Raw genomic sequence first — 576,716 nt, 5'->3', positions numbered from 1 at the left:
CAATCGCAAGTGAAAAAACATGTGATTGTAAAAACAATGGTTACATCTTCTGACATTGGACTCGGACTTCTCTTGAACTGAATTTTTATCAAGTTAACTTTTCTACATTGGCTAGAGGGATAGGGGAGGGTTTGAGATCTCATAAACATGATTAACCCCGCCTCAATTTTGCGAATATCCAAAGTCAGGATCCACTAGCCTTTGTTAGTCTTGATTTTTTAATATTAGTTTCTTGTGTATAATTCGGAGTTTAGTATGAACTCAATTATCACTGAACTAGTATAGTTCATAATGTTTTAAGGGGCCAGCTGAAGGAAAATTCTGGGTGCGGGAGTTTCATTGGTGGCCTTCGGTTGTTGTCTGATATATGGTCAGGTTGTTGTCGCTTTGACACATTCCCCATTTCCTTTCTTAATTTTATTAATATGAATATTTTTCGAATATATCTGAAATATAGTAAAAAATATTACATAAACTAGGTATTTTCTACTTTTCATATACTTATGCATGTATCAGGAGGTAAAGCTGGCAGCCACATGTTTTGTCCTGTGCAGTCATATGTCTTAGTTGTGTTGCCATCAAAGAACACGTATCCACTATTACATGTAACTGTGCAGCTGATGTTGCCAGAAGTACAGGTCACAGGGAAAGCATTTGGTACACTTACTGGGAAAGACTCTTTAAAACATGCATCAGCTGGAACAAAAAGGTGCAAACATCAGAAATAAAATTGTTGTTTAGAAGAGTAAAATTTGGAAAATATCATATAATGTCAAAGTAAATTCAATTGAGGTCAACACATGCATAAACTTCAAATTTGAGTCAATAAATTCACAATGCTTTAACAGATACCAGCGGTTGGTAGTGGTAATATGTGAAGTAATGATCATAAAAATTGACACAAAAAAGGATATACAAAATTCTTCATATCACAACTTTATGAAATGATACATATTAAGATGGTATGGGTGTCTTCCTCCATCTTGGATTGTAAAAAACAGAGAACCAAAGGTTCACATTTTCTATCAAGTCAGCAAAATTTGATGCTGATATTTAATGTAAATTTCATTTAAAAGAACCAATTTATAAGAATATAACTTATGAATATTAATATTTTTGCGTCTGTTAATTAATTTTGGTTGTTTTTAAAAAAATTCAAACTGGCATTTTAAGGGGAGGTAAATACAAAGTATTTAACAATTTTATCATTTTGTTTTGTTTCTAATCCCAAAATGTTTTGTTCCCTGTATAATCCATACAAAATTTGTCATTTTGTCACGTCCTGTAGCTTGAGAAAATGCGCGGTGACCTATCATTTTTATTATATTTTTCAACTTATATCAATAGATTCTACGTTTTGGCAAAGTATGAACAAATTCTATCATTTTTATTTTAGACTCCCATACCACCTTAAGAACGTTGAACAGATTGAATTAACACATCTTTGTAACAAATGTTGTTATGTGTATCAATGTGCAATAAAACCAAGAAGGGTAAGTGTTCTGATGTCACTAACCGCCATTTACACTTTTCTGTTCAAGGCCAATATTTGTAGTCATATATTTTTATTTCTAACTTTTCAATAATAATCCGAAATACATACAGATCAAACATTTTCTTGTGTCTGACAATACTTCAACACATTTGATCTTATGTATAGTGTCATGCTACGGATTTATAATTTTATAACGCAAAACATCAACACTGATAATCTTAAAGGGGAAAAGGCCGTTCTCATAAATTCTTAACTAAAAATTATTTAGAAATTCTAAATGCTCTTTTTTTTTAAATATCCAATCAATTTGAAACATAAACGAATTATCAAACTTAACCACGAATTATCAAACTTAACCACAAATAAGCTTGCTGTGATTTCCACTGGTTAATATAGTAATGTCTGGGTATTTTCTGTATGTATTCGAAACTAATACTGTAAAACCATGACAGCACACATGTGCACTTATTTTTGACATTGTTACTTATTATGTCTGTTTGACTTGTTCACACATAGTTGACAATATAATGGGTTTTTTTCGACTGTCATATAAACTAGATGTTAAGCTAGCGATTAAACCAGGTTTAAAAAGACAGCACGAATCTGCCGATCTCTGAAGAATGTTCAAAACGGGAATTCCCTTATCAGATTATGACCTTGAAATTAAAGATTTTTTTATTTCATTCTTTATCAAATTATGTTTATGTTGTCACTAATGGGTTGAACTATTGTTTCTTTTTCAAATTTTGTTAAAAAAAAGGGGAGTTTATTTTTAAACCACAAATAATGCATATTTTTTTTATTCGTTTCAAATCAATCCTTAAGATATGAAAACAATACCCTGTAAATTTTGAACCTTTTGGATTAGTTTTAAGGTTGTTACCGGTTTTTTAAATTTCACATTGCATATACAGTCTATGGTTAATCAATTGAAAATGTATACATTTGAACGATTTCTTGTGTCGCCGAACTTTGCTTTACAAATAATCTGGTGGTTTTTTTTTCAAATTGATGGCAAACATTGTCTGAACCTTTAAATAAGAGGTTGCCATCATTAGTTTAAACTTCTGTTTTTTGAAATTGTCGTTTTATGTAAATTTTGTCAAAAAATAAGAATTTGCCAAAAGACGTCATGAAAGCAAAACAAAAATGTTTAAACGGATTTATATTTCCATGGTCGTTAAGTATTACTAGCTTCAATATTGGTCCTATAAACGGAAAACTTCATCTTTAATTTGAAAAAGTCGTGTTTCGTTTCTTTTGTTGACTAGTATATGATAACACAACACGTCTGTCCTTAAAGATCTTCATAATTTCAGGCATCTGAATGTTGTCTTGTTTTTACAAAATAAGATATATTCGAACTTATTTTTATTAAAATTAAAAATGGAAATGGAGAATTTGTCAAAGGGAATACAACCCGACATAGAACATATATATAGTGCATATAATAAGTATTTTCCCGAAATTTCTAACAAAAAGCTTCAAGGCACATCACGATTTTCTAGCATAGGAATTATCGAATTTTTGGTTGTAAAATTGTGAAGTAAAACAGATAAAATCATATTATATATCAATTTATAAAAAAAAATGGACAAATCATGAGAATGTAACCTTTTCTGCTTCAAACATGTGGAATAACCAACAATAATTACGACCAAACTCTGGTATTAAAGAGATAATCGTAACTGCAATTACGATTATCCCAATATGGCGACGGCAGATATAGGTAAAATCTTTACAGTCATTTTTCTCAAATGTAGCATGTCTTTGTCGCTAGTTACTCAGCTGCAAGGTTTTTCTATACCATTACAACATATTTGAATCGTAACGGTACACTGGATTGTCTAAGCGCTTTGAAAATTGCCGTTGAAGAATTCGGGATGATAATCGTAACTCGGAAAAAAAGATAATCGTAATTATGGTATTGAAAAATGAGAAGATAATCGTAACTGGATAGTGTCTTATTGATATTGACACTAAAAACGTATATCTGATAGCACATGATGAAATTATGGTGATGAATTAATCACGTTTCAACATCTTATGACATATCTTTTTGTGCATATATAATTATTAATGGTTCTAATGAAAACAGCTACATACTATTATATAAATAAAATTGGAAGGGTGAACAATTTTCAAGAAATTTGGATATGGGAAAACACGAACTATGTTAAAATACAGAAAACTCCCAAGAACTAGAAATGTCACAAAATATTGGAATGAGCGAAGAGGCAATTTTAAAGGAAGTTATAATATATGGCAATACTTGCCAGGGGAAACGCATGTGTCACCCTACATCAGATTTGTGATTAATAAAATTGAGAATGGAAATGGGGAATGTATCAAAGAGACAACAACCCGACCAAAGAAAAAAAACAACAGCAGAAGGTCACCAACAGGTCTTCAATGTCGCGAGAAATTCCCGCACCCGGAGGCGTTCTTCAGCTGGCCCTGAGACTGTTGAAGATCATTGATTTATCCTGAATAAAAACATAGTAAATATAGTAAATATTGTTTAAATCATTTAATGCCGGTAGCTATATGTGCTATTTCTTCCCCCGGGAAGCGACTGCTGGTTCAATTCTAGCTCCATACCCTTTATGCCATAATGAAGCAGGAAAGAAGTTTAGTATTCGCCAGAGACAGTTTGACGAGAAATCAAGAACAACAGATTTGCACTTTTTAATATGGGATATTGCTAATCCCCCTACATTTTCTTCCAAAAAAAACCACCTTAAACGCGCACATACCATTGAAACTTTGAAATTAATTAGAATATCTACTTACCACAATACCTGACCCGACAGCTGCTTCATTGTCAATATCTTGAACAGGTACATGTATATATTAAAAGATTATGCATATTGTTGTCTGTTATAAGGGCATTTTTCAATAAAAGTGTGAATTTCAGACATAAAAAATGAAAAATTAAATTGTCGATTTTTTTATTTCTAGAGTTATTTTGAATACCTCTGTTGTAAACCTGTTTGTTAATAAAAAAGTGCAATTTTAAATACTCTTTGTAAAGATATCATTTTCATAATGTATGAACTGTTTCGAAGGGGACATTTGTTCACTACGAAACTGCTTTTAAACGCACATAATATTGCATTTTAATGTCTCCTATAGACATTTAGTTTGTTTTACTTTATAAACTAGAAAGATATTTTTTTCAGAATGTGAGAACCATTTTTTATCGATAAATATTAGACAGTACTTCACACATGTACGTACAACTTATGTTACGTAGTGGGCATTTTGAGGAGCATCGTAGTTGACAATCTCTATATTGCAAAAGTAACAAGAATGATTATATTCATCAAAACAAGTACTTATACTAAGCTGTACACTGATTTTGTTTTATAATTTTAAAACAAGATACCAAAGGAGATTTAGACCGTTTCGAAGTGGACATTACGAAAATACGGTATCACTCTGGTCCATTTGATGTGCTCTTTTTTTTCAACAATTAAACTGCCGTTATTAAAACATCATTTCTTTTGTTATACCCTTATGCTTATATATCTTGTAAACATTGAGCATGAATGTTGAATAGGGCGTCTAGGGAAATGCCATTTTTTGTTATTTTGAATCATTCGTGAATCAATAGCTTATTAGTCCCTCTAAAAATAGAATATTTCTTTGCTTAAAAAAGGCTAAATCTAATTCAATTACTGTACTGACTGCATAAAAAAATGCTTCTAAAGATCAAACATATTTTTTTTTAAACTGTCTGGGACAAGAAATCACGATTTTGTAGAAAAACGCCAATAAATCGAGAGATAAATAAGAAAATTTGTCTTAGATATTAACCTGTAAGTTTCTTCATTTATTTTTATTTTCCGTTAATGTCATCAATTAACTGTACATTTGCATTTTAATACACACAATACCATTGAAATGCTGAAAGTTACATTTGATATTTTTTAGTTACTATTATCCGATAAAGAAATTACGATTATCAAACAAGAAAAATTCCATAGAGCTACGATTATCATCCCGATTTTTTCAACGGCAATTTTCAAAGCGCTTAGACAATTCCTGAGCACCGTTATGATTCAAATATGTTTTTATGGTATAGAAGTACCTTGCAGCTGAGTAACTAGCGACAAAAACATGCTACATTTGAGAAAAATGACTGTAAAGATTTTACCTATATCTGCCGTCGCCATATTGGGATTACCGTAATTGAAGTTACGATTATCTCTTTAATACCAGTGATTATGTATATTTAAAGGTAGAAGCCCTGTGTGTTTGTTGTACTGATTTATATCATATATTAATTTATGTATTGCGGTTTTTATCCAACGCAATCATAGGTTTGAACGTAGTTTTCAATTTAGACTCGTTTATAATTTTTGTTTGGGCATGTATCATATTTTCCCTACGGTTTATATGATCCGTTCATCCTATATTGTCTCTTTAAATTCAAGAGTCAATCTTAAATTGAGAGTAAATTATATGGCCTTCCAAATACCGTTTCGATCCCTAACATCACTGAAGAGACATATATTGTCGAAATCTAGATCTGGTGTACTAAAGAAATATTGACACCGAATGTTTGTGGCACAACATTGTAGCCACAAGTTAACAATTTTTTTTTGCTGTGACGTATTAAATTTATATTCAGATCCATTTTGTTACATCTTGTGATCAATTTTATTTGACAATCGTCAATGGCAGTCAGCAGGGTTAAAGAACATCAGTTGTTCGACCTGTTAGTCAAATGCGTTTTGTTTAAATATACTTTTTCACTTTTTTGGTCTTTTGGAAAATGTTGTTTGTGCTGTTTTTAGACCCTTCTACAACGAAATTTGTTTGACATGCACACGTATAAAAATTGCGGTTTTTATCCAACGCAATCATAGGTTTGAACGTAGTTTTCAATTTAGACTCGTTTATATTTTTTGTTTGGACATGTATCTTATTTTCCCTTCGGTTTATATGATCCGTTCATCCTATATTGTCTCTTTAAATTCAAGAGTCAATCTTAAATTGAGAGTAAATTATATGGCCTTCCAAATACCGTTTCGATCCCTAACATCACTGAAGAGACATATATTGTCGAAATCTAGATCTGGTGTACTAAAGAAATATTGACACCGAATGTTTGTGGTTCAACATCGTAGCCACAAGTTAACAATTTTTTTTTCTGTGACGTATTAAATTTATATTTAGATCCATTTTGTTACATCTTGTGATCAATTTTATTTGACAACCGTCAATGGCAGTCAGCAGGGTTAAAGAACATCAGATTCAGTTGTTCGACCTGTTAGTCAAATGCGTTTTGTTTAAATATACTTTTTCACTTTTTTGGTCTTTTGGAAAATGTTGTTTGTGCTGTTTTTAGACCTTTCTACAACGAAATTTGTTTGACATGCACACGTATAAAAATTGCGGTTTTTATCCAACGCAATCATAGGTTTGAACGTAGTTTTCAATTTAGACTCGTTTATATTTTTTGTTTGGGCATGTATCATATTTTCCCTCCGGTTTATATGATCCGTTCATCCTATATTGTCTCTTTAAATTCAAGAGTCAATCTTAAATTGAGAGTAAATTATATGGCCTTCCAAATACCGTTTCGATCCCTAACATCACTGAAGAGACATATATTGTCGAAATCTAGATCTGGTGTACTAAAGAAATATTGACACCGAATGTTTGTGGCACAACATCGTAGCCACAAGTTAACAATTTTTTTTTCTGTGACGTATTAAATTTATATTCAGATCCATTTTGTTACATCTTGTGATCAATTTTATTTGACAATCGTCAATGGCAGTCAGCAGGGTTAAAGAACATCAGTTGTTCGACCTGTTAGTCAAATGTGTTTTGTTTAAATATACTTTTTCACTTTTTTGGTCTTTTGGAAAATGTTGTTTGTGCTGTTTTTAGACCCTTCTACAACGAAATTTGTTTGACATGCACACGTATAAAAATTGCGGTTTTTATCCAACGCAATCATAGGTTTGAACGTAGTTTTCAATTTAGACTCGTATATATTAATTTATATATATATATATATATATATATATAAACGAGTCTAAATTGAAAACTACGTTCAAACCTATGACTGCGTTGGATAAAAACCGCAATTTTTATACGTGTGCATGTCAAACAAATTTCGTTGTAGAAGGGTCTAAAAACAGCACAAACAACATTTTCCAAAAGACCAAAAGAGTGAAAAAGTATATTTAAACAAAACGCATTTGACTAACAGGTCGAACAACTGATGTTCTTTAACCCTGCTGACTGCCATTGGCGATTGCCAAATAAATATATATATATATATATATATATAACAAGTCAAAAAGGGTACAACATCACCATAAAATAACTAGAAACTAAAGTCTTGTCCAAGGGTTTGAATTTTTGCCCTACTCCCAATAACATAGATGATATGAAATTGGGAGATGACCTTGATAACTTTGCTAGAACCCTCAGAATCAAAGAATATTTTGGTAACAAGGATAAAGAGGTGGATAATGAGGAGGACACAGACACGTCTGACTCGGAGGAAGAAATCATAATTCCGCATTTTAAAAAGAAGAGTTCATGGATTCCAAAACCTAGTAAATCTGCTACACTGGAAGATGTTATCGACAAAATCAAATCGGATGTTGTTCATCTAGCTAGCAACAAGTACTCGTCATTTTACAACACCTCTCCTGACGAGAAAAAAGCCATACAATCGCTGAGAAACCGAGATGATATTGTGATAAAACCAGCAGACAAGGGTAGTGCCGTTGTGATAATGGACAAAGCTAACTACATCGCGGAAGCAGTGCGTCAGCTCTCTGATGAGAGATTTTATAAGAAGCTAGACTATGACCCTACTTCCGAGTTTAGCTCCAAAATTATCACTGCGTTACAAACCATGTACAATGACGGTCACATAAATGAGGATACAATTGGTTATTTAAAGCCAGAGAATGCCAAGCCTGGTCGATTGTATCTTCTTCCCAAAATACACAAGGTTAACAACCCTGGTAGACCCATTGTATCCGCAAACGGCCATCCGACTGAGAAAATCTCGGAATTCGTCGATTTTCATTTAAGATCTCATGTAGAAAATCTTCCTTCCCACATTCAAGACACTACAGATTATCTTCGTAAAATGGAATCCATGAACCCTCTTCCTCCGGAAACCCTCCTTGTCACTTTAGATGTCACCTCATTGTATACCAACATACCTCATGATGACGGCATACAATCTTGTAGGGAAATATGGGACTCGCGCAACATTTTAGAACCACCTACAGAATGTTTAGTCCAGCTGCTTACTCTGGTCCTGAAATACAACAATTTCACCTTTAACGGTGAGCATTACCTTCAAATTAACGGGACAGCGATGGGGACGAAAATGGCACCGTCTTACGCCAATATTTTCATGGGCAAATTAGAAAAACAAATTATTGCAACATCTTTATCCAAACCTTTGTCTTGGTTCCGTTTCATTGATGATGTTGACATGAAATGGATTGAATCTCAACAAAAACTGGATGATTTCATCAGACATGCAAACAACGCCCACCATTCAATTAAATTTACGTATGAAATTTCCGACTCTAAGATATCTTTCTTAGACACAACCACATCTATAAAGGACGGTGTCATATCAACAGACCTTTACTGTAAACCCACAGATAAACATCAATACCTTTCTCCCCAAAGCTGTCACCCAAAACACTGTACAAAAAGTATCCCGTACAGTCAAGCTCTCAGAGTCAAGCGGATTTGCTCCTCTGAGGAGGCTGTCACGAAACGGTTACAGGAACTTCGCGGATTTTTGACAAAACGAGGTTATAAGAAATTGGACATAGATAAGGGGTTTGCGCGCGCTAACAATAACAGCCGCAATGACCTCTTACAGTACAAACGGAAGAGGCGCAGCAAAATAGTCCCGTTTGTTCTTACATACAATCCAGCCTTTAATAACCTTTCACGTTTGATCCGTGCCAATTGGCAAACTATTGCCAAACACCCTAAATTATCCAAGATCTTTCCCAATCCTCCTGTCTTAGCTTTTCGGAGACCAGCAAGTCTGAAAGATTTATTTGTTAGAGCTGACGTTTCCTCAAATAAAAGCTGTTCAACTGCAGGATGGTGCAAGTCATGTGGTAACAGACGTTGCCTGACTTGTCAACAAATACTGAATACTCAAACATTCACTTGCCACTCGACTGGGTCTGTGTACACTATATATTGCAATGTAACTTGCAAAACCCAGAATGTTGTATACCTCCTTCAGTGTCGATGTGGCATGCAGTATGTTGGCGAGACAGAGCAGCCATTTAACAAACGCATGAATGGTCATCGAAGTGACTACACTTGCAAGCCCGACCTACCCGTAAGTCGTCATTTGAGATCACCTGGACACACACAAGCTGATCTCAAAAACCTTACCATCACGATCATAGACCACAACGAGTGTTGGTCGAAGGTCGACAGAGTCGCTCGGGAAAGATTTTGGATAAGAAAGTTACGGACAGTCTCCCCAGAGGGCATAAATGAAAAAACATAGAACGAGTCCCTCATTTTCCTGTGACCACCTGTTTCAAACAACACCGGATTTAGTACTGGCTTTACAGTTCGAAATTATTTTTAAAATTACCGTTTAAATTACAGGTTCTCATTGATTCGGGATGATGTATAAGTACGTTGCCACGTTCAATTATTTAAGCTCAATATACAAAACTTATTTTTTCAATCACTATTAGACTGCTATTCGTTTGGAAGGCTTTAATATGTAGTTTCCGTTGTAATTGCCCTACCGTTGTCTAATTTATACCATCCTGGATCGGTAAGGACATTTTTGATTATTTTGATTTTTTTGTTTGAGGACTGCCCTCAATGCAGTTATTACATCTCAACTGTCACATCCTTTGGAAATCTAAAGTTGTGCCATTTCACATCGTAAATAACTATTTTTATTTTTGGCATATTTCTGTAGTCTTTGCGGTGTGTTTGGAAATTTTAAAATTGTTCCAGCGTTCGCTTAAATTGTATAAATCAAGATTTTGATAGTCTCAATTTGAATTGACACGATTCATTTGACATCGTGCTATTATTGAAGAAGGATATCTGTTATCCGAAATATTTAATATTTGTATATTTTATAGTTATTTTATGGTGATGTTGTACCCTTTTTGACTTGTTATATATTATATTTTGTAGTGTACAGAATCATATTACATGATCCATCGCCCTGTAAGATTGATCGTTGACTATTTATTCAGTCATTTTATATATATATATATATATATAATAGACATTTAAATCGTTACTGATTGTTAGACTAGAGGTTTCGTCGAAATGTTGATGTCAGTAACACGTATCAGAATTCATGGAAGGGTTCGAATCCCAGTGAAGGCATATACAAATCACAAAAATTAAAGGTAATTAATATTTATCCCACAAGGACGCGTTGTGTCAGTGTAAGATCAACCCGTTGGCCGGAAGCTCTTTTAGAATAGACGAAAAACCATTAACAATTCGTAAAATCTAGTTTAGACTGCCACACAACCTTTACAATATACTTTATTTATTACTAAATGATGTATACCCTGTATGACCCCAAACACGATGAGTAGATATCAAATAATGACAACTCTCCCAACTTGCTAATCGGCCTAAACTAAATCGCCACTTTATAAAAAAAATCGCCCCACTCTTATTTCCCCACTCGCCCCACTTTTGAAAAAGTGTTAAATCAAATTGAACAATCAGTTTGAAAACTTACTTCTTGACGAAAAAGGTTTAAACCCCACTGAATAAAGGTCTGACAACTCGCCCCACATATAAAAAGATCTTGCTTCCTTTAAGTATGTAAAATTAATATTAGTTCGTATCCAGTCGTCCTAGTGTAGTGGTATGTGTCGTGGCTTGATTAAGAAAAAAAAATGTGTCGTGGCTTGATATGTTAAAGGTCTTCAGTTCGAATCCTGGCATATACACTCGATTTTTTCTACGTGAGTTTTGTATAGGTAGTCTTTTCCGTATAATTAATTATAAGTTTATATTGGATTTGACATTCTCGCCAAAATGTTACAGAACAAAGGAAAGCATGCATAACAAAGAAACTCAAACTGGAATGTTAGAACAAAGGAGCTGGGATGTAAGTTTTTAAAACAATTTCATTAGTGAACAGAAATCAGTAAATTAGTTAATTCAAACTTAATGAAAATATACATACAAAGGAAACAAAAGTATCTAATATGGTGAGCCCATTTCAGCGACAGATTTTATAGGAAGCATTTATTCTAGAAAAAAAGAATCCACGGTAAATGATTAGGCTGACGTTATAATAATGGATTAACTACACTACGTATAAACCCTTTTATCAATTTCTAACATTGCGTATAACATTAAATATTGGAAAACATATATAAAACATATTCTATATTAAAACTGACAGTAAAATATCTAAAAACGATAACGCTCAGAACGGATAAACAATAGACAAACGGGGTTATAGTGCTGCTAGAGTGATTTACCTTTCAAAAAGTCGGACAGTATAAAGTTAAAAAGGACTTAACATCAATTTGATTTTGTTTAACGGAGGCGTGGCTAATTAGTTTGACACAGCTTAACCACATCTTATACTAACTTGAATTACCGCAAGGGAATCTATTTGACTAGTTTTACACCTATTTTATAATAACCTTGATAAATATCACTACTAGCCTTGTCTGCTCGACTATATTCTCTACTACTTGATTGTCTATTATTGTCATTTGTATCCAAATGAATTCTTTAGAAAACTATTTAGTTACGCTTCGAATACCAGATAATTAGTTGGTTTGGTCGTATTAACTCGTCATTGTTCGATTTATAAAGAAACGATCATTCGAATAAAATAAAGAAGATGTGGCATGATTGCTATTGAGATAACTCTCAACAAGAGACTAACATGAGACAGAAATTAACATCTTTAGGTCACTGTACGGCATTCGAGAATGAGCAAGGTCTATACGGCATAGTCAGATATAATCAACACCCAACACAAAAGAATTACATGAACAAATTTTATAGAATCAATTATAAAGACATGTATATGATATACTAAGCAAGTGTTTTTTAAAAATAAACAAATCCACATCCACGAAATGTAGATAAAGACTTTGAAGCGGTTACTTGTACCAAACCATCACATATAGCCATCTCAGTCGATTCGCGTGCGTAAGTCGTATGTTTACGCAAAAAGTGTTTCATTACTTTAAAACATACTTCAAACGTATTCAAGTCTGGGTGATATGGAGGTTGATGTAATAATTGATTCTTCAAAGTTGTATATAAAATAAGGAGTAATAGTATTACTGCCAATGAAAAATTTAAGGAGACAACCAGTTACCCTTTTTTGGGGTAGGTTTTTTGTCGGTTGGAAATTCATTTACAACCCGGCAAGACTTTCTATTTTCACAATCCTTCCGCTCTGAATATAAAATGGTCGTCCTCGAACACACCTAGTCGAAATAAAGCAGATTACTGCAACTTTAGATAATCGTACGACCTTCAACTTAACTAGTTATCACGATATCGTGTATTCAGTTATAACATGCCCCGACAATAAAAAAAAATGTGAAACAGTTCACCAACGAAAAGATCAACACAAAACACACATGCCTTTACAGTTACACGTTATCCATTAGCAACTAGATCAGACAACAAAGAGTAATGAAGTAATTGAAGAACTTTAAACACCAAACAAACTAATTATCTTGTATTCGAAGCGTTACTAAATAGTGTTCTAAAGAATAAATTGGGATACAAAGGACAATAATATACAATCAAGTAGTAAAGACGATAGTCGGGAAGACTATTAACAGGGCTAGTAGGGACATTAGTCAAGGTTATTGTTAATTTGGTGAAAAATTATTTGATATGGATTGAAATGCATTAAAACTATTTTTTAATTTTTGTCAATCTTTATCCAATATTTTTTTTTTTTTTTAATACCGTTAATAACTTTTTAGACGTTTGAGCTAAATTCGGGTAACTAATGCCTTTATTATTTCATTAATCTAACAAAGTGAAACAATCGAAAGAAAGAAAAACGACAATGTTGAGAAACAATTGTTTTCTGATTCTGGTTTTTTTTTCTTGCAAGATATTTACATTTCTTGTAAAATCATAAAACTTACAGAATGTTCATATTTTGTGATTCTCATGTCAAATACGAATATATATATATATATGAAGAGGGGATACAATATAGCAAGCAATAAACACGAAATTAAAATTTAAATCTGTACATAGACATTTCAGCGATATTTATTTATCAATTTGTTTATTCTATATGAGGAATGTCCATTTTACCGCCACAAATGACAATATTGGCATTGAATGACATTAATGGAAAAAGTTTAATAATAAAGTCACACGGCTTGTCGTTCAAAACAAGTCCAGTATATAATTTAAAACATTGTCCATTGTGTGTCATCGTGTCTCAAAATAGAAGTTCCTTCATACGCGTAGAGATGTTCCTAGTGAACGAAACGTTCTTTAATAACTGTTCCACTGTAACAACAATAACAGTATTTGCTCGTAACCGAATTAAGGCTTTAGAATATTTTTTCCAACAGAAACAGATATTATTGCGTTGTTTCCAGGGGAACTTCTGTTAGGCAGAACAAAAATACATTGAAAATGGATGTCTACAAAAATTTCTGACACTCTAACGTATCCTTTAAAGTTTTTGACAGTTGTTTTTATTTTCGTATGTAACGTCTAAATTGGTGTCTTTAATATAAACATAAAAGATAGTGGGCGGCTTGTATCGATCGTATAGCTGAACATCAGACATTTTGTACGAAACCCAATTTAAAAAAAAAAAACTTATTTTTGGAAGAATGATATATTCCTGATCCACATTTTGATATCAATGAAACCGTATTTGCTTTGTATTGTTTTTATCATTATCACAAAATAATTGTTGATTTGATCAAAATGATTTTTAAGAATTATTTTTTAAAGTTATAGAATCACCAAACAATAAAATCTGCTACATTTTTCAGCTGGCTTCATGATGCCCAAAACACTTTACCTTTAGTTTCTACATAAAATGAACATTGGTTTTCAACTCCCATCTTATCTCTTGCAGTGACAACTACTCTCGTCTGCTCTACAATAGCTGTATGATCCAAGGTAATTAATTCTGCAGGACTAAAGTTAAATTTCAACTCAGAATCCGGAGGTATAACTGACACAACATCACTTACATTGAAGACTGCTCCGTTTGCTGAGTTTATGTATATTGTTTTGTTAAGTGGACATATCAACTGATGTACTACGTTATCTGAAGTGAAAAAAAAAACATTTTGTATATAGTTATCAAAGGTACCAGGATTATAATTTAGAAAACTTTCTATAATCATTTTTGTTTAAAGTGCCCTTTTGGTAATTTTGCAAATATACCAATTGCTATTTGTGAAAACAAAATGCCATAATGGTCAACCGAATGTAAGGGAGTACCTATATTTGACGGGATTTACTTTAACATATTGGGCTGTTGATTCAAAAATATACATCATATCTGAATTGTTCTAAAATAATATATTTTTTTTATAATTTTGCTTAATATAATATGTGTGTTTAATCACCAATTTGTTTTCAATCAATGTTAAGGTCAGCATGAATGGTATAGGTTAAAAACCAAAAATGACTAATATTTAATATTTAATATTATAACAAACATACAACAAAATTACCACAAACTCAAGACAAAGGTTCCTTTCTCTGTGATTTGGTTACCTTTTATCAGGCAAATTTCTATGTTTAGTTGCTTTAACTTTTTTACAAAAGTAAAGTCTTTTGTTACAAATCTATAACATATTTAGTTTGCGTTTTGTTGAATGCAAACATAGACTTGAAGTTTCTTTACGTTATCGATTCCTTTTTTCTGGTTTTACTCATTGAACAAATAAATCAACTAGAAAATAAAAGTTAAAAACGAAGACAACTTAAGCTTGTCAGTTATATTTACCATGATGTTTTTTTTTTCTTTTGGATTCTCCTTATGACCATCTTAACAGGATGCCAAAGACATAAAATACTTTTTATCTTACTGAAAGTTTCTCAACAAATGTTCTGAAGATCACTGTATGTGTATTTTGTTATACAGACAGCATGTCACCTAATGATCTGAAGAGCAATATTTTTGAATTTTATAATACTTGGGGGATATTATAAGGTTCTGAAAAGCAGTATAAATGCATCCGTTTATAATAAAACCCAACATTAAAGTTGAGGAGCAATATAGATAAATTCTTTTAAATTGGCAGGGTGCCTTCAAAGGTTCCAAAGAGAAATTCAATCCATCATAATGTATAAAGAATTGAACACTAAAGATTCTAAAAATTACAGCAGTATGAACACATTTTTTTATATACGGAGGGGATGTCATCAAAGGTATAACTACATCCTTTTATACTTAGAACTTAAGGTGGTACCCAACACCTTTACAAAAAAAAAATTGGCTCGTTTAATTTAATAAAATAATGACACAGTATTTACTTTGACCCTTTAACAAAAATATCAATATGTCAAAAAATTTGAACCAACAGTTTTATCAGGAAAATTACACTTATTATATAGCAGTTTGACAAAAACTTATGATGGTTATTGAGAAGCATAATATTCTTTAAACAACACAACGTAATTAAAACGTTTAGCTGATTTCATGTCCCTGTAGTTTTAGATACCACCTTAAAACTAAATGTAAAAAACGATAAACACATATAATATGGATACAATTATATCAACCATCACAAGTTTCAGTTCCATTCAAATCGAAGACACAACAAGGTTACAGTTTAGATTCTTCTTAATTTTTAAACATATGTCAAAGATTCAACTCATGCTATTACTAGAATAGAATATGACCATGACTACTATGTACACAGATTTACATAATTTAGATCGGTGTGAATCAAAAGAAACAGATAAATTGAAATTAGTTGTCAAAGTTTTCTCATGATTTTTCAAAACGATTTTCTGTCATGTTTATTTTTTTTGGGTTTATTGCTTTGTCCTAAACAAGGGTTTTTGTTTTCTCGTTTTAATTTGTTTCACATTATTCATGTCAAGGTCTTTTCCAGCTGACAAGACAGTATGGGCACTATTGAAGATTATACCGTGACATATATTTACTAACTTACATATCATTTAAAACGCTGATGCCAAATTCTCAAAGGCGTTCAAACAACATTTATTTTATTGCTCATGCCTATTTACCCGGTACGTTACAGGTATGACTAATCATAGTTACTGAATATGGTCTCTCTAGACATTTGTGTACACTTTGCAGCTACTTTTGTTATGACCTTACTTAAATTTTTCCACACAAATACATACAAATTAATATAAGTCTCTTTCCTGAAGTTCTTTCATTTAATTCTCCTCTGTAACAAGCAGTTTATGATTTACCTAAAGGATATGTAAAACTATCATATTGATTTTTGAAATTTCTTCGAAAATTGAATCACAACTAAGACAAAAAATACTTACACTGCTTGTTAGAACATTGTTTCTTTGAATAAACTGCTCCTACTTTATCGTCTAGCAGTGTTGACTGATAATATATAAAACAAGTTGTTCCTTCAACATGAATACTTTCACAGGTTTGATTTTCAAGACAATACTGCTCACAGGCTTCAATGGAGTTTTGGCTTAGGGCTTCAGTCCATCGAGAATCCATTCCAACTTTGTTTAGCTGACGAATCATTCTACAAGAAGTATCTAATAAAACAAAGAAAAACACTAAATGAATCTCAAATGTGATTTTTTTTACACAATAGAAAAAATATTGCTTGTTTCTTACTAGCTACATGTAAAGCCCCGGTCACAACAGATCGTACGATTTTTTGTCGTGGAAGATCTAAAAAGTAGTTGACGTGGCACTGTCTTGCAAAACGTAAAAAAATACGTCGAGTGGTCACATCAGCTGGTTCCACGATGGATTCATGACAGAAAACAAAATGTAATTGTACTGTCATGGGGTTGTCGCAAGACGGTCGTGAGTTGTTTTGGGCTCTTTTTTTTTAGATTTCCATGTCATGGGATGCGCATGTTACTGTCGTGTCACTGTCGTACGACTTTAGCACAACAGTCGTGGGCAACTCATGTGTTATTACTCTGAACTTATGGTATATATAGAAAGGTAAACATATTACGTGCCATTTGTCCTTTGCTTTCAAAAATGTTCAGTGTCATTATAAGTTCGGTCAAAGTAAAGGACGTTTTTCGTATTACTTTTATTATAATTGATCAGCGAATTTAAATCAAGATGTCGCTGGTTTCCATACTGTTCACCGGCTCGGGTCAACGCTAACAGGAACATACTTTGCTCTTGTTGGAGACCGTCAAAGCGCCTATTCAGCAGGGCCAAACGTATTCGTTTCGGTGAAATACCCATCCTCTTTAAATGGCAGACGGTATGTTTTTCCGAACTTTCATTCCTGACGAATTGTTTTCTCCTAAATAAAACAAAAATATGTTGCACGACAAATGCACAATTGTATGACAGACAATCAATGTTGTGCTAGCATCGTACTATATTTGGTATTCGTAAGACAATCGTGAGACTGTATCACAGGTACCTTGCGACAGTCGTGAAATTGTCGGACGTCAGTCGTGTGACAGTTGTACGATTGTTTTGTTAAAAACGATTTATGATGGTGTCCAAAACAGTGCGTTTAACGCACGACAGACGCACGACTGTGGTCAGACAATCTCCCGACAGCCACGTGCACTAGACAGTGACAAAACTAGACAGTGACACGATAAAAAATTGTAGTAAAATTAGCGCATGTTCGATATTTGTTCCTCGACACACGACGGCGCCACGGTGCTCCAAATAGCGTGTGACTGTCGTACGACGATCACAGATGACGCCTGATCTGACCAAATTTCATTTCGTGGCGCTATATAGATGTGTCGTGGGTTTGTTGTGACCAGGGCTTTAGTTACAAAGTAAACAGCTATATTTCGTGTATATATATACAAGCTTTGATAATTGTTTAGTATGATTATAAATTTTCACTCCAATTCTTGTACTATGAACAACACAAATTTTTCTTTTGTGAAAAAAAATCTGTTCTCCATTTTTGTATATAAAAAAATCATCTACCTTGTACATTATTCTTTTTGGCGATATTTTGTCAGGTTATGCTTTTTTTAAATTGATTTTGTATTTTTATTGTTTCATAGTTAAATGTGTCTTAAAATATTGTTTCGGCTAAGGGTTCAGACTGATACACGTGTAAACCCGTTGCATGTGTCTTCATCTGTGCTTATTCAGGAACATGATGCTTAGTGGTTGTCGTTTGTTGATGCTGGTCCTAAGATATTTTCGATTTTGATTTTTATATGGATTAGACGGTTGGTTTGCCGTTTGAATGGTTTTACACTAGTCCTTTTCATAGGCCCTTTATAGCTTGCTGTTCTGTGTGAGCCAAGGAACCGTGTTGATTACGTCCTTTGAACTATGATGGTTTACTTATATAAATTATAAACTGGATAGGGAGTTGTCTGATTGGTTCTTATACCACATCTTTGAATATCTCAATAGTATATAATTCACACGAAACTGAAAGGATGAGGGTGCAGATTTTTAATATTTTTATATGTTTTCCCCTCGATAACAAATTGTTGACCAAAAAACAACTTGGACCATTGAACCATGAACATGATGTCAGGGTCAAATGAACCATGCCAAACAGACATGTACAGCTTACAATCCTTCCATGTAACAAATATTCCTGACCTATTACTTATAATTTTAGGAAAAACAGAACAAGACACAAAAACTTACCACCTAGCAAAGAACCCTGAAAAATGATGTCGAGGTCAAATGAAACATGCCAGACTGCCATGTTTATCTTAAAATATGTCTATTCACCTTCCAAGATATAAACATACAAAATTTAGCTATCCTATTACTAATAAAAAGAGAACAAATCAACTTTTGTTTTAAGTAGTCAATGAACCATGAAAATGAGGTCAAGGACAATGAACATGTGACAGCAGAAAACTTCGTTACATAAGGCATATATTCGCAAAGTATGAAGCATCCAGGTCTTCGACCTTCTAAAATATAAAACTTTGAAGAAGTTAGATAACGATGCTGCTGCCGGAATACTTATCCAAAAAGTCGCAGACTTGACAAAAACAGACGAGTCTGAATCTCTGGCAAAAATTAAAAAAGCAAGTGAAACTGAGAGCTTCTGCTCACTGATGATACCCCCGCAGCAAGTGGATAATATTAATAGTGTAAAAGTATGCAAGTGTTCGGTAAACAGGAAGTTGTCGAGTCACGAATCTGAAAACGCATCACACGGTATAGCTGACTTATATAAATCCTGAAACCAAATTTCAGAAATCCTTGTATTGTAGTTCCTGAGAAAAATGTGACGAAAATTTTCAACTTAGCTATCATGTGTAAAATCATACAAGTGTTCGGTTAACAGGAAGTTGTCAAGTGATCAATCTGAAAAAGCATCAGACGGTATAGCTGACTAATATAAATCCTGAAACCAAATTTCAGAAATCCTTGTATTGTAGTTCCTGAGAAAAATGTGACGAAAATTTTCAACTTGGCTATCATTTTTAAAATCATACAAGTGTTCGGTAAACAGGAAGTTTTCAAGTGATCAATCTGAAAACGCATCACACGGTATAGCTGACTTAGATAAATCCTGAAACCAAATTTCAGAAATCCTTGTATTGTAGTTCCTGAGAAAAATGTGACGAAAATTTTCAACTTGGCTATCATGTGTAAAATCATGTAAAAAACAAGTGAAACTGAGAGCTTCTGCTCACTGGTGATACCCCCGCAGCAAGTGGATAATATTAATAGTGTAAAAGTATGCAACTGTTCGGTAAACAGGAAGTTGTCGAGTGATGAATCTGAAAACGCATCACACGGTAAAGCTGACTTATATAAATCCTGAAACCAAATTTCAGAGATCCTTGTATTGTAGTTCCTGAGAAAAATGTGACGAAAATGTTCAACTTGGCTATCATATACTTTTTTATATAAGTCCTGAGAAAAATGTGACGAAAAATATTCCTTGGACGGACGGACGGACGGACTGACGGAAGGACAGACGGAGGTAAAACAATATACCCCCCTTTTTTTAAAGCGGGGGTATAACAAATGGAGCCAACATCTTAAGGGAGTAAGTAGAACAATTAAAGGAGGTGTTATTAAACACAGTGTTCAGTGTTGGGAAAAGGGTAGGACTTTTTTTTAGACTGAATCTATTCTTAAAATCAGAAAAGAATAAGGTTGATGTACATGTAGTTATACATCATGTGTGCAATTTCTGTTTTTATAAATTGAGTTTTCAGTTTATTTGCCAAACATTTTGGACCTTTCATTGCAATTTCAGGTAAGTTTAAACCCCTGATGATTATCACATATAACGATTGTCATGCAGGTCCAACTTGAAATGTAATTTGGCTAACAATGAACAAAATGAACAGAGAACAAGACCAGAAGGATATGTGTAAATAAAAGTTCATTTTTTATTATAAACAAATGAGGTTGACTTATGATTTACAGTAACTGGCAGACATAGGCATGACAATAACCGTGTCTTTGGTTTACTTTTACAATTATTACTTGGATAGAGAGTTGTCTAATTGACACACTCATACTCATCTTCTTATATCTATGGCAATAATTATTATTTAATAATACATTTTCATCTTACAATATTTCAATTCAAAAAATAGAGTTCATATATAACTTAAAATAATCAAGAACATGGCTAACCTATGGAAACAACTGTCATCCAGTACTACTTAAATTATCATCTGAAAAGCAAACTTTTGAAAACAAAAGGACAGACGTGTTCTTGTGCATCACAATATATCACCCCTTTGGGTCAGGGATATAAAAAAATAATGTTGTTTTACACATTTTAATAACCCAGATAACATTCTATAAAGGTAAGTAACATACCCAAACACGCTACATATGGTGAAAGTCTTCCATCACTCTCACACTTCAAAACCTGTGTTTGTGTCTCTGTCCCATTAATACCAAATCCGGAGTCACAAGTAAAAGTTGTTTCAGCATCAAATTTCAGTGTATCAGTAGAGCTCAGATTTCCCCTTTGTATTTTTGGCATTGGACAATTTATTTCTGAAAACATAATGTTAAGTTATTTCATAAAATAAAAACAAGTTAAGGTATTTAGTTTGGCGATATTAAATTATTAAAATCAGTTCCTACTAAAATCTTTTCCAACTACTAGTCTGAAGACCAATATTTATACATTTTCCTTGAGTGTGTTAATTTTTAAATACTTTTTTGTAGTCCTAAATCATTTTTGCAAGTCTGTAGCATTGAACTTATGGTTAATAATGCAGACTGCAAAATGAAATTTTGGTAGGTATAACATAGTATATCTTCAGCAGATATTTCATTATTCAAAAAAGAGAAATTAAGGAGTCCTGACTGTGTCAAAGTAACCATTTGCCTGAACAAAACAGAGGTTAATTTCCTCTTTTTATTCTTATCTAGAACCCTTCACATTTTGTTCAAGGTCTGTCATTATTCTATAATTATATTTTTTTTCATGTGAAGACATATAATCACATTATCAAATTCTATCAAGTGATGATTTGTTGTAAGATATTTTGTTTATGCTTTAACGAAGATTGACAATCACCTCAGTCTATAAATGAGGACTTACTTTCACAAGTAGGAGGATCATGTGACCACTTTCCACCAGTCTGACAATATGTTGTTACATTTCCATACGTCTCATAGCCAGGATTACACACATACTGGACAACAGAAGCAAAGTCTCTCCCATCTCCAACCAGTGTTTCTTTGCCACCATTTTCAGGAGTTATGAGATCAGGACACGTAGCAGCTTTAAAATTAAAAGAAGAATGAGGTTGGAGACACAAAGGCCTTACTCAAGCTTTGCATTTTTTCAAGTTAAAAAACACAAGAACTGATGTGAAGTCAGGCTTCTCGTCAGTATATGTAACAAAAGCAACCATACATCAACTTCATGTATGGCTAGTCCGAAAACTTTTTTTGGTAAATTTTGTACAGTGATTGTCTTTATGTACATGCTGAGATTAGACTTATAGAGAGCTATAATGCTATTTCCTTTTAAAACAAAAATTTCCATTATTAATGTCGAAATTTTTATATGGATAATTTTATACCCTTCTAACTTGTATTCTATCTTTATCGTTTTTGCCTAGATATATAGTTTTAAGTTCATTTTAAAAATTATCTTTTTCTGTCAAAATCGTAAATCAATTTAAGGGGGCTCGCGGGTATAAATCGATTTTATTTTGTAATATTGGATTTCGCTTTTTTTTTCTATAAATAAACTTTATCCTATACCTAATATAAAAATAAAATAAAATATGGGGTCAACGTTCATTTAAGCTCACAATCTGCCTACTAAAGAAGCATGCATTTTTGATAAGGTAATTTTTTGCTGTTGAACAAATAGGAGAAAAAATGTAATATTGAAATAAACTAAATTATAGGGATCGCTTGAAATTTACAATAGTTTAGTTAAAGTACAGCTTAATTGAAAAAAAAATATATAAATCATTGATGAGTTAAAGATATTTCAATTTAAATGCATTAAACAATGGCATTTTTTCACCAAAGGGAGATGATTCCGAGCTTTTTCGATGATATTAACATTTTAAAATTCATCTGGGGCCAAAACGGATCGATTTTTTGGTTGACTTTTGCACAATATCATAAAGTAAAAACTAATAATGTTATAGTGTAGTGAAAAATAAATTTAAATATTTGCCAAATTTTTCGTAACTTCCAAGTTTGAAAAGATTTGTGATTAAGTTAGTGGAATCCAAAATGAATGCATCGTTAAACCTTCATTTAAAGTTCCTTCTGGGACTATGTTTCGAACTTTTAAGATCATTTTGTTAATGTTTGTTAAGAAAAAGTATAGGGAGAAAAGTGTGCATTTTTATGAAACTCATGACAGTTTGTGTCATCTATTTTCAAAAAACCAAATATGACAGTTGTTACCCATTCGTTTGATGTGTTTGGACTTTTGATTTTGCCTTTTGATTTTTGATTTTCCTTTTTGAATTTTCCTCGGAGTTCGGTATTTTTGTGTTTTTACTTCTTTCTATTTTCATTGAAATATGACATAAATTAATTAAAATTTGTTTGATTCTTGATTCTTGTTTCTTTTTATTCTACTAACAAAGTTAATCATAACGATGGATATATAATTTGAAAAATTACCTGAACATCTTAATCATTGTTGTTGCTGAATTGCAATGACTGATATTTATACATCGAACGTAATACTATGACAGTGCAAATAAACAAACTAACGAGTATTAGATAAAATGTATTTACCTGTACATCTCGGTGCTTCTTCCCAGTTTCCGTCTGGCAGACATCTAATTACCTGTTGTCCGTTTATAGTAAATCCATCATTACATTGATATGTTAACGTATTGCCAACCTTCACACCAGTTGACACAACAATATATCCGTTATTTCCTGCTGGAGGTATTGGACAATAGGTATCTGCAATACATTGAATATGCTGCAATCAATAAAAGAAGTGGTGTCTATGTTCACTCCGTGATTTGAAATCAGCATGAAAATTGTATAAAAAGGAACAGTATATGACGTCCTCCTTCGTGTTCTCATTTAAGGGAAAAGATAATATAGACATATAATTTGATCTAAATGTATTGTTATTCTCTAGTTTACAGGATGAATATCATATTATTTTTTTTTTATCTTGCAATGGGGTGTTTTGTCATACATTAAAACAGCCCAGCGGATAATGCTAGCCTGTATTCAAAACCTATACAGGTATCGTTCTAAAGCTCTGCCCACTCCCGAATTATTTTGTGTATTGCTGTTTACAAGTGATGTATGAGTTCATAACATCAAAATGTGTATTGCAATTGCATTTCAATGACATTTTTCTCCATCGTTGATTACTACAGTCTCTGATCCGCAACCAACTTTTTGCTAACGGACAAACATAAACAGCAGGATTACATCCATTTTCGTCGGCGCCGTTCTTCGAGTTCAAAACTTGAATGTGTAAATTACAAAATCAGCCCTGAAACAATGTCAATATTCAGTGAATGTACGGTCAGTTCTAAGCGTACGAAATATGAAACTCATTTGTCTTAAATCGAACAATGTTTACGTACTTATATCAATTGTTGAAATTATGAGGTATATTATTGGTAGCTTTGGAAAAAAAAAAAAAAAAAAAAAAAAAGGGGCGAAAGACAACAGAGAAACATTCAAACTCATTGATCAAAAATAAACAGAAAACGCCATGGCTAAAAAAGAAATACAGAAACCGAAAAATAATGGTACACAAGACACAACATAGAAACTAAACACTGAGCAACACGAACACCACCAAAAACCTGGAGTGAACTCAGGTGCTTTGATCGATTGTTGACCAAACGATATTCGTTTCGGCATACAGATCATCAACTGATTATGTGATGTTTGTTTTAAATAACTGCTTTGGTCTCAAAGGATTTTAGATCGAAAATAAATCCAAATTATGTGAGTTTTTCTGTTTCTGTCTTTCAAACCAAAAACAATGTAAAAGAATAATTGCAGGATAAAAACACAAAATAATCTATATCTATATTTATTACAATTTAGTTTGTGTGAACAGTTGTCCTGTCAGTTATGTTCTCCTGTTGTCAAGTTAGCGGAATTTTTATATTGCCGTATATGCGAATGCTTTGGCCATCCATAAAACTATTTGTTCTGATAATATCCTGTACCAAGTTAGAAATATGGTAATTGTTAACTATATGCAATTTATATCTATATTGGCGTCAGCTCTTGTTGTAGTTCAGTGAATCTGTTGTTCCGTTGTGTTTCATCTTATATTTGATGTGTTTCCTTCTGTTTTAGGTTTAACACCATCAGTGATTTTACTCTCATTACTCTTTAATAAATTTACACTCTTCAAACAAAGCTGCAAATTTTATCTTTGTTTCAAATAAAGAAATACTTCAGTTAAGTTGTATCCTGTCCAGTATTATAAAAAAAAACATTCAATATAACATTTAATTACATAATTATAAGAAAATAACCATCACTGGATGTGGATGTTTATCATAATACTGAATGAACCGGTATACCTTACTTTTTAGTAAAATGTTTGACCTACAAGAAGTGAAACTATATGTTGTTCAAATAAAAATAGGTAGAATCATTATTTCAACATGTTCGACATAATTTAATATGAAACATTTGTTTTCAAATAATTGTTTTTTCTTTAATTAAGCATCAAGATAACTTTCATTTTCAGAACTCAAGGAACGACAATGTGATATTCGGAATTGGCCGTTGATGATTTTTTAAATTTACAGTTCGGAATTCATCAGACAGCATTGACCTTTTATAGTTTTTTTTACTATCATTATAAATGCCTTTTTGTCATATAACTCCTCACATACGGCTGTTATCTGCTCTATGGCCATGTTGTTGTCGCTTTGACACATTCCCCATTTCCCTTCTCAATAAAATCAAGTATTTACATGTCCTTGTCTTTTAAACGTTTTGCTTTTAGCGTTTCTGATTAATGTAAATTCTGTTAAGAGCTTCGGACCCCAACAATTTCAAAAAAAATCTTTGATAACTATCAGATCATGTATCTTAATTTTTATTTATTATTTACCAATGCAGTATGGTATCCTTGGTGTATCCCATTCTCCTCCTTTCTGACAGCTGATAGAAACCTTGTTAGAACGACCTTCATTGACAAACGAGTAACCTTCATCACAACTAAAATCAACAATACTCCCAAAAGTTGTTTTATACTTTGATTTTGATATAAAATTGGTTTCTGGTGATACAGCGAACTTCTGGCAGTCTTAAAAGCAAAAAAGCAAAAAGATAACAATCACACGAAAAAATACATAAGTTCTCTATGGATTCTCTCCCATAGTTATTAACACTTTAAACGAATGTAAATTACACGACGGGTGCCACATGTGGAGCAGGATCTGCCGGAGCGCCTGCGATCACCCCAGTTTTTTTAGGGATTTGTGGTACTTAGTCTTCAGTTTTCTATGTTGTGTGTAGTTTACTTTATTTTTGTCTGTAAGTCTTTTTTGTTTCAGTCCACAGCGTTGTCCGTTTGTTTTTAATCAATGAATTTAATTGTCTCTTTGGAATTTTTCGCCGCTCTTTTACCATGTACAAAACCTGTACAAAACAGAAAGATTTTTATATAAAAATAGTGATTGATATTCATACGTTTTTTTAAATTTGATCATATTGGTAAAATTAAGCCGCTGAAAAAAAAGAAAGTATGATTAACTATTTTGAACATTTATTAAAACGTTATAAAATAGACGGCATAAAATATCATTTTTCAGATGTTAATTAATTTTTTTGGGGAGGGAGGCTGTACGATTTGACGAATAAACCTATGAAGGATTTTAGTGCTTTCTTCTTTTAGCTGTAGTAAATGTACATGCACGGAGAACGACGACTCTGTCAACTAAGTCAATACGCAGAAGAGTAAAAATGCAAGATATTGCCGTATCAACTTATGTATTTTAACATCATACATTTGAGAAGAGGGTATGGTTCTCCAATAAAAGTAGGGGTTGACGTTTTCAACTTTGAGAAGGTTTTTGATAAGTTCTGCAAAATGAGATCTGCCAGTAGGGGTGCATATTATTACCCAATTAAAAACCGACTGCATGTTATCAATGAGGTCAAAATCGTCAGTGGTTTTTTTGTGGTAATTGTGTTTTTTTTTAATAAAACAGAAAGTTTATATTTACGATTCCGATTTTTGTAGGAAAAGATCTTTTCAAAAGATTAATCAAGAAAAAGATACAAATATCACACTATGATCACAAGTCTGAGCAGCCTATTACGGTGTGAACGGGTAAAACAGTAACTTGTATAATAAAGCTAATAGTGTCAAATGTTTAATAAGATCTCACGTTTGGTCATTTATCTAGGTAATTTCATAAACATACACAAATGTATGAGGTATGTATGAATGTTAATATTTGCAATATATCTTCTTCACCTAATTATTGTAGAAAGCAGTCAGTTTTAAGTAGTGTTGTCAAATCGTCAAATTGAATATGTCATATTTTTTTTATACCTGAAACCGATTATTCTTTCCTTTTCTCTTGTTGTCTCCGAAAATAATGTGGTGTGTTTCAATTTGAAATGATAAATCATAAAAAGAGAAGATGTGGTATGATTGCTAATAAGACAATTCTTCAAACAAGAGACTAAAATGACACAGAAATGAACAACTATAGGTCATCGTACGTCATGTTGCTTTACTGTGTTTGTTTTTTTCTTTAAGCGTGTAACTCGTACTGACACGTATACATTGAATACATTCACATTGGTTTGCATTTCACATTTTTTTAATTTAAAGTAAGACTTACCCTTGCACTGCGGAGGTTGCACATTTAGATGTAGGTTTACACAATTATATTAGATCAAAAACGAAACAATGAAGTAATTAGTAAAATTTAATCTCATTACTGATTTAAAGTTACTGTTAAAAAAACATGTATACTAATTATGTTTCTTTAAGATCCTGCCCCGAACTCTAATCAATTTTATTTTTTTAGGATTAACAATAGCAATCAATATACTGGACAATTGATCTGTCAAATTAATTACCACGACAACATTTTTTATGATTTCAATAAAGATTTATATCAAATTTATCAAAATTGAAAAAAGTGCGGTTAACCGGTTAGCGTTTTTGGTATTCGGTATTCGGTCGTTCGTCCGATTAACCGGTTAACCGTTGACAACACTAATTTTAAGTGTATTGGTAATATAAAGGCAGAGAGCATGCATTTGTACTGATGTAACGTTTCAAATGCTACGTTTGTCAAGATAAAAAAAAAGAATGAATCACTTTAAAACATTTAATTATGGCAAAGTACCTAAAGAAAATTCAGCTTCAAATCCTTTATCTGTCAGGACATAGTTTGTAGTAAATACCAGTTTGATGTATCCATTAGTTGATCTAACTTCAAAGTTATTTGTCAGATCAGTAGTCCCTGTAAATCCTTCACCAGTATGCAACATTTCATTTGTGTCATTATATATCTGAAAAATACATAATAATAATGTTGTTGCCGACCTGTTTCCTAGAAGTCAAATGGTTGTCCATGAGTTCACTGAATTCTTACTGAACATCAACAAACATGTTTCGTTTTGTTGTCATTCTGATGGACCCAGACGCGTATATAAGTGAATGCGTAGACCGAGCTATACATATTTTAAAAAAACAAATCGCTGTTATCGATTTTTTTAATTACTAAATTAAATCGGATTTATATATATATTGTGGTCAGATTATAGAACAAAACTAAACAGGTGCCACATAAAAATCCAAGTAATTTTAACTTGAGGCTCTAAAAAACCTGTGTCGCTCAATTTGGTCTATGTGCATATCATCAATGAATTTACAAATTTTACAAAATTGGTGAAATTTGTTAAAAATTGACTTTAAAGGGCAATAACTCCTTAAAGGGTAAATTGACCATTTTGATCATGTTGACTTAATTGTATGTCTTTCTTTGATGTACATATTGCTGTTTACACTTTATCGCCATCTAGTACAATATTCAAGATAATAACCGAAAGCTGCAAAATTTTCTTACAATTACCAATTCTGGGGCAGCAACCCATCAACGGGTTACCTGATTGGTCTGAAAATTTCAAGGCAGATAGACTTTGACCTAACAAACAAATTTTTCCTGGCAGATTTGCTTTAAATGCTTTGGTTTCTGAAATTAAAGCCAAAAACTGCACTTTACCCTATGTACTATTTATAGACATGTCGGCCATCTAAGTTCGCAAGCAGGGTCATCAGACACAAATTTTTTTTAATTAGATATCCTAATGATTAATGTGGACAACTTTGGTTAAATTTGTCTTAGTTGTTTCAGAGGAGAAGATTTTTGTACAAGATAACACAAATTTACGAAAAGTTGACAAAGTTTAAGTCAACTGACCAGTATGCGCATGTTTACTTATTTGTAGATCTTACTTTGCTGATCATAATTACTGTTTACAATGTATCTCTATCTATAATAATATTCAAGATAATAACCAAAAACGGCAAATTTTCCTTAAAATCACTAATTCTGGGGCAGCAAACCACAACGGGTTGTCCGATTCATCAAAAAATTTCAGGGCAGATAGATATTGATTTTATCCCCTGGATAGATTTGCTCTAAATACTTTGGTTTCAGAGATATAAGCCAAAATCTACATTTTACCCCTATGTTCTATTTTTAGCCATGGTGGCCATCTTGGTTGGTTGGCCGGGTCACCGGAAAAATTTTAAAACTTGAAACCCCAATGATGTTTGTGGCCAAGTTGACCCAGTATTTAAGAGAAGAAGAGTTTGTAAAAACTGGGCCAGTTGAGCTTAAAAGGTAAAATCTGCGTTTACACAAATGAAAATTGACACAAAAGGTATCATTAAATCAGTACTTAACCCTCTTGTGCTTACATACAATATCATTTATTTGAAATCTTTCAGGTTTGTATCCCCCAATCAAGTTTATCTATAGCAAAATTTGACAAAATTGGTTTTTCATTAGTGATCTTCAACAGCGCCATTGATTTAGCATACGAAATGTTCGTTTAAAGTGCTACGTAGGATTCCTTGTTTAGACAAATTAAACGTTTTTACGAATTTTAAATCAATGAAAACTGTTTTAGCTGCAAAAACCCTGTAAGACATTTAGGATTTTAGTTTTTGCTTCTGATTAATCAACTCATCATCACTTATTACCTTATTGCAGTAAAGACTTGAGGCAAAATCTCGTTAACATTTTATGGGAAATTGTGTTGATGTCTCATTAACAATACTCAACATTTTCATTTATTAGAATTCCACAATTAAATGCTTTCAAAACATAAATCTCAACCTTCATGTAATCTCCTTGTGCCTGGACATCAAACTTATTAAATCTCAGAGCAAGTGTCCTGGTTTCTGATGTTGGTCGTTGTATGGTCCACGTGCACTCAATATTTTCTGGGTAACTTCCTACAATATAGCCTGGAGACTGTATGGTTCCTTCTGTTGCCATTTCATCTATACTGCAACCTAAAATTTCCAAGAAATCTAACAGTTATATAAAACCATCCTCATGGTGATATCTTACATTTTGAATACATTGATTTGGGTTGGTTTTTTTTTCTAATTTCATAACATTTTATCAAGCTTTTTTATAAGTAACTGAAGATAATCGTTCAATAGTAACTCGAATAATTCAAGCCCTTTCCGTGTCCGATTTTCTCCCACACGAATGTAGCCTTCGTAGATCAGCGGAATATAACGACTGAATTATTCGGGTTAGTTCAATAGCAGTAAATAATTTAGATTTTGAAAATATATATTGAATTTTCTCTTTAAAATGTGCATGTGTGTTTTAAGTACAAATGAACCATTCAGTATGTAAAACATTTTTTTTTAAATGTGAACGTCAAAGGACTCAACATACAACACCATAAAATGAAAAATGGACATGGGAAAGCATATCCTAGGCCTGTACTTGAAATACAATTTATCTTACAAACCTTCCCAGTATTTGATGTATATTCCTTTAGGAAATGGAGCTTCTCTTCCAGTGATCAGCATCAATCTAATGGACTTGAATTTAGAGATGTAATGTTTTGGTTTGAAGGCACCGACACCATCTAAAATTGGGGTTAATGAGATATCATCCTGATCCCACAAGTACAGCTTTGAATCTGTTCCAATATCCAGATTCATAAACTGTAAAAGACAATATTCTGTTTATAAAGCAAGCATGATTTTACAATTAATCGAATCATATGCATAAAACGATCAGTTATTTTGTGGCATGTTGCTTGCAAATAAACGATTACATTGAAGACCCATTGATGGTATTCAGCTGTTGTCTGCACTTTGGTCAGGTTGTTGGTCTCTTTGACAAATTCCCCATTTCCATTCTCAATGTTAGACATAAAATATTTTTGACTCATTGTCTTAAAAATGTTCATAACAAGTAGTTCTTTCAACCAACGTACGGTTTGATACAAAAAACGTAGTTTTGGTCACTCTCCCGATTATTGTCACTCCAACCACGTAAATGGGTGGATTAACAATTGCCGTGACGTCACCTATTCATTAACCGAATATCGTTTCCATTTTTATAATCAACGTTTCATAAATAATTATGTACGCTGTAGGCACTATGTGAAGAACAAATCTGTGCCGCTCGAACAAATTGTAAAAAGTCAAATACTAATAACAAATTATTTGTTCTTGATTTCAACGTATATCTCACATGTGTCCTATTATAGATTACGTTTTATTAAGTATTCCATAATGTGCACAAGATTGTATTTTGTAGATACAGCTGTTTCAAAACCACGTCTCTTTTGGGGAGATATATGATATTCATAGAAATTTTGTTTTTTTTATATTCTGGTTAGCTTAATGATCAAATAATGCATGTTTTTCGTCCTAGTTGAGCCAAGGGTCCCATGAATATGCATATCTCAATGACGGAATGAGTATTTTCTTCATAAAATTACATTTCAAGTAAGAAAAATATATTTCTTTACAAACTTTCATATCCCCGTAACATGAACCAACAATACACATTTTACCTCTAACGTAATGATATGTTTTGTGCTGGCAGTAACTTTCCATTCAAAAACTTTCTCTTTCAGAAGGTATCCAGTGTCATAAAGCGGAGATTTCAAATGTTGGACTGAACTTTTTGCTGTCAACATTTGAACATCATTAAATACTTCAGCAACATCTGAAAATATGGATTCATTGTAAGTATTTTTAAATTTAAAAATGGTATTTTTATTTATTGTGTCGTCTTTTTTTTGACGTTGTTTTATACAATTTAGAGATTTAAGATGATTACAACATTATAGATAGGTCAAATGTTATATTCAAGTAAACTCCTAAAGATGTTTCATTCAAATGTTGGTCATAGGAAGGGGAATATATATCACGGATGAATGAACGAATGAATACAACAATTAACAAATACCATGATATAGTTGGTTTGTTTTGCTCACATCTTTGATATTTGTCTTTCCTATAAACATTTTTTTTATATATGTAAATTCAACAATGATATAAAACTCTTTTTACTTTTAAAAAGCTCCACAAATTGCAACTTTGTTTAGTTGAAGATGCCTTGCAAGTTTGTATGTCTCCAATTTTTTTTAAACCTCTTTTGAATTTGTGATTTATAATGGAAAAGGCTATGACTTTATTTCGAATGGCCTCCTGATTGCTGTGGTATGATACAGTAAAGCATGTGATGCATTATTCTTGCTGTGCTGAAGACACATTGGTGGCTCTTTGTAAGTGTTGTTGTTTCTTTGACATGTTCCAGCTTCAATTCTCAATTTTATTATAATAACATATTTTAACATATGTACTGATTTTTTTACTCACAAACCTGTTGTCCAGGAAATTTTGAATCCTCCAGATTGTATCACTGTGCTATCTGTCACCAGGCGGATATTGAATACATTGTCTGAGGAATAATACACTGGCTGATTATTTACTGTGCCTGTCAACTCGGCTAAGAAAATCTCTCCTTCTCTTCCACCAGTCCTTAATTCCATAATATCCGCGTTTTTCTCAATATTAAACGATTTTACCTGCAGAAGGTTTTATATTATTATAGTATTACTAGTAAGTCATCCTCTTTATATAAGCCAAATATGTTTACCAAGACATTGCATATAAATAGGCTGTTTTTTCTGTTATATATAAATCATCTTTAAGAAGTTGAATTTTGATAGTTGGTTAGACATAACACAAACAAATGAAAGCAGCATGTATACTTAACTCAAAAGAGCTAACTTCGTAAATGTCAGGTTTGTCTTTCATTTGCAAACCATGAACTGTATACTTCCCAGTGTGCTACTCATTAAAGAGGTGTTTCTCTTTATCAAAATAAGAAAATGTTCCATTTCACTTATCAATTTTGCTAGACTTTTATAATCTAGAAAAAGATTTTTTAAAAAGAAGAGACTTTCATTTTTTTTACATAAATAAGGTCGTTAGTTTTCTCGTTTTAATTGTTTTACATTGTCTTATCGGGGCCTTTTATAGCTGACTATACGGTATGTGCTTTGCTCATTGTTGAAGGCCGTACGGTTACCTATATTTGTTAATGTTTGTGTCATTTTGGTCGTTTGTGGATAGTTGTGTCATTGGCAATAATACCACATCTTCTTTTTTATATGTTGATTCTGAGTATTTATATATACTAATTGACCATCCACATATATAATATATATACACACATATATGTGGATGGTCAATAAAGTTAATCCAAAACTATGTACATCTGTCAGAAAATTAAAGTAATCTGAACACAAAACTTTGATTTACTTCCTTACTTGGACTTTTATGATTGATTCAATGTTTGTCACAATAGACCAGAAACAGGATCTAGAGTTCAGGTAGTAGCCATTGCTGACAATAACACCTGAAGGCTTTGTATCTGCTGATCCATATTCTGCATTAATCACATGATGACATCTACTGGCTGTAAATCCCAAGAACAAATAATGGTATCATGAATATGTAAAAACTAGCCAAAGAACGAAATACGCAGTTTTGCTGTAAATTGAAATTGAGAAAAAACAAATAGAACATTTAGCTATCATGGGTATATGACTTTCTTTAACTGTTTCTTTTTTAGATTTAAATTACAAGTTAACAGTTCCTATTATAATTTGTATTTAAATCCATATTCCATAGCATCAAGACAATTCAATGCATGTTACTTCACCAAAAAATGTTTACCCTCTCATAGGTTCTGATTATCGATGAACAATAAATACTATTAAGTTAAGCGCGAAAAAACACATCGTATAATGCATCAGTGACCACGACGAAGTTTTTCGTGGTCAAGTCAGTATCGCAATTAGTGTAAGCTATGAGTCATGTAAATTTAATGTATAAAATGATTGTTAGCTATTCATGTCTGACTTGTAATTTTTTCAAGATCATTAGGTTTGTGTTGAGTGGGGTGTGGTGTCTTTCTCCGATAATATTTATGATAAGCTGTATTGATCAATTTTATAATTGTAAGGGGTACATATCTGTCTAGTAGTTTTAGGTTGAACATGACGTCATTTTTAAGATCATTTAAGCATAAATTTACTAATGAAAATGGGAAAAGTCTGTCTGGCAGGTTTCATATGATCTTGAACTTTTATGATAATACATCGGACAGTGTTAATATTTGTTTTATTCTTTTGTTTCTCGTTTACCTTCCCAAAAGGTCAACACTATTCAATTTAGGGAATGATTGTAAGATGAACATATCTAATCGATCGGTTTCATCTGACCTTAATCTTATTGTAATGATACATTTGTCAATGGTACGTCATGACGGTTTCGTCAATTTATCACTATTATAAGCGATACATAAACTAAATTTCGTATATAGAATTATTGTATTTGGATATGTCAGGTTGGCAAGTTTTGCTTGACCATGGCCTCATTTTCATGGTTCATTGGACGATGTTTTTTTTGTTTTTTTTGTTTTTTATTTTTCGTCATTGGACGATGTTAAGTCTACTGTGGTTAGGTCCGGTTCTCAAACACTTGAAGAAAAAGTGAAACAATAGTTGGTGTATTAAATGATTGTAATAAATACATGTATATTTAAAACGTTTCATAGCACCTTGACTACGTTTTCTTGATACATCCGTTAATGTTAAGATTTTTATGGTTTTGTCAGTTTATCAGATACTATAAGCGATATGTCAACAATAATCTGAGTATATAATGACTGTTATGTGTATTTGTCTATCTGGTAATGTTAATTTGATTTTGACTTTATTGTTGGGGTTCATTGGTTATTGTTTAGTTTTTAATAGAACGCATGCGACTGTCATACAAGTGAGTGGTTTGAAAAGCTATAAAACCAAGTGTAATCCTCAATTCTCTACAAAAGGAAATGACTTTCCAACAGTTGATTCCCATTTATTAGATATGTTTGAACTTTTTATTTTGCCATTTTGAATTTTTTTTTTTTTAAGTTCGGTATTTTTGTTATTTTTATTTTTTGTTTGTGGTGTGATCTGATTCTCAAATACTCAAGTATATGTGATGATTTGACAATTCATATCTGCCATGAAGGTTTCATGTGACCTTGGTACATCCATGGTACGTGCGTTCATGTGTTCATGGTTTATTCCGTTTATCAGATACTGTTCTTGTCCATTCGTGTTTTATGTTTTGTTATTTGATTTTGCCATGTGATTGTGGACTTTCCAAATTGATTTTCCTCTGAGTTCAGTATTTTTGTGATTTAACTTTATACTACATTTATAAACGAAGACCAGAAAATCTTATGAATTCAAAGTCTTCAATCTTTAACATTGATACCGCGCCAAAAACTATACCGATCAGAGAAAATTTGATTACACACAGGTTATTACAATCTGTGAAAGAAACAATAAATACAAACCACAATCAGCTTCATCAGACATATCCTGGCAGTCCATGTGGCCATCACAGACAAATTTAGACTGGATTCCTTCTCCACCTAAGCATCGAAAATACCCTAAAAATTGAAATAATGTCATTGAAGAAAATAAGTGACTCCAAACATTATAGAACAGTGACTCGCACGAAAAAGTCTTTTGAAAATGAAATTTTAAATAAACATATTTGAAGCTAAAGGACTCCTCCAGGTGTGGAAATTTCCCGCAACATTGAAGACCTTTTGGTGACCTTCTTCAGTTGTCTGTTCTATGGTCGGTTTCTTGTCTCTTTAACACATTCCCCATTTCCATTCTCATTTTATATAGATGCATAATGCCATGCCATCATAATTAATTACAATATAGAAAAAAACAAAGTGTATGGGGTATATATCCATGAGACGAAATAAGTTTATGCACTGCATAAAAAAAAGCTTATTTCACATAGAAATCTTAAGAATATCAATCTTTGCTGCATATCGTTGAATACTTTGGGCATATCATGAACATATAAAAGCTCTTCCGAGTCGCCATTGTGATATGTATTCACATTGTCCTTAAGGTTTGTTCTGATATAAACAACCAACACGACAGTAACCACATGAGGAGCAGGATCTGCTAACCCCTTTGGCCTGAGATCACCTCCGGGTTTGTTAGAGTTTGTGTTTTGTGTTGCTAAGTCTTTAGTCTATATGGTGTGTTTTGTTTACTGGTGTTTGTCTTCTGGTCGTTTTTCATTTTTTTCCATGGAATTGTCATGGTTTTTTTGGGGGGTTGTTTTTTTGGGGGTGATAATTGCTATTTTGTAAATAACTATATATTCCACAACTAATTTGTGGAACACATCGGTCTAGATCTGCTCCATATTAAGATAAAAACATTTGCTGCTCGAGTATAACTTGCTGTGTCTATTTATGTTAACAGTAATTAAAAAAGTAACAGATTGTCCCCATTTTAAATTATTTTATTCATAGTTTATAGTTTATAAAGTAAAGACAGGCACATCATGATTCTTTTAAAAAGCAAAACAAGTAAGAATGAATAAACTCATCATAGATACCAGGATTGAAATTCTATATTTGCGCCAGACGCGTGTTTCGTCCACAAACAACTCATCAGTGAGCTCAAATTAAAATCTGTTAAAGGCCAAATAAAGTACAAAGCTTAAAAGTATTGAGTCCAAAAATTCCGAAACGTTTTGCCAAATACAGCTGAGGTAATCTATTCCTGGGATAGAAAGAGCTTAAGTATTTTTAAAAAATATACAAAGTTTTGTAAACAATTTATAACTATCACCATATTAATGACTTAATATTGCTGATGACTGGGCTGTTTGAACCCTTTGGGAATAAATACTCCCCCAGCAATGGCATCGACCCAGTGGTTGTAAATAAACTCATCATAGATACCAGGATCATTGAGGATTGAAATTTCATTACTAGTATTGCGCCTAATTATAGAAAAGTACAAACCTTTCAAAACTGCTTCAGATTTACAAACAAATGGTAATTTTCTCAAACAGTTATCAAAAGTTCCATATCCATCTTTTGTTATGTGAACACAGTCTCCGTACCCTGTGTCCGGCTGGTCATCTTCCCATACAAATTCCTCTAACAGTAAAGTGTTATTTACATTACTCCATAATGCCTCATTAGCGGTCAACCACCTTTCCCTCCGACTTAGACCTATATGTAGAGAATGTTACATTTTTAAAAAAAAATAAAGAATAAATACTACATAAGAAAGGACACATTTTAATCGTTTTCTTACTAGTTCATTCTGACATATATTCGTTGCTGTACCTCTGAGGGAATTTCCTTAAATTCATGACTTAAAAATTAAAATCTTATTACTCTTTTTACTGTAAAAAATCGGGATAACCACCAGTATACCTAGAGCAATGATATTGCCAGAAAATATTCATCAATAATATATTTTAACTATCAACTACGGTGCAACTATTAAAAATGAGACAGTGCATATAAATGTATAATGCTTACTAACTTTCAAACAGCATGATAATAATTTTCGGACATCTTAATATCAATTTTCTTCTTTTGTCAATCCCTTTAAAAAAACACTTCTCGGAGATACGTGATGTGCGTTGCATTTACAAACGACTCAGCAATATATTGGGTACCTCGAGTTACAAAAGGTTTTACCAACTACAGCTAACATAATCCTTTCCTGTAGTAAAATATTGTTAGTATTTCGAAGTTTTGTTAACAGTTAATGTATTAATATGAAAACACCAATGCAGTTCTTCATTAAATTGTTTTTGTATGATTGTATAATCTTCATTAATATAATAGTTTTATAAATTGAGAAATTATATTTTGTAAGTCTGGTTATTTGTCATAAATGTGCTTCTGTACACTTGTGTGAAAGATAACAACTTTGTTATCATCGATTTTTTATTGAAACAAAGGGTGTCGAGCTTTTACAATAAGCACAATATACTATCATCATTTTTTCTTCATTAATTGACTAACCTGACCAATAATATTCCCATGTTGACTTTACTAAATGATCAACTGCTTTTAATTCATCTACATCTAGCACCCAAAACAAATACTGGCCTTGCCTGTAAAGACAACAATGAATATAGTTTACCATGATAAATATTGTTGTGTAACATAGCATTCGTATATATAAATATTTTAAGAAATAGGGACACACTATCCTGGTTTTTGATTATGTGAAATGGTTATCGTAAGTGATAAAAGTGTTTGTGTGATTGCGTGGAAAATCATTTGATTCAATGTGAGCATTTTTTCGAGAACTGATGATGATTGCTATTGTTTCAATGCATACGTTGTTGTGATTTTTGTTTTATGCATGCATTATGAGTGTTTTTGTTCTTTGCATTGGCGTTTATGCGAATAAAAATTTGAAGATTTTGGTTTCAATACATTTATATGAAACATTGAAAGTTGTCATTGTGTGTCTGAATTGTGTTTAATATGTTGTTTTTGGGGGTTTGTTTTTTATTATTATTATGTTATTTTACTTATTCTTCATGAGCATATGAAAGATTTAACGCCCAAATGTACCATTCAAGTTTAACATATATTATATTTGTAATTGTAATTTCAAAATACATGTAATGTCCTTACTCATGTTACTGTTGGAGTCGTGTTATTGGACACAATTTTGTATGTTTTGTATTTAAATTCAAAGGAATTACTCAGAAATTAAAAAAAAAGTGAATTCCAAAAAATCAATATATTTGATTTAAATTTGACAGAACTATAAACTGTGAGACATGTCTTAGAACGTTATATAATATAATAGCATCATACAAAACGACACAGGAGACTAGTACTAGATAGAGTATAAATGTTCAAGGAATGCGGTCAGTTTAAACATATTTATTAATAGTGGATTGGGAAACAAGTTATTGCAACTTATATTAATTCCTTTCCTCTTTGCAGGTGAGTGTGTTGTCTTGTAACGGCATTATCCTGCTCTTTTGGAAATCTACAAGGATGTCTTTTACGTGCAAGAGATATAGCTATCTCTGAACATTGGCTAATTATTTATCGTCCCCTTCCTACACACTAGCATCGTTTCCTCAAGACCATTATCGCAAAAATGTCAAAGGAGAGCCGAAAATTCAGTCCCTGAAATTTTCTCCCAGGAGCGGAGATCAAACCAGGAACCTTTGTGTAGTAGTTTTCAAAGGTACCATGATTATATGTTAGAACTCAAGACGCGCGTTTCGACTACATAAGTCTTATCAGTGAAGCTTAGACTAAAAAAGTTAGAAATCCAAATAAGTACAAGGTTAAGGAGCATTGATGACCAATAATTCAAAAAAGTTGTGCCAAATACGGCTAAGGTTATTTTTACCTGGGATAAGAAAATCCTTAGTATTTCGAATAATTCATACTTTTGCTAACAGTAAATTTATGGAAATGACCATATAATTGATATTCATGTCAACACCGATGTGCTGATTACTGAATTTAGTCCGATGCACTAATCACTACACCACGGCTCTCTAAATATAGTTGATGTTTTGGATATCAGATATTTGCACGTTCTGTCAGCTTCGCTCAAGATCATTGATACGTCCACATTAGAAAAGCAACTTACCATTTGCACGTTCTATCGGCACCTCTCCAGATCATTGATACGTCCACATTAGAAAAGCAACTTACCATTTGCACGCTCTGTCGGCATCCCTCCAGATCATTGATACGTCCACATTAGAAAAGCAACTTACCATTTGCACGTTCTGTCGCCAACTCTCCAGATCATTGGTACGTCCACAATCGAGAAGCAACTTACCATTTAGACGTCCTGTCGGCATCTCTTCCGATCATTCACTAGTACGTCCACAATGGAGAAGTAACTTACCGTTTGCACATTCTGTCGGTATCTCTCAAGATCATTGGTACGTCCACAATAGAGAAGCAGCTTACCGTGTGCACGTTCTGTCGGCATCTCTCAAGATCATTGGTACGTTCACAATAGAGAAGTAACTTACCATTTGCACGTTCTGTCGGCATCTCTCAAGATCATTGGTACGTCCACAATAGAGAAGCAACTTACCGTTTGCACGTTCTCTCTGCATCTCTCCAGATCATTGGTACGTCCACAATAGAGAAGTAATTTACCGGTTGCACGTTCTGTCAGCTTCTCTCCAGATCATTTGTACGTCCACAATAGAGAAGTAACTTACCATTTGCACGTTCTGTCGGAATCTCTCAAGATCATTGGTACGTCCACAATAGAGAAGTAACTTACCATTTGCACGTTCTGTCGGCATCTCTCAAGATCATTGGTACGTCCACAATAGAGAAGCAACTTACCGTTTGCACGTTCTCTCTGCATCTCTCCAGATCATTTGTACGTCCACAATGGAGAAGCAACTTGCCTTTTGCACGTTCTGTCGGCATCTCTCAAGATCGTTGGTAGGTCCACAATAGAGAAGCAACTTACCGTTTGCACGTTCTGTCAGCTTCTCTCCAGATCATTTGTACGTCCACAATAGAGAAGTAACTTACCATTTGCACGTTCTGTCGGCATCTCTCAAGATCATTGGTACGTCCACAATAGAGAAGCATTTTACCGTTTGCACGTTCTCTCTGCATCTCTCCAGATCATTTGTACGTCCACAATGGAGAAGCAACTTGCCTTTTGCACGTTCTGTCGGCATCTCTCAAGATCATTGGTACGTCCACAATAGAGAAGCAACTTACCGTTTGCAAGTTCTGTCAGCTTCTCTCCAGATCATTTGTACGTCCACAATAGAGAAGTAACTTACCGTTTGCACGTTCTGTCGGCATCTCTCAAGATCATTGGTACGTCCACAATAGAGAAGTAACTTACCGTTTGCACGTTCTCTCTGCATCTCTCCAGATCATTGGTACGTCCGCAATAGAGAAGTAACTTACCGTTTGCACGTTCTGTCGGCATCTCTCAAGATCATTGGTACGTCCACAATAGAGAAGCAACTTACCGTTTGCACGTTCTGTCGGTATCTCTCAAGATCATTGGTACGTCCACAATAGAAAAGCAACTTACCGTTTGCACGTTCTGTCGGCATCTCTCAAGATCATTGGTACGTCCACAATAGAGAAGTAACTTACCGTTTGCACGTTCTGTCGGCATCTCTCAAGATCATTGGTACGTCCACAATAGAGAAGCAACTTACCGTTTGCACGTTCTGTCGGTATCTCTCAAGATCATTGGTACGTCCACAATAGAAAAGCAACTTACCGTTTGCACGTTCTGTCAGCTTCTCTCCAGATCATTTGTACGTCCACAAAGGAGAAGCAACTTGCCTTTTGCACGTTCTGTCGGCATCTCTCAAGATCATTGGTACGTCCACAATAGAAAAGCATTTTACCGTTTGCACATTCTGTCGGCATATCTCAAGATCATTGGTACGTCCCCAATAGAAAAGCATTTTACCGTTTGCACATTCTGTCGGCATATCTCAAGATCATTGGTACGTCCACAATAGAAAAGCATTTTACCGTTTGCACATTCTGTCGGCATCTCTCCAGATCATTGATTCGTCCACAATAGAAAAGCATTTTACCGTTTGCACATTCTGTCGGCATATCTCAAGATCATTGGTACGTCCACAATAGAAAAGCATTTTACCGTTTGCACATTCTGTCGGCATCTCTCCAGATCATTGATTCGTCCACAATAGTAAAGCATTTTACCGTTTGCACATTCTGTCGGCATATCTCAAGATCATTGGTACGTCAACAATAGAGAAGCAACTTACCGTTTGCACATTCTGTCGGCTTCTCTCCAGATCATTTGTACGTCAACAATAGAGAAGCAACTTACCGTTTGCACATTCTGTCAGCTTCTCTCCAGATCATTTGTACGTCCACAATAGAGAAGCAACTTACCGTTTGCATGTCCTATCGGCATCGCTCCAGATCATTGGTACTTCCACAATAGAAAAGCAATATCCTCCATTAAAATATTGACCTGGATAATAGAAAATAGAGAACAGTTATTTCACCCTTCATAAGAAATTGAGCAACGGATTATTGAATCTTGAAAAGTATGGTTTATCATGCAGGATAAACATACTCTTTTGTTAAACGTTCAAAATTTGTACTTAAAAGTACAGAACTCAGAGGAAAATTCAAAACGAAAATGCCCTAATCAAATGGCAAAATCAGAATTTCAATAAATCAAAACAAATGGATAATTAAAAATACACTATGAAATTTCGTTCTTGGCTGCGGTATGATCTGATCTGCCCTGATAATTTAAATTTCTAGTTATGAAATATAAAAATAGAATGTCAATGTATTTTAAGTTGACGTGACCTAGTAATTGCATATCCGTCTAATTATTGTTATTGTTTAAGTATGGTTGTACCTGCGGGGCAGCTAAATTCGATGTTTCCAAGACTACCGTCGTTCTCTTTCGAGCTAGCCTGCGGGGAAATCTGAAAACAAATAGATATATGAAAATAAGGATGTGTGTTATGAATGCCAATCAGACAACCAACTATCCGCCAATGGTCATATTAAGCGGATGTAGTCAATAATAGGCCACCATACGACCTTCGTCATATATAGAAAATTCCATACTAAATAGTCAGCCAGAAAAGGTCCCGACATGAAAACTGTGAAATATTTCAAACGTGACAACTAACGCCATAAGTTGTAGTAGATTAACTACATTTGGTGTTTTGAACGATTATAAGGTATGTTTGGCAGATGTCGTCTGACCTTGACCTCAATTATCATGGTCAATGTTAAGTTTTTAAGCCTGTTTCATAGAAACTATATGCAATACATTTACTATATTCATCCTAGATTTTTACAAAATTTATGATCTTGACTCTTATAGTATCAGGGCAACGGAAATCAGTATCGTAAAATAGGGCCTCAAGGTAGATTAGCGAAAGCTAATTGATTCAACCTCTTTAAATAAAGTCATTCCTTACTTGCTTACTTACCGTTACATCGTATAGTATTATTGTTAAAAAATAAATTAACATGATGTAAAACAATACAACATTTTGCAATGTACATGACTTAGTAGTACTGCTAAATCAAATTTACAACCAAATATAAATGATGATATTATATGAATAGATAAATTTTGTTTTCCAACCAATGATCAATTAAGTTAATTTTTATCTTACATAAGACGCTCATTTTTTGGTAATAGGAGACCATATGCAAATACTTATTGTTATCCTATATAACATCCTCATTTATATCAAACCAGGAAGAACGTTTGCACTTAAATCAAATATCGCACCAGATATCAGCTTGAATTGCGTCGTTTGTTAACTTATTGTTCTTTTTATTGAATTGGTACCCATTTAAAAGGGACCGATATGAATCTCAAATTAGCTTTAAATATGTTGGTCAGGAATAAAGATGCAGTTCCTTGTCCCATTACTCAGATGATAATTTAATGTGATAAAAATACTTCAAAGCTTATTTTTTTCGTTTGCTATCATATAGTAAGTAGAATTAAAATTTATAGTTTTGCCCAGTTTCTGCGTTATGCGGGGTTCACACATTGCCGATTATTGCTCCCGTTTGAGATCAGACAGCGATACGACACGAAAAGTGAAAAAGTCGGATTAGTATCCTCAATTATCTGGAATGTCCTATTATTGTCTGAACGCAGTCGTTTTAGTTCGTAACAGATTCCTACTGGTCGGGAAGGGTCCGAATAGTTCGGCAAAGCACCCCGACAGTCAGGTGCGTCCCGTAACATTCGGGGAAACTCAGCCGATTTTGTCTAGTCGGATTACAATCGTGCCTATGTCGTGACAGATTCTGCTGTATCGTATCAAATTCCTTACAATGTTCTGTGTATTCGGGACGGTGTCCTGTGGAACGGGAATGATCTGGAGAAGTCCCGACAATAACAGAATACAATACGACTGAGACCAGACAAAGCCGTTTGCAATGCGATAGAGCGGACCGTGATAGGATTACGTTCCGACAGTACCTGATCATCCCGATTATGCCGACAGTTTTCGAACGGACAACTTCCGTCAGCGTCGGTTCACTGTCTTGTCACTATCTGATCTCTGTCGGATTACATTCGGTAGAATCGGGACGCAGTCGTGACAGACTCGGTCGAATTTTACCTGGCGAAATATACAAATCGAATTTCCATCCACGATTCACAGGATCTTGATCAGACTTTTGACAAATTTTAATCGGGAATGGTCCTGTCAAGGACGGCAGTAAAAATCGTGAATGTGTGACCCCAGCTTTAACTGCATTTCGGCAATTAGATATAGTTGCCCACTTTGTGTAAGAATGCTGTTAGTATAACGTAAGCATATGTGTTTAATAGGAAAAAAACGAATGTACGCTTAAAGTAAATATACATTTCTTACCTGAAGACCAATAAATCCAAAAAATAATGAAATATTTAATTTCATTTCGGCATATTAAGATAAATCGTGCATTTAAACATGAATTCCGTACTACTTAACACATTTCATAATTGTGAAACTGTTTTTTTAAATGAGTAACAAAAACTGGTACGATCTGGAAAGAGAATGTCGTTTTCTGAAATAAGATACTGGGATCGTTGTGGTCTGATACTTCATCACTGGATCACTGAACCACAAAAAAGGAAAATTTGAATTAAGATCTTAAAAAGTTACATAAAAAAAGTTGCATTTTTCCTCAAACCTGCATGTAAATCATTTTAAAATATGCATAAAATTAAAGTTACACATTGTAGAGACTTTTCTCTACATACTTTGTTGTTTCATATTTGATTCTGTGTTATTTTTTTAAAGCAATGTTCTATAATAGTAATCATTATTCCGAACGGCAACTATATACAGAGAGTTAAATGTTTTTCCTGTTTGAATTGTTTCAAACTAGTGACGTTGGGGTCCACTCCTTTATAGTTTGAGTTTCACGTTGGTGTGATGGCCAAAACTATAATTATTTACTTTTTACATATTAAATAACTTACAAGGATGAGCTAATTTGCGTCCGAATATTATTCATGTGGTTTTCTTTTACTATTATAAATATGTTGGTATCAGGCAGTTCGCCGGCTTTGATGAAATACGTTTTTTCTTTCTAATTTTCAGTGACCTGTTTCTTCTAGAGACTCGGAGTCATCTGTATGATCAAGGAGGTTGTATACTAGTAACCTCCTTGGTATGATATACAATCTCGAGTTTGAAATAGATCATATATATATATACATTAATTTACTGTCAGAACTTCTTTCTGCAGATTACGAACAGTATGGAAAACAACATCAATATCCAGGTCCACAAAAATCAAAATATATAATAGTAATGTAAAATCAGTTTTGCTATATGGTGCAGAGTCATGGAGGGTTATAAAATCTGACTTCAACAAACTGTCACTTTCCACAATACATGTCTTCGGAAAATTTGCAAGATCTTCTGGCCAAAAACCATCAGTAATAAAGATCTACACACCCTAACCTTACAACGAGACATCAGAGTTGAAATTAAACTGAAAGGCGATGGAAATGGATAGGCCATGTTCTACGGAAAGACAAACATGACATCACAAGGATAGCTCTTCGTTGGACACCAGCAGAGGGGAAAAGAAAGAGAGGGAGACCTAAAGAGACATGGCGACGTACAATAGAAAGCGAACTAAGAGCCATGGGAATGACATGGGGAGAAGCCGAAAGAAAGGCACAAGCATATGCAACTATTACAGTCATAATCACGTTCGATAACTCTGCATGTGACTGGTTCAATTAGGATTTTTTTACTGGTTACCTGATGCATTATTTAAAAAAAATTTGAAAAATATTTTTAGTTCACCTCGGTTTATATCCATTCGATGTCTTCTGTTATGAATATAGAATAATATTGCAAAGAATTTCATTGATAATCGGACAACACTAACCGGCATAGGTATTGTCAAAACATGCATCTACATGGGTATTGTCAAAACTTACATCGTGATTAGGTGCCATGTTTGTTTTCTTTGATCACGTTGATGTTATGACTTAATTAATATCTCCTTAATCTTGCTATATCTAAGGCTATTCTTATAGTTACAATACCGTGTCATATTTAATTGCAATATAAACAGAGAAAATAAATTGAAATATGTGCATTAACAAAATAAGTGTCGAACATCCTCTACGTTTGAAAATTATTTGTTCGCCATTTTTCAAAATTTTATAAAAATAACAACAGCATGTTTAAGCTTGATAAAAAGGATACAATGTTCGATGACATGCTGCTTTAAGGTAAGACAATGAATGAAAACGCGAGCATCCAACAGTTATTTAATTTTCATAGTAAAAATCGTACAAATAATATTTTTACCATGTCGCCCCACGCTGTCAATCTGGTCGCCATCTTGAAAAATAATAGCAGATTTTCTGAAAATAGCTTATTTTCAAATCAATTTGGAAGGGACATAATAGAAAATTAAACTATTCTATATACGATATTTCAAATATTTATGAATATAATAATAAGCACAAAGACCCACAATTATTCCATCTGTTTTGTTTAAATCGCAATTTAAGGTTAAAGACGACAGAAAATCCAATATGTATCGTAGTTGTATGATTCAACAGTGTGAACTATCGAGGCAACAAGACAAATTTTCAAAAGCATTTGGAAGGGAGAAGATCAAAATTTAAACTATTCCAAAGGGAATATTTATATTTCTAAATATATGAGGAATTACTACAAAGACCCACACTTTTAGTATCATGAACTTAAAGTAATGTATTTCATCGATTCCAGAAAGCCCCTATGCATTTCTATACAATTTACTTGGGCTTGATACGGGTGATGTGTGACGTCACAAAAGTCACGTGATGACTGCTATAGTTGGATATGACAGGCAACAGTGGAGGGCGTTGGTAGTGGCCTCATGTCAAGTATGCACGAAGAGGATTAAGTAAGTAAGTAAGTAATTTACTGTAGATTCACTGTACACTATGAAACTGCATTTATAACATTAAAACTTGTATGTGTATGACTGTCACTTTTAAAACATGTTGAAATAGACGTCTCATTATCCGGATTTTTAACCGACTTATTCTAGTACTTACAATTAAAATTCAATAGATGGCGCTACAGTTACAACCGGATGCTGTCATTATTTTTATTCATCCTGTGAATGTTTCCAGTCGGAAAGTATACTAAAGTACTAACCGTAATCATTGGCAGCTGCAATGGCAACATATAAAAGAGCTATTAGCGACGAAGAATCAAGTAACAACTCAGACATTGAAATGTTTCCTAAATGTAAAACACCTCAATCTAAAAGGCCGAAATTGACAGATGGAAAATTGAACGATATTGGAGCTATTTTCTTGGAGAGGCCTATATCTTTGGATAACTTGATTCAAAAACTTAAAATTTTACAGAAGGGATCCAATGGATCTGGAAACTTTCCCACCATTATTGATTCAATCAAAATGTTAACCAGGGACCATCTTACTTTTTCATTCCCTTGTGTCAGTTGGAGTAAGAAATCAACACTACCATTAGCATTAATGTTACAAGAAGAGGAAATAGAGCAAGACTCATTAATTAATATATGTACAATAAATAAAACATTATCTGAATTCTATGAAAGAACGAGGTGCAGAGAGAATAACAATCGTCCAAATTTGATATTAACTGACAGATTGAGTAATAGGTAATCATTTTTTGTTGAACAAGGTCTGAAAACTGCTAAACTGTCTTCCTTTTAAGTTATAACATTATGAATTAAATGTTAATTGAATAAATATAAAAAGGAAAAGAAGATTTGGTATCATTGCCAATGAGGCAACTGTCCACAAGAGACCAAATGACTTATAAATTAACTACAGGGCACTGTTCTGCTTTAAACAATAAGCAAAGCCCATATAGGGCAAAGTCAGATACAAAACGCCCTGAAATGACAAAAGCACATGATATTAAATATGTATGACAATGCCTTATCCAAGTGTACAAAAGACAAATGAAAAATGGACAAAAAATACCAGAGGGACATTCAAACTCATCGATTGAAAACAAACCAACAACACCATGGCTAAAAAAGAAAAGTCTAATAATAGTACAAAAGACAACATAAAAAACTAAAAATGCTTAAACAAAGCAACATAAACCTCATCCCTACATCGATATATGGGGGTGATCTCAGGTGCTCTGGAATGGTATCCTGCTCCACTTGTGGCACCTGTCATGTTGCTCAAGATACCTATAATACAAACCCAGTAAATAGTCTAATTTGGTACATGTAGGTCATATTTGGGGAAAGGGATTGTAGTTGCAGCATACATTTTAATAAGGAACAAACAATGTATCCAATTATCCAATATCATCTTTGAAACAGATATACATGTAACATAACGATCAACCAACTCCAAAACAAATCTAATAAAACGTTACAAAAGATACATTGTATTTATATTACTCATGTCTGAATATATACAGCAATGTACATGTACAGTTTTAAACAACAGAAATACAATGTACATTTGTACAAATAAATCTAGAAGGCGTCATTTCATCTCAATGATAGACATGATAGACAGGGGCTGACTCTGCTGAGTTGCTTTTTTTCATATATATATAACATGTTTAATTTATTGTCAAATTCAAAATGATTGAAGTACATGTACATTTGTACCTTATTGGTGAAAAATACCAGATGTGAAATTGCAATATATTTTCTTGATTCTGACCTAAAGAAAATTCCAACATCATGAACATACTGCCATCATTTAAATTAAAGGAAACAACAAAATGCCTAAACATACATGTACATATATAATAAATCATTATTATATTTTTTACTTTTCATTTACAGAAACTTTAATTTTCATGTTTGCCATTGATAATGTACATGTATTTAGATATATATTATTTTGTAGACTGTTTGAACATTGGTATCACAGAATATTTTTGTTTGTTTCTGGTATGAAAGAAATCCTTGAAAAGTTGATTAATCCTATACCAGTACCACCAGGAAAATATTCTGATCAAGAAATATTACAAGAAAGTGTGTTCACTCAAATATTCCTCAAGTTTGCACAGATATGTTTTCTTAATCCAGAGTAGGTACTGTATATATACCTGTATATGAGAACAATGTTTTACCTTAATCTATTCCAAAATACATTGTTATGGAAAACAAAGTAGTCAATTCAAATCTTTTACATGTTATTGACCTTGTTGACTACAAAATATAATTCTTTGAATTTTATGATCTGACATAATAAATGTTTTTGGAAAAAGAATATCATTAACTACATTGTACATTGTAATATAATTTTTTGACTAGATTCTATAAAAAAAAGATATGTATTTTTGATAATAAAGGATCATAAAGGAAAGGTTGAAATAAAATTAAAAGATACATGTATAAAAAATAGTGAGCGAATTAGAAAAAAATTAAATACCTACATTTATGACATTATGTACATGACATATGGTATCTTTTTTTTTAACAATATTAGCTTTATATGTACGACTAATACAGGTTATAATTAAATATTGTGTTCGTATAGTTTGCAAAGTTTTATCAAAATCTCTATCAAGGATCAAAATTTTCAAATTAAACATATATATATTGTTTTGGCTTTCTCATTTGCAAATATACTAATTAAAACATTCTTGTCTTTTCAGAGTTGGGGAAACTAGCAAAAAATGTTTAAAAATAAGAAATAAAACTGTTGGTTATATATCTGATGTAAGATTTTATCAACATGAAACGAAAGCTGGATCACCTCATTTATTAATGTTGTTGGTAGAGGTTTGTAACAATATTATTTTAGATATAAGTATGAAGGAATGTTTGGTTCATGTCAATGAGGCAGCAAACCAATGCAGAGATCATTAAAACACCTTTCCAGAAAGGACCAATAAAAACAATAACATATTTATATACAAAAATAAAGCAATATGGTATCATGATTGCCAATGAGACAACTGTCTGCCAAAGTTCAAATGAAGTGGATGTAAGCAATGATAGGCAACCATAAGGCCTTCATCAACGAAAAAAACCCATACCTAATGGATAGCTATAAAAGGCCTGGACATGAAAACTATATATGAAACAATTCAAATGAGAAAAACCCATACCTAATGGATAGCTATAAAAGGCCTGGACATGAAAACTATATATGAAACAATTCAAATGAGAAAAATCCATACCTAATGGAAAGCTATAAAAGGCCTGGACATGAAAACTATATATGAAACAATTCAAATGAGAAAAACCCATACCTAATGGATAGCTATAAAAGACCTGGACATGAAAACTGAAACAATTTAACTGAGAAAACTATCCGCCTCATTTATTAATGTTGTTGGTAGCAATTTGTACAAAGTTTATTTATGCAAAAATATGAAGAGATGTTGGGGTAATGTCACTGATAAAGCAAATTACCAACCAAGAGATTATTAATGTAAGCAATGATAGGCCTTCATCATCAATGAAAAAAACCCATATCTAATGGACAGCTATAAAAGGCATAGACATGAAAACTATGAAACTGTATAGCCAGTCAAGGTCGTTAAAAACTTCCATTTGTCTATGAAACAATTTAACTAAGAAAACTATCAGCCTTATTTTTAATAAAAACAATTAACTAAAAACAAACATGACAAGTATTCTACCTAATAACCATTGAACAAAGCATTCTCCCTGATAACCACTGAACAAAGCATTCTCCCTGATAACCACTGAACAAAGCATTCTCCCTGATAACCACTGAACAAAGCATTCTTCCTGATAACCACTGAACAAAGCATTCTTACTGATAACCACTGAACAAAGCTTTCTCCCTGATAACCACTGAACAAATCATTCTTCCTGATAACCACTGAACAAAGCATTCTCCCTGATAACTACTGAACAAAGCATTCTTACTGATAACCACTGAACAATGCATTCTTACTGATAACCACTGAACAAAGCATTCTTACTGATAACCACTGAACAAAGCATTCTCCCTGATAACTACTGAACAAAGCATTCTCCCTGATAACTACTGAACAAAGCATTCTTCCTCATAACCACTGAACAAAGAATTCTCCCTGATAACCACTGAACAAAACATTCTTTCGATAACCACTGAACAAAGCATTCTTCCTGATAACCACTGAACAAAGCATTCTTCCTGATAACCACTGAACAAAGCATTCTTCATGATAACTACTGAACAAAGCATTCTTACTGATAACCACTGAACAATGCATTCTTACTGATAACCACTGAACAAAACATTCTTACTGATAACCACCGAACAAAGCATTCTCCCTGATAACTACTGAACAAAGCATTCTCCCTGATAACTACTGAACAAAGCATTCTTCCTCATAACCACTGAACAAAGAATTCTCCCTGATAACCATCGAACAAAACATTCTTCCTGATAACTACTGAACAAAGCATTCTTCCTGATAACCATTGAACAAAGCATTCTTCCTGATAACTACTGAACAAAGCATTCTCCCTGATAACAACTGAACAAAACATTCTCCCTGATAACCATTGAACAAAACATTCTTCCTGATTACTACTGAACAAAGCATTCTTACTGATAACCACTGAACAAAGCATTCTTACTGATAACCACTGAACAAAGCATTCTCCCTGATAACTACTGAACAAAGCATTCTCCCTGATAACTACTGAACAAAGCATTCTTACTGATAACCACTGAACAAAGCATTCTCCCTGATAACCACTGAACAAAGCATTCTTCCTGATAACCATTAAACAAAGTATTCTCCCTGATAACTACTGAACAAAGCATTCTCCCTGATAACCACTGAACAAAACATTATCCCTGATAACCATTGAACAAAACATTCTTCCTGATAACTACTGAACAAAGCATTCTTACTGATAACCACTGAACAAAGCATTCTTACTGATAACCACTGAACAAAGCATTCTTCCTGATAACCACTGAACAAAGCATTCTCCCTGATAACTACTGAACAAAGCATTCTCCCTGATAACCACTGAACAAAGCATTCTTACTGATAACCACTGAACAAAACATTCTCCCTGATAACCACTGAACAAAACATTCTCCCTGATAACCATTGAACAAAACATTCTTCCTGATAACTACTGAACAAAGCATTCTCCCTGATAACTACTGAACAAAGCATTCTCCCTGATAACCACTGAACAAAGCATTCTTACTGATAACCACTGAACAAAACATTCTCCCTGATAACCACTGAACAAAACATTCTCCCTGATAACCATTGAACAAAACATTCTCCCTGATAACCACTGAACAAAGCATTCTCCCTGATAACCACTGAACAAAGCATTCTTCCTGATAACCATTGAACAAAGCATTATCCCTGATAACCACTGAACAAAACATTCTTCCTGATAACCACTGAACAAAACATTCTCCCTGATAACCACTGAACAAAGCATTCTTCCTGATAACCACTGAACAAAGCATTCTCCCTGATAACTACTGAACAAAGCATTCTCCCTGATAACTACTGAACAAAGCATTCTTCCTCATAACCACTGAACAAAGAATTCTCCCTGATAACCATCGAACAAAACATTCTTCCTGATAACTACTGAACAAAGCATTCTTCCTGATAACCATTGAACAAAGCATTCTTCCTGATAACTACTGAACAAAGCATTCTCCCTGATAACCACTGAACAAATCATTCTTCCTGATAACCACTGAACAAAACATTCTCCCTGATAACCACTGAACAAAGCATTCTTCCTGATAACCACTGAACAAAGCATTCTTCCTCATAACCACTGAACAAAGCATTCTCCATGATAACCACTGAACAAAGCATTCTCCATGATAACCACTGAACAAAGCATTCTCCATGATAACCACTGAACAAAGCATTCTTCCTGATAACCACTGAACAAAGCATTCTCCCTGATAACCACTGAACAAAGCATTCTTACTGATAACCACTGAACAAAGCATTCTTACTGATAACCACTGAACAAAGCATTCTTCCTGATAACCATTGAACAAAACATTCTTCCTGATAACTACTGAACAAAGCATTCTTACTGATAACCACTGAACAAAGCATTCTTACTGATAACCACTGAACAAAGCATTCTTCCTGATAACCACTGAACAAAGCATTCTCCCTGATAACTACTGAACAAAGCATTCTCCCTGATAACCACTGAACAAAGCATTCTTACTGATAACCACTGAACAAAACATTCTCCCTGATAACCACTGAACAAAACATTCTCCCTGATAACCATTGAACAAAACATTCTTCCTGATAACTACTGAACAAAGCATTCTCCCTGATAACTACTGAACAAAGCATTCTCCCTGATAACCACTGAACAAAGCATTCTTACTGATAACCACTGAACAAAACATTCTCCCTGATAACCACTGAACAAAACATTCTCCCTGATAACCATTGAACAAAACATTCTCCCTGATAACCACTGAACAAAGCATTCTCCCTGATAACCACTGAACAAAGCATTCTTCCTGATAACCATTGAACAAAGCATTATCCCTGATAACCACTGAACAAAACATTCTTCCTGATAACCACTGAACAAAACATTCTCCCTGATAACTACTGAACAAAGCATTCTCCCTGATAACCACTGAACAAAGCATTCTTACTGATAACCACTGAACAAAACATTCTCCCTGATAACCACTGAACAAAACATTCTCCCTGATAACCATTGAACAAAACATTCTCCCTGATAACCACTGAACAAAGCATTCTCCCTGATAACCACTGAACAAAGCATTCTTCCTGATAACCATTGAACAAAGCATTATCCCTGATAACCACTGAACAAAACATTCTTCCTGATAACCACTGAACAAAACATTCTCCCTGATAACCACTGAACAAAGCATTCTTCCTGATAACCACTGAACAAAGCATTCTTCCTCATAACCACTGAACAAAGCATTCTTCCTCATGAAACATGAAAACTTAATTAAACGCCTATTTCTACATATACAATATGTATTCAATGGCGTTGTACATAAATGACATATAAAATACAAAAATACTAAACAAAAATACAATATGTATGTACAATACCAAAAATTGAAAATTTATACTGTGATACACAAGAAAAAAGTCAGAAAAGTTCAAAATAATTTTGGAAATACAATGTTTTCAACCGACATTTAAAAATATCCAAAGATTCAGAGTTTCTTACATTTGTACCTAGTTCATTCCACAATTTTGGCCCAATAGTACTAAAGCTTCTATCTGAAAAAGTTTTCTTTGTGTTATATGGGACTGCATAACAACCAATAGATGACTCTGACGACCTTAATGAACGTTTCGACACTTGAGGATTTAACAAATTGATCAAATATGACGGTGCATTACCTACATGACAGTTGTACATATATGTTAAGATTTTAAATGTAATTCTGGCTTTGATCGGAAGCCAGTGTAAGTCAAACAATGCCTGCTTGGCACTGTCATACTTAGAACGGTTTAACACAAGTTTGGCACACATATTCTGTATATGTTGCAATTTATATAAATCAGTTTGTGAAACTCCAAAAAGTATAACATTGCAATAATCTAAATGTGAAATAACCAAAGATAAGACCAAAGTTTCAGTTGCATCTTTCGATAGATAGGATCTTATGCACTTTATTTTGTAGTAGTTCATCATTGCTGTCTTACATTTTTTAGTAATATGGTCTTTGAAGTTTAGAGTCTCATCCAGAAAAGCTCCTAAGTACCGTATACATGTTTTTGATTTTATAACATCTCCACAAATGATTATTTCTTTTGTCTGACATTTAGAGAGTTGTTGTCGACTGCCAAAGAGAATAAACTCTGTTTTCGCATTGTTCATTTTTAGTTTGTTACTGTTCATCCAGGTGTTTATAAGAACAGCGCAGTCCTGTAAGTCACGAATTGCATCCATCTCATTCGTTAATGTTGGCACGAAACGTTTATTAGCAGTATGGTCGTCGGCAAATCCGTACACAGTAATAGATGGTGGAATAATGTCGAATAGGGTTCCGGCGTAGACTAAATAAAGCCAGGGACCTAAGCAACTTCCCTGTGGTACGCTACACTCAAGTTGTCGCTCTGATGATGTTGTAGAGCTGACATTTACACGACAGCTTCGAGGTCTCAAATAGGAATCGATCCATTTAAGTGCGGTTCCATTTACACCGTACTGATATTCGAGTACATTTATCAAAATACTATGATCTACAGTATCGAATGCTGCACTTAAATCAACGGCGATCATAGCGGTGACTTCTTGATGCTCCATCCCATCGAGTATGTCATTAACGAGTCGTAGAAGGGCCGATTCGCACGAATGGAATTGACGATACGCAGATTGGTTTGTAGGAAGGAGATCATGATCTTTCACGTGTTCATTCAGTCTATATAGCGCACATTTTTCAATTAATTTAGACAGGAAAGACAAGTTGCTTACTGGTCTATAATTTGAGTAAATTAGTTCAAGACCAGCCTTTTTCAGCAGAGGCCTAACTACCGCTTGCTTCCATCTTAATGGGAAGACGCCTTGACTAAGAGACAAGTTAACTAACTTTGTGATAACAGGCAACAATTCACCTAGGAACGATTTAAGTACTTTCGTAGGCAAAATGTCAAGTTCGCATGATTTACATTGCAATTTATTTATGATGGTCTTAACTTCGTCTTCTGATAGATTTTTAAAAGATGTAAATAACGGAACGTCTTTGAACAATGGTTTGTAATCGTCAAAGTCTTTCAGAGAATCACGAATTGTTTTTATTTTGTTCATGAAGAAGTCCGCAAATTTATCGGGAAGTTCATTTTCGTTTTCAACGGCTGGCATCGGATTTTCATAACCACTGAACAAAGCATTCTCCATGATAACCACTGAACAAAGCATTCTCCATGATAACCACTGAACAAAGCATTCTTCCTGATAACCACTGAACAAAGCATTCTCCCTGATAACCACTGAACAAAGCATTCTTACTGATAACCACTGAACAAAGCATTCTTACTGATAACCACTGAACAAAGCATTCTTCCTGATAACCACTGAACAAAGCATTCTCCCTAATAACCACTGAACAAAGCATTCTTACTGATAACCACTGAACAAAGCATTCTTCCTGATAACCACTGAACAAAGCATTCTCCCTGATAACCACTGAACAAAACATTCTTCCTGATAACCACTGAACAAAGCCTTCTTCCTGATAACCACTGAACAAAGCATTCTCCCTGATAACCACTGAACAAAGCCTTCTTCCTGATAACCATTGAACAAAGCATTCTTACTGATAACCACTGAACAAAGCATTATCCCTGATAACCACTGAACAAAACATTCTTCCTGATAACCACTGAACAAAACATTCTCCCTGATAACCACTGAACAAAGCATTCTTCCTGATAACCACTGAACAAAGCATTCTTCCTCATAACCACTGAACAAAGCATTCTTCCTCATAACCACTGAACAAAGCATTCTCCATGATAACCACTGAACAAAGCATTCTCCATGATAACCACTGAACAAAGCATTCTTCCTGATAACCACTGAACAAAGCATTCTCCCTGATAACCACTGAACAAAGCATTCTTCCTGATAACCACTGAACAAAGCATTCTTCCTCATAACCACTGAACAAAGCATTCTTCCTCATAACCACTGAACAAAGCATTCTCCATGATAACCACTGAACAAAGCATTCTCCATGATAACCACTGAACAAAGCATTCTTCCTGATAACCACTGAACAAAGCATTCTCCCTGATAACCACTGAACAAAGCATTCTTACTGATAACCACTGAACAAAGCATTCTTACTGATAACCACTGAACAAAGCATTCTTCCTGATAACCACTGAACAAAGCATTCTCCCTAATAACCACTGAACAAAGCATTCTTACTGATAACCACTGAACAAAGCATTCTTCCTGATAACCACTGAACAAAGCATTCTCCCTGATAACCACTGAACAAAACATTCTTCCTGATAACCACTGAACAAAGCCTTCTTCCTGATAACCATTGAACAAAGCATTCTTACTGATAACCACTGAACAAAGAATTCTCCCTGATAACCACTGAACAAAGCATTCTTCCTGATAACCACTGAACAACAGGCTCCTGACTTTGGATGGAACATATAGAATGTGGTGATGTTTTACTTGTTTGCTGTTGTCCAACCCCTCCCTTAACCTTGAATATATTGTAACAGCACAACTTAACAACAAACTCTGTTAAAAAGATCTTAACTCATTAAAATAGAGTCAAAGCAGAAAATTTCTAATGAAAAATACAGACTGGACCTTGCAGAGTATCTATATACTGTAAATTCAGAAATTATTGCGTTGCGATGTTGTCATTTAAGTAAAAAATACCATTTTAATTTTTGGGATGTTTAGAAAAATTCTGTTTGATTCATACAAAAAAAATTGGCCGACTGAATTTTCAGTTCTCCCTGAACACCATTTTTGACAGTAATATTGGTCGTGAAGAAACGATAATAGTCCGTTGATAGAGCCATATCTCTTGAATGAATAAGACACCCTAGTAGATTTCATAAAAAGAGCAGGCTTATGCTTCTACCAGGCAGCACTCACACCCGCAAAGTGGAAAAGGATTAACATAAGTTGCAATAACATATTTTTTCAATCCACTATAAATAAATATGTTTAAACTAATATCTTAACCTAACATTTAATTAATTCCTGAACTTTTTACCTGTTTTATTAAGGTTAAAAACAATGGTTTAAGTCAGACAGATGGTGACAAGGATTCAGCTACTCCATGTATAGAGGAACATTTGGACAAATGTATACTAGAACAGATAGGACTCCAACTCATGTCTGATATTTGGAACTCAACATTTGCTCCAAGTACTCTTGCAGTTGTTTGTTTTAGGACTGAGGTAACTTTAAATTTCTGTGTTTATAACATACATGTGTTTCTCTTTTTGGACTGGTAAACTTGTAATATACATATTGGGGGTTAGTATTATATATACTATTATAAAATATATGAGAGGAACATAACCTGTATCATGCCAACAACTGGTTTTAGAATATTATAAAAATGTCTTTTTTTCATGTTTCAAAGACCCTTTGAGTGAATCAATATTGAAACCAAAATATGCAATCCTTAATGACCTGACACCAGTATCATTACTATATCCTTTTGTAAAAAGAATGCTTAAAGGTTTGGTTAGCTTTGGAGGTGAATGCTGACATTTTTGTGCTTTTTTCAAGCTACTTATCAAGGTTAATCACCATTGATTTTTCTTTTCAATATTTATTTGCACATTGATATTTGAGTCAGCTATTTTTTTTGTTCCACACATTAATTTAATTTGAATGAAATAGTGTACAATTGCTTCTTTGGTTATAATTGCACAACTGGACATATAAGAACACTTGTTGGGATGTATGGATTTTTTTCTTCCAATATCAATGTATATATTAATTAGTGAAGTCCTTAACTATATCTTTTACAATATGTAAATTTTCAGGTAATTTTCATGTTACTGGAAGCAGATTTGGAACACTATGAAGCTTGGCTATTAAATAAAAGTGTGGATAACTTTAAATCATGCATACAGTACACCAGATCATATAATATTATGGTAGCAGAAGATAGGAACCAGATATTAGATCTACTATTTTGGTTGGGATGTATTCAAAAAGGAGACTTTGAACGTTACTTTTTCTTTTAATATTGTAATAAATCATGTCTATTTTATGTAAATTGTAAAAACATTTGTATTTATACTACACTCTTTCTATTTGAGCAGTCAAAATTCTTTGACTGTCTATTTCAATGTCATACAGTCACTGACCTGATATCACTTTTCCTCATGAATATATAAATAGAAGTTGTTGAAATAATATTTAATTATTCATACGACCTCTTTAACTTTTCTTGTTTCCAATGCATATAAGGATGCACAGAACAACTCAACCTTGTTTGTTTTGCAATTATTGAAAAAAAAAAATCATTTGTTAATATTTTTTGTTTGCAACCTATAAATCATTATGTTTTATGCTTATGGTTGATATTTTAGTCCATACTCAAACGATTTTGTTCACCAACGAGTGTTTGTATCAACAGGTAAATGTACATTTCATTGTGTTGTAATTTTCTCTTTGAGCATGATTTGAGGCCTTTGTAAAGGGAATTTCCCTCAATGTTTAAAGCAAAACAAACAATTGAAAATGTTTTTTTTTTTAGATTGCATATCAAAGAGATGTCTAGTCAATGCACTATTATTGTCTTTATATGTCATATAAGAATCTTTGTATGCTATATATTAAGGAGTTTATAGTTTGAAATGATAATATTAATAAAATATAAAAAAGTTATACTAATGGTAGGATACATAAAAAGTCTCTGTAGTCACCTTTATCTATTTAAGACACATAATTGGTTTAGGTCTGTATCAGTTTGTTGGTTATATAATTAGGTCTAATCATCATAATTTTATGTTTATGTTGTTCAGAGGCTGAAACAGTAAACCGATGACTGTTTAGTGTTACCGGTAGTTTGCAAATTTATCAATCAACAGTTTTAAGGTTGTTTTTTCTAAAATTGTCAATCTCTGTCACAGAAAGCTTGACATAGAGTTAATTATCTAGTGAAGACAGCAACAGTTATTAACAAACTTCATAAAAGTTTAATATTTCACGAGGTAGAAGACCCAGATCCTTCATATTTTTTTATATTTGCCTTATTTAAGAAGTTTCCCTCTATCACACTATGTCAATTGTCCTTGATCTTATTTCCATGGTTCATTGAATCCTTTGAAAAAAGAGTTAAGATTTTTAGTATTCTTGATTTATCTCTTATCATGAGTTATAGGATAGTAGTAGCTATATATATTTAGAATATATGTGTGCTCCTTGCAAGGTCTTTATGCCCTTCAGACTGTTTTCAATTGTCCTTATTTCATCGATAATAGAACAAGTTTAAGTTTTGGTGGTCAAGTCCATATCTCAGATACTGTAAGCAAAAGGTCTAAGTACTATAGTTGGTGTATGGAATGATAATAAGGTGACATCTGACATTGACCCCATTTTCATGGTTTAGTCAAATTTTTATGTTTTGGTCTGTTTTTATTTTATGGAATGCAAATATGTTTTTTTTATGTGTATAAAAATAAACCTTACGATCTGAATGCTCAATTTTTTCTTATATTTTTCTGTTTTTTTTTTTCTTCAATATAATAAGCTATAGGTTAATTACATTTTAGTGTATGGGTGATTGTAATAAATAAAGATGGTGTGCCAGAGTCCATGTGATATTTTTATGCCCCCGTCATATTAATATTACCATTATCTGTCTGTAGGTACCTCCATATTTAAACGTTTTTTGAAAGATTAGAACTTGTTCTAAATCTTTACTTAGGCACCACCCTCCCTAACAACAGGACAGGTTCGCCACTGTTACTAAATGTATTCACACTAAAATATAGTTCCCTATAGTTCTCATGTATGTGCACATAATACACAAATAAACTGAAAAAACTGGGTATATTATTGGACCAGTTCATTCACGAATGTATGTCATTAATGTGTATTGATGTGCAAGCTTTTTTAAAAAACATTTTGATTAGGTAAGTGGGTATTGATTCAACTAGTATGATTGACAACTGTCATTATCACTAAACAATCAGAGACAAGGTGGACTTTTGATTGCAATACCCCACCTCCTAAACTGCCAATCAAATTGACCACATTAACTATCTACATCAGTCTTACATAATTGTACAGACCACTCCAATATGCATCTAATTCTTAATACACAAGTATTTGACCTCATAATTGATTACACAAATGTGTGTATTATTTGTTTGATATTTATAAGGATGATAGATTTATTTATTGCCAATTACTTTTGATCTACATTACATAAAGTAATTCTGTAAATTATATCTGAAAGATAAATGATTAATGGATTAGCAAGATCTTATAAAAATGAAATATGAATATACATATGAATATAATAAAGGTATTCAAGTATGGCCTATAATTTACTTGATAAATTTCCAATAATCACCTGTAATTAATCAACAATTTCACTTTTTTATCAGGAATTGGCTGGAAACAGTTTTTAAATTTATTTTTATTTTTAAAATTAATTAAAAAACATTGTTTATTAGTTTATTTCCCATCAATCATTATGTCTATTTTAGTCATTTGAATTTTTATTAGAAGTAAATATATATTTTTGCAATCAAGAAAGAATCCACATTTCAATAACATTAGTTTTTTAATTAGTTTACATTGAAAAATAAAATTGAAAAATACATTAGAATTTGATCAAAAGGCACATTAAAACTTTTAATTTTCAATGCCATATAACCTCTGTTTCAAATTACAAAATGCCCCAAAACAAAATTTTTAGATTATTTTTGTTGGCACTTTAAAGCTTTTAGCTGTTGGTCTAAATTTATGTCTTACAAGGATATTTGTAACATTTACTAGAAGAATTTTTTTTTTTTTTTTTTTTTGAAACATTTTCAAACCGGCAACATAATTTCGATTAGATATAAACTGCAGTTTAAATAAAATTGTGAAAATTTAGAGACCCATATAATATTTAATTTGAGCACCTTTATCCTCATACTGGAAAAGCAAGTTTCCTTCTAAAGGCCTGCTGTAAATGCAATTTTCAGCAATAGTGTTTTATAAATGTTCATTTTTCCCTTCCATACCTTAATATGAAATAATTCAAACTACTGTTCTAATCTTTCCATGAGTGATATTCATCACTTTGATTGAGTAATGCTCCTTTACAAATGAAAATGAAAATAATGTTGAATATTTCGTTTGCGTTCTCTTACTTTAGTTTGCCTCAAACAAATGCTATGAAACTTGTGAACAATGCTTATTACCACAAAACACAGATCCAATATGGATGTTGAGGCTGTCGCTAATATTTTTCTAGAGTTATCTCTTTACAAACGGAAAATTGCTGAATTTTTCGTTTCCACTCTCTCACTTTAGTTTGCATCAACCAAATTTTGTCAATCTTACACACAAACAAAACTTAGATCAAGGACAAAATTGGGTAAGGTCACTTCTGTTCTTCAGTAAGGTCCCTAAATAGCTTTATGTGATATGTAAGTTGGTGCATCATGTATGCCCCATGGACACTTTCCCACTTAATTGATTGATTGTTGTTTGCTTTAAGTCTAATAGTAAATATTTCATTCATGTTATGGACGATAACAAATGAACAATAAATACTAGTGGCTAGAGGTATAGGGGGAGGGTTGAGATCTCATAAACATTTTTAACCCGCCGCATTTTTTCGCCTTTCTGAGTCAGGAGCCTCTGGTCTTTGTTAGTCTTGTATTATTTTAATTTTATTTTCTTGTGTACAATTTGGAAATTAGTATGGCGTTCATTATCACTGAACTAGTATATATTTGTCACGGGGGGGGGGGGGGTCTCTTCCTATATAAAGGTATATACATATGTGCCGCTGGAATGGGTCCCTTTTTTGATCCATTAAATATATCAATGGGGTGCAATTTTACCGAGGAAATATATCAATAGGTAATAATTGACCGATTGTGATATATCAATGGGTCATAAAATATATGAATGGGTTATGATTTTGCTGTGAAATATATGTATAGGTAGGGATTTCATAATTATTCAATATATGAATGGGGGGTGTTTTTAAAATCCCAGCTGCACACCTGTACCCAAAATCCCATGTTGAGACCCCCCGTGATATTTGTTTAGGGGCCAGCTGAAGGACACCTCCGGGTGCGGGAATTTCTCGTTACATTGAAGACCTGTTGGTGACCTTCCGCTGTTGTTTTTTTCTATGGTCTGGTTGTTGTCTCTTTGATACATTCCCCATTTCCATTCTCAATTTTAGGTAGGTCCTGTTGTAGAGATCATTCAGGTAAATTTTGATTGTCACTGGAAAACGAAAGCAGGATTAATAGGGAAGGAAAGTTTGCCCTGCAAAATTCCACATACAAACGCCTCAAAAGTTGTTCTAAACGTACTCTCACACGAGGCATTGGAAATTAGCAGATGGGAATAGTTTGCACAAATATCAATTTAGTAATTTTACTAAATAAATTTTGTTTCGTTGTTTAATTCGATAATTTGTTCTGATCATTGGACACGACCGTGTCTTCACGTTGCTGTGTGAAATTCAAATGAATGTTCAAAGGATTTCATCTAAGGAATTACTTGGGAATACTTTATTATGTTTAAGGTATTTGGTAGACATGCATCTTTTGCAGTAACTTACCGTTCGTTTTGGAGACGAAAGTTACAAGCAATAATTACATGTAGTACGCTAATCTACAAAAAAAGAAATGGTCGACGAATGATGTCTTCTTTTAGAATCTTTAGCGGAAGTTTTTCGATTGATTTTGCGGTTTGAATTTAACTTCCTGCCCACTATATATATCTTACGTATGTAATTATTTTTAAAGCTTTTGTACATTTAGAATTTTTATTCAAGCTACAAATAGAAAAAAAGTATCAATTATTGAACAAGGACCTGGAATAAATGAAAATAGAATAGAGTATCAACTAATGATCATACAAGAAAAAAAAAATCAACCGTATAAAAGAAAGATCTCTGTTACTGAAAATAATAATCTTAAAGTACTTACTATATATATAACTTGCTGGTAAAACCATCTTATACATAGAAGATTATGTACAACCACACAATGAATAATACAGACATACATTATTTTGTGCACGGTCCAAAACAAACTACATTAACCAAAAAAAAAATTTATATTAGAATTGAGAAACACAAACAATGAGGGTCTATAAGACATGGTGCAAATTCAATACAGATAGCATGCCTGTAGGATGGATTACATTTTTTCATCATCGAACAAAATATACCACAGGAATCCTGCAACGCTCTCCGTAGACAACTAAATTCGACAATTGGGAACTTCCAAACCATACTGTTGCAATGACAAAATTGATCATATAGGTATTCTATCTAGTCCCTCTTGTAGTTCAGCGAATGTGATGAATATTTTCAACACTACTCCTCGACGTAGAGACAGTCATTGTCATATCACCAACCGTCTTCATGATAATGATGATCATTGATGTCTATTAATGACTTACTGGCATCATCTTTACAAATACCTTTAGCTTTTCATCACATTCGCACGAAGTTTTATTTATAACCAATGTATATCCCACTAAACACATAACGTTCAAAGAACGTTGTGGATTGGTTCCTGTAAGGTTATTTTGGACCTTAACGTTACACGAACGTTGTGAGAACGTTAAAATGAAACGTTACAATTCAACGTTCTAGGAACGTTTTGTTTTAACGTTGTGTGGAAGTTTCAGTTTGGTTATGTTACAAATAATACGTTGTAGTAACGTTTAATATTAGTTAATTTTTAACGTTACTTTACTAACATTCTTAAAACGTTCGAATAATGTTCCTCATTTTTTTTTTTAAAGTAATCTTTCCAAAATTTTTTTAAAAAATAGCAAAAAATGCAAGTAAGATGTTTGCCGTCTTGCTTGTTAATCAAACCTTTATTTTGTTTCGGAAAGTGAATGCTGATAGTTTTTAAAACTAAAAAACCGACACTGTATTAAGAACAAAATAACTTTTTATTCCTTAAACATATAGATTGCTCGATTAAAAGTTAAAATTCATTATTCTCATTATTTATTATAACTTTTTTCATTCAACTTTAATTTGTGAAACATAATTAGCAATTATATACATAATGATATTTGATACAGCCATTATGTTAATCAAGCATATTCTGATAAGGTTGACCTATAGAATGATGTTGACCAGATGTTAGACAAATTTCAAAGATAGTTGCTATGGTAATTAAGGTTGTAGGAAATCTAAGTGTAATGGGATAGTCACTTTTGAGACTATTTCCTGTCGTGTATTTGTAAGAAAGCAGTGATAACAAAGAAAACAAAAGAGAAAATCGCATCATCTAAAGAGAAAGAAACATGTAAGTTGATTGTTACTTTAAAAATTCTGGTATACGTATATGATTATGAATGACAAATAATACATGTTTTTTAACCACAAATAAAACTTATTTCATTTCTGAAATCTTTGTTAAATGTGAAGATTGCATTTATAACCCTTATCAATGGAAAAGTGTATTTTCGAATTTTCCTTTTTACATACTGTTTCCGAATGTTGTTTAATTATTTTTAGGTCATACAAATTTAAAAGAATTGGACAAAATGCACAATAAATTACTTTAAGATAGTAGCATAATAGCAATCCTTAATGCCACATCGGATTCGAAATTTGCAAATATATATGCATAATTAAAATGTTAAATATTATAATATCGATAATGCTGTTGTATTTAGATTTGACTTTGTATTTTTTTCACTAGAATTATTCATTTAGATAGAACATTTTTTACATGGTTCTGTTTCCTGTATCCATATCTACCCTCAATTTTCCGGCTTAACTTAGCTAGCACAGTGAAGTCTTGCATTCTAAATTGATGTTGGAAGATGTGGTATGAGTGCCTTATCCCTTATGGCATCGCCTTGTATAGTCTAGTTTTAAACAAGAGTCTTTTAGGATTTATTATATTCATAAGAAGTATACATTGGGTACTCATTTGTTCATTTCTTTCTTACAGGGGCAGTGGAATAATTTTTATGAAGATTTGCTACACTGGATAAGAATTAAACAAAAGACGGATTCAGAAAAAGTGCCAAATGAAAGTGTAGCAGAAAACAAAAGGAACACTCTTGTGAATACAACCCATGTTAGATTACAAAACAAGGACATAACTGTATAAACCTAATGAAGTGAAATTACAGAACTAGGAAGTAAGTGTATGAACATGATGAAGTGAATTACAAAACTAGGAAATAATTGTATGAACCGAATGAAGTGAAATTACAGAACTAGGAAATAACTGTATGAACCTAATGAAGTGAAATTACAGAACTAGGAAATAATTGTATGAACCTGATGAAGTGAATTACAGAACTAGGAAGTAATTGTATGAACCTGATGTCAGAAGTGAATTACAGAACTAGGAAATAACTGTATGAACCTGATGAAGTGAATTACACTTATAGGAATGAAACATCATGAATATGCTTTATAATTTTCATTCTAGATCTGATGTTGCAACGTGTAGTTACATGAAATTAAACTTTTAAGAATTTGCTCCTTGTCTAGCTAAAATAAATTATGTATTGGTATTCATATCTTTGTATTCATTATTTAAGAAAAATAGGTAACATGGATGTGTTGATTTAATTCATTCAAATATGGGTACAATTCCTGGAGAGAAAGATTACTTGATTGTTGTTTGCTAATACGTCCAGTGGCAAAATGTTCATGCATGTTCAGGAAGATGGAGAGAAAAACAACGTTGAGCCAATGAATGTAGATACGTTGGGCCATTGTTGTGCCAACATACAAATGTTGTCTGGGACTAGGCTAAATTTGGGTTCCAGATTGGTAACAAATGATTATATTTAGGTTCAAGATTGGTTACACAAGGTTATACTAAGGTTCCAGATTGGTTACACAAGGTTCTATTAGGGTTCCAGATTGGTTATACAAGGTTCTATCAAGGTTCCAGTTTGGTTACACAAGGTTCTATTTAGGTTCCAGGTTGGTTTTCCATAACGTTATATCATAACGTTCTTACAACGTAACTGGTAGTCCACACTTTTACGTTCCTACAATGTTAAATCACAACGTTCTCACAACGAAACAGAAACGTTCCCGGAACATTTCCTGAACGTTTTTGTGTTTTGTGGGATGTCATTCTCTTGTCAATATATGTTTGGAAACCACTGTTACAAACCCTCATTCAAACCAATACAAACTTACAGCTATAATTTCGGTTATTGCAGCACCTGCATACACAGTTTATACCTCCAAACGATATTATATTCACGGGCTTGTATTTCTTATCATGATTTTTTGATAGAGGAATGCTGCTCACGAGGAAGTTATTACACCAAATGGTCCAAGTGGTGAGGTTGAAATCATCCCTTCGTAAATTTAACGGACGCCATCACGAGTCTGTTGACAGTTATGCAATATCCGTTTCACAGATGATATCGGATTTGTTCTGTATGTCGTAACTACAATACCGTTCTCTTTTCATGAATGTAAACTACCGAATTAAACTTTTACCGGTTTTGTTATAACATGAGCAACTCGACGATGACCACATTTGGAGCAGAATCTGCTTACCCTTCCGGAGCACCTGAGATCAAACAATTTTTGGTGGGGAACATGTTGCTTAGTCATTATTTATTTATGTTGTAGTGTTTGTTTTTTTGACGTTTTCTGTTTTTAGCCATGGCGTTGTCAGTTTATTTTTCGATCCATGAGTTTGACTGTCCTTTCTGGTATCTTTCGACCCTCTTTTATTCATATTTAATAAATTCGGTTTGCAACCATCTATTATAACTTGATTATGACTTTGCTTGCACTGAAAGTTCTAACCTATATGCTACACTGAAAGTCTTGAGATTTTATGTGCAAAAGTAGTAGGATTATCAGAAGTAACATTCATGCGAAAGTGTGGAATGTGGTTCTCCAGGGGCGGATCCAGCCATTTTCAAAAGGGGTTCCAACCCAGAACAAAGGGGTTTTTCTAACTATATGTCCCCATTCAAATACATTGATCTTCCAAAAAAGGGGGTTCCAACGACCCCCCCCCCCCCCCTTGATCCGCCAATGTTCTTGGTACCAGTAAAGACATTAAGACGTTGGATTGTTGTTGGAAGATATAGTTTTATATTCGTGTCGGTATTCTATGTAAGAATCTAATCAAATGTTGATTTATTTGCATTACTAGTATTGCAGCTTGCTCAACCCGACTCACTGATATCATTTAACAGATAATAAGTTGTTAACAACGATTTTAGCCGGACTGTTTGGCTGAGAAGATTTCATTTCAAATTTGCAGCTGCCAGTACAGATATGTGACGGACATTGTCTTCATTAACTTACATTATCTTGTAAATGGTAATCAACTTAAATAAAGTAATTAAGCTGCACACTTATAATGTGGCACCGTTATTCCTAATATGGTACTTTCACTATAATTTGTGTTAAGGTTCGTAAGTGTTGTGATTTTGTGTTTACATACTTTATTTATACTGTAATGATAAACGAGTTAAAACATGCATTTCAACCTTTTTTAAGCCTCTCATTAAAGGGGCACATAGAAATGGTTTCAAACTGTAAAACAACTCTTTAATGTAATTGACGAATCGCACAAAACGCCGTATGTATCTCTTTATGATAAATTAACAATTGTACTTTAAAATCACTATAAGTTTTATAAGTTAACAATTGCATCCTTGATAATTTAATATCAACTTAAATGTCATGTTTTCTTATTCATTCGTTATCTATTTTTGTAACATCGATGTGACAACTACATCCGTGTGTAGTTCTTATTTGGAAACGACACAAACGTATTCAGGTAATATAAATATTTAGGTTCTTTTACACAAAGGTGTGTCTATTTTGATGTGTCTGAGTATTATCATTAATCTTTAATTTGTTTCCGTGATAATTATATACCGCCACATCTTAAATGACATTTCCCCTTAAGGTTTATGACCCCTTCTGTAGCCATTTGTGTACGAACTTTTCAAACTTCAATTGTATCAAAAGTACATGTAATGAATAATAGAGATAAACCATTGTGTACATATATACCAAGGAGAAACCTGATGCAAAGTATTATTATTTATTGTTTCATTGCATTTAATAGAAAAAGAGGACTTTTTGGCAAATAAATCAAGATTTTTATAAAAAAAAAAATATCCATAGACTTTAATACAGAGATTTTAGTTATAAGATTTGAAGCAAAGATTACTCACTTGCTTTTCTATGATGTGCTTGTGTTTATTTTCTACAAATTCCAAAATACTTCGTGCTGAGTCACTTAAGTCGATTGCACCCTTAAAGTTGTCCTTGGTTTTGTCCATATTTTTATTTGTTTTAACCAATAACTTAATTTATAAACTTGTTTTAAGGAAATCAATGCTAGAACTGCATGCAATAATTCTATACCTATCCGTCATCTAAATGACCAATATGAGAGTACAAGGATAAAGGCTGTTGATTTTCTACATGTTTAGCATTGAATCAACATAAGGGTACATAATCCTTAATTAACATTAGTTTACCGAACGAACACCGCTGATTTTTTTTTATAAGTAATGGTTATATATCTGAAGCTGAATTTGTTGGTGGAGGAAAATTTTAGAAAGGATAGAGAGAATATAAGGTGAACATGGCTTGGTTATAATTGTCGAAATGTTGCTCGAACCTGTTGATAAAAGTCTCATTCGAATGATCGCAATTGATAAAAAGAGAATCAGCTAATGGTAACGTCAACAGAAACATGGCCGTCGTCATCTTTGAAAGTTAAAACACATAATCCAACTCTTCATAACGTTTATAATATTTTCAAAGTGATGATTTAAACTTCACTGATCCTGTTAGAGATTTTACAAAATCACCAACTATTTTTGGAATTTTACAAATTTAATGTAACATATATATATATACACTTTTTTGGTCTTTTGGAAATGTTGTTTGTGCTGTTTTTAGACCCTTCTACAACGAAATTTGTTGACATGCACACGTATAAAAATTGCGGCTTTTATCCAACGAAATCATAGGTTTGAACGTAGTTTCAATTTAGACTCGTTTATATTTTTTGTTTGGGCATGTATCATATTTTCCCTTCGGTTTATATGATCCGTTCATCCTATATTGACTCTTAAATTCAAGAGTCAATCTTAAATTGAGAGTAAATTATATGACCTTCCAAATACCGTTTCGATCCCTAACATCACTGAAGAGACATATTGTCGAAATCCAGATCTGGTGTCCTAAAGAAATATTGACATCGAACGTTTGTGGCACAACATCGTGGCCACAAGTTAACAATTTTTTTTCTGTGACGTATTGAATTTATATTAAGATCCATTTTGTTACATCTTGTGATCAATTTTATTTGGCAATCGCCAATGGCAGTCAGCAGGGTTTAAGAACATCAGTTTTTCGACCTGTTAGTCAAATGCGTTTTGTTTAAATATACTTTTTCACTAATTTGGTCTTTTGGAAAAAGTTTATTTGTGCTGTTTTTAGACCCTTCTACAACGAAATTTGATGACATGCACACGTATAAAAATTGCGGTTTTTATCCAACGCAATCATAGGTTTGAACGTAGTTTTCAATTTAGACTCGTTTATATATATATATATATATATATATATATACTCCATGTGCTAGATCTACTTGAACATGTCTGCCTAAAAATGAAAAGATTACAATCGAGCAGCTGAAATCAATTCTTTTGTCAAAAAGTTTTATTCTCAACCGACCTTACTTGTTAATTTCAAGATGTAATTCAAGATATGCTACAAACTTGACAGTAAATACGGTATCCCTTGATTAAAATTTGTTCTGGTAAGAATGTAATGTATACCAAGACTAGAAAATGACTCAATTAGATGATTTCTTTATTGTTTAAGGTAAGCTAAATTAATTTCTCCAAAACTCACACTTATCAACGAGTTGTAATGTTTATGTTACACATTCTAAAGTGATCGTTTTGCTGAAATATATTAGGAAGACGTCAGATAGGAGACTTCTATATCCCTTTAAACAGAGAATCGCTCAGCTGAAATACATTGTACGGTATAAATCCTTGCATGATATGCGTTAACTTTGTATATTTTATTTTTAGGTGAATTCCTTGGCATAACATGTCAACCATTTCCCTAAGTTTGTACATTTGCACGATACTGTTAGGTTCATCCACGTATGTAGAAGCATTTAGTGAGTATTTGCATTACACTTTTGTTTCCCTTCAAGTGTTGGCATTCTTAAAGTCATAAGAAACCTCAAATTAAAAAAAAATATGCATATGTTTTTTATAACTAAATGGATAGTTTTCATTATACAACTGATGTACATATACTTTTTTCGGAGGAAAATTCTTTAATTTGTCCACATTTAGAAGAAGTGTACTTATTTTCAATTGCTTGCTTCCAGGAAGCAATTCGCCGACATATTTTCTGTATGCATAGTGACCCGAGCGTAACCCTCCTCGTAAAAATCCGGTGACCACAATACGCATGAATCTGTCATTGAAATAAACAAATATCTGATTATACATGTTGAACACGTGCTCATTGCCCATGCTTTTTGTGATTTGTTTACTATAAGGTGACAATCGGTAAAACTCGGCTTCAAAACACGGCATTTAATGAGCAGCCATATTTGTTAAATCATAATAAACAGAGAGAAAAAAAAATAACGATTATATGATATATTTGCGAAATTAATGACAAAATGGTGCACAGAGGACTATGTTTATGATGTATTCATGCATTGGTTCAAGAATTGGGCAAACATTATTTTTCACCACTCACTCGTTTCATATGACTTTAAGGCAATACTATAACTATCAAGCCATAAAACCAAGAGGTATCAGTCATCATTTCAATTTAGAGGCTGTTTTAATTAAACGATACTTCATGCAATATCTGAATATGTTCCTAGCGTTATTTTTGCATGATATTCAGAAAATATAGGTATAATAATAAAAATGAGGAAATGCTATTTGTTTATCATGTAGCAACACTATCCATCAAGACCAAAATGACAAATAAGGAGGTAAACGATTACAGGTCCACGGTTAGCTTTTCACAATAGACAAAAATCGTGTCTTATGTACATCAATATAAGAATCGGATCTTTGATGAGTTGTTTCCAACCGCTGGGTCAATGTCACTGCTGATAGAGTTTTGCCCTACTAAGATATCACCAGTCCAGTAATCGCATAAATTCTTTGTTGACACGAATCGTCATTGACTGTTATTTTTATAAAGTAACTGTTAATAACTTTAATTGTTCGAAATAATTAGTTAGGACTTTTCATTTTACGATTGGAATCCTTCTTCTTCATAAAGAGTACAAGAAAAATAACAAGGAATTTATAGGATTTTCAACAATTGCTTTTTAAACTATATATAATAAAAATTATGAAAAGAAAAGTAGAGGTAAGCGAGGATTTTTTTGCATGGAACTATATAGATGAAACAAAAAAACTCCGTATGTCTGGGGGCAAAAAATCAAAAGATATCCACACTCTTCTGCGTTCTATTGAAAGGTCTTCTGTCTGAATTCCCTAGTGTTAACTAAAGGAATGTCAAAAAACGTTGAAACAGTTTCTCCAGGCTTTGATCGATTTGTACAATGCATTACGTTTGCACGCATTACCATTACATTTGCGCGCAAAAATCGTTATGTTTGCGCGCAGCTTTTCATTACAATTGCGCGCATGTAATTGACAGGTAAACTCAGGTAAGCTTAGGCAATAACTCTTATTTATCTATAAATTTATTCAATTATTTTCAAGTTAAAGTTCCCTTTCCGTTAGTCTAAGTCTCCTACTCACCTACGAGGAGGTAGAAATTGGATACAAGCAGGATAAGTCGGTTGCAAAATTATATTCTATCAATCCGATTTGCTATAAGAAAAAAAAAACTTCAAATGTTCGTTACTTGACAAAACTTGACAAACTAACTGAGATTGTTTACGAATTTTAAAGAAATCACTATTCGGGGTACTTAGATATAAGAAGATGTGGCATGAGTGCCAATGAGACAACTCTCCGTCAAATAACAATTTATAGTACTTGTTCACCCTGAAAAATTCGCTATGAAGTTACATGTTTGCCTTAATTAAGTTAGAACAGAATTTAGCATGCACAAATTATATTTTGTCTTAGAATACAATATAAACAATATATGATTAAAATATATTTTCAAATTTAATGAATTTTTATATCATTTATATTTCATTATGTAGCCTTTCTTTCCTGAGTTTGCCTGTAAGATAGATGCACGCAAATGTTGTCAAAAGCTGCGCGCAAACGTAAAACATTTTAACCCCAAAATGTGCGCAAACGTAGTGCGCCCTAAACAACATAAGTATTAACTATACCTAACGTCAAAATGTAAATGTATTTAATCCGATTACGTATTACACCTTGATTCGCGCTGATTGCCCTACAAGATAGCGACGTGGGTTATGAATTGTGGGTAAAATCATCGATAGAAAACCATCTATAGGAGTAAGATAATTGAAAAAGTCGTAGTGACCAAAGTCGCATGTTAATAATAACTGTACTAAGTCAGGAATATGACGGTTGATGTGTTTCAGCTTTTGATTTTGCCGTTTGATTAGGGAAATTCCGTTTCGATTTTCCACGGAGTTCAGTAGTTTTATGATTTTACTTTTTACAAATCCCCTACTTCTTAAACCTTCTCTATTGCATCTTGCATTATTAGAAAGTACGAAAATAATAATCCACCAATTTAAAAGAATTAAAGTTAGTAAACTCGGTGATACATTTATTCAGACACAGAACTTCGAGGAATTCGGGAGACCCGATGACCAGAAGGTACAAAAATGTTTTAAATAAAGCAAATCGGGGTTTTCATGAACCTAGAAAAATTAATTGATACTGTCACTGCGGCCACGATAAACAACCCCACGTATATATTAAAAGTCAAACACAACTCAATTAATCCTTTTCTAAAAAAAAAAATGTTTTTGTCATGATAGCAATAATGAACATAACACATGCAGTAGAGAATGATTTTCACTGAAATCGTACTTGAATTTGAATATTACAGTTTTTAGTTTAACTTATACACTTAAACCAACACCAATCAACTCATTCCCGATAAATCATAGTCACACAATGTTAACCTGTAATGACAATATGATGTTTGCTTTGGTTAACCTTGGCATCATAGATATAGGAAGATGTGGTGTGAGTGCCAATGAGACAACTCTCCATCCAAATAACAATTTAAAAATTAAACCATTATAGGTTAAAGTACGGCCTTCAACACGGAGCCTTTGCTCACACCGAACAACAAGCTATAAAGGGCCCCAAAATTACTAGTGTAAAACCATTCAAACGGGAAAACCAACGGTCTAATGCATGTTTCGTAAAAATATAAAAATTTTGACAAAGTCTGTAAAAATTGTCGTTTAGGGATATCTTAAGGCATTTATAAGGTACACACTCACCAGACTGATACTGTTAATTCAAGTAAAAAGTAAAAGGTTTTTTTCTAGAGGTTTTAAACAAAATACAGGGGGCCTAAATCTCTTGTCGAACACCACATGTTTCAAGTATCGATTTTTTTCAGATTCCTGCAAAGAAGTATACTTGTCAAACAATCGAAATAACAGTGGAGAATATATACTTTATCATGACGAAAACCCATTCAAAGTATTTTGCTTCTTTGAAGGAGATTGGGTGTATACATTTATATCAAAGTCGTCGTATAACACATCAATCGACATCTCAAAGTTATACAACACTAGAAACTTTACTAAAATTCGTATCAGGTGGAAAGACGGTACACAAAAAGACGTTTCTGTAGAAAATTTGACAGGATATCAAAATAAATCTGATCTCTACTTCGGATATAACAACCATAATTCATATCAAGGACCTCAAAGAACAAATGCCGATCACATGTCGCCATATCTGTTTCTTGGATTTTTACCAATTAGCCTGGCAAATGAAAAAAACACACAAGGATACCGTGCTGGGGACAGGGATTTTAGCTTTAGAAATTGTGACGCAAATCCAAATAGTTACATAACTTTCTATTTCAATCCGAATAGAAGCTACTCGAGGACTGTTGGCAGGTCAAACACCTTTATGACCGGTTGGATGGATTATTCGTCATCAATAAATAATAATTTATCCATGGGTAATGAATTTTATTTTGATTTTGAGATGCATATGGGAGGTTGTGGTGGACTTATGACAACATATGCTGTATCCAATATAACAGTAGCTTTAGGATTACCGTTTGGTAGGTATTTTTAGAGCATGTTTGAAGATGTAAAAATAAAACTATATATGATAACATAGTCGTCGTCATCTAAATACCACTCAATTAGAAAAGGATTCATGTCTATCTTTTATCGTATTAAGTTGCATACCAATTCGACAGTCACTGTCGCAATTCACTGATGACTCTTAAGTAGACGAAACGCGCGTCTGGCGTAAATATATAAAATTGTAGTTCTGGTATCTATGATGAGTTTATTTACAACCACTTGGTCAGTGCCACTGCTGTTGGAGTTTTATATCCCCGAGGGTATCACCAGCCCAGTCAGCACTTCTGAGTTGATTTGAGTTATCATTGATATGTTCATAATTATAAATTAACTTTTAACAAAACTTTGAATTTTTGAAATACTAAGGCTTTTCTTCCTCGTGAATAGATTACCCTAGCTGTATTTGGCAAAACCATTAGGAATTTGTCATGAGTTGTCTTCGTCATGAGTTATTTCTCTTAACTCCGTCACAACTGTAATTTATTTTATTTCGAGAAAATTGGAAAGAAAGTAATATTATATGTGTATACATATTCTTCCAGGGCCTTTAACAAATTTTGAAGCACATGAGAAAGATATTGGAGAAATGGGAAATACAGGTAAAATATCAATAGTGTTAAACTATTATAGTTCTTTTTCATGTTTTAAGTGGTTTTTAAAGAACAGCTATTAAAAAAAAAAGTTTCTTGCTTAAAACGAAAGTTGCTGCTGTACACCATGTTTATTTTTATTTTGTACCTTTCTTCAAAATATTCGGGTGCACATATGTAATATTTACAAGAAATGCATTTTAAGCGCCATTTTATGTAATGTACATGTTTTTATTTTTTAACGTTATGTTTATATTTAATGTTTTCAAATTTTAGGGATGATAATCGGACTTGTGATCGGTTTGGTACTGTTAATATGTGTTGGCTTCGTAGCAGTAATATTTTTAAAAAGGTATTAAGTTTCTGCTCTACATTTTATTTCATTATAACTAAAACACAATATATATTTAATGAAAATAACAAATGTTCAACGCAATTGTAAAATAAGAAATACAATGCAATTGTCTAAAGAAGAAGAAGTGTAATACCGAGATACGTTAGGCAGGCGTCCATGAATAACCTTTACTTGGTACTTTAGAAATAAAGACCAGTAAAGGGCAGGCAAATGTACTGACCTAGTAATTGTAAAATAGTACTGAATTTAATAGATAAATATAAGGAGATGTGATATGATAAATTTGTATAAACTTGTTGAAGTTTATGTAATTTTGTTCAAGATATACAAAATGTTCAACGTTACCAATACGTTGTGGTATTTGCTGACTCTAGATATCGGTCTACCGTCATGAGAACAATTATGTTATAAAGTTGACGATTAAATATATATGATATTCCTGCATAGTCTTCTTTATCTATACAAATATCTATGCGCAATCGAAATATGTGTAGATGACATATATATGTTTTACATATGTATATCTAAGACCTCTTATTGGTTGCATTTCTGTAAATATTAAGAATGCAATTTCTTTAAAAAAAAGTTAATATTCATCATTTTTTTTCAAAGGTCAAAATACAGGGCTGTGCGGCATATTTTCAATGTTTATATGCCCTGAACTTCTCAGAGTTTAAACTAAAACTAATTTTCTTAACTACCCCTACCTCGTTTGAAAGGTTACCACAGCTTTCAATGTAAACAATATGCACATGTTTATTTACTGGTAATATTCCCAAGTGAGGTCTCTGTGAGATGGAACACAGAGAGCATAACTGGGAACCAGTATGTAAAAAAAATGTTTTTTTTATGAATATTCAAGATCTCCCCAAAAGAGGCGTGTTTCGAGAAACAGCTGTATTTACAAAGTGCAACCTATAATGAATAATCGCAGCCGATCTGCAACATAACATATATATGAAAATATAAGACGAACTAATATTTATATTAACAGATTGAAAAGCTTTGACTGTATTTTTTGTTCAAAATTTTAAAATCATCAAACAGTCAAGTATAGTGTTTAAAATTATACATTCTATATTGAATTTTAGATATATTGGCATGAGCGAAGAGAGGGACACGTTCAAAAATGTTATTACTTCAGATAGTTATACAATTCCAACAAAGAACGTTCAAGGTCACGAGTATCGAACCCTAGAAATAAGAAAACATACGAAACCATACATGAATGTTTCGAGTATATCAGGCAGTCGTGCTGTATCTAACACTGAATATGACTACACTGCCGCAAATGAATATGTTGACCTTGACAACCAAATAGGCTTAACAAATAGGGAATCGAATTATAATCAGTATGAAGTTGTGGAACAAACACAGAATATGTAATAAACTTCTGATATATCACCCGACAACACTATGAAGAAAATTATTCTTAATTGAAACATGCAAAGCAATAATTGAAGGTTAAGAACTTGAGGAGGAAATAAAAAGAAATCGGGAAAAACAAGATTGACGAAATGGCAAAAGTTTAAGTGTAATGAAGTGACTAGTTATTGTACTTCAAACATACGAAATTAACTTGAGTACAAACCATTGAACATGTACTTATGTGCAAAGTACTTATGAATTGTTTAGTTTTATGTCTTTTATCTAGAAGATCAAATTAGCAATCCTACTTAACGCCACTTACATTATGTCTCTGATACTTAGAAAATACTATATTGAGCAATCAGACTGTCTTATTTCTGCAGTATAATATCCGAAATTTACAGTTTTAAGTTTTTCATGGAAGAAGCTTAATTTTATTTTAGAACACATAAGATAGAATACCTTTTTCAAACTCTTTGACTTCGAAAAAGTGGCATCGCCTTTTTAATGTAGTTTCTGTCTTTTTTCCGTATGGTCAAAGTGTCTTTGATTTTAAACATTTGATAGACCTAACATGTACAGTAAATAGTTATTAAAGGTACCAGGATTATAATTTAGAACGCCAGACGCGCGTTTCGTCTACATAAGACTCATCAGTGACGCTCAGATCAAAATAGTTATAAAGCCAAACAAGTACAAAGATGGAGAGATTTGAGTTCCCAAGATTGCAAAACGTTGTGCAAAATATGGCTTTGGTAATCTATTACTTTTGTTCGTTAAGTATTCATTGTGTTGATATCTTATTACTTCGTTTATATAATGAAATAGTATAAGTTAAGAATTATATATTGCACGTGGCCCATTTAGTTACTACGGTTAATATCTGTACGGTTGTCATCATGCGTTGCCTACAATATAATGTAAATAAATTATTCTTATATTTGATTTCATAATCCGGCTTAGGAATAGTTTGTTAGACTGTGTTATGTTGTTTAGATGTTTTTTAATGTTTTGATTTCTTTACTTGTGTTTATTTCTACTAATGTTTGCCCTCATGCAACAACAAAAATAAATGTCTCACTATCATTATGTATGGTAAACATCACAGCCTTTCAATTAAATCTCGGACAAAACTTCACGATAAAAGAGATAAAATCAATAAACCAAGTGTGGACTTTCCATTTTCGTCTATCTACCTTTCAGCGGTACCTGTACATAGAGTATTTATATCCCAGTTGATACTATTTCGGAGCTTGAATTTCATATCATGATTTCCTTGATAAAGTGTTTCTGCTACACAAAAAAAGAAAAAGAAAAAAAGAAGCTATCAAACCAAGATTTCCAAATGGGGATGTTTTAATCATCCCAACCAACTTTTATGGATGCCATCTCGAGTTAATGATATCTGTTTCGTAGAAGACGACAGATATGTTCCAACTATCGTTACCATATTCCCGTCCTTCTATCTTATCACCAGGTTGGTACATGATTTAATAAAAAAAAATGGTTATTCAAAGACTTGTATTTATTATTCTGCAACCCGAGTGTTTCCCTTACATTTGGTTGGCCTTAAATTCTTGTGTTCTGGACAGTTTTTGTTTGCATGTCTTTTCAATCAATTCGTTGTCTTCATTTTTCGATTTTAGTTTTTATCATATAAAAAAGAAGATGTGGTATGATTGCCAATGAGACAAATATCCACAAAAGACCAAAATGACACAAACATTAACAACTATGGGTCACCGTACGGCCTTCAACAATGAGCAAAGCTCATACCGCATAGTCAGCTATAAAAGGCCCCGATAAGGCAAAGTTAATCAATTCAAAAGAGAATCATGCATTTTTTATGCAAATTTATGTGATCTTCTGAGTGAAATAGAACTGGAATGGAAGAAGGAGTTTTTACTTAGATCATAAGTTTTGTCATTGTTCGTCTTTATTATATGAATAAATACAACAATTGTTGACTTCTGATATCAGTTTGTACAATGATTTATTTACCACCTTAAAGATATGTTCTTGGTGAATACCATATATCATATATCTTGTGTAAATTAATCATAATTTCAACCTCAAGTCATCAATAGTCAATACTAATTATTGTAATATTCTTTTGATAATGAAATCTTAACAGAAACACTGTATTGCTTTTGATATTTACATGTGCTATTGCATTGTTTTTGCGGAATGTTTTTTTTTTATTTATGTCTCAATCTTTTTTTTGTGTTTATCTTTATGAGCGTGTTGCTGTAAGTTCCCCTGATACTCTTCTTATATTAGACTTATCATCACATCATTTTATTCTTTTTGTCGACAGAAGTTTTGATTTGTCATTCTAAACTTATTAACAGTTTTTGGTGGGTTTCTTGTTATTCAGTCTTTAGTTTTCTATTTTAGTTTTTGTGTACTTTTATTTGTCTGTTTGCTTTTTCATTTTTAGACATGATGTTGTAAGTTTATTTTCGATTTATGAGTTTGACTGTTACTCTGGTATCTTTTGCCCCTCTTTTATCTGACATATGGCAATAATGAATAAAAATTAATGACAACATTTGCTCAGAGGAATTGATTTTTTTTTAAAAACACCTGTTACAGGAAAGACTTTTTCAAAGAATATAATTATAATTGATTGAAATTCAAGTAATTGTATATTCTAAATGTATTAGATTTAAAAAATTAAGAACATTTTGAAATATCATACTCGTCTTCTGTTTTCCTTCCAGTGAAATGATCGTACGTGTCTGGGTTTTCTGAATCCGACCTGTAACGACTTGTAGAATCATATACCGTATCGACAGTATGACTGTAAATGTTGTTTGTAGATTCTTTATGTCGATTGTCACGTGATGAATCATACACGCCTTCATCAGAAAGACCATGTGTATCATCCGTTAAATATGTTGCGTTATCAAAGCTTGTTTTGACTTGACTCGTATTCACTGGTTGGGCAAGTTCATATTGATCAGTTTTGGTTTTATTTTCAGATCTATTGTAACCCGTTATATTTGGATCTAAAACTAAGTAATTGTTACAAGCAGCATTGTTATATATCATATCAGAAATATGACCTTGTTCAGTAGATGGTTCAACAGTAGCATAATCATAATTTAAATTTGTCTGCTTTAAATCTTGTTTCCTACCAGAAACTTCACTGTTTGTAAGATTTTGGTATGGATAATCGATAGTTGTCTTTTTTAAATCCAGGTACGTATTGTTAAGATGGCCTGTCCCACTTGCCATTTCAACATTTTGAGATCTAGTATAACAATCCTTTGATTCTTTCAGTTTGCCCGATACAAAACACCTTAAATATTTGAAATAAAGCGAATTGTTTTACATTTTTATGATTGAACAAACTTTATGGATTGTTAAACTACAATTTTTTATTTTTTTTTATAATACATGTTAATACACATGATGGTAAATAGACAATATTTGATGTGAATAAATTATTCAATTTTACTTTTCCCAGTTATTATTTTTCTTTATACTGATGAAAGAACAAAGAATTTACCTGTATTATTTTACCTTATGAAATGAAGAAATGGTACAATTAAAAGTTTTAATCGTAGAGATGGAATCTATTGAATATTTAGATTTTTTAGTTTCTTCGTAAATTACAATACCTTCGAAAGAATATAACTGTAACAACCAGAACAAATATAACCAATACCAGACCCACAACAAGTCCAATAACCATTCCTGAAATAAAGTCCAAAAACATTTACCATATACATGTACTAGTATATAATTTTTATCTTTCCTTTTCAGATTGTCACATGATGTATTTTTAGCTATGTTCATAACATTGCATGCTAAAATTCAAAGTGTTATGGGAGAAAAAAAAATAACAGTTTGAGATAACAATCTGTCTTCACTTAAGCCTAGATCAATCTAAGTTTATACGTAAGGTGATATGTTATAGGATTTTTTTAAAGTTTTATTGGAGATTTGAAATATGTATCCAGAACAAGTTTTAATAAATGAAAAAAGGGTATCATGTTCATCAAATATACTGTACGATACGATCCGAGTAAATTAACCCTTTTCATGCGATTGTTCTAAAAGGTTGTCAATTCAAAACAGTAATAAGATCTATGAATATTGTTGTGAAGGTGTCAATATTGATTGTGTTGTAACGCAACCAAACTAAATACTTTTGTTATATACATACGTTTTTATACTTTGCATCTATCTGATCAGCTAAGCCCTTTTCAATCGATTTTTTCATATGTTGTATATCGGGATGTTGTCTCTTTGACATATTCCCATTTCCGTTCTCAATTTCTTATCGTTTCAAAAAACTATTTCTGCCCTCGCATTCTGTATGTGGTCCAAAACAGAGTCAAGAGTAATAGTAGAAATGACTGAACTTTTAACTTTTAGCCCATAGTGTATTGTGCTTCTCCGTATTTTATCTACTTATAATTATTTTCGCGAATATATAATTTGTAATGTCAAAGAAAAATAGATGTTTGTAAAAAGCCTTGTATAGTTTCACGCAGCCTAATATTTATGAAAGGGGATGTAACTTTCTAAAATGGTATACATGGATGCCAAAGTTATTATTTCAAGATTAAAAAAGTTATACACTCCAAGATTAAAGTTGTTAATTACATGATTAAAGTTAAAAGTAAAGATTAAAGTTTGTTCTTCTAAGATAAGCGTCGACAATTTCAAAAAGATGGTTCGAATACGATCATGTTTTAAAATGAGCCTTTGGTTTAAAAATTTATCGCGACTTGAAAGTATACAACACTACACATTACTAGTACCTATGTCATTACTGTCTTCATTTGTAAATGTTGAAGTTGTTGCATTGGTTACCACAATTGCGTCTGTGAAAAGAGAATATGTTTTACAGGATAACCTTTAGTTGTTTAATACTGAATGTTACTCCAGTTCCGTCATATTTTAGGACTTCATATATGACAATACCGTTATATCGCTTTTTAATTTGTCAGTCAGGCTTATCATCATTGTACATTGTACGTTTTCCTGTATGAAAGGGTCGTGAATGTTTGCTTCGTTTACACTATCGTCTTTTTATTTAAGATATGGCTCCATTTGAATTATCAATTATTCCTTATATGAGAAATATTTTGGGAGACCTAATTCTGCTTGTTTCCTATTAAATCGGATGTTCGCTTCTACTTTTTTTTTCAAGTGATTATAACTAATCCTGCTGTCATAGGTACATCGTATGATTTGACAAAGTTGTGTTATGCTAAATGCTTAGTTGCCGTTAATACATGACAATCAACGGTACAAGGACAACTAAAAAACAAATCAAGTGGACAGAACATTTTTTTATTATTGAAGACCAGTGGCGGATCCAGAAATGTTCATAAGAGGGGACCCGTTAACTGCCTTAGAGGGATCTTGGTATGCTCCTGATAAGATCCTACTAAGATTCCACTACGATAGTAACATGTTATGATTACAGCTTACGGTCTTGTCATGCTCCTGCTATTTGAATAACATTTTTTTGTTATAGAAATGGGCGTATAAATTATTCTTTAATTTATTTCTTAATTGTTTTCTATATGTAATATGAAAAGGAAAGAGAAAATTTCTTCCGTTCGCTGATGACCGAACAGTATTATTTTAAAGTTATCCCAACATTGGATTGCTTTCTAAATTGACAATGAGGGTCTATTAACTGTAAGTCCATAAAAATGATAAATTGTTAAAATTTATCAACGGAACGAATTGAAAACAACTGCCATTATCATGTAACACCTCCATATATATTAAGCACACTTAAAAGTATATGATACTATCGTCCAGGGCTTTCATTTCCAATCATGATTACCTTTCCAGAGCAAAGCTGCTAATGAGGATCATATTAACAAATGTTCCTAAAGGTAAATATCATTTATCGCTTTTGAAAGTTTTACGGATGACATCGTGGTTTTTCAGTGTCAAGTCAATTAACACAAAAATATTCCCAACTATGTTTCCACTTTGCTGTCTGTTTCAGCACAGAAGATTTATTATTGAAAATATACTAACAATAATCAACCCGATTGATATGACTATTAGAACAGCAACTATAACTACATAAGCATCCATGTTCACTTGCTTTATTCTCAGATTTGTTTTTGTTAAGTGCTTACTGAATTGCTGTTTTCGCTTTCGTCGTTTCATTCCGTTTATAGTTCGGCTATGCTTTTGGCATTTGGGTTTTTAGGGAGCTTTTTTTGTGTTACTGTCTCTTTTTAAACAAATACATTAATTAGTGTCAGGGTAAAACTGGTTATAAAGTATCATATCATAATGGGTTTTTTTATTAGTGAAAGAATAAAAAAACATTCAAAGCGCACTCACAATAACAATCATTCATTTGTATAAATAAGGAAATTTTAATAATATGATACATTTACCCGTAGTAGGCATTGTTCATTTTACAGTTAGTGATGTCTGTGTATAGTCTTTATCTACAAAATCAAATTAAGAATTGCCTCAAATTCTATCCATCCTCAAATTCGAATTTGTAGGTTTTTAACCAACAATGTTTCACTTGAAACAGTTCAAAGAGTTGCAGTATAATAAGAACACTCATTATTGTCTCGAAACATAAATCATATATATGTACTCAGCTCGAAACAATATAGTACTATTGACAGTACCTCGCATTCTTCCTTCTTCAAAGCCTTCTATGAATAAATCGTATCTTTTATGACATGTATAATATTTTTATTAAGTTTTTGCTTTACCGCTTGCATATTAAAATAAGCTATAAATTCTGATCTTTCAGAGTTTGTCAATGATATTCACATACATGCACGGTTGTCGCGATCTAATGTCTGTGGATACCAGTTTTCTTGTTTTATCTGTAATTGTGCCGATTGTGATACTCTAGTTGCATATTCATTTTTTATACATGCAAAAGCATTGTAAAAAGGATACATCTTTTTCACTGTCAAGATGGTCAAAGAGTTGAAACAGTCATTTGAAAATTCAAATAATTCAAGTATATGCATTTGCTCTAATTCTAATTTTCTTTCGTCGATTTAGCCCTTCAACTGATTTGGTTCGATTTTTCTTGTATAAGTTGAAACAGTCATTTGAAAATTCAAATAATTCAAGTATATTCATTTGCTCGAATTCTAGTTTTCTTTAGTCGATTTAGCCCTTCAACTGATTTGGTTCGATTTTTCTTGTTAAGAAAAACAGCACGTTTGGCATATTAAACTATAAACCGTCAGTTGATATACCAGGGATCAGTTTTTACAAATATATTTTAGTATATAGTTATCAAAGGTACCAGGATTATAATTTAGTACGGCAGACGCGCGTTGCGTCTACATAAGACTCATCAGTGAAGCTGATATCAAAATATTTATAGAGCCAAACAAGTTCAAAGTTGAAGAGCATTGAGAGTCCAAAATTTCCAAAAAATTGTGCCAAATACGGCTAAGGTAATCTATGCCTGGTATAAGAAAATCCTAAGTGTTTCGAAAAATTCAAAGTTTTGTAAATTGGAAATTTGTAAAATAACCACATTATTGATATTCATGTCAACACCGGAATGGTGACTACTGGGCTTTATTTGTTGGCATTTTTTTGTGTATAACTACAAATCTATATCATAACGCAAACATCTATTAAGGTGGGTTTGACGGAACAAGGCAGAGAAGATTATTTCATTTATACGTTTTTAGATATATATTTTTTAAATAATAGATGGACGCATTTTAAACTATTCATATTTGGAACCAATAAGTTATCATATTTGAGTTATATTTATACGTACAGGCAGATAATCCTAAGGCTGGATGCAATTGTTCACAGAATATGACGTCATGAATCCACCACAACCTCCCATGTGCATCTCAAAATCAAAAAGGAATTCCTTTCCCGTATGTTTACTACTGTTTTATGTAGAAGACCAATCAATCCAACCTGTCATGAAGTCATTTCTACCATCTTTTTTACCGTCTCTACTAGGATAAGTGTTATTTGGATTATAGTAGAAAGTTATATAACTGTTTGGATTGGCATCACAGTTTTTGAAGGTAAAGTCGTATTTTGCAGCACGGTATCCTTGTGTAGTTTTTTTTTTTTTTTGGTCATGCTAACTGGTAAAAATCCTAGAAATACATAAGGCGACATCATATCTGCATTGTTACTGTGCGGACCTTGGTAAAAAGTATGGCTGTTATATCCAAAGTATAAGGTAGAACTGTTTTGAAACTGTGACAAATTTTCTACGATAACTTCATTTTGAGTACCGTTACTAAGGGAATCCGCAATTTCGCAAAGTCCCTGGTTGAGTGTAGTTTTGAAATGTCAACTGATGTTTTATAAGATTCCTTTGAAATGTAGGTGTATATCAACTCTTCCTCAGAAGAGCAATATACTTTGATGGAATTGCGGTTTTGATAAATTATATATTCTCCGCTTGGAATACTACTGTCTTTTTGGTAGAATTCCATGCATGAACCTAAAATTAAATTTGTATTTTTTTTTAACATAAAAAACATTTAAATATATCCTTTAATTTGAAAATTAAATATGTTCAGTTGATTCTGTAAAAGAAAAAAATAGTTGAAAAATTATCAAAAGAAGACTTTTCACTCAGCACTGAATGATAAGTAAGATCATGGAAGTGTGCAGTATGTTAAAAAAAACTTCACTGTTTATTCTAACAGTGCATTGAAATTGTGACAAAAAGGGTACTTTATGAGGCAAAAATAACAACCAATCACAGTTTAATAAAAATATAAATGCATCATTACAATTGCCTGAATTTAACGTTCTTGCTGTTGCTTTTGATGTCACAAAATCAAATGAAATTGTTTGTTTTCCATTTTCTTTGTTTCCTTGTTTACGTATAAGTGTTTGTTAACCAAAATTGACTAAACATGCTGCTTTGAAAATGCCGAAAGAGAAGCTAGGATACTCATTGCTTTAAGTCTGTACCTAGTCTATGCCAAAAAATAGACAAAAAGTTGAGTTATGAATCAGATAAAGACTAATCACTAGAGCAATGTACTGTTGAGTGAAAAGACTCGTTCTGGTTCCTGGTTTGTTGTGAAAATAAAAAGTTGTTCCAACCACAATTGAAATATATGCTCACAAATTTCGTACCATACATTAAAATATCATCAGATACATGGGGTTTGTTTCAGCTGTTAGAAAAATGGCTGTGAACTAGCTGTAAGTGACTGCAATTACTCTCAGATCTGTACTTTGTGTCTTTTTGTGTGTATAAGTTCAAATTCTTTGTCACGTCGAGTGTGAAGTTTTCTGCTTTGAATCGAGCTAGTGAGTTAGACCCTTTTCAACTGATTCAAGTGTGTTCTTATATAGATATAGGAAGATGTGGCATGAGTTCAATGAGACAACTATCCATCCAAGTCACAATTTATAAAAGTAAACCATCATAGGTCAAAGTACGGTCTTCAACACTGAGCTTTGGCTCACACCGAACAGGAAGCTATAAAGGGCCCCGAAAAAATACTAAAGTAAAACCATTCAAACGGGAAAAACCAACTGTCTAATCAATATGACAATACGAGAAACGAGAAACACTCATGAACCACATCAACAAACGACAAATACTGAACATCAGATTCCTGAACAGGTGCAGCGGGATTAAACGTTTTAATGGTACCAAACCTCTTCCTTATCTGAAACAATTGTATAACATCACAACGTAGAAATCCACACTATAAAATATCAATTAGAATGGCGTAATTCAATCAAAAAACGTAGTTGTACTGACGCACCACTGTCAAAGGTAAGGGGAGGGTTTGGCGCTAGCAAAGATGTTCCGCCCCGCCGCATTCTTTACAGGCCTATCCCTAGACAGGATCATGTAGTATAGTGGTTATCTTTAGTTCATATCTGTTATATGTACTGTTCGTACTTTTTTATTGATTTGGCCGTTAGTTTTCTCAATTGAATTGTTTCACATTTTTCATGTCTAGGCCTTTTATAGCCGACTATAAGGTATGGGTCTTCTTATTCACGAAGGCCGTACGAGTGCGTATAATTGCTAACATCCACTTCATCTGAACTTAAATGGTTGATAGTTGTCTTATTGATAGTAATACCATCTCAAGGGAAGAATATTGTGGTCTTTTCAAATTCGACTATAGCTTAAACAAATATTTATTAACACTCATTTAAGATCGTGAAATACACTTAACTGCCAGGCCCCACATCCTTCCTTTTGTCTATGTTATTATGATATTCTCCTGGAAAGAGCTTTTTTTTAATAAAAGGGATCAACGAACCCATTACCTTACCTTTAAGATAGATCAATAAACATTGGCATAATTATGGGTGATTATTCAGACTAGTGCACACATTTTACAGTTCAAACAAAGCAATGCCGAGCGTGGCATCCCCTCGTATGCAACATATTTGGGACAAATATGGACACTATATTTGTATATGACACATGCAGAAAATGGTAAATTGAAAATGCATATTTGATACATAAACTATTTTTTTAGAAATCAACCTAAACATTCAGTAACTGGAAATACCTTTAATATTGTCTTTAAAACGCGTGATGCTTTCGACATATAATGTAAATGCACCGTAAACTTACACGACGTCTTTTAGACATCGTATGGCCATCGCGCTATCATCGTGATCCATTGTGTAACCTTCGTAATCCGTTATGTAGCCTTCGTGATCCATCGTGTAGGCTTCGGCTGAGATATGAAGCTTAAATACCCGTCTTCGGTTATCCTTCGTATGTCCATCTTTTTCTATCGTATATAATTTCGGCACCATCGTATAGACTTCGTTATTCATCGTTCTTGCTTCGGTCACTTTTTGGTATTTCAACGAGATCGGGACCAACTTCGTACGAACTTACAATTTTCGCATTCGGGTGTCCATCGTATATAAAAATCGGGACAGTGTGACGCGGGCATTACCGATTGTATCAAGGGTTGAAGTCAGTGGAAGAAGTAGATTTATCATTTCAAATATTGATGAAGTAAAAGAGGGACGAAAGATACATACCAGAGGGACAGTCAAATGTTATGGTTTGGTTTCTGCTTTTTTTTTTATAACGATAGTTGATGTATCACCGTCATGTATTGTCTGTTGTCTTTTTATATATAATAAATCACATTCTGTCTGGATTTTCGTGAAATAGTAAGTTTATTGTCCCCTCGGATACAACTATTGCCCTCAGCTACGCCCAAGGACAATAGTTGCAATTCGAGGACTTACTATTCCACTCATACCCTGTCAATAAGTATACAGTATTCTGGAATTAATCACAGTATCTATGGTTCCCAACAGAAATAATTGTTTAAGTCAGTACTTGCCTGGTAGTTGTTATTGAATTATATTTTTCAAAGGATTCTGCTCAAACTGGTGCTAGGTGTCATATTAAACTTGTAAGTTGTAAGTGAGTTTAGGTTTTGTTTTGCTCCGTGTTGACGGCCTCATCATTTTTCATAAGTGGCAAGGTTTCGGTGCAAAATATAGCTGTCATGCGTTAAATATCATTGTTGTGACTTGGAGATGAAAAAAGTTATGTTCCTGTGCTTTTATGTACGGAAGCGTATTAGCGCCACACATTTTTTTTTTTTTTTCCTATGTTTGCGTTATAACGCAAACCTTTGCTTCCGTATTTATGTGTTTTTGTCGTGCCGTTGTAATGATTTTGTGTAGATAACCCATTTCCTTTTTTTTTATTATTAAATCCTTACGCGTTCTTCGCTCCCCTGGATACCAAATAGAACAATATATCCGCCATATATAATAAATTTTTTAACATTGGTACTCCTTCTGTTTTAGTTGGGTTTTTTGTTTGCCTCTACCGTCAGCCATTAAAAATCAACCCAACCAAATGCTTGTCTATCCTAGGCTCGTGCTGCTGCGCACGACCTATCTGCAGAAAACTTAGCAATTGTAACATTTTGTTCCTATCGAATAAGTAATATATTTCAAATGTTTCACCAAAGTTCATACTTGGAAATATTGATATATGTGGACCACCCCTATGACGGACAATTGTTATGTAATGATTGTTAGTATTTTCAGCTAAATGGTCATTATATAATAAACTTTAGAAACTTACATGAAATATATGACAAGATGACAGATTACATCACAAGTAAGCGTGATGTATCTGAACTATGTCTTTTTGTCGAGCCTTTGACTTTTGTCGCAAAAGCGAGACATAACGATCCTATCTGAACTATGTCTTTTTGTCGAGCCTGTGACTTTCGTCGCAAAAGCGAGACATAACGATCCTACAGATCCTACATATCGACAGCGACGTCCACAAATATTCACTCTGTGGTTAGAGTTTTTCAAATTCTAATAACTTTCTTGAAATATCCTGGATTTCTTCTAAACTTGGACAGGCGCTTGTTTATAATCATTTGATATTATCCACATTAGAAGTAAGTTTTGTAAAAGAAAATCTTGTTTTCCGAATTTTACTTATAAATGGACTTAGTTTTTCTGCCAGTTAACAATACATTCACTCTGTGGTTATATATTTTTTTTTAAATTTAAATAACTTTTTTAAACTATCCTGGATTTGTACTATACTTGGACAGAAGCTTGTTTGTGATAAAAAGCTAGTATCTAGAAGGAGATTTTGAAAATTTATTTCCTGTCTTTCTGTATATTACTTATAAATGGACTAATTTTTCCTTATAGTTAACATTATATAATATACAGTCTGCAGTTCAAGTTTTTGAAACAATTAGATGCATAGACCATCCTGGATTTTCACCACACTTTCAAAACAGAGCTTCTTACTTTCAAAATACAGTATCTGGAGGGAATTTCAATATTTTTTTTCTCTACTTTTGTTGAGCCTGTGACTATAACAGCACAAGTAGGTTAGACACTGGGTTCTGCGGAACCCTTACGATATTTTTCAAAATAGCAATATTTATAATTACACTTTCATAAATGCATCAGATATTTGTCAATCTATCATCATATCTCTCCGTGAAATATCGGTATTATGATTAATACATTTATATACTAGTCACATGATGACATATTTGCAAGTGGATATGCTCTTTTAACATGCAAACTTTCCAAAAACCAAGGACGTGAAGATGACATGAAATTTCTTTTGGCATTTCCAAATTAGGGTTCAATGAAGATTGCTTCGCTCAAGAAAACTTGTTATTTTTCAATTTATAGACTGTATGAAAAATATCAATTCTATCATCGCTTTCATTATTATTTTAAGAAACAAGAATCATTGAGATTATTAACGGGTCAGCCGCATCTCTGCATGATACTGATTCCGTGATGCAACATCTTTACTGCCGAATAGCTGTTCATTATCATTTATTAAGGCCATGCAAAGTTTGTCGGGTTTTTTTCTAGTGTTATTAACATTTTAAATAAAAAGAAGACAATATTTTTTGGCAAAAACACATTTACATTAAATGGTTTCAGCAAACCGGCCGGTGTAAACAATGCTTACACACTTCAACTACAGCAGTATGAATGCACGCTTTTACTCAGCATTATCAAGCTGCAAACTACTTTATTTCAAGTCCATTATATTTGGAATTTCCCTTATCTATCTTTAGTAACTGTGGAACCCGTTTGTAGAACAAGTTGTAGAACTAGTTTGATAAGTATCTATATATAAGTCTTTGATTAGTACTAGTACTGCAAGAGCATTTCTTAGGCGGTCTTACGTGTGGTGTATAGTCATATATAAGTCCGATACTATTATGATAAGTATCGAGGTGCTCACAGTAACTTCTAAGTATAACACGTTCTGCATAGTATGTCCGACGCAGGTTCTGGCCAAGACCATAATGCTACTGGTGAAAATCATCATGATCTAGATTTCACTTCCGATGGGGTCATTTCACTTTTCACTTCAGCTTGAAACAACGCTGCTTAAGAGAAACAAAAAGAGTCGTTGATTAACCATTTAGTTAACCAATCAATCCATGTGTTCGTAGATAGTAGATGTTTTTGTGTCCTGTTAAATTGTTCCTTTTAAAATTGTTATACGATGATGAATGGTGTACCCATATTTTGACTATTTTATTAATTGTGACTGTTTATTTAACGCATCATGTAAATGTAGCGGAATTTGATGAGACTGTCACTAAAGTGAGAGGGTTATCGCTATAGAACCAGGTTTAATCCACCATTTTCTACATTTGAAAATGCCTGTACCAAGTCAGGAATATGACAGTTCTTGTCCATTCGTTTTTGATGCGTTTTGTTATTTGATTTTGCCATGTGATTATGGACTTTCCAAATTGATTTTCCTCTGAGTTCAGTATTTTTGTGATTTTACTTTTTAGAAGCTTGGTTAGGCAAAAGTACAAAGGCAAATGGTGTCGACTAAACAGAATTCACATTAAAGAGCGAAGGAATAAAGATTCAACATTCGTTTAATTCCGAACGCTTGGATAAACCAGATATATATGTCTTAGAATAAACTTTCCGCCATTGAAAACTGTTTCAAGTTGGGCAACGTTACAAAAGTTAGTAGTTTCATTTCCGAGGAGAAATAAATATTTCGTAAGCGAAATAAATTCCTGAAAATATCTGATAAACACGGTTGGGACACGATAAATGAATATTTGGATAGCCCGTTGGCAGAAAGTAGCGATTAACGTGCTGCTATTTCAAAGACTGCTCGAGAGAGAAAAAAAATATAAGCCGTACTATAAACCCGATACTGCAAAAAGTGGTTCCAGTCGAGGACAATTTAATTCCAGAACCCTTTTTCGTGTCCTTAGCCAAGTCAGTGGAACAGTCGGAGTTAAAGAAACATACAAGTGCTTCTACTCCAACCAACCCGGTCACTTTCAGTGCACCAAAGTCCCAGCAGGATCAACACACAGGAAAGGCACAGTATCAGCACAGAAACAGATGAAGGTGAGTATTTATTTGGATTGGTAACAATTATGAGAAAAAATGAAGCAAAAATCTTGTAAATGTTAAAGGAAATTTGAAAAAAAACGTTCATCATTTTGGAACAAATGTACTTCATGCTAATGGTTTCATTATGATTTTGGTTATAGCATTTCATTTGTTAATAATCTACCTTCTGTTTTTCTTTAAAATAATAGATCGGCCTTACAACATTCTGATTTCATTGAAAATTTTATTCAGTAACCTTTATTAAAACATTGATGTACATTTGTGGTTAATTCACTAACTGTGTCAGTTAATAGTTCTGGAAAAGAAAGGCTATTTTAGATTTAAGACAATTTAAATTAATAAATTTGTTGAAAACCAGAAAGTAAAATTTTAAGGAGAAAAAAGAGCTTTTACTTTTTTAATTCTAACAATTTTGGGTTTAAATTTGATATGAAGTCTGGTTATCATCATTTGGACATTCACCATAATCATAAAAAGTATTTGGAATTCTGTTGAAAATGTGGCGAGACTTAATATTTTAACTTTACAGTTTTTCCTTATGGACTTTCGTCAGCTGGTCATATATTTACAAGGACTAAACGTGTTTAGTTAACTGTTGGAGTTCCTATGGTAGTTTATTAAGACGACGGTATGGAAATTGCAGAACATTTTTAAACAGGTTTTTTATTGTCCATTCATGTTAGTGCTGTTTGCTCTAAATAAGAAAGGTTATGAGCTTTCGAAACTAGTCATCAAACCAGTCAGATCCTATGATTTTAGTTCAATAGGACAAGTTTACCTAATTGATTACCAGTAGGTATAAGTGGGTGTTGTCTTAACACGACCACTTTACCAAATTCAAATGGTGTCATTCATGTTTAGTTCAGTGTTTACCTTCGAAGATCAATATAGTTTCGCTGTATTTAGGTGGACTTGTTCAACATGGATCAAGTGTCACAATTTTAGATTCTTGCTTTCATGCAATTAAATGGTTTCATGATTTTCATTTCATACATAATCATTGTTCAGAAAAAATTCTGGGTCTTATTTATGAAGGTGGTTGGAGATTGTTAAGCAAAACCATAATTAAAAAAGGGCCTATTACGCCTGAAAAATTAATTATTTTGAAGTTTGGAGATTCTAATAAATCTTAAGAACTTGAGAGTAGTAGTTTTATTTCTGTTAGGTTTTTCTGGGTTTTTAATGTATAGCGAATCAGCCGATATCAAGATGAACGATATTGAATTCTATGACAGTCATATAACAATTTGTATCGAAAAAAGTAAAACTGATTTATACAGAAGGGACAATTCTGTTGTTATAGCTGCTACAGGTACATATTTATGTCCATCTCTTTGAATGAAAAGGTATATCGGATTAGCTAAGATGAATCTTGGTATATAATGATCATACAACCGTTGTTTTCCTTTGTTATATCGAAGTTACTGGGAGAAAATCAACCCTAAATTTTCACTTGCCTCTTATTTAGCCATGTAGATAGATTAGAAATCTGTTTAATTCGGACGAATTTATGAGGGAGAATTTAAAATATAAAATCAGTCACTGAATAGATAATAAACTGTTATCACAGAGATATGTCTCGCCTTTTTGTAATTTTAATCACAAACTAATACATGTAATGTAAGCAAACCAATCAAAGTCAATAGACCATGACTGAGGGGGCGGAGCCAAATAATCTCCATGGCAATGAGATGTGGCAATGGTAATACATCTGCATACCAATTATAATTGACATACCACTAGTGGTTCCCCATAAAACTGAGCTAATCACAAACTAATTCATTGTTGACGCCATCGCCGTCGCCGATGCCGGAAACAGCATACCTATGTCTCGCTTTTTGCCTCCGTCAAGGCGAGACAAAAATGAAAGAATATTTTACTGTACATAGAATAGAATAGAATATATTTTTATTTTCCAAATAAAAGTCACAGAAGGGCATATAGCATACAGAAAATATTAAAATAAACAATTACATATGCAATAAACAGACTAGATATTTAACATGTGTAAAAATAAAAAATATATACTACAAGAAATACACTCAACAAAATAATAGTAATATGATACTATGTTGACATTGACTCAAGTGCACCAGGAAGTGTATTGTTACTATAAAAAAAAGACAAGCGCGAGGCGTTAGTAGTTTGTTGGGAGAAATCTCTCTATATATAAAAAAAAAACACACAATTTAAATACCCACACATTTGACTATGAGGATAATGCAAATAACCATATATTTAATAAAGGTTATCTAATATGACAAATCTGCAGAAAGCACCAAGAATCGATGCTCTAAGGGTAGTCCCTACATGTATTTTTTGTAGATGAGTCAAACTCCTAAATTATTTAAAATATATTTTAAAAACATTTATTTTAAATAAAAAATTATGTTTTAGGATTAAAGATTCTGTGTCCAGCCAGCAAGGTTCATCAAGTGACGGTGCCAGAGAATTTTAAATTCTTCTTATAATCTGTGCAGGTTTTACATGGTATATAAATTCGTATTAAAGAGTTATATTGAAATTAGTTATTGCAGATTATGTTTTCCTTCAATTTAAAGTATATTTTATGTATTTATAAAATGCAAATAGTACATTGGGATCCTCATTATTTATTATCCAAATTAATTTGTTATTTATATGTCAATTGTGAAAGTTTGGACATGATTTTAATATTTTTTGCCCCAAGTCCTCTCTTTTTAATAAATTAGTGTCACATTTAAAGGTAGAAAATAACTGAATATGTATCAAGTGCACCGTTGTTTTCAAGTGTTATTTTTTTTATTTCATTTAGTTGTAATTTGTGTTTGACATTTGTTAAAAGAAAGTTTTCACCTAAATTAATCTTTATATTAAGGGTTAAATGCCATGTGCTCATACGGAAAGGAGGCTTAGGCACAGAAGAATAAAATTTCGATTCGTTTCACGGAGGAATTCGTTTTTATAGATTAGCCAATTTGAAATTTTGTACGAAAGTTCATGAATTTATCATATAATGACACAATTTTATTGGATTTAAAAACGAGGTACACTTGTTTGAAAATTTTAGTTTGCTACGCGATTTTGGCCTATCCCGATGACCTCAAAATGGCACATTGATATATTTCAGAAATGGTAAATAGATTAGGAAATTATGCCCCTGAGGTCATAAGTTATAGGACTACTTTAATTCATAAACACAGAAGATTTTCGAAGGAAGTATCGGTTATTAATTTGGAGGTAGAGGTACGGCAAGCGGACGGACAGGCAGATGGCTGCTTCACAATGTTCGTTCAATAACATGAAAACGCTTTTACAATTTGTTTTCAAATTCTAATATATTGTTTCTTGTAACTAAATGAAGGTCAAGATCAATTTTCACGATATTGAATTATCGCCCTTTTTAATATTATGTGATTAAGTTATTTCTCTTTAAACAGAAATGGTTTATTATATATATAAAGTTTGATTACACTAACATGACTAATTTTCACCTGTTTATAGATAACAGAGCAATTGGATTGACAGATTTATTACAATTTTTTCTGTTTTCTAAGTGTTGATGATTTTTAGCTATATATAGGACTGTATAAATAAAGTAAGAAATTTACTGTTCATTATAAAACATTATGAAGATAATTACAGATATTTTTATACACTTTTAAAAAGACATTGTGTTAATGAAATATCTTTTTTTCTTCTTTTCTTTGGTTAATTGTTTGAAGAATTTTGTGGTAGGTTTGTTTGTTATTCTGTAAAAACTGATTTTGGTCCAAATTGGTCCAAAAAATCAGAGTTGATAAAAGTTGATTTCAATATAAATTGAAAACATATCTATAGAGTTCTTTGAAATGCTGAATCTAAACTTGTATTTATCTTAATTATTTAAAATTAAATAATACTACACCGAGGGTCAAAGGGTCCTAACGTAAACTTTTCTTTCATTTAATAAATACCACTGATTGATGTTATTATATGAATTTTGAGTTATTTCCCTTACAAAGAAATGAGTTTAACAAAAAAAAATCTTGGGGTTCTTTGATATGCTTGTTCTAACAATGTACTTATATTTTGGATATTGGACCATAATTGGTAAAATTATGTCTAATTTCAAATTTATTAGGTCTTTTGACCACATTCATTTTGGTTCACAAACCTGATATGTTGTGTCAAATATCAATCGCAATCCAAATTCAGAGCTGTTTTAAGCTTAAATGTTGTCCATACTTGTTCAACTGTTCAAGGTTTGACCTGTGCAGGACTCTCCGGTTAGCTGTCACTCTGACAGCCTGTATACATGCACGCTATTTCAAAAATATTATGACTCACCATCTTAATTCCATAAACGAAAAATACTTTTAATCTTTTACGATACATCAATATGTTTGAAAATACTCAGAAAGCACTAACAAGCACACAAACAGTAAGAATATTGTTTAATTCTATATTTAACGGTTTCAGATTTGTAAAATACTAAACGTTTCTCGATAAAGGTATATTTTGTTTTTGAAGTAAATTGTATTTCTTTCTGAGTATTTTCAGGACTGATATGTCATCGTCTCGGTTGCATTATTTTCCTTGGTTTTCATATTTAACCTTTAGCATGCAGAGCCGTACAATATATTATAAGACTGCATATAATAAATAGATATTCAATAGCCGATTCCGCGTTTTACTTGGGCAAATTATTACGAGGACGCTGTTGACGCATACACATGTTTATCTGATTCTGGAGGGGAAGTAAGCGACTGATATTGACATAGCTCCTGTTCCATCGATAACGGTAACGCATGTTCTGTAGATTCATATGTATGTTCATCAAGTTCCTGTTGTTTTGTTAATGATTCATATTGATTGGTATGGATTGAGTCTGATTCATAAATGTGTTCAACTGTGTTTCGATTTGTTGATAATGTTTCGTACTTGTTGCAAAGGTTATCTTCCTTTTCAATCGACGTCTTAATGTTTTGCGCTTGACGTTGTGTTGTACGAGTCTCATTTGTCATTTCATTGTAGTTTATAACGTTATAGTCAGATGAATCGATCCTCTCTGTTGCAATTGTAATTTGGTGAATCTGACAATGCTTTAAATTTTTGGCTCTCTTTTTTCTGTGACAAACAGCTACGATGATCACTAAAGCGGTAACTATTATCATGATTATAAAAACCAATATAGATACGATGATCCATTTTATAGATGCTGCAAAATAAAGAATAAAATTTTAGCAAACAGCAAGATTGAACGTGTGTGTTTTTTAATTAGAGTCATATCTAAATCATGTAAAGGGTTATATTTTGTATACATTTCAGTTAAGAATTATTCTAAAATCAACGTTGTAACAATTCATTGAGCTTCAATTTCGATATGCCTTAATTAACACTTTTAAGTCTTGTTTTTTCAAATATCGGTTTGTATTATTATTTTTTTATTTCAAATTTTATCGCTTATGCAGCGTTCACATAGGTCCGATTATGGTTCCCGTTTGAGACCAGACAGCGGAAAGAAACGAAATGTGAAAAAGCCGGATTACTATCCTCAATGATCTAGAAAGTCGCCATTGCCTTAACGCTGTAGTATACGTTTTGTAACAGATTCCTATGGACCAGAGAGGTCGTTGAAGCACCACGACTGTTAGGTGCGTCCGCTAACATTCGTGAAACTCAGCCGATTTTGTCTAGTCGCAATACAATCGTGACGATGTCGTGACAGATTCTGCTGTATCAGATCAAAATCGTTAAAATGTTCTTTGTTTTTTTACTTTGTCCTGAAGAACGGGCATTATATTGAGAAATTTTTCATTGCTGTTTCTTGCCGATTGCATCCCGAATGCGAACAGTCTTTGCCGAATAAGTTCCGAAACAATTCCGTTATTAATACCAAATTCGGCAATAATACCAACTTCAGATTCCAGACAATAACAGAACACGATACGCTGAGTCTAGACAAAGACTATTGTAATGCAATAAAGCGGACTATAATAGGATTGCGTTCCGACAGTACCTGATCATTCCGAATATGGCGTTGGTTTTCTGTCAGATCACTGTCTGGTGGCTGCCACATCGCACTCGCTAGAATCGGGACGCTGTCGGGACAGATTCGGTTGTTTTTCCCCATGTGAAAGATACAAATCAGATTATACTCGGATTGGGAACGGAAATATCGGGACAAATGCGGATGTAAACGGCTAAATTTGGACGCTTCTTGAATAATATCTGATTGTTGTCGTACGGGGCGCCGAATGGGACTCTTGTGGTTTTGTACAAAATTCAATTCTGTCATAACAAAATCATTTTTGTCTTACAAAACTATGTGATACAGACTTGTTTTATAAGAACTTCGATTTCGTGATGACAAAATTCATTTTTGTAGACAAAATTAATTTTTGTCATGATAAAATTCATTTTTGTAGTCAATTTAGTCAAAAAGGTTGTCAAAAAGATATGCAAATATAAACTTATTTGCATACACAATTGACTTGTGTTACCTGATATGGAAATTAAAACACAAAAGTCAATTGTGTGAGACAAAATTCAATTTTGTAAAATAAAATTCAATTTTGTGAATTGACTTTTGTGAGACAAAATTGACTTATGTGAGACAAAATTGACTTATGTGAGACAAAATTGTCAATTTTGTGACGACAAAAATGCCTTTGTGAGACAAAATTGCTTTTGTGAGACAAAATTAACTTTTGTGAGACAAAATTGACTTTTGTGAGACAAGATTGACTTTTGTAAGACAATGAATTTTGTCATGACAAAAGTAACTTTTGTCCACTAAAAGATAATTTTGTATGCTACAAATTTTGTTAAACTGAACTCATTTTTGTTAAACAAAACTCACTTTTGTTCGTACAAAATTGAATTTCGAGTACAAAACCACAAGAGTCCCATTCGGCGCGCCGTATGTCGTGATTAAAAAAATCAAGAAGAACTATATAAGTGACTAAATTGGTATTCCTCTGTCACCCTTGAGGTAGTTACAGCATAGAAGCTATTTATCTTCGAATATTTAGTTACCATAATTAACCCGATTGGTACTTGTATGAGAACATGAACTTCTCGTAATCAATACATCATTATAGAATTAGGTCATAACACTTTATCTGGTATTTAAAGTTGAAGCTTTAAAGCTGGGGACACCGATTCACGATTTTTACTGCCGTCCTTGATAGGACCATTCCCGATTCTAATTTATCAAAAGTCTGATCAAGATACTGTGAATTGTGGCTTAAAATTAAGATTTTTATTTGAAGGTGTAAAAAGATTTTTTTAATCACGACAACAATCAGATATTATTCAGGAAGCGTCCAAATTTAGCCGTTTACATCCGCATATGTCCCGATTTTCCCGTTCTCAATCCGATTCTTATCTGATTTGTATCTTTCACATGGGGAAAAACAACCGAATCGGTCCCAACAGCGTCCCAATTCTAGCGAATGCGAAGTGGCAGCCACCAGAAAGTGATCTGACAGTAAACCAACGCCATATTCGGAATGATCAGGTACTGTCGGAACGCAATCCTATTACAGTCTGTTTTTGTAACTGGTTTTGAATATACCCAAACCAGAGTGTTATTGATTATTGAAAGAATACACCAACATTTAAAATGCACAAAAACATTCCTTGTTAAAATTATGAAAATTCAAATAAAATGATACATTTACCCGTACTGAGCGCTGTCGTTGTACTAGTTACAGTTGTTGGTGTCTGTGTATAGTCTTTATCTACAAAATCAAATTAAGAATTGCCTCTTATTCTATCCATTCCTTAGTTTTGTACTAATGAATCATCTCCGTGATATAGCCGTTTTTGTGCTGAGGCGGCGTTAAGCATCTACCAGTCAATATGTTTTGAGACAATTTATCGTCAACTTTATACTTAATACTTTATACATGTTATAGTTATACTACAATTGTTTTAATGGCGCAGTCTCATTTGATTACTCTAGACTCTATTAAGATGGACACTAATTATAAAACGCCTTGTTTTGGGACGCGGGTAATAGTTTTTTGTAATACTAGAACACACCCGTGATCTCACGGGTCCGTGACTGAATTAAAGTATATAACTATGCGCAAGCCTTATTTTAGTATTAGTATTGTCATCTGATAAAGTCATGTCGATTATAAGATACACGGCAGTTTTCTCTGCTTTCAAATCTTTCTGTTTGAACCCGTCGAACTTGAACTTATCAATTATTGGTAATATTTATTATTTGGAAAACAATAGGTCCTGGAATGGAGATAACAGCATTGTCTAGTTTAGTTATAAATAAAGTTAAATTCTTTGTTTCGCAGTTTTACGTCATGCCCACTAACAAATAGAAAACTGTACCTATACGCCCTATTTTTAGTCCAGATTTTTAGTATTCGTATTGTTATCTTAGAAAGTCTTACTGATTAAAATATTACAATAGGTAACCATTTTACAATTTAGTAGTGTCAAGCTTGTGATTATGACCCGTATATATAGCATATTAATCCTGAATACACCGTTTGGTGGTGCGCCTGTCAGATGCGGAACGTACAGATAAGGTTATAGGTAACAGGTGAATATACTATTGGTATCGGTATCGGACTCGACCCGGAACTTCTTAATTATTGGCAATTTTAATTACGTGGAAAAACAAAAGGGCCTGGAGTGGTGTAATTTTTAATCTACACCTTTGTACTATATTAGTTATATATAAAGTTGAATTCTGTGATTCGTCGTTTTTACGTGATGACGGCTGACAAATTGGACCTCGTAATTTTAGTATTATAGATTTTATTTATGACGTCAATAATATAACAGGTTCGCCGAATTCGAGTTCAAATTTGATTTTTTTAACCCAAAATATTTCACTTCGAACAGCTGTAAGAGTTATAAAGCATCATAAATAGAACGACTATTTAATGTCTGGAAATATAGATTATATATGTACGCAGCTCGATACAATATAGAATTTAAAAATGCCTTCTACTAATAAATCGTATGGCATATGACCATAATGTCATATATTTCAGTACGTTATCTTATGTATTGGCTTTACGGATTTAAAAGGAATTAAAAAAAGCCCAAACAATTCTAAACTTTGAGAGTTTTCAATGATAGTCACCTACATGCACGTTTATCGCGGTCTTATGTCTATAGATACCAGTTGTTTTTGTTTAATCTGTAACTTACCGATTGTGATACTTGGTTGCATATTTATTATTTATACAACTGGCATTGCAAAAAGAACACTTTTTTCACTGTCAAAGAGTTGTACTAGTCATTTGAAATAATTCAAATATTTTCATTTGCTTGAATTCATTTTACTTTAGTCGATTTAGGCTTCCAACTGATTTAATTCGATGTTTCTTGTTTAGAAAATCTGGCATATGTTTAGAATATTAAATTACAAACCGTTCGATGATATACAAATATAATTAAGGATTTTTGGCATTTGTTCTGTATAACTATAAATGAATATATCATAACGCAAACATCTATCAAGTTGTGTTGGATGGAACTAAGCAAAGGGAAGTATTTCATTGATAAATTTTTGTATATCACTTTTTTAATTAAAATAATGAAGCGGACATATTTCAAACTATGCAGATTTGGAAAAAATAAGATTTCGTAGTTCTATTTATACGTACAGACAGGTAATCCTAAGGCTGCGCTGATATTGTTCACAGAATATGACGTCATAAATCCACCACAACCTCCCATATTCATCTCAAAATCAAAATAAAATTCATTTCCCATATGTTTACTGCTGTTTAATGTAGAAGAGCGAGTAATCCAACCGTTCATAAAGTTACTACTACTACCAACTATACCAGGATATGTTTTATTTGGATTATAGTAGAAGGTTATATAACTGTTTGGACTGGCGTCACAGTTAGTGAAAATAAAGTCTTGTTTTGCAGCACGATATCCTTGTTCACTTTTTTCTTTGGCCAGGCTTATTGGTAAAAATCCAAGAAATAAATATGGCGCCATATTGGTATTTCTAAGGGTCGGACCTTGGTAATAAATATTGCTGTTATATCCGAAGTATAAGGTAGAACTGTTTTGAAGCTGTAACAAATTTTCTACGATAACTTCTTTTTGGGTACCGCTGCTAAAGAGAATTCTTAATTTAGCAAAGTCATTGGTTGAGTATAATTTTGAAATATCCACTGACGTGTTGTAAGAATCTTTTGAAATGTAGGTGTATATCCACTCTTCCTCAAAGGAGCAATATACTTTGATGGAATTGCCGTTTTGATAAATCATATATTCTCCGCTTGAAATACTACTGTCTGTTTGGTAGAATTCCATGCATGAACCTAAAATTAATTTTGTATTTTTTGTATTACAATCAAAATTATAAAATTAGATATGATCTCTAAATTCAATAATTGATAACGCGCGAACCAGAACTAGTTGAAAATTATCAAAGGAACCGTTTTAGTTCAGCAAGAACAAAACGTCAGATCATGTAAACTATCAGTATGAGTACATTGAAAATGTGTCAACAAGGGTACTTAGGTGGCAATAAAAATAACTACCAATCAAAGCAAAATAGAAATAGAAATACATTATGACAATTGCATAAATTAAGTTTGTGCTTCTTGCTGTTGCTTTTGATGTCACACAAGCAACTGTTAAGATGAAATTGTTTGTTTTCTTATTTCCGTGTTTCCGCATAATATGTGTTTATAAATATGTCCAGCTTAGAACAAACATGCCGCCTATAAAAAAAAAAGATACGAGTTGGCTAAGGTACGGGTTGGCAGATCCAAAGTGACATCGTAGACCTATTTCATTTTGATTTGTAAAACTTCTTAATGTGTAAAATGTTAATAGTGAAAGTTTAACAAGAGTGTACTTTTTGGTTGACTGATATACGATCTACAACCATATTCTTATCAGGTAAAAAAACATGATTTTAATATTTTAATCTATAAAATGAAATCAAACTGCACACGTCGCAACCTAATTTTTTTTAATTTATTTATTAATTTATATCTATATTTATACGGAGTTTTATGACAGTCGACAAACTTGAGAGATCATTCTGATAGATAATTGAATGTCATCTCTAGACTGAACAAAACACAAGAAATGCTGAAACATAATATCGAGTACATGCATTGTAAAATGTTATTTTGTTTACTTTTTGTAATTTGGGTATACGTTTTAGCATGTTGTAAATCAAATACGAATGTTAAATCAGTGAACATGAACTGACAAGTTAAGCCCTTTGAAGGCGCATTATATTAACTGTCATATTCATGTTCAGCGATTTATCCCAACTTAATAAATAATCAACACGTGCAATTGGATTTTTCAAGTTCTGTTTCATTTCATATCAACATAAAATATTATAATGAGGATTTTTACCTGTATAAGAAATGCAAATCTATTGTGGGTGACTGTGATAAGACAAAGGCTATGGGAGACAACCCACAAAGAAATCCGGACAGATGCAATAAGCCAACTCTGTAAATAGAGCTTGTTACAGAAACCAGAAACGCTGAAGAAACCCAAAACTGGTGTACTGCTGAGGAATCAAACATGACACATTTAGAGGGAAACCGGATGGAAGCCTAAAAGCCAATATATTCTTTAGTAGCGCCAAGACAGAATATGTACATAGGATGTTGGAATGTTACAACAATGGCAGACATATCAAAAACAGCACAAGAAGCAAAGGAAATGAACAATTATGGTATTTACATACAAGGTATCAGTGAGAGTACATGGAAAGGTACTGGTGAAACAAGCTTTCAAGTGAAGACACAGTGGTCTATGTCGGGGATGAAGAACATTTAGTCAAGGGAGTAGCTATAATGATGAATGAAAGAGTTAAGAAATAATTGATGGAATGGATCCGGACCCCAATCAACAAGAGAATGATCAAATAAAAATTATATTCAGAGTATAAGAAGTTGACAGTTATAAAAGCATATGCTCCAACAAATGATGATGGAGAGGAAGAGACAGGAGAATGTTTGCCAACAACTACAAGATAATGTTTAATCCTGCAATACGAATGGTGTGCATGTTTATAGTTATGGGTGACCTTAATGCAAAGGTAGGCAGAGACAACAGCCATATGCAAAAGGTGTTAGTAAAACATGGATCATTATGAATGAACATTATGAATTATCATTCAATTTCTGCCGATTCAACGGCTTCATTATGACATGTTCTATATTCCCCCACAAAGAAATTCACAAAGTTACATGGAAATCTCCTGATTGAAAAACAACAAGTCAGAGATATCATTGAATAGTACGTGTGGACATCAATATTAGTTACAAGAGTAACGAGAGAAGAAGATGTGTACAGTGACCACTTCTTAGTGAGGTCAAAGATCAGAATCAAACTGGCAAGAAATAAAGGACAAGAACAAAAGCAAGAGGGAGATATAACCTAACCAAGCTCAAAAGTATGGATGTTAGGTAAAGTGCAATCTTGAAGTGAGACACAGATTCCAAGTACTGGAAGAAGGCGACTTAGAAGATCCAGTGTTTGGCATGGGGCGAATTACATTGCAACTTAATTCATAACTAGTATATTACAATAACTTTGACAAAACCATGCATGATATTACAATAACAATTACATTCATTTATCAAAGTATTGCATTATATTACAACTACATTTGCAAGGTAATGCATTGAATTACACATTACATTTTTAAATTAAGTGAACAGAAAAATCAAACATTTTGAAAAACAACATGAAGTTACAAAAGGTTCTAGTATATTCAGCAACTGTCCCATGTATGATCTATTGATTTCAGTATGCATGTAAAATGTCTTTTCAATAGAGGTCGGTCATTAACAAACGTATCAACCGTATAGTATACGTTGACGTATCCGCATCTGCAGATATATCAAATACTATTATGCGATCCCGAGCTTATTAATAAGACTATACTTCATTTAAAAAAAACTAATTGGAATCTCTTCCAAACAACCAAGCATACACTTTCAATATTTGTGATAGTGGTGTTTTGTAAAACAAAAATAAGGGGTTCTATCAACTACTTTTACATGCCCTTAAAAAGGAGCCAATGTAGGGCAGGTACACGAATATCGTACACAATCCTTTAATAATCTAGTTAAAAAATATTTCAAGATCTTATATGAATAGACACACAAAAAAATCAAATATACTACTTATATACATGTAAGGAACTTTGAATATTGTTCATTTGCGATTTTATCATAAAAGGTAATAGAAAGTACTGAGTACCACTCTATTTGTCAATTAAAAATTTGGTTCTACGTGAGCACAAGTTCATACACAAACAAACGAGTTTACCGTATTCACTCCTATCATGTCTGTAAATTAACTGGCCACCCGCTGATTGATACGTTTGTGTAGATAAGATTGAAACAACAGCAGGGGTCCAGTTAAGTCTGTAAACTGTTCCAACTATCCGGAATATCTTTAAAAGAAGGGTTACATATTCCACAAAAACTCGATATTTCCTTATTGTTTTGTAAATTTCTGCATTAGAAATTAATCAGTCGCCCATTTGCATTATTGAAATTACAAAAAAATAAAGCTCGGGATCATATACTGTTTTTTTGGTATATCTGCAGATGCGGATACGTCAACGTATATGATACTGTTGATACGTCTTTAAATGACCGACCTCTAATAGAGCATTTGCATTATTCACGTATCAGGATACGTGCACGAATAGACATATACGTATCGAACAGATTTGCTGAAAATAATGATTTTACCCCGATCTCAATAAAAATTAAAGGTATTATGAAATATTTTCATCGGGACCAACTAGCCTTAATTTATCCTTTCCTCATATACGTGTTATACGATACGTCTACTAGAGCATTTGCATTAATCAAGTATTTGCTGGCGTATCCGTATCGGCGTATCGTATAACACGTATATGACGAAAGGATAAATTAAGCCAGGTTGGTCCCGATAAAGATATTTTTAGTGCAAAACATACAATAAGAATAGTTAATCGTATATAAAATCTCACATACCGATAATACTAATAAACCCAATATAAACTTAAATAAACAAATAGGTTCTTCGGGCAACAAGAGCTGCCCACAAACAAACAACCCTAAGTTTAGTATCACTATGATGTCTGTATAGAGTCCCAACAACTCTAAAAGGTGTTATCAGGGGATGTCGCGATGGATATATGCAGTTGCCTCAAAAAAATGTTTCTTGGGTTTCCCCTTTCGAATTATAAAATTCGCGACGTTGCATAATTAATGATCCAAACACATTTCTCCCCTGGCGGTTTGGATATGGGGGTTCATCCCAAACTAATAAGTTTCTAGATATTGTCATAGAACGTTCTGGTGGGGCGGTAATCATCGATAACAATTCATTCTATTCTTCATCAAAAGGCGATGAAAAGTTTAGGAGCATTTCAAGGACTTGCAAAACGAAGTCCATACTGGCATAAATTCTAGAAGAAAATTGAAGAAGGAACCAAAATATAACAAATACAATTCTACTTTGATCCTAAAAAAAATCAGGAAAATATAGATATGCATTATAAAGAAGTCTATAAAAAACAAAAATAGCTTTTATTTTCTTAATCTCTCTGATCAAAATATATTTAAACTCTCAAAGGTGATTTTGTAAAAAAAAATTGGGTCATTTTAATTAAACGTTTTGGATACGTTTTATGAATAGAGTACACCCCTTATTCTTAATTCAGATTTATGAGGCTCTGAATGTTTATTGTGTCTAATTGTTTGAGTTGATCAATTTATATCAAAGAAGTTATAATATCCGACTTTATATCAAAAACATTATTTCAATTGAGATATATACGTACTCCAGTTATTTGTTTCCTGACAGTTATTTGTTTCCTGACAGTTATTTGTTTCCTGACAGTTATTTGTTTCCTGAAGAAAGATCCTTGAGTTATGATAATTTTTGACTAAAGTTAGAAACTATCCTCGTGTGCCCATTTTACACGTATCCGCGTACGTATCACACACCGTTAGCACGAGTGCACCTTACAGATGTAGACAACTTGAAAACATGTCGAATAAAGCTATGAGTATGTATTTTATGTGTTTACTGTTCTTCATTTACGATATTTAGATGTATTATACTTGATAATTTCGGCTGTTGTCTGCTCTATGGTCGGGTGGTTGTCGCTTTGACATATTCATCATTTCCTTTCTCAATTTTAATAGTATATACCATAATTGATACTAAACAGTCCGGAATGCGGTTCGATAAAATTGCTCCCCTTGTTTATTTCGCTCTCCTGTCAATTCGTGTAATTTCGCTACCTCCAAAGGTAGACGCTACAACGATGGGTGTCTTCAAGAAAGGTACAATTATAGGAATCAGCTAGGAATTAGAGGATCACCATTGGTATAGGTGAGTTTTTTAATAGTTGCTGCATTGGGATAAGTGCATGTTTTGGATTAATTCATAATCAGAAATAGTTGGGAAGGGGAGAAACGTGTTGCTACGTGAACCCAGAAAGGCCGGGACGAATTTCAAAAAAAAATCTAGAGACGATCGTTCTGAGTGTGCCACCTACACATTCAAACGTGTGCACAAGCACAGTATTCCCTATCTATGTAATGTGTTTTCATAATTATGTGATATAGAGCAAAAAAAGGTAGCAGTTTTTTGTGTCGTGTCGTTAAGCAGTTCCAGGGGAGATAATGTTACTTTTCAAGGTGTGTTTGATAGGTTTGTTACATTGTAACATTATATAATACACAAGCATAAAGTGGATTAAAATAGCCTCTCACACTATTAACTGAATTTCAATTATTCAATTTACCGTAGTGCTATCATATAAGACTTCGGAGGTTCATATCACTAATATTCAACGTTTTTATATCGATTTTTTTTTACTATTGTTATTGAAAAAAAAAAAAAAAAAAAAAAATCCAATAAAATCGGTGAATTTAAATGACATGAACCTCAGAAGTCTTATATACTGTCCTTTAATATATAAGACCGGAGGTTCATATCATTTACATTCAACATTTTTTATCGAATTTTTGTTTACTCTCAATAATGAACGGTTCAACGGTTCAACATTGGTAGTTAAAAAAAAATCCGATAAAAATTAATGGTTCAACATTGATAGTAAAAAAAATCCAAAAAAAAATTTTGAATGTAAATGATATGAAGCTCCGAAGCCTTACATTATTGTACTATTGTTTATTAGTTCTTTATCCTAACAAAATGTTTTTTTGTGGTGTATATTACAAAAAAAAAGGGGGGGGGGGTCTTTTAAAAACACCAATATACCTACAATATCTGTTTACAGAATGAGAGAGATATTTCGTATTCTAAAAATAATTTTTCTCACGTGTTTGTTGGATATATGTTGTAAATACAGACAAATGTTTAGTACGTATACCCATCCCCTCTTTTTCAATTCACTAGTTCAAGAAACAGCTCTGAAGAATATGCAATAACCTAACATTGATAATTTAGCTAACAATAAATTCAGTACATTTTCTAACAAGCGAAGACCAATGAAAACATTTGATATGATGTGAAAACATGGCCAATTAAGTAGGATCTTGTGGTTTCGTAAACATAAATGATAATTCAATATTTTCGATTCATATTCAAGTATATTTAATAACATGTTTATATTTTGTGACGTATCTGATGTATAAATCCATTGCCAGATCCGGGAAAGAGCTCTTAGTTCCGATCCGTTTGTACGGGGAACATGTGGTTGCAACCCCCTCTTTAACTGCATGTTCGATTTTTTGTTTGCAGTGTCGAAAAGGGAGAAAGACGACAGTTTTATCAAGAAGTTATGTGAAAGTTCTGCTATACATCTGACAGTCAGGAATTATTCTGAAGTATACACATGTCGACCAGTGGCATGGAGAGGGTACCAGATGCTTATCTGAGATTTCAATTTGAACTAAAGAAAGCAATATATAAAGATATGTTGAAGAAATAATCTATATGAATAAAGTTAGGCCACAAAAAGGAACTTCTTTTTTTTATATACAGAATTTGTCAAACGTATCCATAACAGAAGAGATGTGAATGCATCCTTCATAGCCTTGTAATACTGATGGTAATAATTTATATAATTTCTGAGATGATATTGCAGTGCCATTGGTTTCCCCTTTCTCCTTCTTCAAAGAACTTCGTTCTTATGTTGTACTGTTATACCACTGTCCCAGGTTGGGATCCCGCTAACATGTTTAACCCCGCCACATTATTTATGTATGTGCCTGTCCCAAGTCAGGAGCCTGTAATTCAGTGGTTGTCGTTTGTTTGTGTGTTACATATTTGTTTTTCGTTCATTTTTTTTTACATAAATAAGGCCTTTAGTTTTCTCGTTTGAATTGTTTTACACATTGTCTTATCAGGGCCTTTTATAGCTGACTATGCGGTATGTGTTTTGCTCATTGTTGAAGACCGTACGGTGACCTATAATTGTTAATGTTTGTGTCATTTTGGTCTTTTGTAGATATTTTTCTTATTGGCAATCATACCAAATCTTCCTTTTTATATTGATCATCTGAACTCTTTTTTTAAAATTGGAGCCCTGTTCAAGAAGAGTTAAAAGAGCATATGCTTAATTTTCGTTATTTTTTAGAATCATCATTTTTTTTAAATGAAACGGTCTGTATATTCTACATAAAATATGCCAGTCAACCGTAAATGTTAACACCCCAAAAAGGTCTTTAGTATATTCATTTGTCAACTTACAGAATATGTCAAAGGTTTAAGCATCCCAACCTTTACCAAGTGACTTGAGTTTTTGATTATCAATAACAAGCAAACTCGATATTTTCCATAACATCATAATAGTTCCGTTTAATTATTAAAAAACAAAGGAGTAACTCTTGTACAAAACTGTAACAGATTATCAAAGACTGTCTAGTAAGTACAATTTTAACCTAAGCCCCTGCTCTTAAAGCACCGTCTTAGCAACGGCTTGGTTGATTGTAAGAGTTTGGTGCAGAGACTAAATACTTGAGACAGTAGCATGGAGGTAAGTATGTATAAGACAACTTTTTCAAGAATATATACGGATTCGAGGGGGGGGGGGGGTAGCTTTAATCTGAAAAAATTGTTTGATTAAACATAGGGAATCACTGAAGCATATCTCGAGCGAGCTCTCCGTAGCTCCGTCAGTGCCCCCCCCCCCCCCCCCCTGTAAATTTCTGGATAAGCCACTGAATATTGGTTTGAACAGTGCGATGGAAATCTTCAAATGTATATAAAAAAAATAATGAAAGTCTTTGTGCTGGTTATTGAAGGTAAACTATTCAGAAAAGAAAAAGATATAAATAGTAAATTCAAATCGTATGAATCGTATGAATAATATTGGCGAACAAACAAAGTATCACATTATGTCGTCTGACGATTTTAAGATGCTATAAGATAGACTAAAAATGTATCGAAAATATAGCACAAAAGAAATCATGAAATAACTCAGTGCAATCCCAATTTTAGATGCAAACACACGAAAAGAAAAACAAAATCATACCAATCGCTCCACATGACACAAAACAAAAACCAACTGCAATCAACAAATAAGTCGCAAAGAGTCACAAGAAATGAAAAAAATCCATTCGCGGGCAACTACCAACTTATTATATACTGTATGATCGAACACAAACATAGCCAAAATATGACACTTGAGAAATAAGACCCAAACTAAATAACAAGTAATTGCAAGATCAATAAATGATGCATAAAAAATAATTCCGAACAACAATGGGTTGCTACCCCAAAAACTCAACTTCGCAGTGATCAACCAATCCGAGTTAATGGATAACTAAGGTGTAACAAAATGTGTAACAAAACTTTTTAAATATTACAGAAATTATGACTGTCGGTGTAATTGTAATTGTTTAAGAAAAAAACATGTCAAGCATGCAAATATTATTTAAAAGAAACTAGTTTTAATCCCTTAAAAATCATGTGATGTTACATATATAGGACGGGTGTGTTCGATGCGTAAATTAATTAACAAAACCCCGTCATATAACATCCAACTTTGAAGTTGCGTCTAAATGTCAAATTTAGGTGTGCCACTTTGGGAATGGTCTTAAACGATTGACAATTCATTTCTCAATTTTTGTAATTTTTCCTAGATTTTTTCTATGTCCAGCAAAAAAAAGTAGCAGTTTATAAGGAGACCCCCTAAATGACGTAACAGCTCGACTTATGGTCGTTTTAAAAACGATCGTTTGCAAGTTGCATTGTGAACAAGTGTACAATATGAAAACTAATCAACGTGAATGCAAATATTTTTAATGACTTTACGGAAAGTAACTTTTGTGACATCTTGACAACTGTATACAATGTTCATTACACTTTTCTACCTTCTAAACACAAGAGGTCGCATTCTTTTGTTCTATTTAAACCGCATATCGGACTGTATAGTTAAACACTGAAGAGACATGTATTGTCGAAATGCGCATCTGGTGCAAGAAAATTGGTACCGTTAATTTTATTACTACCACTGGGTCGATGCCTCTGCTGGTGGACTATGAGTCCCCGAGGGTATCACCAGCCCAGTAGCCAGTACTGGCATGAAAATACGGATTTTTTGTGTTATTAAAATTTGCTTTTACAAAATATTAGAAATTATTATAAATTAAGGAATGTATCTCCCTCATGCAAAGCTCTGATTCCTTTCACGGATTTGGCTATACTTTTTTGACCTTTTGGATTATTGCTCTCCATCTTTTATGTAAGCTTTGGATTTCAACTATTTTGGCCACGAGCATCACTGAAGAGACATGTATTGTCGAAATGCGCATCTGGTGCAAGAAAATTGGTACCGTTAATTTTATTACAAGGGGGAACAAATCTTATTTACAGCTAGGTAGCTAAACAAGGTGTATAGATGTGAACAAATGTAATGTGAAACCAGTGTACACTACACTAAACTAATTGTAAACATGTTTACTCTACACGGCGTTTGGTGTGAACACGGCCTTAGTGTTTGACAACAATGTGCGTTTACTACTTAATCAGCTGTTAATCGTGACAAGGTATTTTTTTTTATCTTTACAGTAATGCTTTTAAAGTATCAGTCATGTATTTCGTGAAGGAAAATGTATGCAATCAAATGAAATAAGAAATAAAGAACTCAATCTGATATACAGTGTTGTATTATTCACTTATAGAGTTGTCGTTTTGGTCATTTCAGTAGTGATTTATGAAGATTATGAAAAATAAATAGAAAATCAAGATTCATTTGATTATATAAAATAGAAAATGTGGTATAATTGCCAATGAGACAACTATCCACAAAAGACCAAAATGACATGTTCATAGTTATTATCTAACAATATATTAAAGATATATAGTATGTGAAAAGAGTAATACCATGTAATGCACTGTAATGCGTGAAATTACACCACTATTTGCAAAAGTGATGCTTTAACTTAAAATTACATGTAATGCACAAATTGCTGCATTACACATTACATGCAATTACTTGGGAAAATGGTATGCATTACCATGCATTATCATAACAAATTTGCATTACCCCGTGCCTGCAGTGTTGAAATATGAAAGTGAAGTAGAGATGAGGCAGCTTAACATACAGGAAAAAAAGGTGTTAAAAAAGTGCTCTAGAGGATAAAATGGAGTGATACAATTTGATGACTGCCAGAGGATGTAGAAAAGGCAGCAAAACATGGCAGAAACAAAGAGCTATATAACATCACTAAAATCCTAACAAGTGAATGAAAGAGGCAACTCACAGGAGTAAAAAGTAAAGAAGGAGAACTGGAAAGTGAGAAAAGATATACTAAATAGATTTGTAGAACATTTGAAGTTTTTAATAGGCAAGGCTTTCTTCATTCAATTTCAGAAGAAGATGAAGATCTGGCTAAAAAAATAATAGACGAGATCGAATAAGAAGAATGGACAGTAGCTGCAGTTAAAAGAGCATGAAGTAGACACAAAAAGGGAAGTCAGCAGGAATGGACAGTGTAACACAAGAGCTAATAAAGGCAGACATCAAACAAACAGCAACGAAAATGTCAGAAATATTTAACAGCCTATGGGAGGAAGAAAAATTGCTATCAGACTGGAGAAAGAGATTGATTTGTAAGATCTTAAAGAAGGGCGATATGACAGATGGTAACAACTGGAGGGGACTAACCGAATAAAGGAATGAATAGACAAGGTATAGTATGCAAGAGGAATTGGGTGGGACTAAAAATACAACTGTATACATTATTAGTTAGAACTTTATTATTGTACGGATATGAAACATGGAAACTCACAAACCTTGAAGAAGAAAAAACTTAATACTGTACAACACCAATGCCTAAAACTAAATTGGCAAAGTAAAACAGCAAAACAAAACAGCAAACGAAATTGCAAACACCAGAAACATTAGTTATGTAGCACTACAATGGGCACAGGAATGGAAAGAACTAGAGGAAGGCTAAAAACTACATGGAGAAGAACAACAGAGCGGGAAAGGAACCATTAAGCATGAACAAGTTTGAAGGTGGCCAGAACAGCAACAAAAAGATAGAAAAGGTTTGGAATAGCAGCAATGGGGCCTCGATCATGCGACTTCTGGCGCGGAGAGAATTCAGGTTAAGGCAACTAAAGGAAGAACGCATTTGTTGATTGAATCAGTGAAACAAATGGTTTATCTTTATTTCATTTTCAATGTTGGCATTCTTTTCCCAATGAGGTCTAATTACTCACTTGTAAATGAATAGTTTATCGGCAATGTTTCTTTAGTTAGATAATTTTGACAAAATAGGATCAAGTCGGCTTCCAAAAGCAAATTCTCATTTCACTTTTTACTTTTTACATTAATGATTAAACAAACGAAAGTCGTATTTTTTTTTCTTATCTCGTAACTAATGTCCTATTCAACACAATGACGCAGTAAAATAAAACGACAATATCAGGAAATAATAATTATTTTTCATTTCATAACTTACAGGAAATTGAAAAAAATGGGAAAATGTCATAGCTTTGTAAAAAAAAAAAGGTATATATTTCAAATGCGTATTTTAGGTTGTTTTATTTTTTTCGTTGAATTCAAATATTTTCAAATTCAAACTTGCAGTTAAACATAATTCCCGTGTCATAAAAGAAAATGATGTGTACCTGTACGTTATTTATGTATGTTATAAATTAAATACTAATATGAAAAAATATGAAAATATACGGATATTTCTAACTGCTGATTCCTATATCACCAGTCCCATATCATGATAGGCGGGTTTTCTTTTATCTTAAAGTTTATAACTAACAACATTTTTAGTAGAACAAAAAATATAGCACTTTTACGGATGCAACTATGTCTCGTTTCTACAGTGTTTTGCTAATTTCAGCTCATTATTTTGGTATGGACAATTGCAAACACAAACTAGTGTATACGGATTGCTGGGTGGCTGCATGTTTAACGATGTGCATGTACAATGGAAAGAAGAGTGTGGATTGATATTTTGAGTTCGCTTTATAAAAACTAGAGGCTCTAAAGAGCATGTGTCGCTCACCTTGGTCTATGTGAATGTTAAACAAAGGACACAGATGGATTCATGACAAAATTGTGTTTTGGTGATGTTGATGTGTTTTTAGATCTTACTTTACTAAAACTTCTTGCTGCTTAAAATTATCTCTATCTATTACAGTAGTTTCAGTGGAAAATGTTAGTGAAAATCTACAAATTTTATGAAAATTATTTAAAAGATTTACTATGAAGGGCAATAACTCCTTAGGGGTCAATTTACCATTTTGGTCATGTTGACTTATTTTTAGGTCTTACTTTGCTGTACATTATTGCTGTTTACAGTTGATCTCTATCTATAACAATATTCAAGATAACAACAAAAAAAAGCAAAATTTCCTTAAAATTACCAATTCAGGGGCAGCAACCTAACAACCGGTTATCCGATTCAACTAAACATTACAGGGCAGATAGATCTTGACCTGATCAACAATTTTACTCCCTGTCAGATTTGCTCTTTATGCTTTAATTTTTTAGTTATAAGCCAAAAACTGCATTTTACCCCCATGTTCTATTTTAAGCCATGGCGGCCATATTGGTTTGTCGGCAAAGTTACTGGAAACATTTTTTAAACTAAATACCGCAATGATGATTATGGCCAAGTTGGGTTTAATTTAGGCCAACAGTTTCAGAGGAAAAGATTACTTAGATTTACGAAAAATGGTTAAAAATTGAATATAAGGGGTAATAACTCCTGAATAGGTCAAATGACCATTTTGGTCATGTTGACTTATTTGTAGATCTTAGGGACGACATCAAAAGATCGATGTAGGATAAAAAAAAATTAAAAAAAATAAATCAAATAGTTTGGGGGTGGGGGTTAAAATTCTGCAAGTTTTGTATAACTAAAATCGATTTTTACATATATCCCTTTTGGGAAATCATTTTTTCCTAAATTTAATTAAGAGGGGGTGTGTGGGGGTCAGTGAAAAAAACTATGTGAATCAAGTTTTTTATCCTACATTGAACGTTTGGTGTCGTCCCTTACTTTGCTGAACATTATTGCTGTTTACAGTTTATCTCTATCTATAATAATATTCCTTAAAATTACCAATTCAGGGGCAGCAACCTAACAACGGAATGTCCGATTCATCTAAACATTTCAGGGCAGATAGATCTTGACCTTATAAACAACTTTACCCCCATGTTAGATTTGCTATAAATGCTTTGGTTTTTGAGTTATAAGCCAAAAACCGATGTAAAAGTTAATGCCGGACGCAGGACGACGACGGACACCGGACGTCAAGTGATGAGAAAAGCTCAATTGGCCCTTTGGGCCAGATGAGCTAAAAATCAGCTGTTTACTACGGACATATTCCCCCTCAGTATTCTAGCACGAAGGCATTGGTGCACAGGCACTTGTTTCTATCCATAGGAAGGTAGACTATCCATAAAAATGGATAGTCGACCTTCCTATGGATAGAAACAAGTGTCTGTGCATTGGTGCCAAAACACAACAATGATAATAATCGTAAATAAATTTAAGTATAATTTACTCTTAAAAAAAATATATAGAGCTCAAACAGATAAGAAATAAAAAATGGAGAACTTTTTGGAAATCTGTTTATGAGTTCATTGAATAGCAGTCAACCGGGTGCACGTTCACGTCGTATACATGTGTACTACACGTCCATATATACGAATTTGATTGGTTTTGGAACATTCAAATACGAAATAAAAGATGACTTCTGGTCTCACTCTGTTTTGTATAATTTGTAACAGGTACTGCAGACTTTGAATAATTACCAGATGCATTGATATTCACCAAGGACTTTCTAAACTAGTAAAAAAAGTTCCTGTATTCATTTGCTAAAATGTTAGACAACAATAAAAGTACTCACTTGCATATTGTCCGGCAACTAACTTATTGATAAATGCACAACTAATAAAAATAAATGCACATCTTTTTAATTGAGGCATTTTCCTTTCTTAAATGTTGATTGTCAAACCAAGGAGGAAGTTTTAAAAAAATATAAAGTTTAAACGTAGACGTATTGAAAGTAATGATTAGCCATGCATAAAACAATAAACTTCCGTTTAATTTTTATGTGTCGATCACTTGTGGTTTTCCTTTAGATATTATATAGGACATAAAGAAGTACTCAATACGCTAGTTTTATTTCGTATTTTGTTACTTGAAACATTATAGTATACGGCACAACTTTCGGCTGACGTTTGGCGATTTTTTTTATTGTAGTACATGTATTTAAGTTGTGAATTGCAAATGTTTATGTTTTGCTGCTTTACAGTTATATTGCTCAAACACACAAGGAGGGAGGCCATTTACAATTATAGAAATCAAAATGCTGATTATTGTTATAAACAAATCTGTATTATCATCTGAATAATTACTTATTAATTAGTGATGTACTAAGACTTTTGATAAAACTTTATTAACATTTTTAGTTTATATCATGATCATGAATAAAAAACAAATGTTTAAAAGTAATTATCCTTACATAAAATCATGATCGTTAATTCTTTATATTAGTTTATACTCGGTTCACTGTTCACAGAAACAACTGGTATAAATCTGTGTTATCTGAAAAAAATAATCTAACACCACGGCATACCCGTAGCCAGCGGGTTTGGATGACCATACCCCCCCCCCCCTAAAACCAAATAAGCACTGTTGAAGTCAACGTTCTGTTCAAATTGTGACTGTTAAAGTCGAGTTCATAAGTCCAAATACCCCCCCCCCCTTTTCGAAATTCCTGGCTACGGGTCTGCACGGTTTTGTAACTTCAGTGGAGTGGTATGTTTCCTATGCTCAAACACCTGAACAATAATCAATGACTGATACAACACACCACTCGAAAAGGCTTTCAAATGTTTTTGAAATGCAACATCCTTAAAATTTGGATGATCTTTGTTATCATCCCAGCTTTACCGGTGGAAACACTAAATCTATTTCATCATTGAAAATATTACCAAGATATTGCAACGTAATTTGGTTTTCGTGTGTAAACGTATTTTTCTTTCATAATATGTCTCATGACGTTATACCCCGCTCAGTCGTTTACGTGACTGGTAGAAAGGGTTTGGCCTGGCTGTGCTTTCGCTCCAGGATTTCTGATAGCATACTGACAATACAACGGCACAGTAGATTCAATAAATGGCAGGTATACATTATTTATGTATGTGCCTGTCCCAAGTCAGGAGCCTGTAATTCAGTGGTTGTCGTTTGTTTATAAATGTGTAACATATTTGTTTTTCGTTCACACATAAGTAAACGGCCGTTAGTTTTCTCGTTTGAATTGTTTTACATTGTCTTATCGGAGCCTTTTATAGATGACTATGCGGTATGGGCTTTGCTCATTGTTGAGGGCCATACGGTTGTCTATAGTTGTTAATGTTTGTGTCATTTTGGTCTTTTGTGGATAGTTGTCTCTTTGGCATTGAAACCACATCTTCTTTTTTATATATAAGAAATCAAAAAATTACCAGTGATGACGATTTGCCAAGCAATGTATTTGCTCATAGAAAAAATACCAAAATTCATATAGCAGTTTCATGTTTAACAGACAAAGACAATATAAATACATTAATATCGCGGTATCTCCATGTGAAAGTATCAATTCAGAATGTCAATACATTTCCGAACTTCCCCTTTTTTGGACAAACGATGCGGTGAAAAATACCCAGTACAAGTTAACCAATTCAATGAAGCGTTTGGCCTTAGTGATATATAATTGAATAAAATAATATGATACTAGAATTTTGAGGTGTCCGTTTACTTAAAATATTGAGAGCTGTACACTAGTCGTCTTTATATAACAATTCAATTCAAATCTGTATTGCCATAAAACTACATATTTATAGTATGTGACGCAACATAACAAAATGAAAATAAAAAATAACAACAAGATCATTAGATATTTTAAGAGTACCCTGTCCTCAGTTCAATAGACTGTTTTAAAAAGGATCCTAGCTTATTTACCTGAATATTTGAAATTGGGTTGAGTATATATTTATTTTATCTATGTCATTTAAAGTTATAGAGTTGATATTTTCATTTATCAAAAAATCAAAATAAACTTTTCTATTACTATGATTTTTATTACAATATAAAAAGAAATGAATTTCATTTTAAATGTGTTTACATGCAGTTTTTGCATAATCTTTCTTCTCTTGGTATTTTAAGGTATCTTCCCTTTTCTATTAATAAATTATGGTCACTTAATCTAAATTTTGTTATCAGTTTTCTGTATTCAAGCTTTGAGCAAGTTAAATATTTTTCTTCGGTATTATTTATTTTGACATGTTTATCAGTGAAATAAAAGGGGTCCAGACTCCAATTGTTTTCCAGAGTTATTTGCTCTTTATTTTCGCCCTTAAATATGTTATATAGGAGTCTAAAAATGTAACTTCTGAATTATATAAAGCTATAGGTATAACTAATGAAGAGATAACTAAAATATTATCCAATCAATCAAGTTGTGACGTCAACCTCCCAAGACAAAATAAATATACCCACTGGAAGTATTATATTTACACTTCCATGGTTAGACTAGATCATGAACCTCATTATGTTATAACTAAGCCGGAGCAAAAATCGATCCAGTAAAAAAACATTGCATTTATCTATACCCGTTTAATTTTTAGTCCAACCAGAGCAATGTCTGAAAACGTTTTTCAATATCATTGACCAGTTCAAAACCCCAAACTTAAACATGCGATAATACAAAATTCTATTTCAGAGAAAGGCACGAACAATTCCGTAGATTGACGACCGTTACTCCAAAATACTCCTCGGATTAGCCATCTGTCTAAATATCGCTATCTAAATGAACTCGAGATCCATCTAATTATAAACCCGAAATGAAGTCAAACATCAAAATACAAAACAAAACGAAATTTAAAGTACAACTGACTTACCAGTACGAAAGTTTCCCGGCCAATCTAAAGAAATACTGCTGACTCACTGCTTGGCGAGGTTTAAGTCTGTACATTGAGTTCCAAGCACTAGAAAAATGATCCCCGGGAAAAAGTGACCGGACAACTATAGTTATATATAGCAAAGACTTGTATAGTGTCTCACTATACAAATCCTTGTACATAAAGTATCTAACGTTAAAAATGGAAATAGGGGAATTTACGTTGACCCATAAACGTTACAATATGTGTATTGACTTACATATTGTAAACTATTTGGTCCTATCTCTTGTGAAATCACTTTGTTCATCTTAATTAATATTTACAAGGATTTGTATATAATTCAGACTTCGTGATTTAACTTTGTACAATTTTAATCATTTCGTTGTAGTGCGTTGTGGAAATAAAATGTTGAAATGTGTAAGACTTACTTTATATGGTTCGGAATACTTAACTAAATATATTGGTACTAGTCATGCGTTTGTAATACATTTTATGATGGGAACAAAACAAAGCGTTCTTTACACATTGATCAAATAACAGAATGGCAGCAAAAGCAGGAATGCCCGTTGATATGGAGCTTAAAAAGGTTTTTATAGAACTCTTTGAGTTATTCTGGATTGCTGTCACATAGTTAAAGAATAGACGTTTTTACTTTTCAAAACTTTAACATTATAGGCAGAGCTGATTTCGGTTATTTTACATTCGGTGCACTGCCTTTTTAATTTTATAATTCATGAATTAAAAAAAGCATTGTCATGGAATAAAGGAATATCGCTTGTCGAGTCTCTGCTTGATACAATTTCATTGCACTTACAAGGGTTTCAGTTCACAAGAAGACTATACTCTACATTTGCCTATGAAGTTTAGAAAGATGAAACTTGATAACAGTTATTTCTAAGCCTAAGGTACCTGTCTGAAAACACTAAAACACGTTGGGACTGGTCACTGAAATAAGTTTTTAACCTATTAAGGGGGAAATTGCCCCACTCATAGGCTATGCTTCTTTGCATCAGTTTTTAATATGAGGCAGGCATAACCTGTGAATGGGGACGAAGTCTGTATGTATTATTTTTTTAATTCAATCACCTTGATAAAACAATCGAAATACCGTACGTAACGTTCCCGGTTTTGGCTCTGTTGCTAGGGAATTAGCTGTGACGTTCATTAAGTTATGACGTCATATTCGATGTAAACAAAAGAAACGCTTTCATCAGGTAACGTTTTTATCATATCAAACAATAATTAAAATTGAATTTGTATTGAGATCAAATCTTATATTTTACTAGACTGATAAATAAAAAAAAATCAAAGTCTCATGCAAACAAGACAGATATCTGCGCAAATGCGGGGAAAACCGGAACAGGAAGTAGATCTGAATAAAAAAAGTTAACGATTTTGAATTCATTAGAAGAATGAAAAATTCGGGAAATTTTCCGGATTTTTTTTTTTTTTTTATTGATTTTTTTTTACCGTAATTGGGGACTCCGTCCCCATATAATAAAATTTCATTGGATCTGACAGGAAAAAAGGGGGAAATTTATGTAAAGCAAAATATGTAGGCACTGGCTACGGTTACATGGAAATGTAACAATAATAAAAATATTATTGTTACATTGGAGACTAATTGCCGGAATGCAAAGTTTGGTAAGAAACTGATAAATTACGAATGTAACAATAATTATTTTGGCTACGGTTACATTGTGTTATTGTTACATGAAAAAACGGCAATATACGATGGGACTAGTAATATGTACTAAATAAAAGTTGAAAACATATATTTTATATTTACAATACATACAGTTATAACATACAATTTCTTTAATTATTTTTATTTACAATGACAGTTTCTACATATATCCAGTAAGTGGTTTTTGGAGCATTTTAAAGTCCGACACATTTTTTTTTATAAAACCTCTCAAAACAATATTTGTATATAGGTGTATAGATTTAAAAAAAGGGAAAAAAGTTACCTTTGGTTAAGACTCCATCTGATTTTGAAACGAAATTACGTCCTCCCTGGATACATGTATACAGAAGTTCACAGATAGCAAACTTTGCTTTTGATATATCATTTTTTTCAGAACTGCGTTTGTATATTTGTAAGAAAATTTGTGTCTTGTTCTTAAATCAGTTTCGTTTCAAACCAACCCAAAGTTTTAAATTTTTCACCCAAAACTTAATTGGTAATAGGAATCTTTTCGTCCTTTGTTCAAAGTATAGTGACAGTTATGAGAGTAGGTGTGCAGTTAAATACGGAGAAAAGGACACTTTTCTCAGCCGGACTCCGACGTTCCCAACAACAAACCATTGAACAATAATTTTCGCCTTTGACACTACTTATCTGAAGTAAAATTGAGAATGGAAATGGGGATTGTGTCAACTTAAAAGCAACAACAACCCGACTAGAAAGCAGACAACAGCCGAAGGCCACAATGGGTCTTCAATGTAGGGAGAAACTCCCGCACCCGGAGGCATCTTTCAGCAAGCCCCTTAACAAATATGTATACATTGTACTAGTGTTCCAGCTAGGCCGTTTTCAGAGGGCACTGCGCCCGCCCTTTCCCGAGTGGCGCTCTGTGCCCTTTTTACAGTTTCCAGGGCGCCCTGCCTTTTTTAAAGATGGATTGCATATTAATTTGTTCGTATTGATATGATGCACTAATTACTAAATTTTACCTGGGTAAAAGTTTATAACTTTGTTTACGACCCCAAGCTAATCAACGGTTACAACTGGTGTCATAATCTATTGTTATAGGTAATCAGTTAATCGGATGGGTCATTAATGATCATCAACATTAATTCATTCAAATAGAATCGGTCAGTCGGCAATTATCTTTGAAGAAATGTGCATACAACAACTTGGGCACAATTTGCGATGTTTACCGTAGTTTCATGGAGGAAACGTAATGACAGAAAGTTGAAAACCATAATAAACTCGTTGAAGACATTGTTTTAATTGTTTTCCGTGAAATAATCAGAAAATTCAGATGTATTTGTAATTGACTGCCTTCATTTTTTATACGAAAATAACAAAATCGGCCGCCATATTGTGATCATATTTACATCATATTCACGTACTGTTTATAATCCTCCAAAGAAGGAGCACACCTGAATAAAGAAAGGGCCAGATAACTCAATCTGATTTTTTCCTAGCATTGAGGAACCCATTTACATATATTTTAAAATATGTCTACATACTTCTTGCTTAAGAATATAAATCTTTAGGTATTTATTTTGAGTTATGGGAAAAGTTAAAGAGGGTCTTAGTAGCAGTGTTGGTAGGTTGCCTTGGTCATCTTTTTCTGTATTCTTTATTTTTGATACAATTTAAGCACAGCAGGGGTAGAAAGGTGAAACTGGTAAAATGTGACAGACCATAGAAACAGTATGAAACAGGTCACCTTTCAAAACATACTGCATATAAAATTCAACTGTGCCAAGCAATGATAAAAAAAAACTTGTGTGACAAGCTGCTTGACAAGTTTTTCAGCCTTAAAAGTAGAAAGATAGAGTTCTATATGGGCCACTGATGTTGTTCTTGTATAACCTGTGATTCAAAGAATAAACACAATGTTTGATTAACATCTTTTATTAAAATATGCCCTTTTCATATTATCATATCACGCGTTAAATGCCCTTTTTCAGGATTGGCACCCTGCCCTTTTGAAATCATAGCTGGAACACTGCATTGTACTAGTTCAGTGATAATGGACGCTACGCTAAACTCCAAATTAAAACATAAGAAACTAAAATTAAAAATCATACAAGACTAACAAAGGCTAGAGGCTCCTGACTTGGGACAGTATCTTTAAGAACAGAAAAACCAATATACGTAAAATTATTCAAACACAATTTGTTAAAGAATAATATTTATTACTTGTCATATTACAAGTATTATTTGGTACATATAAAAGAATTAATCAACAAAACTATAGAAGATTTTAGTTTAATAAATCCAGCGTATATTTCTGTTTTTCATGTAACAATAACGCAATGTAACCGTAGCCTCAATAATTATTGTTATATTCGTAATTAATCGGTTCCTTTTCCAACTTTGCATTCCGGCAATTAGTCTCCAATGTAACAATAATATTTTTATTATTGTTACATTTCCATGTAACCGTAGCCATTGCCTTGTTCTATAAAATATTGACCTATATTTCATTACTGGTATATCTACATTGTACATGATGTGTCGTGAAATATTGGCATCATTTATGAAAAATGTCAAAAGTGAGACAAATTTTTTTGACAGTAAATACTATTGTAGTCCAAATAATTATGACGTCTGGCAAGGCTTTTTTTTTTCTCTTTCTGGGATGCCTTACTTCGACACCATAACGCTGAAGCCATTTTTTACATCTAGACTTTAAGAGCGATAATATTGACATGAAATTTTCATTGCCAGCTAGAAATTTTTAGATAGTTACCAAGTCCCACCAGAGAAATGTCAATTCTGGTGAATATGTAATATTAAACAGTTGGTAAAATTTGATGGACCTGAATTTCAGTAACATTTCATTTACATTATCCGTAAGGGTTCATTGCATATTTTGACACTTATATGAAGAAATAGAATATGAAAGATAAGTACTCATAGTTTACAGAAGTCGTTATATATACATGTACAGTAGACTATTTTTGTCGAGCCTTCGACTTTAGTCGAAAAAGCGAGACTAAGCCATCCTACATTCCGTCGGCGTCGGCGGCGGCGTCAACAAATATTCACTCTGTGGTTAAAGTTTTTGAAATTTTAATAACTTTCTTAAACTATACTGGATTTCTACCAAACTTGGTCAGAAGCTTGTTTATGATCACAAGATAGTATCCAGAAGTAAATTTTGTAAAAATAAAATTCCATTTTTCCGTATTTTACTATAAATGGACTTAGTTTTTTCTGCGGGGAAACAAAACATTCACTCTGTGGTTAAAGTTTTTAGAATTTTAATAACTTTCTTCAACTATCCTGGGTTTGTACCAAACTTGGACAGAAGCTTGTTTATGATCATAAGATAATATCCAGAAGTAAATTTTGTAAAAATAAAGTGATTTTTTTCCGTATTTTACTTATAAATGGACTTAGTTTTTTCTGCGGGGAAACATGACATTCACTCTGTGGTTAAAGTTTTTAGAATTTTAATAACTTTCTTTAACTATCCTGGGTTTTTACCAAACTTGGACAGAAGCTTGTTTATGATCATTAGATTGTATCCAGAAGTAAAGTTTGTAAAAAGATTACTCTGTTTTTTCTGTTATTTTCTTTTAAATGGACTTAGATTTTCTTACAATCATAAAATAGTAACAAGAGGAATATTTTTATTGATTTTTTTCCTCATTGTTGTTGTGCCTGTGATTTACAGCAAAAATAGGCGAGACACTGGGTTCCGCGGAACCCTTACAAATTTTTTAAATCATTGCAGGCATTTCAAGAACTCCAGATAAAGATGATTAACTCCAAAAATCAAATTAAGATCTCCGATGCCCAGATAGAGGCTCTTAAGAGAACTATTCAACATTCAAAATTAGTATACCATGAACTGTCATCCCTGGCAGAAGAAACCCGTCTGTATGAAGGAGTGGGCAGAATGTAAGTATATAGAGATACATGTACATGTATACTGTCAGCTTATTTTACATTTTTTGTATTTACATGAATGTAAGAAATTTTGTTAATCTGGTTGATTGTTTGGTTGAATCAATTGGCAGAAATTCATCATTCAGGGATCATGAGCAATGTTGTAGTTAATTACTTATTAGCAGTTTTTACTGAATTAAATGAAACAAAGTTGGCAAAAAAAATATAAGGAATGCCCTTTTATATATATGAAAATATTCTCAACACCAATAAAAAAAAAATGCAGATAGACTGACTTCCAACAAATTATATTTTGTTTAATTTATCCTTTGGCAGACAAATCTATTTTGATAAAACTTAGATAAAAAAAAGTCGACTTAGTTAAGAAGTACAGTACTTATTGATGTGACCAATAGAAAGGGTTTGAATGCTATTATAATATGTCAATGAAGAGAAAGATTTTGATAAGGCTTCAACAACATCTTTTTTTTTTGCTGGAATTTCAAATCATATGAATAATATGGGTGAAATATTTTTTTTGGATTCAAATGGTCTTCCTTTTTTGTAAACAGAATAATGGTATTTTGAAATTCTTAAATTGTACTACAGTAAAAAGTTACATGTATAATCTAAGTTGTTGTGTTTTTTCCTAATAGGTTCATATTGCAGCCTCCAAAAGAAATTAAAAACCAGTTAGATTCAAAGATGAAAGCATCAGAAGAAAAAATAGAATCCTTACAGGTATGCAACCTTTCTTTTTCTTAGGCAGTCTCAATCAATTTGATGATAACATTTTGTTTTTATGTGTGTGGTAGTTGTCTCGCCTTGTAGGAGACAAAATGCAATACATAGTTATGGTGTTTCTGTCGGTATCAATATTTTAATAATGTTTGTGATTAGGTCTTGTTTGTGGTGAACCACTAGTGGTCGGTCAATGGAGGTACTGACTGCACTAAAAGGAGGCTGGCTTCAGGGATTCCCTATATAATCAACTAAACTTTTCCAGGAAAAATGCACCCTACCCCACCCCTCTTTCCTTATGCTGCTTATCATTACATATATGATTGAAAGCTGAGATTTTTCTGCAAGGCCAGATGAGATGTTTTCTTTCTTCTTATCCATTTTAATCCTTTCAGTCAGACACTTTTATTTTGATACAGAATATTGCCATATTGTAGCAATATTCAAAAAGTGACTGTCAGTGACAGCAAACCCAAATTTTTGAACATTTATCTGTGTCCTGGCATTTTTCAATATCACAAGGTCCATAAACCCAGAATGGTAAAAGTGGCAATCATCAACATTGAATTTGGTCTCTATTTTGTCATCAGTAACAATATAATAAAATTTTAAAACCATTGGTTGAATGGTCCAGGAGTTAAAGCAGGGACACAACTGGAAATACCATTTTTCAATCTTTCAAGAAACATATGCATGAAACCAACTCCCGAACAGTGAAAATGATATTCATCATTAAACTTTACCTCTATTTTGTCATCAGTAATTTAAGGGAGGAACCATTTAGCTTCAATTGGGGTTGGTCAAAATTGGTCATGGTTTTTATTTTCTCAGGCAGAATATTTTTTTAGTTTTTTGACTTAATCAATCAGATTGGTTTTTTTTTCAAAATTTAACACTATAAGGTATTGGGGGCATTTGCATTCAGAATATTTTATTTGTCATCTGCTTGACCCGAATATTTTTTTTCATCAAATTGGGGTTCAGTATTATAATTTTTAGAAAAAAACATAACCCCCGCACCCCCATTAAAAATTTAGATAACCTTTTATGAATGGAAATTACAATGAAAAGAACAAGAATTTAATATACATGTAGACTATAAAATTTCGTGTACAAATATTCAGACTTTTCATTTACAAAAAAATTATATTCCTATAGACATGATAGATAGAGTTACTAGCCTTGATTATATTTGCTATTTTGACCCCCTTTAAAAGTACTGATAATTTTTATACGCCCGTCAAAATTTTGACGGGACGTATTATGGTATACACATGTCCGGTGTCGGTCTGTCCGTCTGTCTGTCCAGCGTAAACATGTCGCACCATAACTTGAGAACGACATATCCAAATTTCATGAAACTTAATATAGTTGTTTCTTATGATGATCAAATGATCTGTATACTTTTTGGTGAAAATTAGATTTAAACTTTTTGATTTACGGCACATTGTAACTAAAACAGGGGTGTGTTTTTAGCTCACATGTCCCAAAGGGACAAGTGAGCTTATGCCATCACTTGGCGTCCGTCGTCGTTCGTCGTCTGTCGTCTGTCGTCCGTCGTCTGTCGTCTGTCGTCCGTCGTCCGTCGTCTGTCGTCGTCCGTCATCGTCTGTCGTCGTAGACTATTTCAAGAATCTTCTCCTCTGAAACTACTGGGCCAAATACTTTCAACTTTTAACTGAATATTCCTTAGGGTATCTAATTTATAAATTGTATCCGAAGTTTTGATCTATCAACAAACATGGTTGCCATTGCTAAAAATAGAACATAGGGGTCAAATGCAGTTTTTGGCTTATAACTCAAAAACCAAAGCATTTAGAGCAATCTGACAGGGGGTAATATTGTTTATCAGGTCAAGATCTATCTGTCCTGAAATTTTCAGATGAATCAGACAACCCGTTGTTGGGTTGCTGCCCCTGAATTGGTAATTTTAAGGAAATTTTGCTGTTTTTGGTTATTATCTTGAATATTATTATAGATAGAGATAAACTGTAAAAAAGGAATAATGTTCAGCAAAGTAAGATTTACAAATAAGTTAACATAACGGAAATGGTCAGTTGACCCCTTTAGGAGTAATTGCCCTTTATAGTCAATTTTTAACCATTTTTCGTAAATCTTAGTAATCTTTTACAAAAATCTTCTCCTCTGAAACTACTGGGCAAAATACTTCCAAACTTGAACTGAATGTTCCTTAGGGTATCTGGTTTGTAAATTGTATCTGAAGTTATGATCTATCAACAAACATGGTCGCCAGTGCTAAAAATAGAACATAGGGGTCAAATGCAGTTTTTGGCTTATAACTCAAAAACCAAAGCATTTAGAGCAAATCTGACCTGGGGTTATATTGTTTATCAGGTCAAGATCTATCTGCCCTGAAATTTTCAGATGAATCAGACAACCTGTTGTTGGGTTGCTGCCCCTGAATTGATAATTTTAAGGAAATTTTGCTGTTTTTGGTTATTATCTTGAATATTATTATAGATAGAGATAAACTGTAAACAGCAATAATGTTCAGCAAAGTAAGATTTACAAATAAGTCAACATTTCGGAAATGGTCAGTTGATCCCTTTAGGACTTATTGCCCTTTATAGTAAATTTTTAACCATTTTTCGTAAATCTTAGAAATCTTTTACAAAATTCTTCTCCTCTGAAACTACTGGGCCAAATACTTCCAAACTTTAACTGAATGTTCCTTAGGGTATCTAGTTTGTAAATTGTATCCGAAGTTATGATCTATCAACAAACATGGTCGCCGTTGCTAAAAATAGAACATAGGGGTCAAATGCAGTTTTTGGCTTATAACTCAAAAACCAAAGCATTTAGAGCAAATCTGACATGGGGGTAATATTGTTTATCAGGTCAAGATCTATCTGCCCTGAAATTTTCAGATGAATCAGACAACCTGTTGTTGGGTTGCTGCCCCTGAATTGATAATTTTAAGGAAATTTTGCTGTTTTTGTTTATTATCTTGAATATAATTATAGATAGAAATAAACTGTAAACAGCAATAATGTTCAGCAAAGTAAGATCTTCAATTAAGTCAATTTGATCAAAATTGTCAATTGACCCCTTAAGGAGTTATTGCCCTTTAAAGACTTTTTTCACAATTTGTTCATCATGTTGACTTACTTTAAAAAATCTTCTCCTTTGAAACTGCTGTATCAATTTCAGCCAAACTTAGGCTAAATGAGTTTCAGAGTATCTAGTATAAATTTTATATTTTATTTCCTTGTATGTCAAGAAACATAGCTACTATGGCTAAAATAGAACATAAGGAGAAAATGATTATTTTTTTTGCTTTTGAAGAAAATAGGACGATCCAAAAAACATTTAAATAAATTGAAAAGCCAAAATAATAATTGATGAGAGATTTAACCAAAAGAATTAAGGTGAGCGATTCCTTGTTTTATTGTTTAATGCATTTAACTAAACTTAAAACAAAAGTATAGGGCTCATATTGCTGTTCTTCATTTCATAGTCACATTTAGAACATTAACAAAGAAGCAACACTTCACACATCACTTTAAGTTCAAGACAGACCTAACCACTGAAGAAAATAGGACGATCCAAAAAACATTTAAATAAATTGATAAGCCAAAATAATCATTGATGAGAGATTTAACCAAAAGAATTAAGGTGAGCGATTCAGGCTCTTGAGAGCCTCTTGTTTTCACATGTTGCACTGTATCTCAAAAACGATTCCTGATTATGGCTCAAAACTTTTAACACTTCTTAGTTATATTAATCTTAATATCTGTATACTTTTTGGTGATGATTCAAAATTTCATTTTTGTCGAGCCTGCAACTTTTGTTGCAGAAAGCTCGACATAGGGATAGTGATCCGGCGGCGGTGTTAGCTCACTTCTTAAAAGCTTTATATTTTAGAAGGTAGAAGACCTGGATGCTTCATACTTTGTATATAGATGCCTCATGTTACGAACTTTCAGTCAGTCACATGTCCAATGTCCTTGACCTCATTTTCATGGTTCAGTGACTACTTGAAAAAAAGTTAACATTTTTTGTAATGTTAAATTCTCTCTTATTATAAGTAATTGGATAACTATATTTGGAATGTGTGTACCTTGCAAGGTCCTCATGTCTGTCAGATAGTTTTCACTTGACCTTGACCTCATTTCATGGATCAGTGAACAAGGTTAAGTTTTGGTGGTCAAGTCCATATCTCAGATACTATAAACAATAGGTCTAGTATATTCGGTGTATGGAAGGATTGTAAGGTGTACATGTCCAACTGGCAGTTGTCATCTGACCTTGACCTCATTTTCATGGTTCAGTGGTTATAGTTAAGTTTTTGTGCTTTGGTCTGTTTTTCTTATACTATATGCAATAGGTCTACTATAATTGGTGTATGGAATGATTGTAAGGTGTACATGTCTAGCTGACAGGTGTCATCTGACCTTGACCTCATTTTCATGGTTCAGTGGTTATAGTTAAGTTTTTGTGTTTTGGTCTTTTTTTCTTATACTATATGCAATAGGTCTACTATAATTGGTGTATGGAATGATTGTAAGGTGTACATGTCTAGCTGACAGGTGTCATCTGACCTTGACCTTATTTTGTATGGTTCAGTGGTCAAAGTTAAGTGCTTTAGTTTTGGTCTATTTTTATAGGACCGCAAAATTTGAAATATTGCTATCACGTTGGCGTCGTCTTCGTCGTCCGAATACTTTTAGTTTTCGCACTCTAACTTTAGTAAAAGTGAATAGAAATCTATGAAATTATAACACAAGGTTTATGACCACAAAAGGAAGGCTGGGATTGATTTTGGGAGTTTTGGTCCCAATATTTTAGGAATTATGGGTCAAAAAGGGCCCAAATAAGCATTTTCTTGGTTTTCGCACTATAACTTTAGTTTAAGTAAATAGAAATGTATGAAATTTTGACACAAGGTTTATGACCACAAAAGGAAGGTTGGGATTGATTTTGGGAGTTTTTGTTCTAACTGTTTAGGAATAAGTAGCCAAAAGAGGACCCAAATAAGCATTATTCCTGGTTTTTGCACAATAACTTTAGTGTAAGTGAATAGAAATCAATGAAATTTAAACTCAAGGTTTATGAACTCAAAAGGAAGGTTGGGATTAATTTTGGGAGTTTTGGTCCCAACAGTTTGGGAATAAGGGGCCCAAAGGGTCTAAACTAAACTTTGTTTGATTTCATCAAAAATTGAACAATTGGGGCTCTTTGATATGCCGAATCTAACTGTGTATGTAGATTCTTAATTTTTGGTCCCGTTTTCAAATTGGTCTACATAAAGGTCCAAAGGGTCCAAAATTAAACTTAGTTTGATTTTAACAAAAATTGAATCTTTGGGGTTCTTTGATATGCTGAATCTAAAAATGTACTTAGATTTTTTATTATTGGCCCAGTTTTCAAGTTGGTCCAAATCGGGGTCCAAAATTAAACTTTGTTTGATTTCATCAAAAATTGAATAATTGGGGTTCTTTGATATGCCAAAATCTAACTGTGTTAGTAGATTCTTAATTTTTGGTCCCGTTTTCAAATTGGTCTTCATTATGTCCAAAGGGTCCAAAATTAAACTAAGTTTGATTTTAACAAAAATTTAATTCTTGGGCTTCTTTGATATGCTGAATCTAAACATGTACTTAGATTTTTGATTATGGGCAAAGTTTTCAAGTTGGTCCAAATCAGGATTCAAAATTATTATATTAAATATTGTGCAATAGCAAGAAATCTTCAATTGTACAGTATTATGCAATAGCAAGAAATTTTCAATTGCACAGTATTGTTCAATAGCAAGAAATCTTCAATTGACAGTATTCGCAATAGCAAGAAATATCTAATTTCACAATATTGTGCAATATCAATCAATTTTCAATTGGAGTTATCTTTCTTTGTCCAGAATAGATATTTGTGCAATAGCAAGATATTTTCAATATTCTTTGTAAATTTGAGTTATCTTTCTTTGTCCAGAATAGTAGTTGAATCAACTTAAATCATTGTTTTATACAATAATTAATGTATTTTGACCATTACTACCAACTGATAAATTAAAACAATCTTTACTATTCAGTGATAACAAGCACTTTTTTTTTACATTTTAATATTTTATGATGTATTTAAATGAGCAGTTATTGTTGCAAAGTCCATTAGAAATTTGAATTGAGATCAGTTTTGGAATAAGGGAAAGTTTTTCTCATTTCAGATTTCATAAATAAAAAGAAAATTTCTTCAAATATTTTTTTGAGAGGATTAATATTCAACAGCATAGTCAAGTGCTCAAAGGCAAAAAAAATTTTTTAAGTTCATTAGACCACATTCCTTCTGTGTCAGAAACCTATGCTGTGTCAACTATTTAATCACAATCCAAATTTAGAGCTGAATCCAGCTTGAATGTTGTGTCCATACTTTCCTCAATCGTTCAGGGTTCAACCTCTGCGGTCGTATAAAGCTGCGCCCTGGGGAGCATCTGGTTCTAATACTTTATGCATTAGGTCAACTATATTTGGTGTATGGACATATTTTATGATCTTTATGTCGGTAACGCTGGTTTTATTTGACTTTGACCTCATTTTCACAGTCCATTGCTAAGTTTTAAGTGTTTGTGTGTTTTGGTCTGTTTTTCTTTATTTATAAGCAATAAGTCAACTATATTTGTTGTATTGAAGAATTGTTAGCTGTACATGTCTGCCTGGCATGGTTTATCTGACCTTGACCTCATTTTCATGGTTGATTGATCAATGTTTCCTTTTCTTGGTTAATGTTGAGTTTATGTGACAGTTGTAATAAAGCTTTATATTTAGGTCTATCAAGATAGTATCAAGGATTAGTAAAGAAGGCGAGACATTTCAGTGTGTGCACTCTTTTTGAGTTATTGAGTATTTTGTAAAAAAGGGGGAGGTTTTTTTTACATGTCGCGCCATATCTCAAAATCAATTTATGATTATTGCTACAAACTTTACACATGTCTTTGTTATAATAATCTTAAGATCTGTATACTTTTAATGATGATTCAAAATTTCATTTTTGAGTGATTGAGTATTTTGTAAAAAAGGGGGAGGGTTTTTTTACATGTAGTGCCGTATCTCTATAACAATTTATGATTATTGCTTAAAACTTTACACACTTCTTTGTTATATTGATCTAAAGATCTGTATACTTTTAACTGATGATTAAAAAATTTATTTTTGAGTTATTGAGTATTTTGTTAAACAGGGGAGGTTTTTTTTACATGTCGCGCTGTATCACAAAAATAATTTATGATTATGGCTTAAAACTTTACACACTTCTTTGTTATATTAATCTAAAGATCTGTATACTTTTTGGTTTTGATTCAAAATTTTATTTTAGTGATATTTAGTTTTTTGTAAAAAAAAAAACCAGGGTGGGGGGTTTCCCGCCATGTCTCAAAAACTATATATGGTTATTGCTTAAAACTTTCTCAGAAACTATTTATCAGATTATTGCATATAACTTCCACATAAGACCTCGGGCGTATCATGCGCTCATGGCGCAGCTGTTTATTTCTTATTCAACACACAAGTTGGAAACTTGGAAGTGACAGTTTAAAACAATTTTATTGAAGAAATCCACATTTAAAAGTTGTATATTTTTATTCAATACTGAATAGCAAAAAATAATGTTCTTAATATGATTTTCAAGGCTTTGGGCATTTTTTAGTAAGATAAAACAAAAAATTTGTGGGAAACAGCATAGATTTAAAGTCTAAGGCATTTATTAAATGGGCTAATTGCAGAAAAAAGTTCAAGAAAACAAGTTTTATGTTTATTTTCATTTAACTTTATCATGTTTATCAGCATTTCATTTGTATACAAATAAATAAACAACTATAAAAATTCAAACAAAGCAGTTGAAAAGCTTATAAAAGATACAGATCTCATAAAAGTAGTTATCAGGTACTATATGACAGCTTAAAAAGAAACTAAAGTTTAAGAAATGTTAACATTAATTCTAATGCGATTTGGATGTAATTATTTTTTTTATTGGCTAAAAGTTGCCCTCAAATCCACAGTTGACCAGGCGTAACTAAGGAGGGACCCGCCATTTTGAATTGATGAATCAACAAATGTTCGATTACTACTATATAATCAAAAATAAAACAACACCTACCTCGAATTCGCCGTTTTAAAGTAATTTTATCCGAAGTTGAATCGTACAAGTAACGTTATAACCTCCAGTTTGTAAGTTTTCATTTATATGACGTCACGTTTAGCCATGACGTCTTTGTGCCAAAACCATTCATGAAGATTCGCGGAATTTTTTGTATTTGTCAAATTAAGACATTTTTTCAAGTTTTATCGTATTTTTTCTTTTTTGTAATGCATTAGAATCGGAATAACAGTACTGTAGTTGAAGAGTTGCCACCGTCAATTTTGATTTGACGGTCGCAAATCTCCGTTTTACTGTCTCCGCTACGGGTCGCCAGTAAAACTGCATTTGCGACCGTCAAATCTACAATTGACAGTGGCAACTCTTCAACTACAGTACTGTTATTCCTTAATTGAAATAGCTACAGGTACTTTCGGCAGTTAAATAGTTTGATATCAGGCCATAAACAAATTTTAAGAATGTTTAATTGGAGACAACAGGCTTAACAATGTACATCATGTACCTAAGAAATCTAACTAAATAATGAAACAGTAAATTTTCTAGCCTAATTGCATCTTGTTTCAAATGCAGCCTTATGATTTTATGTCCCTAAGTCAGAAGGTTGGAGACAAGATTTTGATAAGATTTATCAAGGCTGGTAAAGAGAATAATTAAGTTATCTTTCTTTGAACTAAATTCTTGAAGTGTCATTAGTAAGGCTTTTATTAAATAATGGTAGGTAATACACTGGTTTTGTTTGGTGATCCAAAAGTGTAAAAGAAAAAATATTTGATACTACTGATATTAAAATCATTTAGGGAGTAGAAGTGAATCAGTGTTTACTAATTAATTAGTTCATTAGAAAATTCACTTTTTAACAGTGGCATTTAGAAAAAAAAATGGAAAGGCTGAATGACCAACCTAGACATCACTGGCTCAGCCTGACTGTACATATTTATATTAATTTCAAAACAACGATTTTATCTTTGCGCAGTCATTTACTACCGGTATATAGATTCTGAATTTTAAGTTAAAAATCTTCTGAATTAAATGTACCTGTAAAATCCATAGGTAGAACTAATCTAAACAAGTGTGTTTTTGTTGTTGGGATGTACAAGTACCCGTCCACTTTCACTTGCATTTTTGTCCATCTGATGAGTTAAGCCTTTTTATACTGATTTTTATGATGCATTCTTATGTTGAACTGTTATACCACTGTCCCAGGTTAGAGGAGGGTTGGGATCCCGCTAACATGTTTAACCCCACCACATTCTGTATGTATGTGCTTGTCCCAAATCAGGAGCCTGTAATACAGTGGTTGTCGTTTGTTTATGTGTTACATATTTGTTTTTCTCTTAATTTTTGTACTTAAATTAGGCCGTTAGTTTTCATGTTTGAATTGTTTTACATTGTCATTTCGGGGCCTTTTATAGTTGACTATTGGGTATGGGCTTTGCTTATTGTTGAAGGCTGTACAGTGACCTATAATTGTTAGTTTCTGTGTTATTTTGGTCTCTTGGGGAGAGTAGTCTCATTGGCAATTACCGGTATACCACATCTTCCTTTTTTAAAACAATCTCTGAAAAAGAAAAAAAAAAAGTAAATTTTAAATTTATTCAGATTATTACTGTTTATAAACCTTCCAATAACTTCTTATAAATTATAACAGGATTATTTTTTACAATGTCATTAAAATATACTGGTACCCTTTGAAAATACCGGAGCATTTACATTCTTTCTATTAAATTTGCAATTGAATACATAAGTTATTGGGAAAGATTTTTATTTTTTATTCTCACTATAAAATTTTTATGATCACAATCTTTAAATGTTAAAAAAGATCAAGTTTTCGCACTAATCATAGTGTTATCATTTCTATTTAAAATTCAACTATTTAAAATTCAACTTTTTATTGGTGGGTAACAGATTTCAAACAGTGATATGTATTATAGACAAATAACACCTGAAATTAAATATTATTTTTAACTGTATATCCTTTTTTCTCAGTGTAAATCTATAATAGTCTCTTGGAGAATCATCTGTTAACCTTTTTATAAAAGAGGGGGGTATACTGTTTAGAATATTTTTTGTCGCATTTTTATCAGGAACTACAATACAAGGACTTCTGAAATTTGGTTTCAGAGTTTATCTAAGTCAGCTATACCGTGTGATGCGTTTTCAGATTGATCACTTGACAACTTCCTGTTTACTGAACACTTGTATGATTTTACACCTGATAACCAAGTTGAAAATTTTCGTCACATTTTTCTCAGGAACTACAATACAACGATTTCTGAAATTTGGTTTCAGGATTTATATAAGTCAGCTATACCGTGTAATGCGTTTTCATATTCATCACTCGACAACTTCCTGTTAACCGAACACTTGCATATTTTTACACTATTAATATTATCCACTTGTGGCGGGGGTATCATCAGTGAGCAGTAGCTCGCAGTTTCACTTGTTTATATCTATTTCATGTAGATTGTTTGAATTTTATAATGAATCCTAAAAGTTGAAAAACATCAGCCTTGTCGGTCCAGTCTTTGAAGCGCTCTCATGTTTATAATTTTTTGCTAGATTTTTCTCAAATCTAAATCAAAGGTATGCATGTAGCATCAGCAATGTCTTGGACAATTTTTGAAATTAGTGCAGATAAAATATTTTTCACAGAGTAATGATCCCTAGTTTGCAAATATAACTTATATCGGAATTTCCTTTGCATAAATTTGCTCTCAAGCCTTGAATTCTCCCAGAAGTTTATCTAAAAAGTTTCTTTTAGTAAATGCCTTTGCACAGATAAAATATGTGCAATGCTGGTGCATTGTAATTGAAAAATGAAGATTATAATTAACAAGATGTTGTATGATTTCTCAGTGAGGTAACTTTCCACAAAGGACAAAGTAAGAGGGAAGTAGGCAACTTTAGTTCACCGTTGGCGTTAACAATAAGTAAAAATCATTCTGCATAGCATTGAAGCTATATAAGGCTTGTCATTGGTCAACAACTTTACTTAACATGTTAGTTTTAAAATTTCTGCTGTAGTATGGTCTCAACTAAACAAAAATTTATGGAGTCGTTGGTTTCCATTTTGCTAATAAATATACATAGATTAATGGTTACTGGAGAGATTAATTCCTTCATGCTATAATAATTACATTAGATGTATGTTTCATTATAATACGTTATACTGATTGGCTAATTGCACATAAAATGTTATTCCGTAAGCAGTTGCATGAGACAATAATATTTCATTCATGATGACACGTGGTCCCACAATAAAGTGCACAGGTGAATTTAAAAATTTAACTTCATGAAAATCGTGTTTTTATAATCCTGGCTAAAAAATGTAATTATAAGTATTGAATGCTTCTTTTTGTAACTTTATAGGGTTGTAAAAGTGTTGACCGTGCGTACATTTTTAGAATGAAGCGCTTCCGCGCTCCATACAAAATGTACTTCAGTCAACGCTTTTACACCCCAATAAATTTACAAAAAGAAGCATTCAATTCTTAATTAATGAAGGTCTACTTTTTATAAGCTTGATATATACTGTAAGAGGTTTATATAATATATGTATATATAATTACCATACTTTTTTTTTATATTTTCAGAAAAACAAAACATATTTAGAAAGGAATATAAAAGAAAGTGAGGACAATCTTAGAGAAATGATAACAAGTCGTCAAATGGCTAAATAAATAAACTGATTACATCATTAATACATATACTTTATGGTGTCATATTTATTCAGCTTCAGATTTCTTAACACAAATATAACCTCCCTTGGTAGCCATGTGGTCCAAGTGGTCATTTAGGGAAAAAAGTTTATGGCCAATAATAATGCTGCCGCCAACATGAAGTAATTAAGATATGTGGTATGATTTCCGATAAGACAACTTTTTACCAATGAGCAAATTATGTGGATAAAAACAACCTTATGTCAATGACTTCAACAAATAGGAAAACCCACATGGTAAAGTCAGCTATAAAAGGTCTTAATATGACATACAATGTAATATGAAACCTTTATATTAACACAGCCTGATAAATTTTATGATAAAACAATAAGCCAAAAGCAATAAACAACATGTACACAACCACTGAAAATGCTAGATCATGGAAAACTGAACTGTAAGGGCTTTTAAAATAGAAAATCGAAAAGGTTCCTGACATAGAAAACTGAACAGTATCTGCTTAGACACAAAAAACTGAAGAGTTTGGCTCCTGACATGAATAACTGAACATTTAAGGATCCTGACATAGAAAGCTGAACAGTTTAGGCTCCTGACAAGAGAGCTGAACAGTTTAGACTCCTGGCATGGAAAACTTAGCAGTTAAGACTGCTGTCATAGAAGACTGAACAATTAAGGCTTCTTTCCACAGGCACTTGTTTCTATCCGCCTTCGTATGGATAGAAACAAGTGCCTGTGCTTTTGTCATAGAAAGCTGAACAGTTTAGGCTCCTTGCATGGAAAACTGAGCAGTTAAGGCTTCTGTCATAGAAAGCTTAACAGTTTAGGCTCCTTGCATGGAAAACTGAGCAGTTAAGGCTTCTGACATAGAAAGCTTTACAGTTTGGCTCCTAAGATGAAAAACTGAACGGTTTAGGATCCACACATAGAAAGATGAACCGTTATGACTCCTAGTATGGAAAATTGAGCAGTTTAGGCTCCTGACATTGAAAGCTGAACAATTTAGGCTCATGACATGGAAAACAAAGCAGTTTAAGCTTCTTACATAGAAAACTAAACAAAAAAGGGGGGAAACTAGGGTTTCCTGGTTAATGGATAATTAAGACAATTTAAAAGCAGTGTAAGGGAGGTAATCCAAATACATTTTAAGTACTATGGTGTGTTAGCCTGGGGTCCCGGCTAATCTTGTCCTTGCGACACGCAGCTAGATTGGGCCGGATGCCAGGCTAAATGGTGTGTATGTTTGGATACACCTCCCTTACACTACTTGTTAATTATGTATGAAATGTTGTGTTGTCTTGAGATAATTAACTGTTAATTTATTTTTATAAATTACTATTTATTAATTTTAATTTTAGTCATTTTCTATCGTAAGAATTTTATGGTGTATTTAGATGGGTAATTATGGTTGCAAACTCCAATAGAAATTTGAATTAAGATTATGACCAAATCTTGAGGGAAATATTTTGGGAGGGTGAATTGCTGACTTCTTGACCAATTTCAGTGTAATTTAATTCAAAGTCTTGAAATGTTGGGGTTCTTTAATATGTTGAATGTAGACTTGTATTTAGATTTTCGACTCCTGTTGGAAATGATCTACATTAAGGTGGATAAATTATTGAAATTTTGATCTAGCCATGTATATAATTATTGACTGACAATATCTGTGAGCACCCCAATTTCATATTTGTTCCCGTATTATGATAAAACATAAAAGTAAATTAAATGTAATTTTTCGGTTATAAATAATAAATAGAATTTCAAAATGTATCAAATAAATGTTATGATTACTTTATGAAATTTAATACGGACAACAATCTATTCAGATGCATCAGGTAATATGGACACACATCCCATTTATTTTCCTTTCAAAATCAGTCACGATTTAGGGGTGTTATGTTTCTTCTAACGCTTCCTTTATACACGAATCGAGACAAAATAACAATTACACGATATCAAAAAAATATCGAATGACCGAACTTGCACAATGATAAGTAGATATTTTACGACTTTAGATTTTTGTAGTGTATAACTGAGGTCATCTTTCGATTGGCTTTATCTCTACAATATAGTAAAATGACAGTAAAAAGTGTCATTTCGAATTCACCCTTCAATAAAAGTCGGTATTTGATCAATTCTCAAATAGAAAGTTGAAATAAGAACCTTAATCTTAAGTTTCGCCACCCTGTACAGTAAAATATAAGTTTAATGAAAGTTGAATTTCGGTGATATGTAATTTGAGATCATCACTAAAAGTGTAATGATAAAAAAGAAATCTTTTCATTTTTAAAAGAAATATGCATGTAATTTCAATTCTTATGATACATACCCGAATGCAAATACTTTATTTGTAGGTGACACGGTAGTATTTCCTAGTACCCCTTGCTAACACTGACGTAGAACATACATATACTGTTTACATAAATACTTTCTTTACAATATTCAGGAATAAAGTAGAATATGCAATATTATTTACTTTTACTGCCATTTTAACAAACCTACGGCTACTATAATATATGATAATGATCAGGGGCGGGCCCCCCCTTTTTGGGAAAAAAATTGGTTGCTTATATAGGGAACCACTGAAGCGTGACTGGCGCGGGCCCCCTCTTAGGTCAGTCAGTTGGCCCCCATTTATGAAAAATTCTGGATCCGCCACTGATGATAGGTCTTTTATCATACAGCAAATATCAAATTTGAAAAAATCTCAAAAATTCATTTTCAAATGTAAGTAAATTTATTTCATATTTTCTCTACAACTGAGCCCTTCACCCGAGCTTGGGAGATGCTATATTTTTTTTTATTTTATCCAATCACACTTTTCAGAAACATTGAACTTGGAAGTCACACAAAAGAGCGACATAGGAAGTAAGTATTACCAAGGACCTGGATGTTTATAGTCTAATATAACCTCCTTGGTATTACCCAGTCACTTGTAAAAAGGATAACAGATCTCTGAAAAGCTGAAAAGACCAAGTTATTCAAAGAGAATTATTGTAATTTTTTTCTCGCTTGCATGTGAAAGAACTCGCAGGCATGGTACCAGATTTTGATGATGTTAAGTTTCGTTATTTTATTTCGTGTCAGCAAAAAACAAATTATGACATTCTAAATCCATAATCAATAAAAATCTAAGAATCAAGAACCCAACCATGTCTATGGTCAGTTTTCTCATTCATCGGCTTTGTCATCATTAGGTATCAATGTTTCATCCTGAACAAAGTTTGGTCATCGTTACACTTTCGGAAATTAAACTGGAAAACTTATCAATCTATCACATATAAATCGTTTTTAATAGAAAAACACTCTTCCGGGTTCTCGTTTAACAATGGTGACAATTTTATAGATAAAACATAACCATGATTACAGGCTATAAAAATAAAATGTTGTATTAAATAAATGTTTTCTTTCTGAAATTGGATACAGACATCAATGTAGTTAGAGGCATCATGTAAGATTCACACCCTTTTATATTTTCTTTTCAAATTTAGTCACGATTTAAGGTTTCATATTTCTTATAGCTTTTAATACACATTTAAAAAAAAAAAGGATAACAATACAACTTTAAAATAAAAACATCGTATGACTGAACTTTCACAATAATAGTTAAAAATATAGACTTTTACGACTTTCCAAAACTGCTCTATTCACGGTTGTATTTCGGTTGGGGTAACCTTTCCAAAAATAAAATAAAGGAAGAAGTTTAACTCAAGATAGACCGGGCCTTAGAAGTATGTAATGGGTCAACTAATTCAGAAATTGCATGATGCGACATGGATCTTACCACATGTACAACTACAAAAATTAAAATGCTTAAATCAAAATGGCATATGATTTCGATTTCAATGATATACTAGTTGCTGAATTATTGATTAATTGGTGTTTATAGATATAAGAAGATGTGGTATGAGTGCCATTGAGACAATTCTCAATTCAAGTTATAATTTGTAAAAGTAAACTATCATAGGTCAAAGTACTGTCTTCAACACGAATAAACCTGAAATAAACACGAATTTGTAAAATTCCTTATATAAAAGTATATTAAGTATATTGAAAAAAAATGTCTTTGATACTCGATTAATTTCACTGAGGGAAACAATTAAGGGTCCTATGCTTGTATATTATGTTATCAGGGCCTTTTATAGCTGACTATGCTGTATGGGCTTTGCTCATTGTTGAAGACCGTACGGTGACCTATAGTTGTTAATGTTTGTGTCATTTTGGTCTTTTGTGGATAGTTGTCTTAGTGGCAATCATACCACATCTTCTTTTTTATATTGTATTAATCTTAATCAGGAAAGTAATTAAGTTGCTGAAAATTCTTTAGGGCCGATCATATCACAGTAAAGCTGTTCGCTATCGATATTTTGTATTGTCATTGAGGGTATTGATCTGACTTCGATTTTGACTTATGTTTCCTATAAAAACAAGAATATGAAGTATTTTGCCTTTGAAAAGTCAATTTTATAAAAATTAATCTACGTTTTTACTATTGCGGTCGAACATAGGGAAATATGATTGCACATTGTGTGTACATTGTACCCGCTACACAAATTTGTGTAATACAGTTATATTTTTAACTCGATCAGTTTATATATTGGGAACTAGTCATGCATTCAGTTACAACTTTTTTAATAATATTTAAATTTCACGACTATTGTCTTTTGTATGGAATAACAATCGGACTTCCCGTCCAATAGCACTGGAGCACAAGACCATAACAAACCCCATATCAGATTTCAGATACAATATACTATTTTCAACTCTACCCGTTTGCCATTTAAACCACATATGCACATTCATGCAAGGAATTAACTAGTTAATTCAAGTTTTAATGTTCTTATTAATTTCCATGTAACAAAATGGAATTAAAAATTTCATTAATTTTCGGATTCATTGGTTTACAGGTAAGCTTTTTGCAATTTTCTATTGTGCTTATTTCATTTTTTGATGACCACATGTGTACGTTTGTTGCAATAAAAAGAAGGACAACGCCTTTATTGCTAACCCGGAAATAATTTACCGCCTAGCTGAATTTTAAGGTTGCGAAAAGAGATAAACATGCCCGTTCTTTTAATGGTTTACTGTTTATTCTAATGTATGGCAATTATTTATTTATATAGTTTACAACTGCAGAAACTCGTAGACTTTTTCCACCATCCCATATTCACGCCTAAAAATTATTATCTCATTCTGTCATTATATATCAAAAATTATAGTATAATACAAACACATAACACAACCCTCCTTGAAAAAGAGAAACAAGCTGTTTATCTTTTCGTTTTCGTTTTCTCTTTCCTCTCTTTTTACTTACGTCACCAAAGGCGAAAGCAGTTCTAGTAACCGCTCAAATATGTCTGCCCGTCCGAAAGTTTTCTTGGGTTCTATAACAAGGAATGATTTAATATTTGGTCTGAAGCTTTATAATATTGAGTTGTAATGAGTAAGCATTTTTTTTTTGCATCAGTCGTGTTGCCACTTCCAGTTTGTTGATAGTTTGAAATGTTACAACACTCGTTCTACAACAAACAATGTTTCGAGTTTTCTTGTTTTTAGTAAAAGGGAATGATCAGTTAGGCTCCAGTATACATGTTCCTCAACCACTACATGCAGCGACACAGGTACTCAGTAATAGAATTGGAATTGATTGCTCTTTCAACCAATGTTTTGGCAGTAATGGGATCCAAAGACTTCATACCCAATGTCGACCGCCTTAATCTGCCTCTGACTATGGGCTGGTCGAGATTCTACTGTTCCATAATTGGAACGATTGTTTGATAACATAGTCGTCCATTATATAAATGTACACATTATTGATCAGTGTTGAAGTATCAATGATCGTGGCTTCTTTATACGTGCATGCTTATTGATTTTCAAGAGGAAAACATCGTAGCAGTTTATATATACCGGTAATGGGTCTTAAACTTCATCGCTACATCCTTAAATTTCTTTTCTCTTTTACAGAACATATTGAAGTAAATTGAAAAAAATGCTGTGTGTTGCTTTTCTTACAATTTGGTTGTATTGTTACATATGTTAGAGGGCTGATATCTTGTTAAACTTGTTTAACCCATGCAGCTGGTGTTACCATACTAGAAGCATTATCGCTTGTCATGATCATGTCTAATTTAATGCTTTTATTATTTGAAAATTGTTATGTTTAATATGGGAGATCTTTGATAGTTTCGGTTAAATTGATTCACAAATTTTTACATTCTAAATTTTTTACAGCTTTCAATGTATATTGTATAAGACAACTGTCAGTTCTTGATCTTTAGTTTTCTTTTAGTTATTAATGTCGTCGGGTTGACGTCTAGTTGACGTTGATCCCACATTTCCTATGAAACATAATTACATCTTGAACACGGAAGTACGTCATGTTTCACTGATTTTGAATATTGTATGTTTTAGCAAAGTGATTGAATGTTATGAATTAAAGTTTATGAATTTTTAGATGAGATCATTTAATATTTCTTTACGTTAAATTCTCGTTTGGTTGTACTTGAGAAATTCAAGTCTTTAAATATGCCGTCCATGCAAATGAGTTGAAAGTCGTCACATTTCGCCGTTTTTTTGTTTTGTTTTTTTTGGTATCGGCTAAATGAAATCTTACACTTTTAATTCGATGAGAATGAAGAAAGAAGTGTTCATGTTGCTAAGTCCGAATGAGAGTGTACAAATGTAGATTTAAGTGAAATTTGCACAACTTTAAACACCAAATTAATGTTCTTACATAATTTTATGTATAATTTCCATTATAAGTAATATCACACTTCAGTGTTTTGACATATTCTTACTGTATATTCTTTGAGTGATATCTATGAACACAAGTAAGAGGAACCATTTATTTTCGAAAACCGTGTATCTGCTCTCATCCCCCATCCTTGTTGTTGGGGTTTTTTTGGAGGAGGGGGGGGGGGGGGGGTGATCTGCAGTTTACAAAAAGAAATTAAAGTGCAGCTATGATGAACCAAATAAATTGTTACAGTTTATTTGAATTCACCTGTTGAGGATTACTTCTTTTTAAAACCCATTAGTATAATCACATCCTTTATGATTAATGGAGCAAATAATTATACATCTCATATTGAATAATATATGGTATTGCAACTTAAACATGACTTGATTTACTTTAATCACACACATTACATATATCACACGGTAGCTTTGTCGCTCTTTCATGCTGCTCACTATTAAAAAAAAAAGTATTTTTGATGAGGGGGTCTCATTGGGGGGTTCCGATCCCGGATCCCGCTTACTGTTTTGTCAGATTCCCGTATCCCGCTTACACAATGTACGTAACCAATTCTCATTTTTTTGTCATTTCCCGGGTCCCGCAAGACCTCATTTCCCGTTTTCACGACACAATAATTTGACTTTCACGTTTCACGCTTACGAAAAATCGGCAATCCCGCGTCACGCTTAGACCCCAATGAGACCCACTGATGAGGCTATGATGGGTTGGAATTCTTATTTTCAGTATACATTAAATCTATAGGGTATTTTCTTTTTTATCTAAAAGAATTATATAATATTGCTTTATAGTCTGTACATAAAAAGATAAACAACTATATTTTTTATTCATAAGATGATTTCTTTTTTCTATAAATTCTTCATTTTGTTTTTCGACTCTATCAATCCAATGTTTTTCTCCAAAATTTAACACTATAAGGGACAATTCTAGAATCAGAATTTTATTTTGTCGTCTGCTTTACCACACATACTTTTTTCATCAAATTGGGGATAAGATTTTTTCAGGAAAAAAACCAAAACTCCCCTTGAAGTTGTCCTTCCCTGCCTCTTGGATGTTTTTACCACTGGATGTAATCAGAATGTTCACAATTGGTTTGTTGGTTAACTACATTTACATTTTGTGATTTTTTTTGGATGTGGGTGTAGCACTACAGATTCTTTCGCATAATCAAAATTAGAAATGAATTTGAATGTATTTACCTGGACCTGGAATATATATGCTGTTAACAGCATAGACTAGTTTGAAATATTATTTTGGTAGCCATCTGATAATTTGAGCAAATGCAAAAGTAAATAAGTGAACAACCAACACGAACGCGATAGACCAACATAATCAAATATGCAACCACATATAAATATTTACACATAAGTTGACAACGAAAATTTAGTTATACAGCAATGAAGAAGCATTGAACAAACACGTAGAACAAATGATCACAACTCAAGATCACACACTTTCCATACAAAATACATTGTACATTTAATTTGAAATTTACCTAGTTGCGAATTTTCGATTTTGTTTTACATTACTTAATTGAATTATTTCTGTATCTGTTGTTGTTGGGGTTGGTTTGTTTATGAGGAAAGATTTACTTCCAAACTAAATTGGTTGTTATCTAGTTTTTTTTTTTTACTTATTACTTATATTCAATTACAATGTTTTTGTTATGCCTCACCTACGATAGTAGAGGGGCATTATGTTTTCTGGTCTGTGCGTCCGTTTGTCTGTTCGTCCGTCTGTCCGTTTGTCCGTCTGGCCCGCTTCAGGTTAAAGTTTTTGGTCAAGGTAGTTTTTGATGAAGCTGAAGTCCAATCAACTTGAAACTTAGTACACATGTTACTTATGATATGATCTTTCTAATTTTAAAGCCAAATTAAACTTTTGGCCCCAATTTCACGGTCAACTAAACATAGAAAATGAAAGTGCGAGTTTCAGGTTAAAGTTTTTGGTCAAAGTAGTTTTTAATGAAGCTGAAGTCCAATCAACTTGAAACTTAGTACACATGTTTCCTATGATGTGATCTTTCTAATTTTAATGTCTTATTATATTTTTTACCAATTTTCACAGTCCATTGAACATGGAAAATGATACTGCGAGTGGGGCATCCGTGTACTTTGGACACATTCTTGTTTCTTCATATTTTTAAAATGTTAAAAAAAATGGTCCCCATTTCAATCTGCTGGATTCGCTAATTTGGTGGTGCACATGTGTTCACGGGTGTCATTCGGTTTAACGAGAGAAATGATCGTGAAAGAATATCTAACGGCGGTCAAGAATTGAGAGACGATCGTGAAAGCTCTGGTAACAGATCGTGAAAGACATTTAATCTAGAAGACATATGAAAGGTCAATAAAAATTCTAATTTAAATAATTACTCAGACAAATTTACAACCAATTAAAACTGTCTGTCAAAATGGTTCAACATTATTATCAGTATGTGAGAATATCCCGTTTCAAAAGTACGCAGTTATTACAAAACAACAAAAGGCAGATTGCTTCTCGATATTTCAATGACATAAAAAATTAAAACACACATGATTTTTTTCACAAATTCGACTGGAAAAACAACTTTTATCCGTATAAGGACATTCAATTCGAATTAATCAAATGGTTCTCATAGTTATTTTGTTACACATAATCTGAAACTTGGTAAATAAAGAACTATTTACACAAAAATTGATGTTTCGGATCGTGAAAGATCACGTACCGCATTTTTGAAGATCGTGAAAAGGATCGTGAAAGATCTGATGCTACGAAGACGTTCAAATTATAACATAATTGATATTTGTTATTGGTATTGAGAAAAAGTAGATAGGTCATCATCCTCAATAGGTTTAATCTTTTCAAAGTATTAATATTTTCAGAAAATGAAATGTAAAATATTTGGATGATTGATGGATGGAGCTTTTTATTGTCATGTGAAGTACTCACTTGTCACGAGTTATAGGATACCCACATTTTGTATATTGGATCCTATAAACTACATGTCCGTCAGACAGGATTCGCCTGACTCCGAATTTGCATCATTTCATGGATGAAGATTCATGTTTGTGGTCAAGTACGTAACGCGGATTCGTTCAGCTTGTGGATAACTGTCTGTTGTTATGATTGTAAAATTTACATTTTCGACTTCTGCAAGATTTCAAATAACATCGAACTCATTATCATGCATCATTCTGTAATATTCGTTTTATTTTGTTTAGCCCTTTTGATATATGCCTGTATGCTATAGCGCCAAAGTATTTCGTGTATGGTGTACATGTCTGTCTGCATATTTCATATATGACCATGCTGATGTCAATTGAAGTTGATATATTGAATGATAGTAAGATGTCTATGCCTGGCTGTCGGTCAGGGTTCATAAACTTTTGACCTAATGTTCGGAATTAATTGTCCAAGCATAAGTTTTACATTTGTCAGTTTCTAAGGCACTGTAAGGATATGAACACCTTTATTTGGTGTACGGGATATTTGTAGAGATCTGTATGGCATGGTTCATCTGACCTGGAACTATTTTTATGAAAAATTGACAATCTAAAGCGCATTTGACACTTCTAGCAAAACCTTTGGTATCATAGACGTTTAACAAATATACTATCATGAGTAAAGCAGACGATACTTACAGCATTTTCTCTCTGGTATTCTATATAGTCTGTAGTTAAGTATATTATAGTTAAATCAATCCACATCTGCGTTGTATATAAAGAACTTAAGAAAGTACTGTTGCACAAAATGTTTGTTATCGTTCGATCTCAAATTACTCATGAAAGATGCTGTTTTGCTGAAAAATTTTTGTTTGATGGATATCGTTTTGGTTTAAACGTTACATATCCATATAATTGGCTAAATAGTGTCGGTCTGCCAGACTGAATTGCACGTGACCGATTCTCACAGCTGAATCTTTCACACTTATTTTGACACGTTTTTTATTTGTTTTTTTCTAACTTTCGAGGTAAAGTATTGAATAGAAAAACATAATAGCTTTAATGTTCATCCTTATCAAAATAGTTACAGGCTTCAATCAGTTGCAGGTTTATCAAATAGTAAAAGGAATACTGATTTCTGATTAATAGTATTAAGTCTGGTCACGCATTATCTTTCACGATCAAAATAATGCGTTGCCTGATCTTTCACGATCAAGTTTGATGGAAATTCAACAAATTCAAGGTTTGCATATACAAATTAATGCTTTGAAGGGAAGAACATACTTTAATTTTACTGTACTATCAGATACACCTAAAATTAAATTTCAATATATGAACTAGAATTTACATTAATTGTCTTTCACGATCCGTTACCATGAAATTTGAAAAAAAAGGCAGTCGGGATTTTGAGTAAAAAAAAAGGCAAGATGAGTAACTTGGCAAAAAAAAAATGGCAGGATGACAATTATTGTAAAAAAGTCAGGATAAGCTAAGAAATAAAAAAGGCAGGACCAAATAGACTGAAAAATAAAAAGACAGGACAGAGATTACAACTAAAAAAAAAGGCAGGACAAAATCTCAATACTTGCCCGCATATGGATATTCTTTCACGATCATTTCTCTCGTTAAACCGAATGACGCCCGTGGTGTTGGTTTAGTTTCAGTTGTAATACAGTTGGTTGACAAGTAAATTGACTGTATGATTTAAACTACAGAAACAGACTGGTATTTAGTGTCAACAATTGAATATAAGATTTCTTGCGTTTCAGTTTAATACTTATTTGCATTTTATAATCACTTTAAAGAGTTATTAGACTTTAAATGCAAATTTATAACCATTTGATTTTGAATTACACATTTCATTTAATAATGTGGCTAATTTTGGAACATGTGCGGAATACTCTGGCGAAACAGGAACCCCAAAACAAATGACTATAATAACACGCTTGAAATAAAAAAAAAAAAAACGTAAAGAACATTAACATTTTTATGTCACCAAGAAAACGTTAAACAATAATAAATTAGATCTCTACATGGTCAGATTCTGATTAGATCACACACAAAAAAACATTCTCGTTTAAATTGTTTTACATTGTCATTTCGGGGACTTTTATAGCTGACCTCGCGTTATGGGCTTTGTTGAAGGCTACAGTACGATGACCTATATTTCTGTGTCATTTTGGTCTCCTTTTGAGAGTTGTCTTATTGGCAATCATACCACATCTTCTTTTTTTTTTTTATATATGCAGACAATACAAACTTATTTTTCTTGTTTTTACTTTAAGCGAAATCGTAATTATGTTTTAAAAATTTTGTTTATCTTTAAATGATCTTAAATTTGTAACACTAAACATAATAGTAGATTGTTATGAAATTCATAAAAAAATAAAGTTTCTAAATTCATCTTTAAATCAGGTAAGCCGATACGTTCTAGCCTTGAAGAAATATGATCTTCCTTTCGATGTAAAGTTTAATTCTCTAACAAGATTTACCTCTATTTTAAAGGAAACTAATTTTAATGGAAAATCACTGATTGATACCAAGATAAATAATACAGATTTTGAATCGCAATACAAAAAACAAGGTCATTTATTTTATGTTACACGGAGATTGTTACAATCAACTTTAAATGGTATTTCTCCTTATTCACAAACTTTACAAATTTAGAATGCCTTTGATATCCCATTGATGTTTTTTTATATAAAAATTAGTCACATCTCATGTTTAAGAAAAGTGTGCTTAAATATTGAAACATTTTGAATAAGTTTCTGACAGTCCTAATTACAAATTAGACAAGGCGCAATTCTTCAATGCAACAACTTTTATTCCTCCACATCCAGTAATTTATAATTGCTAATCTTATAGGCTTTAAAAAAATATCAACTAACAGTCGTATACAACAGAACCGTTTGCATCGTTTGTGTTAAAAAGAAATGCACTCTTTAAATCTATAATATGAAATTAAACAGATCTAGAAAAATTCAAATGCACGAGTCTGCTATCTAATTATATCTTTATTCAGGTTCATATCGCTTATACTTGGCAATCAGAGGTCTTCGATGTCAACTCGACAGTTACAATTTTTGTAATTAGTTAACTAGACTAAAATACACACAAAACGATCCTACAAAGTCTCGAGCCCATGCCCTGAAAAATGTTAATTTTATACTTTTTTTAAATATGCATAAATGTTTTAAATTGTTATAATCAAATATAAGAATTTGAGTCAAATCGATGAACATGAATTTGACAGCTAGTGCTCCTTTAACATTTAGACTCATCGTGTCCAATGTTATAAAGAGAACAAAACGATTCCACGTAGTATATAATCAACATGGGTAAAACGCACATCATCATCATAACTCTAATCTCTGTCGTTCTTTCCTCATTTCTTTTCATTATTATAGTATAATAGTTTAGTTATAATTTATGTTGTTTATATAATATAAATTAAAAATGCATGTTCAAATTCAATTTGTATTGTTAAATATATTGTATTGTGGAGAAGACTTTATGTATGTTTTATACTTGTGCCTGGTCCTTTTTTTATGATTTGCGCAAATAAAATATGTTTTTAACTAAAACTAAAACTAAAACTCATCGTGTTGACTGTTACTACACAATTAGGAGATCGTTACAGTGGATTATGTAAGGTTCATATCACAGTAACTTGTAGAATGTAAAAAAAAGTTTTAAACTAATACGGCATCGTGAAGAATGTGAATACACCATTAGGAGATCTACGTATGTTTTACTCGTGTCTGAGCCTTTTTTATTTGAGCAAATAAAATATGTAATAAAGTAAAAAATAAAACTAATCGTGTTGAATATTCATACACCATTTAAAGATCGTGACAGTGAATTATTAAAGGTTCATATCACAGCAACTTGTAGAATGTAAAACAAAAATGTTTGTTCTTAGGTCGGCGTTCAATAAGGAAGTTCATGTCAACTTAACTTTATGTCATGATGGATGAATTCTGGGTTGAAAAAATGTATTAAAATGAAGAAAACTGATATTTACCCTATACAAAATCTTACGTGTATAGTTACACTATTTAAAAATGATTCTTTTAAAACACGTGAATTTACAATAACTGGTTAAACCCTAAATGTTTAAATGACATGGTAGAACATAAGGGTAATATTGGATTCACATTATTACTACCCTTGACTTTCCGTTCTAACAGTATAATCGCTATCAATGTTAGTATGTGTAAAGTAGGAGAGAACAGAGATACATAATTTAAGAACTTATGTGGATGATCCATCCCTCAGAACACCCCCTGATCCCGCCAAAGTTATACTTTAGAATCAAAAGCTCAAACACACAAAACCGAATGGAAAACACACAATTCTGACTTGGTGCTGGCATTGCCTTATTAAGAAAACGAAGTTGAAGAGCATTGAGGACCTAAAGATCCTAAAGGTTTTAAGCCAATCTGTTTAATCTTGCTGCAATGTGTTGTTGGCTATATGGTGCAAACCTCCAACAACTGTTATGTCTTACATATTTTTCTTTTGATATACTGTTATTTCTCAACATATCAATATATCAGCATGACACTACACATATGATATCCTCTTAAACCATGATATAAAATAAAGCCAAATTATAGTTTCAATTTTGTTTTTTGCAGTGCGATATTGGTTTTTGAATATAATGAACGGCAGAATTAGTTATAATTGAGGTTATAACTCTAATTTTTCACTTTTTAATCTATAAATTATTAGGACAATTTTCTGAGTCATAAAATTTCTATTATTGTTCATTTTTAATTACTTTTCCTTGGTATCTTTGTTAAGTAGTGAGAACAACCTAGGTACCCTTCTGAATCACACGAGTTTATGATCTGCACAGGTTTGTATTGAGCATGTTGAGCTTAATCATTTTGATAAGCGGCAAGTGAGTAAGATGAGTTTCTGGTCTGCATTTTTAAGGATACTTTATAATTATAGCCTAATGTAAAGATAATATATAGATAGCAATGCAGTTATATAAAGTAAATAGTTTTCCCTTCTATCATACTGAGTATTTTGCAGCTTATTATATTTACCGTGTACCGATCAGTATATACAATACTAGACCTGATTACCTAACCTGTTAACTGAGCCATGAAATCATTAATTTTACTATTAAAATGTAAAAATATTTTTTGAAGTTTGGGTTTGATCTTCCTGGTCCAACGTGCAGTCACGATAATGAAACATGAATATGATTTTTTTCGTGGAAAGAAAAGCCTAGATAAAACTAATAACTGATATCCGTAAAGCTTTTTAAATTTAACCAAATTCAAGGTGGACATATTTCCAAATCAAATAAGTCCAGTGTGACAGTGTAATATGATATCTAATGAAACAGTCAATATTTTTTCATAAACAAATCTATTCGTTGTACAGCGTATACTTAAAGAATATGTTATATTAAAATTTTGTCTTTGGCAATTCATAATTGTTGTTATAGAAAAATTATGAATTGCCAAAGACAAAATTTTAATATAACAAATATAACTAAATCTTTTAAATTATCACAGCTATTTTGTTTATCCAAAATCGTTTAAGATTTTGAGATTTAATTTGGAAGTTAATAGTTAGGTATTAGCGTGTTTTGTTTTATTGCAGACCTATCCGTGGTCTATTTATCACATAACCATAAGAACAAGGTTCTGCATCTTATACATGTACATACACATTTCATTTCACTCGCATTCAGCTAACTTCGTACACATCATTATGTTAAATATATATTGCATTGTCAATTACAAAAGATAAAGTCGCACTCTGATTGCTATCATTTTGTATAGAATTGTCTGGAAAGGCTACTTTATGCAGATCAAACATGATCACATAAAGAAGTGTTACAGTAATTGAATAAGCGTCAATTTTATTTTCTCTAAACCCAAAACTGCTGTTTCAAGTTAAGATACCGAAAAAGTCCCGAGATTAGCTGCATATATTATATTTATTCAAAAAAAATTTAAAGCTGCCATATTCAGCTGACTAGAAAATGGAAAACAGAAAAAAAATCTTATACCACTTTGTTGTAAACTTACTGCTTATAACCTTCAGTGTTTTGTACTTTATAGGTACTGTATGATATATACCTTGAATTGCTTGCTTTTTTAAAACAATTATTGGTTGTCTTTAGATCTTTTGATTTTTTTTAATAATGTTAATTTTTTATGGTATTCCGGTTGTTTGAACCCCCCTTTTCAAATATTATTGGATCCACACCTGCCACATCTGGACTTTCTTCATAATAATTGAATGCTTAACTTATTACTGCGAATCAATCCGTACTGTCGTTTTCTATATATGAGAATTTTTTATTGTGTTGTAGTGTTATTAGGAATTGAAAACCTTTTTATCAAATAAGTTTTTATCTATTTTTTTAGATTCTCCAGCCGTCTTCTTCTCATTCGCATAGTGGTAGTCTTGGGGACATCGCATTTAGCTGCCCGGCAGGTAATTATTCAAGAACATTATACATACATGCAGTGTGAGACAAGGCTCGGCCCCTCCGTGTTGAAGACCGTTCTTTGACCTGTAATGGTTCATTTTAATTTTACAAATTGTTACTTGGGTGGATAGTTGTCTCATTGGCACTACGTCTTTGTGTATAACTATTTACTAACTTACTACTAAAAGCACGAAAAATGACGTTGTTCATATGATTTATCTAGTAATTCAAGTCCGAATATTATATTATTCACATGATTAAGGGAAGTCGCATTATTCAATTATTTAGGTCAGATGGTTAATATTAAATGAGTATATAACATGTCTTAATTATTACTTTGCAACTCTGACAAGTCAGATTTTAAATTTAGAATATTATTCTTCACAAATTCTCTGATTCAAGATTTATTTCTGATCATTTGCTAATTGGTTATTCGATTTTGAACTCTGTTTTGATTATCCAGGTCAATATTTTAACGGAGGAAACTGTTATGCTGCAGTGAGTGTACCAATGACATGGAGTGATGCCAAAAGAACGTGCAAAAGGTAAGTCCAGAATTGAGTTTCTAGAACCACATCAACAAACGACAACCACTGAAATAAATATATTTATTTTATTATACCGAACTGACAGTCGCCGGAAGGTCCTTCTGAATTATTGAAAAACGGAACCAGCCTTACAGTACCGTAGTAACTGATTTTTAGAACACTTTAGTTTAGTCTGATAATTTCGTGTGTGTACACCGAAGGTAGGCTCTTTCTGTAAAAAAAACATCCTCTACACTAGATGAATTTCCAAGCCTTTTCTTTATCTCGTTTCCTCGACACCTGGCCGTATTGTCATTGTATGAAAATAAAAGCCTTGTAATGCCATGAATGACAAAAGAACTGTAAGGTTTACCATGTTATCTGTTATCTTTACAGACAAGGACAAAATTTGTTTTGGGTGCTAGACGTGGATGAATTAAAAGCAGTTGACCATTTAGCAAAGTCAACATGGGAATATTATTGGTCAGGTTAGTCAATTATGGTTGGAAGTAAATAAATACAAATCCTTGAATAAATTAAATCATGAAATGTAAAAGAACACACACTATAGATAATCGGATTCAGAATCAACAATGTTTATCTCAATCTCATTCTGTCTCCACATATACGAAATGAATCATAAGAAATACATAAACTTGGACAGAAAAAAAATAAAATGTTATTTATTTTTAATGTGGAAAATTACATCATTGCAACGGTCCACCATGTCAATCGGTCCACAAAAAACAGGCTATTTTGCCGGCTCTAATTAAAATAGTCGGGAACCCAGTGGATATTTCTATTATCGCAATATCATTGCCCGCAATATTTACAGATTATCACACGGATCCTTGATTATCGTTGTTCAGTGGCGGATCCAAGGGGAGGGTTCCGGGGGTTGGAACCCCCTTTTTCTGGACGATCAATGCATTTGAATGGGGACATATAGTTGGACCCCCCTTTTTGACCTGGGTTGGGACTCCCCTTTTTCAAATGGCTGGATACACCCCTGTTGTTTATCTCAACGAGATTGATTTCTTGCTTGAACCGGTACGTCGAAAGAGAGAAAAACAACCGAGTTGATATCACCAATGATAATCTGTTTATCGTTATTTGAACTATGACGACAATTTCATCACTCCGTACAGTGCCGCTGAAAAACGGGAAATAATCAGTCAGTAAGATCAAAGTTAAATTTTGTAAAATAGCGATAAAGTGGATTATTCTTATTTTCCCAGTTGTTTGAAATGATTTAATTTTAATATTTACTGATTAAAAGAGGGACGGAAGATACCAAAGGGACAGTCAAACTCATAAATCTAAAACAAACTGACAACGCCATGGCTAAAAATGAAAAAGACAAGCAGAAAAACAATAGTACACATGACACAACATAGGAAACTAAAGAATAAACAACACGAACCCCACCAAAAACTAGGGGTGATAAAAGTGTATGTACATGTGCTAGACCGTGGCGGATCCAGAACTTTTCATAAGGGGGGGGGGCGCTCCCGTCATGCTTCAGTGATATCCTATATAATCAACTAAATTTTTCCCGCCTAAGGGAGCCCCGGGCCCCCAGGCCCCCTGGATCCGCCTATGCTAGAGGTCTGAGGGTATGAATTAATCAGTCAATTGACCGCCATGAGACAAACGGTAATTTTCGGCTACCGATAACGTCAAATTGGTTAAAATGTTCTTTTGATTCGTCAATATATCCTTATTGTGATTTTTCAATACATACTTATCAAATGATTGTCCGTTTTAAACTGTTATTTTTAGAAAGAATTCAACGTGATTCGTCAAAAAAGGCGATTTATTTATCGCCATAAAGATAATCAGTCTATGGAAAGTGCGATACGATAAAAACTTTTCTTATATCAATGAGCGATATTGTCTTATATCAACGAGTTGCATTGTGGGAAATCTCAGACGAATGTTTACATTTTTATGAAGGAACGAAGATTTCTCGGTATAAAGTAATGATTTTTTTCTTAAACCAGGCTGACATTTAACAAGACATACGTCTGCTGTATAATTTCCATGAATTATTTTAAGTTATACAAAGCAAGATGTATTTAAACGAGAAAATTGAATTGTTGAATAAATGAGACATAAATGCACGATTTATCATTTGTAGATGTACAAATTTAATTAATATCATGTAGCAAATTATGTGGAATGCAATCGAGATGAATTAGATTGTTGGATAAGCCAAAATTGCCTAAAAGTCAAAGATACTGCTATATTTTAAAATATCAATGCGATGTTTGTCTTATATCATAGCGATATTTTTTTAATATAAAAAATTTATGAATGCGATACTTTTCTAATATAACTGCTGTAGTTTTCTAATATAGAATTAATACGATGATACGTCACAATGCATGTCAAAAGAACCGCAAACATAATTCACAAACTTATTTCATGACCGGCTTAATGTTTGGGGATCAATATCACTAAAATTTCGTTTCTGTACCAAAATTAACGCTTACACGATCTAATCATTTTTAAAATGTTGCTTGACCCTATTGATATTTGAAAGTGTTAATAACCTGTTCAGTGTATTGTTTTGCAATCACATGCTTTAACCGACAAATTCTATTTGAAGTGATGATGCAATGGCGGAATTTGAATGCGGTTGTAAATAATCTACCGACCTATTCGATTCTAATAAAGGTCCAGTGGCGGATCCGGAGGGGGCGGGGTTGAAACCCCCCTTTTTTGGCCGATCAATGCATTTGTATGGGGATATATGGATGAACCCCCTTTATCCTGGGTTTGAAACCCACCTTTTAGAAACGGCTGAATCCGCTCTTGAGGTCACACTCCTATAGCCTATCCACATGGGTAATATCGAAATAAAAAAAAATCATTACTTAAAAGAAAAAAAAACATTCATTCAAACAATCCAATTCAATACAGCAATGCATATTCAAACGGTAAAATAAATATTCCAAACAAATTAAAATGTACAAATGCTGTTGTCCTTTGAAGAAACCAACTGAGTAGCCTCAGACTATAAATTGTACAACTTCAGATCGAACGAAAATCAAAAATCTTGTGAAACAGAAACTGTATTTATTATCAACATGGACGCTTATTTACAAATTCAGCTATATATTTTGGACCTTGGATTATAGCTCTCCCTCTTTTATATAAGCTTTGGATTTCAAATATTTTGGCAACGAGCATCACTTCAAAGACACTGTATTGTCGAAATGCGTATCTAGTGCATGAAAATTGGGACCGTTAATGTTATTACTTCCACTGGGTCGGTGTCTCTGCTGGTGGACTGTTAGTTCCCGGGGGTATCACCATCCTAGTAGCCAGTTCCTTGGTACTGGTACTGGCATGTAAATACGGATTTGTTGTGTTATTTTAAAAAATTTTCTGTATCAAATTTTTAGAAATTATTATAAATTATGGAATGTATCTCCCTCATGCAAAGCTCTGATTCCTTTCACGGATTTGGCTGTACTTTTTGAACCTTTTGAATTATAGCTCTTCATCTTTTATATCAGCTTTGGATTTCAAATATTTTGGCTACGAGCATCGCTGAAGAGACGTGTATTGTCGAAATGCGCATCTGGTGCAGGAAAATTGGTACCGTTAATGTTTTTACATCGCGACACCAGCGAGGACATTCCGCTTTATTGTTGCCAGAGATTTGACCTTAGTTTTTGACTAGTAACCGATCGTATAAATACGCTTACATTTCTTAGTGCAAAATAACAATCCGTATCGCTTGTTATAAATTCATTTCTACAATGAATGCTAAAAAAAATGTTAAGAAAACAAATAGATAAGATGTAAACGCCAAGCGCGCGTTTTGTCTACAAAAGACTCATCAGTGACGCTCGAATCCAAATGTGTATACATATTTTCTATATTTTAGAAATAATTCAGGGAAGCCATAGATTGTTGGAAATTTACACATGGATTGGGCCGTGATATTCGAATTTTATCCTGTTGATTTCTCCGAGCTCTTACAAGTGCATTACTTCTTTTTATTATGCATCCAAATAAGAATAAAAGTTAATTTTTTTTTAATTGCACTTTTTAAAACAATAAAATCGGCAAAGGGTCTGCAAATAGGTTCCAATGCACGTAGATTTACACGGAAAGTATATTGTACATAACAGCAATTATCATGTATACCTCTGAGTCTGCGCTAAGTATAGATCTCGAGAATTTTGTCACAGTGTTGTTTACAAAGCGACGGCATACTAGAATTATAAATTTAGATCTTTCAGTGCTGTTTACTTGGTATTTTTATTGACGTAAACGTTCTTGTATCATCATAACTGTCCTTACCTTTAAAGCTTAAGAAGTGTACTAGTTTATATTGCAATGTACAAAAGATTCAGCACCCAAATGACGTTTTTGGAGGTCTGGAGAGCAGTTATTTATAAAGGGATATTTTAAAGATTTATAGATATAAGAAGATGGTGCATGAGTTCGAATGAGACAACTTTACACAAAGTATAATGATTTGTTTCAAGTAAACCATTATAGATCAAAGTAGGGCCTTAAACACGGAGCCTTGGCTCACAGCAAGCACCACGCTATATAGGAACAAAAAAAAATACTAGTGTTAAATAAAATTGAGAATGGAAATGGGTAATGTGTCAAAGAGACAACAACCCGACCAAATAAAAAACAACAGCAGAAGGTCACCAACAGGTCTTCAATGTAGCGAGAAATTCCCGCACCCGGAAGCGTCCTTCAGCTGGCCCCTAAACAAATATATACTAGTTCAGTGATAATGAACGCCATACTAATTTCCAAATTGTACACAAGAAACTAATATAAAAATAATACAAGACTAACAAAGGCCAGAGGCTCCTGACTTGGGACAGGCGCAAAAATGCGGCGGGGTTAAACATGTTTGTGAGATCTCAACCCTCCCCCTATACCTCTAACCAATGTAGAAAAATAAACGCATAACAATACGCACATTAAAATTCAGTTCAAGAGAAGTCCGAGTCTGATGTCAGAAGATGTAACTAAAGAAAATAAACAAAATGACAATAATACATAAATAACAACAGACTACTAGCAGTTAACTGACATGCCAGCTCCAGACTTCAATTAAACTGACTGAAAGATTATGATTTCATCATATGAACATCAGGCACAATCCTTCCCGTTAGGGGTTTAGTATCATACCATCATAACATATATGAGAAGAACATAACCCGTGTCATGCCAACAACTGTTTTTAGAATAAATGTCTTTAGTTCCGACGCAAAGACCTTATCAGTGACTCAATATTGACTCAATATAAACCATTCAAACAGGAAAACCAACGGTCTAATTTGTATAAAAAAAAAAGGAGTTTCAAAAGTACAGGTCAGATTTTGTCGAATCAATCTGAACGAGAACAGTATGATTCATCTTTGTCACAAGTTAGTTTCATTTTTATCAATAAAGAAAGTCTTACATGCATTGCGAGCATATCAGATATATATTATTTCGGTGCGTTCATTATAAAATTGCTAAAAATTAATGTTATATAGTATGTGAACAATAATTTGATACTTAGATATTTGACTACGATATTGTTCATTTAACCACATCGGTACTGGCAATTTTACATTTTGAAAATGGATGATTGATAGCGCTTAACCTCTCACGTGTATGACAGTCTCATATAATTCTGTCATATTTACAACGTTGCGTAAACAAAACAGACATAATGGGTAAAATTGTAAAAATATGGGTACAACAGTCAAATATTGATACTTATAAGTGTTAATATTGATATAACAAAAACACCGCTATGATATTTTAAAAGTATCGCATTGATATTTTAAAAGTGTCGCATTGCTTATTTATGTATATAAGAAAAACACAGCACTTCAAATTTTACACGGACATAAACGTTAGCGTTTAGCTAACTTCTGAATGTATATTTAGACTCAATTGTTGTTTATATTTAAACAATAAGTTTAAAAGTTAGTATTTACTTAATTTTTCGTTGCCAAAAACAACATTTTCCGCATGAAATGTCAGCATGTTTACAATTGATATTAGACAATATCGCTCATTGATATAAGAAAAGTTTTTATCGATACGCTTCTTCCATAGACTGATAATGTACGTTTTAAAACTTCATGCATTTTACCCGGCGTTGTTCGTCATTATAAAAGTATCGTGACTGCGAAAGTCAACATATAAAATAAATCAACCCTTATAGTTGAATTCTATTGAAGTTACGGTGTTTTTAGATACATGCAGTCGTTTAAAAACAGTTATCAGTCAAAGTGATAATAAGAATTAATTTGGATAAAAGAAGCTCGAGAAAAGAAGTAATACTAAACGATATAAACATATATGTTACGTAAATATATATTCATTTCTACTAACAAAATTGTATTCCATTTTTCTGGCGCCGGCGAAACAGTTATATTTTTTTATTTTGTCGACAAAATAAAATTGATTTGCCGGTGCACCCAAAATAGTGAATCGAATATCGAAATACCTATTTTAGCATTTTATAATTGGGATTTGGCGGGAGATTGAATGCTGCGGAGGAGAATTTTTGTTTTCACGGAAAGTCCGTGCATTTGTTGACATAACATATTATAGGCTAGCAATGGTTAAAACTGAAAACAGGTAGACAGATATTATCAAAACCGTCCATGCTTATGAAAACAAGTAACTGAAGGTATACAACATTAATTTCTGCTCTCTTGAATTATTTTTATGAGATACTGCCTTTAGGCTTTACTGGTTTTGAGTTCACAAGTGGCATTTGTTTCTATACATGTCATACATGGGAAGACCCACAACGTATATTTACGTAAATATAGGACTACGTTGAAAATGTACGTTGATAGTGGTTCTTCCTATGGATAGATAAAAATGCCTGTGGCACTGTGAGCACAGACACTTGTTTCCTTTTATAGACTTTATAATGTGCCATTATGTGGGGTTTATCATCGTGTAATGTGTTTTTGTACTATAATAACAATTTTCACTGCTTACGGTTTACACTGTTGAGTTTCTATTCAGGTGTTTACCAGTGGCGGATCCTTAAGGGAGAGGGGCCTGCTCCAGTCATGCTTCAGTGATTCCCTATATAATCAACCAAATTTTTCCCACGAAAAGGGGGGGCCTGGGCCTAGGATTTTTTACTGCTTTGCGATATTTGTATGCCAAAAAAAAAAAACACCTGAAAAAAACGGTGTCATATGTTTTCGTATGAAATAAAAAATTGACAGGAAATGACTACAAATCTGGAAATTAATATTTTCTAAAGTCGTGGTTCTGGTGATTGCTTGAATCATAAAAAAAGTTATTAAATACTTTTCAGAACTAAAAATTACTAGTAAATAGATAGTTTTTAGGTTGGTGTTTCATGTGCTGAATTTTTTTTTAGATTTTGATTAATATCAGATTGGCACCTGGTTTGTACAAAATACATTATTTTTTTCTAAAATAAAATGCAGTTTTCAAAATTTAGGATTAAATATAAAAAGTTAAGACTTTTAATCTTCATGATTCTAGTGTATAAACTCGCTGGTTTGCAGTGATCGGGAAGGACGTGCGCCCTGCGCCTATAGCGCATATTCACCAGAAATGGCGCATAGAGTTACAAATGTAAGGGCCCACATGGCGCATGATATTTTTCACATCGTTTCGAAAAGTTTAGATATCGTCAAATAGTTTTCCGATCGTGTTCCGTGCCGCCATGTGTGTGTACACAACTGTATAATGTTCCTCCAATCATAGGAGCACCTATATATTTTTAGGACGTCTCGGGGTGTTTTCCTATGGTAATAGAACCATGCGGTTTAATGTCTCGGGTGTTTTCCTATGGTAATAATAGAACCATGCAGTTTAACTGATAACCCAAAAAACGCAATTAACCATCATTCATGATATAATTTTTTATAAACAACTTTACATTTGTGAAATTTGGCTATTACAGACGAGATTTAACTCTAATAATAATCTTTTAATTTAGTTTAGCTTGCTATTATTTCGATTGAAAACCCCTGAAGCCTTTTTATGAATATAGTTTTTGTCCCCATAAAAGGCGCTTAACTGGTCCGAGACCACCATTGTCGTCCCTTGATTTTCGTTGTTCACAAATATAGTCCCTAGTGTTGACAGTGGGTTACTTGCCATTAATTTTTATACCTCTTCCAAATTTATTTCTCCATGTTTAAAGCCTCAAATTGCAAGTAGTGGGATAAAATTACACTGTAAAAAAATTTGGGTCCAGAATTTTAAAGGAAAGTAGTGATTTGGTCCAGCTGAAAAAGGTTGAAAATGAGCACTTCGGAAGCTGTCAAAAGATTTCAAGACGCCCTAAACATAAAATTGTCCATATTTTGAGTTAGAGGCGATGAAGTTTTCTATAATTTTGATATAATTTGTCCCAAAAGTAGTACAACACACTGTAAAAGTTTCTTTGAGAAAGCGCAGGTGGGATTTTTTTTATTTTCATTTATGTTCTAAAAGAAATGCACTACGAATTAATTGTGTTCTCGGACCTAAGAGGTGAAATCTGTAAATATAGAATTTGTACTCTGGCAACTTCCCTAAATTATTTGATGGTGTCAACTTGTCAAATAGCATGAAACTAAAGGATTTAAAGTTTTATTTTATAGAATTTCTGCAAAAATAACCAATTTTGGCATTTTATGGTCAAAATAGGCATTTTATAACTTTTTCAATATTGATGCATAAATGGCATCCTGACTTTCTATCTGGCAGGTTTTCATGTGTCAATATTTGTGTTTCTATGCCTTTATCTACTTCTTTTACTTATTTATGAACTCTGAATCTACAGAAAAGAAGTTTATCTCAGACAAAATGTGCAAAATGTGTTATATAAATGACCCTTGTCTAACGCCTTGTTTGAAGGAAGTCAATAGTGGGGAGCTTGGTACATAAAATTTGATGTCCATATTGAAGAACTCACTAAATTTGTATCAAATGCACTTTACAATGTCTATTGTACCTGTTCCATTTCACATAATATCTTTCTTTTCTTCTGTAGGATAGCAAGTGGTTTAAATATAAGCCTGTTGAGAATAAATTGCATGCAAGTTTTTCCCTAAAAAGGCAAAAATCTTTGTATCAGCCCATACTGCTTGTAAGAAAAGTTATTTGCAGGAGTCTTTTTGTGCTCAGATTTGTTGTATCATGTCACATGAGTATAGAAATGATAAAAAAGACACAATTTTTTAGTTCTTATAGTCTCAATATGCATTGTTTAATGTAAATATGTGGCACGGCCTAAATTGACCCTAAATTTTTTCCACTCTTAGTTGGCCCATGACCCTTTTAAACTAAAATGATATGTTATTTGTAACTTTTCTTTCCATTTAAAGTACTTTCAATACATATGTAAGGATTATTTATAACCAAAAAGCTTCACAAATTTAAAATTAGTTAAAAATATTACATCTTCATGTAAGGCCCCCCTTCATTGAAAAACCTCAATTTTTAGGCGCAGGCTCATATAAATTTGACTTTTGAATAATTATGCCAAGTCTTATAAATCAAATGAGTACTCTATTGCTTTAAGTACATGATAAGTTATATATTAAGTCATTTAAAAGGTATTTTTTTGCAATATTTGAATTTTTAAAGCCCCAAATGTTGATAGTTGAAATTTTTCAATTTTAACGTCAAAATTTTACACGCAAAGAGGAGTATAGAATTTTACTTAATGTCTATAATATACATCCTATTGTCATGAAACTTTGTAAGCAGTGTTATAATTCATTAAGCTTTGGTCTTACCAAGTCTTTTTAAGATTTGTCAACTCTTTATACCCTATTAGGTCCGAGACCACCATTGTTGTCCCTTGATTTTCGTTGTTCACAAATATAGTCCCTAGTGTTGACAGTGGGTTACTTGCCATTAATTTTTATACCTCTTCCAAATTTATTTCTTAATGTTTAATGCCTCAAATTGCAAGTAGTGGGATAAAATTACACTGTAAAAAAATTTGGGTCCAGAATTTTAAAGGAAAGTAGTGATTTGGTCCAGCTGAAAAAGGTTGAAAATGAGCACTTCGGAAGCTGTCAAAAGATTTCAAGACGCCCTAAACATAAAATTGTCCATATTTTGAGTTAGAGGCGATGAAGTTTTCTATAATTTTGATATAATTTGTCCCAAAAGTAGTACAACACACTGTAAAAGTTTCTTTGAGAAAGCGCAGGTGGGATTTTTTTTATTTTCATTTATGTTCTAAAAGAAATGCACTACGAATTAATTGTGTTCTCGGACCAACTGTCCTTGTCATTTTTTGGTCTTTGGCTCGTTTTGACATTTTGTAAACATGACTTCAGCGCATTATTGTTTTGTTCTATCAATTAATGGTACTCTCTACTGTTATTCTTGTCATCTTGATGAAGTAATAATAATAATACAAGAAGTGCAGAGGACGTTCCTGAAATGTCCTCTAATACGGAACGTCTGGGATGAGTATGGTATCGACGAAGACCCAAATTTAATGTTAAAAAAACATGAACATGAACAAGCCAAGGCAACAGTAACAGTTTAAACATTTTATTTTATTTTATTGAAAAATAACTTTATTAATATTACGGATTTATTTTTTACTGCCGCAGACAAATTAACAATAAAGGACCAGTTCTGTTCTTTTGGATGTTCTTATTTAAAGACATCTTTGCTATCCATTTCTTTCATCATCTTAATTACTTTCTCAGAATTTGTTATTGCCATTGAAGGGTTTAATCGCCGATTGTTTGCCTGGAATGGCTACATGAACAAATTTAGCAAGTCGCATGTAGATAGCCACTTTGGTTTCAGTTTGTTTATATTAGGAAACCAGTACTGGAAATAAGCAGCAGGTTCATCTGATGACAGATGTCAACTGGTAGTGGAATTAGTTGCTATACAACTTATTCCTGATAAACATGATAAAAAAAGCACTGCAACATACAAATGTAGGTCGTGGGAACCAGCACTAGCTTTCAAAATACTGGTCCCAGCCTTATTTTGACTGACAGGACTGACAGGACCGACCATTTTTTGTGAACTCTGCATTTTGGATTGTAGGATGCAGCTAAGGTTTTCCATGTAAAACTTTTATGTCTGAAAATTACACAAAATCATCGTATTTTGACAAAAATTTTCAAATGGGCTTACTCTAGAGAATATTATGTATTTTTAGGAAAAGAACTGATTTATTTAGCTTTGATGCTTTTGAAAAAGACCTATTATGAAACCAAATTGTGACCTTTTTGATGTTTTATCATAAAGTTGATATTTAAGGCCATATTATAATGATTGTGCCATAAGTGAACCTTGTCCTTTGTACATGTTTACAATATCAAAAAAACTACTGTAGGTCTCAGTCAAACAGAAAGCTGGTTGACGGCTAATGAGGCATTGTGGAGTCACTCAAATGAAACTGTACCATTGGAAGAAGTTGTATGGGAAGATGACCAGCCAGATACAGGGAATGGAAAATGTGTTTATGCTAAAAAGAATGGATATGGAACATTTGGAAATTGTTTGCGAAAACTACCATTTATTTGTAAATCAGAGGCTGTTCTTAAAGGTAATTATAAACATAGTCAATAATAGTGTATTGACTTGATATATTTTTTTTTTAATTTTTATTATTTTCAAGATTTACAACAAATACAACACATCAAACATACATACAGTAATATTAGCGATAAATTTGATTATCGCTATTTTGTGCATTTTTTCTTTGATCTTTTTTTGTGATAATTTTCATATCATGCTTCTCGCTTGAGATGGAAAAATTATCACTAGAAACTAAGGAGGCCATGTGGCGTTGCTAACGAAATTGACATTGAAATTGACAACGTCGTCATAGGTAAAATAGCGATAAACAGATTATCATTGGTCATCTCAACTCGATTGCTTTTCTCACTTTCGCTGTACCAGCTCAAGCGAGAAAATCAATCTTGTTGAGATAATCAACGATAATCTATAAATATATATTTATTTATGACAATAAACATTGTTGTAAATTCATTTTTTCTATTTATATGAGAAAAAAAAGAAGTAAGAAATTACAGAAGAAAAATATAATTAGAGTTAAATGTTCATGTACCACTGTGTGGCACTTGAGAATTGTAAAAAAAATTAAAAAAAAATTATAAAAAATAAAAAAAAAATATCCTGTAAGATTTTCAGTACATAATAAATTGTGCTATTAGATACAATAATATTTTATGTTAGTTTTGACAATAAATATAGATTGTAAAAACAAATGACAAATTGAATTATAAAAATAATACTTTAAATGCATTCCACATGGTATCAAAGTGTTTTTGTCTCTTATTTTTGACTGCCATTATTTTTTCTAAATTGTACATATATTTTAACTTTTCTTTAATGGCACTGACTGAAAGATCTTTTGAAAAACATCTACTGTTGTATATATATTGTTTCATGTATAGAAAAATCAAATTATATGGGTCACCTTTTCTAACTTTTGTTACATCTCCAAAAATAAAATTCAACTTATTCAATGGCAGGCTTACCCCACCAGATAAGAACCAATAATCTACTTCTTGTAAAAATTTTTGGATAATCTCACAATTCCACAGAATATGTTCAATGGTTTCATCTTCTAATTTACAAAAAGTACATAGAGGGTTATCAATAAGTTTGATTTTACATAAAAATTTATTTGTGGCAAGAATTCTATGGTTGATCCTGTACTGAAGCCACTGTAGTTTAGTATTGACAGTGACTGTAAAAGGTAGTTTGAATATATGTTTCCAAATGAGATCTTCACCTAATATTTCACTCCACTTCAGTTGTCCTGTTGGAGTCACCTTATTACTTATGAGTATTTTGTACATATCTTTAGTACCTTGAAAAAGACTTGTAAGCAAGCTGGAATAAATGGACAACATAACTTATATGAACCTTTTTTGTAATTATTTGCTGCTTTTTTAATAGCAGAAATAACACTCATGTAATTCAAAAAATTTACATTGACATCATAACATTGTTGTAACAATTCTAATGAAATAAAACATCCATTTTCATCTATTACATCATTTACATATTGTAAACCATGATTAAACCAATGTTGATAAAAAAACAGGTTTATTACCAATTCTGATCCTATTGTTAAACCAAAGAGGACTTGATAAAAAATATTCATGGTCCATATTTCTTTCTTTATCAGTAATCATTTCCCATGCTCTGAATACATCTTTCCAAAAACTATTTTTGATATATAAACTAGCTTGTTTGATATACTGAACACCACAATTAAAAAGTTTATTTTTATCAATATCTGACATCAATATACTTTGCCACTTATTATCTCTCTGAAAAATCCTTCTTATCCATGATGATTTTAGTGCCATGGTAAAACTATAAATATCTATCATTTTTAATCCTCCCTCCAAATATTCTTTAATCAATACGTCCTTCTTCACTCTATGAATAGGAGAATTCCATACAAACGAATAGAAAATGTCATTAATTTTTTGGAATGCACTGTTTGTAGGATTAGGCAAAGAAATAATAAGGTGGTTTAAAATAGGTAAAACAAGAGTTTTTATCACAGTTATTCTTCCTATTACTGTAAGGTTTCTTTTCGACCATTGTTTTATTATGTTCTTAATCTGTATGATTTTATCATTATAGTTGATGTTGACAATATTGTCTAAGTCCACATCAAAATTTATCCCAAGTAGTTTAAAAGTTGTCTCCCCCCATGACAGGTTAACGTCAGGACATAAAATTTCCTTGCTATACTTTTTACTTCCAAACCAAATTACTTGTGTTTTCTCAAAATTTATATTTAAACCAGATATTTTTGCAAACCAGTCCAATTCAGATAAGGATTCATATAAAGATTTTTCACTACCATCTAAAATCAATGAAGTGTCATCAGCAAACTGTGATAACTTATGCTCAACTTAAGTAACTTCAATACCACTAATTTCCTTATTTCCTCTTATCTTTAGTGCAAGAATCTCAGCACAAAGGATGAAAAGATAAGGTGAAAGGGGATCACCTTGTCGGCAGCCTCGACCTATGTTAAAAAATTCAGAAAGGTTACCCCCTTGTATAACTGCAGACTTGATATTATGATAAAAAGCTTTTATCCAGTTGATAATTGATTCTCCAAAATTAAAGAACTTTAAAACATTTAGCAAAAAATCCCAAGAAATAGAATCAAAAGCCTTTTCAAAATCAATTAACAACAAGAGTCCAGGTATTTCGTGATCTTCCGTGTATTGCATGATATCATATAAGAGCCTTATATTTTCTCCTATGTACCTCCCACTGATAAAACCCGTCTGATCTAGATTAATAAGCTTGTCGAGGACAGTCTTAAATCTGTTTGCAATTACTGCTGACCCAATTTTATAGACAGTGTTTAAAAGTGAAATAGGACGCCAATTTTCCAAAAAATGACGTGGTTTATTTCCTGTTGGAAGGCAAGTAACAATTCCTTGCTTTTGTGTTACTGACAATTCTCCCTGTTCTGAACCATAATTTAAAGATTCAACCACAAAAAAATGGAGATCTTTCCAAAAAAATTAAAAAAATTCAGTAGAAAAGCCATCAGAACCAGGAGTTTTATTATTTTTCATATTTTTTAATGCCTGTCCAGCCTCTTTGACAGCATTAGAAAGTATTGGAACATTTACATTTTTAAGATCTTCTTTCAGATCAGCTACTGAACTTGAGTTATCTCTCTTCTTATATAAATTTTCATAGAAAAGTTTTACTTCTTTTAAAATATTGTTCTGATCAGTAAGTATTTCCCCATTATCTCTTTCAATTTTTGGTATAATTTTACTCATAAAATTTTTTGACTCCAGTCCACAAAAATAATTTGTTGGTTTTTCACCTTCCTCTATCCATTGAACACGTGATCTCACTATTTAACCCTTTAATTTTTTAAGACGTAATTGCTCAAGTTCAATTTTTTTGCTCTCAAGTTTAGTTATTGAAAGTTCGTCAACAATCTCCTCTAACTGTATTATTTCATTTCGTAAAGTTGTTTCCCTTTTTTCAGATTGCCTTTTTTTGTAACTGGAATAAGAAATACTTTTCCCCCTGATTTCCATTAACAAAGTTTCAAGAAAAAGTTGGTGATTAATTCTCATTTGAATATCTTCATTATCTATCTCATCAATATTGTCAAAGTCATAAAATAGTGCACAATATTGTGCTTTGATTTCACTAATCTCTTGTTTAACTGTATTTATATATTCTATATCATAAAGTAAGGAGTTGTTGAACTTCCATAAACCTTTTCCTCTAATAAAAGGATTAAATTCCAGTTCAAGTAATATCATAGAATGATCTGAACGATAGCTTGGATCATGTACTTCACAGTTTTTGAGACTATTTAACATATTATCTGTAAGAAGAAAAAAGTCCAATCTAGCCTGTTTAAATGGAGTTCTTTTTCTCCAAGTATACCTATGGACATTGGGATAAAGCTCCCTAAATGGATCTATTAAACTTCTTTCTTCCATGATTCCTAAAATACTATCTCTAGCCTTAGGATTATTAGTATGTTTGTAGTTACAATAATCTATATAAGGGTTCTGTACAAGATTGAAGTCACCACAAATTATGTAACTTTCATTTTCAAAATCATCAACAATGCCCATAATATTATCAAAAAAATCAGGACTATCCATATTTGGTCCATATAAGCATAAGCACACTAAAGTAATTTTTTGATTTTCTACAAATATTTCTAAAATCAAATAGTTACCATTTATATCTTTTTTTTCTTTTAACACTTTGAACTCAAATTATTGTTGAATAATATAGCAACTCCTCTAGAATTAGAACTGACAGAAGAAAAATAACTTTCATATCCCCACATAGATCTAATACTATTTTCTAAATCACTTGTAAAATGTGTATCCTGGATACAATAAATACTAAATGCTTTTAACTTCAGCATATTAAAGACATCTTTTCTTTTAACTTTATCTCTGAGTCCCTGACAGTTAACAGATAGAATTTTTAAAGAACCCATATTTGTACTAACTTTGTATCAATGTACAACATAAAATATTTTTCAAAAACAGCACAATATTGCTGACAGTAACAGGATATATAGATATCAAACATGATACTTAGTAGAAATTGAAGACAGTAAATTTGAAGAAATTGTAATGAAAAAAGATTAAAAACATATGTAAATGATTCAATATGGCAACACAAAAGTATCATTCTATACTTTTATGTCAAAATTTATAGTATTGCAGAATTTATATTTTACAACTAATTTTGCCAACCTAATGTTTAAACAATAATTTAGTAGTATTCTCATTGATTATATATATACAGTTTGTTTTCAAATTTCTATGTTAGCATATATATCTTATTCAAAAATTACCAATTTATAAAGCCAAGTTTTTATTTTCTTTCCTGCAGTCTTCTTCGAACGTCATCAAAAAGTCTATATTTTAGTTGCAGTCCATCTTCAGTTCTTCCAAACACCCCACAATTATAATACCACACTGATTCAAAGCATTCCATGTCTCTAAGTTTGGTAATCAGTTGCATATTTCTCCTTGTGACATCATCAGAGAATCGTACCTTGTCCTTCAAGTCTTTTCTAACTCTCATTATGCTCCTTTTCACGTCACTATTGAAAAGTCTTACAATAACAGGGTTGGGCCCAGGTTGATTGGAGGGCAAGCGATGGATAGCGACTACATCTCTCTCTTGTAACTGCACATTCAGATCTCTCCTTACTTTCTGAATGAAATCTGATCTTAAGTCTTGTTTTTCATGTCTTGGAAAATTCATAACTTTTATATTATTTTTCCTAGAATATTGTTCGTTGTAATTTGCACCTACAATTGCTTCTTGTGTATAATTAACAGTGTCTTTTAAAATTTTCTTTTCATTTATGACTGTTGCTCTTACTTGATCAATTTGTTTTCTAAGGTCTTCATTTTCAACAGACAAAGCTTCAATTTTTTCTTGCATTTCTTTTTCTACTTGTGCTACTCTACAATTGATCTTCTTGTCCATGGTAGACTCAAATCTTTGGAAAAGTTTATTTACAATTGTAGTAACTACGATCTCCAAATCATGTGTTCCAACTAGATCTTTTGTAAACATATATATTTGATAAAACTTATACTATAGGTAAATACATGTATCACCAGTAACTTGGACCAGTTTTATAATTATGGATGATTTCCCCTTGGAAATATGAAATAAGTGTAATATGGGAGACATTGGAACTGTGTTCTTGAATATGACTTTTTATATCAATGAATAACCTGTGTTTTATTTTTTGTTCTTTAAAACTTCAGGAGGATGTTAGACAATGTTAGAATAGAAGTAATCGTTTTATTTTGATGTTTAGATTATTTCCGCTGTAGAAGTGGAGAAGGAATCCAGTCCAAATTTGTCTGTGATGATCACAATGACTGCAAGGATATGTCAGATGAAGCTGATTGTGGTTTGTATTTATGCTTTCATAAAGTTTTTACTTAGCATGCTTAGTAGAGTGTAACTTAGTGTAAGATTATGATTTTAAACAAACCTGTGCATCATCCATTTAAATTCAGCTGAGAATCGTTTTCATGAATTGAAGGCATAACCCAGATACAACAATTCCTGTCAGAGTTTTCCCCAGGCCAAAAAAAAACCATATGTATGTTTACCATGTTTACAGTTACCCGACTGATCCAATTTTGAGCGCCGACCCTAATCCATTTTATTTCAATTGTAAAGTGAAAAATAAACTGAACTTGTGTTAAAAGTGAAGATAGTGTTGCCTGATACATCCTAATGTTAATAATCATGAATATGATAGCTGTTTTAATGAAATTCACGACTTTTGTGATGAAATAAACATTTTGCCGCCATTTTTTCCCAATCATTAACAAAGGGAAATAATCCAATCATTAAAATTACAGGTAAACTCTGCCCATGATCAACTCGGATCACGACTAGAGGAAACTGCACACTCAAAATTATGTCACAAAATAAAATGAAATGAAAATACAGACCTACCTACCTTTTTTTTTAAAGCATGTAACCTTAAACAGACATATATACTTTTTTGCCTAATGTAAGTAATGAAATTTCAAATGAAACAGAGATTTACTCTGCAGATGTAATATATATTCAATATAAAAAAGAAGATGTGGTATGCCTATGGTTGCCAATGAGACAACTATCCACAAAAGACCAAAATGACACAAACATTAATAGTTTATAATTGATAATAAAATTGAGAATGGAAAAGGGGAATGTGTCAAAGAGACAACAACCCGACCAAAATAAAAAAAACACAACAGCAGAAGGTCACCAACAGGTCTTCAATTTGTTTTGATTGAAGTGCAACCATCTGAAATGCCCATTCTTGAGTACATGGAGTATGTGTGTTCAGATTAACATGATAAATTTCTCTGGCAAAAGGAATGGAAAAAATTTCTAGCAGTACGCCAATGATATGTTGAAGCGTTATTATTAGGTTTTAATAAATGCAATTGTGATTGTATCCACTACAAAACTTTTGATTTTAAAAGTTTTTCAACTCTATCAACTTTTAAGGATGTCTGCTGGTCATGTTTTTGAATTCTTGTCATATTTTCGATTTTCTCAGGTTTTATCCATCCAAATGTATTATAAAAAAAATTTCACGACACCACACTTTTGTCTTCATAAATCTGTTCAATAGATCATTTAAGATTTAGTGATCCGGCGGCATGAAATCTTTGTTATTTTTTCTTGGTTTAAAGGGTAAAAAACAATTCCAATGTTAAAAAATAGTAAAGTCTGAAGAAAACCCTTTTCCCGCCATTTTCTAAATGTCTCGTATTTTGAAAACTTCACACGAGACTAATGATTTTATTACTTTATGTTGTTTAAATATCAAAGTTGATTTCATTTTAAGCAACCACATAAAATCCTTGTTATTTTAAATTAGAGCAGCAGACATCCTTAACTGCATTATTTGGTTTAACTTTCGAACTACAGTTGGATTTGATTGGAAGGACAATTTTTGAAAAATATTCATGACAAGTTTCTAATTTTAGTGAATATACAATTTGTTTCAGTTTTGTTTTTGCTGGTGTGACTTTTATCATTGGGCTTTGGTATTTCACAAAAAAATAGTTTCCTTTCTCTAAAATTAAGTTTGCCTAAGCCAAATGTTATGAAATTTATACACAATGCATATAACCAAAAAAACAGTTCAGATTTTAATTTGGATGGTATCACTTTTACTGTTCCCGAGTATGTTCCTTTATGACGCTTATCCATTAGCAGGGGAATTATCTGTGTCCCATGGTCACATTCTTCATTTATTTATGAAAATAAGTAAGCATTTACGAACAGCTATTCTACGGATGAAATATGGCTTTAAAAAAATCTTCACACATACTTGAGTGTAAGAAGGCCTAGGAAAACTTTATAAATAAATCTTTTTATGCTCCATTTATGGTCATTATGTTTTCTGGTCTGTGCATCAGTCACGCTTCAGGTTAAAGTTTTTGGTCAAGGTAGTTTTTGATGAAGTTGGAAGTCCAATCAACTTGAAACTTAGAACATGTGTTCCCTATGATATGATCTTTCTAATTTTAATGCCAAATTAGAGATTTCCTGCCATTTTTATGGTCCAGAATTCTGAACATAGAAAATGATAGTGCGGATGGGGCATCTGTGTACTGGGGACACATTCTAGTTCTTTCGACTAATTTATACACAATTAATATTATGTAATCTGTTTTGATTTTTTACAGCCAGTAGATGTCATCATGTGATTAATGCAGAATATGGATCAACAGATACAAAGCCTTCAGGTTTTATTGTCAACACTAACAACTACCTGAACTCTAGATCCTGTTTTTGGTCCATTGTAACAAACATTGGATCAACAATTAGAGTCCAGGTAAAATAATTGCAAGCAATATTTCCAGCCCCACTTATGGATTATGTTTTACAGTCTGTGCAACTGTTGTCAATCTGCCCAGCTTCAGGTTAAAGTTTTTTGGTCTAGGAAGTTTTTGATGAAGTTGAAATCCAATCAACTTGAAACGTAGTATACATGTTCCCTATGACATGATCGTCATAATTTTAATTCTAAATTAAAGCTTTGACCCAAATTTTATGATCTACTGAATATGGAAAATGACGGTGCGATTGAGGCATCCATGTACTAGACAGATTCTTGTTATTTCTGAATGTGACACTTGAATCTGTTTTTTTGGCTGCCTACAATATTGTTGGTGGATTATGGTTTCTGGTTGGTCCTTGTCAGTCTATTTGTCTGTCAGATTAAGTTTGTTTTTGGTCAAGGTAGTTGCCCATGAACTTGATGAAGTTGTCATATCTACTTGAAACTTGGTTCACATGTCCATGGGACCACAGATGTGTGCAAACATATTCTTATCCTAAAATAGAGAGCAAATAATTAACAGTATATCTATGAAAGTATTGTGCCATCATCAGGTAATATATTTCTGTAAATTAAAAAGTTTAATACAATTTAGAACCTTTTTCTATGGTTATCTGTAAACACATGTTTAAGTGAATTGAAAGTACTTGGGTTTAAAAAATGCTGAGTTCATGGACATATTTTGTTTTGTAAATAAGAAGGAGTACAAAAAATATGTGTTAATTATTGTTAATCTTTTACAGGTAGATACATTCAATACTGAAAAGAATGCTGATGTCGTAGAATTTAGAACTGGTGGAAGAGAGGGAGAGATTTTTTTGGCTGAGTTAACCGGCAAACTGGCAGTAAATAATCAGCCAGTATATTATTCCTCAGATAATGTGTTTAATATTAGACTAGTGACAGACAACACATTTCTACAATCTGGAGGGTTCAGAATTTCCTGGACAACAGGTTTGTAAGGCCATTTGTAACGTTTTAGCTAATTGATACAAGACAAAAAAATCTGTAATTTCCTTGTAAAACCCTGATAAATTGAGTATTTTTTTTGCTCCTGTCTGTAGGGAAAGGAACCATTAAGTATTACCCTTGTCTGTCTATCCTTTTGTTATTTATTCCATCCATCCAATTCTCATTTATGTACATTCTTAAGTTTATGCCCTTTACAACTTTGGAAATTTGAAATTTTATGGTTCCTCTGCATTCTCTATGAAACTCATACACAATTCTAAGGCAATTTTTTTTTTTTAATTTTTTGGTTTATGGATCTGCCTTCTTCATTGCAGAATAAAAATAATAATCACATTTCAAGATTTTTTATTCTCTACAACCCTTACATATACATTATCCCTAACATATAAATAAAAATATTCTTATAATGTACTGTTGAACATGAATCCATTTTTAAAGGCAGTGCTTTAAGGCCTGACTTTTAAGTCATGAGGTTCATCTTTTCATACGCAATCTTTGCAGTGGGTCTTTTGGCCAGAAATAGATCCGGAAATGTTCGAATTTCTCCTCTTCTTTTTATGGTATGGTATGGTTTTTATTTCTTTCATTTACATTGGGGACTAAAGAAACGATCAGTGTGTTTTGTTTGTTTTATAGAACTTGTTATGAGTGTGTATTTTGCATTATAAGCAGTCAACCTGACTACAAACTATCATTATGTGTATTCCGTGCGGAAAGAGGTCGGGTCAATTTCGAGTGTTATCTGACATCTAAAGATTCTTTAATTAGTTCAGACGTTGATATAACAATGAAAAGTCGACTGAACATGATTAATATTGCATCTTCTATAATTCAAAGCGGAATTCGGTTTATGAACAAGAAACTGTAAAGCGTTTTCAATTTCGGTATTAGTTATGTATGTTGTCTACATATTATCCTGGTTCCCGGTACTACGTTCCGGGTATTAGCTTTTTGTGTATGTGATGTGTAACATTACGATCGGGTACCAGCCAATCTACGTGTGTATGTGTACATGATTTCCCGCCAAAATGACCGTTTTACAGCTATGGAGAAAATAGTCCATAAACGTTCCGTATAATTTATTATGATATGCAAATTCATAATTAATCGTAACTTTTTTCTATCTTTGTATAATAAATATAACAAAATAGATTCCACAAAATTGAAAATAGCATTATTTTACGAGGATTTCTCATATTTTTCTCACTTCCGGGCGCAGTAATACGTATGTTTTGAAGAAGCTCGAAGAATTTGACAAAGTGAATTGAGAAGGAAACGGATAGATATATACGTCCTTGCTATCAGGTAAAACAATTTAAATGTACAGAACAAACACATTTACTTCACACAAATAGTACAGGCTTAAGCTTTTTATTGTCTTATACACGACTGTAGTCTAGTCGACGGCGGTGACCTACTAGGTACGGGTCATACTGGGTCAAGTCTAAATATGTAAACATATCCACGTGCTATTAGGTAGAAAGCATCGTAATGCAATATCTACAATTTTCCCTCCTTTATACATCGTTTAACCAGATATATTTCTCCTTTATGAATCGTTTAACCCGATATATTTCTCTCAAATACACTTAAACACGGGTTGTATGTACGTACATGTATCTTTTCTAGTGTTTTCTTGTCCTTATTAAAGTTCATTTGTTGATGTTTAAATATTTTTGAACGACTGAACACAGGAGTGAATGAATGCAACAATTATATATACTGAAGACTTGGGCTGTACAATGATAGTGTACGTATATCATACTGATAATTATTCTAGCAGTAATTAAGTTAATTTAGGATGTAATGACAGGAATTCATGAGCTATGCCTCATGCTTTCTGAAAAAAATATCAATGACAATGTAAACAGGAACAAAACATTGACACGAATGCTGCTCTCTTCTATGTTATAGTTATTTAGGTATGTGTGTTGCACAAGTTTCAAAAAAATTAAGTTATAAAACTTTTTTTCAGGGCACAAACCCATTTTAAAGAGACTTGTCTACTGCCATACCCATCCTAATATCATGCACCATTTGCAAGCAAGAGACTGAATGGTTTGCAAAATTAAAAATCAGGACGGTGTCCAATTAAAACAAAAGAACTAAACTAGATGAATATTGTAGGAGAAATCTAGAGGAAAGTTTTGATTTGTGAAATTGGTTTTCCTGAAAAGTCATTCATCCTAGCCTGCAGAAAGGACCTATAACTGTCCACCACCAACTGACAAGCTAATGTTGAGCTTCACATATGGAATTACTCAAATACCATCAATGTCTGTGTTTTCAGCACAGATTTCACAAGTTATGACACAGCTGTGTTTTTTTATACCTGTTTATACATTTAGAGTTGTATACTAAATTTGTTTTTATCAATAAATATATATTGTGTCATTTAAGAACTTGTATTTTGCCAAAAGATGCATACTAGTGAATGAAAGTGGTGCAGTTCATTTTGCTTTGGTATATAGAATTGAATTACAATTGTTCATGTTATTGGAATGCTTATAAAAATAAGGAGATGTGGTACAATGTATATGATATTTAGTGAGTTAATGAAGCAAAAGTGAATAAGAAATTGGTATAAGCAGTTACAGGTACATGTACTACTGTACAATCTCAAACAATGAGAAAAACTCATACCGTAAAGAGAATTTCATATTTACAAGTAAGTTTTGTTTTTGCGTTGAATAATTTTCTTCTATTGTTTTAATTGCAAATATTGGAAGTGGTTAAAATGCTAATGAGACAGCTGTTATGGCCACAGAGCCTTAATTGAAAACTTCTTTTTCATTCATACTTGTAGATTTTGCCTGGAGTTAGAAACATATCTGCCAAATTTTCAAAATGCACATGGGGGTTTTACATGAAAGATTGTTCATATAGTCATACAAAACCTTCAAGGGGGCCTTCAAATGGAAGCAGGACAAGTCGCCCCACTGGCTAATCGCCCCACTGGCTAATCGCCCCACTTTTAAAAAAACCGCCACAAACTGATTTATCAAATCGCCCCACATGTGAAATTGGTTAAATCATGTTTAATATTACTCCTGCCAACTCGCCCTACTTATAAAAAAACGGTAATATTTAGATTAATAATATATATATAATTAAAAATAAAAACTCGCACCACTTTAATGAAAACTAATGTACACAGAATACAAACAAACCGAAAATTAATTTACTTACTATTATTGATATATACTGAAATTATAATTCTAAAAAAAACCTGATTGTTGAAGAATAACTAAGTTTTGAAGCTTAGTTATTTGCATAACAATTGAAAAGAAACCTGTTAAATGTATCATAATGCAATATATGGAATTGAACTTATATTCGATGGGATAACTTCTTTTTTCATAAGTGGGGTGAGTTGGCATTACTAAATTCATCCTGGTTAATAATATATTTATCTAGATTTCACCGATTTCCATTAGGTGGGACCAGTTGGCAGGAGTAATATTAACGGGATTTAACACGGTTCACAAGTGGGGGCGATTTGGTAATCCAGGTTGGGGCAGTTTTTTTGTCGAGCCTGCAACTTTTGTCGCAGAAAGCTCGACATACATGACATAGGGATAGTGATCCGGGGGCGGCGGCGATGTTAGCTCAGTTCTTAAAAGCTTTATATTTTAGAAGGTGGGAGACCTGGATGCTTCATACTTTGTATATGGTTGCCTCATGTTACGAAGTTTCCGTCAGTCACATGTCCAATGTCCTTGACCTCATTTTCATGGTTCAGTGACTACTTGAAAAAAAAGTTAACATTTTTTTAATGTTAAATTCTCTCTTATTATAAGTAATAGGATAACTATATTTGGTATGTGCGTACCTTGCAAGGTCCTCTTGCCCGTCAGACAGTTTTCACTTGACCTCGACCTCATTTCATGGATCAGCGAACAAGGTTAAGTTTTGGTGGTCAAGTCCATATATGAGATACTATAAGCAATAGGTCTAGTAAATTCGGTGTATGGAAGCACTGTAAGGTGTACATGTCCATCTGGCAGGTGTCATCTGACCTTGACCTCATTTTCATGGTTTAGTGGTTATAGTTAAGTTTTGTGTTTTGGTCTGTTTTTCTTATACTGTTTGCAATAGGTCTTCTATATTTTGTGTATAGAATGGTTGTAAGGTGTACAGGTCTACCTGGCAGGTCTCATATGACCTTGACCTCATTTTCATGGTTCAGTGATCAAAGTTAAGTTTTTGAGTTTTGGCCTTTTTTTCTAATACTATATGCAATAGGTCAACTATATCTGGTGTATGGAAATATTTCATGATCTACATGTCAGTCGCGCAGGTTTTATTTGACCTTGATCTCATTTTTTACAATTCATTGCTCAGTGTTAAGCTTTTGTGTTTTGGTCTGTTTTTCTTAAACTATAAGCAATAAGTCAATTTTATTTGTTGTATGGAAGAATTGTTAGCTCTACATGCCTACGTGGCATGGTTTATCTGACCTTGACCTCATTTTCATGGTTCAATTGTCAATGTTTAGTTTTCTTGGTTTATGTTAAGATTATGTGACAGTTGTAATAAAGCTTTATTATTAGGATTATCAACATAATATCAATGATTAGTAAAGAAGGCGAGACATTTCAGTGTGTGCACTCTTGTTTTTAAAGTGGGGCGATTTGTCATGGATTCCCTTCAAATATATTCTAATGTGGTTTTTGGCTTCTTCGTGCATTAACAAGCGCATAGCCATTGTTGAATTAATTGTTTTCTTTAAAATAGTCGACAAAATTGCTCTTACAAAATTTCCATTTGGGAGCCTTGAGCTCGATGGGGGAAATACTCTGCAAATACTGACAGTTGCCAGGTATGGTCATCAAAAAAGTTGACATGTTACTATGTACATTTACCATTATGTTACTTGATGTTCTTGCTATAAACACAGTACAGAGACTAGTCAATCTTTGTGAACTATTTTTTATGGGAGTCATAGAATATGCGTATACAATCAATAATTAAAAATAGTCTATTTATATTGAAAAGGAAAAGTTCTTATATGTCTAAAGAAGAGGGACGAAAGACACCAAAGGGACAGTCAAACTCATAAATTTAAAGCAAACTGACAAGGCCATGGCTAAAAATGCATTTCATGGGAGGCACAGAAAATATACTGTAAACATAGACTATAGATATAGGTGAACTAGGTACAAAAGAACTCTGAATCTTAAATTCTACAAACCACCTCTGTTCTATGGAAGATAATGGTATAACTGGACTAGAAATACACACAACCTGTAATTAACTGCCTTTACAGCGCTTTCGCGCTTTGATTTTTTTAGATGTCCCAGAAGTTTTTAATGATGTAAAAATGTTAACAGCAACAACCTCAGTGCAGCATTTGAAATCGCCTTTTTATGATACTGGAAACTTCCCTCAAGAGAAAGTTTTTGAATGGAAAATTACTGCTGATACAAACAATGTCATTACTTTGGAGGTAATTATTTTTATTTGTTTGTTGAGTCTGCAACATTCAAGACGTTATATCATGTAAGGCATGTAAGGGAAACAAAGTGATTAAAAGCTGCACATACATACATATGACTATGGAGAGTTGTCTCATTAGGACTCATGCCACATCTTCTTATATCTATATAATATACAGACTATACAGTATATACATCTAGAAGATACTTATAACCAGATTAACCTTATACTACATGCTGCCCTTCCAAAGTCCTGAATTTGTCAGTTATATAGATATAGTGTTTTTGGTCCCTTTTCAGATTTTGGCCCTCAAGTTAACATGTTTTAAAAAGTATTTTTATTTTACATTTCAACGTTTGCATTTTATATATTATATATTTGAAATAAAACACCAGTGGACATATCATTTTGTCAACCATTTATTTGGTCATTCCTTTTATTACCTTTGCATGATTTGATTGGATGAAAAGAGCTATTATTAGATTTAATTCATAGTTCACCTAACACACTCAAGTGTAGGTATTTTCAATAGATTTTGATATTTAGGTGGTTATGTGTGGGGGATGTGCTAGTAAGTTTCTTTATAGTGATGTTCCTTTGAACATAGATTAATACAAAGACATTAAGAGTTGTCTTTACAATACATCAAGCAATAATTCTGTTTAAATTAAGACAGGTTGTGAAAAATAGGACAGAAGATGCAAAAATTTAGCCCTGATGGCAAAATTCTTTTTAAAAGGATCAAAAACACTAAGATATAATTGATGGCAACCACTGATAAGTTTCCTGACATGGAAAGGGCACATCAACATCTAGTAAGGTTTCTGGTAATTAGAATCTACTGTACATGTATACATGTGCAACTTAACATATATTGTTCAGAGCCAGTGGTGTTCTAGCCCATTTACAATGATTATATAAATGTTTAATGGACAGTTTTAGTGAAAGCTCATTAAAGAAAGGGACACATTGGAAACAAATGTTATTTTGAAGAGAGTTTTATAAGTACCACAATTTTTTTTTACTGTCTTACATTGTATGAAAAGATTTTTTTTATCAGAGCTCATACAATGTATTGATGTATTGATATCTTCCTTAATCTTTATATATATGTGTGTGACAAAAATAATAGCAATACTTTACTGTTCACTTTTAACAAAATTCATGCAATTTGTATCTTAATATTTTTTTACAGTTTGAGAATCTGGATATAGGAAAAGATTCGAAGCTGTACTTGTGGGATCAGGATGATATTTCGTTGGACCCAACCTTAGACGGTGTCAGTGCCTTCAAACCAAAACATTACATCTCTAAATCCAAGTCCATTAGATTGATGCTGATCACTGGAAGAGAAGAAGCTCCATTTCCTAAAGGAATATATATCAAATACTGGGAAGGTTTGATTGATTTTTTCTTATTTTCTTAAGCAATTTGACTGGTGTTTCATTCAAAATATAGAAATCCAATGATTTATTGTGGCATGATACTACCCAAAAGGTTTTTTTTTTTTAGCTTAAAGATTTTTTTCACAGTTTTAGTTCCATTTTTAGCTCACCTGGCCCAAAGGTCCAAGTGAGCTTTTCTCATCTCTTGGTGTCCGTCGTCATTGTCGTTAACTTTTATGAAAATCTTCTCCTGAAACCACTGAGCCAAATTTTACCAAACTTTGCCACAATCATCATTGGGGTATCTAGTTTAAAGAATGTGTCCGGAGACCCAGCCAACCAACCAAGATGGCAGCCATAGCTAAAAATAGAACATAGGGGTAAAATGTAGTTTTTTGGCTTATCACTCAGAAACCAAAGCATTTAGAGCAAATTGGATATGAGGTCAAATTGTTTATAAAGTCAAGATCTATCTGCCCTGAAATTTTCAGATGAATCCAACAACTGGTTGGGTTGCTGCCCCTGAATTGGTAATTTTTAAGGAAATTTTGCTGTTTTTGGTTATTATAGTGAATATTATTATAGATAGCAATAAATTGTAAACAGCAATAATCTTCAGCAAAGTAAATTATAAGATCTACAAATAATTCAGCATGACCAAAATGGTCAGTTGACCCCTTAAGGAGTCATTGCCCTTTAAAGTCAATTTTTAACAATTTTCATAAATTTTGTAAATTTTTAAAAATCTTAACAAAATATTTTCCTCTGTAACTATTGGGCCAAGTTCATGATAGATAGAGATAATTGTAAGTAGCAAGAATGTTCTGTAAAGTAAGATCTACAAACACATCACCATCACCAAAACACAATTTTGTCATTATTGATCAATCTGTGTTTTTTGTTTATTAGGCAAATAGACCAAGGTGAGCGACACAACAATACTTCTCTATATGTTCTTTGTCTGGTACAACCTCATCCACTGATCATAAAACATTTTGTTGTGTGCTAATTGTTCTATATACCACTGATTGGATATATGACAGTTTGAAAATGAAGTGATTTATTAAAAATTCATTATTTAAACAAATGTTGAATAAATAAAAATAAACTAGTTTGATAAAGTTTAAGTTTAAGTGACTTTTGACAAAAGAAATATAAATAATGCAATAACAATCCTATTTCAAAGTCTAATCAAAACAATGTATCCTTTACTTTTTTCACTGTGATAAAAACATCCACAAAAAATATATGTTTACAGTAAGTAAATGATGCAATATTATATATGATACAAAATATTCCTGATTTTTTTTAGGTTGCAGCATAAGTTACATGTCAAAAGAAGGCACCATTCAGTCTCCAGGGTTTATTGGTGATAGTTACCCAGAAAATGTTGTTTGTACATGGACTATACAACGACCAACATCAGAAACAAGGACAATGGCTCTCAGATTTAATATGTTTGATCTCCAGGCAGAACAAGATTACTTAAAGGTTACATTTAATCACTACCATTGACTCCATTGTTAAATATGCAGTGTGATCAAATCAATCATCATGGTAGAAATGTTTGTTTTTAGCTCGTGTGGTGCAAAGGCCAAGTGAGCGTTTTTCATCACTTGAGTCTGTCATTGTCTGTTATTGTCTGTTGCATCTGTTTACTTTGACAAAAATCTTCTCCTCTGAAACTGCTTGGGCAAAATGAACCGAATTGGCAACTTTATTATGTGTCCTACAAACCTCAACAACCTGTCCTCAAGCTGGACGACATGGCTGAAAATGAAATAAATTGTTAAGTTGAAAGTTTTGCATAATATTTGCTATCATTTAAAAAATCTGACAGGGGCAAACATTTGTAGAATGTTGGGCTGTACCTTTCGTTCGTTTGAGTCAAACTATCAGAAGACTTCTTATAGGAGATTTTATGCCCCACCTACGATAGTAGAGGGGCATTATGTTTTCTGGTCTGTGCATCAGTCTGTTTGTTTGTTCGTTTGTTCGTGCGTCCATTTGTCTGTTCGTTTCAGGTTAAAGTTTTTGGTCAAGGCAGTTTTTGATGAAGTTGAAGTCCAATAAATTTCAAACTTAGTACACATTTTCCCTAAGATATGATCTTTCTAATGTCAATGCCAAATTAGATTCCCACTTAATAGGTCCACTGAACATAAAAAATGATAGTGAGAGTGGGGCATTCATGTACTGTGGACACATTTTTGTTTACTTTAAAGTAGCATTTAAAATTTAAAGTGAGACATAGGCATTCTAGATTCTGTTTAACCATATTTGACTCATAAATGAACTAGTTTTTCTACCAGTTAACATAACATTCACTCTGTCGTTACAGTTTTTAAAATTTTAATTACTTTCATAATCTTTCCTGGATTTTTACCAAACTGGAACAGAAGCTTGTTTATGATCATAAAAATAGTATCCAGAAGTAAAGTTTGTAAAAACAAAATTCATTTTATCCGTATTTTACTTATAAATGGACTTAGTTTTTCTGCCAGTTAACATTACATTGAGTCTGTGGTGAAAGTTTTTAAAATTTTGATTACTTTCTAAACTATACTGGATATCTACTTTTTTTTTTTAGACATCAATAACTTTGCCAACCTTGCATTGAATTTAATGAATTCAGGCGGAAGCTTTATGACTAAAAGACAGTATCCTGTGCAAAATTTTGGAATTCATAATCTTCTTTTAAGCTCACATGGCCCTTTTTGAAGGGGACATGTAAATAGTCATGATAGTAGTAGCATAATGCAAGCAAAACGTGCTTCATGGCAAGTTGTAAAGTTTGAAAAGGCCTATATTGACAAATATTAAACAATACAAACAAGATCCACAGCAAGCACAGAAATGATAAAACAGACAAAGACTTGCAATTATATTAGAATTGTTTGAATGCATATTTTTCTCTCTGGGTATCATAATTCTTCTGGCATCTGTGCATCTATAGTTAGTAGTGTAAGAATACCGATAATGTTCATAGTTGGTCCACAATATTTCTTTTGTTACTTTGAGCTATGAGTAAAAAAGGATGAAAAACAACCGTGTTCAAGGGTAGATCAAGATTGCCAGGCTTTAGAGAAAACAGGAAAAAGGCCAAGATTTTTTTGAGGTGCTCTCAGCTAGGAAAAGTTTGTGTACAAGTTCAGAAAAATCCTTGATAGTTAAAAAATATTGGAAGTTTAATATCATATTCAATATACTAATCTTGTGCTCGTTGAAATATTTTGCAATGTTATTTATCAAGCTCAATTTCAACCACAATGCAAGTAAACAATATCCTTATTGACTACTGATAATCCAGGAAAAAGAGTAGCAACCATGGCTGGTCCAGACAAATGTCTTTAGTAGTCTTTAAAGGCACTGATGCTTGAACTATGAAGAAGGGATATAATCTGAAAATTTCTAATATGAAAAAAAACAGCAGTTTTTTTTATTTATTGAAGAGCTCTTTTTAAATGCCAGTATTTTTTAATGTATTTTTCAGATATATAATGACACAAATGAAATGTTGCATACTGGTGAAGGATTTACAGGGACTACTGATCTGACAAATAACTTTGAAGTTAGATCAACTAATGGATACATCAAACTGGTATTTACTACAAACTATGTCCTGACAGATAAAGGATTTGAAGCTGAATTTTCTTTAGGTACAGTATAGAAATTAACCATAAATTGTTTAAATAGAGGTCAATTTTTACATCCTTTGGCAAGAATATTAGGCTCATTTATGTCTATCAACCATAAACTATAGATCATCAGGTTTCATTTATGTAAATATCGGAACTCTTAACCCAAAAAACTGAAAGGTGGTACTTCATTCTCACAAGGTCCTATATTAAAAACCATTTCAAAGCATTAATCATGTCTTACTGTTTATAAATTGTATTTAAAAGCCAAAGGAACTATTCCTATTTTGAAGTATAGGTAGCCTATGCAAGTCTGTTCTTTGTTTAATTAATGGTGTGATTACTATCTGATTGAGGTGAAAAAACTTTGTATAAAGCATAATATTTCAGAAAGTAAACGACCTTATGTTAGGAAGTTTCTATCTTTTAAAAATTTTAGTCACCTATTATCAGAAATTGTTTAAATATATCTTTAATTATAATAAATAAGCATCTATGTCTGACAGAGTTCACCTGACTTTGACACCACTTTTAAACTTCATAGATCATTTATCAAGGTTAAAGTTACATGATAAGGTTCATTTCTCAAGTACTAAAAGCAGTAATTCAACTATATGCGATGTATAAAATGATTGTATGGAGTACATGTCAGTCTGATACAACTTATCAGGGGCAGATCCACCCATTTTAAAAAGGAAAGGTTCCCAACCCAGGACAAAAGGGGGGAATGTTCCTACTATATGGCCCCATTCAAATGTATTGTCCCCAAACAAAGGGACGGGAACCCTCCCCCTGGATCCACCAATGCTTACTACTGACAGGAAGATTTCAACGTGAAAATAGAAGATCACGAACCGGTCACTTCATATATTTGTGTAATTTTTTTGTGCATACAATGTCTATCAGTAGTTACTATAGTAAAATGAAAGTGGGTCAAGTCTATTTTATATGTTTGCTTTTTTCTTTGTTTTAGATTGTGCAGAATTAGCTGTATCCGAAGAAACACATCATATCTCAACGTCAGGATATGAAACGAGCTTCATGAATACAATAGAAATGAGTTGTGCTGATGGTTATTCATTTGTGAATGATGGTCGTTCCAATGTCCATTTCATCAAATGTGAGAAAGGCGGAGAGTGGAATGAAACAAGGATTCCTAACTGCATGAGTAAGAAATTTAAGAATAATTAAACTAAGATCTGGTAGGTTTAATGTTATTTAAAAGTAAAAACATGTCAAATTAAATACTTACAATCTGTAAGACTTGTTTTAGAATTTATTGCTAGATTTATTAAAAAACTGGATTGTTGAAAAATATTTGGATTTTATTTCAAATATCTGTAGTTATGTAAATATTAGATTGTAAATTGATTGATATGTAGAGCAGTTTTTTGTGCTAGCTCATGGTATTGATTGTTTAGTCCGCCTTTGAAGACAAGACCAACTGTCAATGACTTTAATGTGAATTTTTGCACGAACTCATTAAACAAGTGAAATATTGGTTCTACAACACTGATGTCTATGTCTGCCAAACATTTATTTCTTCATATAAAGAATCATACTCAATGTATATTGTAGTTACATATTGTCGAATCCCCCCAGCAGTAGATAACGGAAAAATTGTGGAGTCATCTGGTGTAAAAGTTGACAACAATGTTACATACAAATGTAATGACGGCTTTACTATGATCGGGGAACCAGTTATAAAATGTCTGCAAGACGGAAACTGGGAAGTTCCACCAAGATGTACAGGTAAATAACTTAAATTAATAACTTGGATAATGGTAAATGTATTATGGTACTTATACTTAAACTTTATTTCAGAAATTGAATAAAGATTTTTGTTATGAAATCAGTGTAAAATTAAGCTGTATGTCAGTTACTGACATGAATGAATTAAGAAATCAATTACTAGTATTGGTATAATCTCTCTTTCAAATACAATTCATATTGAACATTACATTCAATTGTAAGCACTCTCACAACTTCATTTCTTGTCAGATTTTTATAAAGTTATTTCAACTTGGAAAAGTTTTACAACTTTGTCAATGTGCACTCATCAACAATTTTTACAGGAGTTATATGCACTTTAGAAATATAAGTGATGTTAAAAATGATACTGTGTAAGCTATTTTATGCATACATTTTATGTAAAAATTTAGAAAAATATTTGAAATGGTGTACATTTGGACATTATATTTTTTTTCATATGCATAAAGCCAGGTGTGGAATGAATTGATACAGTATAGTCTTTCATTTATTGATATAGTGTCAAAGTTAATTATGTTGTTTTTCATCTTCCTCTTATGACATGAAGTGTTGCCTTTGAACATCTATCTTCAACCCTCATCCTGTCACATTTTCGTTTTTTGCTCAGCATATTTAGTCACACAATATTAAGAAGAGGGTGGCAAAGGGGGATACTGAACACCGAAACACGTGAAAAAAAATCGCAAAAACGTAGCACTAAAACTAAAAATCAGGAAAAACGTAGCATGAGAAATAAAATCTTAAATATCAAGGAAAAAAGTACCAAAAGTTATTACTTAGAAATCATGTAGCCATTATTTATGGACATGAAGACCTTGCGGTTACCTTTTAGAGTCTGCTACTTGCATCTGATTTGAATTCATAGTTATTTGATAGACTTTATTAAAAAGCATACATATACAATAGAAAGTAGAATGGTAACAATAAACATCAATTTCTATTAGATTACACAAGTTTTAGAAGGTATTATAACACACTGACCTACGAATTAGTTCCAATTTACTTTTTAATCAAATGCAGAACAATGCAAGCACGAGAAATTTAGAGCACCAACACAAAACACCGATAATAAATAAGGGGAAACACGAAGCACGCACTTCGAACCAAACAGGAGAAAATGAGAAATAAAACACAAAAACACAAAAACACGTGAAATAAAAAGGCAGAAAACGCTGCAGGAAAATAACCCTTTACCCCCCCCTCTAAGAAATAAAACTTGTAGACTTGAGTTTGAAATTGGAAAGCATGTCACTTACCATTCTAAAGTTAAACCCTTTTTTAACTTGGAAAAATGCAAAGCTTGAGTAAGGCCTTTGTGTCTCCAACCTCATTCTTCTTTTAATTTTAAAGCTGCTACGTGTCCTGATCTCATAACTCCTGAAAATGGTGGCAAAGAAACACTGGTTGGAGATGCAGATGGGAGAGACTTTGCCTCTGTAGTCCAGTATGTTTGTGATCCTGGCTATGAGACGTATGGAAATGTAACAACATATTGTCAGACTGGTGGAAAGTGGTCACATGATCCTCCTACTTGTAAAAGTAAGTCCTCATTTATAGAGGTGATTGATCAATCCTTGTTAAAGAATAAACATAATTTCTAATGACAAATCATCACTTAATAGAATGAGAACAATAGAGAACAAGATCTGTAGATCTATCTTCTTGTTGTCCTCTGAATTTTATAATATGGTTATATGTCTTCATATGAGAAAAAAACAAATTTATAAAATAATAAAAGATCCAGAACAAATTGAGAGAAAGATTCTTAATAATAAAAAAAGATTTATAGAAAAAAATATTTGTTCATGCAAATGGGTATTGACAGATTCAAGACACCTAGATTTCTCAGTTTTTTCTTCAAATATCTGCTGAAGATATGGTCTATAATATACACCAAAAGTTAATTGATTTTGCATACTCGCAAGTTCAATGCTGCAGACTAGCAAACTTTTTTTTCGGATTAGTTAGTATTTGCAAAATTTTTTAACACACAAAAGGAAAATGTACAAGTATTGGTCTTCAGACTAGTAGGTGAAAAAGATTTTGATGGGTACTGATGTTGATAATTTTACATCCCAAACCTATAAACCTTAACAAGTTTTATTATAATATCTTTACATTATTTTTTCAGAAATAAGTTGTCCAATGCCAAGATTTCAAAGGGGAAATCTGAACCCCAATGATACACTGAAATTTGAAGCTGAAACAACTTTGACTTGTGACTCTGGATTTGGTATTAATGGGACGGAGACAAAAACACAGGTTTTGACGTGTGAGAGTGATGGCAGACTTTCACCATATGTAGCATGTTTAGGTATGTAACTGACCTTTGTTAAATATTATCTAAATATTTAAAATGTTACTTAGTATTTTTATACCCCCTGCCTCAAAGGAGAAGATGTATAGTGATGCACATTTCTGTCCATCTGTCACTCTGTTGTCAAAAGTTTGCTTTCCACATGATAATTTTAAGTATTCACAGTTGTTTCTATAGGTTGGACATGTTCTTGATTCTATAAAGTAATAAATGAACTCTATTTGATGAATAGAATCATTGTAAAGTGTACATAGATATAGGAAGATGTGGTATGAGTGCCAATGAGACAACTCTCCATCCAAGTAACAATTTAAAAAAGGAAACTATTATAGGTCAAGGCACATCCAACGCAGAGCATTGGCTCACACCAAACAGCAAGATATAATTACTGAATTAATTAGAAATTGATCTTATTTACATGGTTATTTTCATGCCTAGGTCAGTCTTGACAGTTACTGTGAATTATAAGTCAATTTCTTTTGTTTATAATAATAAAAAAATGTTTATATATGCATCTTTTTGGCAGAGATCCTTGTTCTTGGTTCATCTTGTTAAATGTTGGTCAATTTATTTTTCAAGTTGGACCTCCATGGCAAAGTAAAATCTACAAAAAAGTTATATGACGAAAATTGTCAATTGACCCCTTAGAGAAATAATTACCGTTTGAAGACAATTTTACACAATTTGTTCATCATGTTTCCTAACATTAAGAAATGTTCTCCTTTGAAACTGTTGTGGCTAATACTTCTATAGTTTAAATGAATTTTCCTCAATGAGTATAGTTTATGAATTTTATTCACTTTTTGATCCATCAACAAACTTGGTTGTCATTTCAAAAAATAGAACATATATCAATTTGATAAATAAAAGAAAATCCCAGAAATGAATCTGGAACTATCCATACTTTAAGGTGGTATGGGAGTCTAAAATAAAAATGATAGAATTTGTTCAAACTTTGCCAAAACGTAGTATCTACTGATATAATTTGAAAAATATAATAAAAATGATAGGTCACCACGCATTTTCTCAAGCTACAGGACTTGACAAAATGACACATTTTGTATGGTTAATACAGGAAAAAACACCATTTTGGGATTAAAAAATAAACAAAATGATAGAATTGTTAAATACTTAAAGATAGCTTTCAGACACTGCTTTAAGAATATCAAAAGAAAAGATAGGGTCACCAGAGTTTTTTTCCTGCTAAAATACTCCCTTGAGCTTTCTCATCAGTTGGCGTTCGGCGTCCGACGTTGTCGTTGTTAGCTTTTACAAAAATCTTCTCCTCTAAAACTACTGGGCCAAATTGAACCAAACTTGGCCACAATCATCATTGGGGTATCTAGTTTAAAAAATGTGTCAGGTGACTCGGCCAACCAACCAAGATGGCTTCCACGGCTAAAAATAGAACATAGGGGTAAAATGCAGTTTTTGGCTTACAACTGTTTATCAGGTCAAGATCTATCTGCCCTGAAATTTTCTATAATTTTCAGATGAATCGGCCAACCCGTTGTTGGGTTGCTGCCCCTGAATTTATTATTTTGAGGAAATTTTGCTGTTTTTTGGTTACTATCTTGAATATTATTATAGATAGAGATAAACTGTAAATAGCAATAATGTTCAGCAAAGTTAGATTTACAAATAAGTCTACATGACTGAAATGGTCAGTTGACACCTTTAGTAGTTATTGCCCTTTATAGTCAATTTTTAACCATTTTTCGTAAATCTAAGTAATCTTTTCCAAAAATCTTCTCCTCTGAAACTACTGGGCAAAATTAATCCAAACTTGGCCACAATCATCTTTCGGGTACCTAGTTTGAAAAATGTGTCTGATGATCTGGCCATCCAACCAAGATGGCTGGCCACCACGGCTAAAAATAGAACAGGGATAAAATGTAGTTTTTAGTGGAAGAAGACGTCAAGTCTTCTGAAGACTTAAGGGGCTGACCCTTGGCATTGAGTCTCTGTATGCCGCATTCATTTCGTATATTACAATTTCAAAACAACTTAGATTCCTGATACCGATTTTTACACATGATTAGGCATCTGAATCATTTAATTTGTAAATTATGATTGTAAAACAATCACTATCGTAAATATGACCCTTTTATTTATGTAAATTATTAGATTTCATCTCATCCACATGAACGTTATTTGTTTACTTGTAACAGGATGTTTTTACTGTAGATATTTGTATTACGCATGCGTGAATTTGGTTTCGGGACAACTCGCCCTGTTTACAAGTTCGCCCTTGAAGTTACGAATTTGCAATCCTGCAGACTAGAAGATTTTATTTTTATATAAATAAAAAGGATATATAAAGTGTTGTCTTTATTCATGGTTTTCCTTTGTCATGTGAATTAGATGCCCTTCGTAACATACATGTGAACCTCCCGGCGGGAGAACAAAACTCCCGTTTTCAGGGGTCTCCTCCCGTCCTCCCGTTTAGGAGAAAAAACTCCCGTGTAAGAAATATTTCATGAATGAAAATTTTCAGACGCCATATTTAATCATTTCTTACTACTGCATGGGTGTAATTGACACCTGTGTTAAATTTTACCTGAACATCAAAGAAGATGTATAATTATATGGCTTCACTTGACAGCTTGGGTGTCAAACATACTGGTAATCAACGATGTTTACCTCCGGCTAACTGCCGTTGTGTTATCAAAACGATGTGTATTGGGAATATTGAAATACTTTTTTGTTACTTCCCTTTGTTTTAGCCTGTTTTCAGTTATTTTGCTTTTAAAAATGTAAATTGTAAAAAGACTATAAATGATTAACATTTTAATCAAATAATCATAAAATGATGTTAATTAAATGAATTTAAATGATTTTGGACAAATAAAAAAATTAAAATTTATACATTATTTTAGCAATCTAGACCTCCTTTCAAGGATTTCATTGAAGTTTATATTATACATTTGTTTCTGATTTTGAAGCCAACATACAATATGTGCAACTATACTACTAAAAGGTCTAGTAGTCAAATTTATTCCTAGTAAAATTTTGAAATTTAAATGTGTAATTTATATTAGATATTATTGTGTAAGCTAAGAAATAAGACATTTTACACGGTTTTTAAGTCTTTTTAAGCTTTCTACAAATATGACTTTCATAATGCTTAAAATCCATGCAGTACTAGTGTTAGAGTATGTTATTTTTTTAATTAATTTACGATGTTGCAAATATACATGTGGAGCTTATTTCTTTCTTATTTGTCTAAACATTTACAAATGATAAGGAGATGGAGACATGAACAAAAATATATACAGATAAGATATATAAATATAATGATTCATTTGCAAGCAGTGAACACAAACAAAACAAAACAAGAAACAGATTCTTCTTATTATTTTATTTTATTCAAATAGAGAGGCAATAAGGGAACTATAAACATTACAATTTGATGGAAATTTGAAGAAAAAACACAATTTCTACATCATTTGGTTACATTTACGACAAAATTTATGTCGATAAAAAAACATGATGTTTTGACCGTTCAGTACTTAATAGATGCATAGTTCTTGGGGAAAAGTCTTATCAAATAATATGAATATAAATGACTTTTTTGTGCTCATTTTTTACAGTGGGTTGTGATGATCTTCCAGTTAGGTTACCCTCATTTGGAGTGTTGTTCCCAACCTGTTCATCTTTGTGCATTATTCAAAATTGGAAATTTCAACAAGCATCTAATATTCTTAATCTGGAAAATAAACCCTTTCATAGCTTCATGCATATTTTTTCTACCGATTTAATATATAACTAGAATCATGCAAACAGACTTAAGGAAAAGGCATGTAAGTTCATCATACAAATATGACACTTTTTCTAGACAATCCAGATCTTGCAAAATACGTCGCTAAAATTGTAACCTTTAAAATTGTTGTTGTGCAGTAAAAACCCATATGGGAACTTTCAAAAGTTGGCGGGTATGTAACAAGTCTTACTATTTTTATGCTCCATTTATGGGCAATATGTTTTCTAGTCTGTCCATCCGTCCTGCTTCTAGTTATAAAGTTTATGGTCGAGGTAGTTTTTGATGAAGTTGAAATCCAATCAACTTGAAACTTAGTACACATGTGTTCCTCTTGATATGATCTTCTTAATTTTACTGCCGAATCAAAGATTTTTCCTAATTTTTATAGTCAACTGAACATAGAAAGAGATTGTACGGATGGGAAATCCATGTACTTATGACCTTTTCTTGTTTGAAGAAAAAAATACATTTTAACAATAATGGAACAAAGCAGCCTGGGTAAGTGGGGCTGCTTTTATGGTAATTCAAGTTTCTTTTTATTCACCTTCTTCCACTTCAGAGCTATCAGCTCTTTGATTGGCTCATAACTCTGAAACCAAAGCATTTAGAGGAAATCTGACATGGGTTAAAAATGATTATCAGTTCAAGATCTATCTGCCCTGAAATTTTCCGATGAATTGGTCAACCGGTTGTTGGGTTGCTGCCCCCCAACTGGTAATTTTTAAAGAAATTTTCCGTTTTTGGTTATTAACTTGAATATTTTTATAGATAGAGATGAACTGTAAACAGCAATAATGTTCAGCAAAGTTAGATTTACAAATAAGTCAACATGACAGAAATGGTCAGTTGACCCCTTAAGGAGTTGTTGCCCTTTATAGTCAATTTTTAACAATTTTCATTAATTTGGTAAATTTATGTAAATTTTTACCAAATTATTTTCTCTGTTACTAATGGGCAAAGTTCATTATAGACATAATTGTAAGAAGCAAGATGATGTTCAGTAAAGTAAGAACTTCAAATACATCACAATCACCAAAATACAATTTTGTCATGAATCCATTTGTGTCCTTTGTTTAATATGCACATACACCAAGATGAGCGACACAGGCTCTTTAGAGCCTCTAGTTTTTATAAACAACCAAAAATAATCAATATTTGCAAAAATATTAATATTTATAAGTTATAGTTTTATAAATTGGTTCTTTTCAATGAAAATTCACATTTAATATCTGCATTCCTGCATCAAATTTTGCTAACTTGATAGAAAATCTGGACCTTTGTTTCCCGTTTTTTTACAATCCAAGATGGAGGAAGACACCCATACCACCTTAATATATATTATAGCAATACTTACAGTTCTAATTTCGTCAAATTGTAATAAACAGTAAAAATGTATGAGGAACAAAAGGAATCATTCAATATTAAACTGTTGCATTCCCTAAACTATTCTTGGAGTTTTTTTATGGCACTGCAAAGAAGTATTTGGTGCCATATAATTTTACCCTTGTCCGAAATCCGTAATTCTGTGATTCCGTTATTCCGTCATTCTGTCATTCCCCAACAAACCATTATACAGAGTTTTTTTCCTATATGCCTTCAGATATTGGATTGATTTTTGGTATGTGAGTTAACCATAATGAGTTACAGATCAAGTTAAAGTTTCATTCAGCTCCACTTATTTTTGGCCGAAATTACAGGCTTTGCACTTTTGAGAAATTATTGAAAATCATAGTTATACGGATTTGTTTTCTATACATCTCCAGATTTTGAGCTGATTTTTGATTTGGGACACTACCATCATGTTTGTGTCCACATGTGTCTTTGAAATTGCAGATTTTTCACGTTTTGGGACGGGGTCATTTGTGTTGTTTTGACACATCTAGTTTTTTTAGAAAAATGGTATGAAAATTATGTAGGAAATGGGATGAAACAGCAATTCAAGTTCGATGATGCAATGAATCGAGTTTGACATCAACAATTTGAAAATGTGCACCAACTATCAAAATCTCAAAATAACTGTAATTTTGTAGAAAAATTTCAAGATCCTTGCTTAGAACACATTGGCCTTACTTTGTATCAAATAGTATGAATAGTAGTTTTACTTTGTTTTCAAACCTATTGTCAGTTTAAATTGTAGCCAACAAAAGACAAATATCAGTAATAAATTTAACAAGTGTAATGTGTAAAATTAAACCAAACTTGGCCACAATCATCATTGTGGCATCCAGTTTAAAAAGTGTGTCTGGTGACCCAGCGAACATACCAAGATGGCTACCATGGCTAAACATAGAGCATGTGGGTAAAATGCAGTTTTTGGCTTATTACTCAAAAACCAAAGCATTGAGAGAAAATCTGACAGGGGCTGATATTGTTTATCAGTTCAAGATCTATAAACTGTTACATAGTTCATAAGTTAATGTTTGTGTTAAGGTTTGTTTACAGCTTTTACATTAATGCTAGCAAGACAAATCTTTGTTTGGCTTGCTTGCTTTGCTTGTATCAATGTTTGCTCAAGCATGGCAATTAAGATAGGCGGGGTTTCAGCTTGTATACATTATACTTAATTTTTTTTGGACGTAATGTTTGAAGTTAAGGACACTTTTTAAAACATCACTGGATGATAAATATAAAGCACAATCATAGAAATAAAAGCCAAAAAATTGTATTTGTTTTTTTCTCTCGAAGATATGCATTGTCATCATCCAACTTAAGAGACTGTCGTCAAGTACTTTTAGTAAAACAAAATAGCTATTCGAACACACCTACTCTGATTGTGTGATTCATTACATAGGTATTTCATTTGACCCATATATTTCATCTTTTAGTACTGTGATTTTTTTATGTAAAAAAGTCAACCTGTAGCTTTGCTATATAAAATTGCGCTTTATATTTGTCATCTTGTGATGTTTTAAAACTTTGAGTGTCCTTACCTCAAACATAACGTCCAATAAAAATTAAGTATAATGTATACAAGCTGAAGCCCCGCCTATCTTAATTGCCATGCTTGAACAAACATTGATACAAGTAAAGCAAGCAAGCCAAACAAAGATTTGTCTTGCTAGCATTAATGTAAAAGCTGTAAATTGAACTACTGTTTTGGGGGTATTTGGTATGCAGTTGTATTTAGCATTAATACATCTCATTTCCACAAAGATTGTTTAGACCTGTACTTTCAGTCATGGTTTCTCGACTGAAAATTTGCATAACTTACATTGCTATTGCTATTTTAATTTCAACATTTGTGTCATCTATATTACAAATAGGTAAGGCATATCTCTTTCTTGACAGATTACTTCATGAAAGAAATGTATGTCATTCTTATATGATATTTTGTTTAAGAATGACATATAGCTCTTTAGTTCAAGGTTCAGAATTGGCTAGACTGAATGAAGAGTTGGTATGAAATCTTAAAATGAAAACAACTATTTCTACATTTTGATCAGCATTTTAAATGATTTGAAATAACCTGTATTATATTACTTTTACAGATGTGGATGAATGTAATGGCACAATTGTTTCTCCTTCGCCTTGTCCTGATACTGAGGATTGTCACAATACCATTGGAAGTCATATGTGTACATGTAAAGATGGTTATGAAAGAATAGGAAATGCTGCATGTTCAAGTAAATCAAATATTAATTATAAGGGACAAGTGTAAAGGTTCATGCAATCTTTTACTGGAGTACAGCTAGTAATATATATGTTATTGTGAAAGATATTCAATCAAAACTGATTTAGGATGATAGGAAGGGAATGGGTCTCAAAACAATTAATGGTCTATTGTTTGTTAATTTTGCTGACTTCAAACATGTTAAAATAAAAACGAATATTCCAACAGTTGATCAAACATTAGTGTATAGAAATGTGCTATCATGCAAAATGTTATAGTGAGAGTCTAGAAATAGAGGTGCTAGTCACTAGAAATTAAAAATGTATGAGTGTTTTTAAAAGTTACAAATTTTATAGACTTTTTTTATCAACTTTACATACCTGTCAACCTGTGACAATGAAAATGCAGGTCATGACCTGCATTGAAGAATCAAATCTCAGGTCATAACGCGTACAAACTTTTTCGAGCTGAATTTCAGTATTTATGGTACATTTTCTTATAATTTATATCAAAGATACCAAAACATCAATGCATGTTCACTTGGTTTAGTCATTTTAAATCCTATTAATTATTATTTCATTGCACTTTTAAAGATTTTTATTAATTTGGATAACACAGTCTTATGTTCTTTACTTTTTGTCACCATCAATTACTTCATTTTATTTGTCAGATGAGACTACTGGCTATATAGCTTTAAAACATACCAGTATTAGATATATTTATGGAAGTGTTTAACGACCTTGACTGGCTTTTCAGCCCTCACGGTACTTAGCAATATTAGATTAAGAATTAAGATTAAGAAGGAAATTAGACTATGATAAAATATAGTAATACAGTTAAAGGAAATATAACTGTAAATAATAATTTTCAATTTAAAAAAAAAAATTATATAAATGTATAAAAATAATGAAAGTTATTTTTCAATATGTATTTGAATTTTATATTTTCATGATTTAATCTTTTTCACCCATAAAACGTTAATATAATGAATAATTTTGAATGGTGACAAATAAGGGGAAGTAACTCTCTAGTTGAAATATGTTTGTAAACCAAAAGTGCAATTTATTTACGAACTAAAGCTAAGGTAATTGGTGTTAATTAACAGTGTGTTTGACACCAAAGCTGTCAAGTGAAGCCATGCACTTAATGGGTCACTTCATTTGACAGTTTACATAGCTAGATGAACTTCCTGTTCATGAAAGAATTACGAATTTGTCTGTATTTCAAAGGAATATTACTATGAAATCAATCTCAAGGCTAAGAAAAACGGGTGAAATCGGGTCATTTTCGGAATTCCCATGTTATTTCAATGACCCGGCGGGTGTCCCGGGTGATCCCTCAGAATTGTGAAAATCTGGGGTCACACCCGCAGAATACGGGTCAGTTGACAGGTATGACTTTATATATATGTAGAGATGGGAGATAAGTATGTCAATAACTTTTAACTTATCCTGACTCTCTACTGGCTATCATTTTACATGATGGTAACAATTTTATTGATTGCATAAGAAATAAGATATTGAAATATGTTTAGGTTCTCATTCTATGGAAATAACTTTGACAATATAAAATGGTTTTAGAAATAAATAAGCCTTTTGAAATGGAACTCAATTTGTTGCTTTTGAACATTTTCAAGGACTTCTATGATGTTAATTCAAGAAAATACTAATTAGAACACATATTTCTTCATACTGTCTAAATGAGTTACAGTTCTTGAAATATTGAAAAGTGGCGTTTTCAGTCGTGTCTATGCATTTACTCATGAACTATTCACCCAAAATTGTGTTGCTGATGACAAAATGAAGGTCAAGTTTGATATTCTCGATTTTCACTTTTACCAATCAGGAGTTATAGTTCTTGAAAGATAAAAAAAATATTTACTGTTCTTGAAAGATTAAAAAGTTGTGTACTATAATTTGGAAACGTAAGATCTGAAATTTATAAAAAACAAAAGAGAGCTGTTTTTAGTTTAAATGTTGTGTCTATACTAAAGTCTTGCTCAACTGTTCAGGTTTTGACCTTGCCAGGAAATTCCGGTTTGCTGTCTCTGTGACAGTCTTATTGTTTTTTTTAAAAAATTTTTAGAAAATTTTAAATGTATCTTTAAATTAAAGGATTTTAACAAATTTGTGATAACTAATTGTTAGTAGATTATGTTTTTGCAAAAGGTCAATGCTTACTCCGTGATCTATGCCTTTTTCTAAAAATATATATACAAGTAGAATTTTATGAGTTTTATGTAAATGTAATGTTTGCAATAAAACTGTCATAAAACAATGAAAAAAAAGAAAGATAAAAAATCAATTAAAATGATCAGAAATTTTAATGTGAAAATGTAAAATCACAAGATATAATTATAACTTATTTATCCAGATATAAATGAATGCAGTAGTAATAATGGTATTGGACCTTGTCATCAGAGATGCACAGATTCATCACCGGGATATACATGTGGTTGTAATGATGGGTTTGTACTTTATACTGCGGAAGGAATTAGTAATATCTCTCTTGCTGATGGTGAAAATGGAGAAAAAGAGGGAGATGTATATTATATCAATCATACTTGTGTCAGTAAGTGGTTATAGAATTTGTGTATAAGTAACACTGATTAAGGGTGCTGCCAATTTAATGGTGGAATCAGTTCTGAAAGATTTTTTCCACTCTTTCTTCAACGCCTTATTGAATTGGTTATGAAACTTGGCATGATTATGCAACTTGCTAAAACGCCTTATTGAGTTGGTTATGAAACTTGGCATGATTATGCAACTTGCTAAAAATGTGTCACAAACAGGGAAGACAATTTTGTAATTGAAAGTCCCGGTAAAAAATAAGGTAAACTTAGCTGCCTCTGAACACATGTTAGCCCCTTGGAATTTGGTATAATTGTTCACCTCTCTTCAATAGAAAGTATGGTGTGAACATGGATGATATTTGTACATTGAAAGTCATAGTTAAAAACTTGTCAACCTGTCAACACTGTGCATATGTTCATAAATAATGTTTGCTTTTAAACTTGCCAATCCCTTAAAAGGATATGGCAGGCATCATACCAGTTGTCAAATTATAGATCATATATATGACTGACAGCCTGCTAGGCTTTTTCTCAACTTCCAATTCCTAAGGAAAGCACTTTATGTACATGATGTATGTGAATTTAAAAAAAATAATCAACAATTTTCAAAAGTGAAGTTGCATACATGTATATATATATATAGATAATTTAGCTGATCTGTAACAATAACATCTTCATGCCTTATATATCATGTACTGTAGTACGCCGCTAGATTAAAAACTGACGTGGAAAGCTAACATATGGCCACCGAAAGCTCTTTTTTTGAGAGCCAAGAAGGTCGTGTGGTCTAGCGGGACGGCTTCAGTGCAGGCGATTTGGTGTCACGATATTACAGTAGCATGGGTTCGAATCCCGGCGAGGGAAGAACCAAAAATTTGCGAAAGCAAATTTACAGATCTAACATTGTTGGGTTGGTGTTTAGACGAGTTATATATATATATATAACTCGTCTAAACACCAACCCAACAATGTTAGATCTGTAAATTTGCTTTCGCAAATTTTTGGTTCTTCCCTCGCCGGGATTCGAACCCATGCTACTGTAATATCGTGACACCAAATCGCCTGCACTGCACTGCACTGTCTAACATTGTTGGGTTGGTGTTTAGACGAGTTATATATATATATATAACTCGTCTAAACACCAACCCAACAATGTTAGATCTGTAAATTTGCTTTCGCAAAAATTTACCTCGCCGGGATTCGAACTCATGCTACTGAGATATATGTATATATATATAAAGAAAAAACTTATAAATTGTAAACAAATGGACTTAATGAACTGAAAGTATGTTGCTTATCAGATAAATAGAATACAAATTTCACTGTTTCATGTATTTTCTATCTATTACAGGGAAGCAGTGTCCAGTTCCACCTCCTCTTACTAATGGACAAGTTTTGTCAAAGAAGGAGTTATTCTTCTTTCAGGATTCAGTTGAATTCACCTGTGACCATGGATATAAATTGAGTACCACAAACAGCAAACTAGACTGTCAATCAGGTGGAAGTTGGTCAAATAGCTTACCTAGCTGCCAAAGTATGTAACTGCAGATTTCTAAATTCACTTTAAAGCCTAAAAGGTTTTTCATTCTTTGTCTGTTTTTCATTGAGCAATTTGAGTTTTAAAGAGATAATCGTAACTGCAATTACGATTATCCCAATATGGCGACGGCAGATATAGGTAAAATCTTTACAGTCATTTTCTCAAATGTAGCATGTTTTTGTCACTAGTTACTCAGCTGCAAGGTTCTTCTATACCATTACAGCATATTTGAATCGTAATGGTGCACTGGAATTCTCTAAGCGCTTTGAAAATTGCTGTTGAAAAATTTGGGATGATAATCGTAACTCGGAATAAAAGATAATCGTAATTATGGGATTAAAAAATGAGAAGATAATCGTAACTGGATAGTGTTTTATTGATATTGACACAAAAAACGTATATCTGATAGCACATGATGAAATTATGGTGATGAATAAATCATGTTTCAACATCTTATGACATATCTTTTTGTGCATATAATATTAATGGTTCTAATTAAAACAGCTACAGACTATTATATCATAAAATTGGACGGGTGTACAACTTCAAGAAATTTGGATATTGGAAAAACACGAACTATGTTAAAATACAGAAAACTCCCAAGAACTAGGAATGTCACAAAATATGGGAATGAACGAAGAGGCAATTTTAAAGGAAGTTGTGATATATGGCAATACTTGTCAGGGGAAACGCATTTCACCCTACATTAGATTTGTGATTAATAAAATTGAGAATGGAATTGGGGAATGTATCACAGAGACAACAACCCGACCATAGAAAAAACAACAACAGAAGGTCACCGACAGGTCTTCAATGTCGCGAGAAATTCCCGCACCGGAGGCGTCCTTCAGCTGGCCCTAAGACTGTAAAAGGATATTGCTAATCCCCCTCCATTTTCCTAAAAAAACCCAGCTAAAAGGCGCACATAACATTGAAACTTTGAAAACAATTATAATATCTACTTACCACAATACCTGACCCGACAGCTCCTTCACATATCTTGAACAGGTACATAGATATAGGAAGATATGAAACAACTCTCCATCCAAATAACAATTTAAAAAAAGGTAAACCATTATAGGTCAATGTACGGCCTTCAACATGTATATCTTAAAAGGTTATGCATATTGTAGTCTGTTAAAAGGGCATTTTTCAATAAAAGTGGGAATTTCAGACCTAAAAAAATGAAAAATCAACTTGTCGAAATTTTTATTTCTAGAGTTATTTTTAAAATGATATCATTTTCATAATGTATGTACTGTTTCGCAGCGGACATTTGTCCACTACGAAACTGCTTTTAAACGCACATCTTATTGCATTTTAATGTGTCCTATAGACATTCCAGTTTGTCTTACTTTATAAACTAGAAAGATCTCATTTTTTTCTGAATGTAAGAACCATTTTTTATCAATAAATATTAAACAGTACTTCACATATGAACGTACAACTTATGTTAAGTAGTGGACATTTTCATAAGTGTTGTAGTGGACAAAACCATTTCGGTCGTAGTGGACAAAAAGTTTCGTAGTTGACATCAACCCTATTCTATGTTGATAACATACTGAAATTTACATGAATCTAACTTTTGTTATTTGTTTTGCACGAATAGAATTGACAAAAAAAAAAAATCTCCAATATTTGTTTCGTAGGTGACCGTTTTGTAGTGGACATATTTACATGTTTTTTTCCCCCACAATCTCTATATTGCAATAGTAACGAGAATGATTATATTCATCAAAACACGTACTAAGCTGTACACTGATTTTGTTTTATAATTTTAAAACCAGGTACTGAAGGAGATTTGAACCGTTTCGAAGTAGACATTAACAAAAATATGGTAACGCTCTGGTCCATTTGGTGTTCTTTTTTTTGTCAACAATTAAACTGCCGTTATTAAAACATCATTTCTTTTGTAAGACCGGTATGTGTATATCTCTTGCAGACATTGAGCATGAATGTTGAATAGGGCGTATAGGGAAATGCCATTCTGGTTATTTTGAATCATTCAGGAATCAATAGTTTTTTAGTCCCTCTAAATATAGTATGTTTCTATGCTTAAAAAATGTTAAATCTAATTCCATGTACTGACTGCACAAAAAATTACTTGTAAAGATGAAACACATTTTTTTTTAAAAAGTGGCTTGGACAAAAAATCACGGTTTTGTAGAAAAAATGCTAATAAATCATGAGATGAATAAGTAAATTTGTTTCAGATATTAACCTGTAAGTTTCTTCATTTATTTTTATTTTCCGTTAATGTCATCAATTAACTGTACATTTGCATTTTAATACACACAATACCATTGAAATGCTGAAAGACACATTTAATATTTTTCAGTTACTATTATCCGATAAAGAAATTACGATTATCCAACAAGAAAAATTCCATAGAGTTACGATTATCATCCCGAAATTTTTCAACGGCAATTTTCAAAGCACTTAGACAATTCCAGTGCACCATTACGATTCAAATATGATGTAATGGTATAGAAGAACATTGCAGCTGAGTAACTAGTGACAAAAACATGCTACATTTGAGTAAAATTACTTTAAAGATTTTACCTATATCTGCCGTCGCCATATTGGGATAATCGTAATTTTTCAGTTACGATTATCTCTTTAATACCAGTGAAAGGATAAATCGTAAAAGGTGAAATATGGTACCAGAACATTATTGGGTTGAGATATGAACTGCCATTTAAATGAAATTGTATAAATCAAGCAACCTGCTATCATGGATTCAGTTTTACAATGTAGCTCATTTTATCTACTGAAAAAGTGCTTATCCTTCTTAAGACCTACAGTTAATAATGCAACTGTTAGCAATAATGCTTAAATAATGAGTTTAACTAAAACACAGTACACAAGTTTTGGCAGTCTCCTTTGGAGACATTATGTATTTATAATCATATCTTTGCCTTCTTTTAATTATTTACAGTGGCAACTTGTCCTACTCCAACTACGGGGTCAATTGAACGATCAACTAATATATATCCAGCTGGGCCCACTGTTGACTATAATAAAGAAGTGAATATAGAATGTCAGTATGGATCAAAGAAGATGAACAGGACATTGTATTGCTCTTACAATGTCATGAATAGTGAATATGAGCTTCTTGGAGATGCACAAGAATGTCCAGGTTAGATGTAAATCATTTTTGTAAACATAAGGAAAAAAGTTCATGAAAAGAAATAAATTACTGAAGATAATTGAATTTTCATAAAGGTTAATATTTAAGACTCAGCAAAAACAGAGAACTTAAGATGGACAAATGAAAAGAAGATTGTGAACTTAAAAAAGTACACTTTTCACTTTATAACAGAAATAAAATTACTTGGGTTGGTGCTTAAAATCAGGGTTGGTCAGTTAACAGTAAACAGACATATTTTTTGCCTAATCACAAGCTTACATTTTGTTAACACCACCACATTGCGAAACACATTATGCCTAAGTCTCACCTTTTGACTTTCATTTGATTTGTAGCTTTGAAACAATATTGTAATTCTTGTTTATAATACATTTCTACATATTTTCTGTAACCAAGAAAATGGTAAAAAAACTGAAGAATTTTCCATCATCTGTTTTACTTTAAGTCAATCTAGTTTAAGTATTAGATTTATAAATGTCTTTATTAAGTTATAACGCAAGTTTTCCATTGTCTTTAGAAATAGACTGTGGACAGCCTGAGGAAGTTCCAGGAAGTATGTACTCTGGACTGACTAACACTACTCTTAATTCTTCTTTCACTTTTGAATGTAATTCTGGTTTTGAAAGATCAGGCATGTCATTGGATGTGAATGGTATATATACTGTGAGTTGTCAGGAAAATGGAAGATGGAATATAGGAAATTTGACTTGTACAGGTATGATATTTTTGAACATAGACCTGGGTTGCGGCTTCACATCTTTATTGATATATATACCAACTTATTTTTCATTGATACTTAATTTCATGTTTTGATTATTCTAGCCAACTTAGCAGCGATTTATCTTCACTATTTTCTCATTTTCCTGGTGTATTTATATAACATATATATATATAGATATACAACTTGTCTAAACATCAACCCAACAATGTTAGATCTGTAAATTTGCTTTGGCAAATATTTTGTTCTTCCCTCGCCGGGATTCGAACCCATGCTACTGAGATATCGTGACACCAAATCGCCTGCACTGTAATAGTTCCGCTAGACCACACGACCACCTGGGCTTCACAAAAATAAAGATTTCGGTGGCTGTATGTTACCTTTCCTTGCATTTGTCAGTTTTAATCTAGCGGCGTACTACAGTACATGATATATAAGGCATGAAGATGTATAAATATAAAGGCAATAATAAATTGCTCAGGTAATTTTTTTTTTATTCAGCCATGCTGGATCTATGTGATTGCTCTGGATTTGGAGACTGTACAAAATTCAAAGTTTATGACATAATGGAAATGATTTGGTGTTTCTATAACTTGCAGAAACTTTATACACCATTTTAATCACCAGCTGCTAACTTTTCTTTATTTTAGATATACACTTGCGTATAGCTCCTTCGTAAATCAGGATTTATATTAAATGGCTGTATATTTTGATTAATGGCGAAAATGTGTTTTTATGCCTCAACTACGATAGTAGAGGGGCATTATGTTTTCTGGTCTGTGGCTCCTTTCGTTTGTTTGTTCGTCTGTCTGTGCGTCCGTTCAGGTTAAAGTTTTTGGTCAAGGTAGTTTTTGATGAAGCTGAAGTCCAATCAACTTGAAACTTTGTACACTTGTTGCTTATGATAGGATCTTTCTAATTTTAAAGCCAAATTAGACTTTTGACTTCAATTTCACGGTCCATTGAACATAGAAAATGAAAGTGGGAGTTTCAGGTTAAAATTTTTGGTCGAGGTAGTTTTTTTTTGTTTGATGAAATTGAAGTCCAATCAACTTGAAACCCAGTACATACGGGTATGTTCCCGATAGTATAATCTTTCTAATTTTAATGCCAAATTAGATTATTACCCAATTTCACGGTCCATGGAACATGCAAAAGGATAGTGCGAGTGGGGCATCCATGTACTTTGGACAGATTCTTGTTTTTATCAAAATTAATCAGTTGATAAGAATAATTCAAGTATTTTATCCTTAATGTACCTTAGTCATTGGGGGGGGGGGGGGGGGGGGGGGGGGGTGCACCACATGTTATATTAAAGATGACAGGAGTTGTGCAACTGTAACATGTGTAATATGTCACCTTTTTATACTTAAAGATATGAGAATAGGTTGGGGAAAACTATCAGAAATGTATGAAAAGGTCGATAAACTTCTCTTAAGTTATTCCTGTGTCATAATTCTTTGTGTCCCCAGCTGTGTTGAATTTCAAATTTTTCCCAAAAAAGATGGGGAAAAAGCTGACTTTTTTTAATTGAATCCCCAAAATTACTTGCATCATTATTGCAAAATTCTCCATCTTTGGTGTATAGAATAGAATTTTTACAGAGAGGTTATAGAAATAAAGATAACAAAAGAAATTTCTAAAGTATAGTCATAAAAAATGTCAGAATAGCTACAAAATTGGTTGGATGACATACCCAGGATGCTTTTGATCTAACAATTTTGCGGGTGATGTTTTATTTTTTGTGAAAATAATCATTTACAAATTTATAAATGTAGACCTGTGATAAGCATGCATAAAGCATTGAATACATATTTTCCAATACTAATAACTGAACATGCAGGTTAACCTTACAAGTAACCTCAGTTGAACTTCTAAACTGTTATATCAATGACTTAGTTTGACTTTCCCAATCTTCTGTTTTGATTTGAAATGTTTTATGCAGAAAGAAGATTATTTAATCTGATAATTGATTATTTTATATATTTCTTTGTAAGAGAATGATATGTTTACTTCACAATGAAAAATTTAATATAACTTGTATTTTTTTATAATTTGACTCAGTAAATCTGCATGTCTTTTAATCTTTTTGTAGGTGGAAGATGTAAAGATCCTGGCACACCTGGTGGTGCCATGCAAGTTGTTACCAGTTATGAAGTGGGTCAAATGGTATACTTTAAATGTAACAGTTCTGGCTATTTTCCTGAGCCTCCACAGCCTTTGGAGTGTGTAGTAGATACTACTACAGGGAATATAACATGGAACGCCACTGCAGAAGATGGTTCAGCAGATTTACCTGAATGTCTTGGTATGTTAAGAACTTTACTATACCTGATAGTTCAATAGAAGTGCCTGAAAATGCATAAATACAAAACATTATATTTACAATAAGAGTGCTACATTATGTACAGGTATAATTTCATTCAAATGGAGTTGGAGAGGCTCATTTATTACATAACAATAAACTATTTCCATATTACACACTTTTGACTCGGGATTATATAATTATTTTTGAGAGGTTATCTTTTTTGTGGTAGACCTACTAGTATCAAGTTAAGTAAACGCAGGGTTTAGAAGTAAAACCAAGCTTTCAATCGATACAATTTTGAGGGATAATTAACTGCTTGACATTTTTAGCTCACCTTTCCTAAAAGGAAATGTGAGCTTTTGCCATCACTTGGCGTCCGTCCGTTTGTCGTCGTCGTCGTCGTAAACTATTTCAAAGATCTTCTCCTTTGAAACTACTTAACCAATTCAAACCAAACTTCATCTGATTGATTCCTAGGGTATCTAGAATAAAGTTTGTGTTTTAATTCCCATTTCATCAAAAAAACATGGCCGCCATGGCTATAAATAGAACATAGGGGTAAAATGCAGTTTTTGGCTTATAACTCAAAAACCAAAGCATTGAGAGCAAATCTGAAATGGGGTAAAAATGTTAATAAGTTCATGATCTATCTGCCCTGAAATTTTCAGATGAATCGGACAACTGGTTGTTGGGTTGCTGCCCCTGAATTGGTAATTTTAAGGAAATTTTGCAGTTTTTGGTTGTTATCTTGAATATTATTATAGATACAGATAAACTGTATATAGCAAAAATGTTAAGCAAAGTAAGGCCACGGTTTTTTAATTTGTTGGTTTACGGATTTTTCGCATACAAAAGTAGGGTCGGTCGGTCGGAAAAAAAAAGAAAAAAAATATCTTTCAAAACAGAAAAAATATGCAAAATAAATATATATTTCACCTTACAAACAAAATGTTTGTCTTATATGCTGTTTTGTCATCAGTTCTTAAAATTAAGTTCGATGAAATATTATTGATCAGTGATCATGAACATCGCATGACATCGTTTAATAATTTCCTGTAAAAAAAGGGGGGTTGCATGGACAAAGACTAAATTAAATCGTCATTTCACTAACAAGAAAAACAGATTTGCGTAGATCTCAATCAATTCCAGGAAACTTGGTGAATAATGATCTTCCAGCAAAAAAACTGATAAAGAAAAAAATATAAAAACGTCGTTCAAAAATAAGTTTCAACACACGTGTCGAAAAATGTAATAAACTCGTCCACTGGAAAAACGACAAGATTGGGTTAACGAGTTGTCATGCAATCCGGTTTTTATCCCAATGATCGATATTTTTTGTTATCTATGAAACAAGTAAATTTCAAATGATTTGTTAATATTCAGTATTTTAATTGATGTATTCCACCTGTCCACATTTGGACAAGTCTATTTCTCTGAGATGATGCATCTTACGGACTGATGACAAATAAGGGAAACAAACTTATTTTGTAATTGGTTTTAAACACAGGTTTCGTTCCGCAAAATTATTTGCGCAAAAGACATTTCAAGGTAAGTTATAATTGATTTTTCTATTTTTAGAAACATAAATTGGAAGTTTTATATTTCACAACAGAAAGTGTTATTAACTTTGTTAATGATTAATGCATTTCATTTCATAATAAAAGACAATTTTAATTATTTTTCAGGGATAATGCATTTATAAGGGTTGGCGGCAAAAAAAACCCATGAAAAGTCAATTTTATTTTTATTCTGAAAATGGGCAAAATCGGGTCGGCGGATCCGTAAACCAACAAATAAAAAAAACGTGGCCTAAGATCTTCAAATCAGTCAACTTGACCAAAATTGTCAATTGACCCCTTAAGAAGTTATTGCCCTTTAAAGACTTTTTTCACAATTTGTTCATCATGTTGACTTACTTTAAAAAATCTTCTCCTTTGAAACTGCTGTATCAATTTCAGCCAAACTTAGGCTAAATGAGTTTCAGAGTATCTAGTATAAATTTTATATTTTATTTCCTTGTATGTCAAGAAACATAGCTCCTATGGCTAAAATAGAACATAGGAGAAAATGATTTTTGTTTTGCTTTTGACGAAAATAGGACGATTCAAAAAACATTTAAATAAATTGAAAAGCCAAAATAATCATTGATGAGAGATTTAACCAAAAAAATTAAGGTGAGCGATTCAGGCTCTTGTTAATTTAACCACAGAAAAGTTAACCTGCTGAGTTTTTTTTATAATTCCGGAGTCAAAAGTTAGTCTATTAATACTGATATTACTTTCCCTGTCTGCAGTAGAAAACAAGTTGTTCATTGTTAAAGTGGGATTAATTTCAGAATGTTGTTTAGATTAAATTGCACAATATCAGATAAAAAAAAAAGCCTCTATGCAAGAGATGATGAAATTAAGAGATATAAATCCCAGCCGAATTTTCAGAAATTGGAGACCTAGGGTAGGGGTTCAATATACCGCAGGGCAGTCAAAATACCATGTCAAAGTATAATTTTTAAAATATCTTTTCCAGCAAATTTAATACATACAAACTACTTATTGGTGTTTTCAAACTACCTAAAAGAGTTAGAATTCCCAGAATTTTGTTAATTAAAGGTCTAGAGTAGGCGGTTCAATATACCGCAGGGGGGTCAAAATACCATGGCAAAGTAAAATTTTCAAAATATCTTTTCCAGCAAGTTTAATACATACAAACTACTTATTGGTGTTTTCAAACTACCTAAAAGAGTTAGAATTGCCAGATTTTTTTTTGTATTAAAGGTCAAGAGTAGGGGGTTCAATATATCCCTGGGGGGTCAAAATACCATGGCAAAGTAAAATTTTCAAAATATCTTTTGCAGCAAGTTTAATACATACAAACTACTTGTTGGTGTATTATAACTACATAAAATAGTTAGATACCAGAATTTTTTAAATTAAAGGTCTACAGTAGGGGGTTTAATATACCACAGGGGGTCAAAATACCATGGCAAAGTAAAATTTTCAAAATATCTTTTCCACCAAGTTTTATATATACAAACTACTTATTGGTGTATTCTTATGACATAAAATAGTTAGAATTGCAAGAATTCTTTAAATTAAAGGTCTCAAGTAGGGGTCCAATATACTGCAGGGGGGGGGGGGGGTCAGAATACAATGGCAAAGTAAAATTTTCAAAATATCTTTTCCACCAAGTTAAGTACACATTCAAACTACTTATTGGTGTATTTTAACTAGATTTTTTTTTAATTAAAGGTCTAGATGAGTGGGTTCAATATACCACAAAAAGGGGGGGGGGTCAAAATACCATGGCAAAGTTAAATTTTCAAAATATCTTTTCCAGCAAGTTTAATACATACAAACTACTTAATGGTGTTTTCAAACTACCTAACAGGGTTAGAGTTGCCAGAATTTTTTGAATTAAAGGTCATGAGTAGGGGGTTCAATATACTGCAGTGGGGGTCAAAATACCATGGCAAAGTTAAATTTTCATAATATCTTTTCCAGCAAGTTTAATACATACAAACTACTTATTGGTGTATTCTAACTACAATAAAGAGTTAGAATTGCCAGAATTTCTGAAATTAAAGGCCTATAGTAGGGGGTTCAATATACCACAGGGGGTCAAAAAACCATGGCAAAGTAAAATTTTCAAAATATCTTTTCCACCAAGTTAGATACATACAAACTACTTATTGGTGTATTCTACTTTTTTTTTTAAAAGTCTTAAAATTCAAGCTTTTCTAACTCTTCAACATAGTAATTATACCCCAATAAGTAGTTTTTATGTATTAAACATGCTGGAAAAGATATTTTGAAAATTTTACTTGGCTATGGTATTTTGACAACCCCTGCAGTATATTAAACCCCCCTACTGTAAACCATAAAGGAATTAGAATAGCTTGAAATTTTGAAATTGAAGGTCTGTAGTATGGTTTCAATATACCGCAAGGGGTCAAAATACCATGGCAAAGTAAAGATATTTTTAAAATTTTACTTAGCCATGGTATTTTGAACCCCATGCTGTATATTGAAACCACTACTACAGACCTTCAATTTCAAAATATCAAGCTATTCTAATTCCTTAACATAGTAAAAATACTCCCAATAAGTAGTTTATAAGTATTAAACATGCTGGAAAAGATATTTTGAAAATTTTACTTGGCTATGGTATTTTGACCCGACTGCTGCAAATTAAAACCGCTCCTACCCTTGAATTTCAAAAATTCAAATTTTTCTTACTTTTTATCATAGTCATTATACTCTAATAAGTAGTTTGTATGTATTAAGCATGCTGGAAAAGATATTTTGAAAATTTTACTTAGCCATGGTATTTTGACCCCCCTGCGGTATATTGAACCCCTACTCTTAACCTTGAATTTCAAAATATTCTAGCTATTCTAATTCCTTGAAAAAGTCATTATACTCCAAGAAGCAGTTTGTATGTATTTTATATGCTGGAAAATGTATTTTGAAAATTTTACATAGCCATGATATTTTGACCCCCCTGCGGTATATTGAACCCCCTACCTAAAATCTCAAATTAAAAAATATGATAGCCAATAAATTGTAAATTAGATTATCTGCAACACTTTTTTTCAAAAACAGGGGGTTCAAAATACAATATGTGAAAAATGACCTCCAGGTCATTGACCCCAGGTTCACCTTTTTAGGGGGTTCAAAATACCACATGACACTGGGTCAAATAATTTTTTGGAAGTCCTGAGTAAGTATGTATTGTTTCTTTAAGGTTTAGTATTGATCTGACTTATTCAATATTCATTTAATTTGGCTAAAAATTAGTATTGCTTCATACCTTATGAAAATTTGTATTGTATTGAATTTGTATTTAAAGAATATCAATTATTTTTTTGTTCTAGATAAAACAGCCCCAGTTTTCTCCAACTGTCCTTCCGAACTTATTTATGTTGACAAAACAGAAGAATACACATACCAAGTGTTAACAGCTATGGATAATTCTGGTGCTGTAAAGAATATACACAATCCTGGAGGGTACTGGCCAAGTGGACTCCGAACTAACTCAGATATTGACATAACTTACACTGCTGAGGATTTCAGTGGGAATAAAGCAGACTGTGTTATTAAGATTAGAGTGAAAGGTAAGATAATAAAGCTAAATTGTCGGCAATCACATAAAAAAACTTGTAGCAAAAGGGACAGACTTACTTTGGGAGAACAGATCAAAGAAATTTTATTGTGGTTTTTTATTTATATATAAAAGTTTAATGCAAAGAAAAATGACAATTTAACTTATTTACTAAACAACCACTATATTCACTATGACCTTTATTAGACTGAAATACACATCTTGTGATATAGTCAACAATGTTTTGAGGTTAAGTATGTTAAAGCTTGTAAACAAAGTTATTTTTTTATCTTACAGATTATGCAAAGCACGAATTGACATGTCCACAGAATATAACCAGACACATTGATACAGCAACTGGAGAAATCTTCAATGTCAGTGATGTTGTGTCAGTTACACCTTCAGATTCTGATTTAACCTTTACATTTAATCCTGGAGAATTAATTACCTTGGATCATACAGCAATGGCAGAGCAGAAGAAAGTAGTTGTCACTGCAATTGATAAGTGGGGAGCTGAGGACCAATGTTCATTTTTTGTAGAAACTAAAGGTAAAATGTGGTTTTAAGGACACCACATGCACAAATCATTATTTAATTACTCTTCAGTTAAGACTCTTCTCAATTCTAGTGTAAAAATTCAGACTTATTTGATTTCCGTTGAAAAAGTAAATGATTTCATGCTAATTTGATAAATGCAACTAATACCTTTTATATTCAAAGACTTGTAAAGGTAATAAGATAAAACAGCCAACAATTTCCTGACAAAAGAATCCTGTAGATGAATTTTTGAATTACTCATGCATACTTAAGTATTGTCCTAAAACTTGCAGTTTTAATTTAGTCTTCAAAATCAAAAGAAACATTAGCAATGTCTGTGAAATTAAACTTTTTTGAGTCGTTAAAATCATTTCATTTGTCCGTTTTACCTTCCCTGAACTGTTCTTCAACGTTTTAGAAAAATACTAAGAAAATTTCTTGAGGTGAATGCAAAAAAACAGTCAATACAAGTTTGTTGTTGCCATGAATCTGGTACGATTTGGACATATTGAAAAAATAAGGCACCAACTTTTAAATCATCATAAAATGACTAAAATTGTTTAAAAATAAACTGTATCCTTTGTTAGGTTGTTATTTTTTTCATGTTTTTTAAATTCATGGTATTAATGTTCAGTAACAAGTGAGACTTAAACATGTATTCACGCATCGACTTAAGTATAAGATTGGCAAATGTCTCAGATTTTGTGAAACATTAAGAAATATTATGATTTAGCTAACTAATTTTTCAAATCTTACATTTTTTCTCTAGCTGATGCATGTTTTAAAGAGTCTTTCCCAGTCAGTGTATCAAATGCTGCGCCGGTGACCTGTACTTCTAGTAACATCAGCTGCACAGTTACGTGTAATATTGGATTTGTGTTCTTTGATGGCAACACAACAAAGAAATATGACTGCACTGGACAAAACATGTGGATGCCAGCTTTACCACCAGATACATGCATAAGTATAACAATAGTGCATAGCTAACTCAAATATAGTTCATGTAGAAACCTTTTTATCTTTTTGATAGAGTATATGTCCTCAATTAATTCCTAGTGTCAAAAATTACTAATATCCAAGTATGTATTGCTCTGTTTACCTCAGGAAGTATTATTTGTTTCTGTGTCTCAAACAAAAATAAAAAAAACAGAGGCCTTGCTGACATAACGGGGCTGAGTTTTCTAGTTCCACTTCCCCTTTGGATATATATAATATTCTATTCATGCGTTACTTTTAGTTTATTAAGATTGTTATGATCAGAATATGAGTAACAAGAATTGAAAATGAAAGAAATCTCAACTTGGGTTAAAGCAGTGAATAAATTTTTTATATAAAAATAAAATGAACTAACTTAAAGTTACTATTGCAGTAATTGACATTACATATCTTTTTTTCAGAGTATGATGAACCATCCTATATTATAGAACTACAAGTGGTCTATAAAACTGATACACAGTTTGCTAAAGACTGTGTAGCAGGTCATGATGATAAAATCCTAGCAAACAATGTATCATTGATAAATGAGATTTTCAGCATATGTAATAATCAATTTGTATCTGCTGGTGAAGTAGTAATTACAAAAACTCAGACTACTACTACAGGATTTGATGTAAGATATAGTTGTGTACATGTATAGTCCATAATTTGACATATTATAATATTATAAAACATTTATTATATTCATAAACCATCCTGGACTTGGACTGAAGCTTATTTTTGTTGAACCTTCGATTTACAGAAAAATTTAGGTGAGACACTGAGTTCTGTGGAATTATTACATATATTTTCCAAATGTATGCATATTTCCTCAATCTTGCTCTTTTGATTGTGATATTCGTTCAGCCTGCCATTTTTGTTGCAGAAAGCTTGACATAGGGATAGTGATGGGATGGCAGCGTCAGCTTACTTCTGCTAATACTATATGCAATAGGACAACTTTATTTGGTGCATGAAAATATTTTATGATCTGTATATTAGTCGCACAGGTTTTATTCGACCTTGACCTCATTTTCACGGTTCATTGCTTAGTGTTAAGTTTTTGTGTTTTGGTCAGTTTTTTCTTAAACTATAAGTAATAGGTTAACTTTATTTGTTGTATGGTAGAATTGTTAGCTGTACATGCCTGACTGGCATGGTTCATCTGACCTTGACCTCATTTTCATGGTTCATTGGTCAATGTTTAGTTTTAATAGTTAGTGTTAAGTTTTATATATGACTCTTGTAATAAAGTCTTATATTTAGGACTATCAACATAATATCAATGATTAGTAAAGAAGGCGAGACATTTCAGCATGTGCACACTGTTTCTCAGTTTTAATGATCATTTTAAGCTCAAATACGGACTTCGAAAATTGAAATCTTGACAGAAGCTGTTTTGTTTTAGCTCACCTGGCCTAAAAGGCCAAGTGAGCTTTTCTCATCACTTTGCGTCTGTCGTCCTGCGTCCGTCATCGTCCTGGGTCGTTAACTTTTACAAAAATCTTCTCCTCTGAAACTACTGGGCAAAATTAAACCAAACTTGGCTACAATCATCACTGGGGTATCTAGTTGAAAAAATGTTTGCCGTGACCCGGCCAACCAACCAAGATGGCCGCCATGACTAAAAATAGAACGTATGGGTAAAATGCAGTTTTTGGCTTATAACTCAAATACCAAATCATTTAGAGCAAATCTGACAGGCATAAGGTAGCAATACACAGTTAGGAGTTTAGTTTCGCATTATGGCCCCTGTGGATTTTTCAAATAGGAAAGTTATTGTGTAATAAAATTCATTTTTAGACAGATTAGTGCTAATTTAGCCTTCAAAGATGGTTTATAAGACCATCAAGATTATTTTTAACCTGTTTTATGTTTGACAATCCGTATTTTCATAGCTAGACCGGCCATCGGTCCAGAAATTTATGTACTGTTTACAAACACTATTTTTCTACACGAGGTTTTTGACGCAATTTTACAAAAAAATGAGATGAAAGACATATGATTTTCATTGGATTTGCTGAATGATATATGTACACATTTTCAGAAAAGGTATTACTTCAAATGATTGAAATTCTACTTTGAGCCAAATTTTGGGGAAATATGTGACATCTTTCCCCCCCCCCCCCCCCTTTTTGCAATATTTTATAACAAATAAATGCAGATTGTTGCCATGGATACACCAAAATAAAATTATATTTTACCATTTTATATACTGGATATAAAATCTATGGAAGATTCTGATTACATACATATGCCCATATATGACACAAACAATAAGCTTGATATTGCAAGAAAGCAATGAAAAGGGGATGGTAAAATTCATAAGGGTAAATTTTAGTATTTTTTCCTAACTGTTTATTGCTACCTAAAATTGTTTATCAGGTCAAAATCTATGTGCCCTGAAATTTTCAGATGAATCATCAACCTGTTTGGTTGCTGCCCCTGAATTGGTAATTTTAAGGAAATTTTGCTGTTTTTGGTTATTATCTTGAATATTATTTTAGATAGAGATAAACTGTAAACAGCAATAATGTTAAGTAAAGTAAGATCTACAAATAAGTCAACATGACTGAAATGGTCAGTTGACCCCTTTAGGAGTTATTGCCCTTTATAATCATTTTTTAACCATTTTTCGTAAATCTTAGTAATCTTTTACAAAAGTCTTCTCCTCTGAAACTACTGGGCCAAATTAATCAAAACTTGGCCACAATCATCATTGGGGTATCTAGTTTAAAAAATATGTGGCGTGACCCGGCAAACCAACCAAGATGGCTGCCATGGCTAAAAATAGAACACAGGGGTAATGCAGTTTTGGGCTTATAACTCAAAAACCAAATCATTAAAAGCAATATGACATGAGGAAAAATTGGTTATCAGGTCAAGATCTATGTGCCCTGAAATTTTCATACGAATTGGACAACCCGTTGTTGGGTTGCTGACCCTGAATTGGTAATTTTTAGGAAATTTTCCTGTTTTTGGTTATTATCTTGAATATTATTATAGATAAAGATAAACTGTAAACAGCAATAATGTTCAGCAAAGTAAGATCTACAAATAAGTCAACATGACTGAAATGGTCAGTTGACCCCTTTAGGAGTTATTGCCCTTTACAGTAAATTTTTAACCATTTTTCATAAATCTTAGTAATCTTTTTCAAAAATCTTCTCCTCTGAAACTACTGGGCAAAATAAAACCAAACCTGGCCACAATCATCATTGGGGTATCTAGTTTAAAAAAAATACCTTTATTTGCCTTTGAAGAAAATAAGACAGATACATTTAAATGACATTTTTAAACCACCCATTAATACATATTGAAAAGCAAAATTAATCATGGATGAAAAATTTATGCAAAAAATTACAGGTGAGCAATTTTGGCCCTTGAGAGCCTCTTGTTATTATCTTAGTTTACTCAAACCATTTTTGATACAAAATTGTCATTTTTAGCTCAAATGGCCAAGAGGGTCAAGTGAGCTTTTCTCATCACTTGGTGTATTAAGTCATCTTCGTTTTTTTTTTTTTTTTTTTTTTTTTTTTTTTAATTTTACAAAAATCTTCTCTGAAACTTCTAAGCCAAATTTTATAGCCAAACTTGGCCACAATCATCAATAGGATATGGAGTTAACATGAATGTGTCCAATTACCCTGCCAGCTAACCAAGATGACCAAATGTCTAAAAATAGAACATCGGGTAAAATGTAGATCTTTGGACAAATTTTATTTTTATGCCCCACCTACAACAGTAGAGGGGCATTATGTTTTCTGGTCTGTGCATCTGTCTGTCTGTTCCTCCCACTTCAGGTTAAGCTTTTGGGTTCCTGGTCTGTGCGTCCCTCCATTTATTCATGCATCTCTTTGTCTGTGTTCGTCCCACTTCAGGTTAAAGTTTTTGGTCAAGGTAGTTTTTGATGAAGTTGAAGTCCAATCAACTTGAATCTTAGTGCACATGTCCCCTATGATATGATCTTTCTAATTTTAATGCCAAATTAGAGTTTTTACCCCAATTTCATGGTCCACTAAACATAGAAAATGATAGTGCGAGTGGGGCATTCATGTACTATGGACTCATTCTGGTTAATTTAAATTTTGATTCACTTGATATGAGACCATGGGCTTGATTCAATGTTTTGATCATTAAAGCTCTTCTATCATATCTATATTCTAATGTCTTACTTGTAAGATTACCATCAAAGCATTGTAGAATAAGAATTGTAAATCATGCCAGTAAATCAGATGAAGGTAAATTTTGAAAAGCATTTCAGGCGCCTGAATTAATAACATGTTGTTTTCATTTTTTTTACAACACTGGTTCATTACCTCTGCTGTTAGACTATCAGTTCTCATGTGTATCACCAGCTCAGTAGTCATGCTGTAGTACTGTCAAGATTTTTTAGTAAAAACTGCTTTGGTTCTTAAATATCATTAATTTTCAAATATTCGGGTGTTCATGATTATAGTGAATCCAGAAAAGGGTTTCAAACACATAAATTTATTAGAGTTGTTTTCATTTTTATATGCCTGTTTACCAACATATTATGGTGTACCATTGTCTGACCATCTATTCAATTGATGTTTGTCTGTCATAAAGATGTCGAACAATAAATTTAAAAAAATTTACATTGTACCTTTCCTAGTAGTGGTCTTGTTTTAAAAAAAATAACAAATTGTATTTATGAGTTTTATAATTATGATTTTACTGTTTTGCAGTTTAGAACAATTTTTACAATTAAACTGCTAAACACTGATGCAAACCAAATTGGACAAAAAGAAACTTGTAGACTACTACTAGTGAACCAACTTGACAGAACTGATTTCTTAGATTATACTGGCACTGTACAGTGTAAAAGTGGTACAACAAATGTTGTTAGACAACCAACAGCTTCTTCAAATATGGAGATAAGCAGTGGAAACCAGTGTGATAATGGCATCAAGAAAATGACAACAGTTGACATTAGTTCAAAATGCAGTAAGAATTGCTGATTATTTCATCTGAAGCAGTAACAATTACACACCTTTCTGAAATAATGTTCAGGTCGTTTGAAAGCTTTAAAGTTAATTTATATTTGAAATTCACAATTGGAGGTAATAATATGAAAGGGTCACAACAATTTAACAAATGTTCACTGTAAACTACATGATTTCGACCCTTCGTCTAGATTGCATAGTTGCGACTGTGAAAAAAACTTTGATACAATTATGTGCTAATGTACATGAAAAATAGTCCGTTCTCGTTCTTGAAATTATATTTTCATTTCCTTATTCATGGAACATTGTAAAGATGCACACATTTGAATAATTATTTGGAACTTTTGAGTTGTATTCCTCAACTTGGATGTCATTTATACCTGAAAAAAATCATGATCATGGTTGACAAATTTTAGTTTGCAAGAAGGTTCTTCTGCCAATGTCATATATATATATGTTGTTTGTGCTGTTTTTAGACCCTTCTACAACGAAATTTGTTTGACATGCACACGTATAAAAATTGCGGTTTTTATCCAACGCAGTCATAGGTTTGAACGTAGTTTTCAATTTAGACTCGTTTATATTTTTTGTTTGGGCATGTATCATATTTTCCCTCCGGTTTATATGATCCGTTCATCCTATATATTGACTCTTAAAATTCAAGAGTTAATCTAAAAATGAGGGTACTTTCTCTAAAAATGAGGGTGCTTTTTATATGGCCTTCCAAATACCGTTTCGATCCCTAACATCACAGAAGAGACATTTATTGTCGAAATCCGGATATGGTGTACTAAAGAAATATTGACACCGAATGTTTGTGGCACAACATCCTGTCCACAAGTTAACAATTTTTTTTTTCTGTGACGTATTAAATTTATAATAAGATCCATTTTGTTACAACCTGTGATCAATTTTATTTGGCAATCGCCAATGGCAGTCAGCAGGGTTAAAGAACATCAGTTGTTCGACCTGTTAGTCAAATGCGTTTTGTTAAAATATACTTTTTCACTCTTTTGGTCTTTTGGAAAATGTTGTTTGTGCTGTTTTTAGACCCTTCTACAACGAAATTTGTTTGACATGCACACGTATAAAAATTGCGGTTTTTATCCAACGCAGTCATAGGTTTGAACGTAGTTTTCAATTTAGACTCGTTTATATTTTTTGTTTGGGCATGTATCATATTTTCCCTCCGGTTTATATGATCCGTTCATCCTATATATTGACTCTTAAAATTCAAGAGTTAATCTCAAAATGAGGGTACTTTCTCTAAAAATGAGGGTGCTTTTTATATGGCCTTCCAAATACCGTTTCGATCCCTAACATCACTGAAGAGACATTTATTGTCGAAATCCGGATATGGTGTACTAAAGAAATATTGACACCGAATGTTTGTGGCACAACATCCTGTCCACAAGTTAACAATTTTTGGAAAGATTAGAACTTGTTCTAAATCTTTACTTAGGCACCACCCTCCCTAACAACAGGACAGGTTAGCTACTGTTAATAAATGTATTCACACTAAAATATAGTTCCCTATAGTTCTCATGTATGTGCACATGGTACACAAATAAACTAAAAAAAACTGGGTATATTATTGGAGCAGTTCATTCAAGAATGTATGTCATTATGTGTGTTGATGTGCAGGCTTATTTAAAAGCATTTTGATTAGGTAAGTGGGTATTGATTCAACTAGTTTGATTGACAACTGTCATTATCACTAAACAATCAGAGACAATGTGGACTTTTAATTACAATGCCCCACCTCCTAAACTGCCAATCAAATTGACCACATTACCTATCTACATCAGTCTTACATAATTGTAGACCACTCCAATATGCATCTAATTCTTAATACACAAGTAGTTGAACTCATAATTGATTACACAAATGTGTGTATTATTTGTTTGATATTTATAAGGATGATAGATTTATTTATTGCCAATTACTTTTGATCTACATTACATAAAGTAATTCTGTAAATTGTATCTGAAAGATAAATGATAAATGGATTAGCAAGATCTTAAAAAAAATGAAATATGAATATAAATATGAATATATAAAAGGTATTCAAGTATGGCCTATTATGTACTTGATAAATTTCCAATAATCATCTGTAATTAATCAACAATTTAGATTAGTTCACTTTTTTTTATCAGGAATTGGCTTGAAACAGTTTTAAAATTTATAAACTTTTAATTAAAAAAAACATTGTTTATTAGATTATTTCCCATCAATCATTATGTCTATTTTAGTCATTTGAATTTTTATTAGAAGTAAATATATATTTTTGTAATCAAGAAAGAATCCACATTTCAATAACATTAGTTTTTTAATTAGTTTACGTTAAAAAATAAAATTGAAAATGCCCTGTGTTGAAAAATACATGAAAATTTGATCAAAAGGCACTCTAAAACTTTTAATTTTCAATGCCATATGGCCTCTGTTTCAACTTACAAAATACCCCAAAACAAAATTTTTTAGATGATTTTTTTTGGCACTTTAAAGCTTTTAGCTGTTGGTCTAAATTTATGTCTTACAAGGATATTTGGTAACATTTACTAGAAGAATTTTTGCATTTTTTTGTTTTTTTGAAACATGTTAACCGGCAACATAATTTCGATAAGATATAAACTGCAGTTTAAATAAAATTGTGCAAATTTAGAGACCCATATTATTTAATTTGAGCTCATTTTATCCTCATACTGGAAAAGCAAGTTTCATTTAAAGACCTGCTGTAAATGCAATTTTCAGTAATAGTGTTTTATAAATGTTCATTTTCCCCCACCATACCTTAATATGAAAGAATTCAAACTACTGTTCTAATCTTTCCATGAGTGATATTCATCACTTTGATTTTTTCTGTGACGTATTAAATTTATAATAAGATCCATTTTGTTACAACCTGTGATCAATTTTATTTGGCAATCACCAATGGCAGTCAGCAGGGTTAGAAACATCAGTTGTTCGACCTGTTAGTCAAATGCGTTTTGTTAAAATATACTTTTTCACTCTTTTGGTCTTTTGGAAAATGTTGTTTGTGCTGTTTTTAGACCCTTCTACAACGAAATTTGTTTGACATGCACACGTATAAAAATTGCGGTTTTTATCCAATGCAGTCATAGGTTTGAACGTAGTTTTCAATTTAGACTCGTTTATATTTTTTGTTTGGGCATGTATCATATTTTCCCTCCGGTTTATATGATCCGTTCATCCTATATATTGACTCTTAAAATTCAAGAGTTAATCTCAAAATGAGGGTACTTTCTCTAAAAATGAGGGTGCTTTTTATATGGCCTTCCAAATACCGTTTCGATCCCTAACATCACTGAAGAGACATTTATTGTCGAAATCCGGATATGGTGTACTAAAGAAATATTGACACCAAATGTTTGTGGCACAACATCCTGTCCACAAGTTAACAATTTTTGGAAAGATTAGAACTTGTTCTAAATCTTTACTTAGGCACCACCCTCCCTAACAACAGGACAGGTTAGCTACTGTTAATAAATGTATTCACACTAAAATATAGTTCCCTATAGTTCTCATGTATGTGCACATGGTACACAAATAAACTAAAAAAAACTGGGTATATTATTGGAGCAGTTCATTCAAGAATGTATGTCATTATGTGTGTTGATGTGCAGGCTTATTTAAAAGCATTTTGATTAGGTAAGTGGGTATTGATTCAACTAGTTTGATTGACAACTGTCATTATCACTAAACAATCAGAGACAATGTGGACTTTTAATTACAATGCCCACCTCCTAAACTGCCAATCAAATTGACCACATTACCTATCTACATCAGTCTTACATAATTGTAGACCACTCCAATATGCATCTAATTCTTAATACACAAGTAGTTGAACTCATAATTGATTACACAAATGTGTGTATTATTTGTTTGATATTTATAAGGATGATAGATTTATTTATTGCCAATTACTTTTGATCTACATTACATAAAGTAATTCTGTAAATTGTATCTGAAAGATAAATGATAAATGGATTAGCAAGATCTTAAAAAAAAATGAAATATGAATATAAATATGAATATATAAAAGGTATTCAAGTATGGCCTATTATGTACTTGATAAATTTCCAATAATCATCTGTAATTAATCAACAATTTAGATTAGTTCACTTTTTTTTATCAGGAATTGGCTTGAAACAGTTTTAAAATTTATAAACTTTTAATTAAAAAAACCATTGTTTATTAGATTATTTCCCATCAATCATTATGTCTATTTTAGTCATTTGAATTTTTATTAGAAGTAAATATATATTTTTGTAATCAAGAAAGAATCCACATTTCAATAACATTAGTTTTTTAATTAGTTTACTTTAAAAAATAAAATTGAAAATGCCCTGTGTTGAAAAATACATGAAAATTTGATCAAAAGGCACTCTAAAACTTTTAATTTTCAATGCCATATGGCCTCTGTTTCAACTTACAAAATACCCCAAAACAAAATTTTTTAGATGATTTTTTTTGGCACTTTAAAGCTTTTAGCTGTTGGTCTAAATTTATGTCTTACAAGGATATTTTGTAACATTTACTAGAAGAATTTTTGCATTTTTTTGTTTTTTTGAAACATGTTAACCGGCAACATAATTTCGATAAGATATAAACTGCAGTTTAAATAAAATTGTGCAAATTTAGAGACCCATATTATTTAATTTGAGCTCATTTTATCCTCATACTGGAAAAGCAAGTTTCATTTAAAGACCTGCTGTAAATGCAATTTTCAGTAATAGTGTTTTATAAATGTTCATTTTCCCCCACCATACCTTAATATGAAAGAATTCAAACTACTGTTCTAATCTTTCCATGAGTGATATTCATCACTTTGATTTTTTCTGTGACGTATTAAATTTATAATAAGATCCATTTTGTTACAACCTGTGATCAATTTTATTTGGCAATCACCAATGGCAGTCAGCAGGGTTAGAAACATCAGTTGTTCGACCTGTTAGTCAAATGCGTTTTGTTAAAATATACTTTTTCACTCTTTTGGTCTTTTGGAAAATGTTGTTTGTGCTGTTTTTAGACCCTTCTACAACGAAATTTGTTTGACATGCACACGTATATAAATTGCGGTTTTTATCCAACGCAGTCATAGGTTTGAACGTAGTTTTCTATTTAGACTCGTTTATATATTTTGTTTGGGCATGTATCATATTTTCCCTCCGGTTTATATGATCAGTTCATCCTATATATTGACTCTTAAAATTCAAGAGTTAATCTAAAAATGAGGGTACTTTCTCTAAAAATGAGGGTGCTTTTTATATGGTCTTCCAAATACCATTTCGATCCCTAACATCACTGAAGAGACATTTATTGTCGAAATCCGGATATGGTGTACTAAAGAAATATTGACACCGAATGTTTGTGGCACAACATCCTGTCCACAAGTTAACAATTTTTTTTTTCTGTGACGTATTAAATTTATAATAAGATCCATTTTGTTACAACCTGTGATCAATTTTATTTGGCAATCGCCAATGGCAGTCAGCAGGGTTAAAGAACATCAGTTGTTCGACCTGTTAGTCAAATGCGTTTTGTTAAAATATACTTTTTCACTCTTTTGGTCTTTTGGAAAATGTTGTTTGTGCTGTTTTTAGACCCTTCTACAACGAAATTTGTTTGACATGCACACGTATAAAAATTGCGGTTTTTATCCAACGCAGTCATAGGTTTGAACGTAGTTTTCAATTTAGACTCGTTTATATTTTTTGTTTGGGCATGTATCATATTTTCCCTCCGGTTTATATGATCCGTTCATCCTATATATTGACCCTTAAAATTCAAGAGTTAATCTCAAAATGAGGGTACTTTCTCTAAAAATGAGGGTGCTTTTTATATGGCCTTCCAAATACCATTTCGATCCCTAACATCACTGAAGAGACATTTATTGTCGAAATCAGGATATGGTGTACTAAAGAAATATTGACACTGAATGTTTGTGGCACAACATCCTGTCCACAAGTTAACAATTTTTTTTTCTGTGACGTATTAAATTTATAATAAGATCCATTTTGTTACAACCTGTGATAAATTTTATTTGGCAATCGCCAACGGCAGTCAGCAGGGTTAAAGAACATCAGTTGTTCGACCTGTAGTCAAATGCGTTTTGTTAAAATATACTTTTTCACTCTTTTGGTCTTTTGGAAAATGTGCTGTTTTTAGACCCTTCTACAACGAAATTTGTTTGACATGCACACTTATAAAAATTGCGGTTTTTATCCAACGCAGTCATAGGTTTGAACGTAGTTTTCAATTTAGACTCGTTTATATATATATATATATATATATATATATATATAAGTACGTCTGAGTCAGTGACAACCCTACAACAGATGTATCCATCGGATCGCCGTTAATGATGGTGATACATGGCTGTGTACATAATGGATATGCAACTCGTCTAAACATCAACCCAACAATGTTAGATCTGTAAATTTGCTTTCGCAAATTTTTGGTTTTTCCCTCGGCGGGATTCAAACCCATGCTAATGTGATATCGTGACACCAAATCGCCTGCACTGCAGCCATCACGTTAGACCAGACGACCACCTGGGCTCTCAAAAAAAGAGCTTTCGGTGGGCATGTGTTACCTTTCCACGTCAGTTTTAATCTAGCGGCGTACCACAGTACATGATATATAAGGCATGAAGATGATATTGTTACAGATCAGCTAAATTATCTATAGTAAAGGATCCTACAAATTAATGTAAGATACAGTCACAGAAAATAATTATATTCATAAGTACGTCTGAGTCGGTGACAACCCTACAACAGATATATATATAGAATATTTAAAATGGAAAATTAACCCCAGGAGCATTATACGTGTTATATCAAATGAAAAATTTCATAAAACTGTTAAATTCAGTTCTTTATACAACCAGATGATGGGCGACTCAAAATCTGGGGTTGGTTAAGGTAAGGGTGTAATGGGCTTTCTTTTCAAATAAATTTTAAAGAAAATATCGTCATCTGCTATTGAATATGGCTTTTTATACAACCACAAACTTTTTGGTCGTGTATTGGTATCACATTGGCGTAGTATAAGTTAATAGAAATTTATGAAATTTAAACACAAGGTTTATGACCACAAAAGGAAGGTTGGGATTGATTTTGGAAGTTTGGGACCAACAGTTTAGGAATTAGGGGCAAAAAAGACCGAAATAAGCATGTTTTCTGTTTTCACACAATTTCTTTAGTTTAAGTTAATAGAAATCTTTGAAATTTTGACACAAAGTTTATGACCTCAAAAGAAAGGTTGGGATTGATTGAGGGAGTTTTGGTTCCAACAGTTTAGGAATTAGGGGCCAAATAGGGGCCCAAATAAGCATTATTCTTGGTTTTGGCACCATAACTTTAGTATAAGTAAATAGAAATCAATGAAATTTATATACAAGGTTTATGAACACAAAAGGAAGGTTGGGATTGATTATGGGAGTTGAGGTCCCAACAGTCTAGGAATAAGGGGCCCAAAAGGTCCAAATTATACTTTGTTTGATTGCATCAAAAATTGAATAATTGGGGTTCTTTGATATATTTTTTGATTATTGGCCCAGTTTTCAAGTTGGTCTAAATTGGGGTCCAAAATTGAGCTTGATCTGATTTCATAAAAAATTGAATCCTTGGGGTTCTTTAATGATATGCTGAATCTAACCTGGATATTGGACCATAATAGGTAATTAAGTTTAAGTTCTTAGACCACATTCATTATGTGGCAGAAACCTCTGTTGTGTCAACTATTTAATTACAATTCACAACCCAAATTCAGAGCTGTATCAAGCTTGAATGTTGTGTCCATACTTGCCCCAATGTAATGGGTTGAAACTCTGTGAGTATAAAGCTGTGCCCTGCAGAGGATCTGGTTATCATATTCATTTAATAAACACATAATCTGAATTCTTTTTATATTATTTCTGAATCAAAGAGACATAAAACTTGATTATGATATTGAAATAATTGACTATTACGATTACGCCATGAGAAATCAGCGTAAAATGGTTCTAATTAATCCACTCTAGTCTAACCATTCATTGAAAATGAGAGTCCTGCAGTGTCTCTGTGTTCATTTTAGGTTTTGTGTTAATGTACATTTATAAAAATAACGTGTATATTTGGTATAGCATTGTTACTCCCAATCTGGATAGCCTTTGGTAGTATCATATTGTTTCTATATTCATTAGTAAGTCACTTATCATCGGACCTACATTTTGCCATCAAGTTCAAGCACCATATTTATTGATGTACCATACACCATTATAGCTGACTATGGGGTATGGGCTTTGTTCATTGTTGAAGGCTGTATGGTGACCTATAGTTGTTAATGTCTGTGTCATTTTGGTCTCTTGTGGACCGTTGTCTCATTGGCGATCATACCACACCTTTTTTATACCACCTATCGGAACTAGACAGTGACATGATTGCTTTAATTTATTAGGTCAAATTTTCATATTCAATCATGTATTCTACATTAAAGCTAACAAAATTTAGAACAAACAAACTTTATTCTTTAGTGTATTTGTCTTGTATCATGTGTCGTTCAAAAAAACCCAGAACCTTATCTAAAATAGGAAATATTTATTAGTCTAGCTACTTCATAATTTGATGTTAATTTGTTGAAACCTGAGCTTCCCCATGTACCCTCTACCAGGGCAATGGTAGCTTATGCCTCCCATTTCTAAAATCCTGGCCTAGGAGTATTGAAATATTAAATATCGCCTCAAACCTAAGGATTTGGAATTTCACACTATTTCTAAACAATCTAAAGCTCCTGAATAAAAGTAAACATTATAAAACTGTTGTTGTGATTTTCAGAATTTGTCGGGTATGATCGTTTAATTAACTCGATTCTTATTATAGAAAATAGTAAAATTTTTAAACATATGAGCAAATGTTCAAAAATATTAATTTGATTACAATTCAGATATCTTGGAATTTGTATCTTAATTTAAATACCGGTAGAAATATAAATAATTGTTCTTATATATTTTGTTTATTAATATTTTGTTTATTTTTCAGTTCCATGTCCTCCAGGAACATATTCTGGGGTTGGTGATGAATGTTATGCATGTACTGATGGAAAGTTCCAGAATAGCTTTGGTCAAGATGAATGTTTGGACTGCCCTTCTGGCAATCCTGTTCCATCAGAGGACAAAACTACATGTTTAGGTGGGTAATTATATATATTTTTTTTTAAATGATTCAGTTAGGATATTGATACTAAATAAAATTGAATGGTATCAAAACTAAAGTCAAGGTTTTTAATTTGTTTGTTTATGAATGTTTTACATGAAAAGTCTGATAGGTCATTTGGATTAAAATATAAAGAAAATAAACACATATATACATGTGATTGACTGTGAAATTCAGATCAGGAGATAAGGAAATTTTAGTCAGTAGATTAGGACTCAGATCAGGAGGTTTTTTATCGACATAAATTTTCTTTTTAAAGTGATTTCTTTTCAAATTTCCATCAGTAATATGTTTATAGTACCCTTGTTGCTTTCGTATTTGAATAATATCACATATCATTTTGATCTTTTCTTTGAATATAGATATGTATTCTTGTCTCCTTCTCTTTATCTTTGGTAACTGTATAGTCAATTTAGAAAGAAATATGTTTCACAAGTATATTTATAACATGATGAATTATTCAAAAAAATCATAAACAATAGCAATAGTATTGCATGTTTTTTTTAAAAGCGCTATGAAGTCGCATTTTTAGAAAACTCCAACAGTGTAAATCATTTTGTTTAATTTGTGTTGTGAAAGGTAATGTTTATATCGAACTGAAAGATTGGACTTTAAAAAATATAAAACATTCCTCAAACAAAATTGATCAGGTAACATTTCAATCATGAACTTATATTTTGGAAGTGTTTAACGACCTTGACTGGCTTTTCAGTCCTTGCACGGTCAATTATCATGAACTTACAACAAATGGAAGTTTTTAACGACCTTGACTTGCTATACAGCCCATGCACGGTCGGTATCATGAACTTTTAGGGACAAGACTTTCTATATAAATTTCAATTTCATCCTTGACAAAAGCTCTAGTTTCCTAAAGTAATTTATAAATTTATATTTTTTTATTGTTCAAAAACATTTTAGCTCTGACATTTAATTATCATCCTTTTATGATTATTTGATTAAAATATTATTAATTTATATTCATTTTACAATTTACATTTTTCTTTTTTTTTTTAAAGAAAAATAACTAAAACAGAATAAATCAAAAGGGAGTAACTATTATTTTTCAATATACAAATGTTTTTAATAAACAACTGCAGTTAGCCAGAGGTAAACATCGTTGATTACCAGTATGATTGACACCCAAGCTGTCAAATGAAGTCATATAATTATATATCTTCTCTGATTAACAGGTGAAATTGAACATGGGTGTCAATAACACCTGTACGATATTAAGAAATTATTAAAAATGGCAGCTAAAAATTTTCATCTGCCTTATATATATATGTTACGGACCATATGAGTATTTGGACCATACGCGTATGGTCATGACCATATGCGTATACTCATATGGTCCGACCGTACGCGTATGGTCGGACCATATGAGTATTATACTCGTTTGGTTATTAACGGGCCGGACCATATGAGTATTTGGACCATATAGGTATTTTTTCAAATGTACAATAGAAATAATTTTACATTTCAAAAGCTACATAAACATTAAATATTGATGCAACAGTTGATCTTAGTTGTTGATCATCGGTAATTGTATTTGTGTATGCTTTTGTATACTTAGAATGACATTCACACGGTACAATACATTTAGCCTTTCTGCTTTTTCTGGTTTTGGCTGTGTGTAGTGATATCGACTTGGACAATTCCGATGTGTCTACGGTGTTTTTAAGAAACTCTAGATCGTATAGATCTCCAATATCGTAAAATGAGTATCACAGATCAAATTAAATAAAGGCAGTAGCTATTTCATGGCTCTTAAATGCTATTTTACGGGTCTTATAATTAAGATTAAAATAGGAAGTATAGAAATAAAGAACAGAACAAAATAAAGAAACATACACTTTTAATATTTTACTTATTTAAAATGTCTTAAAAAAATATCATGATCTTTAAAAAATATCATGATCCTTGCCGGTAATGTCACCTACTTTAAACAATAAAATTCCTTTTACAATATGTTCCTTTGATTTTGACATCCTCTTATAATTGTTCTTACAAATAGTAAGTAATATTAACTGAGTGTGTGAAACTGGTTATTTTTATAAGTTTTTTTTAATATAATAACAAAATGACATTTTAGTAACGTAACAACCAGAAGGGTCACACCTAATGAAGAGTTTCAAAGTATACTTGTTGATTACCCCGACCATACGCGTACGGTCCGACCATACGTGTATGGTCGGACCATATGAGTATATACCCATATGGTCATGACCATACGCGAATGGTCTAGATACTCATATGGTCCGGAACATATATATATCTTTATTCTCAATAAACCATATACATAGGTATAGATAAGACATGCAATTATGTACAATATTTACAACAAGACAGAGCAAACAAAATAGTTGCTTATAATATATCTGAAGTCCATTTTAGCCAGGAGCACATTCACCTGTGTTAATAATCTTTATGAATTTACATAATTTAATCAATACTGATTTGTTTTTTGAAGACATAATCTGTTTGTATTTGACAATATTTGCATTTTGTAAATAATAATGTGACAGATAATGTTTCCTGTTTTCTTTAAAGTATTTACATTCTAATATATAATGCAATTCATCACCAATATCATTTTTATTACATAGAAGACAAATTCTATTGTTTCTGACTATTGTTCCATCTACCCTGTTCAATAGGAAGCTTGTGATTTGTGGTCCTAAATCTACACAAATCAATAGACAGTTTGTTCCCAAGAATTTCAAAATAATCTTCTTTTCCAAAAAAATCTTTAAATGGTTGGTAATTTAGTGCTTTTGGCGAGTTTTCTAGTAAAGAATGCCAGACTTGTACATACTGATCTTTAAGTCTAAGTTTGATGAATGAAACTAACCACTTGCAATTTATAAAAGATTGCGTTTCCCATACATTTGGGATACCACATTCGTTCAGAATAGTCTTTATTCTGTTTAACCATGAAAAATTCTCATTGTCATTAATAGACATGTGATAACACAATTTATATAAAATAGTTTTGTCTCTTTACCAGTTTAATCTTCCCCAAAATGAAATCAATCTAGTTTTTATGTCCAAGTCTATAGGATATCTCCCAAGCTCCCCATAAATCATATAAGAGGGTGTAGATGTTTTCAGACTTAATAACAATTTACAAAATTTTAGATGTACCCTTTCAATCATGTCGTTATTGCCAATACCCCATATTTCACAACCGTACAGTAGTATTGGCTTTACCATTTTATCAAATAAATCTAGCTGGCTATATATAGAAAGATTATGTAGACGACCTAGTCTTAACACTTCGTAAAGACCCTTGGTAGCTTTTTCTACATTAAACTGTTTTGTTTTATTAAAATTGCCTGTTCTTGTTAGAACTATTCCTAAGTAGTTAAATTCATCAACAATATCAAGTTTTTTGCCATTAAATAAAAATTGAAAATCACATGATGGTCGTCTCCTTGAAAAAACCATGACCTTTGTTTTATCAACATTAACTTTAAGCTTCCATACATCTGTGTAATCTTGGAAACAATCTAAAAGTTTTTGGAGTTCAGTTTCTGATTCGGCCATCAAAACAGTATCATCAGCGTACAGAATGATAAAAAGTTTTAAAAAAATATCAAGTTTTTCCTCAAGCTCTTTTGACACTGATTTAAGGCCCTCAAGGTTACAGTTTTGCAAAAAAGAATCAAGATCATTTAAAAATAAAGAAAAAAGAAAAGGCGATAAATTTTCGCCTTGTCTAACCCTGTTACTACATGGGAAGAAATCAGATAAGGCATTGTTATATGAAATACATGACTTTGTACCTTGATACATATTTACAATTACATTATACATACATCCATTCATATTATTTTTAAAAAAGCATTTTGTACCATAGTGCATCTCGCCATATCGTGTCAAAAGCCTTTTCGAAATCTACAAATGCACAAAATAGTTTTTTCTTTTTTAACTTTAAAATTTCAAACAATGTATGAATCACAAATAAATTATCGGTGGTTGAATAACCCTTTCTAAAACCACATTGGTTTTCGTTTAAAATCATGAATTCTTCAGAGAAAAGATTTAGTCTCTCGCATAAAATTGCGGTAAAAAGTTTCCCCATACAACTTAAAATGGTAATCGGTCTAAAATTTTTGGGGTCCAACTTGCTACCTTTATTTTTATAAACAGGCTTAATGTAACCAACTAGCCAACTGTCTGGTATAATACCAGTGCGAAATATAACGTTAAATAATTTTTCGTATAATTCAATGAATAAACTAGCTGTATTGGTTTATTATACAGTCATCCCCAAATGCTTTATCATTTTTCAGGTTTTTGATGCCCTTAAGAATTTCGTCTTTAAAAATTCCTCTGTTTAAATTTTCATTAAGCCTATCGACATCATTCGGGTTTAGAGTTGGAATATTTGTATTTTCTTCAATTTCTGGGGCGGCGTTCAGATTTTTGAAACAGGGAGATGAAAAATTCTCAACTAGCAATCATTGATTGATTGGTTGTTGGTTGGTTAATGTCCAGTGGCAAATATTTCCTGCATATTCAGGACGAGAACAAGTTAACAATAAATGCAATAGGCAGGTTGTTGTAACAGAGGCCATCTAGGATGATGGTTGGGGAAATTTGGACTGCCACTGGAAATGAGGGTATATTGGATAGGGACAGAAATTTTGCCTTGCAACAAGCCACCTACGGACCCCTCAAAGAGTTGTCACAAGGGTTCTTAATGTGCAAAGAGCGTGGCACTCTCTTTACACAAGGCATCGATTTAACGTCCCCCTTCTGACTGGATGTGACTGCGAACTTGATACATCCCGCACAGCCAAACGGACGCCCAACTTGGTAAGCGTTTTACTGCCGGTCGGGAGAAGACCAAGAGACCATATTTCTATTCCCCAGTCACCCTTGGGGACCTAGCAATCATGACATATTTGGATTTTTTTTTAGATGTATAATTCATTTTCAAACCTTTGAACACAATCTCACTAGGGCATTTGTAAACAAAAATGCAATTGATCATTGCCCTAGCAATCATGACAATGATCAAATGCATTTTTGTTTACAAATGCCCTAGTGAGATTGTGTTCAAAGGTTTGAAAATGAATAATGCATCTAAAAAAATCCAAATAAATACATTTGTTAAAGCTATACTAGTAGTCCTATATTTGGTTTCAGTAGTCTCAGATAAACAAGATGATTGGGAATAACTATTTGTTTAAAGGATACTTGAAAGCCTATTTTATATACAAAAAATGAACAAAGAACAAATATGTAACACAGCAAAAAAAACTACCACCCAATTACAGGCTCTTGGATATGGACAGAAACATACATAATTGTTGTTTTCTAGTTTGAATTGTTTTACATTTGTCACTTCATTTATTTTTGTTGCTGACTATGGGGTATTGGATTTACTCATTGATGAAGGCATCACTTAAAGAACTTGTTAAATTATTTATTTGGACTCTGGTGGCAATCATACCACATCTTCTTTCTATTATATTAAATTTTTATTGCTTAAAAGGTTAAGCACAAGCTTTAGAAGCTGATATTACCTAAAGTAAGTAAAATGTTTGTCAAGTTTACAGTCAACTATCAAAGTATCAAGTGGTCATTTTCATAATTGTGAAGAAATACCTTGCCAAATTGAGATCCATAAATTGTACCTTTGAGTTGCTTTTTTGCCTGAAAAAGCAAAAGGAAAACAAAATTTAAGTTCAGATTTAAATAATAAAAGTTTGTTGAAAATATATGAAAGATTGATACTAAGATTATAAAACTAAATTTTTTAATGTTAACATTCTTTATTTTCAGCTGTATGTCCAGCTGGATTTATTTCTGTTGATGGTTTACCTACCTGCATGCCTTGTCCTGAAGATCATTACTGGGTAAACAAAACTTACTGTGAATCTTGTCCAAACAATGGAATCACCTTGGGGAAAAATGCCATCCAAGACATTAATGGTTGTGAAGGTAAGTCTTTGTTTACATGGAAATACTTTCCTTCATGGTTTGATGTACTTCAATGTAAAAAATTACAGGGATTTTATGAGATACATTGGATTCATTATTTTTTTGTTGGATACCGATTTTCATGGATTTTGTGGGTATAGGTAAACCATAAAAATTCATATCCAACAAGTGATAAATTTCCAATAGGCTTGTATCAGACTGAAAATCCACGAAATTAAATAACCAACAAAAATGAAAGTTTTCCCTAATGCACAAAAGTTGGTACTCACGGAAATAAATGAATACACAGTAGAGAACAAAACTTGATTCAAATTTAAAAGTAAAAAGGTGAGCACCACAAATAGTTCAGAGTAAAACATTTTGAACATATATGAGAATCGTCATATATAATCTTTAGTTTAATTTTAATATTGAAATTATATCATTGAATTGTCGGGAAAAATATTTGCCAAAGTTCATGTTTTTAAATTCCCTTTAACAAGCTTAATTTTATTTTCAAGTCATAAGCAATAATTTTCAGAATAATTAAATACCATGAGAAAACTTTATTTATTCAAAAAAAAGGGTGCCATACCTGCCTTCCTATAGACAGCATGTCATGCATGTATTTGTTATTACCAAGTGACCTATTGCATGAACCTAATCTCCTACTTTAACACAGGTTTGGATTATTTTGGAGTAACACAGACTTAACTATTCCTGAAGCAACGCTTGCTTGCAGCAGCCATTATTATTTTCTGGGAAAATATTTTCTTCCCACCCTCCAACTCCCTATAAGGACAATTACATTTATTTGCTTAAAGATTTATATGCATGTATACGCATAATACATATGTTTATTGATAAGAAGCATCAACTTCACATATCTTTTTGTATTGTTTATTTTAGTAGAGTAGTATTTTTCAAAGAACTCAGTTTTTCAACTTGATTTTGCTTTCTTTGTAAATATGTTTATTGCTATATTGATATGCAAAGAAAATATTAAACTGTGATTCTTTGTCCCAAACCTTTGTCTGTTTACTTTATTCCTTTATACGTGCTATAACCAGTTGGCATTTCTTGGTCCCTTGACAGAACTCTGTTAAGTGTAAATCAGGTGCTTTCATCTGCACTGTAACTCTTCAGCATTCTGTCAGGGCACCAAAGATATAGCATACTGGTTATTGGTACAACTGACATATATACAACATAATAAGGGAGGATCTGGGTGGGACAGTGTTATGGATTAATGGAACTATTTTATTTAAATAGAGTATTAATACATAATACGTTTTGGAATGCTATTCAGTAATTACTTAGGGGCACTTGCATGTCTAGGTTTTTAACCAATTAGCAATGGGGTTTCCCAGTCACTGCCTCATCTGCTTCTCGTTTACTAATTGTTTTTCGAGTTCATACTAATTAACCAATGAGATTCATAGCTAATTTTGAATTAACCAATCAGCGCTTAATTAGTAGGGCCTTTGTTTTATGCACACAGACTTAACTATTCCTGAAGCAACGCTTGCTTGCAGCAGCCATTATTATTTTCTGGGAAAATATTTTCTTCCCACCCTCCAACTCCCTATAAAGACAATTACATTTATTTGCTTAAAGATTTATATGCATGTATACACATAATACATATGTTTATTGATAAGAAGCATCAACTTCACATATCTTTTTGTATTGTTTATTTTAGTAGAGTAGTATTTTTCAAAGAACTCACAGTTATTATGTACTTTTTGTTAGTAGTAACACAGTTTTTCAACTTGATTTTGCTTTCTTTGTAAATATGTTTATTGCTATATTGATATGCAAAGAAAATATTAAACTGTGATTCTTTGTCCCAAACCTGTGTCTGTTTACTTTATTCCTTTATACGTGCTATAACCAGTTGGCATTTCTTGGTCCCTTGACTGAACTCTGTTAAGTGTAAATCAGGTGCTTTCATCTGCACTGTAACTCTTCAGCATTCTGTCAGGGCACCAAAGATATAGCATACTGGTTATTGGTACAACTGACATATATACAACATAATAAGGGAGGATCTGGGTGGAACAGTGTTATGGATTAATAAGGACATTTATGCATTATGAAATATGTTATTTCAGTAACACAGGTATTATGCTTTCTTGTAGAACCATGTGATGAAGGAGAATATTCTGTGACAGGATATGCACCTTGTAAAAAATGCCCAATGAACTTTTACCAAGACCAGACTGCACAGGATAAGTGTACGCCATGTGGAAGTAATTCTATCACAGAAAGAACTGGCTCCAATCATAGCTCACTCTGTATTCAATTAGGTAAAAGAAGCTTCTTGTCGTATAAATAATTGTCCTGCTTGTCAAAATGATGATAATCAATAAATAATTATAATACTGAAATTCCTTTATACACAACTGGCTATTTACAAATCATAACCATTGTCAAACAATATCCTAGACCAAGATCACTGAAAAGGTCTATTTGTGACATAAGTCTAATGCCTAGGTCACACATTCATTAAATATATCCCAGGTCATCCGATACAGATGCACAACTGTATGACTACCATGATTACCATGGGTAATCTAGGAAAGGGCTCATTTTGCAACATGAATGATACATGTTCTTTTGGTAAGACATAGTTTTATACAGAAAAGACACAGTTTAGTATGCAACAATGTGGCTTGTGTGCTGTGGATAAACAGTAGTTTGCTACAACACTATAAGTAACGGTTAGTAAGAATGAGAACAGTCTGATATGAAATATTACAGACTGCCACATTTTTCTAAAATTTGTTATTCATCTTGATTAAACTTGTGATTTATCATTTCTTTATGGCAACATATTTATGGTGTTCACTATTGGATTTCACAAACTCAGTGTTTGCAGGTTTTCGAATACAGTAGATAGTAACTGAGGTCTCTTTTACATTGATTTGGTGCTACTTCATTACAAAGTAATGCAAGTAAAGGACAGGATCTTTGATATTTTAGGCTCAAAATTCATGTTTTGTATTCTGAAAGATGGTGAATTGTCTATAGTAACATGTAATATGATGCACTATATAGAGAATATAATTGATAAAGGAAAAATAGGTCTTTCGGACATATCTTATTCATTAGTTAAAAAATTAAAATCTGCCTTTTCTTTCTTTAGGTGTTGCTCAATGTTCTGGGGACAGTTGTAGTCAGGAAGAAAGGGGTAAGTTAGTTCTTCAGTTATAGTGCTATATATGTTTTGTGAATTGTGCCATGCAGTATCTTATTTGACAGTAGTTTGAATTTTCAATGTCTTGAATAAAAACAAATACTTTTGTGACACTTACAAACTATTTAACTAAAGGAATTCTTAAACCAGAATATTTGACGGCAAAAGATAAAAAAATCTTTGTTTTATACATTTTTGAAGGTGAAATATGTAAGATTGGTATAAATAACTGGTCCGTAAAGTTAATAGATATTAATAGATTATCGTTGATCATCTCAATGAGATTGATTTTTTTTAGCTTTAGTCGTTACGGTAAAAGTGAGAAATGCATTCCAACTCTGATGACCAATGCATGCAATAATAACCTGTTTATCGCTGTTTTGCTTAGAACGACATTGTCAATTTCATTAGAAAGCCACATGCCCACTTAGTAATTTCTAGCAATAATTTTTCATACCACTTGACTCTGTAAGAAAGAAAATTATCAGTCAGCAAGATGAAAGGAAGCTTTTGTAAATAGTGATAATGATGTTATCTATATTAGTAATAACCATGTTTATTTCTTATGTGAAATTATCGATTTTTATTTTACTTGGAAATCTAAGTACATTGCAACCACTGTAGTATGTATGATATTAAGAAAGCCTTTTATTCTTGTTCCAGCTATAACATGTGAAAACAGATGTGGTGATGCTTATAACAACACATTGCCATGCCAGTGTAACAGTGGTTGTGTAGCTGCTGATAACTGCTGTGATGATTACCAGTGGAAATGTGTAGACAGTGAGTTTGAATGTTTCTACTTCTCCTTGTATATTTTAAAGGATTTTGATTTTTTTCCCCCTAATATTCTGAAAATAAAGTTTTTGGGCTAATTGTTTTGGTACTAGCTGCATAAAGAGATCTTGGTTTGTCTGGCTATCTTCTTCTACAGTTTGGAGGTTCAGCTGTAATGTAAGATGTTTATACACATAATGGAGGTGTGCAAGGTCAAAGATTTTTGTTTACTTGTAGCCGACATTGTTCTTGAAAGTAAAACCTTTTAGCTAGACATTCAGTCCTGCCAGTGTAGCCTTAGCATAAAAATAAAACATACATCATCATATAGAGTGTTAAATTTATCATGAATAAAAATAACTTCATTGTAAAATAAATATTTCTTCTTTTCTCTTTTCTCCAACCTGCAACTACATAAGTTATTCTTATCATTGAAAGAATTTTTGAAATTCAAGTATTTTTTCCCAAAACCAGATTTAAAGGGGAAACTTAAAGATAGATTGATATGCTGCATAAAATGAGGACAAGAATTTTCTGAAAAAGAATGTTGTCTTATCTATGGAAATTTATGGTATATATTATGTACTTGTGTACATTAAATCTTTCTTTTTTCTATTTTCTTAGTATGTACTGGTAATGCAGATGACTGTAGTGGTCAAGGAGTATGCAGTTACAAGAATCATAAAAGATTTTGTACATGTAATCCAGGTAATATATGACCCCCCCCCCCCTTTTACATGTTGAATATATTTATGATTTATGTTTGTTTGTCAGGTATTAAAGGTTGATTTGTCCTTCTGTTTGTTCGTCCGTCCGTCTGTCCCGCTTCAGGTTAAAGTTTTTGGTCAAGGTAGTTTTTGATGAAGTTGAAGTCCAACCAACTTGAAACTTAGTACACATGTTCCCTATGATATGGTCTTTCTAATTTTAATGCCTAATTATACTTTTACCCATTTCCATGGTCCATTGAACATGGAAATTGATAGTGTAAGTGTACTTTGGACACATTCTTGTTTGTTTATGAGTTAAAGATGAAGTTTAAGTTTTGTTTAGCTCCTCTAATTTTTGCTAAAATTACCCGATTTGGTCTTCTTTTAAATTGAAAACAGTTATATGGACTCTTTTCTAAACGTCTTTAGATATTGGGCTGATTTTTGGTAAGTGAGTTTATCACAATGAGGTACAGATCAAATTTAAGTTAAGTTTCACTGTTTTTGGCTGAAATTAAGGGTTTAAGACTTGAAAACTACAAAATATTAGAACATAAGGGGTAAATGCAGATTTTGGCTTATATCTCTGAAGTTTTAAGTATTTAGACCAAATCTGAAATGGGGTTAAATTGATAATCAGGTCAATATTTATCTGCTGAATTGTTGGGTTGCTGACCATGAATTAATTTTACAGTTTTTTTTATTATTATCTTGAATATTATCGATAGAGATAAACTGTAAACAACAAATTGTTCAGCAAAGTTAGACCCTATAATAAGTCAACATCATTTAAATGGTCAATTTTTTGTAATCTTACAAAAAAACTTCCGAAAATCTTCTGAAACTACTGAGACACATTTATCAAAATGTTTTCCTCGATGTGAGCTTAGGCTCAGTGTTGAAGGCCATACCTTCACCTATAATGGTTTACTTTTATAATCTGTTACTTAGATAGAGAGTAGTCTCATTGACACTCATACCACATCTTCCTATATCTTTTCACAATCATCATTACGGTATCTTGTATACAAAATGTGTCCGATGAATCCATTACCCTGTCAACCACCAGCATTGTTGACATGGGTAAGAATTGAACATAGGGGTAACTTGCAATATTTTTTTTATATCTCTAAAATTAAAGCATTTAGAGCAAATTTGACAATGTGTAAAAGATCTATATGTCCTGATGAATCAGACAACCTGTTGTTGAGTTGCTGTCCCTGAATTTTTTTAATTTATAGGAAATTTTGCAGTTTTTGATTATTATCTTGAATATTATTATAGATAATCTGTAAACAGCAATAATGTTCAGCAAAGTAATATCTACAAATAAGTCAACATTACCAAAATAGTCAATTGACATCGTAAGGAGTTATTGCCTTTTAAAGTCAATTTTTTACTATTTTTCGGAAATTTTTGTTATCTTTTACAAAAGTCTCCTCTGAAATAAATGAGACAAATTTAACCAACCTGAGCCACAATCATCATTAGAGTTTCTAGTTCAAAATAATGTGTCTGATGACTCTGCCAGCCTACCAACATGGCAGACATGGTTAAAAGTAGAACATAGGGGTAAAGTGCTGTTTTTGGCTTATATCTCTGAAACTAAAGCAAAAGGATGAGGGTTGCATTATTTCTTGCAGCAATTGTAAATAAAAATATCAGGTGAGTGACACAGGCTCCTTGGAGCCTCTAGTTTTGAGATAGGATGCTGGTATTGAAACTCTGAAAACATTTTTATTTCAAGTGGGAAATCACTTGTTTGATTGCTAGTAGAAAAGTTATTCTTATTCTTTGATAACAAAATATTATACATTTATTTTTCAGGATATAAGGGAGATAACTGTGAAACTGAACTGAATCCCTGTGATTCAAATCCCTGCTGGAATAATGGCCTTTGCATGAAGATCAGTTCTACCAATTTCAATTGTACCTGCCCTGTAGGTGAGTTCTTCCTAATTGATTTATGAATTTCGAACATCAATATACTACTGCTGCCTTTATTCATATCTTATATCTTATATCATATAGACTTATTAAACTGAACTAATTTAATACAAATTAAAGAAATATGTTCATACCTGCCAACTTTCACGATTTTGGCCTGTACTACACGATTTTGACCCTTAGTCACGATTGCACGATCGTGTTCCTGAAAAACCCTCTAAAACACGATTTGGTGAAAATCTACACAAAAAATATTGTTGTTCCCAATTTTGAACTGTGTCTAATGGAGGAAAATCGTGTTCAGCCAATCAAATTGTGTGTTTCTCATGATCAAATTAATCAGCCAATCAAAAACGTTTTCTCTCAAGATTGTTTTAACATGCTAGATATTGAACTTGTGTTGTATTCCACTGTTTGTTGATGTAAAAACGTGAACATGGCAAATGATTTTTCAACTGCAAGGAGGTTCTTACACAGAATAAGAATAAAAGCATGGCTGATTGACAAACTTCAATGATGCAGTACTACTATGAATATAATAAATAGTAGTTTATTCGCTAATTTATTGATATTACATACACTTGCTGTAACATAATTTCATTTATGTATTCAATCATTTAAAGTATAATGTACTGTTCATTAATTTTCACATGGACCCCCACACCCACATCAACACGAGGAATCCCTTAAATGAGGGACTACCCTTAGTCAAGGGGTCACTCTTGTAAAAAATAAAATAGAAAAATGTAGATTTATTAACTTTAAAATGGGAAATTCTGACATTATATTTGGAACAGCTTTTCTAAATGAAGAGTCCTATTATTTTGAATAATAGAGAAGATATAAGGCCAAGAACATATCAAAATTCTTGGACGTGTGTTGACCATATAATACCAGATATGTCACAAGATGTATAGTTCTTTGGGAAAAGTTTCTTCAAATAATATGCATATGAATGTGTGCTCATTTGTACTTTAAAAGTGGTTTTTAATGTCCTAACATTAAGGGGGGATCCTTATGTGTTGTTCCCAACCTGATAAAGGTCCTTCTTTGTGTATAATTTTAAATTAGAAAAGTCAACAACTATTTAGTATCCTTACACATGAAAATAATTCCTGGTCTTACAGCTACATGTTCATATTTTCTGCTGATATAATAACTAGAATCATGCAAATAAACTTTAAAAAAAAAGGGATGTAAAGTCATTTTACAAATCATGCAAATATGACACTTTTTCTAGACTACAAAACAGCACGCGCAAAATAGTTGTCGCAAAGAATTTTAAATTTTGAAATTGTTGTCGCGCGCTAAAACCCCCATGGGCATTTTCAAAAGTTGGCAGGTATTTATGTTGGATATTATTAGGGTTTCCATAACAGTCCTTTTCTCTGGACAAGTCTGGAAAATCATATTTTTGACCAGTTGCAGAGCTCATGAGTTTTATCATATGAAGGTATCTCCAAATCAATTTTCTAAATTATGAAGAGAATTGAGAAGCTGCTTCTGCCTTACCTGAAGTTTATATTGGCGTCCAAGCTATGTTTTCTTTAAACTTATTACCTAAATAATGGACCAGATATGACATAAATCTGCATTTTCACGATAATGACAACAGACGGACGGTAGACAGAAAAAATATACCAATAGAGAAAACTATGCATTAATAGACTATTTCGTAGATAACTTTGTTAAAAATACGTATCATTTTGATGTAAAGATACGAAACAATGCAAGTCCCATGAAACAATGAATTTCATAAACTGGATATTTTTTTTGCTACTTTTGCTACTTTATCTTTACTTAGTATAATATAAAAAAAAGTTAATTTTGTGTACAAGGTATTTAGTTTTGTATATATACAGATTGCACTATAATGAACCATTCATTCTTTTGACTTATTGTTGGGGTAACCAGGGGTTGACACTAACTTTTGTAGGCACTAGCCCGTAGGGCTAGTAAAAATTATATTCAACTAGCCCTGTTCTGTGTCAGGTAGCCAGGTTCGTGGGCCGTAGGCCCGTGACCAAGCTAGGGGGGTCTGGGGGCATGCCCCCCCATAAATTTTTTGAAATTTAGATGCAAAATCCTGCATTCTGAGGCCTTTTAAGAAGATGTTTTCAGTCTGAAAAATACCTATTTCATACTGGTTATTTAAAAAAAAAAAAATAAAAAAAAAATAATAATTACACTAAAGAAATCCAACGGCCGGAATTTGTTTGTCAAAACTTACATTTTTATTGTAGATGAATTTATGATATATCTTAATAAATATTTATTGTGTTAACATTTTTAGTCAAACATTAACATTTTGTATATTCCAGACTTACTTTAAAAAAATAAATAGTTCCCAGATTAAAAATATAGACTTCAAAACCTTGACTAGGTTTATAGGGTTGTATTCAATTAACAAATAATCCTGCAGCATCAAATTAATCAATGACAATGTAGTACTGAGCTTGGCAGCTACATGTATCTCACAGTCTCCACCGCAAACATAACAATAGACCAACCACAAAGAAAGTGACACTGACAATCTACATTTACATCAAAACAATGTTTTTGTTTATTTTTATTTACAAAAATCAAGTTGACTTGTTCCCTTGCCCTATTTTACTTTTGGTTTCTGAAGCTTCATGCTCCAACTGATTTGGGTCATCCTGTTCTCGTTAATGCATTAAGACATGCATACATTTCGGTACGTGTGAAGAACGCTTTCTGATACCAATGGCTTAGACTTGCTATCATCATCACCCCCCAGTTCTCAAAAAGAAGCTACATGTAATCACGTGCACATTTAATATTATTACCGGAAATTTACTTTCGTTTCAGTCCATTGCAACTGTAATGATAAGTTCCGAGCAAAACGAAAAGAATTGTGACGACATGACAAACGCTAATTGGATAAAGACTGAGAAGATCGAAAAGTTTTCATCACCACGTGTACCGGAGTAAAGGAAAATTTCAACAGGGAACCTTTTAACGCTCTATTTTAAGAACGAAAGGACATTTCCAATTTTAACTATTTACGCGACGACTATGATAATAGATGAGGGTAAAATACGCACGCGATTTAACAGGATCTATGAGATATCGATGTGATTAATAATTAAATACAATAAAACCAAAATATATATGCAGTCTAATTAGTATGTGTTTCAAAATCTTTAAAAAAACGTGGTGCATTCTTACTTATAGGACGAGTAATCTTAGGCCGAGTTGATAATATATAGCAACTGGTTTACGGTAGAATTTTTACCCTCCGGTACCGGTATCTGTATGTAAATAAAGAGGTTGTGAAACCAGTGTAGACAATATTCGAAGAAGTTGTCAGATATGACCGGCGTTTGGACTGTACTTTGGCGAAAGTACAACAGTTTGATGTTCAATGAAAAATAAATTTACTAGCCCCTCGGGCTACCGCGCTACAGACATTTACTAGCCCGACACAAAAGTTACTAGTCTCGGGCTAGCGTTAGTGTCGAACCCTGGTAACTGAAAGCACATATTTATTTTTATTTGGAACAAGAGGAAAAAATAATTCTGTAACTATGAATGAATAAAGAAAACATAAACTGAAACAACTGTTTTTGTTGTTTCAATTTAATTGTATTTTCAGTTATGAATTGAACAATATAAACTAAAACATATAAAGGAAATAGTTATTTTTTTTACGCAAAATGTGATGCTATCCAAAATTTCTGGGGAGAACACTGACAGTTTATGACCACATAAGGAAGGTTGGGATTGATTTTGGGAGTTTTGTCCCAACAGTTTAGTAATTAGGGGCCAAAAAGAGGCCTAAATAACTAAGCATTTTTCACCAGACCTTTAGTAAACTGGTAAGTAAATAGAAATCTTTGAAATTTAAACACAAAATTTATGACTATAAAGGAAAGTTGGGAGTTTAAGGAACTAGGGGCCCAAAGGGTCCAAAATTAAATTTTGTTTGATTTCACAAAAAAATGAATAATTGGGGTTCTTTGATATGCTAAATCTAACCATGTATTCAGATTTTGGATATTGAATGTCCAATTTAAAATATTTAAGTTTTTAAGTTTAAGTTCTTAGTCCACGTTCATTCTGTGTCAGAAACCTATGTTGTGTCAACTATTTAATCACAATCCAGATTCAGAGCTGTATCAAGCTTGAATGTTGTGTCCATACTTGCCCCAACTGGTCAGGATTTCGAACTTTGCGATCGCATAAAGCTGCGCCCTGCAGAACATCTGTTTTTAATTACAGAAATTGCTCAAATTTTACAATAGATTAGTTTAAGTTAAACTTATTTGAAATTAATAATAAAAAATATAGGTCAAAAAAGATGTTTCAATTTGAATGCCAAAAATGGCATTTTTGCATCAAAGGGAGATAATTTGGAGCTATTTCAATGATATTTACATTTTAAAAGTTATCTGGGGTCAAAAGGAATTGGATTTTTAAGGATTTTTTTCGAGCCTGCAACTTTTGTTGCAGAAATCTCGACATAGGGATAGTGGTCCGGTGTCGACAGCATTAGCTAACTTCGTAAAAGCTTTATATTTTAGAAGGTAGAAGACCTGGATGCTTCATACTTTGTATATAGATGCCTCATGTTACGAACTTTCCCTCAGTCACATGTCCAATGTCCTTGACCTCATTTTCATGGTTCATTGACTACTTGAAAAAAAAGTTTAGATTTTTTGTAATGTTAAATTCTCTCTTATTATAAGTAATTGGATAACTATATTTGGTATGTGCGTACCTTGCAAGGTCCTCATGCCTGTCAGACAGTTTTCACTTGGATCAGTGAACAAGGTTAAGTTTTGGTGGTAAAGTCCATATCTCAGATACTATAAGCTATTTTCATGGTTCAGTGGTTATAGTTAAGTTTTTGTGTTTTGGTCTGTTTTTCGTATATTATATGCTAAAGGTCTACTATATTTGGTGTATGAAATGATTGTAAGGTGTACATGTCTAGCTGACAGGTGTCATCGGATCTTGACCTCATTTTCATGGTTTAGTGGTCAAAGTTAAGTTTTTGAGTTTTGGTCTATTTTTGTCGAGCCTTTGACTTTAGTCGAAAAAGCGAGACTAAGCGATCCTACTTTCCGTCGGCGGCGTCAACAAATATTCACTATGGGTTAAAGTTTTTGAAATTTTAATAACTTTCTTCAACTATACTGGATTACTACCAAACTTGGACAGAACCTTGTTTATGATCATAAGATAGTATCCAGAAGTAAATTTTGTAAAAATAAAATTCCATTTTTTCCGTATTTTACTATAAATGGACTTAGTTTTTTCTGCAGGGAAACAAAACATTCACTCTGTGGTTAAAGTTTTTAGAATTTTAATAACTTTCTCCAACTATCCTGGGTTTGTACCAAACTTGGACAGAAGCTTGTTTATGATCATAAGATAATATCCCGAAGTAAATTTTGTAAAAATAAAATTCCATTTTTTCTGTATTTTACTTATAAATGGACTTAGATTTTTCTGCGGGGAAACATTAAATTCACTCTAGTTAAATTTTTTTGAATTTTAATAACTTTCTTAAACTATCCTGGGTTTGTACCAAACTTGGACAGAAGCTTGTTTATGATCATAAGATAGTATCCAGAGGTAAATTTTGTAAATAATTAAATCCATTTTTTCCATATTTTACTTTTAAATGGACTTAGTTTTTCTGCGGGGAACCATTACATTCACTCTGTGGTTAAAGTTTTTAAAATTTTAATAACTTTCTTAAACTATCCTTGGTTTGTACCAAACTTGGACAGAAGCTTATTTATGATCATAAGATTGTATCCAGAAGTAAAGTTTGTAAAAAGATTACTCCGTTTTTTCTGTAATTTAGTTTTAAATGGACTTAGATTTTCTTACAATCATAAAATAGTAACAAGAGGAATATTTTTATTGATTTTTTTCTTCATTGTTGTTAAGCCTGAGATTTACAGCAAAAATAGGCGAGACACTGGGTTCCGCGGAACCCTTACAAATTTTTCTAATACATTATGCATTAGGTCAACTATGTTTGGTGAATGGAAATATTTTATGATCTAAATGTCTGTTACGCAGGTTTTATTTGACCACGACCTCATTTTCACGGTCCATTGCTAAGTGTTAAGTGTTTTGTTTTGGTCTGTAATTCTTAATTTTTAAGCAATAAGTCAACAATATTTGTTGCATTGAAGATTTTATTTTATTTTATTTTTCCGTTTCTATGAAAAATCTTCTATTTGTATTTCCCGCTCAAAACTTTTTAACCGGAATCCTCAGGTTTTATCTTTCCCGTATAAGGTCTAGTCCATTTTGGTATCAGGTGAGGGTTTGACATGAACACTTGCATTTAGAGTTTCAAAGCATTTGTTTGAAGTTGATGTTGAAAGCTTTGAAAGCATGATATGTCGAACGTTACTCTGTGTCTTTATACTTGAAGAGTAGGGTTCATGCAAAAAAAAGTTCTTCCAATACAAATTATCAACGTGTGTACAAAATATTTTGGAAATGGACGTTGTATCTTATGGAGGAATTGCCAAGTTATACCATACAGATCATTTATAAATGCGAAGTAAAATACGTGACACTTGAGTTTCAAGTCTTGTATCATTTTTAGGCAGTTAAGCTGCCTTATGCCAGCACCCTGGATTTGTGTGCTACCCAATAAATGCTGAAATATGTGCCATTGTTATCATCTAGCTGACTGCTATATTATTTATAACTTATTGGACAGTTTTTTCATACTTTTCATTCTGGATTACAAAAAATATGACCAGAAAAACCTTAAATGATCGTCGATTTTCCCAAAAGTTTTGAAGTTGCACATAGGAAGTAGAGCACATTAGAAATCCTTATGTAGTTTATTCTCCCCTGAGCTTTTGGCTAAGATGTCAAAGAACAAATGTATGAAATATTTAATCGCCGAAAATCTCTAAAGACAAGTAGTTAAGATTTCCGAAATTGCAAAAGTCGTAGGAATATTGTTTGTCGTCAATACGTAGTCAACTACGTATGTATACGTCAGTAGTCTATTATATAATTCAACTGATCACGCTGTTGGCGGCAATTTTGAATCAGAAAACGAAAATTTCGTATCTTTTCAATTTGGACGCAAGGTTTCAAATTAGCGGTGGTCCGAGGTCTGCGACCTTCCAATTTTGCAGTCGGACTTTCAACTTGGTTACTAGCTACGCCCTACATGCCCGACGGACCTTGAAAGAAAATAAAAAAATAACTTTGCAAACATTTTTACCCAAGTTTCCTAATAAAGATCAATAAACGATATCAAACTTATTTTTATAATTACCATTCATGAGAGCGATGTTCAATTTGTTCAACCGCTAGCTTTATACAGAAAATCGCCGATTAATAATGTGAAAATCCGAGTAAAATCATATCTCAATCTCTGTCAAAAACAACATTGAAAATAAAATGGCTGCCGCGAGATTACAATATCGGATCCGATTTCGGAATCGGATAAGGGTAATTCCGGGTTTTGACTATTTTAAACTAGAAAATCCAGACAGGTGACAAAATACATCTATGCATGGTGAATAAATATAAACACTAGAATTGAAAAACAAAAGATATATGCTGAGACTACTATAACAAAGTAGTCTCATATATATATATAAAAGATGAAAAAGCAGAAAATATTTTGTACATTAGTTATAGTGTCAAAATCCAATACAATGTGACAGTCATGACAGTGGTAACAGTTTAAATTTTTTTTATTCAGTGATAAATGTTGGTAATGCATGTTAAATGTTTTTCAAGTTAAACATATTACTGCAATTTCAAGGGGTATTTTTTTCTTCTCAGTTTTGATAGGTCAGTTAAAATAGCTGGAAGTTTCTTATATAAAAAAGAAGATGTGGTACGATTGCCAATGAGACAACTATCCACAACAGACCAAAATGAAATATAGGGGAAGTCCCTGTGGTCACCCTACCCCTCATGTTTAAGAACTTTGAAACAGTTGGGATCCACAACTCTAAATTAAATGAAATATAGGGGGAGTCCCTGCAGTCACCTGATTGAGAAATTGGAAACAGTCGAGATCCACACCTTTAGATTAAACCATATATACTCATGTATGAGAACTAATCAAATGAAATATAGGGAGAGTCTTTAGGGTCTCCCTCCCCACTCCTGTTTGATAACTTAGAAACAGATGAGATCCCCACTCCTCAACCATTTATATTCATGTACATGTATTGGACAATATAACAAATCAAATTAAATAAAGGGGAAGTCACTGGGGTCCCCCACCCCCTCCTGTTTGAAAACTTGATAACGGTCGAGATCCCCACCAATAAACCATATATATTCATGTATGGGACAATATAAAAAATCAAATGAAAATTTGGGGTAGTCCCTAGGGTCACCCCACAGCCTCTTGTGTGTGTTTTGAGAACTTGTAAAAGATTGAGATACCAACGCCTAAACCATATTCATTCCTGTTTGTCATTTCAAAAAAGATTGAATGACATACAAGGTCAATCTCATAGGCGACACATATGCATATCACTTTGCTAGACCCTAACACCTGTCATTTTATTACAAACTTAGACATCATGGACTTGGGGTGAAGGTGGGAGTCATTTACATTTATTAGTCAGACCTCACCATTGATCCCTGTAGTAGTAAACATTTGTCTGATTTGTGTGTCATAAATTTTGTACTGTACAACACAAACTCAGTTTTTGTTTCCAGGGAAGCAAGTCCATTCATACTTTTACAAGCTTGTACTAAAGTCAACTTGAACTACTAACAGACCAAGAAGAACTGCAATCATTGCAAATTTGTACCACTGCTGACTCATTAAAGACCCATGACCATTCATGGTCATGGGCGTTGCTTTTGAAAACCTTGATAAAATATGAATTATTTGCCTTAATGTTTAATTCATTAATTGAACATAAATGTACAATTATATATGAATGTTTAATGTTTGTTCTTTTAAATCTTTAAAAAAAAAGTTGAAGCAACATTGCCACAGTTTTCATAATTATGTATGCCTTGTTTTTTGGTTAACTGCCTACAGTGCCTACAGCGCTTTGATTATTGGAAACCCAACTACTTGAAAATTTAAACACTTTTCTACTAGAAATTTTGTCTGCCGTGACATATTTCACCAGGACAAAGTTATCTCTGACAGAAAACTTTTAGGTCGAGGTAAGCATACAAGGTATGTGGTACAGAATATTAGTGTAAGTTAATTAAAACTCTCAAAAGTTCCAGGCATATAAACGTTGAAAATACGCACAGCCCTATATTTTGATTTTTAAAAACAAAATAGTAGTGCATATGAATTAACTTCACATTCTACATGATAATTATTTTTTAAAACTTCCAGGAAATTTCCCAGAAACTTGTTAGCAAAAGCATACTTAAACAAAAGCAATACAGACAAAACTGACGTCATGAAGATTTTGTATCTATAAAATAAAATACTATACCTACCTGCCTACCTATCTTTTCCAATGAGAAAAAATGCGCTGAGCTACATTCTTTTTGGGGAAAGAAAAATAAAATATTTTACCTACCTACCTACCCTGTTTCAAAACATAAGGTCAGTAAAGTGCAAACAAACAATATTTTAATTCAGGCCCAAACATTTGAAGCGATCTCTCTTAAAATAAATTTTATATGCAAGAAATAAAAGTGGTGGAAGAAGAAGAAAAAGAAAAATAATCATAAGAAGAAAATTCTGAAATCTCAAAGGAGTTGGTCCGGTAAGGACTGATTTTGGCCTCAAATTTCAGGTTCATCTAACGAAAGATTTTGACCACTTTTTAAACAAATAAGTGTCTATTTCATTTGAATCAATCAGTTTATGTGAAAGATTTGAACTGATTTAGTCATTAAAACGATCCGATTCTAGCTCAAATATTAAATATCTATCAAATATGCCAAAAAAAGGCACTTTCTAGTATTGTGAAGATTTCAGTAATTTAGCATGACTTCATTGTGTTAGTACCTGATATATGTGCATTGTATTGTCAGAAACAGCCCATATATATGTAGCAGAAACTTTCTACTGTTCAATAAATAACTAATAGTTTACATTTTAACAATTTTGTAAAACTGCTATATTTTGGGGCCAAAAAGGGGTCTTATTGGACCTATTCCTTTGGTGTATTAATTGCACCACAAAGTTATAATAGTAATCAGAAGAGAAATAATAAGTCTTTCCACAGAAAAGTTCAAAGACATTAAGTGTGATTAAACCTCTAGTCTATAGTAAACGATGATGCATCTCATCGACTCTCTGCCGAAACTCCTCAGATGATATTGTTAAGAGAATTAATATATATCCACCAAACACAGATCAAGCTTGAATTTGTCTGGTGTAAATTTGTTTAAGTTAGGTCCTTTTATAAATGAAAAATTGCTAAATTTGTCATACTTTTACAAGTAGTGGCATTTATGTCAAATGCACTTTCTTGTATTTCATGCCCCACCTACCATAGTAGAGGGGCCTTATGTTTTCTGGTCTGTGTGTCTGTACTTCTGTCCGTTCATTCATTTGTCCCACTTCAGGTTACAATTTTTGATTAAGTTGAAGTTCGAACAACTTGAAACTTAGTACACATTACCTATGATATGATCTTTCTAATTTTAATCCCAAATATGAGTTTTTATACCAATTTCATGGTCCACTGAACATAGAAAATTATAGTGAGTGGGGCATCAGTGTACTATGGACACATTTTTGTTTTTAGACAATTCTTGTGTAATGCGAAATGAGTCCAACAAAGCTGGTAATGATGCTCAATGGGGTGAAGACCCAAGGCAACTATCCTTTGAAGACTGTGAGCAGTATTGTATTGACAACCAGAACTGTCAAAGTATTCATCATGAAGTCCAGAGTCAAGGAAAACAATTTTGTTTTATATATTATCAGACAGTACAGCTGATCGTAAAAGATGGAGCAGTTTATTCAAAGAAAGAATGTTCTGATAATAAGTGTAAGTTTATTTAGTCTTAGTTTTGATTAAATATTTTCAAAATTTTCAAATGCAAAATTTTTGGTTTTACATATAAACTTAAGATAAATGAGGAGAATGACAGAACTTCAAAAAAGAGAAGTATATACATTTGTATTCATATTATATTAGTTCAGGTAAGAAACTTCGCATAAGAAACTGCACATAGTCTTCAACTGTAGGAAGATGTTGATAATTTTTCTTGAAAGGTCCAAAATGGAGGACCAAATTATCAGCCATTCCTAGAAAAAAAAGTGACATTATATATACATAAGGAAAGGTGGTTTGATTATCAATAATGCAACAATCCATCATAGTCCTATTGATGTGCATATATGTAACTTTAGGTCATTGTACAGACTTCAACAATGAGCATTACCAATATTGCTTGGAAAGGCTCATACATGACAAAATGTAAAACAAATCAAAACAAAACTATCACCCTTCTTTTAAGGACAATAAACAAATGAAAAACAAACACCAAATATTTTTTGTGAAAAAACATAAAGTTGTGACACCTGATTTGAATTATACTGTTTTTATAATGCTTCTTACCCAGTTATATAATTCAAATTTAGAAGTTATTGCAAGGTTTTTATTAATTTGAATAATGTGACTTTTCACATTCTGATATAATCATGATAATAGGACAAATGTAGGATGCATTATTTGTTTTGTTTGCAGATTTTCTTGAAATCCCAACAATTGATCACACATTTTTGTCCAATCTTCTAAAATCATAACAAAAAATGCACACACAAAATTTTTGAATTTACAGTTAAAAATCTTTGCACTTCAGTGTTTCATGACGGATGTGTTTTGTTTTTAGCTAGAGATCCTTCAAACAATAATCTGATATATATATATTTAAAAACACTATTTTACTCAAAAATGGAACTGAACTTTCAAAGAAGTACTCTGGTGATATCTATTAAGTACAAACTTCCTTGTGTGTAAGTGTATGTATCTCGCTGACATTGTACCACAAGGTTCCATATCACAAGGGGAATAAGGCTGTGATTGAATTTTGGAAGTTGCATCAAACATGCAGGTAAAAGGGGCCAAACAAGCATTTTTCTAGTTTCCTGACAATAACTTGTGAGTTAGTGTATGGATCTCTTTGAAATTGTACTACACAGTTTCATTCCACATAACCAAAGCTTGGATTGAGTTTGGGGGTAACTGCACCGAAAGGGGGAGGAGGGAAGGGGAATGTAAATTTTGGGGGATTTTTTTTCTTGAAAGTTGTTCAAAATTTTCAATTTTTTAGAAAAGTTATCAAGAAAAACTCTTCAAATGCACAATATTGTGCAATAGATCATTGAAATCTTTGACCACATTTATTTTGTGTCAGAAATCTTTATTATGTCATGTCAAAATATGATCAAAATCCAGTATCAAGCTTGAATATAATATTGACAATTGTTTCCAAATTTGCCCAAACTGTTCGGAGTTGCGACCTCATATGAGGCGGCGCTTAGCAGCCATTTTATTTTTGTGATTTTGTCTTATTTTAATGATTGTGAAGTGTTCAAGAATCATTTACAAACATTTTCATGTTCTATTTGATTATTGAAACTTTTCCATGAAAATACCACAAACAGCACACACAATTTGACATTACCCGAGTTTCATTTAATATTTTCTAACAGTTACAGAAACATGAAATTTGGTGAATAGAATAGGGGTGCAGGCAATCTAACAGGGCAAACTTTATAACCCTCAGACAAGTACAACAACCAATGCTGATCATTTTGTTAAAAAAGAGTTATGCACCTTGGAAATATAATTTTGATGGAAAATTGGTTTATAAGAGCTTTCAAGTCAAGATATTAATAAAAACTATCTACCTAAGAGTTGAAATGAAGTTGATGCAAGTGATTAAGCCTACATCTCTTGTAAGATATTTATAAAGATTTAAGAAACCAAACAACACAATATTCTTATTGCCCTCTGACAAATAAAATATGTGCAATGCAGACTATTATTGCATTGAGTTATTTCCAGGTGGTGCTCATTCTTCTGTAAAAGTGAAAAGAGAAACATTAATAAATGCAGTGACCCTAGACTCCTTGAATCCTATTGTTATATCTATTAACATATAATTAATAACTAATTATTGTTCTTAGTGTTTGGTTGTGATCGTTGTCAAGATGACTTAGTGAATTCCTGTAAACCTGACTCCTGTTCTGAGTATGGAATGTGTCAGGACTTGTTGGGAGAAGATTCTAAATGTTTATGTCCAATAACAGGAAGTTACACAGGACCTAAGTAAGTTTTACACTCATAATTTACCCAAGATATATATATATAGCTTTTTTCCGACGTAGTCGGTATAGTTTCAGTTTGTGCCCTTTGAACTTAAAGACGCTTCACTATGGCAACAGAATACACATGCTCGAAAATCCTCTCTGTGATTGAACAAAATGCTGTCATGGTGGGTGATTTTTTTTTTTTTTTAAAAACGTCTCGAAAATTATATCGTGATGGAAAGCAAGTGAAAAACTAAAAATATTTGAACTAGATCTTACAAAGATTTATTTTTTTATTAAAATAATTGTTTCTCCAATAGCTCTTTGCATCCATGACAGCTGTTTATTAGGGACAATTATATGATTTTTAATGTAAACTTTGTTGTACGAACGTACATGACTTTTAGAATGCACATACATATGTGAGATTTCCGCGGGGTTTTGGTGAATGTAAACAGAAAGATACTACTTATACTACCAATAGTTTCAAGCTTGTTAACCATGAATTAAGTTTAATGTAAACAGTAGAAAATGTATATTTGTTTCTTTTTATTTGCACTGGATTTTTTGACAAATAAAAATTTTAGGTGTCATCACAATATTCTTATATATTATTGCCTTAATATAACCAGACTTGGTAAAAAATTTCCTGTAGTTACATTCAGATGGAGATTTTATTAAAGAGGTCCTGCATCATTAAGTCATTGTGCTTCTGAAGGTTATCGAAATGACAGTTTAAAACAAATACTTAAATTTAAATACGTCGGATATCTTTTTTAAAGATAGTTCTGGTTTATCATGTATAGTATAGGTATGCTAAGAGCCATTATAAGGTGCCTGAAAATCCATTAAAAGTAAAATTCTTCAACCTTCCAATTTTACTTATAAATGGACTTAGTTTTTTGCTGCAGGGAAACATTACGTTCACTCTGTGGTTAAAGTTTTTAGAATTTTAATAACTTTCTTAAACTATCCTTGGTTTGTACCAAACTTGGAATGAAGCTTGTTTATGATCATAAGATAGTATCCAGAAGTATATTCAGTAAAAAAATAAATCCATTTTTTCCGTATTTTACTTTTAAATGGACTTAGTTTTTCTGCGGGGAAACATTACATTCACTCTGTGGTTAAAGTTTTTAAAATTTTAATAACTTTCTTAAACTATCCTGGGTTTGTACCAAACTTGGACAGAAGTTTATTTATGATCAGAAGATAGTATCCAGAATTAAATTTTGTTAAAAGATAACTCCATTTTTTCTGTATTTATTTTAAATGGACTTAGATTTTCTTCCAGTTTTTTACCAAACTTGGAGAGAAGCTTCTTACAATCAAAAGATAGTATCAAGAGGAATATTTTTATTGATGTTTTTCCTCAATTTTGATGAGCCTGCGATTTACAGAAAAAGTAGGCGAGACACTGGGTTCCTTGGAACCCTTACAAATTTTTTCATCACTTTCTCCATAATGTCATTGCTAACTTTTACACAAAAACACAGTCACGTCTCAGTCATTACAGCTGAACGGACGTGCTGGGCCAGCTCTCCTTTACCCGCTATCTTCGATGAGGGTTTACAGTTAGATATCAACGACTTACTACTTAAGATGACAGAAACCAATCCATGCCGTACAGATAGACGTAGTAGTTGGCGTACCCGCGTTAACATGCACTCCAAAACCATTGTATCATGGGGAGTGTTATGCTGTTTAACGTCGAGGGCTGTATCCTAGGCTGTTGGGTGATACGACCTACATTTCACTGCCTCACGGCTTTGGTCCTGATAATGCTTCCTGTCATCTTTTGAACTACGTCCGAGATCATCTACCAGCACTCCATCATCGAGGTTAGCGGGCTGCCAAGCTGACCAAACTGGCCCTGAAAGCAGCCGTTGTGAAGAAGTAAAATCCAAATTAGTCAACAAACCAAAAACAACTCAACAAAAATAAGATGGCGGCCTCCATATTGTGACCTCCACTACTTGTTCCTGACCCACGGCAACAAAATATCATAAAGCTCACCAAACGTCTTCAGGCACCGAGCCGACCGTGCGAGGGCTGAAAAGCCAGTCAAGGTTGTTAAACACTTCCATATATATAACTTATACAAAAATCATCTCTTCAGAATCTACATGGCCAAACTTCACCACACATGGCCTTTATAATCATTGGGATTTCTAATAAACAAAATATGTCTGTTGACCCTGCCAGCTAACATAGACTGCTGTTATTGTTAAAAATAGAACATAGGGGTAAAATGCAAGTTTTGTCTATTTTTGGGGGGAAACTGTTATGAAAAGAGAAAAATTGAAAATAGCAGAAATGTTCAAATTGTTGAGCTTTACCAATTGTCCTCATGCATCAAAACTGTCATTGACTGTAAGGCAAATTCTCATAGGAGCATTATTGCCTATAATTTTGAAAATTAAAAGTAGACAATACCATACCTGTCAACCTGTGATGATGAAAATGCAGGTCCTTCAATGAGGATTTTTATCTGCATTCATTTGTGTTACAAAAAAAACTAAATAAGATAGATAGGAGTTAAACTAAATAAATGGTCAGTAAAAATAGATCAACAAAACAGAACTTTGTTATTCTTTTCTTGTCTACAATGTAGGAGAATGACCTCAGTTGAATAAAATTTACATATAGACCAAAATTTCAGGTGTGAAAGGGTTTCTGATCTATGTAATCCAGACCCATGTGGAAGTAATGGTAAATGTCATGACTTCAATGTTAGATATCAGTGCATCTGTGAGGCTGGGTGGACAGGAACAAATTGTGAGACAAATATCAGTAAGTTGACAAGTATCAATTAATGCATTGTGTTATTAAAGAGAATATTTAAATAAATAATCATATGAAGTTGAAATATTTATGCTTTATTTCACTGTTAACTTGCATGTCATTTGGTCTCTGGTGGAAAGTTGTCTCGTGGGCATTCACATCAAATCTTTTTGTATTCATGTTTGTAAAAACGTCATCACCCACAGTGCCTTGAACCATCACATTTTGCAGATGATGTGAAGCCTCATTTTATTTTTAAAGCTTAATTTTTTGTTAGTAATATTTTTAACTGATTGCAGAGAAAAATCGCCATGATACATGTACTTTGAAGATTTTAATATGTAAAATGAACTTTCATTTTTTCATGACACTTTAACAATGGAATAACCGCTTCACAAATGATATCGGATATGTTCCTTACGTCGTAACTACAATCCCCTTCCTTTTCATGAACTTGACCTGCCGAATGAGACTATTTACCGGCTTTGTAATCACATAAGCAACACAACGGGTGCCACATGTGGAGCAGGATCTGCTTACCCTTCTGGAGCACCTGAGATCACCCCTAGTTTTTGGTTGGGTTTGTGTTGTTTATTCTTTAGTTTTCTGTGTCATGTGTACTATTGTTTTTCTGTTTGTCTTTTTCATTTTTAGCCATGGCGTTGTCAGTTTGTTTTAGATTTATGAGTTTGACTGTCCCTTTGGTATCTTTCGTCCCTCTTTTCTCAAGGTATATCTGAACATAATGATTTCATATTTAGTTAGCAGCTTGATACTGACAAGAGAATCATTTTCCATAAACTTTATTTATTATGATTACTGTCATCCCAGCACATTTATTTTTCAGATGAGTGTGAAGAAAATCCTAATGGTTGTCTGTACAATGGAACATGTATGGATCAAGTAAATAAGTATACTTGTTCATGTATCAAAGGATTTTCTGGTGACAGATGTAAAGACATATCTGACTTTTGTTCCCCCAATCCCTGTCAAGAAGGAATATGTTACGAAAACTATGATACATTTGATTTCATGTGTAAATGTGAAGATCCTTATAGAAATGGTGAGTTTTAAATTGATAATATTCATTTATGTCACAATACAAAAAGTATTTGGTTGAGTAAGGTTTAGAGTTTGTCACATTGATTGAACCAAAAATTCTAAAAAATGCAAAATAGGGCTAGGCTATTTTATGAAAACCTTTGAAATTCTAGGATATTAAATAGAACAGAAAAATTATCCGGTAATAGATAAATGATAACTATTTGGAAACTGATATCTTTTAGAATCTATAAATAGTTTGCCAGTATCAGTTCTTCATTCTACTTCTGAAAAAAGGTTTATGAAATATTCATGTTTGTTTGACATTGGGGTCATTAACCATAAACAAAAGTATCATAAATTTGTTAAAAGGCAACTGAAATCAACCCGCGTTAAACAGATATCTCTAAATTTTTACACTTGTTTTTAGCAGTAATGTTTGTAACATTTGATGGTCATTGTGGATTTAGAATATCATATATATATTATTTAGATCTAGCCTTTTTTTCTCAAAATAAACAAAAAATATTTCTATTTTTAGTGGCCTCAGCCAATATGTTTGATGTGAATGCTGTAATAAATAAGCATCATGAATGTATCATATAGCAAAAGCTTAGTAGTTTGCAGTTGTTTGCATTATTTTGTAGGAAAAACCTGTTTTCCATCATTAAACAGAATCTGAAACTTCTTGTAAAGGATTCTAGAACGCTTCATGATTGTTAAAATAAGTTTAAATCACTTAAAAAACAATTAATAACTTGTGTATGTTTAAACTGGATGTTTGAATAGAACGTGTAAAAAAAGAGAAAAAAACAGTGAGCGTTGAAATCCGTACATGATAGATATCACTAAAATAAGACTTTGGAAGTAAAACAGTATCATTCTAATGTAAAACAGTCTTTAATATATCTATCACATGAATGTTTGAAGAGTCTTAAACAAATACAAACCATATCAGTAGGTATGAAACAGAAACAAACAATAACTGATTACATTTTGTGGTTTACAAATCTTAAGCTGGTGTACAGTTATCTTTTTTACTATTTTTGTATCATTTCAATCCAGCAGATACCAGTTAATTTCAACCAATGCATTGAGAAAAAAAAAGAGAAATTTGTAATGAAGCGTTTAGTTTTTAAATTTATCAGTATTAATTTGATATTGAATAGAAATAACTTATTAATATAGATGAGTTAAAATTATTAGTTTGAAAAATAGTAAGAGTGCTCTCTACAATATCAATAACAAAGATGGTCTAACGTAAACAAACCACCTCGCCTGCATAATTGAACTTTTTCTTATTGTACTCTATAGTCCTGTCTAGAAGGTCTAATTTTGGAGAATAAAACCGTGGACTTTACAAGCTTTTTAATGGTAATACAAGCTTTTTAATGGTAATTGACCTGAAGTAAGATTATCAATTAAATATGTTAAATGTGTTGTCATAAATTATGGTTTCTTGCAGAAAATAAAAAGTAAGACTTGTCTGTTTTTACTTTTTAAGAGTTTAAACCTCATATTTGATTGTTTATGTGTTTTTATTTAAGATGCTGGTGGTTCCTGTGAAACGATTCCAGCTTGTGACAATGTGAATTGTACCAATGGCACATGTAGTGCTGGGAAATGTATTTGTGAGACGGGATTTGAAGGATCTCTTTGTCAACATAACATTAATGATTGTATGAACATGCCTTGTCAGCACCGTGGAACCTGTACAGATATGATTAATAGCTATGTTTGTCATTGTGCAACTGGATATGATGGTTAGTTATTGTATACTGTGGATTCATTATTATTCGTTGGATACCAATTTTTGTGGTTTTCGTGGGTACAGTTGAACCACGAATTAAAATGTTCAACGAATTACACATTTTCTATAGGATATGTATGCAGCGATTACTTAAACCACGAAATCAAATACCCACGAAAATGCAAGTTTTACTCAATCCATGAAAATTAATACCCACGAAAATAAATGATTCCACAGTAGTTTAATAATAGATATAAGAAGATGTGGTATGAGTGCCAATGAGACAACTTTCCATCCAAGTCACAATTTGTAAAAGTAAAACCATTACAGGTCAAAAAGCTGTCTTTAACACAGAGCTTTTTGTCACAATGAACAGCAAGCATTAAAGGACCCCAAAAATGACTAGTGTAAAATGATTCAAATTGGAATGTTTATAACTGGGTGATGTGACAAAAATGTTGGTTATTGATTTGGGGATGTACGGTGGGCGGCAACTAAATGTTATCTGTGCGTTTACCCATGAACCCTTCAACCAAAGCTTTTAAAATTTTAATATGTTGTTATTGACAACAAAATGAAGGTCCAGTGTAATAATGACGATTTTGACTTTTACCGTTCAGGAGTTATGATTCTTGAAAGATTGAAAAATGGCTTTTCAAGTCGTGTCTGTGCATTTACTCATGAACTGTTCAACCAAAGTTTTATATTGTTACTGATGACAAAATGGAGGCCAAGTTCAATACCGTCTATTTTGACTTTTACTATTCAGGAGTTATGGTTCTTGAAAGATAAAAAAAATGGAGTTTCAATTCATGTTGTTGCATTTACTCATTAACCATTCAACCTAAGCTTTCAATATGTTGATACTGATGACAAAACGGAGGTCAAATTTGATATTGATGATTTTCACTTTCACTGTTCATCAGATATGGTTCTTGTGATATTGCCAGGACACAAATAAAAGTTAATAAATCCAATTTGCTGTCAGTGACAGCCTCTTGTCTTCTCATTAAATTAAAAAAGTTAATCTTTTGTTTTTAATGGAAATATTTCTATATATCTGCATGTGGAAGGTAAAAGATCCTTTTAAAAAGTATACAATATGTGATATATACACAGAAAGCTTGTATTCTGGACTTTTTCTCCCTACAGTTTAATGCTAAGTTGTCTAAAGGTAGCACTCCACTGTTAGGTGTGTAGTTTCACATTTTGGCTCCTGTGGATTTTTCAAATATGAGAGCTAGTGTGCAATAATATTCATTTTTGGATAGCTGAGTATTAAAATAGCCTTTGTATTGGGTTTATATGAACATCAAGGTTATGTAATGTATGTAATATAGGCTGTTTTCTGTATGACAGTCTGTATTTGCATGTCCATACCATACATTGGTCAGGCAATTTTTGTAATTTTTTTTTCCAACTTTTTATCTCATGAACTATTATTGGATTTAACGAAAAAAAGAGGCGAAAGACACCCATTTTTATATGCCTGTCAAGTCAAAATTAAAATTTTGATGGGACGTTTTATGGTATACAAATGTCAGGTGTACGTCTTGCTGTCTGTCTGGCGTAAACATGTCACACCGTTACTTGAGAACGACTTGTCCAAATTTCATGAAACTTAATATAGTTGTTTTTTATGATGGTCAAGTGATCTGTATACTTTTTGGTGAAAATTAGATTTAAACTTTTTGATTTACGGCACTTTGTAACTAAAACAGGGGTGTGTTTTTTTCACATGTCGCACTGTATCTCAAAAACGATTCTTGATTATGGCTTAAAACTTTAAACACTTCTTAGTATTATTAATCTTAATATCTGTATACTTTTTGGTGATGATTCAAAATTTCATTTTTGAGTTATTGAGTATTTTGTAAAAAAAGGGGGAGAGTTTTTTTTACATGTCGCGCCATATCTCAAAATCAATTTATGATTATTGCTTAAAACTTTACACACTTCTTTGTTATATTGATATTAAGATCTGTATACTTTTTGGTGATGATTCAAAATTTTATTTTTGAGTTATTGAGTATTTTGTTAAACAGGGGAGTTTTTTAGCTCACCTGGCCCAAAGGGCCAAGTGAGCTTTTCTCATCACTTGGCGTCCGGCGTCCGTCGTCCGTCGTCCGTCGTCGTCCGGCGTTAGCTTTTACAAAAATCTTCTCCTCTGAAACTACTGGGCCAAATCAAACCAAACTTGGCCACAATCATCATTGGGGTATCTAGTTTAAAAAATGTGTGGCGTGACCCGGTCATCCAACCAAGATGGCCGCCACGGCTAAAAATAGAACATAGGGGTAAAATGCAGTTTTTGGCTTATAACTCAAAAACCAAAGCATTTAGAGGAAATCTGACATGGTAAAAATGTTTATCAGGTCAAGATCTATCTGCCCTAAAATTTTCAGATGAATCGGTCAACCTGTTGTTGGGTTGCTGCCCCTGAATTGGTAATTTTGAGGAAATTTTGCTGTTTTTGGTTATTATCTTGAATATTATTATAGATAGAGATAAACTGTAGACAGCAATAATGTTCAGCAAAGTTAGATTTACAAATAAGTCAACATGACCGAAATGGTCAGTTGACCCCTTTAGGAGTTATTGCCCTTTATAGTCAATTTTTAACCATTTTTCATAAATCTAAGTAATCTTTTACAAAAATCTTCTCCTCTGAAACTACTGAGCCAAATTAATCCAAACTTGGCCACAATCATCTTTGGGGTATCTAGTTTAAAAAATGTGTGGCGTGACCCGGTCAACCAACCAAGATGGCCGCCTCGGCTAAAAATAGAACATAGGGGTAAAATGCAGTTTTTGGCTTATAACTCAAAAACCAAAGCATTTTGAGGAAATTTGACATGGGATAAAAATGTTTATCAGGTCAAGATCTATCTGCCCTGAAATTTTCAGATGAATCGGTCAACCTGTTGTTGGGTTGCTGCCCCTGAATTGGTAATTTTGAGGAAATTTTGCTGTTTTTTGGTTATTATCTTGAATATTATTATAGATAGAAATAAACTGTAAACATCAATTATGTTCAGCAAAGTTAGATTTACAAATAAGTCAACATGACCGAAATGGTCAGTTGACCCCTTTAGGAGTTATTGCCCTTTATAGTCAACTTTTAACCATTTTTCATAAATCTAAGTAATCTTTTACAAAAATCTTCTCCTCTGAAACTACTGAGCCAAATTAATCCAAACTTGGCCACAATCATCTTTGGGGTATCTAGTTTGAAAATTGTGTCCGATGACCTGGCCATTCAACCAAGATGGACGCCACGGCTAAAAATAGAACAGGGGTAAAATGTAGATTTTGGCTTATAACTCTGAAACCAAAGCATTTAGAGCAAATCTGACAAGAAGTTAATATGTTAATCAAGTCAATATCTATTTGCCCTGAAATTTTCACATGAATTGGACAATCGGTTGTTGGCTTGCTGCCCTCCAATTGGTAATTTTTAAAGAAATTTTGCCGTTTTTGGTTATTATCTTGAATACTATTATAGATAGAGATAAACTGTAAACAGCAATAATGTTCAGCAAAGTAAGATCTACAAATAAGTCAACATGACCTAAATGGTCAATTGACCCCTTAAGGAGTTATTGCCCTTTATAGTCAATTTTTAACAATTTTCATTAATTCGGTAAATTTATGTAAAATTTTACCAAATATTTTTCTCTGTTACTAATGGGCAAGGTTCATTATAGATATAATTGTAAGAAGCAAGAACGTTCAGTAAAGTAAGAACTTCAAACACATCACCATCACCAAAATACAATTTTGTCATGAATCCATTTGTGTCCTTTGTTTAATATGCACATAGACCAAGGTGAGCGACACAGGCTCTTAAGAGCCTCTAGTTAGCTCACCTGGCCCAAAGGGCCAAGTGAGCTTTTCTCATCACTTGGCGTCCGGCGTCATCGTCGGTGGCGTTGTCTTCGTTAACTTTTACAAAAATCGTCTCCTCCAAAACTACTGGGCCAAATTAAATCAAACTACGACACAATCATCATTGGGGTATCTAGTTTAAAAAATGTGTGGCGTGACTCGTCAAACCAAACACGATGGCCGCCATGGCTAAAAATAGAACACATGGGTAAAATGCAGTTTTTGGCTTATAACTCAAAAACCAAAGCATTTAGAGCAAATCTGACATGGGGTTAAATTGTTAATCAGGTCAAGATCTATCTGCCCATAATTTTTTAGATGAATCGGACAACCCGTTGTTGGGTTGCTGCCCCTGAATTGGTAATTTTAGGGAAATTTTGTCCATATTCACTTATTATCTTGAATATTATTATAGATAGAGATAAACTGTAAACAGCAATAATGTTCAGCAAAGTAAGATCTACAAATAAATCAACATAACCAAAATGGTCAGTTGACCCCTTTAGGAGTTATTGTCCTTTATAGTCAATTTTTAACCATTTTCGTTAATCTTAGTAATCTTTTACAAAAATCTTCTTCTCTGAAACTACCGGGCTAAAATAATCCAAACTTGACCACAATCATCTTGGGGGTATTTAGTTTAAAACATGTGTGGCGTGACCTGTTCAATCAACCAAGATGGCTGCCATGGCTAAAAATAGAACATAGGGGTTAAATGCAGTTTTTGGCTTATAACTCAAAACCAAAGCATTTAGAGCAAATCTGACAAGTGGTAAAATTGTTTATCTAGGCAAGATCTAACTGCCCTGAAATTTTCAGATGAATCCGACAACCCATTGTTTGGTTGCTGCCCCTGAATTGGTAATTTTAGGGAAATTTTGCTGTTTTTGGTTATTATCTTGAATATTATTATAGATAGAGATAAACTGTAAACAGCAATGATGTTCAGCAAAGTAAGATCTACAAATAAATCAACATGACCAAAATGGTCAGTTGACCCCTTAAGGAGTTATTGCCCTTTATAGTCAATTTTTAACAATTTTCATGAAATTTGTAAATTTTTACTAACATTTTCCACTGAAACTACTAGGCCACGTTCAATATAGATATAAATAATTGTAAGCAGCAAGAATGTTCAGTAAAATAAGATGTACAAACACTTCACCATCACAAAAACATAATTTTGTCATGAATCCATCTGCGTCCTTTGTTTAATATTCACATAGACCAAGGTGAGCGACACTGGCTCTTTAGAGCCTCTAGTTTTACATGTCGCGCCGTATCTCAAAAATAATTTATAATTATTGCTTAAAACTTTACACACTTCTTTGTTATATTAATATAAAGATCTGTATACTTTTTGGTTTTGATTCAAAATTTTATTTAAGTGATATTTATTTTTTTGTAAAAAAAAAAACAGGCTGGGTTCCCCGCCGTGGCTCGAAAACTATAAACTGCTTAAAACTTTCTCAGAAACTATTTATGATTATTGCATATAACTTCCACATAAGACATCGGCGTATCATGTGCTCATGGCGCAGCTGTTTATTTTTCTATCATTAGGAAGATTTATGTCAACAGTTTCTTAAAAGGGTATCACTCAAAGGCAGTGAAATTCTAGTTTGATCCAAATTTTTGGGGGATATGCGACATGTTCACCCCCCTTTTTGCAATATTTTATGGTAAAGAAAATGGAGAATGTTGCTATGGATACACATAAAAGGAATTATTTTTCACCCTTTTAATTTTTGAAAATCAAATCTATGGAAGATACTGATTACATACATATGCACATGTACAACACCAACAGTTAGGTAAATGTATTTAAAATCCAGGAATAGGAGATTATAAAACATTTTGTGGCTCATTTTTACTTTTATTTTCTAACTGTGGAGTGCTACCTTACTATACTAATAAGCTTGGTTTTGCTCTCGTATTGTGACACTGTTGATATCACCTCCTCACATATTGTTACATTGCTGATAAACTTTACTATGTCTCAAAATATTTGATGGTACAAAATCAGCAAGAAGGGTGATATAGGTTTGATAATTACAAAAATTAGAGACAATATTTCTTCAGATACATACCAGTTCTAGAAAATTAAAGAAATTGACATACTGTGGATTCATTTATTTTCATGGCTACCAATTTTGTGGATTACAGAAAACTTACATCTTCCTGGATGTATTTAATTTGTGGTTTTGCCAAATTCTGCATACAATCCTATAGAAAATTTGTTATTCTTTGAAAATTAATTTTGTTGTTCACCTGTACCTAGGAAAATCATAAAAATTGGTATCTAACACATATTTATGAATCCACAGTACATAATTGTTGCATTGGATATAAAAAAGAAGATGTGGTACGATTGCCAATGTGACAACAGTCAAAAAGAGACCAAAATGACCAAAAATTAACAATTGTAGGTCACTGTACGGCCTTCAACTATGAGCAAAGCCCATACGGCATAGTCAGTTAATAATTGTTCTCTAGATACATTTTCTGGTTCTGTTGCAAATGAGGAACTTTTCAGTAAGTTCATTAAATATCTTTTACACCCTTTTCATACCTGCCAACTTTCACGATTTAGGCGTGTACTACACGATTTTTGACCCTTTGTCACAATTGCACGATCGTTTTCCTGAAAAACCCTCTAAAACACGATTTGGTGAAAATCTTCACGAAAAATATGATTGTTCCCGATTTTGAACTGTGTCAAATGGATGACAATCGTGTTCAGTCAATCAAATTGTATGTTTGTGACATGATCAAAATCAAAAACGTTTTCTCTCAAGATTATTTTAACATGCTAGATATTGAACGTATGTTGTATTTCTCTGTTTGTTGGTAAAATCGTGAACATGGCAAATGATTTTTCATCAGCAAGGAGGTTCTTACACAGCATAAGAATAAAAGCATGGTTTATTGACAAACTTCAATGCTGCAGTACATCAACTACCTTAAAGATAATAAATAGTAGTTTATTTACTAATTTATTGACATTACACTTGCTGTAACAAAATTTAATTTATGTATTCAATATTAAATTACCAAATCATTTCAACTTCAAGTATGATGTACTATTCTTTATATTTCACATGGACACCCCCCCCCCCCCCAAAAAAAAATCATGAGGAATCCCTTAAATGAGGGACTACCCTTAGTCAATGGGTCATTTTACTCTTGTAAAAATATAAATAAAAATGTAGATTTATTTACTTGTACATAGGAAATTCTGACATTATATTTGGAACAGCTTTTCTAAATAAAGGGTCCAACTATTTTGAATAATAAAGAAGATATAAGGCCAAGAACATATCAAAATTCTTAGACATGTGTTGTCCATAATAATACCAGATAGATCATAAGATGTTTAGTTCTTTTGGAAAAGTTTCTTCAAATAATATGAAGATGTGCTCATTTGTACTTAAAAAGTGGTTCTTAATGTCCTAAAATTGAGGGGGTATCCTTAGATGTTGTTCCCAATCTGATAAAGGTCCTTCTTTGTGTATAATTTATAATTGGAAAAGTCAACAACTATTTAGTATCCTTACACATGAAAATAATTCCTGGTGGTACAGCTACATGTTCATCTTTTCTGCTGATATAGTAACTAGACTCATGCAAATAAACTTAAGAAAAAGGCATGTAAGCTAATCTTACAAATATGACACTTTTTCTAGACCACAAAACAGCACGCGCAAAATAGTCGTCGCAAAGAATTGTAACCTTTGAAATTGTTGTCGCGCACTAAAACCCCCATGGTCACTTTCAAAAGTTGGCAAGTATGCCTTTTTGTCATTTTCAAGGTGAATATTAAACACTTAAATCAGAAATAAATTGACAATATATGAGGCTGATATCTTTATTATTTAGCTTATTTTATATTCTTAATATACAAAATGATATATGAATATATATATATATATATTTTGAAATTTGCAAACAAAAATGGAAAGCAAGAATTTATTTAATATCAATTTCTGGTATTAAAAAAAAAACAGTACATTATTGTATCTGAATTATTATTTCTAATTCTAAAAGATATTCTAGAATTATAGTACCAATTATTACTTAATCATGAATCTGTTATTATTTTATTTCAGGGGATAATTGTGAGAACAATATAGATGACTGTGTTGGAATGTGTACAGGTTCTAATGTAGATACTACCGGTAATACAAATGGTTGTAGAGATATGTTGGATGATTATAGATGTAATTGTAAAGCAGGTTACAGGGGTCAAAATTGCACTGTAAGTTTTTATAAAGAAGCTTGAAATATGATTTTAGACCACAGGGCCAAGTGAGCTTTTCTTATCTCTTGGCATCTGGCGTCGTCCAGCGTCCGGCATTAACTTTACAAAATCTTCTCCTCTGAAACTGCTTGGCCAAATTATTTGAAACTTGGCCACAATCATCATTGGGGTATCTGGTTTAAAAATTGTGTCCGGTGACCCCGCCAACTAACCAAGATGACCGCCATGGCTATAAATAGAACATAGGGGTAAAATGCAGTTTTTGGCTTATAACTCAAAAACCAAAGCATTTAGAGCAAATCTGACATTTGGTAAAATTGTTAATCAGGTGAAGATCTATCTGCCCTGAAATTTTCAGATGAATTGGACAACCTATTTTTGGGTTGCAGCCCCTGAATTGGTAATTTTAAGGAAATTTTGCTGTTTTTGGTTATTATATTGAATATTATTATAGATATAGGTAAACTGTAAACAGCAATAATGTTCAGCAAGGTCAGATTTACAAATAAGTCAACATGACCAAAATGGTCAGTTGACCTATTTAGGAGTTATTGCCCTTTAAAGTCAATTTTTAACCATTTTTCGTAAATTTTATATATCTTTTACTAAAATCTTCTTCTCTGAAACTGCTGTGCCAAATTGATCCAAACTTGGCCACAATCATCTTTGGGGTTTTTTGTTCAAAAAATGTGTCCGGTGACCTGGCCATCAAACCAAGATGGCCGCCACGGCTAAAAATAGAACATAGGGGTAAAATGCAGTTTTTGGCTTATAACTCAAAAACCAAATAATTGAGAGAAAATCTGACATGAAGTAAAATTGTTAATCAGGTCAAATCTATCTGCTCTGAAATTTTCAGATGAATCTGACATTCCGTTGTTTGGTTGCTGCCCCTGAATTGGTAATTTTAAGGAAATTTTGTTGTTTTTGGTTATTATCTTGAATATTATTTTAGATAGAGATAAACTGTAAAAAGCAATAATGTTCAGCAAAGTAAGATCTACAAATAAGTCAACATGACCAAAATGATCAGTTGACCACTTTAGGAGTTATTGCCCTTTATAGTCAATTTTTAACCATTTTTCGTAAATCTTAGTAATCTTTTAGAAAAATCTTCTCCTCTGAAACTGCTTGGCCAAATTATTTGAAACTTGGCCACAATCATCATTGGGGTATCTAGTTTAAAAATTGTGTCTGGTGACCCCGCCAACTAACCAAGATGACCGCCATGGCTATAAATAGAACATAGGGGTAAAATGCAGTTTTTGGCTTATAACTCAAAAACCAAAGCATTTAGAGCAAATCTGACATTGGTAAAATTGTTAATCAGGTGAAGATCTATCTGCCCTGAAATTTTCAGATGAATTGGACAACCTATTTTTGGGTTGCAGCCCCTGAATTGGTAATTTTAAGGAAATTTTGCTGTTTTTGGTTATTATATTGAATATTATTATCGATATAGGTAAACTGTAAACAGCAATAATGTTTAGCAAGGTCAGATTTACAAATAAGTCAACATGACCAAAATGGTCAGTTGACCTATTTAGGAGTTATTGCCCTTTAAAGTCAATTTTTAACCATTTTTCGTAAATTTTATATATCTTTTACTAAAATCTTCTTCTCTGAAACTGCTGTGCCAAATTGATCCAAAATTGGCCACAATCATCTTTGGGGTTTTTTGTTTAAAAAATGTGTCCGGTGACCTGGCCATCAAACCAAGATGGCCGCCACGGCTAAAAATAGAACATAGGGGTAAAATGCAGTTTTTGGCTTATAACTCAAAAACCAAATAATTGAGAGAAAATCTGACATGAAGTAAAATTGTTAATCAGGTCAAGATCTATCTGCTCTGAAATTTTCAGATGAATCTGACATTCAGTTGTTTGGTTGCTGCCCCTGAATTGGTAATTTTAAGGAAATTTTGTTGTTTTTGGTTATTATCTTGAATATTATTTTAGATAGAGATAAACTGTAAAAAGCAATAATGTTCAGCAAAGTAAGATCTACAAATAAGTCAACATGACCAAAATGATCAGTTGACCACTTTAGGAGTTATTGCCCTTTATAGTCAATTTTTAACCATTTTTCGTAAATCTTAGTAATCTTTTAGAAAAATCTTCTCCTCTGAAACTGCTTGGCCAAATTATTTGAAACTTGGCCACAATCATCATTGGGGTATCTGGTTTAAAAATTGTGTCCGGTGACCCCGCCAACTAACCAAGATGACCGCCATGGCTATAAATAGAACATAGGGGTAAAATGCAGTTTTTGGCTTATAACTCCAAAACCAAAGCATTTAGAGCAAATCTGACATTTGGTAAAATTGTTAATCAGGTGAAGATCTATCTGCCCTAATTTTTTGATGAATTGGACAACCTATTTTTGGGTTGCAGCCCCTGAATTGGTAATTTTAAGGAAATTTTGCTGTTTTTGGTTATAATATTGAATATTATTATAGATATAGGTAAACTGTAAACAGCAATAATGTTCAGCAAGGTCAGATTTACAAATAAGTCAACATGACCAAAATGGTCAGTTGACCTATTTAGGAGTTATTGCCCTTTAAAGTCAATTTTTAACCATTTTCGTAAATTTTATATATCTTTTACTAAAATCTTCTTCTCTGAAACTGCTGTGCCAAATTGATCCAAACTTGGCCACAATCATCTTTGGGTTTTTTTGTTTAAAAAATGTGTCCGGTGACCTGGCCATCAAACCAAGATGGCCACCATGGCTAAAAATAGAACATAGGGGTAAAATGCAGTTTTTGGCTTATAACTCAAAAACCAAATAATTGAGAGAAAATCTGACATGAAGTAAAATTGTTAATCAGGTCAAGATCTATCTGCTCTGAAATTTTCAGATGAATCTGACATTCCGTTGTTTGGTTGCTGCCCCTGAATTGGTAATTTTAAGGAAATTTTGTTGTTTTTGGTTATTATCTTGAATATTATTTTAGATAGAGATAAACTGTAAAAAGCAATAATGTTCAGCAAAGTAAGATCTACAAATAAGTCACAATGACCAAAATGATCAGTTGACCACTTTAGGAGTTATTGCCCTTTATAGTCAATTTTTAACCATTTTTCGTAAATCTTAGTAATCTTTTAGAAAAATCTTCTCCTCTGAAACTGCTTGGCCAAATTATTTGAAACTTGGCCACAATCATCATTGGGGTATCTGGTTTAAAAATTGTGTCCGGTGACCCCGCCAACTAACCAAGATGACTGCCATGGCTATAAATAGAACATAGGGGTAAAATGCAGTTTTTGGCTTATAACTCAAAAACCAAAGCATTTAGAGCAAATCTGACATTGGTAAAATTGTTAATCAGGTGAAGATCTATCTGCCCTGAAATTTTCAGATGAATTGGACAACCTATTTTTGGGTTGCAGCCCCTGAATTGGTAATTTTAAGGAAATTTTGCTGTTTTTGGTTATTATATTGAATATTATTATAGATATAGGTAAACTGTAAACAGCAATAATGTTCAGCAAGGTCAGATTTACAAATAAGTCAACATGACCAAAATGGTCAGTTGACCTATTTAGGAGTTATTGCCCTTTAAAGTCAATTTTTAACCATTTTTCGTAAATTTTATATATCTTTTACTAAAATCTTCTTCTCTGAAACTGCTGTGCCAAATTGATCCAAACTTGGCCACAATCATCTTTGGGGTTTTTTGTTTAAAAAATGTGTCCGGTGACCTGGCCATCAAACCAAGATGGCCGCCACGGCTAAAAATAGAACATAGGGGTAAAATGCAGTTTTTGGCTTATAACTCAAAAACCAAATAATTGAGAGAAAATCTGACATGAAGTAAAATTGTTAATCAGGTCAAGATCTATCTGCTCTGAAATTTTCAGATGAATCTGACATTCCGTTGTTTGGTTGCTGCCCCTGAATTGGTAATTTTAAGGAAATTTTGTTGTTTTTGGTTATTATCTTGAATATTATTTTAGATAGAGATAAACTGTAAAAGCAATAATGTTCAGCAAAGTAAGATCTACAAATAAGTCAACATGACCAAAATGATCAGTTGACCACTTTAGGAGTTATTGCCCTTTATAGTCAATTTTTAACCATTTTTCGTAAATCTTAGTAATCTTTTAGAAAAATCTTCTCCTCTGAAACTGCTTGGCCAAATTATTTGAAACTTGGCCACAATCATCATTGGGGTATCTGGTTTAAAAAATGTGTCTGGTGACCCCGCCAACTAACCAAGATGACCGCCATGGCTATAAATAGAACATAGGGGTAAAATGCAGTTTTTGGCTTATAACTCAAAAACCAAAGCATTTAGAGCAAATCTGACATTTGGTAAAATTGTTAATCAGGTGAAGATCTATCTGCCCTGAAATTTTCAGATGAATTGGACAACCTATTTTTGGGTTGCAGCCCCTGAATTGGTAATTTTAAGGAAATTTTGCTGTTTTTGGTTATTATATTGAATATTATTATAGATATAGGTAAACTGTAAACCGCAATAATGTTCAGCAAGGTCAGATTTACAAATAAGTCAACATGACCAAAATGGTCAGTTGACCTATTTAGGAGTTATTGCCCTTTAAAGTCAATTTTTAACCATTTTTCGTAAATTTTATATATCTTTTACTAAAATCTTCTTCTCTGAAACTGCTGTGCCAAATTGATCCAAACTTGGCCACAATCATCTTTGGGGTTTTTTGTTTAAAAAATGTGTCCGGTGACCTGGCCATCAATCCAAGATGGCCGCCACGGCTAAAAATAGAACATAGGGGTAAAATGCAGTTTTTGGCTTATAACTCAAAAACCAAATAATTGAGAGAAAATCTGACATGAAGTAAAATTGTTAATCAGGTCAAGATCTATCTGCTCTGAAATTTTCAGATGAATCTGACATTCCGTTGTTTGGTTGCTGCCCCTGAATTGGTAATTTTAAGGAAATTTTTTTGTTTTTGGTTATTATCTTGAATATTATTTTAGATAGAGATAAACTGTAAAAGCAATAATGTTCAGCAAAGTAAGATCTACAAATAAGTCAACATGACCAAAATGATCAGTTGACCACTTTAGGAGTTATTGCCCTTTATAGTCAATTTTTAACCATTTTTCGTAAATCTTAGTAATCTTTTAGAAAAATCTTCTCCTCTGAAACTGCTTGGCCAAATTATTTGAAACTTGGCCACAATCATCATTGGGGTATCTGGTTTAAAAAATGTGTCTGGTGACCCCGCCAACTAACCAAGATGACCGCCATGGCTATAAATAGAACATAGGGGTAAAATGCAGTTTTTGGCTTATAACTCAAAAACCAAAGCATTTAGAGCAAATCTGACATTTGGTAAAATTGTTAATCAGGTGAAGATCTATCTGCCCTGAAATTTTCAGATGAATTGGACAACCTATTTTTGGGTTGCAGCCCCTGAATTGGTAATTTTAAGGAAATTTTGCTGTTTTTGGTTATTATATTGAATATTATTATCGATATAGGTAAACTGTAAACAGCAATAATGTTCAGCAAGGTCAGATTTACAAATAAGTCAACATGACCAAAATGGTCAGTTGACCTATTTAGGAGTTATTGCCCTTTAAAGTCAATTTTTAACCATTTTTCGTAAATTTTATATATCTTTTACTAAAATCTTCTTCTCTGAAACTGCTGTGCCAAATTGATCCAAACTTGGCCACAATCATCTTTGGGGTTTTTTGTTTAAAAAATGTGTCCGGTGACCTGGCCATCAAACCAAGATGGCCGCCACGGCTAAAAATAGAACATAGGGGTAAAATGCAGTTTTTGGCTTATAACTCAAAAACCAAATAATTGAGAGAAAATCTGACATGAAGTAAAATTGTTAATCAGGTCAAGATCTATCTGCTCTGAAATTTTCAGATGAATCTGACATTCAGTTGTTTGGTTGCTGCCCCTGAATTGGTAATTTTAAGGAAATTTTGTTGTTTTTGGTTATTATCTTGAATATTATTTTAGATAGAGATAAACTGTAAAAAGCAATAATGTTCAGCAAAGTAAGATCTACAAATAAGTCAACATGACCAAAATGATCAGTTGACCACTTTAGGAGTTATTGCCCTTTATAGTCAATTTTTAACCATTTTTCGTAAATCTTAGTAATCTTTTAGAAAAATCTTCTCCTCTGAAACTGCTTGGCCAAATTATTTGAAACTTGGCCACAATCATCATTGGGGTATCTGGTTTAAAAATTGTGTCCGGTGACCCCGCCAACTAACCAAGATGACCGCCATGGCTATAAATAGAACATAGGGGTAAAATGCAGTTTTTGGCTTATAACTCAAAAACCAAAGCATTTAGAGCAAATCTGACATTTGGTAAAATTGTTAAACAGGTGAAGATCTATCTGCCCTGAAATTTTCAGATGAATTGGACAACCTATTTTTGGGTTGCAGCCCCTGAATTGGTAATTTTAAGGAAATTTTGCTGTTTTTGGTTATTATATTGAATATTATTATAGATATAGGTAAACTGTAAACAGCAATAATGTTCAGCAAGGTCAGATTTACAAATAAGTCAACATGACCAAAATGGTCAGTTGACCTATTTAGGAGTTATTGCCCTTTAAAGTCAATTTTTAACCATTTTTCGTAAATTTTATATATCTTTTACTAAAATCTTCTTCTCTGAAACTGCTGTGCCAAATTGATCCAAACTTGGCCACAATCATCTTTGGGGTTTTTTGTTTAAAAAATGTGTCCGGTGACCTGGCCATCAAACCAAGATGGCCGCCACGGCTAAAAATAGAACATAGGGGTAAAATGCAGTTTTTGGCTTATAACTCAAAAACCAAATAATTGAGAGAAAATCTGACATGAAGTAAAATTGTTAATCAGGTCAAGATCTATCTGCTCTGAAATTTTCAGATGAATCTGACATTCCGTTGTTTGGTTGCTGCCCCTGAATTGGTAATTTTAAGGAAATTTTGTTGTTTTTGGTTATTATCTTGAATATTATTTTAGATAGAGATAAACTGTAAAAGCAATAATGTTCAGCAAAGTAAGATCTACAAATAAGTCAACATGACCAAAATGATCAGTTGACCACTTTAGGAGTTATTGCCCTTTATAGTCAATTTTTAACCATTTTTCGTAAATCTTAGTTATCTTTTAGAAAAATCTTCTCCTCTGAAACTGCTTGGCCAAATTATTTGAAACTTGGCCACAATCATCATTGGGGTATCTAGTTTAAAAAATGTGTCTGGTGACCCCGCCAACTAACCAAGATGACCGCCATGGCTATAAATAGAACATAGGGGTAAAATGCAGTTTTTGGCTTATAACTCAAAAACCAAAGCATTTAGAGCAAATCTGACATTGGTAAAATTGTTAATCAGGTGAAGATCTATCTGCCCTGAAATTTTCAGATGAATTGGACAACCTATTTTTGGGTTGCAGCCCCTGAATTGGTAATTTTAAGGAAATTTTGCTGTTTTTGGTTATTATATTGAATATTATTATCGATATAGGTAAACTGTAAACAGCAATAATGTTTAGCAAGGTCAGATTTACAAATAAGTCAACATGACCAAAATGGTCAGTTGACCTATTTAGGAGTTATTGCCCTTTAAAGTCAATTTTTAACCATTTTTCGTAAATTTTATATATCTTTTACTAAAATCTTCTTCTCTGAAACTGCTGTGCCAAATTGATCCAAACTTGGCCACAATCATCTTTGGGGTTTTTTGTTTAAAAAATGTGTCCGGTGACCTGGCCATCAAACCAAGATGGCCGCCACGGCTAAAAATAGAACATAGGGGTAAAATGCAGTTTTTGGCTTATAACTCAAAAACCAAATAAATGAGAGAAAATCTGACATGAAGTAAAATTGTTAATCAGGTCAAGATCTATCTGCTCTGAAATTTTCAGATGAATCTGACATTCAGTTGTTTGGTTGCTGCCCCTGAATTGGTAATTTTAAGGAAATTTTGTTGTTTTTAGCTCACCTGGCCCGAAGGGCCAAGTGAGCTTTTCTCATCACTTTGCGTCCGGCGTCCGTCGTCGTCGTCCGTCGTCGTCCGGCGTTAACTTTTACAAAAATCTTCTCCTCTGAAACTACTGAGCCAAATTTAACCAAACTTGGCCACAATCATCATTGGGGTATCTAGTTTAAAAATTGTGTCCGGTGACCCCGCCAACTAACCAAGATGGCCGCCATGGCTATAAATAGAACATAGGGGTAAAATGCAGTTTTTGGCTTATAACTCAAAAACCAAAGCATTTAGGGCAAATCTGACATGGGGTAATATTGTTAATCAGGTGAAGATCTATCTGCCCCGAAATTTTCAGATGAATCTGACATTCTGTTGTTAGGTTGCTGCCCCTGAATTGGTAATTTTAAGGAAATTTTGTTGTTTTTGGTTATTATCTTGAATATTATTTCAGATAGAGATAAACTGTAAAAGGCAATAATGTTCAGCAAAGTAAGATCTACAAATAAGTCAACATGACCAAAATGATCAGTTGACCACTTTAGGAGTTATTGCCCTTTATAGTCAATTTTTAACCATTTTTCGTAAATCTTAGTAATCTTTTAGAAAAATCTTCTTCTCTGAAACTGTTGGGCAAAATTATTTGAAACTTGGCCACAATCATCATTGGGGTATCTAGTTTAAAAATTGTGTCCGGTGACCTCGCCAACTAACCAAGATGACCGCCATGGCTATAAATAGAACATAGGGGTAAAATGCAGTTTTTGGCTTATAACTCAAAAACCAAAGCATTTAGAGCAAATCTGACAGGGGTAAAATTGTTAATCAGGTGAAGATCTATCTGCCCTGAAATTTTCAGATGAATTGGACAACCTGTTTTGGGGTTGCTGCCCCTGAATTGGTAATTTGAAGGAAATTTTGCTGTTTTTGGTTATTATATTGAATATTATTATAGATATAGGTAAACTGTAAACAGCAATAATGTTCAGCAAGGTCAGATTTACAAATAAGTCAACATGACCAAAATGGTCAGTTGACCTCTTTAGGAGTTATTGCCCTTTAAAGTCAATTTTTAACCATTTTTTCGTAAATTTTATATATTTTTTTTATTAAAATCTTCTTCTCTGAAACTGCTGTGCCAAATTGATCCAAACTTGGCCACAATCATCTTTGGGGTTTCTTGTTTAAAAAATGTGTGGCATGACCTGGCCATCAACCAAGATGGCCGCCACGGCTAAAAATAGAACATAGGGGTAAAATGCAGTTTTTGGCTTATAACTCAAAAACCAAATAATTTAGAGAAAATCTGACATGAAGTAAAATTGTTAATCAGGTCAAGATCTATCTGCCCTGAAATTTTCAGATGAATTGGACAACCTGTTTTTTGGGTTGCGGCCCCTGAATTGGTAATTTTAAGGAAATTTTGCTGTTTTTGGTTATTATATTGAATATTATTATAGATATAGGTAAACTGTAAACAGCAATAATGTTCAGCAAAGTAAGATCTACAAATAAGTCAACATGAACGAAATGGTCAATTGACCCCTGTAGGAGTTATTGACCTTTGTAGTCAATTTTCAATCTGCTTCCTTTGTTTAATATTCACATAGACCAAGGTGAGCGACACAGGCTCTTTAGAGCCTCTAGTTGGTTATTATCTTGAATATTATTTTAGATAGAGATAAACTGTAAAAAGCAATAATGTTCAGCAAAGTAAGATCTACAAATAAGTCAACATGACCAAAATGATCAGTTGACCACTTTAGGAGTTATTGCCCTTTATAGTCAATTTTTAACCATTTTTCGTAAATCTTAGTTATCTTTTAGAAAAATCTTCTCCTCTGAAACTGCTAGGCCAAATTATTTGAAACTTGGCCACAATCATCATTGGGGTATCTAGTTTAAAAAATGTGTCTGGTGACCCCGCCAACTAACCAAGATTACCGCCATGGCTATAAATAGAACATAGGGGTAAAATGCAGTTTTTGGCTTATAACTCAAAAACCAAAGCATTTAGAGCAAATCTGACATTGGTAAAATTGTTAATCAGGTGAAGATCTATCTGCCCTAATTTTTTGATGAATTGGACAACCTATTTTTGGGTTGCAGCCCCTGAATTGGTAATTTTAAGGAAATTTTGCTGTTTTTGGTTATAATATTGAATATTATTATAGATATAGGTAAACTGTAAACAGCAATAATGTTCAGCAAGGTCAGATTTACAAATAAGTCAACATGACCAAAATGGTCAGTTGACCTATTTAGGAGTTATTGCCCTTTAAAGTCAATTTTTAACCATTTTTCGTAAATTTTATATATCTTTTACTAAAATCTTCTTCTCTGAAACTGCTGTGCCAAATTGATCCAAACTTGGCCACAATCATCTTTGGGGTTTTTTGTTTAAAAAATGTGTCCGGTGACCTGGCCATCAAACCAAGATGGCCGCCATGGCTAAAAATAGAACATAGGGGTAAAATGCAGTTTTTGGCTTATAACTCAAAAACCAAATAATTGAGAGAAAATCTGACATGAAGTAAAATTGTTAATCAGGTCAAGATCTATCTGCTCTGAAATTTTCAGATGAATCTGACATTCCGTTGTTTGGTTGCTGCCCCTGAATTGGTAATTTTAAGGAAATTTTGTTGTTTTTGGTTATTATCTTGAATATTATTTTAGATAGAGATAAACTGTAAAAAGCAATAATGTTCAGCAAAGTAAGATCTACAAATAAGTCAACATGACCAAAATGATCAGTTGACCACTTTATGAGTTATTGCCCTTTATAGTCAATTTTTAACCATTTTTCGTAAATCTTAGTTATCTTTTAGAAAAATCTTCTCCTCTGAAACTGCTTGGCCAAATTATTTGAAACTTGGCCACAATCATCATTGGGGTATCTAGTTTAAAAATTGTGTCCGGTGACCCCGCCAACTAACCAAGATGACCGCCATGGCTATAAATAGAACATAGGGGTAAAATGCAGTTTTTGGCTTATAACTCAAAAACCAAAGCATTTAGAGCAAATCTGACATTTGGTAAAATTGTTAATCAGGTGAAGATCTATCTGCCCTGAAATTTTCAGATGAATTGGACAACCTATTTTTGGGTTGCAGCCCCTGAATTGGTAATTTTAAGGAAATTTTGCTGTTTTTGGTTATTATATTGAATATTATTATAGATATAGGTAAACTGTAAACAGCAATAATGTTTAGCAAGGTCAGATTTACAAATAAGTCAACATGACCAAAATGGTCAGTTGACCTATTTAGGAGTTATTGCCCTTTAAAGTCAATTTTTAACCATTTTTCGTAAATTTTATATATCTTTTACTAAAATCTTCTTCTCTGAAACTGCTGTGCCAAATTGATCCAAACTTGGCCACAATCATCTTTGGGGTTTTTTGTTTAAAAAATGTGTCCGGTGACCTGGCCATCAAACCAAGATGGCCGCCACGGCTAAAAATAGAACATAGGGGTAAAATGCAGTTTTTGGCTTATAACTCAAAAACCAAATAATTGAGAGAAAATCTGACATGAAGTAAAATTGTTAATCAGGTCAAGATCTATCTGCCCTGAAATTTTCAGATGAATTGGACAACCTGTTTTTGGGTTGCGGCCCCTGAATTGGTAATTTTAAGGACATTTTGCTGTTTTTGGTTATTATATTGAATATTATTATAGATATAGGTAAACTATAAACAGCAATAATTTTCAGCAAAGTAAGATCTACAAATATGTCAACATGAATGAAATGGTCAATTGTAATTTGACCCCTGTAGGAGTTATTGACCTTTGTAGTAAATTTTCAATCTGCTTCCTTTGTTTAATATTCACATAGACCAAGGTGAGCGACACAGGCTCTTTATAGCCTCTAGTTCTAAATTTTATCCCATTTTCACTGTCCACTGAACATAGAAAATGATAGTGTGGATAGAGCATCTGTGTACTTTGGACACATTCTTGTTGATTTGACATTGAGAAGATCTTTATTCTTTGAAAACATGACAGCTATATCATGTGCTCAGGGCACATCTGTTTATTGTACTTGAAGGCTAAAGATCATTAAAACTGAGTTCTGCAGATTCATTTATTTTTATGATATTGCACTTATTGTGAAAACTTGTATTTTCATGGATATTTTATAATTCCATGATTTGCCAAAGTCTGTATATACAATCCTTTTGAAAATTTGTTCTTTGCTGATCATTTAAATTTGTGGCTTATCCATGCCCAAAAAACCAACAAAAATTGGTATGTCACAAATAATAATGAATCCATAGTAAACAAAACTTCATTGCCCCATTAAAAATTAAGATTTTATCCTGTGTTGTCCACTGGAATTTGGGTATCATTATAATATTTAATAACAAAACATATACATTCATTTTATTGTAAATTTTGAGCTTGCTATCAGTGGATTTGCTTTTTCATTCTCTAAATTTTGTAGCCAATAAGTACTGTTGCAGTGTTAAACACCAATCACTTTATAAATGCATATTACAAGTATCTAATTTGTTTTTGAATGAATGATTTTCTTATTTACATAGGAAGACATAAATGAGTGTCTACAGTACCCATGTGAACATGGAGGTACATGTACAGAAAAGATAGCTGACTTTGACTGTAGTTGTAGAGAGGGCTGGACTGGAAAGAGATGTGAAACTCCTATAGAGTACTGTTCCCCATCACCATGTCTCAATGAAGGAGTTTGTTTTAATCTTACTGACGATTTCTTTTGCAGGTTTGTTTATATTGTTAGTTAAACATATTTGCTGGTGTCAAACTTTCCCCATCTCTTAGGATAGTGGTGTAACAGTACAACATAAGAACAAACAATTAAAAAAAAAGTTGAAAATGACTTTGCACATCAGAATGAAACAGAGCACTTTAAAATCCGAACAAAAACACAAAAGACACCAAGTACAGATCTGAGATTACTAGTAAGAAATTGAAAGCTAGTTCAAAGTCATTAACTAATAATTTAATTTTGGATGTAACGTGTCATCTGATCAGCTCATAGACAATCTAATCTGAATTGTTGATTGTGATTTTGACAAATAAGTAGTTTGTACTGTGGGTTACTATATTTTTACTGTCAATGTAGCGGTATTTGATTTTTTTATCTGACAACCCTGCATACCATCTGGTATCCACTTTAGGGAACTCTACCAGCACAAAACATAAGAGGCGTTGGTTCAGCAGCTCTTTATTTATATTTTTATTGGTGTAAATTTGTTTTTGATGAAAAGTATTTTATTACAGATGTCCAGGTGGTACAACAGGAGTAACATGTGGGAATTCCCCAGAAGTCTGTAGTATTATTAATCCATGTACAATGAAGGGGACCTGTGAGAACAAGGGAGGATCTGCGCAGTGTAACTGTAATGATGGTAAGTGTTGGATAGTGTACACATGTGGGAATATGATAGGATGTGTGAAGAACTGCTCAGTATTACTTTATGACTGTATGTGTTGAGTAGTATACAAGTGAGGGAACATATCAGGATGTGGAAAGCACTGCTCAGTGTAACAGTACTGATAGTAAATGTTGAGTGGTGTTCAAGTGAGGAAACATGTCAGAATGTGAAAGGAACTGCTTAGTGTAACTGTATTGATGGTAAGTGTTTTGAAGTGTTCAAGTGAGGGAACATGTCAGAATGTGAAAGGAACTGCTTAGTGTAACTGTATTGATGGTAAGCGTTTTGAAGTGGTCAAGTGAGGGAACATGTCAGAATGTGAAAGGAACTGATAGTGTAACTGTATTGATGGCAAGTGTTTTTAAGTGTTCAAGTGAGGGAGCATGTCAGGATGAGAAAGGAACAGCTCAATGTAACTGTTATGACGGTAAGTGTTGAGTAGTGTACAAGTGAGGGAACATGTCAGGATGTGAAAAGAACTGCTCAGTGTAATTGTAATGATGGTAAGTTTTGAAAAGTGTTCAAGTGAGGGAACATGTCAAGATGTGGAAAGAACTGCTCAATGTAACTGTACTGATGGTTATGTGTTGTAGTGTTAAAGGGAGGGAACATGTCAGGATGTGGAAAGAACTGCTCAGTGTATCTGTACTGATGGTATGTGTTGAGTAGTGTTCAAATGAGGGAACATGTGGGGATTTGGAAGTAACTGCTCAGAAAAACTGTAATGCAGTAGGTGTTGAGTAGTGTACAAGTGAGGGAACATGTCAGGATATGGAAGGAACTTCTCAGTATAACTGTAATGCAGTAGGTGTTTTGAAGTGTACAAGTGAGGGAACATGTCAGGATATGGAAGGGACTGCTCAATTTAACTGGTAATGATGATAAAAGTATGCTTTTGGAGTAATTATCTATTCAACTTGTGCATGTTTATTTTAGATTATGCTGGAGAAAGCTGCCAGTTAATCAAAGATCATTGTGCTAATCCAGACATGTGTAATAACGAGGGTCAATGTGTAACCAACCTTATTGGATTTAAATGTGAATGTGATGACAGTGAGTATACATTGATTCTTAATCAAATATATATCAACTATTAGCAAGAGCTATCATACATTACATCAATTACTGTAGATTCAGTATATTTAATGGCATACCAATTTTGAAGGTACAGATGAAGCACAAATTTAAATCAACAAATTACAAGTTTTGTTAAGGCTTGTATGACACCACAAAATCAAAAGTCTTCTTTTTGTGAACCACTGAATAGAATGAAACCAAACACAGCATGAATGTTTTTATGAGGTGCTGACTAAGTGTTGGTACTGTTTAACTGATCCATCATCTAAGACATACAAATGTCATCTTTGAGAGAACCACTGCTAGGAAATAAACTAAACATGTCATGAATGTTCTTTATGAGGTGCTGATGGAGTAATGCTACTTTGCTGCTGATTTTCAGTTCCAAGATGGCCACCAGGACTTATGATTAAGTTATGGGGCCAATATTAATTGATTTCAAAAACCTAAGTGGAGTCAGGTGCGTGACATTTTTGTTTGTTTGTTTGTTTTATTTTTTTATTATGTTTTTCCTTGTCATTCTGTTTGTTTTTGTAGGTTATTCTGGTAGTACTTGTTCAATGTATACAGATCCATGTTCCAGTAACCCTTGCCATTCTACAGCTAAATGTATATCTAATGAAGACAAGTATATGTGTTATTGTGAACAAGGAAATACACTTACGGACAGTGGATGCAAAGGTATTTATGATTATGCAACTTTTTCAATCAAGCTTATGAATAGATCAAATTTATTCGTTCATAGTGTGTTAATTTACATTTTTTGAGTTAAGCCTTCCAATTGATATTTTATCATGAGGTTTTCTATGTTGTGATGTTATGCTATTGTTTCAGAAAAAGGGAGAAGGTTTGGTACCATTAAAACGTTTTATTCCGCTGCAAATGATTGCACCTGTCCTAAGTCAGGAATCTGATGTACAGTAGTTGTCGTTTGTTTATGTTATTTATACATGTTTCTCGTTTCTCGTTTTATTAATATAGATTAGACCATTGGTTTTCACGTTTGAATGGTTTTACACTAGTTATTTTGGGGCCATTTATAGCATTTTGTTCGGTGTGAGCCAAGGCTCCTTGTTGAAGGCCGTTCATTGACCTATAATGGTTTACTTTTATGAATTCTTTTTTGGATGGAGAGTTGTCTCATTGACACTCACACCACATCTTCCTATATTTAAGTCAATATTTTTGACAGGTATCAGAAGAAGTAATCAGGAACTTCAGAAACTATAATTTATCCATAGATGCAAGTGCCGCGTTCAATATTATAGCTACTATGTATTGTTACCTAGGAATTGTCTTTTGAATGTGTAGCTACAGACAAGCTGCTACATATATATTGATAGCAGCTACATAGCCACTACGTAGCTGCTACGATTCGAACTCAACCCAGATGATGCTTTTAGATTGAGCTGTGTCTAGTCAAAAGGTCTCTTAAGCAGACAAAATCTGGTCACACTAATGGTACATTATAAAGTGTATAATACTGTATCTTAATTATTAGGGCCCGCCTTCAGGCGGGTCGCCCTATAGTGATCAGTCTGTCCGTGTGTCCGTCTGTTCGTAACACTTTCGTGTCCGCTCCATATCTAGAGAACCATTATGATTTCATACTTTATACTTAACATGAATATTAACCACCACCAGAGGGTGTGTCATGATGTATGTACAACTTCCTAGGTCAAAGGGCAAGGTCAAAAACTTAGGTTTCAGTTGACAACTCCATGTCCTTTGGTGAAGATAGTGTCCGCTCCATATCTAGATAACCGTTATGATTTTATACTTAATACTAAACATGATTATTAACCAACACCAGAGGGTGTGTCATGTTGTATGTACAACTTCCTAGGTCAAAGGTCAAGGTCAAAAACTCTGGTTTCAGTTGACAAACCTGTGTCCTGTGGTGGAGATCGTGTCCCCTCCATATCTAGATAACCATTAAGATTTCAAAGTTTATACTTGATATCCATTTTAACAACCATCAGAGGGTGTGTCATGATGTATGTACAACTTCCTAGGTCAAAGGTCAAGGTCAAAAACTTTGGTTTCAGTTGCAGAGCTCCAGATAAGAATTCACAAATTGGGTTTTTTACCCACCATTTTCTTATATAATTGGGTGATAAAGTTTTTTAATTGCATTATCAATTTCAATTCACTCGTCAGGTTAATATCAAATTGGGTTTTTCACCACCAAGCTCCTTAATGTATTGGGTTTTTTCATCGACACAATATTGAAATATTTAGGCAATATCAACCCCTTTTTTTCCCATCTATATGTTTCTTTCTTTTTTTAGCTGTTTTATTTGGTTTAGGGTTATGGTGAGGGTTATTTGCTAGCTGTTTTATTTGGTTTATTCACTGAGGAGCAATTGTAGGTTTAAATTGTGTCCCGTTTCAAACCTTTGCCAGTTTTGTATTTTCTCACAAAAACGGATATGTGTATTCACAGGCACTCGTCTTATACCTTAAAGTTTATATAATAAATTCTGAGACCAGTGCCTGTGTTCATGGTTTGTATATTCATCAATTCTAACCGTAAAATGATTAAAAAATAGTATATAAACTCTTACACTTGAATGATTTTGTTTTATTCAATTTACATAAATCTGGGTTTAGTTGACTTTTATTTAGAACTTTTGGATTCTGATGCTTTGTCATTCGATTTGGCCTTTCACTTTTTCCAACTGATTTCGTTTTTGATGAAACTCTGTGTTTATAAGCGATGTTCTCGTTATGGTACGCACACACGCCCGTGCGTTCGATGGACGTTTCCTTAAAACACTGGCTGAGTCTTGTTATCATCATAACTTTCCCTCAGCTTTTAAAAGAAGCCGAAAACATGCTTCTATTCAATATTTTTACCGGACATTCACTTTCGTTTTATTTCAATGTATGTTATGATAAATCCCGAGAAATGCGAAAATAGTATGACGCACGCTAATTGGATAAACGCCGAGAAGATCGAAATGTTTACAAAAACACGTGTACCTATTGAGCAACGGAAAACTCAAACAGGGACCCATTTCAGTTACTTGATGCAGGGATCTATTTTTAGAACGACAGGAAATTTCCAATTATAAATATTATAAAAATAGTTTACGCGACGACTGTAAACAGATAAGGGTAAATAACGCAAATGATAGCCAATAAAAGGGTTGAGAACTTATGGGTTTGGCATATTATTGGGTTTTCCGTTGAATTAATTGGGTTGTTGAACCCTTCAATGGACAATTGCATTGGGTTTTCTTTTATTTGTATTGCGTGATCACGCAAATACGCAGCTTATCTGGAGCTCTGAGTTGACAACCCCTGGTCCTGTGGTGAAGATTGTGTCTGCTCCATATCTAGATAACCGTCATGATTTCAAAGTTTATACTTGACATCCATTTTAACCACCACCAGAGGGCGTGTCATGATGTATGTACAACTTCCTAGGTCATAGGTCAACGTAAAAAAAACTTTGGTTTCATTGACAACTCTGTGTCCTGTGGTGAAGATTGTGTCCGCTCTATATCTTGAGAACCGTTATGATTTCAAATATTATACTTGACATCCATTTTAACCAACACAAGAGGGTGTGTCATGATGTATGTACCACTTCCTAGGTCAAAGGTCTGTCTGTCTGTTGGTCTGTCCATCGCTAACAAATTTTATCCACACTATTTTTTGAGAGGACAGCTGTTATTATTTCATACTTTATACCGGACAAACATTTTCAACTTAACATATATATTAACCAACACCAGAGAATGTGTCATAATGTATGCATCCTAGGTCTAAGGTCAGTCTGTCGGTCTGTCCATCCGTTCGTTGTTTTTAACAAATTGTGTCCGCTCTACCTCTCAAGAACCGTTAATATTTCATACTTTATACTTGGTGGGTCATAATATATTGAAGGCATAATTCTAAAAATATGTGACAAATATCAATTGGGCAGCACCTTTAAACATATTGTTCAAACATCAATCCATATATCCAGAAGTCACCTTAGAGTAGTCAACAATGAGTTCACATCATGCAGTCATATCACTATTATCAGTCAGAGCTCAGACATAAATAAGTCTGAATCTGCTTTTGACTTATAGAGGTCTAAATTTGTAAGTTTTAGGAGTTGTCTCCCTTTAATGCAAGACAAAATATGACTTTAATAAGTCAAATATTGTTAAGCAAGAAATAATTGACCAGAAACAAAAAGTTGCAAATATCGACTCCTACAAGTCGATTAGTTACCAAAATTGGTTAACTTCAAGACCCACGCATACTTATAAAAAGGTCATGCATCTAAATAAAATAATGACAACATTGATAGCCAATGCCTTGTCTTCTAAAGAAAAATATGAATGAGAGTCTAAAAAATCGGGGATCATGTTAATTAACCTTACAATGCAACCACCTGGATCCACACTTAATGAGGTAAAACATCTGTGTTTAGTAAGGATGTTCAATAAGATAATTAAATATAGATAGATCAAGTGCATGTGAACTCTCAGACAAGATTTTACTGTCATAGGTGGTGTAGTTTGGCCACCAAGTCAAGTTAAGTTTTTTCATCAACATGAATAGACCTAATCAAGTCTGTCATTTTGTGACTTAAATAAGTCTAAAATTGAAAACACATTTTTATAAAAAATACATGTTTGGACTTTTCTAAGTCAAAAACAGAAATAGACTTGTTTATGTCTGAGCTCTGACTGATTATACTATGAAAGTAAGATGAGAATATTTATCAGTTTTAACTTAAAATCTTAGATTTAAATCACACTTGAGACTTTGTAATAATTTCAAATAATGCTTCATATCAGATTATCCATACAACTTATTTACCCCACATTATTGACAGCGGGGCCCACAGAGATGGCTCCCATCTCAATGATATCTAGTATATTATGCATTACTTTGGTTAATTTCTTTAAGCCTATTACATTACAGCGACTTTTTTCACCAAAATTATTACAATTAAAATTGAATGTTAGTTCTACTGAAATTTGTATGACTTTTATCTATTGTTGAAGATTACATAGATCTTGATGAGCTACTCAATGTTTAGAGCCTTTTGTTTTTTTCCATGCATCGTTTTTAATACATGTAGAATGGAATTTGATGTGACTGTCATACAAGTTAGAGGTTTAGCTAGCTATAAAACCAGGTTCAATCCACCATTTACTACATAAAAAGATGACTGTACCAAGTCAGGGTGATGACAGTTGTTATCCATTCGTTTGAGCTTTTTATTTTGCCATTTGATTAGGGGCCTTCCTCATTGAATTTGCCTTCAGTACTTTTGTGATTTTAAATTTTTAGTTTTTTGATATTCTACTTCCTGTATGCTGAAGACTCTTTAAAATGTCATACACATGTATGAAATTTTTATCATATTTTCACTGTGATTACAATTCATTGTTTACCTTACTATGAGACACTTTTTCATATTTTGTTTTGTTTTGTTTGTTCCAATTCCTGTTAACTTAAAATTAAATCTTGTATCTTTAAAATGGCAAGCACATATATCATGTAAATCAAAATCCTTGTCTCGTATAGTCAAACTTCTATTTAAAAAAAAATGGCATGCACATATATCATGTAAATCAAAATCCTTGTCATGATAGTCATACTTCTATTTAAAAAAAAATGGCATGCACATATATCATGTAAATCAAAATCCTTGTCATGATAGTCATACTTCTATAAAAAAAAAAATGGCATGCACATATATCATGTAAATGAAATCCTAGTCACATATAGTTGATAGCAATTAGTACACAGTACTACATTATGTTTGTTTTTTCAGATATTAACACGGTTGAAGAGAACTTTGACATCTTCATGGACAGATATATTGATGGGATGCCAGCCTATTTGAGAAATCCAATTGTGTCTCATACAAATGATAGTATGACGATCATGTTTTGGATTAGAGTTTTAGCAAAACCTGGAGAAAATCCTGTTTTGTTATCATTAGAAGGAATGTAAGTATAACAGAGAGCAGAATAAAAAAGGAAAAAACCAATTTTCCTCTTTTTTCACTCTAATTTCTGACAAGTGCAATTAGAGGCCATAATAGGACAAGAACGTAATAAATTTATTCTATAACCCTTGTATTTGAGAAAAAATCATGAAAAACAAAGACAATTCTGTAAAATTAGTATTTATTGGATACATTTCAAAATAAATTTATACTGAATTCTACACTTTACTGTCCATTTTCATTCAACTCTCCGTAAATGATGCAACTTAGAATAAATTTATTCTAAATGCATGATGCTTTCTGTATATTATCATTTATAAAATAAATTTATTATAAAGAGCCTTGATATCTATTATCAGTTCGAGAAAATCATAGAATAAATTTATTCTACATTTAATGTCATTTATGATTATAACAATATTTAAAATAAATTTATTTTAAAAGTAAAGTAATCTGTATGGTGAGGTTGAGACACAGAATAAATTTATTCTACATTTAATGTCATTTATGATTATAATAATATATAAAATAAATTTATTTTAAAAGTAAAGTAATCTGTATGGTGAGGTTGAGACACAGAATAAATTTATTCTATGTTCAATGTGATTTTTGTCTTGTATAATAATATATAAAATAAATTTATTCTGAAAGTACAGTTATCATATTAAGGTGGCGACACAGAATAAATTTATTCTACATTCAATGTGGATTAAAAGTTTTATAATAAATAAAATAAATTTATTTTGATATTCCAGTAATAATGTTAAGGTTGAGACACAGAATAAATTTATTCTGGTTATAAAAATATATAAAATTTGTTTAGGAAAAAATATACTGATCTGTATGATTACATCAGGCTACAAAGAATAATTTTATTTTAAATTAAACCAGCAGCGTTTTTGATAATATTTGATATGTTCACATAATAAATTTACCATGGCAATACATTTAGGTCATAGAAAAATGTATTCCTATATAATTGTCTATCTTTCATGTCTATTTAAAGACATATAACATTCATAAAAAAAGTATTTTATATTATTTGAAGTTGCGATCTGACTGTTTTTAAACCCAACCTAAGACAATACATATATCTGCTATCAACAATGCAAAAGGACACTCCCTTGAAATATGAAAATATCAATCTCTTCAGCTGATTTTGTTATGTGGGACTGAATAGAAATACTGTGCAGCAATTTTAAAAAACAAAATATCAACATATAAATGTAAAATAAACAGATAAGATATAGTAATAGTTCAACAGGTTTTTCTTAAATTGAAAATAAATCTGTTTTTAAAACATTTCTCTCTCTGTAGATGTACGTGTTAACAATTGTACTTTTTCTTGCTTCTGGATAGGCCTGATCTGAAAGAAGTAACGACAAATCCAAAACAATTTCAAATATTTTTAGTTATGATCATACCAAAATTCATTATATTTGATGAAGAAACTGTCTGTCTTTCTTTTAATCTAAATTATGATGTCTATTTTGTTTACATTCACTCTCTTTAATGTCATTTATAACAGTCTTGCTCCGTGTTAAAATCCGTACTTTGACCTATTATGATTTACTTTTATAAATTGTGACTTTGATGAAGAGTTGTCTCATTGGCACCATACCACATCTTCTTATATATATATATATATATTGCCTCTGGATACAGCAAGATAAAAATGGCTATGCTATGCACTTGAACAGTAATTGTGGATTTTTTATAAAAAAAAAGGGATTAATGTACAGTAACTCATTAAACTTTTACTATTTAAAAGTCAACACTCTATCAAATTAAAAACTCATTATTACATACCTAATCTCCATCTTCAGAAACACTGTATAAGTCAGGACTGAATAACAATCTAGTCTTTTTTGCTGTTGTTTCATAACATTTTTCTCACTCTACAAGAAATATTTGAAGTTTAAAATGCAGGAACACTTACTCTGTTATCATGGTTATTGTTTTTCTTCAGCCATATTTCTTTATTTTTATCAGGATTGTCATGAATCGTTCCCAACTTCCTGAATATGCATGTAATATTTGTCATTGGACATTCAGTCAGTCATGATCAATCAATCAATCAATCAATCAATCAATCAACCGTAGAGTCTTAAACAGATAAATAGTCCATGCGAACTGAAGACACAAATAACAATTAAAAACAGGTTTCATTAAGTCTTAAACAAAACACAGGACTGGTGTTGACAATACTTTTACCTACACCATTCAACATACCAGAAAACTAGTAAGACATGTTCTAAAAAAGAACAGCAGCTTCAATAGGCAAAAGTATGAGCTTCTCTTCCCTCCACCATGATACATTAATCATCATGTCTCTACCAAAAACCTCAATCTGCAGCGGGACAGACGAACGGACGAACAAACGGACAAACGCACAGATTCGCAGACTAGAAAACACAATGCCCAAAGCTGGGCATAAAATTTATTGTTGAAATTGAAAGTAGAGAGTTGGCAAAAAAGAAAGTAGGGTATGGATAAGAGAGAGGCAAGACTTTTTCGGGACCTCGGGATTTGGGGATTGACCCTTGCGGGATCCTGGAATATATTTTTCGATTTCGGGATATGAATTTCTTTAAATTCTGCATTACGGGATTTCATGTTTTCAAGCCCGGTATTTAGGGATCAGGACCCCTCCGACCTCCCCTCAAATTACCCTTAGTCGGTCTTAGTCATTTATACAAGATCCATATCCTACTATTGGCATGTTAATAATGCCCTCAAAAGAAAAAGCACTGATGGATTGTCCTAGAAGCATATTTTATTAGACTAATAAGATCTATATATAAGCAGTTACATTTATTTCAAAGGAGAAGAATAATTGTGGTTTGAGACCAGAGACACAAAAATATTGAATTTAACAGAAAGGAAACAAATATCGGACTTTGAAAAAAGGCAGATGGCTTTTAATACCTTTTATGAAATTCTCCATACATAATATCTTTTACAAAAAATCATCCTACAACAGTTCACAAAATGCAAGCTGAATATGCCCGCGATTTCGTGGGTGTTCTAGTATTGCTAATAGTACCTGAGAATCGGATCTTAGTACATCATAACATCACACAAATACGTTAAGGTAATGTTAACCCCGACAGATAGACATGATACCGCAGTTGTCATGGTTTTTCCATACACTACATAATATTGTCCTACATGTATTGCTTAAAATGCCCGAAAAATTGACCCAGCCACACAACTAAACATTGTTCAATGAACCATAAAAATGAGGTCGAAGTCAATTGAGACCTGTCTGACCGACATTTCCAGCTGACAATGATTCCAAACATGATACACATTATATAGTGACCCTACTGCCAAGGGCATTTGAGAAATAGACCAAACCACAAACACTATACATTGACCAATGAACCATGAAATATTGAGGCCAAGGTCAGACGGAACCTATCGGGTGGATATGTACACCTAACAATCATTTCAATAACCAATACACCAAATATAGATGACTGACTATAGTTATAGTATCTAGATACGGTCTTGCTTAAGTTACTTTATCTTGGATAATTGATCCATGGAATAATGTCGCGATCAGGTTAACCCTACATGTACCTTGCTGACGAACATGTAAATATTGCTAGGAACCCATATACCAAACATAGTTATTATATTACTCATAATAAGTGAGTTTTTCATTTAACAAAACAAAATGTATCAAGCAGTTTACCGAACCATCAAAATAAGGTTGTCGGGACAATGACATATGACGGACGGAAATTCCGTAACATAAGGTATGAAAAGTTTAGATTGTCTAACTTATGAAATATAATCTTCAAACAAATAGTGTACACTATCGTCGTCGGCGCCGCTGGGTTGCAATACCTACTATGTCTCGCATACAGGCGTCGGAGAAAGAGAAAAAAAAAACATCACTGCACAACAGACATCAACGTTTCATGTAAACCTCTGAAGAAAGAGATACCTGTTTGAGAAAATTATTTTTTTTCCAAAAAGGACCAATTAATTTGTATTCATGCTGGACTATATTTCTTCCAGAGTTTAATCGTTAATACACATGATATATAATATCATGTATATGCTACACTTTTACCATTATATAATATTTATGAAAAATTCACTGTTAAAGTGTGTTCATTTCCCTCGAGATACAATGTATATTATTTACCATTTGAAATTCCTTGCAGTCAGAATTAATACATTTTTTTTAAAATTATTCGAAAATGCCTGCCCATTACAAGTATAAATTTGGTGACCATTCAGGCATTCATTTGAGAAGATAGATTCGACTGAGGTGTGTCTTTTCAAAGAGGTTCTTTTAGTTCGAAAAGGACATCTGTGGTCTATAAAAATAGTGCATAGTTATGAAAATTTGTCAACAGAAGGCATGAAAGGCTTATAATATATATGTTAACATATATAAATACATAAAATAGATACTTACAGACTTCTGTTGTCTATCCTGATATGTTCCTGGTGCCGTTTCAACCACGACAGATACAATACACAAATGGAAATTGAATCGTCGCTTCTAATCTTTGAATAACATTTGAAATAGACCTTTCCTCCATGTACTAACTCGAATAATTCAGCGCCCCCTATCCAATACTTTTCTCGAGGAAATGGTAATGGAGTGATCGAAGTGATCGTTAAATAACGACTAGATTATTCGGGTTATCCAGGTACTGACAAATATATTAAGATAGAGTTAAATGCACACGCTGTGGGTTTATTATGTAATTTCCGTCGTTGGTTTGTCATTATCTATCGTGCGAAATTTTACATTCGGATGTTTATAATTTATTAGGGTTTATATAATCATGATGGCCACAGTGGGTGGTTATTAAAATATGATATGGGTAATTAGCATATGATAACAAATCTTGTTTGAAGAAAGAATCGTAAGATTTTATATTACAATTCTCTTTTTCGTTTAGTTTGTAAAATCAAGGAGGTTATATCATCTCATAATAACCTCCTTTTTAAAATTAAAATTAAAAATCATTTACGTGAATAAAAAAAATCGAAGTTTGGAATATACCAATATTTTTTTTTTTTTTAAGAATTTTTTTTCCATAGAAAAACAAAAGAATATGGGGTATCGACCCGTGCCACAAAATGAATATTATAAGCACATTTAAAGAACTCATACAAAAATTAAGCTAAGGAACAGCGCTGTAATTGCTGTAAGTCACATTAAACCTTCAACGTGGAACGAAAAGTATCTCACAACACTGCAGGTGTAAGACGAACACTAGCAATAGCCAGAGCGAAATAATTTGCCGAAAACATTGAATAGACTTCGTAAGATGTTACACCACCATTTTGGGCGCGATCAAAAAGGAAAGAAGTACGTATTTAAAACATTTAGTTAGTTCTTACGTATTTAAATCAAACTATATTGTATGCAGAATGATTTTTGGTAAGTTATATAGATACATGTATCCCCAAATGAAAGGGTAAGGACTGCTTAACCTTGCAGAACACACACATTTGACAGATGAATACTAATGAAACAAAAAGTTATGAATTAATTCTATAAAATTGAGGGCGTACATTGCATGTTACTCAAGAGATGAAGTACCTAGTTTGGTGTATCCAAAGTTATGGTAAAGTTATTTGTATCTTCTGAAAAATGCGTCAAATATCTGACTCAGATTGTCTATTACGAAACGTGTTAATAACATAAAGCATACTGTCATTCTGGGTGTATATATGTAATATTACCACTGGACATCAGGCCTCACGGTCATAAAATTTTCGAGCATGATTTTGTACTCGGACTCGAAATTCAACCAATCAAATTGCTAAATTTCATGTTTCGAGCATGCTTTGTGTGCTCCAAGCACTGAGCAAAGTTGTATGCCTTCAAGGCCAGACATTGTTATTATCGTCATCCTCATCATTCTGTATATAAATAATGACACGAGTATCTTATGGTAAAAAGGGACATAAAATAGTGGTTAAAACTTTGCTCCATCATGGTTATCAATCTAAATAAATATAATTCTCTAATTTCGTTATCCTCTTATAAAATACAAGCACTATCATGGATTTGGAATGATTTATCCGGGTTATTGTTTGATATGTAAATTATAAAATAATAAATGGCAAATTAACTAAAATAATATATAAACTATGAAAGTACCGAAGCACTTACTTCAAAGTTGCTTAAACCCGCGGGGATTTCAAGAGAGATTTTTACACAAGACAAAGTCAATGAAGACATTCCATTACGAACCTATCTACTGGATTTGTTGTTATTTTGTTCAAGTTGAATATGCACGTATAATATCAGCCACAACACGTTCAGCATACTTAAAAATCGTCTTTTTTTTTCTTTTCTGAAAACTGTCATAGGCTGAAACTTGCACTTTTATTTCTAATCTAAGATCAATCTTGTTAAAATAAGTTATCATCACTTGCTCCTCGATTCTTTATATGTCGCCACACTTGCTCCTCGATTTTTTATATGTCGCCACACGGCGACATATAAAAAATCAAGGAGCAAGTGATGAGAACTTATTTTAATAAGATTGATCTAAGATCGGTATTTAATTGCCCAGATAAATTTGCTATGGTCAAGCGTGTTAAGTATTTGTAGATTTATTGTTTTCATGAACTTTAGCAGACTGTCTGATTGACCGTTAACTTTATAGTATGATGCAGCTGTGTTTTAACTGTAATCATTTCTTATTAGAAACGCACAATTAATTTATGTTTCTGTTTGTTTATATTCTGTTCCGATACTTGTGATCTGGGGATAAATGGCAATGCAATGGATTTGACGCGACTGTCATACAAGTGTGAGGTTTAGCTAGCTATATAACCAGGTGTAATGGACGCAATACTAAACTCCAAATTGTACCTAAGAAACTAAAATTAAAAATAATACAAGACTAACAAAGGCCAGCCTAACTTGGGACAGGCGCAAAAATGCGGCTGGGTTAAACATGTTTGTGAGATCTCAACCCTTCCCTATACCTCTAGCCAATGTAGAAAAGTATACGGATAACGATAGGCACTTTAAAATACTACTATAGCAGTTAAATGACAAACAAGAGGCCCCAGATTTCAATTAAACTGATTGAAAGATTATGTCTTCATCATATGAATATCAGGCACACTCCCTCTCGTTAGGGATTTAGTATCATAATTAGTAATGATTCTTTTATGCTGTAGCTACAATTTCGTTCCATTTTCACGCCGATGTGACCCGCCGAATTATTACCGGGTTTGTAGTAACATGACCAATACGACGGGAAACACGTGGAGTTCTTTTCGTTAGGGGTTTAGTATATTGATTGAATATAATTATCAGTTTTCACGACAAAAATCTTAGATTCTCTCTTGCATTCCAGCTTTCACCACCTTTACAGTTTGATCACCACGAAATGAACAATATAGTGCTGAAAGTTACGTTAACATCTATATTTCGGTTTTAACACCCAGACTCAAGGTATAGGGTTTGAAGATCTATTGGAAAAAAGTAACCGTTTCTAATCACAATGTTTCATAATCAAAATAATGTTTTACTTTGAATACATGGAGGGCAAGGCCTCAACCTATATATACGTTATCACAAGTACGAGGGTCAGGATGGGGTCAAATTTAAACCATTTTTCTCTTACTATTCTTTCTATTTTTTGTTCATTATTCTCTATTCTATAAACCCCCATCCACAGCCTCAGGTATAGACGAAGTGTCATATATGTGGCCTGGTCTAGTAATGTCAGTGTGATCTGCACATATATCATTTTGTAGAAAAAGATAAAGGGGTGGCGTTATACATTGTTTTGATGTAAGATATGATACATATCTTTTCTATAAAATCGATTGATTGACAGATTGTTGGTTGCTGAACGTGCAGTGTCAAATAGTTTATGCATGCATGCACGGAACGAAAAGCTATTTTAAAACAATACATACCATGGGGAATACCTGTAATAAAGGGTAGACCAGGATGAAGTTCGGTAAGCTTTTTATACGGGTTTTACATTTTTTTCTATTTTGGCGGATGAAGACAATTCTATTCCCAAGTCACCCTTAAGTGTCCATATAATCAGCAGCACCCATACATATATACCTACTTTCCAATCTATTAAAACAAATAAAAGAAAGGATAAGACAAAATGGTACACATTCTCAAATGCCTATTTATCGGTAATGATACTTGAGGGTCTTGTTGGAGGGTCTTGTTGGAGGGTCATGCGACTGGGAAACGCAGAATAAAGAACAAAACATATAGCATATACAAAAAATATAAAGAATAGAAAATAAAAAGATGATCAAATAGAGAATAATGAGCAAAATTATAAAGAATAGAAAAAAAATATTTTAAAAATTAAAAGAATACAGAATCGATGGACCATCCATCCAGACCATTATAATTTTGTAGTTGTCCATTTTTGTTTAACATATTATTTTATTTGAATGATATAAAATGACCATACATTAATAACCTCTATGAAATGACACAGATTCAAATAATTTACAACCTTCGATTTGTTTAATTCATGTTAGCAAACAAGTGCCGCATATCTATCAGAAGTTGTAAAATAATTATTACTTATTACAACAAACGCGGCTTAAAAGCCTTATCAATTTTATGTAATGCACGCGTACGTTGATTGTAGGCCCCCTAGTGTTACCACACGCCGAGAAGTCTTCAAATGGAAACACAAGATAATTAATGACAAGACGTAGGACACTTAAACTGGACCCCTGTTGTGTTCACTTATCGCTACACTGACGGTGCGAAGCTATAGAAGGAACGGCGAACCAGTTTACAGGACACTGATCTGTAATTTTGTATAATATGATCACTTGGTATTTCTCTCTATGTACGTGCAACGAAGATGAAAGACAAATGGACATCAAAAGGAGGAAAGACAAATTGAACATAGACGGGATAGTTTTCCAGTTTCGTTTAAGAAACATTCATCACAGTTCAAGAAATTAGAGGTTAGTTTTGCTCAGTATACTAGAGGTGGGGTTAGGGGTGGGGTCAAGGATACTGGGATTCCCTCATGGATCCCCGACATATATGCTCAATGCATACTAGACGTTTTACAAGTCTCTGCTTATGCCCCTTTTCAAATCCTCGATCGATCCGCATCTGCGAATCAATTTGCATAATTCTTTACGATAGCACTGAATAAGAATAATATCGATCACTCCATAATAAACGAGAACAATTTGGAATATATAACATTTGTGGAACGCCAAACTGCCTAGGATTACGATTATCATATCATTAAGGAAAGAGGTGTATCATGAAGCAAAGCTTAATGCTATAGACGCAACGTTAGATATTGCTACCACTGCAAAAAATAGCGTTAAGTAAATATTTGACGGGAATTTTTGTATAGAAATGCTGTAATAAATATTTCAAATTATACATGAAAATAAAGATTGATTCTTAAATTTTCACATTATGATAGAAAAAGAATAAAAATATAATATTCATAGGCTTAGGAAGACACAGATTATGCGAAAAAAACGTTTACTTAGCGTTGTCCCATGTAACAAACTCGAAATATAAAACTCGAACAATTCGCGAAATGTGCACGCAACTCTTCGTAATTTTGAATGAACATTCTATGATGTGATATATTTCAGTATTGGTTAACATGGCTGACTCCATTTAAAATTTGCATACATATTTTCAAAAAATAAAATGTACGGAAATGTCCCATCGGAAATTTAATTTGGAAACTTAAAACATTTCAGTTCAAAAATAAAATTTTGACAAGATAATTCATTGAATTGTATGCACGATCGTTTTGTACTAAGTGTTTGCTCACGAAATTCGAATTGAAAAATAAATTGAGCTGCACAATAAATTCAAAACAATAGATTTGCAATGTCTTGCGGAAATGTCCGAGTTCAACAGTCATGCCTACACAAAACTGTTACGAAAAAAAAAACCGGAAATTTGATTTCGTGAAGATTATTTTTCGGCTAGGGACGGCATGCACTGCGTGTTCCTTCCTCCACTAAATATAAATGTCCTGCTTTCAAGAAAACGAAATGATGCACACATTACAAAAATACATATCCATTAGACTGTCAAAAAGTAAGAAAACTTCAGTATCATAAGTAAAAGCTATTGTATGTCACTGCTTGCATAAAATCATACTCGGGTTGAATATATAATGCAGCAATATTCCAACACATAATTACTAACAGTAAAATTTAATATCCTATGTTAATTATTAAATCATATTGGATTGGATTCTCACGGCATTTATACCTGTGTGTTATAATTTGCATTTACCAAAAAAGGAAAGCAGGAAGAATTGGATAAAGCGCGTTTCCAATTTAACGTCATTTTTATGTTACACTAAATGGTAGCAATATCTGACGTTGCGTCAAAACTAAATTTGACAATACTACTCTGACAATTTGTTATAATTTTTATCACTAAGATAAATTTATATACTTCAAGTGTGGACACAGATCAGTATGAATAGTATGTTTGAATGTTTGACAGTGTTTTGTATGACAAAAGAAGTTGTATGTTTTCCCCGTTGGTTTCTATATTATTAAATATGTTGTATAATATGACAACCAACCTGAGCATTAGCAGAGTTGTTTTTTATTTGATATTTAGCTTTTTATGTTCAAGACAGGCTTAAAAGAGCTCGAGACACTAATTGCATCAGTTACCAAATGATTATATCAGATAGAGTATGTTCCACATTCTTGATTTTGGATACATTTTGAAGCTAGTAAAAGAGGAACACATAAGTTAATTTTTCATGATGCGATTTTTTTTTATTGGAGATGGTATCTGAAAACATGCGAACATAAGTTTGAAGGTAACATTACTAGATAAATATTATTTATTATCTTAAGTTTAATTATTATGATATTAATAATGTTTCTAATTGGTAATCTCATTATTATTTCCTACGGATGGAAAATGAAGTAATTTTTAAACATTAAAAAAATTAATAAGTTCACTTTCTTTACGTTTAGTCTTAGAACAGCTGTTAGGACACACTAGCTATAAAATTGTTGCATAGAAAGAACATGTACCTATTATTTTAGCAAAAAGTGAAAGATACCCAGGGGTGGGACCAGTCTTTTTTAAAAGAGGGTTCTAAACATTTGTTCCAATTTTAAACCACTGATTGTCAAAAAAGGGTTGTTCAAAGCACTGAGCCCTAACTGGATCCGCCACAGAATCCAAAGGATATTTATACCCATAAGTCTATGAACTGAAAAGTAACACACCATTGCGAAAAACAAATAAACGAACAAGAGATTATTTTATGTAAAAACACTAGTTTTGAACATTTTTATAAGTACCTAAAGAACTGTACTCTGTTTGGCACACAGAATAATTGACAAAAAGTCTCCGTCTTCGTGGATAACATGACCATTTCAGTCAAAATGTTATACGGTGTTCTTTATAGGTCACCAGACACTTCTATCAAAAGGAATTTTGAAAGAAACACAAAAGATTAGAAGGCAGACAAAATGGCAGAAGTTACTACAACCACAGAGAACATTAGGGACGGATACATATTGAGGAAAATCTTTAGAGGTAATTTAAAAGATTAAACTTTTACCTGGCTAAAAAGAAGTATCTCAGAATGCTGAAATTAAGAATCATAATTGTTTTTGAAAAGTGTTCTTTCTTATCTCATTGCAAAAGGTTTTGAAAGTGCTATTTTAAATATAATTCATATTTTGACAATTGAAGTTAGGTCGGAATAGTTATTAGTGAATTAAAAGTCATTATTTTAAGAATGCGTGCAAAGAATCGGTTACTCTATGAAAAGGAATATATAATGAATTTTAGAGCGAGGGCCTGATATGTGATGTGCAGTTGTACAATCATGTGCACATCTTATTTATACGGCGATGAGATCTGGCTGCTCCTTCAGTCCTTGTACATCTCTCTCGTTCTGGAACATTTGCTTACTTTACAAGTTACAGTTCGTTTTTGATAAGGTTAGTGTAAGATTTTGCAAGACTTTTACCATCTTGAGTTATGCCCATTTATAATCATAAAAATAGCTGGATGTTTCGCTTCTGTTTTAACTTTAGTTTGCCCCAAGCAAATGTAAAAAATCGTATATACAATGCATATTACCATAAAACACAGATCAAGATTTAAATTGAGTGGCCTAACTTCTACCGTTCTTGAGTTAAGGCCATTTATAAACATGAAAATTGCTGAATTTTTCGTTTCCGTCCAGTAACTTTTAATTAGTTTGCCTCAACTGAATGTTAAAATCACAAAACAGTCTTAACTACTTGAATCCTGTACATGTATCTCAATGTGGAAGTTGACACGTGCATATTTACGAGCAGGATCATTTGTAGCCCATAGACACATTTTCCATTTTGTTTTGTATGAACTGCATTTTTTTATTTGATCTTTCAGATAGCTTTGGTTGAACGGAATAATGGACACATGTATTTGGGAATATTGCATTTACAAAGATGATTGTTCGAAAAGTTAAGAAGAGTTCGAAGATGAATAATTCCAACTACAGATCTGTATGTCACTAAAAGATCAGATTACTTAACGATTAGTACCAGCTGCATTATAACGAAGCTTCAAGTTGTCTCTCGTGTGAAAAGAAAACGACCCCAAATTATTCTAACAGATGACCAGTGACAAAACATTGAACAAAAATGTTCAGGATTATATTATAAGCAAACAAAAACGACTTAGATATATATTTTGAACTGTTTGTATGCCATCACATGATAACAAAAGAAGGTTTCCTGGTTAAAGGACAATTACAAGGTTAAGTTTGGATTTCCATCGTACACTGTTTTTACAGTATGTATAAAGAAATGTTGTGGTGATTAGCTGTCAATTTATTTTTTGAAGTTACTATTTTTAACATGCTGATTAAGGAATATTGATGTTAGCCGTGATTATGTATGTCATTTTCTATTTTAAGACTTTTATATTGTTTTTAAATAAGTAGTGATGGTTGCAAATTCGATAGGTCATTTAAATTGAGATTATGACCATTATGATATCTTAAAAGATTTTTTTTTAAAAGAGGGGGTAGGTGAAAAGATTTTTTTTGAGGGGGGGTTAATTTTCACTCATTACAGATTTCAGAAATTGAAAATGAAATTTCAAAAATCATTTTGCCAAAAAAAAGAGGGGCAATGGTACATTTTTTTTCTGGCGTGAGGGTTCAAATAACAACAGCAAAGTGTTCTGAACAAATGCATAAAAAAGAGTTGTTTTTTTTTGGGGGGGGGGGGGGCAATTCGCAACAGCATAGTGTGTTGCACAAAAACCAAAATTAAATATTATAATATTATTCAAATGATATAACCGATTCTAAGTGCTTTGGCTATCGTTAATCTGTGTCAGAAACCTATATTGCATCAAATAATAAATTACATTCCAAATTCAGACCTGTATCATGCACGAACATTGTGTCCATTTTTGTCCCAACTGCTTAGACGGCGTGCAAAACGCTGAGTCCACAAACGCAGTATCATGGAAATAATTAGCTACGATGTCGTGGATCCTTTTCAGAAAACAGCGTCAAAACGCCATTTCTTTAGATTGTAACATAATAGCTGGACATTTAAAAAATTCCGGTGTTCAGTCTGGACTATCGAATCATTCATATGTTGCAAATTTTATTAAACCTCTGGTTTTCCACATTTCGAATACCAAATTATTTTGAAAATCAAAAGATAGCAATTACATATTTTTTCTAACCGATTCTTCCATTTTGATTATTCGTCCTTTCAAATTACTACTTCTTACACATAACGAAGATCATTTCAAGCATATCTACTATGGTCGTTTTTGATTGTTTTGCGGTAAATTTCATATAATGTCAGTCTGAATCTATACAATTCTATTATACGAAAATGTGGGATACAATGTTAAATTTGTATAAGTTTCAGGTCCAAAACTCTATTTTATGCTAATTTAATGTTACAAGTTATACCGATTTTTTGACGTTTTCTATATGTCCGTTTCATGCTTTATAGATTAAATATTAATTTGCCTTACTAGTAATGAGGATTCTTATGGCATGCATTCATCATTTTATCATGAAAAAAAAATCTTCAAAAAATATTAAAATTACTTATATGCTTAAAGCTTTTAAAAAAGCGCATTTAAGAGTTGCCGTCAACTTTGTGCACACCGTCTTTAAAGGATTTGACCTCTGCAGTCGTATCCAGTTACAGGCAAAGCAATTTATTGTATCAGTTTGTCTGTAATAAATAAGACCGTTGGAATTTCCTTTTAAATTATTTTAATTTTGTATCATGTAATACTTTTAAGATTATTTTTATATTGAACAAAATTCATATTGATGTAGAATAAATTTATTCTGTGTCTCAGCCTCACCATACATATAACTTTACTTCGAAATAGATTTATTTATATTTTATTATAATCCGAAATCGCATTGAAACTAGAATAAATTTATTCTGTGTCACAGCCTCGCCATACAGATTACTTTATTTCAAAACAAATTTATTTTATATATTATTATACAAGACAAAAATCACATTGAACATAGAATAAATTTATTCTGTGTCTCAACCTCACCATACAGATTACTTTCTTACTTTACTTTCAGAATAAATTTATTTTATATATTATTATACAAGACAAAAATCACATTGAACATAGAATAAATTTATTATGTGTCTCAACCTCACCATACAGATTACTTTATTACTTTTATTTCAAAATAAATTTATTTTATATATTATTACAAGTGTGGACACAGATGAGTGTGGATAGTGTGTTTGGATGTTTGACAGTGTCTTATGACAATAAAGTTCTCTATGTTTTTCCTATATGGTGTTAATAACTGTGTTGCACGGTGACAACCGATCTGAGCATTAGGAGTGTTATTTATTTGATATTTTTTTATGTTCAATACAGACATGGGGAGACAGTAATTACATTAGTTACCAAATGATTATGATAGAACATGTTCTACATCTTTGGTTTTGGATACATTTTGTAGCTGGGAATTGTTAATTTCTGTGTCGATTTGGTCTCTTGTGGAGAATTGTCTCATTGGCAATCATACCTCATCTTTTTTTATATGTATTTGCTTACTATTGGTATGGTTCTATTTACATTACTTTGTGGTGGATCGTCAGTATCATTAGTAAAAAAAAAAATTAAAATGTCGAATTTCTTCCTCAGATTAGAATACATTTATTAGTTTTAAGTAATGACAATGGCTTAAGTCTGACATGATTATTGGGGCTAAATAAGATCGGAAGTAAACCTCTGTGCTGATTTATATCAATTCTTTATATCTCCTCCAAAGCTGGTCGAAGCAAAGACAAATTTTGACCAAAATAAAAATGATTTCACCAAAAGAACCTTTGTGAGCATGCTTCAAAGACTCATAACTGCTCCAAAAGTAATCTGATCGAATTTGAAGCATGTCAAGCAGATATCATCAACATCTACTTAATAAGTCTTAAAATATGTCTAAATACCTAAAAAGCTATTTAGTACTCAAAAGGTATTGCAAAATTATTCCTTTTCATTTTTTGTTTTGTTATATGGATACAAATATAAGTGATACATGTACCAATACAGTATTTGTTGTGGTATGCAAGTGTAGTAATTAGCATTTACTGTAACAATGTTAATTCACACAAATTAAGAAAAAACAAATGAATGGAACAGATACTCCGCAGGGTGCTGCTTTATACGACTGCAGAGGTGGAAACCTGAACGGTTGGGGCTAGTATGGACACAACATTCAAGCTAGATACAACTCTGAATTTGGATTGTGGTTAAATAGTTGACACAACATAGGTTTCTGACACAGATTGAATGTGGTCTATAAAGAACTTCAACTTAAAAATTTTAAATTGGACATTTACCTATTTTGGTCCAATATCCAAAATCTAAATACATGGTTAAATTCAGAATATCATAGAACCCGAAGAATTCAATTTTTGATCGGACCAACTTGAAAACTGGGCCCATAATCAAAAATCTAAGTACATGTTAAGACTCACCATATCAAAGAACCCCAAAAATTAAATTTTTGTTAAAACCAAGCTGATTTTAAATTTGGACCCTTTGGACCTTAATGTAGATCAATTTTAAACAGGACCAAAAATTAAGAATCTTAACACGGTTAGATTTGGCATATCAAAGAAGCACAATAATTCATTTTTTTGATGAAAGCAAACAAAGTTTAATTTTGGCCCCTTATTCCTTGGGACCAAAACTCCCAAAAATAATCCAAACCTTCCTTTTGTGGTCATAAACCTTTATAGATTTCTATTAACTTATGCTAAAGGTACATTGTATTGTTAAAAAAAACCAAGAAAAATGCTTATTTGGGACCTGTTTTTGGTTCCTAAATCCTACCCTGTTTGGACTAAAACTACCAAAATCTATTCCAACCCTCCTTGTGTGGCCATAGACCTTATGTTAAAATATCATAGATTTCTGTTTACTAATACTTGAGTTATAGAGCAAAAACCAAGAACAATGCTAAATTTGGGCCCTTTTTCCTAAACTGTTGAGACCAAAATACCCAAAATCAATCCCAGCCTTCCTTTCATGGTCATAAACCTTGGGTCTAAATTTCATATATTTCTATTGACTTTTACTTAAGTTAGAGTGCTAAAACCAAATGTCTTTGGATGAAGACGATGACGCCAACGTGATACAAATGAACAACCAAAAAGTTTTCAATTTTTGTGGTGGTATAAAAATGATCTCAAATCAAATTTCTAATGGAGTTTGCAACAATAATTATTCAACTACTCATTTTAATAAAACATTAAGTATTAAAATATAAATGTCATACAGTCATGGTGATGATGCCCCCGCTAGCATATATAATGTTAAAAAGGTACATAAAGTGAAGCTGCCAAAAATTGAACTTAAACTGAGTTTAGAGGTAATAAGCATTATATACACATTTCACTAAATTTAGTTGAGACAAACTTGAGAAATTTTTCCATTTGTGAAAGGGCATAACCCTAGAATGATAATCAAAGTGCTTGTAATCACTGAATGGCAATTAAAGACTGCTTAAATTTATCAGTTGGTAGTAAAGTGAATTTTGCATTGTATAGTGTATATACAGGTATAGCATTATTTTAAGTTGATTCAACTACTATTATGGACAGAGAAATCTAAACTCCAATTTTTAAAGAAGATTTCATAAAGCATTGGTTTTAGGTAATTCAACAACCATTCTGGACAAAGAAATAACTCAAATTTATTGTCTGGAATCTACAAAAATGTTTGTTTTTGGCCCTTAATTCCTAGACTGTTTGACCCATAACCCACAAAATAGACCTCAACCTTCTACTTATGGTATTCAATATTATGGTACAATTTCAGAACAATTGAAATACTTATACACAACTTTTTGTACGAACACTAGATTAATGCTTGTTTTGGTCACCTTTGGAACCCTTATTCCTAAACCTTAGGGACTATATATATAACCCCCTAAAACAATCACAGGCTTCCTTTTATGATTATAAATATTACTGTGGATGCATTATTATTCTTTGGATACCAATTTTCGTGGCTTTTGTGGCTAGAGTCTTACCACGAAATTAAATGTTCAACGATTAACAAATTTTCTATACGCTTGTATGCAGACTTCAGCAAAACCACGAAATTAAATATCCACGAAAATGCACTTTCTTTAATCTAGAAAATTGGTACCCACGAAAATAAATGAATCCACAGTATGTTATAATTTTAAGGCTTCCTTTTTACTTATACTGAAGTTATTATCTGGAAACCATCCGTCTTGGGAAGACGACGACAGGATACATACATGTATTTCAACTGCAAAAATTTCTGTGGTTGTTTAAAAATTTCAATTTGACAAACATGTACGATGAAATATTGTTTTAGAAATTGATAAGTCTAGATATGCCTTATAATTTTTCCCTGCATAGTTGAAAGACCATTTACACTCTGAACCGAGTCATCAGTAGGCAGCTAGTTCAGATGTATTAAAACAACCTAGCATCATATTGCTAGTAGTGGTAGTAGCATTCTCGGGTAAATTTGTTCTTTTTTTTTATAATATATTTGGTTCAAATCAATATAGAATGCTTTTATCTTCCTAATACTTACATTGTAAATAGAGGTGATACTACTTTGACAAATCCTTGTACATGAGAGTTTTCTGTCAAATCTTTATTTCACAAAGAATTATTTGCATAACAATGAACTGAGCTCAAAGCAAAGTATTCAATAATACACTTAGACAAAGAGCTAAATTCAGTGATATACTTTGTACTACAGGTCCTTCATTAACATCCATCAACCAAAACCACATCTCAAAAACATTCCATACTACATGGTTGGATTCAGAAGTCCTGAAAAAGACATGATTTTTTTTATCATATTTTAAGTATATACACACAGGTTTAAACTTTCTTGTGGTACAATCATTCCGTATCTAGCAACTATCAATTTGCTTCATGCACATATTGATATGTGTTGAGTTTACCTCTGTTGGAAATAAGAACACACAAACCTCCACCTAATTTTAGTCAACAGACAAAACATTCAAAACTATAAAATATTATCTAAGACTTGTCAGTGTCTATTTACCATTGCCACTGAATCAGTGATATATGTACACATAATTATGTACATGCAAGACTAAAATTATAAAGTACACTAGAACAGACACGTGGTATCGCAGGTCCATGACTGAGTTAACGTATATAACTATGTGCAAGCCTATTTTAGTATTTGTATTTTTATCTGATAAAGTTATGCCGATTAAACGATACACAGTTTTCTCTGCTTTCAAATCTTTCTGATTGAAACCGTCAAACTGGAACTTATCAATTATTGGTAATATTAATTATTTGAAAAACAAAAGTTCCTGGAATGGAGTATTTTTTTAATCAACAGCATTGTCATATACATACATGTATTAGTTGTAAATAAAATTGAATTCTTTGATTCGCTGTTTTATGTCATGCCGGCTAACAAATTGAAAACTGTACCTATACGCCTTATTTTTAGTCCAGATTTTAGTATTTGTATTGTTACAATGTATCTTAGAAAGTCTAAACTGATTAAAATTTGACAATTTAGTAGTTTCAACCCTGTGGATACGACCCGTGTATATAGCATATTAATCCTGAATACACCGTTTGGTGGTGCACCTGTCAGACGCGGAATGTACAAATAAGGTAATCGGTAACAGGTGAATATACTATTAATTTTTGGTATCGGTATCGGACTCGATCCGGAACTTCTTAATTATTGGCAATATTAATTACGTGGAAAACAAAAGGGCCTGGAGTGGTGTAATTTTTAATCTACACCTTTGTACTATATTAGTTATATATAAGTCGAATTCTTTGATTCGTCGTTTTTACGCGATGACGGCTGACAAATTGGACCTCGTAATTTTAGTATTATAGATATATAAGACTAAAACTGACATTCAGTCTTTACGATATCTTCATTCCCAAAGTCATTTTCAAATCTGATGGACTTCATGGTAAAATAAGATTCCATATCTACAACCAATGAAAAGGAAATATCCCTTTTATATAATAGACTATATAGCATTTAAATCACAGTTTTCGAAAATGGAAGCTAGGTCACCATGGAACCTAGAACAAAAAAAAGGGAAACAATATATCTTAAATATTTCAAATGCATGTACATGAAATAATATTAATCTCTAAAATTCACCATATTGTTCCCTTTATCTTCTGTTCGAAACTGTATATCCAGTGGCGAATCCAGAAATTTTCTAAAGTGGGAGCCCACTGACTGACCTAAGAGGGGGCTCGCTCCAGTCACGATTCAGTGATTCCCTATATAAGCAACCAATTTTTTTCTCAAAAAGCAGGGCCCCCCCCCCTAAATCCACCTCTGATATCAACCTCTAGATGTCTTTCAATTACATTCAGTTTAGTGTGGGTTGATGTTTGATTGTTGTACATGTTACAATTACATTCAGTTTAGTGTGGGTTGATGTTTGATTATTGTACATGTTACAATGAGCAAAGCCCATACCGCAGTCAGCTATAAAAGGCCCTGATAAGACAATGTAAAACAATTCAAACGAGAAAACTAACATGTCTGTTTAAGGTTACATCATCAAAATATGTAGGGTAGGTAGGTAGGTCGGTATTTTCTTTTTATTATTTTGTCCATTTTATTTTTTGTGCCATGATTTTGAATTGTGTGGTCGGAGTTGTCCATGGGGCGAGAGTTCCCCTATTTATAATGAATGGATTATTTCTTACGACGGCAATAAAATGGCTTAGGGTGGGTGCTCAAAATAGGATCGGTCAGGTACCCATAATCAAACATATATTTTTTTGGCCTTACCGAGAGCACCATTGAAATATATACAAATCACGGATCGGATACGCATCAACTATGTAAGACCTAATTTCAACACCCCTAATAAGTGAATATTTTTATCGCAAACAGTAGAATTTTATTACATAATGTGAAATGTGTGGGATTGTGCAGCACGTGTCATCATGACATGTGTCCCTTCGCGGCCTTCAGTTTTGATTATAGACTAGAGAAGAGACTAAATGCGTACAAACCTGATGTCAAATGATTCAAGATATACGGAATTTAAATAACGTTGATCATTTAAATGTATGAAAAACAAAAACATATGACAATTGTTCACATAAAATAGATAGAAAATTTCCAAATGAACGTCCATTAAAATTATTAAAGTCTCTGATGAATATTTCCCGCGCAAATGTCATGGAATAGACCAAAACGAATTTTAGGTGTGTGTTGTCATTAAAAAATTCGGGTCAATGAACACAGTTAGATTAATAATATAAATATGTTAACTATATTTATATTGGTTTTTCAGAAAAGTGACTTTACCAGATTTTTTTTGTGGCAAACAACGGTAAATAGCCTATATCATCTTGACATGACATATGAAAACCCCTTAAGCATAATGGTGTGTGTATGGAATAGTCAATGGAATTGTCCAAACCGATACAGGTGAAATACGTAGAATAATATTGCTGTGTCTATTGTGGACACAGCAATAAAATCAGATTTAAGATCCTTATGAGCCCGTAGTAAAGTAAAAAAAACAGTAAAAAGCCTTATTAAATAAAATTTGCTCGATTAACCTTGAAGTGAAGACTAATAAAAATTTGCGTGTATAGTGAACCCCCTAAATAAAATAATACTGTGTTCTAGACCACTTCCCCTTTCGGTGATCTACAGAAATGATTTTTTACTATATAGTATGTTAATAATCATAAATGACATTAAATGTAGAATGAATTTATTCTGTATCACAGCCTCACCATACAGATTACTGGACTTTCAAAATAAATTTATTTTAAATATTGTTATAATCATAAATGACATTAAATGTAGAATAAATTTATTCTATGATTTTCTCGAACTGATAATAGATATCAAGGCTCTTTATAATAAATTTATTTTATAAATGATTATATACAGAAAGCATCATGCATTTAGAATAAATTTATTCTAAGTTGCATCATTTACGGAGAGTTGAATGAAAATGGACAGTAAAGTGTAGAATTCAGTATAAATTTATTTTGAAGTGTATCAAATAAATACTAATTTTACAGAATTGTCTTTGTTTTTTATGATTTTTTCTCAAATACAAGGGTTATAGAATAAATTTATTACGTTCTTGTCCTATTTTGGCCTCTAATTGCACTTGTCAGAAATTAGAGTGAAAAAAGAGGAAAATTGGTTTTTTCCTTTTTTATTCTGCTCTCTGTTGTATACTACTTGCCTATTGTCATCAAACCTTTACCTTAAAAGGATCATATCTATCAAGTGAAAACAAATACTGTTAATTCAGAAATTATTGCGAGGTTTTTATTATTGTGAAAAAATGCGACAGAGTTGTAAACGCAATAATTGAAACTCACATCTTTACATATTTTATTAGAATATAAAAGGATTTTTCTCAAAATCATAAAAATTAAAATCGCCTTTTAGTCTAAAATGATGATAATAAATGCATGCAATAATTTTTGAATTTGCAGTATTGGTTTTATGGTCTTTTGAGAACAAAACATGTTTAATAAAATGTCATGACGTTTCCAAGGACAATTATTTATAACATCTTTTCAATTATTGAAAAAGAAATACAAATGTAATGTCAGCCATGTAGTTGAGAGGAAAAATAAAGAACCGAAGAAGGCCAATTGCCGAAATGTCTTAAAAAATTGGTTTATTTATACAATTGTTTATTTAAAGTTACTAAACTGAAATCTATTTTGTTTGGATTAGAAAGGCATTTATTTGACAAAGATTAAGTTACTTAAAAGATTTACAGGGATTTGTCAGCAAAAAGGTTAAAAAAAACAAACCACACACAATTAGAAAGTTAAAAAAACCCACACACAATCAGAAAGTTTTCTTTCCTTTTTAAAGCACATTTCCTAAATCCAGATGTTGATGTGATGATGGTAAAACAAGCACCAGAGATGGAAAAATATTTTTTTGTAAAGCACAGTGGTTAAGATGGACTTTTAATGTTATTTCTTTGAGAAAATACTGGATAAAGATATCAATGATAAAAAATAGTATAATTTCCTGGACTTGTTTGGGCAATTTGCCAATCTTGGAAGCCATGTTCTGGTACTAGTTTGCTGTTAAAAATTGATCAAAAGATTGTCAATGAAATGTTTTGTTGACTGTCAAGGTGTCTTCAGCTTGATTACCAGTATGTTGAAATAATTGCCCCAAAACAACAAAGGATAACAGAAAAGGTTACATGTGTGATTATATTTAGCTAAAGAAAAAGTAATTCTTGCCTAAAAATTAGGTACATATACTTTTTTGGGAAGAAAATTATTTAGTTTGACCACATTTAAAAGAAATTTACCTTCTTAGCTCATCACCGGGCCCGAAGGGCCAAGTGAGCTTTTCCCATCACTTGGCATCCGGCGTCGTTAACTTTTACAAAAATCTTCTCCTCTGAAACTACTGAACCAATTCAAACCAAACTTCATCTGATTGATTCCTAGGGTATCTAGAATAAAGTTTATGTTCTTATTCCCATTTCATAAAAAAAACATGGTCGCCATGGCTAAAAATAGAACATTTTGTTTATCAGGTCAAGATCTATCTGCCATTAATTTTCAGATGAATCAGACAACCCATTGTTGGGTTGCTGCCCCTAAATTGGTAATTTTAAGGAAATTTTACTGTTTTTGGTTATTATCTTGAAGATTATTATAGATGGAGATAAACTGTAAACAGCAATAATGTTCAGCAAAGTAAAATTTACAAATAAGTCAACATGACCAAAATGGTCAGTTGACCCCTTTAGGAGTTATTGCCCTTTATAGTCAATTTTAACCATTTTTTGTAAATCTTAGTTAACTTTTACAAAAATCTTCTCCTCTGAAACTACTGGGCCGAATTTTACCAAACTTAGCCAGAATCATTATTAGGCTATCTAGTTTTAAAATTGTGTTTTGTGACCAGACAAACCAACCAAGATGGCCGCCATGGCTAAAAATAGAATATAGGGGTAAAATGCAGTTTTTGGCTTATAACTCAAAAACCAAAGCATTTAGAGCAAATCTGACAAAGGGGTAAAATTGTTTATCTGGTCCAGATCTATCTGCTCTGAAATTTTTTAGATGAATCTGACAACAAGTTGTTAGGTTGCTGCACCTAAATTGTAAATTGGTAATTTTAAGGAAATTTTGCTGTGTTGGGTTATTATCTTGAATATTATTATAGATAGAGATAAACTGTAAACAGAAATAATGTACAGCAATTTAAGACTAAAAAATAAGTCAAAAAGACCAAAATGGTCAATTAACCCCCTAGAAGGTTTTGTCCTTTTAAGGCTTTATAATCAATTTTTTAACAATTTTCATAAAATTTGTAAATTTTTACTAACATTTTCCACTGAAACTACACGGACAAGTTCATTATAGATAGAGATAATTGTAAGCATCAAGAATGTTCAGTAAAGTAAGATGTCCAAACGCATCACAATCACCTAAACTCAATTTTGTCATGAACTGTCTGCTTCCTTTGTTTAATTCACATATACCAAGGTGAGCAACACAGGCTCTTAGGGCCTCTAGTTTTAATGACTTGCTTCCAGCAAACAATTCACCAACATATTTTCCCTATGCAAAGTGACCTTAGCGTGAACCTTCTCATAAAAATCTGGTGATCCCAATACACATGGATATGTCGCTGAAATAAACTATTATCTGATTTTACATGTTAAATACATGCTCAATATCCATGCTTTTTTGTCAATTGTTCACTGTAAGGTGACAATCGGTAAATTTGTGGAGTCAAAACACAGCATTTAATTAGCTGCCATATTTGTTAAATCATAACAGACAAGAGAAGAAAAAAAGACGATTGTATGATATCTTTGCGTTAGAAATGATATAATTGTGCACAGAAGACAAAGTTGGTTCAAGAATAGGATAAAAATTATTTTTCACAGGTCACTTGTTTCATATGACTTTGATAATAATAAGTAAATTTGTTTATATAACCTGATTACTTTTTGAAATTTTGTTTTAGACAAATTGGATCTGAACCTACTTTCAACCCTGAAAAGCAGCAGTTTATAGCTACTAGTCAGTATCTTATACTTCGTAACTCTACAGATATGGAAATGGTTCAATATGACACAGATGTTGCTGATGGAAAGTGGCATTTTATGGTATTCTCATGGGAACCTTCTGGAAAGGTTAAAATATTCATAGACTCAATTATGAAGAAGGATGAGAATGTGATCACTTTTGATATGAACGAGGATATGATGTAAGTTCTGAACTTATAGAATATAAAGGTTAAAAAGGATAGACAGTTTTACACATCTTTAAGATAACTTTAATAAGATCTACAGTTTAGAATGACAATCAAAACTTCTTTAATCTATTATTTACTGTAGTTCATAAACTTTTACAATTGTTTTTATGCCCTAAGGTTTTTTATGTCCCACCTAGGGGCATTATGCTTTTTGGTCTGTAAGTCCATACAAAATGTACTTCAATCATAGCTTGAACACCCCAATGAATTCACAATAAGAAGCTTTCAATTCTTGTTTTAAAAAAAAGTTCACAATTATGAGTTTCACAGATTAAGTTTCATCATTGCCTGAATTGAAATAAGTATCAGGCAGTTTTGATTTTAAATGTGGCTTTGTATGAAAAAATGTAGTGCAATTTCTAGTTGTGCAACACCTTTGACCTATGGCTTCAGCTATTGTTAAATAGTAGGAAAACACCTAGCTAGAAAAAGAAATTGATATATGATTTGATTGATTAATTGTTGGTTGCTGAACATCCAGTGGTAAGTGAATCCTATGTGCTGTAATAGAGGATGTCACAGATGAAGGTCTGGTAAATTTTGACTACCACTAGAAACCTTGCAACTGGTCTCCTTCCGACCCCTAAAAAAGTTATTACATGCATAATATGCATTGCATTTGGACCAATTATGTGTAGAGACCCTAGAGCTCTCTCTCAAAATTTTTGAGACATCAGATTTAACATTGCCTCTCCAATTGTAAAAAGATTTGTTCTTGTTCATCATGCACAGCCCAACACCAGAAGAAACCTAAGTGACAATATTTCTGTTCCCCCAATTTTTTTTTGAATATTTGTTTTGATTTTTTGGTAGGAGGGGGTAGGTGGGAATATAGGATTTGCGCACGCTAACTGTCTCTCCATTGAGTACCTGAAACTTGTAACATTTTCTTATTTTTATTTTCAGTCTACAAATGATAATTGGATCTGCAGATACGCATGGTAGAATATCAAAACTTAGGATTTACAAGACAGTTTTCACTGATATAGATATATTCAAGGCTAAAGATAGTGATTTACCACCAGACAAATTAAAACAAGGATGGACCAACATAGTATTATCAAGGTCCACTTCTAGAATATACCCCAGTGGTGCTGGAAAAGACGAAATCTGTGATCTTGGTTTCCCAGATTGCCTAGATGAAGGTACCTTGTAAAATTATTGAAGGGACGGTTCCTTTCCAATAAGGTTACATCATCAAAATGATTTCCCTTAATTTCTATCAATTTTGTTCCAAAATTAAGCTTTTTACCCTGTGACCTTTTCTTTTTTTGTTATTTGTTACTGCATTTTATCATTTTAAATCATGTTTACCAATGTCATTAATGATAATGATTTAATGATTAAGATTATAAACTTTTTTTCTAGTTATTCAGAATTATTTACACTGAAATTTGTGAAAAACTTTTATACCTGAAAACACTGCTTAATTAATAGATTTGTCCAAAGAATTTTTCTTTGAGAATTAATAAATACAATAACTTAGGTAAAAACCACTAATTAAAGTTAAATCAAATCTATTTTAGAATTTTGTGTTTTCTGCTGATTTGAAAAGGCTAAAAAGACCATCTTCAACAATATTTTATAATGAAACTCTTTTCAAATAGAATTGAATGAAAATATGGAATATGTCAAAGAGACAACAAACCAATCAAAGGTCACCAAATTCCTCTATAACACGGTGAGATAATCTGACATGTGATGGGGGTTTCAGCTTACCCATAAACAAGATGTATTCTAGTTCAGTGAAAAAGGATGTCTGACCAAACTAAATAAACATATAAATGAACAAAAATTAAAAGACATGCAAGACTAACAAAGGTCAGCAGCTTCTGCCTTGCGACAGGTGCAAAAATGTAAAGAAAACATAGACCAAATACAGTCGACTCTCGTTATCTCGAAGTCAGCCGGACCGGAGAAATATTTCGAGATACACATAGTTCGACTCAAACGAAAACCGGAAGTTTGACCGAACAAGGGACACAACTCTTGCTTAGCATGGTAAAGCTAAAATAAATCAGGGTGAATATGGGAAGGGGATCGATATTCTGGTATCAGATCGATGTATTTGTATGTCATGGTCTTTCGTTATTATAATAATAAGTTACAATTGTTTCCTATGGCTTTTATCCGAGAGAGTAATTTCCAATCGATAGTTTCGTTATTCAGGTTGTTTAAAGTTGACAAAATTGTTTATTCTCGGATACAAAAGACTTTAAAAAATTTAAATTCCTCTTCATTTTGTTTTTTCTCACTCTTTCTTTTAATAAAAAAAAATACAAGATTAAAGACGCCGATTGAGTAATTTTTAGGTGATCATCAACGGAAGTCATAATCCTTACTTTATACACACCCAAGCTCATTAGTCTAAATCACAACTAATTGTTTTGTAAACATTTTAAATACTTTTTCATGAACATAAACAATGTATCACTAATTATTTATAAAAATTCTATAAAAGATAATCTTAGGTAAACACTCATGGAAACAGCATGTCATAAATCAATACAGTGGTCAGTGACTGGAAATTTAATTACACGTGTATTGTCAGATTAACTCTTCAATCCATTTAAATGCCGGAGGTCATGTTTTGACATATGTGTATTAGTTCGAGATAAATAATGAATTTTGAATGCTTTTGTTAACCTTGGGATCGTAAATTTAGTTCGACTCAACCGAAATTTCGACACATCCAATTTCGACTCATCAGGAGTCGAATTACATACATTAATATGGAACAAAGTTCGGGACCACGTGAAAACTTCGACTCATCCGAAATTTCGAGTCAACCGAGTTCGAGACAACTAGAGTTAACTGTATGTTAAAAAAAATACACAATACAAAAAAGAGTGTGGTATGATTGCCAATGAGACAACTGGCCAAAAAGAGACCAAATGACACAGAAATAAACAACTATATTTAACTGTACGGTTTCAACAATGAGCTAAGCCAATACTGCATATTCAGCTATCATTGTGCTTATTAACATTAAAACATTATTATATTTTATTTGTTCAATTTTTACAGATAGAACCAAGCCAAATATTAGCTGTAGTGGCGATCAAACAAAATTTGGTACTGAACGTCTAACAGCATTTGCAGGCCTGAAAAATAAATACATGAAGAATGAAGATGTAAAATATGTGAATACATCAGTTCATGAAGGTAAGTTTCAGGTCAAAATGTCTCAGGTTCAGATGTCCCATACAAGAATATACAAAATCAACTTTTTGATAGATAGATATATATTTAATACATTCAAGTTTTTACATTAAAAAATAATACAAAATGAGCCAGTTCTTGCAAAAAAGCATAAATTAAAAAAAATGTGAAATTATGCATACTTATTGGTAGCAGACTTGTGATCTATAAAACATTGTTACTTTTCCTCATATGATTAAGCTTGTTACCCCCTGACACCGTCCCCCCCCTTTCCATGTATTTTTATGCCCCATTTATGGGCATTATGTTTTCTGGTCTGTGCGTCCGTCCGTCTGTCCCGCTTCAGGTTAAAGTTTTTGGTCGAGGTAGTTTTTGATGAAGTTGAAGTCCAATCAACTTGAAACTTAGTAAACATGTTCCCTATGTGATGATCTTTCTAATTTTAATGACAAATTAGAGATTTTATTCAATTTTCACGGTCCAATTAACATAGAAAATGATAGTGGGGATGGGGCATCCGTGTACTTGGGACAAATTCTTGTTTTTTATATTTTGTTCAATTATTTCACAATTTATATTCATTTTTCTTTGTTTTGTAAGTGCTCAAAAATTATTACGCATGCCTAACCTTTTTGTTAGATTCTAATGAAAAATTCATCAAACATATACATGAGTAAAATTGTGAAAATTGGATTGATGTTTAGACTTGATTTTTTTGCTCACCTGGCCCATAGGGCCAAGTGAGCTTTTCCCGTCACTTGGCGTCCGGCGGTGTCGTTAACTTTTACAAAAATCTTCTCTTCTGGAACTACTGGGCCAAATTAAATCAAACTTGGCCACAATCATCATTAGGGTATCTAGTTTAAAAAATGTGTCCAGTGACCCGGCCAACCAACCAAGATGGCCGCCATGGCTAAAAATAGAACATAGAGGTAAAATACAGTTTTTGGCTTATAACTCAAAAACCAAAGCATTTAGAGCAAATCTGACAGGTGTAAAATTGTTTATCTGGTCAAGATCTATCTGCATTGAAATTTTCAGATGAATCGGACAACCCGTTGTTGGGTTGCTGCCCCTGAATTGGTAATTTTAAGGAAGTTTTACTGTTTTTAGCGCACCTGGCCTAAAAGGCCAAGTGAGCTTTTCTCATCACTTGGCGTCCGTCGTCCGTCGTCGTTAACTTTTACAAAAACTTTCTCCTCTGGAACTACTGGGCCAAATTAAATCAAACTTGGCCACAATCATCATTAGGGTATCTAGTTTAAAAAATGTGTCCAGTGACCCGGCCAACCAACCAAGATGGCCGCCATGGCTAAAAATAGAACATAGAGGTAAAATACAGTTTTTGTCTTATAACTCAAAAACCAAAGCATTTAGAGCAAATCTGACAGGTGTAAAATTGTTTATCTGGTCAAGATCTATCTGCATTGAAATTTTCAGATGAATCGGACAACCCGTTGTTGGGTTGCTGCCCCTGAATTGGTAATTTTAAGGAAGTTTTACTGTTTTTAGCGCACCTGGCCTAAAAGGCCAAGTGAGCTTTTCTCATCACTTGGCGTCTGTCGTCCGTCGTCGTTAACTTTTACAAAAATCTTCTCCTCTGAAACTACGGGGCCAAATTAAACCAATCTTGGCTACAATCATCATTAGGGTATCTAGTTTAAAAAATGTGTGGCGTGACCCGGCCAACCAACCAAGATGGCCGCCATGGCTAAAAATAGAACATAGGGGTAAAATGCAGTTTTTGGCTCATAACTCAAAAACCAAAGCATTTAGAGCAAATCTGACATGGGGTAAAATTGATTATCAGGTCAAGATCTATCTGCCCTGAAATTTTCAGATGAATTGGACAACCCGTTGTAGGTTTGCTGCCCCTGAATTGGTAATTATAGGGAAATTTTGCTGTTCGCAAATTTTGAAAAAAATTTCGTCGTATATTGCTATCACGTTGGCGTCGTCGTCGTCGTCGTCGTCGTCGTCCGAATACTTTTAGTTTTCGCACTCTAACTTTAGTAAAAGTCAATAGAAATCTATGAAATTTTAACACAAGGTTTATGACCACAAAAGAAAGGTTGGGATTGATTTTGGGAGTTTTGGTTTCAACAGTTTAGGAATTAGGGGCCAAAAAAGGGCCCAAATAAGCATTATTCTTGGTTTTCGCACAATAACTTTAGTTTAAGTAAATAGAAATCAATGAAATTTAAACATAATGTTTATGACCACAAAAGGAAGATTGGTATTGATTTTGGGAGTTTAGGTTCCAACAGTTTAGGAATTAGGGGCCAAAAAGGGACCCAAATAAGCATTTTTCTTGGTTTTCGCACCATAACATTAGTATAAGTAAATAGAAATCTATGAAATTTAAACACAAGGGTAATGACCATAAAAGGAAAGTTAGTATTGATTTTGGGAGTTTTGGTCCCAACAGTTTAGGAAAAAGGGGCCCAAAGGGTCTAAAATTAAACTTTGTTTGATTTCATCAAAATTGAATAATTGGGGTTCTTTGATATGCCCAATCTAACTGTGTATAGATATAGGAAGATGTGGTGTGAGTGCCAATGAGACAACTCTCCATCCAAATAACAATTTAAAAATTAAACCATTATAGGTTAAAGTACGGCCTTCAACACGGAGCCTTGGCTCACACCGAACAACAAGCTATAAAGGGCCCCAAAATTACTAGTGTAAAACCATTCAAACGGGAAAACCAACGGTCTAATCTATATAAACAAAACGAGAAACGAGAAACACGTATATATTACATAAACAAACGACAACTACTGTACATCAGATTCCTGACTTAGGACAGGTGCAAACATTTGCAGCGGGATTAAACGTTTTAATGGGCCCAAACCTTCTCCCTTTTTCTGAAACAATAGCATAACATCACAACATATAAAAACATACGATAAAATATAAATTAGCAGACTTAACTCGTAGATTCTTAACTTTTGGTCCCGTTTTCAAATTGGTCTACATTAAGGTCCAAAGGGTCCAAAATTAAACTTAGTTTGATTTTAACAAAAATTGAATCCTTGGGGTTCTTTGATATGCTGAATCTAAAAATGAACTCATATTTTTTATTATTGGCCCAGTTTTCAAGTTGGCCCAAATCGGGGTCCAAAATTAAACTTTTTTGATTTCATCAAAAATTGAATAAATGGGGTTCTTTGATATGCCAAATCTAACTGTGTATGTAGATTCTTCATTTTTGGTCCCGTTTTCAAATTGGCCTACATTAAGGTCCAAAGAGTCCAAAATTAAACTAAGTTTGATTTTAACAAAAATTAAATTCTTGGGCCTCTTTGATATGCTGAATCTAAACATGTACTTAGATTTTTGATTATGGGCCCAGTTTTCAAGTTGGTCCAAATCAGGATCTAAAATTATTATATTAAGTATTGTGGAATAGCAAGTCTTTTCAATTGCACAGTATTGTGCAATGGCAAGAAATATCTAATTTCACAATATTGTGAAATAGCAAATTTTTTTTTAATTAGAGTTATCTTTCTTTGTCCAAAATTGTAAGCAAGAAATATCTTATTGCAAGATTTTTTTTTTATTGGAGTTATCTTTCTTTGTCCAGAATCAACTTAAATCTTTGTTATATACAATATACAATGTATATTCACTTTTTACTACCAACTGATAAATTTAGATAATCTTTACCATTCAGTGATAACAAGCAGTTTTTTTACATCTTAATATTTTATGATGTATTTAAATGAGTAGTTATTGTTGCAAACTCCATTAGAATATTTTAATTGAGATTAGTTTTGGAATAAGGGAAAGGGGGATGTGATTAAAAAATTGGGTTCAATTTTTCTCATTTGAAATTTCATAAATAAAAAGAAAATTTCTTCAAACATTTTTTTGAGAGGATTAATATTGAACAGCATAGTGAATTGCTCTAAGAGAAAACAAAAATTTTAAGTTCATTAGAACACATTCATTCTGTGTCAGAAACCTATGCTGTGTCAACTATTTAATCACAATCCAAATTTAGAGCTGAATCCAGCTTGAATGTTGTGTCCATACTTGCCCCAACCGTTCAGGGTTCAACCTCTGCGGTCGTATAAAGCTACGCCCTGCGAAGCATCTGGTTGGTTATTATCTTGAAAATTATTATAGATAGAGATAAACTGTAAACAGCAATAATGTTCAGCAAAGTAAGATCTACAAATAAGTCAACATGATCAAAATGGTCAGTTGACCACGTAAGGAGTTATTGCCCTTAATAGTAATTTTTTACCAATTTTTCGTAAATTTTGTAATCTTTTACAAAAATCTTCTCCTCTGAAACTACTGGGCCAAATTAAACCAAACTAGACCACAATTATCATTGGGGTATCTGGTTTAAAAAATGTGTGGCGTGACCCGGCCAACCAACCAAGATGGCCACCACAGCTAAAAATAGAACATAGGGGTAAAATGCAGTTTTGGCTTTTAACTCTAAAACCAGATCATTGAGGGCTAATCTGACATGTGTTAAATTGTTTATTAGGTTGAAATCTATCTGCCCTGAAATTTTCAGATGAATTGGACAACCCGTTGTAGGTTTGCTGCCCCTGAATTGGTAATTTTAGGGAAATTTTGCTGTTTTTGGTTATTATCTTGAATATTATTATAGATAGAGATAAACTGTAAACAGCAATAATGTTCAGCAAAGTAAGATTAACAAATAAGTCAACATGACCAAAATGGTTATGTTATTGCCCTTTATAGTAAATTTTTAAACATTTTTCGTAAATCTTAGTTATCTTTTACAAAAACCTTCTCCTCTAAAACTACTGGGCCAAATTAAACTAAACTTTGCTACAATCATCATTGGGGTATTTAGTTTAAAAAGTGTGTGGCGTGACCCAACGAACCAATCAAGATGGCCGCCATGGTCAACTGACCCCCTAAGGAGTTATTGTCCTTTATAGTAAATTTTTAACAATTTTCATTTAAATTTGTAAATTTTTTCAAACATTTTCTACTGAAACTACTGGACCAAGTTCAATATAGATAGAAATAGTTGCAAGCAGCAAGAATGTTCAGTAAAGTAAGATGTACAAACACATCACCATCACCAAAACACAATTTTGTCATGAATCCATCTGCTTCCTTTGTTTAATATTCACATAGACCAAGGTGAGTGACACAGGCTCTTTAGAGCCTCTAGTTGGTTATTATCTTGAATATTATTATAGATAGAGATAAACTGTAAACAGCAATAATGTTCAGCAAAGTCAGATTTACAAATAAGTCAACATGACCAAAATGGTCAGTTGACCTCTTTAGGAGTTATTGCCTTTTATAGTCAATTTTTAACCATTTTTCGTAAATCTTAGTAATCTTTTACAAAAAACTTCTCCTCTGAAACTACTGAGCCAAATTAATCCAAACTTGGCCACAATCATCTTTGGGGTATCTAGTTTAAAAAATGTGTCCAGTGACCCGGCCATCCAACAAAGATGGCAGCCATGGCTAAAAATAGAACATGGGGGTAAAATGCAGTTTTTGGCTTATAACTGAAAAACCAAAGCATTTAGAGAAAATCTGAGATGAAGTAAAATTGTTTATCAGGTCAACATCTATCTGCCCTGAAATTTTCAGATATATTGGACAACCCGTTGTTGGGTTGCTGCACCTGAATTGGTAATTTTAAGGAAATTTTGCTGTTTTTGGTTATTATCTTGAATATTATTATAGATAGAGGTAAACTGTAAACAGCAATTATGTTCGGCAAAGTAAGATTTACAAATAAGTCAACATAACCGAAATGGTCAATTGACCCCCTAAGGAGTTATTGTCCTTTACAGTCAATTTTTAACAATTTTCCACTGAAACTACTGGACCAAGTTAATTATTGATAGAGATAATTGTAAGCAGCAAGAATGTTCAGTAAAGTAAGATGTACAAACACATCACCATCATCAAAACACAATTTTGTGATGAATCCATCTGCGTCCTTTGTTTAATATTCACATAGACCAAGATGAGCGATACAGGCTCTTTAGAGCCTCTAGTTATTGGAATATTATTGAAATTACACATGTAGCACTTTGACAATAAAAATATCTGTTGTGTCAGGGGATAGTTTAACTTTGTTTTATTACTATTGTTCTTTGTTTTCAGATGAATTGTATATATATGGTAGCAGCAATGAAGTATTTGTGGCCTATGATGAAGCCATGAATTATGATATTTGTAGATTTAAAGTATATGTTAAATGTGAGTATAAAGTGGACTATTCCATAATGATTTATCATTATTAGAATAGATGTTTTTAAACTCGAGATATGTATAAATCAATTATTGCTTAAATAGTCAGTTTGACTCTTGATAGGAGTTATTGCCCTTAAATGACAATTTTTAGCGTTTCTGCTTATTGTAAATTCAAATATGATTGAAGTTTTTATCAATGTGAATAATGATACTTGCTGATTATTGCAATAATTAGAACTCTAATCTGTTATGGATATTTGTATGCTGATTTTTAAAGGCAGTGCTTTAAGGCCTGACTTTTAAGTCATGAGGTTCATCTTTTCATACGCAATCTTTACAGGGGGTCTTTTGGCAAGAAATAGATCCGGAAATGTTCGAATTTCTCCTCTTCTTTTTATGGTATGATATGTTTTTTATTTCTTTCATTTACATTGGGGACTAAAGAAACGATCAGTGTGTTTTGTTTGTTTTATAGAACTTGTTATGAGTGTGTATTTTGCATTATAAGCAGTCAACCTGACTACAAACTATCATTATGTGTATTCCGTGCGGAAAGAGGTCGGGTCAATTTCGAGTGTTATCTGACATCTTAAGATTCTTTAATCAGTTCAGATGTTGATATAACAATGAAAAGTCGATTGAACATGATAAATATTGCATCTTCTATAATTCAAAGCGGAATTCGGTTTATGAACGAGAAACTGTAAAGCTTTTTCAATTTCGGTATTAGTTGTGTATGTTGTCTACGTATTATCCTGGTTCCCGGTACTACGTTCCGGGTATTAGCTTTTTGTGTATGTGATGTGTAACATTACGATTGGGTACCAGCCAATCTACGTGTGTATGTGTACATGATTTCCCGCCAAAATGACCGTTTTACAGCTATGGAAAAAATAGTCCATAAACGTTCCGTATAATGATATGCAAATTCATAATTAATCGTAACTTTTTTTATCATTGTATTATAAATATAACAAAATGGATTCCACAAAATTGAAAATAGCATTATTTTACGAGGATTTCTCATATTTTTCTCACTTCCGGCGCAGTAATACGTATGTTTTGAAGAAGCTCGAAGAATTTGACAAAGTGAATTGAGAAGGAAACGGATAGATATACGTCCTTGCTATCAGGTAAAACAATTTAAATGTACAGAACAAACACATTTACTTCACACAAATAGTACAGGCTTAAGCTTTTAATTGTCTTATACACGACTGTAGTCTAGTCGACGGCGGTGACCTACAAGGTACGGGTCATACTGGGTCAAGTCTAAATATGTAAACATATCCACGTGCTATTAGGTAGAAAGCATCGTAATGCAATATCTACAATTTTTCCTCCTTTATACATCGTTTAACCAGATATATTTCTCCTTTATAAATCGTTTAACCCGATATATTTCTCTCAAATACACTTAAACACGGGTTGTATGTACGTATCTTTTCTAGTGTTTTCTTGTCCTTATTAAAGTTCATTTGTTGATGTTTAAATATTTTTGAACGACTGAACACAGGAGTGAATGAATGCAACAATTATATATACTGAAGACTTGGGCTGTACAATGATAGTGTACGTATATCATACTGATAATTATTCTAGCAGTAATTATGTTAATCTTAATAAGATGTAATGACAGGAATTCATGAGCTATGCCTCAGGCTTTCTGAAAAAAATATCAATGACAATGGAAACAGGAACAAAACATTGACACGAATGCTGCTCTCTTCTATGTTATAGTTATTTAGGTATGTGTGTTGCACAAGTTTCAAAAAAAAAAAGTTATAAAACTTTTTTTCAGGGCACAAACCCACTTTAAAGAGACTTGTCTACTGCCATACCCATCCTAATTTCATGCACCATTTGCAAGCAAGAGACTGAATGGTTTGCAAAATTAAAAATCAGGACGGTGTCCAATTAAAACAAAAGAGCTAAACTGGATGAATATTGTAGGAGAAATCTAGAGGAAAGTTTTGATTTGTGAAATTGGTTTTCCTGAAAAGTCATTCATCCTAGCCTGCAGAAAGGAATTATAACTGTCCACCACCAACTGACGAGCTAATGTTGAGCTTCACAAATGGAATTACTCAAATACCATCAATGTCTGTGTTTTCAGCACAGATTTCACAAGTTATGACACAGCTGTGTTTTTTTATACCTGTTTATAGAGTTGTATACTAAATTATTTTTTTTTATCAATAAATATATATTGTGTCATTTAAGAACTTGTATTTTGCCAAAAGATGCATACTAGTGAATGAAAGTGGTGCAGTTCATTTTGCTTTGGTATATAGAATTGAATTACAATTGTTCATGTTATTGGAATGCTTATAAAAATAAGGAGATGTGGTACAATGTATGTGATATTTAGTGAGTTAATCAAGCAAAAGTGAATAAGAAATTGGTATAAGCAGTTACAGGTACATGTACTACTGTACAATCTCAAACAATGAGAAAAACTCATACCGTAAAGAGAATTTCATATTTACAAGTAAGTTTTGTTTTTGCGTTGAATAATTTTCTTCTATTGTTTTAATTGCAAATATTGGAAGTGGTTAAAATGCTAATGAGACAGCTGTTATGGCCACAGAGCCTTAATTGAAAACTTCTTTTTCATTCATACCAGTAGATTTTGCCAACTTTTCAAAATGCACATGGGGGTTTTACATGAAAGATGGTTCATTTAGTCATACAAAACCTTCAAGGGGGGCCTTCAAATGGAAGCAGGACAAGTCGCCCCACTGGCTAATCGCCCCACTTTTAAAAAAACCGCCACAAACTGATTTATCATATCGCCCCACATGTGAAATTGGTTAAATCATGTTTAATATTACTCCTGCCAACTCGCCCTTCTTATAAAAAAACGGTAATATTTAGATTAATAATATATATATATAATTAAAAATAAAAACTCCCACCACTTTAATGAAAACTAATGTACACCGAATACAAACAAACCGAAAATTAATTTACTTACTATTATTGATATATACTGAAATTATAATTCTAAAAAAAACCTGATTGTTGAGGAATAACTAAGTTTTGAAGCTTAGTTATTTGCATAACAATTGAAAAGAAACCTGTTAAATGTATCATAATGCAACATATGGAATTGAACTTATATTCGATGGGATAACATCTTTTTCCATAAGTGGGGTGAGTTGGCATTACTAAATTCATCCTGGTTAATAATATATTTATCTAGATTTCACTGATTTCCATTAGGTGGGACCAGTTGGCAGGAGTAATATTAACGGGATTTAACACGGTTCACAAGTGGGGGCGATTTGGTAATCCAGGTTGGGGCAGTTTTTTTGTCGAGCCTGCAACTTTTGTCGCAGAAAGCTCGACATAGGGATAGTGATCCGGGGGCGGCGGCGATGTTAGCTCAGTTCTTAAAAGCTTTATATTTTAGAAGGTGGGAGACCTGGATGCTTCATACTTTGTATATGGTTGCCTCATGTTACGAAGTTTCCGTCAGTCACATGTCCAATGTCCTTGACCACATTTTCATGGTTCAGTGACTACTTGAAAAAAAAGTTAAAATATTTGTAATGTTAAATTCTCTCTTATTATAAGTAATAGGATAACTATATTTGGTATGTGCGTACCTTGCAAGGTCCTCTTGCCCGTCAGACAGTTTTCACTTGACCTCGACCTCATTTCATGGATCAGCGAACAAGGTTAAGTTTTGGTGGTCAAGTCCATATCTGAGATACTATAAGCAATAGGTCTAGTAAATTCAGTGTATGGAAGCATTGTAAGGTGTACTTGTCCAACTGGCAGGTGTCATCTGACCTTGACCTCATTTTCATGGTTTAGTGGTTATAGTTAAGTTTTGTGTTTTGGTCTGTTTTTCTTATACTGTTTGCATTAGGTCTTCTATATTTTGTGTATAGAATGGTTGTTAGATGTAAAGGTCTACCTGGCAGGTGTCATATGACCTTGACCTCATTTTCATGGTTCAGTGGTCGAAGTTAAGTTTATGAGTTTTGGCCTTTTTTTCTAATACTATATGCAATAGGTCAACTATATTTGGTGTATGGAAATATTTCATGATCTACATGTCAGTCGCGCAGGTTTTATTTGACCTTGATCTCATTTTTTACAATTCATTGCTCAGTGTTAAGCTTTTGTGTTTTGGTCTGTTTTTCTTAAACTATAAGCAATAAGTCAATTTTATTTGTTGTATGGGAGAATTGTTAGCTGTACATGCCTACCTGGCATAGTTTATCTGACCTTGACCTCATTTTCATGGTTCAAATGTCAATGTTTAGTTTTCTTGGTTTATGTTAAGATTATGTGACAGTTGTAATAAAGCTTTATTATTAGGATTAGCAACATAATATCAATGATTAGTAAAGAAGGTGAGACATTTCAGTGTGTGCACTCTTGTTTTTAAAGTGGGGCAATTTGTCATGGATTCCCTTCAAATATATTCTAATGTGGTTTTGGCTTCTTCGTGCATTAACAAGCTCATAGCCATTGTTGAATTAATTGTTTTCTTTAAAATAGTCAACAAAATTGCTCTTACAAAATTTCCATTTGGGAGCCTTGAGCTCGATGGGGGAAATACTCTGCAAATACTGACAGTTGCCAGGTATGGTCATCAAAAAAGTTGACATGTTACTATGTACATTTACCATTATTTTACTTGGTGTTCTTGCTATAAACACAGTACAGAGACTAGTCAATCTTTGTGAACTATTTTTTATGGGAGTCATAGAATATATGCGTATACAATCAATAGTTAAAAATAGTCTATTTATATTGCAAAGGAAAAGTTCTTATATGTCTAAAGAAGAGGGACGAAAGACACCAAAGGGACAGTCAAACTCATAAATTTAAAGCAAACTGACAAGGCCATGGCTAAAAATGCATTTCATGGGAGGCACAGAAAATATACTGTAAACATAGACTATAGATATAGGTGAACTAGGTACAAAAGAACTCTGAATCTTAAATTCTACAAACCACCTCTGTTCTATGGAAGATAATGGTATAACTGGACTAGAAATACACACAACCTGTAATTAACTGCCTTTACAGCGCTTTCGCGCTTTGATTCAGTTTACTGTGAGCATTACCTAGAAAACTATATAATAGATAAATAGCAAATACATATGAAATCCTTAGATGACTCTTTGTCAAATAGATGATCAATTTTACCAATTTTTAGGGGGTTTTACCAATTTTCTTGAAAACTAATGGATAAATAAGAACTTTAAAAAGCAAAAAAAATGGCAAGCAACTGACAACCTCTACAAGTAAGGCATTTAATGCTGAAATTGCCAGTTGACTCCTTAAAGGGGCTACAGTCATTGGACAAAAGTGAGTTTTCACTCAAAAAATGTCCTATCATTTCATCTAAAATCAATATTTAAAAAGAAAAAATATGACCATGTAATTTAATGAGCTATTTTTATAAAACAGATACCATAACATGCAGAAATGTCTGATTTTTTTTTTTTTATTATGGCCCCGCAAAGAAGTTGTCGGTGCCATATAGTTTTTACCCTTGTCCGAAATTCCCAAATTCCAAAATTCATGACTGATCAATTGTACCTTTTAAGTTTCTTGATAATTCTAACAGAACAGAGCCTTTTATTAATAATGACATCATTCCGAAATTCCGTCATTCAGTCATTCTGCAACAAACCATTATACAGAGTTTTTTTCTAAACACCTTCAGATATCAGGCTGATTTTTGTATGTGGGTTGACCATGATGAGTTACAGATCAAGTTTCGTTCGGCTCCCCTCATTTTTGCCGAAATAACGGGCTTTGGACTTTGATAAAATGTTTAAAATCACAGTTATACAGACTTTTTTCCAAACTCTTTCAGATATTGGGCTGATTTTTGGTATGTGAGTTAACCATGATGAGTTACAGATCGAGTTTAAGTTTCGTTCCGCTTGGCTAATTTTGACGAAATTACGAGCTTTGGACTTTGATAAATTGTTAAATCACAGTTATACAGACTTTTTGTCTAAAACCTTTAGATATTGGGATGATTTTTGGCATGTGAGTTAACCAGGATGACTTACAGATAAAATTTAAGTTTTTTCCCTCGCGGCTTATTTTTGTCAAAATTACTGGCTATGGACTTTGATAAATTGTTGAAAATCACAGTTATACAAACTTTTTTTCTGAACGCTTTTAGATATTTGGGCTGATTTTTGGTATATGAGTTACTCATGATGAGTTTCAGATCAAGTTTAAGTTTCGTTCCACTCCGCTTCCGCTAATTTTTGCAAAAATTAAGGGTTTACAACTTTGAAAATTGTTGAAAATCACAGTTATAGACTTTATTTTTATTGTGTTATTGAAATTACAGATTTTTCAAATTTTTGAGGCGGGGCCATTCGTGTGGCTTTGACACATCTAGTTTGGTCATAATTTTTAAGAGGTTTGTTTTTATTATTTGATGGGATAAACACAAATGCAATTTTTTGCGATTTTAATTTGGTTAGAATACATAGCAAACTTTTCAAGAAATATTTTTCTACTCATCAGAAAATTAAAATGAGCATGAACAATATATCGTGGCCAAATAAACAATAAAACTTTAAACATTTTTGCATTTTATGGTATTCATTTGATATAAATCAGGCTTGTAGTAATTACATAAGACTTTTTGGAAAAATATTGATTTTTGTTGAAATGAAGGACATTTTTGTCGAGCCTTCGACTTTAGTCGAAAAAGCGAGACTAAGCGATCCTACATTCCGTCGGCGTCGGCGGCGTCAACAAATATTCACTCTGTGGTTAAAGTTTTTGAAATTTTAATAACTTTCTTAAACCATACTGGATTTCTACCACACTTTGACAGAAGCTTGTTTATGATCATAAGATAGTATCCAGAAGTAAATTTTGTAAAAATAAAATTCCATTTTTTCCGTATTTTACTATAAATGGACTTAGTTTTTTCTGCGGGGAAACAAAACATTCTCTCTGTGGTCAAAGTTTTTAGAATTTTAATAACTTTCTCCAGCTATCCTGGGTTTTTACCAAACTTGGACAGAAGCTTGTTTATGATCATAAGATAATATCCAGAAGTAAATTTTGTAAAAATAAAATTCCATTTTTTCCGTATTTTACTTATAAATGGACTTAGATTTTTCTGCAGGGAAACATTACATTCATTCTGTGGTTAAAGTTTTTAGAATTTTAATAACTTTCTTAACATATCCTGGGTTTGTACCAAACTTGGACAGAAGCTTGTTTATGATCATAATATAGTATCCAGAAGTAAATTTTGTAAATAAATAAATTCTTTTTTTTCATATTTTACTTTTAAATGGACTTAGATTTTCTTACAATCATAAAATAGTAACAAGAGGAATATTTTTATTGATTTTTTTCCTCATTGTTGTTGAGCCTGCGATTTACAGCATAAATAGGTGAGACACTGGGTTCCGCGGAACCCTTACAAATTTTTTGAGTGAGAACTCACTTTTTTCTTATGACTGTATAATCTTTGAAATGAGTTTTTGCATTCACATATGTATGAAATTGTCAGTCAACTCCTTATTGGAGCTATTGCCTTTAATTGAGTTTTTGCATTCACATATGTATGTTGCTATGGATGAAATGTTCTACATCCTTAACCTTTGATATGCGTATTTTCTTCTCATGATGCTTGATAAGCCAATCAAATTAAAGCAGTCTTTGTATTACTTTTTCCTATACACTCCTTGCAGGGGGATTCTAGAAATATCTCCCCATACAAGAAATAGATAGTAGGCCACAACCATAAGAAAAATATAAAATAATATTAGTTCAATATAATATTAAAGTCATATGAAACGAGTGACTGGAGAAAAATAATGTTTATCCAATTCTTGAATCATTGTATGTATATATATCATAAACTTGGTCTCCTGTGCACGATTTAATCATTTTTACGCATCCATAACGTATAATCGTCAAAAAAAATACTTCTCCCGTTCTGTTATGATGTGAAAATATGGCAGCTAATTAATTGTCATTGTCATAGTTTATACCGATTGTCACCTTTATAGTAAACAATCAACAAAGAAGCATGGATATTGAACATGTGTATAACATGTACAATAAGATAATAGTTTATTTTAAAGACAGATCCATGCATATTGTGATCACCGGTTTTTATGAGAAAAGTCACTTTGAGTTCACTGCATAGGGAAACATATCAGCTAATTGTGTACTGGAAGCAAACATCAAAAAAGAAAGTAAATTACTTCTAAATTTGGACTAATTATAGAATTTTTCTTGTAAAAAGTATATGTACATAAGTTTTATAATAAAAACTAGCATTTAAGTTATAAAAAACGGACCATTTTTTTAATTGAAAGTTTCATATGACTAATTCTGTAAAGTATTGTTTATGATTACAGATGCTGATGAATGTCAGATGCCAGAAACTGATGCAGCTGTAGAGTATTGTCCCAACAGTACACATATATGTGGATTACATTGTCAATCTGGAAAAGCCTTATCTCTAAAACACAAGCTAAAATACAGATGTGGAGCGTTGGGTGTCTATAATTTTGAACATCCAAGGAAGAAATTTATATTGCCTACATGTGGAGGTTTGTATTCACTATTGTCTAGATATGATATGATTCATTTAATAATTTTAAGGCAGACTTGCAAGGTAATTAAAAAGAAAGTTATTGTTGTTGTTGTGAAACTGAAATGGTATTTGGACAAACCTTTAATAATGATTTCTTATTAAAGATCATTCCTTTCGTATTATTTAAGTTTGCCCAATTTGTGTAAGGGTATGACAGACCTGATAAAGCACATTTTAGTCTTGTTTCATTTATTTATCAACGTTTTCAGTAGAATTTAGTGTGTTGACACATTTTCCGCCAAATCGTAGTTTATGTTTTGTGCAAGAGTTGTCGTTCTTTTCACAACAATGAAGTTATTTCTGAAATACGGGATTTAATTCGGGTATGCTTATTGAAATATTGTTATTATGGAATAAAACTATTTATTGTATATAATTTATGGTCATGCATATTTGTCAGTGTAATGATCGCGTATACGAGATCGGCGAAATGTATGTAATGATGGGAAATAGCCCGTGATAATGACATCTTTGTTGTGAATGTAAATAACTTGGTAAGTTGAATTTAACTGTCCCAGAGAACGGATGCTTTTGTTCTCCTAACCTATTTATTTCATGTTTAGCTTTGTGAATTTATGTAAGAAGTTAAGTAAAGCTACTTTAGCATTTATTTACACATCTTCAGGTATTATTTGTGTAAAAAGACGGTGAATTCTGTTACACATTGTACTTGACAGTGGTGTTTTTGCCGTGAAACATGTTTAGCCCAACTCTGGCCTAAATGTGGAATTGTTCATTTTATTATTGAAACATATATTTATTGCTAGTTGTTATTTTTGTCTAAAAACTGACATTATGCAGGTTCTTTCACTTGGTTTAAATTGTGTGAATTATATATTGACTTTGAATTATTGAAATTAATATTCCTAAATAATCTTCTTCTTCTTCTTCTTCTTCTTCTTCTTCTTCTTCTTCTTCTTCTTCTTCTTCTTCTTCTTCTTCTTCTTCTTCTTCTTCTTCTTCTTCTTCTTCTTCTTCTTCTTCTTCTTCTTCTTCTTCTTCTTCTTCTTCTTCTTCTTCTTCTTCTTCTTCTTCTTCTTCTTCTTCTTCTTCTTCTTCTTCTTCTTCTTCTTCTTCTTCTTCTTCTTCTTCTTCTTCTTCTTCTTCTTCTTCTTCTTCTTCTTCTTCTTCTTCTTCTTCTTCTTCTTCTTCTTCTTCTTCTTCTTCTTCTTCTTCTTCTTCTTCTTCTTCTTCTTCTTCTTCCGCCACTTTAAAAAATGAACTTGTCCACAGCGTTTCTCCAAAACCGCTTGTCAGATTGACTTAGAATTTCATTAAATGGTAGACAAAATGTCTAGGTGAGCAATCAATCTTTCGTTTGTGCATTGGGGTCTATTAAAGGGTATTTTGGGGGGTAGAAAGCAGGGAGGGTTTTTATCGAGCCTTTGACTTTAGTCGAAAAAGCGAGACTAAGCGATCCTACATTCCGTCGGCGGCGGCGTCAACAAATATTCACTCTGTGGTTAAAGTTTTTGAAATTTTAATTACTTTCTTAAACTATACTGGATTTCTACCAAACTTTGACAGAAGCTTGTTTATGATCATAAGATAGTATCTAGAAGTAAATTTTGTAAAAATAAAATTCCATTTTTTACGTATTATACTATAAATAGACTTAGTTTTTTCTGCGGGGAAACAAAACATTCACTCAGTGGTTAAAGTTTTTAGAATTTTAATAACTTTCTCAAACTATCCTGGGTTTGTACCAAACTTGAACAGAAGCTTGTTTATGATCATAAGATAGTATCCAGAAGTAAATTTTGTAAAAATGAAATTCCCATTTTTTCCGTATTTTACTATAAATAGACTTAGTTTTTTCTGCGGGGAAACAAAACATTCACTCAGTGGTTTTAAAAAGTTTTTAGAATTTTAAGAACTTTCTCAAACTATCCTGGGTTTGTACCAAACTTGAACAGAAGCTTGTTTATGATCATAAGATAGTATCCAGAAGTAAATTTTGTAAAAATGAAATTCCCATTTTTTCCGTATTTTACTATAAACGAACTTAGTTTTTTCTGCTGGGAAACAAAACATTCACTCTGTGGTTAAAGTTTTTAGAATTTTAATAACTTTCTCAAACTATCCTGGGTTTGTACCAAACTTGGACAGAAGCTTGTTTATGATCATAAGATAATTTCCAGAAGTAAATTCAGTAAAATTAAAATTCCATTTTTTCCGTATTTTACTTATAAATGGACTTAGTTTTTTCTGGGGGGAAACATTACATTCACTCTGTGGTTAAAGTTTTTAGAATTTTAATAACTTTCTTAAACTATTCTGGGTTTGTACCATACTTGGACAGAAGCTTGTTTGTATCCAGAAGTAAATTTTGTAAATAAATAAATCCATTTTTTCCATATTTTACTTATAAACGGACTTAGTTTTTCTGCTGGGAACCATCACATTCACTCTGTGGTGAAAGTTTTTAAAATTTTAATAACTTTCTTATACTATCCTGGGTTTGTACCAAATTTGGACAGAAGCTTATTTATGATCATAAGATTGTATCCAGAAGTAAAGTTTGTAAAAAGATTACTTCGTTTTTTAGCTCACCTGGCCGTCGTCGTCCGGCGTTAGCTTTTACAAAAATCTTCTCCTCTGAAACTACTGGGCCAAATCAAACCAAACTTGGCCACAATCATCATTGGGGTATCTAGTTTAAAAAATGTGTGGCGTGACCCGGTCATCCAACCAAGATGGCCGCCACGGCTAAAAATAGAACATAGGGGTAAAATGCAGTTTTTGGCTTATAACTCAAAAACCAAAGCATTTAGAGGAAATCTGACATGGTAAAAATGTTTATCAGGTCAAGATCTATCTGCCCTAAAATTTTCAGATGAATCGGTCAACCTGTTGTTGGGTTGCTGCCCCTGAATTGGTAATTTTGAGGAAATTTTGCTGTTTTTTGGTTATTATCTTGAATATTATTATAGATAGAGATAAACTGTAGACAGCAATAATGTTCAGCAAAGTTAGATTTACAAATAAGTCAACATGACCGAAATGGTCAGTTGACCCCTTTAGGAGTTATTGCCCTTTATAGTCAATTTTTAACCATTTTTCATAAATCTAAGTAATCTTTTACAAAAATCTTCTCCTCTGAAACTACTGAGCCAAATTAATCCAAACATGGCCACAATCATCTTTGGGGTATCTAGTTTAAAAAATGTGTGGCGTGACCCGGTCAACCAACCAAGATGGCCGCCACGGCTAAAAATAGAACATAGGGGTAAAATGCAGTTTTTGGCTTATAACTCAAAAACCAAAGCATTTTGAGGAAATTTGACATGGGATAAAAATGTTTATCAGGTCAAGATCTATCTGCCCTGAAATTTTCAGATGAATCGGTCAACCTGTTGTTGGGTTGCTGCCCCTGAATTGGTAATTTTGAGGAAATTTTGCTGTTTTTTGGTTATTATCTTGAATATTATTATAGATAGAAATAAACTGTAAACATCAATAATGTTCAGCAAAGTTAGATTTACAAATAAGTCAACATGACCGAAATGGTCAGTTGACCCCTTTAGGAGTTATTGCCCTTTATAGTCAACTTTTAACCATTTTTCATAAATCTAAGTAATCTTTTACAAAAATCTTCTCCTCTGAAACTACTGAGCCAAATTAATCCAAACTTGGCCACAATCATCTTTGGGGTATCTAGTTTGAAAATTGTGTCCGATGACCTGGCCATTCAACCAAGATGGACGCCACGGCTAAAAATAGAACAGGGGTAAAATGTAGATTTTGGCTTATAACTCTGAAACCAAAGCATTTAGAGCAAATCTGACAAGAAGTTAATATGTTAATCAAGTCAATATCTATTTGCCCTGAAATTTTCACATGAATTGGACAATCGGTTGTTGGCTTGCTGCCCTCCAATTGGTAATTTTTAAAGAAATTTTGCCGTTTTTGGTTATTATCTTGAATACTATTATAGATAGAGATAAACTGTAAACAGCAATAATGTTCAGCAAAGTAAGATCTACAAATAAGTCAACATGACCTAAATGGTCAATTGACCCCTTAAGGAGTTATTGCCCTTTATAGTCAATTTTTAACAATTTTCATTAATTCGGTAAATTTATGTAAAATTTTACCAAATATTTTTCTCTGTTACTAATGGGCAAGGTTCATTATAGATATAATTGTAAGAAGCAAGAACGTTCAGTAAAGTAAGAACTTCAAACACATCACCATCACCAAAATACAATTTTGTCATGAATCCATTTGTGTCCTTTGTTTAATATGCACATAGACCAAGGTGAGCGACACAGGCTCTTTAGAGCCTCTAGTTCTGTAATTTACTTTTAAATGGACTTAGGTTTTCTTACAATCATAAATTGCAACAAGAGGAATATTTTTATTGATTTTTTTCCTCATTGTTGTTGAGCCTGCGATTACAGCAAAAATAGGTGAGACACTGGGTTCCGTGGAACCCTTACAAATTTTTACTATAGAACCCTATGGGATTTTATTTTCAATTTTTTTTTAAATGAATATAACTTGAAAACTATAAGTAATAGATACATGCAGTCTTCAGAATGATTATAGGACAATAAAATAAATCACATGAAATATAGGGGGATGCCCTGGAGGGTCATCCCCACCCCCTTCAATTTGAGAATGTGCTATTATCTTGTAAACAGTCCAGATCCCCACCCCTAAACCATATATATTCTTGTAGGGGACAATAAAACAAATCAAATGAAATAAAAGGGAAGTCCCTAGGGGGTCACCCCACCCCTCTTGTTTGAAAACTTGTAAACGGTCCAGATCCCCACCCCTAAACCATATATATTCTTGTAGGGGACAATAAAACAAATCAAATGAAATAATAGGGAAGTCCCTAGGGGATCACCCCACCCCCTCTTGTTTGAAAACTTGTAAACGGTCCAGATCCCCACCCCTAAACCATATATATTCTTGTATGGGACAATGAAACAAATCACATGTAATTAGATGGAAGTTCATGGGGGTCACCCCCACCCCATTCAATTTGAGAATGTGCTATTATCTTGTAAACAGTCCAGATCCCCACCCCTAAACCATATATATTCTTGTAGGGGACAATAAAACAAATCAAATGAAATAAAAGGGAAGTCCTTAGGGGGTCACCCCACCCCCCTCTTGTTTGAAAACTTGTAAACGGTCCAGATCCCCACTCCTAAACCACATATATTCTTGTAGGGGACAATAAAACAAATCAAATAAAATAAAAGGGAAGTCCCGAGGGGGTCACCCCACCCCCCTCTTGTTTGAAACTTGTAAACGGTCCAGATCCCCACTCCTAAACCATATATATTCTTGTATGGGACAATGAAACAAATCACATGTAATTAGATGGAAGTTCCTGGGGGTCACCCCCACCCTGTTCAATTTGAGAATGTACTATTATCTTGTAAACAGTCCAGATCCTCACCCCTAAACCATATATATTCTTGTAGGGGACAATAAAACAAATCAGATGAAATGTAGTTAAAGTCCCTGGGGATCACCACCACCCCCCCCTCCTGTTTGAAAACTTGTAAATAGTGGAGATCCCTACTCGTAAGCCATATATATTCTTGTATGGGACAAAAAATCAAATCAAATGAACATGGGACCATATGAATGGGAAGTTATCGGAGCTTTGTTTGGGAGACTTCGTAACAGCATCCTGTTACAATTACTTCTTGTTAATTTGCAGCCTTGTCTACTATTCCGCTCCGTAGTGACATTTTTACAACATTGTTTAATAGATAGAAATAATGTTGTCTATTGAAATTGGTCATATTCTTTTGAGCTCACCTTTGCCAAGGATATGTGAGCTTTTGTCAGCACTTGGCGTCTGTAGTCGTCATCTGTCTGGTGTAAACTTTATCAAACATCTTCTCTGAAACTACTGAACCAATTCTAACCAAACTTTTGTTGAATATATCTTGAATAAATATTGTGGTTTATTTTCTGTTGAGATATACTGAAGACAGCAAAAATATCAAGCAAAGAAAGATCTACAAATAAGTTAACATGACCAATTGACTAATGAAATCCTATTGAGTTATTGTTATACCCCACCTACGATAGTAGAGGGTCATTATGTTTTCTGGTCTGTGGCTCCGTTCGTTCGTTCGTCTGTTCATTCGTTCGTTCGTCCCACTTCAGGTTAAAGTTTTTGGTCAAGGTAGTTTTTGATGAAGCTGAAGTCCAATCAACTTGAAACTTAGTACGCTTGTTGCTTATGATATGATCTTTCTAATTTTAAAGCCAAATTAGACTTTTGACCCCAATTTCACGGTCCATTGAACATAGAAATTGAAAGTGGGAGTTTCAGGTTAACGTTTTTGGTCAAGGTAGTTTTTGATGAAGCTGAAGTCCAATCAACTTGAAACTTAGTACACTTGTTGCTTATGATATGATCTTTCCAATTTTAATGTTAAATTAGATTTTTACCCTATTTCACAGTCCATGGAACATGGAAAATGATTGAGTGGGGCATCCGTGTACTTTGGACACATTCTTGTTTTTAAAGTTATTTTCTGCAATCTATTGGTAACTTTTCTAAGTCTTTTCAAAAATATTCTGTTTTTGATTCAAGTACTGAGCCAAATTAATTGAAACTTGGACTCCTGTATTATTACGGTATACACATGACTTAAACCTTATTTTACATGATATCAAAAACCACATTAGATAACGGTTAGCAAAACAGGTGCCACTAGTTATTTAATCTTAGCTAATGTCTATTTAAAATTCAATATAATTTCAAAGTCAGTCAAAAGTTTGGAAATGAGAGGTTGAAATTATAACCCTTTTTATACGCCCGTCGTCGACGGGACATATTATGGTATACTGTTGTCCGTCCGTCTGTCCGTCCGTCGTCCACACTTCGGACAATAACTCAAAAACACTTTCACCAATTTCCATGAAACTTTGGTGAATTGTTTATATCTATTGACGTAAGCTCCCTTTTGTTTTTTTTTAATTTCAGATTTTAAGTTTAGAATGTATGGGGCTTTATTCATAAAAAAAGGGGGGATTTTCAACACTTCGGACAATAACTCAAAAAGGCTTTCACCAATGTCCATGAAACTTTGGTGAATTGTTTATATCTATTGATGTAAGCTCCCTTTCAATTTTTATAAATTTCAGATTTTCAGTTTTGGATTTATGGGGCTTTATTCATAAAAAAAGGGGGATTTTTAACACTTTGGACAATAACTCAAAAAGGCTTTCACCAATGTCCATGAAACTTTGGTGAATTGTTTATATCTATTGATGTAAGCTCCCTTTCAATTTTTTTAAATTTCAGATTTTCAGTTTTGGATTTATGGTGCTTTATTCATAAAAAAAGGGGGATTTTTAACACTTCGGACAATAAGTCAAAAAGGCTTTCACCAATGTCAATGAAACTTTGGTGAATTGTTTATATCTATTGATGTAAGCTCCCTTTCAATTTTTATAAATTTCAGATTTTACATTTCTGTGTTATGAATTTTTATGCTTAAAAAAGGTTTTTTTTCCAATTTTGGGACAATACATTTAAAGCATAAAAGACAAGTTAAAAGAGCAACAGGCGTATCATGCGCCAAAGCGCAGCCCTTTATTAATTATTAACTAAAGTTTAAAGTCATAAAAAAAAAATGGGATTGCAAGCAGATATTCCACTTAGCAATGCTCTTATTTTACTCCTATTAAGCTATTTCATGGCTATGATAAAAATATTTATTTCTTACAGGTCAAAGAATTCAGAAAATTGCTTTAACAATTGACATAGCTTACAAAATTGTGCTCACCTGTACTGATGCATTAAAAAATAATATCAAGAACAATTTGAATAACAAGTTAAAGCAAGATCTTGCTAACAAATGGCCTGGATTAGATTGGTGCAACAATGAGTGTGTATGGGATGCTGTATGTAGAGACAGCAGCGCCTTACATATAGATGTTACTATTACCCTGCCGGGGCTTAAGTAAGTATATTTTTTTGTAAACAAGTAAGGCCGTTACTTTTTCCTTGCTGCTAAAATTTTGTAAACATGGTTCTCTGTAACTTAAAAAAATGTTAATATAAGATTTTCTTGTCTTGCAAGATATGAGGATTACAATCCAGCTGCAATGGCAGTCACTTTTTTATATGACTTGAATGTACTAGCACATAATGATTATAAAAATGGTCTCTGTGACAATCAAACAAGACTCATTTAAACCTTGTCAGCATCTTTAAAAAAGTTGACAGATGTTTTTGAGATTGAATAGTAACTTCTTTTTAAAGTGTGGATTGTCAATTAATACTGGAAACCATTTACATTCATGGATCTAGATTTCAAAATGGCACATCATTGTATTGTGAGCTCAACTGGCCCTTAATTTAGGAATGTTTTACCCTCTTTCGTGTTTTGGGCAAAAACTAAAGATAGAGATAAACCAAACAGACCAAATTTCAATAGTGCTAGTTGAACAAAATAGAGATTTTTCTAATGAACTCTATCGTCCTCGACAATGTTGGAGAGTGTTCTTTGTTAAATATGCACATAGACCAAGGTGAGCCACTCAGGCTCTTTAGATCATCTAGTTTATTTTTCAAATATCCACAAAGTCTCGAACCATGAAAATTGAATACCATGAAAATAAATTATAGAGTATTTGATGCAATGTTATCCAAAAACAAATATATAATGAAAAAAATAATTTGACCAAAGTTTCAAATTGCATTATGCAAGTTAAAAGGCGGAATTTTCTTTGCAGTCAATCAATATCAAGAGGTGGCCTAACATACACAGTAAAAGATGCTATACTGATTTTCATACTGCAGGAAGATGGACTCAATTTTAATGTAAGTTGTATTTCAATTTTTTAATAGCTTAAAACTAAGTGACATTTGAATTTTATTTGTCTAAAGATTTGCTCCACTATACTGATAAAATATATGAAGATCATCAGCAGTACGTATCATGCATGCTTTCAACTGGTTTTAGAATAAATGTGTCTATTTCCATGTAAAGACCCTATGAGTAAATCAATATTAATTTCAAAAACTACCATCTTTCATGACCTAACAATTGTAACTATATCCCTTCTGAATAAGTCTATTAAAAGGTTTAGTAATTGTTTGAGGTGAATGACAACATTTCTGTGCTTTGTATAAAATATTGCAATAGATCGGATGTGAAATACCTGAATGGATAAGATTTATAGAGACAAATGATGTCCTTGTAATGATAATATAATTAATAATTGTCTTGATAATTTTTTGATATCAAAACCAGTGTGTAATATTTTTTCATGTATACAGAAGATTTCTGTCCTGGAAATTAATATGTAACAAAATTGAACAAGTTGAAAAATATAAACACCATATAAAGATGGTTCCAAGTGAACATCACAATCTAAAAATGGATAATTAACAAGAGGAAATGAAAGTGCTGCTTTAGAAGCTATTTGATATGATATCCACTATGTTACTTGCTGAATTAACAACAAAAAAAACATAAATTTTTCAGCCAATTTTTCTCATAATATCAATTTCATACATAAAATTCAGAGTGAGTTGTGGATGATGTTATGACACTCATTCTAATTAATGAGTGATGGGGAATGATTGTTAAGTCCTTAACTAAGGAATGATTTCAACCATTTGTCCCAGACAAAATTAAGGTCTCCTGTATAACATAGAAACTAAAGCCATACTCAGAAATTGAGCCTACAACTCTCTTTCAAAATCCTTTCAAGAGCCTAATTTTTCTAACAGGTTATTTTCACGAGTTTGTATTATATATTTGATACTAAACATCAAGCATACCATAAATAATTTTTTTACATGCTCTTTTCTAGGTGCTTTTGATACCATATATTCGATATCAATTGCATCTGCATGGTTGCATCTGTTGTTCTTAATACAATGTGTTTTATTTCAGAGTGTTGGAGGTGCAGAGCTTGAAGGGGATTCAATTACTGTAGATGTAAATCCTTCCTGTCCTTCTGGCTACACTGTTGTTGGTGATACTTGTGGTAAGTTTTAACATTTTAAGATTAATTTGCCTTAATTTTTCCCTTAAATAACAACCATATATATAGAAATTTTTTGCAATTCTTTATACCCTGGTAGAAGGCAATGTGGGCATTAAGTGTTACCCATGACCTTCCGTCTTTTTGTCAGTCCAATTTTCATACTCAAACCTCAAATTTAAAAAAAATAATGCATATGTTTTTTATAACTCAATGGATAGTTTTCATTATAAATCTTATGTATATATACTTTATTCTGAAGAAAAATCTTTAAAGTATTCATATTTAGAAGAAGTTTACTTTATTTTAATTGCTTCCTTCGAGGAAGCAATTGGGACAATACCCCTAATGCGCCTTGAAATGAGGAACACAAAAGTCACGTGTAAACAAAAAATCTCTGTGTAGTGATATTTGACACATTTCTATAATAACAAAATGACTGAGCTGAACCATTTGTGTTAATTCAGGAAGTAGGGGAACACAGAATAAATGTGTAAAAACTATGGAGCTATTAAATGTGTTCAAAGTATTAAATTTTCAATGCACTTATTGTGTTAAAAATGGGATTTTTTACCATGAGGAGCCACATCGCAAAAGGATACTCGGGGTTTGCTAATTTACGGAAAAATGAATCACACTTCGTGCCCCGAAAATTTAACCACATATGTAAAAATGTCTCAGCTTCGAAACAAGCCATCATACATATACAAGTTTACGATATGGACTGAGCAACAGAAGAAAACGTTACCATTATGGCCTATGTAGAAACAATTGCGCATATTGCCCCAATTCCCCCGACATATTTTCCGTATGCAAAGTGACCTCAGTGTGACCCATCTTGTAAAAATCCGGTGATCACAATACACATGGAAGTCCTTAAAATAAACTATCATCTGAATTTACATGTTAAACACGTCCTCAATTTCCATGCTTTTTTGTTGATTGTTGACAACAGATGACAATCGTTAGTCTTCGGCTTCAAAACACGAACTTTAATTACCTACAAATATTTTCACAACAACACTGACCGATTATATGAAATTTATGCCCCAAAAAAATGATAAATTTGTGAACAGAAGACTACGTTGATGATGTTTGTATCGTTGGTTAAAAAATTGGAAGAATATTATTTTTCACCCGTCACTCGTTTTTTTATGACTTGAACTAAAATTTTCTTAATTCAAGTTTGATGAGACACATACTCAATGCTTATTAAAGAACTACAACTCACGAATAATATATAAAATAACACTTCTGATTTTAATTGTTAATTTTAAATTCTAGATTTTAAAAAAAATAAACCCAAGTACATCCTTCATAACCCAATAGGCCAATATTCATTTGAATTTCTGAAATTTATATTTTTAATTGATATGAATACAAATATTGCTGTTTAATTTGAATTTTTCATTTCGTCTCGGTTTTGCTGGTCTAAAAAAGACCATAAACCATACTTTAAGAGCAGTTTGTAGGTTCTGATAAATGTTGTTACTTTTTGTGCAAATCATGTTCTTTTTTGTAGTTGAGTGTGGAAAAGGAACATATAGAAATGACACAACAATGTCGTGTGAGTTCTGTCCAATTGGATCATACCAACCTAATGTAGGACAAAAAGTTTGTGCATCATGTCAACCTACTAAGACTACACTCACCTATGGATCAGATTCATCTGCTGATTGTATAGGTAAGTTGCTATCATTAGCTCACCTGGCCCTTGGGCCAAGTGAGCTTTTCTCATCACTTGGAGTCCGTTGTCTGTCGTCGTTAACTTTTACAAAAATCTTCTCCTCTGAAACTACTGGGCCAAATTTAACCAAACCTTGGCAACAATCATCATTGGGGTATCTAGTATAAAATGTGTCCGGTGACCCAGCCAACCATCCAAGATGGCCACCATGGCTAAAATAGAACATAGGGGTAAAATGCAGTTTTTGGCTTATCACTCAAAAACCAAAGCATTTAGAGCAAATCTGATATGGGGATAAATTGTTATTCAGGTCAAGATCTATCTGCCCTGAAATTTTCAGATGAATTGTACAACCCGTTGTTAGGTTGCTGCCCCTGAATTGGTAATTTAAAGAAAATTTTGCTACTTTTGGTTAATATCTTGAATATTATTATAGATAGAGATAAACTGTACACAACAATAATGTTCAGCAAAGTAAGATCTACAAATGAGTCTACATGACCGAAATGGTCAGTTGACCCCTTTAGGAGTTATTACCCTTTATAGTCGATTTTTAATCATTTTTCGTAGATCTTAGTAATCTTTTAGAAAAATCTTCTCCTCTGAAACCAATGGGCCAAATTTAACCAAACTTGGTCACAATCATCATTGGGGTATCTAGTTTAAAAAATATGTCCGGTGACCCGGCCAACCATCCAAGATGGCCGCCATGGCTAAAAATAGAACATAGGGGTAAAATGCAAGTTTGGCTTATAACTCAAAAACCAAAGCATTTAGAGCAAATCTGACATGGGGTAAAATTGTTATTCAGGTCAAGATTTATCTGCTCTTTATTTTTCTGATGAATCCTACAACCCATTGTTAGGTTGCTGCCCTTGAATTGGTAATTTTAAGGAAATTTTGCTGTTTTGGTCAATGTCTTGAATATTATTAGAGATAGAGATAAACTGTAAACAGCAATAATGTTCAGCAAAGTAAGATTTACAAATAAGTCAATATGACCAAAATGGTCAATTGACCTCCTAAGGAGTTATTGCCCTTTATAGTCAATTTTTAACAATTTTCATAAAATTTGTAAATTTTCTCTTTCATTTTCCAGTGAAATTTTAACTGGACCATGTCATTATAGATACAGATAATTGTAAGCATCAAGAATGTTTAGTAAAGTAAGATCTACAAACACATCACTATCACCAAAACACAATTTTGTCATGAATCCATCTGTGTCCTTTGTTTAATATTCACATAGACCAAGGTGAGCGACACAGGCTCTTTAGAGCCTCTAGTTGTATTCATCATTGGTAATATGTTGGATCTTAAGAAACATAATGTAAATTGTTATGTTTTTTCTCATGTTCAGAATATACATGTTTGTAGTTATTATACTGGTTTGAATATGCTTTATAACCTGCAGATTGTCTAAGGAAAATATTGTTTAATAATTTGTTGCAAAACAGTGTCTGTGCAATAGTTTAAAAACTTTTTGACAAAATCTTTTCAAATTTAGATGTGTTAAAAAAAAGTATGTTGTCTCCTGTGACTAAATTTAAATGAAGGTCAAGTTTGATTTTCACTATATAGTTTTTATCATTTGTTCATTGAAGGTATAAATAGATAAAGTTGCGGTATAAGTGCCAATGAGACAACTCTCTATCTAAGTCACAATGTATAAAAAGTTAACAATTTTTGGTAAAAAAAATGTCTTTAGCACAGATTTTGGCCTTTCAAATCTGAACCATTCAAAAATTTGTTATTTTTTTTTATTTGATCTTGCTGTGAGGTCCATATTTGCAATACTATTTACAAGCCGTAAAAAAAAGGTTTGCTGTTAATCTGATAGCCTCTCCCTATACATGAATCATTTTCATTAAAAGACAAATATGCAAGAATACGCCAATCTACTATGGAAAACAAATTAAATTAGTATGAGAGTGAACATTGTTTTATTTCTCTTCAGATGACTGTGAACCTGGACATTATTATGATGCTGATAAGTCTGTTTGTGCACAATGTGAACGACATTACTATCAGGACATGAGTGGACAGGAATTTTGCTATTCATGTCCTCTGGGGATGAAAACTAGTCAGAAAGGATCCAATTCTTCTGAAAGCTGCTATAGTATGTATAGTTTATAGTTATAAAGCCAGTTCACTGCATATTTCTGCTGATTTCGAAAGTCTCTCAAATTAAAGGAAGAAAGTAGCACATCACATTTGCAAATACATTCAAGCACATTTTTGATTACCATTGCACAATGTTGCACGCATTCATTTTACCTGGTAAACACAGGATAATTTATGAAATCACATGCGAGTTATACTTAGGCCAAATAAAAATATATATGTGGTTCCAGTTACATCTTTTAAAAAAAAAAAGGGTTGGTAGGTCTGCAATTTTTGTTTATCTTTTTGGGATACGATTGCTGTCAAGCAATCTGTAGACTTTTACCATTGACCCTATGACACACTCCCTCACGTCATTCGTTTTATTCTAAACATTCGGCAACATCTCAGATTCTTATGATTGTCTTGCTTTAAAAGGTAAAAACAAGCAAAACAATTGAACATAAACAACTTTCCTGTAATGTTTTACTCATAATCTTCATGTATGATATTTTCCTTGACTTATATGCGTGTTTTTAGCAATACGGAAAATCAGAATTAAACAGTATTTAAATTTAGTGTTTTTATAAATTTAGAAACACGTCAGAGGGAATTCCCAAATTTTGATAACTTGCGAGAGTTCTCTGAAAGCCAATCGATAATTCTATTTCTGTCACAAGAACTGAAGTGGAGTATTTCTATATTTTACCGTTATGAAACTGATATTTGATACTGTACTCTCATAAAGAAATGGAGAACCATTCATCATATCATTTAATAAACGTTCTTGTTCCAAATCGCCATCGCGGTTTGTTTATGTATTAATGTCCATGCGAGGTCTCACTAATTAGAGACAAAAAGAATTGTAGAGACAAAAAGCGTCAAGAAGCGACAAGAAGAATAATATTAGCAACAAGAAACTATTTAGCGACAAGAAAACATTTTTTTATTTATATTACTTATTCGAAATAAATATTAAAAAAATATGCAAAAGAAAACAATTTCAACGACAGGAAAGTTAATTTTGATAGGGGGGAAAATGAAACTTGTAAATCTAATTCAGTTGCTACATTTATTTACATGATATTTTATAAGGTATCACAGGAAGTATATTTTGTCTTTTTATTTGTTTTTAAAACCATTTTTGTACAATATATAATTAACTTGCAAAATGCATTATTTGTGCATAATTGTCCAGAAAATTCATACACAAATTGTGAAATACAAATTAAGAACTGAAATCAAACAAGAGGAAAACATAATTAAAATGTGAATATTTTTCATCATTTTATTTAGTGTATTGTCTCATTTAACGATATTTATCATGTTTATGCATATAGATTGAAGATTAAAGGAAACTGATGACAATCTTGAGTTTTCAACAGGTGTTCACTATTCGGTACAATAATTTTATATTCTTGTGCGTGTAATTGATGAAGGTGTTAATGGATGTTATTGTTGCAATAAAACAAAGGACACGCACCTAGTTAATCTCATTTGTTGCTCTTAATTGTGTATTACCTTAGAGTGAAGCCACAGCTAATGTTGGTCCTATCAGGAAAAATTAATTGTACAGTTAGGAAGGAAATAATATTTCATGTTTTTGTTTTATTAAATCCTTCAAAAGGAAGGTGACAAATCTTTGGTTTTATTTTCATTTTATAGCGTTTACATTTCCTTTGCTCTTACACATGTTTAATTTCTACATCTATCAATATGATAATAAAAAGTACACAATCTCTTCATCTAATTTTTTTTTATTTCTTCATCTTTCAATATAATCCTAAAAAAATATTTTAATGTATGTGATAACAAAATGTATTCTTGTCGCTAAATAGCTTCTTGTTGCTTTTTGTCACTTATTATTGTTCTTCTTGTCGCTTCTTGACGCTTTTTGTCGCTAATTAGTGAGACCCCACATGCGTGTAGTTTTCCTGCTTTCAAGGGGTATCAGATTGAGTGATTCCCCGCTTCATTGATTAATTTGAAACTCATGGGATTCTTTCTAAGTCTGTCTGCATATGGAGGGCTATTGTTGTTGCATAATTTTGAATCACATGCATAATTTAAATTAAAATAAATGTTTCATCGTAAAAATTACCTATAACACCCCTTCAGCAGAAACGGAATCTTCCATGTTATCGTTTCGAGTTGTCTCCCTTTTCGAAGTATTCGTCAAGAAGAATTAACTCGTTAATGCCGGTAAACATCGTATTATATTAAGAACGATCCTCAATGTAAACAGAGGAGTGTGTACGGAAAGGAGGCATGCCCTCTGACCCAAAGGAACTTCAATAATTAAAGAGTAAGAAATGGGGTTCCTCCTAAACTGGTCCGCCGTTCTATATATAGCTTCGCACCGAAGGTCAGTGTAGCGATAAGTGAACACAATATGATAGGGGTCCAGTTTAGGGTTCCTCCTAGAATTACGGTGATAAGATACGGAAGCAAGTTAACTCGTACCACGGCATTGGAACCAAAAAAGTTAACTTGTACTACTGGGAAGTCGTAACATTCAGAAAAAATATATAAAAAATATGATGTTTTATGGGTTTCTGTTTGTAAACTTAATAAAAATAAGGGGACGACCATTTGATATTCTGGGGGGGGCCTTGATAATCACAAAAATAAATGGTTTGTTCTGTGGTAGTTTGAAAATAAATAACCTGACTTGCAATGTATTGAAAATAAATAACTCAGCAGGTCTATAGCTTCTTGGGCCTTCAGCATTCCAAAACCCTTCAAAAAAAAATTTGCCTCGCTCCGCTCGGCAAAATATGTTTTAAAATACTTTTAAAAGAGGCTAGGTTTGGTCAAACCAAATTGAATTAACTTTTATACTTTGTAGGTATGCAATATATGTATATTACTTTGGAATATAAATGATTCATTTCGTGAAGAAAATTATGAAATACTTAATCTAATTACTAGTATACCAATTGTCTTTTATAATATACTTATTACCAGAGACATGTCTCTGTTATTACTATGTATTTGTGTTTCGTTTGTCCTGTATCGCTATGTATTATCTTAAAATGTTTGTATATTATATTGTCCTCTTGTACAAAAGTATGTGTCTGAGGTTATGAATGAACTCTTGAATCTTAAAATTTCTGCAGGGGATAATGATCTTTTCTGATTAAATTGTACATAATGACTTGACTATACATGTATTATTCATAATTAACAAATATTTAAAAAATTGTATGTTTTTCGAATATCATAAATATAGTTGTGAAAATGAATAATCAGTCCCTTGCTTTAATGAAAATGAAAAATCTTGCTTCAATGGTGCAGAAAATGAATAATCTGTCCTCTGAGTTTACAAAAATAAATAACCGATCAAAAACAAATCCTCCTGGCCCCCCCCCCAGAATATCAAATGGTTGTCCCCTAAAGTTGAATTACTTGAATTTTACACAGGAGTTAAATGAAAACTTAGACAAAAATAAAGACTGTTTTAAAGCATTAATGTTTTAACTGATCTTTCAAACTAGAACATAGGCGGATCCAGCCCCCCCCCCCTTTTTTTGTGGAAAAAATTTGGTTGATAATAAAGGGAATCATTGAAGCATGACTGGAGCAGGCCCCCTCTTAGGTCAGTCAGCGGGCTCCGCCACTGTAGAACTTAATCCAGAGGAAAGTTAAAACATTGCTTTAACTGTACCTTATTAAAATTGAACATGTTGAATATGTATATATCCAATTTAAGTTAATTAAAGCTGTAATCCATGATCACAAATTGAATGCTATGTTTACAATTGTTGAAAGCCATGTGCTTTTTTTGCGGGGAAAATGTGGACCCCCTTAACAGGAATCAGTTAAATTTCATTGTTACATTTATTTATAGACAGTAAAAATAATTTTAGAAATCATTTTGACTAACTGCTATAAAGATTTTATTATTCATGAAAAATTTTCTTCGGGTGAAACTGTATATACCTTAATTATCTACATCTGCCACAGTATTTTCTATCCAATATACAAGGAACATAAGCTACAAATTGGTCATTGTACTTTCAAATTATATACATTTTACAAACTTAAGAGGTATTGGGTGAAAGTAAAGTATATCATGTATATTCATCATTTAACACCATTTGAATGCATTTAAATAAGTTGGTACGAGTTAGCAATGGTACGAGTTTGGTTTTTTTTTTTAATGGTACGAGTTTACAATGGTACAGGATAACTATAATTGGATAAAACACAATAAGTACATGGCTCATACACTTGTAACGGGGATTGGCTATTCTTTAAGTTGAGTGACTATTCAGATTGTTACATTTTGCATGTGCAGTTGAATTAGTTTAGAGAATAATACTATCCAGCTGTACCAGGGTTACCGGCCAAAAATGCTTGAGACTCGCGCATGTTCATGCTTTTTTTGCAACAGTATTCTTGGATCTATTTCTTTCCTCTTTGATCTTTTGAATTTTGGCCAAATCTCATGCATTTGTTTAATGAAAATTTGGCAGAACTGCTATACATGTGTCAATGAAAACTATGGCAATCGTATCCCTCAGAGCATTCTGCTCTTTGATTTTTTTGCCCCACCTACGATAGTAGAGGGGCATTATGTTTTCTGGTCTGTGCCTCCATTCGTTCGTTCGTCCATCTGTGCGTCCGTTTGCTTCAGGTTAAAGATTTTGGTCAAGGTAGTTTTTGATGAAGTTGAAGTCCAATCAAATTGAAACTTAGTACACATGTTCCCCATGACACGATCTTTCTAATTTTAATGCCAAATTATAGTTTTGACCCCAATTTTATGGTCCACTGAAAATAGAAAATGATAGTGCGAAATTCAGGTTAAAGTTTTTGGTCAAGGTAGTTTTTGATGAAGTTAAAGTTACATCAACTTGAAACTTAGTACACATGTTCCCTTTAATATGATATTTCTAATTTTAATTCCAAATTAAAATTTTGACATCAATTTCACGGTCCACTGAACATAGAAACTGATAGTGCGAGTGGGGCATCCGTTTACTATGGACACATTCTTGTTCTAAATTCTTTTGGGAATTATTAAAATCCGTAAAAAAATAGTGTGTTTACTGATTTGATTCCAGTATTATACACGCCACAACCAGAAGTTCGCCATTTTACTAGTGTTTTTGTTCTAAAATATTAAAACAGTAATGTTATGTTCTTACTTAGTTTCGTTGCATGCTGTGATGAATTGTTGCATTTTACATAACAGATACTTCTGATTAAAATTGGGTTGACAGAAATCTTTAAATTGAATTATTAAAATTCACAATCCTCAAAATTTGATGGTCTGAAAATTTATTTTTCAGAAATGAAAAAAAAAGTTCTAGGGTTGGGGGTTTAAACAGTGGTCAATCAGGTAACTGGAACCACATATATATTTTTATTTGGCCTTATTGTTGTATTTTACAAGATATAATTAGAATAGTATTAAAAAGGGCAGATTTATTAAATGCAAAAAATATATGTGAACAAAAGTGGATTGAGCAGAACCAAATCGAACTGTATCTCAAAACGTTAAAAAAAATCATTTCTTCAGTTTAAATCAGCCTGAATATAGAGAAGTGACATACTTGTTTTTTTTCTCAGAGGATTGTGATGCTGGAACTGAACTTCAATCAGATGGATCCTGTAAAGTATGTGAAAGGGGTTTCTACAGGACACAGGAAGATGATATGTGTAAAAGTTGTGTGGAAGGAATGACAACAGTAGGAGAGAAATCAGCATCGCTCTCTGACTGCAAAATAAGTAAGATTATAATATCAATCTTTAATGTATATTTAAAAATTTTCATTATGCTCTTGCAACAAAATTTTGATATTTTTACCCCTTATTGTACATCAATCAATAAATCCAACAAAGAGAGCATGGTTTCATGGGTTACCCAACTTGCTTTTCCTTCTATTTTCCAGCTTGAACTTTATTATTATGCAGATTGTTAGTAAGATTTACTGAAAAGTGATCATATCATTTGATTTTTGTCAAGCCTGCAACTTTTGTTGCAGAAAGCTCGACATAGGGATAGTGATCCAGCGGCGGCGGCAGCGGTGTTAGCTCACCTCTTAAATGCTTTATATTTTAGGGGGTAGAAGACCTGGATGCTTCATACTTTGTATATAGATGCCTCATGTTACGAACTTTCCGTCAGTCACATGTCTAATGTCCTTGACCTCATTTTCATGGTTCAGTGACTACTTGAAAAAAAAGTTTTTTTGTAATGTTAAATTCTCTCTTATTATAAGTAATTGGATCAATATATTTGGTATGTGCGTAGCTTGCAAGGTCCTCATGCCTGTCAGACAGTTTTCACTTGACCTCGACCTCATTTCTTGGATCAGTGAACAAGGTTAAGTTTTCGTGGTCAAGTCCATATCTCAGATACTATAAGCAATAGGTCTAGTATGTTCGGTGTGTGGAAGGACTGTTAGGTGTACATGTCCAACTGGCAGGTGTCATCTGACCTTGACCTCATTTTAATGGTTTACTGGTTATAGTTAAGTTTTTGTGTTTTGGTCAGTTTTTCTTATACAATATGCAATAGGTCTACTATAATTAGTGTATGGAATGATTGAAAGGTGTACATGTCTAGCTGACAGGTGTCATCTGACCTTGACCTCATTTTCATGGTTCAGTGGTCCAAATTATGTTTTTTAGTTTTGGTCTATTTTTCTAATACTTTATTCATTAAGTCAACTATATTTGGTGTATGAAAATATTTTATGATCTATATGTCGGTTACGCAAGTTTTATTTGACCTTGACCTCATTTTCACGGTCCATTGCTAAGTTTTAAGTGTTTGTGTTTTGGTCTATTTTTCTTTATTTATAAGCAATAAGTCAACTATATTTGTTGTATTAAAGAATTGTTAGCTGTACATGTCTGCTTGGCATGGTTCATCTGACCTTGACCTCATTTTCATGGTTCATTGATCAATGTGTTATTTTCATGGTTAATGTTGAGTTTATGTGACAGCTGTAATAAAGCTTTATATTTAGGTCTACTATTTAGTTAAGAAGGCGAGACATTTCAGGATGTGCACTCTTGTTCATAAAAATGTACGAGATGACATCTACTGGGATATGATATCAAACAGATAAATAGTCGTTATGAAATGTATCTCAGGGTTTAAGGTGGTACCTAACACTACAGGGAGATAACTCTGTAAAGTCAGCTTAGCATTTTAATTACATTGTGTTGAAAAAGGAATATTAAGCTTCTCAATGATCAAAATTGGTGGTTGTCAAATTGCTATATAACCAGTGTAATTTTTCTGACAAATTTTTATGAAAATTAAACAAGTCAAATTAGTTTTAGTGAAAGTGTTGGGTTCTACCTTAAACAATCTTATTGTGTTATCATGGTAATTAATTAAAAAAGTAGGTCCAATAAGACCCCTTTTTGGCCCCAAAATACAGCAGTTTTACAAAATGAATGTAAATTTTTAGTTATTTATTGGACAGTAGAATGCTTCTGCTACATGAATAAGGGCTGTTTTTGACTATACAGTTCACATGCATCAGGTACTAGCACCATTAAGTCATGTTAAATTACTGAAATCTTCACAATTCTGGCATATTAGTTCAATTTTTGACAGTTTTCGTGTAAAATGAAAGTTGCGGCATTCATGTTCATCCTTAAAATTGAAATGTAAGTTGTATTTGATGATAATACATAACATGTATAAAGGTTGTGGATGAAGATGGATGCGGCCACTTTCATTTTTGACAAAAACCATCTGAAAAGTGTCATTTTTCGGTATATTTGGTAGATTTTTCATATTTGAGCTTCAATCAGATAGTTTTTAATGACTAAATCAGTTAAAATCTTTTACTTTAACTAATTGATTCAAATGAAATAGACACTTTTAAAGTGCCAGTCTGCCTAAGAATTAGTGGTGAAAACATGACCAAAAAAACCCACCAAATTTGACATTGATTTTAGTTCATTATATGTAGTTATGCACAAAATTAACATTCATTTCCATTTTCTGTTCTGGTAATTGAAGATACAATTTGGTTGAAATGCACTAAAAATTGATGAATAAGCGGAGATAACTCTGTAATTTGCTATCATTCTAACCAAGTTATTTGATATAATCAGACACACACAAACGAAAGACTAATACCTTTTAACTCAGGATGACAGTTAATAGTAATTAGCATGATTAGCTTGGTGGTTTTTTTCTAATCATGTTTTAATTTTTACCTAAATTGCCTGATTCTAACAAAGACTGGCACTAAAAGGTGTTTGAAAAGTGGTCAAAATCTTTCGACAGGTTAACCTGAAATTTGAGGCCAAAATCTATCCTTACAGGACCTACTCCTTTGAGAGTTTTTGTTAATTTTCAGGACAAGATTTCGTAATGTATGCCATTTTAAGACCAGAAGAATAAAATGAATAAATTGCGCTGACAAAATAGCTGACATTTATCACATTATAACCACCTGGGAACTGTATCCATTGTGATAATTGTCCTTATGATATTTCTGTCAATTTGGTATTTAGTATGCAAATTGTTGAAACAGTTCAAAGGATAGTTTATAACTAACTGACATCACTTTTGAAGATACTCAGCTGACAAGAATCTTATTTTATAAAAGGCAGGGGTAGATCTAGGCAAAGGGGGAGGGGTGACAATCAATGCTTTTGAACTGGTTGGATCCCTCTCTTTTAAAATGGCTTGGTCCACCTTTAAAAGCAGTGTAAAGTACATTGTTATAATATCTTTACATTGTCTTTATCAGTTAGTTGATTAACAAAAGAAAGAGAAAAATGAAAAAAAGTTAGAAACATTTCATTATAAAAGCCAGACAAATTGCTTTGGATTTATTACTTATTATGATAAAAGTTAAGCATTTAAGACAATTTTAATTGCATGAGATTGAAAGAAAAAATGATAAACATGTGTTGCTAACTGCTCTTGAAATGGTCAGGTTGTTTTAAATCTCAATCATTTGCCATACTTTCTTTAGAAATATGTTATGCTGGAAACTTTCGTAATGCAACCGCAAATGAATGTGAGGAGTGCCCTGTTGGATGGTATCAGTCAGAAAAATTACAGGATGAATGTGAGGAGTGCCCAACCTCATACACGACAGATGCTGTAGGAAAAACCCACATAGATAACTGTACTTGTAAGTAGAAAGAACAATGATGCCAGCAATTTTAACAGACATAGTGAAATTGTTCATCTGGTCAAGATCTATCTGCCTTGAAATTTTCAGATGCATCAAATAACTCCTTGTTTATGGAAATTTTGCAGTTTTTGGTTATTGTCTTGAATATTATAATTGATAAAGAAAAACTTTGAACAGCAAAATTGTTCAGCAATGTTAGTTCTACAAATAAGCCAACATGATCTAAATAGTCAATTGACCCCTTCCTGAGTTATTGCCCTTTAAAGTCAATTTAAAAACATAAATTGTCAATGATTACAAAACTGTTTCCTCAGGAATTACTTGAACCAGTTCATTAAAGGTAGAGATAATTGTGAACAACAAGAATGTTAAGTAAAGTAAGGTCTACAAACAGGAATTCTATTCTGTTCTACAATGTGTGTCCTTTGTTTAATATGCACATAGACCAAGCTGAGTAACACAGGCTCTTTAAAACCTCTAGTTTACATATACTGTAATCAATGGTCAAATATATTTTATATTTTGAATGATTGTTAGGTGCACATGTCTGTCTGGCAGGGTTTAAAAAAAGTATCAACTACAAAGGCAAATTTAAAAAGGGGTTCCATAAAAAATTACAAAATCAAACACAATCAATCAATGGAAAAAGTAAAAAACTACTGACTTGGTACAGGCATGGGTAATTAGTTATGTCGTATATGCACTAATATCTTTATCTTCAAGACATTAAGATCAAATCAATCATGGTCAGTATTGCAGGTGAGTCATTTTGATTTGTATAAATCAATCAAGCAAATGATCTCATTTAATCAGCTATGTTTAACTTCATTAGGATTCCTTACCATAAGTGACATGTGAGTTCAAGCTTGTTTGAATCAATAATTAATTTACTGATGTTTAATTTTTTGTTTAGTTTATTGTGACCCTGGAACGGAAGTTGTGTCTGCTGAATTAAAAACATGCAGAAAGTGTCCGAGAGGATCTTATCGTGACAATAATGATGTTGAGATATTACTTTCCTGCAGGAACTGTACAGGTGGTAACACAACAGAACTTGATGGAAGAATAACAATAGACCAGTGCTCAATAAGTAAGAGGTTCATTCCTATGTTATGAATCATTTCAGACATAAACTATTGTTGACTCTTTTGCATTCAAGTCCCATATGTTTTTACAAATAATATGCATCTTTGCATATCTTATGACTGAATAGTATGTGAAACCCATCCCACATGTTCGTTTAGTACATATTAAGATTTGTTGCTTATTCTGTTCTTCCAAAAAGTCATGTCTGTTTTGAGTTTTTTCTACAAAATGACTTATTATACATACAAGGTTACTGTAAACCAACTTATTTTCGCGGATACGTTATTTCGCGTTTTACCCATTCTTGACTACTTGGCGGCGATTTAATTTCGCGATTTTCTGATTTACATGATGAAGTTTAATAAGGAAAGATCCAAGGTTTACATATTAGCGACAATTTATATTCGCGTTATTTTTCTACTCGCGAAAATAAATCGCTCGCGAAAATAAGTTGGTTTACAGTATTGGACATAGTCACTTAAGGACTGCATTGATATGCTTACATAGAATAAGGTGATGTGACATAATTAACAATATGACAACTATCCACCAAAGTTCAAATGAAGTGGATGTATTTAATTAAAGGCAACCATTCATCCTTCAACAGTGAAAAAAATCCTTACCATTAAATGAGCAATAAAAGGCCAAGTATAAAAAAAAAATTAAACAATTTCATGGAGATATATTAAACAGCCTAGTTTATAACAAAAGATTTTATGAAAACAAATGAGATGACAAAAATCACTAAACTATAGGCTGCTGATTTTGGAAAGGCACATACAGAATGTGATGGGTTAAAAAGTTACTAAGCTCTCAGACCTCCCTTTATCCTTGGACAGTGGTGTTACCACACAACAGAAGAACAAACTATTAAAATCAGATCAATACAAAGCAGGAAAAACATCTTGAAAAAACTCAGAGACAGTCTACTATTGATATTGGAAACATTTGAACATTTGATCTTACCTTGCTGATCTTTTTGTAATTTAAAGTCTTGGCTTTCATTGTCTGTTGTCGTAATTATTATAGTCCATTAACTTTTACAAAAAATCTTCTGAAACTTCTGTGCCAAATTTATCCAACTTTAGTTACAATCATCAGTTGGGTAACTTATAGATTATTTTTATTATATTTCAAAATAAATATGAGAAACAAATAAACTGATATGAAGAAAAAAATATCAAAGTTAGTTCAACAAACACAGATTTTAGTCATAAATTATGTTCTAATCGAAAATGTTTGAGAGCGTCCATTGTTAAAGTTACTTTAGAATCTCTAGTTTTAATGTGAAAGTCTCTCTGATTATACTTTTTATGCCCCACCTACGATAGCAGAGGGGCATTATGTTTTCTGGTCTGTCCGTCCGTCCGTCTGTCATACCGTTTGTCCGTCTGTCCCGCCTCAGGTTTAAGTTTTTGGTCACGGTAGTTTTTTATGAAGTTGAAGTCCAATCGACTTCAAACTTAGTACACATGTTGCCTATGATATGATCTTTCTGATTTTAATGCCAAATTAGAGATTTTACCCCAATTTCACGGTCCACTGAACATAGAAAATGATAATGCGAGTGGGGCATTTGTGTACTGAGGACACATTCTTGTTGTTCATATACAATGTTGTAATTACAGGTAAATGTGAAGCAGGTCAGGTATTAGATAACACAGGAGCTTGTGAAGACTGTGGTATGGATACCTATCAACCAGACGAGTTACCAAAATCAGATACTACATGTCGACCCTGTAGTCCACAGAAGGGTACTATGTATGTGAAATCTACTAGTGTGGACAAATGTATCCGTAAGTTCTAATTTATGTCTCATGGCTATGACTTATCTATATCAAAATATGTTATGTAATGTAAATGAAGTTTCTTTTCATTAAGCCCTTTCAAAGAAGTTGACTTATTTTCTGACACTTATTTGTGTTTTTCAGCTCATTTGGCATTACAACTTAACCACATCACAAGAATTTCTCTTAAAAATCCTAATAGCTACATAGAATTTAATGAAAGCAAAAAACATTCAATTTGTGATGTCAAGATCAATCTACCCTGTTAAAATCTAAATTATGAGATTTTTTTTTGAGATCTTGTCAAGACCAAATGATGACTATTTCTATACCCAAGTCAACCCTTTGGGTTAACCCTTTAATGAATCTTTTACCTTTTTACATTTTTGTTTCAAAAGTATATGACTTCAATGTGTTAAGATTTATTTTAGTAAATTATCTGACGGTCAACATGGCCACCAAGGTTACAAAAATAGTATGTGATGTAAAGTATATACTGTACATTTATTATTGCAATTTTGACATTTTTGACTACAACTCACTCATTTTAAGATTTGCGATATAGAGAAAAAAATTGTTTAATTCCAAGGAATTTTTTATAATTGCGAGTTTAAATAATGGCAATTATAAACCTGTTGCATTTTCCGCAATAATAAAAACATCGCAATAATTTTAGAATTTACAGTACATCGCAATGATATTGTATCTTTAAAACTGAAATGGATAGAGGAAATCAAACAGGAGTGTCTATATTATTTGTAAATCTCTCACTAATGGGAAACAAACTCTTATTAGATTTCTTGCTTTTAAGTAATGATTTTGTGTGAGATTTTGAATACTTACTTTTAAAAATATTTGTATAGAGATCTAGCGACAAGTACTGTACAATGCAGAAGTGAAATGGATATTTGTATTAACAATATGAAAGTTTGTTTTGAACTAGTCTTTCATGAAAAAGGTTGAAATTTTGAAATCATGTAATAGGGGTATGTTGTTAGAAAAACATGCTTTGTGTTTTTAACTTATTTTAATTCGATCTTACAGTTGTATGTAAAGAAGGACAACAGAATGATGGAACTTCCTGTTCAGCTTGTCCTCAGGGAACATGGAGCAATGGAAACATGACTATGAAATTTGGAATGTGCTATAACTGTTCAGAAGATTGGACCACAGAAGAAATGGGTTCTACACACCCTGACAATTGTACACTTAGTAAGTTAATAAAACATTTAGTTACTTCATCTCTCAATGAAATAAATGCAGTCTCTTAATTTGAGTTATTGTTTGTCAATCATATCTTTCCTGAAATCCTTGCAATATTAGATAAAATGTTAAAATCTACATAATTTGATTTTGGATGTAACACATCTTCTGATTGGCTGACATTGTTTTGTTTATCAACTCACAGACATAATTTTGTCATGTGACCGTGACAGCAATATTTTTTTCATGGTTTACTTCGGATTAAAATGGAATTAAAAATTAAATTATAAGAAATGATATATATTATGACTATTCAAAATAGTGCACACTTTAAAATAACCTGCATATTCAGTGTGCACCACATTTTTGATGTTATTTCTTCATAGACAGAAAAAATATTTGTCATTCCTCAAGTATTGTAAAATCTGAAATAAAAGAAAAACTAGTTTTATATCTTTATTTGGTGTTCTGTCAGTTCAGTTCAAAATTGTATTTTAATTTGCTGTTGACTATGCTTTGAATTGTTTCCTTTCTTTACTTTCAGGAGATTGTGACCCAGGACACTACATAAGTGGAGATAACTGTGAACCTTGTGGGTTTGCCCAATACCAACCTAATAGACATGCTGATAAGTGTCTGAACTGTTCTGTTAATCAGAATACTAGCACGACAGCATCTACATCTCAGTCTGCTTGTCAAAGTATGTATATATATATAGTATCAAAAAAGCTATCTTTCTTTAAGCTGATCCAAGAATGTGTGAAGGACCATTATACTTGCACCTGACTTTTCAAGGTGTCTAAATAGTAGCTAGCAGTCTTCTTTCAACAAGCTGGTCAATGTCTGTATGAAATATCACTGACTCATTTACTAGGGTTGTCACAACTCATCCCACAGAGTGCATCCTAAGAGTATCCTGCAATCACATTATTTACTGCAGCTGTGCTATTTGAGCAGTCAAATTGCATTGACTGTATATTTATATACAATTATGGCCCGTTGAAAAGGTGAATATCCAAAATTGTCAACATGAGAAGGTTATTTCATTGAGGGCATAGCCCGAAATGGAATAACTTTTTTAGGTGTTGACAATTTTGGATATTCATCGATTCTAGGGGGCCACAATTGTTTTATTACACCAAACTAACAGTGGCAGGGCATTTCGAACACTTACTATAGTGTCTATATTTTTAACATTTACGCAGACTGACTTTTGAAAATACATATGTGTTCGAACTTCTCAAATTTACAACAAAAGTAGAATCTTTTTGTAAAATATTGATGGCCCTGAAAAGGACAGTTTATAAGAGATATCATCGGCTGCTGGCACTTTCAACTGTATTCATGTTCTATACCTTATTTCCTCGTCTGTCGGTGGGCTTCCAGTGTAATGTTAACGGTGCCATTTTGCTTATTTATGTCTCATGGGAGGTAACTCAAGTACAAATCAACAAACTCAAAAGGTTATTCACTGGTAAATAATAGGGTTATTCACCGCTGGTGTAAATTTCTAGAGTTATTCGTCCTTCCTTGCTATTGAATGAAAATTAACTGAATTATTCCATGTCATGTGATAATGTTTCACCCAATAGAATTGTGGAAATATATTTAAGGTATAATAATATGTGATATACAGTCACTGACCGTATATCACCTTGTTTATGACGTTGACAATGCTTTTCTGTACAGTTTTATTTATGACGCCAATAAAACATACAGATTCACGGCAATTTTACTTTGTCCGCTCACAATGACAGTTTTTACCCTAAATACTTCATTTTGAACAGTTATAAGAGTTGCAGTATATAAAGAATAACCATACATTGTCTAGAAATATCAATCTGTTATTAGTACTCAGCTCGAAACAGATAGAAAAGCTCGGCACAGCCTTGCTTTCTACCTGTTTCTAAGCCTTGTACAAATAACATTGATAATTCGAGACAATGTATGGTTATTCTATATGTATACTCTTCAGCCAGTATCTTTGTTACATGTTACAGAGATAAAGGATTGCTTTGATAATGAGTTGTTATGTGTATGTGTTGTATAGCAACTTTCTGCTTGATTTCACTATATATGTTTATCTTTCTGGACTAAAGTCATCACTTTGCATCTGTAGCATGACCATAAAGTCTGTTCTTTTGATTTTTTTTATAATTTAGCTTTCTTGAGAACCACCAAACATAATGAAACAATAACTGATGTCAAAGTACCTTACTCTTTACATTAAGCAAACAACAATCAACCAATCTTTTAAATACATTTGACATACAAGGTCCTCTTTACTTGTGTTGCCTTGGAGCTGTATGGTCCATGACCATCTCGGCTGGGTTCTTTTTATAATTATAATTCTGAAACCATGATTGACAAATATGCTCTCTTTCAAGGGTCATTAAAGTTATTTTTAAGCTGATAAGAATTTTATAATGCCTGCCAGCTAAAGTCACATTTTCATGGTTTGAAATTTATCATTTTTAAGGAGACGGAGCTTCAGCAAATTCTGCAATGTAGTAAAGGTTAAATATCGTTTGTTCATGTTTTCTCTCCAAAGGATACAATTATTAACATTGGAACATTGCTATGATATTTTTGACACTTATAGATACATAAAAATTGCTTGCAAAATTTCTGGTGTATATGTCGTGTACAAGTTGCCATTTTGTACAGGTTATAACATGTACAAAAATGCTGTACATGTTATAACTTGTATAATGCAAAAATAAAAGTTATAACATGTACAAAAGTACCTCATACATGTTATAACCTGTACAAAATAATGCTTAAAAATGGTTTTAACTTGTACAAAATTTAAGATAAATCTTAATGAAGTAAAATATACATTTAAATTCACCAATGCATAAAGAACAACAATAAAAAGGCCAGAACGTGTCTTTTTCCGTAGAGGACAATGATCACAAAGTTTTAGGAATATATGTATCATGACTTATATTGGCAAAATGTGTTTTCATTTAATTGTATGTTTTATGCAGTCCATCATGGCTTAAATAAGTGTGACACTATTTTCTATAAGCTTGCATTTCCTAAATGACAATTACATTAAATACTAGTTCTAGTAACTAAATTCGACCAAAAAAATTTAAGAACAATGCCTAATAATTTTGGGTAATATTCCTCCCTCTCGTTGTATAGCATGCAAAGACTTAAACAATGTCTTATATGCTTACTCTGTAAAAGCAAGAGAGAGCTGAAATAGTTTTCATTGGACCACGCTTCATTATCAATGTCTTTGTATCTACTCTTCAACATTTTTGGCCTTCAGCATGTCACTTAAGTAAATTTATAACTCATTTTTTTTATAAACTATAAGATCATTACATGAGGCAAATGTCAATGTTTTAAATATATATCCTCTACTTTGAAAACATGTTTTTGTGGCATTTGGATGTTGTCTGCTCCATGGGCGGGTTGTTATCTTTTAGACACATACCCCATTTGCATTCCCAATTTTATTTGTAGACACATCTCTCCTGGCTATCCTCTTATGTCTTTTAGTGTCAACTAGAATGAAAGTATTTTACTATTGCCTTTAAAGTGGTAACTCACAATTATAATTCATCAAATAAAGATATGACCATATATAGACATAACAGGATCATAAGACATGTTCTAAGATATATCATAAGATATGTCCTAAGATATATCTTATGACAGGTCTTAGGAATGCTTCGTAATACCACCCCCTGGCCATAAACTGTATCAAAAAGGACAAAACACACTAACAGGAAGGAATAATAAAAAAAGTTATGAAAATATTATTGAGGTTAATCACATCTGTTGCAATAATAGAAACATATCCTTATTTTTCGATTTTGTACCATTCAAGTTAAAACCATTTTTAAGCAATATTTTGTACAGGTAATAACATGTATGAGGTACTTTTGTACATGTTATAACTTGTATTTTTGCATAATACAAGTTATAACATGTACAATATTTTTGTACATGTTATAACCTGTACAAAATCACAACTTGTACACGACATATATGCATTAAAAACCTTATCATGTAAAAAATAAAGTTTTATATTATATTTTCACTAAAAAAATATGTAAAAATCACAAATGAAATTTGGTTCATATCCATAGATGGCAACCATTACGATTTTTCTGTAGTTTTTCCGATTTTGCCATAAAAATTACGCTATTACGGTCCATGTTGAATAGTTACGGATTTCCAATCATCGCTGTTCAATTTTGTAAAATGCAGATTTATATCATGACTTTTCCGTCCTGGTCCGGTATTTAGAAAACGCCATTGTAATGCTTTCAGTTTCTCGGGAGTTATCAACCTATTGTTGGGTAACTAACAGACTTCCGAAGAGGCAAACTTGCATTTTATGAAGTAGCTTTCCCCCTTTCTCTACAACTTCTTGACAAAACGAAAATGTATGAGTCGAGAAACATCTGAACAATTAATGAATGGAATACATACTACAGACAATATGTTTAAAGACAAATTTTAGTGCACATCACTTTGCAACCACTCGTCAGTAATTTTTATTGGTAAATGCACGTTTTTGAATGATTACTGAAAACTTTTCAAAAATACGAAAAATTTGTTAGTTTGTTTCTGATTGTGTCAAAAAGGGGTTGGCATATATGCATATATTTTATTGTCTGTTGTAGTTTACTGTCCTAAAGGTCAAGAAGGAAATGTTAGTTGTGCTAACTGTCAGACTAACTATATCAAACAAACTGAAGGGATAGCAGCCTGTATGGCATGTGAAGGCAACTATACTTCCAATGATGCACATGATGCATGTAGTGAAAGTAAGTTTGATCATTAAATGTGTTTAATAGGACTTAGTATGATCTCTATAAATTATCAAAGTAATATTAAAAATTAATCATAAACTTTCACCTCAACTTGTTTCTTTTTCACTGAATTTACAAATTGTGTTTTATTGGATGTAATCTCAGATGCGTTCTTGAGATAAGTCTCTTTTTAACATTAAATGCAAGCTGGGGCATCAACTGTCCCAATGGACACGTTGGATATATTGATATATATAAACTTAAAACATTGTTTCTGTATGATGTGGCTACAAAAACCTATGCCAAATTAGGGTTTTACTAAAATTTTGCAGTTTCTCAAAATTGATATGTGATGGTATGAAAGGATAATGTATTTTGAGTTTATGAAATTTTGCTTCATTATTTAACACGCATTCATTTTGCTTTTCAGTGTTTTGCGATAAAGGTCTATATCAGGACATGGGAATCTGTGTTCCTTGTGAAGTTGGTAAATATAAAGCTGAACGTGGAAATGGTAATACTTGTAAGTCTTGTAACCCTGGTAATACAACTGCAGGATCTGGATCAGATAGTGAAGCAGATTGTAATGTTTGTAAGTATTAGTTTAAATATGATTACAGGACTTGTACACAGTCTTAACTCTTTCAACGCTATACACGGCATATGCGGCGATGACATACGCCGTCCACTACTGCTATTCGCAGCAAATGCCACGATGACATACGCCGTCCACCACTGCTATTCACAGCATATGCAAAGATGACATATGCCATCCATCACTGCTATTCACAGCTTCTGTCGCGATGACAATGGATTTTTCATCAGGACTCTTAAACCATTCCGTTTTCAATCGGATCCTCTCTAATTTTTCCTTGTATGAATCTAGGATATGCAAGGTCTCATTTGCACTTGAAATCCCTGCAATATTTATTGTAAAATCAAGCAGTAGAAGGAAAATAAAACAAATATTTTGACTAATGCAAATATCGGAAACGAAGCTGTAAATATGAAATTTTTCAGCATTTCTATGGCGAAACTGACAACAATGATTAGTTAAAAGGTTCCTTGTTATCAAAATGTGCTTATAACATTAAATTTGTGTGGGAAATATGATTTGATCAATCATTACAAGACGTAGAAAAAGGGGGGAAACGCATTTTGAGGACAGCGACACTGATTTGTGCCACAATTACATAATAAGTTGTATATGGTGCAAATTGCTACAGAATCGAGCAGTTGGTGTCTTCTTTATTATATGGCAAATAAAACAACAAAATAGATGAAGACTAAAAGTAGTTTCTATTCAAAATTCAACACAAATGTAATAAATTACACCTTTTACCTGTTAATAACCTGATAAAAAATTTACTGCAATAACTGCCTAACATTACAGTTCATACTCTCCTGAGCATTTTTCATGTAATAACTTTCTCTGTATCTCTTATAATAAAAGATGCAGCAGTCTGAAAAGGAATATACTGTTCTAATGAATGAACACAAAAAAATGCAGCAGGAACAGCCGTTTTTCTATTTTTTTGTGTAGCGTTGAAAGAGTTAATATGATAACAGGAGCGATAAAATGTCTTAATATGATAGCAGGATAATACACTTGTAATCTTAATATGATAGCGGGAATGATACACAGTTTTGATATGATAGCAGGAGTGATACACAATCTTAATATGATAGCAGGACCGATACACAATCTTAATATGATAGCAGGAGCGATGCACAGTTTAAATATGATAGCAGGAGTAATACACAGGCTAGAAACATACCTGCCAACCTTCCTGTTTGAGAGGTAGTCTTAGCGCATAGGACAAATTTTGAAAATCTCCCACATATTTTTATCTGGAATAACCTGTGTTCACAACTCTGGCTTTTTCTTTACTGTCAATAGAAAATTTATCAGTGATTATTTGAAAACTATGGTCATTAGTTTTTATGCCCCACCTACAATAGTAGAGGGGCATTATGTTTTCTGGTCTATGGCCTCATTCGTTCAGGTTAAAGTTTTTGGTCAAGGTAGTTTTTGATGAAGTTGAAGTCCAATCAACTTGAAACTTAGTACATATGTTCCCTATAGTATAATCTTTCTAATTTTAATGCCAAATTAGATTATTACCCAATTTCATGGTCCATGGTAAAGGAAAGTGCGAGTGGGGCATCTGTGTACTTTGGACACATTTTTGTTATATTTGATTTATAAGTAATCTGCTATGTCAACTCCAACATGATAGAGTTTTTTTGTCTGGACCAATTGGTATTGTAAAAAAGAAGGGATGAATATCTGCAAATAAAAATGTCAAGCTGATTGAATGAAAGAATCGATCAATCACAGGTTTACTTGATTAACCTGTGCAATAAATTTTGATTTTGCACATCATGTTCAATCAGCTTTTCGATTTCTTCTGATTGTCTGTATGATATTTATAAGCATGCTTAGTTTGAGACTTGCAAACACTCATAATTTACCTTGTTTTTCTCCTTGAAATCATTATTAACAAGTATCCAACAAATAATAACTTATTTATACCTAAGGAAAACTATATTATTGTTATCTATTACAGTGCATTGTGAGCCAGGAAAGTTTGAAAACACCACATCTAATCGGTGTGAAGTTTGTCCAGTAAAGACCTACAAATCAGATGTTGGTAATACAGATTGTATTGATTGTATTGCTAACAAAACAACAACTGGTTTCGGAACAACCAGTGCTGATGGATGTTCTTTAGGTGAGTGATATTTTGTACATTTTAACAGTAATCCTTTCTATATATGTGTATTCAAACATTTAGATTGGCAAAATGTAGTCCAGATTAATGAGATCATATGTTCATTAGGTGAGTGATATTTTGTACATTTGAACTGTAATCCTTTCTATATATATGTGTGTATTCAAACATTTAGATTGGCAAAATGTAGTCCAGATTAATGCGATCATGTCTGACAGGTACTTTTATTGGGTCATGATAAATTATTTTTATTTTTTATCTAGAATACTGCAGTCCTGGATATAAAAGAACTACCTCTAATAGCTGTGAGAAATGTGCTGTTGGGGAATACCAGCCAGGGCATGGAATGACCACATGTTTTTCATGTGACAATGGGTACACTACAGCTTCAGCTGGAACAGTTGATGAGACAGATTGTTACCGTAAGTTCATCAGTACCATTACATGAAAAAGTTTTAATGAGTATAGTTATTACTGTGGACTTTATTTGACAAAAGTTGATTATAATTTGGAAGATTCATTGAGTGAACCATAACCTACATAAATTTTGTCGCAAATGTAACCATATGATGTAGAAATTGTGTTTTTTCTACAAATTGTAATATGTTTACAGTACCCTTATTGCCTTTCTATTTGAATAAAATAAAATATTAAGAAGAATCTGTTTTCTGTTTAGTTTTGTTTTGTTTTTGATAAATGATTGTTCACTGCTTGCAAATAAATCATTATATTTATTTATCTTAAATATCTGTATAGATTTTTATTCATGTCTCCATCTCCTTATCATTGGTAAATGTATAGACAAATAAGAAAGAAATAAGCTCTACATGTTTGTTTGCAACATCATAAATTAATTTAAAAAATAACAAACACTTACATTAGTACTGTATGGCTTTTATAAGCATTTATATGAAAGTCATATTTGTAGAAAACTTAAAAAGACTTAAACAGTGTAAAATGTTTTGCTATTTCTAGCTTACATAATAAAATCTTATATAGTGTAACATCTAATCCCAGTGTATTATAATCCCAATTAAACTAACTGGAGCTTTTATTAGTCTAAATGTACATATTGTATATTTCACTACCTCAGGCTAAACAGATTTATAATATAAACTTCAATTTAATCATTGAAAGGAGGTCTAGATTGCTAAAATAATTTATAAATTTATATTTTTTTATTTGTCACAAAACATTTAAATTCATTTAATCAACATCATTTTATGATTATTTGATTAAAATATTAATCATTTATAGTCTTTTTACAATTTACATTTTTAAAAGCAAAATAACTGAAAACAGGATAAAACAAAGGGAAGTAACAAAAATGTATTTCAATATTACCAATACACATCGTTTTTATAACACAACGGCAGTTAGCCAGAGGTAAACATCGGCAGTTAGCCAGAGGTAAACATCGTTGATTACCAGTATGTTTGACACCCCAGATGTCAAGTGAAGCCAATTAATTAGTCATCTTCTTTGATGTACAGGTAAAATTTAACACAGGTGTCAATTACACCCGTTCAGTAGTAAGAAATGATCAAATATGGCGTCTGAAAATTTTCATTCATGAAATATTTCATACACGGGAGTTTTTTCTCCTAAACGGGAGGACGGGAGGGGACCCCTGAAAACGGGAGTTTTGTACTCCCGTCGGGAGGTTCACATGTATGCCTACTCTGTTTTTGGTTACATAAAGATATTTTAAAAGTTGACAAAGTTATAAATATATTATGCTAAATTTTTTATATAGATAATCAATGGATTATATTTGATTGATTGAACACTAACCCAGGTGATTCCTTTTCAATAGGTAAAAGACAATTTAAGGTCTTTCAAATTTTATTTCAAAATTTACATACTGTCTTTATGTCTATTTCCTCTTATGATAGGAAGTGGAAAGTAGATGGTGTAATACAGCCACTTCTTTGGTCCATTAAATTCAAATTATCAAAAGGTGTTGTAATGCTTCCAATTAAGTTTATAGGACAAACATCAGTGTTTACATTTTTGATTTTTGTCGTACAATTTATAACATGTGAATTTATTTTCTTCATTTAGAGAAACACCAAAGATTGCCAAAATATCCTTATTTTAAGATCATTAATATTAAGATATGCTCCACAGCTTTACCCTAAAAGATGTTTTGTTATGAATTTTATTTTAAAAAGACTAAACTATAACATCATATGTTATTCTTCACAAATATAGTTATTGGTGATCACCTTTGTAGAGATTTGTCCTATTGGGTTCCAGTTTAATTCAGACCAGAAAGTGTGTGTTGGATGTCTTCTTGGATATTATAAGGATAAAGTTGGTAATGCTAAAGATTGTACAAAGTGTCCAGTAAATAAAACAACAGAGTTGGCAAATTCCACAGCAATACTTGATTGCAGTATTGGTAAGATTTTGTAGTTACTTTTTTAGCTCACATGGCCTAAAAGGCCATGTGAGCTTTTCTTATCACTTGGCGTCCGTCGTCGTCGTCTGTCGTCGTTAACAATTTTTCAAACATCTTCTCCTCTGAAACTACTGAATGGATTTGAATGAAACTTAGCATGATTGTTCCTTAGAGTATCCTGCACAAAGGGCCACAGACCACAATTAATTCCTCTATTAGTTCTTTATAACTTTTTGTCTCATTAAAAAAATTGCACCGATTCTTTTTGTCCAATTTTTTGTGTGTGTCATATATAGTACTAGTCCAAAAATATATCCAAAATTCAGAAAGATTGCTTTCACCCAACATACAAATTTAGCCAATACACATCCATACCCCTATAGGCAAGTCAAGAGATGTTCCGAAAAGTGTAAATATAACCTTTTTGCACCTGGCCTAATCACTCTTTCCTTGTTAAAATCAGTTAAAATAAAACATCCAAAAGTTTATTTCAGCTCTCTTCTTTCATTTCCACCCCAGAAAAGCTAAGAAATGAATGAGAAAGGGAAAGAAAAAAAATAAAGAAAAAATACACTATAATTAAGGGGAACTATATTCGTGAACAACGAAAAGCGGGATCATTAATTGTGGTCTTGGGCCTATTAAGGGGCCTAAAACTTGACCAATTCTAATAAAACTTGGCATGATTTTAGCTTAGTATATTATAAAACAGTTTACAAAGTTTCAAAGCCATATGATACCAAATAAAAAAAATTAGGCATTTTTTATATCTGAATTTTGGGTGCTAAATTGTGGCGTTGAATTAGAACAATTTCAACTATCAAATTTGAGCTGCTAAAAACCAAAAGAAACCAAAACTAACACTTTTTAATGTCTCTATGTATAAGTTAACATCTATTTAAAGCAACAGAAAGCATACTTCATGTATCAGACTTATGAAAGATGGCCAGAAGGTAAATTTATATGAGCCTGTGCCAAAAAATAGAGGTTTTCAAATAAAGTGAGGCCTTATATCAAATGTAATATGTTTCCCTTACAACAATTTTCTGGAGTTGTTAAGTTATCAAAAAAACTTTAACATGTTATAAATGCACTTTCAATGGAAATATAAGTTTCAAACAGCATAACACATGTGGATAAAATGGTCTTTAGCTATGTCTTGCTTAAAAAAACAGGTTGTCAATTTAGGCCGTTCCCCACGTTTGCATATTAAAAAGCATATAAATGATATGGGAGATGAATATATGCTTCTTTTTGCTTAAATCTGTGCTTAGATATGATAAAACATGGAGCCTAGATGTAACAAGAATGTCACTTTCAACTATATATGTAGACAGTATGATCTGATGCAAAGTTTATTAACTTTACTGTTTATAACCTGAATGAAATTTCAGCCTCAAAAGGCCAATATTTTAACCACTAGCTATCCAACAGAAGAAAATAAAGGTAGCCTGTGAAACAGAAATTGTTAAACAACCAGTAATAAGTGTTTTTGATATAGATTCAGTGCAATCTGTTTAGGAATACAAATTTGAAGTGCGTAGAACTTCACATTTCACCTGCTGCATATACTGACCATTAGACTTAGACTATAAAAACAGCACATTTTGCACTCTTTTTATGTTTTTTATCTACTTTCTTTTGTGTGCAGAGTTCACAAATGAGTAAGAGAACTGAAATAAATACCACAAACACAAATAGATATCAGAAAAAAAACTCTCAGAGAGAAATTAAGCATGCAGTTTTGCAAAAATACTAAAAATATTGAAAAAGCTACATTTTAGGCATTTTAACCTGAAAAGTGACTTTTTCACAAAATTTCTATCAAATGAAAGTGAAAATCATTTCTTCTCATGTAGTTTGACAAATTAATACCTATAGATCATTCAGAGAAGATGTCAAAGTAAAATTTCAAAATTTGCTGAAATGCACCTCTTAGGCCACAGACCACAATTAATTCCTCTATTAGTTCTTTATAACTTTTTGTCTCATTAAAAAAATTGCACCGATTCTTTTTGTCCAATTTTTTGTGTGTGTCATATATAGTACTAGTCCAAAAATATATCCAAAATTCAGAAAGATTGCTTTCACCCAACATACAAATTTAGCCAATACACATCCATACCCCTATAGGCAAGTCAAGAGATGTTCCGAAAAGTGTAAATATAACCTTTTTGCACCTGGCCTAATCACTCTTTCCTTGTTAAAATCAGTTAAAATAAAACATCCAAAAGTTTATTTCAGCTCTCTTCTTTCATTTCCACCCCAGAAAAGCTAAGAAATGAATGAGAAAGGGAAAGAAAAAAAATAAAGAAAAAATACACTATAATTAAGGGGAACTATATTCGTGAACAACGAAAAGCGGGATCATTAATTGTGGTCTTGGGCCAAAGTGTGCGCTTCGATTTTTGATCCGTCAAAAAACATGGCCGCCGTTACTTAAAATAGAACATAGGGTCAAATGCAGTTTTTGGCTTATATCTCAAAAACGAAAGCATTTAGAGCAAATCTGACATGGGGTTAAAATGTTCATTAGGTCAAGATCTATCAGCCCTGAAATTTTCAGATGAATCAAACAAACCATTGTTGGGTTGCTGCCACTTAATTGGTAATTTTAAGGAAATTCTGCAGTTTTTGGTCATTATCTTGAATATTATTATAAGATAAAGATAAACTGTAAACAGCAAAAATGATCAGCAAAGTAAGATCTACAAATAAGTTAATATGACCAAAATTGTCAATTGACCCCTTAAGGGGTAATTGTCCTTTAATGGCAATTTTTCACAATTTGTTCATCATATTTGCTAACTTTAAAAAATCTTCTCCTCTGAAACTACTGAATGGATTTGGATGAAACTTAGCATGATTGTTCCTTAGATGATCCTGCACAAAGTGTGTGCTTAGATTTTTGATCCGTCAAAAAACATGGCCGCCGTTACTTAAAATAGAACATAGCGGTCAAATGCAGTTTTTGGCTTATATCTCAAAAACGAAAGCATTTAGAGCAAATCTGACATGGGGTTAAAATGTTTATTAGGTCAAGATCTATCAGCCCTGAAATTTTCAGATGAATCAAACAAACCATTGTTGGGTTGCTGCCACTTAATTGGTAATTTTAAGGAAATTTTGCAGTTTTTGGTCATTATCTTTAATATTATTATAGATAAAGATAAACTGTAAACAGCAAAAATGATCAGCAAAGTAAGATCTACAAATAAGTTAAAATGACCAAAATTGTCAATTGACCTCTTAAGGAGTTATTGCCCTTTAAAGCCTTTTTTCACAATTTGTTCATCATGTTGACTTAGGCCGTTTTTATTTAATAAGTTGGTTTACGGACATCAGCCCAAAAAACTTAGGGTAGGAGGAGGGAAAAAAAATTAATTTAAACTAGATCTTTCCAGTTGTGTTTTTTTAATTGGTTTACGGATATCTGTAGGGCTCACACTTCTTCAGAATTATAGGGAGAAGTGACTTCTCTTTTTGAAACTGATAGGGAGAAGTGGTGAGATTTGAAAGAGAAGTGCTCATTCGTGTGGTGCCCTACAATGTTTGGATTTTACTATAGTATAAAGGGTCATATGTAAATAATGTTCTTTTTATATTGTTCAATTCATATCTGAGTATACAATTAAAGTAACATTTCAAATTAAAAGTTTACTTAGGTTCTTGTGAGAAACTTCCAACTAAATATTTAATATCAAGCACTAAATTGGTTTTTTTTTATTTTGAAAAATGAGAAATTATAATATATCAATTACAATTTAATTCAAAACTATCTTAAGTATGAAATTCAGTGTTTCTCATAAAAAAATATATAAGTTATTAACCTGGTCCATAATATATTGATATTAGCTAGTGTGATAGTCTCAGAGTTAAGCAACTTTAATCAAGTTTGAAACAAATTCAATCCATAAAAAAATATAGGGAATTATAGACACCAATCAATTAGATGTAACTAAAAGTCTCTTAATGCATGTGACATACATAATTTTTCCCTTTGTGGTCAATATTCGTCTGTCAGCTGTTTCGTCCGTGCGTCCATAATAATTATTGTAAAAGTACGGATTTCGGTCTTAGCTGGTCCGGTTCAGATCCGTAGTTTAGAAATCGGTAAATGGCGGACGAATGCAAGAAAATTTACAAAAATAAATGATGTTTGACAAGTTATTTGGAAAGGAACATGATGTTTTTAATGCAATAAATGGATTAAACATTTACTAGAGGCAACTTTTATCACGTTTAAATGAAGTAACAAACTTATTTTGCCGTCGAAATTTAGGTTGATGTACGTTTTCGAGTGACAAGCACCAGAACTTGCAAAAATGTTCGAGGTGATGAGTTGTATTTTTTATCAAATAAACTGCTACACACTGCAAATACAATGCTTCAGCCTCATTTCTTAAGATAATGAACCGTTTATGTCTTAATTTCTTAAATTATCAATAAAAAAATGATGTTTCATCAACTTGTTAAAAATTGAAAATGTCCGATGACGGATGCGACTGGTATCGTCAAGAACAAGGCGACTTGTTTTCGCTTTTGGGTGTCAGGGAAAGCTAACCAGTCACGTTTCCGGTGCACTGGTTTACGATTTTTTAGTGCAGTAATAGGAAACAGAATACGAAACGTAAACACAAAAATTCCGTTTAAAATTTTCTAAGTAAATCGATAAATATGAGGTCAGCGGAAATAATTTTTAAGGACAAATATGCGTTTATTTTTATTTGAATTAGCGAAAATTCGGGTCGGCGGATCCGTAAACCAACTTATTTAATAAAAACGGCCTTACTTTAAAAAATCTTCTCCTTTGAAACTGCTGTATCAATTTCAGCCAAACTTAGGCTAAATGAGTTTCAGAGTTTCAGAGTATCTAGTATAAATTTTATATTTCATTTTCTTGTATGTCAAGAAACAGCTCCTATGGCTAAATAGAACATAGGAGAAAATGATTTTTTTTTTTGGCTTTTGAAGAGAATAGGACGATTTAAAGAACATTTAAACAAATTGAAAAGCCAAAATAATCATTGATGAGAGATTAAACCAAAAAAATTCAGGTGAGCGATTCAGGCTCTTGAGAGCCTCTTGTTTCATTTTCTCTAGACTAATTATGTGTAGTTTTCGCAAAAAAAAAAATCACCAAAGCTTTGTTACCATAAGCATTTTCCTCCTTTTTATGCCAGTAACACTTATTTTTTATTACATTTTAATTAATTCTGACTGTGACACTCTTACATCTTGAAACAATGAAAAGTCAAAGTTCAGGTAGGGTATATTTGGTCATTTATTGCTAGTTATATCACCTCAACAAAACTGAGATGCTTAGAATTTTCTTTAAAAGAAAAAAAAATGAATTATCTATTCTGTAGAATAACTGTATCCTCAACAGCAACTGAGCAAGCTGATTGTGTTTTATAAAAAATCTACATTTTTTCTGGTTAGATTTGATATACTGGAAATTCAGAAATTATTGTGTGCATTTATTATTGGGATTTTTCATGAATGGTCAAAAATGCAAGTTTCTTTTATAATATAGGACAATATAGGGATTATCAAAAAAATCTTCATACAGGTTCATGATTCAGTTATCAGAATGTGTGTTCTTATAATTGCGATAATCACCCAGCTGCAACAATCACATTGTGGCATTTTTGTTGAAATAAAAATTGAGTATTAATACACAGTATAATAAGTGAAATGCAAATCATCCTTGTGATTGCATTGCCGTTTATCTACAACATATTAAGTTACTTTATATCAGGATAGGATCATTTATGGAAATGAGTGTATCCCTAGCTTTGTATGTCAATGTAAACTTTTAACCAATGAGAAGATGGGGTTTTCTTAGTTGCTGCTGTTGAAATCTCATTCCCTAATTGTGTAGTGAGATTTAGTTAGAGAACCAATCAAAATAGAGCGCTCATTTAAAAAATGTCCAATCAGATAGTTAATTAATTACTGTTGGTTCTTTGTTCTTACAATTGCGTGTCTTAATAGCTTAACAGGCATTCAAGATAATTCAGTTGCATGAAACAGAAGCATTATATTTTTGCAGTTGGAAATTTTTAAAACCCATCCTCGCCCACCCTTTTTTAGATAATTATTTTTAACCAAATTTCCTGAGGAAAAACAGGTTCTTGATTTAGGTATGTATGACAGCACGCATATGGAAAGGCAGTGTCCATGCTTTATCTCATTAATTGTTCAACCAAACCTTTTCCAATTTAAAAATGTTGTTACTGATGACAAAATGGAGGTCAAGTGTCATGTTGAAAATGTTCACTTTTTAAGTCAGGAGTTGCTGTTTTTGATAGATTGAAAAAAGGTGTTTCTAGTCTTCTCCTGGACCATTTAACCAAAGCTTTTCATCTTCTAATATGTTGTTACTTATGACAAATCTATAATACTAAAATAACGAGGTCCAATTTGTCAGCCGTCATCACGTAAAAACGATGAATAAAAGAATTCAACTTTATATATAACTAATATAGTACAATGCTGTTGATTAAAAATTTAACCACGCCAGACCCTTTTGTTTTCCACATAATTAATATTGCCAATAATTAAGAAGTTCCGGGTAGAATCCAATACCGATACCAATAGTATATTCACCTGTTACCTATTAGCTTATCTGTACATTCCGCATCTGACAGGCGCACCACCAAACGCTGTATTTAGGATTTTGCTATATATACGGGTCGTAATCACAGGATTGAAACCACTGAATTCAATCATTGTCACATTGTTCCAGATTGTAGTATTTTAATCAGTATGACTTTCTAAGATGACTATGAATAATAAAAATCTTTATTTTTCAATTTGTTAGCCGGAATGACATAAAACAGCGAATCGAAGAATTCAACTTTATTTATAACTCATAAAGGACAATGCTGTTGATTGAAAAATTCTCCTTTCCAGGCTCTTTTGTTTTCCAAATAGAATTAATTATACCAATAATTGATAAGTTCCAGGTCGACGGGTTCAAACAGAAAGATGTTGGAAAGCAGAGAAAACTGTGCATCTTATAATCAGCATGACCTTTATCAGATGACAATACCAATACTTTGATAAGGCTTACATGAACGCATAGTTTTATTATTTTAATTCAGTCACAGACCCATGATGTCACGGGTGTGTTCTAGTTTATATTGATAATTGTCACTTTTACATTTCTTCAGTCATGGTCCTTACGATATGGAAAAATTCTAGGAAACAAATAAATGTTAAAAATTCCAGTTTGCTGTTTCTCTGACATTCTTTCAAATACTCAATAATTTACAACAACAAAAACGATTTGGCTATCTGTGTGTTTCCATTTCTTATTTCGAAACACATGGCAAATTGAGTGTTTACATTCACTTCACTTGTTTAATGCTGGTGCATCAAGTCTTCTTCCTGAATTGTCATTTAGATATTCATATTTGACAAAGTAAAATATTTTTAACAATATTGATATTCAGTATGCTGTAAATTTCAATAGAATATGAAGAATAGTTCCTGATTTTTTGGTAGATGATTGTCCAGCAGGTTACAGAAGGCAGTCTCCAGGCTGTGTTGTGTGTGAGAAGGGAACATACCAAAGTGAGTCGTCACAAATGACTTGTGTCAGCTGTGGAAGTTCTAAAACAACAGAGAAACCTGGATCTACAAAACAGGAAGAGTGCATAGGTATGTTCAACTAAGTAATACCTCATTTTAATACCACAAGATATATCTATACTATTAAATGAGAAGACCTCATTTTATGTGTCACTTCTCTTCCTTCAACAATAAAATAATCAGTATCCCTCTAGGTACCATGCATTTGTCATCCTTGCTTATGAGTATTCAGTTCGGTTTATTTTGGGAGGAAAAAGAAAATAAAGATGTCTGGATATTGTTTCTATCATTGGATGGACTTTTTTAAGTCATTTAAGTCAAAGACAAAACTTCCATTTAGAACTGTTTTAAAATTGCACATAATTTTTATAAGTACTTGGGGACCAGACAATTATTTTCATGTTTTTGTATACTATGATCATACTTGAACTATGAATAAAGTGAATTTGCTATCAATTCCAAATTTTCTATCCATAGCGGTCACTGATATATATTTAGAGTTTACAATAATTTCATTTGCCTAATATGTAAGGAGGAACACAAATCTTATAATAATTTTTATTGTGATTTTAATGTACATTAAAATGCTATCAGATTTCTCTATATTTTACTGAAGCTTCAGTGCATTCACACACTTTATATAATTTAGGTCTAATATTATCAGTCTTGATCAATTTATATAGAAGGCCTAGTCTCCAAACTGAGTCTAATGCCTTCTTCTGTTTTAAAAGTAAACAAACTATCAGAAGTTCTATTATTCTTTCTGAATCCAAACTGTAATGGATTCATGTTACCTTCAAAATTTATTATCAACCTGTTATTTATAACAGAATCAGATATCTTACTTAAACAATTCATCAGGGAAATACCCCTATATTTTAGGCCTAAAACATCGAGAAATACATTGGGAAGGGGTATAAAAAAATTGACAAGTAACACACTGTCCACACTAGGGACTATATTCGCGGACAACGAAAATCAAGGGACTACAATTGTGGTCTTGGACCATATACTAAAAACCACCTTATTTTTAATCGTCCCAAATATGTAAAACTTGGATCTTTCCTTATCAAACTACATCTAGTAAATAAGAAAATCATGAAGGTAAAAAGTTGTGAAGGGAACTAGTAGGGTAAAACCTGAATTAAAGTATCTGCAAAAAAAAGTTGGTTTATGGTAACTTTTTGCCATTTGGTATTTTCCATCCTTGCGCTAGGATTTTTAATCATATCTTTATAATACTATGAAAGTTATCATACCAATGTGTTTTGGTATATGTACTTTGTAAACAATAGCAGTTGCCCAAAAAAGTCAAAACATCAGATAATGAAATATCTGAGATAACCTTGGCTTTCAAATAAGTTACAAGTATATTACCCAAGAGCAAAATAAATCTGGAATTCCACTGGAATTTTGATGGGATTCCACCTAATTCCACCGGGATAAAATTTAGGGAATACCGCCAAAAATCCAGGAATTTCGATATAAATCTCGGATGAAATATACAGGGATCCCACTGGGACATTGTGGGATTTCAATTGGGATCCAAAATTTTGGGATCCCTGCTAAAAAAAAGCGGGATCCCGCCTGAAAATTTATTGGGATAAAATTTCAGGATTCCCGTAAAATAAGTGGGATCCCGATGTCAATCCCAGTGGAAATATACTGGGATTCCCCGGAAGAAAAAGAGGGATCCCAAAAATAAATCCCAGCAGGTATACATGCACCAATTCAAATTGCACTGCCACTGTGATTCCTGGGTTATTTATTAAAAAGGATGCATGTCATGTTCTCCTTTCTGTTAATTAATTTGCTGTCTCTGTACTTCCAACTAGTATTGCTGAGTAAATTATGGTAACTGGAATATCTGCATTCAATCTGTTCCGTTGGCAGCTCCATTTGAAACTATCATTAAATCCCCTAAAAGTATCAAAAAAATCCACAAAGAATCATTTGTTCAATACGTTTTGAAAGCAACAAATTAAATAGAAATATTATTGCATGTTTATACAGTATATTGGAAGTTATTCCAAATAATTATGAAGTCTTGAAAGTGTATTTAATTTTTTTTGGCAAATTAAATACCCTCCCCCTTTTTTAGCTCACCTGGCCTAAAAGGCCATGTGAGCTTTTCTCATCACTTGGCGTCCGTCATCGTCGTCGTTAACAATTTTTCAAACATCTTCTCCTCTTAAACTACTGAATGGATTTGAATGAAACTTAGCATGATTGTTCCTTAGATTATCCTGCACAAAGTGTGTGCTTTGATTTTTGATCCGTCAAAAAACATGGCCGCCGTTACTTAAAATAGAACATAGGGGTCAAATGCAGTTATTGTCCTTTAATGACAATTTTTCACAATTTGTTCATCATATTTGCTAACTTTAAAAAACTTCTCCTCTGAAACTACTGAATGGATTTTGATGAAACTTAGCATGATTGTTCCTTAGATTATCCTGCACAAAGTGTGTGCTTTGATTTTTGATCCGTCAAAAAACATGGCCGCCGTTACTTAAAATAGAACATAGGGGTCAAATGCAGTTTTTGGCTTATATCTCAAAAACAAAAGCATTTAGAGCAAATCTGACATGGGGGGAAAAATGTTTATTAGGTCAATATCTATCAGCCCTGAAATTTTCAGATGAATCAAACAAACCATTGTTGGGTTGCTGCCACTAAATTGGTAATTTTAAGGAAATTTTGCAGTTTTTGGTCATTATCTTGAATATTATTATAGATAAAGATAAACTGTAAACAGCAAAAATGATCAGCAAAGTAAGATCTACAAATAAGTTAATATGACCAAAATTGTCAATTGACCCCTTAAGGGGTTATTGTCCTTTAATGACAATTTTTCACAATTTGTTCATCATATTTGCTAACTTTAAAAATCTTCTCCTCTAAAACTACTCAACCAAATTCAACCAAACTTCAACAACTGAATGATCAGTAGGGTGTATAAAATAAAGTTTGTGCTTTATTTTTTATTTCGTCAAAAAACATGGCCGTCATGGCTAAAAATAGAACACAGGGTAAAATGTAGTTTTTGGCTTATATCTCAAAAACTCCACCATTTAGAGCAAATAAGACAAGAAATTAAAGTATTTATTAGGTCAAGGTCTACCTGTCCTGAAATTTTCAGCCGAAATAGGTAACTGGTTTTTCAGGTATAATGCCCCTGAATTGATGATTTTAAAGAAATTTTGCAGTTTTTGGTTATTATCTTGAATATTATTAAAGGTACAGATAAACTGTCAATAGCAAAAATGTTAAGCAAAGTAAGATCTACAAATAAGTCAATTTTTCACAATTTGTTTATCATATTTGCTAATTTAAAAAAATCTTCTCCTCTAAAACTACTCAACCAAATAAGTTCATATGACCAAAATTGTCAATTGACCCCTTAAGGAGTTATTGCCCTTTAAAGACAGTTTTCACAATTTGTTCATCATGTTGACTTACTTTAAAAAATCTTCTCCTTTGAAACTGCTGTATCAATTTCAGCCAAACTTAGGCTAAATGAGTTTCAGAGTATCTAGTATAAATTTTACATTTCATTTCCTTGTATGTCAAGAAACATAGCTCCTATGGCTAAAATAGAACATAGGAGAAAATGATTTTTTTTTTGCTTTTGAAGAAAATAGGACGATTCAAAGAACATTTAAATAAATTGAAAAGCCAAAATAATCATTGATGAGAGATTTAACCAAAAAAATTAAGGTGAGCGATTCAGGCTCTTGAGAGCCTATTGTCTATCCCCTGAAGATAAATAACTAGCGACTTATTATTTTCACCAAATAAACATACACACAACTGAATTAAATTTGTATACATACCTACTAGTTATGCCTGTTATGTGATTCATTGAATATGTTAAAAATAAATATATTTTCAGTTTAGGCTTTCAGACTTTCTGATGTTGATTTGCTCAGAGACATATAATACTTTATTAGTTTATGTCTCTGATTTGCTCAAATAAAAATCATAGTTCCCCAATAAATTATTTTTATAACCGTTATATATACATGTAAAATTTAATTATTAATGCACTTATCTGAAAACTCGGCATTGTAGGTCCTCCATCATCAACGTAATCATATTTTGATGACGTTTTTACCAGTACACAAACGTTGAGGTGACAATCTCGCCCCAAATTATATCGGCCAGAAGATGATCTTCTCCGTAACGGTATTATAAATAAATTAAGGGTATCACATAAAAGTATTATTTAAGGGCCAGTTTTTACTAAATATAAGAAAAAAATACTTTAAGAATCGGCACATGGTGCATACAGATAAGTAAGAAGCTGATCCGAGGCATCATTATTTAGGACAGTATTTTCTAGGGTGGAACTGTTCAGTACAATTGAAAACAAAGCACAAGGTGTTGACTTTTTATGCCCCACCTACGATAGTCTGTGGTCTGTGGCTCCGTTCATTGTCCGTTATTCCGTCTGTGCGTCTGTTCGTTCAGGTTAAAGTTTTTGGTCAAGGTAGTTTTTGATGAAGATGAAGTTTAATCAACTTGAAACTTAGTACACTTGTTGCTTGTGATATGATCTTTCTAATTTTAAAGCCAAATTAGACTTTTGACCCCAATTTCACGATCCACTGAACATAGAAAATGAAAGTCAGAGTTTCAGGTTAAAGTTTTTGGTCAAGGTAGTTTTTGATGAAGCTGAAGTCCAATCAACTTGAAACTTAATACACTTGTTGCTTATGATATGATCTTTATAATTTTAAGGTGGTACCTAACACTCCAGGGAGATAACTGTGTAAATTCAGCTTAATGTTTTAATTACGTTGTGTTGTAAAAGGAATATTAAGCTTCTCAATGATCAAAATTGGTGTTTGTCAAACTGCTATATAACCAGTGTAATTTTTCTGACAAAACGGTTGGTTCAAAATTTTTGAAATTTTTATATTTTTGTTAAAGGGTCAAAGTAAATACTTTGACAAAATTTTATGAAAATTAAACAAGCCAAATTAATTTTAGTGAAAGTGTTGGGTACCACTTTAAAGCCAAATTAGACTTTTGAACCAAATTTCACGGTCCACTGAACATAGAAAATGAAAGTCAGAGTTTCAGGTTACAGTTTTTGGTCGAGATAGTTTTTGATGATTCTGAAGTCCATTTCAACTTGAAACTTAATACACTTGTCGCTTATGATATGATCTTTATAATTTTTAAGCCAAATTAGACTTTTGACCCCAATTTCACGGTCCACTGAACATAGAAAATGAAAGTGGGAATTTCAGGTTAAAGTTTTTGGTCAAGGTTGTTTTTGATAAAATTGAAGTCCAATCAACTTGAAACTTAGTACATATGTTCCATATAATATAATCTTTCTTATTTTTAATGCCAAATTAGATTATTACCCAATTTCACTGTCCATTGAACATGGAAAAGGATAGTGCGAGTGGGACATCCATGTACTTTGGACACATTCTTGTTTTACATTTAACATAAGTTGATAAACCAACGTTTTACGCATGTCGATCATTATCTTATCATTGATGCCTGACGACAACTAATAGAAATGCACTTATGGGAACTTGGGGAACATCAGAAATGCCCAAGCTTCTCTGGCAAAACACCGGCATTGACATTTCTCGGACGCCCTGCCATTTTTATTGCGAAAATCTCTGCATTTTTTTTACTTATAAAATTAAATATCTGTCAAACTGAATATTAAGTGACACTTAAAGTGATTGGCTTCACCTGACAGCTTTGGTTTCATACACATTGTTAATTTTAAAACACCAATAACCTGTACTTGATGTCTTCAGAGACATATGTATACACCAAAACACTTACATATTTTCAACAACATGATAATGGTGCATGCAATTTCCTGTTTTAACTAGACTGGGATCTCAGCTTCAGACAATTATCCCGATTTGGATCCCAGCTTTATACAGTTTCGATTGGGATCCCAGCTTAAGACAGTTATCCAGATTTGGATCCCAGTGTTCGATATTTATCCTGTTTCATCTAGACTGAAATCCTGGCTTCAGACAGTTATTCCAAATGGGATCCCAGTTTCAGATATTTATCCCGAAAGGGATCCCGACTCCAGATGCTTATCCCGGCTAATCTCGACAATTTCACTGGGATTGCATTGGGATCCGGATGGATCCCGTTTTCGTTTTCTCTTGGGTATACATTGCTTGAAAAATTAAGTAAAAGTTTGAAACAATATACAATTATGGCCTGTTGAAAAGATGATTATCCAAAATTGTCAACACGAGGAGGTTATTTCAATGAGGGCGCAGCCCGAAGTGAAATAACTTTCAAGGGTTGACAATTTTGGATATTCATCGATTCTAATGGACCACAATTGATTTATTATACCGAAAACTTTTATATGTTTACATAACAAAGTCAAGTTGACGTCAGTTGAAAATACATTTGTGTTCTAGAATTTAGAATGTACAACAAACTTAGAATATTTTTGTAAAATATTGATGGACCTGAAAAGGACCGTTACTCTATATGAACTATCATCAGCTGCTGGCACTCTATTCATGTTTAATGCCTTATTTCCTCGTCTCTCGGTGAGCTTCAAGTGTAACGTGAACGCTGCCATTTTGTTTATTTATGTCTGTGATGTCATAATCATGGGAGATAACTCAAGTACAAATCAACAATCTCAAAAGGTTATTCGCCGGTGAATAATAGGGTTATTCACCGCTGGTGGAAATTTTTAGGGTTATTCGTCCTTCCTTGCAATGAATGAAAAACAACTGAATTATTCCATGTCACGTGATAACGTTTCACCCAATAGAATTGTTTAAAATATATGTAAGGTATAATAATAACATTTATCTTGCTACTTGCAGTTTAACTTAAAACATAAACAGCAATTTTAAGAATTAAGAAATTGATACTAACCCCCTTAAGATATGCAAATACTATTCAACTAAACTATAACTAAAAAGAAGTTATGAAAAATTTCTGTTGTAAAAGCTGGGGAAATAACTTTTATAAATATATATTTTTAATGTAGATGATTGTGCTGATGGAAAGGAGTATGATTTTGGTACTAAAGCCTGTACAAATTGTCTGAAAGGTTTCTACACAAACCAGGCTATAACAGAAAAATGTATAAAGTGTCCAAATGGTCAGACAACTGCCTATGGTGGTTCTAATGATTGTTATCAAAATACAGGTAAGGCTTGCTTAAGAACTTAAGACCTGTATTAACATTTTAGACAATGTACACTGTAACCAGAAGCAGAAAAATGAAACAAATAATTTACAATGGTGAACAAGATAGAAAAAACCTAAGGATGTACATCTTGTAGGAGACGAACTTTTCTTGATTTTGTTTTTCTTAATCTAATTTTTTGGGTCTATATGACCGTAAGAAAGTAGCTGATGAAAAAAATTCTTATGGTAATGTGCTTCTTTTTGATATGGTCAGTTTAAAGGACCAATTTTTCAGCTAGAATAAAGTTTGTGATTTATTTACTGTTTTGCCTAAAAACATGGCCACCATGGCTAAAAATAGAACATAGAGGTAAAATGTAGTTTTTGGCAAATATCTCAACAAGAGAGCACATGCTGAAATGTCTCGCCTTCTTTACTAGTCATTCATATTATGTTGATAGTCCTAAATACAAAGATTTACTACAACTAACACAAAAAACTGAACATGGTCAAAGAAAATGAGGTCAAGGTCATATAGACCAAACCAGAAATACATGTACACATTAAAATCATTCAATACACTAAGTACAGTTGACCTATTGCTTATTGTTTCTAAGAAACAGACTTAACCAAGAAAACTAAACATTGACTAATGAACCATGAAATTAAGGTCATGTATACAGCTTACAATTCTTCCATACAACAAATATAGTTAACCAATTGCATATAGTTTTAGAAAAACAGACTGAAACACAAAAATTTAACTATAACCACTGAGCCATGAAAATGAGGTCAAGGTCAGATGACACCTGCCAGTTGGACATACACACCTTACAATCATTCCATACATCGAATAACTAGACCTATTGCTTGTAGTATCTGAGATATGGAATTTACCACCAAAACTTAGTTCACTGATCCATGAAATGAGGTTGAGGTTAAGTGAAAACTGTCTAAGACTTAAATCAAAATATTGTTTGTTTGCCCTTTACCGACCGACCCTATAAATTAGTTTCGCCTGAAAATCTTTTATTTGTATTTACCAGCAAAATTTTATTTTATTTTATTTTTCCGTTCCTACAAAAAAATCTTATATTTGTATTTCCCGCTGAAAACTTTTTTTTACCATAATCCTGAGGTTTTAACTTTTCCGTGTAAGGTCTAGTCTGTTTGGTATCAAGTGAGCGTTTGGCATGTACGCTTGCATTTAGAGTTTCAAAGCATTTGTTTGAAATCCCTGTTGAAAGCTTTGAAATCATGATATGACAAACATTACTCTGTGTCTTTATACTAGAAGAGTAGGGTTCATTAAAAAAAAAGTTCATCCAATACAAAATTATCAACGTGTGTACAAAATATTTTGTAAAAGGACATTGTATTATTTTTAGCTCACCTGGCCCAAAGGGCCAAGTGAGCTTATGCCATCACTTGGCGTCCGTCGTCGTCCGTCGTCTGTCGTCGTAAACTATTTCAAGAATCTTCTCTGAAACTACTGGGCCAAATACTTCCAAACTTTAAGTGAATGTTCCTTAGGGTATCTTGTTTATAAATTGTATCCGAAGTTTTGATCTATCAACAAACATGGTTGCCATTGCTAAAAATAGAACATAGGGGTCAAATGCAGTTTTTGGCTTATAACTCAAAACCCAAAGCATTTAGAGCAAATCTGACATGGGGTAATATTGTTTATCAGGTCAAGATTTATCTGCCCTGAAATTTTCAGATGAATCAGACAACCTGTTGTTGGGTTACTGCCCCTGAATTGATAATCTTAAGGAAATTTTGCTGTTTTTGGTTATTATCTTGAATATTATTATATCTGACCAAAGTTGTCAATTGACCCCTTAAGGAGTTATTGCCCTTTAAAGACTTTTTTCACAATTTGTTCATCATGTTGACTTAAGTTACTTTAAAAAATCTTCTCCTTTGAAACTGCTGTATCAATTTCAGCCAAACTTAGGCTAAATGAGTTTCATAGTATCTAGAATAAATTTTATATTTTATTTCCTTGTATGTCAAGAAACAAAGCTTCTATGGCTAAAATAGAACATAGGAGAAAATGATTTTTTTTTTGCTTTTGAAGAAAATAGGTTTATCCAAAAACATTTAAATAAATTGAAAAGCCAAAATAATCATTGATGAGAGATTTAACCAAAAGAATTAAGGTGAGCGATTCAGGCTCTTGAGAGCCTCTTGTTATTGGAAACCAAGGCACACACGAAAAATTAACCACTCTAGGGATTTTTTCTACTAGTAATGTATGTCTGCCTGGACATATTTTAGCAAACAAAGTATCTCTTACAGAAAACCTTAAGGTTGAGGTAGGCGTTCAAGGTACGTAGTACAGAATATTAGTGCAAGTTAAAACTCTTAAAAATTCCAGGCATATAAACATTGAAAATATGCCTCACAGCCCTATATTTTGATATCTGAAAACAAAATAGTAGTGCATATGAATTGATTTCACATTCTGCACAATTTTTTTATATTTATACCAATAGTCCCAGAAACTTATTAGAAAGCATGCTTAAACAAAAGCAATACAGACAAAAATGACGTCATGCAGATTTTGTATCTATGAAATAAAATATTATACCTACCTGCCTACCCATGACAAAAAATGTACTGAGCTGAGTTATTTTTTGGGAAAGAAAAATAAAATATTTTCCATACCTACCTACCTTGTTTCAAAACATAGGGTTGGAAAAGGGCAAACAAACAATATTTTAATTTAGGCCTAACAGGCTTGAGGACCTTACATGGTACTCACATACCAAATAATCAAGTAGTCACTGAACCATGAAAATAAGGTCGAGGTCAATCGACATGTGCTTTATTATTGTTCATTTTTCCCCACCAAGCCATAATATGAAATTATTCCAACTATTATTCTAATCTTTCCATGATTGATTTCCATCACTTTGTTTGTTTCAGTTACTACCTCTGCTCCACCATTGCCTTCTACTATTGAGATGGTATTTGTATTCCAAGCAAAATTTGAATGTGGTGATGCAGCTACACTAAAAAACTACATGGAACTTGTCAGGACAACAATTATAAAACGACTTGAAACACTTGCAACGACTTATCCACTGCTGTGTACTTCTGGCTGTACAAATGTCAAACTCTTGGTCATCAGTATAACAGAATGTGTTATAAATCCCAATCCATCTGGAAGAAGAAAAAGAGAGGCAGTAGAAAATCTGTTATCTTTTAATGTTCAGGTACCAGATGTCCCGTAAGTTACAATTCACTTTATATATAATGAGATTAGAAATTCATTTTTGTCGAGCCTGCAACTTTTGTTGCAGAAAGCTCGACATAGGGATAGTGATCCGGCGGTGGCGGCGGTGTTAGCTCACTCCTTAAAAGCTTTATATTTTAGAAGGTAGAAGACCTGGATGCTTCATACTTTGTATATAGATGCCTCATTTTACGAACTTTCCGTCAGTCACATGTCCAATGTCCTTGACCTCATTTTCATGGTTCAGTGACTACTTGAAAAAAAAAATCAGATTTTTTGTAATGTTAAATTCTCTCTTATTATAAGTAATTGGATAACTATATTTGGTATGTGCGTACCTTGCAAGGTCCTCATGCCTGTCACACAGTTTTCACTTGACCTCGACCTCATTTCATGGATCAGTGAACAAGGTTAAGTTTTGGTGGTCAAGTCCATATTTCTGATACTATAAGCAATAGGTCTAGTATATTCGGTGTATGGAAGGACTGTAAGGTGTACATGTCCAACTGGCAGGTGTCATCTGACCTTGACCTCATTTTCATGGTTCAGTGGTTATAATTAAGTTTTTGTGTTTTGATCTGTTTTTCTTATACTATACGCAATAGGTCTACTATAATTGGTGTATGGAATGATTGTAAGGTGTTCATGTCTAGCTGACAGGTGTCATCTGACCTTGACCTCATTTTCATGGTTCAGTGGTCAAAGTTAAGTTTTTTAGTTTTGGTTTATTTTTCTAATACTTTATGCATTAGATCAACTTTATTTGGTGTATGGAAATATTTTATGATCTATATGTCCGTTTGGCAGGTTTTATTTGACCTTGACCTCATTTTCACGGTCCATTGCTAAGTTTTTAAAAGTGTTTGTGTTTTTGTCTGTTTTTCTTTTTTTATAAGCAATAAGTCAACTATATTTGTTGTATTGAAGAATTGTTAGCTGTACATGTCTGCCTTGCATGGTTCATCTGACCTTGACCTCATTTTCATGGTTCATTGATCAATGTTGAGTTTATGTGACAGTTGTAATAAAGCTTTATATTTAGGTCTATCAAGATAGTATCAATGATTAGTAAAGAAGGCGAGACATTTTAGTGTGTGCACTCTTGTTATCTATTGTTATGCGTACACTTTTTTTTTTTTTTTTTTAGGAATATTCATTTTCGTCCTTTCTTCTGTAAGATTATATATTGTCAGCTTTTACTGGGCCAGGGTATTGCTTTTTTTAGCTCACCTGGCCCGAAGCTTTTACAAAAATCTTCTCCTGAAACTTCTGGGTCAAATTTAACCAAACTTGGCCACAATCATTATTGGGGTATCTAGTTTTAAAAAAATGTGTTGTGACCTGGCCAATCAGCCAAGATGGCCGCCATGGATAATAATAGAACATATGGGTAAAATGCAGATTTTGGCTTATAACTCTGAAACCAAAGCATTTAGAGCAAATCTGACATGGGGTCAAATTGTTAATCAGGTAAAGATCTCTCTGCCTTGAAATTTTCAGGTGAATCAGACAACCAGTTGTTGGGTTGCTGCCCTTGAATTGGCAATTTTAAGGAAATTACACTTTTTTTGGGGGCTATTATCTTGAAATTATTATTGATAAAGATAAACTGTAAACAGCAATAATGTTCAGCAAAGTAAGATCTATAAATAAGTTGATAAGAATAAAATGGTCAGTTGAACCTTTAAGGAGTTATTGCCCTTTGAAGTAATTTTTTACCAATTTTTAGAAATTTTTTTCTAATCTTTTACTAAAATCTTCTCCAAAAACTACTGGCTTTAAATTTTCCAAACTTGGCCATAACCATCATTGAGGTATCTAGTTTAAAAATGTGTATGGTGACCCTGCCAATCAAGCAAGATTGCGGCCATGGCTTAAAATAGAACACAGTAGATTTCGGCTTATTACTCTGCAACCAAAGCATTAAGAGCAACTCAGACAGAGGTTAAATAATTTTGCAAGTCAAGATCTATTTGCCCTGAAATTTTCAGATGAATCTGACAACTAGTTGTTGGGTTGCTGCCTCTAAATTGGAAATTTTTAAATAAATTTTGATGTTTTTTGGTTATTTTCTTGAATATTGTTAAAGATAGAGATAAACTGTAAACTGCAATAATGTTCAGCAAAGTAAGATCCACAAATAAGTCAACATGACCAAAACGGTCAGTTGACCCCTTAAGGAATTATTGCCCTTTATATTCATTTTACCAAATATTTTCCTGTGTAACTAAAGGGCAGATTCTTATAGAGAAAATTGTAAGTAGCAATAGTATTCAGTAAAGTAATATCTGCAAACAAATCACCATCGCCAAAACACAATACATCATGAAATGATCCGTGTCCTTTGTTTAATATGCACATAGACCAAGATGAGCGACACAGGCTCTAAAAGAGTCTCTAGTTTCAAAGAACCATTGGATAGAATGAAATCAAATATATGTCTTCTATTTGAAAACCACTAAATGGAATGGAAAAAAATTTAGCAAATGTTCTTTATGATGTGCTGACCAAGTGTAACTTTGTAGGCCATCAATCATCCTACATGGCCACCAGCTTTGGACTTCATTTAATATAGGACCCTATGGACAATACTTCATATGACATAGGACCCTATGGACAATACTTGAAAATTTCTTTTTTTAAAGAACCACTGAATAGAATAAAGATTCATTGAATAAAATAAAAGTAAACATGGCATAAATGTTCCTTATGAGATGCTGGCCAAGAGTTGTTACTAAGTAGCAAAACCATCAACTAAGATGGTGCCTGGGGGACTTAGTTTTACCAAAGACCCTATGAGAAATATGCTGACCAAGTTTTGCAACACTGTAGCTGACTAGTCATTGTCCTGTATAATTTCAATTAATTTATTGGTAATTTCTGTAAACTCATCTAAGGTTTCTGCTTTTGATTAAGTTACGAGGCCAATATTAAACCAAAACAAAAACCCAGTTAAATAATTGTGATATAAGGAAAGGCTGCTAACATATATATGCATGTTATATAAGAATGCAAGTTCTTATTATTGGGATACTCAAGCAGTTGCAAAATTCCCAATTGTTAAAAACCTAGCATTAATTTCTAAATTTACAGTTATGTGGACTCCATTTATTTTCATGGGTATCAATTTTCCTTGGATTAAGGAAAGCTTTTCGAAGATTGCATTTCTTGTATTTGCTAATTAACATATAAATTTAAAGCTAATACAAAATTAGAATTAGTAATACACAGAGATCTCCATGAATGAAAATTGATTGATGGAAGAATCTTCCTCATGACAAAATCCCACTTCTACGGTTTAGTGTAATTGAACGTATTGCATTCCTTCATTTCTATGTAAGGAATGGTGAACAAGGGTAAATGGCACTTAAAAAATGTAATAAGCAATATATCAGCCTGTTCACCATTCCTTACATAGAAATGGTGGCCGCTTGAGAAACGACAATAAAATTTGACATGATGGATGATAATTTAAAAATGGTGGCGAGGGTTATTTGACATTGGTGGCAGATATTTGGACGAAAAACAGGGAGTCATTTTAAAACAGGTCATTGAGATTCCTCTGTCCACCTGTACTCACAAAATTGGTATCAAACAAATATTAATGAACCCATAGTATTAAGATTTTTCATTTCTCATGGAAATTACCATATTCATGCATTATGATTGGCTGCACCTAGTTCATTGATAAATGACAATATTCTTACAATTCATAACTGTCCAATGTGTACGGCACTGAAGACTAACCTATCGGCAGCTTGCAAAGCAGGACAAGAACCAGTATTATCTAAGATTTTATTTTTCATATAAAAATCAGTAATATTTTTGTCAAAATCCTTGTGAATATATATTTTTATATTTCAGTGCAACAGTGGCAAGTACTGGAACAAATCCTTTAACAAGACCTGCTGAAAGTGTTCTTAAAGAAGATCTGACCATCAACAAGGATCAGTATGCCCCTATGAATGATAATGGTGTAAGTTATTTATTGTACCCCACGCAACAAATTTGCGGAGGATATAATGTTTTTGACCCTTATGTCTGTCCGTCCGTCCCTCTGTCCATAAGTCCATCAGTCCATCAGTCCTGCTTCTTGTCATGGTATATAGGTTAAAAAAAAAATCTTGATAATAAAGATCACTGTGCTCTTTTTATTAATTTTTTGGTCTGAAAACATTATTAGTAAAGGGTCATGTTAATTTTTTTTAATTTTTAGGCAGTTAAGCTGCCTTATGCGAGCACCCTTGATTTGTGTGCTACCCGATAAATGCGGAAATACGTGCCATTGTTATCATCTAGCTGGCTACTATATTATTTGTTACTTATTGGACAGTTTTTTTATACTTTTCATTCTGGATTACAAAAAATATGACCAGAAAAACCTTAAGTGATCGTCGATTTTCCCAAAAGTTTTGAAGTTGCACAGAGGAAGTAGAGCACATTAGGAATCCTTATGTAGTTTATTATCCCCTGAGCTTTTGGCTAAGATGTCAAAGAACAAATGTATGAAATATCTAATCGCCGAAAATCTCTAAAGACAAGAAGTTTTCCCAAATTGCAAAAGTCGTAGGAATATTGTTTGTCGTCAAAACGTAATCAACTACGTATATAAGTTCAACTGATCACGCTGTTGGCTGCAATTTTGAATTTAAAAGAAGACGAAATTTGTTGTATCTTTATAATTTGGACGCAGAAGTTCAAATTAGCGAGGTCTGCGACTTTCCACTTTTGCAGTCAGACTTTCTACTTGGTTACTAGCTAAGCACATGCCCGACGGACCTTGAAAGAATATAAAAAAAATAAGTTTGCAAACATTTTTACCAAAGTTTCCTAATAAACGAGCTCACACTTATTTTCATCATTACTATTCATGTCAGCGATGTTCAATTTGTTCAACCGCTAGCTTTATACATAAAATCGCTGAGAAATAATGTGTAAATCCGAGTAATCTCGTATCTCACTATCTGTCAAAAACAACATTGAAACCAAAATGGCTGCCACGAGATTACAATATCGGATTCGATTCCGGAAGCGGATAAGGGTAATCCCGGATTTGGCTACTTAAAAAATCCAGACAGGTGACAAAATACATCTATGCATGGTAAATAAATACAAACACTAGAATTGAAAACCAAAAGACATATGTAAAAGAAAGAAAAAGCAGAAAATATTTTGTATACCAATTTTAATGTGAAAATCCAATACATTGTTACAGCTGAAAACAGTTTATCTAACAATATATACAGGGGCGTAGCTAGAAAGAAACGATGTGCAAGCACATTTTGGGACCCTTTTATGCAGGAAAATGTTGTTTTTTTTTCGGTTTTCGGTCATAAGAAAGTTGAAAGAGGAGCTACGTGTAGATAGGACTTATAAACAATTGATGAATGTAAAACTATTCATAAATCTTCTGAATAAAGTAAATCATGGTTAATTGAAAACATATAAACTACACATTTTTCTGATACTGAATTTACTCAAAATTGTCCAAAATCTGCTCTTCGGGTCTAGGCAGAAACGAGCTTCTCTATTTTTTGTCAATATTCACACTGAAATCTCGATTAATAAGCAGTAATGCTAGCGATGATAACCTGTCATTGTTCGTTGTTGATCGTACATTTGATTTCAACAGACGTAGTGACACTGATGGTGACTGATACATCTTCACAGTAGCACTAGCGAGATGTTATAGACCAGTGTACGTGTTTGCCATCGAGCGACCTCCCAATTGAATTCGTCAAAATTACATACCAGGTCAGTTTCGTATGTCATGTATGTCTCAGACAGTTTTAAGATTTGTTCGTTTGTTATATTTCCTACAACACGAGGAAGCAGATACGCCGTGACACAAAGGAGCGATTTTCTGATAATACCAGACGCGATTCCACTCTCCAGTTCCATTATCATATGGTCTGTAAACGCAAAATATAATGAGACTTTCCAATACTGTTTTGGCGTGTTAGCAGGATGAATGGCTCTGGTAGTCCCTTACACATCGCCGTGGCATAATTTCAACGATATCGAAGGGTTTAAAGTAATGCCGATTGGTACACCTCATTCCAAACAGTTAAACCGTACTCTGTAAAATGTGCTCCGAAACTACATGTATTGAGTATAACAAATTTAAATCTTGTAAAAGATCTACAAGTTACAGTGTCCGATTTTGTCATGCATGATCTCCAATATAACTTCTATTTTGAAACCAAATGCCGTTATTTAATGACAAGATATGTGTTTCCTTTAAAATTTAATTTATAAATTTTTAATTTTGCAACATTTTTTTTTGCATGCCGAACCGATGTGCACGCAACTGCGTGTTGGCGTATAGGGAGCTACGCGCCTGATATATATATATGTTCCTGGTCACAGTATAATTTTTTTTTTATCAGTGATAAATGTTGGTAATGCGTGTTAAATGCTTTTCAAGTTGAACCACAGGCACTAGACTTTCTGTCAATAGCATGAAAATATTGGCAATGGGAAGAAAAAAGTGTCCATATATATTATATATATGGACACTATTTTCTTCCCATTGCCAATATTTTCATGCTATTGACAGAACGTCTAGTGCCTGTGGTTGAACATATTACTGCAGTTTCAAGGGGTATTTTCAAGTCTCCCAAACAAAGTTTAACTTAGGCTTTCATAGAATGTTAGACTAATATGTCTAGGTGAGCCATCAATCTTTTGTTTGTGCATTGGGGTCTATTAAGGGGTATTTTGGGGGACAGAAAGAAGGGTGGGGTTTACTAAGAACCCTATGGGATTTTATTTTCTAAAATTTTTAAATGAATATAACTTGAAAACTGTAAGTTATAGATACATGTAGTCTTCAGAAATGATTATAGGACAATAAAACAAATCACATGAAATATAGGGGAGTCCCTGGGGGCCATCCCCACCCCCTTCAATTTGGGAGAATGCTTTTATCTTGTAAATGGTCCAGATCCCCAACCCTAAAACTCGTATATTCTTGAATGGGATGATAAAACAAATCAAATGTAATTAAAGGGAAGTCCCCTGGGGTCCTCCCCAACCCATTCAATTTGAGAATGTGCTATTATCTTGTAAACGGTCCAGATCCCCACCCCTAAACCATATATATTCTTGTAAGGGACAATAAAACAAATGAAATGAAATAAAAGGGAAGTCCGAGGGGGGTCACCTCACCCCCTCTTGTTTGAAAACTTGTAAACGGTCAACATCCCCACCCCTCAACCATATATATTCTTGAATGGGACAATAAAACTAATTAAATGAAATTAAATGGAAGTTCCTGGGGGTCACCCCCACCCCGTTCAATTTGAGAATGTACTATTATCTTGTAAGCGGTCCAGATCCCCACCCCTAAACCATATATATTCTTGTATGGGACAATAAAACTTATTAAATGAAATTAAATGGAAGTTCCTGGGGGTCACCCCACCCCGTTCAATTTGAGAATGTACTATTATCTTGTAAGCGGTCCAGATCCCCACCCCTAAACCATATATATTCTTGTAGGGGACAATAAAACAAATGAAAATGAAATAAAAGGGAAGTCCTGAGGGGGTCATCCCACCCCCTCTTGTTTGAAATCTTGTAAACGGTCTAGATCCCCACCTTTAAACCATATATATTCTTGTGGGGGGACAATAAAACAAATGAAATAAAAGGGAAGTCCCTAGGGGGTTACCCCACCCCCTCTTGTCTGAAAACATGTTAACGGTCAACATCCCTATCCCTAAACCATATATATTCTTGTATGGGGCAATATGGCTAATCAAATGAAATAAAAGGGAAGTTCCTGGGGGTCGCCCCCACTCTCTTCAATTTGAGAATGTGTTTTTATCTTGTAAACGGTCCAGATCCCCAACCCTAAACCATATATATTTTTGTAGGGGATAATAAAACAAATGAAATGATATAAAAGGGAAGTCCTGAGGGGGTCACCCCACCCCCTCTTGTTTGAAAACTTGCAAACGGTCAACATCCCCACCCCTAAACCTTATATATTCTTGTATGGGACAATAAAACAAATCAAATGAAATATAGGTAAAGTCCCTGGGAGTCATCCCCTCCCCCTCTTGTTTGAATACTTGTAAATGGTGGAGATCCCCACCCGTAAGCCATATATATTCTTGTATGGGACAAAAAATCAAAATGAACATGGGACCATATGAATGGCGAGTTATGGGAGCTTTGTTTGGGAGACTTCGTAACAGCATCCTGTTACAATTACTTCTTGTTTTCTTCTCAATTTTGATAGGTCAGTTAAAACAGCTGGAAGTTTCTTATAGAAAAAAAAAGATGTGCTATGATTGCTAATGAGACAGCTATCCACAAGAGACAAAAATTACCTAAACTTGGTAACGGTCAAGATCCCCACCCCTAAACCATATATATTCATGTATGGGACAATATAACAAATCATATGAAATATAGGTGGAGTTCGTGGGGCCACTGCTATTGAAAACCTTGATAAAATAAGAATTATTTGCCTTAATGATTAATTCATCAAATGAACATAAATGTACAATTATATATGAATGTTTAATGTTTGTTCTTTTAAATCTGTAAAAAAAAATTGAAGCAACATTGCCACAGGTTTCATAATTATGTTTGCCTTGGTTTTTGGTTAACTGCCTACAGTGCTTACAGCGCTTTGATTTTTTACCACTAACTATAAAAATTATTGTCCATATGTTTTTCCTTAATATTATTCAAACACTGCATTGGGAACACACACAAATTAGTCAACTTTTGATATTTGTAGCAGGTTTAAATGGGTTTTTGGTGTCTACAGTTTCCCATTCATATGTGCAACACACTAAGATCTTGAAATTGATTTTGATATGCCCGTTAAAATTTTGACGAGACGTATTATGGTATACAAATGTCTGTCTGTCCAGCGTAAACATGTCCCACCATAACTTGAGAACGACTTATCCAAATTTCATGAAACTTAATATAGTTGTTTCAAATCATCTTTATACTTTTTGGTGAGAATAAAATTAAAACTTTTTGAGTAACAGCACTTAGTAGCTAAAACAGGGGTGTGTTTTTTTCACATACATATCGCACTGTATCTCAAAAACGATTTTTTATTATTGCTTAAAACTTTACACCCTTCTTAGTTATATTAATCTCAAGATCTATACTTTTTTGTGATGATTCAAATTTTCATTTTTGAGTTATTGATTATTTTGTAAAAAAGTTGGAGAGTTTTTGTTACATATCGCGCTGTATCTCAAAAACAATTTATGATTATTGCTTAAAACTTTTCACACTTCTTTGTTATATTAAGGTGGTACCCAACACCTTAACAAAAATCAATTTAGCTCTTTTAATTTTCTTAAAATTTTGACAAAGTATTCACTTTAACCCTTTAACAAAAATAAAAAAAAAAAAAAAAAATTTGAACCAATCGTTTAATCAGAAAAATTACACTTGTTATATAGCAGTTTGACAAACACTTATTTATATCATTGAGAAGCCTAATATTTCCTCAACAACACAATGTCATTAAAATGTTCTGCTAATTTTACAGAGTTATCTCCCTTAAGTGTTAGGTAAACTTTTTGGTTTTGATTCAAAATTTTATTTCAGTGATATTTAGTTTTTGTATAAAAATTAAAAAAAGGGGGGTTCACATGTCCCGCCGTATCTCAAAAGCAATATATGGTTGTTGCTTAAAACTTTCACCAGACATTGGGCGTATCATGGACTCATAGCGCAGCTGTTTATTCATACTAGGAATCGCAACATAAAAAAACTAAATTGTATAGAAATTTTAAACAGCATTGACAGCAGATAATCCTCAACTTTTTAACACTTTTTTTGTTATGGTTGTAAAAACAATGAATTATTTATTGAGTTTAACACTTAAACAATTGAAATGGTCAATAATTATTTAAGAAATTGTTTATTCAGAAATTAATTGGCATAGGAACTTTTCATTTTGATAAACAAATAAAAACCAGACATTCAAGTTATAGTAATATGAAAAATACATAAATCCAGATTCACCTCAAGGGTTTCCTCTGATTATCAAATAGCAGGAATTCAATGTATTTAAAATTTTATTACTTGTAAAAGTGTTTATGAATATGACTAAAATATATAGTTCCACTCCTTAAAAACTGTAAAGCATGGAAATATTTCTCATTTTAAAAGTAAGCATTGAATCTTGTACATGTTAAAAAGGACATGTGCAGCCATGCCTATCTTTCAGTTAATTAAAGGGGACACTAGCTAAGCTACCATATATATAACAAAAAAAGAAATATGTTGGGGTTTTTTCAAGCACTAATTGATTTGATTTGATTTTTGGTGTTTTAATGTTACTTTTAAGCACCGCATTTAGGCTATTTTGTGGCTGCCAGCTTTTATTGGTGGAATTGAAGTAAAATAATGAAATGATAATTCACTTTTAGCAGCCAGTTCAATTTTGACAAAATAAGTAAAGAAACATTGTAATAGTGAATAATTCGACCTGATTTAATATTTATATTGCCTTCTATTTAACCCCTTTGTAAGGGATAGATTTTTCATAAATATTGTGTATTTTTAAAATAGATATTAGAAGGAAAAGAATTTCAAAATTGAAAGAGAAACAAAGATAAATCATTTGATTTGACTGATTCAATCCTCAAAAAATTTGTAAGGGTTCCACAAAACCCAGTGTCTCGCCTACTTTTGCTGTTAATCACACACTCAACAAAAATGATGAAAGAAATCAATCAAAATGTTACTTTCCACACTATCTTTTGATTGTCAGAAGCTGCTGTCCAAGTTTGGTAAAAATCCAGGATAGTTAAAGGATCTTAAAAATTATTTAAAAAACTTTATGTCATGTTAACTGGAGGAAAAATAGTCCATGTTTATAAGTAAAATACAGGAAAAATGGGATTTTTTTTTACAAAATCTACTTCTGAATACTATCTTATGGTTAGAAACATGATTCTGTCCAAGTTTGGTACAAATACAGGAGAGTTTCCTGAGAGAAAGTTATCAAAATTTTAAAAAACTTTAACCACAAAGTGAATGTACTGTTTCCTGGCAGAAAAACTTAAGTCCATTTATAAGTGAAATTTTATTTTTACAAAATTTACTTCTGGATACTATCTTATGATCATAAACAAGCTTCTGTCCAGGTTTGGTACAAATCCAGGATAGTTTAAAAAAAATATTAAATTCTAAAAACTTAAACCACAGAGTGAATGCAATGTTTCCTGGCAAAAAAACTAAAGTCCATTTATAAGTAAAAGATGGAAAAAATGGAATTTTATTTTTACAAAATTTACTTCTGGGTACTATCTAATGAACATAAACAAGCTTCTGTCCAAGTTTGGCAGAAATCCAGGATAGTTCAAGAAAGTTATTAAAATTTCAAAAACTTAAACCACAGAGTGAATATTTGGTGGACGCAGCCAATGGAATGTAGGATCGCTATGTCTTGCTTTTTCAACTAAAGTCGAAGGCTTGACAAAAATCATTCTTATACAGGTAAAAGCGATGAATTACATGTACTTTTAATCCATAATAATTTTAATCAGACTGAGAAAAATCCAATTGCACATATGTTCCCTTGTAAATTTTTTACTTAGGACTTTTTATGATTTGGATATTATTTTAGTATGTTATAAATCAAATATATGAGATTTCGAGTGAAATCAGTGGACATGAATTTGAACCAAAAATAATTAATCACAGGTATTTCAAAAATCTATTTCTGTTTCAGATACCAATCTTAAGGCCATTGACTGCAACAGTGAATCGTACAATTAAGATTTGTCCAACAGGTCAAACGCAGATTGATTCCAATTGTGGTAAGGTTTTTTTTCATGCATTTTAGCAAGAGTGCACAAGCTGAAGTCACCTTCTTTACTAATCAATGATATTATGTTGATAGTCATAAATATAAAGCTTTTTAACAGCTGTCATTTAAACTTAACATTAACCAAGAAAACTTAACATTGACCAATGAATCATATGAAAATGAGGTCAAGGTCAGATGAACTATACCAGACAGACACATACATTTAACAATTCTTCCATACAACAAATATAGTTGAACCTGCACGACTGACATATAGATCATAAAATATTTCAATACATCAAATAAAGTGAACCTATTGCATTGCATATAGTTTAAGAAAAACAGACTGAAACACAAAAATTTAACTATAACCACTAAACCATGGAAATGAGGTGAAGGTCAGGTGACACCTGCAAGCTTGACATGTTGTACAATAATTCCATATACCAAATATAGTAGACCTATTGCATATAGAATAAGACAAACAGACCAAAACACAACAACTAAACTATAACCACTGAACCATGAAAATGAGGTCAAGGTCAGATGATACCTGCCAGTCAGACATGTACACCAATTAAACAAGACCTATTGCTTAAAGTATCTAAGTTATGGACTTGACCAACAGATCTTTACCTTGTTCACTGATCCTTGCAATGAGGTCGAGGTCATTTGAAAACTGTCTGAAAGGTAGAGTGACGAGGACCTTGCAAGGTATGCACATACCAAATATAGGTATCCTATTACTTATAAGAGAGAATTAAACATTTAAAAAAAATCCTTACTTTTTTTTCAAGTAGTCTCTGAACCATGAATATCAGGTCAAGAACATTGGACATGTGACTGACAGAAACTTCATAACATAATGCATCTTTATATAAAGTATGAAGCATCCAGGTCTTCCACCTTCTAAAATATAAAGATTTTAAGAAGTTAGTTAATGCTGCTGCTGCCAGATCACCATCCCTATGTTGAGCTTTCTGCAACTAAAGTTGCAGGCTTAACAATGATGTACACCTCTGAGGAACCAAACATTTCTAGAATTCAACTTTTTTCTTACTGTGAAAATGTGTTTATATGACTACTAAAAGTAATTGTCAGGTGAAGAAAAAATATGGTGTGCAATTCTTATTTTGGTGCAGTCTGTTATAGGTACCCAATTTTTATGATTTTCCTGTTTTTCATCAATTTGTATTTCCTATTTCTTGACATTTTTCCTAGAGTAGTAGAGTAAACTGAGGAATATGATAATTATAACAGGCTCAAACAATTGAGTTCAATAAAGAGAATTTTCAAGAGTTTGAAAAACAACTAGATATTACAAGTTTCAAATGAGTTTTGATCCATTTTAATTTCATACAATTTTAACATCTGTTACTTCACTTCGAATTTTTGCCAAATTTCATAATTATTTTTGACTTTGACAATGGGACTTCCATGTGAGATTAATAAGTGCAGAGTCATGCATGTATTCTCTCATTACACAGTTTTGTTTTATTTTATTGTCAATATTGATCACTGTCAAAGCAAATGGACAAATGGATAATATAAATACTTAATATTGCATTTGCATGGTGATAATACAAAATCATCCAACAACACTTATTTGAAATGTTACATTTTTTTTTGTTAGTGCCTTGTCCAAAAGGAACTAGAGCAACATCTTCACAGTGTATTGACTGTGAAGTGAACACATACCAAGATGAAACAGGTCAAACAACATGTAAAGCTTGTTCTGGTACTGTAATGAAGTATACCCTGGCTACAGGATCAAACAGTCCAAGTCAATGTATTTGTAAGTACTACATGTTATACTTAATTATTAAAAAAGACAAATAGATGCTGTTAGATGGATCTTTAAAAGTCCTCAATAACCAGTAAAGGGATTATAAAATCATCTGAACTGTTAAATTTGTGATTTTCAGTACTGCTTTTAGAAGTTTTCCTTCTGGTTATTCTAGAATTGTTAAGTTAACATTTTCAATAAAGTTTATTGCTTATTAAAATATATCAGAAAATGTGGTTTTATTACCAATGTGACCAAGCAAAATAATAGCCATTTAAGGCATTTTAAATTCTGTAAATCATTTGAAAGGAACTAATTTGGTGGTCCAAAATGTTTTCACTGCTGAGCTTTCTTGTGATGTCATTGTCTTATAATTAAAGGATTATTTATTACAGCGATATGTGTCAAGACTCCTGGGTATTGTAATTTTGGTACTTGTCATGCAGATCAACATTCTCAGTACTGTTCATGCACAAATGGCTATGAAGGGTCCAGATGTAACACCAAAGGTACAGTTAATTTCATTAAGCTTTAACAATGACATGTCATTTCTTTTATAAAACATATATTGTATCTGTCTTTTGAAAGAATGCATATGGTTATTTTAGATGGTGCAGAAAAACAAAATAAAGAATTTATGAAAAAGAAAGAAAAGGCCTTGCTTCTTGCGTTTGAACTAAAGAGGATCACTGCAGGCCTCAGAACACAATTATTCTTCCCATTGGTTGCAATGCTTTTTGGGGAAAATGTAAAATTGAATTCAAAAATTTGCAGTTTTAAAGTCATAAGAAAGCTCAAATTAAAAAAAAATATGCATAGGTTTTTTATAACTAAATGGATAGTTTTCATTATAAAACTTATGTACATATAGGTGTAATACCACCAAATCATCGTATGTCACATCCGGTTGCATACGAAAGTAGGTTCAAAAAAAATATTCCCTTGAATTTGACCGTTGTAGGTAATTAATCCTACATGTTATTGCAGTAAAACTATTTCAGTGTCATAAACATATGTCTGGGGTATTTCAAAACACTGGTTTTTTTTATTTGTGATTTCTATAGAAAATTTTGTAATCTTGAGGTTACATTGACTAAACCTTGTACACAGATAGAATAAGGGGAGAAATTTGATTGGTTTACTTCCAATGATGGTTATTTTCTTATATGCAATGAAATGTTATGTGAAACTTTTTTTATAGAACTGGACAGGATAAAACTTTACTCATGCCAAGTATTTCTTTATTTGAAACAAAGATAAATTCTGCACAATTTTTTAAAAAGTGCAAATTTAACAAAGACTAATAGGGGAAAATCAATGGTGGTATTACACCTATACTTTTTTCTGAGGAAAATTCTTTGATTTGTCCACATTTAGAAGAAGTTTACTTATTCTTAATTGCTTGCTTCCAGAAAGCAATTGGACGACATATTTCCAGTAAGCATAGTGACCCGAGCGTAACCCTCCTCGTAAAAATCCGGTGATCGCAATACACATAGATCTGTCATTGAAATAAACAAATATCTGATTCAACATTTTAAACACGTGCTCAATACCCATGCTTTTTGTGATTTGTTTACTATAAGGTGACAATCGGTAAAACTCGGCTTCAAAACACGGCATTTAATGAGCAGCCATATTTGTTAATTCATAACAAACAGAGAGAAAAAAAAATGACGATTATATGATATATTTGCGAAAATAATGATAAAATCATGCACAGAGAACTAAGTTTATGATGTATACATGCATTGGCTCAAGAATTGGACAAACATTTTTTTTTCACCACTCACTCGTTTCATATGACTTTAAACATAAAATAAATTTTACTGCTTATAGACCATTATTATTTGAATAAAAATGCTTGTCTCAGGACAATCCATCAGTGCTTTTTCTTTCGAGAGCCATATGAACATGCCAATAGCAGGATTTGAATGTTGAATAATTGATGAAGGCTAATTTCTACCCTACTTTCATTTTGGCTAAATCACTTCTTTTAATTTCAACAATATTTTTTTTCTATATGTTTTACTTATTTCAATATAAATGCAACTTAAAGGACCACTTAAATAAAAAACATTTCAAAGAAAACAGAATACTTAGGAAGAAATACCCCATATAATAATTGGGAACTATATTCCTTGAACATAAACAAAGGCAATAAATTGTGGTCTGAGGCCTGCAGTGAAGAACTGTTGAATTTTCATTTAATGTTGTTGTTTTTTTTTCCCCAAGCAATTTCTTTTAAATTACAAAATTTAAAAGTTGGTCAGGTGTTCTGTATATTTCTGACTTGTTACTTTTTCAAGATATTCTAATAATTTGGATGCTTAAAAAAAGGATAATATTTAACATATAAATAAGAACAGTCAGGAATCAAGAACAATGGTAACAGCAGTGAGTATAGGCTTATAAGGTAAGGATGTAGGGTTATATGTATATTTGACAATTCTGCTGTCTCCTATAAGTTATTATAACCCCTCTTTAAAAAAGGGGGGGTATACTGTTTTACCTCTGTCTGTCTGTCCGTCAATAAGTCCGTCCCATGAAACTTTCGTCACATTTTTCTCAGGAACTACAATACAAGGATTTCTGAAATTTGGTTTCAGGGTTTATCTAAGTCAGCTTTACCTTGTGATGTGTTTTCAGATTGATCACTTGACAACTTCCTGTTTACCGAACACTTGTATGATTTTACACATGATAGCCAAGTTGAAAATTTTCAACACATTTTTCTCAGGAACTACAATACAAGGATTTCTGAAATTTGGTTTCAGGATTTATATAAGTCAGCTATACTGTGTGATGCATTTTCATCACTCGACAACTTCCTGTTTACCGAACACTTGCATATTTTTACACTATTAATATTATCCACTTGCGGCAGGGGTATCATCAGTGAGCAGTAGCTCGCAGTTTCACTTGTATATTTCTCTAATGGGGAAGTATTGGTTTAGTCATAATAAAGTAATAGCCTATTTGATTTTTTTGTAGCTGAGAAGACCTCATCCAATACAGCAATAATAGGAGGAGCAGTAGGAGGGGGAGTTGGTCTTCTTGTTATCGTACTGATTGTTGTCATTGTCTGCAGTAGATTTTATGGTGTAAAGTAAGTACAGACATTCTGGTTCTTACAATTGCAATATAATTAGTCAATCTAATATGATTACATCATTAAGTTGGACATATTTGGGATGAATTAATTGAATAAGCAATGTCATTTTAAGTACAGCTATTTATAAAATCAAGTTGGGTTAATTTGTGTATGTTTTAGAATTTCTTTATTCTTTTGTGTTAATGACAGCTAGTATTAAAATAAATGTTTCAAGCAATGTTTGAAACAATGAAGCTATTTTTTCAGGAATAAATTTTGAAATAATGAAAGTACATGCTATTTTAACAGGCAACCTACGTTTGCAGGGATTTTATAATGACACCCATTACATTTGCACGAATTTACCTGTAGTTTACCTGAGGTTTTTTTTATACCTGTTATTCAATTTTTGATAAACATATATAAGACGAGTCTTTATTCATTTATATAAACATTAAAAAGCATTTATCTAAGAGAAATGTTTTGAATAAAATACAGCGAGTACCATGGAAAAGAATATTCAAAGAAATAGTCATGAATAAAACGGAAAAAACATGGATGATATATACAGGAATTATCTATAGTTCAGTACTTTTCTTGTACTTGTATCCTAGTGATTTGAGATGACATTGACAGGAAATTTCACCATTTTGAAATTTTAGAAATTAGAAAACGTTAAATTGAGTTTCTCTTTTGTCTGTGCGTTTTACAAGTGCTTGGTTATCGCTGTAGCAAATTTAAATGCAAGAAGTCACCTGAACTTGAATAATAATCTCAAAGAAAGTGTAGATGGCTGGATGAGTTGAAGAAAACTGTTCATTGTAATAGCTTTGAAAAGACTCTGGCCCATTGTAATGTTAGTACATTTTGTTTCTTCACTTGGCACAGCCGTCTACATTGTGGATGGAAATTTTGAGTTGCTGTAATGTAATTTTCTACTAAATAGTCAGTTAATTAATTCTTAGAATTACATACAAAATATTTTTCAACTCATTATTTAACATTATTTAAATTTTATATTTTTCATAAATGAATTCTATAAATATTTTGGGATTCTTATTTTTTTTAATGAGGAGCTTTTTTTATGTATTATTATATCATCTTAACTTTTGTTACAGTTAAATTACTTTTAATTATAAAAAGATGATGTGGTATGTTTACCAATAATACAACTCTCCACAAGAGACCTAATGACCAAGAAATTTACAACTATAGGTCACTGTACAGCCTTCAACAATGAGTAAAACCCATACTACAAAGTCAGCTTCGGCCCCAAAATGACAAATGTAAAACGATTCAAAAGAGAAAAAGATTATCCTTATTTATGTTCAAAATAATGAACCAAAAACCAAAAAAAAGGTATACAGCAACAAACATTTACATATTGATTAACAGGCTCCTGACTTTGGACAGACACATACAGAATGTGGCAGGGTTAAAGTAGTTTGAAGGCGTATTAACCCTAACCTGCAAGAGTGGTGAGTTTTTGATGAAGTCCAATCAACTTGAAACTTAGTACACATGTACCTTATGATATGATCTTTCTAATTTAAATGCCAAATTAGAGTTTTTACCCCATTTTCACAGTCCACTGAACATAGAAAATGATAGTGTGGATGGGGCATCTTTGTACTATGGACACATTCTTGTTTATTATTTGTTTACTTTTGTTACTCGAGGTACTTTTTTTTTGTAGAAGTGGATCTGATGATCTTGAAAAGAAAAAGTTCAATCGTACATATGATATGGAAAGTGATGCTCCATATAGAAATCCAATGTATGATAATAGGGCTTATCCACGACAAATGCTTGCAGCCTATCCCTATAACTGGGGATCAGATCCACATGAACATGATCCCTATGCACCTTATATGGCACAGAAACAAATCAGAGCCTTTGAAAGTGACGAGGATTACTATCAAGCAAGAGGAACACCAAAGGGAACACCAAGACGTCAAACTCATGAATGGCATGCAGCAGAACAGACTTAAACATGAATCTTTAGGTTTTATTCGAAAATGTTACAAGATTTTAGTCAGCTATGTTGACTTGAAAAAAATTAATGACATTCCCAATAAGGGAAATATACCACTTGAATGTATTTTTATCATGCAGTGTGTATCCAACTTTTAGATAATTATTAGGAAAATGTAAAGATATTTGTATTTTGTTTTGAGCATAAAATCAAATTTTGTAAATTGTGGTATCATCTAATGTTGAAAACAGTGAAGAGTTGTACATGTTTAGTTGTTTTGCAGCTAGAAAAGGTTAGACCATTAAGTGAAAATTTAAAATGGAACATTATAAAGTCAGATGATAGATAAATTATCAACATAAAAAAACCATATTGAATCAATTAAAAAAAATATATAATATAAAACAAACAAAAATCTGTATTCAGCAACTTTTAAAAGAAAAAGTAACTTTTCACAATGTTCTAGTAGAGAGACTGCACTATTTAATAAATAGTTGAAATATAAAAATTGCACATCCACTTTATTTGAACTTTGGAAGATAATTGTCTTGTTGACAACCATACAACAAATTGTTATATTTATTATGGAAATTTATTCAAATCAAGGTTAAAAAGAAGGATGCAATCATAAAAATGAATATGGATTTGTTATTTTGGGGATATTTTGTTTGTTTATTTTTTACTAAAAACAAGCTGATGTGAGGTTAAAAAAAACCTCTTTGAATTGACTTAATTTTTCCAACAATATTTGTTTGAATTGCTTCTAGTCTGTAAGGTGTTTTTTTTCTTTTGTTTGAGCCTTTGAAAGTGACGAGGATTACTATCAAGCAAGAGGAACACCAAAGGGAACACCAAGACGTCAAACTCATGAATGGCATGCAGCAGAACAGACTTAAACATGAATCTTTAGGTTTTATTCGAAAATGTTACAAGATTTTAGTCAGCTATGTTGACTTGAAAAAAATTAATGACATTCCCAATAAGGGAAATATACCACTTGAATGTATTTTTATCATGCAGTGTGTATCCAACTTTTAGATAATTATTAGGAAAATGTAAAGATATTTGTATTTTGTTTTGAGCATAAAATCAAATTTTGTAAATTGTGGTATCATCTAATGTTGAAAACAGTGAAGAGTTGTACATGTTTAGTTGTTTTGCAGCTAGAAAAGGTTAGACCATTAAGTGAAAATTTAAAATGGAACATTATAAAGTCAGATGATAGATAAATTATCAACATAAAAAAACCATATTGAATCAATTAAAAAAAATATATAATATAAAACAAACAAAAATCTGTATTCAGCAACTTTTAAAAGAAAAAGTAACTTTTCACAATGTTCTAGTAGAGAGACTGCACTATTTAATAAATAGTTGAAATATAAAAATTGCACATCCACTTTATTTGAACTTTGGAAGATAATTGTCTTGTTGACAACCATACAACAAATTGTTATATTTATTATGGAAATTTATTCAAATCAAGGTTAAAAAGAAGGATGCAATCATAAAAATGAATATGGATTTGTTATTTTGGGGATATTTTGTTTGTTTATTTTTTACTAAAAACAAGCTGATGTGAGGTTAAAAAAAACCTCTTTGAATTGACTTAATTTTTCCAACAATATTTGTTTGAATTGCTTCTAGTCTGTAAGGTGTTTTTTTTCTTTTGTTTGAGCCTTTGAAAGTGACGAGGATTACTATCAAGCAAGAGGAACACCAAAGGGAACACCAAGACGTCAAACTCATGAATGGCATGCAGCAGAACAGACTTAAACATGAATCTTTAGGTTTTATTCGAAAATGTTACAAGATTTTAGTCAGCTATGTTGACTTGAAAAAAATTAATGACATTCCCAATAAGGGAAATATACCACTTGAATGTATTTTTATCATGCAGTGTGTATCCAACTTTTAGATAATTATTAGGAAAATGTAAAGATATTTGTATTTTGTTTTGAGCATAAAATCAAATTTTGTAAATTGTGGTATCATCTAATGTTGAAAACAGTGAAGAGTTGTACATGTTTAGTTGTTTTGCAGCTAGAAAAGGTTAGACCATTAAGTGAAAATTTAAAATGGAACATTATAAAGTCAGATGATAGATAAATTATCAACATAAAAAAACCATATTGAATCAATTAAAAAAAATATATAATATAAAACAAACAAAAATCTGTATTCAGCAACTTTTAAAAGAAAAAGTAACTTTTCACAATGTTCTAGTAGAGAGACTGCACTATTTAATAAATAGTTGAAATATAAAAATTGCACATCCACTTTATTTGAACTTTGGAAGATAATTGTCTTGTTGACAACCATACAACAAATTGTTATATTTATTATGGAAATTTATTCAAATCAAGGTTAAAAAGAAGGATGCAATCATAAAAATGAATATGGATTTGTTATTTTGGGGATATTTTGTTTGTTTATTTTTTACTAAAAACAAGCTGATGTGAGGTTAAAAAAAAACTCTTTGAATTGACTTAATTTTTCCAACAATATTTGTTTGAATTGCTTCTAGTCTGTAAGGTGTTTTTTTTCTTTTGTTTGATGGCACCAAATAAAACTAATTGGAAGAATGATAATGATTCACTGTTACTGGGAAATTTACAATATGTAAGGTCATGTATATCATCAGTCTTCATGATGAACTGTTAAATCTAGAGGCCAAAGCTCAAATTTTGAAAATATTTATTTAGATTCTGTTGCCTGTAGATATGATTTTTACAGGCCCGAGAAAAATTTTACAAGCCTGGGCTGCCACTCAGCGTGAAGACTGTATAATAATCCTAAAAACACTTTTTTCAGGTAATATTTGTTTCTATTTTATATATATACTGTTTCAGATGTTAACGCTGTTAAATACTGTCATGGAAGGAACGAGATTTGATGTGAAATATATCGAATATAGGGTGTAGTTATTTCACCCTAAGATAAACTATAATCATATATATTATCACTTATTTAGTCCCATTAACATCTTTTATGCAATAAATATACAATTTAATGTGTTCTTTATATAGATTAATATTAATATAATATATTATAAAAATTTGATTTTTGTAATAAAATTCAATATTAAATCATCAGTTATGTTTGATTTGTGTTTAAATTTATTAAAGAAATATAATCTCCCAATCAGATTAAGTTACATATCTTGTATCCACTTTTCCTTTACAAAGATCTGATAATGTTCTGTTTTACTTTCTGTTATAAGATTTGTCCTCATGATACACTCCTTCAAATATTTGAAGGCGGTTATTTCATTTCTTGATATAAATAAAGACAACAGTAGTATGCCGCTGTTCAGACGCCATAAATCGATGGAGAGATAACAAATCAGGCTTACAAACTAAAACCAAGGGATACACATCAACTATAAGAGGAAAACAAGAAAACACTAAAGTGCAACAAAAAACATATATAACCAGATGCTCCACAAGGCACAGCTTTATACGATCGCAGAGGTCAAACCCTGAACAGTTTGGGGCAAGTATGGACACAACATTTAAGCTTGATACAGCTCTGAATTTGGATTGTAATTAAATAGTTAATACAACATAGGTTTCTCACACAGAATGAATGTGATCTAAGAACTTAAACTTAAAAACTTAAAAATTTTAAATTGGACATTAACCTATTATGGTCCAATATCCAAACTCTAAATACATGGTTAGATTCAGCATATATTAGAACACCAAGAATTCATTTTTTTATGAAATCAAACAAAAGTTTAATTTTGGACCAACTTGAAAACTGGGCCCATTATCAAAAATCTTAAGTACATGTTTAGATTCAGCATATCAAAGAAACCCCAAGAATTCAATTTTTGTTGATATCAAACTAAGTTTAATATTGGACCCTTTTGACCTTAATGTAGACCAATTTAAACGGGACCAAAATTTAGAATCTACATACACAATTAGATTCAGCATATCTAAGAACTCCTATTATCCAATTTTTGATGAAATCAAACAAAGTTGGACCCTTTGGGGCCTAATTCCTAAACTGTTGGGACCAAACCAGTTAACCTCCAAAAATCAATCCCAACCTTCCTTTTATGGTCATATGCCATGTGTTTAAATTTCATAGATTTCTATTTACTTTCACTAAAGTTATAGTGACCCAGAAAAATGCTTATTTGGGCCCCTTTTTGGCCCCTAATTCCTAAATTGTTTGGACCAAAACTCCCAAAAATCAATCCCAACCTTCCTTTAGTGTTCATAAACCTTGTGTTTAAATTTCATAGATTTCTATTTACTTATACTAAATTTATTGTGTGAAAACCAAGAAAAATGCTTATTTGGGCCATTTTTTTTTGCCCCCTAATTCCTAAACTGTTAGGACCAAAACTCCCGAAAAATGAATCCCAACCTTCCTTTTGTGGTCATAAACCTTGTGTTTTTATATTTCATAGATTTCTATTTACTTAAACTAAAGTTATAGTGCGAAAACCAATGTGTCTTCAGACGACGCCAACATCATACCAATATTATGGTCGTATAAAAAATGTTTACCCTTATATCCTCTATTGATATACTTTCTCGAAACATGTCTTTTTCACCCAAACAATGTTGGTTTATAAAATAAAGTGGTTTTCCTAGTCTCTCGGCCTTGTTTAAACAATAGTAAACCACTGTCATATTTCCTTGAAATTAGGCAACAAACATAATTACAAAACGAAGAAAATAACAAGGATGAAAGCTTAGAGAGGTGAAAGATACGGTACCAAAGGGTCAATCAAACTCGTGAAAATAAACTGACAATGCCATTGCTAAAAAAAAAAAAAGAAGACAAACAGCAGTTCTTAAAACACAACATAGAAAACTAGACTTTGCAACAGGAATGCCACCAAAATCTTGGGGTAATCGTGTGTGCTCCGGAAGGGTAAGTATAACCTCTTCCACATGTAGCACCATTCATGTTATTTATGTGTAAGTACAAACCCAGAGATGAGTCTTAATTCACAAATTTTCATTTGGGATGAAGAGGGCAGGACTATAGTTACAACATTTGAAACATGTCAGCATCTGTAAAACCATGATATTTCATATCAGGCAACCAAATTGTGATGGTGTCTGTACAATACAAAAGGAGGACTTCAACTTCACAACTTGAACTCTTGGTTTAATGGTGTCCTTGTGCAATTAGTCCTCTATTAGGGAAACTGTGATAGGAAATACAAGTCCTGAGTTTTATTTCAACTTGGAGATATATATTCCTAATGTAGGTTCTGCTTAAATGCTGCTACATAGAAATGAAAAATTTACAACTAGGCATCTTAGATAGTCTCTTATATATTAAGAAGTTATGTTTTCAACCCTCATTGTCAAGATATAAGGCAGACTTAACTGTATCCTATGTATCCTTCATCTCAAGTGTGATGTGATGTACAACATAGTCAACAAATTTTGAATTACTTATTGAGAGACCATCATCTGAAAAGCAGAAAGTAAAGTGAACAGAAAATGCCAGCTTCTATCTTTTCTTCTTAAGAAGTAACAGTTGCTTAACATCCAGTGACAGTGGCAAAAAAAAATTTTTTTTATTGAGGAATTTCTATATGAAATCAGCCTCTTATGAATAAAAGAACAATAAGTCCTTATGTTAAACTTAAATTTATGCCGTGTTCCAGAGAAGGACATAAAAAGCTTCCCTTTTAGTGAATAAATTTTTGCTACTGCTTTAAAAATAATTTCATTCACCAAAAACTACATACTTATTTAAGTTTTACGTGAAAAAGTTTTTTATTTTAGCAAGATGCAAGAGAAAAGGCTCCCAGAAACACAAAGTATGACTTGCTGTGTCTAATAAGATTCATTAACAAGTGTCAAATTCAAGGGAATATTTTTTACAACCTTTTTAGCTCACCTGGCCCAGAGGTGTAACTTTACAAACATGTCCTCTGTAATAACGAGGCCAAATTTAAACAAATTTGGCCACAATCATCATTGGGTAATCTAGTTTAAAAGATGTGTCTGATGACCCAGCCAACCAACAAAGATCTACAAATAAGGCATCATGACTCAATGGTCAATTGACCCCATCAGGAGTTTTTGCCTTTTAAGGGGTAGCTCGTGGGTACAAAAATTTCAACAAAAAATCAAACCTTTATCTTTTCATTACAAATTTTATTTATTACACTATTAGTTATTACTTTATGATATGGTACAAAAATCAACCCCAAAAAACGATTCGGTTTGGCCCCAGATGACTTTTAAAATGTTTATATCATTGAAAAAGCTCCAAATTATCTCCCTTTGGTGAAAAAATGCCATTTTTTGTCATTTAATTCCAAATATCTTTTTTAACTCATCGGTGACCTATATTTTTTTATTATTGTTTTCAAATAAGCTGTGCATAAACTAAATAATTGTAAAATTTAAGCGATTTCTGTAATTAGGTTATTTTTTATTTTGCTATTAGCTCGAATGAAAAAAGGACATTAACAAAAATGTGTGCTCCTTCCAGAGGCAGATTGTGAGTTAACTGAACGGTGACCCCATTTTTTTATTTCATTTTCTTTTAAGTATATAATAAAGTTCATTTATAAAAAAAATATAGCGAAATCCTATATTAGAAAAAAATGATTTATACCCAGGAGCCCCCTTAAAGTTTTTTTTTTTTTTTTTTTTTTTCATAAATTTTCTTTTAATTTATTTTACAAAAGTCTTCTCTGAAACAACTGAGACAAATTCTACCAAACTTGGCCACACTCATCATTTGGGTATATAGTTTTAAATGTTTGTCCCATGACCCTGCCTGCCAACCAATAAGGTTGCATTATTTCATGCATCTTTTCTAAATATAAATACCAGGTGAGCGATACAGGCTCCTTAGAGCCTCTAGTTATGTATGCAATCGGATGTGAAGCACTCTGATTTGGTCGTACAATGTATTACGCACTTATCAAATTTCTGTAAAATTGTACTTCTGCACCTTCTCCACATTAATGAAAAGTAGAATTTTTTCAATAGTTTATTAATGATATCACAATTGTCATTTTCAACATTAATCTGATTTTCAAGTCAATATTTCTTCTTTTTTCTAAATTTTTTCTGAACTCCCAATGATTCTTCTGTGTCATCAGCTTCATCTCCCTTCTTCTGTCTTTTCTTTCCTCTGCCCATTGTCTCATTCATTTCCTGTGCAAATATAAAGTGTATCTCAAATTATGATAGATCATGGATTGTTTTATTTTTATACGACCGCAAAATTTGAAAAAAATTTCGTCGTATATTGCTATCGCGTTGGCGTCGTCGTCGTCCAATACTTTTAGTTTTCGCTCTATAACTTTAGTAAAAGTGAATAGAAATATATGAAATTTTAATACAAGGTTTATGACCACAAAAGGAAGGTTGGGATTGATTTTGGGAGTTTTGGTCCCAATATTTTAGGAATTAGGGGCCAAAAGGGCCCAATTAAGCATTTTCTTGGTTTTCGCACTATAACTTTAGTTTAAGTTAATAGAAATCTATGAAATTTTGACATATGGTTAATGAGCACAAAAGAAAGGTTGGGATTGATTTTAGGAGTTTTGGTTCCAACAATTTAGGAACTAGGGGCCAAAAAAGGGCCCAAATAAGCATTATTTTCGGTTTTCGCACCACAACTTTAGTTTAAGTAAATAGAAATCAATGAAATTTAAACACAAGGTTTATGACCACAAAAGGAAGGTTAGTATTGATTTTGGGAGTTTAATTCCCAACAGTTTAGGAATTAGGGGCCAAAAAGGGACCCAAATAAGCATTTTTCTTGGTTTTCTTACCACAACTTTAGTATAAGTAAATAGAAATCTATGAAATTTAAACACAAGGTTTATGACCATAAAAGGAAGGTTGGTATTGATTTTGGGAGTTTTGGTCCCAACAGTTTAGGAATAAGGGGCCCAAAGGGTCCAAAATTAAACTTTGTTTGATTTCATCAAGAATTGAATAATTGGGGTTCTTTAATATGCTGAATCTAACTGTGTATGTAGATTCTTAATTTTTGGTCCCATTCTCCAATTGGTCTACATAAAGGTCCAAAGGGTCCAAAATTAAACTTAGTTTGATTTTGACAAAAATTGAATCCTTGGGGTTCTTTGATATACTGAATCTAAAAATGTAATAAGATTTTTTTATAATTGGCCCAGTTTTCAAGTTGGTCCAAATCAGGGTCCAAAATCAAACTTTGTTTGATTTCATCAAAAATTGAATAAATGGGGTTCTTTGATATGCCAAATCTAACTGTGTATGTAGATTCTTAATTTTTGGTCCTGTTTTCAAATTGGTCTACATTAAAGTCCAAAGGGTCCAAAATTACACTTAGTTTGATTTTAACAAAAATTGAATTCTCGCAATTCTTTGATATAGTGAATCCAAACATGTACTTAGATTTTTGATTATGGGCCCAGTTTTCAAATTGGTCCAAATCAGGATCCAAAATTATTATATTAAGTATTGTGCAATAGCAAGAAATTTTCCATTGCACAGTATTGAGCAATAGCAAAAAATCTTCAATTGCACAGTATTGTGCAATAGCAAGTCTTTTCAATTGCACAATATTGCGCAATAGCAAGAAATATCTAATTGCACAAAAGAGTTATCTTTCTTTGTCCAGAATAGTAAGCAAGAAATATCTAATTGCACATTATTGTGAAATAGCAAGAATTTTTTTAATAAGAGTTCTATCTTTGTCCAGAAACAACTTAAATCTTTTTTATATACAATATACAATTTATATTCACTTTTTACTACCAACTTATAAATTAAAACAATCTTTACCATTCAGTGATAACAAGCAGTTTTTTACATCTTAATATTTTATGATGTATTTAAATGAGTGGTTATTGTTGCAACCTCCATTAGAAATTTTAATTGAGATCAGTTTTGGAATAAGGAAAAGTTGGATGTGAAAAAAAAAATTGGGTGGGGTGGATCAATTTTTCTCATTTGAAATTTCAAAAAAAAAAAGAAAATTTCTTCAAACATTTTTTTGAGAGGTTTAATATTCAACAGCATAGTGAATTGCTCTAAGAGAAAACAAAAATTTTAAGTTCATTAGAACACATTCATTCTGTGTCAGAAACCTATGCTGTGTCAACTATTTAATCACAATCCAAATTTATAGCTGGATTCAGCTTGAATGTTGTGTCCATACTTGCCCCAAACGTTTCAGGGTTCAACCTCTGCGGTCGTATAAAGCTGTGCCCTGCGGAGCATCTGGTTTAGTTATCAATCAGTGTTATGCATGTCTTGTCAATTTTTTATATTTACCCATCCCCCCTCTAAAAAAAAATAATGGGGTGGGGTAATGATTTAATTTAACTATCAGGAGATAAAACTCACATTTTTTCAGATCCCTAACATTTTCAGATAAATTTGGCAAACTATATGACATCATCTACATTAACTTTTTACACAACTATTCATTTGGATGATAAGCAAATTAACAGCAGTCCATATAATGAATCAATTTATGAAGGATATGTACTACACTTAGTGAAATGTACTGCCCAGCAGGATGTATTTAATATAAAATGTTTATATATTTACCAGTTTAGCAAATCTTTGTGCTTCTGTGACCCTTTCCATCAACAACATGACTTCTTGTTCTTCTGTTTTATATAATGGTAATTTTTTTCCTATTAGATGTTCAATTCTCTGATACAGTTCAACATCATACCTAAAAAAAATATAAAAACAATGAAATGAAGCAAAACTTCAATCACCTGTGATTTTTGAAAATATAATTACCTGATAACTGAAAAAAATGTTTATTCAAATCCAAAATACAATGCTTGAATCTTTGCCCATTAGGAATACAAAGTTTTAGTAACATTTGTCTTCACATGAGCAAATATTTGTCAAAGATCAAACTTGTTTTCTTTAATTTGTTATATGCTTTACAGAAGATTGTTTGAATTCATTTTCTGTATACATTTTGCAGACAGACTGTCATAACTGATCTAATAAGATGGTCTTAGAGAAAAGTATAGGGTGGTTGAAAATCCTTGTTTTATACACTGAAGCAGGAAATGCTGACAATCCTCCTTTTGCAATGTTGGAATGTGGTCTTTTAAAATGTTCTAGATTGACATTGTATGTTTGATGCTGGACTTTTTTTAGATCTATATCTACTAAAACTTAAATCCTGCAAGTCTTAACCACTGTTCCTGGAAATGATAAATCTTATATTTGCAAGAGCTACTTCATTACAGTAAAAAGTGTTTACTGTGGCCAAATATAAGAAATCACAATGTCAAGTCACCTTAAGCAATCTGGTTCACATATGCAGCATATATATTTTTGGGCAAATAACGGTTTTAAAAAACTCCGCTGTAAGTTATATTTATTGAACTGACTGTGGCCAGTTTATAGAAAGGAAGATAACATCTGTATGAATGAAGATGTACAAGTATCATGTAAAAGTTCCGCCACTAGAGGCATACTTACTGTGAAACAAATGTAACAGCTTTCCCTGACCGTCCTGCCCTGGCTGTTCTTCCTACTCTGTGTATATAATCTTTAGAATGTGTAGGAATATCTAAGTTTATCACAACATCTACATGTGGTATGTCCAGACCTCTGAAAAATAGTAATACAAACTTTCAGCTCTGAGATACAAATATTGAGATCTCCCTTTTTTCAATTTCAGTCAAAATTGTCAGAAAACTTCTAAAAGGAGTTTTTAAAGTTATAAGACAAGTTTAAACAATTTTTTTCACCTATTATCTAGCAAACTATACTAATGTGGATTCATAAACTTTTCTAGATACTAGTTTTTGGGAATGGGGGAAAAATGAAAATGTGTACTTCCTTGACAAATAAGTAAAATTTTGCCAAATTTGTTAGTTAACTTTTTATAGGAGTAAATGCCTTACAAAACAATTATTTTTACCCTTTTTCAATTTTTGGCAAAAACTTATTAAGATTGATAGAAACTGTAAACTGAAAAGTTTATCAGCTATATTTAAGATCAACAAAAAAAACATAATCTTGTAGTTAATTTTATTTCAGTCTTTAGTTGAAGATACATGTAGACCTAGGGAGGAACACAGTTCTTTACAACCTCACCATCTTTGAATTTCTATTCTGATTATAAGGGGAAGAAATATGCCTCATCAATTTTTGATTCTCATTCTACAAACCTGCTTGCAACATCAGTTGCTATCAAGATTGATCTGTCTTTACTTTTAAATTTGTTTAATGCTCCAAGTCTTTTTGCCTGAAAAAAAATTCTGTTACTGTTACAAATATTTTATACATAAAATATACAAGTGGATATAGTTTCATATAGTACATGAATCTTCATTGTAATAATAAAAAAAAAGGCTTAAATTAGGAATTTTATTATTTTACTCAATATACTTTTCAATTTGTATTGTTAACAATAAACCATAACCAAATGGGTTAATCTGATAACCTGTATTAGGCATTAAATAAAAAAAAAAACATAGCAGTACTCTTCCATTTCAAAATCTGACTTAAGTTACATATTAAAATCAATTGAAAAAGATTTTAGGAAATAACTGTACAAATGCATATATTAATAAAAATAGTCCTTTGTGTAGATATTTTTAAACATTGTTTATGAATCCAAAAAGTGTAATGAAAAAATGAAGCAAGTCTCCTAGCAAATTCCTAATGCAGTTAAAAAAAATCAAAGGTACTGAATAGACAACATAATGATCATATGAAACAATCAAACATTCTTTTAAATCATTCTTTTATAGCTGATGAGTACTATATATTTTTTTCTTCAGATTTTGTCATGTGATCTGATTCTTCTATCATGTGACATCATCTTTAATAAAACTAGCAACAATAGGACATTGAACTTCCTATTTGGGAAAAGTTATATTCCAGAAAATATATAGACTCTCCTTTACTGTAAATATTAAGAATTTCGAGATATTTAAAATTCATTTATTGCCATATAATTTGTATGAGAATTAGTCAAAAAGGCTCGTAGGGCTGTTCCAGAAAATACTATGTCCCCCCCAGGGGCGGCACTTTTTTTTAACCCCCACCACCCACAGAAATAAAATTTAATTAGAACAGCACTCCCTTTGCATTTTGGTATTTCAAATACAACCATCCACATATTTAAAAAAATTGCCTTCCCTGGGGGGGACATAGTATTTTCTGGAACAGCCCTTAGAACTACATATCTATGGATTTTTATACATAATAGATTATCTGATTGCATAATAAAAGATACTCTATGATAAAGTTTACAAGATCTCTTACCTGACTTAGTTGTCCATGTAATGGTATTGCAGTCATTCCTAGATTTCTCAACATCAAAGCCACTCTCTGTGTATTGGCACATGTACTACAGAATACCATGAACGAGTTTCCTGCTAATTCATTTAATATATACACTAAAAATACATCCTGTAAAATAAATTACTCAACATGTTAAAAGTTTTACAACAACCTTCTCCTGACAATTCAAAAATATAAAAATTCTATATATTAAAATTCCAACTTCAATAAACTAAACAATATGCAGGACTCTCCAGCAACTATTTCATGTAGCTTGAAGTCCTGATTCCCACTTTCTTTAATACCCCTTTATGAACTGGTAGAGAAAGAAAATGTTAATAAATTTGTGACATAAACTTTCTAAACCCACATGACAAAACAGATATTCTAACATGACGTCCTTCAAACGCTTTGAGTACATACCCGTGGTAAAATATGAATATATTGCATGGGCTGTCCCCATTGTTCCACCACGTCATATGTTTTTTTTATGAATGAGGAACCCGACGTCATAAAACGATGACGTAAGAATATAAGCATTTTCAGTACGGGAAAATACACGCTTGTGAAACCGAAAATCATCACAACAAGGAAACGTAAACAAACTATGCTAAAATGTGGTGTAAGCCATTTTTTTAATACATGTTAGACATATAAGTAAATTATCATTTAAATTCATCTAAAACTATCTAAATACGTTATTTTAAATAGTTAAAACATGTCACTGAAGTAATTCAGTTTGCTCCGTTCTTTTACGTCAATTTAATAGTGCGTTTATTTATGAGAACGGCAAATATTTGCCTCCACGGTGACCACCTAGAGCATATGTAGAGCGCTTTGATCCAAAAGAGTTGCCGTATTTGTCCTATTAGAATCGAAATAATTCATGTGGGCTTGAATATATCTAGATTTTACCAATGGTTGTCCCTTAATGCCGATATTTTACCCCTCGCTAACACTCAGGATAAAATATTTGTCATAAAGGGCCAACCCGTGGTAAATTCACGATATATTCAAGCCCCCATGAATTATTTCTTAAACGAAGATAAAACACTTTAAATGATGTTCATCTCAGTTTGGCAAATTATAAAATATTCATAGTCTCACTGGCACAGTAGTAATAAATAAATCTATTTAAATTTTAATTATAGCCAGAATTGTGGTTAATGTAAATAAGGGACATCAAACTAGAAGACATTTTACCAGAAACACTTGACATAAAACTTTAAAATGACTAGTATAACTCTGTTTAAAACTAATTCCTTGTCTCTATTTGGTTATATTTTATGAATTTTTTTTTAGGTTTGTTCAGCTCAATTTTTTTTTTCTCAAAAATTTCGGCCTCCATCATCATTGATAGACAATAATTGTCGCAAAACCACATCTGGAGCAGTGAAATTGGTACCGTTAATCTCATTAACTTCTACTGATCATTTCTACATCATTCCTGGTAGCCTACTTACTTTATGTTTTAATGGTATAAACAGATAAGACTGTTGAAGTTTGTCTACTGTCTGATATTTGGATGAAACTTCCACTTTGACAGGGTCTCGAAGTGATGCCCTCTGTAATTTGGCAACCTACAAATAATAAGTGTGTACTCATTTACCAGGATTGTAAGAATATGAATTGAAGAAAATGTTGGTAAACATCTGACACCCATCAACATCAGTTAAAATATCTAGTGCGGGTAAAAGAATGCATAATTTTTTAAATACCATACAATATTCATGGTAAAAAATCCAACAAAAAAAGAATGTGCTGTTTAAACTTCATCTCACAAGACCATTTTTGAGTTTGTCCATCACCGGAAAATACTCATCAATTATGTGTGCCTTTATGATGGCATTTACCAGACAGAGGGGATCGCCTGTATCACTGCATTTTAATGTCAATCAAGCTTTTAAGTGATCGTCATTGTCCGGGATATACTAGAAATAATATTTGTTCCGTAGGTACCTAATCACAATTCCTTTATGATAGCAGTGCTGAAAATCAGTTATAAGAATCTAATTTGCCGAATTATTCATGCAATATAGCAGTATAAATTTTTCCACCAATTGCTCAACAAAGGAACAGACGTGATGATGCCCCTAAACGCACAAATTATGTTCACTAAAACCAAAGTTTTGGACAAATTTCCAACAAACACGAAAGTTGTCTATTGAACGGTTGTTTATTTTTTATATCAAGGTCTTTTATAGCAGAGCTTACAGTATTGCTTTATTTTCATGGTTGAAGGCCTTATGCTTGCCTATAATTGCTTACATCCAGTTTATTTGAACTTTGGTGGATATCTGTCTCATTGGTAATCATACCACATCTCTTTTTTATTTAAACAGTGATGATAATTATATAATCAGATTAACTATTGGATGGATAGACAAAAAGTCAAAACCATAATTAAGTCTGCAATTTCTTTTGTTATTCTTACCTTCTTGGTCATTGTTGCTGAGTATAAGTATGTGTTTCTTTCTCTTGGTATAACTTTTAGAATTTTATCTACCTACAATTAAAAAATAAATATTTAGTTAATACATAAATTGATAAGTTTTGGATGTAAAGACACATATCATGGTATATAACAAGCTTAAGGAGGCTTGCAGGTACAAAAAATTCAGCAAAATATTAAACATTTGTTTTTTTTCATAGCAAATTTTCTTTATTACACTATTAGTTATTACTTTATGATATGATACAAAAATTAACCCAAAAAAATTGATTCTGTTTGGCCCCAGATGACTTTTAAAATGTTTATATCATTGAAAAAGCTTGAAATTATCGCCCTTTGGTGCAAAAATGCTATTTTCTGGCATTAAAATTGGAATATCTTTTTTTACTCATTGATGACCTATTTTTTTATTATTGTTTTCAAAAAAGCTATACATCAACTAAATAATTGTAAAATTTAAGTGATTTCTTTTTTTTCTCCTATTTTAAATTCAACAGAAAATCAAAGTGATGGATATCACTCATGGAAAGATTAGAACAGTAGTTTGAATTATTTCATATTAAGGTATGGTGGGAGAAAATGAACATTTATAGAGCACTGTTGCTGAAAATTACATTTACAGCAGGTCTTTAGAAGGAAATTTGCTTTTCCAGTATGAGGATAAAATGAGCTCAAATTAAATAATATGAGTCTCTAAATTTGCACAATTTTATTTAAACTGCAGTTAATATATATCTAATCGAAATTATGTTGCCAGTTCAGAACATGTTTTAAAAAAACAAAAAAATGCAAAAATTCTTCTAGTAATTGTTATCAACTATCCTTGTAAGCCATACAGCTAAAAGCTTTAAAGTGCCAACAAATATATTCTAAAAATGTTGTTTTGGGGCATTTTGTAAGTTGAAACAGAGGTTATATGGCATTGAAAATTAAAAGTTTTAGAGTGCCTTTTGATCAAATTTTTAAGTATTTTTCAACACAGGGCATTTTCAATTTTATTTTTCAACAAAAACCAATTAAAAAACTTATATTATTGAAATGTGGATTCTTTCTTGATTGCAAAAATATATATTTACTTCTAATAAAAATTCAAATGACTAAAATAGACATAATGATTGATGGGAAATAAACTAATAAACAATGGTTTGTAATAATTATTATAAGTTTTAAAACTGTTTCAAGCCAATTCCTGATAAAAAAAGTGAACTAATCTAAATTGTTGATTAATTACAGATGATTATTGGAAAATTATCAAGTAAGTTATAGGCCATACTTGAATACCTTTTATATATTCATATTTATATTCATATTTCATTTTTTTAAGATCTTGTTAATCCATTAGTCATTTATCTTTCAGATATAATTTACAGAATAACTTTATGTAATGTAGATCAAAAGTAATTGGCAATAAATAAATCTATCATCCTTATCAATATCAAACATCTTATATACACATTTGTGTATTATATTATGAGGTCAAATGCTTGTGTATTAAGAATTAGATGTGTGTTGAATGGTCTGTATAATTATGTAAGACTGAGGTTGATAGGTAATGTGGTCAATTTGATTGGCAGTTAAGGAGGTGGGGCATTCTAATTAAAGGTCCACCTTGTCTCTGATTGTTTAGTGATAATGACAGTTGTCAATCATACTAGTGGAATCAATACCCAGTTACCTCAATCAAAATGTTTATAAAAAAGCCTGCACATCAACACACCTTAATAACATGCATTCTTGAATGAACTGCTCCAATAATATACCCAGTTTTTTTCAGTTTATTTGTGTATTATGTGCACATTCATGAGAACCATAGGGAACTATATTTTAGTGTGAATACATTTAGTAACAGTAGCTAACCTGTCCTGCTGTTAGGGAGGGTGGTGCCTAAGTAAAGATTTAGAACAAGTTCTAATCTTTCCAAAAAGTACCTTTACAAAAATGTATGCTTCTTTCGAAGGCAGATTGTGAGCCTAAATGATCAGTGACCCCTCTTTTTTTATTTTATTTTTCTATTAGGTATAAGATAAAGTTCATTTATAGAAAAAATTAGCTAAATCTTATATTAGATAAACTAGAGGCTCCAAAGAGCCTGTGTCGCTCACCTTGGTCTATGTGAATATCAAACAAAGGAAGCAGATGGATTCATGACAAAATTGTGTTTTGGTGATGGTGATGTGTTTGTAAATCTTACTTTACTAAACAGTCTTGCTGCTTACATTTATCTCTATCTATAATGAACTTGGCCCAGTAGTTTCAGTGGAAAATGTTAATAAAAATTTACAAATTTTATGAAAATTGTTAAAAATTGACTATAAAGGACAATAACTCCTTAGGGGGTCAATTGACCATTTCGGTCATGTTGACTTATTTGTAAATCTTACTTTGCTGAACATAATTGCTGTTTACAGTTTATCTGTATCTATAATAATATTCAAGATAATAACCAAAAACAGCAAAATTTCCCTAAAATTACCAATTCAGGGGCAGCAACCCAACAATGGGTTGTCAGATTCATCTGAAAATTAAAGGGCAGATAGATCTTGATCTGATAAACAGTTTTACCACCTGTCAGATTTGCTCTAAATGCTTTGGTTTTTGAGGTATAAGCCAAAAACTGCCTTTTACCCCTATGTTCTATTTTAGCTGTGGCGGCCATCTTGATTTGTTGGTCGGGTCACCGGACACATTTTTAAAACAAGATACCCCAAAGATGATTGTTGTCAAGTTTGGATTAATTTGGCCTAGCAGTTTCAGAGGAGAAGATTTTTGTAAAAGATTACTTTAATTTACGAAAAATGGTTAAAAATTGACTATAAAGGGCAATAACTCCTAAAGGGATCAACTGACCATTTCGGTCAGGTTGACTTATTTGTAAATCCTACTTTGCTTAACATTATTGCTGTTTACAGTTTATCTCTATCTATAATAATATTCAAGATAATAACCAAAAACAGCAAAATTTCCACAAAATTATCAACTCAGGGGCAGCAACCCAACAACGGGTTGATTGATTCATCTGAAAATTTCAGGGCAGATAGATCTTGACCTGATAAACATTTTTACCCCTTGTCAGATTTCCTCTAAATGCTTTGGTTTTTGAGTTATAAGCCAAAAACTGCATTTTACCCCTATGTTCTATTTTTAGCCGTGGCGGCCATCTTGGTTGGTTGACCGGGTCACGCCACACATTTTTTAAACTAGATACCCCAAAGATGATTGTGGCCAAGTTTGGTTCAATTTGGCCCAGTAGTTTCAGAGGAGAAGATTTTTGTAAAAGATAACTAAGATTTACGAAAAATGGTTAAAAATTGACTATAAAGGGCAATAACTCCTAAAGGGGTCAACTGACCATTTCGGTCATGTTGACTTATTTGTAAATCCTACTTTGCTAAACATTATTGCTGTTTACAGTTTATCTCTATCTATAATAATATTCAAGATAATAACCAAAAACAGCAAAATTTCCACAAAATTACCAATTCAGGGGCAGTAACCCAACAACGGGTTGACTGATTTATCTGAAAATTTCAGGACAGATAGATCTTGACCTGATCAACAATTTTACCCCTGTCAGATTTCCTCTTTATGCTTTGGTTTTTGAGTTATAAGCCAAAAACTGCATTTTACCCCTATGTTCTATTTTTAGCCGTGGCGGCCATCTTGGTTGGTTGACCGGGTCACGCCACACATTTTTTAAACTAGATACCCCAATGATGATTGTGGCCAAGTTTGGTTCAATTTGGCCCAGTAGTTTCAGAGGAGAAGATTTTTGTAAAAGTTAACAACGACGACGGACGACAAACGACGGACGACAGACGACGGACGACGCCGGACGCCGGACGCAAAGTGATGGGAAAAGCTCACTTGGCCCTTCGGGCCAGGTGAGCCAAAAAATGATTTAGACCTGCGAGCCAGCTCTCTTAAGTGAAAGTTGATCCTAACTTTTGGAGAGACTTAATTTGTAGTTCCTGAGAAAATCTGACTATGAATTGGCACTAATTGAAAGAATACAGACTTATTTGGTAAATTGTACTCAAAGGAAGCTTGATACCAAATTTCATGAAAAAAGGAAAGAAAATGGTAAAACTGGCACCCACTTTTGGAGGAGGGGTAAACAAATATAAATGTATCACACTTGTCACTTAACCAGTTATATGAACTTTGATACTTTTCAAATTTTAGCAGGACAGACCCATCTGGTAGCATTAAACAAAATACCATAAGAAATATATGACCTTAATAATACTGATTATTCAGACTCGGTGAAGTTCTTTTGATGTCAAACAGATGTGTTTATCATATAATATCCAAGTATTTACCTCCTCCTCAAAATCCATGTTCAGTATTCTGTCAGCTTCATCCATAACCTAAAGATTGAACTTTGACAATTAAAATCACAGATAATATGAACAAGCATTTGAATACATGTCTATGTCAACAAATGATTTTAACAGTCTATCTAATAAGTACCCTTAAACTGGATCTGTTACCACTCCTGGAATACATGTTTTTATCCCTGTATATGTTGTTTAATTTTTAATTTTCTGTGTGTTCATAGTTTTGTCAAATACCATCCAAAATGTTTTATAACAGTAGACATTAATGATGTAGTGCTGCACAACATACTACAATTTGTAAACTACTAATTATAGCCTCTCTGATATATTTTTTTTTTGTTAAAAATGAAATTAAATAAAAATTGTCAATTTTAAATGAGAATACAATGTATCTTAATTTCCCAATTAATCTTACTAGGTTTGTTTTTAATAGACTTGTCATATATGATCAAATAAAATCAATCCAATTTTATTTTTTTTATGACCTTAAAATCAAATAACATATGTAAACACTAAAGTTATTCATTAAGTACAAATGTACAAACCAAATATTTCAATGATCTTAGACTGAATCCTTTGGTATTTTCCAGGTGATCAACAAGTCTTCCAGGAGTTGCTACAAAAAAGTAATCTCAGATTAAATGTCAATATATCATTATCATCATCATGTATGGTCAACTATGAAATTTATTGATATCATATTTATTTCTTCTAATTGGGTTCATGGTCATGATGGTCAACAATATGTTAGAAAATATAATTTCAGATAAAGAAAACAAATCTGCCACAAAGCAAATTAAATGAAAAATTAATAACATATAGAAGGTAAACTGTAGGACTTTTTTTAATATCAAATCTATATATACAATATAATACATGTAGTTAACAAATTATATTATCTACTTACTCTAAGCCTTATGAACATTTTTGCACATGCAATAAAATTCTATGACCTTTAAATCCTTTTTCGAAAATATTTGAACAGTATATAACAACTAGCATGACTAGCATGTGTAATGTTGGAATGTGAAAATAACAATTTATGTATATCATTGTATGTGCCAAAGTCTAAAAATGTGATAATTTATCTACTCTTGATTCATTTATTCTCGTCGTACAAAATTTAAGAGGATTAGAGGATCAAGGAAAACCAGTATTTTCTTAGATGTTTGATTTTGTGAGTTTGTCTGAGTCTGTATAGAAGCCTTTAGAATAGATATGTTGAATACTTTTAAATTCTTGCACAACAGTTGTCATCACAGAAATAACAATTAATCCACAGATTCTGATATTAGAAGTCAAACAACAATTTAATTTGTGTAAGGTGTATTTTTTTCAAGGCAAATGTGATAAAATATATAATTTAAAATTTTTTTTTTTACTTTTTTTATATACCAATGAATATATAAAGTAGCAAGAACCTGACTGAACATGTAGTGTACTGTTTACCTATTATTATGTGTGGTTTCTTTGCTAACATCAATGACTGGGTCATCATATCTATGCCACCAACTATCACAGCTTAAACAAAAAGATCAAGTCAAGATGAATATATGTTATATCAATTTTTAATATGAATAATAAATTGGTTAATGTCGGTTCCATATTGATTCAGTGGCAAATGTTTATTAAGCATGTTCATGACAATAGTATGTAAATGTATGCAGTCTTCAAGATAAGCTGTTAATTCTATTGACCCAGAGCTTAATTTCTGGAACATATTTGATTCTGTTGGCCTGCAGGGATAATTTTTACAAGCCCACAAGAAATTTCGTTGGACTCACAAACTCGACTTAAGCAGTCACAATTTGAACAGAATATTGACTTTAACAGTGCTTATTTGTTTTCAAGGGGGGGGTTCGTCCGAACCCCTAACCCCCTGGCTACGGATATGGATGTCTTGTTTGCTGATCATGATTGAATTTTTAATCCTTTTGCTAGTGTGAATTCTATTCTTGTGATTAACATCATCAAATAATTCTATTTTATTTTTAACAAATTCACTTTTTATGAAAGAAAGCTAATATTGAGTGAATCTTACCACACTTGATTCCTATAGACGACCCTAATGCTTCAAACTGTTCTGATATCTGGAAGGCTAGCTCTCTTGTAGGTGTCATTATTAACGCATATAATCCCTGTGGGTTGTCTAACAATGTCTGTAATATGGGCAAGGCAAAAGCTCCTGTTTTGCCTGAACCAGTTTCTGCAAGTCCAATAACATCTTTGCCTGAAATGATAATTACCACATGTATAGAGGATTTTGTGTGCAGCCCATCCTACCGCCCCCAAAAAAATGTTACATGAAGAAAACATATATGAATATATAAATCTCAAAAGGCTGCAGAAACCAAATATATTGAATATTTTGATTTAAAAAAATGCCAAAGTGGATTTTTATATATTTTGACCACTTTTCTTCTTTCCTATTAAAAGCGCAACACACTACATCAACTTCAGATGCTCAACTCATTTGAAAAAAACAAATGTGAAACAAATTTAATTATTAACTAGTATGATATGTGATACCTTGAAGTGCTATTGTTAATTATTAACTTTTAAGGGATAATACCTTCAAGTGCTTATTTTAAACTGTGATATAGTTAATTATAAACTGTTATGGGATAATACCTTCAAGTGCTATAATTGTTGTGTGATGTCACATACCTTGAAGTGCTATAGGTATAGATTCTCTTTGTATCTTTGATGGGATTTTCCATTTCAACTGTTCACAAGCTTCACAAAGAACATCAACAAGGCCCTGAAATAAATATACAAATATATTCAGTGGTTGTCGTTTGTTAATGTGTTATATATTTGTTTTTTGTAATTTTTTTACATAAATAAGGCCGTTAGTTTTCTCGTTTGAATTGTTTTACTGTACATTGTCTTATCATGCTTATCAGGGCCTTTTATAGCTGACTATGCGGTATGGGCTTTGCTCATTGTTGAAGGCTGTACAGTGACCTATAGTTGTTAATGTTTGTGTCATTTTGGTCTTCTGTGGATATTTGTCTCCTTGGCAATCATACCACATCTTCTTTTTAATATAAAGGTTAACAGAATACACTACACAATATCATTTCATATAAAAATACAATCCCAAAAAAATTGTCATTCTCTGTTTTTTTTATTATCCTTGTCAGATCGATGCATATGGACCATAATTTGGTATTCGGCCTTTGGTTTCTTTTTGTATCCTTTTTTATAAGTTCTAAAATTTTAACTTTTATTTTGTGGGTTGTGTCGGTGTTAGAATAGTATGAATGGAACAATTGAGTTTTTCGAGAAAAAATTAATACATTTTGATTCACTGTTTACGTGACAGGAAACCAAACAGGAAACCAATCTTTATTTTCTTTATTTTGCACAATATAATTCAAAAGGCATAAAGAAACACCATTTCTAGTGTTACTTGCTTCATGTTAATATTTAAAATCTATTTTCAATGTTATATTAAAGTTTTTTTTAAACGTGACAGGAAACCATAAGAAACCGAAAGCATTTTTTTAGTTTTATTTTATTGCAAAATCTGCTTAAAATAATCTGAACAGTATACTTTTTCTTAAAATCCATCTTAAATGTAACAGTATTATAAAACTCCTTAATATGTGCTTGTTTTGAAAACAATTAGTACAATTTATTCAGAATTTTCCATATTTTCTTCATTGATACAGGATACCATAATCATTGTATCTTGATGTTTTAGCCAAAAAAATATATTTGTTGGTTTTGAAATTCCAGTTATATAAAATTTATTCCAAATCATTGGCAATGTAAAATTCTTTAAATCCAGTAAAGAAAAAAACTTTTAACTTGGAATTAAAATCTTTAAAATAGGCACCATGTGATATTTGTGACCTGTACACCATCTACATGGTTACCACATTTTAACCTACTTTAGTGGGCTAAAATCAATAAAGTACTTCCTTTCAAGTCATGCCTGGTAAAAGTTTACTTTTCCTTTGACAAGTTTATTGCGTTTCTTAAAAGTGTTTGCAGAACATGAATAAAAAAAATTAATTAAAAATTGTGACAAAGTTACCAACTTTGTACATTCCAAGTGTAACGGTATATTAACATGCATTTTTCATTTAATTATCTTTATTCACCTAAAATATCCAGTAATATTTACTGCTGAAGCAAAATCAATCCAACGAACATCGGCACCATGATAAGAGACGTAATTTCGATTGAATTTTCCAAGGACCCTTTACATCGTTATTGGGAAACGTAGTGTGTTTAAACATTGGTCAAATCTGAAATCGATTTTGTCAAGTCATTGGGCATTTATTTTCATACAAGATCGTATGTAACATTATGCACATACGAAAAATAATAGACCCCCGGCGCAATCTCTTTGAAAATTGTATTTTCCTTTTTTAAACAATTCGAAACAAGTCTACTGATTATTTTTGCTAACGTCCGGTTGGAAGCAAAAACAATGTTTAGAACTAGTATATCGTATGTCCGGCTGTAAGGGCGTGATCACATGTTAGTCACATGTTTCACGTATGACCGTAAATGATTAGAACTTTAGGACAAAAACAATTTTAATAAATATCTGGACTTCTGTTTCGTGTGAAATGTAACGCATAACGATAACGTCATTTTCTTACTTAATTATTACAAAGATCAAAACAAGAATGTAAATCATCTCTGATTTACCTGTTTGAACATCTCACGAGAGTTCATATTTGCATATTGTTTTTAAGAATTCTATTACAACAAAGCAGATTACATCATCTAAAATTTGCGTTACGAAATCGGACACAAAAGTCACGCCATCTGCTACATAAATACTTATAGTTCTCGGCATTTTCTTCTGACTATTCTTATTGGTCGATGTTCTTTGATATTTGAAAGCAAAAGTTACGAATTTGCCGGTGACGATTATCTATAAATCAGTCAGCGTTATGCTCTTCGGAAGCAAAAAGTAACGCGAGAAACGACACAAAAATACGGTTGTAGAATCTTTGAAATTTGTATATTTCATTTTTTTTTCTAGGGAAGAGTAGCATACACTTGTATGTTGATAAAAATAATGGCATCTTTAGATGTAGTTACAACTTTTCTTACAGTAATTCACAATTTTATCACTTTTCTATAGTTATAGGAAACGAGCCCAATAGCAAATTATGGTCCATATGTCAATCTCTAATATAGATTTTGTAGCACCGATGAGGGTAATTTATACCATTATTTTAAAGGGCATTGCACATTGCCCTTTTTTACCTGTAATACAAAATGACATTTGCACTCCAAAAACTATGAACATATGCTGTTGGTGTGAGCATAGACTCCGTGTTGAAGACCTTACCTTGACCTTTAAAGGTTTACTTTATAAATTGAGACTTGGATGGAGAGGTGTCTCATTGACACTCATACCACATCTTCCTATATCAGTATATAAATGGGCTTTGAAGTACTGTTTGATACACCTGAACTAAATTGGTTGGACATTGACGCTTTTTACCTATGATACTCTAACTGTAATCTTCATCAAATTAAACAAAGTCATGGAAAGATGATCACATATTCTTTGATAGTTCTTCTGAACAAACAGAAGTTAGAAAAGAATTATTCATAAGTTGTTATGGATTTTTTTTCAATTTTGCCATAAATAATGCAAGCGGCTTAAATACATATAAATCTGTTGATTTGAAATTGACAACTATAAGCTAATGTGTGGATACATGTATTTTATGGAAGTGTGCATGTAAAAATGTACCATCATGGCTTATCAATAGACCACTTTCGAGTTCATCCGTCACCGGAAAAAACTCGTCAATTATACGCGCCTTTATCATCGTCATTTGTGCGTTTAGGGGCGTCGTCACTTCCCTTCCAATGTTGAGCGAGTGGTTGGAAAACTATAATTCTATATTGTACGAATTATTCGGCAAATTGAATTCTCAAAATTGACAATCAACACTGCTGTCATTAGAGAATTGTCAGTAAGTACCTACAGAGCAACCATTATTTCTAGTTTATCCTGCACAAAGACGATCACTAAGACGCTTGATGAACGTAAATAGTGCAGGGATACAGGCGTGCCCCTCTATCTGGTAAATGACGTCATAAAGGCGTGCATAATTGACGAGTTTTTGCCGGTGACGGATGAACTCGAAAGTGGTCTATTGAGAATGTGTCAATATTTGAAGACCAAAATTAGACTTTCTAAACCACATGCATGCTATTCAGGTTGTCTTTCACAAAGAGTCATGGTTGTTAAAGGATAATTGTTGTGTTGATAAAGTATGGAAAACTAGTAATAATGACATTATTCATATATCTATCAACACTAATTGCTTTTTTAAGAACAAGCGAAAGATGAAATCAATGTATTTCTTCCATTGTGACTTGGAGATCAAAAATAAAATGCCGACACATTCATCGTATTTATGACAAAAAGGTACATTGTCTTAATTAAATTACCTAGTAATTAACACCTTTGAAGTCTTATCCACAATAATTGATTGTAATGACATGATTTACCTCGTTACCTTGGGGCAATCACCAGGTGTCATATATGTAATTGAACTTCTGATAAGGAATAGATGAAACAAAAGGCAATTTTACCAAAACGGCACAAGGGATTTTCGGAAAACGTCGTCAGGGCAGAAGGGCGCGACTGAGGGCACACAGGGCGCGGCTAAGGGCACCCAGGGCGCAGCGCCCTTCCATTTTGGGCTAACGAGACCACTGACTCTATATAAAGCAATACGATGTATATGTGATAATGTCTCTTATCCTCAGGGCAAACACCCCTCAGATATGAGAAGCATACATTTGTACATTTGATACGTGTGGCATTTCACGTTCGACCACAGACCATGTTTCATGCATGGAACGATAACTCCAATTATAAATATAACTTGATTGATATTTTTAGAAAAAAAATAATTTTTTAAGCAATTTTTCTCAGGCGTTTACCATAAATGTTATGATTTTCGGAAATCTAGGGTATTTTTTATTTCAATAATGTAAAAATCAGCAGGAATTATTAGGAACATACTCATGTCTTTCTTCCTCATATTTCGGTAAACTCCTGAGAGAGCCGAAAATATATTTTCCAGTAGGTGTCGCTTTAGTACTTTCATTTTCAAATGTAGGGCCTCGATTCGTTCTATTTCAGAAATGTCGAGTTTGTTTTAAGGATTACAATAGTTATAGAGGTTACTTAAGGTAACAAATATATGTCATACAGTACAGGTAGGGACTTATTTTTATGGAAACCTTAATCCGTCTAGATGTCCCAGAGTAATAAACACCTGCTGTGCAATATCCAAGTGGAAGGTCGTAAATCAATCTGTACCAGCTTGATTAGAATTAAATGTTACCTGTACAGATTATTTGTATTTATGGAGAATAGATAAATGTAAAATATTGTTTTGTATTTAAAGAGAAAGAATTGAAATTAAAATCAAATATAAGAATTAAAATTATAAATTAAATATTTAGAATTAAAATTAAATATCATGAATGTGGATTCTTTTTTTTTTATTTGAAAATGAAATAAAGACGATTTTTAACAATATATTGTGTTGCCAATTATTATAATAGTTTTGTGCCAATAAACTTTTTTATATTTGCATTTGTATTTGTAAACCGTAAATATTTCATCTTATTCAAAACCATAAGCCTAATAACAACCAAGACTGTTTTCAATCGAGCCTCTACATCAAATCACACCTGTCAATCATTTCTCGCAAGTAAAACATTTTGGTCAGACAGATCACTCGTGCTTTCTATTTTGACATATTTCCTGTTAATCTCTTTGAAAGTCAAACAATTGGTTTCTTTGAATACAATATTTATAACGCCGTGATCATATTTCGATTCCTTTTTTTTATTTAACAAAAAATTGTTGACATTCGAGATATTGCCTTTCTATTTTCATGTTTCAGTCGACTCTTTTATGAAAATCGCCGGTGTTTTTATCATAAATATATTTTACGAATCGATACACGAAAATCAAAATTTAACCTTATATAGTTTATTGAATAAATGCACATTTATACCCCAATGGGGTTGAAGGCTAATCGTACTATTCATGATCAGCTGTCTTTACTTTTTCGTCGTATTTCTAGTCATTCTATAGCTCGCGCAGTCCGTAAGAATTTTTAAATCGATGTTATATTATTTCCGAAGTTTAAAGGAGTTCTCCAAAGTAGAATATTTAAATGGGAATCCGGGAAATGACTGATAAAAATAAAACAAAAAATAGTTAAAGAAGTCTAAATCTTGTTTTGATTTTACATGTATGTAAATCGATTAAATTTCTATTCTGGTCAATCGATCAAGAGCCTCAAAACTAACGCACAATACTGTCAATCATTCCACATCAAATTTAATCATGAATGGATTTTCCCACGGTCGTTCAGTAAGGTCACCTGAGTTTACTGTTACAACATTTCCCGCCATATAAAAATCTCGTGCAGTGGACAAAATCGATCTTTAACATCTTTTATTAGCATTCAATAATATTGTGAGTGGAGTCAAGTTAAAGTTCAACCACGTGCACACGCTGTTGATCACTAATATGTGTATCATGGAATTATCTTTTCACAGCAAATTTTTCTTAACAAATTGCTGTTAAAAATATATAACATACAAGTTTCCTTTTTTACATGGATTGTGCGTAAATTAATATTACGCAATTAATTTAAGTTCGGGATTTCGGGATTAACACTTTCGGAATTCTTTTTTTCGCGATGTCGGGATTTTGATTTATTTAAATTTGGGACCTTGGGACTTCTTGTTTTTAAGCCCGGGATTTCGAGATCCGGACCCTATTTACCCCTTACCCCCAAATGCAGATCAATTATATAAATTTAGCATAATGAACAAACACGGAAATCTTAAAATAAACTTATGTCCGGGAAGAATCAATATCTTCTTCTAGTGTTATTATTTGCGTTCTATTTTATTGATACATCTCCAACTTTGAAGTTTCGGACAATAAATTGTTTACAGTAAAAAGTAAAAACTACAAAGAATCATCAAACTACTAAATAATATACAAGTATTGCTCACTGTAATTTTATTTTTTTTTATCTCGGAACTGACCCAACACAGACTGAATATTAAATACATATTATAGAAATATTTTGCATGTGGCCGCGTCAAACTAACCCTGGAGACCGCATTCTGCTAATGGATTTACGAGTAAAACAAAAACAACCGTAAGCTTCCAGAAATAGAATACATGTAAAAATATTTATGTTTGAAATTTTATGCAAACAAATAAGAAACAGATACACACAAAAAACAACAAATAAACAACAAAGAACATAGAACAAAAATAATTTTGAGGAACAAATTAGAAAATAAATAGCATTTGAAATATAAAAACCATAATTAAAAAAATAGGCTATTTTTATTAAAACAAAGTTTTCTCCAGTACTTCACCTGTAAATATATTTTATGTCAAAAACGATGTAATCAATAAAGTGACTGAGAGGTTAAAATTACAGGTAACCTGATTCTGAAATCAGTGAACCGTAATTCTAGCAGCACGGATTAAGATGAAAGGACAAATATATTGCCAATCACACCTGGATTTGTTGATTAATGACCATACTACCTACCATAAAAATAACGGATTATTCATATCCGACTAGACGGATTAAGACATCCATAAAAATAAGTCCCTACCCGTACTGTAGGAGAGATAATTCAAGTGGGAACATATTTGTAGGACTCAAATCTATGTCGGGTTCCAAATCTATGGCAGATTCCTAATCTATGGCAAATGTGACATAACAAACGTCAAACAATTCAAATCTATGGCAGGTTTTTGTTTTCTCCAAAACAATGGCAGATCTCAATTCATGTGTCTCACAATTAAATAACGCCATATTCGGTCGTCGGTTGCCATCATGATTTGGTTCATAGACTTACTTCCGTTGTTTAGCATTTCCACTTGTTTAAGAAAAGTCATTGATTGTGTATGTACTGCCTTGCTCTCCATTTCCACCAAAATCTGCCATAGATTTGGAAACAATAAAAATCCGCCATAGATTTGGAAATAATAAAACTCGCCATAGATTAAGACTTTAAAAATCAACCATAGATTTGGGATGGCATGAGGTCATATTTACCATAGATTAGGAATCTGCCATAGATTTGGAACCCACCATAGATTTGAGTGCTACATATTTATTCAGATCACAAATTAAGTGGAAGTCGTAGCAAGAATTTACAACAATAATTTGAAGCATTGTCGCAAATTAGCTTCCTCCCTTGTGTTTTTTAGGGGTTCGTATGGATAGTAAACCCGGCAATTGTAACAAACCCCTGTTGTTGACACTCACTTAGACTAAAGAACAAATGCAGCAAGGATGAAGGAGAAGAGGAGAACAAGGAACTTTTTAACCTGATATGTGTATAATGATTTCGATATTTTTCGGCCAATTACCAGTGATTTAAATGTTATTTCTTCTTCTTCTGCATCATTTTCTGGAACCACGTTGTTTTCACAAATTGCTTCGGATGCCATTTTCAATGTAATTATAGAGCTGTTATCTAAATGTTTGATTTTCGGTCTTATAAACGTTTCAAACACCTAGAAGAATTTCATATTTAAAAATTTTTCTTCAAAACGAATTTATATCATTTACATTTCTTTTCTCATTTAAAATAATATAATAATCAAAATTTGTAACATACATCAGAAAAAATATAAAAACAGAGATTTATTGGTTTAATTGTTTATATTGATACCAGCCTATTGATACAGCATATAGACAATTATATAAAAATTCGTTTTTGCTAAGAATTTGCAAAATTGGAGAACGATTTTAGACGATGGCAAAACATCACCCAGATTTAATTTTCTGCAGAAAACAGCCAGGGGTTGGTCAGTATTACCTTCTTGTTATTCAGGTTTGGGATGGGGTGATCCTTTGTAATGTAGTATTATCCTGAATGTGGATGAACTAATGAAAATAGTCAATTCGGCACATGGGGTAAATTATATGCAAACCACTCAAAATTTAAGAATTTTTAAATTCAAATCACTGTACCCTCTTTATGATATATAGCACATATTTTTGCGTATAGTGGGTAAGATTTCGTACAATGGCATGAAGTAAAATAACAGACGTCTTGCTAGTTTGATAATGTAATGAAAGCTAAAGGAAGTACGTCAACTATAGTGACGTTACAATCGAGCGGCGCGCTTTACTATACATGTAGTAAGCAGACTTTACAACATACTCGGGCCGCGCAAAAGATGAAATTAAAAATATTAAAAACTACAATATAAATAAATTGACACTTGAAAAATTACTGAAAACTCTGAAGTCTCTAATAGGAGTTAATGTCTATATATGAAAACTAAACTTGAATTTAATTTACAGTCATTGATTATGAATTATTTCCTTTTGTCCATTTCTTAAGTTTCTCTATGGCAACACTTTTCGCTTTACGGCTTAAGTTTCTAGACGTAGAAGGATTGTTGAGATCACAATTATTGTCTATAGTAAAGTCTCTATTTTCTGACACTTCGAGAGGATAAAGTTTTGTTATTGGACGTGAAGTGAGTCCATGTTTTGTCCGTATAACAGCAGATCTCGTTTTCCCGTCACCTCCAATGTTCAGTTGATCAATAACGGCTAGATTCCACTTTGTCCTCGGTGATTCTTCGTACACTTGTACTACATCTCCAACTTTAATTGTTTGAATGTCCTTTCCAGTGTTTCGATGATATTCTCGAAGAGAGGTAAGATACTCGTGTTTCCATTTGCACCAAAACTGTTGAATAATTTGAGATTTCAACCGAGACAGTTTATTCACAGATTCATGAGTCATCTCAAGCGTCGAATGCTCAAAGTCTCTATTATCAGGGTATGGAAGTGTTGTGATCCGACGTCCGTAAAGTAAATGTGATGGCGTTAGCGGTTCATCTAAAGGATCTGACGATACGTAAGTTAGTGGACGGTCATTCATAATAGTTTCAACTTCAGTCACAATTGTCTTAAGAAGTTCTATATTGATAAGAGAACGTCCCAAAACCTTCTTAACACAATCTTTTGTAATCCCTATCAATCTTTCCCAAAAGCCACCGTACCACGGTGCGCGTTTTGGTATAAATGTCCATGTTGTACCATAGTTGTTCAACGTTTCTGTAAGTGACGCTGATCGTGTGAGATTCTCTATATGCTTAGCGGCTGCAATGTAGGTAGTAGCATTGTCGGATATCATCGTTTTCGGTAACGATTTTCTACTAACGAATCTTCTAAATGCTAGGATAAATGTTTCTTCTGTTAAATTGTCCACCACTTCTAAATGCACAGCGCGAGTGCTGGCACATGTAAATAAACATATATAAGCCTTGCTTGTAGTTCCATCGTTGTTTTTCACTGTCAGAGCTCCCGTAAAATCAACTCCCGTTACTGTGAACGGCGGTGCTTCTCGTAGTCTGTCCTTCGGTAAAGGCGGCGGATCTGGGGCTGTATACGGTCGGCCTTTAACTTTTTTACAGGTCACACATTTGCGTAAGATACTGTTCGCAACTTGTCGTATAGTCGGTATCCAATATGTCTGACGGATTAGTGTGACGGTACTTGACAGTCCTGAGTGTAAATGCAGGGCTTTCCATTGAAATTGAAGTAGAAGGCTCAATTAAAATTATAGGCGGCTGTAACATGCGTTCGGCGAAGCCGGACGCCCACCAAGCTGTAAGCTTGGTGCCTTACGGCAGGGGGTCTGGGGGCCGCTCAAGGCCCCCAGAAGCTCTGGCATAAATAGAGCAAAATCCTGCATTCTCGCAATCTCCTGGCACCTAATTTCATCTTTCAAATGACCATTTTTTATGTATGAAATTAAAGAAAGAAAAAAAAAAACTCGAAGAAATTTCATTTTTTTTTATGTTAGTTTTTTTTTTTCATTACCTTATGCTTAAAATTCATTTACTTTTAAAGGAGTTTTATTTAAATAATCATCCGGTTTATTAAAAATCTTGATAAATTTATTTTGCATAACTACGTGGATTTGTAAACAAATTACCCCCTTTTCTCTCTAAAGACTGTTACGCGTATTTAAATCATACAATTATTTCTCAAGCATTGACAGAAAATTGATATATCCTCTGATTTTCTCTTTTTTTTTTTTGTAAACTGTTCAATAAGTCGGATACATTAATCATTTGGAAATGTTATTTATTTGAGGTCGAGTCGACAATATTCTACTTTCGTTTTTGACCTTGATTCTCTGAACACCACGTGGGCTTTGAAAATGAACTTCAAAAGATACTGTTTTCCAGATTCTGAACAATATGATCTACTACACTTTCTTTAATTTGACTAATATTATTCCCATAACATAAGATTGTCATCCTATCTGATTGTCTTCACGTTTAATCAAGCCAAAAAAAGCCAACGAGTTAATGACCATCGGAACGTCTCTATTGTTATCATTCAAAGACCACCGGAACGTCTCTCTTGTTATCTTTGAAAAGAAACGATGCATTCTGACTTTAAATAGACAACCAATCAGTGACCTGAATTCATGTGAACTATATTTAGCCCAAGGTAAACACTGACTTTTCATCCTTGTTTATCGTGACCGCGACTTTGCGACAATACGTCTCTCGGCTGCCTGTAAACATTTGAAAAAGATATTTTTTTTTCTCTTTGAATTTATATTTTTGTCAGTGAAGTAGCCGGCACTTGAAGCCACCGTAAGCGGCGGATTTCCGCCGGCTACCGGCTTCAATGGAAAGCCCTGTAAATGTGAAATGTGAGCATCCATTATAACGAGTCTGGTTAATCTATCTTTTGCAGGTAGCAGTATAGGAAATTTAGTAGATTCATCCAATGGCGCGTTATGAATACGTCCTTCACAACGAATCAAGTTGTCCTTATCCAAATAAAGTTTCAGTTGTTTAACTAAGTTGTGTGTCTTTGTTTCTCCATTTTGTAAGCTTAGCTTTACGTCCAAAAAGTGTCTTCGTTGTACTTCTTGTATCAAAGTATACGTTGCATTCTGTAATTCTTGCGTATTAAGATTTCCAGTACGTTTTTCACTCGATCTACAGTTAAATATAAATCTTTCAACGTAGGCTATGACTCTCAAAAGTTTCTTGAAAGAATTAAACCTGTCAATGTCAATTATGGTATTTTCCTGCGTTACACTGTGTGTACTCAGTATTTGTGTCGTATCAACTGTAACTTCTTGTTGAGCACTTGCTGGCATAATTTGCGTTTCATTTATTTTCCATTCAGGCCATTTATTCTCGTTCGTTAACCAATCAGGGCCGTTCATCCATAACATGTTGTCTCTAAACTTTTGAGTTGTTATTCCTCTTGATAGTAAATCGGCCGGATTGGATTCACTTGGACAGTATTTCCATGTAAACTTTTCAGTCAGTTCTTTGATTTCTTTCACTCTGTTAGCGACAAATTGTTTTAATGTCTTCTTCGAACTCAGCCAGCTCAAGACAATTTGGCTATCGCTCCATAATATTACACGATTAACATTAATATGAAACAAAATATGAGATAAAAGTCGACTTCCAATTACTGCTGCCATTAGTTCTAGTCTTGGAATTGTTAGCTGTTTTAACGGTGCTACTCGATTTCTTGACATTAAGAGTGAACTTTTTCCTTCTGAAACTAGGTATGCACAAGCTCCGTAAGCTTTCATGCTAGCATCCATGAATACATGTATCACATTGTCGCTATTAGAATCCGAACAATTTGTGAAGTAGTGACGATGTATAACGGTCTTTGTTGCTTCATTAATATCTTTTCTTATGTCAATCCATTCTGTTCTCATATGATCAGGCAATGGCTCGTCCCATTTCATGTTTTCACCCCAAAGTGATTGCATAAACATTTTACCTCGTACGGTAACTGGACTGATGATCCCGAGTGGATCATAAATCTTGGACGATTCTCTAAGTACTTCGCGTTTCGTGATGAGGTCTATTTCCGTGTCTAGAATATTTTCAGCATACTTTAGTGTATCTTGATCTGTATTCCAACGCAAGCCTAATACTTTTACTACCTGTTCTGTGTCGATAACTTTTTCAGATTCTGCAAGTTGTTGTAATAGTTTGTTATTTGATGCCCATGCGCGTAAATTGAATCCACCATCTGTAAATAACTTGCGAACAACTTTGAAATATTGTGACAATTCATCTTCGGAATTAAAACTAGAAACAATATTATCTACGTATAAATCTCTCATTAAATTGTCAGTAAATTCTGTCTGGTGGTTGTTGATGTGTTTTGATAAAACAGCATTTAATATAAATGGTGAACAGGTGGCTCCAAATAATACAGATTTAAACCTATAAGTCGTGATACAACTGCTTGGGTCTGTTGGATTGCTTAACCAGAAAAACCTGGTGACGTCCCGATCTTCAATATCTAGTCCAACGTTGAGAAATGCCTTTTCTATATCTGTACATACGGCGTATTTATTCATGCGGAATCTTAAAAGTATTGCGGTTACATTATTCAACTTCGGAGGTACGTTAAGTAAGCAATCATTTAAGCTGGCGGTGTCCGGTGTTTGTCTACAACTACAGTCATACACGATCCTGATAGGTGTAGTTGCGGAATCTTTCTTTACTGCGTGATGCGGGATATAATGTAACTTGGTATTTGGTTTAACTAAATCTTCCTCGACTTTCTCTATAAACCCTCGCTTTTCCTGTTCTTCGATGATTTCTCCATACTTTTGTAACAATTGCGGTTCTTTACTAAGACGTCTTATTACATTTTCAGTCCTACGAAAGGCGACTGTTTTGTTTGACGGTAATGGCGAGTGGTTGGTTTTCCAAGGTAGCTTGGCGACATACTTGTTGTCAAGAAATGACACTGATGAGTTTTCATAAATCGTTTGAAATTCTTCTAGCTCTGTATTTGTGTTACTGTCTTCTATACCAAGGGACTCGATTTCCCAAAACTTTGTTAAATTACATTCCTCTGATTTATGAGACACGATAACGTTCAATATTGAACTTCTGTTTGATTCTCTAATACTTGTCGTTGGTCCAGAAAGTAAATATCCTAATTTAGACTCGACGGCAGTCGGTCCATTACCTCTTATGATTTTATCTCCTACTATACTCCAATAATAATCTGCTCCAATAAGTAAATTAATATCAAACATGTCATCTTCGGCAATTGGGTGTGCTAATTTCAAGCCATGCAAATGTCTCATATTAACTACTGATTTCATGTGCGTTTGTATCGGTAATGCTATTTCAGGAATGATAAGTACCTCGAGCGGTATGTTTTCTACATCGTCAGTTTGTAAGTAAATCGTTGCCGATTGCATATGCCTAACTTGTCTGTTTTGCTCTCCGAATCCAGAAAGATGAACTATTTCGGTCCCGTTTATACCTAAATCTAGTTTTCTGGCGAGTGATTCTGTGATGAATGATCTCTGTGCTCCTTCGTCTAGTAAAATATTAGCATCCGTTGACTGTGTTCCTGAGCTCACGCAAGCGACAGCGGTTTTCAATATAACATTTGATGTTTTATGTGGTGCGAGGGAGGAGTGTAATACGGTTTTACCATTATCTTCGTTTACTTGTTCATGTGATTCGTTCATACTGTTATTCTTGTTACATATACTTGTATGATGACGTTTGTTGCATTTTTTACACGTGCTTGTAGATTTGCATTCAGCTAATTTGTGACGACCGAGACAGTTAAAACATAGCCTCTCTCTCTTAATTACAGCTGTGCGTGCATCAACGGTTGTGATTTTTGTGCAATTAATGGCTATATGCCCATTTTCATGGCAAAAAATGCAAGACTTAATGAAAGGTTTTTTATCCGAAACTGACTTTTCGGGTTTTCCGAATGTTGAGTTTGAACGTGACTTCATACTAGTTAAAAATGTAGCGGTAGCGAGTGGTCTTTCTACTTTATCCGGTAATTTTCCGGCTTCCATAATATTTAGTTCGTCGAGAAGCGCTTTGCGTAAATCATGTAGTGTCCAGTTTGTGGATCTGTGTTCTCGTGCTAAATGTTGACGTATCTCTGCGGGTAATTTATTCAGAATAACAGGAACTAGTAATGATCCGTACGTATCGTCTGTCTGTCCGAGTGACTCGAGACCTCTTACATAAGTTTCTGTCTTATCATAGTAACTACGGAGGCTAGTAATTGTATTAATTGGAGCCTGTAAATCAAGTAAGGCCTGCATGTAGGTTTGGACTATTTTATGAGTTTGCCCGTATCTTTCCTGGAGTAATGAAATTGCTTTGTCGTAATTTGTGTTTGTCATGGAAAATCCTGCTATAGTTTGTAACGCTTCGCTTTGTAGAAGGGACTTTAAGTAGTTGAATTTTTGTGCATCACTCAGTGTAGGATTTGTGTGGATCGCGGTTTCATAGGAGTCCCAAAATGATTGCCAGTCTAGTATATCTCCGGTAAATATAGGCAAGTTTAACTTCGGAAGCTTGTGATACTCGCTGTTTGTGCTAGACGATGAGCGTGAATTTGAGCTATGTGTATATTGTTGGTTTGCTGATGTTGAAGGTTGACTAATAAATGTAGATGGAACTGATTGGGTATTCGGTATAAAATTATCGGCATGAGGGTTCAAATTCAATGAAATTGATTCATTTGCGGGTAAACTCTGATTTTGAACTGACTTTGCTAATTTTGTAATTTGCCGTAATTTATATTCTAAATTGTACATGTACTCATCTGAGTCCTGTATTTCCACTGCTTCATCTTCATCCGAAGTTTGCTCCAATATCTTTTCGTTGATATTTTCTAAAATTCTTTTCTTCTGTGTGACTGCTTCTAATAGCGTTGAAATTTCTTCGTAATCCGCTTCGGAACTTTGTTGAATGTCTTCGAATTTCCTCAGGAGTTTGGTAACTGCTCCTTTATGTCCCGCTCGGACGGCTTTCATCTTCGCTTCCATTATTTCATCTGGTCTCGGCACCAATTTTGCGTATAGTGGGTAAGATTTCGTACAATGGCATGAAGTAAAATAACAGACGTCTTGCTAGTTTGATAATGTAATGAAAGCTAAAGGAAGTACGTCAACTATAGTGACGTTACAATCGAGCGGCGCGCTTTACTATACATGTAGTAAGCAGACTTTACAACACATATTCTTATCAATTAATACCTTTTTCTTGTCAAAATTTTAACTGTGCATCCAAAAGTGGCAAAACAATCAACTTATTGATGGTGGCCGCGTATTGGTAGAAGCAGAGACATATAATACAAGAGATTGGCAACTCGCCGAAATCCCGTGATTTCACTCGGCCAGATTTAAATCTCGCGAGATTTCTGTGGTCAATAGAGTCTTTATCAAAGTATTAAAGGTACTCGAAGAAATGGTAAAGTTGAATTAACTGTTTCAGTGTTAAATTTAACATAATTAATTGAATAATTTTAGTTCATACGTAATTATGTATTTAATGTCATTTTAATTTTGATTATTTGTATTATTGAAAAAGAGACATTATTTGATATTGTATTAAAAATACGATTTTAAATAATTAATACGTAATAAATTGTATGTCTTGTATCAGAGTTAATTTTATTTGAATGTTTCATAATGGGTTTCTATTAAATATACACCTGTCTCGGAGACATAATGTCACTGCAGTGTGACATGTATATTCGGCTTGAATTATCCGATGGTCAGGTAAATCACAACCTGTTAAAATTAGTTTTATTTGACACCTGGTACACACGAAGTAGTTACACCACAGGTGTACACACTTCTTCCGAAAATATTATTTACAAATTATAAAATTAAATAATGTGAAGAAAAAAAAACTTAATTTGTTTGATAAATATCGTTTATCATGATCAACTTTGTCTTATATTTATAATTTGTATAGATCATTAAAAAATAATTACTTTCTGGGTTCATTATTAATTTGGCTTGTATTGGGTTGATTTTTTATGATTGTCTGTAAATTGTTTTCTAATTGTGTTTTTCGAAATATTATGAGCTTGCATTCAGTTGTTTTTATGATTGTCGGTAAATTTATGGTTTCTCCTTTTCACGGATTGTGTATTTAGTTAGGACTTACATTTAATGATCATTTAATAGAAAATTGCAATATAAGTCTCACTTTTGACCTCGAATATAAAGGGATTAACCATATTGTAAGCGTAATGTACATGTTTCCCTTCTTTCTTTTTTTTTACTTTTAGACTAGTTAAAATCTCCTTTTATTTTTGAAACAGACATGGACATGTGTGAATAGTTAAACAACATTTTGACTTGATTGTTAGTTAAAACCCTTTTTTTTTACATTATACAAACTGCACGAAAATGTGTCTTCCTTTGTTGTTGATCAGGCTGATTTAATTGATGCTTGCTTAACGTCCAGTGGCAAATATTTCGTTTTTGTTTGTTGTTGATCAGGTTGATTTAATTGATGGTTGTTAACGTCCAGTGGCAAATATTTCAGATTTTTTTTTACATATTGATGTGCGAGTGTGTGACATTCGTTTTTTTCTGTACAGTATACGCAATATAATGTCTAACTCTCCACAAGAAACCAAATGATACAGACATCAACATTTTAAGGTGACCAAAAGGCTCTAAGCAATGCGTAAAATTCATATTGCACTGTCAACTATACAAAGTCTATTTAAGAAAAAGGTTTAACACATCAAACAAGAAAACTCACTGTCTTATTTATTAACAAAATAATAAGAAAAAAAATCCAAATATGATATTTACAGCAACACACCAGTGAATTACAGGCTCCTTACTTTGGGAAAGCAAATACATAATAAAGGCATGATAATAGATTTAACCATAATCACAAGCCGTACAATTTTATGTTCTTGTTTGTTGTTTTTTCCCCACAGTATTCATATTAATAAAACATATAAACCAATTAATGTGGTGTGGCGTTTGAATAAACCAAATTACATCTGTAAAAAAAACACATACATACGTCCCAGTATTCTGAAATGAAAAGGACCAGTCAGACTGAGAATCAGAACATGTACATGTATTTATGTATACAATATATCTAGAATATCACTACACATTATTCCATCCTTTTTCAATAACTAAACCAAAATGTGAGAGAACAAAAACAATTCCAGGTATAAATTATATTTTTATTATCCATCATTTATTCATAATGTTACTGTCAATGATAACTGAGAGTTTTATGATCATTTCCCTGCAACTGATCTGGTACAGTTTAACTATGCAAATTTCGGTATCTGTACAGCTTAGGATATATACATGTATCAGTGATGGTAACTTGTAATAAATTGCATACAGTGAAAGGGAGATGGCAAGCTTCTTCATCTTTATTGTGTGTCTCATTCACTGCAAATATCTCAATTTCTTGTGCAATCAGTTGCTCTGTGCCTTTCACTGGTGCTAAAAAAAGAAACAGCATGACAATCAAATTTAAGCGTTCATATTTTTTCATTCTCTTTCCATCTTCAGTGTGGATTGAAACAGGAACAGATGTCTCCTCCATACTGGTACCAACAGCTGTTCATGGTCAAGGATTACTCTCTTTTTAACTCCATTTGTTAATTTCTACATCTTTTCCTCTTTGGCATTCTAAATTAAAAAAAAAAGATAGAGTTGAATAGACTATTTGTCTTACTTGTAAACTTTACTTCCTACATGCATGTCATACAACATTCTGCCGGTTTTTATTATGCTAAATAAAAGACATATATTGTATTATATGTCTCTGGCTAAATCTATTTTAAATTTCATTTTGTCATGTATAGACCTTTCAAGCTTGCTATAGGTACACATTTTTGATAATGATATGTTTGTTAAGTGTTAAACGTGGTACCGTGAACATACAATGTAAGTTGCTGACATCAACGTTAACTTTATTTAGTCTCTGCTTCTACATATTTTGTAGGTCTCATGAGGGTCTAGAAGGGGTTTACAAAAGCATAACTGACTGAAAGTCACAGGACATAAAGTCACAAATTTAGTAGAACAGAAAGTCACAAGACAAAAAAATCCCAAATAATCTTTTGATTATTGTGTGTATATACATGTATAAGAGAAATATCTTTAAAACATATATTCATATTAAAGTTACGAAATGTGTTATTATATTTGAAAAATGAAGATTTATTAAATTTTGATAATACAAAAGAAAGACTTATTGGCACCATGAAGCCATTTAAGTGCCAAACCAGTTTGACATTTTCTTTTTGGAACAATTATTTGATCATCTTTGATATGTTGTGATAATTTTTGTATACAAAGTTGGTTTGTATACAATAGTTCAAGAATAGAAATAAGTGTTTTTGTTCAAGGAAAATAATCAGAAAAAAAGAATTGTGACTTTCTGGCACTGTCCTTCATTCATACAAAAGAGTATCGGAATAACTGCATATTTGAAATCAGAGAAGTAAGAACAAGAGGAAACATCTTATCAAAAAATCAAGATTGGAGAATGATGGGGTGCTAAAATAAATAAAGAATAGAGAATGATGGGGAAAATTTACAAAGAAAAGAGAAATAAATTGGGAATGTCTACATGTCCATTATAATACAAATATATGCCCCGCTGATCTTATTTTAACGAGAAAACATTTGGAATAAATACAGGCTCATTAAAATGCATATTTATTATATAATTTCTAAGTTTTATTGAAAAAGGTAAGTCCCGCATAGCCGGGTTTGGGTATCAATGTGAACAAAATAAATCACCTTTGATGGTATTTTATGAAAACACTATTTAATCAAAGTATACGAAAATAGTATCATTTTAACAAGATAACAATCGGGAAAAGAATTACACTATGGAATTGCATGTATAATCTTAATTTTCGAAGTTTTATGAAAAAAGGTAGTTCTCGCATAGCTGGATTTGAGTATTAATGTGAAAACTAAATAAATCACCTTTGATGGTATTTTATGAAAACACTATTTGATCAAAATAAACGAAAATAGTATCATTTTCACGGGATAACAATCGGGAGTAGAATAACACTATAAAATTGCATATATTATCGTAAATGTCTAAATTTTATGAAAATAAAATGGTGGGCCACACCGATTCTACAGCATTGAAAGAGGGGAAGCTGAATGGACCGAATTTAAATAGGTCTGCATTGGATTATTATCACCATCTCAGCACATTATAGTATAAACAAATCGGTGGAACTAGTTAGATGTATCTTTTGAATATACTTACATGCTTTAGCTGTGAAAGCAATTGACATAAACGAGAAAGCAAATCTGTAACCGTATCGTCTCTTTTTACAACAATGGCGGAATTTTCCCATCTCGATCCTCCTTCATCCCAGGTCACATCATAATCCCAAGCACTTCCGGTGGCCAAGTGATTTAATTGGCCGTTATATAGACTCTACTACGAGTTGCCAATCTCTTGTATTATATGTCTCTGGTAGAAGTAGTTCTAAGTAGAATAAGATTAAGGAGTTTAAACGTTTCATTCAAGGAACTCAACTCTTATATGGAAGGAGAAGAAGAATCGTAGTTCTATTTAAAAAAAAAAATTTGGCTCTATCCGTTAGAGCGCCGTCTTAGGATCCCAAGATGTGAGGGTTCAAATTTCACTGGAACAATCTATAGATTTTCACAATAAAACTATGACATTTAAATTAAAACAAAAAAACAAAACATGTCTATTATGTAGGTCTCATCGGGGTCTAAAGCTTGACACTGGATTGCTGATTTTTTTTGTAACCATTACTCGTGAAAGTTAAATTATGTTGCAGTGAAAAACGGGAAATTACAAAAAAAAATAGAATTGCTAATGTACCTATACATGCTATAGTGTAAGCAGGATATGGGAATCTGACAATACAATAAGCAGGATCCAGGATCAGAACCCCCTATTGAAACCGCCTATTATTTAAGGTGGTACCTAATACTACAGGGAGATAACTCTGTAAAATGTTGTTGATGGAAATATTAAGCTTCTCAGTGATCAAAATTAGTGTCTGTCAACCTCCTACATATAACCAGTGTAATTTTTCTGATAAAATAGTTGGTTCAAATATTTTAATTTTTTTATATTTTTGTTAAAGGGTCAAAGTTAATACTTTGTGAAAATTTTATAAAAATTAATGAGCCAAATTATTTTAGTGAAAGTGTTGGGTACCACCTTAAAACAACCAGTAAACATGGTAAAAGAAAAATGAAAGATTCCAGAGGGACACAATTTCAAACTAGTTAGTCAAAATTAATCAGACAATGCCATGGTTAGAAATGTAAAGACCCAACAGGTCAGCATGTACCTCACAACATACATTTGTACATCATGAACATGAAGAAACTGGTTGCTCTGGATAGATAAACTGTTCCTGTCCCTATAATGGCATCATAATATTTATCAAATATTCAAATATTTGAAAAAATATTGCAAAAGTTGTTAAACTGATTATTTATTTTATGTTTACATGTACATGATGTATATATAATATATGGTTTATTTCATTTTCTATTACAGCCATTGGTAGATTGTGTGAAAAATGTAAGTTATTTAGTTTTGTATTAATATAATTTTTGTGTAGAATAAAATTATTTTGCTGACACGATTTCTTAATCTACATTTTGTAGTTTTTAAGCCAAATTAGATGAAATTTTACCCTACTCTTCTGTTTTTATCCTCTGTACGTACATATACAGTGTTTAAATCAATATTCATGTATTTTCATTTTCAGACAGAGACTATACTTCTTCAATTAAAAAAAAATGATTGAGGCGTTTATTCAGTTTCAAAGACATTTTATCTAATTTTATGAATTTTATTGGGAAAAAACAAACGAAAAACTTTTGTTGCAAAGAATTGAAAGAAAAACAATTGTTGTGAATATATAAATTATATATGTCAAACAGTTAACTAGGATCTTTTATATTAATAGAATATACATGTAGATGGAATTAGAAATCACCAAAATAAATTATTACAAAATTAGTTAGAAAATGGTAACTGCAAAAAATAGTGTCCAAGAATATAAATTGAAATTTTATTTCCCAAGTATTAGATATTGCCTAATTTGTCCATATTATTTATATGGTTTGATTTAAAAATGATTTTAAAACATGTATTGATATGCTCAGAGTTTTTCCCTGAAGTTCTATGGACCATCTTGATAATGAATTATATTTTACATTTTATATACAAGGTGAAGGAAAATGTATGATATGTGATTCCTTATTATTCTCAGGTGATGGCAAGTGTGTTATATGTGACTCCTATGTCAGACCATGTACACTGGTGAGGATTTGTGATGAGTGTAATTATGGCTCATATCAGGGAAGATGTGTAATATGTGGAGGTCCTGGAGTTTCTGATGCTTATTACTGCAAAGAATGTACAATTATGGAAAAAGATGTGAGTAGTGGAATTAAATACTGTCATCCTTTTTCATTTGATCTACCTGCACACATTTTTGGCCTTTAAAGTTTACAAAAGTCTTCTGCTTTTGATAAAATATTAAGAGGGCCAATTTTTAACTCCATTTGGCCTCAATCATTATTAAGGTATCTGTTATAATTTTAATCTATTCTTACATGATTTCCAAAACCAAAGTAGAATCAGGTGAGCGACACAGGCTATTGAGTAAACAAAAACACATTTGATTATTTTGAGATTTTCATTTTTAATATCAGTCACAACAGATAGATAGTGTGTTATCATTTCTATTAATGATTAAACATGATGAAATAGTCAAAGCTACAACAAATATGATCCTTTATATTTCAGAGGTAATGACTTTTGGAGAGTAGGTGGGACTAAATAAAGCATTAAGTTTCAATAATTTTTTCCTGAATGTCAGAAATGTTTGGTTGGCTTATCCACATTGCAAAAAAATTAAAAAAACATTTCAACTAATAGGCAACTTTTGCATTTCCATCAAAAACTTTTAGTGAACATCATTTGTGCGTTTAGGGGCTTCGTCACTTCCATTTCAATGTTGAGCGAGTGGTTGGAAAACTATAATTCTAAATTGTACAAATTATTCGCTAATTGAATTCTCAAAATTGACAATCAGCTCTGCTGTCATTAGGGAATTGTCATTAAGTACCTATGTATATATACAGAACAACCATTATTTCTAGTTCATCTTGCACAATGACGATCAATTAGACGCTCGATGAACAATAAAAATGCAGGGATCCAGGTGACCCCCTCTATCTGATATTTGATGTCATAAAGATGTGCATAATTGACAAGTTTTTTTCTGAAGACAGATGAACTCGGAAGTGTTCTTTTCATTTAAATTTTGTAAATTTTAAGATCTTAAGTAGGTAAAAAATGAAATTAGTCATAAACATTTTATACATTGACTTAATCCTTAATTAGATGTTCGGCTAATAATAGAGATATAAGGCTATCTTTCAATACAATTTGCATGTTCCCCTACTTCTTAATAGTGTTTTGGTCTGAGTGTGTGTCCTCGTATCCACTTAATTTGAACAATTTACAATTTTTTTGTCATTAATTGATAAAATTTGCTATTTTATTTTTCAGAGAGATGGATGTCCAAAGATTGTCAATTTAGGAAGTGCCAAGACAGACTTGTTTTATGAAAGAAAGAAATATGGATTCAAAAAACGATAGAAGAGAGAAACATTATGAACTACTTCATCATTCTGTACATATTCATGATTTTATTAGTAAAATGATAAAAACTGAAGAAATTTTTTTTTTTTAATTTTTAATGGAGATATGATTTTAATATATATATGCACATAAAGACATGTTTCTAGAAAAGCATTCATTAAGTACACCCATTACAAAAATTTTTAAAGGCAACAAATGAATAACTATTACAGCCTAGATAGAAAAATGTCAACTTTGCTTAGCACAAATTTAGTTTAGAACAATTGCAAAATTTTATGAACTGAAAAAATACTAGAAAAATGTTATTCATTTATTACAATCTTGCATCTACAACCCCATTAGAACTTTGATATACACATGATACATGAGCTTGCAATCAAACTCCCATTTGACCTTTGATATTATCAGTCTTGCACTGCCCTTGGCAAACAAGACATTTTTATACGACCGCAAAATTTGAAAAAAATTTCGTCGTATATTGCTATCATATTGGCGTCGTCATCTTTGTCGTCGTCGTCCGAATACTTTTAGTTTTCGCACTCTAACTTTAGTAAAAATGAATGGAAATCTATGAAATTTTAACACAAGGTTTATGACCACAAAAGGAAGGTTGGGATTGATTTTGGGAGTTTTTGGTCCCAAAATTTTAGGAATAAGGGGCCAAAAAGGGCCCAAATAAGCATTTTCTTGGTTTTCGCACTATAACTTTAGTTTAAGTGAATAGAAATCTATGAAATTTTGACAAAAGGTTTATGACCACAAAAGAAAGGTTGGGATTGATTTTGGGAGTTTTGGTTCCACCATTTTAGGAATTAGGGGCCAAAAAGGGACCCAAATAAGAATTTTTCTTGGTTTTCGCACCATAACTTTAGTATAAGTAAATAGAAATCTATGAAATTTAAACACAAGGTTTATGACCATAAAAGGAAGGTTGGTATTGATTTTGGGAGTTTTGGTCCCAACAGTTTAGGAATAAAGGGCCCAAAGGGTCAAAAATTAAACTTTGTTTGATTTCATCAAAAATTGAATAATTGGGGTTTTTTGATATGCCGAATCTAACTGTGTATGTAAATTCTTAATTTTTGGTCTCGTTTTCAAATTGGTCTACATTTAGGTCCAAAGGGTCCAAAATTAAACTTAGTTTGATTTTAACAAAAATTGAATCCTTGGGGTTCTTTGATATGCTGAATCTAAAAATGTGTTTAGATTTTTTATTATTGGCCCAGTTTTCAAGTTGGTCCAAATTGGGGTCCAAAATTAAACATTGTTTGATTTCATCAAAAATTGAATAATTGGGGTTCTTTGATATGCCAAATCTATCTGTGTTATGTAGATTCTTAATTTTTGGTCCTGTTTTAAAATTGGTCTACATTAAAGTCCAAAGGGTCCAAAATTAAACTAAGTTTGATTTTAACAAAAATTGAATTCTTGGGCCTCTTTGATATGCTGAATCTAAACATGTACTTAGATTTTTGATTATGGGCCCAGTTTTCCAGTTGGTCCAAATCAGGATCCAAAATTATTATATTAAGTATTGTGCAATAGCCAGAAATGTTCAATTGCACAGTATTCAGCAATAGCAAGAAATCTTCAATTGCACAGTATTGCACAATAGCAAGAAATATCTAATTGCACAATATTGTGCAATAGCAAGAAATTCCAATTGGATTTCAATTGGAGTTATCTTTCTTTGTCTAGAATAGTAGTTGAATCAACTTAAATCATTGTTTTATACAATATACAATGTATATTCACTTTTACTACCAACTGATAGATTAAAACAATCTTTACCATTCAGTGATAACAAGCACTTTTTTTACATTTTAATATTTTATGATGTATTTAAATGAGTAGGTATTGTTGCAAACTTCATTAGAAATTTGAATTGAGATCAGTTTTGAAATAAAGGAAAGGGGGATGTGAAAAAAAAATTGGGGGGTCAATTTTTTTCATTTCAGATTTCATAAATAAAAAGAAAATTTCTTCAAACATTTTTTTGAGAGGATTAATATTCAACAGCATAGTGAATTGCTCAAAGGCAAAATTATTTTTTAAGTTCATTAGACCACATTCATTCTGTGTCAGAAACCTATGCTGTGTCAACTATTTAATCAAATTTAGAGCTGAATGCAGCTTGAATGTTGTGTCCATACTTGCCCTAACCATTTAGGGTTCAACCTCTGCAGTCGTATAAAGCTGCGCCCTGCAGAGCATCTGGTTAATTTTAAATTATAAATTTCCCTAACTTGAGCAGCAATATACCAACTTTACCTGCATATGGAATATACATATCCTAACTCATTTCAATTATCAAGAGCTTGCAACTGCTATTCAGACTTCATAAAACTTCACCCATGTCTAAGCAGAAAGTTGACAAAACCAGGGTTATGTAAAAGAATGTTTCATCCATTTTCTAAAATTATTCATTGGGAGATACCAACCATATTGATGTTTCCATATCAACTTCACAAATGAAACCTGATCATGATGATGGTCTCTAAATATATATTAAAGGTGTTTATTATCTTAATTATATGTTAATGTGTTCAATTTATTTGTCCTTCATGTCCTTGTACATTTTTGTTAAGCTTTGCTGTGCATTTGTTGTCGAGTCTACATGATTTGGTGGTGGTGGCTACCGCTGCTCTAGCTTACTTCTAAAAAGCTTAACATTTTAGTAGGTGGAAGACCTGGATGCTTAATACTTTGTATATAGATCATGTTACAAAGTTTCCACCAGTCACATGTCCATTGTCCTTGACCTCATTTTCATGGTTCAGTGACTACTTGAAAAAAAGTTTAAATTATTTGTAATGTTAATTTCTCTCTTATAAGTAATAAGATAACTATATTTGGTATGTGTTTACCTTGCAAGGTGAATGTCTGTCAGACAGTTTTCATTTGACCTCAACCTCATTTCATATCTCAGATACTATAAGCAATAGGTCTAGTATATTTGGTGTACATGTCCAACTGGCAGGTGTCATCTGACCTTGACTTCATTTTCATGGTTCAGTGGTCAAAGTTAAGTTTATGAGTGTTGGTCTTTATTCTCATACTATATATACAAAAGGTCAACTATATTTGATGTATGGAAATATTTTATAATGTACATGTCAGTCTCGCAGGTTTTATTTGACCTCATTTTCACCGTTCATTGCTCAATGTTTAGTTTTTGTGTTTTAGTCTGCTTTTCTTGAACTATAAGCAATAGATCAACCTATGTTTTGTATATAAGAATTGTAACCTGTACATGTCTGCCTGGCGTGGTTCATCTGACCATGACCTCATTTTCATGGTTCATTGGTCATTTTTTTTGTTTTCTTGGTTAAGGGAGCTACCATTTGATTTTTATGGGGGGGCTAGGATGAAAAATTGTGTCCTGCCTTTTTTTAGCTCACCTGTCCCGAAGGGACAAGTGAGCTTATGCCATCACTTGGCGTCCGTCGTCTGTCGTCGTAAACTATTTCAAGAATCTTCTCCTCTGAAACTACTGGGCCAAATACTTTCAAACTTTAACTGAATGTTCCTTAGGGTATCTAATTTATAAATTGTATCCGAAGTTTTGATCTATCAACAAACATGGTCGCCATTGCTAAAAATAGAACATAGGGGTCAAATGCAGTTTTTGGCTTATAACTCAAAAACCAAAGCATTTAGAGCAAATCTGAGATAATATTGTTTATCAGGTCAAGATCTATCTGCCCTGAAATTTTCAGATGAATCAGACAACCCGTTGTTGGGTTGCTGCCCCTGAATTGGTAATTTTAAGGATATTTTGCTGTTTTTGGTTATTATCTTGAATATTATTATAGATAGAGATAAACTGTAAACAGGAATAATGTTCAGCAAAGTAAGATTTACAAATAAGTCAACATGACGGAAATGGTCAGTTGACCCCTTTAGGAGTTATTGCCCTTTATAGTCAATTTTTAACCATTTTTCGTAAATCTTAGTTATCTTTTACAAAAATCTTCTCCTCTGAAACTACTGGGCAAAATACTTTCAAACTTTAACTGAATGTTCCTTAGGGTATCTAGTTTGTAAATTGTATCCGAAGTTATGATCTATCAACAAACATGGTCGCCATTGCTAAAAATAGAACATAGGGGTCAAATGCAGTTTTTGGCTTATAACTCAAAAACCAAAGCATTTAGAGCAAATCTGAACTGGGGCTATATTGTTTATCAGGTCAAGATCTATCTGCCCTGAAATTTTCAGATGAATCAGACAACCTGTTGTTGGGTTGCTGCCCCTGAATTGATAATTTTAAGGAAATTTTGCTGTTTTTGGTTATTATCTTGAATATTATTATAGATAGAGATAAACTGTAAACAGCAATAATGTTCAGCAAAGTAAGATTTACAAATAAGTCAAATGACGGAAATGGTCAGTTGACCCCTTTAGGAGTTATTGCCCTTTATAGTCAATTTTTAACCATTTTTCGTAAATCTTAAAAATCTTTTACAAAATTCTTCTCCTCTGAAACTACTGGGCCAAATACTTCCAAACTTTAACTGAATGTTCCTTAGGGTATGTAGTTTGTAACTTGTATCCGAAGTTTTGATCTATCAACAAACATGGTCGCCATTGCTAAAAATAGAACATAGGGGTCAAATGCAGTTTTTGGCTTATAACTCAAAAACCAAAGCATTTAGAGCAAATCTGACCTGGGGTAATATTGTTTATCAGGTCAAGATCTATCTGCTCTGAAATTTTCAGATGAATCAGACAACCTGTTGTTGGGTTACTGCCCCTGAATTGATAATTTTAAGGAAATTTTGCTGTTTTTGTTTATTATCTTGAATATAATTATAGATAGAAATAAACTGTAAACAGCAATGATGTTCAGCAAAGTAAGATCTTCAATTAAGTCAATTTGACCAAAATTGTCAATTGACCCCTTAAGGAGTTATTGCCCTTTAAGGACTTTTTTCGCAATTTGTTCATCATGTTGACTTACTTTAAAAAATCTTCTCCTTTGAAACTGCTGTATCAATTTTAGCCAAACTTAGGCTAAATGAGTTTCAGAGTATTTAGTATAAATTTTATATTTTATTTCCTTGTATGTCAAGAAACATAGCTACTATGGCTAAAATAGAACATAGGAGAAAATGATTATTTTTTTTTGGCTTTTGAAGAAAATAGGACGATCCAAAAAACATTTAAATAAATTGAAAAGCCAAAATAATCATTGATGAGAGATTTAACCAAAAGAATTAAGGTGAGCGATTCAGGCTCTTGAGAGCCTCTTGTTTTATTTGTAATCTCTGTCCTGCCTTTTTATTTTTCAGTCTATTCGGTCCTGCCTTTTTTTTTCTTAGTTTATCCTGACTTTTTTACAACAATTGTCATCCTGCCTTTTTAGCTCACCTGGCCCGAAGGGCCAAGTGAGCTTTTCCCATCACTTTGCGTCCGGCGTCCGTCGTCGTCCGTCGTCCGTCGTCGTTAACTTTTACAAAAATCTTCTCCTCTGAAACTACTGGGCCAAATCAAACCAAACTTGGCCACAATCATCATTGGGGTATCTAGTTCAAAAAATGTGTGGCGTGACCCGGTCAACCAACCAAGATGGCCGCCAGGGCTAAAAATAGAACATAGGGGTAAAATGCAGTTTTTGGCTTATAACTCAAAAACCAAAGCATTTAGAGCAAATCTGACATGGGGGTAAATATGTTTATCAGGTCAAGATCTATCTGCCCTGAAATTTTCAGATGAATCGGTCAATCGGTTGTTGGGTTGCTGCCCCTGAATTGGTAATTTTAAGGAAATTTTGCTGTTTTTGGTTTTTATCTTGAATATTATTATAGATAGAGATAAACTGTAAACAGCAATAATGTTCAGCAAAGTAAGATCTACAAATAAGTCAACATGACCAAAATGGTCAGTTGACCCGTTTAGGAGTTATTGCCCTTTATAGTAAATTTTTAACCATTTTCGTAAATTAAAGTAATCTTTTACAAAAATCTTCTCCTCTGAAACTACTGGGCCAAGTTAATCCAAACTTGGCCACAATCATCATTGGGGTATCTAGTTTTAAAAATGTGTGGCGTGACCTGGTCAACCAACCAAGATGGCCGCCACGGCTAAAAATAGAACATAGGGGTAAAATGCAGTTTTTGGCTTATAACTCAAAAACCAAAACCTTTTGAGGAAATTTGACAGAGATAAAAATGTTTATCAGGTCAAGATCTATCTGCCCTGAAATTTTCAGATGAATCAGTCAATTGGTTGTTGGGTTGCTGCTCCTGAATTGGTAATTTTAAGGAAATTTTGCTGTTTTTGGTTTTTATCTTGAATATTATTAGCTCACCTGGCCCGAAGGGCCAAGTGAGCTTTTCTCATCACTTGGCGTCCGTCGTCGTCGTCCGTCGTCCGTCGTCGTCCGTCGTCGTTAACTTTTAGAAAAATCTTCTCCTCTGAAACTACTGGGCCAAATGAAACCAAACTTGGCCACAATCATCATTGGGGTATCTAGTTTAAAAAATGTGTGGCGTGACCCGCCAAACAAGATGGCCGCCATGGCTAAAAATAGAACATAGGGGTAAAATGCAGTTTTTGGCTTATAACTCAAAAACCAAAGCATTTAGAGCAAATCTGACAAAGGGTAAAATTGTTTATCAGGTCAAGATCTATTTGCCCTGACATTTTCAGATGAAACATGAAACATTTTACATGAAACATGAAACATTTTATTTCACTAAAGGCCTCACATGAGGCATGATAGTACAATAATATAACAAACATATTTACAAATGCATGAATAAATGGGAAGGTAAATATCATTTATAAATTGACATTACAATTTTACAGAATTTGGCTAAGCCAACAAGAACAAATTTATCTTTGCTGTTCATTAAATTAGAGAAGCTCATAGTATTTTTAATTTTACAAATATCTGCAGGCAAAAATTTCAGCCTTTCAGCATTAAAGAAAGTACAATCATATATATAATGAAATTCATCTCCTAGCACATTGCTGTTACATAAATCACATATTCTTTCTGATCTATCAATGCTATAAAATCTACCACATTCAATAGGTAACCTATGACTACTGCATCTATATTTACACAAATTAATTCTAAGATCAAAAGGCAAGGTAGTTAAATAATCTTCAAAACCAAACTCAGACTTATACATTCTATAATTTAAACATTTTGAGGTATTAAATATCTGAGCCTTCCATTCATTTACAAACAAATTGTGGTAATACTGTTTCACATTTTTAGACAACTGACAATTTGTATCTATATATTGATTATTCCAGGCATTAATAAAACCACATTCAGATATAATATCTTTCACACAATTCAACCACTTAGAGTGGTAAACATTACCAGAATCAAGTTTATAAAGCATTTCATACAATGTACTAGAAATTTTCTCTTTTTTGCCAGTAACAATACGTTTCCAAAAACCAACCATTCTTGCTTTAATATTAACAGACATTGGTACTCTACCTAGTTCACCATAAACAATGCAATTAGGTGTACATTTTTTAACTTTCATTATATATTTACAAAATTCTAAGTGTAGTGATTCAATAACATCATTTTTCTCATAACCCCAAACTTCTGCACCGTACATTAATATAGGGGCAACCATAGCATCAAAAAGTTGTAACAATACATCTATAGGTAAATACAATTTTCTTGCCTTACGTAATACATAAAACATTGCTTTTCTAGCTTGTTGAACCAGTCTAGATTTATTAACATGAAAAGTACCTTTTCTAGAAAATACAATACCTAAATATTGAAATTCATCAATAACAGATAAACGGTCATTATTATATGTAAAATGAACATTATCAGCCTGTCGGCTTTTAGAAAATATAACAACATTGGTTTTTTCAGTATTAACTTTGAGATTCCATGTTTCACAATATAAATACATTGCATTCAATGCTGATTGTAACTCAACTGCAGATTCTGCAAAAATGACTGTGTCATCCGCATATAACAACAAATACAATTTAAAATACACTTCAATATCATCATTGTCAAACAATAAATGAGACATATTACAAACATCATTCAGACCACTATAAGCATGTGACATAAACTCAGTCAAATCATTAAGAAAAATAGAAAACAATAGGGGCGAAAGGTTTTCACCCTGCCTCACACCAATATTAGATGCAAAAAAATCTGAACAATTAGATCCATCTCTTACACAAGATTTTGCATTTTTATACAAGTTTTGTAATACAATCAGCAGTTTACCATCTATACCATTGCGTAACAATTTTTGCCATAATAATATTCTGTTAACAGAGTCAAAAGCCTTACGAAAATCAACAAAAGCACAATACAATTTTTTTCTTCTAAATAAATACAAATCAATGAGACATTTCAAATTGAAGATATGATCAACAGTGCCATACCCCTTTCTGAAGCCTGCCTGTTCTTCGCATAATAATCCTAAACTTTCCAAATAATTGAACAATCTATTATTCAAAATACATGTAAACAATTTTCCATAACAGCTCAATATTGTAATACCTCTATAGTTATCAGCATTTGCAGGATCACCTTTCTTTTTAAATATAGGGCAGATAAAACCCTTTGACCATGATGAATCAGACACCCGGTTGTTGGGTTGCTGCCCCTGAATTGGTAATTTTAGGGAAATTTTGCTGTTTTTGGTTATTATCTTGAATATTATTATAGATAGAGATAAGCTGTAAACAGCAATAATGTTCAGCAAAGTAAGATCTACAAATAAGTCAACAGGACCAAAATGGTCAGTTGGCCCCTTTAGAAGTTATTGCCATTTAAAGTCAATTTTTAACCATTTTTCGTAAATTTTATATATCTTTTACAAAAATCTTCTCCTCTAAAACTGCTGGGCCAAATGAATCCAAACTTGGCCACAATCATCATTAGGGTATCTAGTTTAAAAAATGTGTGGCGTGACCCGCCAAACCAACCAAGATGGCCGCAATGGCTAAAAATAGAACATAGGGGTAAAACGCAGTTTTTGGCTTATAACTCAAAAACCAAAGCATTTAGAGCAAATCTGACACGGGGTTGAATTGTTCATCAGGTCATGTTCTATCTGCCCTGAAATTTTCAGTTGAATCAGAGAACCCGTTGTTGGGTTGCTGTCCCTGAATTGGTAATTTTAAGAAAATTTTGCTGTTTTTGGTTATTATCTTGAATATTATTATAGATAGAGTTAAACTGTAAACAGCAAAAATGTTCAGCAAAGTAAGATTTACAAATTAGTCAACATGACCAAAATGGTCAATTGACCCCTAAGGAGTTATTGTCCTTTATAGTCAATTTTTAACAATTTTCATAAAATTTGTAAAATTTTACTACCGGTTACATTTTCGACAGAAACTACTGGTTTAAGTTCATTATAGATAGTGATAATTGTAAGCAGCAAAAATGTTCAGTAAAGTAAGATGTACAAACATATCACCAAAACACAATTTTGTCATGAATCCATCTGCTTCCTTTGTTTAATATTCACATAGACCAAGGTGAGCGACACAGGCTCTTTAGAGCCTCTAGTTATAGATAGAGATAAACTGTAAACAGCAATAATGTTCAACAAAGTATTATCTACAAATAAGTCAACATGACCGAAATGGTCAGATGACCCGTTTAGGAGTTATTGCCCTTTATAGTCAATTTTTAACCATTTTTTCGTAAATCTTAGTTATCTTTACAAAAATCTTCTCCTCTGAAACTACTGGGCCAAATTAATCCAAACTTTGCAACAATCATCTTTGGGGTATCTAGTTTAAAAAATGTGTGGCGTGACCAGGTCAACCAACCAAGATGGCCACTAAGGCTAAAAATAGAACATAGGGGTAAAATGCAGTTTTTGGCTTATAACTCAAAACCAAAGCATTTAGAGCAATCTGACTTGGGGTGAATTTGTTTATCAGATCAATATCTATCTGCCCTGTAATTGGAAGCTGAATCTGACAACCTGTTGTTGGGTTGCTGCCCGTGAATCGGTAATTTTAAGGAAATATTGCTGTTTTTGGTTATTATCTTGAATATTATTATAGATAAAGATAAACTGTAAACAGCAATAATGTTCAGCAAAGTAGGATCTATAAATAAGTCAACATGACCGAAATGGTCAATTAACCCCCTAAGGAGTTATTGTCCTTTATAGTCAATTTTTAACAATTTTCATAAAATTTGTAAATTTTTAATTAACATTTCCACTGATACTACTGGGCCAATTTCATTATAGATAGAGATAATTGTAAGCAGCAAGACTGTTTAGTAAAGTAAGATTTAAAAACACATCACCATCAACAAAACACAATTTTGTCATGAATTCATCTGCTTCCTTTGTTTAATATTCACATATACCAAGGTGAGCGACACAGGCTCTTTAGAGCCTCTAGTTTTTTTTGCCAAGTTACTCATCCTGCCTTTTTTTTTTTAACTCAAAATCCTGTCCTGCCTTTTTTTCAAATTTCATCCTAGCCCCCCCCCCCCCCCCCCCCCCCCATAAAAATCAAATGGTAGCTCACTAAGTCTGTTGTAAAAAAATTATAAGCAATAGGTCCACTGTATTTGGTGTATTGAATGACTGTAAGGTGTATGTGTATTTCTTTGTGTTTGGTTTATATGACCTTGACCTCATTTTCTTGAATCATGTTAAGTGTATGTGATAGTTGTAGTAAAACTTATATTTAGAACTTTCAACAGAGTATCAATGATTAGTAAAGAAGGCCAGACATTTCAGTGTGTGCACTCTTGTGGTCATAAACATGTGGTGTGGCTCAGTATTTATACATCCCACCAGTGTGTTATTGTGTTCATTTTGATTTGTCTTTCATGTTGGCTTATATACTTTGTCTATAGAGTGTCTTTATTACATTTTATTTGTTGGAAAAGTTATTTTGATTTTATAGTGAGACTATAATGGAATATTTACTTCTGTACGCCAATTTTGACATTTTTGCCTACTATTTCTGGTTGTTATGCTCACACATTGTTGTCAATATAATGAAATTCTATGCAACTGACATAAAAGTGAGGAGTTTAGATATCTGTTGTACCAACTTCTCGTGCTGTGTCTGATGACTTTTAGCACCTGGTGTAAAACAAGAGAAAGTTCTAGTAAATATAGATGTTTATTTCTTGAAATCAGTAATCAAAGTGCTACAGATTTTACACAATAAAATAGCATGTCTCACTTGATAATAAATTTAGAATTTCACAAATGAACTAAATTAAGGGACATAACTCTATGCAAATTTTAACTAATTAAATAAAACTTGCCCAAACTCTATTTTATCAAGTGAAACTGCTTTACAAAACTTAACGTACAGAATAATACATAATACAATATGTAAAATAAACCGAATCATTTCAACTAAAAAGAATACTTAATTTAAAATGTTTTGTATATTAACTTGTTGCTATGGAAATAATAAACCTTTAAAATTAATAAAATCTTTGCCAAACTATTTCTATATTTAATCGCATAAAATCTAATACCAAATACAATTTATTTCTGAATAAATTGGTATGTAAAATATTAAAATAACAATATACCAATGTTGCTTAGCAACAAACATGTACTTCGGTCACGAGTTCCGTATATGTGTGTAATACAATAAAATTAACTAAATTCAATTTTAAATAAAAGTTCTAAAGTCAATTCAAAATGTTCAAACAATTTTGTAAACAAACTTATATCTTGCGGACAAGTGTCGCTTTGTAAAACCTAAGTAATGAACTTAATATGCAATCTATATACAAAATATAAAACACAACTTACAGAATAATAAAGTAGAATATAAGGTCTCATGTCTATGTTATTTAGCTTTCGATTTAACTCTTAATCATTGCTTTATCAACAAAAGACATTTCTCCCGGCAAATAAAAATTACAAATTATCTCCCCTGGACATTGTAATACTTAAAATTAATACGGATACAATATGAAATATTTCCGGACTTTAAATAATCTTTTACAAATAACTATTATAAAATTAACTAAATGTTTCTAAACATAAAATAGATATGAATTAAATAAATTCTTGAAATGTATCTCAATTGTTTACATAAATAAAAAGCATCGCGTCCTAAGCGTAACCAACATAAAAATAATTAATCTCAATGGAAACGAAATATAATCTATACAAAATATATACAATTAATTAAAGTGAATATCATAAAATGAATTTTAACTTTAGTTAGCTTTTCCAAAATATAAAGCGAGCTAAACTCTTTAATTTAAATAGAACAAAAATATTAAAAATATAATTCAGCTTACCTGGTGTAAAACAAGAGAAAGTTCTAGTAAATATAGATGTTTATTTCTTGAAATCAGTAATCAAAGTGACCGTTGAAAACATAAATTGTTTCCATGCGGGCGTGGTCACATGATCACTGATTTCTTAACTTTCTCCAGTTTTCACCAATCAAAAATTACCTTGTAAAACTCCCTTGACCACAACCTATTTTCACTGGTTGGTCAATAATCCAGTCATGGGTGACAGGTGTTATAAACAATTTAACACATGAGTCATAGGAAAAGGTTGTTTAACAAAAGCCTTAATTTACATGTAAGGTCCATAATCCAAAGTAAATAATTTAGCGCTTACATGTCTCTTTGTTATCCGTCTTAATTACGTAATCTAAATATTAAAGTTGTATGTCATTCTTCTTTATAAAAAATTAACATTCCAAAAATAATGTAACTTTTGTAAGAAGAAATTTTAGAAATAAAATAAAAATTTAAACTTCAAAATACTTTAACTCAAATTGTAAAAATTGAATAATTTTCACTTAAGTTTTGGTCTGTTATATTAAAATTTTGTCTTTGGCAATTCATAATTTTTCTATAACAACTCTTCCTCAACCTCACTAAGCTTTGTCCCAAAGCTTGAATTTGAAACATCATCAGAACTGATAAAATAAGAATAATAATTATATATATATACATGTAAAAAGAATAAAAGTATGATAAACATAATGTAAAAGTTCATATAGAGTCAATGTTTATATATCACAATCATGTGAATGTAGTTTTGTGATCTAATGCCCATAAAATACTTAAGTTAAAAAAATAAAAAATACATATATTTATGGTCATAATTGCAGATATTCAATAAGACACTTCCAAAATTTCAAAGGATGTATATTAATACACTTGTAACGGAGAGGCACTGAGGTATTGTATGTTTGCAAATATGCATTTAATAAGTATTGTCATTTTGCAATATGAGGAGGGATATTAACACTTCACACTAAAATATGTGTGTTTATATAGTACTGATGCAGTTTTCCAATAATGAAAAATCAAGTAAACCAGGTGCTAGTGCAACAGAAAAGTCAAAGTACCAAATACATTTTCATATTAATAGACGTATCTAACAATATAAAATTCAAATATAAAACATGAAAATGAATGATTTCTTATATGCTCACTCCTTGTAAGCGCATGATCTGCAATCTAATGATCTGCAATCTAATGATCTGCAATCTCACGATCTGCAATCTCACGATCTGCAATCTAATGATCTGCAATCTCTATGACATAATGTAATCTAAAAATATGTTTAATATAACTGTGTTCTAAATCCTACAAAAAGAAATAAACTAAACATTAATACACTCTAAACTCCTCCACTTGGCTCTTGGTAACATTTCACTGAACACTTAACTTCATCATACATAACTATAACATTGGAATGGATTCTAGTTTCTCAGGACACTAAATTGCTAAAATAAAAAAAAGTGATGATTAGTCGAATGAGTACGGCCGTACTCTAGCACTACTGACAACAAAACACATATGCATTCTGTTAGGTTTGACTTCACATCAAAATTTGCCTATCAAATTTCTGAAATTAGAAAAAATATGTTAATCAAAGGGTCAAATAATTAAAGAAAGGTCCACTGCGCAGATTCGAAACTGGAGTACAATCCAGATTATTTGAATGTAAGTGAGTTATTCGCCATTAAAGCTTTATCTGTGTTACTCCAGTGAAATTTGCACAGTAATTTGTTTTCACCTATGGCCTCGTAAAATATTTCCTCTGTTTTCTCCTCCTTCCTTTTTTTGTTTTCCTCGTAAAGTATTCATGTATCAATCCCTCTCCAATATTCTGTTTTGGTTCCCATGTCGGTTTGGAACCATCTTTCCACTTTACAAGAAAATACTGTATTCCTCTTGTTTTCCTTGTATTTAGTAGTGTCTCAACCTCATGAAATGTATCATCATTAGCATTGTTTGGTTCATCTTTATTATCACTGTTAGTCTCTGAATCTGTACTCTCATCGTCTGCAATTTGATCATCTTGATCATTATCTGCAGGTTGGTTATTTTGCGCATCGGGTGGATTATCTGGAACTGGACGTTCTGGAGCTTGTGGCGGGTCACGGAAATCAGTGGGATCTACATATTGCCTAAGATTGCTCGCATTGACCATAGCTTTAACTTCCTTCTGGTCACTGCAGCGTCTTAATTTATATGTAAAATTCGGCCCACAGTCAGTTATGTAATAAGGACCATTAAATTTATCAACTAATTTTGGTGAACGACCGACTGGGACTACATGTTCTTTAAGTAAAACTTTATCTCTAAGCCTAAATTCAGGAATTTTGGTATTTTTGTCGTATCGTTCTTTCATTTTTGCTTGTTTAAGCTTAATATTTTCAGCAGCCAAATCTTGGGTAATTTTTAGGTTTGAAATTATTTCTTCTAAATGGTGTTTTGCATCTTTTGACAGATTGTCTTTTGGCAAAACAGATGCGTCAAAAGGTAAGTTCATCTCCTTGCCGAACACCATTGAGAAGGGAGAATACTCTGTTGATTGAGTAGATGGAGAATTTCTAAAAGCCATTAAAATACCTGGGAGTTTATTTGGCCAATTGTTTTGGTCCTTATCACTATACGCTCTGACTGCCTGTATTAATGTGCTATTGGTCCTTTCCACTAATCCATTTGTCTGAGGATGGTAGGAACTTGTATGATGCCTTGTAATATTCAACATTTCACACAAAGCATTTACCAAATTCGATACAAAATTTCTACCAAGATCTGTGACTAAACACTTCATTGCACCATAACGACTAATTATTTCACGAAATAAAACCTTTGCAACCTCAGAAGCTTCTTGAGTTTTCATAGGAAAGGCCTCACTCCATTTTGAAAAAGAATCTACTAAAAGCAACACATAAGAATAACCTTCATTAGTTTTACTGAGTTTCAGAAAATCCATATGCCATCTTTCAAAAGTTGTGTCAACTGGCAGAGGATTAAGAGGTGGTTTCTTACCCTTTGTATCTCTTTTAATTCTCTGACAGCGATCACATGATCGAATGTAGTTTTCAATACTTTGGTGCATTCTAGGCCAAAAGTACTTAAGACTCAAAGCATGATAAACACGTTCAATCCCAAGATGGGCACCACCTACGAAACTATCATGATAACTTAAAAGAGCATCCTCTCTCAGAGCTTGAGGGAGACATAATTGTTTGATCCATTTTTCACCATTATTAACTCTGACTCTCTTCTGAAACCATTTATACAGAACATTATTACAGATGGAGTAATCTTGAGCAGATTTTTGAACTTTTGAACTCTGATCATTGTCTGCAGGAAGAATACCCTGAGTAAGAAATTTGTACATATTTCCAAAATCATGACAATTTTGTTGCAACTTTGCAATAGCAGGAAGGTTTGACAATTCTGGTCTGGCAATAACGGGATCTAATGGAGCAACCATAGTGTAATCATCATAAAAGAATTCCACTTGGATACTCTCACAAGTCTTATCATTGCCACTAGCTTCTGTTCTAGTATTCAATTCAGATACCTTTACAGCTGCGACTTCATTTTCATCGTCAGGCTGTTCAGGATATGAGCGTCTACTGAGAGCATCAGCTACTTGATTGTTACAACCCTTTCTATACTTAATCTCAAAATTGTAATGCTGCAAGTCCATTGCCCATCTTGTAAGTTTACCTGTATTTGCCTTCTGATTCATAAGATATGTCAATGCTTTGTGATCAGTATATATAGTGAATTTGCCAGTAGCAAGATAAGTGTTAAATGTTTTTACACCTTGAACTACTGCATAACACTCTTTTTCAGTTGTATTCCAAATCTGTTCAGTTTTGGATAAACTTTTACCACCAAAAGCAATGACACGCTCTTTTCTCTGACTGTCTAATTGACCTAGAACAAAACCTATAGCTGAATTTGAAGCATCACAAGTCAGCATAAAGGGTTTATTCATGTCAGGGTAAGCCAGGACAGGGGGTGTTAGTAAAGCCTGTTTTAAATTGTCAAAAGCTACTTGACATTCCCTATTCCATTTAAAACTTCTTTCTCTTTCCTTCTTTAACAACCCATTTAAAGGAGTGGCAATCTTAGAATATGAATCAACAAAGCGTCGATAATAATTGCACATTCCCAAAAATGAGCGGACCTGTTTTTGTCTTGTAGGGACAGGAAAAGTACTAATAGCTTTCGTCTTTTCAGGATCCACCTTAATACCTTCTTTTGAAATGATGTGACCTAAGTATTTCACCTCTTTTGCTGCAAACACACATTTGCTTGGTTTCAATGTGAGATTTGCATCACGAAGACGAGTGAAAACTTGTTCTAGATGCGAAAGATGCTCTTCAAAACTCCTACTAAATACTAAAATATCATCCACATAAACTAAAACAAATTGCCAATTGAGACCACGTAAAACATTAGACATGAGCTGTTGAAAACTAATAGGAGCATTTTTAAGACCAAAAGGCATTCTGAGAAATTCATAGACACCATTACGAGTAATAAAAGCTGATTTATGTCTTGTTTCCTCGTCCATCTCGACTTGCCAAAATCCACTGTGAAGGTCGAGACAACTCAGAATTTGTGGCTGCACTTCACCAATCGTGTCAAATACGTTTTCTAGCCGTGGAATTGGAAAGGACGAATTTTTTGTTTGAAGGTTCAATTTTCTAAAGTCCACACAAAATCTGTACTGCTGAGGCTGACCCGGTGCAGTTTTCTTTTTCACTAATATAACAGGTGAATGATACTCACTGGTTGATTCTTTAATGATGTTGTTTTTCTTCATCTCTACCAAATGCTTTTCTGTTTCTTTGTGCATATGAGGAGACTGGTTATAAAATCCCATTTTGACTGGTCTGGAATCCCTAAAAGTTTCAATTCTGTGCTTGTACCTATTAGTAAAACCTAATTCAGATAAATTAGTTGCAAAAATATCTCTATAAGAAGCAAGAAATGTCTGCATTTTCTGTCTCTGCTCAGAATTCAAATCAGATGTGCTGAAATCAAAATTAATAGGTTCCTTGGCTTCCTTAGTTTGCTGTAAACTAGCAACAGATGGCATGTTATTATCTAAATCATGAATAAAATTTGAATCAATGTCTGATACAGAAGCAAGCACTTTTGTTGCGGGAATATGTATTTTCTGATTTGTAGGATTCATCAATCTTATGACTGCTCTTTTCTTAATAATTTTGACCAAACATTTAGCACTCGTAAGATTGGAATCCGCTAAATTACTTACTGGTTCCAAAAGAACTATTTCTCCTGAATTTCTTTTTGAAATTTTGACACCAACATTCATTTCACAAAATGGAGAAATAGTGACAGGGTAATACGTTCTAGCAAGGCCAGTACTAGTAGTCTGTATCATACATACTTTAGGAATATCTGCATTTTCCTTATCTGGTACCTGTAATACACTTTTAGAAAAATCAATATTAATCTTGTTTGCATGTAAAAAATCCCAACCTACTATAAAAGAATGATGTAGCCCATCTATAACATAAACATGATAATTAAAAACAGCACCTTTAAATGAAATTGGTAAATTAACTTTTCCTAGCACCTGTAACCTATGTCCACTTACACCTTTAATTGATGGAATATCTGATTGCAAAAGTTTATCAGAAAGGGACAACTTGCTATAAAAATCAAAACTACAGCAAGTAATTTCTGCACCAGTATCAATCAATGCATGTGTTTTTCTGCCATTGATATCAATAATTGAAGTATTTTTCTGCATAGGCAATACCAAATTTACCTCTGCAAAAGAATTTCTACCTCTGTGCCTATCCTTTGACAAATGCCTAGGGACAGGCGCGAATCCCTAGCGGTGAAAAGGGGGGTTTTGACCAGATTTTTGAGAACCTCTGCATTTACGACCATAATGCCCTATCTTATGACAATTAAAACACTCTTTATTTCTTGCTGGGCAATTAGTACCACAAAACATACCACAATTTTCACATGAACCATCATCTTGTTGTTGTTGTTGCTGCTGCTGGTGATATGGATTCTGTACTGCTGCTGGCATCGGTTGGCTGTACTGTTGTCCATTATACACTACTGGCTGTTGTTGAATGTACTGTTGTTGCGGTACAAAAGCATGTTGTTGTTGATAACCCTGTCTTTGTTGATAGTTTGGTCTTGGTTTGTTGTACCTGTGTTTGTTCTGTTGTTGAGGCTGGTTTGGTTTTGCCATGTTGATCGAGGTATGCAGTCTTCTAATTTCCTCCAATGGTTCCTGCATCTTGGCCTCCAGTATTGCTGCAATCGTATCAGCAGTTATTGACGATGCTGGTACAAGTTGTTCCGATTTCTCTGCATTTTCTGCAATGGCCCTTAATTGTTCCAAGGTAACTGGCTTTGGAAAAGTGTTGTGGACTGTTTTCCCTATCTCCCCTCTGAAACCTTGAATTGCAATGCCTATCTTTATATTGTCAGGAATGTCCTGTCCTATGGTGTTTTCCTGTAATCTTGCCATAAACTCATCCACTCTTTCGTTTTGGCCTTGTTTTAAGTGGAGAATGTTAACATCAAACAGCCCTTGTGATTTTTCAAAGCGTTTGAAAAATTCATCCTTCAATAGCTGTAATGAATTATGCACAGTATCTGAAAGTGTTGCAAACCATTGTTTTGGAATACCATCTGCCATAAAGAATGGAAAAGAATTACACTGTTGTTGTTCGCACATTTTTTGTATGAGGGTCCAACGTATAAAATATCCCCACCATTGTGATGCAGATGATTTCCCATCATAATTGTTTAGGTTTATTCCTGACGGCATGTTCACACTCACTTCTCTTATCACTTGGACTACTGCAGGTGTTGATGCTGTTGGTGCAGTTGATGTTGCTGATGCTGTTGATGCAGTTGATTCTGTTGATGTGGGTGTGGTCACAGTTGATATTGTTTCTGTTAATAGGACAGGACCTGTTGATGTTGAAGTTGAAGCTGTTGACGTTGAAGCTGTTGTCTCTGTTGCTTGTTGATGCACCCTTGCTTCTGGTCTTATAGTATCTTGACTTCGGAGAAGGTAGCTATTCAGTGGTGCTGGCATTTGTATGTTGCTGATGTTATCTTCTTACTTGTTTTGGGACTAGCTTTGGATCTTTCGGTCTCTCCACCAAATGTTGTACCAACTTCTCGTGCTGTGTCTGATGACTTTTAGCACCTGGTGTAAAACAAGAGAAAGTTCTAGTAAATATAGATGTTTATTTCTTGAAATCAGTAATCAAAGTGCTACAGATTTTACACAATAAAATAGCATGTCTCACTTGATAATAAATTTAGAATTTCACAAATGAACTAAATTAAGGGACATAACTCTATGCAAATTTTAACTAATTAAATAAAACTTGCCCAAACTCTATTTTATCAAGTGAAACTGCTTTACAAAACTTAACGTACAGAATAATACATAATACAATATGTAAAATAAACCGAATCATTTCAACTAAAAAGAATACTTAATTTAAAATGTTTTATATATTAACTTGTTGCTATGGAAATAATAAACCTTTAAAATTAATAAAATCTTTGCCAAACTATTTCTATATTTAATCGCATAAAATCTAATACCAAATACAATTTATTTCTGAATAAATTGGTATGTAAAATATTAAAATAACAATATACCAATGTTGCTTAGCAACAAACATGTACTTCGGTCACGAGTTCCGTATATGTGTGTAATACAATAAAATTAACTAAATTCAATTTTAAATAAAAGTTCTAAAGTCAATTCAAAATGTTCAAACAATTTTGTAAACAAACTTATATCTTGCGGACAAGTGTCGCTTTGTAAAACCTAAGTAATGAACTTAATATGCAATCTATATACAAAATATAAAACACAACTTACAGAATAATAAAGTAGAATATAAGGTCTCATGTCTATGTTATTTAGCTTTCGATTTAACTCTTAATCATTGCTTTATCAACAAAAGACATTTCTCCCGGCAAATAAAAATTACAAATTATCTCCCCTGGACATTGTAATACTTAAAATTAATACGGATACAATATGAAATATTTCCGGACTTTAAATAATCTTTTACAAATAACTATTATAAAATTAACTAAATGTTTCTAAACATAAAATAGATATGAATTAAATAAATTCTTGAAATGTATCTCAATTGTTTACATAAATAAAAAGCATCGCGTCCTAAGCGTAACCAACATAAAAATAATTAATCTCAATGGAAACGAAATATAATCTATACAAAATATATACAATTAATTAAAGTGAATATCATAAAATGAATTTTAACTTTAGTTAGCTTTTCCAAAATATAAAGCGAGCTAAACTCTTTAATTTAAATAGAACAAAAATATTAAAAATATAATTCAGCTTACCTGGTGTAAAACAAGAGAAAGTTCTAGTAAATATAGATGTTTATTTCTTGAAATCAGTAATCAAAGTGACCGTTGAAAACATAAATTGTTTCCATGCGGGCGTGGTCACATGATCACTGATTTCTTAACTTTCTCCAGTTTTCACCAATCAAAAATTACCTTGTAAAACTCCCTTGACCACAACCTATTTTCACTGGTTGGTCAATAATCCAGTCATGGGTGACAGGTGTTATAAACAATTTAACACATGAGTCATAGGAAAAGGTTGTTTAACAAAAGCCTTAATTTACATGTAAGGTCCATAATCCAAAGTAAATAATTTAGCGCTTACATGTCTCTTTGTTATCCGTCTTAATTACGTAATCTAAATATTAAAGTTGTATGTCATTCTTCTTTATAAAAAATTAACATTCCAAAAATAATGTAACTTTTGTAAGAAGAAATTTTAGAAATAAAATAAAAATTTAAACTTCAAAATACTTTAACTCAAATTGTAAAAATTGAATAATTTTCACTTAAGTTTTGGTCTTTTCATTCATTTGATGTGTTTGAGCTTTTGGTAACTTTGTTATTGTACTTATTAGAACTTTGAATTCATGATCTTGCACTCACACTCTCATAAGAATTGAGATATTCACGATCTTGCGCTCACACTCACTAATGAAATTTGATATTCATGATCTTGCACAAACACTCTCATGAAATGTGATATTGAAGCTCTTACACTCAGACTCTCATGAGAAATGTGATATTCATGATTTTGCACTCACACTCACACTCTCATCAGAAATGTGTTATTCAGTATATTACATACACACTCTCATAAGAAATGTGATATTCATGATTTTGCACTCACACTCTCACTCTCATCAAAAATGTGTTATTCAGTATATTACATACACACTCTCATAAGAAATGTGATATTCATGATTTTGCACTCACACTCACACTCTCATAAAAAATGTGTTATTCAGTATATTACATACACACTCTCATAAGAAATGTGATATTCATGATTTTGCACTCGCACTCTCACTCTCATCAAAAATGTGTTATTCAGTATATTACATACACACTCTCATAAGAAATGTGATATTCATGATTTTGCACTCACACTCACACTCTCATCAGAAATGTGTTATTCAGTATATTACATACACACTCTCATAAGAAATGTGATATTCATAATTTTGCACTCACTCTCATCAGAAAAGTGTAATTCAGTATCTTACATAGACACTCTCATTATAAATGTGATATTCATTATCTTGCAACCACACTCTCATAAGAAATGTGATATTCATTATCTTGCACTTACACTCTAATCAGAACCGTAATATTCATTAACTTGCACTCTCGCTCTCATAAGAATTGTGATATTCATGATTTTGCACTCTCACTATCATAATAAATGTGATATTCATGATCTTGCACTCACACTCTCATGAGAAATGTGATATTTATGATCTTGCACTCACACTCTCATAAGAAATGTCGACATATTCATGAGCTTGCACTAACACTAGGTTTTGACCTTTTATTTGAAGTCTTAAATTCGCACTTGCAATACATGTAATATTCACGATCTTGCACTCACACTCTCATTAGAACTTTGATATTAACAGTCTTGCTCTCGCACTATCATTAGAACTTCGATATTACTGTTTTTCACTCACACTGGCATGGGCTTTTATCCTTTTTTACCAGTCTTGCACTCACACACTGTTCTAATAACTTAATATATCTAAGATCTTGCACTCATACTCTCGTGACACCTTGAATTTGATATTAACAGTCTTGCTCTCGCACTATCACTAGAACTTCGATATTAACAGTCTTTCACTCACACTGGCATGGGCTTAAATTACCCTGTTTTACCAGTCTTGCACTCACATACTGTTCTAATAACTGATCTATTCAAGAGCTTGCACTCATACTCTCGTGATACCTTGAATTTGATATTCACAGTCTTACACTCACCATATACATTTATTTATCGGACCGCAGATTAATTATCACGTTGTGATTGGTTAAACGCCGTCACGTGGTGACCCCCTATGAGACCGTATGGGGTTAGTAAGTTTCATATGGGGTTCATGACGCGTTACTGGCGACGTCATCTATTAATGTTGTTGTGTTTCATTGTTTATTTTTCAACAAAACGTCGCAGAAAAAGTCCAGCGTCCGATAAATTCGTTACACTGTTAACTACTGACCCCCTACGGATCCATAGAGGGTGAATAAAATTCATAGGGGACTCGGTCGGCCTCCGGCCTCACCCCTATGGATTTTACTAACCCTCTATGGATCCGTATGGGGTCAGTAGCGAACCATATAACTTATAATAGAAACTATAAATTTATTTACCGACTAGAATTTCCAATGCTCAAGATGAATATTGGTATTGGCTTGTTCACATCTGCTCAAATTGAACAAATGCAGTATAATAATTAAATATTATTCGAAGGGAACTGAACCATGGAGATAGGAAATTCACAGAAACTATAATAAACACTATAATAACACATACACTTACACTTACTCTTAAAGTCATAAGAAACGAGTGACCGTTGAAAAATAATGTTCTTCCAATTCTTGAACCAATGCATACAAACATCATAAACTTCGTCTTCTGTTCAAACTTTTTCATTTTTTTCGCATAAATTTCGTATAATCGTTAATTTTTTTTTCAATCGGTCAGTGTTGTGAAAATATGGCAGGTAATTAAAGTTCGTGTTTTGAGGCCGAAGTTTAACGATTGTCACCTGTTTGTCAACAATCAACAAAAAAGCAACAAAAAAAGCATGGAAATTGAGCACGTGTTTAACATGTAAATGCAGATTATTATAGTTTATTTTGAGGACATCCATTCGTATTGTGATCACCGGACTTTTACGAGATGGGTCACACTGCTGTCACTTTGCATACGGAAAATATGTCGGGGGAATTGCTTCCAGGAAGCAATTAAAATAAAGTAAACTTCTTCTAAATATGAATAAATTAAAGAATTTTCTTCAGAAAAAAGTATATGCACATAAGTTTTATAATGCAACTATTCATTGAGTTATAAAAAAAAACATGTGCATTTTTTTTATTTAATTTGAGGTTTCTTATGACTTTAACAGTTTTCTTTTTTCTCAACTCAGCAGCTTTAAAGAATTTACCTATAAAAAATGCTATTGTTAGCGTAGTACACACTTGGCGTTAATTTAAGTTACAAGACCAATCTGAATAGACCTAACTTTAAAAAAAAAGAAGTAGGTGTTCATTTAGAAAGTTTTATAAAATTTTATTGCTTTTTTGTGTCAAATTGACTATTCTGTCAATTTTGAAATCTTTTCTTTTTTTTTTAAACACAAATCTTATTATTTCAACTTTAAATGATTGAAAAAATACATATTTGAGAAATTTGAAAGAAAAAAAATATATATATGGGACGCACATGCTTCTGGTAAAGTCATTTCTTCCATCCCCTACTATTTTCTCTAATTTGCTGCTGTCTAGATTTTTTCCACATCAGCCTTTCCAAGAATCACTATTAAAGGTTGCTTTTCCAATTTTCCCATTGTTTTTGCAGTCAACAGGACTCTTCACCAATTATAAAGAACAGCCAGACTTCCATAAGAAATAAAAAGATGTGGTATGATTGCCAATGAGACAACTCTCCCGAATGAACCAAATGACACAGAAATTAACAACTATAGGTCACCATACGGCCTTCAACAATGAGCAAATATTATACCACATAGCTACAAAAGGCCCCAAAATTAATGTTAAACAATTCAAACGAAAAAACTTATTGCATAATTTATGTACAAAATAATGGATGAAAAACAAATATGTTACACAGCAACTAACGACAACTACTGACTTACAGGCTCCTGGCTTGGGACATCACCACAAAAAAAGACACTAAGTACAGATCTGAGAGTACTCGCAGTACTGACCACTAGTTAAAAGTCAATAAAAAATACTTTAAAAAAAAATATGCATCTTAGACTAATTTTTTTTTAATTTTTGAAAAGACTTTTTATATTATATGATACTTCGATTGTACCTTCTATGAGCCAAATAAAATATGTAAATATTATCATTTGTTCTTATTTTGTTCATATTTTATAAGTTACATTGATTAGTAACCTTTGATCATGTTGATTTACTGCAACACGCTATAAAAACAATATCTTTAAAATCACTTAAAAACAGTTCCCAATTGTCCCACATTTAAATTCCCAATTGTCCCACAAACATATTTTGTTTTTGATTGTCCCACACAATTTCATTCCTTTTTTACCTATAATTTCAAAAAGTGGGACAATCGGGAAGACACCGGAAGAACCACTATCAACGTATATTTACGTAAATATACGTTGATAGTGGTTCTTCCAATGGATAGAAACAAGTGCCTGTGCTTGTGCCATACCTTTATTAGGCCTTTAGTTTTCTCGTTTGAATTGTTTTACATTGTCATGTCGGGGTCTTTTAAAGTTGACTATGCGGCATCGGATTTTCTCATTGTTGAAAGTCGCACGGTGACCTATATATATATTTGTTAATTTCTTTTTGGTCTCTTGTGGATAGTTGTCTCATTGGCAATCATATCACATCTTCTTTTTTATATTTTGTCTTTTAAATTAGAAAACTGTCGGTTTTTATTTTTTAATATTGAATATAAATTATACAATATGTTCCAATTATCTAAATAACGTTAGGTTTCTAGTTTGAATTAGGAATAATAACAATGTAACTTTTGATACTTTTCACATGCAATAAACTACCGTCACTGTAATGACCGTTAATTATCCCGGCAGCTCTTTGTCACAAATACGCACATTAGTTTTTATTAAAAATGTAATTGATTTCATTATTGACTATTTACAACAAAGAAATTTGACAAATAACACATCGAATGCTTCACGATAAGGTTTAACAGTTAACAAGCAAATAATTGGATCCACAAGATAATTAATACCTTGAAGGAAAATGCCGTAGTCATAAAATATTTCTCTATGATTATCAGTCCCTCTTGCTAAAATCATTATAAATATTTGAGGGATAAATATCACAGCATAAGTCGTAACCAGTAATGACAGTACTCTCAGAGCTTGCATTTTAAGTTTTATGTTCCCTTGTACAGTTGGTGTTGGAAATTTGTCCATAATTCTGTCCAAATTGTCTCCATTTATATTTGACCGCACACTATCTAACTGAATAGTAACTCTTACAATTGTGCACGTTTTTCGAATGTTAAAAAATGTTGCAATGCAGAGTGGTATTTGCACAACAAACACGCAGATGATGATCCAGCATGCGGTTATCTGACTAACATAACCTGTAATTTGGCCATACCATTGTTTTGATGTGCAGTTATCGGTTCCATATATCCCACCTATTATGCAAAATAACACGAACACAGAAAAACACATACAAACAGAAAGCTTTCCCAATTTTGATCGTCTTTTTTGGAGAACAGATTTCGGTAATCTAAGCGAAGCTTGAAATCTATCAAATGCTACAATTCCTGTTTGTGTAATGGACGCTATTCTGGTGACCGATCCTAATACGGAAATAAATGTGCACGCAAATGTGATAGTTAAAGCATTTAGATAAATCCAGTATTGAACAACAATTACAAACGATCCTATCAACTGAAATAGATGTATAACAAAGAAAAGCCTGTAAAACAAATTATAACGTAGTTCTTTTGCTGTTATGAATACAGTTAAAACTACGAAGTTCAAGACAGTTGCAAAAAATCCGATCCCGATATTTACGCCAATGATAGGAATTGTTTTTGCATAATACTCACTGTTATTCATGTCAAATTAAACCAGTAGTCATATATAGCTATCATATCATATAATCCAGATGCCCATGCGGTTACAAACTTTTGAGTGATTGCCTTTACAATGGCTTCCCACTCTTACAGTTACAAGTTCTATGTTAAATGTTAACTATTCTTTCTTGTAGGCGTACATTTCATAAAAAAAAGTCTCGAAGTCAACTTGCTATTTGATGCCTACGTTTTGGTTATGTGATCTTTAGGACATAATCATCCATATATAATTATAATTAAGATACGTAAAGAGATTATTATTTTCGTTGTTAGTCCCATGTATACGTGATATGCTTACGACATGTATTAAATTTTTGCTTTTAATATAATAACAATAGATAACCTGAAGATACTAATTGGATCGTTTTCTGTTTTCTAGAACATAATTATCAGTTGTACGTATTCGATATATTCATATTTCATTCGCCGCACAACAAAAGGTCAACACAAATAAAAAGCTATTCTAAAAGCGTGTCGTATTCAGCTTGACTGTTTTATCCATGGTAAATAAAATTATAAATTCACAAAATTTTAATGCTTCTAACCAAGAATATGCGTAGTTCGCTAAAAAATAAGTAATGTTTAGAAACAGAACATTGATACTCGTCTAAAATAACATAATAATGCAGTGGTTAGGTCCAGTTATATCTTAAACTTTTATTGCAATTCAACGTTTTTCCGAATGCTTTAAAATAGGGGATGGAACATTTTTATATAAATACCTGATACTGATTTCAAACAGACAGTGCTAGTTTTTACGCATCTTATAATCTGCTGATGTCTTGATGGTGGACGTTTACTAAAACTTTAATTTCTAGAATTCAACTGTCTAAACATATAGATGTATACGTTTCCAAAACAGGATTTCTTTTTAATGTATTTGATATTTTTAATTGTTTTTTAGTATTATCTTTAATAAATCAGTTGTCGCAGTATTAGTGCAGAGGCGGGATCTGGCAAGATGACGGGGGCCATGACCCCATCATTCTTCGTTAGACCATATGTTAAAATATTCTCCTATAGTACCACATGGAAGTTGTGTTTTTATAAACGGCTTTCTCTTGTTTACCAGAGCGGTAGGCTCATCACTGTTACCAGTTTTGAATTGTATATCCTCCGAGTACCGAGGAAGCGTTATATCCAAGTTTTGGCCTAGCGTCAGTGTGGGGTCTAGGAACTTTTGTTACTTCTGTTACTAGAAGAACACCTACTTGCCAATATTAAAAATGCCGGCGGTTTGTATCGTCTTGTCAGACCTTGTTTACTGTTTTTTTTTCCTGCGGCCGGTTTTATTCCACTTAAGATTTCTTAAATTATTTAGTTTTAAGGAGTTGCGGAATGATCGCCTATGTGACAACTCAATTAAATAATATATAAATATATATAGTAAACCCAATCTATCCATCATAATCGGTTAACACTAAAAAAAAGTATCAAAATAAATTAATTTTGATTCAAACCTAGTGCTTTCCAACGACAGACTGACGTGTTGAAATATTTACCCGTGATATCACGGGTCCGTGACCGAATTAAAGTATTACCCTGTGATTATGACCCGTGTACATATAGCATATTTATCCTGAATACACCGTTTGGTGGTGCGCCCTTTAGATGCGGAACGTACAGCTAAGGTAATAGGTAACAGGTGAATATACTATTGGTATCGGTATCGGACTCGACCCGGAACTTCTTAATTATTGGCAATATCAATTGCGTGGAAAACAAAAGGGCCTGGAGTGGTGTAATTTTTAATCTACACCTTTATACTATATTAGTTATATATAAAGTTGAATTCTGTGAATCGTCGTTTTTACGTGATGACGGCTGAAAAATTGGACCTCGTAATTTTAGTATTATAGATGTTTGTCTGATCATGCACTTCAATGTTCGTCTTTTTTCTTTCATATAGTGACTGTTTTCTTCAATAAATTATTAACCAACAAATACTAATAACTTTAATCCTCTTACATTTCATTCGATATCCGCATCCTCTTCCGATATGCACACAAAACATACTTAATATTATTGACATAAAGTACTAAACAATAACAATGAAGACGTTACCAATTATTTATTTATTTTTTTGTGTCGTAAAAGGATTTGGAATTCATACTGAAGGTAACTCGATTTTTTTGTACTAAGGATTATAATAATAATAATAATAATAATAATAATAATAAAATAATAATAATAATAATAATAATAATAATAATAATAATAATAATAATAATAATAATAATAATAATAATAATAATAATAATAATAATAATAATAATAATAATAATTATTATTATTACTGTTTTGAGATTTTTGTCATTATTGAAGGCTATTTTAAACGTTGCATGCGAGTGTATTTTAATTTCAATTCTTACGAATTACTAAACAAACTTAGTCAAAATATACGTGTTGGCTGCTAAAAACTTGATTTATTCTTTTTTATTACTAAACTTATATATACAAAAAAAAGTAAAAATCACAAAAAAAAACTGAGCACGGAGGAAATTCATAACGAAAAGTACCTTATCAAATGACAAAATTAAAAGCACAAACACATGAAACAAATAGATAACAACTGTCATATTTCTGACTTGGTACAGACATTTTCTTATGCAAATTGAACAAATAGAATTTTGCGATATTTCGGCTACATAACTTCAAACAAGTCGGAGATGTTTATCAAAAGTTACATGCATTTTACCAAAATCAGAAAAATGTGTCTGAGAAGCAATAATATACTTTTATATGAAAACTATAAACTTCATTATATTTGTCCAATTTAAGGAATAAACCATTGACAAAGTAACTGCAACAATAGCCTTGAAATCTCATTCAAAAATCATCATATAATACTTCGTTATAAAGTCTTGTTTCAAAGCGAACTTCTTTGTGCATGTCTGGAAATCGTTAACGATTCTGGTCTCTTGGGGAGGGGGTAAGGAAACAAAAACGACAATGATGTACAGATTGGTCAAATTTGGGCTGACTTAAAGTTTCTTGATTTATATAAATCTGAATTGAGATACCACGCCACGTGTGCCTATGATTTAAGTATCAACACAATCTTGTGGTACTAGTACTTTAAAGTCCTTTATTGATAGAACTCGAGACAAGAAATAGTACTGTAAGTTCTAATTGATAGAACTCGAGACAAGAACTAGTACTGTAAGTTCTAATTGATAGAACTCGAGACAAGAACTAGTACTGTAAGTTCTAATTGATAGAACTCGAGACAAGAACTAGTACTGTAAGTTCTAATTGATAGAACTCGAGACAAGAACTAGTACTGTAAGTTCTAATTGATAGAACTCGAAACAAGAACTAGTACTGTAAGTTCTTATTGATAGAACTCGAGACAAGAACTAGTACTGTAAGTTCTAATTGATAGAACTCGAGACACGAACTAGTACCTTTACGTTTCAGTTGTAAATTGAGTACTTGGTAACAATTGTAATAATTCAAAGAAAAAGACATTTTTGGCTTGTGACACGAACAAAATGTTAATAGTTTGCCAATCAACCTCGTGATTTGTGAATAGTTCTGAAACAAATTCACATCATAAAAAAATACTCTATAAAATCCGATTTTGTACTTTCCAGAAGATTGTTATTCAATTGGAAAAACTGGCTCAGTAATTTACAATGGACATATCAACAAGACCAGCAGTGGGATTCCGTGTCAGAGATGGGATAAGAAAATACCTAGCATCAAATATCCAATGGGTTCCGAACATGTAAACTACTGTCGGAATCCACATAACGACAAAGGAAGTCTTTGGTGTTACACAATCAGTAACAAAGTAAGATGGCAGTACTGTAACGTTCCCAGATGCGGTAAGGGCCACTAACAATTAAAGCACTAGACTCGCTTTAATATACAAATTACAATACATATATATAGTTTTGATAAATGTATTTTTTTTGTATCACAAAAATGTTAATAAATTATGCCGTTAGTTTTACTGGTTGAAATGTTTTACATTTGTCATTTCGGGACCTTTTTAGTCGAATATATATGGGCTTTGCTCATTTTTAAAGGCCGTACGGGGACATATACTAGTAGTTGTTAATTTCTAGGTTATTTGGTCTCTTATGAAGAGTGGTCTCAATGGATATCATATTATATCTTCTTATTTTTTTATCTGGTTTGCGACATTTAGTCCAGAGAAAATATATCACAACTCGACGGTTACTGAAATATATCGCTTTCATTAAACTTTTTTTTTATACAAAGACCTAATTATGTGAAGAGACAAGACCATTTATGCATGTTTTTTATAATAAGCAAATGACTTCATAAAAAAATAATCCAAAAGACATTCTAGTATAATAAGTATCATATTATAATTATGTATTATAAACTCGCTGTCTGATTCACTCTAGATATCAAAGTTTTCCGAGATTTCAGACAACAGTTTTAATATTACAAATCTTCAAACGGATGTGTAAATCCTATATTAATCTATCAACTTTATAAGTAGATAATAATGAATAATGTTTTAATCTGACAGCTGATAAATGTAAAGTGATGTCATTTTTCATTCATGAAGACCCCATAAACTCTTGCATTCCAGCTACAGAAATTGTATGTCTTCCATTTATAGTTTATAGACGGCTGCACACATCTACTGCACAAATAATTGACGAATTGTTTCCTTAGATTCTGCTGGACAGTTTTTTGGATTTGGCCCGAGAACACAGTTATTTCGTAGTGCATTTCTTTTAGACAATAAATTCAAATTAAAAAAATCGCACCTTCTCTTTCTCATAAAGATTTTTACAGTGTAGTGTACTACCAGTGAGACAAATAATATCAAAATTATAGAAACTTCTCCCAGCTCTAACTCAAAATATTGACAATTCTGTGTTAAGGGGGTGTAAAATTCAGTTTGACAGCTTCAGACGTGATAAAATTTGACCTTTTAGAACTGGACCAAATCACTACTTAATATAAAGATTCAGCACCAAATTTTTTTTGACATGTAATTACATCCCCCTTCTTAATATTTCATGCATTTAATATCAAGAAATAAATTGGGAAAGTGTATCAAATAAAACATGCAAGTTATACACTGTTTACACTAGGGACTACACTAGGGACTGTATTCGTAGACAACGAAAACCAAAGGACGATATAAAGACAACGAAAACCAAAGGACGATAACTGTGTCCTTGGACCATTTGACCAAATATGATTGACATTCTAGGTACCTGGCATGAAACTCAAGGTTTTTACCTGAGAACGGCTGACAAATTGGACCTCGTTATTTTAGTTAAACATATGTTTAGTTAAGAAATAAATGCTCTTTTTTGTAAATTTATTTGGGTGTAAAAGCGTTGACCTAAGTACATTTTGTATGAAGCGCAGAAGCGCTTCATACTAAAAATGTGCGCACGGTCAACGCTTTTACAACCCTATAAAGTTACAAGAAAAAGCATTCAATACTTATAATTACATTTTTACCTATAGGATCATGAAAACACGCCTTTTGTCAAGTTTTTATTTCATTTACCTGTGCACTTTATTGTGGGACCTCGTGTCATCATGAATAAAAAGTTGCATTGTGCAATGCAATTGATTAAGGAATATCACGAGATTGCTAGTCAACCAATCAGAATAACGTATTATAATGAAACATACATCTAATGTAATTATAAGTAAATACAGTAGTTTTGCATATGTGATAAATAGCCTGCTGTTTAATCCATATCGCGCAACTTTGATGCGCACCCTTTATCGCATACCCTTTATCACACCTCTACCCTTTATCGCATATCCTTTATTGCACCCCTACCCTTTATCACACCCTTACTTGCAACTAAATGCAACTATAAAAAGTACAAAACACACAAATACAATAATAAACAAAATATTTTTCTAAAACAACAGCACGCAAATTGTAAGGTGCTTCGGATAAGTAATTGAGCAGTTCTTTTAAGGCCTTTGAAACAAGACAAAGTAGAACTGAAGGTAACCCAGTGCTATGGATCAGAAAACAGTTCATATAATATAATACTCTTCTGTTGAAATATATGATAAAGCGTATAATACATGGCAAAATCCGTATCACATGCCGTATCACCCTCGACCAATATCATACCTCGGGTCTAAAGGCCCTTGGGCTGATATTGATGACTCGGGATGATTCGACATATGATACGGATTTTGCCATGTATTATTCTCTATATTATAGATATAGATAATATATACATATCATAATTTCATTTGATATTTAATATAACTATTTTGTAGGTTCACATAAAAACCCACGTCCACGTTCCACAAAGACCACAACAACCGTCCATACCTCACAACTAACTACAGGTAAAAAGATATCTTTAATATTCGGTAATTTATTGATCCGTTTTATTTTTTTATAAATACGCGATTGACTGATTGTTGGTTGCTTAACGTACAGTCACTGTGGTAAATAGGTCATGCACGTTCAGGACGATGAATACAAAAAAAATATGGTCGTTTGGCGGTTTATATAGACCGGATGATCATCATAAAAGGGATAAAATTATAGACAAACTGAGGCTAATGCAGGTTTTTGAAAATGAGTGAACGGTCAACAAACTGTAATATCGCTTTTGAAATCATATCATGTTTATACTTAAAAAATACTGACAAAATAAAAATTGTGTAAAATTGTTGACATAAGAATGAAATGCTTCTATTCATAAAATTGCTCGAGGTGTAAAAGTGTTGACCTGAGCAAATTGTGATTGCAGCGGAAGGTTTTCATTCCGAAAATGTACGAACGTTAAAAGCCGGTTTGAATAACTTAAAGAAGCATTCATTCAATACATTTAATTACTTTTTTTTTGCTAGGATCATGAGAACCCGATTTATACCAAGTGTTTTTCATTTACTAGTACTGTCATAAATTTGTTCTGTATTTCGAAATCTCGTGTCATCATAAATGTTCCTTTTCATTTCGGACAGAAGGTTTATATCCGAATGACGCGAGATTGCTGATAGCCATTAAAATAACGTATGATAATGAAACATACATGTAATGTAATAATAAGTTAATTTTCAAAATGTATTTGTACAATGTATGCCTGTATGCAGATTTTTTTGGGTATCACTACTTTTTGTGTTCCCTCTTTTCTAATCAGAAAACGTTGATGCCTTAGTTTTGCATTGTTCCAATTTTTAAAAGTCGATTTCCCGTGTTACGTGAATTGGATAATATACACCTGACAGTGTTTTCTGTCATTTAAAAAGATATCAAACCAAATTTGGAAATTAAGTCAACATACTGTTATTGTTATTCGTTTACTTTTCTACATTGGCTAGAGGTATAGGGGAGGGTTGAGATCTCACAAACATGTTTAACCCCGCCGCATTTTTGCGCCTGCCCCAAGTCAGGAGCCTCTGGCCTTTGTTAGTCTTGTATTATTTTAATTTTAGTTTCTTGTGAACAATTTGGAAATTAGTATGGCGTTCATCATCACTGAACTAGTGTATATTTGTTTAGGGGCCAGCTGAAGGACGGCTCCGGGTGCGGGAATTTCTCGCTACATTGAAAACCTGTTGGTGACCTTCTGCTGTTGTTTTTTTCTATGGTCGGGTTGTTGTCTCTTTGACACATTCCCACTTTTCATTCTCAATTTTATACCAATATATTACGATAATAAAACAAACAAGAAGATGTGGTATGATCCCAATACGAGATATTTCCCCAACCAAACGACATACATTTTCTAAGCAACTATTTTATTTAGGGGCCAGATGAGGACCACCTCCAGATTTTTTCGCTGCGTTGAAGATCCATTGGTGGCCTTCGGCTGTTGTCTTCTCTTTGGTCGGGTTGTTGTCTCTTCAACATATTCCCCATTTCTATTCCGCTCAATTTTAACTATAGGTCAGCGAACACCATTCATTCAACAATAAAAAGCAATCCCATACTGTATAGACAGCTATGGCATCCGGGTTCACAAGGTATACTAATCGGTCATTTCTTATGATTTTAGAAATGTCCGGGATTACTACAGATATGACAGATGTCAACGATATGAATGTTAACGATAGAAATGGTAAACAACACCCAACTGCAGGTAATTAACTTAAATAATCTGAATAAGATGAAAATACATTAATTTAAAGTGAAAACGAATTTATCAAATATACAAAATCAAGAGAATTACAAGATCAGTTACAATTAAGGAAAGAAATATTGAAATGTAAAAGCACTTTTATAACTACTAGATCTATAAAAAAATATAAATATAAGAAAATAGTGCAATAACAAAACAACAACATTAAAGGAAATATGAAGAAACCCGCTAAATTTAGAAATATTTTTTTTCATCTTGCTATAATGAGGGGTCTACGGAATTTTAAAACAGGGTTAACCTATTTATACATCCTGGGCATTAGGGTGAATGCATTTTTAATACTTGTTTAAAATTCCATACTTCCTTGATAACACCAAAAGTAATAATATTCCTTTGCTTGATTAAGCCCTGAGATTGTTTTTAGAAATTGAACAAATGCAGGCTCTTTCTTCTTGCATAGTATTATCGAGTGAGCAAGCATTCCTATGTAGTAAGATGACATAAAAAGTAGTTTCAGAACATTAACATTTTTCAGTATCTGTCGGTGTTCTGCCCTGATCTTGATTTTCTGCTCACCTTCCTTAAACATGAGGTAATTTTTCTAATATAAGATGCTTTTCAAATCACATTAAACGTCATTGAACATTATGCTAAACACCTTTATTTGCATTGGAGATTATAAATACTAGTCAGTACAAAAGATCGCAAATGGAAACCATAGTACAGTTTAGGACAGTTTAGGACACAGAAGTATATAAAAGAAATATCTATATATTTATTTATTTCCCCCATTTCTTTTGATTCGAAGGTAAGCAGACGGAGGACTTTGTCATAGGTAGCATTGCAGTTCTTTTGGTGGTCTTTTCTATAGCTGTACTCGTTCACATTAGGTAAGATTCATTTAAATGCACGCATCAGAGATTTATTTCTTATTTTACAATTACAAGAGTTTTAGCAAGAAAGCACTAAAGGCTACTTTGAGGATCATCAAATAAACGTTTGACGAAACCTTTTCTGAATAGCAAACAAGTCATTTTCGGCAATCAATTCGTAATCAGAGCTACTGTGGTACTACATATATGTACATATACTAGGAGATATATTAATCATAACGATACAAAAGTGAAAAACCCCCACAGATTTGTTTGAATATATACATTTTAGTTCCTCTCATCTAGCAAAGTTTGCACATTTCCATTCTTTTCAAATTCTGCATTTAATTATGTATCCTGCATTTACACATATAAAATTAATACCATTCTATTTTACCGAAATGGATTTCGTAAAGTAGTAAAGGCATCTGTTTTGGAAAGAAAACCAAAAACACAAATCTTAATCATTTAGTGTTACTCCCTTTTAATGCTTTTTTTAACTTTTACAAGGAAAACAACGTTAACGTTTTTTTTTATTTATGAAATGCACATTTATAACTTAATGATAAGTATTATAAGATTATAAGGAACATGACGTACACCGTTTTTTTTTTAAAGAATTATCTGAACCAATGTAAAAGGTTTTAGATTGATTTCATTGATTTCATTATAATATCAATTTCAGGAAAAATACAATTGTGAAAAAGAAAAGATGGCAGGCGAAACTCTCTGAATATGTGATAAACATAGACATAAATGGACCGCCTATGGACAGTCGGCGAGAAACAAACGTATCGGCGGCCATTAAAACACAGGAAAACATTGAATTAACCGAACAGACAGGAGAGCCTATGTATGCTGTAGTTAATAAACGAAATAAAGATTCAAACATCATAAGTGACAAAACAAAACGATTTGCTATCACATCCGGAGAATATAACCACACATCATTTATCATAGACAGAGAAGAAGCCATTATCAGCAAGAACTATGGGGCTTTACGTTTACAAAATGACGTCACAGACGATCTTTATGATGTCGGAAATTGTAAAGGAGTCAGAGAAAGTTCAATGGAAGAAACTTACGATCATTTTGTAAACCAAACAGACTCTAACTATGAAAATGTAGAACGTTATTCTCAATGGACAGATGGAGTTGATTATTCAAACACATCAACGCCATCAAAATCTTCAAAATGAATGGATTGTCGGAACATATGAATAACTTTTAAACTTAAAAGTTCCTCATTACGAAGAGATTTTTTCCCTTTATTTTCCGTAAGAAATTTGGAAGTGTTTGGCAACCCTGCTTGAAAGTAAACAAGCACTGTATACTTTTCAATGATATACGATAATTTGCCCGAGTCAGGATTGAAAGACACTCCTGAGCTAATTTTTTTAAGGTTTACTATTCAACATATGTTACATTTGAACAAACATATCAGTCAATGCATATTTTACTGTTATGTCACGAGTAGATTAGAGGAGCATCGGACCGATTGCCTTAATTATAGAAAAATGAAAATATCGAAAAACACCAGGAGAAGACACAAACATGTTATGAAGGACACAATTTACCGTATAAAGCAGACAGCATTGCAAACTCACATGTAAATCTGATATTTTATTTGTTTGTGCGTTTCTCTGTGATAAATGTTCTTGCGTGTGTTTGAACTGTATTGCTGTCAATTAGGAATATTGTTTAACATTGTCATATAAGCGGGAGGTTTGGCTAGCCATAAAACAGATTCAACATATCATTTTTTCTTAAAATGTCCTGTACCAAGTAAGGAATATGGCAGTTATTATCAAATAGCTTGTTTCTATGTATGTTGAATTTTGATTTGTTTTGTAATTTCAGTGTTACGGTTGTTCCTTAGTTTTCCTCTTCCCTCGGTTTTAGTTAGTATCCCGGATTTTTATTCTCTCAACTGATTTATAACTTTTCAACACCAGTTTACTACTGTTGCCTTTATTAATAGAGCGTAACCTGACAATAATCCCATATCAACCTAGTAATGCCATTCACTTGCTTTTCTTACTAAACCCTAGGAACAATTTACAAACCCTTTGTTTTGCAAACTATTTATACAGCTATGCATATTAGCCCCCAATATACCAGAAGCATAAGCAAAACAAAAAGCTCTTTTAGATGATTTATAAAATTATTTGGCAGCAATTCAATATAACGTCATCTATTTGAATACCATACTAAGCTTCTTTAATATCTGAGACTAAATCATTATCACAAGCCTAGTAATCCGCACTTTTTTTGTGCTGACATGAATTGTCATTGATATGGTTATATTTATAAATTTACTGCAACAATTTTTTTGAGATACTAAGGCTTTTCGACCTAAGGCATAGATTACCTTAGCTGTATTTGGCAAAATTTCAGAAATTTTGGTCCTCAATGCTCTTCAACTTCGTACTTTATTTGGCCTTTTTAACTTTTTTGGATTCGAGCGTCACTGATGAGTCTTTTGTAGACGAAACGCGCTTCTGGCGTATATACTAAATTTAGTCCTTGTATCTATGATGAGTTTATTTACATTTATAGAAAATAAAGTCGACGATAAAACACAGACTTGTTTTTCACCAAGAGCTACATGGAAAAGGGATGCTATAAAGTAATTTACTCCGACTGCACAATTTACATGATTGTATAAAGAAGCAAATTGAAAGAAAAAAACAACCTATAAAACACTGGTGTTGATCATTAGTATATAATACACAAAAAAACGAATGTCGAGTTGATGTAAAGCAATTGCAAGTCTATGTGATCATTTTGTAATATAATTATAATAAAATAATAATGTATGTATAGGAGTCTTCCAAATAAGATATTTTGCTATCAGAATTCAGAATGATGTTGAAATGCGTAGATGTTAGGTGTCACTTTTTTTACAAAGGAACTCTGAATGATATTGAAATACGTGGTAAGAAGGTGTAATTTTTATACAAAGGACATGTTTATTTCACTGAGTTTTTTTGTAACTAATTGCAACATAGATGATAACATAACCTACAAGAGACCAAACGACACAGAAATTAACAACTATCGGTCACCGTACGGCCTCCAACGATGAGCAAAGCCTATACCGCATAGTCCGCTATAAAAGGTCCGAAATGACAATGTAAAACAATTCAAACGAGAAAACTATTAACGGCCTTATTTAATAAAAAAAAAAAAAAAAATGAAAGAAAAAATTATGGCCATTTAAAAAATACATTTCAGTTTACACTTATAATACACACTAACGCATAAAATATAGAGGTAAACATGTAACGAATAAAGTGCACACACGTTTGTATAGTTTCAGTCGTGAAAAGTACATTACCATTTTCCTGATAATTTTCCGTTAATAGTAGCTTTTCTGCTATTGAAGTATAGAATGTGTATTGCATCTTAAAATCCCTGAAAACAGTTATTGTCTGATCAGGATATTTGTTACTCTGAGATTCAGCTTCATTTCCAAGAAAATGTGCACTTTGCATGAATAAGGAAAATATTCCGCACATTGCACATATACTAAGAATTAAAGATATCCACTTAAAACAAGGACTGTTTCTCACTTTACCCGAAATGGAGGATTTAATCCAAAATAATGTGTATATAATAAGAAACACGAATAAGAAAATCATTCCCCAAAGACTCAAGGGTAATATAAATTTGACAAATACATAACGATATAAAGGGAAATATTTCGTCATCAACACAGGCGAGTCGTATCGTGCTATACATCCAAAGCATCTCAGAGAATTGGATTGACTAAACGTTGAAGTAATCCGAAGATATGAAAATTTATGAATATTCATTAAACACATGAACAGGAAAGTCAGACCACATATCACTAGTGTTTTACGATTAGTTAATTGAAAATAGTGTCGTTTTTGGTAGATTGACATTATGGAAATACAAGCACAAAGCTGTAACGAAGCCAGACTCAACATTTCCCGTATTTCCAATATGAAAAAAAACACTAAGCAATGTCGTTGTATCTTCCATGATGATAAATACACTTCAGCATAATACCCGTCCGTAGAATCCTTGAATGTGAAAAACATAGGAATTGCATTCAAAGTCACTGCTCCAAGTCCATTAACTAAACATAATACTTGAACCAAACCTTTCCATGGCGAATTCGGAACTCGGAATAATAAAACCGTATTGAGTATAAATCCTGATAGTGACAAAATTCCGTTTGCAACTGATATTAGATAGATGTAATTGGAATAGTTTTTAAACATAAAAAAATCTCCACTCAAATTACTTGGATTTGCCATCCTATTAACAAATTACAAGAATGTCATCCATTAATCGTGCATGTACAACACATACATCATGGAGCATTGGCAAGACGTGTTACGGGTGAATGCATACAAATAAAAACATAGAAATCGACTTAATCACATAATAGTGTAGTTTTTCAACGATATGTGTATACATTTAAATATCGATTGGATGTTTAAACTTCGACTTTTGCGAACATATGAAATTTAAAACTGTTATATTATTCTTTTAACAAATACAAATATGAAATACAACGACTGAATGCACTGTTGCTCAAATACTACACGGGGTATAACATCCGTAAACATGGCCAAGTTTATACCGGCTGTTGTGCGTTCTGAAGCGTTACAGAACGGTACAATACCTTCTACGGGTATGCATAATTTAACATACACAGTTAATATGTTCGCATATATACAATGACGGATCCAGAACTTTTCATAAGGGGTGTGTGTGAGGGGCTGACTAACTTAAAAAGGGGGAAACGCTCCAGTCATTCTTCAGTGATTCCCTATATATTTAACCAAATTTTCCCCACAAAAGTGGGGGGGGGGGGGGGGGGGGGAGGGGCCCAGGTTCCCTCCTTGATCCGCCTATGATATATTATGTTACGGACCATAAACTCATTATAGATACAAGGACTAAATTTTCTATATACGTCAGAAGCGCGTTTCGTCTACAAAAGACTCATCAGTGACGCTCGAATCCCAAAAAGTTAAAAAAAAAAAAAAAAAAAAAAAAAGCCAAATAAAGTACGAAGTTGAAGAGCATTGAGGACCAAAATTCCTAAAAGTTTGGCCAAATACAACTAAGGTAATCTATGCCTGAGGTAGAAAAACCTTAGTATTTCAAAAAAATCAAAATTATGTGAACAGTGAATTTATAAATATAACCATATCAATATGAGTATTTGTACCATACGCGTACATACTCATATGATCCAACCATAAGCGTTATGGTCAAGGTAATTAACCCGATAAATGTTAAAAAGTTGTAAAAAATTAAAATTTGACTTATTCAATCATATAGAAGCCATAATTTGTTACATGGTTATTTTAATAAAGTGAATGCTACTTTAAGTACAAATAATAGTGAAATAATGTCTAAATGGCCAATATTATTTTTTCCATACGAATCGCAATCTGTCGACTTTGGAAAATTACTTCAAGAAAAATCTAAATGAACTGTCAAACAAACTACAAATTGCTGGACTCCCATGCACTTTGGTCATTAAACTCTCTTAATTTTTTTCTTTAAAATTTCATTTAAAATTAATTAAAATTTCTTTAAAAAAATATCAAAATAATTTAAGTTAATTTGTTCATGTGTTCTTGATACTACATTTGCTTTTTTTAAACCGACAGGAAGCATACATCAGTTTAAAAAAACCAAGCAGAAATAACAATAAAACAGAAAAAATACCTATGCCGCAACTGCATGTGGTGTCGGCTCAATATCGACAGTATAAAGGCGATTTGAATCGACTCTTAGACTAGAAAAATAAAAGATTTATAAAAGATAACTCAATAGATATATTTTAAAGATAAAAGACCTAAATGATAATTGCAGTTCATATAATGAGAAGTGTGCATGTTCCTGCAAAGGAAGAAATTACCATTTGAAAAATACCTATATGGTCTAAATACTCATATGGTTCAACTCGTTAACAACCAAACAAGTGTAATACTCACATGGCCCGACCATACGCGTTGGTCGCACCTATGGGTATACGCGTATGTTCCAAATACTCGTATGCATATGGTCCTGAACATGCCATCTCTATGACATTGTAATTTGGTTTGTTGAGAAATAAAGATATATATATATAACATATATCGATTCAATTATTTTTACTTGGGTCATTCACCAATCTAGCAAAGAGTTGCAATGTACTGTATGATAGACTACTACGAGTTTACAGTTTATGCCCCCCTGACATACAACGCAATGTATTACAGATTGACGAAAAAAAATATCGTCACAGTTTCTCTTTTTTGCAGATATGCTATGATCAGAAAAACGAAATCAAGTTCTAGTATTGTTTTGGACCAAACAGTGTTTATACTGAATACTCGAACAACAGCAACTTACAATATGGCTAAATATAAAAAAAAAATCAAACATTCAGTGTACACGAGACGGCGACCATGCGACATCCCTTAAAGACCCTTAGCAAGTTTTTCATTCAGATTTCGAAAATGTTAGTCCACTGAAATTTTCAGTTATCTGGTAAAATTAGCAAAGAGAGAGTCAAATAATTGTAACACGCAATCAAAAATCCTATTTTTGGCACAGACCATTACAGAGTTTTTAGCGGGATATATAGATTTTATAATGTTGTACCTAGATTTGTATTTCCGGCATTGCAAAGGTCAATGGAAGTCGATAAAATGGTCATTGATCAAAACCTGAGGCCAAATGATACACGCTCTCGGAGATTTTGGGAAACAGTTTTCTATTGTCATATTATCCAATTGCAACACTGAACATTAATTTTACCAGTCATGGTATGCACTGAACATTGCATAATCATATTATGCACAGAACATTGCATAATCATAGTATGCACTGAACATTGTATAATCATAGTATGCACTGAACATTGCATAATCATAGTATGCACTGAACATTGAATAATCATGGTATGCACTGAACATTGCATAATCATAGTATGCACTGAACATTGCATAATCATAGGATGCACTGAACATTGTATAATCATAGTGTGCACTGAAAATTGGATAATCAAAGGATGCACTGAAATTGTATAATCATAGGATGCACTGAATATTGTATAATCATAGGATGCACTGAACATTGTATAATCATAGTATGCACTGAACATTGCATAATCATAGTATGCACTGAACATTGCATAATCATAGTATGCACTGAATATTGTACTATCATAGGATGCACTGAACATTGTATAATCATAGGATGCACTGAACATTGGATAATCATAGGATGCACTGAACATTGTATAATCATATAGGATGCACTAAACATTGTATAATCATATAGGATGCACTGAACATTGTATAATCATAGTATGCACTGAACATTGTATAATCATAGTATGCACTGATAATTGTATACTCATAGTATGCACTGAACATTGCATAATCATAGTATGCACTGAACATTGGATAATCATAGTTTGCATTCAATATTGCACTCATTTTTTTATCCATTAATATCCACCAATCAGGTGTCTTCATTTGCAGTTTTATGACAAAGAAACAAAGTGTAACTGATACACAAAACCTGTTATAAACAACATTTCATTTTGCTTTAATCATTGTTTCAAATATCAAAATCATACTATATATTTTGGCATATTAAATTGGATAATTCAGCTCAGATAATTGGCACATTTCATGTGTTTTACTAAACATGTACAGTCTTGTCTCATTGTGTGTGACATGACTTCATTAACATGACAATTCTTATAAAATTGAACATAAATGATATAATTAGTTCAAACGATTTCTTTGAACATGTCTGTATCTGTTTATTTTTCTCGTTATGACAAATTTTAAGACAGATAATAGTATGCACTGAACATTGGTCTTTGCGTCGGAACTAAACACATTTATTCTAAAAACAGTTGTTGGCATGACACGGGTTATGTTCTTCTCATATATGTTATGATGGTATGATACTAAACCCCTAACGGGAAGGATTGTGCCTGATGTTCATATGATGAGATCATAATCTTTCAGTCAGTTTAATTGAAGTCTGGAGTTGGCATGTCAGTTAACTGCTAGTAGTCTGTTGTTATTTATGTATTATTGTCATTTTGTTTATTTTCTTTGGTTACATCTTCTGACATCAGACTCGGACTTCTCTTGAACTGAATTTTAATGTGCTTATTGTTATGCGTTTACTTTTCTACATTGGTTAGAGGTATAGGGGGAGGGTTGAGATCTCACAAACATGTTTAACCCCGCCGAATTTTTGCGCTTGTCCCAAGTCAGGAGCCTCTGGCCTTTGTTAGTCTTGTATTATTTTAATTTTAGTTTCTTGTGTACAATTTGGAAATTAGTATAGCGTTCATTATCACTGAACTAGTATATATTTGTTTAGGGGCCAGCTGAAGGACGCCTCCGGGTGCGGGAATTTCTCGCTACATTGAAGACCTGTTGGTGACCTTCTGCTGTTGTTTTTTTATTTGGTCGGGTTGTTGTCTCTTTGACACATTCCCCATTTCCATTCTCAATTTTAATAATAAGCTATTTAGAAACAAACGAACACACACGTACACAAACATAACTAACAGGGCACACCGTCATTTTTCAGCATCACAACCAATATTTCTGAGTTATTTCATCTCAGAAAAAATAGCAAGTCCACAAGTATTAAAAGTTTTGATTTTAAACCAACTTACTTATAAACAAATTATGATATACATGTACAGTTTGATCAAGTTAACAAAATTTTGTCACTTGAAAACCAAATTAAATTCTTGATTTTTAACTTAATATAATATTTAATCAATATATTAACCTATAAAATACAAAAGTAGACATATAACTAGTAAAAATCATAACATTTTGTGTTACTTCAGTTATAAAAAACAAAGACACAAATTTCCCATAATCCTCCAGGAATGGCTTCCCTGATATTGAAGTAGAGAACGAGTATTGAACATTAGTTCTGTAATCCACAAAAACAGAAAGTGTCCGATCGGGATAAATGTCACTCGGAAATGTTTGGTTATTTCCTAGAACACGTAGTCCTTGCATGAGAAGTGAAGGCAGTTCGCATATTGAACACATTATCAAAACTAATAATATAAACTTCTGTGAGTAGTTACAATTTTCTTTTCTTCCACTGAAAGCCACAGCTTCCTTCCAAGACAGTTTGTTTGAAATCATAATTACTGATAAAACTATCAGGACCCAAAGACTCATGGGTAATAATAGATCCATAAGAACATGGTAATGCGATATAACATATTTAGTCATCACAATCGGAGAATCATATCGCGATTGACACAGAATACATTTCACAGAATTAAAATCGAAGTAAGATGTTTTCATACGAAGAGATGAGAATTTATGGCACTTAATAAAACACATCAATAGAAAAGAAAATCCAGCTAATAAACCAAACTTTATGCCGGTTATATGAAATCGGTACCGCACATGGTAAATAGAAAATAAAACATTGATGCCTAGTATCGACGCCAATAGAAGTGAAATTAAATGAAAGATACCTTGTACTTCAGAAATATATATAAATGTTTTGCAAGGATTATGTAAAATTCTGGAAAATAGATAGAATTCTGTAAAATAGCCATCTGTTGATTCCTTGAAGTTAGAAAATGTCAGTAGTCCATTTGCACAAGCTGCACCTAGTCCATTTACAACACATAATATTTGAATCAAAACTTTCCACTGAAAATGCTGCACTCGGAACAGTAATACGCATAAAATTACATTTAGTATAAGTCCTGCATTAGATAAAATCGTATTTCCGAATGAAATATAGTACAGGGATTCCGAAAAACGGTTAAACATAAAAAGTGCGTCTTCGATGTAACTCAAATCGCCCCTCATAGTATCACCAACAATGTTCCTTGTCAACAATATCATTGTGTTTTTTTTGTTACCCGATAAATTTGAATAAAGATTATTATTCAACCCGGAATCCTTTTACAGATGAATCTATCTAATTCTGTAGGTCGATTTGCATGACCGACTATTAAAATCATAACTTACATGAACTTTAAATATTTGGATAAAGTTGATTTAAAGTTGAGACATGTAATATATTTGTTTACATTTTTGATAATAAGCTATATTACTTAATACAAATAAAAGAATGTGTTGTTGAAATTCAATGAGACCTAATTAGGCTTTCTTGCGTGCATAATCTTCAAAACTATCGGTCAATGTTTTTTATAGTCTCATAACTTAATTTATATGTCATTGTATTATACTATTGTTCTCTGCTGTCTATTCATGTTTTATATCATGTAATATATGTTGTTAATTTTGCCATAGCATGTCTATGCTTTGCAATAAAGATTCATTCATTCATTCAATATTATCTAAATTAACATAAATTATGAAATGTGTTATGAATTATGAACTTTTAGCCCACCATCAAACCATTTTTAACCAACAAAGGTAGTTATTTTGAGAACAATATTATTTTATGTGACAATGATAACATTATAAATGATCAGTCAAAGGTTGCTAATATGTTTAATGATTTTTTTGTTAATGTAGCAAAAGATATTGTATCAGACTGTAGTGTTAATCAGAACCCTCCTAGTATAAAAGCTATATATAATAATTGTAGAACTGAAGGTAATTTTATTTTTAAATGTATAGAAGAGAAGTTTGTAGAAAAACAAATAAACAAACTTGGTATAAATAAGGCGACAGGTAAAGACGGGTTATCCGTTAAAATACTGAAATTGGCAAAACCAGCAGTTGTGACACCAATAACAAAATTAATAAACAAATCTATTGAGCACTCTGTATTTCCAGACAAACTTAAAGAGGCTCAAGTGGTGCCACTTCACAAGAAGAATAGTCAACTGGAAGTTGGCAACTATAGGCCAGTCAGTATTTTACCTGTTGTATCAAAGTTTTTCGAGAGAGCCATCTTCAAGCAGCTAGTTGATTTTTTTCAAAATACATTTCACCCATATTTATCTGCCTTTAGAGCAGGATACGGCTGCCAGACAGCACTTTTAAAAATCATTGAGGATTGGAAGAAGGCTATTGATGATAATCAATATATTGCTGCTGTGTTGATGGACCTCTCGAAAGCCTTCGATTGCCTTCCTCATAATTTATTAATTTTAAAACTAAAGGCATATGGGTTATCTGAAACAGCTTTAAGCTTGATAGACAGCTATTTAAGTAAAAGAAAACAATGTGTAAAAGTTGGTATAGATACAAGTACCTGGAAAGATATATATAAAGGTGTGCCGCAAGGCTCTATATTAGGACCTGTACTTTTTAATATTTTCTTGAATGACATTTTTCATTTTGTTTCAAGCAGTTTATTGTATAATTATGCAGATGATAATACTTTATCATATTCACACTCTGATATAGACACTGTGGTAAATATTTTAGAAAAAGAAAGCTTAGAGCTAATAAATTGGTTCAGTCTCAATCATATGAAGGCTAACGCTGACAAATTTCAGGCAATAGCCATAGGCAAGAAAACTGAAAATAAAAACATCTAATTTAATTAGGATGGTAATATTATACATTGTGAAAAAGAAGTTAAATTATTGGGTGTAACAATTGATTATCAACTTAAGTTTGATGCCCATATTTCCAACATTTGTAAAAAGGCATCAAGACAATTACATGTACTTAAACGTATTGGTAAACATTTAACAAAATTAGGTAGACTTACCATATATTATTCATTTATAATGTTAAATTTTAATTATTGTCCTGTAATATGGCACTTCTGTGGTGATTGTAACACCAGAAAAATAGAGCAAATACAGGAGCGTGCCCTAAGATTTATATATGAAGACTATTGTAGTACCTATGAACAACTATTAATTAAATCAAAATTACCAAGCTTAGAAATTAGAAGAATTAGAATGATAGCAATAGAGGTATATAAAATTATTAATAAACATTGTCCATTATATCTACATGAACTTATTGAAATTAAAAAAATATAATTACTCTTTTAGAAATAACAACATAGCAGATGTTCCCAGGGTAAGGACAACTACCCATGGGCTACACTCATTTAGATATGCAGGAGCCAAACTCTGGAACGAACTGCCAAATAAAATGCGGGAAGAAATGCCATTGGGTCAGTTTAAGAGTTTGGTTGGTAATTGGGAGGGCAGTTCGTGTCAGTGTTCCTCCTGCAGACCTTGATGAGCTGTAGATCAGTTTTATTTATTTATCTTGTATACTCTGGCTTTTAAATTATTTGGCATAATTTATTTTTTATTTGTGTTCTTAATGCTTGAATTACTTTTAGTGCTTTATAATAGCTATGCATGAATGTTAGTTGATCTGCATTTTATGTTTGCTTATATGCTTTAATTGTGCTTATTAATTGCTGTGCTTGATAACATTATTTATTTCGCTTGGTGTGCTTCATGTTTTATGTGTTTTATGTATTGTGCTTGTCTTATATGTATGTCGGAAAAAAGCTCTACAGAGCTTATGTTGTATTGTTATATGTATAACCGACTTTAAATAAATCTTTTATGCTTTTTATGCTTTATGTGAGTTGACTGCAATGAAGAGAACAGAAATTTATAACAATCAAGGTGGCAATTCCTGTAAATTTTAGGCATTCGTTTTTTTTTTACTTGCACCGAATTAAGACCGTTGTTGTTGGTCTGTTCATTTAAGTTGAGTGTTCAGATGTTTCTTCCATGGTCTGTTATATACTGTACGTCCGGTTAGTTTAGAAGGCAGTTATTCATTATACATGTATATCTTTATATATCTTTATTATGATCAAAGTCTATAAACTATAGGTATACATTCAAATTACATCAACATCAATAAAACATTCAATACATACATATTAAACTAAAACTATGTGACAGAATAGCAGGTGTTGTAGTTATACACAAACATTATTTTGATATTTCTAAGTTTAAAAGATCTAAATTTACCTAAATTTACCTAAATTACACAGCTATTTTACATTGTTTTTACTCATTAGTTTAATAAATTTGTACATCGATGTTTTTTCCAATGATATGGTTTAATATAAATGGTTCTAAAGTCTTGAAAAAGTGGACATTTAAGGATAAAATGAAACTTATCCTCCATATTATTTTATACAAAAAGTACATGTTCTACTATTAAAGTTTGTGTTATACCATAAAATCTTCCGTTTTCTCTAGCTAAGTTGTGGCTACTTTAATCTTATTTTTGTTATACATGTTTTTTAAACATTGGGAATTGGTTTGATAAATCAAATTGCAGACAAACATTATCTAATATGTATTTGTAATTAGAACATCTTGGAGAGGTATGGATCTGATCATCAAGTTCTTGTTTTTAGACAATCATACAAGCGTTGCTTTGTTACAGAAAAATAAACACCAGGCAGTCTGTACTATAAAAAAAAAAGCTGACGGCGACTATAGTACATCATTAACCCAGTAATCAGCACTTCTGGGCTTACATTAGTCATCATTGAAATAGTCTTATTTAGTGCTTTTTACAAAACTGTTCATCGAAATATTTAGGCCGTTTCTATCACGTGTAGGAATACATTACATTGGTTCATTGTACCTATAAAGTTCAATTTGTTAACACGTTTCGAAAATGTTGGCCCTTAATGTTAGATGTATCAAACTTCGTAAATTATTTTGCCTTTCTAACAATTTTGACTCGAACGTCACTGATGAGTCGTTTAAAGAAAAAAAAAAACCCGTGCGTATGGTATAAAAACAAGTTTTCAGCTTTAAACTCTCATATAATAGCTTAGATTAACACAACAAACGTATATACATATATATCAAATATACAGTTCACAATAAAAACAGCATCAAAATTCATTACAACAAACAAGCTATTAGAAGTCCCCTGCCCTTAGTTCTAATGACTTTTTCAAGAAGGATCCTAACCTATTTGTTTGTATAGGCGTTGATAGAATAAATAATGATTTTTTTGTTCTTCAGTTAAATTATTGAAGTTATTATTTTCAGTACATATGTGTTGAAAAAAGGCATTTCTTAGAGTTTTATTATAATCACAACAGAGTATTCAAGATTGTGGTTTCTCATACATATGGGAGTCACAAAATTTTGTTAATAAAGAATGGTTAAAAACTGTTATAAAGCAGAGATTGCAAGATCAATATATTCAGAACTGGAATTCCCTCATTCAAAATTCGCCAAAAGGTATAAACTACAAAATTTTAAAGAAAAACTTGGAATTCGAAGAATATTTTAATATTTTGGACTTCAAAGACGCTATTGTTTTTTGTCGATTTCGAACGACTAATACTAATTTGCCGATTGAAACAGGAAGATGGCAAAACGTAATCAGAGAAAACCGCTTTTGCAGTCTATGTAACAATCGACAAATAGGTGACGAATATCATTTTATATTTGAATGCAACTTTTTCCATAAAAAACGAAAAGAGTTTTTAACTGCATATTTTACAAAACGGCAAAACACAGTTAAATTCTCTGAACTTATGTCAAGTACACGAAAACCAGTTCTGAAGAAGCTTTGTTCTTTTATAAAAAATATAAATACTTGTGTTTGTACTCCTGGCTTGTAACTTTTGTAACCTCTCTCGCTTGTTTTGTACATATTGTAAATATTTATTGTTGTATTTGTTATCTCTGTACCGATGTAATGCATTGGCTTTATGAGAATAAAGATATATAGATGATATATAGATATATAGTAAAAAATGTTTCTCATCCTCTACTCTAGCATTTTATATGTTATGACCAAGTCCCAAGTCGGTCCTCTCTTGGGATTTTAAAATATCTCTCCTTTTCAAGTGTCACCACAGCTTATTTTTTTTTTATCATTATTAAATTCCACTTTGCAGGCTTAATCTGTATTGATTTATTAAGAAAAATGGCAATTGTATGAGTGCATGCAAAATGTCTTGTCTTGCATGCCATACAACTTTATTGTAAACAAAGGATAATCTCCCTTTGTTAACTTGATCGGAGTATTTATTTATCCGCTCTGCAAGGCTATCACCATTAAAAACATACTGTTGGGGTCACTAATCTCATTGATAAGTATATAAGTGAGTAATATTTTAATGATTTCTTTTCAAAGAGCATCGCACTTAGAAACTGTGTATTATATCAAATAAGAATATTAGTGATAACGTTAAAACATATGGAAAGCAAAAATAAAAGAAACAATGCACTAAAAACACAATAAACGTATTCAATATTTTATTAGTCTATAAACCACATGTATACCATAATCAGTATCATATCTATAAAATCGAAATTAAAACAACAAAATTATGTTAAAGAAGAAGTGTCATTCCATAGAGAATTGTGAGAGACTATTTAATTTAAAAAAAAATAATTAGGTATGCTTTACCGGTCATATAACACAATGTATTATACATGTGCATGTATGTCTCTGGCTTTATAACACAATTTTAAAATCTACACAACTTATCTATTATTTATACATTTCATTATATGTATACAAACATTTTGTAACAACCCAATATAAAGAAACATTAGCAAAATGACTAGAATTTAAAACGGAATAATTTTTCATGTACTTAGTATTATATGACATAGTTAATATAATGATAGGGTTTGTAGTTATATGTGGAACATGTCTGTTGTCATCTGTGCAATTCCCCCCTGTCGGTCAACCATCTCTTGTATGATTGATGATTATTATCCTTTTTGGATTTTTTTTTTATTGTGTAAAAAATTATTATTCATAAATAAATAAACATGGAGGAATGGTTATTTGACTCCTTGTTACAGTTATTGCCCTAAGACGAGTTATACCATTTTTCTGCGTTTATTTTTATTATTTGTTTTGTAGAAAAACTTAAAGATGGATGATATTAATTGTTAAAGCAAAGGTGTTCAGAAAAATACGATCTTAAAATTAGTCAACAATCATGTAAGAACCGTCAATTGACCTCTAAGTCCGCTTATAGGAGTTATTGCCAATGACAAAGATAAAGATTTTGAAAGCAAAGATGTGCAGCAGTCAGACCTACAAATATCTCCTAACTCCTGTTAGGAGTTATTGCCCCTGCATCACCTTTTATATAGTTTTTATGATTTTTTTTTGTAGGATAGCAGATAAAGAGCAACGACTGTTTAATTTGGATAAACAGGCAGTTCCGACTTTTTGACTATTTCAGTGTTTAGTTTAGTTTGGTTTATTTTATTAATTTTAAGAACAATTTAATATGGATGAGAAGTCCTATGAATGTGATGTATGTGGGTTAGGGTTCAAACAAAGTGGAAATTTATATGCACACAAAAGAACACATACTGGTGAAAAACCATACACGTGTGATGTGTGTGATAAAGGGTTTAGTCAGCGGAGTAATCTACAGAGACACACAAAAACACATAGTGACGACAAGCCTTATACGTGTGATGAATGTGGTAAACAATTCATCCAAAGTGTCCATTTAGAAGTCCACATCAGGTTACATTCTGGTGAAAAACCTTATCAGTGTGAAGTTTGCAGCAAAGGATTTTGTCGAAATGGCGACTTGACGATACACATGAGAACACACGGTACAGAAAAAGCACGGACAATCATATGTGAAATTTGCGGGAAAGAATGCAGTCGAAAAGACGTCCTACAGAAACATATGAGAACACATACCGGTGAAAAACCATTCATGTGTGTACGATGCGGTAAAGAATTCAATCAGCGTGGAAACTTAAAAGCTCACATGAGTCAACATACCGGTGAGAAACCGTATGCGTGTGCAATATGCGGTAAAAGCTTTTATCTTAACTGCATCTTGACAAAACATATGAAAAAACACAGCGACGAAAAACCTTACGAGTGTGACGTTTGTGGTAAAGGCTTTAAGGAGAACTGGAATCTACAGAAACATGTTAAAATACATACTGATGAACCGGTAGATAAACATGTAGAAATATATGCCGAGGAACCAATAGAAAAACTTGTTAAAATACATACCAATGAACTGGTAGAAAAACACATCAGCGAAATGCACATGATTGATCCTCAGTAGAGTTCAATGTTATAGAGTTTTGATATATTTACCGGGCGTGGACTATTATACTTCCTTATTCCAGAAATCACGTTAAAAACACTCACTCAGGAATAATTTAAGATGACTGCACCATGTGCACCCATGGAATATTGTTTAAATCATGTCAAATAACCTCATTGAATCTATATTAGTAAATTTATGTTTGGAATAATCTAACACGACTGCACACAGGGAAAGATCGTTCAAATCGCGTTAAATTCCCTCATGAAATCCACACTTGTGAGTGTATGTTTGGAATAGTTTAAGATGACTGCACCATGGGAAAGATTGTTTAAATCATGTTAAATAACCTCATTGAATCACTTGTAAACTTATGCTTGGAATAAACTAACATGACTGCACAGGGAAAGATTGTTTATATCATATTAAACACCTAAGTTACCACATGGAACACACAATGGTTAACTTATGTTTGAAATAATCTAACATGTCAGTTTAAATTATGTTAAATAAACTCCTGGAATCAACACTTGTAAAAAGTAAAATCACAAAATACTGAACTCAGAGGAAAATTCAAAACGAAAGTCACTAATCAAATCGCAAAATCAAAAGCTCAAACACATCAAACAAATGGATAACAACTGTCATATTCCTGACTTGGTACAGGTACATTCTTATGTAGATATTGGTGGATTCAACCTGGCTTTATAGCTAGCTAAACCTCTCACTCGTATGACAGTCGCATTAATTTCTTTTATATTGACAACGATGCGTGAACAAAACAGACGGACATAATATGTAAAAATGTCAAAAATACAGCAGCCAATTCGTATACTATTTGGCCTCCATAACTTAACGTTTTGGTTTTAGCGTCACTTACAGTCCAGTCAATCTAGCATAAATTTTACCCTAACCCGAAAGTAATTGCAACAGAAGATTTTTAAGTTTTAATCTTTAGCATTTTACCCCAAATAGACCCAGAAAAAGTCCCATAAAATCTAATGAATTCATGTCCATGCTGATTTATATTATTGTCTATTGCAATCCTTTTCGGGATATTATCTATTTGGTTTAAGGTTTCTGATAAGGAACCGATCCTAGCGTTAAAATCACCGACTAGTAGAATATTTTCACAAACAGAGTGCATATAGATTTGAGTTAAAAGATGCGCTAAGAAACTCTGAGCATCGCGCTTTCGTGGCAAGTAGCATGAATACAATATGAATTCCAAGTCTTTTGACGTGTTCTCGAATTTGATACCAAGAATTCCCTCGAAAGTTTTGTCGATTACAGATACGTTAAAGTATTTCAACAGCCAATTACTAAGCAATATACCAACCCCACCTGACGCTTTTGGCGCATTACGATGGATATTTGTTCTGTTAAAACCAAACCATGTATAACCTGTTACATTTATTTCATCTTGACCTGCTAAACGGTCTCGCTAATTGCTATAATGTCACGTTCAATGCTTTTTAAAATGTTTGACCTTAACTGACAATTTTCTCTAGTCCATCCAGCAACATTCAAATGACCAATTTTAATAGACTCAATAGATCGGGCGCCATCCTATTCACCATCACCTCGTTGCGTTTGATTATCACGTTTCTTGATCCGTCCAGAGGCGTCAACTCTATAATCGCACCCATCCGGGAGGTTTCTCAATACTGCCCTCGCGTTCATTTCGATGAGACGCTCTTCTCGGGATTTACTACTTTTGATAAACACATTCTTATACATCTCGGTTTGTCTCAGTTTCATTTTATTTCGAAGAACATTCATTTTTTCATCAGTGTTTTGGAAACTTATTTTCACGATACCAGGTTTATCATTGAACCTTGAAGGCAAGCGAGTCGTAGCACTAATCTTAACACTATTGGCCACGGAATCACCTAAAGCCAAAATCAAAATCTTCACCGTCGGAAAACGGGATGCCACTTACAGTTACTGTAAAGTCAGTGTTATCAAGCGGTTTGTATTTCCGACCCGGTCGATTTTCATGTATTGCAGTACCATTATCGTTTAGTATAGGATTTTGTTGTTCTACATCGTCTAAAAGCCTTTGTATTGACTGAACAGTAGTCAGTAGTTGGTCAGTACGTGTAGTCTCATGGCCTATGTCAATCGATAATTCATTTCGTAACGCTCTCACCTTACTATCAACACTAGCCATTAAATCATTTCTTAGTTTATCTAGTTTAGATTCAAACATCCTTGCCATATTGTCTTGACTAGTTTTCAGGTCTTTTACCGCCCCTATCAGAATGTCTAGTTTATCACAAACGTCTAGGTAAGGGTTAAGGTTGGTGTTTGCTGAAGACATGTTTTGTTGGTTATTGTCAGTTTCTTGTATATAGTCTGTGGGGTTATGAGTATCTACTTTGTTTACTTCATCAAATACACTAGGGTTAAATTCATCAGAGTTATATAAAACAGAATGGGTTTCATTTATAATAGAACTCACCGAATCGTCTGTCCGAAAATATTTTGCCTTCTTTACATTATCGTGTGATTCACTACCCCTGCTGTTACTAGAATTTCCTTTCTTCCTTTTTGTGTTTTGATTAGTTTGTTTCTCTTTTGGCATGATCCATTACGTTAGCACATAATAATAGTATCTATGAACAACCAACAATCTTCTTTAGATCTTATATTCCTGATTTTTCACAAAAGTTAAAGCTCCGAGAAAACATGTCACCATTGTGTTTCAAATCACGTTATAATGTAACACACAAAGAAACGGAGTAAGCATTCGACAATTTCCTATCAGAATAACAAATATAACATCAAAACCAAATACATGAATTTGGGATAGATAAGTACCGTGACACGTCTTATAGTACGAATTCACACTCCAAAAAAAAAAGAGAAAACAAACGACACATCGGAAACATAACGTTAAAATGTAACACACAAGAAACGAACTATAATATAACAATGGCCATATTCCTGACTTGGTACAGGACATTTTTAAAGGAAAAAATGTTGAACCTGGTATTGTGGCATGCCAAACCTCCCTCTTTAATTATGGCCATGAAAAATATAACATTAATATGACAACACAACATAACAGGACTACAATACAAATAAATAGGAGAACACAACTGACAAAGAAACACACGAATAATAGCTTGCAAAAGGCAACAAGTTTAAAATTATTAATAATAAAAATTGATACAAAATTATAACTTTACCGCTTTTATTCATCAGAATGTATTGATTCTTGATTGTTTAGCGGTCTTTAGAATATAACAAACAACTCTAAAGGGTTGAACCTGGTTGTGTGGCATGCCAAACCTCCCTCTTTTATGGCCATGTGAAATATAACATTAAAATGACTACACAACATTCTATGACTACAATATTGATAAATAGGAGAACACAATTGACAAAGAAACACACGAAAAATAGCTAACAAAAGGCAACAAGTTTAAAATTAATAATAATAAAAATTGATACAAAATTATAATTTTTCCGCTTCTTTTCATCAGAATGTATTGATTCTTGATTTTTTAGCGGTCTTTAGAGTATAACAAACAGCTCTAAAGGGTTGAACCTGGTTGTATGGCATGCCACACCTCCCTTTTTTATGGCCATGTGAAATATAACATTAAAATGACTACACAACATTCCATGACTACATTATTGATAAATAGGAGAACACAATTGACAAAGAAACACACTAATAATAGCTAACAGAAGGCAACAAGTTTAAAATTGATACAAATATTTTTCTAAGCGGTCTTTAGAGTATAACAAACAACTTTAAAGTTGTTTTCATGTATTTTATCAAGCTTTAATCCAGACTAAGGGTAATTGTAATTGTAATCGTTAATCAGCTGTAATTGATACAATTTTTAAAGTAATCAGTGTAATCATTAATCAGCCAAAAATCTGATTACAGTTAATTTAATTTAATCAATTACTTTTCAAAATACCCTGTAATCCTGATTACTTTTTGATTACATTCTGATTACAATGAAAAAAAAATCTAAAACTGTGTCTATGGTCAATAAATGAACCCTTTTTGTTATTCATATTCAATAAATAATTAACAGTATTAAAAAGTCATCATTAGCCTATAGAGCAGAGTCATATAATACAATTATATACCTCTTGCCTTAGTAAAAGATAGTGTACATATTCATAATTTAAAGATGTACATATTAAAATATTTGATAATAACTGTTAAATTCAAGTAATACTTTTCTTCAACCTTGAATTATAAACTTTTGCTTATAATGTGATTTTTGTCAACTTTAAATTGATAGGTAGAAGACTAATTAAGGTTTGTTTTTATGGCCATTACTAATTGAGTATAGAAATATATATGATCAAAGATAAATCAGACTTGTGAAAATGAATCAGCACAACCTATCATGTTCTTTAAAATAAATTTAAAATGTATTTAGACTGGACATGTAAAATGCAATGATTTTAAGTACTTATATTTTATTAACAATCTAATTAAACATTTCTATTAAAATGAGTTATTAACTGGTGACTGTATTTCATCCATATTTCAACTTCCATAAATTGCACATTAACATACACATAAAGTCTGGAAGGGGTCAGAAGACAGACTGCAAACTCTTTATTCAATTAAATTCAAAATTATTCAGAGATTAATGATGATAAAGTGTAATAGGTCATAACCAGTGACACAATGCTCATGAATATGAGTAGTGGAATTTGGTGTTTATTAAACATGTTTTAAAACAGATGAAGTTTGAAGTTATCATTTAATTATGTATCAAATAAAATCCTTTCTCAAAAATGCTCTAGTTATACATGTTATATTGAATGTTTATTCATTCACATCATGTAATATGCTATATATTTTTTTAAGTTCATTGTAATCAGATGTAATCATGATTACTTTGCCAATGTAATCATTCATTTGATCAGATACTTTCAGAAATGATGTAATCATTAATTTAATGTAATCGTACACATGACAAAGTAATTGTAATTTAATCAATTATATTGAAAGTAATCAGACCCATCTCTGCTATAATCTAGATTTCGTAATTCATTAGTTGACCATTTATTGAATTTATTTACATGTCAAGGTAAGCATGTTTTCTTCTTTTTTTGGTTTAAAGTTTCTTTAGATAAGTAAGTTGCTGAAAAAATATATTATGCAAATATAAACAATACAAAATTTTCACATTATTTTTTGAAAATGGTTACAAACATCAAATTTGCAATTTCTTTAATGAAAAATGCACGAAAAAATTAAAACTACCCATAACACGTCGGTTTTGTACATTTTTGAACATTACATAACTACTGCTGATGGACGTGTCGTCCCCGAGGGTATCACCAGCCCAGTAGTCAGCACTTCGGTGTTGACATGAATATCAATTATGTGGTCATTTTTATAAATTTCCTGAATATAAAACTATGAATTTTCGAAAAACTAAGGATTTTCTTATCCTAGGAATAGCCGTATTTGGCACAACGTTTTGGAATTTTGGATCCTCAATGCTCTTCAACTTCGTACTTGTTTGGCTTTATAAATATGTTGATATGAACGTCACTGATGAGTCTTATGTAGACGAAACGCGCGTCTGGCGTACTAAATTATAATCCTGGTACCTTTGATAACTATTTGTCAAATACAAACTTATAACCCTATCAAATAATGATACTTTAAATAAATTTCAAGAAAAACAACCAGAAACTGACTAAAAAAGACTCATTTTGGCAAGAATTATCTCCCTTTCCAATGATAATTAAAAATGCTGATTTTGAGTTTTCCTCATGTTTGATTTTATGGGACTTTTTTCTGTGTATATAAAGGGCATACTGCTATCGTGTCAGACGTTCAAAATTTTAAACCGAGTATCTATGATGAGTTTATTTACATGTATAAAAGTTTACAATGCGGTCGCACCGATAGAAGAAGATGCAAATTATGAACCGTACATAGTTTTATCACACCTTTGTTAAATCAATACGGTAAAAAGGTTTTATCCCACATTGTAGATAACAGAAAAGGTTTGTCAGATATCAGTTTAGTTTTCAACATGTTTTTAACAGTGTAGAACCAATTTCCTCTGATTTTATTAAACTCGTTGGGTAAAAATCTAAAAGTTCATGATTATTCATGAAATTTGAATATTGAAAATTTGTCAATACTCCTTGGTATGTCAACAATAAAAACTTTGCATATTTAAAAGTCTTAATAAAGGTAACAGTAGTATAACACTATTCAAGAGTCATAAATGGATTGAGAGAGAAATAATCCGGGATACAAACTTAAACCGAGGGAAACTGTTTTATAACAACTGCCATATTTCTGACTTGGAATAGGACAACTTAAGAAAAACAGTTGCCTGAACCTGATTTTATGGCTAGCCAAACCTCCAGTTTGTATGGAAATATTAAACATACATTCAATATGACATGTATGACGTGACAGGAATTCAGTGCATATAAATGGAAGAACACTCAGAACAGAGAATAACGTAAAGAAACTAATTGTACATTTCAACATGAAAACCACAGAATAACTACGAACTTTTAAAATCAATTTACTACAGTTCACAAGGCTTCATACTAAAATTATAAAGTGTGCCTCACATGAATGTATAATATACTTCATTTATAAATTTTCCATCCTCCCTAAATTGTGACTTGTTGATTTAAAAAATATAAATCAATAGTTAAGGATTGGAGCAAATGTAACCATAAAATCTATGTAGTTTTTATTCAGGTAGTTTTTTACCCTCAATTTATGTGTGGTTTTCAAGTGAAGAGAAAATCCTTTATTTAACAAGACTCTAAAATTAAAAAAACTAGATACCATTGAAATGGGAGCCATCTCTGTGGGCACCGCTGTCAATAACGTGGGGTAAATAAGTTGTATGGATAATCTGATATGAAGCATTATTTGGAGTTATTACATAGTCTCATGTGTGATTTTAATCTAAGATTTTAAGTTAAAACTGATAAATATTCTCAACTTACTTTCATAGTATAATAGTGATATGACTGCATGATGTGAACTCATTGTTGACTACTCTAAGGTGACTTCTGGATATATGGATTGATGTTTGAACACTATGTTTAAAGGTGCTGCCCAACTGATATTTGTCACATATTTTTAGAATTATGCCTTCAATATATTATGACCCACTAAGTATAAAGTATGAAATATTAACGGTTCTCTAGAGGTAGAGCGGACACAATTTGTTAAGAACAACGAACGGATGGACAGAACTACGGACTGACCTTTGACCTAGGATGCATACATTATTACACATTCTCTGGTGTTGGTTAATATATATGTTAAGTTGAAAATGTTTGTCAGGTATAAAGTATGAAATAATAACAGCTGTCCTCTCAAAATATAGTGTTGATCAAATTTGTTAGCGATGGACAGACCAACAGACAGACAGACCTTTGACCTAGGAAGTTGTACATACATTATGACACACCCTCTGGTGTTGGTTAAAATGGATGTCAAGTATACTATTTGAAATCATAACGGTTCTCAAGATATAGAGCAGACACAATCTTCACCACAGGACACGGGGTTGTCAACTGAAAACAAAGTTTTGACCTTGATCTTTGACCTAGGAAGTTGTACATACATCGTGACACACCCTCTGGTGTTGGTTAAAATGGATGTCAAGTATAAACTTTGATATCATAACGGTTCTCAAGATATAGAGCGGACACGATCTTCACCACAGGACACAGGGTTGTCAACTGAAACCAAAGTTTTTTTTACCTTGACCTTTGACCTAGGAAAATGTACATACATCATGACACGCCCTCTGGTGGTGGTTAATAAACATGTAAATTATAAAGTATGAAATCATAATGGTTCTCTAGATATGGAGCGGACACGAAAGTGTTACGGACGGACAGACGGACGGACGGACAGACTGATCACTATAGGGCGACCCGCCTAAAGGGGGGCCCTAATAATATAATTGAATAATCATTTAAGATAATTCGATTTCACTATCTAATTGATGATTTGAGAAATAAAGGCAACAGAAGTTACAGCTGTTCGAAATTCAGAAAGCGATTGAGAAAAAAACAAATCCGGGAAACTGAGGAAACACATCAAATATAAGAGAAGAACTACGACACAACAGAAACGCAACATTAAAATGTAAATATATTTATAGTTATCAAAGGTACAAGGATTATAATTTAATACGCCAGACGCGCATTTCGTCTACATAATACTCATCATTTAACACACACAGAAACGAACTATAATATAACAATCGCCATTTTCCTGACTTGGTACAGGATATTTCAAGAACATAATGGTGGGTTGAACATGGTTTTGTGGCATGCCAAACCTCCCGCTTTTATGGCAATATTAAACATAACATTAAAATGACTACATTACATGACAGGACTACAATGCAAATGAATGGGAACACACATTGGACAGTGAAACACACGAATAATAGCTTACAATAGGTACCAAGTTTAAAATGTAATACGTCAGACGCGCGCTTCGTTTACACAAGACCAACCGAGAATCGTGTAATGATGTAAAAATCTCTATTTACATATATTTCTTTTGTAGCTGTTGTCATGTCAGTATTTTTGTTTTATTTTCAATAAAAACTAGGTAGAGGTTATTGGCCAGTTACGGTTCAGTATTGTTCCAACCTTTGGTCGAGTATGGTTAATACTGATCAAATAGGTCCAGTACAGTTCGAGAATGGTTTAAAACTGTTTCAGACTGGTCGTGTAATAATTCAGACTTTTGTCAATGGCCAAGATAAAGTTTAAGTACAAATCACTTAAATCGAGTAAAGTTAAGACTGTGGTTTAGTAATGTCGAGACCTATACAGACCAATTCAGCCTGGTCTAGTAAAAATCAGTACAGTCGAGTACAGATATAGGCCATTTCAGACTTTTATTTGTTTTTCTAGTGCAGTGTATTTTAGACTGGACGTCATCTGATTAACCATCGATACGACATTTGAAAACTTCCAACGGTTCTATAGACATAATTAAATATAAATAGATAGCGAACTCGTGCAAGTTCAACATTCTATGTGTGTTTGATTTCATGTTATATATTAAACAAATAAGTTTAGCACGTAGTTGTTTAAGAATGATTTTTTTTGTATCGAATTAGTCAACGTAATGGTTCATGTTTGTTTCATTGTCAACTTTTTAATTATTTTCCTTTCAATGGGTGAACACAACTTATACCTGAGAAACTAATCTTTAGCTAATGGTTTATATTGAAGGTCACTGGATACGGATTTAATGAAGAAGCATTATGTATTTACAAGTGAATAATTCACCAGCAATGTTTCTTTGCTTATTTTGACAATTTAAAAAAATGGCATGCCGAAAGCGGTCAATAAATAATTCATGTTTCTGTATTCACTTTTATCAATGATAGAACAAAAAAAAATATGTTGTGTAATTTGTTCCTATCTCGTAGTAGCTTATCTCGAAGTTAATGATCTTTTACAAATAATTTAATTTGTATAACTTATTTTACGAATGAACCGATAACAAACCATCTGCAGGCTCATTATACGAACATTAACCTGCATGTAAATATTGAGTTGTTTCTGAAACATGTGAAGAAAAAGCATGTTAATTGTTCAAAATATTCTAAAATTATAATAATGTATACATTTGAAGGCCACATAACGTGTAATGTAATTTAAAAAAACCATCTTGCAATTGCAACTGGTTTCTACTTTAATTTGTGTCTGTGAGATGTAGGAAAGATACTGTGATAAAGTTTTTCAACAAAGATCATATATATTTCTTAATTTCCTTAAAATTCTAATATTTCATAACATTTATGAAATGAGCTCATAAAAAACGTAGATAACTTCAAATGAACTAATTTGTAATCGAAAACACAGTGTATAGGCTTACTTTAAAAGTTATATTAATTGATATGTTGGATTACCTTATTTCGGGGGGAAAAAGCACTCGCCGAAATCTGTCATATAACATTAACGGTATCAATTTTCCTGCACCAGATGCGCATTTCGACAATACATGTCTCTTCAGTGATGCTCGTGGCCAAACTATTTGAAATCCAAAGGTTATAAAAATGATGAAGAGCTATAATCCAAACAGTCCAAAAAGTATAGCCAAATCTGTGAAAGGAATTTAGATCTTTGCATGAGGGAGATACATTCCTTAATGTATAACAATTTCTAACAGCAAATTTTAATAACACCAAAAAATCCGTTTTTTTATTATGCGATTTTGAGATATTCATGGGCGTTTATAGCAAGATGGTCTGTTAAGCCGTACTATTGATCGAGCTGCAGGCACTTGTCTCTAAATTCGTTTTTACCTATAAATATTTAGATATATTAAAGTTTTTTTCAGAGACAGGTTCCTGTGGTTAAAACCATGACGTAAACCTATCATGAATCATTGTTACTGAGAAATTCAGTAAAGATTGAATGACATTTTGAAAACAGGAATTCTTTTAAAATGAAAATAGTTACCGTTTTGCGGTCTTCTACTATGACCAGATCTTGTTCTTTGCAATTACATGTTACATTAGGTAAACATTTCTTTAATGTAAAACACTTTTTTTTTATCTGAGTTTAACTTGTAGCTAACTATTCGTGATATCGATTATATTCTATCCAGTTTGTCTTTAAATATCAATGCGGTATACAAAAAGCAAAATTTCAATAATTAATTTAATAAAGATTATTATTTTTTTTAAACATACTTTCATTTACAATGTTCTTTTAAATCTTTGCCAAAACCTTTTTTTACGTACACAATTTCCAACCTATATTGAGAAAGGCTATTGAAAAACACCTTGGTTGTGCTAATCTAAAATAGTTTTCTACAGATACAGTAAAATTTGCAGACAGAATCTTTGTATCTATGAAACAAGTTAGTAATAGATATAAGTAATTTGTGGTAAAGAAATCTATGACTTAATAGTCTACTAATAATGCATAGATTCCGCAAAAAATAACTCAAAATAAAAAAAAACGTTACTGCAGACACGAGCATCTCGAACGAGTGTGGATGAATAAACACTGTAAGACGTGTCAATGGGACATTGACCGCAAAGACAAATTATCATTTTTATTGTAAATTTTGCCTACAGTTTTTTTGTATAATACTAAAATATCTAAATATATATACTTGTCTTTTGCATATGTACATTTTGCATATTGCTAAGGTTAAAAAGAACAAATTGTAAACACAGACTGTTGCAAACAAAATAATCTGAGTTTGAACAAACATGGTATATACAAAAAAAATAACATAATGTACATTAAAGATGCAAATTACTAAACAAAAAAGAAAACATATTTTTTTATAAATATGTCATGGAGTTAAACAGTGTCAGGGACAATATGTTAACTTACTATAAAACAATAACATCTCTATCGCCTTGCCTATTGATGAAGTACAATACAGGCATTGATCAGAAGAAACATGAGCGTAGCAATGAGGGTGATTGTGCATATAGTTCTGTTTACAGCTGTTTTAATAGTTCCAGGCAAGTAATTTTAATGTTAAAGAATTTGTTATAATTCTTTTTGAAAAAAAATAATTAAAAAGTAAATATATTTGAGTTCTTATGTCTTAAAGCTTATAGTTTCTATGACTTAAAGTTTAATGATTTTATCATTACAACTGAGTACGAGTGAGGAGTAATGAGTATCACTGGTTGGATAAAGACTACTCCCACTTTTTCTAGACAAAATTGTAATAAAAATTAAGCATTTCGTAAAAGTAATAGCTTTATATTCAAAATGTGCGAATAATGAACGCGTTTACAAACCTATTACAGAATAAAAAGAAGCATTCAATTCTGATGATAACTTATTTTGCTACATCAATAGATTGGTAATTATATACAAATATTTTCGATTGTTTTTAATGCTATATTATGACATTGACACATATATCATGTGCAGTCGTTGCTATTGTTTTTTGATGAAATAAACATGATATTGGAGAACCTAGCGATTGTTGGCAGCCAATAAGAATTACGAATTTTAATGAAACCTACAAGCAATGTGATAATTGGTAACTTTTGTTTTACAAATGGTTAATCCACTGATTGTGATCTGTGGTAAACATCTCACTTAATGCGAAAGAGTTTTAAATATTTTCATGAGATGCACGTTTAAAAGACGGAATACAATCGTTCAGTCTTTTACGGTCTCTTTTGTGGTCAGGAGTTTATTGAATTTTGCAAGCACATCAAATCTCGATTCTCTCAAATGAATCAATACGCATCTTTAATGAACTGGAGCGATTGACAATTTGAAAATAGGATGATGACCTTGATTATTCATAGTGAAGTATGTTGTATGGTTGTTTGATTATTGGAAGTTAGGTCATATGTTTTCTGATCGAATAATATATAAATTCGTGTAGGAATCTATGAATTCAAACAGGTATGCGTCACTTTTATTTTAGCGAGGTTTGGCATGCCATAAAACCAGGTTCAACCCACCTCTTTTATTCCCCTTTAAAAGTGTCCTGTACCAAGTCAGGAAGATGGCTATTGTTATAATATTGTTCGTTTCTGTGTGTTTGATGCATTTTAACGTTGAGTCGTTTGTGTTTTCTCTTATTTTTGAGATAAGACGTGGCACGGTACTTGTCTATCCCAAATTCATATATTTGGTTTTGATGTTATATTTGTTATTCTCGTGGTGTTTTGTCTGTTGCTTGGTCCGTTTCTGTGTGCTGTTGCGTTTCGGTGTTGCGTCGTTGTTCTCCTCTTATATTTAATGCGTTTCCCTCGGTTTTGGTTTGTTACCCCGATTTTGTTTTTTGTCCATGGATTTATGAGTTTTGAACAGCGGTATACTACTGTTGCCTTTATTTATTTGTTATAGAAACCAGAAAAGATACCATATATATTTTTTGATTAAGCAAACGATATTATTTACTAGCACCAACAGGGTATTTATAAAACCATAGAAAATATCTACTTATTGAGTTTTCTTTTGGCAATTTACAGTAAACATTTCTGTTTCAGGATCTGCCTTGTGTAAATTTCCATGTGAATGGATAGGTAAAACGTTTATTTGGGAGGATCCGCGAGTTCCGTCAAACCCAAATGCACATGGGACTATTACATATAGCAAATGTAATCATTCGGAGGCTGTTTTGACAGTAAATGTCAACACTATTGATCTAGTATGTTTAGAGATTAAAGGCCCTTATATTTTGTTGAAGTAAGTTTTTTGTCGATTAACCTACCTTTTCGTTTTTTCAATAAATATATACTAGTTTACTAATGTTCAAATTAAGATGAGAACAATCAATAGAACTAAAAAATATTGAACGAATTGCATAAAGTTCATATAAAACGAGATCAAGTGAATCAACATGGTAAGTATTTTCTACTATTCGTGCATCACCCGTAGTAAATAAACTCATGATTAAAGATAACATGATTTCATTTGTTTTTATTAAATACACACTCAGTCAACAACGGGTAACATTACAGATCAGATGACTTAGATCCTAAGATAGCAAAAATATGCTGTAAGTGAGACATCAACACATTGGTTAGGTCAACCAATTTGATATGGTGACTGTTAAAATGATGAAGTGTCAGTTTTTTTCGTTTATCGTCATAATTCTCTTGATGAATTTTTGTGTTAGAGACGCGCCCATGTCAACGTATAGTGTAAAAATGCACAAGTGTAAAATTTGAAAAGATATATATCACTATGCGACGGAGCAGAGAGAGATATAGTTATCAAAGGTACCAGGATTATAATTAAATACGCCAGACGCGCGTTTCATCTACACGAGACTCATCAATGACGCTCAGATCAAAATAGCTGTAAAGCCAAACAAGTACAAAGTTGAAGAGCATTGAGGACCCAAAATTCCCAAAATGTTGTGCAAAATACGGCTAAGGTAATCTGTTCGTGTGATAAGAAAATCCTTAGTTTGTCGAAAAATTCAAAGTTTTGTAAAAGGAAATTTATAAAAATGACCATATAATTGATATTCATGTCAACACCGAAGTGCTGATTACTGTGATGCCTCTTTTTAGAAATTAAAAGCTGACAATTTGCATGATTTGAAAGCTAAAATCATCACGTTTGTCATATATTCTAGGCGGAAGTCGTCCATTTATCGCAATATTGATTCATTAATCAAGATATGACGTCATCCTTTTACTTTCAGTAGTACCCTTAATATCAAATTAACTGGGCTATATGACAAATTATCATGGGTACCAGGCTGATAATTTAATACGTCAGGCACTCGTTTCGTCTACACAAGACTTGTTCTAATAAAATGTGTTTCTTTGGGACATTTATAAATACATGTACCTGAGAAACCTTTTACATTATATTGACGAATGTGAAAACATATGTTTTAACCTACTAAAACTGTACAACCTTTTTACCAGAATGCTCCAACTCTTTGTTTTATTGTTTTTGAAATATCTTTAGGAATTCTAGTGTTCTTTTATTTCTGAACCTGATACGAATGCTATCAGTTGCACAAAAAAACCACCAGATTCACCAATACATAAATATTGGTTATTCAAATTTAAACCAAAGTCTGCTGGACTAGGATAAGAAAAACCACATCACACCGCATGTATAAAGTTGAATTCTTATATTTGTCGTTTTCACCCCGTGACGGCTGACAAATTGGACCTCGTTATTTAAGTATACAAAAGGGTTTGGAATTGGTGTGATTTTTAATTTACACCATTGTCCTATATAAGCTATATATAAAGTTGAATTCTTGGATTTGTTGTTTTCACCCCATGACGGCTGACAAATTGGACCTTATTTTAGTATTATAGATGTTCTCGTCCTGAAATTGCATGGATAAAAGTCACAGAACGTGATGCAAGTAACAACCATTTATTTCATTATTTCTGTCTTATTTTCTTGTGTAAATCTATTGATTTATTCAGAAAACACGACTTTATATTATGGTCAAACATGTATGAATAAAACAACAAATTAACTGATATGACTAATTAACAAGTTTTAACATGTAATGTAATGAACTGAATAATATATGTACTATGTTCATGGTTTATAGATGGAATATACAAGAAGGAAGTTTCTGGGATTGTTTGACAGTGAAGATTATAAGCCCGGATGTGTACACATTTATCGCTAGAGGTATGTATTTTATTTTTGGAGTAATTGGGACAGCTTTGATTTAGACGATAGAGTATAAGCGCCAATTTGGTACCTTATTTTTTCCACATTTAGGGTCAAAATGAAAAAAAATACATAAATCAATATAAGCGATTTTTTATAGTATTCTGCAGCAAACAATAACGATATTTTTACGTATTTCAATAAAATTAATTTTCTGATAAAAACTTTTTCTGTAATATTCAAAATGAAGCTGACGATACTATGGGACTTTAAAAAAAATCATATATCGAAGAAGAAGATATAAAACCATGACTTAACAATGATAAACATTATAACACGTAACATAATCTTGAGGAAAAGCCAAGATACGCCCAACCTAAATCTTAGTAGTACAAGTAAATGAAGTTGAAATGGTTGAATATAGTTTATTTCTGATGTATCCACTGTTATGCTTTGCTAAATTGGTCATCATCAGCTGTGATAAAAAAGGATTTTTATTGTTCTATAGCTTTCATATTTGAATTATCCAACGTGGCAGTAAGCACACTGTCAAATGTGTATTGCTAAAGAAGCTGTCAACAAAATCTTTGGGGTTAAATATTTTGATCAATGTTAATTCAGAAGAGCGCTATGAAACACATAATCAACTGTGTCATTTTCATTTCTGATTATTTTTCTTGATAACTGCTATTTAAAAAAAAAGTATTTATAAAGAGTTTAGATTTGGTCATCTTTAAACCATTCGTTTTGGTCAAATATTTGGAAACATTCAAAATGATGTTAAAGTCGTTAAGGTAGCACTACAGTCAGAATTTTCTGACTCCAATCAACAGTATTTAAAGATCAATTTTTCCAAAACTACTCAATGGATTTTTAAAATCTTTAACTCATTTTAAAGCTGAAATATAACTCTTTCTTAATTTATATATAAATTTATTTTTAGTTTGAATAGTCTCAAAATATAGCTCACTAATAGCCAAAAAAGTGGTCTTCCAACTTGGATGAAAATGGCACATTCATGTCAAATGGTAGTTGAAATTTGTTTTCATCCCTGTAATCGACCATATACAATCTCCTAAACTGTGTCTCAGGTTTTTGATATATGCCTCCAGTAAGAAGATATATTGATTTAACTGCTGGGTGCCAAACCTCATTTCACCTTTCATCTTTGGAAACCCATAAATTCATTTAGAAATGAATTATCCAAAAACTGGGACACGGTATTGTAGAAAATACACTCTTCAATCATATATATCAAAGTCAAGCCAAAGGGGGTACCCATAAAGTTTGTATTGTCATTTTTCCTTACAATTTTCATGAAAAATTGTTCTGAGAAATGACCTAAAAACTGAATTTTCCCCTTAGAACCCCTATAAAGTCAATATAAATACAGATGTTCCACTGGGAACACCCCAAGAGTGTTCTGATACCATTACTATATCAATAAAACCACACACTTTGTGTCTTTGATGCTCTAATGCTGTAAATTTTGCCTTATATGTGAACTGTCCAACACTAACTTGGCATTTGGCGGGAGTTTGACGTCACAGATCTGACCAACATCTTTGATGAAGTAAATAAATATAGACAAAGCTCCGCCTCTTCATTAATCAATGTTTAACAACATTATTCTCTATATATAAAGAATAAGTTTCATTTGAATTTTAAAAAAAGAAATAAAGTAAAACTATGTCTAAAATTAGCTAATACATTAAAAGTGTGCATCAAAAAACATGTTGATAAAAAGATCAACCCACCCTTTTCTTGAAAATACATTTAATTTAATGGGACTGAAAAAATACACATTAACTGAAAATTAGTTAAAATTCATAAAACAGAGGCTTTCAAAACTACTTCCCCACTCTTTTCCATAGTACTTTTTTTCCTTTTTGGTAGATTTTTTTCCTTTAGTTTTTTCTTTCTTTTTCTTTGTTCACTTCCATGTTATATAAATATTTTTTGTTTCCAATTAAACAATGAGATAAGACTACATTATTGATCTTGTGGTCAGGGATTAACAGCTGGACACTGGTATCAACAGATGATTGACATATTAGCCCCTCCCAAATGCATATATATTTAGATTAATTACCATGTGCTTTTATTTACATAAATTCATTATCAATTTACTCCCTGTTGTGATATGATAATGACTTTGGGATTTTTACAAACTGTTCAGAATAATACTTACTTCAGAATTATGTGATAAAAAAAATATGACCAAAAAATCATTGTTAGACTGTAGTGCTACCTTAAATGCACGAGATAAATCTATGTTTTTTCAAAGTTTGAATTTATGTTGTGTTGTTATACCACTTTTACAGGTTAGACTTCAATTTTTTAGCTTTTTATATTATACTGGTTTTCTCTTCAGTTATAATATATTGAAGGCTATACGGGGACCTTACATTGATCACATCTCAATACTTTAAACTATGAATAGTTGTCTTGTTACCACTTTAACAGGTTAGCCTTCAATTTTTTAGCTTTCTATATTATACTGTTTTTTTCTCTTCAGTTATATATTGAAGGCTATACAGGGACCTTACATTGATCACATCTCAATACTTTTAACTATAAATAGTTGTGTTGTCGGAAAATCTTTAATTTTTTTTTACTTTAATATTGTCAATGTAAATAAATATCAAAGGGTATTGAGAAAATGGCTCTAAAGTGAAATAAATTCAGAAGAAATTACCCTTTCTTCTTATTTAAACAAACCTTTTTAGGTCAAGTCTTCTCAATGTAACTAATTGCCCTGCTGATGCTGTCTTAAATATCAGAATTAAGCTCAAATTGTTCGTGATTCCCCTTAAATATAAAGGTATTCTCTGCTTTCTTTTCTTCCTTTACTATTGTATCTTTTGGAAAATTTAAAATTCTTGTCTTCAGTTTGTGATTCCACATCATTAACAAAGGGGATACGCCTTAGGATTTTTAAATCTCGTAAATCAATTGGGAAGAGACAAATCCGTGGGAACACACAAAAACTACACGAATCTTATGAACTCTTAAAGAAACGTGACCGGATGCGTTGACAGGACATGCGTCTTCTGCTATGTATGTATCAGTCCCATCCGAATCCCTATTCAGTTAAATGTCATAATCGGGAATAAGACACAATAAGTTAAAGTACAGGTCAGTTGAACTTACTGCTGTTTAAGGATCTGCGACTGTGAATAATTGTAGCAAGTGTACAAATTATCCTGACACATCTTATCAATCAATCATTTCGTTATGGTTACAAAAAAGAACATACACGAGCGTAACGTAACGTATTGTATTAACTTAGATATGCAAACAACATTCGATGGAACAGAGTGTATACTACTGCTCACTAATGGAAAGTTGTGAATAAGAAAGTTGAAGACAGATTTTATTTTTTAAGTAATGCATCTGTTTTGATATTGAAGAAAAAAATCAAGACACGAAGCAGATTCCTATCTTCGACTGTATCCTTGCCATCAAGTTCACTGTGATAAATGAGATTTGAGTGATTGAGTGAGACAACAATATCTATATATCTGGAAGTTAATTTTAAAAACTTTACAAAATGCCTTTTGTTGTCTTTAATAAGCATATGAGTTCTGCACACAAACAGGTATACTTTGGCAACAGACAATTTCGCATTAAATCTGTAATGTTTTTGTTCTAGTCATTTTAATAAACATTTTGTATTACAATCTTTTGACAAGACAGTGAATTAATAAATGATTTTTTTTTATAGAATCATTTAATATGTATTTAAGAATGATGGGCGTGAACGGCTTATTATTATTAAGTAGATGATATAGTTCCTCAACCTGTATCCCTCTTCTTTATATACGTTTTTGATTCCTAGAAAACTCTAAACTAAAATGTGATGAAACTATTATCTATATAATTTGTTTTTTTGAATTGAAGATGCAGTAAAAGCTGGTGGACTTTGTAATGCTTGTTTTGAAGCCAATGAAGAAAATGCCGTTTTTCTCGTAGCTAGAGGTTCGTATATTTTTATTATTTGTTATTAACTGTGGTTCCACTAATGACACCAGTTAGCATGTTTAATCAACAATTAAAGCAACCAATACGTTTTTACGATACACATTTTGATAGAACGAATTACACATATCATCTCGAAAACCGTATACGGTCCACATTTTATCAACAGTCGGGTTCGAGTTTTTCCTGATATAGTTATTCCCCCGCGACACGCATTGAAATCAAAAGCATAATATGTTGATTATCTTTTCAAATGTGCGTACATAATAATAATATGTAGCATTAAAGAAATGTTCGGTTTTTATCGGATGCACTCGACTCAAATCTTAATTGACTAGGTTTTCCTATCGAAGGTCGGTGGTTTTCTTCGGGCACTCCGGCTTCCTCCACCAATAAGGAACTCGTAGCCACGAAATAACTCAAATGCGGTGCTTAAACACTAAAAATCAATCAAGTCAAATCGACTTTTCGGATCGGTATTTCGAGACATCATCACTGATTCTATGCGTTAACAATTTGTTATAAAAACTTCAAACTCAATTCTTTATTGCAAACGTGTTCAATGTAGTCTTTAACATGATTGAATTGCTTGATTTATCTTTAATATTTAAGTAATTTAGTATTTCATATTAAATTCAGTTTAATTTCTTTTCAGCATATGGGGCTACAGGTAAAGTTTAAAAAAATGTTTTAAGAAAACTCATCATAGATACCAGGATTAAATTGTGTATTTACATTAGACACGCGGTCCGTCTACAAAAGACTCACCAGTGTCGCTCGAACCCAAAAAAGTTATGAAGGCCAAATAAAGTACGAAGCTGAAGCAATTTCATTTCGCATAATTAAAAATGTTAAATAACATGTTGATAAAAGCAAAATTAAAGTTATGATTTCTTTTTTAATAAAATCATTATATTAGATATATCTATATCAAACATAACCCATTTTCATAATAACAGATGAATAAGAAAACTGCAGAACGTTTTCCGTTTCTTGTGATAAATATACACATTTAATTAAACACTACAATTCATTAGTAACGTAGTAAAAAGGGATACTTGAACCGTTGACATAAAGACATTTAATTGTACATTGCAAACATTTAAGATATGATGATTCACTCAACTTATATCTTGATTGAAACAATGAATTTTTGAACTGTCATTTTAATAGAAAAAATATTTGGATTAAGAAATACTATTTGAAAGCTGTTGAAGACATAATGTTGGCCTTCGGCTGTTATCTGCTCTCTGGTCGGTTTTGTTGTTTCTGTGACACATTCCCCATTTTCATTCTCAATTTTATAAATACGAAACAAAACAACAGCAAAAAAACACTTTATATTTAAGACTGGCACACGCACTTATCTTTTAGTTTTTTTTTCATCAAATATATTTTGAAGATTATTGCAATTGTTTTACAAATGTATTTACAGATAAGACAGATGTCCTGACCTGTACAGCACCTCCTCCAAAATGCTGTGCAAAAAGACGAAAACATTGCAAAGGTCTCAGACGGCTGAAACAGTGTCGTCGACCTGGATATCTGCACTATGGAAAACCATCACACTATAAATATCGTTCAGCAAAACCGTGCAAAAAATGGAATTGAAAGTATAGGATTGCAAAGAGATACATGTTCGTTCTAATATACACTGTTATATGCAATTAAAACAAAATGTAACAGCAAAATAGTTTTGTGCTTAATGTTGTTTTGATAATATTGTTATAAACATTTATATTTAGCAGGAACAATTACAAATGCTTTTAGTATGAAACAATTTCCTGACATTTCCCAAGGGTTCGTCAGTTATATCTTGTATGGTTCAAAACATAACATGCCCTCATTTGTAAATGAAAGCAAGTGATTTCGACTGTAGCGCTTTTATTTACATGATAAATAATGTAAACGCTTAAAGTTAATTAAGCTCGTTGTAAGGACAGTGTGCTTTTTCACCTTGTATTGTGTGGGAATTTAAATAGTCACGAAGTAAACGTTTTTCTATAGACATATATGCAGACTCTGGCAAAATGAAAAAAAAATCAATTATCAAAGTGCATGCAATTTTTAATTAATCCATGAAAATTGGAATCCACGAATCCAAATGAATCCACTTTATGTCTTTATTCCTTTACCAGTTTACTTGAAAATGTTTAACATAAACCGAACATAGTAATTGTTCAATGATGATTGAATTTGAATTACAATGTCCAGTTCTTCAAACTTTTTTTTTTAATTCTTCGAACCGACTTTATCCATTTATCTGTACCATACTTTAAAAATGACATGTGGCAAGATTCTTGACGTTCAGATATAATGATAACTTTTTATCCCATATTACAGTAAACGATTGCATAATACATTTTATTTTTGAACATGAAATGCTGCGTTTGTCACAAAATTCACTCAAACAGAGTTAAAACGGCTAAAATAAGTACTACATACGATTCCCGGTTACCATCATGGATTGGTTGACCTAACCATATAAACAACGACTTTCATAGTGTTAACTAATTGACTTTAATTCTAGTCAAGACCAAGACAATGATTAAAGTTACTGCATTTTGTTTTTAGCATTGCTTCGGACATTTTGTAACAATAAACTTTACACAACATGGAAATTAGAGTGAGTAAATTATGTTTAAAAATCGTAACGTAAAACTCTGTTAAAAAATCGATAAATTCTCTGACAAAAATTTGGCTTGAATTACCAAAAAATCCTAATTTTCTATTTAATACTAAAATAAAATTGTTGCTTTGTACAACGTTTCATTTTAGTTTATTCACAAAAAGACATGTTTCTCTTATTCAGTTTTATTAATGGACCGTGAAGTTTCTGAAAATACAAGTCATAATTAATTAGTGGAACAATTTTTGAACGGTAAAAAGTAAAATCACAAAAATACTGAACTCAGAGGGGGTAAAACCGAATGGCAAAATTAAAAGCTCAAAAACATCAAACGAATTGACAACAACTGTAATATTCCTGACTTGGTACAGACATTTTCGTATGAAGAAAAAGATGGATTTAACCTGGTTTTATAGCTAGCAAAACCTCTTATTTGTATGACAGTCGTATAAAATTCCATCAAACTAGCAACTATGTGTCAACAAAACAAACATACATAATAAATAAATATGACTATAAATAAATCTTTTGAAAAATGATTTATTATTGATAATCCATTCTATCAGTTTTCAAAAGATTTGATTAACAGATACTTTAAAAGACTTTTCGCCAATTACTGATTTAATTTTGTTTTATATACATTTGATACATGTTGTTTCCCTTTGTCATTTAAGACTTTTTTACGAGACACAATGAACTATAGTTCATACAAAGCATGATAAGATGAAGATAGCATACAGGGATTATTTTACGAATTGTAAGTTTGAAAAACATTTGATATCCAAAATTTTCATCTTAACCAGAGTTTGAATACAATAAGAATATTAAAAAAAATGACGGACAAACAAAATGGGTAGTTCCTCGTCATTTTCTGTAAAAATTATGTCCGTCTAGAGGGAAGCAACTGAAAATGGATATCAAAATACATGATCAATAATTCGATAGTAGTTTACAAATGTTAAAATCTTGTAAATCGATTATGAGAAGACAAATTATATGTATGTTTCAAAGTTGTAAACAAATCGAAGATGTTAACTGTTGTTTTTTTCAAAGTTGACACGTCTTGCATTAATTATAGTAAGGTCGGTTCGATTGGGATATTGATCGAGTTCATGAGCGAGTAAACTCAGGTAGTTTAAAGTCTTTCGAGCCATTGCAGTCGAAGTGTACAGTAGCAATTTTCCAAGTAAATAATCAGTGAATGTAAAGTGCGGATCCTAAAATATAATTTTTACTGTATATGCCAGAAATTTTTGATGTAGCATGATAAATAAACAGACGATTTATTTTTTATTTTTGAAGCAAATGAAGAAAATTAGTTTAAAAGTATATGTTAAGAAACACATAATACTAATAAAACAAAGTAAGAGATGCGAGCGGTTTTTTTTTCGCGGCTTAATCCAAATAGCTGTGAAATAAATACCAAAATAGGTGAATATTTAGTACATTTCACGAACAGATCGTGCAGGTGTATTATAACTAACAGGTAAAATGTTGTTGCAGAAAAAATATTCATGTCAACACAATTATTTAAGTTGTATAACGTAGAATAGAATTTGTCATTCAGTTTCTTTATATTGAACTGAATTCCACTTAGGTGCTTTCTTTATGCGAGTCATGTTTACTGTCGAATAATGATACTATTCTTTCATTTTCACTGTAGAGCGATTCATTATTATTGTATATTCGGCGCATTTTCACTGTATTATATATTTATTATTTTATCTATTACAGCGTATTTTTTTAAGCATGTAAAGCAAGACTTTAGTTAGCGTGCTTGCTTTGTTTTTTTTTGTACAATCATTATGATACCACCAAATTTAATTCAAATATAATAATTATATAAATACAGGTTAAACTATGCCGATACATATGGTTTAAAGATGTCAATCTTATTTACACAGTTTGTATAAACAATTATACAAACTAAGCAAGCAAGTCAACCAAAGTTTTGCTTTACATGCATTAGGAAATTAGCTGTAAAGCCTTAATTTAGCCGACTTGCTAAAAAAATAGATAAAGGAAGAGACGGATTTGATAAAATTTAACGGAGGAAAGTTTGGTTTTAAAACACTCTAAATAAATTCAATAGACATAACATTTATTTCAAATGTATTCCATTTAATTTCTTATAAATCGAATAGGGATCTTTATCCTTGTTTTTTTTTTTATCCATTTCCATATCCTTTCTTGTTTTTTTTATCCATTTCCATTTATAAATTTAAAAAAAAATAATTAGGTATGCTTTACCGGTCATATAACACAATGTATTATACATGTGCATGTATGTCTCTGGCTTTATAACACAATTTTAAAATCTACACAACTTATCTATTATTTATACATTTCATTATATGTATACAAACATTTTGTAACAACCCAATATAAAGAAACATTAGCAAAATGACTAGAATTTAAAACGGAATAATTTTTCATGTACTTAGTATTATATGACATAGTTAATATAATGATAGGGTTTGTAGTTATATGTGGAACATGTCTGTTGTCATCTGTGCAATTCCCCCCTGTCGGTCAACCATCTCTTGTATGATTGATGATTATTATCCTTTTTGGATTTTTTTTTTATTGTGTAAAAAATTATTATTCATAAATAAATAAACATGGAGGAATGGTTATTTGACTCCTTGTTACAGTTATTGCCCTAAGACGAGTTATACCATTTTTCTGCGTTTATTTTTATTATTTGTTTTGTAGAAAAACTTAAAGATGGATGATATTAATTGTTAAAGCAAAGGTGTTCAGAAAAATACGATCTTAAAATTAGTCAACAATCATGTAAGAACCGTCAATTGACCTCTAAGTCCGCTTATAGGAGTTATTGCCAATGACAAAGATAAAGATTTTGAAAGCAAAGATGTGCAGCAGTCAGACCTACAAATATCTCCTAACTCCTGTTAGGAGTTATTGCCCCTGCATCACCTTTTATATAGTTTTTATGATTTTTTTTTGTAGGATAGCAGATAAAGAGCAACGACTGTTTAATTTGGATAAACAGGCAGTTCCGACTTTTTGACTATTTCAGTGTTTAGTTTAGTTTGGTTTATTTTATTAATTTTAAGAACAATTCAATATGGATGAGAAGTCCTATGAATGTGATGTATGTGGGTTAGGGTTCAAACAAAGTGGAAATTTATATGCACACAAAAGAACACATACTGGTGAAAAACCATACACGTGTGATGTGTGTGATAAAGGGTTTAGTCAGCGGAGTAATCTACAGAGACACACAAAAACACATAGTGACGACAAGCCTTATACGTGTGATGAATGTGGTAAACAATTCATCCAAAGTGTCCATTTAGAAGTCCACATCAGGTTACATTCTGGTGAAAAACCTTATCAGTGTGAAGTTTGCAGCAAAGGATTTTGTCGAAATGGCGACTTGACGATACACATGAGAACACACGGTACAGAAAAAGCACGGACAATCATATGTGAAATTTGCGGGAAAGAATGCAGTCGAAAAGACGTCCTACAGAAACATATGAGAACACATACCGGTGAAAAACCATTCATGTGTGTACGATGCGGTAAAGAATTCAATCAGCGTGGAAACTTAAAAGCTCACATGAGTCAACATACCGGTGAGAAACCGTATGCGTGTGCAATATGCGGTAAAAGCTTTTATCTTAACTGCATCTTGACAAAACATATGAAAAAACACAGCGACGAAAAACCTTACGAGTGTGACGTTTGTGGTAAAGGCTTTAAGGAGAACTGGAATCTACAGAAACATGTTAAAATACATACTGATGAACCGGTAGATAAACATGTAGAAATATATGCCGAGGAACCAATAGAAAAACTTGTTAAAATACATACCAATGAACTGGTAGAAAAACACATCAGCGAAATGCACATGATTGATCCTCAGTAGAGTTCAATGTTATAGAGTTTTGATATATTTACCGGGCGTGGACTATTATACTTCCTTATTCCAGAAATCACGTTAAAAACACTCACTCAGGAATAATTTAAGATGACTGCACCATGTGCACCCATGGAGTATTGTTTAAATCATGTCAAATAACCTCATTGAATCTATATTAGTAAATTTATGTTTGGAATAATCTAACACGACTGCACACAGGGAAAGATCGTTCAAATCGCGTTAAATTCCCTCATGAAATCCACACTTGTGAGTGTATGTTTGGAATAGTTTAAGATGACTGCACCATGGGAAAGATTGTTTAAATCATGTTAAATAACCTCATTGAATCACTTGTAAACTTATGCTTGGAATAAACTAACATGACTGCACAGGGAAAGATTGTTTATATCATATTAAACACCTAAGTTACCACATGGAACACACAATGGTTAACTTATGTTTGAAATAATCTAACATGTCAGTTTAAATTATGTTAAATAAACTCCTGGAATCAACACTTGTAAAAAGTAAAATCACAAAATACTGAACTCAGAGGAAAATTCAAAACGAAAGTCACTAATCAAATCGCAAAATCAAAAGCTCAAACACATCAAACAAATGGATAACAACTGTCATATTCCTGACTTGGTACAGGTACATTCTTATGTAGATATTGGTGGATTCAACCTGGCTTTATAGCTAGCTAAACCTCTCACTCGTATGACAGTCGCATTAATTTCTTTTATATTGACAACGATGCGTGAACAAAACAGACGGACATAATATGTAAAAATGTCAAAAATACAGCAGCCAATTCGTATACTATTTGGCCTCCATAACTTAACGTTTTGGTTTTAGCGTCACTTACAGTCCAGTCAATCTAGCATAAATTTTACCCTAACCCGAAAGTAATTGCAACAGAAGATTTTTAAGTTTTAATCTTTAGCATTTTACCCCAAATAGACCCAGAAAAAGTCCCATAAAATCTAATGAATTCATGTCCATGCTGATTTATATTATTGTCTATTGCAATCCTTTTCGGGATATTATCTATTTGGTTTAAGGTTTCTGATAAGGAACCGATCCTAGCGTTAAAATCACCGACTAGTAGAATATTTTCACAAACAGAGTGCATATAGATTTGAGTTAAAAGATGCGCTAAGAAACTCTGAGCATCGCGCTTTCGTGGCAAGTAGCATGAATACAATATGAATTCCAAGTCTTTTGACGTGTTCTCGAATTTGATACCAAGAATTCCCTCGAAAGTTTTGTCGATTACAGATACGTTAAAGTATTTCAACAGCCAATTACTAAGCAATATACCAACCCCACCTGACGCTTTTGGCGCATTACGATGGATATTTGTTCTGTTAAAACCAAACCATGTATAACCTGTTACATTTATTTCATCTTGACCTGCTAAACGGTCTCGCTAATTGCTATAATGTCACGTTCAATGCTTTTTAAAATGTTTGACCTTAACTGACAATTTTCTCTAGTCCATCCAGCAACATTCAAATGACCAATTTTAATAGACTCAATAGATCGGGCGCCATCCTATTCACCATCACCTCGTTGCGTTTGATTATCACGTTTCTTGATCCGTCCAGAGGCGTCAACTCTATAATCGCACCCATCCGGGAGGTTTCTCAATACTGCCCTCGCGTTCATTTCGATGAGACGCTCTTCTCGGGATTTACTACTTTTGATAAACACATTCTTATACATCTCGGTTTGTCTCAGTTTCATTTTATTTCGAAGAACATTCATTTTTTCATCAGTGTTTTGGAAACTTATTTTCACGATACCAGGTTTATCATTGAACCTTGAAGGCAAGCGAGTCGTAGCACTAATCTTAACACTATCGGCCACGGAATCACCTAAAGCCAAAATCAAAATCTTCACCGTCGGAAAACGGGATGCCACTTACAGTTACTGTAAAGTCAGTGTTATCAAGCGGTTTGTATTTCCGACCCGGTCGATTTTCATGTATTGCAGTACCATTATCGTTTAGTATAGGATTTTGTTGTTCTACATCGTCTAAAAGCCTTTGTATTGACTGAACAGTAGTCAGTAGTTGGTCAGTACGTGTAGTCTCATGGCCTATGTCAATCGATAATTCATTTCGTAACGCTCTCACCTTACTATCAACACTAGCCATTAAATCATTTCTTAGTTTATCTAGTTTAGATTCAAACATCCTTGCCATATTGTCTTGACTAGTTTTCAGGTCTTTTACCGCCCCTATCAGAATGTCTAGTTTATCACAAACGTCTAGGTAAGGGTTAAGGTTGGTGTTTGCTGAAGACATGTTTTGTTGGTTATTGTCAGTTTCTTGTATATAGTCTGTGGGGTTATGAGTATCTACTTTGTTTACTTCATCAAATACACTAGGGTTAAATTCATCAGAGTTATATAAAACAGAATGGGTTTCATTTATAATAGAACTCACCGAATCGTCTGTCCGAAAATATTTTGCCTTCTTTACATTATCGTGTGATTCACTACCCCTGCTGTTACTAGAATTTCCTTTCTTCCTTTTTGTGTTTTGATTAGTTTGTTTCTCTTTTGGCATGATCCATTACGTTAGCACATAATAATAGTATCTATGAACAACCAACAATCTTCTTTAGATCTTATATTCCTGATTTTTCACAAAAGTTAAAGCTCCGAGAAAACATGTCACCATTGTGTTTCAAATCACGTTATAATGTAACACACAAAGAAACGGAGTAAGCATTCGACAATTTCCTATCAGAATAACAAATATAACATCAAAACCAAATACATGAATTTGGGATAGATAAGTACCGTGACACGTCTTATAGTACGAATTCACACTCCAAAAAAAAAAGAGAAAACAAACGACACATCGGAAACATAACGTTAAAATGTAACACACAAGAAACGAACTATAATATAACAATGGCCATATTCCTGACTTGGTACAGGACATTTTTAAAGGAAAAAATGTTGAACCTGGTATTGTGGCATGCCAAACCTCCCTCTTTAATTATGGCCATGAAAAATATAACATTAATATGACAACACAACATAACAGGACTACAATACAAATAAATAGGAGAACACAACTGACAAAGAAACACACGAATAATAGCTTGCAAAAGGCAACAAGTTTAAAATTATTAATAATAAAAATTGATACAAAATTATAACTTTACCGCTTTTATTCATCAGAATGTATTGATTCTTGATTGTTTAGCGGTCTTTAGAATATAACAAACAACTCTAAAGGGTTGAACCTGGTTGTGTGGCATGCCAAACCTCCCTCTTTTATGGCCATGTGAAATATAACATTAAAATGACTACACAACATTCTATGACTACAATATTGATAAATAGGAGAACACAATTGACAAAGAAACACACGAAAAATAGCTAACAAAAGGCAACAAGTTTAAAATTAATAATAATAAAAATTGATACAAAATTATAATTTTTCCGCTTCTTTTCATCAGAATGTATTGATTCTTGATTTTTTAGCGGTCTTTAGAGTATAACAAACAGCTCTAAAGGGTTGAACCTGGTTGTATGGCATGCCACACCTCCCTTTTTTATGGCCATGTGAAATATAACATTAAAATGACTACACAACATTCCATGACTACATTATTGATAAATAGGAGAACACAATTGACAAAGAAACACACTAATAATAGCTAACAGAAGGCAACAAGTTTAAAATTGATACAAATATTTTTCTAAGCGGTCTTTAGAGTATAACAAACAACTTTAAAGTTGTTTTCATGTATTTTATCAAGCTTTAATCCAGACTAAGGGTAATTGTAATTGTAATCGTTAATCAGCTGTAATTGATACAATTTTTAAAGTAATCAGTGTAATCATTAATCAGCCAAAAATCTGATTACAGTTAATTTAATTTAATCAATTACTTTTCAAAATACCCTGTAATCCTGATTACTTTTTGATTACATTCTGATTACAATGAAAAAAAAATCTAAAACTGTGTCTATGGTCAATAAATGAACCCTTTTTGTTATTCATATTCAATAAATAATTAACAGTATTAAAAAGTCATCATTAGCCTATAGAGCAGAGTCATATAATACAATTATATACCTCTTGCCTTAGTAAAAGATAGTGTACATATTCATAATTTAAAGATGTACATATTAAAATATTTGATAATAACTGTTAAATTCAAGTAATACTTTTCTTCAACCTTGAATTATAAACTTTTGCTTATAATGTGATTTTTGTCAACTTTAAATTGATAGGTAGAAGACTAATTAAGGTTTGTTTTTATGGCCATTACTAATTGAGTATAGAAATATATATGATCAAAGATAAATCAGACTTGTGAAAATGAATCAGCACAACCTATCATGTTCTTTAAAATAAATTTAAAATGTATTTAGACTGGACATGTAAAATGCAATGATTTTAAGTACTTATATTTTATTAACAATCTAATTAAACATTTCTATTAAAATGAGTTATTAACTGGTGACTGTATTTCATCCATATTTCAACTTCCATAAATTGCACATTAACATACACATAAAGTCTGGAAGGGGTCAGAAGACAGACTGCAAACTCTTTATTCAATTAAATTCAAAATTATTCAGAGATTAATGATGATAAAGTGTAATAGGTCATAACCAGTGACACAATGCTCATGAATATGAGTAGTGGAATTTGGTGTTTATTAAACATGTTTTAAAACAGATGAAGTTTGAAGTTATCATTTAATTATGTATCAAATAAAATCCTTTCTCAAAAATGCTCTAGTTATACATGTTATATTGAATGTTTATTCATTCACATCATGTAATATGCTATATATTTTTTTAAGTTCATTGTAATCAGATGTAATCATGATTACTTTGCCAATGTAATCATTCATTTGATCAGATACTTTCAGAAATGATGTAATCATTAATTTAATGTAATCGTACACATGACAAAGTAATTGTAATTTAATCAATTATATTGAAAGTAATCAGACCCATCTCTGCTATAATCTAGATTTCGTAATTCATTAGTTGACCATTTATTGAATTTATTTACATGTCAAGGTAAGCATGTTTTCTTCTTTTTTTGGTTTAAAGTTTCTTTAGATAAGTAAGTTGCTGAAAAAATATATTATGCAAATATAAACAATACAAAATTTTCACATTATTTTTTGAAAATGGTTACAAACATCAAATTTGCAATTTCTTTAATGAAAAATGCACGAAAAAATTAAAACTACCCATAACACGTCGGTTTTGTACATTTTTGAACATTACATAACTACTGCTGATGGACGTGTCGTCCCCGAGGGTATCACCAGCCCAGTAGTCAGCACTTCGGTGTTGACATGAATATCAATTATGTGGTCATTTTTATAAATTTCCTGAATATAAAACTATGAATTTTCGAAAAACTAAGGATTTTCTTATCCTAGGAATAGCCGTATTTGGCACAACGTTTTGGAATTTTGGATCCTCAATGCTCTTCAACTTCGTACTTGTTTGGCTTTATAAATATGTTGATATGAACGTCACTGATGAGTCTTATGTAGACGAAACGCGCGTCTGGCGTACTAAATTATAATCCTGGTACCTTTGATAACTATTTGTCAAATACAAACTTATAACCCTATCAAATAATGATACTTTAAATAAATTTCAAGAAAAACAACCAGAAACTGACTAAAAAAGACTCATTTTGGCAAGAATTATCTCCCTTTCCAATGATAATTAAAAATGCTGATTTTGAGTTTTCCTCATGTTTGATTTTATGGGACTTTTTTCTGTGTATATAAAGGGCATACTGCTATCGTGTCAGACGTTCAAAATTTTAAACCGAGTATCTATGATGAGTTTATTTACATGTATAAAAGTTTACAATGCGGTCGCACCGATAGAAGAAGATGCAAATTATGAACCGTACATAGTTTTATCACACCTTTGTTAAATCAATACGGTAAAAAGGTTTTATCCCACATTGTAGATAACAGAAAAGGTTTGTCAGATATCAGTTTAGTTTTCAACATGTTTTTAACAGTGTAGAACCAATTTCCTCTGATTTTATTAAACTCGTTGGGTAAAAATCTAAAAGTTCATGATTATTCATGAAATTTGAATATTGAAAATTTGTCAATACTCCTTGGTATGTCAACAATAAAAACTTTGCATATTTAAAAGTCTTAATAAAGGTAACAGTAGTATAACACTATTCAAGAGTCATAAATGGATTGAGAGAGAAATAATCCGGGATACAAACTTAAACCGAGGGAAACTGTTTTATAACAACTGCCATATTTCTGACTTGGAATAGGACAACTTAAGAAAAACAGTTGCCTGAACCTGATTTTATGGCTAGCCAAACCTCCAGTTTGTATGGAAATATTAAACATACATTCAATATGACATGTATGACGTGACAGGAATTCAGTGCATATAAATGGAAGAACACTCAGAACAGAGAATAACGTAAAGAAACTAATTGTACATTTCAACATGAAAACCACAGAATAACTACGAACTTTTAAAATCAATTTACTACAGTTCACAAGGCTTCATACTAAAATTATAAAGTGTGCCTCACATGAATGTATAATATACTTCATTTATAAATTTTCCATCCTCCCTAAATTGTGACTTGTTGATTTAAAAAATATAAATCAATAGTTAAGGATTGGAGCAAATGTAACCATAAAATCTATGTAGTTTTTATTCAGGTAGTTTTTTACCCTCAATTTATGTGTGGTTTTCAAGTGAAGAGAAAATCCTTTATTTAACAAGACTCTAAAATTAAAAAAACTAGATACCATTGAAATGGGAGCCATCTCTGTGGGCACCGCTGTCAATAACGTGGGGTAAATAAGTTGTATGGATAATCTGATATGAAGCATTATTTGGAGTTATTACATAGTCTCATGTGTGATTTTAATCTAAGATTTTAAGTTAAAACTGATAAATATTCTCAACTTACTTTCATAGTATAATAGTGATATGACTGCATGATGTGAACTCATTGTTGACTACTCTAAGGTGACTTCTGGATATATGGATTGATGTTTGAACACTATGTTTAAAGGTGCTGCCCAACTGATATTTGTCACATATTTTTAGAATTATGCCTTCAATATATTATGACCCACTAAGTATAAAGTATGAAATATTAACGGTTCTCTAGAGGTAGAGCGGACACAATTTGTTAAGAACAACGAACGGATGGACAGAACTACGGACTGACCTTTGACCTAGGATGCATACATTATTACACATTCTCTGGTGTTGGTTAATATATATGTTAAGTTGAAAATGTTTGTCAGGTATAAAGTATGAAATAATAACAGCTGTCCTCTCAAAATATAGTGTTGATCAAATTTGTTAGCGATGGACAGACCAACAGACAGACAGACCTTTGACCTAGGAAGTTGTACATACATTATGACACACCCTCTGGTGTTGGTTAAAATGGATGTCAAGTATACTATTTGAAATCATAACGGTTCTCAAGATATAGAGCAGACACAATCTTCACCACAGGACACGGGGTTGTCAACTGAAAACAAAGTTTTGACCTTGATCTTTGACCTAGGAAGTTGTACATACATCGTGACACACCCTCTGGTGTTGGTTAAAATGGATGTCAAGTATAAACTTTGATATCATAACGGTTCTCAAGATATAGAGCGGACACGATCTTCACCACAGGACACAGGGTTGTCAACTGAAACCAAAGTTTTTTTTACCTTGACCTTTGACCTAGGAAAATGTACATACATCATGACACGCCCTCTGGTGGTGGTTAATAAACATGTAAATTATAAAGTATGAAATCATAATGGTTCTCTAGATATGGAGCGGACACGAAAGTGTTACGGACGGACAGACGGACGGACGGACAGACTGATCACTATAGGGCGACCCGCCTAAAGGGGGGCCCTAATAATATAATTGAATAATCATTTAAGATAATTCGATTTCACTATCTAATTGATGATTTGAGAAATAAAGGCAACAGAAGTTACAGCTGTTCGAAATTCAGAAAGCGATTGAGAAAAAAACAAATCCGGGAAACTGAGGAAACACATCAAATATAAGAGAAGAACTACGACACAACAGAAACGCAACATTAAAATGTAAATATATTTATAGTTATCAAAGGTACAAGGATTATAATTTAATACGCCAGACGCGCATTTCGTCTACATAATACTCATCATTTAACACACACAGAAACGAACTATAATATAACAATCGCCATTTTCCTGACTTGGTACAGGATATTTCAAGAACATAATGGTGGGTTGAACATGGTTTTGTGGCATGCCAAACCTCCCGCTTTTATGGCAATATTAAACATAACATTAAAATGACTACATTACATGACAGGACTACAATGCAAATGAATGGGAACACACATTGGACAGTGAAACACACGAATAATAGCTTACAATAGGTACCAAGTTTAAAATGTAATACGTCAGACGCGCGCTTCGTTTACACAAGACCAACCGAGAATCGTGTAATGATGTAAAAATCTCTATTTACATATATTTCTTTTGTAGCTGTTGTCATGTCAGTATTTTTGTTTTATTTTCAATAAAAACTAGGTAGAGGTTATTGGCCAGTTACGGTTCAGTATTGTTCCAACCTTTGGTCGAGTATGGTTAATACTGATCAAATAGGTCCAGTACAGTTCGAGAATGGTTTAAAACTGTTTCAGACTGGTCGTGTAATAATTCAGACTTTTGTCAATGGCCAAGATAAAGTTTAAGTACAAATCACTTAAATCGAGTAAAGTTAAGACTGTGGTTTAGTAATGTCGAGACCTATACAGACCAATTCAGCCTGGTCTAGTAAAAATCAGTACAGTCGAGTACAGATATAGGCCATTTCAGACTTTTATTTGTTTTTCTAGTGCAGTGTATTTTAGACTGGACGTCATCTGATTAACCATCGATACGACATTTGAAAACTTCCAACGGTTCTATAGACATAATTAAATATAAATAGATAGCGAACTCGTGCAAGTTCAACATTCTATGTGTGTTTGATTTCATGTTATATATTAAACAAATAAGTTTAGCACGTAGTTGTTTAAGAATGATTTTTTTTGTATCGAATTAGTCAACGTAATGGTTCATGTTTGTTTCATTGTCAACTTTTTAATTATTTTCCTTTCAATGGGTGAACACAACTTATACCTGAGAAACTAATCTTTAGCTAATGGTTTATATTGAAGGTCACTGGATACGGATTTAATGAAGAAGCATTATGTATTTACAAGTGAATAATTCACCAGCAATGTTTCTTTGCTTATTTTGACAATTTAAAAAAATGGCATGCCGAAAGCGGTCAATAAATAATTCATGTTTCTGTATTCACTTTTATCAATGATAGAACAAAAAAAAATATGTTGTGTAATTTGTTCCTATCTCGTAGTAGCTTATCTCGAAGTTAATGATCTTTTACAAATAATTTAATTTGTATAACTTATTTTACGAATGAACCGATAACAAACCATCTGCAGGCTCATTATACGAACATTAACCTGCATGTAAATATTGAGTTGTTTCTGAAACATGTGAAGAAAAAGCATGTTAATTGTTCAAAATATTCTAAAATTATAATAATGTATACATTTGAAGGCCACATAACGTGTAATGTAATTTAAAAAAACCATCTTGCAATTGCAACTGGTTTCTACTTTAATTTGTGTCTGTGAGATGTAGGAAAGATACTGTGATAAAGTTTTTCAACAAAGATCATATATATTTCTTAATTTCCTTAAAATTCTAATATTTCATAACATTTATGAAATGAGCTCATAAAAAACGTAGATAACTTCAAATGAACTAATTTGTAATCGAAAACACAGTGTATAGGCTTACTTTAAAAGTTATATTAATTGATATGTTGGATTACCTTATTTCGGGGGGAAAAAGCACTCGCCGAAATCTGTCATATAACATTAACGGTATCAATTTTCCTGCACCAGATGCGCATTTCGACAATACATGTCTCTTCAGTGATGCTCGTGGCCAAACTATTTGAAATCCAAAGGTTATAAAAATGATGAAGAGCTATAATCCAAACAGTCCAAAAAGTATAGCCAAATCTGTGAAAGGAATTTAGATCTTTGCATGAGGGAGATACATTCCTTAATGTATAACAATTTCTAACAGCAAATTTTAATAACACCAAAAAATCCGTTTTTTTATTATGCGATTTTGAGATATTCATGGGCGTTTATAGCAAGATGGTCTGTTAAGCCGTACTATTGATCGAGCTGCAGGCACTTGTCTCTAAATTCGTTTTTACCTATAAATATTTAGATATATTAAAGTTTTTTTCAGAGACAGGTTCCTGTGGTTAAAACCATGACGTAAACCTATCATGAATCATTGTTACTGAGAAATTCAGTAAAGATTGAATGACATTTTGAAAACAGGAATTCTTTTAAAATGAAAATAGTTACCGTTTTGCGGTCTTCTACTATGACCAGATCTTGTTCTTTGCAATTACATGTTACATTAGGTAAACATTTCTTTAATGTAAAACACTTTTTTTTTATCTGAGTTTAACTTGTAGCTAACTATTCGTGATATCGATTATATTCTATCCAGTTTGTCTTTAAATATCAATGCGGTATACAAAAAGCAAAATTTCAATAATTAATTTAATAAAGATTATTATTTTTTTTAAACATACTTTCATTTACAATGTTCTTTTAAATCTTTGCCAAAACCTTTTTTTACGTACACAATTTCCAACCTATATTGAGAAAGGCTATTGAAAAACACCTTGGTTGTGCTAATCTAAAATAGTTTTCTACAGATACAGTAAAATTTGCAGACAGAATCTTTGTATCTATGAAACAAGTTAGTAATAGATATAAGTAATTTGTGGTAAAGAAATCTATGACTTAATAGTCTACTAATAATGCATAGATTCCGCAAAAAATAACTCAAAATAAAAAAAAACGTTACTGCAGACACGAGCATCTCGAACGAGTGTGGATGAATAAACACTGTAAGACGTGTCAATGGGACATTGACCGCAAAGACAAATTATCATTTTTATTGTAAATTTTGCCTACAGTTTTTTTGTATAATACTAAAATATCTAAATATATATACTTGTCTTTTGCATATGTACATTTTGCATATTGCTAAGGTTAAAAAGAACAAATTGTAAACACAGACTGTTGCAAACAAAATAATCTGAGTTTGAACAAACATGGTATATACAAAAAAAATAACATAATGTACATTAAAGATGCAAATTACTAAACAAAAAAGAAAACATATTTTTTTATAAATATGTCATGGAGTTAAACAGTGTCAGGGACAATATGTTAACTTACTATAAAACAATAACATCTCTATCGCCTTGCCTATTGATGAAGTACAATACAGGCATTGATCAGAAGAAACATGAGCGTAGCAATGAGGGTGATTGTGCATATAGTTCTGTTTACAGCTGTTTTAATAGTTCCAGGCAAGTAATTTTAATGTTAAAGAATTTGTTATAATTCTTTTTGAAAAAAAATAATTAAAAAGTAAATATATTTGAGTTCTTATGTCTTAAAGCTTATAGTTTCTATGACTTAAAGTTTAATGATTTTATCATTACAACTGAGTACGAGTGAGGAGTAATGAGTATCACTGGTTGGATAAAGACTACTCCCACTTTTTCTAGACAAAATTGTAATAAAAATTAAGCATTTCGTAAAAGTAATAGCTTTATATTCAAAATGTGCGAATAATGAACGCGTTTACAAACCTATTACAGAATAAAAAGAAGCATTCAATTCTGATGATAACTTATTTTGCTACATCAATAGATTGGTAATTATATACAAATATTTTCGATTGTTTTTAATGCTATATTATGACATTGACACATATATCATGTGCAGTCGTTGCTATTGTTTTTTGATGAAATAAACATGATATTGGAGAACCTAGCGATTGTTGGCAGCCAATAAGAATTACGAATTTTAATGAAACCTACAAGCAATGTGATAATTGGTAACTTTTGTTTTACAAATGGTTAATCCACTGATTGTGATCTGTGGTAAACATCTCACTTAATGCGAAAGAGTTTTAAATATTTTCATGAGATGCACGTTTAAAAGACGGAATACAATCGTTCAGTCTTTTACGGTCTCTTTTGTGGTCAGGAGTTTATTGAATTTTGCAAGCACATCAAATCTCGATTCTCTCAAATGAATCAATACGCATCTTTAATGAACTGGAGCGATTGACAATTTGAAAATAGGATGATGACCTTGATTATTCATAGTGAAGTATGTTGTATGGTTGTTTGATTATTGGAAGTTAGGTCATATGTTTTCTGATCGAATAATATATAAATTCGTGTAGGAATCTATGAATTCAAACAGGTATGCGTCACTTTTATTTTAGCGAGGTTTGGCATGCCATAAAACCAGGTTCAACCCACCTCTTTTATTCCCCTTTAAAAGTGTCCTGTACCAAGTCAGGAAGATGGCTATTGTTATAATATTGTTCGTTTCTGTGTGTTTGATGCATTTTAACGTTGAGTCGTTTGTGTTTTCTCTTATTTTTGAGATAAGACGTGGCACGGTACTTGTCTATCCCAAATTCATATATTTGGTTTTGATGTTATATTTGTTATTCTCGTGGTGTTTTGTCTGTTGCTTGGTCCGTTTCTGTGTGCTGTTGCGTTTCGGTGTTGCGTCGTTGTTCTCCTCTTATATTTAATGCGTTTCCCTCGGTTTTGGTTTGTTACCCCGATTTTGTTTTTTGTCCATGGATTTATGAGTTTTGAACAGCGGTATACTACTGTTGCCTTTATTTATTTGTTATAGAAACCAGAAAAGATACCATATATATTTTTTGATTAAGCAAACGATATTATTTACTAGCACCAACAGGGTATTTATAAAACCATAGAAAATATCTACTTATTGAGTTTTCTTTTGGCAATTTACAGTAAACATTTCTGTTTCAGGATCTGCCTTGTGTAAATTTCCATGTGAATGGATAGGTAAAACGTTTATTTGGGAGGATCCGCGAGTTCCGTCAAACCCAAATGCACATGGGACTATTACATATAGCAAATGTAATCATTCGGAGGCTGTTTTGACAGTAAATGTCAACACTATTGATCTAGTATGTTTAGAGATTAAAGGCCCTTATATTTTGTTGAAGTAAGTTTTTTGTCGATTAACCTACCTTTTCGTTTTTTCAATAAATATATACTAGTTTACTAATGTTCAAATTAAGATGAGAACAATCAATAGAACTAAAAAATATTGAACGAATTGCATAAAGTTCATATAAAACGAGATCAAGTGAATCAACATGGTAAGTATTTTCTACTATTCGTGCATCACCCGTAGTAAATAAACTCATGATTAAAGATAACATGATTTCATTTGTTTTTATTAAATACACACTCAGTCAACAACGGGTAACATTACAGATCAGATGACTTAGATCCTAAGATAGCAAAAATATGCTGTAAGTGAGACATCAACACATTGGTTAGGTCAACCAATTTGATATGGTGACTGTTAAAATGATGAAGTGTCAGTTTTTTTCGTTTATCGTCATAATTCTCTTGATGAATTTTTGTGTTAGAGACGCGCCCATGTCAACGTATAGTGTAAAAATGCACAAGTGTAAAATTTGAAAAGATATATATCACTATGCGACGGAGCAGAGAGAGATATAGTTATCAAAGGTACCAGGATTATAATTAAATACGCCAGACGCGCGTTTCATCTACACGAGACTCATCAATGACGCTCAGATCAAAATAGCTGTAAAGCCAAACAAGTACAAAGTTGAAGAGCATTGAGGACCCAAAATTCCCAAAATGTTGTGCAAAATACGGCTAAGGTAATCTGTTCGTGTGATAAGAAAATCCTTAGTTTGTCGAAAAATTCAAAGTTTTGTAAAAGGAAATTTATAAAAATGACCATATAATTGATATTCATGTCAACACCGAAGTGCTGATTACTGTGATGCCTCTTTTTAGAAATTAAAAGCTGACAATTTGCATGATTTGAAAGCTAAAATCATCACGTTTGTCATATATTCTAGGCGGAAGTCGTCCATTTATCGCAATATTGATTCATTAATCAAGATATGACGTCATCCTTTTACTTTCAGTAGTACCCTTAATATCAAATTAACTGGGCTATATGACAAATTATCATGGGTACCAGGCTGATAATTTAATACGTCAGGCACTCGTTTCGTCTACACAAGACTTGTTCTAATAAAATGTGTTTCTTTGGGACATTTATAAATACATGTACCTGAGAAACCTTTTACATTATATTGACGAATGTGAAAACATATGTTTTAACCTACTAAAACTGTACAACCTTTTTACCAGAATGCTCCAACTCTTTGTTTTATTGTTTTTGAAATATCTTTAGGAATTCTAGTGTTCTTTTATTTCTGAACCTGATACGAATGCTATCAGTTGCACAAAAAAACCACCAGATTCACCAATACATAAATATTGGTTATTCAAATTTAAACCAAAGTCTGCTGGACTAGGATAAGAAAAACCACATCACACCGCATGTATAAAGTTGAATTCTTATATTTGTCGTTTTCACCCCGTGACGGCTGACAAATTGGACCTCGTTATTTAAGTATACAAAAGGGTTTGGAATTGGTGTGATTTTTAATTTACACCATTGTCCTATATAAGCTATATATAAAGTTGAATTCTTGGATTTGTTGTTTTCACCCCATGACGGCTGACAAATTGGACCTTATTTTAGTATTATAGATGTTCTCGTCCTGAAATTGCATGGATAAAAGTCACAGAACGTGATGCAAGTAACAACCATTTATTTCATTATTTCTGTCTTATTTTCTTGTGTAAATCTATTGATTTATTCAGAAAACACGACTTTATATTATGGTCAAACATGTATGAATAAAACAACAAATTAACTGATATGACTAATTAACAAGTTTTAACATGTAATGTAATGAACTGAATAATATATGTACTATGTTCATGGTTTATAGATGGAATATACAAGAAGGAAGTTTCTGGGATTGTTTGACAGTGAAGATTATAAGCCCGGATGTGTACACATTTATCGCTAGAGGTATGTATTTTATTTTTGGAGTAATTGGGACAGCTTTGATTTAGACGATAGAGTATAAGCGCCAATTTGGTACCTTATTTTTTCCACATTTAGGGTCAAAATGAAAAAAAATACATAAATCAATATAAGCGATTTTTTATAGTATTCTGCAGCAAACAATAACGATATTTTTACGTATTTCAATAAAATTAATTTTCTGATAAAAACTTTTTCTGTAATATTCAAAATGAAGCTGACGATACTATGGGACTTTAAAAAAAATCATATATCGAAGAAGAAGATATAAAACCATGACTTAACAATGATAAACATTATAACACGTAACATAATCTTGAGGAAAAGCCAAGATACGCCCAACCTAAATCTTAGTAGTACAAGTAAATGAAGTTGAAATGGTTGAATATAGTTTATTTCTGATGTATCCACTGTTATGCTTTGCTAAATTGGTCATCATCAGCTGTGATAAAAAAGGATTTTTATTGTTCTATAGCTTTCATATTTGAATTATCCAACGTGGCAGTAAGCACACTGTCAAATGTGTATTGCTAAAGAAGCTGTCAACAAAATCTTTGGGGTTAAATATTTTGATCAATGTTAATTCAGAAGAGCGCTATGAAACACATAATCAACTGTGTCATTTTCATTTCTGATTATTTTTCTTGATAACTGCTATTTAAAAAAAAAGTATTTATAAAGAGTTTAGATTTGGTCATCTTTAAACCATTCGTTTTGGTCAAATATTTGGAAACATTCAAAATGATGTTAAAGTCGTTAAGGTAGCACTACAGTCAGAATTTTCTGACTCCAATCAACAGTATTTAAAGATCAATTTCTCCAAAACTACTCAATGGATTTTTAAAATCTTTAACTCATTTTAAAGCTGAAATATAACTCTTTCTTAATTTATATATAAATTTATTTTTAGTTTGAATAGTCTCAAAATATAGCTCACTAATAGCCAAAAAAGTGGTCTTCCAACTTGGATGAAAATGGCACATTCATGTCAAATGGTAGTTGAAATTTGTTTTCATCCCTGTAATCGACCATATACAATCTCCTAAACTGTGTCTCAGGTTTTTGATATATGCCTCCAGTAAGAAGATATATTGATTTAACTGCTGGGTGCCAAACCTCATTTCACCTTTCATCTTTGGAAACCCATAAATTCATTTAGAAATGAATTATCCAAAAACTGGGACACGGTATTGTAGAAAATACACTCTTCAATCATATATATCAAAGTCAAGCCAAAGGGGGTACCCATAAAGTTTGTATTGTCATTTTTCCTTACAATTTTCATGAAAAATTGTTCTGAGAAATGACCTAAAAACTGAATTTTCCCCTTAGAACCCCTATAAAGTCAATATAAATACAGATGTTCCACTGGGAACACCCCAAGAGTGTTCTGATACCATTACTATATCAATAAAACCACACACTTTGTGTCTTTGATGCTCTAATGCTGTAAATTTTGCCTTATATGTGAACTGTCCAACACTAACTTGGCATTTGGCGGGAGTTTGACGTCACAGATCTGACCAACATCTTTGATGAAGTAAATAAATATAGACAAAGCTCCGCCTCTTCATTAATCAATGTTTAACAACATTATTCTCTATATATAAAGAATAAGTTTCATTTGAATTTTAAAAAAAGAAATAAAGTAAAACTATGTCTAAAATTAGCTAATACATTAAAAGTGTGCATCAAAAAACATGTTGATAAAAAGATCAACCCACCCTTTTCTTGAAAATACATTTAATTTAATGGGACTGAAAAAATACACATTAACTGAAAATTAGTTAAAATTCATAAAACAGAGGCTTTCAAAACTACTTCCCCACTCTTTTCCATAGTACTTTTTTTCCTTTTTGGTAGATTTTTTTCCTTTAGTTTTTTCTTTCTTTTTCTTTGTTCACTTCCATGTTATATAAATATTTTTTGTTTCCAATTAAACAATGAGATAAGACTACATTATTGATCTTGTGGTCAGGGATTAACAGCTGGACACTGGTATCAACAGATGATTGACATATTAGCCCCTCCCAAATGCATATATATTTAGATTAATTACCATGTGCTTTTATTTACATAAATTCATTATCAATTTACTCCCTGTTGTGATATGATAATGACTTTGGGATTTTTACAAACTGTTCAGAATAATACTTACTTCAGAATTATGTGATAAAAAAAATATGACCAAAAAATCATTGTTAGACTGTAGTGCTACCTTAAATGCACGAGATAAATCTATGTTTTTTCAAAGTTTGAATTTATGTTGTGTTGTTATACCACTTTTACAGGTTAGACTTCAATTTTTTAGCTTTTTATATTATACTGGTTTTCTCTTCAGTTATAATATATTGAAGGCTATACGGGGACCTTACATTGATCACATCTCAATACTTTAAACTATGAATAGTTGTCTTGTTACCACTTTAACAGGTTAGCCTTCAATTTTTTAGCTTTCTATATTATACTGTTTTTTTCTCTTCAGTTATATATTGAAGGCTATACAGGGACCTTACATTGATCACATCTCAATACTTTTAACTATAAATAGTTGTGTTGTCGGAAAATCTTTAATTTTTTTTTACTTTAATATTGTCAATGTAAATAAATATCAAAGGGTATTGAGAAAATGGCTCTAAAGTGAAATAAATTCAGAAGAAATTACCCTTTCTTCTTATTTAAACAAACCTTTTTAGGTCAAGTCTTCTCAATGTAACTAATTGCCCTGCTGATGCTGTCTTAAATATCAGAATTAAGCTCAAATTGTTCGTGATTCCCCTTAAATATAAAGGTATTCTCTGCTTTCTTTTCTTCCTTTACTATTGTATCTTTTGGAAAATTTAAAATTCTTGTCTTCAGTTTGTGATTCCACATCATTAACAAAGGGGATACGCCTTAGGATTTTTAAATCTCGTAAATCAATTGGGAAGAGACAAATCCGTGGGAACACACAAAAACTACACGAATCTTATGAACTCTTAAAGAAACGTGACCGGATGCGTTGACAGGACATGCGTCTTCTGCTATGTATGTATCAGTCCCATCCGAATCCCTATTCAGTTAAATGTCATAATCGGGAATAAGACACAATAAGTTAAAGTACAGGTCAGTTGAACTTACTGCTGTTTAAGGATCTGCGACTGTGAATAATTGTAGCAAGTGTACAAATTATCCTGACACATCTTATCAATCAATCATTTCGTTATGGTTACAAAAAAGAACATACACGAGCGTAACGTAACGTATTGTATTAACTTAGATATGCAAACAACATTCGATGGAACAGAGTGTATACTACTGCTCACTAATGGAAAGTTGTGAATAAGAAAGTTGAAGACAGATTTTATTTTTTAAGTAATGCATCTGTTTTGATATTGAAGAAAAAAATCAAGACACGAAGCAGATTCCTATCTTCGACTGTATCCTTGCCATCAAGTTCACTGTGATAAATGAGATTTGAGTGATTGAGTGAGACAACAATATCTATATATCTGGAAGTTAATTTTAAAAACTTTACAAAATGCCTTTTGTTGTCTTTAATAAGCATATGAGTTCTGCACACAAACAGGTATACTTTGGCAACAGACAATTTCGCATTAAATCTGTAATGTTTTTGTTCTAGTCATTTTAATAAACATTTTGTATTACAATCTTTTGACAAGACAGTGAATTAATAAATGATTTTTTTTTATAGAATCATTTAATATGTATTTAAGAATGATGGGCGTGAACGGCTTATTATTATTAAGTAGATGATATAGTTCCTCAACCTGTATCCCTCTTCTTTATATACGTTTTTGATTCCTAGAAAACTCTAAACTAAAATGTGATGAAACTATTATCTATATAATTTGTTTTTTTGAATTGAAGATGCAGTAAAAGCTGGTGGACTTTGTAATGCTTGTTTTGAAGCCAATGAAGAAAATGCCGTTTTTCTCGTAGCTAGAGGTTCGTATATTTTTATTATTTGTTATTAACTGTGGTTCCACTAATGACACCAGTTAGCATGTTTAATCAACAATTAAAGCAACCAATACGTTTTTACGATACACATTTTGATAGAACGAATTACACATATCATCTCGAAAACCGTATACGGTCCACATTTTATCAACAGTCGGGTTCGAGTTTTTCCTGATATAGTTATTCCCCCGCGACACGCATTGAAATCAAAAGCATAATATGTTGATTATCTTTTCAAATGTGCGTACATAATAATAATATGTAGCATTAAAGAAATGTTCGGTTTTTATCGGATGCACTCGACTCAAATCTTAATTGACTAGGTTTTCCTATCGAAGGTCGGTGGTTTTCTTCGGGCACTCCGGCTTCCTCCACCAATAAGGAACTCGTAGCCACGAAATAACTCAAATGCGGTGCTTAAACACTAAAAATCAATCAAGTCAAATCGACTTTTCGGATCGGTATTTCGAGACATCATCACTGATTCTATGCGTTAACAATTTGTTATAAAAACTTCAAACTCAATTCTTTATTGCAAACGTGTTCAATGTAGTCTTTAACATGATTGAATTGCTTGATTTATCTTTAATATTTAAGTAATTTAGTATTTCATATTAAATTCAGTTTAATTTCTTTTCAGCATATGGGGCTACAGGTAAAGTTTAAAAAAATGTTTTAAGAAAACTCATCATAGATACCAGGATTAAATTGTGTATTTACATTAGACACGCGGTCCGTCTACAAAAGACTCACCAGTGTCGCTCGAACCCAAAAAAGTTATGAAGGCCAAATAAAGTACGAAGCTGAAGCAATTTCATTTCGCATAATTAAAAATGTTAAATAACATGTTGATAAAAGCAAAATTAAAGTTATGATTTCTTTTTTAATAAAATCATTATATTAGATATATCTATATCAAACATAACCCATTTTCATAATAACAGATGAATAAGAAAACTGCAGAACGTTTTCCGTTTCTTGTGATAAATATACACATTTAATTAAACACTACAATTCATTAGTAACGTAGTAAAAAGGGATACTTGAACCGTTGACATAAAGACATTTAATTGTACATTGCAAACATTTAAGATATGATGATTCACTCAACTTATATCTTGATTGAAACAATGAATTTTTGAACTGTCATTTTAATAGAAAAAATATTTGGATTAAGAAATACTATTTGAAAGCTGTTGAAGACATAATGTTGGCCTTCGGCTGTTATCTGCTCTCTGGTCGGTTTTGTTGTTTCTGTGACACATTCCCCATTTTCATTCTCAATTTTATAAATACGAAACAAAACAACAGCAAAAAAACACTTTATATTTAAGACTGGCACACGCACTTATCTTTTAGTTTTTTTTTCATCAAATATATTTTGAAGATTATTGCAATTGTTTTACAAATGTATTTACAGATAAGACAGATGTCCTGACCTGTACAGCACCTCCTCCAAAATGCTGTGCAAAAAGACGAAAACATTGCAAAGGTCTCAGACGGCTGAAACAGTGTCGTCGACCTGGATATCTGCACTATGGAAAACCATCACACTATAAATATCGTTCAGCAAAACCGTGCAAAAAATGGAATTGAAAGTATAGGATTGCAAAGAGATACATGTTCGTTCTAATATACACTGTTATATGCAATTAAAATAAAATGTAACAGCAAAATAGTTTTGTGCTTAATGTTGTTTTGATAATATTGTTATAAACATTTATATTTAGCAGGAACAATTACAAATGCTTTTAGTATGAAACAATTTCCTGACATTTCCCAAGGGTTCGTCAGTTATATCTTGTATGGTTCAAAACATAACATGCCCTCATTTGTAAATGAAAGCAAGTGATTTCGACTGTAGCGCTTTTATTTACATGATAAATAATGTAAACGCTTAAAGTTAATTAAGCTCGTTGTAAGGACAGTGTGCTTTTTCACCTTGTATTGTGTGGGAATTTAAATAGTCACGAAGTAAACGTTTTTCTATAGACATATATGCAGACTCTGGCAAAATGAAAAAAAAATCAATTATCAAAGTGCATGCAATTTTTAATTAATCCATGAAAATTGGAATCCACGAATCCAAATGAATCCACTTTATGTCTTTATTCCTTTACCAGTTTACTTGAAAATGTTTAACATAAACCGAACATAGTAATTGTTCAATGATGATTGAATTTGAATTACAATGTCCAGTTCTTCAAACTTTTTTTTTTAATTCTTCGAACCGACTTTATCCATTTATCTGTACCATACTTTAAAAATGACATGTGGCAAGATTCTTGACGTTCAGATATAATGATAACTTTTTATCCCATATTACAGTAAACGATTGCATAATACATTTTATTTTTGAACATGAAATGCTGCGTTTGTCACAAAATTCACTCAAACAGAGTTAAAACGGCTAAAATAAGTACTACATACGATTCCCGGTTACCATCATGGATTGGTTGACCTAACCATATAAACAACGACTTTCATAGTGTTAACTAATTGACTTTAATTCTAGTCAAGACCAAGACAATGATTAAAGTTACTGCATTTTGTTTTTAGCATTGCTTCGGACATTTTGTAACAATAAACTTTACACAACATGGAAATTAGAGTGAGTAAATTATGTTTAAAAATCGTAACGTAAAACTCTGTTAAAAAATCGATAAATTCTCTGACAAAAATTTGGCTTGAATTACCAAAAAATCCTAATTTTCTATTTAATACTAAAATAAAATTGTTGCTTTGTACAACGTTTCATTTTAGTTTATTCACAAAAAGACATGTTTCTCTTATTCAGTTTTATTAATGGACCGTGAAGTTTCTGAAAATACAAGTCATAATTAATTAGTGGAACAATTTTTGAACGGTAAAAAGTAAAATCACAAAAATACTGAACTCAGAGGGGGTAAAACCGAATGGCAAAATTAAAAGCTCAAAAACATCAAACGAATTGACAACAACTGTAATATTCCTGACTTGGTACAGACATTTTCGTATGAAGAAAAAGATGGATTTAACCTGGTTTTATAGCTAGCAAAACCTCTTATTTGTATGACAGTCGTATAAAATTCCATCAAACTAGCAACTATGTGTCAACAAAACAAACATACATAATAAATAAATATGACTATAAATAAATCTTTTGAAAAATGATTTATTATTGATAATCCATTCTATCAGTTTTCAAAAGATTTGATTAACAGATACTTTAAAAGACTTTTCGCCAATTACTGATTTAATTTTGTTTTATATACATTTGATACATGTTGTTTCCCTTTGTCATTTAAGACTTTTTTACGAGACACAATGAACTATAGTTCATACAAAGCATGATAAGATGAAGATAGCATACAGGGATTATTTTACGAATTGTAAGTTTGAAAAACATTTGATATCCAAAATTTTCATCTTAACCAGAGTTTGAATACAATAAGAATATTAAAAAAAATGACGGACAAACAAAATGGGTAGTTCCTCGTCATTTTCTGTAAAAATTATGTCCGTCTAGAGGGAAGCAACTGAAAATGGATATCAAAATACATGATCAATAATTCGATAGTAGTTTACAAATGTTAAAATCTTGTAAATCGATTATGAGAAGACAAATTATATGTATGTTTCAAAGTTGTAAACAAATCGAAGATGTTAACTGTTGTTTTTTTCAAAGTTGACACGTCTTGCATTAATTATAGTAAGGTCGGTTCGATTGGGATATTGATCGAGTTCATGAGCGAGTAAACTCAGGTAGTTTAAAGTCTTTCGAGCCATTGCAGTCGAAGTGTACAGTAGCATTTTTCCAAGTAAATAATCAGTGAATGTAAAGTGCGGATCCTAAAATATAATTTTTACTGTATATGCCAGAAATTTTTGATGTAGCATGATAAATAAACAGACGATTTATTTTTTATTTTTGAAGCAAATGAAGAAAATTAGTTTAAAAGTATATGTTAAGAAACACATAATACTAATAAAACAAAGTAAGAGATGCGAGCGGTTTTTTTTTCGCGGCTTAATCCAAATAGCTGTGAAATAAATACCAAAATAGGTGAATATTTAGTACATTTCACGAACAGATCGTGCAGGTGTATTATAACTAACAGGTAAAATGTTGTTGCAGAAAAAATATTCATGTCAACACAATTATTTAAGTTGTATAACGTAGAATAGAATTTGTCATTCAGTTTCTTTATATTGAACTGAATTCCACTTAGGTGCTTTCTTTATGCGAGTCATGTTTACTGTCGAATAATGATACTATTCTTTCATTTTCACTGTAGAGCGATTCATTATTATTGTATATTCGGCGCATTTTCACTGTATTATATATTTATTATTTTATCTATTACAGCGTATTTTTTTAAGCATGTAAAGCAAGACTTTAGTTAGCGTGCTTGCTTTGTTTTTTTTTGTACAATCATTATGATACCACCAAATTTAATTCAAATATAATAATTATATAAATACAGGTTAAACTATGCCGATACATATGGTTTAAAGATGTCAATCTTATTTACACAGTTTGTATAAACAATTATACAAACTAAGCAAGCAAGTCAACCAAAGTTTTGCTTTACATGCATTAGGAAATTAGCTGTAAAGCCTTAATTTAGCCGACTTGCTAAAAAAATAGATAAAGGAAGAGACGGATTTGATAAAATTTAACGGAGGAAAGTTTGGTTTTAAAACACTCTAAATAAATTCAATAGACATAACATTTATTTCAAATGTATTCCATTTAATTTCTTATAAATCGAATAGGGATCTTTATCCTTGTTTTTTTTTTTATCCATTTCCATATCCTTTCTTGTTTTTTTTATCCATTTCCACGACACTTCACCACTAATTACGTACATCTTGATATAGATTGAATCGTTGGTTTTCCCGTTTAAAAGGTTTTACACTGGGGCCCTTTATAACTTGCCATTCGGTGTGAGCCAAGACTCCATGTTGAAGACCGTATTTTGACGTATAAAGGTATACTTTTATAAATTGTGACTCCGATGGAGAGTTGTCTCATTGTCACATAAGACATCTAATCTATCTGTGGCTCAAACCGAAACGAGACGGGATAAAGGGATAAAAAAACACACTTTTTTAATCTATTTATAATGGGCTTAATATGAATCAGAAAAGAGTAGAATAGTGGGTCGCGATGGGGTATGAGCTTGACGCGGAATTGCCGATTTTTTTGTAAGCGTGACACGTGAAAATCAAATGATTGTGTCGTGAAAACGAGAAATAAAGTATAGCGGGACACGGCAAATTTCAAAAACTGAGAAATGCATAGTATAAGCGGGATACGGGAATCTGACAAAGCAGTAAGGGATCAGGGATCAGACCCCCCAATGAGATCTCAGAATAAGATTATTTTTTTAAATCTTTATCCTATTGTTACAGTCATGCCTTCAATAACAAATGTATCCCATGCATGCATTTTTATATTTTTAGTCCCTTTTTCAAGTTTGTGGTCTCCAAATTATAGATAAAAGACCTTCTGGATATTTTGGGTTCTTTGACGTGCTGAATCTAACCTTGTATCCAGTTTGGGGATTTTTTACCAAGTTACCGAAATAGCCCACATAGAGGTCCAAATGGTTTAAGATAATAAAACATGAATTGTAGCATGCATGTCGTGTACAATTACTCAAATGTGCATTGTTTTACCTCTGTGGTAGTATCCACTTAGTCTCGCGGATCTAGAATTTTTTATAAGTTGGGGTCCAATGACTGCCAAAGAGGGGGCCCACTCCAGTGATTCCATATAAAAGCAACCAAATGTTTTCCCAAAAAAGGGAGCAACCCCCTGTCCCCATAAATCCTTCTCTGGTATCGAGCTGTCCTTTACGGATATTTTTTTTTGTATCAAGGGTGCTCTACTTCACGAACCAATGCAAACAAAAAAGATCGCCCATCAAGCATGCAATCAACAATCGAGTCAAGAACATTTATTCTACCAAAACTGTCTTTTTCAGTATATGTGTATTTATTGCGTGGAAGATAACGTCTTCAAATGAACTCGTCTCTATTTTACCCAGACTGCACTTAAACTCCGCCATATCAATCTTTGACTTAAAAAAAATACAGAAATATCTTTTAATTTTTTTTTAAATCAAGGAAAAACGTAATTTGAAGAATACAATATGACATTTTGAGAAGCGTTTTTGTTACTAGTTTGAAAAGCTATATATTTGATAAAGAATGAATGAGGAGTTTGTATTTCAATTTGAAAATACATTTATCATAAATTCTTAAGTCATCAACTAAGTTTTTTCATTTGTTTCAAGTGCATTTATCACTTAATTCTACAATAAAAATTTCTCGCATCTTCGAAAATTCCACATCAGAAATGACTGCACTAACAGTGATAATTCATCGCATCTATAGTTAAAATGGATCGCTTTCAATAATCGATATGCTATATTTTGTTGCTTTTATAACACTTATTTGAACTTTAGTGCTATGTTTGTTCATAAAAAAGACATATCACAATGAAAATATGTAAAAACTTTCCTTCAAATCAATTAATTTGGTATTTTCAAAACGTAAACAAATACAGTTTTCCCATGATCCTTTATTCTACAATAGACATACCCGCACATGGCAGTAACATGACAAATGAACTGGCTGGATTCGCACTTTATATACACTGATAATATCATTAATTATATCATTTATTTTCAGATTTGTTGACCACAAGAATGGAGAAACCAGTAACATCTTTTAAATACCGGTGTAGTTATACGTACTTTACACACTAGTATACTTTATTTATGATAAAATGAGCGCTTGTCTCTGCAAGTGACGTCTACCATGAAAAAGTTTGTGGTTATTTGAAAAATATCTTATGTTCGTTTGAGTTTACGAATTATAATTAAAGATGACACAACTGTGAAAATACATAAATCTAGATCAAGTGAGTCGACAGAATAGGCGTATTTTTGTTTTGATATGCATTCATCACCTGTTGTTCGAAATTTACACTGAGGAATTTATGTAAATAATCCTGATAGACTAATGAAACATCATGCTTTGTGCATTACCATGTATGCCCTCTTGAATAATAAAAATCTTATTTTTGATCTTATTAACATTGCTTTAAATAATGTTGAGGATTGAATAAAAAAGATAAAATTGTTTTTTAAATATTATCATCCGTTTTCAAAATTCACACCTTTCTAGTACAAAACGTGAAGTATTTGGTATTTGTTAAGATTGTTTTGATTCTCATTTCAGATATTGTCTCCAATTATGTATTAAGTGTTTTTCAAAGTAAGTCTATATCACTGCGCATTGTTGGTTTTCATATAGTTAGCGTTGAGCATCCCGGAGAAATTGATAAAAAAGTTTTTTTTGGGTTAAATTTGTCTTCCTTATTGCTTGCGAATAAACACAAAAACACACAATTTATATAGTTGTATGACCTGATTCTTCGCGAAGTGTGTACTTTTCTTGTTAGATAATTTTGACAGTCTCGATTCGCAGGGTGAATCATATAATAGGAGATTGGTGCTTAGGTCAATGACGTTTTGACTTTACATCTAGATTGAAGTGATATGCTGATAAGGCATGTTTATTGTTTATGAGTCAAATATGTTTTGTGTATATATATTGAGTTACTTAGTTATTGTCTTTATTTGTTTTTGTTGTTGTTATATGTCACAAACTGTAAAGTTTATATGGCAATAAAACTTTGAATTGAATTGAATTGAATAAAATTTATTTTTAAACTGTTATAAAAATATATTGAATTTCGAAATAAAAATACATTTTAAATAGATAACGTAAAAAACATGATAATATAAAAAGAAGATGTTGTATGATTGCCAATGTGACAACTTTCAACAAGAGACAAAAGGACACAGAAATTAACAACTATAGGTCACTATACGGCCTTCAACAATAAGCAAAGCCCATGCCGCATAGTCAGCTATAACAGGCCTAGGAATTACAATGCAAAACAATTCAGACGAGTCAACTAACGACCTTATTTATGTATAAAAAATAAACGAAAAACAAAAAGGTAACACATAAACAAACGAAACCACTGAATTACAGGCTCATCACAGGTTTCAAATATATATATATATTGACCTGGTTAAAGAGATTGTATTTTTATCCAAGTATTCATTGTTTGTATATAATATTTCATTAAAAGAAAGATAACATAGAAATTGCAGTTTACTTGATTTGCGTGTATATTGACTTGCATGTAATATCTAAAATCTGCCGTAAATACTTAGTCACCTTAGAATGATTAAGATAAACTTGTATATTTTTTGTGTTTATTTCAAGGAGAAAGGAGACAGGCTGTAACACAACAGCTTGTAATAAACGTGTTACTCTATTATATGCGTAAATGAATAATAATCAAGACGGGGTTTATCAGTACGGTGATATTGGATTTTGAACTGAGATTATATGTAATTCGTTATGTCAACTTTTGGCCTCTCAAGTAATTTCAAAAGCATTTTAACATATACAATAAATAAAAATCAATAAATATCTTACAATGGAACAGTACAGAATAACACCCTGGGTCTAAACAATGTTGCAGTACAGAATAACACCATGGGTCTAAACAATGGTGCAGTACAGAAAATCACCATGGGTCTAAACAATGGTGCAGTACAGAATACCACCATGGGTCTAAACAAAAGGTGCAGTTCAGAATAACACCCTTAGTCTAAATAATGGTGCAGTACAGAATTACAACCAGGCTCTAAACAATGGAACAGTATATAAATAACACATAGCTGAGAGGGTGATAGAGCAGATTGGTACCCCGAGAAAACATTGTCAACCGCGGCGAAGCCAAGGTTGACAATGCTTTTTCAAGGGGTACCAATCTGCTCTATCACCCTCTCAGCTATGTGTTATTTAATTTATTATACTGAACGTCCTACCATTTTTGTCTTTTACAGATAAATTTTATTTCAAAAGGATTTTCTATGACGTCACGTACATAACAACGTTACGAGTATTAGAAATAAACAACAAGATGTTTTTTTATTTTTTATTTTGACAGTTCAATAATTAAATTTGATCCAAAACGTAAAACTTAAGCATAGTATTCAACTACTTGATGTAAATTCAATCCATTGTCCTTTAAATTGTCGATTTTTGATTGGTTGAGACGAGAGGGTAACATTCAAAAAAATTGTCACCCTCTCAGCTATGTGATAGAGTAAAATGACACCCTCGTATTAGCCAATCAAAATATGGCATTTTAACGTGAAGTATAATAATATATAAATAACACATAGCTGAGAGGGTGATAGAGCAGATTGGTACCCCGAGAAAACATTGTCAACCGCGGCGAAGCCAAGGTTGACAATGCTTTTTCAAGGGGTACCAATCTGCTCTATCACCCTCTCAGCTATGTGTTATTTAATTTATTATACTGAACGTCCTACCATTTTTGTCTTTTACAGATAAATTTTATTTCAAAAGGATTTTCTATGACGTCACGTACATAACAACGTTACGAGTATTAGAAATAAACAACAAGATGTTTTTTTATTTTTTATTTTGACAGTTCAATAATAAAATTTGATCCAAAACGTAAAACTTAAGCATAGTATTCAACTACTTGATGTAAATTCAATCCATTGTCCTTTAAATTGTCGATTTTTGATTGGTTGAGACGAGAGGGTAACATTCAAAAAAATTGTCACCCTCTCAGCTATGTGATAGAGTAAAATGACACCCTCGTATTAGCCAATCAAAATATGGCATTTTAACGTGAAGTATAATAATACATAATGACACCCTGGGTCTAAACAATGGTGCAGTACAGAATACTTCCTGGGTCTAAACAATGATGCATTACAGAATAACACCCTGGATCTAAACAATGGTGTAGTACAGAATAAAACCCTGGATCTAAACAATGGCCCAGTACTGAATGACACCATGGGTCTAAACAATGGTGCAGTACAGAATAGCACCTTGGGTCTAAACAATGGTGCAGTACAGAATAACACCCTGGGTCAAAACAATGGTGCAGTACAGAATAACACCCTGGGTCTAAACAACGGTGCAGTACCGAATAACACACTGTGTCTAAACAATGGAACACTAGAGAACTACACCCAGGTTCTAAACAATGTTGCAGTACAGAATAACACCTTGGTAAAAACAATTGTGCAGTACAGAATAATACCCTGGGTCAAAACAATGTTGCAGTACATAATAACACCCTGGGTCTAAACAATGGTGCAGTACAAAATAACATCCTGGGTCTAAACAATGGTGCAGTACAGAATAACACACTGGGTCTAAACAATGGTGTAGTACAGAATACAACCCTTGGTCTAAACAATGATGCAGTACAGAATAACACCCTTGGTCAAAACAATTATGCAGTACACAATTACACCCTGGGTCTAAACAATGGTGCAGTACAAAATAACACACTGGGTCAAAACAATGGTGCATTACAGAATAAAACCCTGGGTCTAAACAATGGTGCAGTACAGAATAACACCCTGGGTCTAAACAATGGTGCAATACAGAATAACACACTGGTTCTAAGCAATCGTGTAATACAGAATAACACCCTGGGTCTAAATAATGGTGCAGTACAGAATAACACCATGGGTCTTAACAATGGTGCATTACAGAATAACACCATGGGTCTAAATAATGGTGCAGTACGGAATAACACCATGGGTCTAAATAATGGTGCAGTACAGAATAACACCTTGGGTCTAAACAATGGTGCATTACAGAATAACACCCTTAATCTAAACAATGTAGCAGTACAGAATTACACCCTGGGTCTAAACAATGGTGCATTACAGAATAACACCCTTAATCTAAACAATGTAGCAGTACAGAATTACACACTGGGTCTAAGCAATGGTGTAATACAGAATAACACCCTGGGTCTAAATAATGGTGCAATACAGAATAACACCCTGGGTCAAAACAATGTTGCAGTACAGAGTAACACCCTGGGTCAAAACAATGTTGCAGTACAGAATAACACACTGGGTCTAAACAATGGAAAAGTACAGAATAAAACCCTGGGTCTAAACAATTGTGTAGTACAGAATAACACCATGGGTCTAAATAATGGTGCAGTACAGAATAACACCCTGGGTCTAAACAATGTTGCAGTACAGAATAACACCATGGGTCTAAACAATGTTGCAGTACATAATAACACCCTGGGTCTAAACAATGTAGCAGTACAGATTAACACCATGACTCTAAACAATGGTGCAGTACAGAATAAAACCCTGGGTCTAAACAATAGTGCAGCACAGAATAACACACTGGGTCTAAACAATGGAACAGTACAGAATAACACCCTGGGTCTAAACAATGTTGCAGTACAGAAAAACACCCTCGGTCTAAACAGTGTTGCAGTACAGAATAACCATCGGTTTAAACAATGGTGCATTACAGAATAACGCCCTGGGTCTAAACATTGTTGCAGTACAGAATAACACCGGGGTCTAAACAATGGTGCAATACAGAATTACACCATGGGTCTTAACAGTGGAACAGTACAGTATAACACCCTGGGTCAAAACAATGGAACTGTACAGAATAACACCCTGGGTCTAAACAATGATGCATTACAGAATAGCATCCCGGGTCTAAACAATGGTATATTATAGAATAACACCATGGGTTTAAACATGGTGCAGTACATAATTACACACTGGGTCTAAACAATGGTGCAATACAGAATAACTCCCTGGGTGTAAACAGTGGAACAGTACAGTATAACACCAAGGGTCAAAATAATGGAACAGTACAGAATAACACCCTGTGTCTAAACAATGTTGCAGTACAGAATAACACTCTGGGTCTGAACAATGGTGCAGTACATAATAACACCCTGGGTCGAAACAAAAGTGCAGTACAGAATAACACCCTTGGTCTTAACAATGTAGCAGTAAAGAATAACACCCTGGGTCTAAACAATGTTGCAGTACAGAATAACACCTTGGGTCTAAACATTGTTGCAGTACAGAATGACACTGGGTCTAAACAATGGTGCAGTACAGAATGACACAAAGGGTCTCAACAATGCTGTAGTACAGCATTACATCATGGGTTTAAACAATGGTGCAGTACAGAATAACACCCTTGGTCTAAACAATGGTGCAATACATATAACACTGGGGGTCTAAGCAATGGTGCAGTACAGAATAACACTCTGGGTCTTAACAATGGTGCAGTATAGAATAACACCTTGGGTCTAAACAATGTTGCAGTACAGAATGACACCTTGGGTCTAAACAATGTAGCAGTAAAGAATAACACCCTTGGTCTAAACAATGTTGCAGTACAGAATAACACCCTTGGTCTAAACAATGTAGCAGTACAGAATAACACCTTGGGTCTAAACAATGTTGCAGTACAGAACGACACCTTGGGTCTAAACAATGTAGCAGTAAAGAATAACACCCTTGGTCTAAACAATGTTGCAGTACAGAATGACACCTTGGGTCTAAACAATGTAGCAGTAAAGAATAACACCCTTGGTCTAAACAATGTTGCAGTACAGAATAACACCCTGGGTCTAAACAATGTAGCAGTAAAGAATAACACCCTTGGTCTAAACAATGTTGTAGTACAGAATAACACCCTGGGTCTAAACAATGTAGCAGTACAGAATAACACCCTGGGTCTAAACAATGGTGCAGTACAGAATGACACCATGGGTCTTAACAATGCTGCAGTACAGCATAACACCCTGGGTTTAAACAATGTAGCAGTAAAGAATAACACCCTTGGTCTAAACAATGTTGCAGTACAGAATAACACCCTGGGTCTAAACAATGTAGCAGTACAGAATAACACCCTGGGTCTAAACAATGGTGCAGTACAGAATGACACCATGGGTCTTAACAATGGTGCAATACAGAATAACACACTGGGTCTTTACAACGATGCAGTACAGAATAACACCCTTGGTCTAAATAATGGTGCATTACATAATAACACCTTGGGTCTAAACAATGGTGCAGTACAGAATGACACCATGGGTCTTAACAATGCTGCAGTACAGCATAACACCTGGGTCTAAGCAATGGTGCAGTACAGAATAACACCCTGGGTTTAAACAATGATGCAGTACAGAATAACACTCTGGGTCTTTACAATGATGCAGTATATAATAACATCCTGGGTCTCAACAATGGTGCATTACAGAATGAAACCATGGGTCTGAACAATGCTGCAGTACAGCATAACACCCTGGGTTTAAACAATGGTGCAGTACAGAATAACACACTGGGTCTTTACAACGATGCAGTACAGAATAACACCCTTAGTCTAAACAATGGTGCATTACATAATAACACCTTGGGTCTAAACAATGGTGCAGTACAGAATGACACCATGGGTCTTAACAATGCTGCAGTACAGCATAATACCTGGGTCTAAACAATGGTGCAGTACAGAAAAACACCCTGGGTTTAAACAATGATGCAGTACATAATAACACTCTGTGTCTTAACAATGCTGCAGTACAGCATAACACCCTGGGTTTAAATAGAGGTGCAGTACAGAATAACACACTGGGTCTTTACAATGATGCAGTACAGAATAACACCCTTGGTCTAAACAATGGTGCATTACATAATAACACCTTGGGTCTAAACAATGGTGCAGTACAGAATGACACCATGGGTCTTAACAATGCTGCAGTACAGCATAACACCTGGGTCTAAACAATGGTGCAGTACAGAATAACACCCTGGGTTTAAACAATGATGCAGTACAGAATAACACTCTGGGTCTTTGCAATGATGCAGTACATAATAACACCCTGGGTCTAAACAATGGTGCATTACAGAATAACACCGGGGTCTAAACAATGTTGCAGTAAGGAATAACACCCTGGGTCTAAATAATGGTGCAGTACAGAATAACACCCTTGGTCTAAATAATGTTGCAGTACAGAAAAACACCCTCGGTCTAAACAATGTTGCAGTACAGAATAACCATGGGTGGAAACAATGATGCATTACAGAATAGCCCCATGGGTCTAAACAATGGTGCAGTACAGAATAACACCCCGGATGTAAACAGTGGAACAGTACAGTATAACACCAAGGGTCAAAATAATGGAACAGTACAGAATACCACTGTGGGTCTAAACAATGTTGTAGTACAGAATAACACTCTGGGTCTGAACAATGGTGCAGTACTTAATAACACCCTGGGTCGAAACAATGGTGCAGTACAGAATAACACATTTGGTCTAAACAATGTTGCAGTACAGAATGAAACTGGGTCTAAATAATGGTGCAGTACAAAATGACACCATGGGTTTTAACAATGCTGCAGTACAGCATAACACCCTGGGTCTAAAAAATGGTGCAGTAGAGAATAACACCCTGGGTTCAAAAAATGGAACAGTACAGAATGACAATTTGGGTCTAAACAGTGAAACAGTACAATATAACACCCTGGGTCAAAACAATGGAACAGTACAGAATAATACCCTGGGTCTAAACAGTGGAACAGTACAGTATAACACCCTGGGTCTAAACAATGGTGCAGAACAGAATAACACCCTGGGTCTAAACAATGGAACAGTACAGAATAAAACCCTGGGTCTAAACAATGGTGCAGTACAGAATACCCATTGGGTCTAAACAATGATGCAGAACAGAATACCACCCTGGGTCTTAACAATGGTGCAGTTACAGAATAACACCCTTGGTCTTAACAATGGTGTAGTACGTAAAGAATAACACCCTTGATCTAAACAATGGTACATTACAAACTAACACCTGGGTCTGAACAATGGTGAATTACAGAATAACACCCTGGGTCTAAACAATGATGCAGTACAAAATAACACCCTTGGTCTAAACAGTGAAACAGTACAATATAACACCCTGGGTCAAAACAATGGAACAGTACAGAATAACACCCTGGGTCTTAACAGTGAAACAGTACAATATAACACCCTTGGTCAAAACAATAAAACAGTACAGAATAACACGCTGGGTTTAAACAGTGGAACAGTACAGAATAAAACCCTGGGTCAAAACAATGATGCATTACAGAATTACACACTGGGTCTAAATAATGGTGTAGTACAGAATGACACTGGGTCTAAACAATGTTTCAGTCCAGAATAACACCCTGGGTCTAAACAATGGTGCAGTACAGAATAACACCTGGGTCTAAACAATGTTGCAGTACAAAATACGCCTGGGTCTTAACAATGGTGCAGTACATAAAAACACCCTGGGTCTAAACAATGTTGCAGTACAAAATAGCACCCTGGGTCTAAACAATGGTGCAGTACAAATTGACACCTGGGTCTTAACAATGGTGCAGTACAGAATAACACCAAGGGTCTAAACAATGTTGCAGTACAGAATAACACTCTGGGTCTAAACAATGGAACAGTACAGAATAACACCATGTGTCTAAACAATGGTGCAGTTAATAATTATTGGACAAGGGAACATACCGGTACTTGAAACTTATTTATTACTAGAGCACACCTTTGATATCGTGGGCCCGTGACTGAATTAAAGTATATAACTATGCATAATCTTTATATTTAGTATTGGTATTGTCATCTGATTATTTCATAAAGATGCACTTGAACACAATTATTTGGAAAATAAAAGGGCCTGGGATGAAGTACTATTTAATCAACAGCATTGTCCTATCATATGATTTGTAATAGATAAAGTATCCTTTAATTTGCTGTTTTACGTCTATCAAATTGAAAACTGTACCTATACGTTAAAATACTCAATAGGGAACAATGTGACAATTATTAACATTAAATTTAGTAGTGTCAACAATTCATACAGAATAACACCCTGGGTCTAAACAATGGTGCAGTACAGAATAGCACCCTTGGTCTACCCTTGGTCTAAACAATGGTGCATTACAAACTAACATCTGGGTCTGAACAATGGTGCACTACTGAATAACACCCTGGGTCTTAACAATGGTGCAGTACATAATAACACCCTGGGTCTAAACAGTGAAATAGTACAATATAACACCCTGGGTCAAAACAATGGAACAGTTCAGAATAACACCCTGGGTCTAAACAGTGGAACAGTACAGTATAACACCCTGGGTCAAAACAATGGAACAGTACAAAATAACGCCCTGGGTCTAAACAATGATGCATTACAGAATAACACCCTGGGTATAAATAATGGTATAGTACAGAATGACACTGGGTCTAAACAATGTTTCAGTCCAGAATAACACCCTGGGTCTAAACAATGGTGCAGTACAGAATAACACCTGGGTCTAAACAATGGTGCAGTACAAAATACGCCTGGGTCTTAACAATGGTGCAGTACAGAATAACACCCTGGGTCTAAACAATGTTGCAGTACAAAATAACACCCTGGGTCTAAACAATGGTGCAGTACAGAATAACACCCAGGGTCTAAACAATGTTGCAGTACAGAATAACACCCTGGGTCTAAACAATTGAACAGTACAGAATAACACCATGTGTCTAAACAATGGTGCAGTTAATAATTATTGGACAAGGGAACATACCGGTACTTGAAACTTATTTATTACTAGAGCACACCCTTGATATCGTGGGCCCGTGACTGAATTAAAGTATATAACTATGCATAAGCTTTATATTTAGTATTGGTATTGTCATCTGATTATTTCATTGAGATGCACTTGAACACAATTATTTGGAAAATAAAAGGGCCTGGGATGAAGTACTATTTAATCAACAGCATTGTCCTATCATATGATTTGTAATAAATAAAGTATCCTTTAATTCGCTGTTTTACGTCTATCAAATTGAAAACTTTACCTATACGTTAAAATACTTAATAGGGAACAATGTGACAATTATTAAATTTAGAAGTGTCAACTCCGTGATTATGACCCGTGTATATAGCAAAATTCTAAATACACCGTTTGGTGGTGCGCCTGTGTGATGCGGAACGTACAGATAAGGTCATATTTAATAGGTGAATATACTAATGGTATCGGTATCGGATTCGATCCGGAACTTGTTAATTATTTGCAATATTAATTATGTGGAAAATAAACGGGTCTGGAGTGGTGTAATTTTTAATCAACACCATTGTCCTATATTAGCTTTATATAAAGTTGAATTCTTAGATTTGTCGTTTTTAACCCCATGACGGCTGATAATTTGGACCTCGTTATTTTAGTATCATAGATCATAATCATTAATATTGTTGATAAAAGACAACGTTATTATGGATCTCATGGCAAACTTATCCATCTTAATCAACGAATTTGTTATAGTGTACAGTTGTTGCTCTTCTATCTATACTTAAAAACAATGGTAGGCATACATTATTATCCAAACTGAGTGAATAACAATTAGTTAGTCATATGAAAATTTCAAGTAGTATGACAGTCTCGTCGTTCCGTCCATTCTATGAAAATACGTGTATAACTGCAGCTTTTTGCCACCATAGGCTTTCTATCGTATCGATAAACCTGAAGATAAATACACGCACTGTGTAATAGTTAAACATATTAAAAGTATTAAAAGAGGTATTGATTTCATCAACTTATCCAAAACATTAAATGACTCTATCATTAAACATTATACCTCCCTTCTTTGCTAACACATAGTCATTTGTTATTGCGTATACATACAAAAACACAGCAGAAATTTAATTATTGATTTTACGTCAATAACATCTGACGTCAATGTAGAAAAAAATACTTCTCAAACTTTAAACTTCAAAACTACAATAGGTCGCATTTTTAAATGTTCCCTTTTGTAATAAAATTAAGCCATCTAAAATTAAACAACTTTGACTGATGGTCAGTACCTTTATTTAATTTCCATTTCTACCGACCGAGAGATAATTTGGGAAGAGAAATATGGCCACCTTTGGTCTCTTTTGAACCAACAGTTTAATCCTTTCAAAAGTGGTGGTGTGTCTATTTGGTTTGGAGAACGTATAGATTAGCTAATATGTTCAGATAGAATTCAGACATAACATTCAAATATTCATATAGAGGGAGTTCCAGACGCTCAGTACATTATGAAACCTTGAAACAATTCTTTGTCGGGTCTGAAGTTGGCTGATTGCAAACGAAATTTCTGTAACGAAATAACTTTTTTCAATAGCAGTCAATAGCAGAAATAACTGTTTCCAGTAGCAGTCAATATGTACAGCTTTCTTCTCGGTTGACCCCTATTACTGGACCTACATATTCTACGTATTTGAACTTGTCCTTAACATGTATGGAATATTTTCCAATGGACATTGTTGTTATTTTGTTTCACAAATACTTTCACTTACTAGTAAATCGTACGCAAAACCATTACAAGCCTGAAACTACATGCACAATTATTAATTTTAAACCTATAGAAATAATCATCTCATCATATATATCAGGATAATAATTTCGTACGCCAGACGCGTGGTTCGTCTGTAAAAAACTGACCAGAGACGCTCGAATCAATACATAATAAAACCAAAATAACGTTCAAGGTTGAAGAACATGTTGAATATAAAAAGTCTACCAACAAAATAATTATTAGAAAAACATATTTTTCGTTGCATTTAAATTACTTGACTGTGCATTTTACATATTGCCAAGGTTAAAAGAACAAATGGTAAACACATGCTGTTGCGAGTAAATACATTCGAGTTTAAAGGTTTCACAAGGTTTGCTTCTTTTATTTATTTTGGGGTAACATAACATTCAACGTAAAACAAACCAACAAATGCCATATTGATCATTGTAGTAAATGCAGATGAGAAAAAAAGAAGAAGAAAAATTAAATGTGTTGTGAAGACTACTGATTGCTTTAATATTAACCTTTTATCGCCTTTATGTTAATAATGGCAATGAGTTTAATAACGTCGAGGCCAACATGTTCAAATAAATATAAAACCTTGACACCTACATGCTGATTATAAATACATGTTCAATAAAGGTTACTAATTAGAGAGCAGAATCACGATTAAAACAATGACGACGCTAGTGAATTTACTTCTATGTATAGCTGTTTTGATTGTGCCAGGTAAGTTATTATTGCCTATCTTTTATGGCTGATGACTTATAAATTCTACTTAAACGATTTTTGTAATTACATCTTTATACCAGTGTTCAGAAACACGTATCACTGGTTGGTTGTTAATTCCTCTTCATTTTTCCAGATATAATTGGAAAATAAATCTAGCATTTGGCAAAAGTTTTTTTTTTCTTTCAACTTTAATTTGTATTTTATATCAACATGCCAAATGGACCAACTCATCGTTAACCAACTTATATGATCATGCCTGGATCGCACAAGTAGTACAATCGGGATCAGATAATTGTTGCCTATTATACATTTATAAAACAACGTGACTGAACAATAAGAGGTTTTAAAATGAAAATATCTATCAACTTATTGATAACAAAAGATAAGTTTATCAAGACATTCTCCGCTTTTAAGTTATGATTTTCCTACCTTTAGACAGTGTTTCCATTGCAAAACAAATATGATAAAATTTAAAATTTGAAATACTATAAATGTTATAATTGCTTAATGATATTAAATGTGTAGTTTTTGTCTAGCAATGCCTTTCTTTCGCAATGATAACTAAATTACATTATATAAATTATATATATCCCAATTGATACGATATTCCCGTGCTTGCATTTCCTATCATGATTTTCTTGATAGAGGGTTACTGCTCACAAGGAAGCTATTAAACCAAAAGTTCCAAATGGTGAAGTTAAAATCATCCCTTCGTAAATTTTACGGACGCCATCACGAGTTGGTTGACCGTTATGGAGTGACCGTTTCACAAGTGATATCGGATGTGTTACTTGCGTCGTAACTGCAGTCCCCTTCCCTTTCGTGATTTTGACCTACCGAATTACGACTTTTTACCGGATTTGTAATCACATAATCAACACGACGGGTGCCGCATGTGGAGCAGGATCTGCTTACCCTTCCAGAGCACCTGAGATCACCCCTAGTTTTTGGTGGGGTTCGTGTTTTTTATTCTTTAGTTTTCTATGTTGTGTCATGTGTACTATTGTTTTTCTGTTTGTCTTTTTCATTTTTAGCCATGGCGTTGTAAGTTTGTTTTAGATTTACGAGTTTGACTATCCCTTTGGTATATTTCGTCCCTCTTTTACAATTATTATCTAGCAACGTAGGCAACTCGTACACGTATATGTTCCCAACTGTAACCCGGGAATTTAAAGGCTAATGTAAACATGAAATGATATATAACAATCTCAGTTGGTAAACTCTTGAATGATGAAATAAAAGTGTCTCCCTTGTGGTAAGTAAGTTTTGGAATTTTGCAAACACATAAAATATCAGGTCACACGTCTTGCATCAATACCCATCTTTATTGAACTGAAACGTTTACAGATTGAAAAATGAGCTTATGAATGTAAAATTACAAATTTTTGTTAACAATACGTTGTTTTCATATTGGATGTTACGCCATATGTTTTTCGAGTAGAATATGTATACTGAAGATTGCAAATGAACACAACATTGTAAATACAATTATTACGGGCTAGTCATTAAATTAATTTACAGTTTAATCATCACATGCACCTGTTATTTTATAAAGGTGTTTATTCTGATTTGATTTTTAAATCATGAATACTCGTCGATATATGCTTAAAACAGTGAACTGAACTATAAACATCATGGGTTGGTAACAAAAGACGGGATATAAATTTCCAAATATGAAGTGTTGCTCTGTTTTCTTGCAATTAACTGTTCACAGTTTTTTTTCAGGATCTGCATTGTGTAACTTTCCATGTGAATTGATTGGTAAAACATTTACGTTGGAGGATCAGCTTGATAGATTTGATATAGTTTCAAATTTGAGTCTTACATTTAGTGAATTTAATAGCTCACAGGCTTCCACGCCATTTCTAGGATTCACTCTTGATCTTACATGTATACAGATTGACGGATCTCACCTTTTGTTAAAGTAAGTTTTCTGGTTATTAACGGACCTTAACTTTTGTTAAGGTAAGTTGCCTGGTAATTAACGTACAGTACCTTTGGTTACAGTAAGTTGTATGGTAATTGACGAACATGAAAAGGGAACGGGAATGTGTTTATGACATAAGGAACATATCTGCTATCTTTTTTGAAACGTTAAAGGACATGAATCAATTAAAATATCAATTAACGATTATTGTCATGTTGTCTTATTTGTAGATCTTTCTTTCGGTTTTAAAGCATCCTCGGTTTTCCAATAATCGAATATGCGTGTTTCTAATGACGGTTAATCCAGAAAAGCGCTATAGACACACACAATTTTCATTCTTTTAATTTGTGATTTCATGTGTTTATAGCATTTTTTTATGAAAATTATTTCTTTGTCCAGAATACACAACTATGATTTATTGTAAAGTATATGTATGAACAAATCTTTAGTTTAATACGCGTGGGTCTAACTGAAACGACTAAGTATGTACATGTATCGGTTGCATGTAATGAAATGAATAACTTAATGCTTTGTATGCATGGCTTTTACAGATGGGCTACACCAGAAGGAGATTTCTACAATTGTTTGACAGTGAAGATTGTAACCCCTGATGTGTACACATTTGTCTTTAGAGGTGAGCATTTTACCTTTAGTATAGATTGCTAAGATGGTGTATATCAAAATGATACAGAAAGCTTGATCTTAAAAGCAAAGCATAACACAAGTGTTCTACCAGACAGATTTGTTTCAATCGCAGGTGTTTAAGATCTGAATGTGAAAGAGTTTTGGATATATTCTGGAACAAATGGTTTTAATTTAACATATTTTCATTGAAATCATTACGTTTTTATGATCAAATTATTGCTGTTGAAAATAATGCAGGAAAATACGATGGAACAATAAGGCGCAATAAAAAGCTCTTTTTACATTCATGGAAGACAATATTTCAAAATCTTCATGTCATTTCAAATTTCCATCTAAAGACATCTTTAATCAGGATAATATATGTAAAATTTAGTAATACTTTTCCAAAGGGTATTCTTCCGCTGAGAAATGGAAAGTTGTAAATAGTTTCAAGTTAAAAATTAGTTTTTTTTTTAATTCTGACTTTGGAAAGCATCTGTAAAATTTCTACACCATATTCGTACAACGAACACGTATACCTTTATCCAAATATCAGAGATATGTGTGTTATTGTCAGTTACGTCTCTCAATCTGTATCTTCCGTATTTTAATAACTAGAATGTATATTATATTGTATGTATGTCATGTATATGTTGTAATTGTTGAAAATAATAAAAAAAAATAGATAAAAATGAAATGTTATGCAGTTATTTCAATTTTATACAGCTGTCTGACTTATTTGTACTAATTTTGTAATTTGTAGATTTTGAAGAAGATGACGATTTTTGCAAAGCTTGTTACGAGGCTAATGATAAAAACGCCAATTTTGGCGCAGCTAGAGGTTTGTATATTTTTGTTTTTTGTTATACCTGTTGTTCAAATGATCAAATTAGTTCCATTTAATGATTTGTATTTTGATAGAAATAGGTTTATTATAAACGAATAAAGTTTCCTTTATATTAAAAATATATCGAGATTGTTCATTTGCTCTTTTATTTTTAAATCGACTTTATGGTCTTTGCTTAGTCATCCAGATTTTTCGCAACCTTTCGTTCCGAGCCTGATAAATATATTTTAGTAACACAAATTGAAATTGAAAACATATTTCATCATGTTTATATTCCTTATAATTAAGAAAATTAAGATAAACAAAGATATGTTCGGTTTTTATATAGAAAAATGTTTTTCTCACAGGGTTAGCAACCACAGACCTAAACATGAGTTATTTGTTTTTTGACTTTATAATTCGTTAAAAACTTTCAATCGATTTATAAGTTGCAAAGAAATTTGATGAATTTAATTTCTTTATTCATTCATAATATCGAACATTTTATATTGATTTTGGTCTACTTTCTTTTCAGCGAATGGTGCTAGAGGTAAATCTAAGTATAACAAATAGAGAAAACGTATTGTGTAGTTCACTACTTTGAGTATCTGATTCAACATAAGTATCAGAGTCAAACCAAAATAGGTCAGGGGACCATCTTGTTTCCTTTTATTATTTAATTTAGTATACTAAATGAATTATGAATCAATATCGATGGAATCAAAAATGCAATATTTTACATTTTTTGTGTGTGTAAAAATATAGTTTCCATTTAAACTACTGTAGTCTTGATTCGCAATGAATTAAGCCTCTTTACTTAAAACAAGCGCGAATTATGACTGTGACTTACCCATAAATATTTGAAATTAATTGATACGGTTCCGCTTAAAATTGTATTTTTTACATGTATAACAAATTATAAAGATTTGTAAAGTTTATTTGAAGCCCATCTGTTTCCAAGCATTGCATATCATAGTATGATAATTACAATGTTTTTAAAATTTAACGTTTATATTTTACAATTATTTTTTATAAATCTTTTATAGACGCTGCAGATGTAATGACTTGCGTAGAACGCCCCAAAATATGTGCTACATATTGCAACAGTCCTGTACAGCTCGAACAGTGCCGCCCACATGGATTTTATCACTCAAAGTATCAAAGACCATCATACAATAATAGAAAAAGGAGACTGTTCAGAAAGAGATATTAGAGAAAGATATTTGGAAGATATACATATTTCCATTATTCACAGTAACTGTTGTATATGCAAAATAAACAATTTGAGCATCAACTTTTTTTTATCGTTATTTACATGATGAGATTATATAAATTACATTGCCAAGGTAAATGCATTCAATTTGGTTTAGAATAATTGCTAAACCTTTCGTATGGGTTCGTTAGTTTATGCTGCATGTTTGGTCTCCTACCTTTCATGTCCTCCTTTTCTAGTGGAAATAAGAGTTACCGATTATTTTGATACTGTTATAAAAGACAAAAAAATACTATTATTATCTGAACACATTTCTAAGTAAACATTTAATGTTATGCTATTGTTTCAGAAAAAGGGAGAAGGTTTGGATCCATTAAAACGTTTAATCCCGCTGCAAATGTTTGCACCTGTCCTAATCAGGAATCTGATGTACAGTAGTTGTCGTTTGTTTATGTAATATAAACGTGTTTCTCGTTTCTCGTTTTGTTTATATAGATTAGACCGTTGGTTTTCCCGTTTGAATGGTTTTACACTAGTAATTTTGGGGCCCTTTATAGCTTGTTGTTCGGTGTGAGCCAAGGCTCCATGTTGAAGGCCGTACTTTAACCTATAATGGTTTACTTTTTAAATTGTTATTTGGATGGAGAGTTGTCTCATTGGCACTCATACCACATCTTCCTATATCTATTTAAAACCACTGTCAGTCATTTAGTACAATTTATCGAATAAACATATTTAACATGCAATGATTCAGAAAACTCGTTGCAGCTATTAGTATTGCTTCGTAAAATACAGCAATGTATTTTAAAATTTGAATAAATGCACATTTTACGATTATTATTTTCTATGAATGAATAATAATCATTATACCAAAAAGATGCACATTGGAATTATATTTTTAAGCTAAAAGAAAGGTTAAATTAATTTGATTTTAATTTGGAAAACAATAAGGCAATGCCATCAATTTAAAAGCTACATGTGTATTGAGTCAAGTTTGTTAAGTTTGTAAATTGTTTTAATTATTTTTCAATTGAATTGTTTTCAATTGTTTTAGTATTGTAAAAATAGCCAGACAGATAGTGTTCCCTTTGCGAACTTGCAGTGCAAAAGAGATGACAGGCATACGATTATAGAACTGCTAAATAATCATGATAATAGCAAACACAAAATATTTAGTGAAAGAAAATCTCGACAAAAATGATGGAAACCAAACATCTAATTTATGTTGTTGATTTTTGGTAATTGAGAACCTTGTAAAGTTTATTCACAACTAGACAATATCTATATTCCGGTCGATATAGTCTTTGGTCATTTATTTCCATTTTTTGCCATCGCTTTGTCATGTGTTTTTGGCTTAAAAGTTTCCATTCTTGGTTTCATCAGCATGTCATTTATTTGAATCACATCTTTGCTCTTATTTATTGGGTCGCTAATATATCTCGTAAGAAGGTTTTACTACAATTAGAACACTTAATTACATTATTGTTAAAAAAAGTAAATTAGATCAAGATCTAATAAAACTTACGAGACAGATATATACATCTCATGATCGTATCAGACAAATTAAATAGAGTTAGCCAATTGCTTCAAATATCTTAGAAATACGCTAAAGGGGGTATGGGAGTCTAAAATAAAAATGAAAGAATGTGTTCATACATTGCCAAAACGTAGTATCTATTGATACATGTCGAAAAATATAATAAAAATGATAGGTCACCGCGCATTTCCTCAAGCTACAGGATGGAACAAAATGACACATTTTGGATGAATTATACAGGAAAAACACTATTTTGTGATTAGAAACTAACAAAATGATAAAATTGTTAAACACTTCAGGAAAAGATAGCTTTCAGACACTGCTTTGAGAAGATCAAAAGTAAAGATAGGGTCGCCGTACGTTTTTTCCGGCTAAAATACAAAATATGAAAATTCCGTGTAGAATCCTTCAGAAAAGGCACTGTTTTAGAGTTACCTCCCCTTTAAATGCCAATTTAAAAAAAGCAATAAAAACAATTAAAAAAAGTTACCATTTGCAAAAAAATTAATAATATTTATAAGTTATATTCTTGTAAATTGGTTCTTATAAATGAAAATTCACATTGAATATTTGCATACCTGCGTCAAATTTTGCTAACTTGATGGAAAATCTGGACTTTTGGTTCTCTGAATTTTACAATCCAAGATGGAGAAAGACACCCATACCACCTTAATGACGTAAACTGAACATGCACAAACGGTCAAATGAATCATTCCAAATTTGATTTGGAATGCAAAAAATTAAGTCGTCTGCGTAACATCAAATAGCAGCACATATTTGGTTACAATTTGGTCAAAGAAATTGTATTCATAACCACCATGAGCATCTGAGACCAACACGGATGTTTGGTGGGATTTGTGATTCTCAGTTGTTAGTTATCTATGTTGTGTTTTGAATAATGTTCAATTTTGTATCGTTTGTCATTTTTTTGAAAGCTATCGCCTCTGTTTTATTCTTACATTCATGGTTCGTATATGACATTCCCCACAAAGAATGACGAGTTAAACATCGCAATTTGCATATTATTACGTGAATATTGATCTGCACATGTTATCAAAGAAAACATGTCGTAAACAATTAGTTTCCGACGAATAATTCAAAAATACATATACTTAATGATAAAAACATAATGTTGAAAATAAATGAAACCCACAAGATCACTGTTCAGATTAGGACCTTGTTTATGTAAAAACATTATCATCTTTCTTATGCAGTATTCAAGTAATGAATTGGTAAACAATTCTTTAAGTGTTTGTAAATAAGCGGGATATCTAGCAACAAACTATTACCTTCCCTGATAACAAGGACAGCTGCATCTATTTGTCTCGTTTTAGTAAAGACGCTAGTAATTATAAGTATCAAAAATACAAAGTAACCAATGAAATGACGCAAAAGATAATTATTTTAAACATAATCGTATATGTACCATTAACAAAATACAATCGCATAGGGAAGATTTTGCGGCACACTAAATGACCTTAAATAGTGTCAGTCCTGATTAAAGTAAGACTACCATTGAGTGTTTTTGTAATAGAATAGCTGACCCATTCATACAACATATACTAGTAATCTTGTACTTAATCCAAATGAAAAATTCAATACTTAGCAGTTGTAATTGGTTATGTTTACATGTACATAGGAATTCTTAAGAAGACGTGCACATGTTTCTTTAATAACCATATTCTGGCCTAAGAATTACATTAATATTACTTCAAATTCAACCCAATACTCTTTCTCAATCCATGTTCTCATGCTCAATGTACAAAACAAAGAATGCACGGAAGAAGTTAGAGAACTGTAAGAGAAAATAGTGATGAAGTGCCAAATTTGGATTCTCTTTTTTTCATTTTTTTCTTGTCTGAAAACAAATTGTTATGGCTAAATAAATATACTGACAGACTTTAGAAACGCAACACTAGATTATTTTTGTGTTATTTTTGAATGAATGTGTCAACGTCAATAGCGATTACTGCCCGTTACAAACGCCAAAATGATTGTCAGAAAGGCCAACAAATTCTGTCTGACATTTTTTGGGTTCTGTTTTACACCTTCTGATTTTGCATTTGTTCAACCCATTAATTGGTTTTGGCAATTATGCGGTTGGAACTTGAGGGCTTTACAGGTTTTCCTTCAGTCAATTCTTTGGCAATGCAGTTAATGGGAAACATTTATGGTATGAATCTGTACTCAATGGCACTCGGCAATTTTGTTAGCAGTTGAAGTTGCGGCCGTAAACATGATTGGCAAATGACGTTTCATAATCAAATTCTGTTAATGTTCATTGTCACTACACGTTTATCTGTTCATTGATGGCCAGCAACAAATCTTGTCTACTTGTATCGTTGTCGGAAGGACACTAGGTCGAGTTTCTGAAGACATACAGCGCATTTATGTTTTCATGTTTGCAGTATTCTCCAGGGCTAATTCAGTTCTAAGTTTTTTTTTTTATTTCTCAGACTTGGCAAAATGGAGATGCAACATTTAAAAAAAAAAATAAGTAAGGCAAAGGATTGAAAGAACTGTTTCACAAAGCAAAAACAACAGAAACAATATTTCATGGGACCAAAATTTCGCTTTAAGAAATTCAAGCGACTTAAAAAATTCGGTATGTTCAATAACCACAGGTTAGTCAGATTTTGATTTTTTTAAGGAGAAAGAAGCATGATAAGCATGAAAAGTAGTTGTAATAGAAATACAAAAGATTTGGTAAAAAAATCAACAAAATAAGTGTTGCGTTTCTAAATTCTTCAGTATATTTCCTTCATGCTGACTGCATCAACACGTGGATATATCTTCGGGATAACATACATACATAAAATTTTATTAATTTGATACAAAAAATATAGTCTAACTTCGACATGAATCCGCAGTTTTCTATTTCGATAATTGAGGTATCGCATTTTATCGCTATTATCTGTATTTTTCCTTTGATGTTTTTTTGTGATAATTTTCATATCACTCGTGTAGAGTGAGAATGAAAATTATCGCTAGTTTCTAAGGTCCTTAGCAACAGCGTATTCAAAATCTAATTCATGCGCTAGTGTCGACCAATCAGAAAAGATTAGCCGGAACTATACAAAAAAATGTTATCGGATGACTGCGCGCTGAAATGTCAACAACACAAGATGATTTCACGTTTTAATATCTTACCGTGAATTTCGCCGTTAAATAATTTATTGGAAGGTAATAAAAGTAATCAAATCATGTTTTTAACAAATAGAAAATGTTTTTACATATGTCTATTTCAATTAGACAAATCATCGTAGGTCTGTCTGCATGTACATTTCTTCATGCATGTATATTTCTTCGTCTGATTTGAAAATACATTATATATTCAACCGTTCACTTCATTTTATTACGTAGAAACACCAAATTACAGCTTATCAACACTTGAACATTGAAAATGGTCTTCTCCATATTTGAACACGCCGGATGGTCAGATGAGACATCTTTTTTCAAATGAATGAATTACCTGAGCGACTACATATTTATATCAAATAAGCCTCCGCCAAAAAAATAGTACCACAAAAGAAAATGCATTATAATCGTATAAGATACGTTTTTTACTTAAATTTAAATTAAGTGATATTCGAAAATACAAATAATAGCGATAAATAGATTATTTATGTTTTTTTTAAACTCGATGCATTTTCTCATTCTCATCTCATCTCAGGGCTCCGCCTTTCGATGAGATGAGAATGAGAAAATGCATCTCGTTTAAAAAAACATAAATAATCTATAATTATCTAAAGATAAACTGGACTTCAGAGTGATCAAAAGTAGTTCCTCAGTATTTTCAGCTCCAATGTAAATGTTAAAATATACCAAGAAGTATCAGATCTTTTCTGACTTCAATTTGCACTCAAAATCTTAGCATGCTCAAGTGTTTAACTATTTACTGTCAACACATCTGTGGAATGACGGTCACATTTTGTATTGATTGTTAAATACATTTGCTTTCATGCAACATACATTTTTAACCTTTCTAAAGGACTGTAGAACAACCACATACATGAATGAGGGTCCTTTACAGTTATAAAAATATCCTATGGTATTATGTCTGGATTAACAAGAGCTCTTTGAATTCTAAGTGCCATTTTCTGTTAGGACAGGCGCATTAACTTCAACTACTTCAACTTGACAAATAAGAAATGTAATCACGTAAATGTTTCATTAAGACTGTAAAGTTGTTACCTTTCCTCGTGAGATTAAATCTAGCGGCGTACTACAGTACATGATATATAAGGCATGGAGATGTTATTGTTACAGATCAGCTCAATTATCTTTAGTAAAGGACTTACAAATTAATGCAAGATACAGTCACAGAAAAAACATTTGTCTGAAGCACCTTTCTCAATTTCCCTTTTTGACCATCACTCAATTTAGTAGGTGAAAACAAAAGACGTAAAAATATTTCTGGACCTACATTTGTGTATATGACCCAAAAAGGGAACTTTGCCAAAAGGCCATCTGAGATCAACTGTGACTGAGGATAGGTACCTTAGTTTTATTATTTATTTCTGTCAGCAAAGGGTAACTAGGAAATAGACATATGGTAGCACTTGACGTTTTTCCAGCCGGTAGAGATATTAAATTCAAGGACTCATGTGAAGGGAGAGCCAGGCGCTCAGTACACTACAAAACTGTGCAACATATCTTTTGAGGGGTCCTAAGTTGGCCAGTCACAAAGGAAACTTCTATACATTTCTTGACTTATTCTCTTTCGTCAGTACCAGACGACATTTTCTGCTATTCTTCCAGGTCGACCCCTATTCCAGGACCTACCTATTGTATCTATCTTTTGATTTTCACTCGTCTTGAAAGTATATGAAATATTTACCAATGAACAATTGTAATTTTATTTAATAAATCATGGAAAGCTTACAATTAAATACACAATTTATATTTTTAAACCGATATATGAATGAGCGCAAATTATATATCAGAATTAGAATTTTGTAAATTGTATGGTAGAAGTGTGGTATATCAAATAGACTCACGAGTGATGCTCGAATTACAATATTTTTAAAAACACCAAACAATGTTTTAGGTTGAAGAGCATTGAGAAAATGCAAATAGTCTATAAAAAATTTTAAGAATATCTTCT

General features: G+C 32.4%; 17 protein-coding genes and 3 long non-coding RNA genes across 21 annotated transcripts; 14 read left to right on the top strand and 6 right to left on the bottom strand.

Moving 5' to 3' along the window:
* Positions 1-7,904: 7,904 nt before the first annotated feature.
* LOC134726458 (uncharacterized) lies at positions 7,905-11,633 on the top strand. Its single transcript, XM_063590863.1, has 2 exons — positions 7,905-9,334; positions 11,558-11,633. The coding sequence occupies exons 1-2, from the start codon at positions 7,905-7,907 to the stop codon at positions 11,631-11,633; spliced, it is 1,506 nt and encodes a 501-aa protein (XP_063446933.1).
* A 24,336-nt stretch (positions 11,634-35,969) lies between these two features.
* Positions 35,970-45,051, bottom strand: LOC134726457 (regenerating islet-derived protein 3-gamma-like). Its single transcript, XM_063590862.1, has 6 exons — positions 44,887-45,051; positions 42,891-42,960; positions 42,410-42,491; positions 38,525-38,616; positions 37,505-37,717; positions 35,970-36,112 (listed from the first exon to the last, which is right to left on the bottom strand). The coding sequence occupies exons 1-6, from the start codon at positions 44,929-44,931 to the stop codon at positions 35,970-35,972; spliced, it is 645 nt and encodes a 214-aa protein (XP_063446932.1). The 5' UTR covers positions 44,932-45,051.
* Positions 45,052-47,693: 2,642 nt separating this feature from the next.
* On the top strand, positions 47,694-59,798 carry LOC134726456 (uncharacterized). Its single transcript, XM_063590861.1, has 5 exons — positions 47,694-48,163; positions 49,386-49,568; positions 50,140-50,266; positions 58,228-58,401; positions 58,999-59,798. The coding sequence occupies exons 1-5, from the start codon at positions 47,694-47,696 to the stop codon at positions 59,200-59,202; spliced, it is 1,158 nt and encodes a 385-aa protein (XP_063446931.1). The 3' UTR covers positions 59,203-59,798.
* A 9,063-nt stretch (positions 59,799-68,861) lies between these two features.
* On the top strand, positions 68,862-78,988 carry LOC134727076 (uncharacterized). Its single transcript, XM_063591465.1, has 6 exons — positions 68,862-68,955; positions 71,240-71,331; positions 74,724-75,401; positions 75,972-76,028; positions 76,296-76,371; positions 77,466-78,988. Exons 2-6 carry the CDS (start codon positions 71,259-71,261, stop codon positions 77,758-77,760), a joined length of 1,179 nt encoding a protein of 392 aa, XP_063447535.1. The 5' UTR covers positions 68,862-68,955; positions 71,240-71,258; the 3' UTR covers positions 77,761-78,988.
* Positions 78,989-80,418: 1,430 nt separating this feature from the next.
* Positions 80,419-83,012, bottom strand: LOC134726455 (uncharacterized). The gene is made up of 3 exons (XM_063590860.1): positions 82,518-83,012; positions 81,369-81,444; positions 80,419-81,046 (listed from the first exon to the last, which is right to left on the bottom strand). Exons 2-3 carry the CDS (start codon positions 81,440-81,442, stop codon positions 80,419-80,421), a joined length of 702 nt encoding a protein of 233 aa, XP_063446930.1. The 5' UTR covers positions 81,443-81,444; positions 82,518-83,012.
* A 14,262-nt stretch (positions 83,013-97,274) lies between these two features.
* On the bottom strand, positions 97,275-117,066 carry LOC134726454 (uncharacterized). The gene is made up of 4 exons (XM_063590859.1): positions 116,905-117,066; positions 102,213-102,887; positions 100,254-100,313; positions 97,275-97,786 (listed from the first exon to the last, which is right to left on the bottom strand). Exons 1-4 carry the CDS (start codon positions 116,981-116,983, stop codon positions 97,275-97,277), a joined length of 1,326 nt encoding a protein of 441 aa, XP_063446929.1. The 5' UTR covers positions 116,984-117,066.
* A 3,316-nt stretch (positions 117,067-120,382) lies between these two features.
* LOC134725182 (prefoldin subunit 1-like) lies at positions 120,383-138,064 on the top strand. The gene is made up of 4 exons (XM_063588793.1): positions 120,383-120,527; positions 125,362-125,528; positions 126,173-126,257; positions 137,957-138,064. The coding sequence occupies exons 1-4, from the start codon at positions 120,483-120,485 to the stop codon at positions 138,041-138,043; spliced, it is 384 nt and encodes a 127-aa protein (XP_063444863.1). The 5' UTR covers positions 120,383-120,482; the 3' UTR covers positions 138,044-138,064.
* Positions 138,065-142,671: 4,607 nt separating this feature from the next.
* On the top strand, positions 142,672-154,734 carry LOC134725181 (uncharacterized). The gene is made up of 3 exons (XR_010108529.1): positions 142,672-142,944; positions 154,111-154,180; positions 154,639-154,734. It is a non-coding gene; the product is annotated as an uncharacterized LOC134725181 (long non-coding RNA).
* Positions 154,735-155,097: 363 nt separating this feature from the next.
* On the top strand, positions 155,098-214,391 carry LOC134726453 (sushi, von Willebrand factor type A, EGF and pentraxin domain-containing protein 1-like). The gene is made up of 22 exons (XM_063590858.1): positions 155,098-155,190; positions 166,044-166,256; positions 172,050-172,145; positions 174,436-174,584; positions 175,334-175,544; positions 180,857-181,011; positions 182,197-182,398; positions 183,699-183,877; positions 185,880-186,045; positions 186,998-187,192; positions 187,603-187,776; positions 189,145-189,333; positions 189,926-190,108; positions 197,363-197,497; positions 199,858-200,055; positions 201,408-201,590; positions 204,535-204,735; positions 205,262-205,459; positions 207,558-207,770; positions 212,641-212,880; positions 213,165-213,416; positions 214,174-214,391. Exons 3-22 carry the CDS (start codon positions 172,124-172,126, stop codon positions 214,389-214,391), a joined length of 3,663 nt encoding a protein of 1,220 aa, XP_063446928.1. The 5' UTR covers positions 155,098-155,190; positions 166,044-166,256; positions 172,050-172,123.
* Positions 214,392-219,271: 4,880 nt separating this feature from the next.
* On the top strand, positions 219,272-405,601 carry LOC134726452 (uncharacterized). The gene is made up of 49 exons (XM_063590857.1): positions 219,272-219,347; positions 228,388-228,537; positions 234,355-234,513; positions 236,634-236,801; positions 237,641-237,685; positions 238,355-238,474; positions 239,093-239,176; positions 241,006-241,122; positions 251,832-252,077; positions 254,225-254,366; positions 257,010-257,140; positions 257,979-258,194; positions 259,720-259,935; positions 267,920-268,068; positions 280,558-280,751; positions 281,273-281,400; positions 282,364-282,480; positions 283,042-283,185; positions 288,290-288,467; positions 312,996-313,238; positions 314,193-314,431; positions 316,314-316,451; positions 322,572-322,667; positions 331,040-331,234; positions 338,993-339,227; positions 340,003-340,090; positions 341,172-341,265; positions 342,785-342,946; positions 344,907-345,068; positions 350,630-350,788; positions 354,013-354,174; positions 355,091-355,267; positions 356,892-357,059; positions 358,095-358,262; positions 358,798-358,953; positions 362,900-363,043; positions 363,459-363,620; positions 365,599-365,763; positions 366,027-366,185; positions 368,000-368,167; positions 375,680-375,835; positions 382,776-382,937; positions 385,853-386,156; positions 390,027-390,138; positions 397,885-397,972; positions 399,596-399,757; positions 400,144-400,257; positions 402,743-402,857; positions 404,539-405,601. Exons 1-49 carry the CDS (start codon positions 219,272-219,274, stop codon positions 404,831-404,833), a joined length of 7,728 nt encoding a protein of 2,575 aa, XP_063446927.1. The 3' UTR covers positions 404,834-405,601.
* Positions 289,528-293,112, bottom strand: LOC134725180 (uncharacterized). Its single transcript, XR_010108528.1, has 3 exons — positions 292,902-293,112; positions 290,276-290,364; positions 289,528-289,832 (listed from the first exon to the last, which is right to left on the bottom strand). It is a non-coding gene; the product is annotated as an uncharacterized LOC134725180 (long non-coding RNA).
* A 6,197-nt stretch (positions 405,602-411,798) lies between the features above and the next one.
* LOC134725176 (probable ATP-dependent RNA helicase DDX47) lies at positions 411,799-434,420 on the bottom strand. Its single transcript, XM_063588789.1, has 13 exons — positions 434,287-434,420; positions 426,531-426,624; positions 425,905-426,093; positions 425,313-425,384; positions 424,409-424,479; positions 423,846-423,893; positions 419,509-419,580; positions 418,538-418,654; positions 417,057-417,203; positions 415,955-416,031; positions 415,260-415,391; positions 414,360-414,489; positions 411,799-411,968 (listed from the first exon to the last, which is right to left on the bottom strand). Exons 1-13 carry the CDS (start codon positions 434,365-434,367, stop codon positions 411,852-411,854), a joined length of 1,347 nt encoding a protein of 448 aa, XP_063444859.1. The 5' UTR covers positions 434,368-434,420; the 3' UTR covers positions 411,799-411,851.
* A 222-nt stretch (positions 434,421-434,642) lies between these two features.
* On the top strand, positions 434,643-449,489 carry LOC134725179 (PHD finger-like domain-containing protein 5A). The gene is made up of 4 exons (XM_063588791.1): positions 434,643-434,727; positions 447,289-447,312; positions 448,010-448,176; positions 449,317-449,489. Exons 1-4 carry the CDS (start codon positions 434,676-434,678, stop codon positions 449,404-449,406), a joined length of 333 nt encoding a protein of 110 aa, XP_063444861.1. The 5' UTR covers positions 434,643-434,675; the 3' UTR covers positions 449,407-449,489.
* Positions 449,490-467,516: 18,027 nt separating this feature from the next.
* On the bottom strand, positions 467,517-470,553 carry LOC134725178 (uncharacterized). The gene is made up of 2 exons (XM_063588790.1): positions 469,554-470,553; positions 467,517-468,863 (listed from the first exon to the last, which is right to left on the bottom strand). The coding sequence occupies exon 2, from the start codon at positions 468,747-468,749 to the stop codon at positions 467,517-467,519; it is 1,233 nt and encodes a 410-aa protein (XP_063444860.1). The 5' UTR covers positions 468,750-468,863; positions 469,554-470,553.
* Positions 470,554-477,900: 7,347 nt separating this feature from the next.
* LOC134727074 (uncharacterized) lies at positions 477,901-487,519 on the top strand. Of its 2 annotated transcripts, XM_063591463.1 has the most exons (6): positions 477,901-478,004; positions 479,483-479,716; positions 482,136-482,207; positions 483,866-483,949; positions 484,758-484,839; positions 485,507-487,519. In XM_063591463.1, exons 1-6 carry the CDS (start codon positions 477,938-477,940, stop codon positions 486,018-486,020), a joined length of 1,053 nt encoding a protein of 350 aa, XP_063447533.1. In that variant the 5' UTR covers positions 477,901-477,937; the 3' UTR covers positions 486,021-487,519. The 2 variants fall into 2 exon arrangements, with proteins under 2 accessions (XP_063447533.1, XP_063447534.1); XM_063591464.1 differs by lacking the exon at positions 482,136-482,207.
* Positions 487,520-499,749: 12,230 nt separating this feature from the next.
* On the top strand, positions 499,750-502,263 carry LOC134725174 (zinc finger protein 239-like). Its single transcript, XM_063588787.1, has 2 exons — positions 499,750-499,854; positions 500,886-502,263. Exon 2 carries the CDS (start codon positions 501,004-501,006, stop codon positions 501,808-501,810), a length of 807 nt encoding a protein of 268 aa, XP_063444857.1. The 5' UTR covers positions 499,750-499,854; positions 500,886-501,003; the 3' UTR covers positions 501,811-502,263.
* A 24,182-nt stretch (positions 502,264-526,445) lies between these two features.
* On the top strand, positions 526,446-527,855 carry LOC134725175 (zinc finger protein 239-like). Its single transcript, XM_063588788.1, has one exon. It carries the CDS (start codon positions 526,596-526,598, stop codon positions 527,400-527,402), a length of 807 nt encoding a protein of 268 aa, XP_063444858.1. The 5' UTR covers positions 526,446-526,595; the 3' UTR covers positions 527,403-527,855.
* A 10,851-nt stretch (positions 527,856-538,706) lies between these two features.
* Positions 538,707-557,899, top strand: LOC134726451 (putative uncharacterized protein DDB_G0286901). The gene is made up of 6 exons (XM_063590855.1): positions 538,707-538,879; positions 542,422-542,504; positions 546,390-546,467; positions 547,123-547,137; positions 553,716-553,751; positions 556,632-557,899. Exons 1-6 carry the CDS (start codon positions 538,707-538,709, stop codon positions 557,897-557,899), a joined length of 1,653 nt encoding a protein of 550 aa, XP_063446925.1.
* Positions 557,900-557,974: 75 nt separating this feature from the next.
* LOC134726450 (epsin-like) lies at positions 557,975-559,527 on the top strand. The gene is made up of 2 exons (XM_063590854.1): positions 557,975-558,098; positions 558,713-559,527. Exons 1-2 carry the CDS (start codon positions 557,975-557,977, stop codon positions 559,525-559,527), a joined length of 939 nt encoding a protein of 312 aa, XP_063446924.1.
* Positions 559,528-567,214: 7,687 nt separating this feature from the next.
* LOC134727073 (uncharacterized) lies at positions 567,215-568,874 on the top strand. The gene is made up of 3 exons (XR_010108709.1): positions 567,215-567,406; positions 567,961-568,043; positions 568,797-568,874. It is a non-coding gene; the product is annotated as an uncharacterized LOC134727073 (long non-coding RNA).
* The last annotated feature ends 7,842 nt before the right edge of the window (positions 568,875-576,716 follow it).

Source organism: Mytilus trossulus, chromosome 7 (genome assembly GCF_036588685.1).
Source record: "Mytilus trossulus isolate FHL-02 chromosome 7, PNRI_Mtr1.1.1.hap1, whole genome shotgun sequence".
Taxonomy (NCBI): Eukaryota; Metazoa; Mollusca; class Bivalvia; order Mytilida; family Mytilidae; genus Mytilus; species Mytilus trossulus.
Note: the sequence above shows the minus strand (reverse complement) of the source record. Positions and strands in the feature narration are given on the sequence as shown.

Coding starts and splice junctions, on each gene's coding strand:
- LOC134726458 (XM_063590863.1), top strand. CDS start 7,905: ATGAAATTGGGAGATGACCTTGATAACTTTGCTAGAACCCTCAGAATC. Junction 9,335..11,557: donor AAATTGGACATAGATAAGGG/GTTTGCGCGCGC, acceptor AAAATGTTACAG/AACAAAGGAAAGCATGCATA.
- LOC134726457 (XM_063590862.1), bottom strand. CDS start 44,931: ATGAAATTAAATATTTCATTATTTTTTGGATTTATTGGTCTTCAG. Junction 42,961..44,886: donor TTGGATTTATTGGTCTTCAG/GTAAGAAATGTA, acceptor ATTTGTTTTCAG/ATTTCCCCGCAGGCTAGCTC. Junction 36,113..37,504: donor ATCTGAAGCAGTTTTGAAAG/GTTTGTACTTTT, acceptor TTCAATTTTTAG/GGTATTTTCGATGCTTAGGT.
- LOC134726456 (XM_063590861.1), top strand. CDS start 47,694: ATGGCAACATATAAAAGAGCTATTAGCGACGAAGAATCAAGTAACAAC. Junction 49,569..50,139: donor ATATGTTTTCTTAATCCAGA/GTAGGTACTGTA, acceptor TTGTCTTTTCAG/AGTTGGGGAAACTAGCAAAA. Junction 50,267..58,227: donor TATTAATGTTGTTGGTAGAG/GTTTGTAACAAT, acceptor TGTTTTATTAAG/GTTAAAAACAATGGTTTAAG.
- LOC134727076 (XM_063591465.1), top strand. CDS start 71,259: ATGTCAACCATTTCCCTAAGTTTGTACATTTGCACGATACTGTTAGGT. Junction 75,402..75,971: donor AGCTTTAGGATTACCGTTTG/GTAGGTATTTTT, acceptor ATATTCTTCCAG/GGCCTTTAACAAATTTTGAA. Junction 76,372..77,465: donor GCAGTAATATTTTTAAAAAG/GTATTAAGTTTC, acceptor ATTGAATTTTAG/ATATATTGGCATGAGCGAAG.
- LOC134726455 (XM_063590860.1), bottom strand. CDS start 81,442: ATGGTTATTGGACTTGTTGTGGGTCTGGTATTGGTTATATTTGTTCTG. Junction 81,047..81,368: donor ACAGTTATATTCTTTCGAAG/GTATTGTAATTT, acceptor CAAATATTTAAG/GTGTTTTGTATCGGGCAAAC.
- LOC134726454 (XM_063590859.1), bottom strand. CDS start 116,983: ATGCCTCAATTAAAAAGATGTGCATTTATTTTTATTAGTTGTGCATTT. Junction 102,888..116,904: donor AGTTGCCGGACAATATGCAA/GTGAGTACTTTT, acceptor AATTAATTTTAG/GTTCATGCATGGAATTCTAC. Junction 97,787..100,253: donor AACGACAGCGCTCAGTACGG/GTAAATGTATCA, acceptor TTTATTTTGCAG/CATCTATAAAATGGATCATC.
- LOC134725182 (XM_063588793.1), top strand. CDS start 120,483: ATGGCAGCAAAAGCAGGAATGCCCGTTGATATGGAGCTTAAAAAG. Junction 125,529..126,172: donor TATGAAGGAGTGGGCAGAAT/GTAAGTATATAG, acceptor TTTTCCTAATAG/GTTCATATTGCAGCCTCCAA. Junction 126,258..137,956: donor AAAAAATAGAATCCTTACAG/GTATGCAACCTT, acceptor TTATATTTTCAG/AAAAACAAAACATATTTAGA.
- LOC134726453 (XM_063590858.1), top strand. CDS start 172,124: ATGTCAGATGAAGCTGATTGTG. Junction 187,193..187,602: donor AAGGATTCCTAACTGCATGA/GTAAGAAATTTA, acceptor TGTATATTGTAG/TTACATATTGTCGAATCCCC. Junction 200,056..201,407: donor TATCAATCATACTTGTGTCA/GTAAGTGGTTAT, acceptor TATCTATTACAG/GGAAGCAGTGTCCAGTTCCA.
- LOC134726452 (XM_063590857.1), top strand. CDS start 219,272: ATGGAGATAAGCAGTGGAAACCAGTGTGATAATGGCATCAAGAAAATG. Junction 234,514..236,633: donor AGACATTAATGGTTGTGAAG/GTAAGTCTTTGT, acceptor GCTTTCTTGTAG/AACCATGTGATGAAGGAGAA. Junction 382,938..385,852: donor TGATTGTTATCAAAATACAG/GTAAGGCTTGCT, acceptor TGTTTGTTTCAG/TTACTACCTCTGCTCCACCA.
- LOC134725176 (XM_063588789.1), bottom strand. CDS start 434,367: ATGGCATCCGAAGCAATTTGTGAAAACAACGTGGTTCCAGAAAATGAT. Junction 424,480..425,312: donor GAAACCACACATAATAATAG/GTAAACAGTACA, acceptor ACTTTTTTGTAG/CAACTCCTGGAAGACTTGTT. Junction 411,969..414,359: donor CACAAAGATTTGCTAAACTG/GTAAATATATAA, acceptor ATATTTGCACAG/GAAATGAATGAGACAATGGG.
- LOC134725179 (XM_063588791.1), top strand. CDS start 434,676: ATGGCAAAACATCACCCAGATTTAATTTTCTGCAGAAAACAGCCAGGG. Junction 434,728..447,288: donor CAGAAAACAGCCAGGGGTTG/GTCAGTATTACC, acceptor TTTCTATTACAG/CCATTGGTAGATTGTGTGAA. Junction 448,177..449,316: donor GTACAATTATGGAAAAAGAT/GTGAGTAGTGGA, acceptor TTTATTTTTCAG/AGAGATGGATGTCCAAAGAT.
- LOC134725178 (XM_063588790.1), bottom strand. CDS start 468,749: ATGCCAGCACCACTGAATAGCTACCTTCTCCGAAGTCAAGATACTATA.
- LOC134727074 (XM_063591463.1), top strand. CDS start 477,938: ATGAAGACGTTACCAATTATTTATTTATTTTTTTGTGTCGTAAAAGGA. Junction 482,208..483,865: donor TACCTCACAACTAACTACAG/GTAAAAAGATAT, acceptor TTATGATTTTAG/AAATGTCCGGGATTACTACA. Junction 484,840..485,506: donor GCTGTACTCGTTCACATTAG/GTAAGATTCATT, acceptor TATCAATTTCAG/GAAAAATACAATTGTGAAAA.
- LOC134725174 (XM_063588787.1), top strand. CDS start 501,004: ATGGATGAGAAGTCCTATGAATGTGATGTATGTGGGTTAGGGTTCAAA.
- LOC134725175 (XM_063588788.1), top strand. CDS start 526,596: ATGGATGAGAAGTCCTATGAATGTGATGTATGTGGGTTAGGGTTCAAA.
- LOC134726451 (XM_063590855.1), top strand. CDS start 538,707: ATGGAGTTAAACAGTGTCAGGGACAATATGTTAACTTACTATAAAACA. Junction 542,505..546,389: donor GTACACATTTATCGCTAGAG/GTATGTATTTTA, acceptor TTTGAATTGAAG/ATGCAGTAAAAGCTGGTGGA. Junction 553,752..556,631: donor TGTATTAAGTGTTTTTCAAA/GTAAGTCTATAT, acceptor ACAATTGTGCAG/TACAGAATAATACCCTGGGT.
- LOC134726450 (XM_063590854.1), top strand. CDS start 557,975: ATGGGTCTTAACAGTGGAACAGTACAGTATAACACCCTGGGTCAAAAC. Junction 558,099..558,712: donor CATCCCGGGTCTAAACAATG/GTATATTATAGA, acceptor ACAATGTTGCAG/TACAGAATGACACCTTGGGT.